This window comes from Acinonyx jubatus, chromosome C1 (assembly GCF_027475565.1).
Source record: "Acinonyx jubatus isolate Ajub_Pintada_27869175 chromosome C1, VMU_Ajub_asm_v1.0, whole genome shotgun sequence".
Lineage (NCBI taxonomy): Eukaryota > Metazoa > Chordata > Mammalia > Carnivora > Felidae > Acinonyx > Acinonyx jubatus.
Genome location: NC_069381.1, coordinates 27,751,765 through 28,322,545, shown reverse-complemented (window position 1 = coordinate 28,322,545; position 570,781 = coordinate 27,751,765). Strand labels below are relative to the sequence as shown.

General features: G+C 52.7%; 2 protein-coding genes and 3 long non-coding RNA genes across 8 annotated transcripts; 2 read left to right on the top strand and 3 right to left on the bottom strand.

The window, feature by feature from the left end:
* Positions 1-67,501: 67,501 nt before the first annotated feature.
* LOC106973257 (uncharacterized) lies at positions 67,502-76,815 on the bottom strand. Of its 4 annotated transcripts, none has more exons than XR_008293955.1 (4): positions 72,885-76,815; positions 70,011-70,151; positions 69,186-69,389; positions 67,502-67,937 (listed from the first exon to the last, which is right to left on the bottom strand). It is a non-coding gene; the product is annotated as an uncharacterized LOC106973257 (long non-coding RNA). The 4 variants fall into 4 exon arrangements; XR_008293960.1 differs by having other exon boundaries at positions 67,502-67,846; XR_008293957.1 differs by having other exon boundaries at positions 70,011-70,145.
* Positions 76,816-125,460: 48,645 nt separating this feature from the next.
* GRIK3 (glutamate ionotropic receptor kainate type subunit 3) lies at positions 125,461-354,846 on the top strand. The gene is made up of 16 exons (XM_027059631.2): positions 125,461-125,954; positions 262,513-262,689; positions 274,410-274,667; positions 281,849-282,030; positions 284,460-284,513; positions 293,839-294,012; positions 294,602-294,745; positions 299,998-300,105; positions 303,220-303,333; positions 312,045-312,248; positions 326,411-326,634; positions 331,669-331,787; positions 334,247-334,464; positions 345,037-345,259; positions 345,800-346,050; positions 348,664-354,846. Exons 1-16 carry the CDS (start codon positions 125,840-125,842, stop codon positions 348,856-348,858), a joined length of 2,760 nt encoding a protein of 919 aa, XP_026915432.1. The 5' UTR covers positions 125,461-125,839; the 3' UTR covers positions 348,859-354,846.
* Positions 354,847-380,738: 25,892 nt separating this feature from the next.
* LOC128311981 (uncharacterized) lies at positions 380,739-382,528 on the bottom strand. Its single transcript, XR_008290760.1, has 3 exons — positions 382,434-382,528; positions 382,102-382,247; positions 380,739-381,775 (listed from the first exon to the last, which is right to left on the bottom strand). It is a non-coding gene; the product is annotated as an uncharacterized LOC128311981 (long non-coding RNA).
* A 140,302-nt stretch (positions 382,529-522,830) lies between these two features.
* LOC113599116 (uncharacterized) lies at positions 522,831-523,763 on the bottom strand. The gene is made up of 2 exons (XR_003419848.2): positions 523,687-523,763; positions 522,831-523,151 (listed from the first exon to the last, which is right to left on the bottom strand). It is a non-coding gene; the product is annotated as an uncharacterized LOC113599116 (long non-coding RNA).
* A 34,904-nt stretch (positions 523,764-558,667) lies between these two features.
* On the top strand, positions 558,668-567,018 carry LOC113599153 (60S acidic ribosomal protein P1-like). Its single transcript, XM_053203231.1, has 2 exons — positions 558,668-558,724; positions 566,606-567,018. The coding sequence occupies exons 1-2, from the start codon at positions 558,668-558,670 to the stop codon at positions 566,954-566,956; spliced, it is 408 nt and encodes a 135-aa protein (XP_053059206.1). The 3' UTR covers positions 566,957-567,018.
* The last annotated feature ends 3,763 nt before the right edge of the window (positions 567,019-570,781 follow it).

Below are 570,781 nucleotides of genomic sequence, written 5' to 3'. Positions count from 1 at the left end.
TTTTTAAAAATCCATATCACTTTTAAAATGGTTGTTCTAGGAATTGCCATATACATTCTTAAATTGTCAAAGCCTACCTTGAATTTATATTGTTCCACTGCATACAGAATGTAAGACTCTTACAACAGTAGATTTCCATTTCCCCTGTCTTTTGTTCTATTTTGACATCTATTTTATTTTTACATATGTTAACAACCATAATGCATTATCATTATTTTTTGCTATATAGTCATTTTTCTTTTAAAAAAATTAGGAATTGAGAAAAGTCTTTTGGGGCTCCTGGGTGGCTCAGTCAGTTAAACATCTGATTCTTGATCTTAGCTCAGGTCTTGATCTCAGGGTCATGAGTTCAAGCCACACCTTGGGCTCCACACTGGGCTTGAAGCCTACTCATAAAAAAAAAAAAAAAAAAAAAAAAAAAAAAAAGAAAAGAAAAGTCTTTCACATTGACTCATGTATATTACCATTTCTGGAGTTCTTTAGTCTTTGATGGGGATCTTAGCTCCCATCTGGTACCATTCCTGTTCAAGGAGAGGGGAGCAGGGGGTCAACAGGGGAAGGGAGCCTAGAGAAGGTGGTGAAGTATTGCTAGCTATATTTTGTTTATAGCTTCCCAGTGGGGCCCCAAAGAAAGAGGCAGCTGTGTGTTATTGAGCTTGTTGAAGAGGCAGGGAGAGAGGGGGGCTGCTGGAGAGTGCAATTAGCCAACCGTTTGAGACTGATGAAGTGGATGATGAGAGGTGCTAGGACAGATTTTTGTGCTAAAAAAAGGAGCTGGAGGAGAGACTGTTGCACGTTAACCTGCTCAGGCCTGATCTGTCAGGAACCAACTTCTTGCCAAAAATCCAAGGGCCAGAAGACTCCAGGGCTGGGCCAGCACCTCCTTCCCAGGTAGCCTCCTTGAGGATACTTACCATCCCCCTCCTCATCATTAACCCCGAAGATCATATGAGCTAGGTCTTGTGCTGAACAACTCTTATGCATCACCTTATTCAATATCTGAATCAACTCTATGAAGTTGGTTTTATTATAACCCATTTCACAGATGAGCAAACTGGAGTGCAAGGGAATAAAGGAATTTTCCAGCGTCCTAAGTAGTGAAACTGACTTTCTCCCTATGGTCGGATACCCTTGCCTAATACAGACAGTTTTGGTCCTGGTCTCATTGTCAAGTTATACTTGGCTCCAGGAGTGTCCTCAAAAGAAAAAAAAAAAAAAGGAGGGACACATCTCCCAGCACCTGCTGTGTGTGAGACTCTATGCCAGACTCTGAGCCAAGCAGGTTACACTTCTTCTATTTTGTTTTTTCAATTATTTCTAACAACACTCAATGAAAAAGGTACTGTTTCACCAAAATTTTACAGAGGAGAAGGCTGAGTATTGGAGAAACTAAGTATTTTGCCCAAAGAACCAAATCTAGCAAATTGTGGAATGACATTGGAATGCATTAAACTTCTAGCCAGCAATTATATATTGAATGCCTCCTATGTGGTAGGCTTTATTCTAAGTATTAGAGATATAGCAATGAATAGAACAGATGCAAACCTTGCCCTCATGGGCTCACATTCCAGGGCGGATGGGGAGCATTGGCAGACAATAAATGAGCCAGACAGAGGCAAATGATACAGAGGAAAATAAGGCAGAGGAGGTGGGAAAGGAAGGTGTGGTACAGAGGACATAATTTTCCGTAAAATGTCAGGAAGGTCTCCTGAGAATATGACTTTTGAGCAAAAACCTGCAGATGTTGAGGGGATTCAGACCATGGATATATACAGAAGAACATTTCAAGCTAAAGGGACAACAAGTGCAAATATCCAGAGGCACAGAGTTGCCGAGTTGCCCAATTCCATGCACAGCATTCACAGAGCAAAGTGACAACGTGAAGGATACCTTCTGGGGTGGTGCAGCGAGGGGCCCCAGGATGAGGTAGAGGGCATGTGGGGCTGGAGTGGAGTGTTGGAGGGGGAAAGCAGTAGTTATGCATTAGAGGGGTAACTGCTGTCAATTGTAGGCCGGCTATCTTGCTCATTATATGGACACAGAGTCTTCTCTGATGTGAATAGAGAAGACTGATCCCCAGAAGGGCAGTCAGCCACTTTGATAGCTTCCAATTTGCCTTGCGTTTTGCCTTCCCCTTGGGCTCTGCCACCCTGATGCCTCTTGCCCTTTGGCTGAAGTGATCCCACTTTAAATTCCAAAGTGTTCTACCAGGCCCACCGTAGCCCAGGTAAGACAGCCTAACACTGTGAAAAGAACTTGCCCAAAACATATGAACGAAGAGGAAATGCCACTCACCCACTGTGTGACCTGGGCAAGCACCTGCCTTGGGCTGTCCCCCTCTACCTGTTGAGTGGGAGCCAGAGGAGCACCCACCTCACAGGGTGGTTGTGAGGCTTGAAGGAGGCAATCCCCTCCCTGGGGCAGCGGGTGGAAGGTCCTTCTCTCACCCAAACACAAAGACCTGGCCTTGTGATACATAACACGCCCTCCTCTTGTCCCCAGTCCCCATGCTGGGAGGGCTGCCTCCTTTTTCTCCACTCATCAAAATCCTATGCACCAAATTTGAGGTCCTGTAAAAATTACACTCCCCCCACCCCAACCCTCACTGATTAACATCTACACAATTCCTAGGCGTCATGTTCACTGGAGAGGCAAGGACAAAGGTTTTAGCTCCAGACAGGCTCCCGACTTGCCTACATCTCTGGGTGACTTTAGAAAAGTCACCACACCACTGGAAGCCTCAGTTTCCTCATCTGTAGAATGGAAGCATTTGTCACGGAAGCATTTCGAGAATGAAATGAGATGATGCAAGGAAAGCACTTAGCATGGATGGCTCAACTCAACCGTATCATGAGCACTTCAGTAGGATCCCCAGACTTGGCCCTCAGATCAACCACTTAGAGTTTATCCAGACCAGAGGTCTGCAAACTTTTTCTGTAAACGGCCAGATAGTGTTTTAGGCTTTGCAGGTCACTGGGTCTCTGTTATAGCTGCTCAATTCTGCTGTTGTAGCTTGAAATCAGGCATAAATGAAATGTAAATGAATGGGCGTGGTTGTGTTCCAGTACAACTCCATTCACTAAACAGGGGATGGGCTGGATTTGGCTCGGGGCCATAGTTTGCCAGTCCTTGATTTAACCCAATCACCTCACTTAATAAAAGGAGGAGAAAGAAGCCCAGGGCCAACAAATCACCCATCTTGGGATGGTTGAGCCACCCAAGCACAGAAGGAGAGCAGGCAGGCAGGAAGCCTGACTTGGGATTCTGTCCTGAATTGTTCTCTTGCTGTTCCATGTGAGCTAGCTTCCTCTCCCCAGTTGGTTTGCCAGTTGCACTCATGCTAGTTACTCATTAAATATTCATTTGGTTGGTTTAATATAACAATATATCTTTGACACCATCTTGGAAACGTCTCGATTTGTCCTTTGGAGATAGCTGTGAAAACAGAAGTGAGGAAGGAATCCTGGCTGCCCCAACATCCCTGGGTGAGTCAAGAGTTCCCGCTTCCCAGCCCCAGAGGGCATTGTCAGCATGACAAGGACATTCTTGCAGCACCAGCCAGTGTGGCAAGGCTCTGCAGCCGTGAAATTCTTCCTTTGGTTTCTCCAAGAAAACAATCCTCTAAAAAGAATCCCGTCTATTAATGTGATTATTAATCTGGAAAAAAAAAACACTTCTCAATAAAATGAATCTATGACAAGACAGATGTAATAAACCTGGTTAGGATTTATGATGTGCCCAGGCAGCGTTTTGCAAAAGATAATGTTCCCCTGTAATGTTGATTTGCCGGATGAGAACCATGTAATTTATTCTGTCAATGTACATAAGAAATGTTATCTGTGTGGGGAATGACTGATGGCCTCATGAAAGCTGGCAAGGAAACAAATAAAACAATTTGGGCCTTAAAAATATAATCACCTAATGATCACGTCCCAGCATCTGCAATGGGAAGAAGAGGACTGGGGAGCTGTGTCTGTCATGAATTTGCTGTCCAGACTTGGGGCCATTTACCCCTGGGCTTGGCACCAGAGGGCAGCAGGGAGCCCTGAGAATCTCTCTTGACTGTTCAGATGCCTCTCTCTGGGTCCTTGTTCAGCTTGTTCCCTCTTCCTGGCTGTTCTTCCACTTATCCTTCAAGGTCTGACTCAGCGGGTCTCTCCTCCATGGCGACCTTCTGTGCCTGTGGTTCTCTAGACACATCTCCTGGCAACAACAGGGACTTTTCCTTCTTAGGGCTCTTGAACTTACCTTCTGGGCCTCTTGAATGCAGCTCAACACTTGTTCCCATGGAAGCGAGTGATTGATGTCACCTCCACTTTGAGATTGCTTCCTCCCATCTTGGTTCAGCATCTTCTATAGGAAGGATCCTATCATGGTGTTCGTGAGTGTTTGCTGAACTAATTAATGCTCGGAGGTAGGGCTGATGTTTGTTGAACACTTTGGAAGTGTCGGGTGCCGTGCTAGGTGCTTTGCAACAAGGACACGCAAATGGAACCACCCTGGGAGGTAGGTACCATCGTTGTTTCCTTTTTTACATAGTGGGAACTGGGGCTCAGCAGCCACCTGACTTGTCAAAGGTCATATATCTACCAAGAAGAGGAGCCAATTTTCAAATCCAGACTGCAGAGTCAATGGTGATGGGACACTGAGCCAGCTCCTCACGCTGTTTGCCTTCTTCTGGTGACTGCCCTCTCCTTGAGACCCTTTCTTCTCACGGTTTCTATATTCTACACTCTCCTGGTTTTCCTTCCACTTTTCTGACCACTCCTCATTTATCTTTCCAGAATCCTCTTCCTCAAATGTTCCTTAAATCCTCCATCAGGCTTCGTGTTCAGCCTTTCTTCCTCACTCGGCAATGTCTTATTCACCCCTTAGCTTTCAATGCAGGGTCTTGACTCTCAGTTTTCTACCTGTGTCCCAATGCCTCTACCTCCTGCATGCACATCCCCAAGTGCACATTCTTAAGGCATTTCAGCCCCAGTATACCTGAAACTGATTTCGTCACCACTGGCCCCACGCCTGGCTGCTCCCCAAATCTGCTCCGTCTTTCGAGTTCCTGAGATTCGTGGCACTTCCATCCACCTAAAACAAAACATGGAGTTTTGAAGAGAAGCCAGAGTGCAGGACTGAGGACCAGACAGGGCCTCTCACCAGGGCAAGGCCATCTAGGAAGTGGCTGTGCAGCAAAGGGCAGTCCTGAGGAGGATGTGATGGTCAAGGTGCCAGACGTGGGGCAGGAAAGCCTGTATCTTAAAGGCACCCAAGCAAAAGGCCTGTAGAAGAGCCTGGATTTGGGAGATATCATGGGGCTTAGACAAGCAGGCTTCAGATCACCGGGGTTAGACCTTGAGTTTGGCAAATATGACTATATCATTCGGGGTCTGGTGAGAAACAGAATTCATCCAGCATGATTCGAATGAAGAAGTCCCAATGGATACACTACTCACAGAGGTAAGGGCAGGATTGAAGGAATCAACGAGGTGCCACTCAGAAAGGTACAGCAGCAGAGAGCTGGCCCTACCCCTAGGGTTGAAGAGACAAAGGGAGGAAATAATGCTCCTGGGGCCCAGTGAGAGCTGAGCCGGGGGGTTGGCTGGTAAGAGCTGTTGGTCACAGAGGGAAGTAGCTGCTGCCAGAGACACGGGGCCAAAGCAGGAAGTAGTGGAAAAGAAATGACCTCTCTCCCTTCCCACCTTGCCAGTGACTCCCATTGGTTGAACCCAGCAGCAAGGTCAGATTCCTGGGACACGGAACAGATTAGAAAAGGAAACAGAACTGGCCCCAGGTTGGGCAGAGTTTACTTAAAAAAAAAAGAAAAAAGAGGGGCACCTGGGTGGCTCAGTTGGTTAAGCATCCGATCAGGTCATGATCTCATGGTTCATGAGTTTGAGCCCCACATCAGGCTCTGTGCTGACAGCTCGGAGCCTAGAGCCTGCTTCAGATTCTGTGTCTCCCTCTCACTCTGCCCCTCTCCCGCTGGCCCTCTGTCTTTCTCTGTTAAAAGTAAACATTAAAAAAAAAAAAAAGAATTAGACAAGGAAAGAGAATTGAACTGGAGGTAGGGAAGGACCAAGCAACATGATGACTCATTATTGAATCTCTCCAGCTGGTATGCTGAGGATGTATCTGGAATTACAGTGCAGAACTGACTCATATACTGGCTGCTCTACAGGCTGGGCTACAAGGGGTGTAGTTTTGAGATGTGGGGAGGCAGAGGCAACAGGGAAAAATGGGGAGCCCCTCATGGAGATGGAAGCCTCTCTAGTTGACCCTCTGTCCTTATCTTGCTTGAACTTCAAGCAAAGATTGAACATGGAGTCTGGGCTCCGATGAGGCTAACAACATGACCCCAGGACTTAGTTTTCCTAAGGGATGTTAGATCAAAGCAGCAATTCTCAAATGGTGTTTCAAGGAGCTCCAGAGATTAGCAGAGATGCTTCAGGGGGTGGTGGGTATGGAGAAGGGAGCAAAGAGAGTTAGGTTGGAAGGATTCCTACCAAATGCTAATCCAGCCAGCTGGTTAATGCAGAAAACCCTCCTTGCATTTGACTTCAGGAGAGGAGCGCAGATGAGCTGAACTTGGAGCATTTCTGGCTAATGCCAGAGGAAGAATGGTAACAATAAAAGCTTTTGGCAAGCTTAGACTGTGGTCCATGATCCAAGAGGCAAGATATTGGGAGGCAGTTGGGGTGGGTCCCAGGCATGGCCTGGGAGATGCTATGGACCAAGCTGGGGAGCTGGGGTAAAAGAGAGGAAATCCAAAAATCATTCAATGGGGAGAAAAGATGGAAACATGTCCAACCAAAACCTCAAGATCTTTGAGGATCTCATCTGAGCCCTAAGTTTGCCAGATTGGCTGTCTCTTCAGACAGAAATGGAAATGCTTCCAAGGAGAGTGGAGAGGGACAAGTTCTAACCAAATTCTTTGATGCATAGAAATGCTGACCTTCAGGGAAAGCATCTCTCACCCCTCTCAGAGCTTCCCAACCCCCCTTAGAACTCTCCCTAGTTCCGAATAGAACCCCATTTGGATTTTCCCCAATGGCTGACATCTCCCACCCTCTGCTTGTTCGTGCTGGAGTGTTGGGCAGCCCAGCTCAGCAACTGTGGCTTTTGTCAGCTTTTCTGGCCTTTACTTCTTGGGTCCTTTTTCTTCCTTATGCTGTAGATGCCACCATGTCAGGCTCTCCCAAGGCTGACACCTTCCCTGGAGTTCTGCTCCGAGCAACACTTGCCTGTTTAAAAGATCTCACCCCTAAGGCGCCTGGCTGGCTCAGTTGGTTCAGTGTCTGACTCTTGATTTCAGCTCAGATCGTGATCACGGTTTGTGAGAGTGGGCTTTGCACTCATAGTGGGGAGCTTGTGTGGGATTCTCTCTGTGCCTCTCTCTGCCCCTCCCCCACGAGAGCTCTTTCTCTCTCAAAAATAAATAGATAAACTTTAAAAACAACTACATTTATTTTTTTTTGAAATTTTATTTTTATATTTTTATTTTTTAACGTTTATTTATTTTTTGATACAGAGAGAGACAGAGCATGAACAGGGGAGGGTCAAAGAGAGAGGGAGACACAGAATCCGAAACAGGCTCCAGGCTCTGAGCCATCAGCACAGAGCCCGACACGGGGCTCGAACTCACGGACTGCGAGATCATGACCTGAGCCAAAGTCGGACGCTTAACCGACTGAGCCACCCAGGTGCCCCTAAAACAACTACATTTAAAAAGAAAAAAAGATCTTGCCCCTGACTCCAGGTCTTGGGCACCCCCTCCCCTGTTCATAAGCTTCCCCACCAATCCTCCCAGGACCCATGGAGTTTTTGGCACAAGCTTTCAGTCACAACTACAAAGGGATCTGCTCTTTGCCGCAATGTGCCTAGGGAAAAAAAAGGTTGAAGAAAAGCTAGCCAACACCTTTGCATGCACAAGGCCGTTTAATTTGTTTGAATGTAGCTTCCAATCATAGTAGCGGCTAATGGTCATTGAGTAATTACAACATGCCAGATGCAGGTGCTAGGTTCTTCACACATTACTTCCGAGGGTGTGTCCTTGTTACCCTTGACCCCACAAATGAAGAGACCGAGGCTCAGAGAGGAAGTGCCTTGCCCAAGGTCACACAGCTGAGACGTGAGAGAGCCTGGGTCTTCGTGTTGGAGCCTGTGGGCGAAACAACTATTCGGCATTGTTCTGGGTTTGGGGAGGGAGGTGAAAAGTCCTTACACCACCTCTGAAAGGGCCCTTCTTCAGCCACAAATTGAGCAAATGGTACAAAAATGCAGACAAGTGACCCAGAAAGGCTGATCAATAAGGCATCATCTCTAGGAAACAGAACAATTAACTGAGGAAATGGAATAGCTTTCCTGTCTCTAAAATAATGGGCTCGTATTCATTTAAAAATATTTTCACCTCATTGTCCATGGTACGAAATCCAAGTGTGATTCCTTCTGCTTGGATCGCTCCTCCTTGTCTCCTCTCTTGCTGGCCTTTTCTCATCCCTCGGGTCTTAGCTTGACTGTCACCTCCTTAGAGAAGCCTTCTGTGACCTTGGAAACATAAAGTACGTCTTCCCCATGGTTGCGTGCTGGTCCTTGGTTCCTTTACTTCATAGCAGTTATTTGCACACGTGTGTGAGATTGTTCTGTCTCCCCTGCTAGACTGTAAGCTTGGTGAGGCTACAGACCGTCTCTCATGCAGTCACCCCTGTGGACCCCGCACCCAGCACTGTGTCCGACACGTAGCAGGCACCTAGCAGGCATTTGTCAGGGAAATAGACGAAGAAGTGTGATGTATTCTTATTTACCAGAGTTCAGAAATCCATTTTTATGTTCTCTGATCTTATTTAATAACATATCACTTAAGAACAATTTGCCATCCATTGCCATATGCAAACTGGGAAATCGTGTAAATGTGGTTATTACTTCCTGGCTGGCAGCGATGCCTTTGTGTGCTTGGAAGGGAGAGAAACGGAATAAGGGAAAGAGCATTGCACTGGGAGTTGGAGATCTGAGTACGAGCCCTGGCTTTGCTGCTTACTAGCTGTGTGACCTTGGACGTGACCTTTTCCCTCTCTGGTCCGGAGTTTCCTCAGCTGTAAAATGAGCTTGGACCAGCGACTCTCTAAGGGCTCTTTCAGCGGTAAAAGTTTACACTTTGAGAATTACATAAACTGAACTGGTATGTGGCTGGAATGATCGGGTGTGGCACATCAAAGTGTGTTTTGGGCTGCATTAGAAATAAGATGGCATTTTGTTAGGACCCAGTCCCAGCCCAAAGCCTGGATGGCTCCTTGTGTCGTCTTCAGGGTGGTGGGAGACTCCTGGTCCTCTCGCCGTGCTATTGCAAGCATGGTGGAGAGAAGAACCACTCCCCTTCCTCCCCGATCGAGCTCGTCCTTTGCCCCATTCCATCCGGAGAAGCCCCGCAAAGGGAAGCCTGGTAAGGAAGAGGCCGCAGAAGGAGAACAGCAATTTCCCCCTTTCTACCCCCCCCCCCCCCCCACCGCTATCTCCTTGTCCTGAGACCACAAAGCATCCAAATGCTGCTTGGCGACTGCACTGGAATGAGAGTCGAGGAAGATGCATTGTGAGTTTCCAGGCATCATGGTCTGAGGAGCCCCGAGGAGCCCGCAGGAACCTGAGGTCATCGGGTCTGCCTGGGCCAGTGCTGTAATGTCTATTAATCGGTATTTAAGTAGCGTGGAGTGGCTGTCGCTGCTGCTGAGCTCAGCCCGGGCCCAAGGAGCCGGGAGCTGGGTTAATAACACCTTATTTAGCAGAAAATTCCACTCCACTGGAGCATGTTTCAGAGGAGTTTGATTTGAATGAGGATTGATGTCAATCCTGCAAGGCAAAAGGCGCCTGAAGCTGCCGCCACCGCCACCACTATAAAACGAGCCATTTGTGGTGACCACAGGGACGCATGCTGAACATTGCAGGGCCCCACGTTCCTCCACCCCCACACGGCTATGCAGGCGCAGGGATTGTCCATCCTGGATGGGTAGAACAGACGGCCTTTCGAGGACTGGCCAGTGGGAACCCTGGTGCATCGGAGATTCCCAAGCATGTTTTCCGCTTTAGATCTGACAGACCAGAGTTCAAATTTGGGGCTGCCAGTTCTTAGTTGCGTGATCTCGGGCAAGTTATATAACCTCTCACGGTCTTGGTTGACTCATGTCTGCCATGGAGGTATCGATGTCAGCCTCGCAGTGTTGATGTGAGGATTAAAAGAGCCGGGGTGCGGTGAATCACAGAATTAACACACTTGGCTGCCATGGAGTCGGCCCTGACATCATCTGAGGTCCCATCTCACTCCTGTTGCAGGCCAAGGTGGGCACGCGGCAGGTGGCGAAAGGAGTGTGGATTCAGGAGAAAGTTTAGAAGCACTCTTGCCCCTTTCTCAGGTAAGTAGGGGTGGGTTTCACCGTGACTTGCCTCCAAGGCTTTTGCTCCAACCTGTGGTTTATGACATAGCTCCCTTGAACTTAGTGCTAGTGAAGAATCAGACCCTGTCTGCCCGCAGCTCCCAAAGGTGGGGTTGTGGGGCCTGGTGGCTGCAGTCCAGGGGTGTCCTCCGAGGTCCAGGTTAGAGACAGTATGGTTGGATAGCTGGTCTCTGTAGATCTGTCTGGTAAAGGTAATAAATAAAATCTCTTGTTCCCCCCCTCTGTTATTGCTGTGATTCTCAACTTGCATGTTAGAGCCCTGCCTATGCAATGTGCTGTTGGAGAAGGCAGTCCAGGGGGGAACCAGGAAGACTGTGTCGTAACCTTTTCTGAGTATGTGGCTCACTCTGAGTCCTTGAGCCCTCCTCCCCCGGTTGCCCTCGGAGATCTCATCAAAGACCCAAAGTTATAGCCTCCAACAGCTGTAATGTTCCCAGATTTTGAATCCTTGCAGGGGAGAGGTTCTGTGTCATTGTCTCCACAGCCCTGCTGGGAGCCACAGTCCCCCTTTCAAGGCAGAAGTCAAGAGCCAAGTCTACATGATTTGTAGCTGCAGGAGGATGAGGCCCGGGGAGTGGGTGCGCAGCTCCATTGTGTCTCCACTGAAGGGGTTTGCAAGTGCCTCTGAACAGCACCAAGAGCAGTTTTCATATTTATTTTTAAATCTCTGTGGGCTTGCTGTTCTTGGTGGTACCGGTTTTAATGCTTCTCCTTCTCTGACTCTTTCATATGGGAGCTGGATGACAAGGCCTGGGCATGGTTGTGTTTGCCCAAATGCAGATAAGATCAGTCCTGGCAGATCCACTGAGCCCCAGCTCCCGAAGAGAAATGGAAGATAATAAACAGGTACCACAGGGGATAAATAGACAGGATTAAATTGGAACAAAGGCAGGAACATCTGGGACATACAAAAGCTCATTCAGAGAATTTCTTGGGAGAGAACGAAATGAAGAAGAAAGCAGTCCTCTCCACTCTTACCTGGTTCCTCTACTGGACTCCAGCAACACAATGCACTCAGGGACGGCCTCTTAAGAGGGGCAGAGATGAATTTGTGGTCCTGAAGGATCCCAGGTGGCAAAACTTTGGTTGGCCCCGCAGCTGTTCTACAGCAGGGGCCAAGGAACACCTGGTCCCCAGCCCCTCGTGTCAGCCCTCATTTGCCCTTCCCACGACTTATTTCACTCTCCCCTGGGGATCTGCTGACTCTCCTCCCTCACAAAGCTTCTGTGGTACCCAGAGATGAGCAAGCAGCCTCTACTCTTCCTTGCATTGTGTTTGGGCCGCTTCCCTTCAGATCTGATTATCTGATAGAGCATGAGACCTATTTCAGCTCCTGGATCACTGGTAGATCAGAAAAAAGAAAAAATGTCTTATGTGAGTCTGTTGGACTGATGCACTTTTCCACAGTCACGCTGCTCCTACTGCTCTGGTTCTGACAGCCATCGCTTCTCCCCAGTAAGATTCTCTTAACTGTCCCCTTGCTGCCTGTTCCATCCCTCCAATCTATTCTCAATGCAGAGATCAGACAGAGTCTAACAAAATGATCTGATCATGTTAGGCCCCAGTTAAACTCTTCATGAAAGGGAAGAGCTTCTCTAACGGAAGAGTAAGAACCTTCAGGAGTCTGCTCTTCCATAAAAGCAATAAGAACACTGGGAAAATGTTCAACACCACTATTTTCAGAATGCTGGAAATTAATAAAGGCTTGCAATAATCCAAAGAGTGTTTATTTGGGAAAAATAGCTTCACCTCAGCAAGAACAATGAGCTTTGTGGCATTTTAACTTGTCTGGCTCCCATGGCTCTTTCCCCAGCTCCGCAGTAGCCTTGAGAACCAGCAGCACCACAATCACAGCAGCTGTGCAAACCAGCAGCCTAGCAGTCACTGGATGGGGAAGTATGAGTTTAGAGCTTCCCAAAAGCTCTATCCTCAGAGAATTGTCGCCATTTGACTTGCGCAGCAGCTCCCATAAAAGGACTCATCTTTATTTGCTTTGGCTCAGAGCAAAACACTCTATCTGGATAGCAATTGTCAGGTCTACGGCCATATCACCCTGAACGCGACTGATCTCGTCTGGATAGCATTTGTCAAAAACAATCATAAGCAATTGTTTAACGTCACAGTTACCTGAGGTGGTAATACCTGTTGGGCAAACAGGAAGCTGGCCAAAAAACTTAAATCTGGTGAATGAGATGTTCCCACAGAGATCTTTGAGAAGCTCTGACATATTCCTGGGGATTTAGAAGGCCATGCACATGTGTAGTGCTCTGTGCATCGCCAGGAAAGACTTGAGAAGGCTCCAGTCTCTCACCTCTGGCTGATCTTGGGACTCTGCACAAACAGAAATCGAAGGGTTCAGGCAGGGTTGTAAATTATCAGAGACTTGAAGGTGTGCACCAACACAGAGCCCCTCAGAAAAAGATGAAAGTCTTAGTCATTGAAAGCATTTAAGGAAATCTCTTCAACCATTAGACAATCACTAAGCTAGCTGAACAGAGATTTCAGTGGCTGCACATGACAAATAATACAGACTTTATAGAATTCTATCAGAAACGTCACTAACTAAACAGCAACGACAACAAACAGAACAACGACAAATCCTGTGGTGGGAGAGAGTCTGAGTTGAAGAGTTGCCACAATGTATTATTTAAAATGCTTAGTTTTTAACAAAAAGTTATGAGGTGTGAAAATAAATAGGAAAGTATGATCCATACACGGGGAAAAAAAGCAGTCAATAGGAATTCTCCCTAAGGAAGCCCAGAAGTTGGACTTACTAGACAAAGACTTTCATCATCTATTATAAAGTGTTCAAAGAACAAAAGGGAAAAACTTCCAAATAATTAAATGAAAGTATGCAAACAATGTGTCACCACATAGAGAATATTAATAAAGAGATAGAGATTATTAAAACAAAACAAAACAAAACAAAGAACCAAATAGAAATTCTGGAGTTGAAAAGTACGATGACTGAAATAAAAAAAAAATTCACTAGATAGTCTCAACAGCATATTTGAATTGGCAGAATAAAAGGAGAGCAAACTTGAAGATAAGTTAACTGAGAGTATCTAGTCTGAGGAAAGAAAAAGAATTTAAAAAATGGAAGAACCTCAGAGACCCATGGGACACCATTAAGATTACCAACATGTGCATAATGGGAGTCCCAGAAGGAGAGGAGAGAAAGAGGCAGGAACACTATTTGAATAAACTTCTAAAACTTCTCCAGTTAGATGAAAAATATTAACCTACACATCCAAGAACTTCAACAAATTTCAAGTCGAATAAATTCAAAGAGATCCACACTTAGACACATCACAGTCAACTGGTCAAAAGTCAAAGACAAAGCAAGAATCCTGAAAGCAGTAAGAGAAAAGAGAAAAGGGATCTTTAATAAGACCAAAAACTGGCACCTCATCAGAAACTATGGAGACCAAAAAGCAGTGGGATGATATATTCAAGAAATGAAAGAAAAAGGTCAACTGAGACATTCCAGCAGAACCAAGCTTCAAAAATGAAAGAGACATTAACACATTTCCAGATAAACAAAAACTGAGAATTTGTTGGTAGCAGACTTGCCCTACAAGATATATTCATGGGAGTCTTCCAGGATGAAATGAAAGCACATGAGACAGTAACTTGAATCCGCACAAATAAGTAAAGAATACAAGTAAAGATAACTACATAAGTTAATATAAAAACAATGTAATAAATGCATTTTTGTTTTATAATGGTTTTATTCTCCTGTCTGATTTAAAACACAACCGCATAAAGCAACAATTATAAAACTGTGTCGAAGAGCTTATAATATGTAAAGATCTAATTTGTATGACAGTAAAACAAAGGAGGAGGGAACAGAGATGTATTGGAACAGTGGTTTTTGCATATTATTGAAATTAAGTTGGCAACAATTCAAACAGAATTGTTTTAAGTTTAGGTGTTAATTGTAATTCCCAGGGCAACCACTAAGAAAGTAACTTTAAAAATATGATAAAAGAAGCAATAGGGAATTAAAATTATACACTTTCTACTGTACTTCTAACAGAAACAGAAGCACAGAGGGTCAGAAAATATAAAACATGTGAAAAACAAATAGTAAATTCCAACTGCAAATCCTATCCTATCAGCAATTACGTTAAACACAAATGGACTAAACATTCCAATAGAAGGCTGAGATGGCAAAATGAATTGGAAAAAAAAAACCACGATCCAAGTATAGACTATCTACAGGAGGCACTTTGGATTCAAAGAGACAAATAGATTGAAAGTAAAAGGACAGGAAAAGATACGTCATGCTAACATTAACCAAACAAGACCTAGAGAGGCTATACTATCAGACAAGTACGTTTTAAGACAAAAATTGTGAGTAGGGACAGAGAAGGACATTTTGTAATGATGAAAGTGTCAATTTCTCATAAAGACATAATATGAACATATATGCACCTAACAAGTCCCCAAAACACATGAAGCAAAATCTGGTAGAATTGAATGGAGAAATAGTTAACCCAATAATAATAATAGTTGGAGACTCCAACACCCACTTTTAGTGATGGATGGAACAACAGGGCCGAAGATCAGCCTCTCCTCTTTCTTGGTGCTCTGCATGCATGTGCTGCGTGGTGCTCCCCCAACTCCTGCCTGGACATCAGCTATGGCAACTAACGTCATTCGAGTACCTACTGTGTGTTTGTATACTGTGCCAAGAACTTTATTTTAATTCATCCCCACAACAATCTCAAAGGAGGCTTTCATTTTCTCTGTTTTACAAATGATAAATTCGAGTTTTAGAGAGGTTAAGTAATTTTCCATTCTGTCCCTCATTCCATACAATAAATCATACATTAAACTCAGGTCGGTCTGGTGCCTACTCTTTCAAGTATACTGGACAGGGTCAGGCCATTCCCCTGTTCAGAGAACTTCCATATATGTTTTATTTCCCACAGATAAAGTCCAAAGTTTCCTCCTTATCATTCAAGGCCCTCCGTGAGCTGTCCCCTACCTGGATGTCTAACTAAACCTGCCAGCTGGTTGCTCATATTTTCCTTTGTTCTTCTGAATTTTAATTTGGCTTCTTCTTTTTTTTTTTTTAATCTTGAATAGAAAAGTTCTCCCTCTTCTGACTGGAATGTTCCCTGAGGTATGCCCATTGTTGACTTCCCTGAGTGCAAACAGAAGAGTCCCCTTTTGTTTGTAATAGGAGAAGGGTACATTAGGAAGCACAGGTTTCTGGAGTGGGAGGGGCAGAGGATCTGGGAAGGAAGGGAAAGCAGGACATTCGTGATGACTGAACCCAGCGATTATTACTGGGAATTATTGGGATGTCTATATAATTTATGATCCAAGTGGAACCACACTGGAGAGTTAAAAGGGTGCTATTAATAATTACGCTGGGACAAGAGGCAGAAACTGAGATTCTCTGTTGTTTAATTTTTTAACGTTTATTTAGTTTTGAGAGACAGAGCATGAGCATGAGCAGGGGAGGGGCAGAGAGAGGGAGACACAGAATCTGAAACAGGCTCCAGGCTCTGAGCTGTCAGCACAGAGCCCGACTCAGGGCTCAAATCCATGAACCACGAGATTGTAACCTGAGCTGAAGTCAGATGCTCAACCGACTGAGCCACCCAGATGCCCCAGAAACCCAGATTCTCTTAAGAAACCAGAATATGTGGCCACCCTGGTAACTACTCCTATTATGAATCCCACCTTCCAGAGAGAGAAGTCAGGATTCACTTTCCCAGCCTCGGTGTTAGTTACTGGGAGGCATGTGACCTGGGATCTTGCATTTGGCTGCATCAATGAACAGCTTCAGTTCAGAAGAAAACACACAGAGGAAAGAGGTGACGTGTGGCAGTCATGAACTTAGCCAAGGAGTGGAGGGCAGCAGAGGGCCGTCAAGGTTTCAGAGACAGCAGTGAGAGTCCTGGGGATGGCCTTTCATGCTGCAGTGCCTGTCCCCAGGACAGGGACCCTATCTGCAAGGGGGCCAGCCTCTGAACTTGAGGGCTGTCCCTAACGATGTCGAAGACCAGCTCTATGGCCTTCTCTGAAACTCTCTGCGTTGTCGAATAACTTTTGACACATGTATTTTCTCTCTAAAACCAGTTAGAGTAGGTTGCGGGTTCTGACTCGTGCAACAGGGAAATGTGTAGGTTTTTGTTGTTGGTGGTTTTTTGATCACTCTGAGTGTGTGTGTGTGTGTGTGTGTGTGTGTGTGTGATGGAAGCAAATTTTCCAAAGCATAGAAGATGGCAGGCTCAAGGGTGTAAGGAATAGAGTTTAAAACACTTGTTCACAGCCCTGGGCCTTCCTACCGGGGCTTGTGCAGATGCTTAGGCAGCTGAGCGGAATGTGGCCTTACAAAACTCACCTTCTGTCTCGCTTTCCTGTCTCTGGCCTGCTTTTGTGTCTTTTCTTTTCTTTTTTTTTTTTTTCTTTCCTTTCCTTTCCTTTCCTTTCCTTTCCTTTCCTTTCCTTTCCTTTCCTTTCCTTTCCTTTCCTTTGTTTTCTTTTTTCTTCTTTCTTTCTTTTAAAGAAATTATGTAGACATTTGAAGACACTTCATTTTATTTTTTTTAATGTTTATTTATTTTTGAGAGAGAGAGAGAGACAGAGCGTGAGCAGGGGAGGGGCAGAGAGATAGGGAGACACAGAATCCGAAGCAGGCTCCAGGCTCTGAGTTGTTGTCGCAGAGGACCTGAGCTGAAGTCAGACGCTTAACCGACTGAGCCACCCAGGCGCCCCATGCGGTATTTTTTTTTAATTTGCTGATCTGAGAACTTGCTGTCAGCCCATAGCTGGGGCTTTCCTGAGCACAGGGTCTGTGTTGTCATGTGATTCTGTCTGGTTTTCCTGAGTAGATGGCAAGCCCTTCGAGGGAAGAGATTGTGACTTAGGCGCCCAGTTTCTTCTCCTTACTTCCCTTTAGTGCATTGACTCAGTGTCTTCCTTATAGGAGAGGTTCAAAAATATTTGTTGAAAAAAAAAAAAAACCCAAACCCAAATATGAAGTAGAATCAAATGAAAAGTGAGAAGAGTTAAATGATTTGCTTTGGCTAGTTTCTGTGCATGTCCACGCAGGAAGGTTCACTCCTCTGTGAAGTCCCAAGTCACCAGTCAAGGAATTTGGCCAAAAAGGATCTTTTGCTGTCCTCCACTCCTCGGGGACAGATGCTCTTTGGAGCCAGTGTGGGTTGTGGCCGTGTCTGCTGGGGCATTGTGTTCTACAGATGGAGAGCAGGGCCTCCGGGACCAGGCCCCCTGGTTTTGATTCCCAGCTCCTCTGCTCTTAGCTGCTACACTCTAGGTAAGTTACTGAGTCGCCCCGTGCCTCAGTTTCCCCACGTGTAAAATGGTGATGATAACCATACCTACCTTCTGGGATTGTTGTGCGGATTGAATTAGCTATGCTATGTGAAATGTTTAGAAGGTACTTGGAAATGTGTAGCTATGGTTATTACTAAAAATGGTGATGTTAGGAGAAAAAGAAAAAATGTGTGTGCAGGACAAGTCCCAAAGAGAAAGATCGCAGAGCAATGCAGAAAGGGTTCCAGAATTCTACAGCATGTGCATGTCCCTATGCAGAGGGACCTCAAGAAGAGGCAAGAGAACTGAGGCCTGGTGTAGGGGCTTGGGGGCAAACCCGCTTTCCTGGCATTTGGAGGTTCTGTACCAAATCACCTTCCAGTCCCGAGTGCCTGGCCCCTTCCACTGTGCACCAGCCAGATCCATATTCCTCCTAAAACAAGCGGTTTTTTTTTGTTCCCAAGTCACATTGGATATCCCAGCAGAAAAGCAGCTTTATTTTTAGTTTGGGTGGTTCTTTGGAGCCTCATCCATCCTGCCCGGGGCTCTTTTCTACGGTCCTCCGGCCCTTTTTTTATTTTGCCGGCGACAAGTGACTTCTGATTTCAGGCACACGGCAGATGCTAGTGCCCGTGCACACATCCACTCCTCCCTTCCTCCTGAGCACACGGGAGACCACAGCTTCTTTGCAATCACATGCAGACATGTAGCTGGTTCTGGCCCATGGGACAGAAGAAGATGTCACAAAGTGCAGAGGACTACGTGTCGTCTCTCTGTGCATACTTCTCCCCTGCCCGCTGCAGGGAGCATGAAGACCAGGCTGCAGAGGGTGACGCCTGGGTTCCTGAGTGACCGTGAGGAGGACCCTGAGGAGGACCGTGAGGAGCAGAGACCCCAGGCCCACCCACAAAGAGCAATGCAGCGCAAGCAAGAAATACAGCACTGCTCGTGCAACCACCGAGGCTAGAATTTGGTGCTGTGGTGTCGCCTACGCTGTCCAGACTAATACAAGTGGAAGAGACTCTCCCCTGGGAATTCGCGGACCGGAACATCCTCCCTGCCCCTGGTCACGATAACTCCCTGTGGCACCTGCAGCATTTACCATTTGCGGTAGCAATGAAAGCCGGGATTCTCCGCTGGCAATTTCACTCTATTGAACTAGGTATTGTATTCGTTCTGTTATTACTTTGCTCCCCTCCGATCCGCTCTGTGCCCAGCAGCCAAAGGGATCTTTTGAAAAAACACGAAATCCAATCGGATCTTGTCACTCTATTGCTTAATGCCAGGCAATGCACCCCCCCACAAACCCTTGTACCCAGAATCCCTACAGATGACTTGCTATGGAGCAAGGACCCCACCTGCTTCCCTGACCTTGTCTCCTGCTCTTCCAGCCACATGGGCTCCTACTTTACAGTCTTCTCACCTGGCTGTCCCCTCTGCCTGGCTCATTCTTTCCTCTTATTAATCACAATTCAGCTTAAATGTCATCCCAGGGGGGGCTCGCCTTCCCTGACCATCATCGCTGCTAAGATGCCCCTCACCCACATACTCCCTGATCTCCTGAACCACCCTGCTTATGCCTTTGTAGCACTGAGCACCACGGAAAGCATCCTGCATAATTCTTTGTTTATCTAGTGATTCTCTTTCTTCCTCGCTAGAGTATAACTCAAAGAGGGCACGGACCTTTCTGTCTTGTTTACCATCACATCCCCGTGGCCAGTCTGGTACCTGATACATAGTGGATGCCCCATAAATACTTGAATAAATCCATGAATGACGGAATAAATAAATAAATCATCCACAATATTACTGCTGATAAACCCTCCTCTGTGAAGCTGCTTGCCTTTGAACTTGGCCTTTCTGGTGGAACAGCTAGTTTCTTTGTTAGCCATTCTGACCACGCTCCTTCAAAATAGTTCAGGGCAATCGTGCTTCCTATGAGCCGTAGAAAGTACCTACAGCAGTGGGTGAACACGCCCCCCTTCCACTTTCCAGATAGCCACGTCCCTAACCGTGGCAGTGTCCTTTGGCATAAGTCCCCGGGGACTTGGTAGATTTGGTACTGTGGCATAACCCAGTTGGTCCTGACTGGTACAGGAACTTCTGGGAGATTCTCCTCCCTCTGGTTCACCTGTGCTTCTTGTGTCTTCAGGCTGCATATGGATAAACAACGCAAAACCAGAATCATAGGATGTTAGTGCCAGAGAGGAAACTGAAGGACTGACCTGTTTTCCTCTTGCAGCTGAGGAAACTGAGGCAGCAAGAAGGGAGGGAAATCGCCTTATGGGTCCGTTCACTTGATCGCTGTGGTAGAGGTTTCCCCTTCTTGTGAACTGCTCCGCACGTGTACCCCACTCCTAGGAGGCCCCCACCCGATGACTCCCCTCCCTCTCACTCAAGGAAGTAAAAATGCGAAGAACTCCCGTTCCCAGGCTCCCTTGCGGCTAGGGTTGCGCACGTGACTCAGGCTGTGTGTCCTTCAGGACACTGGCCTCCGTCTCTCGATCAAGAGTTCATAACGTGAAGAAGAAGGAGCGAGTTCAAGTTCCCAGAGGAACAGGGCACATCGTTGTTGGAGGGGTCAAGGGCCCACGGCTGGGGATGGTGGTGGTCTCAGCGACAGGGGCTCGCTGTTATTGAAGACAGCAGTGGTGCCTTCACCAAACGCGTCCTGCCATGTGGCCGGCACCATTCTGCTGTGTGGTCCTGAGCCTGGCTCTCCAGAACTTGCTGTGTTTCTGTGAGCTAGCTGACTGCCCTCGAAGAAATCATTTCTTCCCCCTTAAATCAGGCATAGCTGGTTTTGTTGTTTGCATCTAAGAATCCTGACTGGTTTGTTTAGTCGTTCATATGTGGTGTATGCTTCTAAAACACCTGTTGTGTGTCAGGCACTGTGCTGGGCGCTAGAGAAACAATGGCGAGCAAGATGGATTAAGTGGGGCCCTCTTGAAGCTCACACAGTAGGTGGTCAAATGACTGACTAGAGAAAACACACCAAATTGCATTACATACCCTACGAGAGGACATCCAGGGGAACTGGGGGTCTCAGCAACCGGTTATGTGGGTGATGATAGCAGAGTACTTCCTGGAGGAGGTGACACTCAGGCTGAAGGATGAATCGGGGTGTTTGGGGCCAAGAGGGAGGAGAAAGACAGCTTCAGGGACATCTGTGAGGGTCAGAGCAAGAGGGAGGAGCTCAATGTAGCCGGAGTAGAGCATTCCTGAGAAACGGTGGGTCCCAATGGTGCCTCCCCACCTTAAGGTGTTTGGAAATCATCTTAAGGACAAAAGGAGACACTGAAGGCTTTTAAGCAGGTTGATGACAAAGCTGGGATTGGAACCCAGGTGCCCTTTCTCCCAGTTGTTTCAACAAAAATGGAATCTGGGGGGGGCGCCTGGGTGGCTCACTCGGTTGGGGGTCTGACTTCGGCCCAGGGCACGATCTCGCGGTCTGTGGGTTCGAGCCCCGCGTCGGGCTCTATGCCCACAGCTCAGAGCCTGGAGCCTGCTTTGGATTCTGTGTCTCCCTCTCTCTCTGACCCTCCCCCGCTCATGCTCTGTCTCTCTCTGTCTCAAAAATAAATAAACGTTAAAAAAATTTAAAAAAAAATGGAATCTGGGTCTTGCAAGATGCAGCTAAAACAATTCAACACAAAAGAGGCAAGTCACACGCTTCACAACGGTCTCGGAGGAAATGCAACGAAATGCAATTTCTTTGCCTATTTTTTCCTGTAACTACAGGACTGCCTGTGCCTTCACAGTCCAAGGTGACACGGCCAGTACTGAGAAAGCGCAGTGACATCGAGAGGAAGATTGAGGGGCGCGGAGGCTGCCTCTGAAGGATGGTCCAGGGAGACTGTGAATAGCCGTGTCCTCTGTGCCCGCTCCGCGCTTCGGGGAGGGTTGGGCCAAGAGGACAAGAAGGGGCACGGAAAGCCCCGCTGGGAGACAGGTGAAAGATGCCCGGCTTCGGGCCAGAGCCTCACCAAGGCCTCTTCCAGAGGACAGGGGACACTGGGGGGACCTGGGGACCTGGGAAGGTGGGCCCTGAAAGACAGTCCCCCATCTAGGGCTCTGGGTTTAATACCATCTAGCAGATTTGAGGTTAGTTCAGGGAATGTCAGTGGAAAGCAAAGGCTTTGGGGTCAGTCTGCCCTATGTTCAAATTCTAGCACAGCCACTGCGTCCTGTGCGATGTTGGGCAAGTCACTTAATCCCTCTGTTCTTCATTTTCCTCATCAATAAAGCGGGTATAACAACAATAATAACCCACTTCAGAGGATGGTTGTGCAGTTTAAATGTTTATTTATTTGAGAGAGAGAGAGAGAGGCGGGGGAGGGGCAGAGAGAGAGGGGGGGACAGGGGATCCAAAGCAGGTTCTGTGGTGACAGCAGCGAGCCCTATGCGGGGCTCAAACTCATGAACTGTGAGACCGTGACCTGAGCCGAAGTGAGACAGTCAACTGACTGAGCCACCCAGGCGGCCTCTAAAAGAGCTAACTCTGTGAAGCACTTGGCTCTTGGTTCTCGTGACCAGAGGGTTGGGCCCGGCATGGGGAGTCCAGGGACCCAGGTGTTCAGCTGGAGCTCCAGCCAGGGTATCAGCATCTTGGCAATGCTCAAATCAGTCCATCGGCAAACTGGGCTGGCTCTCTGGGGACCAGGATACATCTGTCCACTCTCTTCCAAGAGAGGGGACAGGAAAGGGCCAGGTGGGTCCCAACTTTCAGTTGAGAGGGGCAGGCTTGGGGCAGGCAGGCTCCTGGTCTAATCAGGGTAACTAAAGTACAGACGGAAGAGACATGCGGGAGGTGAGGAAGGGCCACACCACACGCGGGGCAAGGAGCCCTCTAAGCCACAGCCACCTGTTCACTCCCTCACTCATTCAGAACGAACGAATTGAGCACCGCTGGCCAGTGTCTGCACCGGGGCTGGAGAAGTAGCAGGGAACAAAAGACCACAGTGCCTGCCCTCGGTCGCTTCCACTCTAGCAGATAAGAGCCAACTGCAACTATGTGAGGCAACAGCTGTGCCAAGGGGAGTAAAAGGTGCCATGAAACGGGGGGACTCGGTGGGGTGTGAGAGTCCGGGAAGGCTTTCTGGAGGGAGTGGTGTGTTAGTGGAGAGCTGAAGGGTGAGTAGAATTTGCCTGGGGGGGGAGGGGAGGGACGGAAGGAGAGCACTGCAAGCAGAGGGCATGGTGGGAAAGACACAGGCAGAAGAAACACGTTTCTTTGGGAAAGGGATAGAAGTCCAGTGAGACCAGAGCTAGAGATGAGGGGATAGAGCTTGAGATGACTGGACCGGAAGGCCGGAGAGGGTGCTGGGAGCCATGCTCAAGAGCTGGGCTTCAGCCATAGGCAGTGGGGGAGCTGTCCAGAACTGATTTTAAAAAGCAGGTGAGTGGGGCGCCTGGGTGGCTCAGTCGGTTAAGCGTCCGACTTTGGCTCAGGTCATGATCTCGCGGTTCGTGAGTTCGAGCCCCGCATCAGGCTCTGTGCTGACAGCTGGGAGCCTGGAGCCTGCTTCAGATTCTGTGTCTCCCTCTCTCTCTGGCCCTTCCCCTCTCGAGCTTTGTTTCTCTCTCTCTCTCTCTCAAAAAATTTAAAAAAATAATTTAAAAAGCAGGCGAGTGGCACTCATGGGGACACATTCTCTAGAGCTGTGCAGTGAGCAACCAGCGCAATGGGGCAGAGGTTCTGAGTGTCCTTCCTTCCTGGGGTATGGGTGTGGTCAAGAGGGCAGTGAGGGCTCTTTGGACGCTCCCAGAAGAGAAGCTGATGGCCACACGGGGTCTGGTCGTCAGGTGCCCTTCAGAAGAACTGGAGGGTCCCTGTCCTTGAGGCAGTCTCTGCCCTGCGGGGGGATGGGGTGGCACAGGAGCCCCCGGGTCAGCCCCACGAGGGCGCCGATGTAAGTCACTGTGATGCTGGAGGTGATTGACTTCTGGGATCAAGACATTTCTCAGTTTGAAACCCAGTTTAAAAAAAAAAAAATCGATGTTTCACATTCAGCGGTGTTTGGTTAAAAAAGGAAAAATAGCCGCAGCTTGTGCTTTACCGGCTGAAAAGAGTGAGGCCCATCAATTACAGCGGGGAAAACAACAGTGTCTTGCGGCAGTTTTGTTCCTTCGACTCCAAAAATATTAAGGCATTTAGCCCTACAAACCGTCCACTTGGCGGGCGGCAATGTCTTCATTTGAGAAGCACGAGCGCTGGCGTCCGGAGGGAGGGCAGCGACTTGCTCCCAAACCAGGAATGTTGGGGAGCCCGGGGCCCGTCACCTCCCGCTCACAGGTAGAGGCACCGGACTGGCCGCCCGCCTCACCCGAGACCCACGGGAGGGAGCCCAGACTCATCACATGCCCCGCCCAGGCCCCCAGGCCCTGAGAGGAGCTCCCTCTGGGCCCCTGGCCACGCCCTTAGGAAGTGACAAGCACCCTTATTCCTTCAGCCCCGCCCCCGGCTCACCAGCAGCGCGCACAGCCGTTCCCAAGCCTGGAGTCACCGGCTTTGGGAGTCACCCGGCCTGGAGTCACTGGAGTCACCGGGCTTTTGCCAAGGCCAGCGCTCAGGCCGTGTGCCACACCCACGAAATCCCAGTATCTGATGGTGGGACTCATGCATTTTTACAGAAGTTTCTTAGTGGAGCCCAATGTGCAGCCAAGGTCAAGAACCAAGCAATATAAAAAAGAAAAAAAAAAAAAAAAAAAAAGAACCGAGCAATATGGAAGTCTCCTGGAGGGTCTAGTGTGAGTCGAGGTTTTTCCTTGACGTTTTTGTTCCAGTTGTTGCTTCTCCAAAGCCCCGTTTGCCCTGGTGACGTTGAGACCATGAAACGAGGAAGTCAGAAGGGGAGGTGTGATGCGTGGCTCTTCTGGATGAGTCTCATCAGGGGCTGTACTTTGACAGTAATAGCCCGGTTCAGCCCTCCAGGTTCAGATACTTCATATGCCTGCAGGGAATGAGACTCAGGGAACCAACTCAAACTGACTAGACTCACAGATGCCAGATGTACAAGCCAGATGCCATTTATTACAGTGCGGGGGGGGGGGTGGTGGTGGTGGATATGACTTTATTTCTATGAATAGAACTCTTATATTCACCATTCAGAGAGATTTCTTCATGGTAAAAAAAAAACCCTACTATGTATTTTCTTCCTATCTTTCTTTTTCCACACATAGTTCTCTTTTTAACAAACTGCAAACAATTCGTACAATGTAGTCCATCTTAAGTGATTTCTTGTATAGCTACATATTATGCACAATCGTTGTGCAAACGTTCCACTGAGGAATTATACAACAGCTGATGGAACCGTTGGATTTTTAGATATTTAACTATTTTCACATTTTGGTTGTGACATCATGCATGTGGTTATTTCCACGTTACGCACCCGTCTCTTAGGCCTGATCCCCAGAAGTGGGACCTCTGGGTCACATATGTGACTTTCTCTGGGACAGCCATGCATCCTGAATCTTCTCCCTGCTGCTGTGCACTGTGTGTGTGTGTGTATGTGTGTGTGTGTGCGCGTGTGTGTGTGTGTGTGTGTGTGAGAGAGAGAGAGAGAGAGAGAGAGATCCATGTGACTAGATCAGTAATTTCCAAATGTTCCAGAAGGTGTAAATAGATGTTTCTGAAGGGGATGGGGGAGGAGGCTCTGTGGTCAAAGTTAAAACACAAAGTTGGGCTAAACACAGTTAATGTAAGTTTCTTTCTGTCTGGACCTCTGTGAAAATCAGAGCGGAGTCAAACGCCAGTGAGGGAGCATCATCCTTGTGGCGGGGGCCTCACGGGGCCTTCATCACGCTAATGTGCCCCTGGCCTTGCCTTCACACCCGCATTTTTTGGAATGGGGGTCTTGGTCCCAGCAGTCTTTTTAGTGGAGCCAGTTTTCCAGGGAAGGCGTTTTGGGAAAAGCCAGGTTAGACCTTGGATTCCTTCACGGGCCAAGGTCCTGAGCCTTTCAGTCCAGTAACGACCCCTGTCTGCCGTCCCTCCTATTCGAGTTCATTCTTCCAGTACATTTCCCCTGATGCTGTTGCACGCCAGGCCTTGGTTTTCTCTCCCTAGAATGACTCCAGCGGCGGCGGTCCCTGGGCCACCTCATTCCCCTGCTCCACCCTCCACCGCTGGGCAGACCTACCTCTTCAGACTCCCCTCTGCTCCCCCCACCCCTGCTCTCTGGCTCGCCTCCCACCTTCCCGACCCGCCTTCTCCGGCCATGCCGGCCTCCTTCCCCTCGTCCACTCCATCCACACGTGGGCCAGGACCTTCATCCAGAGGGGACTCAGCCTGTGGCTGCCCAGGGAAGTCCTGGAGGTGAGTGGGAGGTAGTGAGGACACAATGGGGAGACAGGGGAGGGCGGTATACAGGATCCCCCGTCCATGCCTTCCTTCTTAAACTGGATAAAATCAAGAGCAGCAAATGCCGCTTCTGGTGGAGAGGCCGGTGCCCTGGGCCCCCGCCCTCCCCATCTCCATGGCAACCAGTGCACAGAGGTCTCCGTGATGGAGCTGGGTCTCACCCCTTTCTTCTAGGAACCTGAACACCAGAGGGCTCCTCGGCCTTGACCCTGGCATCTGCACTTCCTGTGCTCTCTGCCTTTCTCTCTTCTCCATTTACCCAGTGCAGAGCCGTGGCACCTCTACCAGTGCAGTTCCTGTGCTTGAAGATCGGGAGACGGTGTGAGCCGAGTCTCTTGGTTTCAGCTGAGCGACCATCGGCTCCCGTGACATGTGCCGACTCCGCCAGCAATAACGTAGCCCATTTATTGCATCTCTACCGTGTTCCAGGCCCTCTTTCATATATATTATCTTATTTACTCATAAATCATGAAATGTCAGAGCTGGAAGGGGCCTTAGGGACCATCACTCCAGCGTTTTTCAGATTTGCTCGCAGCCAGGAACTTCTTTTTTCCTAAGCGAAACTTTGCTGCACTAGCTCTGTCCCCGGAGCAGGTCAGAGAAACCGTGCTGGCCGCGGACCCCAAGGTTTGCTCGTCCGCCTCCCCTTTGCCTTATGGGGACTCCGGGGGCCCATGGGAAGCCACTGGAAAGCCGCTGATTTAGCCTCAACCTTCATTTCACAGGGAAGACCCGAGGCTCACAGAAAGGAGGCCGCTGCCAAGGTTACACAGGGAGTGAAAGCTGCCTGGGCACGGCCCTGCGCCCCCTGGCCCCCTAGGATGTGCTGTGCTTCTCCACCCTGTCTGGGGATAGGCACTGGTCTGGGCTGAGCTCTGGCAGCCTCCGTCTGGCCACAGCGGCAGAAGCCAGGCCTTCTGTTTAGACTGTGACCCAGTTGTGTGCAAGATGGAAAGACGCCCTTTGAGCAGGTGGTGTGGGCAGTTCCCACAGATGCCGTCTGGAGTGGCCAGATGTGTGGGCACCCGATGCCCTCCTAGGGCAGGCTAACCTCTTGTGCTGCTGAGATCCAGCCGGTGCAAGGCTGCTCTGAACATTTCTAGCGCCTCCTGGGAGGTGGACACCCCTCACTTCCACTGCCTAAGCGGGTTTGCATCACGCGGGGATGGGAAATGGAATTTGCCCTGGAGGTGGCTGATCCCAGAGGAGTGGTTGGCCTTTGGGAAACCCAGATTCCCAGCACCCTGCCCCAGGGAAGGCCTGCACAGTCGGGGGCCTCCCTTGCCAATCTGAGCTGTCATGCTCCCCGGAGGGGGGGGGGCGGGGAGGGTAGGCTGGCCTCCCTTGTTGAGGAGACACTGCCAGGAAGCGCCAGAGGGGGAGGGAGGTGGATCCTTTGCTCCTCTTGACGAAACAGCTTTCTTCCCAGGCTCCTCCAAAGGGTGCCCACGCCACTCACGGAGGAGGAGGGAAGGACAGCCCTGATTCTGCTGCAAGGCCCCCACTCCTTTGGGTGAAGCGGGCCGCGAGGCTGGCTGCAGAGGCGGGGATGGCTGTGGCTGAGACATGGAGCAGGTGAAGGAGGCTGAGAAGGGGAGGAGACAAGAAGCATTCGGTGGTCATTCCACAAACGTGACTGGTGACGTTCTGCACGCCAGACACTGTGAGGTGCTGGGAACAAGGCTGAACACGCACGCCCCTTCCGGGGGTCTCCCTCAAGCTTTTCCGGCCCCTGTTATTTGCACTCAGGAACCCTTGAGCTTTTCCTCCGTAGCACACGCCACTAAATTAGGTGTTTGTGATCGGTTGCCGCCTGTATCTACCGCCAAACGGCAAGTTTTGTTCACTAATGTGTCTTCAGGCCAAGTGCGGTGCCTGGCACACACGAGGTCCTCGTGCAATGTTTACTGGATGAATACAAAGAGAGTTGCTTTTGACGATCACAACATGCACTCTCTTCAGAGTCCCAGAATGTACCGTTTAAAGACTGTACCCTCGCAGACCAGGCACATGGCTGGTCAGGGGCGAGCAACTGAAGACTCTGCTGCCTTAAGGGATATAAAATGCTTGAACGCTGATAGGTGGGATGGACAGCATGGATGGCAGAGCTGGGGGACTTCATCCGGGGAGAAGAGGGCTGTGGTCTTACCAGATGGAATCCCCAGCTTTCCTTTTGCCTCCGGATCCTTAGTGAGAGAGCTCCAGGGGCAGGAGTAGGAAGTGCACATGTCAAGGAGCTGTGGCAAGCTATGCTGCTCATCTGGACTTCAAGGGAGAGTTGGGGAAATTGGGGGCTCAGCTGGCATCCAGCTGGCATGCTCAGATGTGGGCGGGGCATAGGATTGGTGCCACAGCTGTCATGGCGGAGAGGGAGAAATCCTCCTGTCTAGGGAGCGAGTCATGTGCCTGCGGTGTCCACGATAGGGCCCTGTTCCAGAATCTCCCACCGGAGGCTGCAGAGAAGCTTGCTGTGAGGATGGGGGTGGGGCAGAGGTGGACGAGTCCTCCTCAGGTGGCTCTTGGCAGTGACTTCCTAACCCCGGAAGCTCGAGGAAGCATTGAGACAGACATTTTGAGAGGGATTGTGACACCTGGATATTACACACTATAATGGAACCAGCCAAGTGGTAAATGTAGCTTTTAAATAGGTTTTGTGTTCCCCATTAACTGCCCTGATGTTGATTAGCCCTGACAGCCAAGGAGAAGGGGCTGGTCAGCAACTTTCCCCTGACAAGGCTTCCCTGCTCCCCAGGGCTGTGAGAGCTCAGCCTACCAATTCAGCCATGTACCAGAAACTGCGTGGACATACCTGGGGAAGGGGCAGGGGCATTGCTTCTTGAAGGAATCTGATGGGTGGGCTTAGCCCTGGGCTCCTATTTTCTTTCCACCCTTTTCCCTACCCTTGCACCTCAAGTAGGGTTGACCATGGAGATTTTGAGCCGGGTATAAGGGATGACCTCCCTTTACTATATAGGTGTGGAAAGGGGGCCACACTATTGAGGGACTTGCTTAGTCTGGTGGTGCCCTGGGAACAGAATTACCCTCCAGAATTTGAAACACATGGAAAGGCAACTGGTGCTAATCTGTTTCATGGTCTTCTCTAGATGCACCTTCCGACCTGGTGCTGGAAACAGGTTCACACACAATGATCGAAACCGTGGAAGATTCCAGAAATATGGTAGCTCCCAGACATATCCACCTTCACGGCGTGTCAGAAGAGATTGTAATGAAGGAATCTGTAGGATTATTGTCCCTGGGGAGAAAGAGGCAGGAGAGGCTGGGGAGATTGAGTCCTGCCTGGTAGCTATGATCAGGGTTCATAGGTATGTTGGTGGCTCCAGATGATGGAGAAGGCTGGCTGTGTCCTTAGCTGGCAGGAAGAAAGAATTCAGAGAAAGTCGATCTGGGGCAGAGAAGTAACCCCAAGGTTCTAACCAACCCCAGGATACTGAGCTTAGAGGAACAGGTGTGGGGGCCACTTCTCCAGCCTGCTACTGTCATCATGTATTCTCAAAGGAGAGTTTTACCAACTGATCTCATTTATGTATTGTCCAGTTCAGGCCCTGGGTCCCGAGTCTCTGATCAAAGGAGAAATATCCCCTTTGTGTGCCTTCCTCTGGGTGAATGGCTTTTGCTCAACCCCCGACTGAAGAAGGCAAAGTTGTAAAGTCCTGGAAGTTTATCTTAAGTGGCTCCCTCCTCCTTTTGCATCTGTCTCTGTGGGTGGCCTACATCGGCCTCACAGTCCTTTACTCCACTGCACTGGCAATGTCCACTCCCCCCGCCCCCAGGATGAAACCTTTGAGAACTCTTTCAACTCATTAGAGGTAAATTGCAGAGCCGAGTTTTAACTCTATTCCATCTGACTCCATGCTCGTGCTCCTTCAAGCACCCCATGTGGTTTTCCCATAAAAATGCTCATCATAGCACAATCTACGAAATAAAAAACTGGAAATAACCTCAATGTTCAACAATTAGGGGGTTGTTTAGTAAATCATGGTGCATTCATTTGTTAGAACATTACACAGACATTAAAAGTGATCATTACAGAGACTGTATAGCAACTTGGGGAAAGGTTTATGATACGACACTAAGTGAAAATACAATGCAAATACTACAATTGCTTCAGTTGCAATGATGGAAAATATGTCAGTGTGTCAACAAGGGCTGAAAGATAATATGTAGAAGTGAAAAATGGCCGTGTTAGAGTAGAGGAGTGATGGGGTGTCTTTTTTTCCCTTTTAAAATAAGTTGCTTCCCTTTTTTTTCTTTTTTCTTAGTCTTTTTTTTCCCTCTGAGATAATATTTCAAGGTTGGTATAGAACATATAGAATATCCAATCAGACAAGACCAGAATCGGTGAAATTTCCACAGTGGGAAACTCCCTAGAATAGTGATGCTGACTCCTTCATGTAAAAGGAGCCCAGCTCAGACAGAGAACCTCTATGTTGTGGTTAAGAGTATGCGTGGTGCAATCAGAGAGACAAGGACCAGAATCTCAGCTCCATTATGACTATCTGTATGAGCCTGACCCAGAGAAAGTATTCCTAACTTTGCAAAAATGCAGGGTCAAGGCAATCTGATATAGAAGATAACTTTCTCAACACATTTTAATTCCATAGAATGTCTTCTTAACCCCTCCTCCCTCATCTACCATCAGTACTAAGTATTTAGATTTCCCTACTCTCTTCCAAAGCAAAACCTAATGTTTGGTGGGAGAGGGGAAGGAAGGAGAGCTGGCTTGGCTGTTGCTGTCCATGGTTCTGAGTCAGTGCTGCACAGAAGTACGTGGTTCTTTCTCTGGGAAGTTGTGGGAGCTAACACTCCTCCTGCCCTATCCTATTCATCTCTGAAACTAGATTTATGCTACCAACTTCAATGTAGTCTTCATTCACTGGGAGAATGAAAAACATTGGGACTTCTGGAGCTGGCCAGGAAAGGGAATTAGAACAAGCTACAGGTCGGGGACAGGGAAGGTAGATGACATGTCAGCCCTGACTGACTTACGATCTTGGTTAATGACAGCAAGACACATCATATCTTGGGCAGAAAGTGAAAGTTTTAAGTACTAGTATTCTTTGTAAACATTGAAACCAGGAGTGAAAGACTACAGGACAGTTAGTGCTGGTGTCATTTCTCTAATCTGTAGTTGTCAGAGTCTTGGTATATTTTATAAGGTGTAAAAAGTGGTTTTGATGATCTATTCCATAGACTATCTCCAAAACATTGCTTGATAGCAAGCAGCAAACAGCAACTCCAATAAGAAGTAATCTGTGTCCACTCTGTCTCTGTCTTTGTCATATTCTTTTTCTATTTATCTCTGTCTTTCTCTGTACTCAGGTAGTCTCATTCTCTCCCTTCCTCTCTCCCTCACCTCCCCTGCCTCTTTGGCATTCCTCCCTCTTCTCTCCCCTCAATCTATTTTTGCTTGTCATAAAAATACTATGTAATTTTCTTTAAAAATTAATTCTACTCTACAAATATGTCTAAAATATTCAAGAGGAAAAAAGTTTCCTTTAAGAGTAGCTTACATTAGAACTGCTTCTTCTAGTATAATCAAGTTAATGAGCACCCCCTTAGAATCTAATGCAAAGTAACTTTCACACTAGTGGTGAGCTTCAAAGATGGATGAATAGATAACTAATAGCATGGTTTCCTTGGCAACCAAGGTAAACTTTGATCCTGATTGGTCAAAAATAGTCAAAGAAAGGATGGAATTAAGTACAAACAGCCATATTTGTCACCAGTGCTCTTTGAAGCAATGAGAAGAAAAGAAATGCAATAATGGAAGGCAGAAAAGGGTAGGGATGGATTGTGAATCTGAAGTTAGGTGCACAAGTTTTCTTTTTGGACTATGGAATTTGGTCTTGACCTTGCTGGAGGAACTAGGAGGCAGGAGTGACACCCTATTCCAATGAAACCAAAAGCAAGAAAAAAAATTCATTCCAGAGTGTTGGATATGGTCAATCCATGAGTAGCTGTAGCAAGCCATCAGATAGAGGTGGATACGTGCTGCCCATTAGCCCTGAAAGCCAGAGCCCAAAGCAGAGCAAACACAGCCCAGAAGGCTGCTGATGTAAGGAACATGTTCAAAGAAAATTTGCACCCCAGTCACTCTTTGAAAGCTGTGGACTCTTTCCACTTAATAGCATTTTAATTCACCCATTTTCTCCATTCCCCACTGCCTTCACTCAAGCTTTTATCATGTCTCACCTGAACTACTGCAACATCTTTCTAACTTATTTCTACATAGGCCAGAATGGTTCTTCTCAACTACTCAAATCCAGGCAGGCCATTCCCTACTTAAATAAATCTCTTGGAAAGGACAGGGGTACTTAACATAAGCATACTTGATATAAACTCTCTAGCATTGAATACAAGGCCCTTTGTGATCTTGTTCCAGACTTCTCCTTGCCAGCCAGCCACACCTCTCATCTCTCACCTATCCTGCCCCACCATGCAGCCTATTATTAGACACTCTGAACAATCTGCCATTCCAGTAATTTTTGTGTCATTCTCTCCCTTTTATCTGGGTTCATCATTCTGACTGAATTGTCTCTTCCTCTCCTACCCATTTCCAACTACCTCATGTCCTTCAGGATTCAGATAAGGTATTGCTCCTGCCTTCCTTGACCATTACCTCCTTCAGAGTCTTAGCTGATTACCTTTACCATATATTTCCTAAACATTGACACACACTCTATTTCAACACCTATCACTTTCCCCTCTAACTGTTGATTTTCCTGTCTTTCTGTTTTTACGAGGGGCTCCTAGAGGGCAGGGACTGTGTTTTGCTCCTTGTGACACCGAAGCTCTTAGCATGGTGTCTGGTATATGCTTGGCACTCAGTAAATGTTTGTTGAATAAGTAAATAAACTCAAGATTTCCAAGTCAAAATTAATTACAGACAAGGTTGAAAGTGAGAAGGGAATAAATCTGTCCCTTAACACTGTGTTTGTTTAAGTCTTTCTTCAAATAGAATTTTCTCCTAATTTTAACATATAATTGGGGAGTTAATATCATCAATATTTGTGAAATTTCATGCTTTCAATAGAAGAAAAATAGCACCTGTGAGCAAACAGCAGCTGTGAATGAAACATGAATGGTGATAGGATGAAGTGCTTTGGGAGAGCAGAGGGAGGGAGAGGTTGCTATTGAGTATGATGACAGAGAGGCCCTTTGTAGCACTTAGGAATCACCTGTTCTGACACTGTGCCTTTAATTCAACATGGCACCCACTCATGAGCTATGACTGGTTGCTAACATGCTGAATTTCTGGAACCTCAGCTCTGGCCATGAGAGTGGGGCAGTATCTTAATTTGCTCCACCCCTATTCTCATCCCTGGTTTGTCCCAAGGTCTCCCTGGCTTTGGATCCTTCTGGTTCATTTTTGTTTCCCCTCCTGGTTCTACGTTTGTATAAAAGATACACTCTCTATGCTTGCTTTCTTGGAATCCTAGGGTTTAGATCTATCAAGCGATCCCTGCTCCTAGATGTTTTGGATAACCTCTGAGATCTTCCATGTGGTGTGCAGTTGGTTCCTGCACCAGGAGTTGGGAGAGAAGTAAGTCTTAAAGGATGGTGGTAGCTTAATAGACAGAAATGAAGGATGGAGCATAAATTCTTCAAAATGAGGGAGAAAGTGAGTAAATGCATAAGTGGGCGATCAGAGGTAGAGTGCTGATTTGGGCGTGGTGTTTAATCCAACCACAGATGGTGTTCAGTGAGAGCATGGCACGAGGAGAACAGTTACTTGGAGTGGTCGTTGCACCTTGGTGAATGCCCACCACTGATGACACTGGGAGAATATGATCCAATAGACAAGGCAATGAGCTGCAGGAAGACCTGGCAGGAGAATCTGAAACACACTGCAACTGGGGTCAAGCAAGACACCGAACCAAGGACAGCCCAGCACTTAGAGCCCAGGAAGCCATTATGGACATGCTTCAAAACAAGTTTTCTCACAGGTACATAGTTGGGGGCGTGGCCAGGGTCACAGACCAGAAAGACACAATTAGAACTGCCAATCTCCATAGATCATTTTAGGGCTTAAATTTGACAGGGGAACAAGACACAAAGACCAAGACCAAGAGGGATGGGTGGTTGGCCTCTGGCAAGGTCATTCTGGGAGGCCCGCCCCATCCCTACAGGTACACCAGCAAACATATATTCTATCTGAAGTCTTCTGGACCAGAATCTAACATCTGAAAACAGGGTAGGAAGGCAGTGTTCATAGTGCTACACAATAAAGAGAATTGAATTTGAAAAAGTCATTGGCTTGGTCAATTTGGAAGACTTTCAGGGAAGAATAAGAGTGCTGAGCCAAGTTACAGGAGGTCAGAAGAAAAGGACCCTCCCTCCTTGACAGATATGGCTGTGGAGGAAGGCGAGAACTAGGACAGCAGCTAGGGGGCTAAATGGAATCTTTTATACTGTTATTTTAATAGTTGTAGTTTTCATGTAAAACATGGATGCTGTACATCCATTTCTGGCCATGAACTCCAAGGGAAGAGTCCACCTTAACGAGACCTCCACTCCAGTAGTACAGCCCAGTGCCTGACAGGACAAAGGAATTTCCCGCGACTGTCATCTGGAAAATGGGCCCTTGGATCTGCAGGGGTCTGTGAAGGCAGCAGGGTTTCCTTTGTGTCCTTTGAACTATTGTCAACGTCGCCCAAAACTTAACACAAAGGATCCATTTACCTGCGATCAGACTGAACGAGGTTGATGACTCAAATGGCAGATTTCTTTGCTTTTGGCTGGAAGTACAGCAACTGAGTGTGGCAACATGAGGGAGCTCCTGCTGTTCTGAAGCTCTGATTGCCAGTTATAGACGTCTTTGATGAATAAAAAATGGGAAAGTGAATAAATTATTACTTATGAAATGCAGATTGTTTGGTAGACAAATATCTTTCAAACTTTGGGGCCCTTCAGGGAGGACAACAAAAGGAACGATGAGAAGGTTGGAGTCCATGGACCCAGGGGCAACTTTGAACACCCAGCGCCATAATGAATGATGGCAGCTGTCTCTCTGTCTCTCCTTCCATCTCTGTCTCTCTCTGGGTTGCCACCCAGCCTGTCTGTCTTCCTGACTCTAGGTTTCTAATTTTCTCTGCTTATGCCCTTGTCATTTGGTTCCTATCTTCAGTCTCCCTCAGTCAGGGCATGACTCTAGTCTTCCTGTGCACACAGTCGGGTTCTCAGGGTTCTTAACTACTGTTGGTATCTGTCTCATGGCCTCCGTATCTCCTGGCCTTTTTTTGGTGTTGTTTTTCTTGTGGCTTCTCTATCTATGACTCCTCTCTCTCTCTCTCTCTCTTTCCCTTTCTCTTCTCTTCCTCTTCCTTCTCCTCCACCTCCTTCCTCTTCTTCTCCCCTCTTCCCTCCCATCCTCTTTGGTTGGCTCACGGTCTGTAATGGCATTTTCTGCCTCTTCTCTGGTATCTTAGTCTCCCTGGTTCTCAGTTTTTCTATTACATCATCATCGTATTTTATTCTCTTGTTATCTGAAATCATTATGTTTTGGGGGGTTACTTGTGGATTGTCTGTGTCTCCTACCCTGACAGTCCACTAGCCAGGGAGTTCTTTGAGAACAGGGTTTTGCCTCAGTCGTGTCTGTGTCCTCAGGTCCTTGAACTGTGCCTGGCAAGTGGCAGGAGTGGTGGGGGGTAGGTGTCAAAAAATAGTTGCTAATTGCCTGGGTTCTATGTCTCTGAGGGTCTCTGCTTTTGTTTTGTTTGTCTGTCTGGGTCTCCATGAGTCTTGAGTCTCTCCCATGATCTCTATCTCTGTCTTTATCTGTTATGGGCTTTCTGTCTCTTTCTGTCTCCAGGCCTCTCTTTCTCCTTACCTCGTGAAGCTTTCTCCTGGCCTCTGTTTCTGTCTAAGTTGGCATTTCCCTCATGCCCTGTCTCTCCTCTCTCAGCAGCATGGGAAGGGGCTGGAGGGCAGTCTGGGCCATTCTGCACTGGCAGAAACAGGGCCCTCCTCCCAGACCTTGTCTTCTGTCCTGCGCAGACCTTGCCTTCTGTCCAGTGCTGACGGCTGCTGGGCTTACCTCAGGGATCCTCCAACAGGAACAATAAAAAGACAAGGTTCCTTTGTTTGGAAGCTAACAATGGCGGTCCCTGATAAGACAGATAAAGCTGCCTCTGATTTGATTAACTCCTCCCCTCCCCTCCCCTCCCTCCCTGCCTCCCTCCCTGCCCCACTTTGACCAGGCAGAGTTTTAAAGGGTTGCTCGGGACAGTGACTGCAGCTGGCTGGCCACTGGTTGGGTTGTGGTGTGGGAGCCCCTTTCTTGACAGTTCTTGCCTGCTTGTAGGCTGAGTCATGGACAGATGATGTGGTTACTGAAACCAGCAGCTGCCTCTCTGGACCCATAACTCTGGTTGGATTCATCAAACTTAATGCAGGGGTCTAGACCCTGGGAAGGGTCAGCCTTGGAACAATGAGGCTCCAGGCTGTCGGGGTTAAGAGCACGAGTTACACAGATGGGTTAATATCCCAGGTAAGATACTGACTTCATATCTCAGTTTTCACATCTGTAGAATGGGAACAGTAGCCTTTGTCTTATAGGGAGGGTGGTGGATTAAATGTGATAATATGCAGCAAAGAAGGCATCTGGCCCCGTGGTAAACACTTGGTCAGCAGGAGCTATTGGGAATGCTGGAAGGAAGAGGGCATATTCAGGAGTTCTGCTGAAGAAAGTTCTGTGAGGGCTGTGTGTAGTTTGAGCAGTAACACAAGATCTCTGGAGGGGGAGGGTGCCTCCCCTGGCCATCTCGTCCAGCCCCCTGCCTCACGCAGATGTCTTTGTAGGCCACCGGGGGGGGGGGGGGGGGGCAGACAGAAGGTGTCGTGTTCCGGAAGTTCCCCAGAGGCGGACTCTGCAGGCTCTCTCTGTGCCCCATCTCCAGCCTTCCTTCTGTGACAGTCAGCATGGCTTCCTCATGTCCCCCATGCAAAGCCTCTTGCTTGCACACTGCCTGGTGGCCTGTGGCTAGTGTCCCCCAGACCTGAGAAGAGAAGAGCTCTCGTGCCGTCAGCCGACACGGTGGCCCTCCAGAGACAGCGCCTCCCAGATGGGAGCCTTCACAGTTCCCCGTTTCAGCGAATTACAGGAAGTCAAAGATGACAGAGTCTGCAGTGTGGAGCCAAGAACTCACTCGAAAATATCTCTTAAGCCTTTCCCAAGTTCCTGGAAATTGACGAGTGTTTCCAAGACTCAGCCTTTGGGACTGGGCCAGACTGGGCCCTGCCTTCCTCTCCAGCACCCCTCCTGAACCTGCGAGCACCACTCCATGCCCTGAGCCTGCCTCACCGTGGCTCTTCACCACCCCCCGGGCCCATGACTCTGGGCTCTTCGATGTGCCCCCCCCGCCCACCACCCCGGACCCCGGCACCTGCAGATGCGGCAGAATGGGAAGGGGGAGGTTGGGGCGAGACTTCCCATCTTTGCTCCAGATGACTCACCACCTGCCTTCGTTTTTCTCTTCCCATCGTTACGTAAGCCTGGCTCCAGGATTAAAAATACTCTGCTGACTACCCCGTCCATCTGTCATTCTCTCGATCATATATATATATATATATATATATATATATATATATATATATGTATGTATATGATCTTATTTTTTAAAATATTTCAGAAAGAGCACTTCCATCATTCATATTGTATTAGAGGTGGGTTTCTGAGTCAGCGCTGGCTTCCTCCAGAACAGCCGTCCTGAGGGAGTCAGATTTCCCCAAGCCTCTAGGATTGCAGTCTGGTTCGTGCCTTTACTGTCCTTCAGGCCTGCCTCAGTTCAGAGGTCTGTCTTCCGAGCATTCCGTACTCCTTCAGGTCAGCTTGTTGGCCCTTCCCACAGTCCGGGCTGGCATTTATGACATGGGGTTGTCCTCCTCTCCAGCCTGGGAGTTGGAGGAGGGGGTGAGCCGGGTCACTTAACTTGGGGGTCTGGTGGTAGATGGCCTGAGTCCAGTCATCAGGACGGGGACCCCTGCTCCCTGTTCTGCCCTCATCTCATGAACCAGCTCCTCTGTCCATGCACCAGAATCTTCCCTGGCCTGATAGAGAAAAAGGGCAAGAGTTGAGCTCTGTTCTTGTTGCCACAGAATCTGAGGGCTCTCCGGAGCCGGGGGGACCAACTCTCGTGCTTGGAAACTCACTCATCATTTGCTCATTTGATACATGCTTCTTGGGGGTTACCATGTGCTTGGTGGGTCAGGCAGACTGTACCTGCCAAGAGGGTGCAGCCCAAATAGACGAGATAGCTTCATCCACCGACTCATCTCTCCCCGCTGGTCATACAGCCGCCAGTTTCAGTATCTCAGGATGACGCTGGAACCCTCTTCCCCCGCGTCTTCTTGGGACTGCTCCTGGCCCGGTGATTATGTCTCTGTGTCTCAGTTTCCTCATCTGTATAATGGGCCCATGAGAGTACACCTCAAAGACCATAAACCAGCAAGCACGTGAAGAGCACATAGAACAAGGTCCGGCACATGGGAGAATGGCCAAACGGCCCAAAGGATTTGTTTCTAGTAGTAGTTGTGGCAGCCGCTGGTCCTCTGTGCCTTTCACAATGCTGTTTCCGGTGCCTGGAATATTCTGTTTCCACTACCTCCCCACCCCCCCCAATCTTGTCAACTCCCACCTGCTGCAAGGTTTGTTTTAAAAAATTTTTTTCTTAATGTTTATTCATTTTTGAGAGACAGAGAGAGACAGAGCACAAACAGGGGAGGAGCAGAGAGAGAGGGAGACACAGAATCCGAAGCAGGCTCCAGGCTCAGAGCTGTCAGCACAGAACCCGATGCGGGGCTCGAACTCACGGGCTATGAGATCATGACCTGAGCTGAAGTCGGACGCTTAACCAACTGAGCCACCCAGGTGCCCAGCAAGGTTTGTTTTAAAAAGTAAGTAAGCCTGTCGGGGCACCTGGGTGGCTCAGTCGGTTAAGTGTCCAACTTCGGCTCAGGTCATAATCTCACGGTTTGTGAGTTTGAGCCCTGTATAAGGCTCTCTGCTGACAGCTGGGAGCCTGGAGCCTGCTTTGGATTCTGTGTCTCCTTCTCTCTCTGCCCCTCCCCTGCTGGCCCTCTGTCTCACTCTCTCTCTTAAAAATAAGTAAACATTAAAAAAAAAAAAAAAAAGTAAGCCTGTCCTGGTCCTGACCTTTGCTTTTTGTTTTTTTTTTTTCTTAATATATTTTAGTTTTTAAAAAATTTTAAAACTTATTTATTGTTTAATTTACATTCAAGTTAGTTAGCATATGGTGCAGCAATGATTTCAGGAGTAGATTCCTTAATGCCCCTTACCCACTTAGACCATCCCGCCTCCCACAACCCCTCCAGCAGCCCTCAGTTTGTTCTCCATATTTGAGAGTCTCTTATATTTGGTCCCCCTCCCTGTTTTTATATTATTTTTGCTTCCCTTCCCTATGTTCATCTGTTTTGTATCTTAAGCTCCTCATAGGAGTGAAGTCATATGATATTTGTCTATTTGTCTTCCTCTGACTAATTTCGCTTAACATAATACCCTCCAGTTCCATCCACGTAGTTGTGAATGGCAAGATTTCATTCTTTTTGATTGCTGAGTAATACTCCATTGTATATATACACCACATCTTCTTTATCCATTCATCCATCGATGGACATTTGGGCTCTTTCCATACTTTGGCTGTTGTTAATAGTGCTGCTATAAGCATTGGGGTGCATGTGTCCCTTTGAAACAGCGCCTGTATCCCGTGGATAAATGCCTAGTAGTGCAATTGCTGGGTCGTAGGGTAGTTCTACTTTTAGTTTTTTGAGGAACCTCCATCCTGTTTCCCAGAGTGGCTGCAGGTCCTGGCCTTGTGACGCTGTGGTTCTCAGACACCCAGGCCCTCGCCCTCCTCTGGCTCTGCTTCTTCCACAGCTGCTGCGCATCTTGGTTTCTCAGCACTCTGTCTTCGACAAATACGTGTCGAGGACCTGTCACATGCCAGGCCCCCACCCCTCTTCCTCACTTCCCCTTTATCTGGCACTTACTGTGGGCCTGTCATCGTTTACTTTTTGGCAAGCCTGGGTTGAACCGTGTTTCCCTCACTTCTAATGGCACCACTGGGCTCTGTGAGCTCCTACTATGGGCCAGGTGATGGATCAGTGACCCCTCCCAGTCATCCCAAGAGAGATTGTGCCCACTGCAAAGGCGAGGACAATGAAGGCCAGTGGATCCCCGCCACATCCCCCAGGGCAAGACGCTCCCTTACTTTGGCTTCAGGATCATGACGGACCCCCTGTCTGAATGCTCTTGACCTCCCAACCCTGGTGTGCCTAGACTTGCCTTCTCCATCCGGTCCCAAACTGAAAGGCTGGCAGGCACCCAGCTCCATGGCCCGGGCAGGGCAGACCAGGCTGCTGTCACTCTGTCTCCGCCTAAGCCATGCGTTTATCCTTCCAGTGATGTGCCCTCCAAAGCAGGACCTGCACCCTGGTGAATCTGAGGGTGGTCACTGAGCACAGGGACTTCTGCTCTGGACTAGCATGACACAGATGTCCTCTGGCTGCCCACGCAGGGCTGGCCTCAGCTTAGCGGCAAGGGCCGGCAGGGAAAGCAGGAGAAAGGGAGGAAAGTTGCTTTTTTGCTGCCCCAACTCTAATCGCCTCTAGGCTGGTGTATAATCAATAAAATATCAGAGCCTGTGATGGGCTGGTGCGTCCGTGTCCCCGGGAAGACCCAGCCTCTGTCTTGACTCAGTCCCAGTCCACTCTGTGATTGTTACCTGGGGTGGGGGCGGGGGGGGAACGCTCACGAAGCCGCTCAGATGTGCCCCCCGCACGCACGCTCCCTCCCCGTGCACACAGAGCCACGCTCACACACACACACACACAGACGCGGCCTGCTCGCAGGTCCTCCCACAGACCCACCGCGGACCCGGAGACGTGCTCGCTTGCTCGGCTTTCGCAGACCCTTCTCACCCCAGCCCTCGTGGATGCACATCCGTTCTTAAACACGGAACCGCTTAAGGCTCTTCCCTTTGTCTTTAGTTCTGTCTCCCTCTCTTTCCAGCGTTCTCTCTCTCTCTCTCTCTCTCTCTCTCTCTCTGTTGGAGATGAGGGGGATTTGGAAGCAGCATCTCTTTGTCTCTGGCTGGCAGCATCCGCACACACACGCGCCCCCCCTCGCACAGATGTACAGGCCTCTCGATCGGGCTCTGATCGGCGGGGTGGCCAGTGAGGGCTTCCAGGAGGTGGTCCGGTTCAGACGCCTGGCAGACAGCCGTGGTGTCAGGATGTCTGATGATAGAAACAACAATACCCAGAGCAGAAACGCTGGCTTTCGCGTAGAAGGCAGGCGCACCGTGGGGACTCCGAGCAGACTCACCCAGCCAGCCTCCCTCGGTTTGCGCCTGCGGCTCCGGCACTTACGGGCCGTGCAGCTTTGGGCAACTTGCATAGCCTCTCTGCGCCTGGGTTTTACCGTTGGTAAAATGGGAGTATGTCAGCACCCACGTCACGGGATGGTCAGGAGTTAAATGGATTACTTAGAATGCTTAGCACACTGGACGCGTTAGCTGCCATTTTGGCACTCCGTACTAGGCACTGTGACGAGGGCCAGATCTCTATTATCATATTTAATTTTCCTGTCAACCCTGTGAAGACGTTGCCCCATGGAGATTAAATGACCACATGCTTGTTAATGGAGAGGCTGGGCCTAGAACTCGGCTCACTGATTCCTAAGCTTTATACTCTGCTGGTCCCCCGTGCATGGCAGCTTTCCTTTCCAGAGGCAGAATCTGGGGTCGGGGGAGGGAGGGCAGCCTTGCAGAAGGACAGACACAAAACATAGGAGGAGGTAAGACCCCTCCCATTGGAAGCTCTAGGCAGATGGCAAAGCTGGGAAGCTCTTCCCTGCCTCGGGGGGCGCTATTCCCTCTGCTGACATGCTTTCCCCCTACTCTCCTACTTGGCCAACTCCTGCCTGTTCTTTAAATCTCACAAGTCACAGGGAAACCTTCCTCTGCTCCCAGGCCGGGTGAGATCCCTCAGGTAGAGCGCCACCTACCCTTCCTCCCCCCTGCACCCTCCCAAGTCGTAGTTAAGGGGTATCTCTACCATTACACCTGCTGCACCCCGCCCCGCCCCCGCCCTTCAGCTCTAAGCTCCAGAGGGTGGTAACCATGTCTGTTTTTTGACCCCTGCAGCCCCGATGCCTAGTGCAGTGCCTGGCACATCGTGGGTGCTCCGTTAGGACTTACCAGTGAGTGGATATACTACGGGATAGATTTAAGATTATTTGTACCGTGATGACTGTTTGGCAACAGCTAATTTCCAACATTAGTAAAGTCACTGAGACCAGAATAGCAGACGCATTCCACTTTAAATATAAACCTCTATGGAGACGACTCTCAGCCTGCACCTCCGGCAGCGACTCTTGTCTTGACTTCTAATCTGGATCTTCGACTGCCCCCTGCACGTCCGACCCAGGATATCTTGGCTGAAAAAGGTCTCAAAACGCTTTGCTGGCTCTCCCGCTTCGGTCACTGGCCTGTGCTTTGTCTTCCGGGCATCCCAATCCAAACCTGGGCTGAGCCTGGTCTCCCCAGGCCCCCGGATGGTTTGTAGGGTGGCGAACGAGTGACCCTGAGCCACAGGGCTCTCCTTCCAGGGTCTGCCATGAACTTTCATTGTGGGGAGGTGGGGTGCATGGGGCAGAACGCGGCGATGCCGAGCGGCAGGGAGTGGCTGGGAGCCCCGCGGACTCCCCGAGGGACTGGTTAGTATTCCACGAAGAGGCTGGGGTCTGGGCGGGACCACGAGGCCACAGCATGGACGGCCGCTGCCGCCGAGCGGACAAAAGGGTCGGCCGCCGGAGGCAAAGACCACCAGGATTGCAAAGGCCCAGGCAGGGATGGCGTTCATTTGTTTTTCTATAATTTATGATCTTGCTACCTCCAAAAACGATGCGACGTCACTTGCTACAAATATACTGGTAAATGCCTACAGGGAGATTGAAAATAGATGGCTGGAGGTCAACAAGCAGATAGACGGAGGGGAGGAAAATGACATCAGCCGCAGAAGCATCGTCTCCTGTTTGAACAGTGCTTGCGGCTTCCTGTCGTGACGGTCCTGGCCTCATTTGACCTCTACCGTGTCCTTTCATTCTGCAGACGGCCAGGGAGGCAAAGCCGCCCATCCAAAGTCCCTCAGCTGGCCAGTGTCAGGGAGAGAGGGGCAGTGGCCCCGGCAGAAGGCCCGGATGAGGCTGTCCCAAGAGTGCCCCTCCCCCCACCTTTGCAGCATCCCCTCCCAGCTCCCCCTGCAGACCCCCAACCCCGCCTCTGCTTTGCAGAAACATCCTGCATCTTTGTCCACCCGGAGCACCCTGTACACAGGGGCCAGATTCATCTAGCCTCAACCACGGGCCTGCGACCCCACTGCTGCCTGGGTTCGAAACCCAGCAGCTCTCCATCTGCAGAAGCATCCACACGCCCCATGCCAACGCTGCCCACGTCCCTCTCTGCCCAACCTGGAGGCTCAGCCTCAGGTCCTGTTCCCCTGCCTTTCCCACCAGGAAGCAGCCACAGTGGAGTCTGAGCTGCTTGCAATTCTAGACCTCCCTTCCTCATGCACCTTTCCGCGCGGACAGGGAACCTAGCAGAGCGGTCAGGCGCACGGACCCTGGAGCCAGATGGCCTGTGTTCCAACTCCAGGTCTGCTACCTTAGCTGTGCCACCCTGGACAAGTCCCGTCCCCTCCCTGCTCCTTGGTTTCCTCATCTGTCAAATGGCCTCCCTTATAGGCACCTCTTTTGGAAGGTGGTCGTGAGGATTCGGGGGGTAGGTAACGCACGCCAGGGGCATAGAGTCGTGCCTGGCCCTACCCGGTGCTGTGAGTATGAGCTATGCCCGTTGTTCACCCCTGTCTCCCGGCTTGGGCCCCCTGGCAGCCTCCGCCACCACATCGGCCACCGAAACCCCAAACCTCCCGAGGAAACATTCCGGGGGGACTTCCTCTCCCCTTTCCGTGATGCCCTCTGCCTACGGGGATGGCTCCAGCTATGCGTTTCCCGCAGTCTGAGAATTTGTTTGAATCCTAGGATGCTGCCTTTGATCAAGTGGGTTTTCTCTGCCTTTCAAGAGAGTGTCTTAATACCCACCAAGATGGTGAACTCCCAGGGCAGGGACCCTCTCTTATCTTCCCGCGAGAGTCATAGCAGGTGCTTTGCAAACCCCTGTCAGGCTTACGTTTTATAACATATGCCCCCTTCTGCCCTGGCAAATCCTTCCGCTCACTCCCAGAGGGGGATGCTCTGGCCTGGGGGTGTGGAGACGTTGGACAGTCTCCCAAAGGCATGTCATAGATATGCCGCTATGAGCCAGGTGACACAGTGGGGCCAGGCGGGGGTAGGGAAAGGGACTGCCAGCCCAATCAGATGGCAGGAGGGTAGCTTCCCAGACCTAGAGGGTAATCACGGACCAGCGAGTCGGACCAAGGCCATCCAGGATAGGTTGTCTCTGCTAAGGTCAAGAACGGCCATGGGAGCTGGGCACCAGGAGGCTGACAAGAGGCCACAGAACTGGGAAGGAGGAAACAAGATGGTCATTTCCTATTGTTGCAATCATTTTTCTTGCTTCATTCATGCCGGGCATTCTAATACCTCAACCAGCCCCCTCCTCTCTTCCCTCTTGCTTACTAAGCAGTCCTCAGCCGCAGCCCCCGGCCCGTACCCACTGGCTGCTGACCTTGGGCAAACACTTGACTTTTCCGGCCCCACCTACACCGAGGGACCAACAGTATCCTTCATGGCATTCTGGTGGCGAACGTGATGTAAAACCCTGGTTCCCAGACCTAGCCGGGCAGGGGAAACACCCCAGGGGTTACCTACCAAGGCAGGTACTGGGCCCCACCTCAGTTCAAGGATGCTCATCAGTCTGTAGTTTAAAAGAAATCCACAGGTACTCCAATGTAGCTGGTTCAGAGACGACATTTGAGAACCACTTAAAAAAACATGTCAAGGTAATAATTGAGATGAATATCATCCCTTCTTTACTATTTTCCCTCCTTCTTAATTAATAGGGAGGGTTGCCAGGCTTAAGGAAAACTCCCCAATACCCAAGGGTTTGAAAGAATTCCTGCTGTTAAGGATACCTGCTCCATCGGACCAGGGCCACAGCAGGTCCTGGCAAGGCCCTCGGAAGATTCTTGTTGCCCCCAGAGTTGAGTCTGCAGGTATTGGGAGGGAGGGTAGGAAATGAGCTTCTGGAAACAACATTTGCCCCTCTTCAGTAACGTAGAGCTGGCCGCGATTTCTTTCTACCCTATATATTTGCTCAAAAATTCTCATTGATTCGACAAGCACAGAGCGTCTTAGGCACCAGGCGCAGTGAGGAACCTGCTAGCAACCAGAGAGTAAAAGCAAACACATAGTCAGTCCCTGCCCTACAGTCCAGTGGATGAGACAGAGCCACAGAAAACAGATCATGGAACGAAAGCAAGCGACAGATCTTGCCAGAACAGGCTGGAGGCCTGGGGTGGGGGGGGGGGTTCCACAAGAGGGAAGGTTGGCCTTAGACTAGAGCTCTTTTATTAAGTTTCACAGAGGAGGTGCCGTTCGGGCGGACGTGTTAGCATAGTGGTGGCAGGCATGGCCTCTGGAGCGGGTGCTGGCTTTAAATCCCAGCGCTATTGGCTGTGTGTCCTTCAGCAAGTTACTCAACCTTTCTGTTCCGGGAGTTCCTCGGCTATCAAATGAGGATGATCCTTTTCTTCATTTTTTATTGTTTTTAATTTTAATTTTTTGAATGTTTATTTATTTTGAAGGAGAGACAGAGCGTGAGCGGGGGGGGGGGGGGAGAGAGAGAGAGAGAGAGAGAGAGAGAGAGAGAGAATCCCAACTGGGCTCCAGGCTCTGAGCTGTCAGCACAGAGCCCGACGCGGGGCTCGAACTCACGCGCCGAGAGATCATGACCTGAGCCGAAGTTGGCTGCTTAAACCGACTGAGCCACCCAGGGGCCCCGGTTTTCTTCATTTTTTTTTTTTTAAAGGACTGTTGTGAATAGTAGATAAGTTAACGTATGTCAGATACTCAGAACGGTGCCTGGCATATAGGAAATTTTTAAAAATGCACGTGCACTATTGTTATCACGGGCAGGGGGAGATCACGTGGAAAGGCACCGTGGTCGCTCACCGGCCACTCACCCGAGTCTCCCCCAGCCCTCCCACCCCGCCAAAGGCCCTTATGCTGGACAGAGCTCTTTCACCCCAGCGTTTCATCCGATCCAGTGAAGGTCAGGCTCTAGATCGGACTGCCTGGTGAGTAGCGGACATCTGGCTCGTTCCCGGCTCTACGGACCCTTGGATCACCCTCAATGTTTGGAGAACTCCCAGTCCCACGTGCTCTGTGTCTCCGGGGGGGGAAAACCCAGAACTCTCTTTTTCCCCTCTTTGCAACCAGGGAGCTGGCAGGTGAGCTGGGCTCCGCCGGCCAAACCCACCGGTCCAGACTCTCATGAGAAGTGAGGGAATCAGGAAAGAAGACGCTCTGTCAAGGCTGCTGGCTCCAGGGGCGGCAGGGGTAACGGTGGGATCCCTGGGGCAGAAGCGGTAACCACGCTGGGGCCAGCAGCAGGGGGCTGGAGCCGAAAGGCAAGTTCTCAGCCACGGTGTAACCAGCAGGGTGTGCCTGGCGGTGGCATCAGCTACGGAGGTGGCTTTCTCGCCAGGCTGAGCTCCGGGGCGTGGTTTTGGAAGCATGACCCCAAACTGCTTCTGGTCACGCTTTGGATGAGCATCTTTTCCGCTCAAACATCCAGAACCAGCTTCTGGTGCTGTTGCAGCTAAGAGCCCGCTGAACACAGCTGTGCCACTTCCTGGCTGTGTGTCCTTAGAGACGCGAATCAACCATTCTGTGCCTCCGATCCCCCCCTCTAGAAAATAAACGCTAACACGAGCTGCCCTACAGTCTTGTTACTAAGATCCAATGAGACACGCCGCACGTTCCCCGGCACGCATCTTCAGCCTGCCGTCAAGATTAGCTATTATTTTCACTAAATCTGAGAAAGATGAGGAGAATACCTTTGTTCCATAAAGAGGCACAGAGGACCGAAGCGACTTATCCGGAGGCCCCAAAGTGAGCAAGGGAGGAGGTCTCTGGCCTCCCAAACCTAGAGGCTTGCCTTTCTCCCGCAGAAGCGAGTACATGTGTACGTGTGTGTGTGCGTGTGTGCACGTTCTTTATTGCATAAAGCCACTGTATTATGTGGGCTGTCAGATATCCTATTAAAAAGCAAAGTGGAGAAAACAGTGAGCAGTCTTCCTCTGCCTGTGCTTCCACTGATTACAAAATTAAATTAAGCTTTGTGGCTTGCTGGGGCTGTTTGATGGGGATACAATGAATTGCTCTTCGCCTCCTCGCAAGAAGTCCCAGAGAACAGTGCTGTGGGAGCTCGGCCCAAGACACTATTTCTTCCTTCCAATGCCCAGGGGGCAGAGCCTTCCTCTCTCCAGAAATGTTAAGCCCCTGAACCAGACTGCCTTTTTATTAGGTTAATAAAACACCAGGCCCATCAAGTCTCGGGCTCGTAAAGGTCAGTGAGTCACGTCTGAGTGCAGGGGAGAGCTAGTAGGGCAGCGGCCTGCTCCCCGGGGCTGCTGGGAGGGAGGAAGCCCTCCCCCGGGCCAGCGCTGACGCGGTGCCGGGACAAAAGACGCAGCCACGATGGCAAGATGGACGGAGATCCTCGTGCGCCATTCGGGTTTCGTGGGCGGCAGCCGAGCCGGGTCCCCGGGGAAGGGTCAGGCCCAGGAGGTGGCTGACAAAGGCAGAGCCGGCAGGAGCAGGGGAGACAGGCAGGCAGACGGGCAGGGGCATTACACCAGGGCAGCGGCACTCAGAGACTTTGTTGTTGCGCAGCTTGGTGGACAGAAGCAGGATCTGGGAGTCGCGGGGGGCTGGGTCCGGATCCTGCCGGTCCATCGACTTCCGCTCACCTTTAGGTTTCGGTTCCCTGCTGCGGTGTCACACGCCACCCCAAAACTTAGTGGCTTAAAACTGCCACGCCCATTTGTCTCTCAAAGGTCTGTGAGCCGCCCGGGCTCTGCGGAGCGGTTCTCTGGCCCCACGCGGTGTCGGTTGGGCTGCGGTCCCCCGAGGCGGCTCGAAGTTCGGCGAGCACTGTTACCTGAAACGCCTCTCCCACGTACCTCTCCCCGTAGCTCGGGCTGAGTGTCAGTGGCAGAAACAGAAGCTGCACGCGTTGGAGGGCCCCGTCTTCGAAATGCCCCCGCATCCCTTCTGCTGCATTCTGTTGGTCAAAATAGGGCAAGGGCCAGAACTGAGGGGACAGGAAATAGACTTTGCCTATCTAGGAGAAGAGCAAGAAGGAACTAGAGGCCGGCTTTAATCCTCATGCTGCTCAACACCTAGCTCACTGGGCTCCAGCCTCACCCGCCTCCCTCAGTTCCCCCACCATGCCAAGCTCTTCCTACCTCAGGGCCTTTGCACATGCTGTTCGCTCTACCCGGAGTTAGCCACGCTTTGTCTGACTGGCTCTTTCTCCTTCCTCAGATGTCAGCAAGAATGACTTTCTCATTTAGTCAGTCAGCAAATACTTACTGTGTGCCTACTAGGCGTGAGGGCCAGTCTAGGTCCTGTTAAGAATAGATCCTGTGTGACTCTCCACTTTAGCAACCTCTCTCACTCCTCGCTTTAATCAAAGCCTATAGTTACCTGGTTTCTTTGTTTTTTTCCTGCTCCTTATCTATATCTTCCACTAGAACGAGGGCAGATCTATCTGGCTCACTGTGGTTTCCCTTAGCACAGGGCCCAACGCAGAGTTAGCACTCGACAAAACATGCGCTCAGTGAATGAATGCTACCTACAGAGGCACGTGGCCTTGGTCACGTGGCTTGCACGTGACTTGGTCCCAGGTTCAAGGCCCTGGTGATGTAGGGCAGACATAAGGGTGATGTCTTTGGCAGCTGTGAGACTTGGCTTCACCACGACGTGCCGTGTGACCTCTGGAAAGTCGCTTCCCCTCTCTGGGCCTCAGCTTTCAGAAGAAAACCACAACTACTGCCCTTCCGATTTTCCGGGGCAGCTAGGAGTCAAGGCAACACTATGACACAGCACCGCAGGCACCCAGTGCTGCGTGACCTTGGCTGTCAGAGGCTGGCGGGGACGCTGCGCTTGGGAGGCGGGGTCGGGGCCCCGCTCTTCTTCGGCAAGGCTAGCTCCCGGGTGGGAGGCGCGAGCGGGCACTCCCCACCAGGGTCTGTGCCCGCCTCCCAGGCCCCCTGTTGGTCCTCAGAGCTCACAGCGATGTTTGCGCGCCCAGAGGGGTGAGATACTCTACCTGAGAATCCTCGTCCCTTCTTCCAGCCTGCCCAGCCGGGACTTGGCTCTCCTCCTTGGCGGGCACGCCAGCCTTAGGCGCTAAGGCCGCTTACCTCCTCCACCCGCGTGTGTAAATGTTAAGTGCCGCCGAGGGCAAACACGTTCAGGAAGCCCCGGCTGCCTTTTCATTTACCTTCCCCTCCGGGTGGGCAGAGATCCGACAGCCCAGGAGATGGGATGCTAATTTCAGCCCGGGTCTGCACAAGATAGCAATGCCCCCGTGGCCTGCAGAGGAGGAGCGGGGACAGAGCCAGTGCTCTGGGGAGCAGAAGGAACCCCGCCTAGGAGGACTAGGCTTGGGGCATGCACCTCAATCCAGGGCCCCTTTCCCAAGCCCTACAAAGACATCTACAAGAGACGTGTCCTCCTCTTGTTGGGATGAGCGCTGGGTGTTGTATGGAAACCAATGTGACAATAAATTCTATTTAAAAAAAAAAGAGAGAGAGAGAGAGAGAGAGAAGTGTCCTCCTGTGGGCCGTGACAGTTTCTCTTGAGTACGGTCCTCACACGTTTACACGCGTTATGTCAGCCGACCCTCCCCACCATCCTTTGGGGTTGTCACACACCTGGGCTGACGGGGACACCGAGGCCCCTGTGCCCAAGGGCTGGAAGACGGCAGTGACTCTTCCTCCAGTGCTCTTCGCCCCACACCACATGCACGGATGCAAGAGGCAGTACAGGCAGAAAAAATATGGCTAGGGAGAGAGATTAAAAAAAATTTTTTTAATGTTTATTTATTTTTGAGAGAGAGACAGGGACAGAGTGCAAGCCGGGGAGGGGCAGACAGAGAGAGGGAGACACAGAATCTGAAGCAGGCTCCAGGCTCTGAGCTGTCAGCACAGAGCCTGATGCGGGGCTCGAACTCACTAGCTGCAAGATCATGACCTGAGCCAAAGTCGAGGCTTAACCGACTGAGCCACCCAGGCGCCCCTAGGGAGAGAGATTTTAGATAAATGCCTCATAACTGACTATTTGGGTGAACCAGGCGGCCCAGGAAATGAACATTCTAGAACGCCCCTCTGGAGCTGGGAGTCCGGGGAAACACATTCAGGAAGCGAGGACAAGGTGGCATAATGCGCGGGAGAGCGTCTTATAGCCTGTAAGGGCCTCACACAGGAAGGTGTGTTATTCTTAAGACCAGTAAGTTCTCTGCAAACAACACTTCAAAGGTCAGCGTGGGAAGGGAATTCTTTCTGAGTCCTTGCCGCCCATGACTCTGTGCCTGTGGGTCTCCGTCCGTCCCCGCGTGTGCGCATCTTTCCCACGTGTCTGTGCCCCTCTCTCTGGCGGCCCTCGTCTCTTGCCTCCTCCATCTGTCTGACTCACCTCCGATCTGTCCTGTCTGCTCTCTGTCCTTCCTCTCCCCCAGGCCCCTCACCATTTCTCCTGCCAGATGCTGTTTCCGAGTCCGCACACAGGTTTCTCCTGTCCCGAGTGATTTATGGGCCTGGCTCAGCCCGGGAAACGCTGAGTGGAGTCTGGGCTGATCCAGGAGCGGGTCCCTGGGAAGCAAGCTCCGCCCTCGGTCCCCAGGCAACTGTGCTCTGTTGTCGCTGCTTTCTCCCGGCGGTCTCCAGTGGGTCGGGGTCCCACTGCTGGTCCTCCAAGACCAAGGCCGATGGCCAGGCTTGGAGCGGCCCCCTCCCTGGAGGTCCCTGCTCTGTCTCTCTGAGCCACAGCTGTACCTCTGCCTCTGCCTCTGTGGGTCTCTGCTCCCAGTGTAGTTTCTGTCCCTCTCCGTCACTGAGTGTCTCTCTCTCCGGAAGCCCAGCCCCATCTCTGAGCTGCCACCTCCCCTCTCCCCCACCCACCTGCCTCTCTGTCTGTGCCTCTCGTCATTACCTCTGTTCTTGTCCTCCCCGATTCAGCATGCAGCACCTAAGTGTCGCCAAGGTGGCAAAGACAACCTGCGAGCGTGTTCTCCAAGGCAGATTACCCTCATACAGCTCGGGACCTAATCTGGGACCTTGGGCCACGCTGCCCCCACCCCTGCCCCGCCTTGTGTTTCATGTCACATCGAGGAAGTTTCCTGAACTCCCGGTGACACGGCTGTCAGGGCCTGACTTACCAGGAGAGCATGAATAATTAAAAGCTGTAGCTGAGGCTTGTTCCGATTTAAACTGTATTAGTGTTGCCAACTGTCCTGACCCATTTAATATTCATGCCATTCTTGGCTCTTTTAAAGAGACGGGAGTTTGCTACCTGATTTAAATTGTGCCTGTCAGTTTCGATTAAAGATCAGGTTGACCACAGTTGCAGGGAAATTAAATGAACATTCTCTTAAGCAATATCATAGAATTTAATGTAGCAATTAATACCTATTGCGATGTGCTGCCCCCGTGAGCTGCTTGGAGTATAATCTGGGGCTCCTGGGGGTGAGGCCGGCGGTGGCCCTGAATCTTGATTGTCCGCAAATGGGGCCCCAGGAGGGTCTGGCCGTTGGTGGGCCTCTTCCCCGAGAAGCAGAAAGTACAGATAAGAGCTGTTGCTCTTTAGGGCTCGGGACTGATCACGCAGCCTTTTGTCTGGTTCACATTTGGGGAAACTGAGGCATGGGGCATCAGAAGTTTTTTCGAGGCCGGTTTCGATTTGTAACCGAGGTGGCGCCCAGGACGGAGGGAGGACCAGCCCCTGGGGACCGGAAGTGCCCAGGCGGCAGTCAGGAGCTGTGCACAGTCGAGAGAGACGTGGAGGAAGACAGGCAAAGCTTTCAGACAGAAGGGCTGAGCGGGTCTCTGAGCACCTGCAGAAACAGAGCTCGTTCACAGCTGAGGGGTTCCACGGTGTGGGCCGCCTCTGATTAATAGCACCTGCCTCCAGGGGGACCTGAGTTTGTGCACAACCTGTCAGCTGGGTCTGCCACGGGCCTGGCAAGGGGTGTGGTGTATGAACGGGTACTGTGCCTGCCAGAGAAACCTTGGTTTCCTCTTCCGGGACACGGGGAAGTATAAACTGCTCCCGAAAGGGCCTGTGCGGGATTAAGTGCGCTGATCGCGGCAAACCACAGGCTGAGGAAAGGCCGTGCCGCCCCACGGTCAGAGACACGGGCTCAGGAGCCGGCGGGGTGGATGTGAATCCCGGCCCCGCCACTTAGAAGGTGCACGTCCTCGGGCAAGCTGACCTCCCTGACTCGGTTTCTCCAACTACAAAATGCACATAGTAATAGTACTTTATCTCATGGGCTTTTCATGGAGATCGGGTATGTTAGCGCGGGTCGTGTTCAGAGTGGGTCCTGCTCCAATGGGTCACATGAATACTTGCTGTTATTAATGTGGTAGAAAGGACGCAACAGACCAAAAGATGGGGATTTCTTCTTACTCCAACGTGAAGTCGCTTGTGTGACACTACACAAGAGAAAGGTGTGGCTTTATTGTCCCTTTTCTCTCTTTGTATTTCATCTGATTCCAATAAGAGCACGTATCATATATGTGTGTGTATGCATGTATAATACTTACGCGTGGGTATAATATGTATTTGTAAGTGTGTGTATAATATATAATATATATATAGTGTGTGTATAATATATAATATATAATAATATAATATATAATATATAATATATAATAATATAATATAATATATATAATATATAACATATAATTATATATATAAAGTGTGTGTAATATATAATATATATAATAATATAATATATATTATAATATATAATAATATAATATATATAATATATAATAATATATAATTATATATATAAAGTGTGTGTATAATATATAATATATATATAAATGTGTATAATATATGCATGTATATGTGCATATAATATAAATGTGGATATATATGTACGTTTAATATATATTTGTGTCTATTATATATGTGTGTATATGTGTGTATTGTGTATATAGGTGTATTATATATGTGTATATTATATATGTGTATAATATATATGTGTGTCTAATATATATGTGTGTCTAACATATATACGATAAGATAATAAAATGAATACCAATGTTTCTACCCCAACCTAAGAACTAGAACATTCCCAAACCACTGAAACTCTGCCAGGGATAACTAGTTGAATTTTATGCCGATCATTCCTTTGTTTTCTTTAACAACATAAAGTCTGGGGGGTTTCTTTGCTTGTTTTTGGTAAACAAAAAAAGTATTTAGTTTGCAACTTTTCTGCTCCACCTTATTTTTTAAGATTCCTTCAAGCAGGGGCCCCTGGGTGGCTCAGTCGGTTCAGCGTCCGACTTCAGCTCAGGTCGTGATCTCGAGGTCTGTGAGTTCAAGCCCCGCGTCAGGCTCTGTGCTGACAGCTCAGAGCCTGGAGCCTGCTTCGGATTCTGTGTCTCTTTCTCTCTCTGCCCCTCCCCCACTCATGCTCTGTCTCTCTCTCTCTGTCAAAAATAAATCAACATTAAAAAAAGTAAAAAAAAAAAAGATTCCGTCAAGCTGTTTGCACAGCTGTAGCTCATTCATGTTCAGGGCTGCATCATGTTCCATAGTGTGGCTGTAACATACCTCATCTATCCACTTTTTGGCTTCATGGTCACTGCTGCTCTGAGCGTTCCTGGCCATGTCTCCTGGTGCACATGGCAAGTGTTGCTCTAAGGTGTGAACTCGGAAGGGAATCCCTTGGCAAGGGGTTGCTGGTAAGACAGTCTTATTTTGTATGACTGTATCTAATCTCCGATGTATTTGAAATCACAGGGAAATCAGACTAGGTCAGTCCCGGTCCCGCCAGAGGAGGAGGATGGGCCACGGACATAATGACCTCTGGGCTCCGGGATTCCATCGAACTGGGGCCAGCCCTTTTGCTTCTGCCCTATTTGTCCCCCTTTACACACCCGAGCGCTGCACAGAGCTCTCCAGGACACAAGCTCCGTCGGCGGTAGGGGTGAAACAAAGTGGGTCCAGGTGCTGCTGGTGACTTAGCGGGCTCGGCCTCTACCAGGAACTGGGGGACGACATTTGTCCTTCTTACTTCTTAGCATCGGAGACAGAAAAAGAAGCAGCATTAGTGGAGAAATGGAAGACTTATTGATACCTTACGAGAGAGCTCAGGTCAATATACGGCTCAGCTTCCGCATCTGTTAAATGGGATAATAATGTCTGCCGCATAGATTTTTGTGAGGGTTGAATGAGTTAATATAGCACAGTGTTTAGAACAGTGCCGGGCACGAGGTAAGCACCCAATAAATACTAGCTACTATATTATTACACATCCAGGTACACAAACACACATCTATGCACAAATAATGGAGGCACACGCGTGCACAAATTAATATTGCCCCTTTGTTTCGCTCATTTATCTTTCTAACAACCCTGTGATAGAGGGGTTAATTTTCCCATTTTGCACATATGGAAACAGAGGCCACAAGTCAGTACATGACAATTCAAATTGAAGCCTCTCCGTCCTCAAAATGCAGGCTCGTAATCTCCATGCCCTTCACGCTCTCTGTCCCTCCTCCTGTAAATGCACCTGGTCATCACAAATATCATCCAATTCATTTGACACTTGACAACTTTCCCCATACACGGGGTAAGTACTGGGGCTGTGAAAAATATGTCCCGGACCCATCGTAACTATGGAAGGCAGCTATTATTTTATCCCCACTCGGCAGGTAGGCAACTGCTGAGCTGAAACGGCTCACACCCCACTTACCCCCTCCGTAAGTGGCAGAGCTGGGACTCAAATCACCCTGTGCTCTGGAGCCCATGTGGTCAGCCTTCACACCTTGGAAATAGGGGACAGTTAAGAGTCAACATATACAGCAGGTATGTGCCTCCCTGCCCCACCCAACCCCACGCTGGAGATGGATGGTGAGGGGATGTTGAGGCACGATGGGAATCCTCCTGGGATGACCTCAAGGGCATCGCCTAACTCATTATGTTGGCTCCCACCGACCCAATGGCTGGGAAAGTGGAAGGGTGGTATTTAGACAGGACATTGTTTAGGTGCTTCCAGAGAGGTTCCAGAAGCAGGTGCCCTTTTTGGTCTGGGCAGGACATCTCCCAGGTGAGTGTGCAGTGATGGTTGGGAGAGTCTCAGGCCATATGGCTCAGGCTGAGACCCTTTAAAATTCCCCTTTCCCAACTCCCTGGGGCTGATTCCAGGGCCACAAGTGGTCTTCAGACAGAAATTCAATTTCTTTCATTTACATGTGTCCATGGAAAAGACAGTCCTGGCCAGGTGACCGAAGGATTCCACTCTGCTCGACAGTATAATTTCTCACCATCACGCGGTAAGTTTGAGTGTGGTTGAGCAGTGAGTGATTCTGAAACTTCAGGGAGAATACGAATCACTAGACAGCTTGCTGAAGGTGTGAACTCTTAGGCTCCTCCCAGGATCTGTGGTTCCAGGTCCTCTGGGGTGGAGCCAAGGACGTGTACTTCTAGCCATCTTCTTAGGGGACTCTAACGCTGGCGGTCCCAGGCCACACTGGGAGAAACCCTACGTGTTAACCTTCTGTAATCAGTCTCGGTTAGGCTCCGCTGCATTAATAAACATTAATCTGATGTCTTTGTAGCTTAACACAACAAAAGTTGGTTTTTGCTTGTATCTCAGTCGGAAGTGGGTGGGACAGCAACCCTTGAAGCTTTCCTCACAGTGAAGGCCGCAGGCTCCAGTCACCTTCCGTCTTGCCGTGGTACTGTCCCCAACACATGGCTTCCAAGGTTAGTGATGAAGGGGGAGAAAGGGCGTTGGTGATCACCACACTAAGGGGTTTATTGTGCAGCCTAGACATGCTATGTATCAATTCTGCTCATAGCCCAGTTGGCCACACCAAGTCACATGACTTCAACTTAACTGCAAGGGATGCTGGGAGATGTAGTCTTCCTGTGTGCCCAGGAAGAATGACATGAAATGGGGTTTGGTAAACATGCAGCATTGTCTCGGTCACAAAGCTTGGCCCAGCTTGGGTGCATTAACAATACCAAGTTTCTACACTTGCAGAGCTGCAGACAAGTGGCTGGGCTGTCTGCCACTGGGAGGCCCTGCCAGCTTCTCTCCCATGTCTTGTAGTCTATTTTGCAAGAGGGCCCATCCCTGCTTGGGTTGGTCACAATTCACAGCATGATCACCATTCATCCATCTTGTCCATATGGTGAAGGACCAGACTATAAGATTCATCTTTGGTTGAGTACAACGTTGGGTGGAGAGGATACTTTGAAAGCCAATTTGGACTCAGTGAGCTAAGTTCTGTGATTCGGTAGGGATGTCTGCCATGGGCTAAGAGGGGTGAGTGGTGATACGAATGCTACACATTTGCCCCCCTTGTCATGGCCATTATTAGGGCTAAGTCTGACTGCACAGCCTGCCTCCACCTCCATACGTCCAAGTCTATCCTGCTGGCAAAAGAGTTAAGAATGAGTTAGGAGTGGCTTCTGGCACATAGTAAAAGATCAATAAATGTTAGGTGTTATCCCAGGTGGCTTTTCTGAATGCAAGCTCGTCTCTGTATCCCTCTCATGGTGAGATTCCTCAGAGTTCAATTCAACTTTGTTGATGTGGGCTGATCAGGACAGAGTAGAACAGGGTTTTCAGCTTCCTTTTTCTACACTCTACCTCTATTAATATAGCCAAAGATTATATTCACGTTTTGGTGACATCTCACTAGTGGCCCACGTTGATCTGTTTTCTAATCCCACAAATCTGTCTCATATCTATTACAACCCAGCCCTGTGTCTCAGCCTACCGGTCTTTGTTCAGATTTTCTTTACCTGAGAGTAGAGCTTTGCATTTCCTCTCGTTTTATTTCATCTTGTTCAATTCGTCTTCCAGATCGTCAAGGTCTTCTTTGTTTATACCATGAATGCTCTTTTGTCGGCCCTTCAAGTAACATTTCACAAGCAGTGTGAAGTTGGGTTGGCTGGCAAAGAAACCCAAGTTGTAAGAATAATAATAACGATTGTCTATCCAGCATTTTCTGTGTGTCTAATGTTGTGCACTTTACATACATTATCTCATTTGGGCTTTATAATAACCCTCACTGCCATTTGATAGGTAGAGACACCCATCTCAATCCCAAGGTATCATTGGTAGAAAATGATCAAACTGAGACTTGAACCAGGGTCTTTCTGAAGCTCCTGACCACTGTATATATAGCCAGAGAGGAAGGAAGCCCAGGGAAGAACTTGCTGCCATCATCAGGAGTCTTATCTGCAGACAGAATATACTTCAACCCATTTAAATAGAAAGGTATCTATGCTATTTATTCTGGGAGGGTCAGGAAACAAAGCTAGGAAAAATGTCCCGCCATAAAATAGAACTGTGCTAGCGAAGCCCCATGGCCACTGCCTCCCACTGCTCAGCACCTACGACTAGAAACTTCACAGTGGATGCTTCGCCAAAGCTTCTGTAGAAGATCCCATAGCTACCACCTCCCCTGGCTCGTTTTCAACCTTCCATGCATCATCCATTTTATCTGCTTGGCAAAACCTAGGTCACACGTAAAACCTAGTTAGCAGAGGGTGTCTGAGAAATGTTAGCTTTTAGCCTTCCATCTATTTTACAGGAAGGCATCGCTAAGGAGGAGAGTGCAGTACCTTCCATATTTGGGACCCTCTGGGAATTTAAGGACAATTTTGGAATCCTGCCCTCTGTATAAGCTCTTACTCAGCTGACCTGTCACTTCCTGGGTGAAGCCTGCCCTAATCCCTCAGGCTGACTTATCATGCCTTCTGTGGCCTCCTAGAATCCTTTACACCCGCCTCTGCTAAAAACCACGCACCGTATTCTATATGTGTGTCTCTGTTCCCCACTAGCTTGAGCCTCTCTTAAGACCTGGATTATGTGTTTTTATCTGCATCTGAGGTAACCAGCAGGTGATCTATCATATAGCAGGTGCCAACAGACCCATGTTGAAAGCACAGATACGTATGTGGGTGTTTGTAGAAGATACCCTCCTATCCTCCCTGTTTTCAGAGGGGTGTGTCCTGCAGGGAAGAGTATGGGAGGCTGCTGGTCTCTGAGCATGAAAGCATCACAGAGATTTGACCCCTCTTCCTAGGAACTCGTGAAGTCCAGTGTACTGAACTTCAGGATACAGTATACAGTACGGTTTATTGTACCCAGGGTACTGCCCGTTCCTTGGCAAGCCTGGAGTAAAGTACACAGAAATCACAGCCATCAGTCTGTTTCACGGAGTCTTAGAAAACTCAGTTGATCTCACGATGCCCAAGAACTCTGAGTCTGGGCAATACTACCTCCCAGGACCAGCCCATGGAAGTGAACTTCATAAAAAAAAAAAGTAGAATTGTCCAAATCCTTTGTTTGTGGCTCCCTGAGAGGTCAGGCTCCCTCCATTGCCATGACTACCTTCACCCCGTGGTAGACAGTAAAAATCATGATCCCGGGGAGCTTTTCATGTTTCCCTCTAGGACTCCCACCCCAGTGCATTCTTTGCTATGCACTGATATAGTTTTGTATGTGCATTGTGACAGGCTCTTGGTTGCCAGGGGTAGAACCCAACTTCCAAAATGTAATTAAAAAAAGGGACTTTATTAGAAGACTCATGTGATAATCGAAGGGGTGTGACTTGGCCTTGGGGAGAACTAGAACCACCAGGTTTTCTGTCTCTCTGTCCTCACTTTCATCTCTCTTGCTTGTCTTTCCGTGCCAACGTTGTTCTCTCAAGCCAACTTCCTTCACGTGTCAAGAAACGACCACTGGCATCTCCCTTGCTTGCACCCCACAGTGTAACTACCAACGAGGACCAGCCCCCACCCCTTCCCTTAGTTCCAGTCCGTGACTCTCAGGAAAGGCCTCCACCCAGCCCAGCGCAGATGTCTTGCCCATGCTTAATCCACATCTGGACTCAGTGCAGCCATGAGGTAGGTAGTATGACCGGAAGCCCCCCCACAACCTCGTTGTGCAGAGAGAAGAGGGGCTGTTATGCCAAAGAAGGGGCAGCTGTCCCCAAAGATGGGGTGCTGGGCACACAGAAATTAAATGAGCCCCATCCAACCAGCACTTGATAAGGCTTCATGTGAATCAGGTGCTCCCATCCTTCTGGGGCCAAACTTGCTTCTTGGAACCATCAACGTCCTCTCGAGCGCCCCGCACTGGTACATCAAAACGAAAGCTGAGGCTGGAAAAAAAAAATGATCCTTTGTGGCCAGGAGCGGGGAGGTCAGTTCCCATTCTCACCCAGCTGAATCATACAAGGAGCTATTAAAGCAGACAATCAACTAGGTTTTATTTCTTGTTCGGTTGGTAGTGGCCGGCTGGAGCTCTGCGTTGAAGTAGTCTGAATCTACATCCAGCCTTAGCCAGAGAGAGCGCCATGATGGATTAGTGATGTCTGCCACAGGCAAAAGGTAGAGGATTGTGGATCATGTCACTTCTCGAAAATGCTCCCTAGTGGAAGGGATTGTGGGACGGAGCCCCGAACACTGGCCAGAATGGAGACGTGTCTTTAGGTGTTTGTTGCCGACCTTTGCACTCTCAGGCCAGTCTCAGTACCTAGTTAACCGCCGTCCCTTTCGAGGATTCCTCTTCCTCAGCCTCCCCTCGACTCTCAACGGCTGTTTCCCAGGCAGGATCACAGGTTCAGCTGTATGCACGGATCTGTAAGCGTCTCACTATTTAAAGTCAGCCACTCACCTCCTGACTGCATTGTCACGGGCCCTGCTGTCCCATAAGTGGTACTGAGATGATTTGGCTACTCCTGCTCCGGGGAGATCCGTAGCAGGTGATTGTCTCTTCTGCTGCCCTGATTCATCCTAATGGCTGAGTGTGGAGGGGCTAACAGTGATCAAATGAGAGCCCTTGTCAGGCTGAGCAGAAGCCCAAGTGATGCTCATGGTGCATTCTGGAATAATTGCAGTTGTTTGTAGTGGCACCTTGTTGGTGGCACAGCTGCTGAAAAGAAACTCTGATTCCAGGCTCTCCTCTTAATCAGTTAAAAATAGTCTTGAGTCTTTGATTAGATTTTTCCAGGAAAGCAAGAGGGCTGGGCACTGGGTGCAGCTAACCGCACATTCAGTTTCCTGAGCATTGATTGTAGCTGTTGGTGGGCTGGGTCCAAAGTCAGCAAAGAGCGGATGCATAGATGTGGTCTGTGTCCTGTCCTGTCCTCTGTGGGCCGAGGACTCACACACTGGCCACTCGTGACCGGGGAAAGGAGGACACTACACCAAGTGACCTAACTGCCTCCTAAACCAACGAGTTGTGAAAGTGGTTCTAAGGCTCTGTTAGAGATTTGCCCTTGACCTCCAGGGCCAAGTTCGGTTTGCCTTTCCAAGATCTCCACAATTTTCCTATTGCTAGAGCCTGGATCCACTGCGGACCCTCAGGGTGTTTGTTGTCTGAAAGAAAACCACCGTCCCGCCTTATCAAGAAGGAGCGCTGTGATTGATTAGTGATGTCTGCCGCAGGCAGAGGATTAGTGAGTGTGCCATCAGCTGGGCGCCGCCTCCCTGGTTCTGAGCCCTCTGGAACTTGCCTCACTTGTTTGCCTACTTGCCCCTGGGGGAGTGAGGGTCCCTGTAATTGGGGGAACTCTCTGTTTTTCTCTATCTCAGGTGGAGGAAAGAACCGACATCCTCTTGGGCTCTGTAGGACAGTCTATTCAGGGGACCCCCTAGAATTTCAGGTCATATTCTCTCTCTCTCTCTCTCTCTCTCTCTCTCTCCTCCTATCTCTCCATGTCTGTCGGTCTCACTCCAGCCTGGCCCAGGCCTTCTCCAACCACAAGTGGTCCCGGAATAACAGGCTTTCACTTCCCCAGGCTGAGACCTCTGGGTGGGCAGACCACAAACGCCTCACCCCAACCTGCACCACCTGGTTTTATAAGTCCTCCTTTGGGGCACTGGGCATGAGGGAAGCCATGATGGGGCACTGGCAGGAAGCCTGGTCCCCAGAGGCAGAGAGGCCCGTGGGGAGGTTTCCGAGGCTTTTTGCACCATGGACTGTGGAGTCAAGTTCATCTGCGCATGCATCGGGTGGCCATGCACAAGCTATGGAGAGTCATGAGGTCGTGAGCTCCCAGTCAATGGAGGTTTGCAAAAGGCTCTGACAAATGGTTTCTTGGGGATTTCTCACCGGGCAGAGAGCCAGGACCCTTATTGTCTTGTGTGTAAAAGGAGCATAATAGCCTCCACCTCACAAGGTTGTGTGTAGATTAAATGGGCTGTGCTCAGTGCACGCTGGGTCCCTCTGGTCTCTGCAGAAGCTGGTGGGCCCCCTCGGGCTATATGGCCCCACCTGGTCCAAAGAGGTCACCCCAGCTTGGCGGGATTCTCCCCAAAGCTCTTCTGGTTCTCCGCCTTTTGGAGCTGGTGCTCACCCAGCAGGGGGGCCTCTCCAAACCTCCTCCTGCAGTTGCGAACTCAGGCCTGGCTTCCGCTCCTTCAGGCCTGGCTTCCGCTGGGTCTTCTCTTCTCCAGCTCATCATTTCCTCCCCGCCCCCAGGCCTTAATCCTTCACCCACTGTTTTGCTTCCTCCCAGTCAACCTCCAGCCCACTCCCAATTTGCATTTAATCAACTTCATCTACATGAAACACCCATCCCAGGGCTCCTGAATAATGGGAACAGGTGCATGTGACTATAGTCTTCTGAGAAGGGACTACGTACCTCACTCTTCCCCAGCTCAGGGCGACTCAGTGTCTTTACAGCAAAGCTCAGTCGTCTTGCTGATGTTTATGTTAAAGAGATCTGGGAGGCTGAGGGGACTGTATGCTTTATGTGGGCCCCAGGGAGGGAGGTGGCTGTGAGGCTGTATTAACAGAGGTCTGCTGTCCAGAATGAGGGAGGAGATGGGCTGTGCTGGCCATGCCCTTGCCTGAGGTTTTGACACCACATTCTGGGGCATGCCAGGTTTGGCCTGGCAAGGGTTAGGGTGGCATCCCTCAGAGGGGGGTACTGTGATGGTCCCATTTTACACACAGGGAAACAGACTTGGGAGGTTCATGTAACATGTACAAAGTGACTCAGGTAGTGAATGGCTGAGGAAGGATGTGAGCCTCCGCAGTCTAACACTGGCCGGATTGGCTAGGGAGAGAGCTGGATAGGACTGGGCACTCTGGGTCCTCAGTGACCTGTTTCTAAACTGTCAGGACAAACGCTGAGAGACACGGTGGAGGGCTTTATTGACAGACAGATTGGACGCAAAGCCTTGTCTTTGCCATTTCCCAGCTGAGTGACCTTGGGCAAGTTCCTTGACTTCTCTGAGTCTTATATCAATTGTAAACTATGGGTGACGTTTGCGCTGAACGTGGGGCTGTTTTGAGGACTCGATGAGCTAATGCGTGTAGAGGGACTGGCACCGAGCCTGGCCCTGACACATGGCCTGCTGGGGTTGGAGGTTTGTCCCCACACTGTCCCATCCCGCTGCCCTTGTTGCGAGGAGGCTGAGAGCAGGAGCCGACGGGCGGAGGGAGAAAGAGGCCCGAGCTGACAGCTGCTTCTCCTTTCCATCGCTCAGTCTTCTGAAGGCACGGGAAGCCTGTCTGCCTTCCTCTGAGGGGTCTGACAAGTGTAATCACACAGTTTAGCAGTAACAGCAAAGAGTCTCTGGATACGAGCTTTGTCGCTGGCTGTGAGCGGGGCTGGCTGCGGGCATTGCCTCCAGAAGACACCTGTAGGAGATGTCCCCTTGATGCCCAGCCCAGCCTCTCCCTGCCACTCCCCCACCTGCCAGAGCTGAGGCTGGCCTGACCGGTGGGGCGCTCTGAGCCCTCAGGACCCAGCTCAGGAAGGGAGCTGAGCGGGGCTGTGGAGGGTCTGGGAGCTAGTGGAGTGCTCTCGGGGCCCGCTGGGGTCCCGGACAGGTGCGGGAGGGACAGGCAGCTCAGGGCGGAGGAGGCCGTGTCCTTCTGACCCCTTGTAAGTCAGGAAAGATGCTGGGTGGTCCTGCCCTGGGGGCTGCCCGGGATGGAATAACCTCGGGCAGGAATCACCTCTAACCCCTCCTCCATGCTCCTCTTGGCCAATTGACCACCTTCCTTTTTATTTCCCTGGGAAAACAGAAGCAATCAGACGTGGACTTCACGGACCCCTACCACCACCTGTACAGAGGTCCCCGTGCCCACATGGTCTGTCCTCCCCCTGTGACTGCGGATGAGCCGCGCGGCTCCTATGCATGGCCACCCCCTGGACTCCGTCCCCTTGAACCCACCTGTGGATGTGGCCCTGCTCCTGGCCCCTGCAGGGGGCCCACCACGACTGGATCATTCCCTTCCCATCATAGATACAGTGCTCTGAACCCTACACCCAACCTTCCAAAACCCCCTCTCTTGACCTCACCCTCCCTGACAGCTTCAGGCCCGCTTCTGGGCCAACTCCCAGAGAGGGTGCTAGTGCCCGCTGGGTCCAGGCCTTCCCTTCCCTTTCTCCCATGAGCCTCTTCCGCCAGAACTGCTCTGCTCAGGGTCCTGGTCTTCCTCCACCTCCACGCTGTCAAACACAACGGGCAGCCAGCAGCAGGGGCCACGCCCTCCTCCCTGGTGCCCTTTCTTCACTTGGTTTCCTCCCCTCGGCCCTGTCTGCAGGCCTTTCATTGTGTCCCGGCCCCTGGACATCGAGGGGCCCCAGGGTGTGGGCCACAGTGCCTTCTCCTTCCAGCCAGCACAGCTCCTGTGTGATTCCAGTCCATTCCACCTGCTCCGGGGGCTCCGTGCATGGAAGGGATTGCCAGCAGCGGTTGCTACAGATGATCACCGGCTGAGGTCTAGCCGGGGGCTCGCTGCCCCGTCTGCCTGGTACCTTGCAATCTAACCCCCGATCCACATCCCTAAAGACGGCGGAGGCCTTCGTGCGCACTTTCACTCTGCCCTCTGAGTCCCTTCATTCACCGCTTCCACTGATGCTGCTGTGTGTCAGGCCCTGGGGCCACCAGCGCACAGAACAGGAATGAAATGAGGTACAGCTCCCGCCCGTGGGACCCAGTGCTCTAGAGAGGGTAATAATGGCTCTTGCCGTTGCTGGGGCTTCTATGCCAGGCAGTGAGTCGGAGGCTTCTGTCTTCACCTATCACCGTCTCCGTGTGTAGACGTGTAAACGGAGGGGCAGAGAGGCTGAGTCAAGGTATGGTGGACATGAGTTGAGAATCCAGGTCGTTTGGTTTAAAATTCTGAGCGCCCTCCCAGGGAGCCATCCCACCGCACAGAAGGGGCACAGGACATCTGCCTGGAGCTCCTGTCTTCCGACCCCCAGAGGGAGCCACGTGGCCCAGCCCAGCCCAGGGGCAGGCGTCACATGGCACCTCCCGTGGGACCAGCCTTACGGAGCACGTGGACGCCTGCTCCCCAGGGTGAAGCGCCCAGGACCCAGGATGGGAGGGGGTAGGGCCCGTGCCCTGGGGATGCCCCCACATCGGAGCAGCCCCGCCCAGCCTCCCCCCCACCCCCACCCCCCGTGCCACCTCTGTTCTCTTTCTTCTCGCTCCCAAGTCACTGGGTGACAGCCCGCTCCTCCTTCCCGAGGAAGCTGCGATCTGAGTCAACACTGGGGCCTCCACTGGAGCTGCTCAGAGGAGGCTCCACAGAAACCCTGCCCCTGTGGGTCCAGGGTCTTGAAATCAATGAAATAATTTTTGGACAAACACCTCACACTCGCAGACTCTCCACTGGCACCAAGAAAGAGCCGCCCGCAGATGCAGGGGCCCCAGGGTAGGCTTTAACTCCCACTGCTGTCTCCTGCAAGCCCTTCCGTGAGGAAGCTGGTGTTTGAAAACGTGCATGTGCAGAAGCGTGCCTCGTGTGTACGTAGGGGCTGCGGGGATGTGTGTGCACCGCTGTGTGCGTGTGTCTCCCTGAACGTGTCTATTGATTAGCTCTTGCCGCACAGCAGAGCGCACCAGTTATCGTTGTCCACGCGTCTGGATTGCCTGGGGTGGCTGATCTGTTCTGGGCTCTGCTCCACGCATCTGTCACCCCCCCTGCTGGAACGGGCGGGCTGGCCCAGGCACCTTCTTTCCGTGGTGTTGGCGTGAGGACAAGAGGGCAAGTGGGTGAGGTCTCGCCTGGGAACTGGCCCTCCGTTGCATCCACCTTATCCTATTGGCCAAAGCAAGTCACATGACCACACGCAAAGTGAAGGGGCCCGGAACTGTGTTCCGCTCTCCTCAGTGGGAAACACCAAACCATCACATGGCAAAGGACGGGGATACAGGGAGAGGTGAGGGATTGGGGCTGACACTGCGTTCTGCCTTCGTATGCGTGTGTATATGTTTGCATGAGCTCTTCCACGTGTGTGTGCAAGATGTCTGTGCATGTGCATGGGCGTAGATAGCTGTGGGTGTGCATAGGCGCCCTTTCACATGTATGTCAGTGCGTGCAGAGCTCTGCGTGTGCACGAGAGTGTCAAGCTGAGCACAGACCTGCGTTTCTTTGGGCGAGGCAGCATCCTTCAGACACACATACGCGGCCGCCAGCCAGGCGACGCCAGAAGAGCGGACAGGCCAGTCCTACGAAGCGAGTTAAACCCTCACAGAGATACCTGTGGGGCCCTCCACCAGTCTCGTGCCATCCCCACGTGCTTGGGAGCTCTTGCTCTGTTAGTGGCCCTGAGAAAATTCACTGGTCAGTTGTCTTGTAGTCTATTATTACCAGATGTATGTGTGTTCCAAACAATCGTTTTTAAATTGCCTCATTAGTCTGTCTCAACAGACCCAATCCCGCTACACTTGGCTGGCTCAGATTCTCTGGGACAGAGCTCTGGGCAGGCGGCTTGCTTGCTGATGCATTTCGTCGAAGCGGGTGCAGAAGGGAGGGGTCCCCAGAGGAGATGAGAAGGTGCCCCCACCCACCTCCCCAAAGAGGCAGCACGGAAAGGTGTGGACTTTGGAGTTCGAGCTGGTTTCAAGTCCAGAAGCGGCCCTTTACAAACTGCATGACTTTGTATAAGCTCTTTGAGCCTCAGTTTCCCCTTCTGCAAAACAGAGCCGTGGTCCCAGTATCATGGGTGGGTGTGAGAAGAGAAGGGCACCGTGTGGTGTGTCAAGCATCTGCACGGTGCCCGGCCCGCCTGGCAGTGGCTAGAACACGGATGTCCCCTTCCCTCTGCTTTCTCAAAGAGCCTCTGAGCTCCGGGCAGAGGCTGGGCCACAGTCAGGGCTGAGCAACTGAATAGGTAGCACCGTGGCCCCGCCCACAGGAGTCCACCTGACTCAGATGAGTTACCTCCGGGTAACTTTATCGGAGGACCTCAGGACACGGGCCCTAGGGTCAGACTGGGCTCAAATCTCTGCTCTCCACCCCCGGTGGCTCACTGCCTGTCTTCTCTAAGGCCCCCGTGTGCTCCTCTGAAAGCAGGGATGATTAATAGTACTCAGCTTCCATGGTACGTTTCCTGCCCAATCAGAGCCCTTTCCCCCAAACCCCCAAACTCCATTTTACTCTCTGGGATGAAAATCATCCTGAAGTCAACCCATGTCTCTGCCTCGCCAGCCGGGGGATCTTGAAGTTACAGTCTCTCTCAAGAGCTCCGCACGGGAGTGTCGGCACCCATTACGCCGTGCAGGGAAACAACTCTGGGCTTCTGAGTTGTCGCTTCCTCCTGTCCTTAGCTGTCACTTCTCCGGCAGCCAGGGGCTGTCACTTCTCAGGCAGCCCCCGGATCTCTGTTCCTAACCCGCAGTGGACACTTCTCTTTGTAAAGGGCCACATAGTAAGTAATTTAGACTTGGTGGGCCACATGTGGTACCTGCCCCATGCTCTTTGTTTGCTTCAACCCTTGAAACGTGTAAAGCCCATCCTTAGCTTGGCAGCCACACAAAAGTCCTGTGGGCTGGAAGTGGCCCATGGGATGTGTTTGCCGACTCCTGGAGAGGCAGGTACACCGGCGAGTTAAACACGTACCTCAAGGGAGCCAAAATCAAGAGTCGGACCCTTAACCGACTGAGCCACCCAGGCGTCCCTAAAAATTTTTAAACAAAATATGACACGTGTTCGTGATTACAAAAATGAGTCACAGAAACAAACCAAGGAGAAAGTTAAAAAAAAAAAAAATCACCTAAAACCCTGCTCCCAGAAACAACCCTGGGTACCGTGTTGGTGAACATTCTCAGCCACCTCTGTCTGATTGTAAACACATATGGACGCAGTTTTGAATGAACGGGAGCAGACGCCACAGGCTGTGGTGTAAAACGCTTTTTTCTCTCGACAATATGTTGTGGACATCTTTCCATGTCAATAAATACAGAGCGGCAGCTTTGTGTTAAACGGCTGCACGAGCCTCTATCGCGTATACGATCGGGGCTTGGAAATGCAAACCGGCATTCGGTCCCACGTGGCTCCCAAAGAGAGTGTTGGTGGGACCGTGCTCAGGGGACAGCCGTGGTGGCTGAGCCATGCCACGGCTGCCACAGACGGGGTCTCAGACTTGTCCTCGGAGCAAGTCCCTTGAGGGTGGGTCCCAGGGCGGCCTTAGGCAGGGCTTTTGAAGAGGGTCAGTGGCCCCAGCTGGCTCCCTGAAAAAGTATTGCTGTCCTCAGGAACTCGGCTCTCCTGGGGTTCTTTTTGAGGTGCAGGCAGTCGTAAGGCTGGGCCATCGCTGCAGGGCTATGGGCATAAGTGGGGATGACCTGGGGGAAATCTTTCCAGAGCAGTCTGTGAGAACAAAGGTCAGTGCCCCCGCCCCACTGAAGCTTTTGGTGCAAGCAGAGGCTGGAGAGCTAAGAAGGTGCAGCTTCTCACCTGCTCCCCGGGGACAGGCGGGGGCCCCAGCTGCCGCCTCTGTGATTTGCATTCAGCCCTTGTCTCTGACAAACTCAGCAAGCAGCAGCCTGCTCCCAGAGATGTGCTATTTTAAGTGCTTCCCCTCCACCCCTAAGGGTGCCATGTGTTTATCTTGCTTTCCAGTTAAAAGGGAAAATCAATTTCACTCTTACCTTAGGAAGGTTTGGGGGGGTGGGGGGGGGCTTCATTTCATTAAAATGAAAGTGGGAGTGGGGGCGCGGGGGGGGGGGTTGCTTCAGAGTCCCGCCCTCTACCCCCCTCCCCCCAGGCCAGTTGTGAATAAACAATAGCCTGGGTCCACCCAGACTGTGGGTCTCAGGAAGCCCCGGGCTCACCTACAAGGGGCCAGGGGCGTGTGGGTTACAACCTCTTATCCCAGAGCGAGGAAGGGAGGAGCCAAGCTCATCAGTGCTTGTGTGTGTGTACGTGTGTACGTGTGTGTGCACACACGGCTGGAACTGGTCCAAAGATGCATGTGTGTATGGGCCTGGCTTGGCCCTGAGCTCCAGGCACCATTCTGTTGGACGGACAAGGACTGTAGGTCTCGGCTGGGCCACCTTCCTCATCCCCCACCAGTGGCGGCCTCCTTGGTGGTCTGCATTTCTACCGTCCATCTTCTTGGCCGGGGAATCCCAGCTCCAGCCTTTGGTACAAAGGCCTGCTCAGGCTGCCTCCTGCTCTGAGATGGGGGCCCCTGGGGGCTGAGCTGCTGAGGTAGCCAAACAGAGCATGCCATCCGCAGGGCAGAGGTGTCTGACCAGAGAAGGGCCAACTAGGGGTCCCTCTTTCCCGGCTCTGGAAGTTTTCACTGAGAAGAGCCTTTGGAGTAGAAGGTGTAGGAAAGGAGCTCCTTGGGGGTGGGGGGCGGATTCTGGAGACGGGGTCTTCCTGCAGAGCAGTAACCCTTGGAGTAAAAGGTAGCCATCTTCTCCCAAAGACCACCAGCCCTGATTGAAGGCTGCTGGGTAAGAGCGTAGGTTTGTGGACTGCTTTTCTCCCCCGTCCACCCACATATTTAACGAACATTTACGGAGAAGCCTTGGGTTCCAAGCAATTTAAAAACCTCCTCACCTTCCCTTTGAATGCCCCCTCCCTTGCATGGGGCTGATGGAGACTGCAGCGACAGGGGCTAGACAATGCTCCTGTCCTCAAGGAGCTTCCGACCCAAAGGGGGCCGGACCTGGGACCAGACGCATCGAGGCAGGTGCTCTGATGGGATCGTGAGCCAAATGCTGTGGGAACGCACGCGTGGGGCTGATTCCCTCTGATGGAGACCTGCAGGAGAGAGGCTCACGGGAGAAGTGGGGCTTGACTTGTCCCTGAAAGGGTGAGCCAGCCTTTAAAAGATGCCGAAGCAGGTGACACATGGCCCAGCCCGGGGGAGTGGCTTGACAGATGTTCAGTGATCCCATGTGCGTGGTGGGTGGGTGGCAGTGAGTGGGCTGGGGCAGGGCAGGGGGAGGGGCTGAGGATCTGGAAGGTTTTGAGGAGAGGAGTGGAAGAGTCTCAACTGTTGTCTTGAGAAGATCACTTTGTAAGAGTGGGCGGGGGGATGGATTGGCCCCGGGGGGAGCAGTAGGGTTTGGGGAGCCCTCAGGGGGGCTAGCAAAACAGCCCAGGATGGAGAGAAGGAGCAACGGCAGAGGCAACTGAAGGGTCTGGGCAGGGCGGGAGAAGTGTTGTCTACGATCACTTTGTGACAGCAGGATGGGCGGTGGTACTTGTAGAAGTGACAATGGCGGGGTTCCCACCACCAGCTCACAGGACCCCTGGGTTGGAGATGCCCATGAGGTCATGCGGTCCACACTCCTGCCCCTGCCCCTGTGCCTGAACCCCCTTGTAAGCCACCTGGGCTTTGGGACCGCAGTGAACGCCTCCGCCAGGATTCAAACATACCGGAACATTCCACCACACTCTTCTGGTGAAGTGGTGTTCACTTCCTTCCGGCTGGATGCTTCCGGCTGTTACAAAGGTCGCCTTTCAATTTAAATGAAACTTGCCTCTCCACCGCCTCCCTCAGTCTGTCCAATTCTGTTTCTTGGAAGACAACAGAAAGAGTCTGATGCATATTTCATACGCCTGGTCATCAGGTACTTGATGGTAATTCTCCTGTTCTCCCAAACTCTTCTTATCTCCGGGCGATATTGTAAAAATGGAAATCATGTGAACATTTATTGTGCTTTTCCTGTTCTAGGCGCTGTGCTGACAGCGTCACATACGCCGTCTCAGGGGCTGGATCATGAGTAGCTTTGAAACGTCTTTGTAAGGGGTTCCATTGTAATCCCACAGGCGTGAGGGCTCACTGCAGACTTTTAAGTAGGGAGGGGATATTTTAGGAAGACCACTCAGGTGGCCAGCGCGAAGAGTGCCAGAACGGATGTGGTGAAGTGAGGAGGCTGCTGGAATGATCCAGGGGAGGAAGGAACAGGGTCTGAATTTGAGAGGTGGTAAAAGGTGCGGCAGACAGGCATGAGGTGAGAGACATTCAAGGTCAAGTCAATAGGAGCTGGGAGGGGTTGGACATGGGAGGTGAAGGAGAAGAAGAGTCTAGGGTATCTTCAGATTTTTATCCTAAGTGGATTCTATGAAACAGAAAGTCTAAGGAGCATATCTGGATCATTTTGAAGGCGAAGAGAAGGAGAGATTACATTTGGCTTTGCCCATATGGCGTTGTAGATGCCACTGGGACACTATTTATTGACTTTAACACGCCTCTGTTTAACATTTATTGAGGATCAACTACGTACCAGGCACTTCGCTAGATGGTAAGGTTATGAAAATTTGGTCACTCTTGCTCTTAAGGGGCTTACTATCTAGTGGCGGGAGACATACATGTAAATTGACAAGTGTAAAAAAATGACTACTGGGGCACCTGGGTGGCTCAGTCAGTTGAGCAGCTGACTCTTGATTTTGGCTCAGGTCATGATCCCAGAGTTGAGAGATCGAGTCCTGTGCCGGGCTCCACACTGGGCGTGGAGCCTGCTTAAGATTTTCTCTTGCCCTCTGCCCCTCCCCCGCAAAAAAATTAGTACTACAGGGTTTTCTTTAGGGAGTGAATGGATAAACTGTGATACATTCGTGCGAAGGAATATTATTCACTACTAAAAAGAAATGAGCTATCAAACGCTCATGAAAAGACACAGAAGAAACTTAAATGCACATTGTTAAGTGAAAGAAGCCAATATGAAAAGCCTACACGCTGTGTGATTCCAACTATCTGACATTCTGGACAAGGCAAAACTATGGAGCTACAGTAAGAAGATCAGCTGTTGCCAGGGGTTAGGAGGGGGGAAGGGACGAGTAGGCAGAGCACAGAGAACTTTTAGTCAGTGAAGCTACCCTACAATACTATGATGGCGGATAAATGTCATTGTACATTTGTCAAAACGCTTAGAGTGTATAACACCAAGAGTAAACCCTAATGTGAACTGTGGGCTTGGTGTGATCATGCCTTGTCAATGTGGGTTCACTGATGGTAATAAATGTGCCATTCTGGTGGGGGGAGTTGATATAGGGGAGCAAGTGCATGTGTGGGGACTGTGGGTATTTGGAAACTATCAGTACTTTTCTGCTTAACTTAGCAGTGAACTCAAAACGGCTCTGAAAATAAAGTCTATTTTAAAAGTGAGTATTACAAGATGCTAAGGTTGAGATCTGTGTAGGGACTAGAACTCTGAAGGGGGAGGGGTGGTCGGGAAGGGCGTCATCATGGAGGGGACCTTGACTTGTGAGAGACATTCAGCGGAGACCAGTCTGTAGCTCAGAAGAGGGCTCTAGGCAGGCGATAAGGGTTTGGAATTCATTGGATCATCCATGGAAGCCAGGGGAACATGGGAAGAGTATATGAAGTTCAGAAGAATGGAATCATGAAGGTGGGACCCCAGCTATGCCAGTGCCTGAGGGCTGGGAAGACCTGGGAGAGGGTGAGAAAGGAAGAAGGAGGATGAGACAAGAAGGACCCTGGGTGAAAGGAACATGCTGAAAAGTGGAGAGTGTATGAGAGTGGCACTGGGGAATGGGAAAACGAGGGAAATAGATAAGTCCCCGAGAGTGCGTTGGAACCCATGGACTAGAGCAGACATAGGCTGGGTCATCTAAAAATGAAAAATTGTTCAGGGACCAGGAGTGCTGGACTATAGCCTATTTTGTCTGTCTAGGAAATCTAAAATAAGAAAACCGTTGGCCAGAAGGAAGTTGATCACGGAGCAGAAGAGAGTGGGAGTGCCCAGAGAAAAGAGAGGCAGTGCCCATCCCAGGGAGGTCTAGAAGACAAGAAACCGTGACCTTCGGGAAATTCTGTTCTTAAAGACACGTACAGAGCATTCAAGCTATAAGATTTGGAGTTTCTGGTCCCAATGGCAAGAGCTTCTCAAGGGCAAGAGGAATGGATGCAGAAGGCTGTGGTGGTCTCTAGTCTGTTCCACCAGATGTCTTTGCTCTGAGTCTGTTTGCCAAGCAGCCTTCCAGCACTTGTGCAGATCTGTCCTTAAGTTGCCAGGGCCTGAGTCCAGCCTTTTCCAGTGGAGACTAAGAATTTAGTTACCTCCAGCTGCTCATGGAATCCCCTATATGCCCTTTCTTCTCACTTGACCTCATGCTCCATTGACAGAAGGAAACTCCTTCACCTTCTGCCCCCACCACCAAATCTACTCAACTACAGATACTCATATCAAAACCTACAGCTGGTATTTTCCTTTCCATAACATGGTTGGAAGACTTTGCGCATATGTCCAAATCCTCCATTTATGCCCTGGACTCGAGCCAGCTCACCTTCCTCAGGGCTTTGCACCTTCCTTCCCTCTTGCCGCTCTCCACAATCCTCCTCACCTACAGATGTGCATGTTCTGGAATGACATCTTTTGAAAACCCCTATAATTGGCCAGACACCTTGCTCCAAGCATTGTCCCATTTCCCTGCTTGTCTGTACAGCGAGATAGGTCAAACAAATAATTGCCTACAACTGCTGTAATCACGTCTCCCCCTCTGATTCTCCCTCTCACCTTTTCTACCTGGGCTTCCATTCCCACCATCCCACCAAAAGTCCTCTTGGCAAGATTACCTGGTGGTCCCCGTCCCGCCAAATCCAACGGTTGCCCCTCATTGGCACTCAACCCTGACAGCTCCTCCCTCTTCCTTAAAATGGCTCCTCTCTTGGCTTCTGGGACACCCACTCTTCTCAATTCTCTCCCACTTCAATGGCCTTTCTTCAGTGTCTCTGGCAGGCTACACATCCTCTACTTGCTGGATGACCAGGAGTTTCCCAAACTAGGTCCTCAGCCTTGACTGAGCCTCATGCTCACCTGTCAGGCTGCATAGTTGTCAACACTCCGCGGACGTCTGTCAGGACTCTGGGATGGCACATGGCCAAAGCTGAGCTCTTAATTTCTTCCAGAAATCGGTGCCCCGTCTCAGGAATGGGAACACCATCTTCCCCAGTGCTCAAACCAGATACTTGGGAGCCACCTTTGATTCCTCCCATGTTTTGTCTTACAGTGAGGCCAACTATGACTTCCGCTGGTTCTACCTAGAAATTATAATCTGGCTTTGCCAGATTCTCTACATGTCTGTAGCTACCACCTGTGGATACTTCATAGCATGCCCAGGGCACCCGATCCTCCAGTGGTGGCGTCCTTCTCCAGGAATTCCTCTCCGTTGAAGAGAACCCTCTTTTGTTTGAGGCTACGTTCCCTCCCCAGGCCCACACCCCGTCGTCCAGGGACTGGTTGAGTCTACGGTCTGAAAGCCTGACCCTCTGGCTTCCATTTAGGACAGCTCCAAGGACGTCTCCCAGCTTGGTGGCTTCCCTTGAGGGGGGCTGAGGGCTCTCAGTTGCAACTTGTTCACAGTTGGAAGTTGTGCCTGCTGTCCTCACTCCCCCACAGGTGTCATCCCTGAGCGCATCCCCCAGGAAATCACCTGTATGCAAATCACAGAATTCCAGAGTCTGTCTCCAAGGAAAACAATCTACACCAGTCAAAACCGCCATCACATCTCCCCCCACAGCCCTGCGATAGCCATTCCGCTAGTCTCTCTGCTTTGGCCGTTGCCTCCCTCTAATGCATTCTCCAGGTAGCAACCAGACTGCTCTTCATAAAACAAGAACCACATCATCGACTCCCCTGCTTTAAATCTCTGTTCATTCACCGTTGCACTTGGACTAAAGTCCAGACTGGGCCCGGGGGGGGGAGGGGGGCGGGCTGAGCCCGCTAGTGTCTCTGGCCTCATCTCCCACCACTCAGCGGTTCGCTCAGCTCTGCAGCAGCCACACTGGCCTTCTTTCTGTTCTTTAGACACCCCAAGATGCTGCCCGCTTTAGAGTCTTTGCATTAGCTGCTCCCTTGGCCTAGAGCGCTCTTCCCCCCAATCTCCCCATGGCTGGCTCCTTCATTCAAACCCCAGTTCAAATGTCACCTCCCTGGAGAAGCTTTCTCCGACTGCTTGCTCTAATATAGGTTCTCTATGTAGGATTCTCTGTCACTTCATCCTCCCTTGTTGTCATCACAATACTTCCACACATGAAATCTTACAGTCTATCTACTTCTGGGCCTATTTTAATCTGTGCCCCTGTGCCTCTAATGCAATCTTCTTTGAGAGTAAGGACTGTGCCCGTATCGTGGAGTGCTTTAGTGCTGCGTCTGCAATACCCACAAGTATGCAAGGGTGTATCAAGATGAATGAATGAAGGAGTAAATGGAAGTTTCCAGGAGCCAGCATGCCAGGATCTAATCACTCTTGAGTCCTCCCGAAAGAGGTTCAGATTCAGCGAAGGTCTTGTTGGGACAAGGCTCTAAGCCACTTCAGTCACCAACATCAAGGGCCAAAGGGGAGTCAAGTACAGGAAGGACACAAATCATTCAGCAGATTTAGTAACTAGGAGATTATTGGTGACCTCGAGGAGAACAGCTTCAGTGGAGTCGAGGAAGCGGAGGAATTAAATTGCAGCAAAATGAGAGTGAATAGAAGGGCAAGAAATGAATACAGAAAACTCTTGGAAGGAATTTGTCAGGGATGGAAAATAAAGGCTCACTTGTTTTCTGTTGATTGCTTGAGATGGGCTTTGCTCGGTTATAATCTAGGGGAAAATTGCTGATCTGGTACTGCCGTGAGCATCCACTAACACTCTTAGGGGCTGCTGGTGGTGCTAGGCTCTTCTCTAAGCTCTTTATGTATGCATTTGTTTTCTGTTACTATGGAACAAATCGCCACAAACTCGGCAGCTTGCAACAACACATATTTATCATCTTATAGTTTCTGCAGGTCAGGAATCCTGATATGGCAGAGTTGGGTCCTCTGCTCTGGGTCTCAAAGCTTACAGTCGAGGTGACAGCTGGGTTGAATTCTCATCTGGAGGCTCAACTGGGGCAGACTTCACTTCTACACTCACTCAGATTGTCAGCATAATTCATTTTCTTGTGGTTGTAGTGCTGGGGCTGTGGAGTCTTGGTGGCCATTGGCTAGAGGCTCCTCTGAGGTCCTAGAGGCCACCTGCAATCTCTGGAGGATGCCCAGGGTTCCCCAGTGTGCCTGATTACTTCATGAAGCCAGCAAGGAAAGTCTGTACCTCGAGTCTTCTAAGACAGAGTCTTATGTAATGTGACATAATTATGGGAGTGACATCCCATCACCTTTGCCATATGCCATTGGTTAGAGGAGCAAGTCACAGGTCTCGCCTCTACTCATGCCAGGGGATTTCACGAAGGCCTGAACAGGAGGAGATGGGGATCTTGAGGGACCTCAGAATCAATCCACTGAACTCATTTAATCCTCACAAAACGCCAGGAGGTGGACCTTACTGTTATCCTCATTTTATGGAGGAGAATACTGGCAGTGAGAGAGAAGGGGGGACAGACAGAGCAAGACCCATCAGGCAGCAGGAAAGGGGATAATGCAGAGCATAGCTGGAGAGTTCTACTGTAATCGGAGGAGAGACACCTCATTCACTGATACTGGAGAGGAAGGAGAGAAGGATCCAGATCAGCTCGTAAGATTGGGGCGAGTTCCTAGGCATCTGCCCAAGAGGCGTAAAAATATATATCCGCACAAAGATGTGTATGCAAACGTTCACAGCAGCATCACTCCTCACAGCCAAAGAGCAAAAACAACTCACATGTCCGTCACCTAGTGAATAAACAAAATGTGTTTTACCCATACGATGCGAGAGCATTTTGCAATAAAATGGAACCAGCTTCTGTTGCAGGCTGCAACATGGACGAACCCGAAAAAGAAGTCAGACACAAAAGATTACGCGTTGTGCGACTCCATTTACGCGAAATGTCCAGAAAAGGCAAACCTGTAGAGATAGAACGTAGATTCGTGGATGCCTAGGGCTTGGGATAGGAATGGTACATGACTCAAAGATTAGAACGGGGTGATGACTGCACAAGTCTCTCAAAACAGCAAATATCAGTAAATTGTACACGTCCACGGAGGAATTTTATGGCATGGAAATTACACCTCATTAAGCTGTTTTAAAAAAAGAGAGGGGCAGTAAGTTGGTGGAGTACTTCCCACCCCCGCCAAAAGGCCTTTTTCTCTCCCACCCAGGTCAGGTCATATGCGGAGAGTGAGGAGTGTGGTGTGCGGGTGAGGGGGGTTGTCCAGAGGGGACAAGGACTAAAAAGCCAGGAGTGGGGACTAGAGACGTAGCTGATGTGTGGAAGGCCCTTGCTGGGGGAGCGGAGACACCGAGCTTGACGTGTTCCAGTCTTGCTTTCTTCAGAAACCCAAGTCCCTAAGAAAAACAAGGGTCACGGTCTTAAGCCAGACTTGGCATTTTGCCGGATGGGATGGAAAAAAAGGACAAGGAGGTTGAGGGTGATGGGAGAGTGGAGTCAATAGGATGGCAGTGGCGACTCAGGACAGGGGAGGAAGCAGTGCTGGGGGTCCGGGGACAGCTGATGGAGGGGACAAGAGGCGAGTTCAGACATGGGGGTTGCAAGGAGGCCGTGGGCCAAGTATGGTGGGAGTGGGGGTGCACGGGGACAGTGAGAGTGGGTGTTGCATACGCTTTTCCTTTCGTGTCCTCAATTGTCAATATCCTTCTGGAACCGTGGTGCCCCGGCCTGGGTGTGTCCCATCTGCGCCGTTACTCGCTCCCACGGCAGAGAGCTGACTGGTCCTGAGCTTACTGTCCAACTCACAGCCCTAGAGCTCTGTATGCAGTGGGCGCGTCCGTAAGGCGGCAGTTGGGTTTAGGACCCAAGGGCAAATTGCACATTTACACTTGTGCCGCTTTAGCTTGTAAACCTCAGCCCGTTGGTCCAGCCGGAGGACATCTGTCTGATCCCACCTCCTCGGTGGTGCCTGTCTCCGGCTGTGTACCGTGTACCTGTCTGCCAGCAGGTGCTGTCTGGTCCTCTCTGTCACTGGTGTCCCGGGCCACCAGAGCGCCTCATGCTGACTGTGGCTGGAGCTCTTGGATCGTCCATCCCAGGAAGGAAAACACAAACATTGCAAAGCCCTCAGGTCTTCAACCTCTTGCCTGGGGAGTGGGGAGCAATCTCTTCCATCGGGTGCCTCCCTGGGGTTCAGAACCTCCTGTCCCCAGCCAGCCGGCCCTTTGGAGGTGAAGGCGAGTCCACCCCAGCCTCCCTTTCACGCTCCAAGTCCCACAGGAAGGAGGATCGATGCTTTCTGTCTCCCGGAGACAGACCGCGCATTCCTGCAGGGCTATTGACAGCCTCTGAGCTCTCTCGTATCTTCCATACTTCATTTGTGAAAAGAACTGTAATTACCCTCAAGGAGTCATTGGAGAAAAGTATACAAATTGAAAAGGACTGGAATTGGGCACCTCTGGCTGCGGAGAGAACACTTTCCGTATTGAACCGTTCTCTCTCGGGCCCGAACATTCCCGTTTGCTTGGCCCTTAGCTTTTCTGCCGAAAACTGTGGCAGCCTTTGTGCCCGCCCTGACAATGGGCGTTTGACACGGAGGGCAGCGAGATTAATGAAAGACCAGAGTTTTCCATTTCTCCCTTCCACAGCTAACTACTTTCCTTTCAACTCCTACTGCTAAATAGCTCAGACAATTAATAAAGCTTCGGTTGTGCTTTGGGGTTTTTTTTTTTGTTTGGTTTTTTGTTTTTTGGGGTTGCTTTTTTTTCCCCTCTCTCTCTCTCCTTTTCTTCCCACACAGTTGGTTGTTGACACGGCCTTAACCCGACCATCCAGTGGCCTTGTTAACTGGTCCGGAGACTTAGATCTTGCCAAGAGTGGAGAGTTCTACGATCTGGGGAAGAAAATGTCCCTGTTGCGGGGCAGTTATCTGAGGTCAAGACGCTGAGAGCCTTGTCCCAGGCCCTGCAAGGTGACCCTGGGCCTGGGCCAGCCTCTGAGCTCCCTGCCCAGCTGCCTGACCTGACGGTGCCTTGGCCTTGAGGCCTTTTTGTTTGGGGAACTGTATTATTCATTCCCTGGGGCTGCTGTAACAAATGACGTCAAACCTGGTTGGCTTGCAACAGCAGAAATTTATTCTCCCACAGTTCTGGAGGCCAGAAGTCCAAAATCAAGGTGTTAGCAAGGTCGGATCCTTCCGGAAGCTCTGAGGGAGAATCTGTTCCATGCCTTTCTCCTAGCATCTGGTTATGGCCCGCAGTCTTTGGTGCTCCCTGGCTTGTCGATGCATCATTTCATCTCTGCTCTGCTTCCCCCACCTCCCTGCTTCCCTGCGTCTTCTCCTTTTCCATCTCTTATAAGGGCACTTGTTGGTTTTAGGGGCCACCATGATCTAGGATGATAATCTCATTTTGAGGTCATTACCTTAATCATTTCTGCAAAGACCCTCATTCCAAAGAAGGTCACAACCAGAGATTCCAGGTGGACGTACATTGTGGGGGCACAACTCAAACCGTTGTAGAACCCAACAGAACTCCTCTGCCCCCCGGAATTCAGAGCTTGGGCCGCTTCAAGCCCCATTCTCTGCCTAGTGCGAGAGGCTAAAGCCCACTGTGTGTGCACAGCAGCCGTCGGGGAGCAGGTGGGGGTGGCCATGGGGCAGGCGGGAAAGGAGGAGGGTGAGCACAGACCATCGCAGCCGTGGACTCCCACTCACCTGCTCCCCGGCTGTCCAGCCTCCTGAAGCGAACCCTCAAATACCAGCTGGGATTTGAAGAAGCTGCTCAGGACCACCCCCGTCCCCCCAACCCATTTCCTTTCTATCCTGTTTCCCCAGCTCTGAACTCTCAACCTTGGGGCACTGAATTCTCCCCTCGTTTCTGCCCTTGGACCTCTGTTCTTGCAGACTCTGCTGGGTCTCCCCTTAGCCCTGCCTCCTTCTACTGCCCCGGGGGACAATCATAGCATTAGGAGCACATGTCTGGAGTGCTTATCCTGTGCCAGGCACCGTTCTAAGCACTTCGTACACATTAGCTCCTTTAATTCTTACAACAGCCCTGTGAGGAGGGTACTGTCAGTGCTACCCCCATTTTAGAGATGGGAAAACCGAGGCCCAGAAATGTCCAGTAATTTGGCTAAGGCAGGGTTTCTCAACCTCATCACTGCTGACAGTTGGGGCTAATAATTCTTTGTTGGGGGAGCTATTCTGTGTGTTGTAGGATGTTTAAGCGGCATCCGTGGCCTCTGCCCACTGGATGCCAAGATCACTGCCACCCCCTCAGTCGTGACAACAAAAATGGCTCCAGACATCGCCAACGTCTCCTGGGGTGCGGTGAAACCACCCCAGGGTGAACCCCCTGGCCTAAGGCCATGTGATAGTGACTGGAGAATCTAGGATTAAAGCTCAGCAGGTCTACACCTGGTCCAGTAGTCCCCCCTAATTGATGCCTATTCTGGATTTTGATCCGTGCAGGCACTACACGTTCAAGGTTAGGGCTGACACCGTAGCTTATACCGTGAAATCTAATGTCCATCCTTGCCTGACACTTCACACCGAGACAGGCTAACCAGGCACGGGGAGGAGGGGTGCACACTTTCTAGGGCAGCTCGGGGTCTCCAGCCCTGCACCGCTCCTGGCCGTGGCCGTGCCTCCTAGCTGCCCCGAATGGCTCAGCATTGGGGTGTGGACACCACAGCTCCATGTGCATCGCGACCCTGGATTCACAAGTATACCCTGGGATCCTCCCTCGTTTCTGGTTCTCAGGACAGGGGGTGGGGGTAAGGGGATTCGCCCCCTTGATGGCCTTCTAGGGACGGTGCAAGGACTCTACCTGTTCTCCTTAAGCACATGAGAGATTCCCGCTTGTGCTCCTGGGGGAGGGGATGGCCTTTTGAGGTCTCTTCCAACCTGGCTTTTGTCCATTCTAGAAATGGTGAGGGTTTTGGAGTCTTCGGAGAAGGACTAGTAATTAAAAGGGCGAGTTAATTGCCCCTGGTGGTCATGGCTACTGCCCTTGGCTTATGGCCCTCCCTTTCACAAAGAAAAAAGAACGTGTTAAACTAGGAAAGCCAGAAAGGGTTGTTTGTTCTGTGTTCCTTCCCCTTCCCCACCCCCCGGGCCCCCGCCCTCCAACCACACACACAAGTACGGACAGTGATGGTGGAAATCTCTGCGTTTCTTTAACAAGAGCTCCTCTCTGCCTGATTCTGTAACGAAGGAGAAAGGACCAGATCGTGTCATTCTCGGGAGAAACGTACCCACTCTTTCCAAACACACAGTGGCTCCGAGGCGCTAGCTGCTTTTCATCGTCTGCTATAATCGCTTGTTTTTTATTGGCACATAAAAGGGCTTCCTGTAAAACATATTAAAGCTTCCAATTCTGAATGAAAAGCACTTGATGTAAAATCTCTCCAGGAACAGGAGCCACAATCAAGCGGGGGCTGGTGGCATCTCCCCTGTGTGGGAGGGACAGCAGCCTGGACAGTGGGTTGACGCCACCCTTCAAGGAGCTGGGGCTGAGGAAACCACCCTGGGAGGACACAGCCTGGCTGCCCCAACCCCCCCCCCCCCCGCCCCCGCCAGGAACCTGGGCCTTCGCTCCTTCTCCTATGGGCTGAACCCTCCCCAGATGTATTCAGACACGTACCAAAGAAGATCCGAAGCCCCAGGCAAACATGATACATGGCTTCCGGATGCCTGTTTTATTAGAAGATTCAGGAAAAAAAAAAATGTTATTATCTTTATGTGCAAACAAACATGGCAATATTAGGGAGTAGAATACAAAACACGTGTGCGTTTTTAGGATTAAAGCGCAGTTTCCGAGAAACTGTTCTGGCTCTGAGCAATGCTCCTGTCTAGTAGGGATCCTAGAGCAGAAAAGTTTGAGCCACATTGATGTTTGGGTCCAAGCCCTAATTCCCTGGCATTCAAAATCCTTTGTGATCTGGCTCCATCAGTGGAGTGGAAAAGTCCACTGCCTAGAACATAAGCTTCCCAAACGCAGGTGTATCTTTCCGAGGAGAGAGAACTCAGGCCAGAGGGGAGACAGGGTCCCGCATCACACGGCTAGGTGTGATGTCAAGCCTGAGCCTCCTGCCTCAGCCGTGCTGTTTCTGGAGTTCCTGCCCTCCCCGTGGCCCCCTCTCTAAAGGAGTTCCTATTATTATACCCATTTTACAGATGGGGAAACTGAAGCACAGAAAGGTTAAGCAACTTGCCTGAGGTCACACAGCCAGGAAGTGGAGGAATGTAGCATCTGAACCCGGGTGATATCCGGCTGCAGGACAAGCATACGTCTGTCTGCCTCTTAAGCTTCTCTGTATCTGTTTTGTCTTTAGTGTTCTCCAAGAGTAGTCTTTAGACCAGCAAGGTCAGGATCATCTGGGACCTGGTTAGAAACGCACGTTCTCCGGGCGCCTGGGCGGCTCAGACGGTTAAGTATCCGACTTCGGCTCAGGTCATGATCTCACAGTTCGTGAGTTCGAGCCCCGCGTCAGGCTCTGCGCTGACAGCCTGGAGCCTGCTTCGGATTCTGTATCTACTTCTCTCTCTCTGCCCCTCCTTCGCCTGTGCTCTCTCTCTCTCTTTCTCTCTCTCAAAAATAAATAAATAAACTTAAAAAAATACTTAAGAAAAAAATGAAGCACACATTCTCAGTCTGGACCCTGGACCTTCTGAATCAGAAACGCTGGGGGTGGAGAGCAGTTGTCGGTGGTTTAGAAAGCCACACAGGTGATTTAGATTCCTGTGTAAGTTTGAAAATCACTGCTTTCGAGGGTTAAAGTGAAATAATGTTTATAAAATTCTTAGCGCAGCATTCAACAAACGTTAGCTATTATCACGACCAGCTTTATTTGATAAGAGTGAAAAAACCGTTGTGGGGAATATAAAAAAACACCTGTCTCCTTGGTAAAGAGCCATGGAAAGCAACTTACACTGGCAAAAAAAAAAAAAAAAAGAAGAAAAAGTATTCAAGTGCACTGGGGGGAGAGATACCGACAAAGCTGTCATAGTGGTGCACCTGGCACCTGGAACTTGATCCAGTGCAAATAGATGTACCCCCCCACCCCCGCCAAAGGGGCAGAGCCCATCTCGTCATTTGAAGGACGCCGTTGCCTCCTCCTGGAACCTGATATGATCTGGTTAACGAGCTGGCCGGCTGATTCACTGGCTGGCCTAAAGCTAGACCTCACCCTGGTCCTCTCCTGGGCACCCCCATCCCTGCCCGCATGGGCTCCACCCCACGACAAGGACGCCACGTCCCTTGGCCTCCTAGGCTTGCTCAGGTCTCATGAAGACACTCCCCTTCGGGCGTGACCTGCCCCCTTGTCACTGCGTGTCACCCTCAGTGGCGATGGGCTTGCCCTTCCCCCGGGCCCGGCGTGTAATTGGCCTGGCATTACCCCGCAGTCTCCTGGGAATTGCTTCTGTCAGGAGCAGAACAAGCTTATCTGTTTAGCCTGAATTATGTCACCATGTGCTCAATGTAAATCTGACCGCCTTCCCGAAGCACCCGTCCTGGATGGATTTGTGAATAATTTCGCCACCACAATTATTTTACAATTTTGAATCTTGGCTGGCAACTTAATGCATAGTTTGCAGCAAGAAGCTGCATGAATCAGGACTTCAAACAAAGGCTCTCCAATCGGGCATGGGGCTCCCAGTGCTGAGAGAGGCGGGGAGCCCCTCCTTCAGGGGGTGGGAGCTGGACTTCCGGCCCACACCCCCAGGCCACGTCCCCGCTTGGAGCTTCTCTCTGCTCAGGGGCCTTTCCGGTGCTTTCCACGTCAGTTTTTTTCTTGTTATCTTAGTGTTTAAGTTGATTTCTACTTTTATAAATTGGAGGGGGGTGGCAGGTAGCGGTCTCGCCTTCTCTCTTCCTGTTTCCAGGGCCACTTTCCCTGATCTCCTCACCCTCCAGGACAGGACCTGGTCCATAGAGATCATCTATTCCAGCATGTTTAAATGTCTGTCCCCCCAGGTCCCAGAGGTGCCTCGGGCTGCCTTGGGGTGGTGGAGGGAAAGGCTCTGGGCTCTGTTGCCTCAATCAGGGCAGCTCCCTTTTGATTTATTTCATACATTTTTTTTATTTGAATAAAAGTGTTCAGCTGCTAGAAAATTCTGAAAACCCATGCTGTAATCTAACCCTTTTGTTTTACAGAACGGGAATCTGAGCCTCGGAGAAAAGGGGCATTGCTAAGCAAATTTGCTGTAAAGCACACGGATGAGAAACACAGGCTCTGGCAAAGGTCCCCCAGAACTAGCCTCTTTCCTTGACTAGCTCGTGCGACCTTGAGCTAAGCTGAGGCTTCACCCCTCCCAAGACTCAGTTTCGTCAGCGATTAAATGGGAATAATAATAGATTTGTTCTGTACATTAAATGAGATCACATGTAAAGAGCCCAGCCCAGGGTCTGCACCCAATAAATCAATAAATGTTAGCTCAGGGTATTAACCTGGGTCCACTAAATCCCAGCCATAAGAACACACACCAGAAACTACGTGTGGTGGAGTCTGTGTGTAAGTAAAGAAGAAACTGACATGGGCTGAGCACCTAATACCTGCCAGGGTCCTATCATTTCATCTTCAAACCTGCATGTGGGTCTCACATCATCGGCATTTTGCTGGGAAGGAAACTGGAACCTCGAGCGGCGGACTGGCCAGGGCAGCCTCCCCGATGGGATTCCACCCTCCTGAGACCAGATGCTGGCTCCAGCCGTTCCAGTAAAAGGATTCATTCGGCTGGCACTTGGGCCGGGCTATTAGCAGTTTCTTCAAACCACGTTAGCTGTTTTCCCCAAGTACGTTTATTAACAGACTTTGTGTCTGCTGCCTTTTGCCCGTGTTTACTTTTATAGCATTCTATTCCTGCTGCATGTTGTTCTATTAGCCACCTTTCCTCCCTAGTTTTGTTTTGTTGTGTTTGTATCCTCTCTCCACTTTCATAAGTGATGAAAGAGACTCGTGAGGGGCCTCTCACCAGGGAGGAGGCACCGGGAGAGTGGGTGATGCGGTTCTTTACAAGCTTCAAGGCTGTAGACGAATGGAATGGACGTATGGGGGAGGGACTGGGCACCCCTTTATTCGCTCGATTATTTGGCTGGTATTCATCAAGACAGATCTGGTCTCTGCCCCCGGGGGACTCAGGGCAGTGCAGAGGGCAGATAAACTAGCCGTGGGAAGACTGAGCAGTGCTGCCCTGATTAGGCAAGTCCTTGGTGTGCGGCTCATGGGAGCACCTCCCTGGGGCCCCACCTCAGCACCCAGCTCGGGCATGGCCCAGAGGAGGTCTCACAAAAGGTGCCGAACAACCATTTGTGAGAAAGTCACAGTGGCGTCAGCTCCTCGCCTGTGTGCCCCGTCCTTTCCCTGGGCTCCACGGCCAGGGTCTGTTCAGACCTGTAGCCAGACAGCGCACCCCTTGGGGGGAGTTTGCTCAGCTCGCCTTCAGGACGGTGTCCTGTTCCCCAGCCATTCTGGATACCCCGACTTTCCTTCCCTGGTGTCTGTTGGGGACCTAAGAGACCCCAGCTAGGGCAGAGATAAGTGGAAGAAACAAACATCCTGCCATTTCTTCATACATGCAGACACACATACATGTACAGATCTCTACCGTCCGCACAGATCTGTGCACACAGATCAGTGTCGGCATCCAGAAAGACATGCCCCCCTACTTAGAAGTTCATGGCAAATACCCCCCGCCACACACACACACACACACACACACACACACACACAGCATAGAATCATACAGTCACTTAATTCTTGTTGAAAACCTGCATAAACCAGACACCATTCAAGGCCCAGAGAAGAGCAGGGTTTCAAAGAGACGCTCCATACCCTCCTGGAGACAAGGAAGAGGCACGTTAACACAAAAATAAATGTATAGTAACAAATACACGTAAGTGCATTGAAGGAAAGGAGTAGAACACTGTGAGAAAAAAACAGCAGGGAATGTGTTCTTTAAGTTGAACGGGAAGGTAAGTAGCAGAGGAAGCACGTGTGCGGAGGCCTTGAGGGAGAAAAGAGTTCCCAACATTCAAGGAGTCAAAATATGGAATCAGCATTCACATCAACACAGACTGCACATCCATAGGAGTATACGTAGAAATCTACGCACAGGTGAGTGTGTGCCCCAAGCACATGCACCGCGCACCCATAGACAGGTGCCTGGGGCGCTCACGCAAACACATATACGAGTGGGGAGGAGCACACACACATACACACATACTTGCACACACATGCACCTGTGTATATGTGCAGAGCACGTAGAGACACGCATAAACGAACAGGAGAACGAACCTGAAGGCACCGAGCACAGAGATGGCCATGGAGCACATACAAATACTAATTTTTCCGTATGCATACAGACACAAGATGAGCGTGCACCGTATCCATACACGTCTGTCCACAATCACCCCCCACGTGTGACACGCACCCCCGTGCATGGAAGGAAATAGCACGTGGTCCAGAGCATCAGAACACACGGTGATTCCCAGGCCCCGGACCATGAAAGTCAATGGCCATTAAGGAGCCGATCCCTCCTTGGGTTCTGCGAACACCCGGGGGCATAATCCGCGGCCACCTCCATTTCTGCACAGCTTTGGAAGGATTCTGGATGGTGAGGACGAGGGGAGGGGGATGGAGGTCTTAGAGTATTTGACATTGTCAAGCCCTGCCCACGGCAGCTTTTCTCCCTGAGCTGTATGCGGATGGTGTTCTCTCCTTCCAGAGGGCGCTTGGCTCCTTAATCCATTTTCCTTGGCCTTTCTTTGCAGGTCAGACAAGTGGCCTGTTGGCCACAGAGGTCAGCTAAAGTTCCCTGGGGACTGGAGGCTTTCTTTTTGCAGTTGGTGGTGGGAGGGGAGGGCGGGTTGATTTCCTGAGGGTCCGGATATCCTTCTCCCCTGCTGGGTGTGAACAAGGCAGAGCCTGGGGGCCATGCTCTCTGGGGACTTGAGGCCCAGCTGAGGGGGTTGGGAGAACTGGGCAAAGTTCAACTCTCAAGTTCAAAGTTCAGAGAAGTGGCTAATGTCTAAAATAAACTTTAACAAAATCAAGTGAGGCTTGTCTGGGAGCAGGAGGAGCTCAGTGTCAGCTGAACAGCCCAAACAGACAGTTCTGAGTCTCAGTTTTGTCATCTGTGAAATGGACTTTGTCATCAGATACCTTGGCCCCCGCCTCACTTACAAGATTTGAAGACGGGGCACCTGGGTGGCTCAGCCAGTTAAGCTGCTGAATCTCGGTGCGGGTTCAGGTCATGGTCTCACAGTTTGTGAGTTCGAGCCCCGCATCAGACTCTGCGCTCCTTGCGTGGAGCCTGCTTCGGATCCTCTGTCTCCCTCTTTCTGCCCCTCCCTCTCTCTCTCTCTCTCAAAAATAAACAAACGTTAAAAAAGAAAAAAAGATTTGAAGACAAATGAGATAATGGACTCCCGATTTCCTGGCTGGACTTTGGAGGCCCCTCTCTGACCTGACCCCTCTTACTGCCCTGCCCTCCCCAACCTTGCTTCTAGCCTCTCCCCCACTACTCTATAGTCCAGTCACACGGAACCACCGGAAGTTCTGCAAACCCACTCTGGTCTTAAGAGCGGTAACTTTGCGCGTGCTATTTTCTCCTCTTGGAATGTCCTTCCTTCACGTGTTCCCTCAGTAAATTTCTTCTGACTTACCCAGACCCCTCTGAGCTGTGGCATCCTGAAGGGAACCTGCCCTGATCAACCCAAGCAGCCCCGGATGTTATCCTCCTCTCTGTCCCTGTGGTTCCTGGCAAAACCACCGCCCCTTGGTCGCACTGTGTCACCACATCCTCCTGCCCCATGGGGGAAGGGGGGCCCATAAGGACAGGGACCGAGTCCTGGCCATCCCCCCATCCCCAGGTGTTCCCTCAGAGCTTGTCAGATACTGGTGGATGAGCGCAATAAACATATCAGGGTGTGTAGATTTTAGAAATCTGGCTCTGTTGGTTAAGTGTCTGACTCTTGATCTCAGTTCAGGTTCTTGATCTCAGGGTTGTGAGTTCAAGCCCTGCAATGGCCTCCATGCTGGGCATGGAGGCTACTTTAAAAAAAAGACAGCAACTTAATTTTAAAACCAGATGCAGGGGTACCCGGGTGGCTCAGTCAGTTAAGCGTCTGACTCTTGGTTTTGGCTCAGATCATGATCTCGCAGTTCGTGGGTTTGAGCCCTGAGTTCGGTTCTGTTCTGGCAGCTTGGAGCCTGCTCGGGATTCTCTCTTCATCTCTCTCTCTCTGCTTCTCCCTCACTTGTTCTCTCTCATTCTCTCTCTCTCTCAAAATAAATAAATAAACCTAAAAGACAACAGATGCAGAATTCCTCTCTGGGAAACAAGTGCTTTTGTTGAGGAAAGTCCCTTAATGATGTCTGGATGTGGGGAGTGAAAGGTGAAATCCACTGCCTTCCTCCCCATCTCAGGACGTGGTCAGAAGCAGCCAGAAAGAGAAGGAAGAAGAGGAAAAGAGATGAGTTGCTTTCTAAAACCGAGTAGAAGAATTTGGAGTTTCAGAGCAGTTAGGAGACAGGAAAGCCAGGAGCCAAGAGCAGGCACCGGGACGGGGAGTGAGACCCAGCCACACTGTGGGCTCCCAGGAGGAATGCGCTGTCTCCCTGACTTGTAAGGGCAGACTTCCGGTTTGTGCACTGCGCTGGCCGACGTGCAAACCTCTCCACCCCCACCTCCCAAACTTCACTAAAGTCGGGGGCACACAAATGCCGCGTGTTGGAGCACTTGAAGGAACCCAAAGGAAAGGGGCAGCGCTGGGTGCCGGAGGGAGCGGCCGGCCGTTCTGGAACACAGATGGCAGAGGGGATGCTGCGAAAACCTGTCTGCATCGATTGGCAGGACCCGGGCTCAGGCCCTAACGGCCACAGTGGGTTAGGGGGAGGGGAAGCAGGTCCAGCCGCCTGCCTGGAGGTCTTGGGGACGCTGGGCTGGCAAAGGTCTGTTGCACGACAATAGGAATCACTGGTCTCAAGAAGCCCCGTGGCTTGGGAAGTGGAGGAAGTGGAGGTGGGGACCAGGGGTGACTTTCAGAGGGCAGTGGAGTTAGATCTGTTCTCAGGAGGAGGGCTGGAGGAGCCCGGTAACGTACAGCACCCGCAGGGAGACTGGCCACACTGAGTCTGAAGCTAATGGGCCTCATCAGGGGGCAAAGAGGAGCTCTGGCGGCGACCTGCAGATCCAGGGGAGGGACGGCCCACACCTGCCCCTGGCCAGAAGGGGCTCCATAGGGGCAGCTCTGAGCTGCGCAGGAGCCTCTGTTACAGCCCCCTGTGCCACCACCTCCCTCCCCGGGGGCCCACACAGTGAGCAGGAGGCTACAAACATGAATTCCCCCGACTCAGCCACTCGGCAAGGAGACTGAGCAATTAGGTCAGTTTAGAGCCAGAGGGACGGGACAGGAGGAAGGCGGGCCAGCGAAGTGGTGCCCATCCTTACTTCCGCGGCAAAGCCACACTCACAACCACGGAGCACCCGGCCTCGTCCGACCCGCGGGCTCCGGGGTCCCGGTAGCTCAGGCCGGGCTGGGGAGAACGAGAACCCCGAGCAGCTGAGGGAGACAGCTGGAGGCTCCGGTGCTTGTTGATCGGAGGGGAAGGTGCAAGGTGTGGCCATAACATATGGAGCAGTTTAGGAGGAGCCCCTTAGGGACCGCGTTCTCGGGAAAGGGAAGGAAAGCAGTTCGTTCATTCGGCAAACATTTCCTGGGCACCTGCTACGCGCCAGTTCTTGGCACTCGTGGGAGAGTTCAGGAGAGCGATCAGGCCGGAGTTTAAATATCTGCACAAAGAGCAGACACCTGAACCCGAACAGTGAACTTGAGCCCCACGTTGGAATGCTCTGATTTCCTCGTGATCCGGAGAGTTTGGAGGAAGAATCCTGGACTTGACAGGGGGGCGGGAACAGGGAGAGAAGCCAAAGGTGGAAACGGACTCGGAGATGTTTCTAGCAGCCTGACTAATGAACCTTCAGCGCCAACCCAGCAGACGCGCCTGTGCCCGTGGCTGGTGCCAGCTACCTCTGCAGACAGTGACGGAGGCCTCTGTGCTCTGACCAGCTAAGCGAGGCCGCGTGTGTGCTGACGATGGCTGAAGAGGACTGGGGGTGGGGGGAATAAAAACAAAAGCGCAGGTGGGACCACCGAAGGCTCCCTTTGGGGGGGTGGCAGCAAGATGGAGGCAGGGCTTGCCTGCTTTTGGAGGGCCTGGGCCAGTGTCCAGGGAGAGCACCTGGGGGTGAGGAGGCCTGGCTTCTGCCTCTAGCTGGGCAGCTCCAGAGCGTTTGGGGTGGCCCAGCGAGCAGCCAGAGGGAAGGGAGGGCAGAGGCAGGGGCAGAAGCATCCAGAGAGGCTGGCGGAGAGGTCGGGCAGGCACGTTAGACAAGGCTGGGCATGCCCCTGGCATGAGTGGGGTTCCTTCCCTGCCTCCGCCATGCCTGGTCAGGCCGGGTCAGGAGCTCGGTGATGAAGTGAGCAGAAGGGGCTGAGGAAGGCTGGGCAGACGAGGGAACAGATGCAGAAAACCCACATCATGGAGCAAAAGAGATCTTTCCGCAAGCGATGCTGTTTAGATGGTCCCATTACGCTTTGGCCCATTTCCTATTGTTTTGGATTGAAGGGTGTGGCGGTGACTCGGGGGAGCTCATCGAATGGCTTTAGGAGAGGGGGAGAGAAGGAAAGGCCTTGGGGTCAGAAGTGGAGGGGTCTTGGGGCGCCTGGGTGGCTCAGTCCGTTGAGCGTCTGACTCTCAATTTCAGCTTACGTCATGATCTCACGGTTGGTGGGATCGAGCCCCGCATGGGGCTCTTCACTGACTGCAGATCCTGCTTGGGATTGTCTTTTTGCCCCTCCCCCACATGCGCGTGCACACTTTCTCTCTCTCTGATAATAAATAAATAAACTTTGGGAGGCTCTTCAAGGCAGCCTGCACCAGGGTTCTGGGGGCCTGGGCCCATTTGGGTTAAGGATTGAGGGCTGAGTGAGGCAGCCCTCAGATATTAGATATTAGCCCTTAGATATTAGAAAAACAAACTTGGACTCCACCCGAGGTCAGAACCAAAAAGGCAGAAGGGACTGTGGAGAATCTGGGGAAGGCCACAGCACGCTCCCATTCACGCCCATTCAGTCAGTAAAAACCAAGAAGCCTGACGAGGCCACGATGCGGCTTCAAGTGTTGCTAGAAGGGCAAGTTGTTTTGGTTTTGTTTTTAATTTCTTTTTAGCGTCCATTCATTTTTGAGAGACAGAGTGTGAGTGAGGGAGGGGTAGAGAGAGAGGGAGACACAGAATGGGAAGCAGGCTCCAGGCTCTGAGCTGTCAGCATGGAGCCCGACGTGGGGCCTGATCCCACAAACTGTGAGATCATGACCTGAGCTGAAGTCGGACGCTTCACCGACTGAGCCACCCAGGTGCCCCTAGCGGTATACGTTGACACGACGACCCTGGAAAACAATCTGACATTGTCTTGTCAAATCAAACGATTTAAACATCCTCTGCCCCACCAATTCCACCCCACGGTATATGTGCGCAGAAGCCCTTGCCCCTGTGCCCCAGGAGACACCGAGGAAGGCTCAGGGCAGCGGCGTTCATAAAAGTAAACGTAAAGACACGGAAAGCCGGAAAGAACCCAAGTGTCCCATTCCGGAAGCAAGGTTAAACACATAGGGTAAAGCTCACGCTGTGGAATGATGGGGAACAGCGCAAATGATGGGCCTGGGGCTACACACAGAAGCCTGGGTCAATTCCAGTGGCTGACGGAGGGTAAAACCAGGGTCTCAGAAGACTTCATACCGTCCGAGGCCTGGTTGATGAGGCTCCGAAAGAAGGCAGAGGAGATGATGAATCGCTTAGGCACGTATCCTGGGCTAAAACTGAGGAAGGAGGAAGGGAGGAGAGCGGGAGAGAGAGACAGAGAGAGAGCAAAGAAAGTCAGGAGAGGAGGGAAGGAGTACAGGGAGGGAGGAGAAGAGGGAGAAGAAAGGAGAAGCAAGCTGAGGGGGGGAGGGCGGGAGGATAGGATCAGGGAACAAGTAGAGGACGTTCTAATCTGTGCTTGGAGCGTAGGGTCCTGGTTGTTTGTTACATTACAAGTGAAAAAAAGAATTAAAAATCAGTAAAAAAAAAAAAAAAGGGTGGTCATGAAACAGAGTGTGTTATGAATAACAGTGTATGACTAATACACTCCGAGGGACAAAAAAAGTATGGAACCGCCCCTGGAGGTCCCTTTGGGACCTTGGTCCAGCTCTCCCAGTGTCCTCAGGATGTCCCCAGGCCCCACCCTCCCCCTTTTCCACGGTCCCCTCCCTCCTACCATCACCCCATCACTTCTTCTGGGGATCTCTCTGAGCTCAGCCTCGAGGGGATGCTCAGAAAGCAGAACCGTGGAAAGAGGGGACCCCCTGAGACCAGGGGCCGGCCCTGTACCCCCAGACGGTAGCACAGGGAGGGCTACTGGACATTCAGCAAAGAGCGGATACAGGAGCAGCTGTCCTTGCCCCTGGCTCTCGGTGACTTCCTGATCTCCCTCGCTGCACCTTTGTGCCCACGGCCGGTGTGGTGTGTGTGTGGGAGTACTTCCTGTCAAAGATCTGCAGGCTCCCAAATCAGAGCCCCCCCCTCCCCCCACATCCCTGCCCCAGCCACATCACCTGCCCCTCTTCCCTGTGTTCATTGTTCATTCGCTCAGACGCGTGTGCTGAGGGCCAGGCGCTGTCTTCCGTGCTGAGAACACAGCGGCGAGAAAAAGGAGCAAACAGCCTTGCCCTTGCCACACTCGTCTTCTTGGTGGGAGCAGGGCAGGCAGGGAGGCGGACGGTGACAAGATAAATGCGAAAACGACCTAGGGTGGTGTATGGGGACGGCAAGGGCTGTGGCTGGGGAGAGAATATCGGGGCTTAAGGGTAGGGAGTACGCTGCCCTTTCGATCAGGGAGGCCAGGGACGCCCTGTTGCGAAGGTGACATTTGAGTATAATGATCTTTGTTTTTTAAGTTTTATTTATTTGGAGAGAAGGAGAGAGAGAAGAGAGGAGGAGCAGAGAGAGAGGGAGAGAAGGAGATCCCAAGCAGGCTCTGTGCCATTAGCGCAGAGCCCGATGCAGGGCTCAAACTCTCGAACCATGAGATCATGACCTGTGCCGAGATCAAGAGTCAGATACTTAACAGACGGAGCCACCCAGGCACCCCTGAGTAACAACTGAAGGCAGTGAGAGGGTGAGCTCTGGGGATCTTGTGGGGGGTGGGGGAGGAGCCTTCCAGGCAGAGGGAACAGCCAGGGCGAAGTTCCCCGCCTGCAGTAGCATTAGCTGGACAGAGAGGCACAGGGGAGAGGAGGAGGTAACACAAGAACCAGGGCAAAGGAGACAGGTAAGGAGGCTAAGGTGACACCTGGCAGGGATCAGGGGTGACCTGGGCCAGGCTCGTGGCAGTGGGGAGCGGTGAATGGTTGGGTTCTGGACCCAAGGAGGTGGAGCTGAGAGGGTGGCTGTGACGTGAGGTGTTAAGAGAGGGTCAACAAAGCCACTGGCTTTTTGTCCTGAGCCCCTGGAGGGAGGGTGCTGTCCTGCAGTGAGATGACAAGACCGTGCAGGACAGGTCTGAGCAAGAGCAGGAATTCCATTTCGGACGTGTCAAAGCAAGATGGCTGTGGGATGTCCAAACCAATGGTCAGTGGGCAGTTGAAGGGGTAAGTCCGGTGGGGGGGGGGATGGTGGCGGGTATAGGGGAGAGTCCTGCTTCCAGAATACTCGGCGTCCCTTTGTTGGTCACACCCCGGTGGGCCTTGGGGCTTCAGGGAGGCAGAGGTCGTTTCCCAGGCATCTGGATTTCTCAGTGCCCACTACAGGGCCCATAGACAATGTTGAATGAATGAATGAATGAATGAATGCTCAAAGAATCATAGGGTGTCGGCTGCTGGCCTGCCCCACGATGACTGGGTATGACCAAGATGGGTACACAGTGACAGGCCCATTTTCAGAGGGGGCCATCTAGAGACAGTGGCCCATCCCCCCTTGAGGACCGCCCCAGGCACTTGGGTGAAAATTGACTGGGGGGTGTCAGGGCTGGTGACAAGGGTACAGTTGGCCTCAGGGTGCTTGTTATGACAGCACTGCCTCTGCAGCTGTCATCAGCCCCAGGGAGGGCAGCGCAGTCTCTGCACGGGCCTGGTGTCCGGGCAAAGACAGTGACCCCATGCCCCGGGGATCTCCTGGGACCTCCCTGCCCTCTCTCTCAGATGGTTTGGTCCAGCCCAGTGGTCTTCATGGAACCCTTGGGGCGCCTGGGTGGCTCAGTCCGTAGAGCCTCTGACTCCCGATTTCAGCTCAGGTCACGATCTCAGGGTCATGGGATGGAGCCCTGTGGCGGGCTCTGTGCTGAGTGTGGAGACTGCTTGGGATTCTCTCTCTCTCTGCTCCTCTTTTTCTCTCTCTCTAAAAATAAAAAAAATAAAATAAAATAGTTAAGTCATGGAACCCTCTAACGAAACCTCCCTGGGAGTGGGGAGAGAAGGATGAGAATCCCCAGGGGTGTGGGAGCCCAGGAGGCACAGAGCACAGCAGGAGGAAGGCAGGGTCCCCAGGGCTGGGTCAGCCGCACAGATTCCCAAGCCCCACTCCAGAGACTCCGAGGCCATTGGTTCTTTGCCTCGTGGGTAAGTCCTTGGCCTCTGGTTTCCCGTCCTGCTTCCTAAGGTCTGGGATTTGGGCAAAGTGCTCCCCTTCTCTGGGCCTCAGTTTGCTCCTCCTGTCAAAATCCAGATTCTGCCGAGTACCTTGTTTGTGGATGAGGATTCAGCAAGGCAAAGCACCTAAAGCCTTCTCTATTGTGACTATCCAAAGGCCTCCTCCACAACACAGAGCGGGAAGGTCACTACCACCCTGAGGACGCCATTGTTGTCAGATTCCATGGAGCTCCTCCACGATCTTCTCTTCTCCCTCTCTTCTGGCGTTCAAGCACTTTCCCCGCAGCTGCAACCGTCTGCCTCTCTGCTCGCCCTTCCCCCCCCTCCTCCCTCCCTCCTGCCTCTCACCTGCCTCCTCTCAGCCCCCACCCTGACCCTGGAGAGCGACGACGCAGCCATTCTGCACAGCCTCACCTGGGAGACTAGCGGGTCCTACTGGGACAATGGACTGGTGGCGAGTCGTCCTCTCCCCAAAGCCTCTCAGAAATTGGGGGCAGCTTCTGGAGACGCTGTTTTTGGCCCAGGCACCACCAGCCCAAACAAAGGCATTTTCTATGGCGGCTGGGAAGGCGACAATTGTTTTCATTTAGCGAACGTTCACTGCCAGTGCCAGTGTTTTCTCTTGGAAGCCAACGTTTGGTTGAGAAGACAATGCCAAGCTAAATATTTTCTCTGCATAGAAATCCCTTTAATTTTTTAATCATTTGGCAAACATCGCCTCCCTCCCTCCCCTCGCCCTTCTGTTCTTCTCCCCCTCGCTCTCGGTCTCTGGCTGGGTCTCTGTCACACCCAACATCTGGGCTGGAAGGGAACGATTTGGTGGGCCACACGATTGTTTCCAGACCCACAAATGGGGGGCTTGGTGCAGACGCACAGCTGGTTGACGTGTTGATGGTGTCGTTTGAGATGTTTTATCTGGATAATGGCGGTTGATGCAGAACATGGCCTTCAGCCCCCGCCCCCCGCCCCACCACCCCCATCCTATCCCAGCTGCTCACATTAAGTTCTGGTTAAGAGAGGCCAAGCAGGCAGTGATGAGGGGCCCCTATGCTGCCAACCAGGGCTGGGGCAACAATAGTTCTCCATCACTTTATGGCTGATGGCTGAAGCAGCTGTGGGTCAACATGCCCCTCTCGCTTCCTAAGTGCCCCCCGAGGAGGACAACCCCATCTCGCTCTCCGTGCCGAGGCCCAAAGGTACTCAGAGCCTCGGGCTTCCGAATTCCCTAGATCCAGGAGGGAGAGCGCCGTGCCCCGTGCCTCGCCCTGCCTCCTTCCTGACAACTGTCCTTCTGGAGCTGCCCTCCCATCACACCAGGGGGAATGGGTCCTGTTCCCCACCCTCTTTGGATGCTAACGCATACCAGGAATACCTCAATTTGGACCTGACTCAGGTCCCCCCCCCACCCCCACCCCCGAAACTTGAGTTTCCATAACATGACCCAGAGGCGGGAGCATATCTGAACAAGACACAAAGAGTAAATGGATCAATGGATCAATGGATCAATGAATGGATGGGTGATCGTGTGAATTCGTGAATGGGTGAGTGAATGAATGGCCCACGCTTGGTGTGAGAGGCCAAGTGAATGAATGAACGCGCCCCTGTGTTTGTGCCCAAGGGCGCAATGTGCAGCACGGACATTGGAGGGGAGGCCAACGAATGTGAAATTGGGTGGAACAAGTCTCCACGGAGCGCGTCGATGGTAAAGGGCGACTGTGTTTGTTCCTCCTCCTTGATAAAAGTTCTGCCATCCGCAGGGAGAGCACCAGCTTTGCAACCCCGGGTCCTTTATCTGGGGTTGACTGCTGGCTTTGTCATTTCTTAGCTTGTGACCTTGAGCAGCTTGCTTCATTTCTCTGGGCCTCAGTCTTCTCATTGGTACAATGGGATGAGCGGGTAGCTATCTTTTGGGTTGTGTGGAGAAGTGGAGGATTTGAACATAAGGCCCTTGCCGAGTTTTAGTGCTCGTCTCCCTGAAGGGGGGTCAATGGAAAACATAACCTCATCGCCTGGTGGCACAGCGGGTGAAGGCCACCTTTTGGTCCCAAGGGAACATCTCCTCTCTCTGTGGAAAGACATCTGGCTACAAGGACATCTTCGGGAACACAGATACACCCAGGGGACACTGCCAGACTCCTCTGTCCTTCCCCTCTCTCTCTTAGCTCCTGGTGAATGTTTGACATCACATGGACCCAGACGGAGTGGGTGGATTTAGGAAAAATACTTCTTGGTGTGAACGATGGAACTTCCTAGAAAGAATCACTACTAAATACTAGCAGGGGTAGCAGAGAGAACATTCACTGGGGCTGAGCATGTTAATTGCCGAGGCCTGCCATCGTTATGAGCCAGATAGCAAGCAATGGTGTAGAGCTGGGCCGACGCTGCTGAAATTCTTCCTGGCAGGTGGCCTTGGCCGTGTTATTTAACCTGTTTACCTCTGTTTCCCCATCTGTATGATGGCAAAAATAGCATCTACCTCAATGCTTGGAATACAGCCTGGCACATGGTGAGCAATACATAAATGTTAGCTAGTATGGTGGTGATAGCCCCCAAGTACAAGCTCATTCTTTTTTTTTTTTTTTTAATTTTTTTTCTTTAACGTTTATTTATTTTTTGAGAGACAGAGACAGAGCATGAGCTGGGGAGGGGACAGAGAGAGAGGGGGAGTCACAGATTCCAAAGCAGGCTCGGAGCTGTCGGACCCCGACGCGGGGCTCGAACCCACAAACCATGAGATTGTGACCCGAGCCGAAGCCGGATGCTTAACCGAGTGAGCCACCCGGGCGCCCCAATGCTCATTCTTGCAAGAGGATTACGCAGCCTCTCCCCACTGTGACCGGGCTGGGGCACGTGACATGCTGTGGCCACTGGAGTGCAGACAGGTTGAACTGGTGTTCCAGGTCCCAGAAGAGCTTTGAAGAGCATCTTCTGCTTGCTGTCTCTGGCCTGCCTCCACTATGAGAGCAGCGTGTTCTAGATTATGGTTGGTTCTTCAGCCTAGGACGTGGTACAACAAGACATGTAGAGCCCAGCCAAGTCTGGCCAAGGGCAGGAAAGCTGCAGTCCCCATGTAATGAGAGCAAGAAACAAAAGCTGCTTGTATAAGCTTCAAGATATCGGGACTGCTGTTAACCGCAGCAAAAGCTGACCAATGCAGCTATTGTTACTATCATTATCCCCATTTTATAGATGAGGCAACCGAGGCTCTGAGAAGTTAGGTTACTTGCTGTGTTTACACAGTAATTACGGGGGTGCAGATGGAATTCAAACTCAAATCAGTCATTCATTCAACAACAGGGGCTGGCACTGAAAAGGTAGACAGGGCCCCGGCTCTTGTGGAGCTTACATTCAGCTGGGCAGGAACAGAGAAATACAAGTCAATCGGTAAATACACAAGAAAATTTCAGGCTGTCATAAATAGAGTAAAAATAGGGGTAAAAAATAGAGTGATGTGATCGTGCCTGGGGAGGAGTGATGGGGTAGTTTTGACAGGATGGTCAGAGAGGATCCTCCTGAGGAAGTAACATCTCCTTTAAGGTATCAAGGATGAGAAGAAGCCAGCCCTGGAGAAGAGCGTGGCACAGCAGAGGGAACAGCAAATGCAAAGGCCCTGAGGTTGGAACCAGCATGGGGTGTTCCAGGAGCAGAAAGGGGCCTGGAGTGGCTGGGGGCAAGTGAGGACCGAGAGTGGAAGACCGGGGTGTCGAGGGAGAAGGGCCAGTGACGCGTGCTTTGTCATCCATGCTCTGGAAGGCGGGGGGAATTTATTCCGAGTGCGCGGAGGATTCTAAGCAGAGGAGAGATGTGTTTGCATTTGCTTTCTAGAATTACGGTTATTTGGGATGGAGAAGGCAGGAGGCCAGCTGGAGGCTATGACAGCGATGTAGGAGGAAGCAGTGGCAAGGCCCCGTGTGGGGGTGGAAATGAGTGAACCGACTGAGGATATCCTTTAGAAGGAAGGGCTGCGAGTTCATTGGAGGTTTGGAGGTGGGCGAGATAAGGAGGTGGCTCAAGGATGACCTTCAGGTGACCTTGGGGGGGGGGGTTGGTACCTGACTCTGACTTGAGGAGAGCTGGAGGAGGGGCCAGCAAGCCACTTCTGTCCAATTCCAGAGGAGGAGCTCATTATGAAGAAGCTCTGGGGGGCCCCTGGGGGGCTCAGTCGATACAGCATCTGACTGGATTTCAAGCTCAGGTCATGATCTCACAGTTTGTGAGTTCAAGCCCATGCCGCCGCAGCGTGGTCTCTCTCTCCTCTCTCCTCTCTCAAAATAAATAAATAAACTTAAAAAAAGAAAAAAAAAAAAAAAAAAGAAGCCCCGTGACCCTCGAAGCCTGAGACCGTGTCCTGTTCGCTCCGGTAGCTGCCAGCCATGGATGGCTACCAAGCACTAGAAGGATGGCAGGGGCACGCTGACGTGCACGACGAGTGCATGTCAGACTCCAAAGACTTAGTACGGAAACCAGAATGTAAAACAGCTCATTAATAATTTTTATATTGATTATACATAGAAATGGTAATATTTCAGATATGTTGGGTTAAATAAAGTAAGATAAATAAGATATATATAACGAATGTAATATAAATATCATATATGTAACAAATGCTACCTGCTTCTTTACTTTTAAAAATGTAGTTACCAGAAAAATCTAAAGTTACTATGGGGCTCATGTTTGCGGCTTGCACTGCCTTCCTACTGGGCTATGCTGTCGTAGAAGGACCACCATGGGGTGCCACCCCACATAAGGATGTAATTGCTACAGCGCTGCCCAGAGCTGTCCCCAAGACTCTCTTCTTCCTGTCCTCTGGGGTCCCTGGGCTCCCTCAGCCAAGAGTAGGTGTCAGATTTCTCTGCAAAGACTGACAAGTTCTCACTCCAGCCCCTCCGGACCTGTTTTTGCCTAGAAACCACATGCAGTTTTCATCAGAAAGAAAAATACACACAACACGAAACTAAAGAAAGGAGCAAAATTTCCCTGACGCACTGCCAAGCAACTGTTCCATCTCCCACAACGCCCCGCAGTTTCTTCAAACACAAAGACGTTTGCCACATGGTCAATGAAATCATTTGGGAAAGTGTCAAAAGACTATCCACTTCGCCGGGAAGTTTGGGAGCCCTGAGATTTCCCCATTCCCCACAGTGGTCTCGGGGCCATTTACCTGTTTCCCCCTAGCTCAAAGCTCCCCTGGGGGTGGTCCCTGAGATCACACCCCTGTAAAACCACAGCCCCACCAGACCCCGCGCCCACAAGGATTGCCACCGAGGGTCCGCATGGGCCCTGGGGGCACCTTGGGGCTCTGAGCAAATATCATTTCTCCTTCATGGGGGGTATTTGAACTCAGCGGGGTCAGGCAGTTTTTGAAAAGTGTCATATTCCCTGCCTGCCCACAGCCTAGACTGGATACGCCACCTTGCCCTGGGGCCATTAAACGAGGTGGAACCTCAGGAGAGCAAGATAGCTACGGAGAGAGGCAAAACCCAAAGAGACCACCCAAAGAGAGAGCCCAGAGACAGTGAGACAGAGAGAACAAAGGGAATACAGAGCAAGAAGGACACCTTGGGTACTCAGGTAGGGCCAGGCCTGAAGAAAGTTCAGAAGAAGAGAGTGCATTCATTCATTCATTCATTCACGAAACTGTAACTGAGTACCTACTATGTGCCGGGCACTGCACTAGGTGTGGCTAATTCAACAGTGAATTAGAGCGCAGCAGGTCTGGCATCTGCCCTCACAGGCTTGCAGACCTGTTGGGAAGATTAAACAAAGAATGTGTGGATGTATTTTTAATGAAAACTATAAATGCTATACAAAGATAAGGATATGACGCCGTGAAATCTGCACCAGAGACATTCGAGCTGAGCTGAGAGACCAGGAAAACCTTCCTGGAGGAAATGACGTTTGAGCTGAGATCTGAACAGTGACTTGGGGCTAATTGCACAAAAAGGAAAGTGAGCATGCCAACCGAGCAGTGCAAATGACATGTGCAAAGGCCCTGGGGCAGAGGGAGTGGAGTGAATTTGAGGACTAGAGAGCAGTGTGGTTAGAGCAGAGATAGCTAAGGAAAGCTTGGCAAGAGATGACTCTGGAGATGGAGGCAGGGGCCAGACCACACGGGCCTCACGGAGGCCCCAGAGTCAGGTAGGGAAGTAGAGTCGAGACTCTGAAGCCAAAGGCTAGAAAGAGGAGGAGACTTGTGCATCGCCAAGGAGAACAGGTGCATGGTTGAAGCAGTGACAGAAGCTGGTACTGTACTATGAGTGGGTCACACCCGGAGTCAATCACCTCTGCGTTCACAGACCCAAGATAACTTTTACTTGGTGGGGTGTCCTGATGATTAGATGAAATATGCCTGGGACACCCTTGGCAGAGAGTTGGCATGTGGTGAGCGAACACATTCTAAGCAATTATGAAAAAAAAGCAATTACATATTAATCTATTATTAATATTGTGGAGGTGGGACAGGGGACACAGGCAGGTAGCCCCACAGCAGAGCCGAGACCTAGGGACAAGACGGTTTGTGTCCATGGAGGAGCAGGGCTGTCGAGAGGCCGAGCGGTCTGGGGTAGCAGGCCGGGCAGGGCACTGCCAGGCTTCCCCAGGACCTGCCACCACAGTCCGGGGACCTCAGTTCCCGCCTCTCCTCCTGTGTGCCTGGGAGTTGCCCCGTATTTTCCAAGAGGGAGGCGGACAGAGGCGGCATCCTGGGGCCCCGTCCTGGTGTCTCCCTCTAACGACCTCAGGCTTGAGCTTGAATTGAGAAAAAAAGACCCTTGTTCCTCCCGTGGGAGCTCGGGCACCAGTTTCTGAGATCTTCTCCGGAAGCAGTCACCCTGGTGTCTTCTGGGCGGAGCCTTCGGGGAGCCTGGGAGCTTAGCATCAAAGGATCATAGACGTCTGGGCTGTGAACAACAAGGTTTAACATGCTTCAGCTTCTCCAAGGTTCCAAATTTTTCATCTGCCTTTAAAAAACTTTTTTTTTTCAATTTCAAAGGGTTGAAGGTTTTTGTTTTGCTTTAAAAAATGTTGCCTATGTCTGAAGAAATCCACACAAAAGAACTTGGGGATTCGGGAGGTGATTAGTATACAGGTAATATTTTTTTTGTGCTTTCTCTTAATGATAAAAGTAACATACACCCAACCTGGAAACTTGTAAAACACAGAAAAAGATCAATTTAAAAAAATTGACCTAAACCCACTCTCTGCAGATACTCACTGTTAATGGTATTGATGTGTAGCACAGGTATATATATTTTTTGAGCTCTTATGACAATATACGCCAGCCATTACATTTGAGGTTTTTATGCACGGTTTTATTTTGTCCTCACAACAGCCCTGTAGGGTCGTGCAAGTATTTATTCCCAATTTACAGATAAGTAAAGTGACCCTCAGAGGATCACACAGTTTGTTCAAAGTCATTCACATTAGGTGGGAAGAAGCAAAGCTGGAATCCAAACCCTTTCTGACCCTAAGCCCACCCAGATCACCACCACATTTATTCAGCTTCTGACTCTGGTTATATCCTAGTCACCTTCCTTTCTTTTTCCTTTCCTTTTCTTTTTTTTCTTTCTGAGAGAGACAGAGAGAGAGAGAGAGAGAGGGAGAGAACGAGCAGGGGAGGAGCAAAGAGAGAGGGAGACAGGGGATCTGAAGCAGGCTCTGCCCTGACAGCACAGAGCCTGATGCAGGGCTTGAACTCATGAACCATGAGATCATGACCTGAGCTGAAGTCAAACGCTCCACTGACTGAGCCACCCAGGCGCCCCACTACCTTTCTTTCTATACACACATTTATACATATATATATATATATATATATATATATATATATAATATGTATACACATTTAAGGTAATATTTACACTTATACTGATTGCATTGCCCAGGTTATTTTGCTTTTTCACTTTGCAACACATCACGCGTATTTTCTCAAATCAACAATACTCTTCCACAGCACTGTTGTTAATGTCGGTATAGTATGTTTCAGTGCAGACTGGTGGCGGCTCTCAAGGTTCGCTCCAGGGTCATCTGGGAACTTGTTGGAAATGCGAATTCTCAGGCCCTGGCCCCAGACCTACCGCATCAGAAATTCTGGGAGTGCGGTCCAGGAATCCGTGCTTTAATCGGCGGTGACTCTGACGCAGCTCAAGTATAAGAAGGGACCCTTCAGACGTTCTGTATTTTTCTGAATTAATCCCCTCTAACGGGTATGTTTAGATTATTTCCAGGTTTTGTTTACCAAAAACCAGGCAAAATAAGCATCTTCGTTTGCCCACTTCTCTGAAGATCAAGAAAGTGATTTTAAAATAAAACAGGTGTCGAAACCAAATCAAAACAAACAAACGAAACGCGAATTAATAGATGCTACACTTAAAAAAAAAGGGGGGGGAACTGAAGAAAAGCATGAGAGATTTTGGTCAGACCCGAGGAAGTACTCTCTTTCCTGGCAGGACCACCTGGCAGGAGGAATGTCTCTGGAGCCCTGGATGTCATCTGCGGGGACAGCACTGTCCCGCAGCAGCCTGGGAGGCCCCCGGGACACTCCAGGCCCTTCTCATGCTTTCTGGGCTTTGAAGCATACTGGCTGAGCCGTTTATTAAAGAGACAGCTGCTGTCTGGGCCCACCCAGCGGGAGGAGGGCAGAGGGGCCCTGAAGCCGCGAAGGTGGATCTAGAGGGTAGGCTGGCCACTCACCTCCCAGCTGGTGATTTCATTAAGCGGGTGCCTGCTGAGCGGGCTCTGCCCCACGCCTCACTGTTCCCCTGCCAAGCTGCAGGGTTGTTGGCCTGGGGCCGAGCCCAGACTTCTGAAATCAACTCCAGGCTGCTCCCCGGGTTCTTGGAAGACACCCTCCATCTGATGCCGAATGGAGATCGGTCAGCGGGGCATTTTGCTGCCTGTTCTGGAGCTCAGGCTATCGCTAACGCCCGCCAGCTCTCATTTCCTGTCCACGCCTCCAGCCTGCCTGTTGGCAGGAAAACTTCCCTGGAACCTGATGGGCCCGAAGGATGCCTTGACAAAGAATTAAGGAAAGCAGTTTTAACTTTCCGGTGTGTCTGTTTTCTCGCCTGTGAAATGGGAGTGGCCGGCGATCCCCATCCAGTGAGCAAAGGGACTGCTTGTGGGGTGTACGCGGTAAGTCTTGGGTGTGACGTGGGGTTTTGACATCATTGCTGTGTATTCCGAGTCTAGAAGCGGCCGTTGGGGCTGGCTACTAAGGAAAGCACAGGTCTCTGGGGACATGTCACCGGGGAGCAACAGGGCTCTTCCGCTTAGTGACTGTGTGACTGTGGGTGAGTCACGTCTCCTTCCTGAGCATCCGGTTCCCCATTGGTGAACAGAGGTGATAACATCTGCCTCACAGGATGAAGGTGAAGACTGTGTGGGTAGCAGGGCCGAGAGTGCCTGGCACCTGGCGGGCTGCTTAGCAAGGGGGCCGTCTTTTTGTCCCGGAGACGGTGAGATACAGCAATGTGTGTTTTTCACATCAGACACCTGCAAACTTGGGTCTTGGCTTTCCCAGTGAACGGGCAACTTTGGACACGTTACTTGACCTCTCTGTGCCTCAGTTTCCGTCTCTGTAAAATGGGGGAACAAAAGCACCTACTTTGTAGGGTTCTTGAGAGAATACAATAAAATCTGTTCTTAAAATGTGAGGGATTGTTTGGAATTACTGTTACCATATTTACTTTCCAGATGTGGCACAGCCTGAGTCTCTGTGCCATCAAATATCTGGAAATGTGGGCATGCCGGGAGAGCCCACTGCCTGCCAGTTTTGATGGGACATTCAGTCGGTGGATGTTTATTGAGCACCAGCTGTGTGGCAGGCCGTTTACTGACCCCCTCAAGCCCCTTGAGCTCGGGGTTTGTGGAGGACCCATGGCAGAGAGGCCCCAGGACTGCGCATGCAGGAGGGCACAGAGGGGGCCACTGTCGGAGGCAGTGCACGAGGGCACGAAGGCACGGAGGCAGAGGGGGCGAAGGTCGGAGGAAGTGCACTGCCCTTGGCCACCTTCCAGCAAGGAAGCAGAGCTCCCAGCTGGTGTGGATGCGTCTCAGAGTGGTCCCTGACTGCCCCTCTCTCACAACCTCCCGAAGAGCAAGACCTTGAACAATTTCGGGTTCAACATCAGCCCTCGGATTCCACTGCAGGTAATTCAAGGGAGAAAAAGAACAAAAATCAATGCGAACCCAGTCTCCGGGTCTGAGGACCAGTCGCCTCTTGTTTGTAACCTGAAGGGATCAATAGAGATGCTTCTTTGGGTCCATTTTGAAGCTCAATACCATGGATGCAATTTGGTTGACAATTATGAGCAATCAGTTATCTTGTACAGCCTCGCTCCCACCGCCAGCCGCCAGTTCAGGCAATCATGAGCTATTACCCCGGGGGGGGGGGGGGTGGTGCTGGCGAGGGACTGGAAACTATGACACGCTCACCAATGATCACTGAGGAGTAAACGGAATTCGTTGATCAATTAAGGCGCTGGGATGGAGAAGTTATGAATGCTCCAACGCAGAAGGCTAGCTTCTTTTCATATCCATTAGCCAGGGGTAGGTTACTATTGATTAAATGATCTATCTCCCTGGCATTGGCAGTCACAGGGGCCAAGTGTCTAGGTTAGGGCTCGCAATAGTTCAGAACATCCAGTGCCCCCTGCTGCCATCAGGAACACACAGGGACAGTCGCCTTCACGACACAGATATCTTGAGTTAGGGTGGATAAAAATCTATGGGGTGCTCCTGGGTTTTAGGTGCCCCAGAGACGGCCCGAGCTAGGGCTTGGCAATTCCCTTGTGGGGAACCTTCCTCCGGGATTCTTGGCTTGTGGCCACTTGGCTGCAGGTGCACACAGAAGCAGCCCTGTGCAGAGTGGGTGAACGCCGGGGACCCCGACCCCTCCCGGGTCATGAACTGCTTTGGAAAATGGGTGTAGCCTCTTCATCCTTTCTCTGGAAAATTGCTCAGATCCCCCAAGTTGTGCATATCCTTTTAAGGCCGCCTATGAAGCCCGTGATAAGAATGTAAAGCCAAGAGTTTGGGAATCAAATAAATCTGGATTCCTTCCCGTTTGCAAGGCATGTGATCCCAGGCCGCTAACCTTCGTCCTTCAACCTGCATTTCCTCCCTGTAATGGAAACGATACTACTACTGACCTGGTAGAATTGCAAGCTGGTCCACGTGAAGCAGTAATCCAAATGGCTAGCATGTAGTAAGTGCGTAGTAAACATTGACCAGCATCATTAGTAACACGAATAATAACTATTAGTAGGAAATAACTATAAATCATGTACTCTCTCTATGCTGCATCTGTAAAATGGGGATATAATAGTACCCGCCTTACAGACACATCGAAGGAAGTGTTACTTAAAAGGATGTGTATGAAGCACTTAGCCCAGGTCTGGCACATTGTAGGTGCTCAATAAATAGTAGTTCTTTATCGTGATTCTGGTGGCTCCTATTTTTCTACTAATGAATATTACTGATTATTTTCTGGGCCCTCCCATCTGCCAGGGCAGGCGTGGGCTGAGGGGGATTCTGATGAAGGCCTTGGCAGCTGGTCATTGACAAAGATGGTGGTATTCATGGTGGCCTCTGGTGGGGGGCAGGGAGGCCACAAAACAACCACATGATGCAAGCTACCTGGCCCCAACTCTGCAATGGGTATGCTGTGTGATCTTAGCTAAGCCTCTTTCTCTATCTGGCCAGCACTTTCCTTTAACTTCCTAAACCAAAGTTGATGATTTGCAGTGGTCCAGACTACAGTTGGCTCAGCCCATCTTGTCAATTGCTGGAGACATTTCCTGTAGCTGGGTCTGGACAGGTGTGGCCTGATGCTAAGGGTGGACCAAGGAGAGCAGTAACTTGACCAAAGGCAAAGAATGCCCCTCCTTTGCCTTCTCCTTTCCTTTGGAATAATAGGGTTTGCTGTTCCCCAAAACCTCCTGGCCACTGTGGGTCATCTCATTCCATCACATCTAGAAGTTTCAGGTTGGGCTAAGATTGCCCCCTGTCACGGTCCCAGGAGGCCAGGCAGCCAAGTCCTCTCTCTATCCTTCCCCAGGAACCACGGGCTGCCTCATGCTCGGTACTTCGGCCGTGGGGTTGGGATAACCAGGATGTCTGGCCTCCACCATTGGCTTATAGATCTCTTGGAGCCTTCAGATCTCTTTCTGTGGAACGGGGTGAATAGCCCTCGTCTTGCCTCCTGGTGGCAGAAAGGCAGGACTTCTCCATGTGGAGCAGGGACAGTGACGTGGCCACCTACAAAGCCAACGTCACCTTCACCAGCCCTTTGAGTGAGCTGGCCCACCCCAGCAACCTATCCTCAGGACCCGTATGTATGGACGACCGGCAGAAGGTCGTGGAGGCGGCTGTTTCTCACCCTGGATTTGCCCCTCCCTCCCCTCCGAGGCCAGCCTCCTTCTCTGGGGCCCTTCTCTGCAGTTTTCAGTTTTCGATGCCATCTCTCCGCCTTCCTCCTCCATCTCCCCGCCAGCCCCTGACTCGACGTTCATCCCATTAACCTTAAAAAGCAAACTGCCAGTTATTTTACCAAAATAGTGAGTTCATTCAAGAATAGCGAATTACAATCTAGAATAAGCAAGCTGCGGCAATACAACAGGCAAGACCAGGAAAGAAAGGAAAGAAGAGCTCTTTGATAGAGGGAAGCGGGAAGCTGGGAGGAGCTGCTATCAAAAAGTCCATTGGAGGAACCTGGGAGCAGGAAGTGGCTTCTCATTGGTTGACTTGTGACGGTCTGTCATTGGCTGAGCTGTTGCTGGGGGAGGAGGAAGCCTGCCTTCCTCTTGCTAGGATAATAAAGAGGCAAAAGGTCTCTGTCTGTCTCTCTCTGTCTCTGTCTCTGTCTCTCTCTCTGTTGGGTCTGCAATGGATTTCCAGTGGTAGGGCGTGTGAGCTCCTGACCCCGTTCTAAATGAGGTTTGCCTTTATGTATTTTCACAATCCAGATATTTTCCTGCCAGCGTCTCAGCTCCCTCACTCTTTCTGTTGGCCAGCACCATCCCTTCATTTCAGGACCCTGTCCTAGGTTCTTCCTTTCATGCATGTTCACAGCCAGTGTCACAGCCTGTCTTCCTAGGGGAAGTGAGAGCAAGAGGGACTGGGGTGACTCCAGATACCCTGGGCTGCATTATTAGAAGCATACAATTTAGGAGGAAGGAGGGGACAGTCATGCCCATGGTCCTGCCAGGCCCCCCAAGTGTTATATTCAATACAGGTTTCCTGTTATCACTTCCAGGGAAGTGGGTGACCTTTCTTTTGAAAACACTCCTTACTGTCTGGCATTATTTACTTAAGTGACAATTTGTTCTCTCTCTTGCCAGACTGCATGCTCCATGAGGCCAGAGACCATATGAATGGGTGTAATTAAAAATTTTTTAATTTAAGCATTTATTCAACTTTGAGTGACAGAGACAGAGCACAAGTGAGGGAGGGGCAGAGAGAGAGGGAGACACAGAATCTGAAGCAGGCTCCAGGCTCTGAGCTGTCCGCACAGGGCCCAACATGGGGCTAGAACCTATGAACCGCAAGATCATGACCTGAGCCCAAGTTGGACACGTAACCAACAGAGAGCTACTCAGGCACTGGTGTCATTCACCTTGTGTTTATAGCTCCTGCCCACGTGTTACCACCGTGGTAAGTACTCAGTATCAATTTATTGACTATAGGAATGGATGAATGGATGGTAAAATGGATAAATAGGGTTGGAGGGGAAATAAAGACTTCCTATAGAGCCAGCCCCTTACAGGTGTGAGTTTAAAGGAAGTTACATTAACCTGAAACACAACGCTGTTGATTATTTTATGAGCAAAACTGGTTTATTTGGGGATAAAAGAGAAATGTAATACACGACAAGCAAGCTATGCCAAAACCATAGGCAAGCCCAACAAATAAAGGAGAGGAAAGTTATTTTATGGAGAAGAGGGAGGAATGTGGGAAGGCTTGTTTTGAAAAGTCAGCCGGAGAGAAGCAAGAGTTCAGGATGATGACGGTTTCTCATTGGCTGAGTGGCTGGGATAGTTGATTTCATAAAGGAAATGCAATGTACATTGCTCCCTGTTGGGACTTGTAATTGCTGATTCTTTTCTGTTAATGATTCTTCGGTTGGGGTCGGTAATTGAGGATTCTCCCTGAAATTGACATTGAATGGTATGGCTCCCCCCTCCAGCCTCCCTTTCCAGCACCACAATCTACTTTAGTGAGGTTTTCCTTTACTAAATTTCATAGTTAGAAGGGGGAGAAGCCCTATATGCAAAGGTCAGTGTCCTGTGAGTGTCTGGGAAGGCATCCCATCTCTGAGTCAGAATTCAGGTCTCCTCCCATCTCAGGGCATTATAGAAGGAATTGGATGGACCACAGGTCCTGGACATGCTTCTAGCCACCCCTGCACCTCACCACCCCACCCCCCGGCCCCTACCCTTCAGCCCATCGGATGGCAACCTTGTGCCCCAAACCATCTTGCCTGCAGGAAATTACATGATCCTTTCAGGAGCACCTGAGACTGAACTGGATTCCATTCTTGGGGTTATTTGCATTTTAATGACCAGGGAAAAAACCACTTCAGTCCAAGGGGTGATGCAGATGGGGTGAGACAGTAAGCCCTTGTGTGAGGCTCTTTAGGTGTTTAGAGAGAAGGTCTCTGGGTAAGGAGGACTTGATAGTTGATGTCCCACTGGCAGGTTTGTGGGCCATACAGCTTCACTCCCCACCCCCTATTCCCAACATGTACTGTTCCAGAAACGTTCTTTATTTCCAGAATGGAGCTGGGTTCTCCATGGTGGGCATCATGGCAGCTTTTCCTAACCCAGCTGCAGGCTCCCCTTTCCTTGCCTTCCCCAGGCGAGGAGGGTTCCTCTACCTGCCCAGGCCACCCAGCCTGGCTGGAAGCACCCCATTCAGCTCCTCCCAGAGATGTACTCCTGCATAGGGACTGTAGCTTTTGCAGAGATGGGGCTGGAACAGCCAGGCTGCTGCGAAGCCAGAAGTGGGTTTGCAGCAGCCCCCAGCCCCTCCGTGTAATTAGGCAGGCACTGTTGGGAAGGAGGAGGGGAGCGAGAGCAGACAAGCGGCACCAGGCACCAGAAAAACAATCGCATGAAGTGCCTGCGGCTTCTCAATTTAAACAGTCTCCCAGAAGGCCCAGATGGCTATCAGTGACCCCACAGAGAACCTTGGGGTGGGGAGAGGGTGGGTGGAGGTGGGTTGAGAGGAAAGGGGCCTTTTCCCAGCCAACCCCGGGTGGGGAAATGGTCTCCCAGGAAAGCAGACCCACTTTTGCCTAAGTGGCTGGTCTGTGTAGCACATTCATCCGGTATTCATGAGCCTGGCATTAACTCTAATGGCAAGGCACCATGGGCTCTGGCTGTGATACTCAGCGTGGCCTTGTCGCTCCCTTCTTCAGCCACTCTGTGATTTCCATTAGTGAAATGCATGCACAGAACTCAGATGACAGTAGTCTGGACTTCCAGACATGGAGACACACACACACACACACACACACGCACACATGTCTGCACATGCACGCACACTGGCCTGACTTCTGACCCCGTGCCTGGATGAGGGTGGCTGGAAAGGCACCTCCAAACCCAGCTAAACATCCTCAAGGACCTGTTCAGGACCTGCTGCATCACAGAAAGCTAGAGTACCACACACGGAGAGCACCGGACCTGAAGTCAAGAGAACGGGGTTGAAGTCCCAGCTAAGAGCTAAGATTTGCCAAGTATTTCTCTACCCCTAGCACTATGCCGTGTGCAAGGTGTGCCTTATCTCCTCAAATTCTCAAGACAACTGCTCGAGTAGTTACCATTATCCCCTTCTACAGATGAGGAAACTGGGATCAAGTAACTTGCTTGACCTCCCACAGCCAAGAGGCAAAGCTGGAATTCAAATCCAATCTGTCAGATGCCAGTGACACGCAAGCTGGTGCTGTCACTTGGCTGCTTACTCACCGACGACACTCCTCCTGGAGTCCCCAGTTCCCTCATCTGCAAAACAGAGGCTCACACCTCTCCTGCTTCCTGCATAGGATTGTTACGAAGCTCGCAGGTTACACACATCCCTACATACTCACCGAGATTTTTAAGCCTCTTGATGCACGTTGAATTCTAGGCCAGACATTCAGCCTGTCTAAGATAGCGGAGAGCATTTTTACTATGAAAGCCCTACTCCAATGATTCGAGAAATGTCCTTTTCCTCGTGAAAAACAACGGAACTGACATGTTGTGGGAGAAGGACCCCGAGCCAGACTTGACAATGCCTGAGAAGACCCAAGGTGATGAATTTCTGTGAACTTGCACCTTGGCCTCTCCGAGTCATTGTCCTGAGGGCAGAAGAAAGGGCCAGTGGGAGGGGGTCTGAGGCAGCTGACCCTTCAGCACCCCCACCCCCGCTCTTGCCCACACAGAAAGTGGAGGAATCACCCCAACCTTCCTGCGTCTAATCACCTTTGTCTTGTTGTGCTGTCCCCCAGGCCGGTTTTCCCAGACCCTAGAGCAAAGGATGTTTACTCCGTTCCTACCTGAATCCGCGACCATCAAGAAAGCATGAGTGGGCTTTCTGGGGAGGGGGACTGGACAGCCAGCGGGCTGATTTTCCTGTGTCTTGGAGAGCTAGACACATGACGGCTGAGGCCACCGGGTCTAGGTTGACCTGCTAAGACTGAGGCAGCAGAATCCGTTCCAAACAGCAGCCTTCTCCTTCCATCATCCTAAGCATGAGCAAAGCCACCACCACCTACATGGTGGAGTTGGAGGGGCACCCAGCTTGCCAGTCTGGCACCTCCACACTGAAATGTCCCAGTTATAGGCACAGGAGACACACACATTCCAAGTGAGAAAGGCACTGGGAGACACTGTCGTGTGATGAAGCCGCTCTTCTGGGTTCTTTGGACCAGACCCAGGGGAGGCCACAGGCACGGTGAGTGCGGGGCCTTGGAGAAAGACGAGGTCGCTGGGAGCCATCGCCTGCGGGCTGCTCCCTTACCTTTTTCTGTTCAGGCCCCAGAGCAGAGACAGGAGTCTCCTTCCCTCCCTTCATCCGCAAGCCTCTTCTCACCTCGCTTTGCAAGAGATTCTGCCCCAGGCACTCATCTGGCCACATCTGGTTGTATGAGTCATTGTACACTCATGAAGACGTGTGGATCCGTATCTGTATGTGCGTGTGTGTAAACGCACGTGTGGGCATGTTGATGTGTACATAACACAGCGTGTGTGTGCGCGCGCGCACGAGGGTTTCATAAAAGCACAAACCCGTGTGTTTGCCCGTGTTTGTGCATTCTCAGCCCGCCTGCCTCCAGATTCTTTTCCCTGCCTGGGTAACGGTACCTCCGGGCTGCTTCTCTACCGAGTCTGTACTCGTATAGGGATTTCATTCTGATTCATAGCTTCTTTTCTTCCCCCGTGAGGATAAAACTCTCAGATCTATACCTCCAACCTCCGATCTCTTTTCCAGGCTCTAAAGCTTTGTTTCTGATGGATCACTTGTGTGCCTCTCAAACCCGATGGTCCCAAATTGTCCCTTATCACCCCTTTCCCCAAACCCGTTTTCCCTCCAGCCCTAAGTATGCTAGAGACTGGTATAGCTGCCCTCTCAGCCTCCTTCACCCCTCACACCTTGTGACAGAGGCTTGTGGCTCCTTCCTGTGAAATGTCGCCTTCTGTTTTCACCACCGCCATCCTCGGCCAAGGCTTTATCGCCACACACCTGTTTCACTCATGAGCCCCTAACTGGTCTCCCGGGATCCAGGCTCTCTGGCCCCGGCTCACCCAGTCCTGGGAGAGTGGAGCCCTTTCTAAAAGCATGAGCTAGATCTCATCACTTCCTATTAAAAACCTTTTGCTGGGTTCCTGTGGCCTTCAAAGTCAGCTCTACCAGAACCTAAATATACCCTCTGATGCTTGCTACCTATGAGACCCTGTCCACGTTACCAGGCCTCTCTGAAACCACACTACGGTTTTCAGAGTTATGGCCCAAACTAAGCAAGGCAACATGTGGAAGTCCTGCAAAATGTCTTTTCTGTAATATATATGTTATATGAATGTGCTTATATATGTATACAATATAAATATGTGTGAGTATTGTATGAAATATGTATTTTCTTAATTCTAGTTCCTTGGTTTGGGGGGAGAGGTTGTGTGTGTGTGTGTGTGTGTGTGTCCATGTGTCAGTTTGCAAATATGTAAGAAAACGAGGGTTGTATATAACTACATGCACAGAAATGCTTTTATTTGTCTATCTTGTCATTCATTCATTCATTCATTCATTCAGCATGCAAGCAAGCAAACGTTTGTTGACCCTACTATGTACCATGCATTGTAGAAAGACCTACGTTCTAGGCCTTAAGGATTTGGCTTCATATCTGAACTTCCTCTCAAGTCATATGCCCTGAGCAAAGTCCAGATTCATCTGTCAAATCCTACTTCCCTTGTCGAGTCCGAGTTCATGGATGTGTGATGATCTTTTCAGGGAGGGCTGGCTGGCCCTGTCTCTCCATCTCTGAAGGCCCCTCACCTGGAATTATTTGTCTTGGAAATCGCCAGGCTCCACGGAGCCCTTCTGCATCGTGGCAGGCCTGTCTTCTGCCCTGCTTTGCTCTGCCGAGCAGGAGGCCCTGGGCAGTGCAGGCGGTGGCCTGTGCAGAGGGGCAGAGGGCGGGCGAGGCCCCTGCAAACCCTTCCTGGGAAAGCCATGCTTGCCTTTGTGGGGGGCAGGGAGGTGGAGGTCGGCCAGACTCCATCAAACGGAAGGCTCTCCAATTTACTTTCAGGAAGGAGCTCCATTAACGCGAGCGTTTGGGGAAAAAAACAAAAACACTAATCACCATCCGAAATGTACATGCTATTTCCCATCTGGTGTGCGGAATTGGATCGTCTCGGGAGTCTCGGGAAAATGCAGCAGATGGGCTGGGTTTGGAGCCCGTCTCCCCACAGGCAGTGGGGAGAGGAGGAAGAGGCTTGGCACAGGCAAGCCAGCCTGCGTGAGGAATGGTGGGCCCTGCCGGGTCCCCATCAACCGGGTCCTGGAGGAGCCCTCCCCGCCGTCAGATGCCTGATGCAGCCAGAGCAGCTGTGTTGGCTGCCCCTGTGGCTTCTGGTCCGTTCTGGGAAGCGGTGGCTCGTGCTCTCAGTTTGCAGGAACTCTGCAGCAGCTCAGGCTGCAGTGGTGCCAGGGAAAGATTTGAGGGGCTCAGACGCTGGCTGGGACTACCCCTTGGCTGTGCAGTATGGGACCAGTCTCTCACCAAGGCTCATGGTCAGTGTCTCCCAGAGCGGCCGAGAGGCTCAATGAGGCCAGTGGGAAACACCTCCCACGGTGCCTGTGCACCTGATCACTTGGTTGGGATGCCCCCAGGCGGGGGATTTATGGGTGCTCCGGGGAGGATGGGGGCATAATGAAAGACCTCTGCTGGGGAGGAGGCCTCACCCGCGAGCTCACGGTCAGGCCGAGGGAAGAGGTGCCCAGGCCCCCACACTGTACCATGGCAAAGGGGTGCGTGTGTCACAGACAACAGCTCATCCTGTGACCTCCGAGTAGAGTCAGGAGGGACAGGGGCATGTGCAGGCAGAAGACTGGAACAGCTCCCAGCAGGTGGACAGAGAGAAACTGGAAGAGAAAGAATGGGGCGGGAAAACAGAGCTCCTGCAGAGGACGAGGGAGACACAGCAAAGAGTAAACAATGCATGATGGCCGTCCCTTCTGGAGATGGGATGCCCCCCACCTCCATCTGACCCCCACCGATGACTGCTGTCCTATCAGGTGGCAGGATGCTGCCAACACCTTTCTTGTCTGCAGTGACTTTCAGACCCCCTCCCTGGGGCACCCCTCCCCTCCACATCTAATTAAAGGGAGGAAAGTAATTAAGGAAGGGCATGTAACATTCCTTGTTACACTGAACTTAATAACACTCCCCCGCCCCTCCCCCACCTCCGATCCATAAATATGACACGCAGAACAACTCGCTGCAACACCAAATTGTTTATTGCTTGCTAAGCTGGAAAGCACTTGAATTAACCTCCTGCATAAGAGGAGTTAGGAAAGATCCAGGCATCTTGAGATGGAACGAGGACATGAGCCAGACAGAGTCCTTGTCTGGGAACCCAGAGGATGAGGCTTCACTCACTCTCTCACGCACGCACTCCTTCATACAAGCATTTGAGTGCCCACCGTGTAATAGAGCATTTGGTAGTGCTCAGGACAGAGAGGAGGCTAAGCCAGGATCGCCTCTGCAGTTTGACACGTGTTGTCCTTTGCAGCTTTAAAAGGGGCGGCTCTGAGCCAGTGAGGGGAGGGCCTGTTGCATCGGGGAGAGGACCCTCCTCAGGCTGGGGCTGAACCGAGATGGTGGGACAGCTGCTCAGTCCTGGCTGGGCCATTGCTGTTCACCAGGCCCTTCACATACGCAGGCGCAGTGGGGTTACGGAGATGAAGCAGCCGCTGCCCGCCCCCCCCCTCCCCCCCCGGCCCTAGAGAAGCTCACAGTCAAGTTGGGGAGAGGGACGGGGACACAGCACGAGTTGCAGCATTAAGAGTGCCAGTCCTTAATTGAGATGTGTACCAAGTGCAGGGAAAACACGGGCGGCAGCCATCAACTTTGTCTGGGGGAACACTAGAAAGGATCACAGAGGAGCTGACATTGAAGGCGGGTTTTGAAGCGTAACTGGGAATTCCCAGTGGAGAGAAGGGTACGGGAAGATCTAGGTATGAGAAAAAGCTTGTGCAGAGACTCAAAGGCATGAAAGGGGAGGTGGCCTGCTTGGGCTGGAGTAGAGAGGGGTGGGGACCGGTGGGGGAGCGGGAAGGCATGGGGGTAATCTCAGGGAGGAAGATACTCTCTTCTACGAAGAGCAGTGTGATACGGTCTAACGGGTGAGCTGCCTGGATTCAAAACCTGGTTCCACCACCTCCTAACCGTGTCCCAGTCTCCTGATGAGGAGTGGGACTTTCCACTTTCCAGAGTGGAAAGAACGGCAGCACCCACCTTATAGGGGAATCGTGTGGATTAAGGGAGTTAACACTTGCAAAGTGCCAGGAGCCGTGCCTGGCACGTAGCGTGCACAGATAATGCCTGGGATTACTATCTGTTTCTTGTCACCACCCCACCCTGGCACGCTGGTCTAGGAGCCATCGGAGGGTTTTGGACCGAAGGGCAGTACCCTCTCTTTGCGTGTTGCATTTTGGAAAGGTCCCTCCAGCGGTGGTTTAGATCCAGTATGTCCCCGAACGTCCCTGTCCCAGAATCCCCTAGGAAACTTGTTCAAACATACATTCCCAAACCCTGCCCCAGAATGACTGAGTCAAAGCCCCTCAGATGAATGGGCACCAGGGACATTTGGGGGTGATGGAAATGTTCTAAAATTAGATTGTAGTGATGGCTGCATAACCCTGTACATTTAGTAAAAGTCATGGAATTGTACACTTAAAATGGATGAAGTTTATGGTATGTAAATGACACCTCAATAAAGGCATTACAAAGTTTTCCCCAGGTGATTCTGTAAGCCGGCTCTGCCTTGAAGGTAGGGGCAGGCCGGTGGGGGGACTCAGAGCCTGACTGCAGGCTTGATGGGCAAGGTGGGGGGAAGGGACAGGGAGGTCACAGAAATCCTGCTGGCGGCTTGTGCAGGGCTCGCCTGGATTTGAGGCTGCTTCGCTGGGTTTAAATGCTCTCTCATCTTTACCAGGGAAGCCATTGGATTTCGCCCAGGGCTCTCTCTCCTCAGGGCTCCTACAGCACCAGCGTCTTCGGCCTGCCATTAGCATGTGGCCCCACCCACGGGATGCTCGGCGTCCAGGCTGGCTCCCCACCAGTCTTGGGAGCTCCTCAAGGGCAGGTCCACAGGGGCGCAGAGTAGGTGGTTTCCTAGCACGCAGTGGGCCTCTGTGCACGCACCACTCCTGGCTTCCTCTGCGCGGGTGTGGACAGGGCTTCAGAACCTAGGAGGAGCAGGTGTTCAACTTGGCCTTCAAGGCCTGGTTGCTCAGAAGCCACCTTGAGATGATATGTCTTCATCTTTTCCTCCTCCTCTGGCCATCAGCTTCATCTGTGGCTTTTCTGTTCTTCAAGGCTGAGAGCTCCTTATAGGGGTGATTTGTCCTCTTGGGTTCCCAACTTTGTCCCCTCCGGGTTTCCCTGAGCCATCACGACTCCTACCTGTCTTTCTCCAACTCTCGCCTGGGTTCCAAGACTTTGGATGTGACTACTTTGGATATGACCCCCTCGTTTGTCCCTCTGTCCCCTCTGTGGGCTATCAAGTTCTCATCCGTCCCCTCAAACTCTCCAAATGTTACCCTTGTCCATTTCTGTGACCCCACAGAAACCTGCCTCCTTCCTGTCACTATCTGTGCCCCTTGGCCTCTGCCATTTATCCCCATGGATCCCCCCTGTGACCCTATGGCCCTCCCCATGTCACCTCAGCCCTTCCTGGTCTCCCTATGACAGCGGGTCGCCAGGGAAAAAGAATAAAGGCATGGATGAGGGGAACAGCTGGGCAGGTATTGGAACGAGCTGCAAGTACGGTTGGCATAAAAGTGTTTTTCCTTGAATTATCTGGAAAGTTGTTTCTATTTTTTGCTCAGTGGTATGTATGTTGATGCAGGCATGGGCCTCAATGCCACACCATGGGCTGTGGAACTTGTGTCCATGCCCCCTGCCCTTCAGTCCTGACCGTTAAAGACCCAAGTCCCCTGACCCAACACATAGGGACCCTCTTGCACTTGACATGGAGATCCTGCGGGCCATGTCAGATGCCCTCATATCCCAGGAGAACGGGCATCAGAACCTTGTTCTCTGGTTCCCATCTGTCCTCAAGCTGCTCGGAGTTTCTCTGGGCTTCTCTGGGTATCTCTGAGCATCCTGGTTCTTGCAAGGGACACGCGTGCCTGCTTGAGAGCAAAGGGACCCGGCAGGCAGAGTCCACAGAATGACATAAAGCCAAAGCGGAGAAATGAGGCTGTGGCCACTGGCACCTGTTCCTGCCCAGCCCGTCTATTCAACCCAACCAAACCCAGGCGGAGGGTGGGAGACTGGGATTAACTGATTGGCAGAACCCAGCTCTCCATCACACAGACCTCCTGGTGCCTCGAGATAACACAGACCAGGAGGCTGGCTCCTGCAGCCAGCACCCCCTCCCCATCCCAGGTCCAGGCGACTGCCCAAATCTGCCTGCCGCCTCCCTTAGCTGCATCCCTTTTCCTCTGGGAGGCACAGCAGCATTAGCAGCTAGGCCACTAGGCTTATGGGGCTTTTGAGACAGCCTGGGGACCCGAGCCCTCCCTGACGCTTCCGAAGGCTCCCAGCTTCTGATGGGGAGGGAAGGGCAGGTGTTCTCTTCCCAAATAGGATTTCCTGAACTGTTTCTTGGGCCAGAGGCTGGGGAATTCCCCTAGGGATGAGAAGATCCAGGACTGAGATGCAGGGAGATCAGGTCACCAATGTCAAGACCAAGAGGCAGCCCAGGCTGGTAGGGGTGGAGAGGAAGGAGCCCGGAGCAATCTCCAAGCTTGGAAGCTGGTTTGGAAGTCCTAGGCTGCCCTCCTGCCCCACAACGGCAGCCAGTTCGTCCCCCGCGGAACAGAGACCCCACCCCCAGCAACCCCACAGATTCTGTGGGCATTCCATAATGCAGTGTCGGTGAGCAGGGGTGGGGAGCAGAGGGCCACCTTGACACAGAGCATTCCTTCTGAGCCCTTCCCCACCCCAGGGAACCTGGCAAGGCCCGAGTGAGTGTGAGCGAGAGTGTGTGTGTATGTGTTAACACACTGTACTTCCTCCTGGAGCCTTGCAGGAAAGACGGTTTTCTCCCAGGACCTATTCAGGGGCTCAATGCATCCATACAGCAGAGAAAGTTAGTCACTAAGTACAGTGCACTCTGACTGTGTGCGGGTACCATTCTAAGCACATCACATGTGTTAACTCATTTAATCTTGCAACAACCTTGCACGGCAGATGGTATGATTATCTCCATTTTACAGACAGGAAAGCGAGGCAAAGAAAATTTGGTAAATGGCCAGCAGCACTCAGCTGGTAAGAGACAGGGCAGATGTGAAGTCAGTCTGCCTGGTTCCAGAGTTCGTACTTTCCAGAGAAGCAGGCCTGCCCAGCTCTGTTCAATGAAATCTTGAGGAATCTGTCTCTTCTCCTTCCCCCAGAGAAGCCTGCGGCTTTCCTCTGCCCAGGCTGCCTCTGCCTCTGCCCAGCTCCCCGAGGCTGGTGCTCACCATCTCTGCGCCCTTGCTGTCCATGGACGAGGCATCAGGAACAGCAACAAAGCCAAGGCACGCTTGAGCCCTGAGAGCTTGGATGTGGGGTGGGTTTGATTTCTGGCACCTGCCTGCGGCTGGAATTTGGGCCACCCCCAGCCCTACTTGGGACACAGACACCAATCAATATTTCTTCCACATTAGGCAGTTGCTAGAGGAATATGTCTCGTTAGAACCAGGTGGAACAGGGACCATATTACTGGGGGATCTCCTGCACCAAGAGGCGGGGGCTGGGAGTGTCCGCATCAGAGCCGAGGTCTGGCATCATGGAGAGGTGAGGACCACTCCCCTCTGGACCTGAAGCAGGGAGGCAGCATCGCATTCCAACAGCCTGTTGTCCCCATCTCCCTCTGGGTCCTCCTCCCGAGTGTGAGGGCACGTGCTCCTCTCCGCTCCCAGCCTGGCTGCCTGCCGCCTTGTCTGTCTTGCGGGCAGAGAAGTGCCATACCTGTGTGCCAAAGAGACACAGGTGTGCCTGCGACGCTCACACAGTGCACCACCTGCTGGAATCTTGGCGGAGGGTGGACCTGGGACGGGATCCATGCGAGAGACAGTCTGCGGCATAATTAAGAGGGAGCAAAACACAAAACAAAACAATGTTTTCCTGCCTCTCTCTTTTCTACCACTTGCTCTAATTATTTTCCCACTTTAAAATTCTACATCAACTTTAATTAAGCTGGCCTCGGGCAGGGAAGTCTGGCAAACTTGGAGAAGTTCACTTGTTTATTTTCTTATCACTCAGTGATTGGATTTTCGCGGCTCTCTCTCTCTCTCTCTCTCTCTCTCTCTCGCTCTCTCTCTCTCTCTCTTTTTAAGGAAGGATGATGGCAGCCTCCTGCCCGTGGGAGGGACAGGTGCAGACAAGAATGGCTCCGTGCAGCCTCTGAGGGACACACTCCTCCAGAAAACTCTACTTCGTGCTCTGCATTTGCCTCACCTCCCCCTCCAGCCCCCGCCTCTTGCTATACCCTGCAAGGTCAAGGTGTGGTAGAGGGGAGCAATTGTGAAACAAGGGAGAGAGCACTGGGCTTGGAGTCCAGAAATTTGGGTCAGAAGCTTAGTTTAGCCTCTTATTTGTTGGGCGCACGTCATTCATTCATGCATTCGTTTGCTCATTCTCTCATTTATTCGTTCATACACACGTCCACTCCCTCATGTATCATTTAGTTTCTCATTCATCCCTCTCTCCCTATCACATTGAACCAAGGCACATGCTTGCTTCTGCCATCCGTGCCCCCAGCAAGTTATTCGTGGGAAAGTTATTTGACTCCTCGAAGCCCATTTCCTCCCGCTGGGTTGTTTCAGGGACAAAGAGATCATGCAAATGGAAGCCAAGGTGGCTCCTGGCACAGTGTGGTGGCACCAAATGGCACCTCTAATATTACGTCCATCATCAGCCCTGGGCTCTGAGTCTCTGTGGGCCTTTGATTTGCTAGCACGTCAACTGCCCAGACCATCTCCAGGGTTAGAGGCGAGAGCTGAATTCTGAAGGTGGCTGAATTTCATGATCCAGTGAAAGAAATGAGCACTGGGGGGCTCTGAAGGAGCCAAGAAGCCTGGGGGGCTGACTGGGGACTCAGCACACTGCTGGGGTACACTGGGCTGTACCATGAGGTTGGACGGTGTCTGAGGCTCCGCCTGCAAAGTGGCCGAGGACACGAGAAGCAGGCAGGTTTCTGCCAGCTCTGGTGGGCGCCCAGTGCGTGAATGACTGAGTGATGGAGGGAACGAGTGTGGATGTGGATGCGAGTAACGGAGCGAGGGGGTGATGGAGCAATGGGCTGAATACATGAGTGAATGTGCGGACAGCTGACTGTTTGAAGCAAAGGGTAGATGACTAAGTAAATGAATGAGTGAATGTCTAAGTGAGTCATTAGTGATGGAATGAATGAATGAATGGGGAATGGCTGAATGGATGGATGAGTGGATGAATGGGTAAAGAACTGCGTAAGTAAATTAATGAATGGGCCAATGACTGAGAGCATAAATAAATTAGGGAATGACTGAGTGACTTCAGTGAGCGAGTGAATCTCATCTGCACACCCAGAACCAGGCCCACGGGACCCAGGAGGTGACAGTTTCCTATGGGCAGTTGTCCCCTCCTCCCCTCTCCCTCTAACAGCAGAACCCCATGGGCATCCAGCCCAGAAGTAGGGCCACTCCGTTATGTATAAATACAAACAGGATCCCCGTGTGTCATTTACCCTCTACCACAACTGCATCCCGACTACTGAAACGCACATGTCAGTAAAATAACATATCTCTGGTGGCTTGTCTACCTGTCTCCCTCACTGCTGAGAAATAACTCGCAGCAGAGGGTTAAGCTGACAATAAACACAGGAATTGACTTCACTGGGAATGAACTTGCTTGACTGTTGACAAAAATCTAAGGTGATACAACCTTTGCGGGGCTTGTGGCTTGCTCAGGGGGCTCGGGTAGCTGCTGTGCTCCTTCCTTCTTGGGATAGGGATGAAGGATGCAGGCCCCAGGGTGGTGAGAGGGTCTCCTGTCCCTGGGCCCAGAGGCAAGTCTCCGCGTCCCTTAAAGGGCTTTTGTGGTCTCACCAACTTTGCCGTGGAAAGAATGCTGCGAAGTAAAGACCAGGTATGAGGAAGGCATCTCCCTCCTCCTCCCTGCTCTAGCAGTCGGCAAAGATCAGGGGAGGCTGGCAGTGACCAGCTTCTGGTCCAGGCCCCCTCTAGGGTGTGATGGTGGGAGGTAGCCCGTCCCCTCACGCTCACCAAGGCACCCAGGCTCCGGGTGCAGGTCTGCACAGCCGCGGGAGGAGGGCCGGTAGTGGGACGCTTGGAGGAGGGGCTGGAGCCCGGGCTACAGCGAACAGCAGCACCCCCCCCCCTCCCCGCCCCCAGCCGGCAGCCTGCCCGCCACTGGGCAGCCTGAAGGGAGATGAAGGTAGGCAGGCTTCAGCAGAGGGCACTCCAGTGCTAGGAATCTGCACTCAGCAACCACAAGCCTGTGCTCCGTGGTTTCCCTGGGAAGCGGAGATCATGAATCTCGGTAACTCGAGCCCAGGGCCTCATCACTCACCGTGATTGTGGGGGGATTGAGGGCTGGAGTGGATCGGTCTAAACAAAATGCGCACACAGGGGACTCGTCCAAATGAGCCGCCTGGCCACCCCTGGGAGGCTCCTCCCGCCCCAGCAGAAGCGGGGAGGGGCCGGGAGGGGCCGGAGGTCTAGGGTTTCTTCCTTCCCAACCCCCACCTGGGAGCCAATGGGAGACATGAATCTCGCTGGCAGCGACTTGGGCCAGCTCAGCCATTTTCGGGGATGTTAATGAAATGCGGGAGCACTTGTCCTTTCAGACAGCGGTCCCTTTTATTTTGGAATGAAAAGCTGCATTAGTCTGAATGAGGTTTGGAGGCCTCATAAATCCGGCGCTGGCTGCCTCGTGGGGGAGTGAGGAGCCGAGGCCTGGCTGGTGGGTAGACTTGTTTACCAACAATTCGAAAAGCCTGGATTGGCGGCTCCCAATCCCAGGAGATGCAGCTTGAGACCCCGCCAGCTCTGGTGCCTGCTGGTGGCAGGACAGCCTGGAGAGGCGCCCCACCACAGGGAGAGAGGGCTGCAGGTTTGGGGGCGCCCCGGTTTGCTCTAGTAAAGGGCCCCGATCCTATTCTACTCTTAGCCTTTCTACAAGCAGCCGGAAGCCCCAGTGGGCCTCCAGCAGAGGTGATGAGGACCTTTTGCTAGAGCCTATCCCCTGCTGAGTCCAAGCAGGACAGGATAAGGGTCGAGCTTGCAAGCTTAAGAGGCGGATAGGACTGTGTGCGGATCCTGGGTCCTCACCCACAGTGCCTGGCAGTGATGGCCAACAAGTATTACAGGAAGGAAGGAAGCCGGAGGCAAGGAGGAAGGAGAGAAGGGAAGGAAGAAGGAAGGAGGAACGAAGGGAGGGAGGGAAGGAGGAAAAGAGGAGGGAGGGAGGAGGGAGGAAGGAAGGAGGGAAGGAAGGGGGAAGAGAGGAAAAGAAGAGGAAGGAGGGAGGAAGGAAGGGAGGAGGGAAGAGGGGAAAGGAGGAAAGGAAAGAGGGAGGAAGGGAGGGAGGAGGGAAAGGAGGAAGGAGGGAGCAGAGGAGGAGGAAGAGGAAGGGGAGAGAAAAGGAAAGGAGGGAAGGAGGAAGGGAGGAGGGAAAAAGAGGAAGGGAGGAGGGAGGAAGGGGGAAGGAGGAAGGTCACACACTAGCTTTGTGACTTTGAACCTCTTAACCTCCCCGAGGCTCAGAGTCTTTAGGGTAAAATGTAAAAATCCCCGGGATCCTATCCTGGCAGGCTGTGGAGAGGGCTAGAGGAAGTGATGCATGTAAGGTACGTTGAGTAAGTACATCGTCTGGAATACAGAAAACATGTAATAAATACTAGCAGTCATTATCATCATTGCTGTTGGTTTTGTTGACGTAATGCGTCCCACCCTTCCCCAGCCTGGAAGGGAGCGGGCTCCTGTCAGTTTGGCGAGACCTCTGTGGTACAAGATGGCTTGCGGCGAGGTCCAGAATAAGGCCCAGTTCTGGGCTCGTGTCAGCCCGCTTCCCTCTGACCCAGGGGGCTCCCGAGGGGCTGCGGGCCTGGTGACCTGAGCCGCACAGCCTCTGCAGCTGGGGGCTGTTTTCCACCGCAGCCAACGTGGCAGCAGAGGGAAGCCTCCTTCTGCAGCGCTGGCTAACACCCGCCCACTCTGGGATGCGGCAGGAAGCCTGGCCCAGCTTGTGCTGCTTCCCTGGACCTGGCCAGGGGGCTGCAGGGGACAGGGCCACAGCGTGCCCTGGGGGCCTCAGATTCCCCCTCCACATTCATCCATTCACTTCTCTAGTACCTCTCCTCTTGTGCTGGCTTTCTTGAAGGCTACTCCTTCTTCTCCTGCCCCCCATCTTTCATGCCTCACTCTCACTGTCCCGGCATAGGGTTCTGGTCTAGGGTCCAGATCTGCTCATCCCCTGGAGTCGTACCTCTTCCCTTCTGCTTCCGCAGTTTCCTTGCCAGGCCATTTGTTCCCTGAACCCTACCCCTCTCCTGGCAAGAGGCTGCCTGCAGGATAACCAGACAGAATTAGCATCCAGGCTCTTGCCTCCTCCCCCACCTCCCAACCATGCTTGGGCACTGTTGGCGAGGCTTTTTTAGCCCTGCATCCTTTGCCTTGAGTTCAGGTCCTGCCAACCCCCTTTCCGTTCCCCATCAGGGCACTGGAATTTCCTTCCTTAGAGACTGGCCCTGGGCTTTCTGGCCTCTTGGAGCAACTAAACCAGGGGACAGGGACGGGTGTCCACCTTCATCCTGGAGGGTGGGGCCTCTGGCTCCCCTTTCCCACGCTTCCTCCTTGCTGGTGCCCTGGGGCCCATTGCTCTCTATCAAGAGGTGGCAGTTGCTGCCTCTTTGGCTCTGGTCTGCATGTCCTTCCCTCTGGTCTCTTGGGCAACATTTTCCAGTGGCTGCTGGGGAAACCGGCCACTGCTGCGCACGGGTGAGGAAGGCCGAAGTTCGGGCAAAGACGGAAGCCGGTAACCTCTCTTTGCTGTTGGGTCTTTGAGGATGGCCTCGAGCCCGGCACACCTCTTCCCCTTCTTAGAAGAAGAGCCCTGGGAATCCTCCTCCCTGCTCCCTGGCTGCCTTCCCTTCAGGTGGGAGGGAGTCCCCTTCCAAGTGGCACGATTGGCCACGCTGCAGTGTCACATCTCTACACAATGCCAACGTGCCCTACTCCCAGAACGGAAGGGAAAGAAAAGCCAGGGAAATCAACGGGCTGGATAGAACTGGACTCATAGTCTATTTGTAAGAAAATCAAAGATTTGCTTTTCAGACGTTGGGGGCCATGCTCTTACCAGACAGCTGGCAAATGGGAGGTATTGGGAACGATGGAATAGACCAAGTTATTTAAATGAGAAAAATAAATTCACACACAGCCTAGCCGCTGCCCGGTGACAGATCCGTTTATTTATCTACTGTATCGGCACCGCTTTGTCTCTGTCAAAAAGGTCATTAAACTCGCCTAACTGCGTAATTCCCAGCCTCCTGCTCTAGACTCGCTCCACAGCCCTTCCTTTCCCTCGACACCCAGCGCCACTTGAAAAAAAATTTATTATTGCTAATAAACAAGGTTTTTTTTTTTTTAACCCTTTCTAGCTTGTCCCCCCATGGGTCTCGCTGTATCCCACAGAAAATGACAGTTTCTCTTTATTCGTTCTCAGGAGGAAAGGGGAAGGGAACTAGCCCCTCCTGCACGGTTGGGGAGTTGGGGGAAGACGGGTGGGAAGTAGGTACCAGGGTGCATCTCAGATGCCCTCCGAGTCTAAGGATTTAGCCATCTGCCTCTGAAACCCCTGTGGTTGCCGGGCGTCGTCAAGTCCTGCCTTCCAAGGCACAGGGTCTGGCCTGGGCCGTCCCACCGCCACCAGCTCCCGCTGCTCCCCTAGCCCAGCGTGGTCGATTCTGTCTTCCCGGAGCCCCAGCCCCAACTCTGCCTCCCCGAGACATGGGCTTAGGGAGGGAAACCGGTTCCCGGGTCCGTCTCCCGCCGCAGCCGTCCAGCCTGCGCCCGCTGCGTGGGAGCTGGAAGGCGAGACTCCGCAGACGGCGGGCTCCGCGTCCCTCTGCTCCGGCGGGCGCGTCTCCTCCAGCTGGTCGGGCCGCTAGGCTGCCGCCGTCGCCCAGCTCGCGGTGCCAGCTCCCTTGCTCCACGCCCTGCTCCCAGGCTCCGTGCCCTCGCAGTTGAAGGGACTGGGGGCGGCAGGGCGGATGCGGACATCTGGGAAGCGAGGAGAATCCTCGTTCTCCGGGCGTCCCCCTAAACCGGGTCCAGGGTCCCCTTCCCCGCCCCCTGCGCAGGTGTGAGCGCGCGAGTGTACGCCTCGGCGGGCGTGAGTGTGAAGTGTGTGTGCGCGGGGGAGTGCGCGGAGGGAGCGCGGGCGGCGGGCGGCGCGGGAGGCGGGAGGCGGGAGGCAGGGCGCGGGGAGGGGGCTGGGAGGGAGTGTGTGCGCGCGTGCAACTCCACTCCGGGGCTTTGTGCGAGCCCGGGCGATAGCATTGGCGGCGGCTGGAGGAGGAGCGGCCGGAGACGCGTGCAGCCCGCCCGCCAGCGCCCGGCAGCCGGGGCAGGTGGGAGCCCGCGCGGGAGCCGAGCCGACGCGAGCCGGAGCGGAGTCCGAGCGGAGCCCGAGCGCAGCCCGGGCGGAGCCCAGGAGCCTCGCTCGCGGGCGACCCGTGGGCAGCAGCCGGGCGGGGCGGGCGCCGGCGGGGCGGCCCCCCAGTAAGATGTGCGCGGCGCCGCGGGGCGCCCCCCACTCGCAGCGGCGCTCGGGAGCCGGGCAGCTGGGCCAGGCGGCGCCTCGGGGGCTGCTGCGCGCCCGCGCCTAGAGCTGCCGCCCCAGGGAGCCCGCCACGGCCGCGCCCCGGGCACGCTCGGCGGCGCCCAACGATGACCGCTCCCTGGCGGCGCCTCCGGAGTCTGGTTTGGGAATACTGGGCCGGGCTCCTCGTGTGCGCCTTCTGGATCCCGGACTCGCGCGGGATGCCCCACGTCATCCGGATCGGTAAGGGCTCCCTGGAGCCGGGGTCTCTGTGCGCCCGGGCGGGGGCGGCAATGGGGAGCCAACGAACGCGATCCCAAGAGATTTTTCCCGATCTCTCCGGGCCGCCGGGGCCGGGTGACCACCGGGAGCTCGGCCCGGTCAGGGCAAAGTTCCAAAGCCGGGGGTCACGGGCCCTACTTAGTGGGGAGGAGACAGCCGGGCCGCGGCGGGCGAGGGGCCCTTGGAGCGCTCGTGAGAGGCCAGACCTGGCGGAGAGGAGCGAAACGTTCCAGCCCCAACCCGAGTGGAGGGCTCATTTCCCGGCCACTGCCGTCACGACCGGCCACAGACCGAGTTCTGGGAGCGGGCTTCTCCGCGGAGCGGGAACCCTGGGGGAAGGCGCCAACTTCTCTTTCCTCCTCGCTCCCGGCAGGCCCCCGCCCCCACCTGGGGAACAGCTCCAGCGGCCGCGGCGGGGACGCGAGGGACGGCTTCGCAGGACGGAGGAGGGGTGGGCGGCGGGTCTCTCCTCCCGGCGGCCGCCCTCGGCCTCGGGGGTGCCCCATCCAGCCCGGTGGCTTGGGGGAGGGGAGGGGCAGCCCCGGCCGGTCGCTCTTGCGTTCCCTCGCGGCTGGGGGGGAAGGGGGGGTGAAGGAAGCCACGGAGGCTGCCCGCCGCGGCAGGGAATGTGGCGGGAGGGATGCGAGCGGTTTATAAAGTTAGCCGAAATCCCTCCGCAGCTGGCGGCGGCTGGCGGGGTTGCGCGCGGCTTTCCGGGGCTGCCGCGTCTCCGCTCTCTTCTCGCCGGAGACTCCTACTCCGGGCTTTAACTTTGTTGTGGCCGCCCGAGGCACCCTGTAGGCAGCGCTCTGGGCAGTGCGGGAGACCCTGCGGGGCCCAGGCCCGCGCCCGCCAGGGCTGGGCCCGGCCTGGCCACGCGGGAGCCTGCCGCCAGGCCGGAGACTTGGGCCTCCTGGGTTCGCGAGGCGCCACCACCAGCATCTGGCACAGGGCGGGCAGAGCTCTGCTGAGCCAGGGCCACCTTCCCCCCTTGTGGCTCTTCTCCAGGAGAGGACTGCTAGAGGCTTGAGGGGATGCAGGGAACCGAGGTCGGGCTTGGTTTCCGTACTTGAGGTTTTCCTAGGAGGTGGTCAGGAATCGGGGGGTTGAGGGGTACGTCTTCGTGGTTCGCTCCTGGATACCACAACCTCTGGAACTCAGTATCCGGGTGGGGGTAGTGCGCGGTGCTCAGCGCTGCCCACGCTGGGGTCTTTGAGTCCATGCCCGGGACCCTGGCAGACTCACACCCCGAGTCAGAAGAGGCACAGGAGGCAGAGGAGTCCAGGCACGGGACTCTAGGGACATCCCTCACGGTCAGGCTTAACCCGTTGCAGCCCAGGCTGCTCTTGGCAAGCCAAGCAACGTCTTGTATCTGCTTTTTTGCCTGCCCCAGCTCCCTGTTTGGTTAGCATTCCAGGGGCAGGCACAACCTTAGTACTGGGCCAGCACTTCTTTCATTCCCTCCTTCCTTCCCTGCTTTTTGGGGGCCTACGCGGAAGAGTGCCCTTGAGAGAAAGGAGAGGGGCCCCAAAAGGTACTCTGTGCTCGTCCCACGCGTTGCAGTTTCCTTTCCTCTGCACGCGGGGAGCTGGGTATGCTCCCAGCCTAGCTTCAGGGGTGGAGGTTTTTGGGGCCCCAGGAAGTCAGGAGAAGGTGAGGACAGCCCCAGAAGGATGAGCTAAGGAGGGGCAGGATGGTGTGTCCTTAGCTGCCCCCTCTTACTGTGAAATTGACTTCACTGGGGGCTCTTCACTGCTCTGAGGGGAAGCCCCAGCCTGCCTGCCCTTTCTTGGGTTCATGTTGTAATAATGCAATTAAGGATGGCAAAGCCCTCCTCTCTTCTAATCTTCTTTGTATTAAGCCCCAGGATTAATTAGCATGTCGGCCCAAGCCATTTATATCAGAGAGCCCTGCCCCATTTGATTCCCAGCCCGAGGACTGGGGTGCTGTGTGGATGCCAAACGTGACCGCCGGAGCTGTGCCAGCTTAGATGGAAGATGGGAAGGCTCCAAGGCCTCTGGGCTTCTCTGGAGCTTCCTAGGGAGCTGAACTTCCATCCTTGGGAGTCCGGGCTGGAGCCTTAGCTGGGGCCAGGGAAGCACAGTGGACATGGGCGGGCCCATGCGCGCGGGAGCGCACACACACGCGCGCGCGTGCGTACACACACACACACACACACTTATGCAGAACCTAAACACACTGCCTTGGCTGGGTCCCCCACCATCTCCCTTTTCTGATCCACCCGTGGGATTCCAGGGTTTTCTGCCTGAGGCTGCAGGAATTGAGGTCCTGGAAATGGGGTTCGGGAGTATGCTGGGTGCTTTGTGGTTCCCGAGATTCGTGCCTGAGCTGGCTGTTCCTGGAGCCGAATTCTCCAGCAGGCAGGCATCCTCAAACACCAGCTTGGGAGAGGGTTTTCCTGCAGGTGTGTGAGGGGCTCTCTGGGCTGGGAGCAGTGTACCCGCCCCCTCTCTTTGTGCCTTTTTTGGGGGCTGAAATTTCCTCTTAGACAAGGAGATGGATAGCTCAGCGGTGTGACAGAGTGTTCAAACAATCCGTCTTGAATAGATGAATTGCATTGCTCTGTCTTTTTGTAATTGTGTCTATCAGAGGGAGAGGTCAAGGCATTGATTGCTTGGATGGTTTGCAAGTAACAAAGGAGAGCGAGGGAGAGAGCGAGGGAGAGAGAGTAATTGGATTGTAGTCTGCGGGAAAAAATGATCATTGATTATTTTATATGAATACGTGAAAGATGTATCTGCGTGTGATTATCAAGTGTTGCTCATTGAAGGTTTTCAAGGCATGTTGTTCGGCATTTTATTATTACTCTTATCATCGTTATTATTGTTGGGATGGATTCTGGTCTTAACTCATGGGAAGCAGTTTAATGCATGGATCATCTCAGCCAGATGGGCTTCAGTGACCTTTTGTGGGAACCTGGATTTCCTGGTTATATGACCTAGAAGCTGAAGTGGAGGGGCCCTAGGCTGGGAGCTAGGAGGCCTGGGTTTTCTGCTCTCTCTTCTGCCCGTTTACTGAGCCATTGTGGTCAAATCACACCGGTCCCCCCAACCTTGAGCCTCTGTTTCCCCATCTGTAAACCACCGTTGGATTGGCTGTGATGGTTTGGGATATTCTGTGGCTTCAAAGTTCCTTTTAGTGCAGACGGTGGGGACTGTCCGTGCCACTGTAGGTTTCATGGTTACACGAGGCTCCCTCGTATTACATGCATATGGTAGGATCGAGGGCCAGCTTGGAACTTGAAAAGGGAACCAGACAGTGGTGGCAGCAGCTGGGGAGCCCTGGTGGATGGTGATGATCTCTAGCCAGCCAGGGGGAGGTTGGGAGCCAAATGACTGCAGAGACATAAAGCAGGTGTATGTGTTGGGGATGGGGGTGGGGTAGAGAGGGAAGGACTGGCTCAGCTCTGGACTCTCTGAGCATCTACAGACAGCAGAACAGATGAGCCTCAAGACCCAGAACCTGGGCTGGGGGCGGGCGGGGGTGGCCAGCGGGCAGTCACAGCAGTCTCTCCCTGGGGAACGAGATCCCCCTCCCCCAGAGTTCCCCAACCAGCCCCGTCTTCATTGGTCTTCATTGTCTCCGATCAGTTCACCCAAACGGTCCTGACCATTCGTCTCCTGAGTTTGGGAGCCGTGTGTAAAACAATGAGGAATTTCTTACAGTGACTGGTGATGCGCTGAAACATTGCCGCCTTGTAGGAGCAGACAGAAGCTGAATGAAGATCAATAGGGCTTTCCCCCCTGGAAGTAAATAGCTTCAGACAAGACCTGGGAGTGGCCCGAGGGGCCTTGGAAGGCATTAACTTGAGCAATTTCTGCCTCCACTTTCCAGCCCAGCCGCTCCTGTCAGCCGGGGCTTCCCTCTTCCTCAAAGCTGGAGTTTAATTTCTTCTTGATGCCTGCCTCGCACTGCGCTAAACAGTCTTTTGACATCAGGATGAGCTGGGGGTTTTAGAGGTGGCTTCTGCAGGGTGAGCCAGGCACTGTGTCCTGACTAGGCTCCTCCAAGGTCATATGCATTCCCCTGTTGCTGGCCTGACAGCCAGTCCAGCCTGATGTGGTATTTTGAAAGGGCTTTGAGGGGCGGCCCTTTATCCCCCCCACCCTTTCAGGAATGCAAGGTTGCTTGGCTGCTTTTAGGGTCCTTTCTGGGGCCTGGGAGCCTCCCTGAGTCCTCCTGTTCCGGCAGGCACTCTCTGTCCCTGCTCTAGGAAACAACCCCCTCGCGGTGGGGGGATGCAAGGGGGCAGGAAGCACAGATTCCTCTGTGGACATCACAGCGCTCCCTCCTCTTGGGGGAGGCACGAGGCCATGTACAGGGAAGGTGGCAGAGGCTGCTTGGGGTGTGCTTGTCAGAGGAGACTTGGTGGTACTCAGCAGCTGGGTTTGTTTCTGATCTGCTGAGGCCAAGCCTCCTCCATTCTGCCAGAGACTGCTGCCCCTGCCTCCTGTGGCTTCAGCCCAAGCCGTGGACCCTCCAGAGGGAATGCAGAGAGGCGAGAGCCAGTGCTCCATTTGGCTGGGCAACAGCAGAGAGGACCGAAGTTCCGGGGACAGGGCTGGTCCTCCCGAGGCTGGTGTGATGGGGCTGGGGCTTTGGATGGATCGATGGGCCCAGGGCCTAGTGCAGACGGGGCTGGGGCTTGTTCGCCAGAATAGCTGTTCTCCCAAGTGCCCATTCCCCGACAGCAGCACCAGGGGGCAGTGTGCCTGTGTCGAGGTATCCCTGTGTCTCCTGCCTGGGACCCCACCTGGGTCGGGAGTGACATCAAAATAATGCACAGCAATGCGACAATAACAATGACCCCCACTTAAGAAGCGCTTACTAGGGCCAGGCACCGCGGTGTTTCACACGCTGACTAGTAATGCGGGCGCATAGTAAGTGCTCAGTAAATGCCGCTGCATTTCCCTCCCCCATCTTATTTAACCTTCACCGCCGTGTGGGCATCATTTCCATTTTGCAGTTGAGGAAACTAAGCTTGGCAAAGTCACTTGCACAAGCTCACACGGGCAGTGAGTGGTAGACGGATAAGAACTCCTGTCGGCCTGACTGCAGGGGTCCTGCGTGTTTGACGGTCCGTGAGGGCGGAGGACGAGGAAGCACCACCAGTTTGCACAGGTGCTGAATGGAGCACCCCCACCCCCACGGCTCTGGGCGCTGAGTGTGTCCTCACAGGGCTGGGCTGTGTTTGGCCCTGTGTTGGAGGTGGCTCTGTAGGTTCTGTGACATTTAACCCTGCCAGTGCCAGTTTTCAGAAGCAGATAGCCCTTGTTGATGAGCTGTGTGGCAGATACGCTTCCTGGACGGGAAAGGACGGATGGTCTTTCCCACCCTCCCACCAATAGACACACTGACTACATCTCACTTTGTCCGGGCTTCTGGACTCTGCCCAGTGCTTCCCTGGGAGCCTGAAATAAAGGATGAACTCTCCCTTGGATATGGCTGGTCCACCCATAGGAATCCTTCTGCTCCGGGGACTCCAGCCTACGTGTCCCCCTGGAAGCCACCGAGCTGTCCTCAAAGACATCGTCAGAGCCATGAGGGAAGGGCTCCATGTCTGTGCCTCGTCTTCGCCTCTGTCCTCATCAGCCAGTGACCTGGCCAGAGAAGGTGGTCGCGAATTGTTCTCTGTTCTTCTTTTTCCCCTCACCTCCCTTTCCCCTCCCCAATCCCATCCCCTCTCCCTTCCGACATCCTTTCCAGGCTAATAGGTTTTATGGTCATTTTATTTTTAAGCAAGAGTCACATTCTGCCCTTCCGAATAGAGCCTGCCTTGCCAGTCACTGAGACAGGTGGACAATCTGAGGCCACTGACGCTGGGCCCTGGAATATTTGTTGCTGTCTCAAAAGACACTGTGGTAGGGTGTGGGGACGTCGGTGCAGGAGCTGCTCAGTCCACCCTTCCCCATGCCACCTCTGGAAGAGCAAAGGCAAAATCAAATTTACTCTCCTTGTCCCTCATGTTCCTTCTTCTGGGGGACCCAGGAGGCTGGAATAATGGTGGCTTCCGGGACGGAACTGTTTTGGAAGTGGGCGGAAACTGCGTGCTGAGAGCCCCTAAAGAGGTGACAGATTTGGGATAAGCACAATCAGAGGGCTCATGGTATTTTCCAGGACCTCAGTTTCCCCTTCTGTAAAAATGGGGGCGATACTGTCTGCCTCACAGAGCCAAACAGGTACGACATCTTTCCAGAAAAGCTTAAGTGCTGTCCAAAGATCAGCATTTCTTCTTGTTGTTGTTTGGAGGGTCTGACACCAGCACAGGGCCAGCACCGGGGTGAGGTGAGCGAGGCAGCTAGGGAGCAGAGTTGAAGCAGGCTCTCTAGTGGTGACCCTGCATTCGCACGACTGACCACGAGAGCAGGCGCTTCCTTAAATGTTGTGACCCTAAATGCCTCATTGGCCTGGACCAGTACCTGTGTTTGCTCATGGAGTCACTGTTTTCTTCTGCTTCTCTTTGTGCCCCAGAGACGAAATCCTACCTGAGTGTGATTGGGAGTGGGGACACTGGGTCGAGGGCCAAGGGGTTGGGCTTGAGGACCACAGGCCATTCTGATTTGGCTTTCGTTCCCCTTCGGCCACCTTTTATAGGCAGCACAGAGCACTCCGCCCCGCCTTGCCTCATTTTATTTCCTTTGGAGTTATGTCCAGGGTCCCACTGCCTTTTACTCCAAACCTGGCCCTCCCCTCTCCCCAAAGCTCACTTTCCCATGTCCCCCTCCTTGTTTCCTTGGACCTCTGTGCCTTGTTTACTAATGCTGGTTGGCCTTGGCTGTAGTTGTGCTTTGTGGGTTTGTCTAGGGCTTTCTCTAGTGCATGCGTGTCCTGCCTCCCCCGTTAGGCCAGAAGCTGCTCCAGAGTGTGTAAGGCCAGCTCCCCCCGCATCATTACCAAGAGGCAGAATGAATTTTTGCGAGGGAACCAAATAATATATTTCATTGATTCTAGGATGGACTTTCCTCCTCTCCCTTCTCTGAAGTCAGTACGTGTCTCACGTGTCGTAGCTGGGGTTGCCTACAGGATGTTTTCTTTTTTGGCACCTCAACACGTAATGGCATGGCTTGGGTTTGATGAACTGTGGTGGACGTGAGTTAGACCGCGCGTCTCACATGTCTGCACCGCGTGACCTTGGACGTGTCACTTTACCCCTGGGTCTCCGTTTTCTCATTTTAAGATAGAAGTATTAGGATTAAGTGAGACTACATTCAGATGTTTTTGACCTGCAAAAATTTCCTGTGGCCGAACCTTAGAGTATCGTCTTCACAGAGTCAGTGCGGGGATTAAAGATGATAAAGTGTATGAAGCTCTTTGCGCAGTGCTTGATGTTTAATAAATGCTGGGAGAGAAAGGATTCTCCAAGGTTGGAGGCCATGTCCCTGCCATCAGACTGTGAGCTCTGAGGCTGTCTGCTTCCTGCGTACCCTGTGCCAACCCTGGTGCCCAGTACTCCGTGCCGCTCAATACCGGGCATTTATTTACCCATTGCCCACACACCCACATGCCCCGTAGTGGAAATGGTAGGGTCAGGCTGCCTGTGACAATTATCCACCACATTAGGGGGAGAGAGAGGTGCCCTCTGGGATGCTTCTGTGTGTCAGCTCCCAGACTCCTCCTGGCCTGCTATTTATCACATACCTGCAGCCCATGGGATGCTGGTTCTTCCTCCCAGGTGCAGTGTTTTAGCTGAAATGCATTTTGCATGTATTCAGGACCGAGGAGACCCTGGTTGTGGGATGCTCTTTGGGGACTGATCCAGAGAATCCTTGTCAGTCCTTCTTGGATGTAGAGTTCAGTCTTGCTTCTTGGGCAGGCTAGTATGGCCCAGAGAGGGTCTGCGGCTAGAGGCTGGGCCCCAGGGGATAGAGACCGCTGGCTCTGCTGGGAGACATCAAGTAATGAGGCCACGGCAAGAGCTGGGGAGGAGAGAGTCCCCATGGTGATCATACAGATCGGAGATAATGAGATGGAGTGAGATCCGGGGGGAGTGGCAGCTTCGACTCCAAATCCTTTGGTGCCATGCTGAATGGTGGTTAAGGAAGGCAGGGGAAAAAAGGGAGCGAGAAGGAGCTAAGATTCCAGTTTGTGTGAAGAGGGTTCCGATCCATAGGAGACAATTAAGCCTTGCGCTATTAAAGGGACTGATGCAGACAGGCTGCCGATGGAAGGGGGTTTATAGAGTTCTCAGAACAACTGCAGGGATGAGCTCTTTAAATATGGGAACGAGGGAGACTTCTGCAAAGCCTTCCTGCATCTGCTTTGCAGAACTGAAATATGCTATTCCAAAAAGCCTGCCCAATTGGGCGGAAAAGCAGGAGCAGGGAGCCAAGGACTTCCCAGGGCTCCACGCATCACATTTCCTATCTGTGGTGGAGAATCACAGAATCTAGGCTGAAAAGGACCCCAGGGGTCATTCTTAGGCCTCTGGTTCTCAACCGGAGCCTTGCACCAAAATCACCTGGAATGCTCATTAAACTACAGATTGCTGGGCACCCGCAGAGCTTCTCATTTGGTAGGTCTGGGATGAGACCTGGGATTTTACACTTTTGACAGGTCCCCAGATAATGCTGATGCTGCTCCTCTGGGCACTACCCTTTGAGGACCACTGTTCTCAGTCACTGGAGGGACCTTCCCCTAACCCCCCTTATAGGTGGATATCTGGTCTCTGATTGAACATCACCCGAGATAGGAAGCTTACTACTTTTGACCCTCTTTTGTTCTTTACTGCGAATGTTTCGGCTGACTCCAATCTTTGTTGCAAATACCCACCCACCCCCCAAAACTTGTCTCCCTGCAGTCCCAGGGAAGGCGATAGAACTTGGATGTTGGGAGTATAGGTTCTGAGATCCATCTGTCTGAACTTAAACCTTTTCCCCCGTCCAGGCTCTGGCACTTGGGATAAGTCACTTAACCTTCGATTTCCTCACCTGCAAAATGGGGATAATAATAATATATTTGGCCGCGTGGGCTCATTGTGAGAATTAGTATGCCTGGTAGAAGAGCAGCTTTCAATGCACTTTTACAATCTAGCATGTGGATAAGTTCACAGATTCTGGAATCTGCTGGCCTGAGTTTGAGGCCTGCCTCCATCACTTCCCACCTGTGTGATCTTGGGCAAATTTATCTAATAATAATAACGATGATGATGATGATGATGATGATGATAATGGTATCTGCCTCACAGGGTTGTTATAAGGATTAAATGAATTAATGCATATGAAGTGTTTAGGCCACAGCCATGGGAAGCACTCAACAAATGGTGTCCATTATTCTTATGGTACAATAGCCATGCTCACTGGTTCTGGTTCTGGTCTGCTCCCTATGCTCCCATGCAACCCTACGGAAATATAAAGGCATTTCTCCCAATTAGAGATGCTCAGTTCTTCCCACCAGGCGTTGAGAGCTAAGCTAACCCCAGTGCTGCTTGTGTGTTACACCCAGTGAGTGCCTGGCTTCCTCGGACCTCAGCTTCGGTGTCTCCTTGTACAGCCCAGGCCAGTTCAGCCTTCTCAGCAGCTACTTCACTTTGCCGAGTTAGACTGAGCTGGCGGTCTCTTGAGATCCCCTGGTCTTTTTCACAGGCATCGCTGCTGATCTATAACTTCTCTCATCTTCCCTTTGGCAGTTGATCTTTTGAGCCTAAAGGCAGGACCTGTCATTTATCCTCAGTAAATCCCACCATGGAACCTTCAGGCAGTTATTCTTGCTCGTTGTTCCTGGACCACCAGAGCCTGCTTCTGGTTCAACATCCTCAGGAAGTAGGCATGGATTTCACCTGGCCTCCCTCTGGGGGGTCTGTGGTGGACAGGTTAAGTGGTTATTGGCCTACACTACGGTGGGGGCTGGGAATTGCTGCTCTGGACAGTGTAGCTTTTGTGGCTCCTCTTCCATTGTTTGCCTTGCTCCGTGCCATCTGAGCTTGAGATGAGCCCGCCTTCCCTCCCTTCAGCTATTTCTGCCATTGACGCATTAGGCAGGAAATGACCAACGTCAGAGTCTGTTGGCTTAATTCAGTAATCATGGATCCACGATCCTATACTTTAACCCGCTTCAAAACCCCACTAGCTTCCTTATACCTTCAGGCCCTTTAGGACATGCCCCGGTTGGCAGACCTATACTGCATCCCTCCTTGCCTCATACACACTCTGCGCTCCACTATACTGAACACCCAAGTCCCCAGGAGGCACCGTGCCTTCCCTCACACCCTGGGGCCTCCACTCTTGTTATTCTTTGCAGACAACTTCTAGTCATCCTTCAGGTTTCAGCAAACGTGTCTTTTCCTCCAGGAAGCTTTTCTTCATGTCTGCCCACTTCTTTGGGCCCCCACAGCACCCTGTATTTCCCTTATCGTAGCACTTATTATATAAGCAGGGACCCCGATGACTTATTCACCACTTCATCTGGTGCGCCTAGCACAGTGGATGGCACATAGTAGGTGATTAATAACTGTTGAATAAATGAATGCATTGATGAATACAGTCATTTGAGTAGAAGTCCACACTCCTGCCCTGTTACTCAGTTCAACATTTTTTCCATCTGGTCAACAAGATTTCATGAAAGGCATTGTTAGAGCCTTCTACAAAGTCAAAGTTCTAATGATGTCTGTGGTGTTCTGACACATGGATTCAACAGCTTCTATACCAAGACTTTTTCCACGTAGTAGCTTGGGCAGAACTGGAATATTCAGGGGAGTGGGTCCTTCGTTCCCGGGACTAGATTGGTCTTCATATCCATTGTTTGGTTCATACCGTGATGATTCTCCTCGTGGGAGACACAAGGTGTCTGTTTCCAGAAGAAACTGAAGAAGGGCTCGTGGTCCTCCTGTCTTCCTGACCTCACCTGTTTCTCCTTCCCACTTGCCCCTAAGCATCCCTGCTGCTCCCTTGGGTTGTTGAACCCAGCAAGAGAACTTCTGCTAGTCATCCTTAACAGGCTGGCCACTTAGGACAGCTGCTAGACAGGGATGTTTTGCCACTTACACTGTGGCCAATTATAGGTCAGGCCTCTCTGTTTTCCATCGTCACCACATCACTTACTCCTGCAAGGATGTCTAGACAACAGGTCTACATGCCAGCTTTGTGTAAAGCAGAGGTGTTCAGGCTATATGGACAGTCAGCCTGGGGCATTTAGCCCTGGGGTTGAATGCATCATCTGCACTGGGTTCTTGAGAGTGTGAATGTGTATATTTCTATGTGTTTGTGTTATTTTAAGAAATGACCAGTTGGAGGTTTGCTTCTCTAGCACAGGCTTCCCAGGTTGTGTCTCAACAGCCATTCTTTACCCCAAGCCTGTTAAATGGATCAGTGGGAAACTGAAGACTTAAGTGTTGAAGTGACGGTCCCAATTCCTGACTGTGCTGATTGGTCTGCTGTATTTGTGTAGCTGAGAGTGAGGCCAGGGCAGGTTTGCAGTGAGGCCCTGGGCTTCCCCTCTTGAGCATGACAGAACCGGGCTCTGCCCTGAGGCCATGCCCTCCCTTCCTTGCTTCCCTCCCCAAGGAAACAGATGACACATTATGGGCAGAAAGAGCCTGTTGCCTACATGGCCATTTTTCCTGCCCAGTTTAATAGAGGTGACAGCCGTCTATTTTACTTGTCTCGTAACATTGAATCAGTAAATAAAATATGGGTGAACTCTCAGGTTTAGCTGAATTATGGCTGGTCCCTGGGGGTTGAGGGCTGGGGGAGAGCTGAGCAGAGAGGTTGAATCCCTGGCTTGTTGCAAGAGAACCTGAGCCTTGTGTCCTCCTGTGGCTCCAGGAAATCTTTCAGTGCTGAAGAAGGCCAGGCAGGGTCACCTTGTTAGACTATCTCCGAGTCCATGGAAGAACCGGAACACAACTGGGGGTCCCCCAAGTGTTGGAACTACAGGAGTACAGTACCTGTCCCTATTCTCCTCCTATCACAGATTAGGATACTGAGGACCAAATGGGGGACATGATTTGTGCTACATCCTTTGGGAAGCCATGGGAAAATCAGATGAAAACATGAGTCTCTGACCTCCACTATATTAAGAAAACTCAGTCTCTCTCTCTCTCTCTCTCTCTCTCTCTCTCTCTCTCTCTCTCACGCACACACACACACATACACTTGAAGCTTTACATTTTCAGTCTTGAGATACTAAATTTTTGTAATACTGAAAAACAGACCGATAAAACATTTTTCCACATTGAGGGAGAAGTACAAACCAGATTCGTGTGTGTTTAGAAAGGCTTGTAGATAACGGATCCACCCTATGAAGTTCCCACAAGGCCGGGGAGATTAAGGTTCACCCCTAATCTCTGTGTTCAGCACCACGGAGAGCAGTCAGGCGCTGTGGTAGTGAGTGGGCGCCATCTGCCCGCTGACTCCTCTGGCAGGGGTGATGTGGTTATTGCAAGGTCTTGCTAAACAGGCATTCTTTTTCAGAATGCTATTCCTCTAGGATTCTGGTGTTCGTAAACTGGACTGAGGTGTTTAGCAGGCACACGTAGGCTAGTGAGAACTATCGTTTGTGGTCGTTCAAATCAAGCAATTCACAGTAAAAAAAAATGAAGGCAACAGATAGAATTTGCTCATTCCCCCCCCCCCCCCACATAAATTGTGCCTAAGCCTTTGGTGCCTTGTACAGCTTGTCTGCCAGGGAGCAGTAGCAGATGACAAAACGAGTGAACATTTCTATTGTCAAATATCACACCCGATACCAAGCATCTTTGCTCAGCTTGTCAACATCATCTTTCACATTGCATTTGGTAAGTAGGCTTGTGTTATGTATTTTTATCCTGCTAAATGTGATTTCTTAAAAGTATTTTGTGTGTTATTATTTCCTGAGTTGTGGAACCCTGCATACCTATAATGGAGCCGTATTTCCTGCTAGTAAATAAAACGACTCTTCGTTCAGGTGATGGGAATGGAATGTGCCAGGGCTTTGTGGTTTTCCCCAAAGAACCCCAGCAGTACCAGGTGCTGTACCACCTGGATGTGTCTGGGAAGCCTTGTGATTGGCCTGGGTATTGACAAAGGTCTCTCCTAGATAGAAAGTCACTCCGAGTGGCCTCAGCATACCTCTGAGAGAGGGGTAGCTTGTGTCCATTACCAAGACACTCTGGGTTGGCCGGAACACCTGGTCTAGAAGCCAAAGAGCATAGGAACCTAAGAGTATTTGGATGATAGACTCCGAGGAACTGACACGTGCCTCTGAACACGGAGCAACATTTAAGTAAATAGGCTCCAAGGATGTAGGAGACAAGATGGCACCTTTCAGTCATACAGCAGAAAGATCTGGAATGGGCAGAGGGGAAGTGCGCTATGATACCAACAAAGCATGGCTCTTCAGGAGCCCTGGCTTGAGAGATCTCAGGAAGAAAGGATTGGTTTCTTTGCTGTTCCTGCTTGGGTTCAGAGAATCAGAAAAATCTGCTTTGGAAATGTGGCTATTTTTATGCTGTTTGTAATTTAGTGTTTATTTCCTGTCGTTTTCACATGGACTCTGGGCTGGCTCACTGATTCACCAAACATGGGTGGCGCGTCCACTCAGTGTACTGCAGAGTGCACAGGGAAGGGACTTGTGGAGGGCCTGGGGGCGTGAAGCAGCCTCCCTGGACCTAGTGGTAACTCAGTGGCCTCCTGCTAGGTCCATGTAGGTGACCTTCAGTGATAGCCATGGTTCCTTGAACAATCAGATATGTGCAGTTTGGACCAGAGCCCCACACTTGGATCTTTCTCATTCTCCTGGGTGCTGGGGAGGGGCACTGAGGCTCAGAGAGGAGAAGAAACAAGCTAAAAATCACACAGCAGAGCCAGCTGGGAAGCCATGTCTGTTCCCTTTCACCCTTTACTCCTCTGTTCTACTTGCCTTGCTGCTAAACCATATCACTCCTTCCACTGTTCTGAGAGCCCCCTCCTCCCGAGCTGTCACACCCTATCCTCGGGCCCCCGTCAGGGTTCATTTTGGCCAGTTGTCTGTCTCTTGTCAGAATGGAACCTTACGTTTTCTAGATGGGGCAGGTGAGTAAGTGTAAGTAAGGAGGAAAGGTAGGGGTAGGGACTAGTATCTGATTTTTGTCTCTGAAGAAGTGAGTCTGTCTCCTTTGGTGGAAGTTTTTCTCTCTGGCTGACTCACCTTCTTCCTGCTGCAATGTAAATCCATCTTGTCCATGACATGACATGGCCATTTGTGGAGTTTGGGAAGGAACATCTAGATTGGGAAACAGTAGGTTCGGGGAGTTCCTTTTCTAGGGCTGTAGCAAAGAAACTCTCAAACAATTAAGCTGAAATGGCTACACTGTCCCTCACATGGGCTCAGGCAGATTTATAAGATTTTCTTTTTTAAAAAATTGGGATTTTTTCCCCTGGAGACAATGATTTATGGAATAATCAATTTCTTTATCTACCTAATACATTGGAGCGATCCGTCCACGCAGGCATCAATCTCCCCCAGAGGCTGGAGAGGGCCAACAGCCTTTTGAGCCTGACTCACCCGGCAGAAGGTGGCTTTTTCTGTGAGCGACTTTGATCCCAGAGTCTGGCTCTGAGGCCCGCAGTAAGGAAGGTCTGGGGCTCCCGCAGCCCCACTCTTTGAGCAGAAATGCTAATGCTTTCTCCTGCTTGGTGTCAGCCCCACCTGGAGGGGAGTCAGGTCCAGCACTTGCTGGCCCCGTGGTACAGGTATGGAGGCTGAGATGAAGGTCAAAATCCAGAGCTTGGAGATGTGAAGGTAAGGGCTGTCATTCTCTTCATCTCTGAAGGCTGTAGTGTAGAAGGGGGAGCAAACCTGGCCTTAGAAGTCCCAGCGGAGAGAATTGGAGTCAGTGGGATGATGGTCCAAGGAGGCAGAATTTGGTTCAATGCCAGGCATCTCGTATTCAGTGCTATTTGAAGATTAAGTAAGATACCTCGGGAGTAGTGATCTTCCTGGTACGGGAGATAATCAAGAACACGTTGGCCAAGGATGTTCCCAGGGGACTCCGGGTTCCTTTCACTGTGAAACTCCAGGCATCCCCAGCCGTGATGCTACAAAACCCCAGAATTTCTAAGCTCCCCGAAAGGAGTGCGCCCGCCCTGGTTACACAAACTCCATGAACTCACAAACTCTGAGTTCAGAGTGGTGGCTGCAGCCAGCCCCAGGAAGGACCTGTCGATATTTTTGAGCAGTGTAATTCCAAATACACGGGAACTCCTGATGTCACGTAATTGGCACATCTCTCTGAGGTAGGTACGATTACCTTCTCGTGCAGTTGTAGAAACCGATGTGTAAAGGAGAATGGGTGGGTCCAAGGTCACACAGCTGGTTGGGGTAGAGCTTTGGCTCATTCAAACCAGCACCTCTTTACTCCATGAGCCTTTAGTGAGCACATACTGTGAGCACATACAGCCCTGTGCCAGGTGCTAGGACTACAAGGGGGAGCAAGACAGATACGCTTCTGGCCCTTACGGAGCTTGCATTCTGGCAGGACAGACATCAAGGAGTCACTACAAGTTCAAAGCGTGTTATAGAAGGGAAGCGCAGGCTGCCTGGGGGAACACCAGGAAGGGCTTCCCTGAAGAAGTGACATTTGGGCTGACACCCGGGGGAGAAGAAAGGGGCAGTGAGGTGAAGGTGCTGGGGAGGAGGGAGGCACGGGTTCTAGGTAGAGGGAGCAGCATGTTCAGACGCCCAAGGGGCAGACAGTTGTGTTAAGTTAAACCAGAAGAAACTGCCAGCTTTGTAGGTCAAACGTGGCCAAATACCAGCAGAATTGTATTTAAAAAAGCAAAAACAAAACAAAACTCAAGGAAGTCCAGTGTGAATAGAGCAGAGAGAGGGGGTATGGCAAGATAAGGCCTGAGTAGTGGGCCTCGAGCCAAGGTAAGGAGGCTGGACTTCATCCCAAGGGCACTGGGGAGACATGGAGGACTGTAGAAAGGGAGCAACCTTTGAAAAGTCATCCTGGTGGCTGTGTGGTGTGACTACATGGGGGTGAAAGTGGAAGCTGGGGGCCCATCAGGAAGCTGTTGAAGTAGTCCAGGTGAGAAAGGACAGCGAGACGGGCAGATGGCAGGTTAGTTCGGGACCAAGTGTCCAGGGTCCTTCTCAGAAGCCTGGCTCTTCCCTCTGCCCCAGGCCTGAGCACTGGAGGCCAGGCCATAATACCTGTGAGTGGACCGTCCCCAGAGCCATGTGCCTGTTTTCTGAGCCCTCCATCGATGGGTACCACATCTGGTCGTCTGAGAGCTCAGCTGGGCCTCCGGCCACATTTCATGGTTTCCCGGGTTGGCCGGGGAACCCTAGGTGAGTTCCGTCTCCTGCTGCACAAGGCAATGAGCCCTCCTTGGCAGGTGGGCCGCTCTCAGTCTCCTTCAGCAGGCAGGCGGGGCTTGCGGGTCAGACCTTCTGCAAGTGCTAGGTCTTTGTGACAACCTGTCTGAGAGGCTTCAGAAAGGAGCTCTTTGGGGGCACCTGGGTGGCTCAGTCGGTTAAGCGTCCGACTTCAGCTCAGGTCATGATCTCACGGCTCGTGAGTTCGAGCCCTGTGTCGGGCTGTGTGCTGACAGCTCAGAGCCTGGAGCCTGTTTCAGATTCTGTGTCTCCCTCTCTCTGACCCTCTCCCGTTCATGCTCTGTCTCTCTCTGTCTCAAAAGTAAATAAACGTTAAAAAAAGAAAGGAGCTCTGTGGCTGAGCTGAAACCCCTTCTCCCGCTGAGGAGGGAACCCTCCTTCTCCTTGGCAGAAGGTGGGAGGAGGGAGACCTCTGACCTGCAGGGCAGGCGCAGGGGTCGCTGCTGCCTAGGACTGCAGCATCAGGGGCGGGAGTGACAGCCCCACACAGATCTGGCTGGGCTGGGCTTCCCCTTGTGGTTTCAATTTCCAGCCCCCTGTGCTAACACAGTGTTACTGTGCTCATAGACGTAACAGTCGTGATGTGTTAGAGGCTTGCAGTGTGTCAGACACCGCAAAGAGCATCTTCCTGACATTCATTCACTTAATACAGCAAATCTGAGCAGTAGGAACTTTATCCCCACCTTATAGATGAGGAAAAGAACCTGGCATCACGCACGCGGCAAAAGCATTCAGAGATAGTAATTGACATCATCGCTGTCATCCATCATCATGGTCGCTGTTGGTTTAAATAATGGATGCAAAGACCTATCCCAGTACCTGGCGCAAAGTGGGTGCTCAGGGAGTATTTGTTGAACCTGTTTGTACAGATTCAGGCAGAAAATGGGGTGAGTGGCCTGGGTCAGGAGAGGGGAAAAGCTTGGGAAAGGGGTCTTCCCAGCTTCCTGGATCCCCGAGGATCTCTTGCTTCCATTCCCCTGGCTAGGCCTTTCTTAGCCTGGTCCCTCCCCTGTCGCCTGCTCCTCGCCCACCCCCCATTCTTCTAGGGAGGGCGCCGGATTCTCTGATGCCATTTCTTGGCAGCCGCAAGGGAAGCAGGGACAGCCTCCAGTGTCCCCCTGTCTTGGGAGGGAGTCGGTTGGAAGACCCTCCCATCGTTCAGGGCTTCACCCTCCGGTTGGCTCTGCTCTGTCCTCAGCCACTGGCAGCCGCTTCCCTCAGCCAGTCCAGTCAGGACTCCACAGAAACACCTCTTCACACACAGACCCGTTGTCAGCTCGAGGCAGGTGGTGAGGCTGTTTCTGACCCCGTGCTTCTTTCCACCTGAATGCCCTCCCCTCTTCTGCCGCATTTCTTTCTCATACTTCATGTTCTCTCATAGGCTCACCTCCTCCAGGAAGCCTCCTCTGATACACCCAGGCAGTGGTACAACCTTCCCTGAGCCTCCCGGAGCCTTGCTGCACCGTCCGTTGTTATAACACTTCTTGTGGGTGCAGAAATGATCTTCTTCCCCATCATGCCCCTGGTGACCCTAGAGCTCACGCTGAAGCTTGTGGAACCTCTTGGGTTTGCCTCCAACTAGTTGTTAATTTTTTTTTTATCCTGTTATTAAAACAACACCCATGACAACATCTTTTGATGGTTTACTCTCTTGGAGACAGACTTCTTAGCCTAGAATTTAAGGGATTCTCCTTCTGATCTCTTTTTCTAGGTTCTGCCCTCCCCCACCCCCCCCCATCTTTTTAATTTTAAGTTGAATTAGTTTCTTAGGTTGAGTTAGCCAACATACCCAAATTGGGATGTTTTATATAAAGTTTTGGGTTTCCGGCTTCCTTTCCCACATTCCCACATGCCACAGCCCCCACCTGTCTTTATAGAGCTTCCGCCAAGATGGGGCGATTTACTGTTATGCAGTAAAAGCATAAGTACTCTTCTTGCTGTGGAGTTAAGAGGGAAAGGTGAAATGTTTTGTGTGGCTGTGTTTTTATTATCAGGAGTGAAGAAGACGCAGACCAGGAGGGCCGTTTATTTCAAACATTTGTTCCTCACCGGTCCTGCTTCCCCGTTGGGTTCCTGTTGGCTCCTGCAGGCACCGAGTCCCTGACCCCCACGGGGGCCAGGAGCTTCTCAAAGGCAAGGCCCTCATCTCATTCTTATTTACTGTGATGATAAGACCTAGTGCTCGCTGAGCCCTTTTCCCATCTCCTTTAACCCTTACAATGTCCCAAAGATGGGGTCCCTTATCCCCTCTTCCCAGAGGAGGGATCTAAGCCCTAGCCAGGGGGAGGACCCCTTCGGTAAGTGACGGTGTCTCCCAGATTTGAACACCGGTCTGCCTGGCCCCAGCTTGATTCCCCTGTGTATTTCCAGCAGCCATGCCAAACGAGGCCCAGAGCAGACCATTCATAAGTGCTTGACAAATCAGACTGAATCCCGGAGTCGCAGATGGAATGGAGTTCTGGGAGACGTCCTCCGGCAGTGGACAGTGGCATGCTTGGGATGTTCCTGGCCCTTTTCCTTCTTTTGGTGCCTGGATGGCTCTGAGTGATGCTGTGTATCTCTAGGGCAGCATCACGCACAATTAGGCTAATGTGTGCTGGGCAGAGAATTTGCTGTGAGTCCCTTCGCATTACCATGTCTTTGAGGCACTAGGACGTGGTGGGGGCATCAGAGCTCTGCAGTAGCATTTAAAAACATTTTTTTAAAGTTTATCCACTTTTGAGAGAGAGAGAGAGAGACAGAGCATGAGCAGGGGAGGGGCAGAGAGAGAGAGAGAGGGAGACACAGAATCCAAAGCAGGCTCCGAGCTGTCAGCACAGAGCCCGACGCGGGACTCGAACTTTCGAACCGTGAGATCATGAACTGAGCTGAAGGCGGACGTTCAACCCACCGAGCCACCGAGGCGCCCCTGCAGGAGCATTTTAACAACCTCTGTCTGTGCTGGCTCCCTCTGGTGTTCGCCGTGGCCGCAGGCCCATCATGCCGACACAGTCCCGGCAACTAATCAGGCCTGGATAATAGGCCACACGGACACACGCCCTTTTCCTGCCCGCCTCTGAGCTCTGGGGATGCAGAGGAGGAGGGTTGCACAGCCTCCATTTCTGCTTGGCTGGGGTCGGGGGAGAATGGGGAGGGCAGGGAGAGGCTGTGTCCGCACTCCAGCAGGCATGAGGTGCTGGGCACCCTTGCCTTGGCTAGGCTGCGACTGAGGGGCACCTACGGTGAGAGGGCGGGTTGTCTGGTGTCAGTCAGGACTCAGGAGGTGGCCGCAGAGGGAAGACTTAGCGAAGAATGAATCAGCGGCTGTGTCTAGAATAGTGTCTGTAAATGCTGCCTCTCCCGGACGCAGCCGGTTTAAGATTCTAGACATCTGGCCTCTCTGGAAGAGGGCCAGAAGAGGGTCTGGAAGAGGGTCTCTTCCCGGGGAGAATATCCTTGGCTGATGGTGGTAGGTATCGTGGCAAAGACGAGGTGTGAGTGACTTTCTCCCGACACCACCTGGGAGCTGGCGCCCGCTGGAGGTCTCCCGGGCCCACGGTTCAGGGCCGCCTCCCGGGGCTGGGCTCAGACCCGCCCCACTGTGGGAACCGGAGGTCTTGACTTTTGGAAAGTGCGGTGGTCCTCAAGGTTATTGGAGGCATAGCTCTTGTGACAGTCCGTCGGAGTAGCCTTCGTTCTTCCCAGTCCTGAGTAGGTCATGCTGAGGACGTCAGCCCCACCCCCGTATTAGCGGATCTAGGGTCATCCACCTCCTGGGAGCTTGGAACCAAAAGAGGGGGAGTAAGGGGCCCCATGCAACATGCCATATCCCTTGGCCTCGGTGCTTCCTGCGCCAGCTGGAAGTGACTTTGCACGGTCCCCTTGCCGGGGTAGATGCCAGCCCCTCCAGGGGTGGTGAAGAGAAGGCTTCCTCTGTGTCCTACTCAGGGTGGACAGCACTACCTCTCCTCATTGTCCCTGGAGGCAGGCTCACACTTAAAACAAATAAACAAGAAGAGAACTAATAGACCCAGACCGGGAAAAAACTCCCACTAGGACTTACTGGGCACTTACAATGCCAGACAGTATGGAAGCAATTCTGGGTATTCACTCTTTAGTCCTCGCAGCGACCCTGTGAAATGGTCCGGTCATCCCCATCTTCAGGTGAAGAAATTGTGTGTGGCTCGGGACATGACAGCACTGACTGGGTCACTCAGCCAGTAGGTGGCAGAACCCGGGTTCCCGGGGGGAGGTCGGCTTCAGAGCCCTTAGCCGTTCGCTCTAGGATGTGTCTGCATACTTAGAGAAAACACTAGTTACTGCTGAGTATGGATTTTTCCAGATTTCTGAACCTAGAATCCTGATAGAATCTGGGCAGGATCTTCCTGGGCTTCAGGATCCCTTGATGCTAAGACAGGAACAGGATGTTTAGACTCTATTTTGAGCCCACTGTTTTCATCCTTGAATGAACCAATGTGGATGAATTCCTATTGAGAGACAAAGAGTGAGTCAGGAAGAGGAAGCCAGTGATTGAGACAGAGGCACTCAGAACAGAGGAGATGGGGAGGGACAAAGAGATGGGACAGAGACAGAGAGGAGAAAGGGAGCTTAAGTGTGTTTGGTACTGGGATAAAGAAGCTCTCAAACACCTGGTGGGGTCAGAACGACTTCACAGAGTGGCAGGTTCAGATATCCTAGACGCCCACCTGGGACTGCTTCACTCTGGTGCCCACCAGGCTTTCTGCCCCCACCCCCCCACTTACCTCCAGCTGCTCAGCAAAGAGGCCATCCGGTGTGGTTTACCTCCTATAGGTGGATGGGCACCATATGTAAAATACTGAAAGTTGTGCTAGCCTGGCCCAGAGTGGGGTTCAGTGAGTTACTGGATGGAGTCTTCCTAGAGGAACCAGATCATCTAAATGGGATCCATGTGAAGAGACGTCTGAGAATCTGCCAGAAAAGGAACACCTTAGCTTAGAGTACACCCATCCTGGTTGATTCTCAGGAGCTGGTCTGCAGTTCACCTTGCTTGCCTGGCTTCTTCCGCCCCTCCCCCCCCCCCATCTCTCCTTCCCTCAATAAATGCTGGTTGAGCCCCTATTATGCGCCCGGAGCTTCAGGTGCTGGCTCTAGGGACGAGATTCCCTTCTTCATGGGATCCTGTCTAATATGTTCGGGATGACAAACAGTAAGCAAGTGAAAAAGCCAGTACACGCACAGTTAAGGATTAGAGCAAATGCTAGGCATGAACATAATTGAGAGTCTACTCTGTGCTTTTTGGGAGCAGGGCGAGCCTCTCTGAGGAGGTAGCATTCAGGCCGAGGCCTGAAGAAGGGGGAGGAATTGCCATGTGAAGCATGTAGGAGCGTTCCAGGCAGAGGGAGCAGCATGTGTGAGGGCCTTGAGGGTCGGAAAGCTTGTAGGATGGTCAAAGGAGAGAAAGAAGTTCTCTGTAGCATGGGGGCTTGGTGTGCAGGGGTGGGGGTGAGGCATGGCATAAGGTGAAGCTGGGAGGTGGCTTTGCAAGGTCCCGTTCCGGTGTCGTCTCTGGGCTTTCCCAAGCTGGCACGGGTTCTGGTCTGAGGCTCGGGCCAGCTTCATACCACAGACCATTGGTTCCTGTGGCCCGTTTAGGCTTTGGGGGTCAGCCTTCACTCTTCTGTACATTCTCGCGTGGAGCTGCTCTTGGCCAGTGACGCCTCCTCCCAGCCTGGGGCAGTGGGGGGGCTCCCCCAAGCCTGTCCCAAGCACATGCTGGATGCAGCAATGGAAAAGCCAGCGCGACCCCACGGAGGGGCAGGCTCTCTATGGGGGCGGGGCTTCTCTTCCAGGGAGATTCATGTCTCCTGGCAAATCCCCAGCATCTAGGGGAGTGAACTCCAGGTGGAGGTCTTTAGGAGTCTTATGGTTGTGGGGGACACAGGTGGGCATTAAACAGCCAAGGTTCTTTTTGGCTCCTTCCATGGAGCATGTGACAAGAGGTTTTTTTTTTTTTAATGTTTATTTTTGAGAGAGAGACAGAGTGCGAGCAGGGGAGGGGCAGAGGGAGAGGGGGAGACACAGCATCCGAAGCAGGCTCCAGGCTCGGAGCTGTCAGCACAGAGTCCGACGCGGGGCTCGAACTCACGAGCGGTGAGATCGTGACCTGAGCCGGAGTCGGACACTTAACCGACTGAGCCACCCAGGCGCCCCACAGGTGCCGGGCTGTGTGCCACCTACGCATGGCCCACACTTCTCGAGGAAGAGTACACACACTCTTCCAGGCATCCAGGTATCGCAAGGATGGGACACCAGGCCATCTGGTTCAATCCACTGATAGATTATTCAGCATATGTGAGTGTGTGGGTCCAGGCTGGGTGCTTTGGGGGAGGAGAGTCCGTCATTTCCGATAGCAGAATTCTCTCCAGTTGGCCGAGTGTGTGCACGTCTGTGTCCCGTTCCATGCTCCCAGCAGCGAGTTCGGCAGGCAGGGCAGGATGGAGGCTCCCCGGTTGGCGCTGAAAAGACTGAGGTTCGCTGAGGCCAGGTCACTACTTCAAAGTCACACTGGGGGTGTCTAGAAAGCCCTGACTGAGGTCCGAATGCGGATCACTCCTTCACCATGTAGGCACTCTGCCAACTCGAGAACACAAGGCCAGCCCCCTTTTTCTCATCTGTAAATGTGGGGTAACAGGCTAAATGTCAAAGCGCTTGGCTGGGGGCCTGGGAAAGAGTCCGTGGCCAGTAAGCTCCGTTTCCCTCTGGCCTTCTGACCCGACTCTGGGCCTGGGCATCTCCTAGCCCATCCCCTTCCTCCCCGCCTCGCGAGTTTCACATGCGTTGTCGTGACCTTGCACAGAAATGTCTTGATAGCTGCTGCCGGGTAGACAAAACATCTGGAAGATTGGTCCATCCTTTTTCTCTCCGTCCCACTGTTTTGGTGTCATGAAGATAAAGCCACAGACACGGAACTGCCAGGGCCCAGTTCCCAGAAGGCCATAAAACACGGGCGATGCTGCCTGGCCCCACTCGCTGCAATCCAGTAAAGTGCTCCTTGCATCCAACACACGGTTATTTTTTACAAAATCGCTGAACTAGCCATGTTAGCTGTACTGATCAATAAATTACTTTGATGAAAACTCAGTAGGTGGCGTCCCCCCGGTGCTCATTCCCGCACAAAGGAAGAGCTCCACACTCTTCCCGTCTCGGTGCCACTTCTTGGTGCCATTTCCTGTCTCCTTTTTCTTCCCGGCGTACCATTCCCAGGGCCACTGTCTGAGCCAGAACCCCCCCGGACAGGATGTGGAGAATTCCGGGACCACCGGCAGGGCTTCCGGCCCAGGGCATGGGAGCTCCGTGGGGGGAGAGAGTTGATCCATCTACCGAAGCCTCCAAGAAGAGACTTGCTTTCCAGGGCACCCTGTACCCATGGCCACCTGCTGCTGGGTGTCCTCCCATCTGTGAGACTCCTGATTAGCAGCCCTGCTGGGGGGAGTGACAGCCAATCACAGCACCGGCCTCCTTGCTTAGAAGAACCAGGAGCCACAACAGATCCATGGTCTTCCCTTCAAGTCACTCATTCATTCGTTTGCATGACGTGTTTTGAGACCTTGCTGTGGGCTCGGAACTTTCCGTGTGCAGTCTTACTGAGTCCTTGCCAAAAGGCAGGTGTCGGGAGTTGACTTTTCACCACTGCCTCCCTTAGTTATAACAATACCTTTGTTGCATATGCTTAGGGAAGGCAGGTTCCTGCATTCAATGAAGCGGCAGCTCATGCTAATGGTAAGTCCAGACACGGGGCTTCGCTGCCTGGGTTCAAATCCTGCCTCGTGACCTTGGACCAGCTCTGAACTTCTCCGCGCTTCAGTTTTTCCTTCTGTAAAATATGGATGAAAAAGTGTTTACCTCATCGGGTTGTAGCATAGATTGAGTTACTGAGGGCGAGCACCCCATGCCTAGAATTTTTGAGCACCATACGAGTGTTGGCTGCTTTAAGCTGGTGAGGATTAAGTGGGCTCCTATGTTGGGGGTGCCTGGGTGGCTGAGTCAGTTAAGCGTCTGACTCTTGCTTTTGGCTCAGGTCATGATCTCACGGTTTGTGAGTTCGAGCCCCGTGTCAGGCTCTGCCCTGACAGTGCGGAGCCTGCTGGGGATTCTGCCTCTCCCCCTCTCTCTGCCCCTCCCCTGCTTGTGCACACATGCTTGCACTCTCTCTGTCTCAAAATAGGTAAATAAAAAAACGTTAAAAGCTATGTGTAAAGTGCTCAGGATAGCACCTGCTGCATCCTGAGAGCTCGAAGAATGTAAACTAATGGCCTTGTCCCATCCAATTGTCACAACACTGCTGAAGCAAGAACTGTTAACCACCCCATGTTACAGATGAGGAAACTGAGGCCAAGCAGCTCACCCAGGATTTCAGAGCAGAAATCTGACCATGGCTTGTCTGGCTGCAGCCCCCGGCAGTCTTCTGTAGTGCTGGGCTGCCTGTGACTGTACTGCTTTGGAGTTGGAAAGCCCCCGGGAGATGCTTGGATGGGACAGGTGGGGAATCTGCCTCCCAGAGGGGTCACATGACTCACCTGAGAGCACACTGTTAGGTGGGTGACTCCTGGGTGCTTCCTACACGCATTGTAGCCAGGGATCGTGTGTCCTGAAGTGGCCTGGGCTGTCTCCTGGCCACGTGTGCTGTCCTGTGCAAGGATGACCTTGTCCCCCTTCACTCCAGGAGCATCTTAAGAGCTCCTCGCACAGGTGCTAAATGAGTAGCAGGTACTTGAGTTGGACTCGCCGGGTTTGGATCCTGGGTCCACCATTTCCCATCTGCCATGCTTTCTGTGCCTCAGTTTCCCTGGGTTGTAGACAGGACTGGGTGGGAGAAGGTGCCTGGCGTGCCGCGGGCACTCAGTAGACGTTCGCTTCTATTTATTCTCCTCAAGAATAAACACTGGAATGAAAAGAATAAACGTCCCTTTGTACAGCTCTAAACATTTACAGCTCGTTCTGACCCTCAGACAGCTCTGGAAGATAGAATGGCTGGCGTCCGGTCTTCGCTAATTTGTAGCTGAGCAAAGAGAGGTCCCACTTAGGTGATGGGTCTGGGTCACACAGCTGGCCGGTGAGGGAGGCAGGACGCAAAGTCACATCTGTGGGTCGGCAGAGCAGGCTTCTCCCCCAGCTGCAGCTGCCCCTTTTACGAAGGCCCCGCAGTGGGGAAACCTGGCCGCCCCCACGGAAGCCAGTACAGAGCTTGCTGGCCGCTCAGGCCGCTTCTCCCCCTCCCCAGGGTAGGTACGCTATCGGGGAGCCCAGCGCTGCTGGTCCCTGGGGGTGGCCCCGATCAGTAGCCTCAATACTTGCCTCCTCTTCTTCATTATTGGGACATTGGCTGCCCCCTCCAGGCTCTGTCTCTCCCCTGTCCCCTGCCCCCGCCAGTCCACATCTTGGGGACCGTGGCTGCAGGCCAGGGGACATTTTTCCCAATTACAGCGATCACCCAAGTTCCTGATTCAGCCTGGCCCGGCCCAGCCCCATTTGCATACCATTAGCTATGATGCCATGCATTATGGATTCATATTTAATTTTAGGACTTTTTGGAGGCAACTCTAACCTAATTAAAATCTCCTTCTCCAAGAACCTGACATTTCCCCGAACTCTGGTAACATGGGCTCTGCACGAATGGACCCCACACGCATACACACACACACACACACACACACACACCCCTCCAGCCATAGACACACACTGCCATTTCAGCCCCGGTTCCTGTGGATTCTTTTTTTAAATGAAAAGGAGAAAAATGAAAAAAAAGTCTTTTTCCTCCAAGTTGATTTGTATGCAGACTTATCTCTGCGAGCCCCCTGGGGCTTGTGCCTGGAGAGGCTGCCAGAGCTGGGCTCCACAGAGAATCCGGGGCCGGGGGAGTATGGGGACCCAGGCTCTGCCTCAGCCTCGACCTGCCTCCCTCTGGGAGTCACTCAGCCTGCCCGCGCCTCAGTTTCCCCTCCTCCTTGCGATCATTGTGTGATAAAAATCTCAAGTCCACATCATGCCATTATCTTCAGCCCGTTTCAACTCAGGCAATCTGAAATGAAGTATGTGGAAATCTTTTTCCTTAATCAAATGAAAATAAGATAGCGGGGGTGGGGGGACGGAAGGAGAGATGAAAAGGTGGTGCACAGGGGATTTTTAAGACAGTGGAACTCTTCTGGATGATACTATAATGGTGGAACCGTGTCATTACACATTTGTCAAAACCCACAGAATATACAACACCAAGTCTGATGTCTGTGTAGGCTCATGGGTTGTAACAAATGTACCACTCTGGCAGGGGGTTGTTGATAGTGGGGGAGGCTGTACATGTGTGGGGCCAGGGCTATATGAAAACTCTCTATGTTTGCTGCTTATTTTTTTTCTTCTGTGAACCTAAAACTTCCCTAAAAAATAATAAATTGCTCAATATTTCTCGAGCGCTCACGTCCGTCTAGCATTTCGCATGCATTAACTAATTCTCACGGCAACGACTTGAGGTCAGTATTATGATCGTAGCATCCCCACTTGACGGAGGAGGAAACTGAGGCTCAGAGGGATAAGTAGCTTGCCCAAGGTCACACGGCAAGCAAGAGGAGGAGACTGGATTTATTCCTGGATGTTCTGGCTTCAGAGCCCATGGTCTTAACTATAACACTGACCATGCTGCACTAGAAATGCTGGAACTCAGACCGCACCTAAGCAAGCTGGGCCCTCTCTTGTCTGGGGAGGGTGAGGTGAGAGCACAGAGCTCCTCAGGGAGCGGGCGGGGGATGTTGGCCCAACACCATTCCCAGGTCCTCATCGTGACCTGCCCACACGCCTGTGTCTTTCCACACGTGAAATAGCCAGAAAGCTGCACCTAGGTGGGTGGCTTTGTCTGGGGTTGATCCTAGGTTTGCAGTGCCAGGGGAAAAAATACGGCATTTATTTTCCCCAACACTGAATTATGAAAAAATTTAAATGCCTAGGAAAGTTGACAAGAATTTTACTGGGAATACCCATACACTCACATGGTATTTCTTTAGTCATCGTCTGCCTTGTGCTCTGGCAGAGTCCTGGCTGATCTCACACGCTCATTTCAGCCCTCATGCAGGGCCAGTGGAGTGGTCATTTTACAGACGAGGATACTGAGGCTCAGGCAGATGAAGATACTTGTCCAGTGCTGCCCGGCTTGGTAAGGGGGAGATCCGGGAGTTGTACCCAGAGCTCTCTGACCCTCAAGGCTGATCTTTCTCACTTTTCTCTGTTATCCTCGTGAGATTCTGAAGTTCCTTTTCTAATAATGGCAGGCAAAGCATCCTTACCTCGGCCCCTCTGGGTACCAGGAGGAGAGATGTGCATGGCGGTCAGAGGATGGAATGAGAGTGGAGGTGAGATATGGGGTGTTTCTCTCAGGCGGGCTTGTGCTGGGCACATCACCCTTCATGACAGTGGCTCCCTCTTCTGAGGCTCCTGGCCCATGAGGGACCCAGAGCTCTAAAGAGCAGTTGGGCCCTCAGGCGGCTGCATGGGTCCCGGGGCTCCGGGGTCCTCCCACCTTCCCACTCTGCCTGCTTGGCTTGCCACACGGTGAAGCCCGGATTAGTGCTGTGACCCATCGGCGCCCTCCTCAGAAGCCTGAGCGGGCTTCCTGGCTCCCACGGTGCTCAGCCCCCTCCCTGGTCCGGGCCACTTCACCTCTCCCGTGGGACAGCCATTTTTCAACTGTGATGTGAAAAAGTAATTGTTGGACCAACCACTCGTGGTTGATGGTGCTGAGAAAAGGCGCATAGTATACACACAGTATGGGGACTGTTCTTGTGACCTCCAGCTGGATTTGTACTCCCGTCTCCATCCGGGGCCTGATGGCATCCAAATGCCACCGCACACTCGGACCTCCTCGCCTTCACTCCTTTGGTCCTCTCTGCCTAGAATGCCCTTCCCAACATCCTCCAGTGTCAGATCTCCTCTCCTCCGGAAGGCTTTCCAGTGTCCCCTGTACGAATGACTTCCCTCTTCTTCCTCTCGCTGCCACCTGAACTCCGTGATTAGAGGCATGGTCGGGTGCCGGGCTGTGTGGTTTGACTCGCCGCTCTGTCACTTGTTGGCTACCTGACCTTGTAAGTTACCGGTCTGCTCTCTGCCTCAGCGGGCTCATCTGCTAAATGGGTGCGATGGAAGTAGCTCCCTCCTCGTGAGACCTGCGTGAGTTATGACATGAGGGAGCATTGGCATGGCGTCTGCCACAAGCATTTCAGAGCCTGCCGAGTTGAGACGACTCTGTGCTCAGCCTCCAAGTGTGAGACTCGGCAAGGGGGAGGCCCCGCAGGCGGATGGGATCGCTCCCAAAGGCAAAACTCGGGGCGGCTCGTAGACTGGGGTGGAGAGTGGGCATGCCGCTGGGCTGAAGCAGGGGCCTCTGCCCTGTACGGGATCATCTCAGTGAGGACGTGGGCTTTCCCGTGCCCCAGTGCCAGTGGCACAGGGCTGGGGAACAGCCTCTTGGTTGTAAGAAGTCGCTGTGGTGACAGACCTGAGTTCAAATGCTGCCTGTACCACCGGTTTGCTGTGTGGCCTGGGGCAAGTTCCTGGGCTCCTCCCCGGCCTCAGTTTCCTCTCCTGTGAAGCGGACAAGCGTCGTGCCGCCTCCAAGCGTCCTCAGCGCGGCAAAGCCGTGGCCCTTCTGGCACTCGTTCCACCGCCCGTGGACGTTCAGCTCAGGCCTGCCTCGCCCGCCCGCCTCCTTCGCCTGAAGCCCCTGCTGGTGACTGGGAACAGAGCGCCGACGTGTAACCCACGTGCCTGGTTTGCATGGAGGCTGCCCTTTGTCCAGAGGGATTTCGATTTTTAGATTTTTCGTGAATAAGTTCACCTGAGTCCTGCGGGGCATTGACCAGGAAGGTCTTTGACTCGAACCTCCATTAGCTGCCGCCTCCTCTCATGCTGAGGCTTTTGCAGAAAAATCATTTAATGTTTTCTCTGTGTTTAAAGAAAGCTCCGAGGACCCATCAGGCTCAGCCTGGCTGGCGTGATCCTGAAACAAAGTGCAGTCCCCAGTGGAACAGGCCAACCTCTGCTCTTCAGTAAATTCAGGGGAGCATTTCTGCACGTGGCCTGCCTGGCTATATTTAGGCCTCGCCAGGCCTTTGAGTTCCTCCCCACTGCATTATTAAAGTTGCTCTGAGCTAAGGCTGACAGGGCGGGGGTGGGGAGAAGCCCCCCCACCCCCACCCCATGAACACAGCTGGAGTTTGCCCTTCGAGGTCTGGGATTCATGCTTAGCTCTGTCATGTGTGCGTTTAGAGGCAGGAGAGAGGGCCACAGACTCCCAAGGGAACAGATGGCTTTCCAGAGGAGGCTCCCCCAGCCTCAGGCCTCCTGAGTCCCCATCTCACTGCCCACTCACTCACATCCTCGCCCTTCTCTTCATCTCTACCTTGACCCAGGTGACCTTCCGTGTCAGGGATTCTCAGTCTCTGCCATGTCTCTGCAGGTCATATTATCCTCTTCAGAAACGCTTAAGGGCTTTGCGTTGCCTGCACAAGAAAGCCTAACCTCCTCAGCCTAGCATTCAAGGCCTTCCATGATCTGGCCTCTGCTTACCTTTTCATCCTCACCCAGCAGGCATAAACCGCCTTGAGTGTAAATGCCATGCGAACAGGGGTTCTCATTTGCTTTATTTACCACAATATGCCTAGTGCCTTGAGGATTGCCTAGAATACTGTAGGTGCTCCATAAATATTGGCTGAATGAATGAATGAATGAATGATGCAGTGATCTGCAGTTTCCCAACCCTTGTGGTGTTTTTGCTCTGCCAGCCATCTGCTGCCAGGCAGGCCTTCCCACCTCTTTGCCCACCTGCGTTCTACCCTGTAAAGCCCCAGCTCAGGTCCTGCCTCGTCTGGTGGCCCAGCCCCTGTGATCCCTCCTGGCCTACCACTTTGACACCATCTGTTGTTAGACACCCAGCGTCTTCCTTGTTAGCTCGCTTTCTGGAGGCCCCATCTGCTCTTATACTTGGCTGCACACCCTTGAGGTCTAGGACGGGTGAACATGGCCTCCCAGGGCTTCACAGACTTCCCATGTGGCCAGAATGTGACCGAGCTCAGAGGAGTAGTCCCGGAAGCAAGTGAGGTTCAAGGCAGCAGGCGAAGTGGGCCAGGACTAGGGGGTGCTGTCATTGGAGAGACGGTCCTTAGAGGGAAGAGACTGTTAGGCAGGTGTCTGAGACTGGCACCGAAGGCCAGGAAATAAGGCAGCAACCCTGTGTGATGCCCAGAGACCAGGGTTAGGGCTCCAGCTGCCAAAGGACCAGCTCCATCAGGGGCTCACTCTAGTGCTGGGTTGGTTGGGAAGGACGTCCAGAGATACGGAGAGCCGAGATCCATGGGGGGCAATCCAGGGGTCTCATGGGGAAGGGAAATGAAGAGACTCCAGTTAAACACAGTAGGTGTGTTGTAAATGTGGGCTTCAGCCAGTGCAGATAATGGTTGTCCCCACCGTGGTCACCACGCCTGAGTCGCTTATAGAAATCACCATTGGAAGTCTTCAGAGGACGCGCAGACGCACACACACGTGTGTGCATATTCACAGATACACACACACGCACACACACAGACACACAGCCCCCCCTCTAGAGCTCAGTGACAGCAAAAGGACACCAGGCATGGAGCATGGGGAGGAACCAGATGACCGCCCGTGACCTCTGGAGGCCCCTTCTCTAAAGACCAAGCTTGTGGATTCAAGGGTACACATGTGAACAGAGGGAGTGGAGATGTGTAGGGGGGAGGGGAGGGGAGGGGGAGTGGGAGCTGGGAGCCCTGGCCAGAGCCCAGACCCCGGTTCTGCTCCAGATCCTGAAACTCAGTGTTCCTCTGGTTTTTCTGGGGTCACTTAGCTCTCAGAGGGAACAATTCTCCACTTCTTTGTGTGATTCTTTATCCTTTTCAAAGCCCTTTTGTGCACAGTTTTCAATTTGATACCCACCCCGTGAGGGAGAACGGTATTCTTATCTCTGCTTTATAGATAAGGAAATGGAGCCTCAGAGAAGGTGCCTGGCTTGACCAAGCCCCTCAGAGGGTGGGTGGTGGAGCGGGGATTAGAACCAAGAGCGTGTGACTCTGCCCCATTGCATTTGCCTGTGCCCCCTCTGATGAGTGCTTATTTTGGAAAGCAGCTTCCTTTGGCCTGCAGGCGTCCATGCTGAGGCTTCCTGGTGTGTGTGTGTGTGTGTGTGTGTGTGTGTGTGTGTGTGTGTGTGTTTGTTTGAGGGGGTGCGGAAAGCAGTGGATGGGCCAAGCCCTCCGGTATTTCATCCACCCCCTTCCTTCAAGTTGGCTTTGGGGGTTCTGATGGCAGCAGGCACCAATGCCGGTTCCCTCCCCCCCTGCCTCCCCTGCCCACTGGGGGCAGCCCTGGGCAGAAGAGAGTGGGAGCTGGGGAACCCAGTGGGGCCCCAGTGGGGTCCAGTAGGTGGCCTTCTCATCCCAGAAGGGTGGCAGCTGGTGGAGCCTGACTCAGGAGTCAGAATTTGTCAGCTTGGAGGGAGCAGAGAAGCGGAAGAGCCCAGGTCACCAGGAGCCACCGAAGGGGTCTATTTGAGACCCAAAAGGACAAATTCCAGGAGAAGTTCAAAGAGGAGGTTAAGAGGCATTTGGAGAGACATGTGGGTTCCTAGTTGCTCAGAAAGACCAGGAGTTGATTCAAGGTACAAATGAAAACAGAGTGGTGATTCTGTTTGGGGGAGGGGCAGTGAGCTGGGGGCTGGGAGCCTCTTGGCCAGACCCCAGACCCCCGCTGCTCCAGATCCTGAAGCTCAGCCCTTTCTCCTGTTGATGCTGATATTATGAACATAAAGTAAGCAAAAGACCTTTTTCTCTTTCTCATGTGCAAGGCAGACTCGGTGTCTGAAATTTCATGGCACTGATGCAGGAGGGTGTTATTGATGTTTTATGTTTATGTCCAAAAGTGCAGTTGGGGGGCATCAGCTGGGATTAATTTTTATTTTTTACGTATTTTATTTTTTTAAAATGTTTATTTATTTATTTCGAGAGAGAGGTGGAGGGAGCTCACTTGAGGGAGGGGCGGAGAGAGAGGGAGAGAGGGAGAGAGAGAATCCCAAGCAGGCTCCGTGCCTTCAGCTCGAAGCCTGATGTGGGGCTTGATCTCACAAACCACGGGATCATGACCTGAGCCGAAATCAAGAGTTGGATGCTTAACGGACGGAGCCACCCAGGTGCCCCAGAATTAATTTTTAATTAATGAATCAGTAACTTACTCCATCTCATAACACAGAAATAATTTGAGGCTGTTTGTAAGACTTACATTAAATAAGGTGGCTAACTTATTTTTCTAAGTATTTAGAGTAAGGAAAAATATAAATTAGAAATAAAATGTTTTCTTGGAAGCATGCTAAAATACTCTTGTTAAGTCATAATGTCCATTGCAGTTGCTGTAATGGGGCCATGTATTTTTAACTCTGTGCTTTCTAGTGGCCAACACTTAGTTATAGAAGTTTTGCCTTTTCTTTGCGGAAAGGTCACCTAAGTTTCTCTGGGGCAAAATAAACCTTTTATTAACCCCTCATTAAAAAATTTTTTTAATATTTATTTATTTCTGAGACAGGGAGAGACAGAGGATGTGTGGGGGAGGGGCAGAGAGAGAGGGGGACACAGAATCCGAAGCAGGCTCCAATCTCCGAGCTGTCAGCACAGAGCCCGACGCGGGGCTCGAACCCACGGACCGTGAGATCATGACCTGAGCTGAAATCAAGAGTGGATGCTTAACCCGCTGAGCCACCGAGGTGCCCTGTCATCCAGGGCTTTAGATGGAACATGCTGAGGATGCAGAGTCTTTCTAACAGATGGCAGTAGCAGATTTCCTTAACCAACCGAGCCACCCAGGCGCCCCCAGCAGTAACAGATTTCCTAAGACTGGGTCTGTTATTGTCTGCTCTTCATGTTACCTGAAGCCATAAAGACAAAACTCATGAAGACAAAACCAAGCCAGGAGCCTAAAGATGCTCCAAGTGCACAGCTTGATCAAGGACAGATTCTGGAATGGCTGCAGGAATAGGCGGCTGGCCTCCCCTTCTGCCCATTCTCCGAAATGTTATTTTTCTCCATCAGACTTTGGGTTTGTGTTGGGCGAGAGACGGCTGATGGGACCGTCTCTGGCAAGATCTGACATCCAGGTGGCTCTTTGGTTGAAGGCCGCTCCGTGTAATTGAGAGCAGTGATCACCAGGCTTTTCTCTGATTGATAATGATTCCCCACTACTAACAAAGTATAGCATGCACCCTGATCAGTGTGGCTTATTCTTTATGCGTCGTATGCAGATACACCCAGGTCCATCTACTATTTACCCTATACCTCATATGTGGGAAGAAGTAATTAAAATGGGTGAAATTCAGATCAATGTAGATAGAAGATAATATTTTGTTCCTCTTCCTGGTGGGTTGTCTTATGCCCTCCCTAGGCTGTGCCCTCCCTCCACCTTCTTCTTTGGTTCCTCTGCAAGCCTAGGCTGCTTACTAATTCCTGCTGCTCTGACTGGGAGCTGGAGGGCAGAGCGAACCTTCCTCCAATGGCAGGAGATCACTACCCCTGCTCCCTCTCCCCTCCGCTGGGATAGCTCAGAGGCAGGTTCCCCACCGTCTCCCAGAGGTCCCCCCGTGGTAGCTGGTTTGAGCCCAGCTGATAAAGCATCCATTATTAGCTACCCCTTTCCCTCACTTTCCTCTCCCTACCAATGTAGCCCGAGATCACCTCCCAAGTAAACTATGGGCACTCAACTCTCGGTCCTGGACTCTGCCTCTGGAGAGATTCAAATTCCCCCAAAGCCTTTTTCTGAGGGGCTGAGGAACCTATCCAGATTCTTCTAGCTTCTTACTTTAACATGAAGAGGGGCCTTGGTTTTTTTCTTCAAATCCAGTCCCGTGTCTCTTCCCACAAATGAACCAATGGACAGTTCTGTACCCGGTGTAGGGTCCAGGCCTGGGAGATTTCCTTACCAATCTTCCCAGGCCCCCTCTGTGAGCAGGGAGAAATTCCGTAATGCTCCTGGGGCGAGCCAGCGCTAGAGCCCCGTGGCTTCCTGCCCGGGGAGTCAGGTGCAGGACATCCCCCCTGGCCCCCACCAAGTAAGGACATTGAGCTCCCTGCTGTATGGAGTTATTGAATATACACTCGTTAAATTTGAGAGGACAACTGCCAAATGCAATTGATTTTTTGCTTTAGAACAATTGATCTCAGACAATTCTTTCTGACAATAGGCAGATGAAGGACCACTTGGCCATCACAGCCACTCCTGGTTTGTGACGATAAAATGGAGCCCTGGGCCCGCGGGAGCTCATCTTTCTGAGTACTGTGGGCAGCGGGGGTGGGAGACACAGAACATACATTTGCAGCATCTCAAGGTATTTTGATTCTTTACGTTGGGAATGAATGTTACTCGCTGGTAATCCCAAGAATCCCCTTGGATGGTTATGGACAGAATCGAAGGAGGTGGTGAGACAGCCATATGCAATTTACTCCTTGACCTCTGCAGCCAGGATGTGCTCCTGGCTTCCCTGGCTGGGGATTAAGTGAAATCAGGGCCCAGCACAGTGCTTCCTTCCGTGTGGGCTGGTGGATGATCGCGGAATGTGGGTTTCAGGGATGGAAGAACTCCCCGCAGGCATTTTGACCCAAGAAAGGAATTGGGATCTAGGCCATCGTTTTCAAGGCTTACCTTCTTGCGCACTCTGATTTAAAAAAAAAAAAAAATTAATGTTTATTTACTTTTGAGACAATGCAAGAGACAGAGTGCAAGCAGTGGAGGGGCAGACAGAGGGAGACACAGAATCAGAAGTGGGCTCCAGGCTCCGAGCTGTCAGCCCAGAGCCCAACGCAGGGCTCGAACTCATGATCCATGAGATCATGACCCGAGCCGAAGTCGGACGCTCAACCAACTGAGCCACTCAGGCGCCCCTTGCCCACTCTGATTTCACGTCCCTCTGAATGCCCACTTCTGCTGCGAAGCTTCCTGCCCCAGGTGGACATGGGGGAAAGGAGGCTGAATTTGGATTCAGACAGACGTGTGTGTGTACCTTGCTACCCGGGTGACCTTTGACAGGTCACTGCCTTTATCTTGGCCTCAGTTTCCTATTCCATAAGATAGAGTTATTGCCTTGTAAGAGCGTGGTAAGCATTAAATGATGTAATCCACGTGGAGCACCCACATGGTACAGGGCACATGGCTGTGTGACCTTGGGCAAGTTACCTTACTTCTCTGAGGTCCATTTTCCCCAGCTGTCAAATTGGTTAATAGCACTTAGCCTCCTAGAGTCGTGAAAAATTAAATTGATTAGATTTATGCATGTGGAGCTATATCACAGGCCCTGGCACATAGGAAGTGCTCAATAAAGTGAGCTATGAGCACTGTAATTATTATTCACTCATATATATGATAGCAGTAATAAAAGGAACACCTGTCTTGCCAACCTTAATGATAGGAAGGCTGAGAGATCAAGTGGGTGGTTTCTGAAGGTCATTCGCTCAGCAGGTATTTCTGGAGTGCTCACTGTGTGCCAGGCACTGTCCTGAGCACTGGAGAGTGAGCAAAGAGCAGAACAGCAAAACTCCTTGCCCTCCCGGAGCCTACATTCCAGCAGGGACATTAACCACAAGCCTCGTAATTGAAGAAAGCTATAGAATGTGCTTCGTAATATGAGGTGTTTAGGAGACAAAATAATACAGGATGAGGACCAGGAGGTGGAAGGAAGGGGTCATGTGAAATCGAGGTCCGGGTCCCCCGGGACCTAGGTGAGAAGTCTGAGCAAAGACCTGAAGCAGTGCCTTAAAGCGGAGACAGTCGAGGGACTGAGGTAGGCCTGTCCCTGCAGATGCCTTCTACTGGGTGTGGGCCAAGCGTGCCTTCTGGAGGCCCAGCCAAGGGACGGTGCCCTGGGCTGGTGGGGGGGGGGGGGGGCGCACGCTCCTGCAGGAGGGAGCTGGAAACTCCAGGCTGGGTGGGACAGGTGAAGCAAGCACTCCCTAAGGCCCCTCTCCAGCTGCCTCGGGCCCCTTTGGGTGCAGAATGGGGAAACTGACTTAGACTTGGGGCCTCAGGGTGCTTTCCAGAAAGGACCTTTTCTGAAAGCAGCTCTGAAGGTCAGACGCTGAGCGCTGTGCTCTCTACCTGCCCCCGTGCTCGCCAGCCCCTCACACCTGGCTCCTGACTTGCAGTTTCCTTCCTTCTGAGACAGGGACGTTTGGTCCCGGTCTGGGAGAGTGACCCACTCTTCCATCTGCCCTTGCAGCTGCCTCTCTGCCTCGGTGCACCTGGGCCCCTCCCCCGGACCATGCACCTCGGCCCCCCAACTCTGTGTTCCCAAGCCTCCCTCCATGATTCCTGGGTCCCTCTGTGTGTACCTGACTCTCCCTCCCCCCCCCACAACCTTTATGCACCCAGGCCCCCAGATTCAGGCACCTGAGCCTTCCACTCTGTACCCCATGTCCTATCTATTCCCCAGAGCAGCCCTCATCCCTGCTCCTCCCCTCCCCACCCCCAGCACACGCACGCGCGCGCGCACACACACACACACACACACACACACACACACCCTCCACACCTGAAGTTCAGCAGAAGTGGGCAGGGCTGTGATGGGAACCGCAAACGCTGCAGGTGGACGTCCAAGGACATGGCAGGGGTCTCAGAAGCCCCTTAGGCGTCAGCAGGAGGGGTCTTTCACGGATTCCGGGGGCCTAGGGACTTGCCTTGCCCCAATTACTGCTTTGGAAACTGACATTCAAGCTGCCTTTCACAGGTTGGGAGAGGGGCTCCCTTCACCACCAGCCCAATGGGGAGCTTTGGGAAGAGCAGCGGAGGGGGAAGAGGAATTCCTCTGTAAAATGGAGATAATAAGCACCCATCACAAAGCCGTCAGGACAGCCGGGTGAGACGGTGCAAAGGAAGCTCTGAGCACAGTGCTTGGCACGTGGTGGCGAGTCCAGCCAGTGACCGGTGCGGTGAAGATGCTGCTGGTCGTTCACCCCCACCACCTGGTCATTTATGGGTCCCCCTAACAGACGCTAAGCACCGTCTGCATCTGGGTCCTTGCTGATACTGGAGAATAAATTAGACGTGGGGCTGATTCTCAGGGAGACCACAGGCTTACTGGGGAGGCAGTATTAGGCTCCAAGGTCAGGCTCTAACAGGTGTGAGATGGAGTGCTGGCTTGTCCACTGGGCACAGTCAAGGAAGGGTTCCTGTGTTAAGCCAATGGGGAGGGCCCCTCGTGGCGGGGTGTTGGGCCACTTTATCAGTAGGAGGGCAACGGTTCAGCCAGGGCCTTCCATCCCCAGATGCGGATCAGGTTCACAGCCACCTGTTTATTTGTTTTAGTGTTTATTTATTTATTTATTTATTTAGAGAGAGACTGTGAGTGTGAGAGGGGCATAGAGAGAGAGAGAAAGAGAATCCCTAGCAGGCTCCATGTTGTCAGCAGGGAGCGGGACACGGGGCTCGATCCCACGAACTGTGAGATCGTGACCTGAGTCGAAATCAAGAATCGGTCATGCAACCAACTGAGCCACCCAGGGCTCAAGGGTGACTGAGCCACCCTTGGGTCCTTCAGTCAGAAACCTGGGCTTAAGGGAGTGGTACGGCCAGCTTTGGTCCCCACAAGATGGGCCCGGACACCGTTGCTTCCTCCCACCTGTGCCTACTGTAGGCCAGGTGTTGCTTTATGCTCTGAAGTTACACCAGGGAACCGAGCAGATCCTGGTCCTTGGATTACTAGTCCCCTCTAGTTGGGGGAGCGATGGCCAGTCAATGGGCGCGGTCACCCCTGGCCCCTCCCAGGCAGGGTCTGGCCACTCTTGTTTTCCCTAGAAGTAGCTTGAGAGGCAGGAGTCCGCAAGGGCTCTGGACGGAGCCCCCCTGCGCAGGGGTACCTCCATGGCTCCCCGTATGGTTGCGGCCGGCTCCCCCTCGCTGCGCGTGGTGTTGGGCTCTGGAATTATATTTCCTGATTTAACAACTGCAAGTGTTTGCTGCAGCTTTACTGCCTTAAAAATGTTTTCTAATAATCCCCAGGTGTTTCTCTCGCATACAATAGCCTGGCTTGTTACAACCCAATTAAATCCTTATTTGAGACGCTTAATTAAAACTCTGAACGGAACAAGCCATAAAGCTTGCTCCTTGCCAGCCTCGTGCCAAAAGTGCCTATCCCTGCCCCCCACCCCCACCCCTTTCCCAGGCCAGCCACTGACATTTGCCACTTCCGGTTTTGCGTGATGGAGGGGGGCACTCCGTTTCCTGCTTGGGGGGAGGCTCAGATGCTGAGCTCGGTTACCTAGAGACACAGGGATGGGCTCCTTGAACTCTGGGTACCCGGTTCCCCACCCAGAATCCGCCTCTCCCGGCTGCCGCAGAACAGGGTTTCTCAGCCTCCGAACTGTCTACATTTGGGGCCAGATACTTTATTGTGGGTTGGTCTATGCACTGAAGGGTGTTTAGCGGCATCCCTAGCCTCTCCCCCCAAGATGCCAGCAGCACACTCCCCCCAGATGTGACAGCTAAAAATGTCTCCCGACGTGGCCCAGTGTCCCCTTGGGGGGCAAAATGGCCCCCCACCATTGAGAACCCCTGTCCTAGAGGGAGGCGCCACCCCAACACCACTGACAGCCAGGAGCCTGGGCACAGCTGGGCAATTCACTTTCACCCCCTCCTCAAACCAAGTTCTAACAAAATAGGGAGCTACAGGCGATAGACTGTGTTCTCTGTCCGGGGCACCGGGAAAGTGTCTCATGGGGAAACTGAGAGAGGAAGAGGGCCCTGCCTTGGAGCCCACAGACACACATCTCTGCCTGAACAACCGACTCGTCTTCACATCTTCTTGGCCGCCTTCTTTTCTCCCACTCCATGCTCGGCTTAGGACAAAATGGAGCCAGATCTCTTTGAGTAGAACCTGAAGGTAGGGTGACCCACTTGTCCTGCTTTGCTGAGACTTCTCCAGGTTTAGCATTAGAAGCCTCAGGTCCCGGGAGACTCTGTGGAGCAAAGTGGGATGGTGGGGAAGGCCTGTTCGTTGCTCATCCCACCCACCAAGTGGTCCCTGAGGGGCTAAGAGAACAGCCCTGGAAGAAGGAGTTGTTATTGAGAATCTATGGGTCCCGTGGGCATCATCTCACTTCCTCCCACAAACTGGTGGGCCATTAGCTTCACCTTATGGGTGAAGAAACCAAGGCCCAGAAAGACTGGCCCACAGTGATGCTGTACAAGTGAAGATCCAGGATTTGAACCCGACCTGTCTTGCACATGCCATTCTCATGTACCTGTTCCCTAAGATCCTGGAAAGGGAGGACTTGGACACACGGGTTCTGACGTGAAGAATCTCTCTTTGGCCTTGGCCTGGCCATGGAGAAAGAAGGGCTGCTTTCCTGGTACCTACTGCCTGCTGATGCGGAGTCAGGGGTTGTGATGGCAGGAGAGCCTGACCTTAGGAGCTTAGGAGTAGCTTCAGTCCTGCACGGGCTCCCGGTCGGTTCTAGACTTGCCTGGTGACAGTTCCAGTGCCCAGAACAAAAAGAAAGTGACCGGAGGAGCCGCTCGGGACCAAACTGTCACCAACAAGAAAACGGCTGGTGAAGGGGCATGATGGGGACCAGCTCTATATTTGTGGTGTCCAGGGAAGATGCAGCCCGCACTTTAGAAAGTGACATATGGAAGCTCAGAAGACACAGGAGCAGGTGTCCATGGCCTGAGCTGATTGGTGGCAGGGTGGGAGGTGCTCAGAGAATTGGGACAATTGCAGACTCCTGTTTCTGACAGTGTAGTTGCAAATCGACCCAAGGAAATAGAAGGTGGGGGGGGGGGGTGGCTCCTAAGGAAACGTGTGATTGTGTAAGGAGCTCTCTGGATGGGCTGGATTTATAGTGGTTGTATTCCAAGGGTGGCAAGAAGGCACATCAGAAGGGATGTGATTCCTGGACCTCATCATCCCCAGGAGGAGTGTCAAATGCTGAGACTTCAAGGCAGTGTGTATAGCATATGTGTAGAAAAACATAACTGTGAGTCTTAACAATGGCTGTTATGTATTGAGTGTTTACTACGTGCCAAACCTGGCATTAAACATTTTCCATGTAACGGCTCGAATAGCCCTCAAAACAGCCCATGAGGCAGGAAGTGTTGGCCACCCTTGGCTTTTCAGATGAGGAAACTGAGGCAGATAGTGGCACCTGCCCAAAGGCACACACATAGTCTGTGCTGGAGGCAGGATTGAGGACCGGCAGACCTGGGTTCACGTAATGGTTTGGCCACTTCCTTACTCGCTGTGTGGCCTTGAGTTGGTTGTCAGTGGCTGTTTCCTAGATGGAAGGTCGTGAGGCTTGGGAAAGTTCATCCACGTGACATGTCAACACAGAGATGGGTCCACGGCCGGTGTCCAATAAACGGGAATTCCCGTCTATCTAAGGGACCGGCCATCATAATGTAATAACTGTTGAGGGGGAACCCCGGGGTGGCAGGGACTCATTTCACACCATTAAGGGGGACGATGGTCAGCCCAAAAGGGGAAGCCCAGACCTCGGGGACAGACAGACCCAGGGTGGCCCAGGCACCGTGGACTTCCCTGAACTGCTGGAAAACAGAGGACAACGGAGCCCTGGGGGAGTGGGGAGGGGCAGATCCCAAGAGGGAGACTGGTTTTCAGAAACCACAGGTCGGGGAGCTTGCTTAAAGCTGAGGTTTGTGAACGCCCATAAACCAAAAGCCAAGCTTCCTTGAAGACCTGTCATGTGTCCCATGTCACGTTAGGTGTGAGGCCAAATTCTGCTAGACTGGACTTGCTTTCCTGGACAGTCATTAAACTTCAGACCAGGGGCCTGCATTTGCCTGAATTCAGCAGTGATTTGGGTTCGCTCCTCAACTTTCCTTGTGGACAAGATGGAGAAGCCAGGTATTAAGAAGGACAGTTAGGTGGGTGGGTAACTGGCCCAATGGTTGCATCCCAAAGGTGCTTACTTATTAACGGTTCTGTCCACGGGCAGAGAGGTTTCTGCTGGAGTGCCACGGGGCTTTGCCATTGGGTTACAGATGTAAGGTACGGGTTGCTAGGTTCCTGTGCACAGGGCCCAGTAAAAGAGAAAGAACCGGGGTTCGCTATGACAGGGCCAAAGGTGAGGAGTGGTTCGGATCTAGGACCAAAGTCGGGGGACCTCAGCCACAGGAGTGCCCCAGAGACAGCACTTGGATTCCTGATTGCCCGTTGCTTCCTCACCCTATTCTCTGAACTCTCGGAGCTTGTGTTCACACATAGTTCCTGGTCCCTCGTGCCTGTCACTTGCACATGGTTGTTCGTGACCTCTCCCTCCTATCTAACCTGGTGGCCTTTCAGCTCCCACTGGCAACAGCTTTGTGCTCAGCATTGTGTAGTTTACATTCGTTTGTGAAGGGATCTGATGGGACCTCCAACTGTTCACATAAGGCCATTGTCGTGGGCCTTGGCCAAGCTGTGGATAGGCTTCCAGCCACAGTCAAGCATTTGCAGCCCCCGGGGATGAGGGCTGGCGGGGTCACAAGATGCAAAACAGAGGGGCCCGATGGCTGCTCTTCCTGTAGAAATGGTGGATTGAACGAAACCACCATGAACAATGATGATTAATTGTTATTACCAATGGTGTGGCAGGCATAAGGATGTTAATTTCATGTTGTAACGTGAAATCGTGGGGAATTGCAATTACGGATGACAACAGCAACATTCATGACTCTCTTGATGGCTCCGGGCTTTTCGAAAACCCACTCCTCCTTCCAGTGGGCATCTGCCCCGCCCGTCTCCGGCAGCTCATTCTCCATTCCCAGCGCTCTGCTGAGGTCACTGGCAGTGTCTGTCTGGCTCATTTGTGGGTTCTCTCCCCCCTTCTGTTTGTGAAGGGCTTTCACCGGCAGAACCAAACGGAACAAGTCTAACTGAGCGAAAGGTGGCGCCTTGCACACAGGTGCAGAATCCCACCCGAGTCAAAAGGCACAGACGTGCCGGGAAAGCGTGCGTGCACATTTCACAGGCGGTTCTGTGTTTGTTTTTGTGTTCTTCCGGGAATCTCAGGATGATGCTCCGTGTGTGTGATGGCTTAAAAGACCCATTCTGTAAAAATACTGTGCAGCGTCATTCAAAGCAAAGGATCTGCCAGGGAGGTGATAGGGCCACTCTGCTCTGCGCTGGAGACACCATAGCCAATGGTACTGCATTTAGTTCTGGGCACCCACTGACGAAAGAGCTCTGAAGATAATAGCTGACATGTATCGAGAACCTACTGCACACAAGGCACCATTCGAGTGTTCCGTGGATTAAATGGCTCTAGGAGATTTGGTGCCACTCTACAAATCATAAAACAGAGAGATTGGGTAACTTGCTTAAGGTTACGCAGCTTAAAATAACTTGAAACCTGGATATTTTTTTAAACGCTTATTTATTTTTGACAGACAGAGAGAGACAGAGCACAAGCGGGGGAGGAACAGAGAGAGAGGGAGACACAGACTCTGAAGCGGGCTCCAGGCTCTGAGCTGTCAGCCCAGAGCCCCATGCGGGGCTCCAACTCACGAACCGTGAGATCATGACCTGAGCTGAAGTCGGACGTTTAACTGACTGCGCTGCCCCGCCCCCCACCCCACCCCGGGCGCCCTGAAACCTGGACATTTGTATAATTATCTGAGAAATTGGGAATGAGAAAGTTTAGTGGCCAGTGGTTTGAGGGCACAGCCCGTGTTACATCCTAGGCTGTGCACGAATATCTTAAGAAACACTTAACAGTTGTGCAAAGTAGGGGTCTACTTGATGGAGGAGGAGACCAAGGCTCAGGAGGAGTGAACTAACATGTTCAAGGTCCCAGAGCTAAGAAATGGAAAGGGGGGTGGCCCTGATTGGTGGTGTTGACCACCCGGCTGGGCGATGTGTGGGACCCTGAGAGCTGTCAAAGCAGCTGCCTGCCAGGAGAGCCTGGTAATGGCTGGCACAGTCCACTGATGGGCTAGGCCACCCAGGGAGATAGAGTCTCTGTCACTGAGGGTGTGCAGGCGTGGGCTTGGCGATCTCCCGGAGGGGTGCTTCTTAGGGAGGGTGCTTGGGCCCCACAAACCCCACACGGTGCTGTGGAGCTAGGGTGGCCCTCCGGTGGCCCGTATACCCCTGTGCCGATCAGTTACTCTACACAGGCCACCACTGGAGGCGTGACCTTGGGTAGGGCCGTTTTCTACAGCAGGGGTGATCCCCAAAGCGGGCCGCAGGCTGAGGGCCGCTCTGGCGGTGGGGGGTAATCTTTCTTATTTCTAATCATCCCAACGGCCACCACACCCCCTCCCTGTCTCGCACGTGTCATCTGGAGACACCTTGCCAAGACTCTCTCATCACATCACCGTCACTGTGAGGGTGCTTATTAATATCTATCAGATTTCCTGCTAACAAAAGGCTCTTAAATGTTCTGTTGCATTTTATCCTCCCAAATGCCCTCTGAACGGAGGATGATTAACGCCCCCACTTGATAGAAGATGGGCTCAAATGCTCAGAATTAAGCTACTGGTTCAAGGCTGCATACCCAGCAGGAGGTAATGTGGGGACTGACCACATCGGCCTCCTGCCCCCAGCTAGAGGCCCTGGGCGTCTCCTGTGGCACCCATGGAGATGGCACCTTGGATTTGCCACACTTGGTCACTTTCCTGGCTTTCCCCTATGACCGATCCATTGACTGTCCCCTCTCCACCCCACCCCCAGGGCTTCATCTCTCCCATCTGTGCTGATGCCTCCAGAACTCCCGTTGCCCCTGAAATTCAGGCCCATGTTTGTTTTGTTTTGTTTTCTCCCTGTTAGCCCACCCAGATGTCCCAGGGACACCTCGGACTTGCCATGTGTAGCACTGACCTTACCCTCCGAACTCAGGGCTACAGGGCAGTGAGGTGGCACGAGCTCAGGCCCTGGCTCGCCACCTGCTGGCCATGGCCTTGGGATGCTGCTTAGCCTTTGTGCCTCAGTATTCTCATCTGTAAAATAGGGATGAACATGGTGTACGCCTGCCTCATGCCGTCGTGAGGGTCAGCTGAGCTAATGCACGTCGAGTGTTCAGAGCAGGGCCTGGCACATAGCGGTCTGCAAATGTGAGCCGTTTGGGTTATTGCTCATGATGGCGCTTACAAGGACCGCCATCCACCGAGTCCCGGGTAGGAGCGTGTGCTACCTCGCCCTTGACACCCAACTGGTCTCTGCTTCCCCGTGTCTGGGGCACACGTGCCTCCTTGCCTTCCCTGTCACCACTGCCTCAGCTTCCGCCGGGACCAGTATTTCAGTATTTCCTAGGAGGGCCACCCGATCCGTCCACTGCTCTTCAGCCACCGGAATTGGACTTCCCTAATGTGAATGTTTGATCGTGGTTCTCTTCGGCTGCCAGTCCTTCCATGGCTTCCTATCGCCCGCAGGGTAAGGTCCAGCTTCTTGAGGTGGGTGTTCAGGGCCCCCTAGCATCCCACCCACAGCCCCTTCTCCAGCCTCTCACTGCCCACGAAGGCCCCTGGATCCTGCCTCACTAAATGCCTGGCATCTATTCTGCCTTCCGACCTCTCTCCCCTGGGTGCTGTTCCTAGCACACCGCCCTCCACTAAGCCTCTGCCGTCACACCGGGATATGTACACAAAGCCTCTGAACAGGGGCTTTCCCTGGTCCCAGGCCCTCCCTGCCACCTGGCTGATAACCTTTGCTGCTGTGTTTACCCTGGGAGAGGCAAACGGCCTGAAACTACAACCCTCAGGGACCTTCAGTTTCAGCCGGGAAAAGGCAGATTCCCGGGAAGAGCTCCTTTTGGAACCTGAGAGACTGGAGTTCGAATGCCAGCCTTTCCCCTTGCTGGTGGTGTGGCCAGTGATCGGCACACCGCTTCTCCTGCAGGGCCCGGTTTTGCCATCTGTAAGGTGAGGGCTGTTGCCGGCAGGCTGCTAAAGCCCTTTCTTATGGAGCCGAGCCCAGTGGGGCAGCGGGGGCGCTGAGGGAAGATTGGGACCTGGGTTTGCGTCTGGCCTCCACCATTGACTACTGTGTGTTTGAGGCTGCTCACTGCCTCTCTCGGGGCCTGTCAAATGCAGGACTGAAGCTGATGGTTTCTGTGGCCCCTTCAAGTCCTGGCCTGTGATGATTTAGGACTCCTGTGAAGGGGAGTCTGAGAGAGAACGGTGGAAGTTCATGTTTATGAAGCTACTATGCGGTTCCAGCGCTGGACTAAGTGCCTTATATGCATGAGCACCTCGGTGAGGTGAGGGCTGTTATTATTTCTAGTTTCCAGATGAGAAGACGGGCTCAGAGAAGTAAAGTGATTTGCCCGAGGTCACACAGTAAGTAAGTGGTGGTGCTGACTCTGGCACCCTTGCACTTGCCTCGGGCAGCTCAGGGTAGTCTATAGTCCCTTTTCCCCCACCTCACACACCAAGGAAGGGGCAGCTGGGGAGCAGGTGGATAGACAGGTGGGTCGGGACTCAGGACCCAGGGCCCAGTCTCCACCCCCACGTAGACTATGGAGGCCAAAGCGTTGCCCCTTTTGAGAAGGCTCCTGGCCCCGGCACGGCCCAAACTTGAGTCTCCAGCTAAGCACCTTGCCTTCTCATCTGATCCCAGTGACCCTGGGGATCGCCTTCCCCACTCCCTGGAACTCTGGCTACCACTGGCAGCCAGAGTCCTGGGCCCAGATGTTCGCAGCTCCTCAACCGCAGCCCCTTGTGACTGTATCCACACTCACAAGGGAATGGTGTCTTTCATTCCCTTAACAGAGCAGAAGATCTGTCAATATCCGTATTTGCCATTAGAGAAAATGAAGTTTGTTTTGCTTTCCCCCTTTTTAAGTGGGACCCCAACCCAGGCAGTTCCTTGGAACTCAGATACTAAAAACAGCAAATTAACGGGAATTTGTCTGGGTGGAGCCCGTCACGAGTCCAAATGCTTCTCTGGGACTTCTCATCAGTCCTCCCGGCGGCCTTCGTCTGGAGCCAGCAACTCCTGGACTTCTCCCCGCACCCCCCGGGGTGTGAGCACATTGCTGGCCCAGGTGCAGGGGTACGGGCCCTTCCAAGCTGGGAAGTCAAGCAGGATCCGGTGCTGGGAGACCCGGATGGTATAGATGTGGCTGTGCGGAGAAGGGCTGACCTGGAGGACACAGCAGCATGGGGTAAGGACAGGCATGACTCAGGGTTGGCTCGTATCTCAGAAACTGGACCTCAAGCTGAAGAGGGCTGAGCAGAGCTCGGGGCTGGGCACCACGGGTCTGAGCACTGGAGGGCTGTAGTCATGACAGGGACCTGGCAGACGAGCAGTGAGAGCCTTGTGCTGGAGTGTACTGGTCCAAGGTGTGTGCTCTAAAGCTAGGCTGTCGGGGTCGAGCCCTTACTTTCTGCTACTTGGTCTAAGATCTTAGAGGAGTTACGTAGCCTACCTGTATGTCAGTGCCTCCCTCTGGAAATTCAGGATGAGTGTAAATGTCTGCTTCATAGAACTTCAGTGAGGCTTAGTGGGAAATGGTATCCTGAAGAAGTCAGAGGGCCGTGTGGTTGTTGTTGTGTCGTGGGTTTCACGAGGGGGAGGTTGTGAGTTAGAGCGTGGTCGGGATGGACTCTGGTTCCCACAGGACCCGCAGGAAGAGAAGTGGACCCCAAACTGTGTGGGTGCGAGGGCGGCCAAGCTTTCTTGGGCCGGGCAGGGATCTGGCCTGTGTCCACCGCATGGTGGGTGAGGCCTGGCTGGAAAGTGGTGGGGGGCCCATGCTTGGTCTCCCCAGGAGGATCCCAGAGATCGGAGCATGTGATTCAGAGGGGCCGTTTCGCTGACAGCTCCCTCTGCCACACCAGACTCCAAGCAATTAACCAGCCAGGCCCCTGGGAGGAGCGCTCGGCGGCAGTCAGAGGCTAACCTTGACCTCCTTTGCACACTGCTGCAGCCGCCTCCTGCCTCCCATCTCCAAGGTGCTCCAGTGTTGTTGAAGGGCAGCTCCTCCCTGGCATACGGAGCGCTCGTGCTTCTCTGCCAGCAGAATAGCGGGCGAGGGCTCCCGGGCCACAAACACTGGCTCTTGGGTCTCCCACTGAGACAACGGGCCTCCCTGGGTCTTTAACCCTGGGCACCCTTTCTTGGAGACGCACAACATCCTCAGCTGTGTGTGTGTGTGTGTGTGTGTGTGTGTACGCGCGCGTGCACACAAAGGGGAGAAGGGCTGGAGGATGTGCGTACGAGGGCAGGGGTGGAGACACCTGTATGCATGTGCATGAAGGGAGAGGATGCGTGTGCACGCGTGTGCTCGGCTGGAGGAACGCGGACGAAGCGAGCGGAAGTGCAAAGCGGGGAGAAGGGATGTGTCTGTGGGGGGCGGGCGGGTGGGAGTGGGGGACGCGTTGAGGGGATGTGAGCTGCGGCGGGGAGGAGGGGGAGTGTGTCTGAGCATCGCGTGCGTTGAGGCTCCGGGATGGGTAGAGGGGCGTGGAGGGATGTGGTGACACTACATTCCCCGCCACCCCCTCTCCACCAGCTCGGGGCCTGTACGTTTCAAATACTTCATTGTCAGTCCTGGTAAAGCCTTTATTTATAAAGCGCGGGTGTCTCATTCAGCTTAACTGAAAAGGCCTTTAAATCACCGCAGCTGGGAAGGGCTAATTGCAGTTAGTTGTCAAGGACTCTCTTGTCTGCTTTTGCCATCTGTGACATAGTGAATGCAAAGATCATTTTAAACATAGGCAGTTAATGTAGAGAATAATTTGAGAGCTTTAGATATTTATGGTAAATTATTTAACTTTATAGTTGAGTTTTATTGCCTCATTATTCTATGTGTGAGGAATCTTGGCGTTTTCTGTGACTCGGCACTTTGTGGAGTTTCTCTTTGCAACACTCGAGAGTGAAGTTATTCGGCCCTCACGTGAGGTCCGGGCTCATTGCTAGTCCTCTCACGGAAGGGGCTCTCTGATCTTTGCCCAGCTGGCCACGGCTTCTACTCGCCCTGCCGTCAGGGTTTCTGGGCGGGCTTGGGTGCTCAGCAAAGCTTCTGGGTGCTTCCTGCTGCCCCGTGGGTGGGATGCAACTCTGTGGAGCACAGCACTGCTCTGCTGCGGTCCCTCTGTGGGCTCCACGGCGATGCTGGCGGGGTGGGGAGGGGGAGGGGCAGGCAGGAGGCTCCCGTTCTGGGATGGTCCCCAGGCTTGGGTTTTCATTTGCGCTGAGGCTCTTTGGCACCGCTCTCCTGGCGCCTCTCGTGCCTGCCTGAGTTCTGTTAGGGCAGACCCTTGTCATCTGGATGTCATTTATCTGCTTGCGTTGTCACTGATCACTATTCAGAGTTGCAGCTTACTTAGATCTCTTTTGGGTGTCTGAAATGGAAGACTTCCCTCCTCCTGGAAGGTAGCCTGTCTCTCCTTGCCGTGATCAGAGGGGGTCCTGGCCCAGGCACTGCGGCACAAGCTCTTGGTGCCCCTGCCTGTGTCCCTTGGGCACTCACCATTCCAGTGCTGCTGGCAGCCTTTTGCTGCGAGCACCCGAGACTCCTCCCCCAGGCCCACGTGCTGGGGTGCTGGTGCCTCAGGAGCAGCCCTCAGCCAGGGGTGGACAGGAATAGGAAGAGAAGTACCCCAGCCTCTTTGCTGCTCTAGTGGATGATGCTGGGGTGTAGCCTGTTCTGTCCCCCATAACAACCCGGTGAGATTGAGCTCAAGTTGTCCTTGGCCATAATCTACTCATCAGCACTCCCTTTTTTGGCTTCCTTCCCTTCCCTGCCTCACTGCCCTTTTCTTCCGCCGTATTTCCTGGTATCACCTCCCAAAGAAACTACTTAAACTCCTTGTCTTAGGGGCAGATTTTAGGAGAAACTTTATTAGGCACCTGTGTAGTTGAACTTTACCACTGCCCACTTGATAAACTGGGAGCCGTGATCCTTGAACTCTGCTTCTCCAACCCACTGGCTTGGCTTGGTCTTTGGACGTGGCATGTGCATTGCTTCGGGCTGTGCTCTTGACCAAGTTCAACCTTGATCAGGATTTCTGTGAGAGGGAGGGAGTGCTCAGCTAGCCAGAGCTCCATGAGCACAGCTCCCTGAATGAAGGTGCTGGGATTTCCAGGGGAAGATTATGTCCTTGGGAAGGGTGAGTGACTCTTTTCTGTGAGGCTCCAACTCCTAGTTCAAGGTCTCAAATGAGTGCATCAGGTCCGAGTTCAATGGCTGGGGAGGATTTAGTTTGAACCCCAGAGTTATTAGTTGTGGAGCTAAAACTGTCACAAGATACTTGTGAGGAATGTCAGAACGAGCTCTCCCCCACATCTCCTGCTAGAAGACTGCCACTCATTCTTCAAGACTCAGCTGAAATGTCACCTCTTCTGCCAAGCCTTCCCCAACTCCTGCAGGCTTTGGCCGATGTGTTTCCACAGCTCTCTGTTCATAGCTTGGTATTTGTATTTATCACATTGCCTTGCCATTTATCTGTCTCCACATCTGATCCCTGACCAGGCTGTGAGCTCCTTGACGGCAGGGGCTGTGTTGATTCATCTTTTCATCTTTCTTGTCCGCAGAGCCCAGGGTGTGGCACAACTATAGGCCGAGAAACATGATCTGAATTCATGGATGGATGTGGATGGGTGAATGGATGGGTAGATGGATGGACAGATGGACTAAGGGAGAGAGGGAGGGGGGGAGGGAGGGAGGGATAGATGGATGGGTGGATGGATGGATGGATGGATGGATGGATGGATGGATGGATAAATGAATGGTTTGACAGGCAGACTGAGAGATGGATGGATGGATGGATGGATGGATGGATGGTTGGATGGATGGATGGACTGACAGGGATGGAGGGAGGGAGAGTGGGGGATGGGCTGGTGGGTAAGTGGGTGGACGGAAGGGTGGGCAGATTGTTGGGTGGATGTTGAAGAATTGTGGCATTCTGTGTTCAAGTCGAAATTCAGAACCAAGAAACGGCTGCCTTCTCCAATGTCTCTGCATTCTTGGGCAGTAGACAAACACCTCAGGATTTTCCCTGGAAGCTCAGAGAGGAGAAGATAGTGAGTCTGGGTCCCTGGAGGTAGGTGTGGGCTCCTCTCAGCTGGAGGATGGGGGCCTTTCGCTTGGGCTGGGAGCTGTGGTTCAGGGGGACTTCCTCCTCCACCTTCTCCTGGAGCCAGGGCATTTCTCCACCATCCCTGCCCCCACAGCTTTGCAGAGACACCACAGGGAGGAGCAGGGAGGAAACTCAGCTGGGAGGGGCTGCCAACACCCTTCACTGAGGTCCTACTTTGGAGGGAGAGCTGATGAGGAGGGACCCAAGTAGGACATGCTCAGCAGGTGGAGAGGGAGCCCATGCATGACTCCAGCGGTGTGGCAGGAGGTCTGGGGTCAGGGGCAGGACAACAGCCTAGAAGGCAGGAAGCAAGAGTACGTTTGAAGTTCAGTGACAGTAGCTGGGGACTTTGGGTGCAGCCTCTGACAAGCCGCCTTTTGCCATTTGATGGGAGGAAGCCAAGATCCCAAAGCCTTCCTCTGGCCCTGAGCTGTCCCAGCAGGAAAGCTCATCCCACTGCCACACCTGAGACCCATCCCTGGCACCTTGGGCATGGACAACACCCACCCCTTTCATCAGCAGCGACAAAGGAGGCCGAAGGAGATGCGAGGCACTTGGACCCATGTGCATGCCCAGCCTCTGCAAGGCATTGTGCCTGTGAATATCAAATTCACCACGCCTGCCCCTGCTTTCTCCACCCCAGACGTCCAGGTGCTTTCCATGAGGACAGTGCTCTGAGGCCCCTGTCAATGATGGCAGCCCCTGGGAGGCAGGCAAACGTGAGGGGGTCGTGGCTGGTAGAGAGGGTGCACCAGGAGCCCCAACTGCAGGGTAATAGCAGGTTTTCAGCACTTCGGACAGCTTTATTAGGGATGGGCAGGGACACCCCGGCCGGCCTTGGGGCCTGAGGCAACAAGGCAGAGCAAGAGCGGCACCCCACCCCACCCCCATTCTCCTCCCCAGAGCTCTGAAGACAAGGCCCTGCCTGCTGTCACCCTGGCCCTGCTTTCCCTCCTCTTCTCCTTGTGGATTCCAGTCTTTTCTCTGCCCCCTCTGGCTGTCCGCATGGTCTCCAGAGCCTGAAGCTGCCTGCGCCCCCGGCACTGCTGAATGTCCACCGTGGGGGCAATCCTGTTTGGGGCTGCTCTGAGTGTCCATGCCCAGCATGTTCCTTCTGCCCTTGCTTCGTGGAGCCTGTGGCCACAGTGCTTGTCCCGGCCTCCTGTCCAGCTGTCCTGCACCCCCTCCTCTGCCCATTCTGCATGTGCCAGACTCTCCCTGAGATGTCCCTGAGGCCTGGAGCACCCTGATTAATCCTTGTCTGCTCCCCATGTGTGCTATGTAGCCCTCCTGACCTGGGCCCCACTCCCTGGCCGCGCACACGGGGCTGGATTATTCTGGCACGGAGGTGCCACCATTTCAGCCGGGCTGAAGAGGGGACGCCATGGAATGGAGAGGTTTTGTCCTTACCCCTGGGCAGACCCCAGCAGCCACTCACTGCCTCCTCCCTTCCCTCCTAGCTGCCACCACCCCCCACCGCTCTTTCCACCCCTCATCCACTTGCAAACACCTCATTACCCACACTGGCCCATCTTCGTGATTCCCAGAGCCCATCTGTCCAGGAGTCTGGGCAAACAGGGAGTAGCCATTTAGAGAGCTGGGGGCGAGATATCTGGCTGCCTGAGAGGGTCACTTCCTGAGGCCTGGTGCCCTGAGCTACAACTTTCCTCTCTGTCAGCTATTGAAGCTTCTGGAGTCACACCTCTGTCCCCACCTGTGTGGGGGTGGGTGGGTGTGTCTATGCGTGTGACCGTGCGCCTGTGAGGATGCGGGTGGGGTGATGGCATGCGGGTGCCGAGGCTGAGGGTGGCGCTGCCAGCATGCGAGTCTTGGAACCCCAGCTCTTCACCCATGTGCACGTGTGTGCAGATGCCACAGTGTGTGGCTGCTATGTTGTCTGTCTTTCTAGCTAATTCTGTTCTTACCCAGTGCCTGCTCCGTGGAAGGCACCCTGCAGGGTGGGGTAGACAGTGGTGGGAGAGACCGAGACCTCCCCGGTAGAGTGCCTGGCACCTGGTAGGTGCTCAGTCAGCATTTGTCGAGCGAACAAGTGAAAGTTAAACAATCCCATAAATACATCATTAACTGATCATTGACTTCAAGGAATAGCCCAGTGTGCCCCCAGACCATATGTTGGAGCAATCTAATTTAAACTGGGGGTCAAGGAGGGCCTCAGTTTTGAAGGTTTCTTGCTGTGAGTATCATGGATGGAGCAGTTAGACCAAGAGCTCGGATTTGAGGCCCAGCTCTGCTCTGTATCAGCCGTGCGATGGGAGTAAATGCCTTGACCTCTCTGTGTCTCCACCCACATCCTGTGAAATGAGCACGATCAGGGCCCCTACCTCCTAGGGTTGCAGTGAGGAGTAAAGCTGGGGAGAGCACTAAGGACGGTGCCTGGCACATAGGAAACTCCCAGGGCTCCCTGGAATTGCTGTGTTCCCCCCCCCCCCCGGTGCTGGAAGGGATGTGCAAGCGTGTGCCATGTGTACATGCTGGTATGAGCCAAAGCGGGCACGTGAAATGGTATATGTGGCCCAGCGGTGTCGGGGTGTGGATCCATACATCCTAGCTGTGTGTGTGTGCAGGAACTCTCTCGTGTGTGTGCGACAGTGTGGATGTGATATGCGCGGGGAGGGGGCCGTGTGTGTGTGTGTGTGTGTGTGTGTGTGTGTGTGTGTGCGCGCGCGAGCATGCGCGTACCAGAGCAGAAGAGGCAGCCATTCTGGGAGTGCCGGCAGCCATCAGCGTACGGGTGGGGGAGAGCATGCCTGCTCCTCGGTGTGCACATGCATGGGTGCACACTGATGTGTGCTGTAAGGGTTGCAGGGAATGAGTGTCTGTGTGACAGTGTGAGAAAGCAGGAGTGAGCAGGACCAGGAGAGGGCTGGAGCCAGAGCCGGCACAGCAGCAGGTGGCCCGGGGCCGCCAGGGCTCACTCCGAGACAGCCGGGTTTTAATTGTCCGTGGAGAGGATGGGGCTCTGGGGAGTTGTCAGCAGCCCTCTGAGAGCTGCAGTTGGGCTCCTTGCCCTACTTGTGGGCCAGCATCCTTCAGCTCAGCTGGCAGCCGCTCCTCTCCTTCTCCTCCTTCCCCTCCTCCCCCGCTTCCTGCTTGCCTCCCGGCTCCCTCCCTCTGCCAGCCTCGAAGCTCTGTGAGTGACCCCCCTCCCCACCTCTTTTCCCCCTCCCCTTCACCTTCCTACTGCTTCAAGACCCTCGGCCCTGGGGCTGCCCCTTCCATTCTCCCTGACCAGTGATTTGCCTGGTCCTCCCTCTAGAAACTTGGATGGATGGGCCCAGGAATAGAGCACTGTTCCCTCCTGCCTGCTCCCTGAAGACCCTTTTCTTCAGAAAGTGACCTAAGGCAGTTTTCTCCCAATTCAACACATGGATTCCTCTTTTTTTTTTAAAGTTTATTTATTTTGAGAGAGAGAGAAAGAAAGCACAAGTGGGGGAGGGGCAGAGAAAGGGAGAGAGAGAATCCCAAGCAGGCCCCCCACCGCCAGCGTGGAGCCTGATGCGGGGCTCGAACTCATGAACCGTGAGATCACGACCTGAACCCAAGTCAGTGCTTAACCAACTGAGCCAACCGGGTGCCCCATCACTTGGATTACTTTTATGCAGATCTGAGGGTCTGGGTTATGAATAGAACCTGAGGTTCTGCGTTCCCTACAAACCCCTAGGGTGGTATAGGCGCCCCGTCTGGTCTGAGTTCCACACTTGGAGTGAGGAAGACGCGAGGCCTTCAGGGACCAGCTGTAGACAAGCGGCCTTGCTCAAGGACTCCATATGCTCCCCACTCATCCTCTCTGAGCAGCCTGAGCCAGGCCGCCTCCCTTGGATGCTGCAGGAGCAGCAGCCACACTCGAGACCCCGGCTCTGGGGGACCACAGCCACAGCACACATGTGCTTCTGGCCGGCCAGCCTGGGAACCAACCACAGGAGTCCTCTCCCAGGGAGCTGCCCCTCGCTGGCACCACCTGCCCACTCCCCCCGCCCCACCCAGTTCACCTGACAGGTTGGGGACGCCGCCCTGAAGGTCTGTAGGAAACATGCCTTCTGGGGTACCCTAAGCTGTGACGGCTGGCTGAGATGGTGACAGCAAGGGTGGGATCTAGGAGCTGGGGGCAGTGGGAGGACTTAGGAGTATGTCAGGGACCCTGGGGAGGTGGGGAGGACTCCCTCCTCACCACCTGCAGTGCCCTCTCCAGCACCCCCAGCCCCGGTTTGCAGCATACCCCTCCCCCTGAGGGAGACGCAGACATGCTACTCCCTTACACCTTGGCTTAGTGTCATTGGCTACTTGACATTACGTTCTCCCATTTGTTGGTTTATTGTCTGACCCTTCTATAAGACTCGAGGCTCCGAGGGGACTTTGTTCAATGTCATGTCTTCACTGCCCAGAGCAATGCTCGGTGCATAGTAGGTGCTCAAAAGCATTCACTGCACGAATGCCCTAGGCAGCCTGTATACCCTCCTAGAAAGAATGAACAAGAGTACTCAGTTCAAGCCTGACTTGCCCCTTACCCCCCATTATCTCTTGGAGGAATGACTAGGCTGGCTTCTGGGAGGTAGAATGGAGCAGGTGGCAAGCCGACTCTAGTCAGATGAGCCTGGCTGCACTCCCTAGCTTGGCCACTTACAAGCTGGGTGCTGTTAGGCAGATTGTCTCGATGGCTCCGTTTTCTCAACTGTGAAATGGGAGCGATAATCCCCCACTCACTGTGGCCATGAGGAGTCTCAAAGCATCGTTGAAACGGAGCTCTGACGATGGTTCCCTGTACCTTCCCTTCTGTCACCCCTGACCTGTCTGGCTGCCCCACCACCCCACCTCCCTGGTCACCCCACCTCCCTAGAATCCTGTAGCCTCTGGAAGCAGCCTCTGTCTCGATCTGGGTCCCTTCCCCCCCCCCACCCCATCTCAGGCAGTGTGGCTTCAGCCCTGTGATGTATGAGTCCTCTTTGTTCTCCCTGTTTCTCCACCCTCTGCAGTGCAGAGGTTCTGCTCCCCGTGGAGCACTTGGCTTCTGTGGCCCATCATACCCTCTCTGGCCTGACTGCACGTTATCGTCTCTTGTCTGCAGCTCCTGCCACTGCCCAGCAAATCTTGTCTGTGTTTCTTAGTTCAGATTCCCAAGAGAAAGAAATCTGATTGGATCAACTCTTCCTTATGAGTCCGGTCATACATTGTTTGTCTTTGGGTCAGGTGCCTGCCCATTTGTCTGATGGGTTATGTCCAAGGAAGACATGATCCAAAACACAGTCTCCAAGGCAGCAAGCGCTATGAATGGGGCACCTCCCCCTTGGAGAGGGTGCGCCTGGGACGGGCACATCACCAGCTTACTCCAAACCTAGAGAATTCCTGCGCCAGAGCTCCAAACTTGAGGCCTCCTGGATCGGACTGCTTAATCGGTTGTGCTGAGAAGCCAAAACCTGTGAGCTCTGGGTGACCAGAGCTGAACATAGATCTCCAGCCAAAGTAAGACCTAATTCTGGCCTGTTGGCTGACTAGCCTATGCCACTGGTTCCAGCAAGGGAGTGTGACTGGTTCCTTGCAGGCCAACCTCATGGTCAGAGTACATTTTGTAGTGAGGGCTGGTGGATCTGGGCCCTTTTCTGTCTCAATGACTGGCCCATTAGACTAGGGCTGGATACCACACTTAGAGGGGAAATAGAGTTAATAGAAGTCACCATAACCAATAACAGTTCATCTGTCCTTGACCCATCCAGACATCTCCTGCAGTAGCTTGATGGCAAGTGGCTATACATTTTCTCATTCCTCTCTGTATCCCTGATCTACATAAGGTGACTGCAGCATCTCCCATCAAGAGGTGGTCTATTTTGGGCCAGTAGAGTTTGACAGAAAGGACATTGTGCCAACTCTAAGCCTAGACTTTAAGACTCTTTGCATGCTTTTACTCTCTCTCCATTGGAATCCTGCTACTGCCCTATGGATGATGAGAGATGGGTGGCCAAGTCACCCCACGGCCGCTGTTGACAGTGAGCCAACCGCCAGTCATCGAATGAGGCCATCCTGGGCCAGCTAGCCCTACTCACCACTGACACACAAGCAAGCCCAGCCTGGGTTTGTCTAGGTTGGCCCATATCAGTAGAACCACCCACATGAGCTTGCTTGTTGCTTTAAGCCACTAACCTTTAGAGCGGTTTGTTATACGGCAGTCGCTGACTGATACACCTCCTTGCTGGGAGACCTCCAAGGATGTGTTAATAAGCGCTGACTAATTCAGTCTCTGAGCCTGGGAAGTTCACTCCTTGAAGGCAGGACATAAAATGTGGTTGGACTCAAGTTGCAATGATGACTCTGTACGTTGATAGATGCCCCGTAATCTGGGTGGGGTGTGTGCACCAGGCAGCTGCACTTCCTGTCACTTACAGAGAATTTGCTGTAATGCATTGTGATGCATTAGCATAATAATTGCTAAGCATTCGCAAATGAATAGCTCACTGACTGATGGATTTTGTACAGAATCTGTGAAGGTTACATCGAGGGTGAAAACATTTCACTGTGTCAATGAACATACTTAATTTTTCTGGAAGTGCTATTTAAATTGCGTTGTGCTGTGACATTAGCATAACAAAGACATAATGCATTCGTTTATGCTGTAGTAGGGAACACTGCCTTAATCAGCGGACACCATGGAGGGAGGAGGCGGGACGTGCAGAGAGTGGCCCGGGAGCTCCGAAGAGCAGCCCCATTGGGTCCCTGTGGCTGTGCAAGGGAGGTCCTGCCTGTGCAGGTCCCGCCCCAGACGCGACTCCAGGGGCCCTGGGGGCTCTGGCAGTGGGTGGACTCTTTTTATTGGCTTGTTTCCTTTTCACTGATTTTTCTCTTCTCACTGTACTGGGCACAGAGTCCTGCTAATGGCTGGGTGGGTCTTGGCTGTCAAAAGAGAAATCCTCAGAACAGTTAGGAAGCATTCAAATCTGACAGCAGTCACCCGCCCCCCTCAGAGGGTAGGGTGGCCTCCCCAGAATCCGCCAGCTGGTCCCAGGAAGCTGTGCCTTGGGGCCTTGGTCTCTCTAGCCCCCTCCCCTGAAAGGGCCTTCAGAGCTGTCACAGAAAACCTCAAGAGGGAGGGTGGCTCGTTATACATTTTCTCCGTATCTGGCTCTTCAAGGGGGAAGTGTTTGGGGAGGAGAGAAAGAGCCTGCTAATTGAGAATCTACTGCCTGCCAGGGAGTGAACTGTCTTTATATGCACCATCTCAGAGCTTCTCTGCCAGCTGTGCACAGATGCGGCGTTTCATGGTCCAGTCCTGGGTTAACCAGAGTGAGACAGACTTCTTTTTTCTTTTGCAGGACTTCTCAGGACCTTTAGTATAATAATGAATCTTAAGTATGTCCAAGAGGGAGATATAAGGGAACCAGACATTTAAAACAGTGGAACCTGGTGAGGGACAGACAGTTTCATTTGTTGCTTTATAGGGGCTCCATGAGAATAGGATTGTTAACCTCATCTCAAAGCTAAGGAAGTGGAGGGTTCACAAGGAAGTAATTGACACAGAACTGGCAGATGGCCCAGGTGGGATTTTCAACCACGTCTCCCTGATTCTCACACCAGAGGGATGGTGTGGACTGGCTTCCTGAGCGAAGGAGGGTACTGAGAGCCAGCCTTTGGAGGGAGAGACCAAACTGAGGATGACCCACATTTACTGCTGGTCACACCCACTCAGACCCTTAAGACCCTGGCTGCCTGAGGGAGCCCATTCTGGAGATGCAGGGCTGAGGTCAGGACAGAGAGATGTCTGTCGTGTGTCCTGTGGCCAGGGGCCCTTCTGGCAAAAGGTACATAGTTGAGAAATGTGAGTCTCTGGGGAGGAGGTTGGCCAGGTCTCCTGCCTCCTGACGTGGGGCTTGCAGAAGAGGTCATTTGAGTGTCTTGGTGCTTTGAGACTGGGCTAATATGGAGTGAGGAGGGTGGTTGTGATTGAGTCCAGGAAGGAGGGAGGAACCATGGGGAGGGGAGGGGGATCAGTACCCTGTCATCCCGTCCACCAACAGTGTACTCTTGAGATGCAGTTGATTTCACATTGAGTCCCAGTCCTCAATCCAGATGGCCATGAGGTCTGGATAGTGGCTGAGCTCACTGGGCGAGCTCCTCCACCCTCGCCTGCTGAAATCTAAGGCCCATGGGGATGAAGGACAAGTTGTATGGGACCCTACCCAATTGACTTTTACCCAGAGGTCTTTGAGGTATCACAAAGTCCTTTTAGAATCTGATGGAAGCTATGGACCCTTTCCTCAGAAAACTGCACATTCATATAATGAGTTGCTTACAGTATGAAGGGTCACAGATGCCCTGAAGACCATCCTCTGGTAGGATCTTCTGTCTTGGGGAGAAAGTAGTTGAGACTTGAGACTCTGGCGAAAGGGAAAAGGCAGGGAGCCCTCCCACTGGCTTCTAAGGACTCATCCCAACTGCCCTAGGTTGGCGTTCAAGGGCTCATTTCGCCTTCTATCCTCCTCGCCCACTAACTACCCCAGCTCACACTCCCTCCCAGCACCACCACCCCCACCTGTCCTCTGCCAGCCCAGCGTGACCGCTCACCGTCCACAGAGGACACTGCAGGTCTCCCTACTTTGTTTGGGTTTCTGCTTGGGATGCTCTTCTGCCTCTGCTCCCAGAGCGAATCTTGTCCACTTTTGGAGTCTCTCTTCTCCTAGGAGGCCCTCGTCTAATTCCGTCCCTTTCAGTTGAGCATTTATTTTATTAAACACTTTGCACATGCTACATTCCGGGATACAGAAAGGAGCAGGAGGGACAGATCACTGCTCTCACATAACCTATAGGCCAGTGGGGGAATCAGAGGAAATAAGCATTTACAGGTGTAATGGGTGTTTTGAAAAGGAGAAAGTGGGAGAGTGCTCTGCGACCATGTGGCAGTGGGGATTTCATTTCCTCTAGGGTGGAGTTTCCCAAACGGTGATCATTGAAGTTCCATTTTTACAATTTTTGCCATATCCGCTTGCCATCTATACTATAGTTTACTTCTCATTTAAGGAAATAAACATTAAAAAGTCTTACCTTCTTAGCATTGTCCTCAGCAATATTATCTGTGAAATCATGGGTCTTCATGGGTTATTTATGTATTTAAAAAAATTTTAAAGCTTTTCTTATTGTGATAAAATATGCATAACATAAAATGTATTATTTTAACCATCTTTAAATGTATGGCTCGGTGGCATTCAGTACATTCACCATGTTGTGTAACTATTACCACTATGTATTTCCAGAAATTTCTCATCATCCCAAATAAAAACTCTATACCCATGAAACAACAGTTCTCCATTATTTAAAAAAATCTCTATTATCACCCCCTCCCAGCTCTTGGTAACTTCTGTTCTGCTTCCTGTCTCTATGAATTTGCTTATTTTAGATAGCTCACATAGATGGAATAATACGATATTGTCCTTTTGTGCCTGGCTTATTTCACTGAGCATAATGTCCTCAAGGTTCATCTGTTTTGTAGTCTGTATCTGAATTTTCTTCCTTTTTAAGGCTGGATAATATTCCATTGAGTGTATATACCACATTGTTTACGTATTCATCTGTGATGGACGTTCGGGTTGTTTCCACCTTTGGGCTGTATGATGTGTGTTTTTTGTAAGTTAATATATGTTAAAACATATACATAAATATTAAAGTAAAAAAGATAGTTGTCTGTGATTTTTTTTTGTCCTGAGAGCAGAGCCCAAGATAAGGACCTGAGTGCAGGCAGTTTATTTGGGAAGTACTTCTAGTAAACAAGAGTGAAGGAGCAGAGAACATGAAAGAGGGAGGGGATAGAATCCAGTGAAATAATGAACTGGTTTTTGTGGGCAGTTGGGGCTCAGTTCCATTATGGCCTTTTGAAGAACCAAGTAGAACACCCCTCAGAATTACCCCATTGGAGGACAGGAAAGCTGGGCACATAACTGCGACTTCAACACCCACTGCTTTATCTCCCACCCCACACTTCCTGGTGGTTGCTGAGGGGTTCAGCAACCTTCCCAAAGCTCAAGAAAATAGACTCAGAGACCAGTGCTTGGCAATCCCTATAAAAAAAAACACCAGCATTCTTCACAGAGCTAGAACAAACAATCCTAAAATTTGTATGGAACCAGAAAAGACCCTGAATAGCTAAAGCAATCTTGAAAAAGAAAACCAAAGCTGGAGGCATCACAATCCTGGACTTCAAGCTGTATTACAAAACTGTAATCATCAAGACAGTATGATACTGGCACAAAAACAGACATTCAGATCAATAGAACAGAATAGAGAACCCAGAAATGGACTCACAAATGAATGGCCAACTATTCTTTGACAAAGCAGGAAAGAATATCCAGTGGAATAAAGACAGTCTCTTCAGCACATGGTGCTGGGAAAACTGGACAGCAACATGCAGAAAAATGAACCTGGACCACTTTCTTACACCATACACAAAAATAAACTCAAAATGGATGAAAGACCTAAATGTAAGACAGGAAGCCATCAAAACCCTACAGGAGAAAACAGGCAAAAACCTCTTTGACCTCGGCCGCAACAAATTCTTACTCAACACATCTCCAGAGGCAAGGGAAACAAAAGCAAAAATGAACTATTGGGACCTCACCTCATGAAAATAAAAACTTCTGCACAGTGAAGGAAACAATCAACAAAAGTAAAAGGCAACCGACAGAATGGGAGAAGATATTTGCAAATGACATATCAGATAAAGGGTTAGTATCCAAAATCTATAAAGAATTTATCAAACTCAACACCCAAAAAACAAATAATCCAGTGAAGAAATGGGCAAAAGACATGAGTAGACACTTCTCCAAAGAAGACATCCAGATGGCCAACCAACACATGAAAAAATGCTCTACATCACTCATCATCAGGGAAATACAAACCAAAACCACAATGAGATACCACCTCACACCTGTCAGAATGGCTGCTATTAACAACTCTGGCAACAACAGATGTTGGTGAGAATGCTGAGAAAGAGGATCTCTTCTGCACTGCTGGTAGGAATGCAGACTGGTGCAGGCACTCTGGAAAACAGTGTGGAGGTTCCTCAAAAAATTAAAAATAGAACTACCCTACGACCCAGCAATTACACCACTAGGTATTTATCCAGGGGATACAAGTGTGCTGTTTCAAAGAAGCACATGCACCCCAATGTTTATCACAGTGCCATCGACAATAGCCAAATTATGGAAAGAGCCCAAATGTCCATAGACAGATGAATGGATAAAGAGGATGTGGTGTATATATATACAGTGGAGTATTACTCGGCATTCAAAAGAATGAATGAAATATTGCCATTTGCAACTATGTAGATGGAACTAGAGTGTATTATGCTAAGCGAAATTAGTCAGAGAAAGACAAATATATGACTTCACTCATGTGAAGACTTTAAGATACAAAACAGATGAACATAAGGGAAGGGAAGCAAAAATAATATAAAAACACGGAGGGGCACAAAACATAAGAGACTCTTAAATATAGAGAACAAACAGAGAGGGTTGCTGGAGGTGTTGTGGGAGGGGGATGGACTAAATTCCTAAGGGGCATTAAGGAATATACTCCTGAAATCATTGTTGGACTATATGCTAACTAACTTGGATGTAAATAAATAAATAAATAAATAAATAATAAAAAAGAATGAGGGGGGGAAGCCCAGTGCTTGAAGTGGGACGTGGGCAGGGAACTGTCCACTACAGCGGTGCTGAAATCAGGTGTGCCAAAGGATGGGGCACACTGCATTGTAAATGTCTGCTGCGTTATCTAAAAACATTCCTTATACTTCATTTTATGCTTTGAGAGGGTTGGCCCCTAAAGAAAGTGATCTCTAAACTCTCAGCTGAAGAGACATTAGGAGCTAGTCAGGCAAACACCATGGGAAGGGTGTTCATGGTGGAAAGAACAGCTCAGATAAAGGCCTGGAGTACGGACATCGCAAGGCCATGTTTCCAGAAGGTCAGAGCTGCTGGAGCAGGGAGGAGGAACAGAAAGATGGCTTTAGGGAGGTGGGCAGGGACAGACTGTGGAGAGTCTTCAGTGTGCCCCCAGTGACGTTAGTATGCTTTCCTAAGACCCATGGGAAACCTAGGAAGGATTTAAACAAGGTTGGGGTGTGTGTGATACCCTGGGCCTGAGACCACCTGAGCAGGCCAGACCCCTGTGTGGTTCTCTCAGTGTCAGCATATCTTTCTCTGGATACATGTGTGCAGCCATATCCTTTGTCTTCCAGTGTAGCAGAGAGGAAAGAGTTCCATGGGACTGGGTCCCACCTCTGCTACCAGCTAGCTGGAGAACTCTGGGAAAATCACTTTTTTTTCCTCTTCTAGTCTCAGTTTCCTAGTCTGTTAGGTGGGAATAATCATAATGTCCGTCTTTCATGGTTATTGGGCAGATTCCATGAGAAGACTTTACCAAGAGCATAGCAAAGTGCTTGGAAACATAATAAATGTCCAAGACATGAGGGTTTCCTTTCCTAGTATCCAACACACATCTTGGTTCCATGAACATAACCAGGCCCAACTTGCTGGAGAGAAAGGTCGCTTAACAGTGGCAGAAGGAAACCCTGGAGGTAGTGAGAGCCCTCATTAGGGTAGGGTCCACCTCGTTTCTCAAGAGTATACTCCTGTCCCTTTCATCTTCCTTGTTAGTGGGCATCATATCCTCATCCAGGAACTGGATGAGGTCGGATGGACCTGGTACTTTGTTCCAAAGGTGCTGAAGTCAGGAAAGGCTAGGCCACTCCAGCAGGATCTGTCTGCTTCCAGCTTGGGCTGGGTCTTTGGTGGGGTTCTTAGGAGTTCCATGGTGGCTCTAGCCCCAGTGAGGTTCTTATAGGCAATTCCCAGGGCTCCCAGGCCCTGTAAATTCCCCTTCAAAAATAATGGCCTCGTTGGGATGCTGAGCACGTGGTGGAGCCCGTGCCAAAGATGGATCAGGAGCCTCTGCGTGTGGCCCGGCTGGGATGATTACTGCTGCTAAGTAAATTGCCAGCGCCTCCTCAAGCCCCCTCCTGCCTGGCTCTGTGATTCATTTCCGTTCAGAGAAGTTTAATAATTAGCAAAGGGGATTTCTAACAACAGATGGTGCCTGGCCCTGGGGAGTGGTTCTGCCACAGACATACTTTGCAGAGAGGTAAGCTGGAGATGTTCTCCTGCTCCTTCCAAACGGGTGTCTCCAGGGCTCTGTGACGACTGAGTCTATTTGCATAATGAGGCTGCAAGAAGAACAGAAGGAAAGGAGGGTGTCAGCTAGGGGCATATGGGTGGTGGTGACTCTGCTGGAGAGGGGGCACCAGGCAATGGTCTCCTTCGCTCTGCTACCCTTGTGGAGGTCTACAAAGATAGAAGAGAAGAGCTGCCAAGTGTCATGAGAGGCCACTTAAGAGCCTGCCTGGGACTGGGGAAAGAGAGAATGAGTGGGCTAGGAGCCTCCAAGGGCCTCAGGAGGCTTCTCGTACCCACGCATAAACTTTCCCCCAGACCTCCTCTGAAAGCTGAGCAATTTGCTCGTCTTCTATCTCCCTCCTGGTACAGAGGGAGATCTCAGATCTACCTTGGACTGTCCTGATTTTAGAAGCCAAACTCAAAGTATCTTAGGTAAAAGAGGAATTGGCAGGCCCTCCACATTGGACAATCTCAGGATAGACTGGCTTCAGACATGGGTAGACCTAGGGGATCATTCCTTGATTTTGCTTCTGGGAGGCCTAGTGGTGGCCTCATTCTCTTTATAGCATAGGCTTTCTTCTTCCATTTGTGCGGGAAAGATGTTGCCCTGCTAGCTCTAGCTTAAACCCCCTACGCTGGCCCGAACTCATGTGCCCATCCTGTAGTTGATCTCTGTGGCCATGAGAGTGCTGATTGGCCAGTTTGGACACTTAATCATTTTCTGTGCCTGAAAGAGAGCACTGTGGTTGACGACTCCACCAGAACCACAAGGAGCAGGGGGTTCTCCAAATGAAGAGCTGCAGAAGAGCCAGACCAAACATGTCCTGGAGGTGGCCAGCCAAGATCATGCAGCAGCAGAGCTTGGGTTAGGCAAATTATACTTTGCTTGACTAGTGGCATCTCAGGGCTCAGCATGGCTCCCCAGTGAGGGCCTGGTATGTTCATATTACCACCTAGTGAGTTCCTACTGGGACTTTCCCAATGATCCGGGACTGTCCTGGGATAACACAGGGTATTACCTTTGTGATAGTGGTAGGCTACTTGGAGGACAGACATAAAAAATGGTTGCAAGACGAAGAAGAACGTAAGACATTGCAGGGGCACTCTGCAGAATCAAGGCATGATTTATATCCCACCGAGCATGGCAGACTCATTATCAGAGGTTAAGAGCGACAAGAAACCACTGTGTGATCAGATGAGCTGGGTGAGGGAAGGGTCCTGGAGGATAAATCTTATGAGCCAGTTGTTCAAGGGTAAGCTGGTTTGGATTAAGAGTTCCAGGCAGAGCAAGTGGCATGGTGGTAGGACCTATCCAACCATTCGTCCATCCATTCACCCTTTTATTCATTATATAGGATACCTATTGAGTACAATTTATGTGCTGGAATTGAGCTAAGTTCTGTGTTGATCAGAACAGTATATCATGTGACGGGAATGGTGAATAGAACATCCCAGCTAGATTAGAGAGTAATCTAGTGGACGAAAAGACTTGAAATGTATTTTGGCTCAGAGTATGGGGGCCTCAAAAACCAGACTCAGGTGTGGAAGGGGTTTCCTGAGAGAAGCCAGTCCTTATATGGGGAGTTGATTCCACTCACTACCCAAGCACACTGTGGGGACAGTCTCCTAGGTCAGGATAGGGGTTTCGTGAACAGAGAGTGCCTCCACTGGTCTAAACATAGTGCTCTTTTCCCAAGTCATGGACACTGTGCAGTTAGTTGATATTCTGAATCACCACAACTCTTGTGCATTTTTTATTAAATCTTCGGTGCCTGCCAACACTGATCTCCAGCAAGTAGTACTAGATGACATGAACAGAGGCTGTTCAGTTTTGAGATATCGCACCTTCTTCAGCCTGTTGACCTCCCCCTTCACACTGCTGTTGGTGAGATTGGTATTATGTGTTTTCCCCTGTCAAGATGGAGTTTCTTAACACTACTTCATAGTGTTAGTTTCTATATGATCATGTCTGTTAGCTGAATTGTTCTTAGCTCATGCAATAGAGTTCTACTCATCCACGTTTTCATGGTGTTCCCAGGAAAGTGCTATGATTTCTGGGTGTGCAATGCCCTAGATGCGTTTAAGACCTGTGTAGCGGCCTGAAGCTGGGACCCATGATTTTATTGAACTCTGTGAGCTTCCTGCCTCCCCTTGATGAATTCTTGCTTATCCATCTAGTGCCTGGGCCTGTGTCCCTCAGCTATGAAGTCCTCTCTGATATCCTCAAGAAGTAGTGAATCTTTCCCCACCAGAGGCTTCCAGGGCACCTTGCACGTAGCTCCACCCTAAGACTAATTCCATCATTAGGGCTTTCATTTCTATACCTCCAAGGCCTAGCCTCAGAGCCTGGCACATGGTTGGTGCCAGAAAATGTTGAATGGATGAATGAACAAAACTATCTATTAGTGATTGTGTGTGAGGGGGTCAATATGTCAAGATCACAACTCTGCAAACTGTTCCAAAAAAAAAAAAAAAAACTAACAAAACAAAAGCCAAGTCTGTTCCCAGGTGATAGATTCAAACACAAGTCCCATGCTCCTTGTTAACACCTTCCACTGATCTCCCCAGAGACGTATAGGGTAAAGATGATGGCATACAGCCTCCTGTGCTAGTTGCCAAAGACAGGGGTGATCCCTCTGAGTTCTTTGGGTTCACTCCTCCCCTTTATCCCTGGCTGTCTTGTCAGGTGTCTGCCATTGGTGGATACCCAATCCACTCAGCTCCCAAGGAGACTCTTGGTGAGGGAATCAGTAAGGGCTGATTGAGATGAGCAGAGGGATGCTTACCTGTTTTTCTGGAAAGGACACTTTGTCTTGGGAGCCAGAATAATTTGGGGGAAGCAAAGGTGGCATTTTCAGGCAATTCCATTAATCTGGCCTCCTCTTGGGGAACAGAGGGAGTGGAGAGTGGGGGCTGACTCCACAGTGGGCACTCTGACGAGGCCATTTAATTAGTTTGCTTCCCATGGGAGAGGGTTGGAAAGGCTCTCTGTCTTGGTTTTGTCTTCAGGATGAGTCGTTCTGTTTGCTCAAATTGTCAACTGTCAAACTACAGTCAAGAGTGCATTCTGGGTAGAGGTGTTGGTGCTGTCCTTTTCCTGAAACACCCACTCTTGGGAAAGGGGGTCATGTTGCTACCAAGCTACTGGCTTGAATGTCTTGGCAAGGGCTCCAGAAGGGCCCGGCCAGCCCCATATGGAGCTACAGTTGGGGAGATAGGGAGGTGGGGGTTTCAGGCTGAAAGGAAGATGCACCTACTCTGTCCATGTCCCAGGACTAGTAGACTCATGGGATGTCTACGTATGTAAGAGGGGGGAGGGTCTATACATCAGAGGCCTTTAAAAAGGCAGCTGAAGATATTTTCTGAGCTGTCTAAACCTTGACTAGAAACAGGTTAAAATGTTCTTTGCTCTTGGGGCAGTATCAATACTTGGGGGAAGAATACCCCATTGTCACCCTTAACAGAGAGCTTCTGACTTGCCTTATGGAAACGTGCATCAATCTCAATGGCCACCAATTATCCTGCCCTGCAGGACAGTGGTAATTAGGGGGATGTGGGAGAAGAGAAATAAAGAGAGAGGGAGAAAAATAAAGGTAGAGAGAGCATGAACAGAAGGAGACAAAACAGAAAACACAGGGTCATAGAGAGAGATGGAGAGAAAGACGTAAGAGCAGGTGATACTGTGGGGAAGTGAGTAATAGAGCTCCCATGGTTCATGGTGGAAGCTTCTGAGGATGCTCCTACCTACAAGAGACAGATATAGATGGGGTGTCTGGGGCCTTGGGGGGTCTGTACCATCACAGAATGCCTGCACTCTTCGAGCTCAGCTTTTCAGTGCAATAGAGAGACTGGAAGTGAATCTAGGCATCTGTTCCCAGGATCCTGGGAGCCAGGTCCTTCAGAACAAGCTCAGTGGATAAGTATGTCACTTTTATCAATAGTCTCACTGTCATTAATTGAGTGCTTACTGTGGACTATAGATCTGTTATCTCAGTTAATTCTCACAAGAAGGGTATATTTTTGCTCTTATTAGCTGCATTTTATAGATGGTAAAACTGGGCCTTTCAGAGTTTAAGTAACCTGCCAGTAAGTGGCAGAGTTGGGCATCTAACCCAGGCCCATCCAGTACCAAAGTGCATTTTCTTGACCCTCTGTCCTTCACTATTCATCATATACCTTCTATGGGCACTGCCTAAGGAACCTTCCCGTTGCTTACACCACTGTGTCGCTCTCGCTGGATTTCTTTCTTGGTTTTCTATCCTGCTTCCTCTTTACTTCCTCTTCTGTCACCTCCCACTTTCCCAGACCATCGGCTGTGGCTCGATGTCCTGGTGTTGGCTTTTCCCAGCTAGCCACAGATGACCCCGGAGTCTTTGCTCTCTCATTTCTAATTACGTTCTCAAGGGGTTTGAGTTCTGCATTGTGGAGTGATCCCTGGAAGGGGACAGTGAGGTCCTGCTGGGCATGGGGATGGGAGCAGAAAGCCAGGACAGACCAGAGGAAAGCAACTGAGTCAGAAGCACTTCTGAGGACTTTGTGGATCCCAGCAGAAAGGATTCAGGCCTGAGTGGAGAAGGAGGACCAGGGGTTGGGGAAGAGAACTAAGGACCAGAAAGGCTCTTCTATGAACCCAAAGGCCTCTTCCATTCTATCACTGTGCAGATTAAAACTGTATTGTCATTGTCTAGAGGTTAAAACCCTGGAGACAGGCTGCCTGAGTTCAAATACTAGCTCCTCCTCTTTCTAGCTGTGTGACCAGATGATAATGACACCTCCTTCGTAGGGTTTCTTAGAAAATTAAATGAGATACTGTCTATGGAGGGTTCAACACAAGTCTTGATACTTAGAGTTCAATAAACATTAGTGATAATTATCATCAACTTATTTGTCCTCTTCCCCCTTAGGAAAACCAAAATTCTATACATTTTTAAATACTTGTATCTTCAGAAACAAGAACATTCCCTGGCAAGCAGTGAGTCTTAGACAATTTGTTGAATGAATGAATGAATGAATGAATGAATGGGAGACTCACCACATCCGGATATCTTATTATTCCTTCCTTTCCTGGGCCCACGTCTAGAGGTCAGAATCCCTATGAAGGGGAGAGTACCAGGGGTGGCAGGGCAGGGTTGTCTCTACCCAGGAAGAAGGTTCTGATGAGGAAGATTCTGGGAAATAAGCTGCCACTGAATCCATGAGGGATCAGTGGTGTCCAGAGTGGTCCATGAGTGTCCACAGACACCCAGCTTTGTGAGGGAGAGAAGGTTCTTGGTGTGGATGAGGATGAACCGTCTCCACAAAGATCAGGATCTGTATTCTCAGTCCTGACCTTTCAAGCTAGGAATTTCTCTCCCCTGCTGTCCCGGGTGGGCCTAATCTGAACTGTGTGGGCAGTCAAAAGGCTGCAGTCAGCCCCAGTCTCAGCCAAGCCTACTTGTTGGGAGCTGTCCCTGGTCCTGACCCACCGGCCCCACCTTGGTTCTGGCAAAGAGGCTGTGGTCCAGACAGACCCAGCCCAAGCAGGCCTGTTCTGCTGAACCTTCCAAGGGCCCTATTGGCTTGGCAAAGTCTTTAGGCTCAGTCCAGACCAAACATTGGCCTGTATGACACTCGTCTGGTAGCCTGTCTGGTCTCATCTCCTGCTTCAGACATCACAAATCTGCCACAAGCTGCCTCAGCTGAGGCAGACTGGGTCTGCGGAGAGCAGACTGGGAAAATGAAGGGAAAACTCACTGGTTTTCCTCTTGTCCTCTACCCTCAGTGCTTGACTTCTGAAAGCAAATTTGGGAGTTTTTCCTCTGCACCAAACAATTCTTCTGTTCTCTGCAGATACTAACTGGGAGTCCTACAATTTCACTTGATTCTGACACTGTCTTACTGGAGTTAACATCATCTCCCACAGATTAAGGGCCCAGTCCCACACAAGACTACCCACACTCCAGATGCCAATCTCAAGCAATGGGTCCCCAGGTTATTGTGTCTGACTTAGTTATAAGTTAGGGTTCCTCTCAGCCCCTCCTTGCGTTCAGTAATTTGCTGTAACAACTCACAGAACCCAAAGAAACACCTTTGTTTGCTGGTTTAGTATAACATAAAGGATATGATAAAGGTTGTAGATAAACAGCAATATAAAGAGGTACATAGGGCAGGGTCTGGAAGGATCCCCAGTGCAGGAGCTTCTGTCCCTGTGGAGCTGGTGACCACCCTTCCAGCACATGGAAGTTTTCATCAACCTGGAAGCCTCATTCTTTAGGAATTTTTATGAAGGCTTAATCATGTAGATATGATAGACTATTAACTCAGTGTTTTTAGCCCCTGAAGTGGGGCTGAGAGCTCCAAGCTGGGGTGGTCTTTCTGGTGGCCAGCTCCCATCCAGGAACCAGCACAAAGTCACCTCATTAGAACAAAAGATGCTCTTATCACCCAGGAAATTCCAAAGGATTTAAGGGCTATGTGTAATATGCTCCTATCACCCCATCACTGCAGAAGTTACAAGGATTTTAGGAACTCTGTGCCAGGAACCAGGCTCAAAGACTAAATATTAGCAGGAACTGGAGGCAGAGAGACCAAATACTATATTTCTTACTGTGTCACAGGTGACCCTTGAGGACAAAAGATATGGTGCATCCACGTACAGCTAGCTGGGCCTGCCCCCTTGGCTGGCACCTCTCACTGGCCAGCGTGCCCTGTGGGCCAGAGTCTCTTGGGACCATGGGTCGTATTTCTTTTCCACAGCAAAACTTGTGTTGTGGGTGGGGCTGAGAAGTGCCGTCTCAGCATGATGCTTCCCGGCTAATATAGCAGTGTGAAGGCTCATCTCTGGAAGGGCAGATTAATCATTTCTGCCCCGAGTCACCATCCAGGCCAGATTTATGGTGGCAGGAGCATGGGAGCCCCCGACTTTATGGTCTTGTAAATTACAGAGCTGCTTGTGCAAGAGGCAGGCTAGACTGTAAATCATGTGTAATTGCTTGTAAATCGGGAAACAAATAGTATTTTTTGCTTAAATTACCCTGTTTGCAGTGTTTCTTAGGGAATTGTGGGTCCATAGAGGACCTTTAACCTCTCTGGGGCCAAAATTCCCTTTGGGAATCCATATAAACCATCTCAGAGTCTCTCAGTGCCAGCTAGCAAGTCTGGAGGCCTTTGGGTCAAATGGAGAAGAATTGACTGCGGTTGTCATAAATTCCCCTTTCAGGCAGGCTTAATCCACATTCTCCTGGGACCTCCCTCCCCCTCTCCCTCCATTTTGAATTAGCCCCAAGGGTCCCACCTCCCCCGTGGCCACGGCCAGTCCTCTCCAAGGCTCTGGGAGGACAAGCCCACGTGAGCTCCAGAGAATCCCAATTTCATTCCTCCTTAGCCCCCCACGCAAAGGCAGTGACTCACTTGTATGCTGGTAAGCGTGGCCTCTGTGTTAAGAAGCTATTTGCTGGCTTTTTCTCATTTTTTCCTCATTTCAATGAAATTACATTTATAATCTTTTTGCCTGCCTTGGTCAACTTTGAAGAGCCATTAAATTCGCTGATAGGCAGCCTGGTAAACTTTAATTGAATCACGAATCACAGGCTCCTAGAAGGTTCAGCCTTCAGGGGACCTTGGGGACCACATAATTCAGCTCCTTCATTTGACAGATGAGGAAATAGAAGTCTAGTGTGGTTAAGTGACTTGCCCAAGGCCACACTCTGAGTGAGGGCGGCTCTGGGATGAGACTGAGTCTCTGTCTTGAGTGCATGCCTTCCCCTCCACCACGTGGGCCCTCAGATTCAGCTGTCACTGCTACAGCTCCACGATGGGATAAATCTTAATCGGATCAACAAGCATGTGTCTTATAACTGTGGGAATGAGCAGTATTTCCTTCCCTAGGAAACTGAGTCAGCCGGAGGGCTTGGGCTATGATGGTGGTTCTGGCAGCTCGGAGACATTCCTTATGGGCTCCGGCGTAGGATTCCTCTGGGACTTCACTTTTCAAAGTGGCACTTGAGGCTTGAGTTTGATGCTGTTGGTTGGGCCTGCGCTAGCCATGTTGCATGGGGTAGTTGCGGGGTGTAGCGGGAAAGACATGAATAGTCTCGGATTCCAGGCTACGCTACTCACTGTGGGTGGGGTCTTGGTGAAGTCACCTCACCAAACCTCAGTTTCCTCATCTGCCAAATGGGCATCAGTAGATTTCCCTTGCAGCGTTTCTGTGGAGACGGTAAAGGTGGGGCATGGGAGAAGTCACCTAGACCACGGCCTGGCACATGGGGATCCCCCCATCCATGCTGGTTATATCAGAAGGGCAGAGATGTGGGGCTCTTGGTTAAAGTGACCTGAACTTGTCTGTGGATGCTCTGTGTACAGAGGAGTGGGGGAGAGATCACTGTGTGGGGGCCAGCCCTGGGTCACAAGGAGCCTGTGGTCTGATTTCCTGTCTTTGGGGTCTTTATCAGCCGCACTAATCGAGGCTGCCAGGCCAGAGCTCACGGGCACCCTCCAGGAGAGGTTACCTGAGCTCTGACAAATCCTGAACCCTCACCCAGCACCTCTCTCTGGGCAAGACAAGAGGGTACTGTCTGGGGAAGGACTTCAGTGCCGTCCAGAAGGCTGAGGTACAGCAGCCTGACCCTCCCCCATCTGTCTTGGGCCTCACTTGGCTTTGTGAACAGACTCACAAGGGGTAGCTCTCCTCCTGCCCAGGCCGAGCCCACAGCTTCTCGGCACCTCCTGCATCCACATACTTCGTTTGACCCATGGGGCCTCCGTGGTTAAGGGTGTGCTGAGAGAAGGGTGGTGGGCTTCTGCTTAGGAGGAGAAGCCTTCTGACTCTACACCATCTCTTCACTGTCACCAGCCAGTTCCTCGTCCCTAGGGCTGACTGGGGCTGACAGGCAATCTGGGACCAGTTGGACACACTGAATGCTTTGGGATGCCCTTGTCAATGACAGCCATTCAAAGCCGAAATGCCTCTAGCGGCTATACCAATCCGAAGACTAGGAAGGAGACTGAAGGGGCCTCTCGTGAAGGATCATTTCCTAAAGGACTCTGAACCTCAGTAGGTGGGGAGCTCGCACAGAGGCCGGCACCCTCTGGCTCCTCTTTATAGGTAACAAGAAATAGAAACTCAAAGCAGGGGCTCAGATCCTGCTCCACCACTGACTTCCTGGCTGTGCCACTTTGGGCGAGTTCCCGAACCTCTCTGGGCCTCAGGTGTTCAAAAGAGGGGGTTAAAGGCACATGGTTCAGAGGGTCTTGGTGAGGACTCCATGAAATCATGCATGGAAAGAGCTCAGCACAGGGGCGCCTGGGTGGCTCAGTCGGTTGAGCGTCCGACTTCAGCTCAGGTCGTGATCTCACAGTCCACGGGTTCGAGCCCCACGTCAGGCTCTGTGCTGACAGCTCAGAGCCTGGAGCCTGCTTCGGATTCTGTGTCTCCCTCTCTCTCTGCCCCTCCCCCGTCACACTCTATCTCTCTCTCTGTCTCAAAAATAAATAAACATTAAAACAAATATTTAAAAAAATAAAGAAAGAGCTCAGCACAGTGCCTGCCACGTAGAAAGTGTTCCTCGACATTGTGGTTACTAATGTGACTCCTAAGCCTCCTTCCAGGCCTGCAGGAGACCGTCAGGAAGCGTGACGGGTGTGACTTTCATGTTCAGCCTGGCGTCCTGAGTGTCCTGGTCTCAGGAGGCTGAGCAAGATTGTTTATTCCCGGAGCTGTTTTCTCCACTGCCCGCCTCCCCCAGACATACTCGAGGAGCCAAGTGGGCAGGAGGCACGAGGGAGACCTGCCAGGCTGACGGAGTGGAAGACTGTGGTCTAGCTCCTGTGGACAGACAGATGGAGTAGAGGACGCTGGGCACGTGGCCTCCCTGCCTGGGACTCTGACCCCAGGCTTGGCCTGGCCTGGATAGAGACTCTCTCTCCTCCTCTCTTCCCTTTTGCTGGTTCTGTCTCCTTCCTGGCACTCGCTGGTCCTGTCTCCCTCCGTCCCTCTCTCTCCTTGCTGTTGTACTCCCCCTCCCCCCCCCCCCCCCACTCGTCACCTTCAAACACCCTGGATAATCTTTGGCCACTTATCTATCGCCCTCTCTTTTTCTGCTCCTCTGCCTCTCTGGCTTTTTTCTTTCCTTCCTTCCTTTGTATTGCTTTTTCTCCATCTGACTTGGTCCCCGTCTTTGCGCCTTGAAATCTCCCCCTCTCTCGGAACTTGTGTTCACCTGCCTCTCTCTGTCGCGTAACCTCTCTGCCTCTGTGTGTGCGCATCCCTCTTACTCTTCGGTTGTCCTGTTCATTCTTTTTCTTTCTCTCCATTTCCTATTCTCTCCCTTCCCCTTACCCCCACCCTCTGCGCTGAGGCTGTCTCCAGCTCCCCCTGCTTCCCTTCAGGGTTAATCACCCTCTACTCAGGTGAGCCCAGGGCTCTGCTCAGGACTCTTTAGTTTTCCTAGAACAGGTGGTTTGCGTGGCTCTCCTTCTCCTTCCCTGCCCCTTCCCCAGAAGCTGAAGCATCAGTTTGATTCTTTCCTGGAAGGTGGGATTGGGGCTGGGACTGACCTCCTGCAGCACATACCTGGGAGTCCCTGAATCTCTGGGAGGAGAGAGTGGGAGGGAACAGAGGCCTGAGCCTACGACCCCACCCGCCACCTGCAGCCCTTTTCTAGCATGGCCAGAGTTTCCATGCAGTGAGGATTTTTTTTAAGTTTGTTTGTTTTGAGAGAGACAGAGAAAGTGCAGGTGGGGGAGGGGCAGAGAGAGGGGGAGAACCCCAAACAGGCTCCGCACAGCCGGCCAGTGCACAGAGCCCGAGGCGGAACTTGAACCCACAAAACCAGGAGATCCTGACCCTGGTCGACCTCAAAGGTCGGATGCTTAACCGACTGAGCCACCCAGGCGTCCCATGAAGTGAGGATTTGTTAAGCCCACTGTGTGCCCAGGGCTGTGGAGGGTGTAGGGGGCAAAGGGGAGAGGGCCTGCTCGTAGAGATCTTTCTATCTGGTTGTGGAGGAGAAGCTAATAGGCGTGAACTGGTTCAGAGGCGGGTAGTAGGCGGTGAGGGAACGGTAGTTATTCATCATGATGTCCGGAATTGTCAGGGCCAGGGCTGATGTTCCCACCACCACCCGCCATCCCACCCCCCACTCTCGGCTTCCTTAGGCCTCCCTTCCTTTAGACACCTTTCTGTGCCTTCCTCGGACAGCCTGGACCCCATGTCCATCTACAGTCCAGACTCTCAGACCAGCCATCACAGTGTATTGAGCTCATCTGGCCAGGTCTCTCTGTCCTCCTCTGTCAGGCTGGGAGCTCTCCAAGAGCAAAGGCTTTCCTGGTCCTTGGCGAGTCTAGCTGGGCCTGGCATGGAGGAGGGGGCACATTCCGGCCTCTTCCTAGGAGAGGTTGGGAAGTAAGGAGGTGTGACGTGAATTCAAGCAGGACAACCTTGATGCAAGGGTTTTTGCATCCTTTGGCAAAATGGTTCTGTCTGGCACATCCCAGCTCTCCCGAGGCACGAGTGTCAGGGCTGGCAGGCACCTTAGAGAAGACTCTGTCCAGCCCTTTCTGTTTACAGATGGGCCCCTGAAGCCCACCCTCAGCCTGGCCTGCCTGGGAGTGGAAGAGGGAAAGGGCCCCTCAGGGCTCCGCCTGGAGCCGGCGGCCCGGCTCACTCTTTCGGGCAGCTGTTTCCACTAATGTGCCACCTCTCTTGGTACCGGTGCCTGTTGCTGTCTTTGTCTGCCCCGAGCTGTTTCTCTGTCTGCCACTGTCCTCATCCTCTCTCTCCTGTTTTTCTTGCCTCTGATGGGATAATTATGCTAATCAGCCTGTCAGAACAAAGATAATTGTGGTGGGCTATTTCAGACTTTGGAATTCAGGCCGGGGCCCCTTTCCTGCTTGCTTCTGCATGCCCTTTAACCCCCACCCCCCCCCCCGCCCAGGTCTGGGCCGGGCAGGTCTGTTGTGGGAACGGTGGGGGACACTCGGGAGCAGCAGCAGGGTGCGAGCGTGGATGAGCGCATAGGTGTGCCCACGCATGCACACATGCACGCACACACGCACTGCACAGGGCCCACCTCTGTGCACAGGCACACGCTGCACCAAATGTCTGCAGAAAACGGCGGAACACGAGGAGGATAATCGGAGAGCTAGTATCCTGGGCATAGGATTGCTGAGGGCAGTTCATCTCTGCATGGCCGGCTCTAGCCCTGGGGTGACCCCTGACCTGCCCCAAAGCTGCAGTGGTAGTGACGTGTGTGTGGCAGGTATAAAGGCCAAATCAGCACCCTCTCTTCTTTGGGGACTGTGCCCCATCCCCAGCCAGGCCTGGCTCCACTCCCTGGGCACAGTTGGTCATCACTGGGTGGGGGCAGAGGGGGGCTGCTGTGACAGGCGGCAGGGCTGGCCAAGCGGGGCCAGAGGGGCAGTTCTGTGTCCCGGGGGTCTCCAGGGGGGTGAAGGGAGTGATCCCTGAGGAGCCAGGCTCAGCAGTAGGAATCCTGGAGGTGCTCGTGGGGAGGGGAGGGGGGCCGGCAGGAGGTTCTGGACCACCCTCCCTGCTCTCCTGTTTCTCAGATTCTGATGTGTTCCAGAGGAGCTTGGGCTCAGCCCAGGAGTGGATCCAGAGTCCCCGAGGCCACTGTGCAGCCAGCCAAGCCCCTTCACACACCTCCCTCTTGTCCTCAGCGTCCCCTCCTTCTCCAGGGACCCCCAGTCCCCTCACCCGCCTTTCACCTGCACGCACTCGACAGTATTTATCAAGCATCGAGCAGATGCCAGGCACTGGGGTCCCCGCCTTCACGGAGCGCTCTGAGTCACCGCTGCCCCCCAGACAGTTCCCCGAAATGTCACCCTCTCTCCTCTTTGGTCAGAGTACAAGCCCCAATCAGTACCCCCAGATTCAGGATCTGACCCAGCTTTGTTCTGGGCCCTATTTGTCGGAGGCTGAGTTTCTACACCTGTCGTTGAGCATCCTCACGCTCGCTGCCTCCGGGAATGTCAATGAGGTGGGGGAGGGGTGGTGTCTGTCATGGAGCCTGGCACACCGCGTGGTGCTCAAAGCGTAATGGTTCCCCTGCCCCCTCCCGCCATCCTTCCCCCTGCCCTGTGCCAAGCGCCCAGACCTTTTAAGGGACCCAGCCAGCAATTTACCTTTAAAAGACCAGCCTTCCCTGTGCCGGCCAGCCCCCTGCCCACTGCATCTCACTGCTCCCTCACCTCCATTCTGGCAAATGGCAGCCGGTCCCCAAGGGAGCCAGGCTGACGCTCTGGATGTGAAGCTGTCCCCACCCCCTTGCTCTTCAGGTGTGGCCCACCCGGCACCCCAGACCAGCTCAAAGCCTCCAGCTCCAGCATAGGGCGGTGGGGGGGGGGGGGTGTCTTTCTTCTTGTGCCCGGAGTGAGGCAGGTGAGTCCGCTCACAGGATGGTTCCCCCACTGGACATGCAGCTCCCCAAGGGCAGGGCCCCCGAGCAGCTGACAGAGGGAATGAATGTGTGATTATGGGAATGAGTGATGAACGAGTATTATCTCTAAGAGAGGAGATCCAAAGCCTTTATTTTAGAAAATTTCAAAATACACCGAAGTGGAGAGAATGGAAGTCACGCGCTCCTCGGCCGCCCTTGTCATCCGTTGCCAGCTGGGGCCAGAGCTGTTTTCAGCCGTCCCTGCTCACCTGAGTGCCAGCTCTGCTCTGCGCTCCCTCTACCTGCCCACAGATGCTGGTGCTCAGGGCTGGGCTCCCGTAGGAATCTTTCAAAGATGGCAATACAGATGCCTTGCAAAGGTGGCAATACAGCGTGCTGGTGGGGGAGTGGTGCAGGGTTGGACATGGCCCTGGGCAGCCCTTTCCCCAAAGACAGAAGCCTGTCTGCCTACAGGCTGGCGTGGAAGGAGTTAGCGGCATTTCCTCCCCTCTCTGGTGTGCGTTTGGAACGTCGCCGTCCCAGTAAATTGTGGCCATTTCACAATCGAGCCTTTGAGTCATTTAAATGGCTGTTGGTGAGATGCTACACTGACTCATTTAATCTTCCTAAGTAACTTTCCTCCTCTGGGCTTGTGCTTACGCAGCACCTCTGCCCAGTCTGGAGCCAAGGCGGCTGCTGGCTCCACGGATCACACTCGCCAGCGCCTGCCCCAGCCCTCTCCTCCTCGGGCTTCTCCCCAGCTCGGCCGCCCCAGCTCAGCTCAGCTGAGTGCTGACTTATGTGGGGAGAGGAGAGGCTGATGGTGGAAAGGGCGAGTGTCAGAGCTCCTTGGGGCCCTGCTCCCCAGGGAAGACTGGCATCTTGGGAGAGGAGGAGACTCCTTGGAATCTGGTTCCTGGCACTCTTACTTCCCATTTCGGAGCAGTCAGTTTGGATGCTGAGCCTTCATCCTGGGGGCCTTGGACTTGGCCATGTTTATCCCACATGGGTGACACTGGATCCTGGCCCTGTTGGCCAGGAGGGAGGAGTGGGGAGGGGGACCCTCAAGCAGGAGGTCAGCGAACACTCTGTGGATGCATGTGTGAGTGCCTGTGTGTACATGTGCAAGGTGTGTATGCGTGTGTGTGTGTGTGTGTGTCTTTAGTCCTAAATGTCTTGGTGTATTTGATGCATCTGTGTCTATACAGCATGTGCCAGGGTGTTTATGAGCCTTCTGCTGTTGTGCCCACGTACATGAGTGCTTCAGTATGGCGTGTTCGGTGTATATTTGGGTACGGGTGCAGCCTATGCGCCTGTTACCCGTGTCTCTGTGTATCTGGGCAGCATGTGTATGTATGTATGTATGTGTGTGTGTATGTGTGTGCATCTTCTGGAGGTCTGTCTGTGTGCAAGTGTGTGTGCCGTGAGTCTGTGCCTCTGTGTGTGGGTGACTCAAAGATCTCTAATGACTTGGCGGTTGTGTTTCTGCGTATTTTGGTGCCGTGTGTATTTCATGCCTCTGTCCGCCTCTGTGCACCTGTCCACATGTCTGTGTGCTGCTCAGGGATGGGGAAGCACGGCCAAGGCCGGGTCGGGTCGGGCCGTGCCCCCGTGTCCCATGCCTGCCCCCCCCGATCCTGCTGGCAGGGTTGATGCCGGCCGTGCCAGGCCCCGCCGTTAGCCCGGTGGGCAGTCACTCACCCACTGCTGCTGTTTTAGGAGAGGAAGCCGCTGGCTGGTGGGCTGACACATTCACCCAAGTCTCAACAAGTCGACGAGCTTGAGGCCCGTTGTGTGCGCTTCCATGTCTGTCTGGCTCCAGCTGCGATGTGTATATGCATGTGCGTGTCCTCGTAGGTACGCAGATGTACACACATGTGCCTCTGCGTACGTGTGTGCTTGGACCTGTGTCTGGAGGTGAGGGGAGCCCGCTCCCAGCCTCCTCACGCTGATCAGGGTGAGCCTGGGGGACCTGTCTTTGGGAACACAGACGGGTTCTCCTACCTGTTTTCCCCCTCTCCAGCCTCAGGCCCTCTCCCTACCCCTGAGCGTCCTGGAGGTCCCCACATACCACTCAGTGTCGCGCTGCTCAAAACCCTTGCAGTTCCCCACCGCTTACTCAGAAATGACCACCTGCCTTCAGGGAGAGGCTGTCCAGGCTTCCCTCCCACTCCCCCCTCAGATGAGCTGTGTGGTTTCTGCCTTCACTTGCGGCTCCCTGCACAGAAAGGTACCCATGAACCTCTTTGGAGCAGGTCCTTGGCTACATGCTGGGCCCTGGGAGACGCGGGCAGGAGGAGGTCCAGCCTCGCACCCCAGGGCCTGTCAGGCTGGTGCAGTAGGAAGCCCAGAGCCAGGATCTAAGGATGTAAGGCGTACCAGACACACGAGTGCTCGGCCACGGCCAGGTCTTCCCAGCAGGCACTCCCTCCCTCCACATCAGTGTGGAGAGGCCCTCTGGCTTTGAGAGTTCTTTCGGAGCCCCTCTTCCCAGATTCTTTTCTGATTCCCCAGCTGAAGGTGCATGCTTCGCCCTCCTCGTGTCCACACAGCAGCATCAGACCTCGCCCTCTGGGACATCCTTGGGACGGTAGGTTTCCCGAAGCAGAGCTGGGCCTGGCAGCCAGTGCAGAAGAGGGAGGCCAGGGGCTGACTGACAGCCCCCTGGGGAAAAGGAGGCCCTGCGGTGGCTCCCACGTGTCCTCAGCACCGTCGCGGACGTCATCTAGCCTCTGGATGTGCTCCCCCACCCCGGGCAGCGTTCCTTATTCAAGTTGTTCTCTCTCTTTGTACTTTCCCTTCAGGGAAGCTCTTCCAGGGCCACACTTGGTTGTTAAGCCAATAAAACCCATGTGAATATCTACTCCTGTAGACCTGTGGGTCCCAGTCCTCGCTCTGTGTCTCTACTTGGACGCCTCGAAAGCCCCCAGCTCGCAGTGAATGGCACCTTTAGGTGCCCAGGTCCACAAGCTGGGAGCCTGCGGGATCACCGCTGACTCCTTCCCGTCTCCTCTGCCCCGGCCGGTCTATCACTCTGCCTTGTAGGTTTCATCTTCTAAGTGTGCCTAGATCAGTTTCCTTCTCTACGCCCCTCCCCACCCCCGAACTATTGTCAGTGCCATCTAGGCCATTCTCCTTGCATCTGCTCTGGCCCCTACTCCTCCCTTTGCTCTACATGTGGTATCTACTGATTCAGTCTTGGAGCTCCACCCCCAAAAGCCGTCAACAGCTCATCATCTCTCTGAGAATAAGCCCCAAAGTCTCTGCTCAGTCCACCAGGCGACCGCTGGACCCACTGACTTCTCTTCCTCCACAGATCTCAACTCGACCTCGTCTCTTCAGGTCGGCCTCTCCTGCTCTCCCTCCCCTCTGCCCCCAGATGCGCCTGGTGGGGTCCTCCTGCCACCTGCTCTGATCACGCCAGGCACCCCTCAGCACTTCCAGAAGCCGGGTGGCCTGCTTACTGTGGATGATCTATCTCACTGGTGTCCGGTGAGACCTCCTCCTCTCCAAGGGCTGTGGGGCTGTGGCTGTGTCAGGGGTTGGCCCCCACCGTGTCCCCAGTGCTGGCAGGGAGGTACAGAGTCTGCATAGTCAGGGAGCTCGGCAAACGTGTCCTGAATGAATGGATGCGTAGAGGGCACTCAACCACCTTCTCTTCCTCCTTTTTCCTCTCCTCCTCCAGGCGGTCCTGGGCCAGGCTGCTTGCTCCCGCAGAGGACACAGTGCGGACACTTCGGTGGTGACACTGATGCTCCCTGTCGTCTGCCTTGTACAGTGTGCCGCTCATGTTGCTCCCTTAGCCTGGAGGACTTTTCCCCGTTACCTGGCTGGGTTCCTTCCGGGCCTTCAGATCTTGGCTTTAAACGGTCCCTCTTTGAAGAGGCCTTCCCTGATGGCCACATGCAAATTAGGCTCCCCAGCTCCCCACTCTGTATCATTACACCTTGGCTTTTTCCTTCCTGGCACTTCGGTAGTCAAATAGTTGTTCATTCGTACACTTTTTGTTGCTTGTTTGCCCCTGACAGACCGTAAGCCCTAGGAGGGCGTGGACCACGTCTGTTGATTCCCTGTCAGTTACCCAGTGCCCATCACAGAGCCTGCTTGGCATGCAGTAGGTGCTCAATAAGTGTATAAATGAATGAATGAGGGATTGCATTGTGTAACTGATTTTCCAACCCTGTGAAGGATCCATTTTAGAGATGAGAAAACGGAGGGGATTTTTTAAGTGTTTTATTTAATTTGAGAGAGAGAGAAGAGTGAGCAGGGGAGGGGCAGACAGACAGGGAGAGAGAGAGAATCCCAAGCAGGCTCCACGCTGGCTTAAAGTCACGGACTGTAAGATCATGACCTGAGCTGAAATCAAGAGTCAGACGCTCAACCGCCTGAGCTACCCAAGCGCCTGGAGAAAACGGAGTTTCACAGAGGCTTAGCAACTCACCAGTGGTCACAGCTAATGAGAGGTGAAGTGGGGATTCAAACCCAGGTCTTATCTGACCTGAAAGCCTAACTCCATTCATTCATTCACTCATTCATTCATTTACTTTGTCCATCTCTCATTCTATGCTGGGAAGCAGGACACAGAGGGGATGAATCGTGCTGTCAGGCCGGCAGGGGAGAGGATTTCGGGGGCCTGAGGAGCCTGCCTGGAAGAGGGGCCCTCTGAGTAGGATTTTGTGGGAGGAGTAGGCTTTCCTCACTGGGTGGTCCATGCTGCACAGCAGGAAGAGCACTGGACAGGGAGTCAAGAGGCCTGGGCTCTACTGTGTAGCACTGCCCGCCCCCATGACTTCAGGAAACCTGCTTCCACACTTGTAAAGTGAAGGGCCTGGTCCTGTTCTGACAGCACATCTGCCGAGGTAGCTACTTGGCAGGACATTCATTTTCCTTTCCTTTCTTTCACTTTCCTCTCTTTTCCCCCTCACAAGAGAGGTCACCTTACCAAGATCCTAGACGGGCTGTGTGGTAGAGTGGGAGGAGCAGGGGCCTTCGCAGGCTTCCTGCCCCGCTCTCCTGCACCCCCACCTCCTGCCCCCTTACTTCCCTCTCCTCCTGCCCTCAGTGTCTCCCCAGTTCTCCCTTCTCCTCCCCTCCTTCGTCCCCCCTCCTCTCCTCCTCCCTGCCCCCTTCCTTATATCCCTTCCTCTTCTTCCTCTTCCTCCCTTTCTCCGCCTCCTCCCTTTTACTTCTCTTCCCACCCTGCCAAGGGGGAGAGCACAAAGGGTAGTCAAAGTTAATTTAGGCTCAAGTGCCTGGTCACCTAGAAACAAGGCCAGTCCCCTGGTGCAGGGCCTCAGCCGTGGCCTCATTAATCTGCGAGAGACCAGCATCGGCGGTGCCGACGTAAGTAAGTAGGACAGAGGCATGCTGCGGTGGAGGGGGGCCTTGGGCTCTGGCCACTTGGCCCCCCAGCAGTCACATGGCCACCCCCAGGTGTGCAGTGAGAAGAAGACAAAGGAGAAAGAAGGAGAAACAAAGACCCCCGGGTGTCTGCTGTCCCTTCCTCCATGTGTCCTTGCTTTTGGCCCAAGGACCCTCGGGTTTTTGCTGTCCCTTTCCTGCATGCGTCCTTGATTGTGGTCCACTCTTCCTGACCCTGAACGCAGGGCTGCATTGGTAGAGACCCACCTTCAGAGGGTGTTGCAGAGCCCGGAGTCCCCTGTCCTGCTCTCTGCTTGCATGCACTGACCCTCAAAGGACTCCTGTGTCCAGCGTCACAGCTGTGAGCTTCGACAGCGGGAGTGCTGGGTGAGCCCGAGCAGTTTGGCCTCCTGGGTCAGCCACTTCCTTCGTAAAGCCACCTCCTCCCAGCCACATGCTCCGTACCTTCTTTCCTGGGCCCTGCCCTGGGACGTCTTCTTTCTGGGGCTGAGTACATCTGTTCTGCTCTGCGCTGGCTAATGTTGAGAAAAACCTCCGACCCCAGCCTGAACTGAGGCTCCGCCATACCCCAGCCCAGACCTTCTGCAGTCACTGTAGCATTAACGGGCCCCTGATATCCCAGGGGGATAAGTGTGTAATTGGTAGGTGAGAGTGCACAATCATTCATGAGAACCTGCTCCCGCAAGTTGTGACCCCAAAGCCCCAGTTGTGTTTTGCAGCGGGGCTAACATCAAGTTTTCATCAAGATAGTTTGTAGAATAGGGGTGCCTGCCTGGGTGGCTAAGTTGGTTGAGCGTCCATCTTCAGCTCAGGTCATGATCTCAGGATCTCAGTCTGTGGGTTCGAGCCCCGCGTCGGGCTCTGTGCTGACAGCTTGGAGCCTGGAGCCTGCTTTGGATTCTGTGTCTCCCCCTCTCTCTGCCCTTCCCCTGCGCATGCTCTGTCTCTCTCTCTGTCTCAAAAATAAATGAAAACATTTAAAAAAAGATAGTTCGTAGAATAAACAGGCAAATCTCATGGAGGCCCTCGCCTTTACCAGAGCAAATTGTATAGCGGGAGGAAGGGTACCAGCTGGGCCAAGCATCTTCTGCATGGCGTGTCCCTGCTCTGTGCTATCTGCTGGCCGCACAGCCAGACTGACTCAGCCAAGCCCATTCTAGTTTGGTCTTCTGGAAATCTTATCTATCTGGGAGTGTGGGAGGATGGGCTTAAACACCTAGGGGCCCAATTGTTAGGATTTGTCAAGGAAATCATGCGGCACCCACATTTTGGAGGGGGGGAATACTTTACTGAAAAAATATTATATTTATTGATGGGAAAAAGACTGGAAGAACCTGTACCAAAATACGAACAGTGATTTTTTGGATGGAAGGGCAATTGGAAGTATCGCTAGTTTTTCTTCTTTCTGTTATGCGGTGTGCACATATTTTGTAAGCAGGAATGAATATATTTAAAAATCTGAATTTGAATGCCAACTTGATCGGGTCTCAGCTGAGCTATCTTTGGCAAGCCAGTTCTCCTTACAGAGTTCCAACTTCTACGTCGCTAGGATTGGGGTAATAAAACCCATTCTGTAGCATTGTTCTAAAAAAGAAAACAAGATTGTGTGTGTGTGTGTGTGTGTGTGTGTGTGTTTGTGCGCACACGCACGTGTGAATACTGAAGCCAGAGCTAGTGCATGTTTAGAACAACTCCAGGATCATGGGGGCACACGCAGGTGCCATAGTGTCGGGTGGCTTGGATTCGAATCCTGACTCTGATACTTACAAGCTATGCATCTTTGGGAAGGTTGCTTAACCACTGTGTGTCTCTCTTTTTTGTCTGTAAAATGGGGTTGTTATAACGAATAAAGGCATTGATACATGCAAAGCACTTAAAATGGTGCCGATACACAACAAGTGGTCAATAAATGCTGGTAGTGGGAGTAGTAGTATTTTATTGTTGAATACATGTTCTTTCACTTTCTTTCTAGACCATTAGGATTCAAAGCCCTGTGTGGCTCATGGGGTCGTTTTATTCCAGGAGGATTCCATCTGCCTGCCTATTTCAGAGTCAAGGGAGACAGAGGTCCCCCAGGAGCCTCAGCCAAGGAAAATTGGGGCTCAGTGTAGAGCTGGGATCAAAAGTCAGAATGGGGTTAAAGTCAAGGTTCAGTCTGATGTGAGAATCAAGAGTAATCTGAAGAAAGATTGAGGTCTCCGGGGCAGGAGCACAGATTCGTCTGTTGCTTTCCAGTGGAAGCCGGCAGGCTCTGGGGCCTGCTCTGTGCTGCTGGCTGGACATCCAGAAAGGATCTTTCCCTGGGTCCCAAGCTCACCCCTCAGTGAACTCATCCTTGGGCCTGTTGCAGCCTCCCCAGAGGCCAGACCTTCCTTCCTAAACAGTCTGAGCCGCCCAGCAGTGCCCTGACCCATCCTCAAGGAATCCCTGGGAGCTACCCTCTGTGTCCTGGTCCCTGGTCATCTTCCAGCTCAGGGATCGGCCACCTCAGCTCTGGCGGGAGGGAGGAGCACCCTTATCACGCCTGCGCCGGACCTCGGCTATATTTTTAGAATCGCTCTGGGCCCGTCCACCTGGTGGCAGTGGGCTGGACAGCTGGACAAGGAGGCCAGGTGCCTCTTGTCCCAGGCAGTGACGAGTTGATGGAAGGCCAGGCTGTCCCCCAGAGCCGAGCTGGGCTCCTGTGCTGGGCCGTGCTGGTGATGAGCGGGCATGGAGCTTTGTGCACAGATGGCCCTACATGCACTCATAATTTGCCAGAATAAATAGTTGTTATTAATCTCCCCTGTGCTTTCCTCCTTCCCCTGCCTCCCCCATTTGCTGCTCGCCTCGGGCTGATTGAGAGGCACTTGAAGGCAGGGGCTGAGTTTTACTTATCTTGCTGCCCCCGGTGCCTGGTTCAGGGCCTAGTACACAGTAGGTACACTCTCAGCATGAAACCAGGTACATATGTGCCCCTACCTTCCATCACAGGAGTGCATCCAAACCAGATCTATACACAGTAGGGTTTCAGCCGACTCAGACTGGCCCACAGGAGGTGATTTCTTGGCACAGAACCTGGCACATGAGAGGTCCCTCCTCGTATGGGACCTGGCACACAGTAGAAGTCATGCAGCATGGTGTTTGGCACATAGTAGGGCCTCGGCCAACCCAGAGTTTGGCTGGGAGTAGGTAAATTTCAGAAAAATGCTTGCTGAGTCGAATCTTCTCTCTCTATACCACACTCAAGAAATAATTACTGAGTACCTAGGAGGTACCTGATTTGGTACTAGGTATTGTGTGGGGGAAGAGGGTGGGTAAGACACAGGCCTTTCATTCTTATTTAAGGAACCTACAGCCAAGTGATGAAATATTAGCCCTTCAGAAATACTCTATCACATGGCTGACTGAGTGAGGTCGGTTAAAGGAGGGGGGCTGCCTGGAGGAAGAGGCATGGAGATGGATCAAGTGTCCCACTTGAGCTTTAGGACGAAGGCGACTGATAGAGCATGGGTTGGGCCCGTGAGGACAGCTGCGGTGTCGTGAATTGCTGTAGCAGAGAGTACGAGGTGTGGGGGGACAGGGCTGTCATTCGTTTGTTCAGCAAGCACCAACCAGTCCCTGGGACAGACTGGCACTGCCCTGAGCCCTGATGTTGTGGCTACGGATTAAACCATCCCTGCTTTCGGCGGGGCAGGAGGGTCAAAACTCCAATAGGCTCAGGTCATGATCTCGCGGTTCATGAGTTCGAGCCCCCGCCTCGGGCACGCTGCTGTCAGCATAGAGCCTGCTTCAGATTCTCTGTCTCCCTGTCTCTCTGCTCCTCCCCTGCTCGCGCTCTCTCTCTCTCTCTCTCTCAAAAATAGATAAGAACGTTTTTAAAAGCTTAAAAAGAAATCCAGTATACTGGTTGTCAGCTGTTGATAGTGTTTTGAGGGAAACCTAAAGCTTTAGGGTGAGGGCGTGAAAGACCGGACCAGACCAGACGGGTGGGCTCCTTTGGACGGTAACCTGATATGATATGTTGACATTTGAGCCAAAACCCGAATCCCAGAAGGGAGAGCGCACGTGAGGTGTCAGGGAGAGAACCCAGTAGGTAGACAGAAGGGAGGGAGCGCAGGGGGTGGGAGCCAGACTGGGAAGGGCCTTGAACACCAGTATAAGGAACTTGGACTTGACTCTGTAGCCAGTGGCCTGCCTTTGAAGGCTTTTGAACAGAGGAGGGACGTAATCAGAGCCTCAGAAGGAAGAAGCCGGCCGAGCTGGGGCTGCGGTGGGGGGCGGGGGGGGCACCGGAACTGGAGGCCAGTGATGGGGGGGCAGCTCCAGGTGGAGGAGGACAGAGCCGGGAGGCAGGTGCTATAGGCATTTAACAGCGGAATTGTCTGGTTGTCTGAGGTTGAAGGAAGAGGAAAAGCAAAAAGGTGGATGAGGGTGAGTGGAGACCCCTCGATGAGAAACAGAAACACCAGGCCCTGGAGTGGGTTGAGGGAGCAGGTCCCTTCTGAAACGGATGTTCCTCCTGCTTCTCTCCCCCACCCCCCCACCCCCATCCAAACCCTCTTCTCTCCTCCTCCAGTGCCTTTCCCTACAGTCTGGAGACTCCACAATCCAAATCCTGAGGAGTATCTTGCTGTTGGCCTTACATGTGTCTCTTTCTCCTTCTCCTCCTCCTTCTCCTCCTCCTCTTAACCCTTCTGAGCCAACCGTCTTGGAGGAGATCCTGAAAATCAACTAGTCCGGGTCTTTGTGGGGCCCCTGACCGCCCGATGGGTTGTGGACAATATCAGGAGAAGCTAAGTGCTCTGGGTTTTTTGCTGGACAAAATGGGGTTGGAGTCCCCGCTCCGCTGTTTACAAGCAGTGTGACGTTGGGTGAGTTACTTAACGTCTCTGAGCCTCCGATTCCTCCCCTGTAAATGAGAACATGCATGTGCTAACATGGGGCCTGGCACAGAATAAGGCTTCAGAGAGCATTGGCTGTTGCTGTTATTGTTGTTGTTATTGTTATTGCTGTGACTTGATAGCCACGCATGAGGCCATTCACCCCGGCAGGTCCTTCAGGTCCCAGAGCCTCCTTCGGGAAAGTGTGTGTGGTTTGGAATCAGGCCGATCTGCTCAAGTCATTCCTGAGGAGGTGCTCATCCCGGTGTCTATTTGGGCCACCCGGTAGGGGAGACGGTAGGCAGCCAATGCCCCTTGCATAGCGTGCAGCAGGCTCTGGGCCTGAGTCTCCCTGCAGCAAGCCTAGCGGGCACTCGCAGACTCTTTGCTGTGTGCGCTGGGTAATCCCAAGGCCCTGCCCCCAGCCTGCAGTGTATTGCCCCCAGGGCCCATGTCCCCTCAGGCAAAGGACAGGTGTCCCATTTTTACTGTCAGGGCGCAGCCCTGCCTCTCAGCCCCAGGCCACAGGTGTCAGGGCTTCCCAGGGAGGCAGATCTGGCTTCTGTCCCTGGCCTGGGCTATCATGATGGGGATTTTGGCTCCCCACTGCCCGCAGGCCCGGCCAATATCCTGGCTGCATCCCAAAGCTCTGCCCTCCCCTCTCACTCTCTGGCCTCCTCAGACCTATACCTGGCTTTTCACCTCTGCCTCTGCCACCAGCCAGGAGCTTCTTGGGGTCCAGGAGTTTGTCACCCTGGGGAAACCAGGGTACTCCATAACGTAAGACTCTTTGGGGCACAGGGCTTCATCCACGGGGACCCAGGGGAATGAGACACACATCCTCATCCAGCACGGAGTGGTAAGAAGAACAGAACATCCAAAGCTGCCACTCAGCTGTGTGACCTTGGGCAAGTCCCCTAACGTCTCTGAGCTTCTGTTTCCTCAACTCTGAAGTGAGAAGAGAAATTCCATCCTTTCAGAGCCAGTGTGTGGATTAAATGAGATTTTAAACCCCAAAAGCACCTTTGGAGCTACAACATGCTTGGGAATGTGGGTTGTGTATTAAATACCTGAGTCAGGAGCCCAGGCCCTGATGACAACGTTGAGCCATCCACAACGTCTCTTGGGTCCCCCGTGTCCTCCTTTCTGTTGCATAAAGTCTCAGTCTAAATGATGTTGCAGGATCAGTTTTCATGATACCACAAGTCCCTGCCGGCTTAGAAAGCCTGGGATGGGCACCTGGACTTTTCCATTCCCTGTTGGGGACCTTGAGGCCCGAGAGTGCACCCCTGCCCAGGCCGAGGGCTCAGACCTGCCCCCCCGCCCCAGCTGCCCCATCTCAGTCCGCTCGCACCAGCCCCTCTCTGCTCTGCTGCCCCTTGTCCCCTAACCTGGAGCCCTGTCCAGAAAACTAATTGCTGTGACTCCAGTGTTTATTTGGAGACAATACAAGTCAATTGAAACTGCCGCATCAGGAGAAATATGTTCCACTTAGATCTTTAAATTAGCTCAGCGCCTGCCTTTGATGAGGCCGACTTGGGAGAGGCGTCCGCCCTCGTGCTCCACTGATCATTGGCCATTGTGGGCCATTTGCTTAATGAACAGTGTGGCCAGCGGCCAGGGGGTGGGGACAGCCAGGCACACCTGCCCATAGGCTGGCGAGGCTGGGTGGCCTTGCCCTCGTGCCATTTGCCTTGGCCCTCGGCTCCGCAGCCAACCCTTCTGGTTGGAGAGGACACTGAGGTCGGCTCAAGCTGTTGCTAATGGCCAGAATAGAAAGGTGGTGCCAGCCACGGATTACGAGGCGCTTCCCGTGTCCCCTGCCAGGCACAGGCTGAGCCCTCTGCAGACGTTACCTCACTGCCAATTGGAGCAGCCTTAAGAGGTCAAGGCTGTTGTTCTCCCATTTTACGGACACGAGACTGATTACAGCCACATGTCTCTGACTCAGAAGCCCGTGGAAGTCAGCGGAAGAGGATGGGAGGGAAGGGGGCTGCAGCGGAGGATGAGGTGCGATATGCTGGAGACTTCCGGCCAGAAACTTCGGAGGCCCCGTCTGTCTTCCCTTTTGTTTTGTGGACTCAGGCGTGCATCCTGGGAGCAGATGCTCTGCAGCCTGAGAACACTCCTTCCCCTCCTGCTCCCCTTCCTCCTTTCTTCCCCTGCCCCCCTCCCTCCCTCCCCCTGCCCTGACATCCTGCAACCCTCAATTTCCTGCTTCGCCCCCAGATCCCTAAGTGTGGGGGTGCTGCAGAGATCCAGGGGAAGCCTGTGACCCTTTCGGCCTGCAGGGCCTTCCAACAAGGACGCCTCTCTGCCGTCTCTAATGTTGCCTTCTAGATGATCCTCAGGTGTCCTGACTCACCCGTGCCTTCCAGAGGTTCTGTTCCCTAGCAGAGCTATAGCCCTGGGAAAGTTGTTCTTTACTCCCATCTTTGTCCCAGGCCTTCCTTCCGGGGTGGGGGAGTGGATTTAGAAGTCATGATTGCAGACCTTTGAGGAGCTCCCAGTCTGGAGCAGCTGTGTGTGTCCCGGGTAGAAAAGGATAGGGTCCTAAGCCGCCTCGGCAGTCCCCAGGTTTGCTCGGATGCCCGGTGTGAGATGTGAGACCCGAGCCGGCCCAGAGCCTGGTGAGGAGGTCCTGAAGGGCAATGACCTCACTTTCCCCAGAACCCCACCACACCTACAGGCCCAGCTCGGCTCTCTGCGAGTGAAGCATTTCCCTGCAGCCAGGGACCTGGCAGGTACCTGCAGGGCCAGTCAGACTGGGTGGGTCCGGTGCCTGAACCAGACCAGCCCCTGGCTGGGCAGCACAAGCCAGAGATGGGCATTGCTGGCTCCACCCTAGGATGGTGGTAGGCCCCTTGAGGACAGGGCACGTGCCTTCTCCTCCTAGAGCCCACAACCCTTGTCCTGCACGGGCCTGCCTGGCGAGACTAGACCATGAATGAGTAAACAGTAGGTATTGTTAATGCGGCTACTAGTCATTCATTTTTCCTTTATTCATTTGCTCATTTACCGTCTACTCTTGCCAGGAAGTTTCTGGTCCAGATTCTTAACATGTAATTATCTCCAGGGCCCGGACTGGGGAGAGACTTAATGAGGTGCCTCGGGCACAAAATTTAAGGAGACCCTCGCTCTCAGGGTCATGGGAGTGCCTGATTATCTCAGCTCCTGAAAATAACCTTGCTGGTAGGTATCGTAATTTCCATTTCAGAGATGAGGAAATGAAGTCAGAGAAAAGCTAATTCGTTTCCCCTGGTCACCTGGCTGGGAGATATTTATTCCCAGATCTGTGGGACTCCAGTGCCTTTTGTTCTTCCCTCTGAACTGGTCCTCAGTTTCCCTGCCTCGCCTGACCTCCCGGGTGGGGCCCCGGCTCAAGGCAGGGAGGGTGAGTTACCGTCGTTTACTTTCCATGTGTGTTAGCTCCGCATGGCTCCCTCTCCTGTGTCCTGAGCACAGACTGAGCGCCTAGGGGCAGGTCCTGTCTCCTCTGCTTAGCAGAGGACAGTGAACTCTCAGCGCCTCCGTGTTGATCTGCAAACAGGGACAAAATAATAGTCCCTATTTCGTGGGTTGCCGTGAGCACTTGATGAGAAGGGATGTGTAATACGCACAGCACTTAGAACAGCGCCTGCTACGCATCTTCATAGAATTGTTAGCTGTTAACTTTCATAGCTGGGTAACCTGTTATCACCCCAAGGTAGGTGGGGTCTGCAGTGAGCCCCAAACCCTCAGCCCACTGAGCCTTCAAGATTCAGTCTCCACCTCCCTCTCAGGAGAGCTGCCCTCCAGGCTAACAGTTCCCAGCCTGTCACCTCAAGGCTTCTGGGATGGCAAGTGCCCCATCAATGCCCCCCCCCCCACGTGGAATGATGGGGATAGGGTTTGGTCCCCGCCACCCCTATTCGCCCTCTGCCTCCAGGCAGGGGAGCAGCCTCCCTGGCTCCTTCCAGCTTGAGGTCTCCTGGAACTCACGCTGGAGCTTTGGAGAGCGAGAATTCACACCTCACTGAAAATTCGTTTCAAACAATTAGCAGGTCTTTATTGGAGGAGCCTTTGAAGTGGGAGCCCAGACCCATCTCTGTGAAGGATTTCCCCCCAAATGACAGGCTGGCAGACGCTGCCACCAGCTTGGCCCTTCCCTGAGTGCCAGGGGCTCCTGGCTCTGGGATGGCACTATGGGGCTCCTGTGCTTCTCTCTACTGTAGCCCCTCAGTGTCCTCCTGTCTGGCACAGAGGGCTGCTGAGACCGTAGATAATGCGTGGAGCTGGGGTCCCCCTGGGGTGGGGGGCGCTTTATCAAGTCTGTGGGGTTTTTCTGTTTTCCAAATCTGTCAACCCACAGGCTAGGGCAGCTGAAGCCCTTGACTGTGAACTTGGAGCTCATGCATCCTTGAACAGTGCCTAAAACTGTGTAATTATCAGTCGAATGAATGTACGGATTCCTCCAATGATTGGCCCTGTGGCCTTAAGCCGGCCTCCATTTCCATAGGCAAACTGGAGGCAGGGTGGGTGAGAGAGGAGTGGGCTGTCTGGTCTCCAGGGCTCTGAGCCAAACCTACTTTTTTTAGAAGGGCTTCTATTGCAGTGGAGTGAAGACTGGGTTCTGACTCTGCTCCCCTTCTACCTACGTGATCTTGAGCCAGGCCTCCAGGTGCATCTCGGTTTCTCCATCTGTAAAATGGGTAAACTTCTGCTTCGGATTCTGTATCTCCCTCTCAGCCCCTCCCCTGCTCACACTGTGTCTCTCTCGGTCTCTCAAAATTGAATAGACGTGAAAAAAAATTTTTTTTTAATGGGTAAACTAATCTCTATGTTGCAGAGCAAGTGTACAGATTAAATGAAGTCATACCTGGAAAGTGCCAGGCCCGATAAGTGCTCGCGATTGATCGGCTATAGCCTATGCCCCTTACCGTGACTTTTCTGACCTCTTCCTCCACAGCCAAAGTAGCCTGTTCGTTAGCTATGGCGGGAAGGGCCCTTTCTGCATCATCCTAACCCCGCAGAACTGAGGCGGGGAGAAGGGGGGCAGGGAGAGCCAGGAAGGATGGGAGCTGAAAGGATCCTATCCCCACGCTCCTGCCCCACGAGGCAGCCCCCAGCCTGGGCCTCCAGGCTGCTGTTTGATTCCCTTTCTTTGACATTCCATCCATCATCATAATTGCTTCTCCCGAAAAATGAATTTGTAGTTGATTTCTTCAAAAGAGGGAATCAGCCAACAGATAAAAAGGTTGTTTTATTTAATTTGCATGAAGAGGCCGCCTGCTGCCCCCCAGCTGTGCCAGCTGGGCTGTGGGGAGGGGGTCTGGCGGCAGGTACTGTGTTTACACAGGTAGGCACAGCTGTTCCCCGGCTCAGGACCTCCCTCCCAGGTTGTGGAGATCCTGGCCCCAGGGGTGGGGGGGGGGGGCCTTTGGTGTCCCCGCTGGGCTGAAATCATTCTATCCCAAGAGACCTGCACCTGCCCCACACCTGTCATTGCTGGGGCAGGACGAGGCTTCTAGCTCTGAGGGCCGAGGGTCACGAAGCCAGATGCTCCTGAGGGCAAAACTCGGGACATCAGGGGCTCTATTAGGCCAGGGTCTGATCCACATGCCAGATATCACTGAGTTTTCTCAGGAGGAAGGGGCATTTAAATGGCACGTATGGGGTACCTGGAGGGCATAGTTGGTTAAGCATCCGACTTTGGCTCAGGTCATGATCTCACGGTTTGTGAGTTCGAGCCCCATGTCAGGCTTTGTGCTGACAGCTAGGAGCCTGGAGCCTGCTTTGGATTCTGTGCCCCGCCCCCCCCCCCCCCCGTCCCTCCCCCACTGTGCACTTTCTCTCTCTCTCTCAAAAGTAAATAAACATTTAAAAAAATAATAAATTGCATGTATGTTTGGGTCAAATTGAGAACTCCAGGTTCCTCTGTGAGATATATTTCACCCAAGGGTGTTGTGTTTCCTCTCAATTTAGCAAACACTTGATGATGCTCCCGTGCTCCCAGAGCATGGCTGATTCTCTCCAGAAGCTTCTCTTGCGGTCAATGTGAGCCCTGTCTTTAGGAGAAATTCTTGGCAGGGGCGAGGGTTAATGGACAAGGCAGAGCATAGCCGGGGGTAGGAGTGGGACCAGACAGGGAAGGCCTACTGAAGAGATGCCTCAAAGGTTGAGTGATATCCAGGGAGGTGGGCACCAAGGTTTCCTGGGGCAGAATTCGGCAGAGCTCCTCGCCTTGTCCAACATCTGGAGAAAGTGCCAAACACTTAGATGGTTCTCCACCAAGACGCTTCAAAGATTCAGAGGCTTAGGTACGCCACGGATGGGGGTGGGGTGGGGTGGGCGTATAATTTGTTGTTGAAACCTGGACGCTTCTGCACGTGAAAATGGGCTGTATTCGTAATTACTCCAGGACAACAGGTGTAACTGAGACTGTCCCTGGCAAAGCAAATGTGTGTCTTCAGGTCGACCGTGTGCCAGATGCACTGGGGACTTAGGCCAGCAGGGCGTGCTCCCAAGAACTGCCAAAAAGAGCATCGGACATTTCTGGATAGAATGACAGGGCATCCGTGGGGCGACCGGGGCCACAGAATGGAGGTGGGACAGTAGCTGGGAGACTGCAGTTGGCGGGGGTGGGGGGTGGGGGGGTTGGTTTCATCCCCTGGGGCTGTTGCTTAGGGCAAGTCTCATACCCTCTCTAGGCCGGTGTTTCCTCTCCAGGAGTTGCTGAATGTGAGAGGGTCTCACACGTTTATTACATCTGTAATTGCTTTGCTCCTTCATTTGTCCCCTTTCTTACTGCGTGTGCTCCTGCCTGTCACATAAGTCTATGAGGACAGAGGCCTTGTGCGTCTTACTCGCTGCGATGTGCACAGCTTCTAGAACAGTCTAGCAGGGGTAGACACTCCGCAAGTGGGATGCGGTCACGGGGGGGTCTGCGAGGGGCCTCGCTTGCACACGCTTCCAGGTGTGGCAAGGATGACCGCGTCGGGATGGCCTGCGACGGCTTTGGTAGAGGCTGGTGGCGCAGGTTCTTCTCCAGGAGTTCCTGCTTGGTCTCTGCTCTTGTGTTTTTGTCCCTTTTTCTGAGTCGCATGGAATTCTTCTACCCCTGACCACCCCCCACCCCCCATCTGTAAGAAGAAGCGACATTCCGGGCGCAGAATCCTCGTTGCAATTATTAGGTTTTTTTTTAGAAGATTGCAAATTAAAAAAATTTTTTTTAATGTTTATTTATTTTTGAGACAGAGAGAGACAGAGCATGAACGGGGGAGGGTCAGAGAGAGGGAGACACAGAATCCGAAACAGGCTCCAGGCTCCACGCTGTCAGCACAGAGCCCGACGTGGGGCTCGAACCCGTGAACTGCGAGATCATGACCTGAGCCGAAGTCCAACACTTCACGACGGAGCCACCCAGGTGCCCCAGAAGATTGCAGGTTTTTAAGTTGATGTACTTATCTTGAGAGAGACAGAGCATGAGAGGGAGAGGCGCAGAAAGAAAGAGGATACTTTCTCCGTGCTGCCAGCTGCGGAGCCCAACACGGGGCTCGATCCCAGAAACTCTGAGATCATGACCACCAGAAGGGAGACGCTCAACCGACTGAGCCCCCCGGGCGCCCCACCCCCACCCCCCGTTTGCAATTGTTAAGGCAGGTTTGGGGGTGGGATGGGGCAAGGGGCTCCCTGGCTTTACGAAGACGGCAGTGATTACCTTAAAAAGCATTATGAACAGCAACTATGGCTCACGGAGGTAGGGGTGGGGCTACATCTTCTTTTCTTCTTCCGCGAGGGGTGGGTGCGAACTCCCACCGGAGACACCGCGTCCGACCATCTGAGTCGCTCCTCCTGCCCGTCTTCCCTCCCGCGTGGACTCTCTGTTCTCCATGTGGCTGGGGTTGTGTCTGTGGTTGTGCCTCGTCTGAGCTGTGCCTCGTCTGAGCCTCGTCTGCCGCGTGTCGCATGGCCCCCCGCTTGGCTACGAGCAGGAGTGGTTTGTCCTCGCCTGGCAAACGCACAAAGCCAAGGGCAGGATCTTTTCCGTGGTTTCGTTGGGGGAGACTTTCTTCCTTGGTAGCTCCTTGTTGTGACTGTGAACGTCGCCACTTGGGTCACGTTCTCCCTTGGGGGTGTGTGCCTCCCCCACAGGCTCCCCTCACAGGTGCACGATCAGCGTTTCATGCCCCCCTCGCGTGTGCGCTGTGTGTTACAGGGACGCCTGGCCTTGACGGCCACTGGCAGCAACATGCCAGGCAGGTGACATGCCAGTAGGGGCGTATTTGGCTCCTGTAGCCACGTGCAGGAAGGCGGGGTTGGCTTAACCTTAGGGACAGCCAGACGCCTTAGGGACAGCCAGAATCTCTCTGCCCTCCCCTCTCCCCTGCCATCTTGCGCTGGCTCCCATCCCACTCTTCTGAGTCAACTTTATTCTCTCAGGTTGGCTTCTCCACGAGGTCAGAACCCTCCCTTCTGGAAACTCCAGGCTTCTGTTCATTAGCGTGTTATGTCAGGAGAAAAAACTGCCTTTTCTCATCACCTCCCATTCGAAAGACCCCAGGGAAGGACGCAGTTGGCTAAGCTTGGGTTGGCTGCTGACCCCTCAAGCAGTTACTCTTCAGGTCAGAGGACAGTAGTCCCCATTCGGAGACAGGCCGCGAGTGGGGTGGGGGCTACACGGAGGGTGGCTGTCCTAAAAGAGGAGGCAGGTGGGGGTGACATAGACCTGGCTGCTGGGAGAATGGGGTGAGGCGGGTGAAATTATTCCAGTTTGTGACTGACACAGGAGGACCGCTTCTCATCTCCCGGCCTTTCCGCAGGAAGAACTTCGAGAGTCAGTCTCAGGCTAAAAACACATTTCTCCAATGAACAGAAACGCAGGCACCACGGAGCTCCTGACTGACATGATCAATTCCTTCCCTGGCAGCAGCAAGCCCCGGTTTTACTGTTTAATCACTTCCAAACCCTGCTTCGTGGCCAGTGATGCAGCTCAGGGCTTTGGAGGGGCTGGAGTGGGCAATGCTCTTTCTGGGACAGGAAAACAGTGCAGTGCGTAGCCCCGTTGTCTGGCACAGAACGGGTCTCGTCTCCCCGTCCTCGCCCTCCGCCTGGTCTGGGATAGAGGCAGCCGCGGAGGACCCAGGAGGTGGTGCCCACCACTTTCCACTCCACGGGGCCACCCTCTGATTCCTGCCCTGTCCTCCAGTCTCAGCCAGCACCCTCTGCCTCCACACTGCCTGAAGTTCAGTTCTAGATTGTCCTGACTATGTGCCTGCTCTTCTCTCCTTCCAGTCCATGTTACTTACTAGTAAAAGAATGTGTATACACTTGGAAGGCCTGCGGGGACATTAGGTTGGCAGAGGGCAGAGGTGTCTTTTGGAGACCACTCAATGCAGCCTAACCAGCCTTTATCTGAGGGCCCTCCAAATTGACTGCATAAGGGCGTTGTCCTCCAGCCGGGTTAGTTCATGGGTGTAGTGGCCCCTGGGTGGCAATGAATAGCTGTGGAACTTGGCTGGTCATTATAAACCTGAAGTGGTAGCAATTGGAAGGGGCTGCTTTGGAGAACCCCTCCCTCCCTTCCCTCCTTTCTTCTCTTCCTTCCTTCCTTCCTTCCTTCCTTCCTTCCTTCCTTCCTTCCATTTCTTCCTTCCTTCTGTCCTTCCTTCCTTCTTTCTTTCCTTCCATTCCTTCCTTCCACTCCTTCCTTCCTTCCTTCCTTCCTTCCTTCCTTCCTTCCTTCCTTCCTCCACTCCTTTGCCCCCTCCCTCTTCCCCCTTCTGCCCTCCCCCTCTCTCTTCCCCTCCTCCTTCTTCTCTCTCCCTCCCTTCCTTCCTTCCTTCCTTCCTTCCTTCCTTCCTTCCTTCCTTCCTTCCATTTCTTCCTTCCTTCTGTCCTTCCTTCCTTGTTTCTTTCCTTCCCTTCCTTCCTTCCTTCCTTCCTTCCTTCCTTCCTTCCTTCCTCCACTCCTTTGCCCCCTCCCTCTTCCCCCCCTTCTGCCCTCCCCCTCTCTCTTCCCCTCCTTCTTCTCTCTCCCTCCCTTCCTTCCTTCTTTCTTCCCTTCCTCAGACTCCGTGGGACTGTCCTCCGAGGAACTGGGCCTCGATCATCTCTGCTCCCCACCTCTACCCCAACTGTAATCATGTAAGGATGTGAAGGGTAGGGCATGTCTCGGGTCCTTTTTCCCCACCAAGATTTCTGTTTCATTGAGTCACAACCAACTCAGACGGAGTTTATCAGTGAGGCCTGAGACAGTCCTCTCACGATGAGGAATAACTCACAAGGTCTGATAACGTCTGTATCTTCCAGCATCCACTTTAGGATCTCAAAACTGAGCCCGGTTCTGTCTGTGCACGCAGAGTGGAGCAAGATAGCACCCTCCACCTTCTAGAGTCCCTGCTTGCATTAACGTGGCAACCGATGTCCTTAGCCTCCTGGGGAGCTGATTCATACTGGGCCTGTTGAGCACTTGAGGGCGTGTCACTAAGCTGTGTCCCCATCCTGCCCTGTGCTCTAGGAATGTGGCTTCAGTGTACTCCTGGGACAGTTCGTCTTCTTAGAGTTAGTCCATTGTTCGAGCTCGCTCACATTCTTCCATCCGATTCACAGTGCGACGCCTCTGGCTTTGTGACATGCCCCTCATCTGGTGACAGGATGGGGGAGAAACAGAAAGTCCCCCCTTAGGTGTCTCAGGCTAGTTATATTGTTCAGTATAACACTTGCCGGGAAGGTATAGAGAGGGGAAGCAATAGGGGTGCACAGGACGCTTACTGACAAAGCAGCACTTCCTCTCTCATTTGACTTCCTGCTCGTGCACACACTCCCTCCACTGGGAATCCTGCTGCTTCTTGCACTCCTGACCCAAGGCCCTGTCTGCCCTCTCACCCGGTCTGTGCATTCTGACTCCGCCCTGCCCTCCACACTGGCATGGTTGTCTCTTGCAAGCACACAAGTGGTGCGAAAGCAAGGCTCTTTTACCCTGGGCCAGAGTCTGTATCCAGCCTGAAGGGCTGCCCCTCCGCTCCCTTCCTGGCACTGCCCCAGGCTTGGGGGAGCCTTCCTTTCCTGGTGCGCAACCTGAACACATGTCCACAAGGCCTTTCTGCCTGCCCTGCCTCAGGGCCTCTGCTCTCCTGCTTGCAGACTCCCAGGACATTGATTGCTCTCTTTTCCCAGCCACCCAAACACTTTTCTGACTCTCACCTTCTACCTTCCTGAGCCCGCGGGGTTTTTTTCCTGCCCCTGCCGTGATGGCTATTTCAGGTCTTGAACAAGCTGATAATGTCTGTATCTTCCAGCATCAACTTTTGGATCTCAAAACTGAGTCCAGTTCTGTCCGTGCCCAGAAAGTGGAGCAAGATAACACCTTCTGCCTTCTAGAGTCCCTGCTGCCATTAACGCAGCAGCTGATGTCCTGTCTCAGGGGGTTCACAGAGCTCTTCCCTCTGATGGAATGTTCTTCCATCCATTCATCTCGACTAGCCCTTGTCCTTTGGGTCTCAACGCAAATGTCATGTCTTCAGACAAAGCCTTCCTCCACCTCCATTCCTGGCTTTTTTTCTTTCAGAGAATGTCACAGACTGTGAGTCTGGAGTTCTCTCTTGTCCAGCAAGAGCACGGATGCAGAATTGAATACGAGAGAGGCTAATGTCCAGGAGGAAACAAGAGCCCCTAAACAGGGGTTTCATCTCCGTATTTTGAGCGCTCAAGATCTTACACATGTGGTGAACGTGAGGAAAACAATCAGACAGTAATTATTAACATTGTGTTTAAGAAGCAAAGAGTCTGGGAGGCAAATAGATTTTGTGATCACAGCACAATAGGATATAGGCGTCAAATGGAAAGTAATTTCCTGCAGGGGATATAACAAGTTATTTGTGGTCCCATTATAATATCTCGCTAGCTCACCTCGGGCGCTTTTGCCCTGTGGTGTCAGCTTTCTGCCCTAAGCTTGTTCCGAACCCATTCATGTAACTATAAGGAATTCTTGAACCTATTTCCCCAGGAGAGAATTTATTACAAATTGTAACTATATGTGAAAGCTGCAGAGGCAACAGATCTGACCCAGTGCCACGCCGATGCCCTGCAGCCTCTCCTGTCGTTGTGCTAAGCTGCACGTGTGCACCACACGCTGAACGAGGGGGAGCAGAACAGGAGTCCAGTGGTCTGTCACCCAGCAAAAACTTGCAAAGTGTCTCCTCCTCGGCATCACTCTGTCCCCAGAGCTCCGACGCTACGGCAGCTGCCGCTTCTCTCTTCTCCCTCCTCTTGGGCTGCCATTCTCCTGCCTCCCCTTCCGGGCTCCTGCACCTCCTTTTTTTCTCTTCCTTATCTGGAACCTTCCCTTCGAGGCCTTGATTTCCCTAGCTTATTTAGAGTAACTTGACCCTACATACACATAGGTATATTTGATGCCTGTCCCCACTACTGTATTGCAAGTTCCACGACACTCACGTGTCTTCACAGATGCTTTATTTGCCACTGTATACCCAGTGCCTAACATGGTGCCTGGCGCATAGTAGGGGGGGGGTCCATAAATACTGACAAAATGAATGAATACCACATTTCTCTAAAGAAACTTATTATTGATTTCACGTTGAATGTCCAGAGCCCCTGGATATCTAATCCTGGGCACTCATCTACCTGGTTAGAAAGTCACTGTGGTTTAATAAGAAAGATATTTGTTCTTTGTCCCCAGTGCCTAGCAGAGAGTTCCTATAAGCTCTTGAAATTTCTTGAGTGGTAAGGGTGATACGGGAGCATCTTTTGGTCTAACAAGGTGCCTCTTGGTGGACCTACATAGCTTCAGGATGGGGACTGGTTGCCAGAAAGATTAAGCCTTTATTAGAGGCTTAGAGCTTTCAGTCCCACCTCCCAACCTCCTGGGAAGGGAGAGGGGCTGGAGATTGAGTTCAATCGCCAATGGCCAGTGATTCAGTTAATCATGCCCACATAACGAGTCCTCCATGAAACCCCCAATGATGAGGTTGACAAGAAAGTCCAGGTTGGTGAACGCATTGGGTGCTGGGAGAATGGTGTGCCCAGGAAGAGCATGGCAGCTCCCTCCCCCCCCTGTACCTTGCCCAGTGTGGCTCTTCCATTTGGCTGTTCCTGAGTTGTAGTCTTTGTAATGAACCAGTAAATGTAAGTAACCCGTTCTCCTGAGTTCTCCAAGCCATTCTAGCAAATTATGGCACCTGAGCGGGGGTTGTGGGAATGCCCAATTTATCGCCAATGGGTTAAAAGTTCAGGTGGCCTAGGACTTGGAACTGTCATCTGAAGTGGGGACAGCCTTGTGGGACGGAGCCCTTAACCTGTAGCGTCTGTACTAACTCTGGGTAGTTACTGCCAGAACTGCACTGAATTGTGGGAGATCCGGTTGGCATTCGAGAATCAGAGAACGGGTTGGGTAGAGAAGAAACTCTTCAGAATCACCATAGACCTTGGGCACATTTTGCGGTCTTCATCTCCCGGGGCAGACAGAAGCATTCAGCACTCTCAACCTCATTTGGATTACAGTCAGGGGGTCCTCTGAATCCAGGATGAACTGGAGTGCCTGCGGCAGCTCTGGGTCTGGGGAAGACCCCCTCCCCTCCCTCAGCCCCTCCCCCACCTTCTCTCCCTGGCCCTGCCCCCACACCCGGTAAAGATGAGAGCGACTGAACAAGCATGAAAGATATGGAAACTTCCCTCCTGAATGATCACGCTAATGGTAAATTGATGGGATTGAATACATTCAAGTCGGAAATGATCCAAATATATGCTAATGAAGCTGAATATGCATTATTTAGACTAAAACAAACTAACTGCAAGTCAGGAAATAAAGTAGGTGAATTATTAGTTTGGCAACTCAAAGAATCGGGGAACTCAAGCACCGTTCCAGAGACAGGCAGAGGCAGGCAGGAAAATGTGGTTAATGAATTCTAAACCAATTAACCGCAAATTGATGGCGTGCTCTGAGACCCGCCACCCCCGACTCCCTCGGATTGCTTTCTGGAAATTCAAAAGGAAAACGCTGTTGCCGTGCACTTTTCTTGTTTTCACTTCCTAAGTGTGCTCTCCTGGCAACTTGAGTCTCGGGGAAAAAATATTAAAAACTACAAACAGATCCCAGACACGGGAATGGGGCTATTTTGGCCACAGGGAGAGATAAATAATGCAAAGAGGAACCTCTCTATTCTTCTTTGTCAAAGGGAATCATCCTCAGACTGAAGAGAGGAAAGCGAGCCTTGATGAGAGGGAGCTAAAGCCTGAGATGGGTGAAGAAAATACGAGAACATACCGTGCTTGTCCGGACCAGAACAACTCAACTGTCCTGGCTGAATTCTGCCCCAGGGCACAGAAGATCACAGATGAGGTCCCCATGAGACTGACGAGTCACTAGGAAGGGGTTAGAACCCAGGAGGTGGCATTGTGCTTTCCAAAGATAGAGTCTGTACATTCCAAGGCATTTGATGGTGATCATAGAAAAATCTCAGGTTCGGTTCATAAAATGTTACAGTTTCCGAGTTACAGTTACCGAGATCTTAGGAAAAGTAAGTAGCGATCAGTCGGAGCCAGCATGGGTTCACCATGAACTAGATCTTTGCTGAAAGGGCACCTTTGTTGATGAATGCTTTCCTGGTCTCTCTATAGAAACAGTCCTGCCCCTCCCCCACTTTCCCCCTTTCCCATCCCCACATATATATGTACTTGCTATTTCCTTCTCCTCCCGCTGGACTATAAGCTCCACAAGGACTGGGACTTTGCCTGGTACATGGTGAGGGCTCAGTACATATCTGTTGAATGAGTGAGACTTCCCCCTCATTTCGCATTCACCAAATATGGCCAGGCCTTCAAGGAAGACCTGTCCCTCCCTCCCTCCGTATCCACTCACAGACAGAGACACTGGAAATGAGAACCAGAGAGCAGTTCTGGGCCCTTACTGCTCAGGTCTTGACCCCTAAGGCATATACCCTCCCCACTTGGAAGTAGGGCCCAGTGCACTTGGAATACTCAGATTAGCATTTTTTTTTTCCTTTTTAAAATGTGTAACTATTCATTTTTGAGAGAGAGTGTGTGCATGCAAGGAGAAAGAGAAGCCCAACTGACAGCGTGGAGCCCGATGCGGGGCTTGATCCCATGAACCATGAGATCACAACCCGAGCCAAAATCAAGAGTCATCTGCTTAACTGACCGAGCCACCCAGGCACCCCTACTCAGATTAACAATTTCCCATCCCACAGTGGGGTGTCCGGAGGGGGCAGAGGAGGGCCAGAAGCCCCAGTGGAAGCTCCTGCTTCCTCTGGGAGAAAGCAGAAGCACGAGGGGAGGAGTCGCTGTGGCCTCTCCACACAGTCAGGACTCACCTCCTCTACTCAGTCACGGAAACGGAGGAGAAGGCATGGCTGGTGAGCTCTCTCAGTTCTGTGCCCCTTGTCCTATACTTGGCTGCCTCTGAACTTGGAAGTAATGTGGGAGAAAAGTGTAAGACACGCGAAGGCCTTTTGCCTCGAGCCAGCCAAAGCACGCGGAGACAGATGTTTGACCTTTGATTACGGTGTCGTCACTCGGTTATCTGTGGGTGGGGTTCACCGGCTTGCAGGTGAACCGTGGGAAAACACGTAATAGTAAGGGAAACGATGGGGTAAAATAATCAGACTGATAGCCTATCAGTAATAGCATCTCTCTTAGACACCTACTGTTGGGAGCTACGTAGATCTCTTTAGGTCCACATTGTGTTCTTCGCAACAAGGCAACATCCCCCCACCAGCAGTCCGTTCAGGCAGCACGCGGTTGGAAGGGAGCAGTGGCCACATTGATGCGAATACAGTCATGAGTGGCTCGCTGCAATACCTCCGGACTGAGAGGTCTGACAGCCTTGAGTAAAGTCAGCTCACCCGGCAGAGAGGTGGGGGAACAGCACTGGCGGCGGAGGGGCCGCCCCCCAAAATCAAGCCCCAGAAGCTGCTGGGCTTAGTCGCTTCGGCCTGTGCCGGCTGCCAGACTGTTTAGAAAGCAAATAGCTCAGCCTGCTCGGTGACAAACCGTGTTAGTGTAGGCTTTGTTCTCTATTCCCACACAAAAAAGATAGCTCAGATAGAAACAGACAATGTAACAGACTGCGGAATGAATGGTAAATGTGTTTCTACATATTGGACGGGATTGTAACCGAATCAGCTGACGCTAAGTGTGCTGTTTGGCACGTTTTGGTGATTAGTGTTAGCAGTGATTTGGGGATCTCCGTGACCTCTTCCCCCCTCCGTTATCCCAGTACGTTCATTCCGCATAGACTTATGTGCCAGGCACCGGGCTAGCCATGCAATGGTGAGCACACAGACGTGGTGCCTGGCCTCAGGGTGTTCACAGGCAGGCGCTGCCTGCAGGTAGGTGTACCTGCAAGGGTGACCAGATGTACCTGCCTCTCTTCTTCAAAAACGTTCAGGATGAAAAGAAAAGGAGAGTGCCTTTAGGAAGGGGGAGTGGCTAGATGCAAAGTGGCAGTTTGGGAAACAGTATGCATCTTCTTTTAGCCAAGAAACTTCTTTTTAAAAAATTTTTTTCAGTTTATTTATTTTGAGAGAGAGTGCGTGTGAGTGGAGGAGGGCCAGAGAGAGAGAGAGAGAGAGAGAGAGGGAGAGAGAGAGTCAGAAGCAGGCTCTGCACTGTCAGCACAGAGCCCGACGTGGGGCTTGAACTCCCAAACGGTGAGATCACAATCTAAGCCAAAACCAAGAGTCGGAAGCTTAACCAACTGAGCCACTCAGGCTCCCCTAAGCCAAGAAACTTCCTAATGCCTCTGGCCGTAAAGTGGTCACCATGGTTGCTGACCCTTTGTTGGAAAGAAAGACCCTGGGAATGTTGCCTCCATGTGCTCTGACTCTGACCCCAGAAAGGAAAGGACATGAGCTCCAAGTGTCTCTGGTACCAATGGATAAAGAAAAGCAAGGAAGCCTTCAGGAGTGCTCAGGTGTCTTCTAACCCCTTCCCCTGGTGGAGGAGGGGACAGTGATATAATCCAAGTCCCAAGGGCCAGAGCAGACCACAAACTTCACTTGTTTAGAAGTGGCATTCACCGAGCTTCTAGAGATTGGGCACCACCCAAAACCCAGGGTCAGCTTTCTATACCTGCTAAAAATGAAAACAAGAATTAGATTATCATATAAAAACTATTATCAGTCAAATTAGAGTGAAGGTCGATTATGAGAAATTGTCAGCATCAGGAATTCACAGCCCATGGGCCTTCTGTGCCCCGGAGAAGGAGGGAGGAACCCACTGAGAGGTCAGTAGGTATGTGGGATGTTGGCTCCCAAGGAAGTCCCAAGCATAGAACAGGTTTGTCCAGGAAAGGGAGAGAGTGATGAATCCAGGCTGTCCCAGCAAGCATCGATGTCTGAGATGGGTCCTGTCTCAGGGGGATAGAGAGGGAGGAGAAGGCTGGCAGAAGGGTTGATGCAGAAATTCTGGATGATCCAACTGGGACAAGACAGGATGAATATGAGATGGGCAGCCCACTCCTGAGATATGGGGGCTGGCGAGACCAGGGTCAGCAAGTTGGGCTTTAGCGGGTCAGCTGGGGAACAGGCAGGGCTCCTTGTCAAATGCCAGAGACACAGCATCTGAGACCCTGAGAGAAGGGGATGCACAGTCTCTCTATGGGAGTGAGTTGGAGAAGCTCTCATCTGGTCCCAATGACCAGGAAGATGGCCTCTCCTCCAGATGTCTCAGCCATCCTGCATATGGCAAAGGGAAACACTCTTCTCTCGAGTCCAGAACAATCATTTGCAGAGTGCCAGCTTTGTGCTGGACATCGAAGACAGAGTGGGGAACCAAACAGTCATTGTCATGTCCCCGTGATCCTTGCAGTCTTGTAAGGGAGATAGACAACCAATAAGTAAATACATACATGGATGAGCACACCATGTATTAAGTACTGTGAAGGAACAAACAGGACCCACCGTGAAGAAGAACACAGTGATGAAACCTCAGAGAAGGGAGTCAGAGAAAGCTCTCTGAGGAGGGTGAGGTTTTGAGCTAGAGCCTCTCTCTAGCGGGGATGGGAGCCGAGATGGAGTGTATTTGACCAGTGAGGGCAGGCAGGTGTCTCCGTTTTGATTCAGTCTTGCTCCTTTTTGACTTTTCTCCGTGTATCCTGCATTTATTGAGTGATCTCAAGAACATGCTTGTGGAAACTTGTGACAGGTACCTGGAGTCCCAACAGCTGGGTGGAGGGGAGACCCTGCTGAACCAGCTCAACCAACCACTTGGGACTGACCAGAAAGGCAGGCCCCATGCCTAGAAGGACCTCATCCTTGGCAGTCTGCTGTGCACATCCAAGCCACGACAAAGATACAGGGTCAGCAAGCATGTCACGTGTTCATGCTCCGTTCTTCCTGGTTCTACAGCCTGGATGGTTGGCTGAGCTTGGGTTTGGAGAGAAGGGTGGGCCTCAAGAGGTAGGCTTTGCACAGAAAGCTCCTAGTTCCTGTCATTCCCTTGGATGGTGATAGTGGAGTTACTCAGAAATCAGGTGTACCCCCACCTCCGTAAAGCCTCCACTCACACCATCCCTGGTCTGGAGCTCCTTGGACCCTTGGCCCATGTGGTCAGGTGCGCAGAAATGTCAAGGCTTTCAGTAGGGATGGGGAGCACCCCTGGAATTTCTGGCCAGTGGATTTACATTTGCATCTTGTCAAGCATGTGTGATGGAGAAGGAACACAAAACTTGCAAGCCATGGGTTGCCACTAACTTTCTCTGTGACCCTGGACAATTTCTTTGCTTTTATCGGCCTCCGTTTCCCTACCCGTGAATTGAGTTAGGACTGGATGGCTTCTAGCTCTGACACGTGGGATTTATGATTCCACAAGGTCAAGAGATTTAGGAGGTCAAGAGAGGCAGCTCATGGCAGCAGAGTGTAGAAACCAACTGGTCAATGGGCATGGCTGTGTGAGTTGAAAATAGGTCTGTGTTTACCTGCAGACCTGAAGGAGGAGACACATGCCTATCACCAAGCTCCAGAAGCTTAGGTCAGAAGGCCATCTGGACAGCGGGCCTCCAAGAAGGCCCCACAGTAATCCTTGCATCCTGGTGTTCATGCCCTTATGTATTCCTTTCCCACATTGTATCAGGGATGCCCTGTGAGACCAATAAAATGTGGTGGTCCCAATAGTCTGTGACTCCTAAGGCGAGGCCATAAAACACATTGTCACTTTTATTTTGCTCTCTGGGACCACTCCTTCTTGAGAAACCATAGCCTGGGGACACTTGAGCAAGCCCCATGGGGGATCCGTATGGTGAGGAACTGAGGCCCCATGCCAGCAGCCAGCACCAACTTGCCTGCCCCATGAGTGTGCCGTGTTGGGTCTTCGGGCCTCCGTCAAGCGTTCAGATGACTTGGCTGACATCCGGACTACAGCTCACGCAAGAACCTTAGCCAGAATCATGCAACTAAGTTGCTTCTGAATTCCTAACTCATCGAAACTGTGTGAGATCATACTCATTGTTGTTTTAAGTTGCCGAGTTTTGGGGAGTATTTCTTACACGGCAATAAATAACGAATACACCCTCCCTTATAGTCCAAAACATGTGACTCAAGGGTGGTGCTTCCCAAATTTTGTTTGCTGGGGCTCTGGTCCCAGGAGATGCTCACCAACCAAAAGAACTTAAGAAGGCCTAAAGTAAAGAAGCCTGTTTAGCTTTGTTTAACCTAGAGCCCTCCAAACTCGCATGGCTATGGGTACCGTTTTGTGCCTGTATTTCCAGGAATTCGTGCCCCCTGGAATGTTTTCTGGGAACTACTGTTCTAGGACAAATGGAAGGTTTGATGTACTAATGTACTAAAGTACTAATGTGCTGTAATCTTACGTATTTGTTACCTCAGGGTCTATTTGTGTTCTGATTACATCTGAATTCATTCACTGCTCCATCATTTCATCCATCCATTCATTCATTCATCCATCCAGCAACATTCACGGATAGCTCATCTCTCCTGGAACCCATTCTATGTACCAGGAGTGCAGAAATGAATCCTCCAGCCCCTGTCTTCAACGGCTCAGTCTAGTGGGGTTTAGCAGAGAGGGTAGAGCGAGGGCTCAGATGTCATAGTGCCTGATTCGGAAGCCCAGTTCTGTCCCTTACAAGCTGGATAACCTTGGGCAGGTTTTCTTCACCTCTCTGATTTAGTTTCTTCGTTTGCAAGTTCAAACTAATACTGGTTGTGTCTATCCCATAGGGAATATTTTAAGGAGTAAGTGGCATAACGTACGTAAAGCACTGATTTGGTTCCTGGCACGTCGTAGGTGTTGAATGAACGTGAGCTGTCATCATTATGTTTATTATTCATTCCCTAAAGTTCAACACAGGTGCATTTCCTCTGGGGAGAGTTCTCTGACACCCGTACCCCCCAAGCTGACCAAGGTGCCCCTAGTACCTGCTTCCTTGAGAATATCCTGCCCTTACCTCCATCAGAGCATTTTCCTATTATATAACTGGAGACAGTGAGTGACCTACTACAGCCAAAGCAGAGACTATAAGGGAACGGGGCTGAAGAGGTGGGTTTGGGGTATCTTTTTTCGCCAGGGTGAAGTCTAGCTAGATTTCTTGGGTGATAGGAAACCAGAGAGGGTTGGGAGAAAGGCTGTGGCTGGGCTCGGCCTGCCGTTGGAATGATGTCTCACAAGGCTGTCCCTACGCGCACAGGAACAGATGGCTGTACTAATTGGGTCGGTAGCCTGTGTTTGGGTGGCAGGCGGTGACCTCATCACTCATGCCACTCCATGCCACTGCCATGTTTGTTCAGACACATCTGGAATATACCAGGTAACGCCCTTCTTTGTTCGCCTGGGGAGCCACAGTGCAAGGTTTGAGTGATGATAGGGAAGCTGCTTAGGTCTCTGGAGTCTGCATCCCTGAGGTGGGGGGAACTGTGGGCTAGACTGTCTTGTCTTGTGCCAGCTGCATTGCACACTCAGAGGGCTTTTGCAGAGACCAGCTGGTAAATTCACTTCAGTATCTGCTTCCCCCCAGCCCTTGCCTCCACTCACCTCTTCCTTCCCCACCGCAAGTGGGTGGCTGCCTCTCCTCTCAGCCACGGCTCTGAAGGAGTCTCGGGGATGACTCTGAGGCCTTCCCGGTCTCCAGAGGCAGTTTCCAACCAGCAGCCTGGCTCGGGGGTGCCCGAACCTCCCTCCCAGCCTGCTGGCTTTGAGCAGGACAGCGGCCATGTGCCAGCAGCTCCCGGGGTTCCAGGCGAGGCCTGGTGCCCCCACCTCTGCTCTCTCTCCCTCTCACACGCAATTCCGGAGGCAGAATGCTAGACAATCTCTTTTTCTTTTTAAATCCGTGAAATCAGGACCCAGAGGGCAAACTGGGGCTCCAGGTCTCCAATTATCTCTCTCCCCCTGCCTCTCGGGGAGCCTATACTCTCCCACTCCGCTTCAAGCAGTCAACAGCCTCTCGGAACCTGTTGAAATCTATTACCGACCTTTGGTCTCATCACCACAAAGGAGTTTTCTGCAGTGCGGAGGTGGATTAAACAGAAATGAATTGGCCGATGGAGACTTTACGACCCTCTCCGTTCTTGCCTCCCACTTCCCCCTTCTCTTTCTTGATCTCACTCTTTATTTTTTTTATAGACGCCAGCTGGGCAGAGCTGAGACAAGGTGATGGGGCCCGAGCGGACTGAGGTCACAAATACCTCGACAAATTCGCTTCATTCGTTTTGCAAACTAGGGCACCCGCAGTTCCATGGCACGGGGCCTGTTTGTGCTAAATTCATCGTGTCTGGCAAAAAAGAAAATAAAACAAAATGAAAAGCCCATAAAGTTGAACCATTAAATATTTAGGGCTCGTGATGAACAGCATGTCATAATATTTGTTGACTTGCATTTGCTATTCAATGCATCTTTTCCACTTAAGGCCCCAGTTTGGGGAGGTAGAAGGAGAAAATCAGAAGAATTGGGTTGCGTCAAAAATGAAACGTGGGCTTTAATTTAACCTCAAAAGACAAGTCTGTCTGTGTGCCCTGGGCTGTGTGGCTGTTAGCACTCTTGAATGGGGGTCTTTGCTTCCCCAGAGCCTGTCTCTTGGTGTTCAAACACAGCTCTGTGTGTAATTAGCAGATTCTCTTCAACATTCGACTTAAATTATCAAACGTCAGGACATGACACTTTATTTGTGTATGTTTTCCTTGCTTAGCAATTCAGGCGGTACCTAGGGAAGGGAGATGTGTCTGCTGAGCTCTAGGAAGGAGCTTTTCCTTACAGTTCCTTGTCTCAAAGTCTCCTCTTACAGGTTCTCTTTTTTGGCTTATGACCTCTCTTCACGCAAATTCCCCAGGAGAACCCATGGAACTCAGTTCCTTACCTCATCAGGGGGTGGGTTAATAAGATAGTTTCTTGAGAATGAAAAATGAGTGAATATAAAAACCTAGGGAGTCTGAGAGGTGGGGAGACCCTGGCTCTGGCCTGGGAAATAATAATAGATTCCTTCTCGACAGGCCTGGGGGATCCTGCTCCATAGAAGGGGGTGGCAGAGGAGAAGACAGAGGAGAGAGAGGGAAGGAAGGAGGAGCACCAAGTGTGTGCATTGCATGCATATTACCAAGTTCAGGTGAGGCACATGCCACCATCTGTACCGTGACCACCCCCCATTCCCACTCTGTGATGCTAACCATCCAGTCCGGAAGTTTACACTGCTCATAGGGCTTGCCTTTCTGTCAGGAGCCCAAAGGGCCAGGGCAGACAGCAGAGCTGGGTCTTCCTAAAGTAGAAGTGGGCCCTAGGAATGCTTGGGGCTGGCCCTAGGAATCACTGTGATCTCAGGAATCCACGTGGTCTTCGAGATCTCTGCCCACTGACCAGCCAAATCATTGTGCAATGACCTTGGGAATCAGAGTAGAGATCTGGTGAATCCGAGAGTGCTCAGGGAGACTGGAGGCAACAGGTCAGGCCTGGGGTTCCTGAGTGGACCAAGCCAGTGTGGACTGAGACTGTGGGCGATGCTTAGGGATCCTTAGCCAGGCTCCTGCCACACCAGCCCTGAACACCCTTTTTCTCCCCGGGGCTACTAGGACCCAAGTGATGTTTTGCTAAGCTGCCCAGAGCTTTGGAGAAGTCCAGACTCCACAGCTGAGCCCTCCCCCATATGTCACCAGGCTCTTATGCCAGGCTTGGCCTATAGTAGTAGCCACACCGACTGCACCTTCAGCAGAGCTCCTGCCTCTAGGAGACCACTGTGCAGGGCCTGGCTGAAGCTGAGCTTCCAATTTCAGCAGGATTGTTTGTTTCCATACAACATCTGGGGCTTACCGCCACCATCTGGACTTGCTCCCAATCAAAGCCCACTCTCTCGATGGCTGCCAGTACTGTTCTCGACATGAGCCAGCTCACCCTACCAGAATCTGGACAGCTTATGGGAGAAGGGCTCAGAAGGCATGAACTGGCTCTCTCGAGCAGCGTGTCCAGGCCCTGAGGGGCGCTGAGACAGAGGATACGTAAGCTTGGGGGAAGACGGTTGTGCTGTGTGTGTGCGCGTGTGCGTGTATACATGCATATGGACAGGCGAGTTCGTTTCTGTGAATGCACACGTGTAGCCCAAGTTTGCCTCCGTGTGTGCCTGTGTGTCCATGTCTATGGGTGAGTGTGTCTGATGCACATGTACCTCGGGTGGGCAGGTGTGTATCAGCACGGTGGATGGTAAGAGCCCTAGCCGTGGTGTTGGCCTGCTAGAGCCTCGATTTTGTCATCTGAAAAATAGGAGCGTGATCATGCGAACACTGAGGGTTGTCAGGAGAGTCAAATAGGATAATGCATACTAATTGCCTGAAAACAGTGTTGGTGGTAGGTTCTCAATACCTACGGGGTTATCTTATTACCCCGAGGATGTGGGTTTGTGTGTGTAGGTCTACATGTGGGTATCTGTTTGTGTATTGATGGTAAGCGTGCCTCTAGGTTTCTGTATGTGTCTGGGGAATAAGTCTGTGTGGATGTTTGTATCTGTGTGTTGGCATGCTGTGCCCTGTGCGAGTAGGTGTGTGCACGTGTGCTCCAGAGCCAGGCGCCTACTAAATATTTGTTTTGCCGGGCCCTGGGGAGTGCAGTTGGCAGAGCTGCGAGCGCTGTGTGCAGTGTTTCTGACAGCTCGAGCGCGGCCTCCGAGAAGTGTGAACTTTCTCAGGGTAAACAGTTAATGATACCGCGATGCCAGCGCTGACCCCCTTGGCAGGCCTCCTCTCATGCTGGGAGTCATTAGGAGGCTTCTGGCTCATGCCTCCCTCCCGCTCCCCCAGCGTGGCATCTGGAGGCCGGGTGAGTGATAGGACAGTGGGGCTCCGCACCCAACCCACCCCCCCACCACCCTCCCCCACCCTTCCCCAAAGCTGGCAGGTGCCAGGGAGGAGAAAAACAACTTCTCTCAGCCAATCTCCCCAAGCCTCAGCCATCAGCACCTCGGAGAGCTCCTGATGAATGCATGCGGGGTGGGGCGGTGGGGGGAGGCACATTACCAGCTCCCCCACCCCCTTCATTCCAGGTGCAGCCAGGACTGGGGCTGTGGGTCTCCAGCTGCTCCAGGTCTCTGGATCTGGGGAAGCCCTAGTAGGGATGTGATTACCTGGTTAATTTACGCAAAACCTCACTCTTGTCTGAATTGGGTCATGGCCTCTGGGAACTCCTGAAACCCTGGCATGAAACCTACTTGGTTGATGAGAAAAGTGGCCCTTGGTCCTCCACCCCAGCAATGCCGTCCCTGCCCCTCACCCCCAGTGCTATGTGCCCAAGCCACGTGTGCCCGATACCCTCCTGTCCGTGCAGGACTATGACAAGGCTTCACCTTTAATGCAACTGTGTGTGCACATGTATGCACTCATGTGTGGGAGCTCTGAGCATGTATGTGTCTGTGTGCACACTTGTTTGCATGCGTAGATCCTAGATGCCGACATATGCCTGAATGGGGCAGCCAGCGCATGTGTGTGCGTGTATGTATATGCATGTGCACGTTACCAGCTGCGTAGACATATGAGTACCCTTTTGTGCTTGTGTCAAAAAAGGGATTTTCCAAAAGCCATTCAAGGGTTGGGATATCCAGGTGCACCCCACATGGGGCTCAGCTCCCCACTAGGTTATCTGCTGAGGGTGAGGGCAAGGTGAACATTGGGATTTATTCTAGAAGCCCATGATATGAAAGAAGCTGAGCTGGAAGAGAGCATCGGAGAAGGTTTCATTCTCCTCCCCAATTGACAGGTGAGGAAACTGAGGCCCTGCCAGGAAGTTGGCTTGTGTAAAGTCTCTAGGGGCAGAGCTGGAGTCCCATCCCATGGTCCTGCTTCCCAGGCAGTGTTCTCCACCTTTGCAGCCCCCTGTCCTTGGAGTGGCCCACTGCTTCTGCCTTGATTCCTTCCCCTCCGAGGCTCCAGCAAATCAGGGGTCAAAAAGTCTAAGTTTTTCAGGTTTCCTGTGAGCCAGTGGAAGCCCCCTTGGGTCTCTCCCCTCCCTGCTGCCCCTGTGCCAATCAGCTGAGGTCCCTTTAACAGATGGATCAGGCCTCCCACCCCCCACCCCCTGCTGCTGCTGCTGAAGAGAGAGAACCTTTCCAGACATCCCCTGTCTGTGTTTCATTACAAAGACGCAGCCATATTCCATTAATTCCTCATTTGCTGTGGGCAAAGCGCTGATACGTACATTTTTACCTGGGGTGGTTTTAATCAGTTAATTTAACCAGAAACATTAATAATGTATTTCTTTGCCACTCGACTGCCCATCTGTTGAACAACTTACCTGTTGGAGAGCAATGTCACCTCCTGTGACTCAGAGCCCTCGGCTGCCCAGGAACAAGATGAGATTCTGCATATTTAATGGCTTTGCAGGTCAAGGGTGAGGGCTGGGGGTGCTGCTCCGTGCCTGGCATGGGCTCCCAGGCTGCAGCGGGCAGCATGGCCTTCCTTTTACCCCAGGCTCCAGAGAAACATCATCTCTCTGCCTTTGATCATCGCTTTGTTGGTAGATTCTGGGTTACGGGAGAGGTTGGATCTCTGCTTACTGTTGAGTGTATGTTGGGAGATGCCAACAGACAGAGCTGAGCTTTTAAGTGAAGCTTAGCTGCTTCCCAGGCAAGCAGCTGCTCCTCCCAAGCCTCAGTTTCCCCGACCACCTCTTGGATCTGTTGGAAGGATTCAGTGGGAAAGTCTGTGTGACCAGGCACAGGGCCAAGCATAGAGCGGGTGCTCCATATAAGGTTTCTTTCCTTGAGTCTAAGTAAGCTCATGGTCCCGAGCATCAGGACCAATCCCAAAAAGGCTGAAAGCCTGAATTACCTTGGGGGAGTCAGGAGTGATGTTCAGAATAAATACCTACCAGGCTGGGAGGGGAGGAGCAGCAGCCAATCAGAGCTTCCTGTGGGGCCGGAGGCTAAGCATATAGTTACTGGGTCATGGAAGGTTCGAGAAGGGGGTGGGAGCTATTGAGGCAGCCGTGCAACTTTAGATGCTTGGGATTGCTGGTTGGCTGAGGAGGTTGGCGGCGGGGCGGCGGGGGGGGGCCTGCCAGCCGTAGGACAGACCCACCACCTGACCTCCCCTACATCTTGGCCTTCCTGGGTTCTCAGCTTTCTCCTCCTTCCTCAGAAACCATAATGCAGCCAGAGCTCTGGGCGTGCTGTCCCGCTTCTGGACCTGCATCTCTGGGACTAGTACTCAGCCCGCTCAGGTCTGTGTCCTGTCTATCCACGGTGGTGGGGACCCTGAGGGTGGCAAAGCCACTGTGTTCGCTCCTAGTGGGCGGATAAGGACTGGATCCCTGTGAATATCCACTGCCTGACCAGCCAGCTCTTGCCTGCAGCCTGGTGCTGGGAAAACAGGCCTCACCCTCTTACAGAGCCCAGAGGACACTGACCTCACTCCAAGAAGAAAGAGTGGACAGATGTAAAGAAGAAGTCGAAGAGGGGTGGGCTGAGGGGGAACACTAGCCCCAGGTGACCAGAGAGATTTGTCCCTGGGAGCCTGGAGGGGCCAGGGCAGGTGGGATACCCTCAGGAACAGCAGGGCCAGGTCCTCAGAACTTTCCTTCTTGCCTCGGTCTGCCCCGATTTCATCAATTCTAAAACACCACTGACTGTAAGATACTTAATTTTATGTACTTCCCTAAGAAAGAAAAAAAAAATGCCACCAATTAAACTATGACACAGTGCTTTCTTATCGTCTATTGCAAACCCATCTCCATTTCATGGATGTTAAAATGCGGAGGGAAAAAAAGTGTGACTTGGAATCAATGAAATATGGTAATTAAAGAAAAAAAACCCAAAACAGTCACTGCTGTTTATCCAGGGCTCTCTGTGCACCAGGCTCTCTGCTGAGGGGCATACCAGCCGCACCTTGTTGCGTCTTCACAAAGCCTAGAAATCGAGACACCGCTCAGAGAGGCTAAGTAACGTCACAAGGTCACAAACAATCCTGTTAGCAGGGTATCTGACCGTGCTTATGTGCCAGCAAGATCCGCTTCCACATCTGTAGTAAGGACTCGGAGACCCACAGAGCTTGACAGACTTGTCTGAGGTCCCGCAGCCTGTGCGTGGCAGAGCGGCTGGGTTTGAGTGACCACTCTACCGTCCTGTAATCAGCTAGCAGGGGCGGAGCTCAAACCCCGCTCCAGCCACCCCCACGCTGTGCTCCCAATCGCTAGCTAGTGGACATGGCCTCTTTTCAAGAGCAGAGGGTGGGTGCCAGAGCGGGTGGTTCTGCATCGGTGTCTCCCCGCAGGACTCAGCCTCTCTCTGGCCTCCCAGTGCCCTGGAGGTTCCCCCCTTTCCCTCCCCCCCTCCAATGGGCACTTGCTTCCTCCACTGGCTGGCCAGCCGAGGGTGAGTCCCACCTCTCTGGCCTCCTTCGGATTCCTACCAGCCAGCAGAGCGAGTGGGGGCAGCAGGCAGGCGGAGATGAGGCAGAAACGGGAGAGCTAGAGCTGTTGCCGAAAACTCACAAATTGGTCCCAGAGAGAAATGGAGCCTCTTTTTTGCCCATCAGCTCACTTCCCCAACCATTACCAGGCAAGCAGCATGAGGGCCTTGGCTGGAGCAAAACTCAGGCACGGGCATGGGGAATGGCTTTGGGACAGCCGGAGCTCCCTTTTAGAAGTCAGCCTGGGCTCGGCCTCCCCAGGGAACTGGCCTGGAGCTGGGGAGACTTGGCCCCCGCCCCATACCCTCAGGTGGATGGGAGGGCCCAGGCCCACCTGATGCAAGGAGAAGGGGTGGGTGCTAGATGGGCCGAAGGGCCCAAAGTCTATCCCAAGAGCAGACGGCAGCTCCGGAGGATTGGACATGGCCAAAGGTGGGGCTGACCCAGGGACTGTAAATTCAGGAGCTGGCCTTGTTCCAAGTTTTGGGCAGAGAACAGCAGAGAGGGAGAATCAGAGGCCACAGGTGCGTCTATTGTGTCCCAGGCACTGGGCCAAGGGCTTTATATACACCATCTCCTCTCACCTGTTCAGCGGCACCAGTTGATAGGCAGAGGAGGTGAGCTGGTTAGTGGCTGTGAGGGGTGTGAACTGCACTTGGCAAACTGACTCCAGACCACTGTGGTCCTGTCCTTCTGGGGAAACTGAGGCATTCGACAAGTGAGCCAGGCAGGGCAAGATGAGCTCCCGGAGCTGGGGCACATAGCGGCACAGGAGAGCTTCAGGGACTACGGTGCTTCAGCTCCCTGATTCCCCCCAGCGCTGTTCAGCTGTGGTCCTATAGGCCTGTGCAGGGTTGAGCGGGGTGTGGCGGCGTGGGGGTGGCAGCAGGGGGACATAGGCCTTGCCTTTGAGAACTGGGAGCCAAGCTGCATCCACTGGGCATCGGTTCTGCAGCCTGCATGCTTCTGCTGCTGGCCAGGGCGGAGCTGGCTGTCCAGCTAGAGGGGGTGTTCAGTCCTTTGCCTTGTGCCACGTGCCTCCCTCCTGAAGATGAGGGTGCTCCCAGCAGCAGGCAGGACCCGGGAGGCCCTGGGTGCTGTGCTTTCCCACTGAACTCTCCAGTCCTCTAGTGCTGGGCTCCCTGGCCGACCCAGCACCTACTGGGAGATGCAGTGTTCAGCTGGCAACAGAGCACAGCAGTGCTAGAGAAAGGAGCAGTGGTTCCTCGAGGCAGTGTGGCTTTCCGAGGCAGGGACTGAGAAAACCTGATGCCGGGGGGAGATGGCCTGCCAGCCGGGGGCCCGTGCATGACCACACTAGCCCCTGCCCACTTGCTGAAATCACCAGGCTCTGTCATGCTCCGCCCCTGCTGTCCTGCTGCCCGTTCCATCTGCTTCTACTCATTCTTCAGGGCCCAGGCTAAACATCACCTCCTCCAGGAACCCTACTGGGATTTCTCCTGGCCATTTTCATTCCTGATGCACTCTGTATTTACCACAACAGAGCAGGCATCATCCATCCTGTTAATTATTTAATTGATCCTTTCCCCCTTTAGGGAACCCAGGGAGAGCAACCCAGGGAGACAATGGACTTATCCATTCTTCTGTTCCCCTACACTAAGAAGGTACCAGTGACCTTCTCTGGGAGAGTCTTAAAAACCAGTACCCCGTAGGCACTGGTATGATCTCACCCTGTTTCTTCCTTTCGTGGTTTTTATGACAAGAAAGTTGGCACCCCAAAGGCAGGGACCTTGTTCGCTTAGATCATCACTGTATCCCCAGTGCCTGGAATGGTCCTTTAGCACATAGTAGGTGTGCATGGGATCAGTGAGTTGGAGAAGGGCCGCTCTGAGCTCTCAGTCACCAGGGCCAAAGATGTGGGCTTTATTCCCGCCTGCTCAGTATCTGGGCACTGCACTGGGCACTGGACGACACGTCCCCTGGAGGTCCTATGGTCCAGTTGGAGGACCAACATGGAAAGAGTGACAGGTAAACGCAAACTCCAGGTCAGACCAATCAGTGTGGTGTATGGGGAGGACACACCTGGGGGCACCTGGGTTTCAGGTGTGAGCTGCAGGGAAGTTACACTCTCTCTGAGCCTCAATTTCCTGATTAGTTATGTAGTGAGAATCTAACATTTAGGGATGTTGATTAAACAAGGTGAGGCTCATAAAGTATTTGGCCTAGTATCTGGTGCACGAGAAAGGATCAAGTGCTTTGTCACCATTAATGAGAAGCGCAATGTTAGGAGCGAAGGCATAAAGATGTGGCAGTTCTTGGGGCGTGCTGAGAAACTGATGTGCCAAACTACGCATTGCAGAGAGGGGTTTAGTGGGAGATGAGGTGGAAAGATAGATGGGGCCAGATTTATGAAGACATCGAAAATCAGAAAGAAAACTGGGGCCCCGAGCCTCAGGGCAGGAGGAAGCCAGGGAGGGTGTGAGGCAGAGCCCTGGCACCATTGAGTTTGGGCTTTGAGGGCCACTGGGCAGATGAAAGGAGGGGGAACTGGGAAGAGAGAGGGCAGGGGAAGGGAGGGCCTGGGGAGGCTGGTGCCCTGGTCCAGCAGGAAGGTGGCATTGAAGATGGCAGTGCCAGACAGACCCCAGAGTCATCTGGGGACTGAAGGGTGAGGAGGGGGTCAGGGTGGGAGGGGAAGACACCAAGGTTTCTAGTCTGGACCACTGAAGGGCACTGATGTCCTTCCTGGAGGTAAGAAGCCAGGGAAAGAGCAGATTTGGGGAGAAGGTGCTGTGTTTGATTTCGGTGACGTTGGGTTAGAGATACCATGGCGGACTTGAAGGCAGGTCACAGGACAGAGATCCTTGCCTTACAAAAGCCTGTTCCTCGACCACAGCCTGGAGGCTACCAGCCTCTCATCAAAAGTGACAGCATTTGGGACCGGTGCAGAGCACCCCTCTCCTGGGTGAGGACAACAGGCAGCCCACCTGGGCAGGGACAGGGTCTGCTCTGGAAGGGGCCATTTACTTGATCTTTTTGGAAGACAGGAGTGCACTGTTTTATTCTCGTGGCCTAATTCCCTCTGCTTGGAAATACTTGAAGTTTGTTGTTGTTACTGTTAATTATAACCTTTTAAGCATTGCCCTAAGAAAGAATTAGTTGGAAATGACTGAACCCGTACTGTAGAATGAGAACCACACAGTGTTTCCTAAATAGTTAAACATAAATCTAGCAACGCTAAGCTCCCGATTTAAGGACTCTGTGGGCACTGATGTTAACTACCACGGGAGATCCTTTCTCAGATGAGGCTCGGAGGAGAGATTGTACCTTGGCTCTGAGCTAGATGCCCAATTTCATCACCTGTGTGCCGTTTGCAGTCTTAAGCTCCTGACTCAAACCAGAAGAGATCATAACTCCAGGATATGCAGAAGCTGTGTGGTTTTGGACTAATCGCTGACTTCTCTGAGCTTCCGTTTCCTCCTCTGAAAACAATGAGAATAACAGTAGAATCCCTGTCATGGGGTTTTTGTGAGGATTAAACGAGCTAATGAGTGGAGAAGGCATAGAACACAGGCTCAGTAGCTATTAGTGATTCTCCTTCCTGTTAGTAAGTCCGACTCCTGAACTGCTTTTGGTCCCCCAGCTAATCCACACCAGATGGTTATGCAGAAAGTTCTGTCTTTGCATTTGTTCCAAGTGTGGAGTTTTGTGGATGGTGTCTTTAAACCTGAATTTTTAAAATTCAAGCTCCTTTCTTTCCCCACGAGTGCTGACAGTCCATGCAGATTTTAAGATTGCAACTTTGCTCCAGCTCTCGAATGCACCTGCTGTCCCGCCTGCTGGGACTGCCTTGGGCTTTCTGAGTCGTTGTGACCAGAGGGGATTCTACATCTTTCTGGCTCTTGGAAAGAAGTGCTCAGCTTTCTGATCCAGACGCACCTGTAAGCTTTCTTACTTTTTTTGTGGCATCCCCTTCTGCCACCTGAGGCAGCAGCCCTGGTTAAAAGCCACTGTCCATGTGTTATCCCTGTGGAGTTTTGTTGGCCAGTCATTTCATGCTTGCTTAGACTTGTATGTTTCACATACATTCAGTAATATTTGAGAAGCGTTTGCTGAGTGCCTACTATGTAGCAGGCACTGTTTTAGGCACCGGAGAGAAAGTGAGATATTGGCTCAGTGTGCTCAAAGAGCTGATGTTCTGGTGGTGGCATCCTATAAACTAGATGACAGATACCGGAGATCAGTTTCTTTTATTTTAATGTTTCTATTTATTTTTGAGAGAGAGAGAGGTCATGAGCAGGAGAGGGAGACACAAAATCCGAGCAGGCTCCAGACTCTGAGCTGTCAGGATAGAGCCGGACACGGGGCTCAAACTCCTGAACCATGAGATCATGACCCGAGCCAAAGTCATACACCTAACCCACTGAGCCACTCAGGTGCCCCTGGAGATCGGTTGCAACTTGCATTAAGAGCTTTGGGGAAATAAACAAGGTGCTGCAGAGGTAAAGGTCCCCCTTACTGTTTAGCTGCTGTATGTCCGGTGCCTGACATACGGAGGGTGCTCTCTGAGTGTTGAATGAAGGGAGGGCGGAGCGGATGAATGGCTCTATCTGTCAGGTCAAGTTGGTGGAGGGCAAGGTCATCTGGAATTCCTTTGTATGAGCCTGGAATTTCTTTGCACAAGCCAAGAGCTTGTGAAGATGCAGGCAGCCTCATTTGCTAATGATCATAATTCAGACAATCTCTTATCTCAACCCCTTGGGGAGAGAGGCACGAAGCACTGGGTTGATGGATTGGCTCTATGTGCTTCCCTCCCTGCTGTGTCCCTGCCCAGGTGAGATGTGTGCTCACACACAGACACATGCTCATTACCTGGCAGGGTAGTCACACCTCCAAGCTCTGTTAAAACAACCAGTTGCTAGTGTCCCGGAAGCAGTCCGGTAAAAAAAAAAAAAAAAAAAAAAAAAAAAAAAAAAAGTGTCACACTGGGCCCCTGGTGTTAAGCAGACCGAACGCTTTCACTGTCATACTTTGTCATACTTTCTTCATTCTCTCTGTGTGTCTGTGGTGCTCAGGGCCAGGTATGTGGGGCAGACTGAGTTGTGAAGCATCTAGCTCTAGATGTCAAATAGCTCACATCTCAGAGAGGGGGAATAAAGACCACTTTTGCCCAAAGCAGTGTAACGCAGCGATTCCCAAAGCGTGTTTTCAGTGAGATGCTCTGCCAAGACAGGTTTCCACAGTTGTCAAGTAAGTTTGGGAAATGTTGCTTATGCTACTACCCCCGTCTCTGAGGCTGCACATGAGCAGAATAAATGCCCAGAGAAGTCCTGCAGAAAAGGAATCTTCTCCATCCCGTTTAACTTCTAGCTTCCCTGCACACCGTGATTTCCTGATTCACTGAAATAGCAGGGACATAATCTGCCCTCCAGCCAAGCCAGAAGTACCCATTCTCTACCCAACGCAGCATGGTGGTTGGAGTCAGAACCCGGACAGGTGGAGAGAGAGCGAAAGGAAGCCCAGGCTGGCACGCTCTCACAAGGTCCAGGCACCCTGGGGCTGCAGCCGCCCCACCCCCAACACAGATGAGCAGGGAGCCCCAAGAGGGACCTGAGGGGTGCCAGGGTAAAGCTGCTCTGTACCATCTAGTTCTAGGAGGCCAGCAAGATGTCGGGAGCCAGGAGCCCAGATGAAGTCAGAGTCTCTGAGCAAGAAGTGGCTCTGAAATCGCTTTGGCAGCATTTGTGTTGGGTTTTTTATTTTGGGGGTGTTGTGGGGGGAGGGCCTATAGGGTAGGTGGGTTGAGGGTAGACAACTTTATTGGATTCCAGCCAATGGCAGGTGAAGTATACTGGTATTTTCAGCATCTTAAGGTCCTACCTTGGAGAGCTCCTACCTGGACCTGGCAGAGGTGTAGCCAGGAGGCTGTCCTGGGAGAGCTCACCCCAGAGTCTGGGGCCACACGTGCGCACATGTGTGTGTGTGTGTGTGTCCCTTTGTGTGCATCCGTGTGTGTGTGTGTGTGTGCATCCACGTGTATGTGAGTGTACATGGGCGTGTGTGTGCGTCTGTGTGTGTGAATGCCCATATGTGCGCATCCGTGTGTGTGCCTGCGCGTGTGCATCCATGTGTGTGCGCTCGCATGCATGTGCGTGTGTGTGCATGTGTGTGTGTGCATGCGTATGTGCACGTGTGAGTCTGTGTGTGCATTCGTGTGTGGGTGTGCGTGCATGCATCCATGTATGTGTGCATCCGTGTGTGCATGCATCCATGTGTGCGTTCATGCACGTGTGTATGTATTCATGTATGTGTAGATGTGCACGTGTGTGCATCCATGTGTGCGCGCGCTCATGTGTGTGTGCACATCCGTGTGTGCATGCGTGTGTGTATGCATCCATGTGTCTATGCATGCACATGTGTGCGTCTTTGTGTGTGCATGCATATGTGCGCGTGAGTCTGTGTGTGCATCTGTGTGCGTGTGTGTGCATGCATCCATGTATGTGTGCGTCCATGTGTGCATGCATCCGTGTGTGCGTGCATGCACATGTGTGTGTGCATCTGTGTATGTGTACATGTGAGCGTGTGTGCATCCATGTGTGTGTGCACGCTCGTGCGTGTGTGCATGTCTGTGTGTGTGCATGCGTGTGTGTATGCGTCCATGTGTGTATGCATGCACGTGTGTGTGTCTGTGTGTGTGCATGCATATGTGCGTGTGTGAGTCTGTGTGTGTGCATGCACCCATGTATGTGTGCGTCCGTGTGTGTGTGCATGCACATGTGTGTGCATCTATGTATGTGTACATGTGAGCGTGTGTGCATCCGTGTGTGTGCATGCTCATGTGCGTGTGTGCATGCGTGTGTGTATGCGTCCACGTGTGTATGCATGCACGTGTGTGTCCGTGTGTGTGCATGCGTGTGTGCATGCGCATGTGTGTGTGTGTGTGTGTGTGTAGTGGCTGTGGGGCAATGTTCGCTGTTGCAGCCTAATGAAAACAGCATGCGTTCTTGCCCCACCAGGCCCCTGTCACTCCTACAGCCATCGTCAGAGAAGAAACAAAACAAAATAGAGAAGTGGAAGTTGATTCTATAATTAGTGCAGTTTCTTCACTGTTCATTCAGGATCTCCAGAGATCAATTAGCTTGCTTTTACGCTAAAAGGCATCTGAATAAGTATTTAACCTGCATAGCAATTGATATTTAAAACAGATGAGGATGGGAGTAATAATGCAGAACGGGCTGCTCCTTTCTCCTCCACTAATCTCCCGGCCTCTGCTCCTCCTGCCCCTCACCTCTGCCCACTCCACATCCAGAGCGGCCTTCAGTTGGGCCTCCTGGCATTCTCCGTGCAGGGCTGTGGGTGTGTAGGCCGGCGCTGAGGGGCCGCTGGAGGTGGGGCTGTCATTCATAGGCTGACACCACCGCGGAGCAGGTGGCCGGGGGTGGGGGTGCCCAGCCAGGGAGAGCCGGGTTCCCTCTCTGCTGCCACCAGCCATGCCTCCAGCCGCAGGGCACCTGGCTATCCACGCAGGGGGCAGAGGCCTGGAAGGATGCGTCCTGAGAACACCTCAGCTGAAGCTTCCTCATCTAGTAGGAGCCAATCATTGCCAGGCTGGGGTGGGAGCAGCTGGGAAATTGTGGGACCCCGGTGGCCTCCTGGCTGAGCATCTTTTGGCAGGTGGTCTGAAGGATATTTGCATGCTTTCTGCTTTGTCACTGAACTGTATTAACATCCTGAACTAGAATTAGCTTTTAAAAATGAGCTCTGTGTGTGTGTGTGTGTGTGTGTGTGTGTGTGTATGATGTGCATTGACAAATGCATTTATTTAACAAATGGGTCTTGATATCCTCTCTGTGATAGATATGTGCTGGGGACTGGGGGAGGGAAAGGGATGCCAGGATGACTGAGGTGTGTCCCCCTCCTTCCAGATGACCACAGCCTAACAGGGAGAGGGAGAGGAGCCTATGACGCATTGTAACACGTGTGAGCCTACCCACAGAGGATGAGTTCAGAGCTCAGGGAGGATGTCTTAGTAGGGGACCCCAAAATCAGGCCCTGCAACAAAGGTTCTCGTGTAAGCAGTTTTATCTGGGAGGTGATCCCAGGCGTGTGGGACGAGGGGCACTGTGGACGACTGGTGCTTAGCCCTGCCGGGGCCCTATAGAAGGCCTATAGGCCGGGGCCTATAGAAGTGGACCTCAGAATTGCACCCCCAAGGGGCAAGGGAACAAGTTCATTCATCTGCCCCATGTCTTCTGGGCAGAGGTTCTGCAGCGTTCCTAACGCCCTGGCTCTTATGGCCTGCACTGGCCATGCCTGCACCATTGCCAGAGGATATCCCGGATACAGAAAGCCCAGACCTCTGCCCAGAAAGCAGAGGAAGTGTCTACAGGTGGCTCTTGGGTGGGACAAGGGCATAGGGACAGTGTCTGCTCTGCAGGCTCAGAAGAGAAATGTGGGAGCCAGGTTTGGAGGGATGAAACGGAGGAAGAAGGGAAGGTGACCCAGGCAGAGGAAGAGCACACTGGAACGGACAGGTGCGGACAGACCGGCAGGCTCCGTGATGTGGACAGAGGACGTGCTGTGTGGAGGGGCTGAGGCTGGGGGAGGTCGGACTGGGCCGGGATGCCAGCTAGGGGCCGGTCTTTGTGCTGTGGGCATGGGTGCGCGAGGGTGGGCTGTGTCACGGCTCAGCGCCTCCGGGAGGCAGGCCGGCCCTACCAGCCTCTCAAGGATTCTGGGTCTTTGTTCCTTTGGCTCCTCCGGCAAGGGCACTGTCTGCTCACCGCACCCCTCCACAGCAGCCCCCTTCCCAGCCCTGTCCCCAGCAGCTCTAGCTCCTGTTCCTCTGCCTGATGACAGCCCATCGGTCATCAGGGTCTCTGGGCGGCACTGGAGCCTTCCAGCCATCCTCCCGACACGGTCGATTCCGCAATATTTGACTTGCGTGTCCCTGAGTTGTACAGACAAAGCTCCGCATATCACCGGATCAATTAAAACAACTGCCACCAGGCCCCGGAACTCAATCAGGAGCCCCTCCCCCGGGACCCTATGGGCCTTGCACATCCTGTTGTCCAATCTGTTGCTTCTCTGGATGCCTCTGTCTCAGCTAAGTGCTCCCCGGCTTCCTTGTCACCTCGTGAGAGTAACTTCCTGCCCCTCTCAAGGGCTTACGGCGCGCCTTTGATGATTTATGCCATTTAGGCCTCAGAATGGCTCTGTGTTACAAGTGCTGTTAATATCCCTGTTTTCAGAAGGTGAAACAGAGACCCAGAGGGGTGAGGGAACCACCCAGGGTCACACAGCCAGGAAGTGGTGGGGTCCGCTGAAACCCAGCTATCTGGCTGTAGCACCTACGCGCCTGACTGTACTTCCGTCCTCATCCAGACTCTGGGGGTGTCTTTGGCGCACTCTGTCCCAGACCCTGCTTCCCTCCGGCCCCTCCTCACTGACCAGTCCTCCCTTCCTGCCTGGGTCCCACCCACCCTAGCACTCTCTCATGCCCACGGTGCCCGCCCCAGGCCAGTCTCCCTACCTGCTGCAGCCTGCCACACTCCCTCCACAGCTCAGCTCGAGCAGGTCAGATGCTGCCTCCTCCGTGAAGACCCCCATGGCACCCTTCTGAGCCTCACCAGCTCTCTGACCATTCTTATCACATGGAGAGTTTTTACCCATGTAGTGTTTTTATGGGTGTTCCTCCTCTCACCCCTTGGAGGAACACCCTGGAGGGTTGGAAGGGCGTCCAGCCACGGGCTGACTCACACAGTGACCGGCACACAGCCGTGTTCCCACTTGTAGCCAATAAACTGCTTGAGGAACGAAAGAATGAATGAACGAATGAATGATCGAACAAATGAAAGGGGAGACACGCCTATTCCTTGCCCCCTCCCCCCTTGCCCACGACCTCAGAAAGCCCATCATTGGGCCTTTTATGCTGGGCACTGCTTGCCTATTGCAAACCACACATTAGGCCCAGCGGGGAAAGCCAGCCAACGTGTCCCCTGACTCCTCCTGCTGAGACAACAGCACAGAGAGGCCCAAAAGCAAGTTCAGAAGCGCTGTCAGGGTCCCCTAAGGGCTGGCCAAGGTACAGCAGAGAACAGAGCCTGGTTCTTCCAACCCACAGGCTGCACAGAGCTGCAGGGGCCCTGGCAGGGCGAAGAGAAAGCCCTGATCAGAACAGACAGGGAGGCGGGCCCCAGGAAGAGGCTGTTAGCAACAATCTCGCTGATCAGCGTCTCAATTAATCTCCACGACACCTTGGAAACTTCAGAAAAAGAACAAAGCACACTAGGAAAAAAAAAGAGCAGACTCAGGTCCCGGAGGACAGACAGTGACTGGGCCTGGTGCTGGGAACATGAGTGTCTCCTGGGACTCTGCTGTCAGACAGATGGGGGAGGCAAGCACAGGCTCTGCTGAGTCTCCCAGGCTCACCCCACTCAGGGCTGGGCTGCTTTTGCAAGGGCCAAATTCGGGAGCACAAAGTTGTTCAAGAGAAAGGAAAATCTCAATAGTTTCCAGACCAGCCCTAGACAGTCATGAGGTCATGGGCTTGACCAAAGGGACTCAGCCTTGTGCTGTCGTTTGCCCTAAGACCTGTGCCTCAGGGTATTTCTAGGTCCATCTGACCAGAAAGAATATGTGTTAGGGGGGTGGGGGTGCCTCCAGGGCCCTTGCCCTTAATGTTATAAGGATGAGGCCTGGCAAGGAAGCCATGACAATCCTTGTTCCTGGTTTTTGAGGTCCCATTCAGCTTGACACAGGCCACCATAGCAGGGAGGCAGGGAAATTCCACCATTTGGGCACGTTTTCAGAGACAGAAAAAGCAATCTTAAAATTATGGGCATTTCTGGGACGCCTGGGCGGCTCAGTTGGTTGAATGTCTGGCTTCAGCTCAGGTCGTGATCTCACAGCTCTTGGGTTCGAGCCCTGCGCTGGGCTCTGTGTTGACAGCTCAGAGCCTGGAGCCTGCTTCCAATTCTGTCTCCCTGTCTCTCTGCCCCTCCCCCACTTGTTCTCTGTCTCTCTGATTCTCAAAAATAAATACACATTGAAACAACTTTTAATATGGGCATTTTTGCTTAGGGTATCCAGAGTGTTTCTCAAAACACAATAGCACGTTGTTGTAGAAGGAGCCAGAAGGAGGTTCATTCCGGTGGGCACAGCTCACTTCAATCCCCCTCTCCCTCACCCCTGGCCCTCACTTTCACTCCGCAGACGAGGGTAGATTTGAGCAGTGGTTTTTGTGCTGTGCTTGGTGGAGCCTTCCTTGGGGGCTACAGAGCCTTCTCCAGAACCATGGCACCAAGTCTTTAAATGCCCAGATGATGGAAATAGGCTTGGGCAGCGGTGTGCTAGGAAGCACACTTTCCAGAAAAAGAAAAAAAAGTCCTAATTTGTAGCATCTGCTTATTTCCGTGGTGTAAATACTTTCACCATGGCTGATTTCAAGCTGCCAGCTCACTTACAAATTCTGAAAATTTCATAGTTGGCTCTAACAAGCTGGCTTTGGTTGTAGAAGAGAAGTTACTACACAGTAGTTAATAACAGCATCCTGAACCTCCCTGGGCCTCAGTTTTCTCTTGTGTGAAATGGAACAGTAATAGCTTCTATCTAATGGGTTGAAGAGGGTCTTGTGAGTATTAAATGGAGAGTGCGGAAGGCACTCAGCATCATCCCTGACACATTAGTTGTTGTTATTATTATTATTATTATTATCATTAGTTTTACCCAGTAGGTTTCCATTCAAGATCTAGTTTAAAGAAAATGTTCCAGTTCCAGCTGTGCTCCACCCCTGCTTACATCTTCTGGAACCCATCTCTCCTCTCTCTCTCTCTCTCTCTCTCTCACACACACACACACACACCCCATTTTCTCAGCAGCCCTGGTGTCTCTGCTCCATTTTATTAAAGCAGAAAGCAGTGACAATTATTTTCATAATGAACTGGCTCTTCAAATTAATGCCAATTACACTATGCAATCATGATTAAGATTATGCATTAATCAACGGTGCCAACCTACTTATTAGCCTCTTTAAATAACGATCATGAGGAATGTATGGGAAGGGAGAAAATGGAGGGGAGCCAATTGAATGGGGGAGCTGCATCTAAGTGGGGCAGGGTGCTCTTTCCAGAAGCCAAGACCCAAAGCAGCCTTTCTTCCATGGGGCGGAGCTTGAATCAAGGCCCTACCCTATCAGACCCTGAGCTCCCAAAGCTCCCTGGTCTGTAGAAGCCCCCTGCACAAAAGGGAAAGGGGTCAAGAGGACCCAGTAGGGACAGGGTAGAAGAACCCTTGATGGTTTATCAATTGATGAGGTTCGGTGCCCCCTTTCCCTTCCTTCAAAAGCATGGAAAGGTAAAGTGTGGTTGATACTTCTTCTGGAGTAATGTCACCCCCATCTTAGATCAGGTCTCCCAGACGCAGAGCCTGAGGCAGAGATTGGGATGCATGAGGTTGATAGAGGGGAAGAGAGCTCTTTAGGAAAATTCTGTAGGGGGATAGGCAAATCAGGGTAGAGAAGCAGACCGGGCTAGGCAAAGATACGGCCCCGGGTAAGATCTGGCCTTTGCCAGACGCAATATGGAGGTGCTCGGGCGGGGCCTGGGGGGCGGGCTCTTGCATACATGCATACAGTTATTCCCATCTTGAGGCAAGGGGACCACACTTTTTGAGCCCCAGTGTTCATGAGTTATCAGTGGCTGCAGACTGTCCCCGGGGCCAAGATGAGTGGTGGAACCTCTTGGGCAAGGTGGCTCCCTTCAACTGAGAACAGTTCTCTAGAGAAAAGGGCACCCTATGAAGGGAAAATTCAAACCCGGGTCTGCTACATCCAGAACCTGATCTCTCAACCTTTGTGTTGTACCCAAATACGTACTGCCTTGGTGTCCCAAGACATTCAACTTTAGGGATCACCTTGCCCTTACATGTTCAAGTGGAATGACGCCCATCCTTGCACCCTGCTTGGGAGCAGGGGAGGGGCCGCCTCTTCCAGGCCGTGTCTCTGAGGATCCTCCAGGGCTTCCGGTTTCTCCGAACCTCTCCTATTCCAACTTCTCTTCTCTCTCTCCCACCTTCTCTACTTCTCATCTTCTTTCTGCCCAATTCACCTTGTGCTGGGCGCTGCCCACCTTTCGTCACTTCCCCCAAAGAGCACAAGCTGGTGTCCACTTTCTACGGGCAACTCTACTAAATGTCAGGGCTCCTGTAAGGAAGGGAGGTGACAGCACAGTGCAGGCTCACAGAAAACTAAGCACCGGGCATCACTGTACTGCCACAACTCCTTCCTGCCGTGAAGGATTTCATACTGGTCTCATCTGGTTTGGGCCATGAGTCATATTCTTTTCCTGTCTCCCTTTTTGGGTCCACATCATGCCTGTTCCCTTCCTCTTGGGCCCTTCTCCCATCCTCCCGGTTCAGAACTCAACTTTGCATCTTTCCTTTTCTTTGCCCGGCAATTTAGTCCCATCACAGTGTTCTCTTCTCCATCCGGGCCCTAAAGTCCTTTTACCTCTAAGATAAAGGCTGCCCTTCCCTAGAAGAGGGGATGAACTCCATACAGCCCACTAGCCAAATCCAGCCAGCTACCTGTTTTTGTAAATAAAGTTTTATTGAAACACACCTGCACCTGTTTGTTTACATACTGTCCATCACTTTCATGTTACAGTGGGAAAGTTGAGTAGACCATCGTGCCCACAAAACCAAAAATATTTACTATCTGATCCTTTACAGAAAAAGTTTGCCACCCCCTGCCCTAAAACGTGGAAGTTTAAAATTCATTTTGTTTTTATAAATGGCATTGTTTGGGGGCACGTGGGAGGCTCAGTCAGTTAAGCGGCTGACTTCAGCTCAGGTCATGATCTTGCGGTTCGTGAGTTCGAGCCCCGCGTCAGACTCTGTCCTGACAGCTCAGAGCCTGGAGTCTCCTCGGATTCTGGGCCTCCCTCTCTCTCTGCCCTTCCTCCACTCACACTCTGTCTCTGTGTGTCTCTCAAAAATAAATAAAATGTTAAAAAAAATTAAAAATTAAGAAATAAATAAATGGCATTGTTTGTGTCTTCCTTTAAGAATTACCATGAGGGGCGCCTGGGTGGCTCAGTCAGTTGAGCGTCCGACTTGGGCTCAGGTCACGATCTTGCGGTTCGTGAGTTCAAGCCCCGCATCGGGCTCTGGGCTGATGGCTCAGAGCCTGGAGCCCGCTTCCGATTCTGTGTCTCCCTCTCTCTCTGCCCCTCCCCTGCTCATGCTCTGTCTTTCTCTGTCTCAAAAATAAATAGAACATTAAAAAAATAAAAAAAATAAAGAATTACCATAAGCTAAGTTCTCTCCATGTGACCTGCATTTAGTTACATCATTTTCTTCCTTGCCATGGTCAACCCTTGGTAGTATGTACCCATTTTCCAGATGGAGAAACTGAGTCTCAGAGAGATCAAGCGTAAAGGGCTTGGATTTAGACTGAGGCATAACTGTCACCAGAGTTTAAATTGGGAACCTTTCTACTTTTGCATCCAACAGCTAAGCACCACACAGGTGCTGGGTATTTTCTGCTTATTGTTGCCTAAGCACTCCTTGAGAAGCAGGAGCCTGGTGGCAACTTCTCTTGATGTCCTAGGACCCGGTGACAGGTTGGCACGTGGTGGAGGTTGGTGGTTGTTTATGGAACTGAATCGCATATCCCCTAGGCTGGGGTCTCAGTGCCTGAGATGTGTCACCACCCTTGTGAGATATCAACCTCTCTCCTTTCCTCCCCACCAGGATGTGAGAGGCCGGGAAGATGTGAAGCCCTAGGAAATGGCTCCTTGTCCCATGACCTTTGACCCTCATTTGGGATGGGATCTATAGTGACCGGACTTCTTCCCAGGCTCTCTTTGATACATTTTTTTTTAATTTTTACATGTTCAAATACAAAAAAAAATGCATATTTATTGTGAATAACCTAGAAAAATCAAGATAATACAAGGAGCAAGGGAAACGTATCTGTAAGCCCCTTCTGTCCAGAGATGTGCATTGATCAGATGTTGGTACAAATCTTTCCAGTCTTTTTTCTGTAAATATAGATAATGTACTTTTACCTTGATAAATAGATTTCAAACTGTAATATAATTTTGTTGCTTTGGTGGGGTGGGGGGCGAAGAACGAGCATTTTCTATAACATTAAGTATTCCTTAAGAGCATTCTTTTAAAGCTTTTTCCTTATTACCAAAGCTCTTGCTTGGTGCAGAGGACTTGGGGAAAAAAAGCACTAAGCAAACGCAATCCATTATCTTTTTACTTTCTAGAAAGAACCTCTGTTAACATTTTCGTGTATGCCCTTCTGGTATGTCCTTTTTGATTTTAATTGGAGTTGCATTAAATTTATAAATTAATTTGAAGAGAACTGACATCTTTACAATATTGAGCCTTCTCTTCCAGGAGAAAGTTATGCCTCTCCATTTATTCCAGTTTTTTATGTCCCCCAGTAAAGTTTTGTGGTTTCCTTGGTATAAGAATTGCACATTTATTGTAAAGTATTTTATTTTCTTATTGTTGCCTTTGTGAATAGGGTCTCTCTTTTTCCTTATAATTCCTCACGGTTTATTGCTGATATATAGGAAGGCTATATGTTTGTCTCTATTTGTACGCTGGCTCCTTGATGAGCTGTTTAATTTCTACTAGGTTTCCGTCTGAGTCTCGTGAGTTTTTACGAGAACAGTAATAAGCATCTGCAGACACCATCCGGCCCCAGTGATCAGCAACTCCTCACCTTTATGCCCCATTTGTATCCTTTTCACACACACTCACCCTTCCCCTTTTGTTTTGCAGCAAATGCTGGGCACCATATCATGCCATCCTATACCCTGACTCTTTATTTTTTATTTTTTATTTTTAGTGTTTTATTTATTCTTGAGAGAGAGAGACAGAGCACCAGCAGGGGAGGGGCAGAGAGAGAGGGAGACACAGAATCCGAAGGGGGCTCCAGGCTCGGAGCTGTCAGCACAGCTCGAACTCACAAACCGCGAGACCATGACCTGAGTCGAAGTTGGATGCTTAACCGACTGAGCCACCACCCAGGCACCCCTGACTCTTTTTTTTTAATGTTTATTTATTTATTTTGAGAGAATGCACGCGAGCAAGAGCAGGGGTTGAGAGAGAGAATCCCAAGCAGTCTCCACGCTCTGCATGGAGCCCTATGTGGGGCTTGATCTCACGATGGTGAGATCGTGACCTGAGTTGAAATCAAGAATCAGATGTTTAACCAACTGAACCGCTCAGGCGCCCCTACCCTGACTGTTAATGCCTGCAAGTTGTTCTGCCATATGGGTGGCTTTTAATATATAGAGTAATTTCCAACTTGGGGACATTAAATTGTTTCTATTTTTTTCAATATCATAGTCAAGAAGATCCTTATACATAAATGTGTTTATGTGTCTCTAACTTACTCTAAATTTATATCCCTAGAAATGCTGACTCCCCAGCATTAAATTAAAATCCCTAGAATTACCAGATCATATGGTATTTTGATCATTTATTTTCCTTTAAACACATACACACAGTCACATGATGGCTTTTCTGATTAGAAATATAACACATGTTCACTGTAGAACTTTTGGAAAGTACAGAAAAACACAAAGAAGGGAATTAAAGTCACCCATAATCCTGTCACTCAGAGAGAACCCCTCTTGACGGTTTGGGGTACAGTTCTTCTCGTCTTGTTTTATGCGTGCGCCCAGCCCGTTTATGCACAGCCACACACACTCACGTGCATACACACTACATGTTACAAATTGTAAGCCTGCTGGAGGCCTGAGGCAGGGGCGCAGGTTTATTTATCCACTTTTCAAAATACTCACTTTATTTTTTTTAATATAATTTATTGTCAGACTGGCTTACATACAACACCCGCTCGCATCCCAGCAGGTGCCCTCCTCAATGCCCATCCCCCATTTTCCCCTCTCCCCCGCCCCCATCAACCCTCAGTTTGTTCTCTGTATTTAAGAGTCTCTTGTGCTTTGCCTCCCTCCCTCTCTGTAACGATTTTTTTCTCCTTTGCTTCCCCCCTGGACTTCTGTTAAGTTTCTCAAGACCCACATATGAGTGAAAACATACGATATCTGTCTTTTTCTGCCTGACTTATTTCACTCAGCATAATACCCTCCAGTTCCATCCACGTTGCTGCAAATGGCAGGATGTCATTCGTTTTCTTTGTTAAGTAGTATTCCATTGTATGTATAAACCACATCTTCTTTATCTGTTCATCTGTTGATGGACATTTAGGCTCGTTCCATAATTTGGCTGTTGTGGAAAGCCCTGCTTTAAACATTGGGGTACATGTGCCCCTATGCATCAACACTCCTGTTTCCCTTGGGTAAATTCCTAGCAGTGCTATTGCTGGGTCATAGGGTGGTTCTGTTTTTAATTTTTTGAGGAACCTCCATATTGTTTTCCAGAGTGGCTGCACCAGTTTGCATTCCCACCAACAGTGCAAGAGGGTTCCCATTTCTCCACATCCTCACCAATATGTATAGTTTCCGGATATGTTCATTTTAGACATTCTGACCGGTGTGAGGTGGTATCTCAGTGTGGCTTTGATTTGTATTTTCCTGATGATGAATGACATTAAGCATCTTTTCATAAAATACGTAAAAACTTTTTTTAATTTTATTTATTTTTTGGAAGAGACAGAGTGCGAGCAGGAAAGGGGCAGAGAGAGGGAGACACAGAATCGGAAGCAGGCTCCAGGCCCTGAGCTATCAGCACGGAGCCCGACTCGGGGCTTGAACTCACAAACCGTGAGATCGTACCATGAACTGAAGTTGGATGCTTAACCAACTGAGCCATCTGGCACCCCTTAAAATACTCACTTAAAAATTTTGTTTTCAGGGGCGCCTGGGTGGCTCAGTCGGTTGAGCAGCCGACTTTGGCTCAGGTCATGATCTCGTGGTCCGTGAGTTCGAGCCCCACGTCGGGCTCTGTGCTGACGGCTCGGAGCCTGGAGCCTGTTTCGGATTCTGTGTATTACCTCTCCCTGACCCTCCCCTGTTCATGCTCTGTCTCTCCCTGTCTCAAAAATAAATAAAAAAACGTTGAAAGTTTAAAACAAACAAACAAAAAACAAAACAAAACAAAACAAAAAAAATTTGTTTTTCAGGAGCTCCTGGCTGGCTCAGTCGGTTAAGCTCAGGCTTCGACTTCAGGTCAGGTCATGATCCCACAGCTCATGTGTTCGAGACCCGGGTCGGGATCTGTGCTGCCAGCTCAGAGTCTGGAGACTGCTTCGGGTTCTGTGTCTCTGTCTCTCTGCCCCTCCCCCACTAGTGCGCGCACGCGCTCTCTCTCTTTCTCTCTCAAAATAAATAAACATTAAGAACAACTTTAAAAAATTTTTTTCAAAATGATGGAAATAACCCAAATAAAGAAACTGTGCCACATCTGTAGAAACTAATATTATTTAACGGTCAAAAGGAATGAGGTACTGAGACACACTACAACATGGGTAAGGCTCAGAAATATATTCAGTGAAAGAAGCCAGACACAGAAGACCACCTATTTCTTCTTCCATTTATAGGATTCCATTTACAGGAAATGTCCAGAAAAGAGGAATCTCTAGAGACAGAGAGTAAATTAGTGCTTGCCTGCGGCTGGGGGCGGAAACCATGATTGACTGTAAATGGGCACAAGGGATCTTACTGGGGTGATGGGAATGTTCAGGATTGTGACGGTAGCCATCCAAGTCAGTGCATTCACCTCAAGTCACCATGCACTTAAAACAAGGCACATGTTGTGGAATTTCTCAATGTAAATCATACCTTGATAAAGTTGATTCCTTAAAGGAGTGAAGAAAGAAAACCTAAAAACTTCATTTGGAAAATAAAGAAAAGCACGAAGAACAACATAAGAAATCTACCTCATGGGACCGTTCACCTGTGCGGTTTTGAAAACATCTCCTATTTTTATGTCAGTGGTAGAAATTCCTCATCTTCCTTCCATTCCTTCCTTCCTTCCGTTCTTCCCCTACCGACATGGAATCACACTGCACCTTATAACCTTTGCGTTTCACTTAAAACTACGTCGTGGGAGGTTCCAAATCATTAAATTTTTGCTATGACATGGAAATATACAGCTTACTGTGGTTTATTGACTCTGTCCCTGGTGTTGGATGTCCCTAGACCCCCTGCCCCACGCATGATTGGTGTGTCCACCATTGCCGTCAGAGTCAATTCCTAGAAACCGAAGAAATTGAGTCAAAAAGAAATTGAGTCAAAGACCTGAGCATTTTTAAGGCTTTTGATATTTTCTGGTAGCCACCGGGAAGGCGGGGTGTACCAGTTCTCACTTCCATCAAAAGCTAGGCAGGCGTCTGTTTCTAAACACACTCAGCAAAGCTGGGTGTTATAATTTGTTTTGTGTTTGCCCACGGGATGGGCAAAACATGGTATCTCACTGATGGTTGAAATGGAGTTTATTTGATTTTTAGGGACGATACACATTTCTTAATACGTTAACAGCTCCTTTGTATTATTTAAAAGAAATTTTTCAATGTTTATTTATTTTTGAGAGAGGCAGAGAGACAGAGCATGAGTGGGGGAGGGGCAGAGAGAGAGAGAGGGAGGCACAGAATCTGAAGCAGGCTTCGGGCTCTGAGCTGTCAGCACAGAGCCCGACGCAGGGCTCGAACTCACAGACCACAAGATCATGACCTGAGCTGAAGTCAGATGCTCAACTGACTGAACCACCCAGGCGCCCCGTGTCATTTTTTTTTCTTTAGGGAACTATCCTTTGCACATTTTTCTATTGGAGTATTTGGGTTTTTTTCATTAAGTGTTTATTTTTTTTAAATAAGATCACCAACTTTTATACGGCCAAGTAAGTTACAAATATTTTTCCAAGTTCGATGCTTGCCATTTAATTTTGTTTATGGTAGTTTTGATAGATCATTATTTGATATATATTATTGCTGTAGAGTTATCCATGTTTCTCCTATGATTTCTGACTTTACTGTAATTCCTGGAAAGGCCTCCTCCACCTCAATATTGTGTAACATTCACCTATATTTTCTTTTTTGGTACTTTTATACTGTCTTCTTTCCTCCTTCCTTCCCTGACTTTCTTGCTATTTAATCTTTAATCCACTTGGAACTTATTTTGATATATGGCTTAAGATTGGAATCTAACTTAAATTTCTCCCAAATAATGGAATAATTGTCTCAGCACAATTAATGAATAATTTATATTTTACCTACTGATTGGAAATGGCCACCTTTGTCGTGTCTTAAATACTCATCTCTACTTAAATCTCTCTCTGGGGGCTTTTTATCTCATTCCGTTGATCTGTCTGTATTTTCATATGCCATTAGGACATGTTTTTAATTATTTTGGCTTTTATGATCCATTTTAAATCTGGCAGTGTAGATCACCTCTCTTCTCTTCAGGCTGTTACCTCCCGGTTAGTCTTCCAGATGCATTTGACAGTCATCTTGTCAAGTAAAAGAAGAACCGTTCTATGATTCTGATAGGAATTGCATTAAATTAACTGAAAAATTAACTTGGAATAAACTGACACCTCCATTCTTGGGCCTAACCATCCTGGAACAGAACATGCCTTGTCATTTAAACTTACTGTTATATCTCCCTACTGTAGTGTTGTTGTCATTTTTAATGCTGAAATTGCATACTTCTTATTTGCTCTATTACTAGCTATTTAATGTTTTTGTCGATGTTATAAAGGAGATCTTTTGCAATTAGGTTTTCCTACTGATTGTTGGTGATATAGAGAAATGGTGTTAGTTTATGCTAACTGAGCATCTAACTCGACCCTCCTACTAGTTCTTAACCAGTGTTTGTTTTGGGGGATTAAGGGGTTGTAGGAAGTCATTTATAACATTTGCAAGCATTTGTTTTCTTTCCAAGAGGTGTGCCTCTAAATTCTTTTTCTTATTTTGTTGGTTAATGGTGTGGTGTGGATCTTTATCCCTCCTTCATTTCTTTAATGGGAATGTCTCTAGTGTTCACCATTAGTGTGATATTGAAGGCAGATTTGAGCTAAAGATGTTTCAAGGCGGTGACTTTTCTGGTGCTAGTTTATTAAGCATTCTTAACAGCAGTGTATATTGGATTTTATCAAATGCCTTTCTGCATCTCGTGAGTTGATCATGTGTTATTTTTTTTCCTTTGAACTATTGATGTAATGGAATGATATTCATAGATTTCTTTATGTTGAACCACCCTTTCTTTATATTGACTATAACTCTACCTGGTCATGTTATCCTTGTCACATTCTAATAGATTCTACTGGCAAGCACTCTGTTGAAAATTTTCATAGCGATATTAATAAGTTGGTCATTTTATTTGGCTCTGTTTGCCAGTCCCTGGCTGAGTGAAATGAACTAGGAGAATTTTCCTATTTCTTATGCTCTGGCACAATTTCTACGTATAGGAATTATCTAGGATATTGTTGAACATTTTTTTAGGGGAAAATCTTGCCCATAAAACCTTCTGAGCCAAGCATCTTTGTTGGCATGCCCCTCCTTCCCCAGCACACATGAGTTTACCTCTCTCTCGCAGGAGGAATCTTTGAGTATGCAGATGGCCCCAACGCCCAGGTCATGAATGCTGAGGAGCATGCCTTTCGATTTTCTGCCAACATCATCAACAGGAACAGGACTCTGCTGCCCAACACAACCTTGACCTATGATATCCAGAGGATTCACTTTCACGACAGCTTCGAGGCCACCAAAAAGGGTGAGTATGCAGCCTTGACTATTGTCTTCCAGGTTTGGGGATAAAGGAGGAGCCTGTTTGCTATCCAGGGTCCTGAAAATAGGCCAGCGCTCTTGGTGGGCTTGAAGCTTAGAGTCTATTCTGTCTGGGTTGGGGTCCTGCCTCATTCCCAGCTCAGCTTAGGCTGTGTCATCCCCCAGGTTGTCCATCAGGAATTTCCAGGCCACTGGCAGGTGCCATGAGGGAATGAGGGGCCATGGGAGCAGGGGGAGGGTGAGGGATAGGGGTCTGAGATGGGACTGGAGAGGTCGCATCAGATCCCCAACATCTTTGAACCGAAGCTGGCGTTTTCAAACTTGTTTTTTTTTAATTGAAATCTTATCCAGATAACAATACTTAAAATACGTATAAAATAGATAATGTATAAGTTCAAATATGCAACATTTCCTTGCCATAAAATGACCTACTGAAAACAATGAAGTTGCTTCTATGGCTACAATGATTTCACCCCAGAGGCTGTGGGTAACACTTTCAGTTTGACATTCAACACATTTCCATGCTTTATTTTAGCGTCACAGTAATAAGAAAATTATAAGTCATAAAAATAAGTCTTAGTAAATCCAATCAGCTTTCCCCACACCTGAGTTTTAAGAAACAAAATAAATGTTGGGTTGCAGCCTTCCTTATTAGTGACACACTCACAATAAGTTCCTGGAACTGCACAGAAATGACTGGAGAACTTTATTCCAACATTGTCAGGTGAAAAAAAAAAACAAAAAACAAAAACAAGGCAACTTGCCAATACCTGAATGAGCTCACAGTTCCCAGTGTGTCGTATAGCACATTTGAGTATACACATACGCTTTTCTTGTTACTGTTTTAAAAATATAGTTTATACACACACACTCACACATACGTATTTAACTGAAATGAACTTAGAGGCTCAAACAACTCTAGAAATAGCTTCCGTATATCCTTAGATGTCCACGGAACTCTATTTATAAAATCTCAGGCCTAAGGAATCCCATTCCCAGGAAAGACAAGGTCATCCTTCCTATAATTTGTCATCATAGCCCTTTGCTTTTCTTCTTCAAGGCCCTTATCACAATTTGTAGCTAAATGATGGTGTGTGTTTGATGTCTTTCCCCTTCTCTCCAACACTACTGAAAGGAAGGCTCTCTCTTTTTTTTTTTTTTAATTTTTTTTCTTTTTTTCAACGTTTTTTTGTTTTGTTTTTTTTTTAATTTTTTTTGGGACAGAGAGAGACAGAGCATGAACGGGGGAGGGACAGAGAGAGAGGGAGACACAGAATCGGAAACAGGCTCCAGGCTCCGAGCCATCAGCCCAGAGCCTGACGTGGGGCTCGAACTCACGGACACGCGAGATCGTGACCTGGCTGAAGTCGGACGCTTAACCGACTGTGCCACCCAGGCGCCCCAAGGAAGGCTCTCTCTTGTTAGCTGATGTAGCCCTGGCACCTAAAAGACTGGTGTGTAGTGTAAGTGCTCAATGAAATAATTATTGAGTGAATAGATGAATGAATGATGTGAGAATGGAGCGTGGAAGTCTGAGCATCGTTACCCAGGCCCGCTGTCAGCTAAGCTTAGGGACAGCATCATTCATGTATCTTGGGAAGATCTCCTTGGTCTTCCTAAGGGGTTACCAATAGCTAATCACGGTCTCCTGGGCTCCCAGGGATAAATCTGCCAAGGTGCTTCCTGATGCTGGTTCTGTTTTCCAAAGCCCCATCGTGGGTAGACATCTTAACACAGAAAGGCAGTGTAGCGTGAGCTTGGAGCCAGAGTGCCTAGCCTTACACCTTGCCCATGCTGATACTAGTTGTGACCTTGAACAAAATACCCGGTGCCTCAGTTTTCTCATCTGCAAAGTGGACACGCTTCTGTGAAGCACCTAGAACGGTATCTAGCACGACTTGGCTCTTATTACATTGGCTGTCTTGCTCTCTACCCGCTGAGTCGTCAGGTTAAGGGGCCTCACATCTACAGGCACCTTCTCCACTCCTGGCTCCTGTCCCGCCTCCCTGCTCCTCTGTGCCTTGTGAGCTGAAGGGCCCAGGGTTCCTGACATTGAGCATGATTCCCTGACATTTTTGAGACCGCTGCCTTGAGCCTCAGAGCCAACTTGCAGACAGACTAGAGCATCCCCATGCTGTTAGTCTCGAAGAGTGGTTCTTTGCCCATCACCCTTCTCCCTGTGCTGGTATGCCCCCCTCCCTACCTGTGTCCTCCCAGCTCTCTATCCGCGTGCCCTGTGGCCAACGCCGTGCAGTCAGATGTCCACCTCCCTACTGAGAGTTCCTGCTGGTATCCTCTGCCTGGCCTCGTCCAGCTAGAAAGTAACTGAACTCAACCAAAACTCCTCAGTGAAAAGGTGAGGACATAGAACAAACGCCTGGAATCAGAACAGAGTTTCACGTGGGCACGATGACCCCAAAGGGCTAGGCTGGGTATTCTGTTCATTTTTTTTTTCTAAAAATCACTAAAATAATATGACAGCTCTTTAGCGGCACACTTGTGAGTCAGCATGGGGACCTTCCCCAGCCAGCACTGAGCTCGGGGCAGAACTCCAGAGCCTTCTGAGGCACTTCCTCCAGCAGGAACTTAGAGTCCCAAACTATGTGGAACTGCCAAGTGGTGGGTGACTAGGCCTGAGACAGAACCACCCAGCTCTGGAAGTCCAGTCAGACCAATCCAAGTGACCAAAGCCACACACACACGCACACACACACCCCATCCCCCACCACATGCCTTGTTGGCTTAAAAGCCTGAATGGTGTGTCCTGTTTTTCTTCCCCCAAATCATCAGAGCCCAAGGGAGGTCTGTCCAGTCTAGCCCAAATGTGACCTTCCAGCCACTCTTGTGCCATATGCTCCCTCGGCCTCTGGGTTCCAGCCCTACCTGCCATCCTCCGGATGCCATGCTTCCTCCCACCTCACGGATTTTGCACATGCTGTTCTCTTTGTTTGTAATGCCCTTCCCCTGTCCCACCTCTGCCCTGCCATTTGTCTAGGTCCTCAGGGGAGCCTTCCCCAAGTCCCCAAACCAGGTCAAGTCTTCACCTCATAAAGCTCTGGACTTTTCTTTCACAACCTTGATCCATGGATATGCGTGTGTGTGTGTGTGTGTGTGTGTGTGTGTAATTATGTGACCATTGTCCATATCTTCTGCTAGATTACCCACCTTTTTGTCTTTTCACTGCTGTGCTAAAGAACCATTGTTCTGACGGCTGGTGCCATACATCGTTTTGCCTGTTTTTGAACTCTACGTAAATAGAACACCAGTGTGTACCTTCAGCGTGTATAATATACCTGTGAGATTCATCTAGGACGTTGAATATAACAGGAGTCTCTTCTTCATTGTTGTATAGTGTCCCATTATATGAACATACCACAATTTTGAAAACTCAATTTATTGTCGGACAGTCGAGTTACTTCCATTTGGGCCCACAGGGTAGCGCTGCCCTGATCGTTCTGGTACATGTCTTGTGGCACACAAGTGTGCACGTTGTTTGGTGGGTAGACACCCAGGAGTTAGAAGTACGAGGTCACAGGATGCCATATGGTCAGCGAGACAGCTTCCCAAGTTACAGCACCAACCCCTTGGGCATCCGATGGCAGTGGCAATCGCTCCACGTCGTCACAAACACTACGGGTAAAGTCAGTTTTGTTTCTGGTGGTTCATGTGATGGATATCTCATTATAGTTGTACTTTGTATTTCCCTGGTGCCCGGAGATGTGGAGCATCTTTTCATATGCTAATAGGGCATCTGAAGTTTCTCTTTCCCGGAGTGATTTTTGAGGCTTTCAACCACTTTTAAAATGGAGTTGCTTGTCATTTTCTTATTGACTTGTAGGAGTCTTTTACATAGGGCGGGTAGGAGTCCTTTGTGGGACTTAACGCGTCGCATTAGAGGTGCCACTAGTGAGCTTGCCTTTTTACTGTCTCTTGAGGAACAAAGTTCTTAATTTGAAGAAGTCTGATTTATCCATATTTTCCATTACCTCTAATGGCTTTGGGTTCTACATGTGCCTGTTCTAAAGTTATGAAGGTTTTCTCCTGTGTTCTAGAAGCTCTGTTGTTTTGTCTTTCAGAGTTGGCTCTATGATCTGTCTTACATCGATTTTCTGTGCATGGTGAGAGGTAGGAGCTGAGGTTTATTTTTTCGACGCAGTGTTGGTGAGAGTGAAAACTGGTGGAGCCTCTCAGGGGAGCTGTTTGGAAGTGTTCCTGGCCACTTTATTGATAATAGCCAAACGTGGGAAATAAAGGTCCATCGACGGGAGAATGGACAGATTGGAGTATAAGTTATACAATGGAATTTGAACGAGCAATAAAAAAAAGAAAAGAAAACATTTCTTCCTACACAAAACATCATGGATGAGCCTCGCAGATATAACGTTGAGTGAATGAACAGTGGTCCCCTCTGGGGGAGGGAGGAGTATGAAGCGTGTGTTCTGGAAAAGGGAAGAGATAACCTTCTTAGGTGTTGGAAATGTTTTATATATTTTTTTTCAACGTTTATTTATTTTTTGGGGGACAGAGAGAGACAGAGCATGAACGGGGGAGAGGCAGAGAGAGAGGGAGACACAGAATCGGAAACAGGCTCCAGGCTCTGAGCCATCAGCCCAGAGCCCGACGCGGGGCTCGAACTCACGGACCGCGAGATCGTGACCTGGCTGAAGTCGGACGCTTAACCGACTGCGCCACCCAGGCGCCCCGGAAATGTTTTATATTTTGATCCAGGCAGTAGTTACATGAGTTCAGTTCCATGTAAAACTTCATAGGAGTCTGTGCCTTGACTCTACACTTTGCTGTATTGTGTTATATCTCAATAAAAAATTTTCTTTTAATTTTTTAACGTTTATTTATCATTGAGAGACAGAGAGACACGGAGTGTGAGTGGGGAGGGTCAGAGAGAGAGGGAAACAAAGCATCCAAAACAGGCTCCAGGCTCCGAGCTGTCGGCACAGAGCCCGACGCGGGGCTCGAGCTCACAAACTGCGAGATCGTGACCTGAGCCGAAGTCGGTCGCTTAACCAACTGAGCCACCCAGGCGCCCCTCAATAAAAACATTTTTGAAGAGGACCCTCTCTGCCATCACTTTCCCTTAATGCCCCTCCGACAATGTACCTAAGATAGACCCCTGCTGTGGTTGGAACCACCTCTGTCTGACCCTGAGGGCATTTCTGCGGTTGGACCGTGCTCCCCTTTAGTCACTCTCCATTCCTCAGGGAACCCCTGGTTTCCGTGATCTTTATTTTTTCTTTTGATCTTTGGTTTTCAAAAAGGTAGTCCTCAGGAGCATCGTTAGGACTCTTCTGGGGGATGACCTTGGGCTTCATTCTAACCCACCCATTGGTAATGATGAACTCTGCCATCACAGCTGGATCCAGCCACCTTGGGCCCCGTGGGGTGAGCGGGCGCAGAGGCTCGGAGCCTGGCATTGTGTGCCCGCCAGCTCTGTTTGAATTAGTCCTTCCCTCCGCATGAGGCCCAAGAGGCCTTTTCCCCATTAAGAGGGACTTTCACGTATTGTCTTTATTTTTAAATGTCTTGTGGAAAATTAAAAGATGAGTGACTGCCAAACGGTGCCCGAGCCAGCAGCCCAGAGAGCGCCTGTGTTTTCTTCCAAGCCTGACCGGAGCGGGCCTGGAATCGACTCAGCACTCCCCAGGCTCCTCTGCCGTCACTTATTCTCTGGGCTGCTCAATTCCTTTTAAGACACAAATTGATTGGGATAATTTGTGCTATAACTACAATTGCCATGGAAAGAGGGGGAGGGGGGCTGCATTCAGGCTGTGGACTCCCGCAATGACTGTGAACCACTGAGTTACTGTAAAATGACCAGAAAATGGATTCCAAATTGAAGCTACAAATAATGTAATTACTACAGTGGGTGCTCAGGGCTGCAAGAACAAGAGTTGGCTGCTGCCCTGGAAACATCTCTTCCAGGCTGGAAGATCCTCAGAAGCTGAAAGGAACGTGGAGAGGACAGAAAAAGGGATGCGGAGAGAGGCCAAAGAGAAGAAATGGGTGAAAGGCAGAACTGATGCTTACTGCCACGCAGCAGTGACATGTGATCACCGCATCTCTGGCACGATGGAACCCCGTATAGCCATCGTCTTCCTACCACCACCATTGTCACCACTACAGATGCCAGTGCGCCGTCACCACAACGACTATGATCACCATCAGTGATACAGTGGTTTCACCTCCACTCTTGACGTCATCAGCACCTGCCATCACCACCAATCACTGCCAGACAGCAACATCTTCATCAGCACCGATCTCATCAGTGCCCGCATCATCGCCATCATTCCTACCATCGTCACAGTCATGACGTTGACATCTTCGTCAGAACCAATCTCATGAGTGCCTGCATCATCGCCATCATTCTTACTACCATTGTCACAGTCATGACATTGACATCTTCATCAGCACCAATCTCATCAGTGCCAGCATCATCGCCATCATTCCTACCATTGTCACAGTCATGACGTTGACATCTTCGTCAGAACCAATCTCATGAGTGCCTGCATCATCGCCATCATTCTTACTACCATTGTCACAGTCATGACATTGACATCTTCATCAGCACCAATCTCATCAGTGCCAGCATCATCGCCATCATTCCTACCATTGTCACAGTCATGACGTTGACATCTTCGTCAGAACCAATCTCATGAGTGCCTGCATCATCGCCATCATTCTTACTACCATTGTCACAGTCATGACATTGACATCTTCATCAGCACCAATCTCATCAGTGCCAGCATCATCGCCATCATTCCTACCATTGTCACAGTCATGACGTTGACATCTTCGTCAGAACCACTCGCATCAGTGCCAGCATCATCACCATCATTCCTACCATTGTCACAGTCATGACGTTGACATCTTCGTCAGCACCAATCTTATCAGAATTGTTATCGCCTCCATTCGCACCCTTGACAACATCACCACCCCTACTGTCATCCTTCTCCTCATCTTCATCCCTGTCTTGGCGTCAGCATCTTCGTCATCGCCAGTCTTGTCAATACCAACATCATCACCACAATTCCTGTCATCACCGTCAAATTGTCATCACCTCCTCTCTCAGCAACACTTGTATCACCGTCATTATTCCTACCATCGTCATCACCATTACTGCCACAGCACTGACATTTTTATCATCATCAATCCTGTCATCATCCTCTCGCCATCATGTGACAATATCAACATTATCATCCTTTCCATCTTCGCCACTGCCATCGCCACGATCATCAACAGCCACACAGTATGGTCTTCACCATCACAACTCTCATTGCTATTACCTTTATCATTGTCTTCACAATTGATGTCGAAATCAGAATCCCCTCCTTCAAGATTGCTCTTTTTTTTAATTTAATTTTTTTTTAAGATCGCTCTTATAATCCTCTGCAGAATCATAACTTGCATTATAACACTCTCCCCTGCCTCAGTCAAACAGGATACCTAGACCTTGGGCCTGGGCAGGGGGCCATGACCTAAGAGGTTGGGCTGGGTGAGGGTGAGGGTTTAGGAAGTATCAGGCACAGATCAAAGGGGGAAATCCAAAGGGCAGATTCTTGGAGGTGGTAGTAAGGCAATGAAACATACTAGTCATGTGACCAAATTATCAACTAGAGGGTCCCAGAGACAAGAGGAAAAGAGTAGAGACAGGTGGAAACCAGGGACTTCATAGGACAGCTAGAAGGTTCAAAACTGGGGTGAGAGGCAGAGCATGAGAGAAACCAACAAATTTTATAGAGTGCTCACAGCCTCAAGCTGTGGGCAAGAGGGGGTGACCAGGCCTGGACAGCTGTCACCATCTCCTTCATGTTGTATCCAGCCTCCATGGCTACAAAGGGACTCCTACATGGTCTCTTCCTTCAGGGAGCACCTGCTCTCAGGGGGACAGAGTGGCTGAAGAGACACTCAATACACCCGGAGAGCAGAGGAACAGCATGAATGAGCAGTGAGTGTATAGGACAGAGCATGGCCTCCTTGGGGCGAAAGCCCTTTTCAAAAGGAGAACTTCCTGAAATTGGACACCAGCAAACCTGGGTTCCTGTTTTTGAAGCATTTATTATCCCTGGGGTTAATCTCACACAGAGCACCGCTCAAGGTCTCTTGACTGTAGGGTGGGAACAGCAGTGTTTTCCCAACTTGGTCCCCGGTCCTACAACTGGGGGGTGGGGGGGTACTGGGAAGGTGCCACGTGCCCCACTGGGCATCTTTTCCTGCACCTGGCATTGGCCATGAGGAGCCCTGATCACCCAGGAGATGTTCTCTGTGCTGGCCCTGCTGCTTCCCATCCAAGGCTGCCCTGTCCCACATTCCAGGTGGTTCCAGCAGACTCCTGACAATAACTGGCTCCCCCCCCCCCCCCCCCCGCAGAGTGCTATATCTTTCACCTGGGCCATAAGTGGCATTCTCCAGTGTTCCTGAGGGAAATACAAATCTCAGGGGAATAAGTACCTTATATAATACATCCCGGTCCCAGGAGGCAGAGAGGGAGAAGGGAGTGGATATTCATGAAGAGGAAAAAGTACCCTGAAGACCACCCATTCTGATCAATTCAAAACCTCCCTAGGGATGGATGCCTGGCTGGTTCAGTCGCTAGAACATGCAACTCTCGATCTCAGGGTTGTGAATTCATGCCCCACATGGAGTGTGGAGCCTACTTCAAAAAAAAAAACAAAAACAAAAACAAAAAACCACGCCCTATATCTTTGGATCCATTGGTACCACCCTTAGCCCAGGCAAGAGGCCCCTTTCTCTGGGTCCCTGGGTCTGTGCTTTGGAGGGGCTGCCCTCACCCCCCTCTGGTCAGTGTCTCCTTCCAGAACAAAAGGTTAGTGGGACCAAGCGCACTTGCCTGCCAGAAGCCTGTGCCCTGCCCTTTAGTTCTAGAAGTATCTAGAACGCTGAATTTCCTACCCACTTGATCCTGAGCCCATGTCCAGGCCTGCATGAGCCTCTTCCTGGGGCTGTCCTCCAGAGGGACAGCCATACTGCCACGGTCACACGCCTGGGCCCTTTCCAGGCCCACTCACTTTCCAGGAGTGAGCAAGGGGCAGCTGTTTGCACAGATGTGGACGGAGCTTGGACATGGGAGCGGGGTGTGCACATGGAGAGTGCAGGACCCCTTATGGTTCACGGTGGAGCCGACAATGAAAGAGAGGGGGCAGGGTGGGAGCTGCCCCCCCTTTCCCCACATCACTGCCTATGGGAAGTCTCCATTCTCACTTGACTTTCCAGGTTGTTATGAAGGTGTATTTGTCAAGGTAGGAGGAAAGGGTGTGTTTTATGTGACAGTTTGTTAGCTTGACTTACATACAGCATTTAAATATTTGGCCACATAGTATGTGGGCCTCCATTTGTACTCTTGTCTGGGGCTCTGCAAATCCCAGGGGTGGCCTGAGCACAGTAGGTCATTCCCAGAGGCCCTTGGGGCAGCCAGGACATGTCTGAGCCCCCTGTGCACCGATGCTTAGGCACTGTGTCTCGCCTCCCGCATGTACCACACGTTCATACGCGTGCATGCAGTATCGGTCCTGTGGCTGCAGGCTTGGGGATGCTCTATTGATGGATTGGTTAGGGCTCCTCTGGTCGCAAGTGACAGAAAACCAAATCCTAAGTGGCTTGAGCAAGAAGAGAGCGTATTGGTTCATATAACCAAAGCCCAAGATTCCACTTGATCAGGGGCTCTTATTTCATCCTCTCTGGCTCTGCTCACCACCACTGATGACTCTGTCCCCAGATAAGCACTGTACTTGCTTTGTGAGCACAGGGTGGCTGCTGCACCTCCAGATCTCACCCCCCCCCCCCCCGCCTCCCCGCCCAACCATGTCCCATTGCAGAAGGAGAGTGCTACCTACTCAGCGTGAGGTCTCATGGCATCCCATTAGCTCTGACTGGTCACATGACCATTAAAACCAATGACTGTGGCCTGAAGGAGGCCAGTGTCTAAGGCACTTGCCTTAACCCTCGTGGCTTGGGAGTGGAAAAGGCAGTGGAGCCCAAAGAAAAATCAGAGACAGTTGCTGGAAGAAAGGGCAATGGCTCCTGGGGAGCCCTCTCCCTGACTGCCCCCGACAGTTCCCACCTTAGGGATCTTCTAGAGACAATCCCTACGTGAGCCTATGCCCCCTTTTGAGCCTGCAGCTGCCCTGAGGCTGCTCATTTAATGCTCTGCTGTGCCCACCAATGTTTGCCCTCCCCAGAAGCATCGGCCGTCTGGCCTGCCTGAGCTCTTGGCCCCCCGCCCAGGAAAGCAAACTGTTTGAAGGCAGGGATTCAACACGCATTCACTCAGCAGATGCTGGGAAGCACGTACTCCGACCAAGTACTGTGTTCAGCACTGTTTAGGTGCTAGGAAGGTACTGTTTATCGTGGAGACAGCGGTGAACAACATAGATCAAGCCCTTGCTGCCTTGTGCTTACATTCTGGTGGGAGGAAAAAGTCAACAAATGAGTGAGACTTCTGGTGGTCATTTACTAAAGAAAGAAACAAAGCAGGGTTTAGGGACCATGGCTGAATGGGGATTTGTATTACAGGTTGGGCAAGTGATGCTTCTTTAATAAGGCCACACAGATGGAAAGACCTGAGGGGGGGGTGAGGGGAAGTCATATGGATATCTGAAAGAAGAACACTGCAGCCAGAAAGGACAGCAAGTGCAAAGGCCCTGAGGCAGGAGTGTGTTTGGCGTGTCTGAGGAACATCATGGAAGCCAGTGGGGCTTGAGTGTTGTGAGGGAGGAAGAGAAGGATGGGAGATGAAGGCAGGAAAGCGGGGGTGGTAATGGGGGCCGGGGTGGGTCAGGGATGGGGAGGAAGTGCAGCAAGCAGGCCCTCATCAGTCACTGGAAGGACTTTGGCTTTAGACTGGGTGAGACTAGAGCCTTTGGACTCGAAGAGCGACGTAAACACCTTAGGTTGTGAGAGGAAGGAAGGCAGGGCGGGCCCCTGAGGAGGCTGGGGCCGGGGAGGAGGCTCCTACAGTAACCCAAGCCGAAGCGGATAGTGGCAGTGGTGAGAGGCGGTCACATTCTGAAACATCCCCATGGTGCAGCCGCAAGATCGGGATGAACTGGGATGTGGGATAGGAGAGAACAACGGGAGTTGGGGCAAAACCAGGGTTCAGGCCATAAGGCACTGGGGTGGTGGAGCTGGGAGGCTGGGAGGAGAGGAGGAGTCGCGTTTGGGACACGTCAGGTCTGAGATGCATCTTGGACACTCACGTGGCCGTGTCTAGGGAGAGGTGAGACGCGCATGTTTGGACTTCGGGGAACAGGATGGCGCTGGAGGCTTCACAGCCCCCAGCGGGGAGGGGTTTCGTCCTACCTGTTTCTCAGCCTTCGCCCACCGCCCAGAACAGGACCAGGTATGGAGCTGGGGGTGCCCAACAGAGTGACGATAACGTCAAAAGGAATCACCATCTCTGTTTCACAAGCCGTGCTGAGGGTCTTGTGCGTGTGATCTCACCCCGCCTTCCTGTGATCCCCTGAGCCCGGGCGAGTGCCATCCCGGCTTCCAGATGAGGAGACAGGTTCAGAGAGAGCCTTGGTCATCCGCCCTCGAGGGTTCCAGTGTGTTCATGGGATCATGAAAAATCACTGCGCCCCCATACCCGCAGCCCCCCACCCCACCACCCCCCGCAGCCTGACGAGGCCCGGCACTGACCCCTGCTCCCTGTCTCCCCTCCTCCCTCCACCGCAGCCTGTGACCAGCTGGCGCTGGGGGTGGTGGCAATCTTCGGGCCGTCACAGGGCTCCTGCACCAACGCAGTCCAGTCCATCTGCAATGCCCTGGAGGTGCCCCACATTCAGCTACGCTGGAAGCACCACCCACTGGACAACAAGGACACCTTCTACGTGAACCTCTACCCCGACTACGCCTCTCTCAGCCACGCCATCCTCGACCTGGTCCAGTACCTCAAGTGGCGATCGGCCACTGTGGTCTATGACGACAGTACAGGTGGGTAGCCGGGCCCGGCTGGGCTGAGGGCGGGGAGGGAGGGGGGTGGAGCCCCAGGGTCAGGCTCTTGTCTGCTCACCCAACTCAGCTGTCCCCGGGCTGTCCCCGGAGGAGGATCCACACTCACACCTAAGCCTTATCTAGTCACCCGGACACTCCCCCCTGCACTCCCCCCGCAGCCTTGGGCTCACCAGCCACACTCCCACCTTCCCCACGCTCCTGCCTCCACCCCTGCAGCCTGCTCAGGTCTGCACTCAGCAGCCACCAACCAGCTGCACTCACCCCTGCCCAGTCATGCCCGACCTGCCGCGCGCTAACGGCTCACATTCCTGCCTGCAGCAAACATACCCGGCTCGGGACTCGGACCGGCCCGTGCGTGCGTGCCGGCTCTGACGCTCACTAGCTGTTCCCCCGCTTCCTCTTTCATTCCAAAGACTTGAGTCCCGAGACATTTCTTAGCCTGGCCTCTTAAGAGAGAGTGACCTTGGCAAGTCATTTAACCCATCTGGCCCTTCTCTGCCCACGTGTCAAGTCGAGAGCTATCGCATCCAGCCTGGAAAGAGCCCTCCAGCTCTCTGCTGCCTGTGATTCTATGTCAGCTCTTGATTACCTCCTAATGGGGTGTGGGAATCATAGGGAGAGAATCCCTCAGAAAAGCTGTCTATTTAACTCGGGATTCTACGAGCATCTGTTGGTTACCTGCTATGCCCAAAGTACCAGACAGGAGATCCTGGAGGGCTGGGCACCCCACCCCGGCTCAGTGCCCCCAGCATGAGGCATCTGCCTTTAAGGGGCACTGGCACCTGGCTCCGGGTCCCCGCCAATGTTTTGGGCAGCCCTGTAGACGATCGTTCTTAGCACACTGCTGGGAATGATAGTGTGGCTTCGAGCCTGCTTCCTTGTCCGGACATGAGCCTTGCGTGCCTCCGGGGCTTAGCACAGGGCCTGGTACAACATAAATGTTTTTAAGTGCTTGTTGAACTGAACTGAACTAAATCGAATTGAAAAATCAAGAGGAAATAAGTTATAATTAAATTTTGCAGGAAGAGAGTACTGGGCACCGGTAAGGAAGAAGAATGAGGATGTGGTGATCCCATCTTCTTTCGAGGAGTTAATCATATCATAGGGGCATGAGTCCGTACCCAGAGGTCATTGGTCATTCCAGGCCATCAGAGCTAAGAATCCGGCGAAAGGTACATACAGTCAGCGCCAAGGCCCCTGGGGAGAGGAGGCCCTGTGGCCTTGGCTAATCTGTGCTGACTTACTAGAGAAAGAGAGACGTGAGCTAGGCCTTGAGGGTGGATGGACGGGGAGAGCAGTCGCGAGGGCAATCACAGGAGGCGGGGGCAGCACCAGCAAAAATGAGGAGGCGGGACGTGCACCGCAGCTTTCTCGAGAGCAGGGCCTGGCTGGGGGAGAAGATTCACGTTTGGAGGGTGGAAGGAAAAGGTCAGATAAACAGAGCATATCAGGCTGTGCCAGGTCTCTGCTGTCTAGCTTCAGAGTTCAGACTTTATCTTGGAAGCAGCCAAGACCCCATTGAGCGTTGTTGCGCAAAGAAGTAGAATAATGAAAGCAGAGTTTTAGAAGGCGGCTGTGACGGCCATGCTCAGGGAGGATTGCAGGGAGAGCCCAGAACAAGAAGGCAAGCAGAGGTGGCCGGATTGATCCAGGCAGGAACAAAGGAGGCCTGGATTCGAGGGGCTGCTTGGAAGAGAGCTTGGGGACGGTGGGGGAAGGGAAGAACTGAATGTGAACGGAGTGATGTCGAAAAGGTGTAGCTGGAGTGTCACGGACACAGAGCAGTCAGAGCAGCCTAGTTGAGTTCAACTTGATTTTCACTTTGGTTCCATTCAGCTTAACAAACATCTCAAAACGCGGGGGAGTCCGTGGCGTAGCTGGTTCGGTCAAGAACACAATGGGTACTAGGGGTTCGGTCAAAGAATGATCTGACTTTGATGATGACTAGTGGGTGGTAAGAGGTATGCTCCCAGAATCAGGATATTTCAAAACGTCAGCTTGCGGGTCATCAAAGCCCCAGAGCGAGAAGCACTTGTGAGCAGGGTTAGGTTATATCTGCTCTGGGGGCTTTGGGCTTTCCGATGTCTTGGCTGGAGTAACAGACAACTCAGCTCAAACTGACTCAAGCCATAGGCACTTCGTTGTCTGACTGACAGGAGGTCTAGAGATGGGCCGGTTTAACAGCTCAACAGAGTCAGGACCCTGGGTCAGTATCCCTGCAGTTCTCGTGGCTTTCCCTCTCATAGTCACAAGAGGGCTGCCGCAGCTCCTGCCATCGCATCCTCATGTGATGATACCCCAGGAAGTAGAAGGAAAGAGGTAGGAGCCAACGGGATTTTTCTTAATGTGACTCATGCCTCTTACCAAGAAGGAAAATCTGTCTCAGAACCTTCCAACAGACCATCTGTCCAGCTCGCTGAGTCTGTGCCTACTACCCTAAGCATGTTCAAATAGGAAACAGATTGCCACTAACTGGCTCTTTTTTTTTTTTTTTTAATGTTTATTTATCTTTGAGAGAGAGAGAGGGAGCATGAGTGGCAGAGGGGGAGAGGAGCAGAAGGGATCTGAATCAGGCTCTGTGCTGACAGCACAGAGCCTGATGCGGGGCTCAAACTCACAAACTGAGATCATGACCTGGGCTGAAATTGGACGCTTAACCTACTGAGCCACCCAGGCGCCCCAGCCACTGACTGGCTCTTAACCAATCACCAGTCACCTCTTGGGACTGGCGCACTGCCCCCTGAACAAAAGCATGGCTCTCTTCGCCCACCTAGAAGGGGGCACAGTGCACCAATTTCTACAATGTTTGTACAATAACACTGTGTAAGAAACCGCCCCCAAAACGGAGCGGCTGAACACAGTATTTGTTTAGTTCACGGGTCTTCAGGGTCAGTGGTTGGCTGAGTTAGTTAGGCGGTCGTGCTGGTCTCAGCTGGATCACTCGCATGCCTGCGGGTCATTTGGCGGTGGGTTGATGTAAACCGGCCTTGGCAGAGATGACAGGGGCAACGGGCCCCTCCTCCACCAGCAGGCTAGCCCAGACATGTCAGGACGGTGGCAGAGATGCAAGAGACCAAACCCAGAGTGCAGTTCCATTTCGAGCGGCTGGTGTCCAATGCCTGCTAATACCCCGTTGGCCAACACAGGTTACATGGTTGGGTCCAGTGTCATTAGTGGGGCAGGTCACCTGCCCACAGTTGGAGGTCACTGCAAAGTTACGTGGCCAGAGGTGTGCCTCTAGGGAGGGGTGAAGAACCAGGGTCACCAATGCAATCCACTGCAGGGAGAACTCTTTTTTTTTTTAATGTTTATTTATTTTTTTTATTTACTTATTCTTTTAATGTTTATTTATTTTTGAGACAGAGAGAGACAGAGCATGAATGGGGGAGGGTCAGAGAGAGGGAGACACAGAATCCGAAGCAGGCTCCAGGCTCTGAGCTGTCAGCACAGAACCTGATGCGGGGCTCGAACTCACAAACCATGAGATCATGACCTGAGCCGAAGTTGAGCACTCAACCGACTGAGCCACCCAGGCTCCCTAAGGGAGAACACTTTTTAAATGTACCCGGGGACCCCACAGATGCGGATGACCAACTGATGACGCAGAGAGGTCAATGCCATTGAGAGAAGAGTTCTTACAGTTGCCTAGAAGCAGGACGGGGCACGTCGTGGCACACAGAGCCTCATGGAGAAGCACCGGGATCTGTCAGGAGGCAGGGGCAAGCAGAAAGCATGGGCACGAGCCTTTTTTACTCCGGAGACTTTATTTTATTACCCTAATGTAGCCTATAGTACGACAGGTGGGATTTGTTAGGCAGCGACATCCTCTGTGGGGCAGGAAGCAAAACACAGATGTTGGGGTTTTTTTTTTTAATTTTTTTTTTCAACGTTTATTTATTTTTGGGACAGAGAGAGACAGAGCATGAACGGGCGAGGGGCAGAGAGAGAGGGAGACACAGAATCGGAAACAGGCTCCAGGCTCTGAGCCATCGGCCCAGAGCCCGACGCAGGGCTCGAACTCACGGACCGCGAGATCGTGACCTGGCTGAAGTCGGACGCTTAACCGACTGCGCCACCCAGGCGCCCCCAGATGTTGGGGTTTATAATGTGAGCCTTGTGTACTCAGAAACAGAGGGAGAGTAGGAACATAGACAAGTGCGGCCATTAGTTTGGCGCATGATTTCGGGATGCCAGATCCTCAGTTACAGAATATTCCAGAGTGATTATTACAGGAACCAACAGGGTTGGCCCCTGACCTTTGACAGCTGGTCGCCTTCACAACCTGATCTTCACCCAGAGACAAACTGGTGTCGAGAATGAAAGGAAGGGTCTTGGAAAAACCTGGGGTGGAGGGAAGGGCCCCACTGTAGGAGCCAGCCAACAGGTTGAGTCTCAAATCTTGATCCCGTTGCTAGCATGCTGCGAAACCTTGGCAGACCACGTGGCCTCTGTGAGCCTCAGTTTCTTCGTCTGTAACGTTGGGAAGAAAAGTCTCTATTCTACATGCCTTCTAGGACAGGGAGATGGTTAAATAGGGTAATGAATATGCAGAAGTGCTTTGTAAGTGAAACGCGTGAGTCCAACAACCATGATTCACGGCAGATATTTTGAGAGAGATTGATTAGGGAGGCAGCCGGGAAGAAGAGCTCATCTCGGGCAAGCCAAGAGCCTCATCCTCTGTGGTGGGGGCCACTGAGATGAGCCTCTGGTCTCCTTTGGGAATACGCTGATGAGAAGGAGGTCTGACATTTGCTGCTGGAGAATGTGGGTCACTGTGTATTACACGGGGCAATGCACTTGGCTGACAGGTAGACTCTGGTGGCCTCTGCTCCAGCATGCAGGCTGTCCCCGTCCTCATGTCCTGGATCCCCAAAGCCCACGTGCCTGCCTACCAAAGCTGGGCATGACTCTGAACATTGAGCGAGCGGGCGCAAAGTGAAAACTCGGAGCCTTGCAGGGTAACAGGTGTGAGCGGGCAGCGGCATTCACCCAAACTGAGAATTTCTGGGGTTAGTTGGGGAGGGAGGGTAAGGCTGGGTGTGTGTTCCAGAGGGGCTCGAGGCCCCTCCCTTTTCTGCGAGGGTCGACTGATACCCTTGTTCCTGTGCCCCATCAAGTTTAGGAAGCACTGTGACCCCTGTTTGATCCAGATCATTCCAGGATGCCAGAGCCCTCTGCCAGCCCATGCACCTGGGTCTGAGGCCTTCCAGGAGACCGGAGGTTCCTGATGACCGTGGCCATGGCAACGCTTTTTTGGGAGCTCCTTGGGAGGCTTAGGTCACAAGGATATATCTCTGTCCTTTCCAGCAGAGGGGAACGATGGATACCATTCAAACTGCTTTCCTGGTGACCAGCCGTCAGGAATGGAAAGGAGAGGCTGACCAGATCTAGGCGTTTGTATCAGAAATGCATTTGGAAACCCAGATGCTCTGTTGGAAGGCTCTCAAAGTAGGCTGTCTGTGTGGGGGGACTCTGTCCAGACAAGGGACACTGAAATAGTTGATTGCAAACTTTAATCCAGAGAAAACTAGCTTAAGCAAAAACAAACAAACAAAAAAGGAGGAGTGGATTTTGTTGGCTGTGTTTACTGGAGAGTTCAGGAGTAATTCTAGCTTCAGGTACTATTTGATCCAGAGGCTCAAATGGGTATCATTAGGACTTACTTGTCCTGACTTCCGTGGTTTTGGAATCCTTCTCAGGTTCTGTGTGGTGATGCCCAGAGTTACTTCCTCCCTCTTTGGAGTGAAGTGGAAAAGGGGGCGTAGCTCTTACCAGTGGCTGAGGCACCATTTCTGGAAGTCATCTGATAGGACCAGCTCGTGTCACATACCCATCTCTAAGCCCGTACCTATGCCTGGAGGAATGTGTGTGCTGATTGGCCAGGCTGGGGCCGCATGCTGTGCCCCTAGAGCTGGGGGTGGATCCCTTCTGAGTCATGTGGTGCGAGCATGGAGGTAGAGTTGCTCCCCAGAGGAGAACCCGAGTACTGTCGAGGGGGAATGGCCTGTAGCCGGTGGACAGCACAATTAGGACACAGACGCTAAGCCCTGACTGTGGGCGGGGAGCCTAGTGGGCAGGAGGGGATGGCCCACTTGGGACCCTGGCCCCTGCTGGCTCAGCCCCTCCCTGCAGTGGGGAGAGGTACGGAGGGCAGCAAGCAGGCTTGCTCCCAGGCTAAACAGAGGGGAGTCAGCAAGAACGGACCTTGAAATAGCTACGGAAATGAACTTAATTAGACCTAAGTAAGCCATTTGTCTCCAGGAAGTGACATTGAGTTTTCCCTGAAAGTCCCCAGATTAAGTGGTTTCGCAAAATACCAAGGTGGAGGATGGATTTTTCAGTGTGGGGAGAAAAAAAACAAACAAACAGTAAGTCAGTTCAATTACGGAAATTTGCATGGAGCACCACCTAAGCGCCAGGCCCTGTGCTCGAGGCTGCGGGGACCCAGGGTGGGGGGTGAGACGAGGGGCTGAGGGCGAGGCCACTGGGTTGGAGGAGGGCGTGTTTTGTTTGGACAGAGCAGTAGGGGTAGGCTTCACGGAGGAAGCGATTCCATTGAGCTTGGAAAAAATGGGTCGGGTTTACTGAGGTAGCCTGTCCTTGGGTTGGGGGACACAAATACCACGTAGGCTTATACAGTCCCAACAGTAGTTGGTACAGAGGAGCCTGGAGCCTCCACTTGTGCCACATCCTGGAGGCAGGTCCCACGCTTCCCAGTGTTGCAGGTGGGGTGATGAAGAGGGGTGGCCTCGGGTCTGGGCTCCGTAAATCTGTGTACCCCCTTCTAGTTTAGAGGGGAGCGGGTAGGTGTGGTCAGTGGGGACTTGCTGTCTCTCTGTGCCTACTTTTGAATCTGCACATGTTGTATGTGTTTCTGTGTCTGCACACGCCCTTATTTACATATGTGAACAAGCCCAGGCGTATGTCCGTACCAAAGTACGCATGTCCACGTAAACATGTGTTTGCGTGTGCACAGCCCGGTGCCTGTGTCCGGACACATAACTGAATCCGTGCACATGCACGTATCTCTGTGGGCCACGCGTCCACGTCTGTGTGTGTCTCCAGACCTGTGGCCACAGGTGTGTGTGGACACCCGAGATGCCCGCAGCTGTGTATACCTGTGTGCACACATGTGTCTTTTGCACCCCGGGGTCTCCCAGGGCTCATCCGACTGCAGGAGCTCATCATGGCCCCATCGAGGTACAACATTCGCCTGAAGATCCGCCAGCTCCCCCTTGACTCCGATGACTCACGCCCCCTACTCAAGGAGATGAAGCGGGGCCGTGAATTCCGCATCATCTTCGACTGCAGCCACACCATGGCCGCCCAGATCCTCAAGCAGGTGCGTGAACGCGGGCCAGCCGGAGGGACGGAAGGCATGGTCGGGATCTGCCTGCCACGTCCCCCCCGCCTTCCCTTTCCCACACTCGGGCTTGACGCCAGCCAGAGTTCAGCTGGACCCCAGCTCCGCTTCCTTCTGGCGATGGGAACCGGCCTCTGAGAGCCCGTTCGAGCAGCAGCAAAATGGACGCAGTGCGGTCTTTAAGCCCTGGCTTGGTGTGAGGATGGAGTGAGACCAGGGTTGAGCCGAGCCTGGCACCCGGAGGGTGCTGTGAGAATGCTAGCTTCGGTGCCATCACTGCAGGTGGGGGTCAGGGGCTGCCGCGCAGGGCCCAAAGCCACACAGGACAGAACATTTCAGGAGGCCCGGAGAGGCCTCGGGGTCGTGGGAAGAGCCCCAGGAGTGCCTCACCGCCTCTTCCGTGATGAGTTCCCCGTAGCCCACAGCACTTGGTGTTACTCTTCCTATTACTAGGTTTATTGAAGTTCCCCGCACCATCTGCTTCACTTTGCAGTGACAGTAGGGGAGGAAAGTGGCTCTCGGTCCCGGATGGGCCTCTGTTCCTTCCCAGACGCAGCCTGGCATGGCATGCTGGGAACAAGAGCAGTGTCTGCCAGCTGCCTAAGAAATAAACAACGAAATCGCCTACAACCCCCTTGGAGGGTGCTGCAGTTGAAACCCAAAACACTCAAATTTGAGCCAGTGCTCTGTGTAAAAGGCGATTATATGGCCCCAGAAAGCGTCCCTGGTGATAGAAGGAAGCATTCCGTGGGGCTCTATACTCATGACCCTGCGAGAGGCAGGTGGGGGGTTGGGGGGAGACACGGAGTGCAGGGAGACGGGCGCTGAGCTGGGGATGGGGCATTTTCAAGTCCGTGGGGGGGTGGGGGGTTTCCGGTCTCAGCCTCCAGTTGGGCCTTGCCAAGGGGGTGCCCAAGCCTCCTGGACGCCTCTGTCCTCCCCCAGGCTCCCTCACACAGCGGTTAGATAGCTCATTTGGGGGTTTGAATCCTGCTTCTGCCCTTGGGTGTTGTGCGCCCAAGAGCGAGGGACCCCAGGGTCGTCCCCTCCTCTGTCCGTGGAGCCAATGATCCCCTACCTCAGCCGGTGACGGAGGATTCTGTTGAGACAAGGCAAGGAAAGAGTCTAGCCCAGGGTCCGGTGCACAGTCGGCACCCGGTGTGGGACATCTTTAAAGTCACAATGGAGGAAACCCACACTCCCCAGAAGTCCCTTAACCCTCCTCCCGGGACACCCTCCAGCGCTTCCTTCTATCACAGAGTAATAGAGACAGTCACGACCCCGGTTCGCCGAGTTACTATGTGCTGTGTCCATATAGCCCCTCACTGCCACCCTGGGAGGTGGCAAGGATTATCACGCCCAGTTTACAGGTGAGGAAACTGAGGCTCAGGGGGAAAGGAATGGACCCAAGGTCATCCAGCCAGAAAGTCGAAATTTACTCCCCACGTAATTTACTCCCCACGAAATTTACTCCCATTTACTCTGCCTAACTTGAAAACATCCAGAATTAAAAGTGGAGATTTTGTGCTCAGCAGCTATATATACACTGCACCCCACAAAGGTAAATACATCCATTTACTGAAGCCTTTTCTGAGCCTTGAACCTGCTGAAGCAGGCTGTGAATCTCCAAGAGGGCGAGAGAATGAGTGACATTTTCCAAGTGGACTTGAGCCCGTGACATTTATTCCTCCGGAGCACTTTGTGGGCCCAGAAGATCTTTGCAGAAAATGCATTATGGTAATTATTATAGATGATAGGTTTCTAATAAAATACATAAATGTGTACAATGCAGGCTTCATGATGGTACATGGTAATAATTCCAGCCGTGCGGGCTGCTTCGTGGTCAGATGGACGAGGGAAGCCTGGCTGTCTAGGCCCCCTGGGAGGCTCTCAGCCTGACCACAGCCTCTCCTCCTCAGGCCTGGCTGGAGGCTGGTGGGGGCTGGGCTTTCCCACACCTCTCTCTGGAGCCAGGACCGTGAGCTCCGCCGGGTGGAGTCAGGGCACTGGCAGAGGCGGTCTGGGGCTGATCCCGGCGGCATTTCTCTTAAGTGTGGCAGGCCCGAGATGCTTACTGAAAAGCCAGACTACCGGGCCCAGCCCAGCCCAGCCCTGCGGAATTTGGAATCTTTGCAGAGTATGGGCTCAAGATTCTGCGTTTTAATCTGTCCCAGGTGACTTTCCCGGACACTCCCGTGTGAAACCCTCCGCTGTCTACCAGCCGGTCGTTGTCGCTTTGGGGAGGTGGTCTCAGAGAACAGCCCCCTCCCTGCGAGGAGCCAGACCCTCCCCACCCCCACCCCCAACCCCCCACCACCACTCCGTCCAGTCCTCACCACTGGAGTGGAAGTGGGGAGGCTGCTTCTCGGGCACTCCCTGCAAGTTGCTAATGTTCTGCTTTCCCGCAGGCCATGGCCATGGGCATGATGACGGAATACTACCACTTTATCTTCACCACTCTGGTAACGTACCGCTGGGTCATGGCACGGGTCGGGGTGGGACCCCCTCGGAGCAAGGTCAGCCTGGTGGGGACAGTTGCTGCAGCTAGAGAAGATTCGCGCTGGCCTTGCTTCCCGAGGCTCTAGGTGTGGGCCCAGGCAGGGGCACAGGGATATGTTTGTGGCCCGCCCACTTTGAGAAATGACATCGTGTTGTGACCGAGGGCAGTGAGTCTAGACCTGCCCATGCGACCACAAGCCCCTCTGATTACCAGCCACAGCCTTGCCTCGGTTTCTTCATCTGCGAAATGGGCACGATCATGGCCTCCACCCCCTAGGATGGTTTTGAGGACTAAATGTGCTGATTAAGTAAAACGCTGAGAGGGCTGCCTGGTTCGTGCAAAGAGCTGTGGAAGTATTAGCTGTTCTTACTATGGTGACCCCGGCCTCCCAGCCCACACGCTTCGCCTCGAATGTCTCAGGCCTCACACAAGAACAGGCATTGCTACTTTGGATTTCTGCAGCATCCCCGCCGAAGTCTCCCCACTCACTGTCAGCCGGCCCAGCCCACCTGCAGGCTCCAGATGGGTCCTGTCCAAACTCTGAGAGCATTTAGGGCCATTTAAACCCATTAGGATAATTAGTTGTGGCCTGAAATCAGCAGAATGAAGAGATCCCCGTGCCAAAGGGGCACCAGCACCCAGCCGCTCTGCGTGGAGCCAGACACCCTTGCACCTCCCGGGGGCCCTGGGGGGACTGTTCCATCCAGCCTTGTTCTGGGGCAAGTGACAGCATGGCTAACTGTTCTGTCACTGAAACGAGCTTCTGCCACATCTGCATCAGCCCGGCAGGCTTCTGTGTTCCTTCATCCATCCGGGACCCAGATAACATTCCTTACCCAGCACCTGGGCTCCGCTGAGTATCTCCTGACGACTGGCACTGAGGCCCTGGCCTCAAGGAGCTCCCCTCCTGTGCGGTCTGCACCTCCGTGTCTAGGTCCTTCGGCAGGCTCGTGCCATCACAGGCCTGGACAGATGGCCGTGGGGCACAGTGCAAGGAGACACCAGGTACGGAGGGGCCGGTGGAAGGTGGGAAGTTCGAGGCAAGAAAGCAGATGCTTACGTTGTTCTTGAAGGATCAGTAGGAGTTCACCAAGGAGAGAGGGGAAGGGGATTCCACACGAGAGAACAGCATAAGCAAAAGGCAAGAGGCACGTTAGCGCCTCCCCGGATTGCTTGGGGCTGGCTCGCTCTGGCTGATTGCCAGACCCCGTTGTGTTCATCTCTTCGCAAATCCACGTTCAGCGATAGCACGTAGGTGGCTTGAAGTCAGCCATGGTGGAAGGAATATTCGTGCCACAGGAGTTGGCAAATACTACAAATGACGGTTTTTAGCCTCCCCTCCCCTGAGAGCTGGTTATTAAGCGTTTGCCAGCATGCCATTTCTTATTCCCCTCCCTGCACCCCCACATACCCTGTGCCCGTGGCAGAGCTCAGGGGCCACCCTGCACATTCTCTTGATCCAGAGCTCAGACCTGGGGACGTGCCATGAGTCACGCTGGGAGAATGGGATCCTGGAAACTGGAGACCGAGATCAGGCACCTTTTCCCGCAAGTCCCTGCTGGAGTTCTGCCCACCCAAGCTGACTTTTCCGTGCCATGCTATATGCTGGAAAGTCATTGCAGGCTGGAGGATGAGGCCATCAGGTCTCCCATGTTTCACCTCTGTTTGGAGCCCGGAGCGAGGCAGAGGAGGAAGGCTGGGAAGGTGTGGTGGGCACATTCCAGGGGCCCAAAGCCCTGTCCCCTGGCATGGCAGCCCCGTGCACCCCTTCCTGGGCTCCTGGGGTGCGGAGACCAACGTCCGGGCCCTTTGCCCTCTGGCCTGACTCCACCTTTCAGGCAACACTCTGGAGACGGCACCTCCCTAGTGACCCCAGTTTCCTTACGTTAATGCCATTGCCCTCCTGGGGACAAGGCTAGAGGTCTTAGAGGGAGGCTCAGGGCAGGGAGTGCCCTGGGGTTTCCTCTGGCCCCAGACAGCGTCCACTTCTCTTTTTCATTTCCTTAATTCAAGCATCCGTTTACTCCCTTGTCCAGCAGCCACGTACAGATGCTCTCAAAGCCCCACGGACTGAGCAGGGCACTTGGGTGGGAGACAGTGTGCAGAGGTGGCCCCAACACAAAGCCCACCAGCTGGCAGGCTCCCTTCATGCACGTAAGGATCAAGCACTGCGACCCGTTCACCTGTACATCTCCGGTGCCCAGATAGTGCCTGGCCAGGCAGCAGGCGGCCATTAATGCCTGAATGAATGAATAACGACAGTACAACGTAGAAAGTAATCAGCCAAGTTACCAAGACCCTTGTCATAGCCACGGTGAAGACCGTGGACTCTGGGGCCAGCCTGCCTGACTTAGAAGTCGAGATTCTTCCGCTTCCCTGGGCAAGTTACTTCACCTCTCTGTGCCTCGTTTTCCCGTCCACAAAACGGCCACCACGGCAACCGCATCACCTCATGGCATTGTTACGCAGAGCATTGAGTATGTTGAGTGCCTGATGTTTAATTAAGTACTACGTAAGTGTTAAATTGCTCGTGTTTTCTCTGTATTCAGCATCGCCCATCTCATGCAAAATTCAGAACAATTCTCCAAGGGAGGAACGATGTCCCGATTTTACAGGAGAGTAGAAACCAAGGCTCAGAGCGGCCACTCGCGAGAAAGGGAGCAGAGCCTGGATCTTTACCAGCTGGGGGCTGTCTAGCTCCAAAGGTCCCTGTGGAGACCTGTCGCCCTGAAAACCCGCACAACGTCATGGCTGGCCTCCCCTGGCCGCACACGGCAGCCATGGTCCAGGCACAGTGGTCGACACTAACGAGGGGAAATGGAGCCTCCACAAATCCCAGCCTTGCCCACACCTCACAGGTTCCAAAGCCCTTTCTCCACATCGCTGGTTTTCCTCTTTCCACGGCAGAGTTTTTGCTCCCAGTCGATGGATGGGCAAACCTGGGACCGGAGAGGTTGAGTGGCTTGCCCAGAATCTCACAGTGGATCGGTGGTGGAGGCCGTGGCTCCTGACTTCCGGTCTGGTGCACGGTCTCTCCAGCCCACTGCCCGTGCTCCCCGGGCCTCTCTGAGGAGCAGGGAGAGTGGATCTTTCCAGGGAGAAACCCTGCCGCACAAAGAGTTCTGCAATTTGCAGCCGAGTAGGTGCGCGCACGTGTATCAGGGGCTCTAACCAGCGTGTCTCCCGACTGCCCCCGGCCGCCTGCCTGCCAGGGCATCAGCCGTGTCCCTTGGGTCCCTCCGCTCCAGCCCACGTCCTGCTTCAGCTCCGGCTCCAGCCCCAGGATCCTCCTCCCGGCCCCGCTGGCTTCAGGGTCGGCCTCGTGATTCCGCCTCTTTGCTGCCCATTGGTCAGTCGAGGCTGTATCGGGGAGGACAGTGGCATTTGCCATTTCTCTCCTTCCCCTTAGCAAACCCACGTCACCAACTCTTCGCCTCTAAAACATTCTCCAAACTCGCTTCTTTCACGCAGAAGACATTTTAATTACCCCAGCGGCCAGTATCTGTGCCAGCCAGCTTTGAGCCATTCCCAGATAACCCCGCGTTAATCAGCCCCAGCTGAGCCCCTGGTACATGTCATGTGTAGGTAAAAGCCTGGAGGTGGAAGAAGAATTATAATAAATTAATAGATAAGCAATCACAATTAATGCCACTTCCCGGCAATAACAGTTATATCATGGGAAAGATATTTTCATCTGTCATTCCTTAAGGCAATGTTTTCCGAGCTTCAGCTTCTACCCAGTCAGACCCATGGGGTGCTAATGAATTAGTCTATTATGTTATGCTGAATGTTTCTAAAAGGTCCCTCGTCGACACTGAATTCGGCGTGTCAACATTTGGCATCGAGAACAGCAACTTTTTGCCAAGCGGCAAGGTTGCGCTCGGTTCGCCGTGCGTGGCACCTGGGGTCTCGGCGCGGGGCAGTTTGGACCAAAAATCGGAGCCGGACAAAGAGGCCTCTTCAGCAGTGCCCCGTCGTCACTGCCCTTGTGTCACAGGAGCAGGGACATTTGGTGCCACGGGTCCTACCACACTTTGTACTCCGGGCTCAGGGTGACAGGGAGGGAGGTGACCCCAGCAGTGACCCCAGCTTGCTCCCTCCCAGGCTCAGCGTGTCAGCAGACCACATGCTACGTCTTGTAGGCTTGGAAGGCCCGATGCCACCAGCATCCAGGCCCCCACAGGGCCAGAGATGCCCCCTTCCCCCTGAGTCACGGAGGCCCTAGGCTGATGCTTTGGCAATCCTTCAGGCCTTTGATATTAGGTTAACGCCGCATCAGAGAGGAGGCTGTGCCTTGCCCCCACCAGCCTGTGCAGGGGCGGCGTGAGGAGGGCGCCCCCTGGGGGCAGAGCTCAGCTTCTCTCCCGGGGCCCCAGCAGTCCAGCTCTGGCCCCAAACTCCCCGTTCTCCACTCTGCAAAACAAAAGTGCTTCGTCTTCCCTTACCTGCCTTCTTCAGAGGCGACTTGGGGAAGATCTCTTGATACTGAAGCAGTCTCCTTAAGGGTCTGTCCCTCCTCCCCAGGCAATTTGCCAAACTGCTCCTAACCTCCAGCGTCATTGAGAGCTCCCCCTGAGAGGCGGATGTGAAACACTAGTCTTGATCCCAGGCTCTTCCCAGTGCTGTTTGGGTGTCCAGAGAGCGGCTCAGCTGGCCGACCCTTCTTTCCACTTCGGGTGACAGGTGCACGGGGGAGACAGACATAGACACTGATAGTTGTCATCAGAGGGGTGAAAGCCGAGAGGTCCCAGGGTAAGAGCGGAAGCACCCCTGACCCACTCTGTTGTGCATGTGTAAAGGAGTAGTCAGGGGAGGCTTCCTGGAAGAGGTGCCCCTTGAGTTGGATCTCAGAGAATAGCCCACCCAAGAGGGTTGAGAAGAGAGACATTCCAGCCAGAGGATAAGAACATGCACAAATGCCGGCACAGGGAGGAGGAGATGTGTGATGGGGGCCAGCGAGGAAAGGAAAAGGGGAGCGAAAGTGGTTTGGCTCTTGAAACAAACATGGGAGGGGGTGGGAAGAAAAGTGGGGCTGGCGGGGTGGAGAGCTTTGTAAACTAAAGAATTGCACTTTCTTCTGAGAGGGTAGTAAGGATCCATAAACACAGGAGTGAGGGGGGTGGATTGATTCATCAGAAAGACCCCTCTGTGTGCTGTGTGGACTGAGGCCTGGTCACAGGTCAGAGGGAGGGCTCGGGAGCTAGACTTCCCGGGTTTGACTGCACCGCTCCCCAGCGGTGAAACCTAACCTCTCTGTGCCTCAGTTCCTTTCTCTAAAATGGGGTGCCAACAACACCCTCCTTGTGTGAGGTGGAGATGCGAATTAAGTGGTGCCTGAGGTGTAAGATTGACAGGTGTTCATAGCTATTAGCTCGTCGTGATTGTTTCTCTATTGCCAAGATGGGTAAGGCGGGAAGGACCGGACTCCTGTCTGCCCCTCACCTCCCAACAACCAGGGGCCACACCCCAGACTGTCCGTGGCTTATACGTCCCCCCCCCCCCAAAAGCTCCAGAACCCATCCTGATGCATATTGTGTGTTTGGCAACCACTGGGGACAGTAAAGCCTGGGAATTTTTGAATAAGACAGACAAAAATGTACAACCAGCTCTCAGAGGGGAGGGGGGATGCCCCTGGACTTGTAGTGCCTCTGATTTCCGTGGTGTGAATACTTCCACTGTGGCTGGTATTAAGCTACCAATGTGATGTCACTGGACACGCACAGGGACAGGAGGAAGTGCGAACAGTTAGCTCCCACGGGCCCGTGGGAGTCGGCTCCAACACACCACTGAAATGGCCCCGGGTCCGAATTCTGCTCCGCCCTGTAGGAGCTTTGTGACCGCAGGCGAGTCGCCTGATGCCCCTGACCCTGCTTCCTCATCTGTAAAAGGAGAAGACGATTAAACAGCTACTTCGCAGGGGGTTACTGAGATGGGACAATGTCTTCCACATCAGGGCTGAGCGTGGTGCCCACCCTGGGCTCCCCACTGAGACTGCGGCAGGCACCCTCTGGCCGGGCCCAGCGAGACCCCTCGTCTGCTGAAGACCCAGCTTCGTGCTCCCACCCGACCCCTTCCCTGTCCCAAGTCCTGGCCGAGAATCAGCACCCTATTTGTTTGGGCAAGGCTAGGACTGACTTTTCTTGTCGGTTCAAGTCTGTGCCAAACCTCCCCGCTACTCCCTACTCCTGAAGCCTTCAAAGGGGAAACCAACAGAATGCACCCTAGAAGAAGCCCATTCTGGGGGTGCAGCGGGAGCAGCAGGAGTTTAGCATCAATTAGGGAGACAGGAGGGCACCAGCACCATGTGCATAACCTGCTCCGTGGGCTCATTGTTCCTCGAGCCACCACTGAGTTAACCGAAGCGTGGACTGTGACGGGCTGGGGTGTTATTCCCGATGGCTGTGGCCATGCAGAGAAGAGTACAGCCCACGGGGTGCCCTGCCGCTCTCCCAGCACAGGACGGAGGGTCTGAGTCGAGGGACCCAAGAAAGAGGATGGACCGGGGGCCGGGACGGAAGGCAGCTTGATGAGGGCAGAGCATGGAAAAGGATGGGCAGTTGGCCAGGAGGACCTTAGGACGCAGTTTCTTCACTAGTAGGAAGGGGCCAATCCAGAGGATCATAGTGTGTTACATTTTCAAAAAGTAAAAAAATGACTCATGCAAATATAGGATAAACACGTATCAAAGACGGATTCCGTTCACTAACAAGGGAACCAGTAGGATGGCAACACTGGCTCCAAGAGCTTTTGAGGGATTGAGTTTTTATTTGGAGGGGAAAACACAGAGTAAGACTGCTCAGTGAATTAATGTCCTACAGGGCAATAAACCACAACATTGGGGTTTATCTTTCCAGTTGGCAAAGATCTCCAAGTTAACCTTGAGTCTGGGCCTTTAATCAGTAGCTGAGAGTGAAGTCAGGCCCAGGTGCGTTCTCCCAGAGCATCACAGAATCCAGGACGGGCCTGGTCAGCGATGCTTCCCTACGACATTCCCTACGACATTCCCTTCCGCCTTATTTCCAAGTTTGGGGAGTTTTGCTTAACAGGACGGACGGAACTCTGCTCCGCTCCTCCAGCTACCACCTGCCACCTCCCTGCCCCTGCCACCTGCCACTTTTTATTAATGCCTGGCTTGCCCCCCCTTCCCCCCCCCCCCCAACCCCTCTGCCTCCTCGCCTGACCGGCCCACCTTGCCACAGAGCTGGAGTGCAGGGAGGGGCCGGAGCTGGGCCGCTCCAGGCATTGAGGCTTGTCTTCCTGGCCCTTCGGCCAGGGCCTACCCATTGCACCAGACCGGATGTGGCCTGGCCACGGACAGACGGGCTGACTGTCGGCCAGCTGTTCCTAGGAGGCGAAGGGTGAGAGGCCTGGCTTGTGAGAAGAAGACAGCGGTATTTCTTGAGTCCCAAGCAGAAAGACTCTTCTTTTTTATTGAATTATAACTGACCTACGATATTATGTTCATTTCAGGGGCACAAGATAGCAATTCAATATTTTTATACATTACAAAACGGTCCCCACAGTAGGTTTGGTTGCCGTCTGTCACCATACAAAGTCATGACCGTATAACTGACTGCATTCTCCGTGCTGCACATTACGTCCCCGTGACTTACTTATTTTATAGCTGCAAGTTCGTCCCTCTCAATCCCCTTGACCTATTTTGCCCGTCCCCCCACCCCCACCCCTCTCCCCTTCTGGCATCCACCAGTTTGTTCTCTGTGTCTGTGAGTTTGTTTTGTTTTGCTTTTTAGATTCCACACGTAAGTGACATCATACGGTATTTGTCTTCCTCTGTTTGACTTGCTTCACTTAGCATAATGCCCTCTAGGTCCAGACACATTGTTACAAATGGCAGGATTTTGTCGTTTTTTTGTTTTTTTTTTTATGGCTGACTTACATTCCTCTGTGTGTACACACCACATCTTCTTTATCCGTTCAGCTGTCGATGGACACGTAGGTTGCTTCCACATCGTGGCTACTATAAGTCATGCTGGAGTGAACACAGGAGTGCACGTGTGTTGTCAAATTAGATTTTTTGTTTGCTTCAGATAAATGCCCAGAAGTGGAACCCCTGGATCATAGAGTAGTTCTGGTTGTAATTTTTTGAGGAGACTCCATACTGTTTTCCACAGTGGCTGCACCCGTTTGCATTCCCACCAACAGTGCACGAGGGTTCCTTTCTCTCTGCGTCCTCGCCAACACTTGTGGTTCCTTATCTTTTTGGTTCTAGCCATTCTGACAGGTGCCAGGTGAGGGCTTGTGGTGGTTTTGATTTGCATTTCCCTGATGATGAGTGATGCTGAGCACCTTTGCATGTGTCTGTTGGCCATCTGGATGTCTTCTTTAGAAAAATGTGTTTTCAGGTTCACTGCCCATTTTTTAATCTGGTTTTGGCTTTTGGTGGTGGTGTTGTTACTGAGTTGTAGGAGTTCTTTATAGATCTCGGGTATCAATGCCTTGTCAGATACATAGTTTGCAAGTACTTCTCCGGCTCAGTGTTTTCATTTTGTTGATGGTTTCCTTCACTGTGCAAAAGCTAGAAAGGACTAGTCTATTTTTTATTATTTTTTTAATTAACATTTATTCATTTTTGAGAGTGACAGAGACAGAGTATGAGCATGGGCGGGGCAGAGAGGGAGGGAGGCACAGAATCTGAAGCAGGCTCCAGGCTCTGAGCTGTCAGCACAGAGCCTGACGAGGGGCTTGAACTCACGGACCGCGAGATCGTGACCTGAGCTGAAGTCGGATGCTTGACCGACTGAGTCACCCAGGCACCTCTAGAAAGGACTGTTTTCAACTAGTCTTTTGGGGGCAGGTGAAATAATTCCCTTGGGCTTCCCTCTGGGTAACTTGGAGATGCCCAGACCCAGTGCTCTTTGTGCTCCCAAAGTGGGCTCCCCCATCGTTGGGAATGACCATGATGGCCTTTACCAAGCTCCTGTGATGTTCTGGGCTGGGCCTTTATGTGACCTGTTGCACCGGGTCCTATAAAAGAGCCACAGTCCCCATTCCGTAGATGAAGACATTGGTTGAGCCACCTGCCAGAGGTCAGGCCGTGAGTATGTGAGGTTGGCCAGCAGGCAGAGGGTGTTCCCGTCAATTCCACATCAGTGCTCCTGTAGGTGCTCCGTCACCGTCACTGTTGAGCCTCCCCCCTGCAGAGCAGGGCTCTGCTGGGAGATGCAGCCTTGGGTGGTGGGGCTCTGAGTGTGGGATGGGGGGGGGGGGCGGGGGGGTGGAGCTTACAGCAGCCACACCGTTATTTACTCGAACCTCTCTCCGTCAAGGATCTATATGCGTTAGACCTGGAGCCCTACCGCTACTCAGGGGTGAACCTGACAGGGTTTCGGATCCTCAACGTGGACAACCCCCATGTCTCGGCCATCGTGGAGAAGTGGTCCATGGAGAGGCTGCAGGCGGCTCCCCGGGCAGAGTCCGGCCTGTTGGACGGAGTGATGATGGTATTCCAGCCAGGCGGGTCAGATCCAGGGTCTCCCCTTTCCCTGTCCTTCTCTCTCCTTTCCCTCTTCTATCTTTTCTTCCTTCCTCCCGTCCTTCTTCCCTTCCCTCCGTCCTCCCTATCTCTTCTCCCCTCCCACCACTTCCCTTCCTCAGACCTTAGACTAGGCTCTGGGAACACAAAGGAATCAGACACAGTCCCACACCAAAGGTGGTAGTGGAGGCTTGTAAACGGATTGTTTCGGAGCGCGGGGATAAGGACCCTCGGCTGTGACCAGCCGAAGGCTGGGGAGCGGGAAGGGAGAAGGTGTGGGCAGGACCTAGGGGGGCAGCAGGAGCAGTGGGATGGGGTGAGAGGGCCTAGAGGGAGGAGGTCTGAGCTGCAGAGAGTGGGAGTTGAGTGTCTGTGGAACAGCAGGGACACCCAAGTCTGGCCTTTGCTGGGGGCGTGGACGGGGTCACCGTGGGCCTTTCCCTCACCCGGACCCCTCGTGTCTGGCGAGGGAGGGGAAAAGGGACAGAGCAGATTGGGCCGAGGACTCTCGGGGCTTGGGATCTGCTCTCAGGCAGGCCCCGGGCCCTCCCCTGCAGACTGACGCGGCCTTACTGTATGATGCCGTCCACATCGTGTCTGTGTGCTACCAGCGGGCACCCCAGATGACCGTGAACTCCCTGCAGTGCCATCGGCACAAGGCCTGGCGCTTTGGCGGCCGCTTCATGAACTTCATCAAGGAGGTGAGTGTTCCCCTGCACCTCCCCCAGCCAGGGCTTCCCCCCACTGCCCCTGGGGATCAGCATGGGGTCAGCAGAGCTGCAGAGCGAAGGCCCGAGTGTGGGAGTCAGGCAGAACCCGTTTCCAGTCCGCACAAACCCGGCCTCAGTGCTTCTCCTCTCTGAGCCTCAGTTTCCTTGGGGGGAAAATGGGCCTGACAGGCTCGTTCTTACAGGGGGATTGAGAGGCAAAGGCCCTGGCGTGTAGGAGGTTCTCCGTGGGCGGTCAGCACGGTCAGCAGGACCTGCGTGGGCTTTCTGATGCAAGACATGAGGGTCTGTGCCTCGGGCTGTGTGACCTTGGGCAAGCTAGAGAACCTTGCTGAGCCTTGATTGGCTCATCTGCAAAATGGGGTACGAAGCATGCCCCGTCACAGGGATGCTGTGAAGCGGAGATGAGACCCCGTGCGGAAAGGGCTCAGGGCGGTGCCAGGGCAGAGGAGGCTGGGTAGATCATAATCAGCCCTCCAAACTCCTCTTCGTGTCGTGGGCCCCCTGGGACTCGGCTCTCCCGGCATCACAGCGGCTGTGAAGAAGTCCCATCCGTGGGGCTGATTCAGAGGAACCAGAGAGCAGAAATCCATCCTGCTATTCAGATGACCGTTGAAACACTTAGTGCCAACGGATAATTTCGAAGGACTCTCCGTCACCACTGTCCTTGTAAGCTGTGGGTGGCAGTCACCGTTCCCGTTTTACAGGCGGGGGAAGCTAAGGCCGGGGCCAGGCGTCCTGGCTGCATCACGATTAGCTGTGTGCCTTCGGGTGAGAGGATTAACGTTCTGATTCTCAGTTTCCTGGACTGTAAAATGGGCATTAAGAGTCCTTACCTCCGTATTGTTTAGAAGACCGTGTGAAACTGGACGCAAAGCATCTAGCCCAGGACGTGGGCAGAGGCAAATCCCAGTGACTGGTGGAGGAAGACCACTTGGGGACGAGATCCGGGCAGGGTTATCCTGGGTCAGAGGGAGTGACCACGTCCAGGCGGCACGGAGTGCGGCGGGGGGAAGCCCTCCAGGAGGGCTGTGTAGATGATCTCTTTGTAGCAATCCCAGTGGACCAGAAATGAGGCAGGCTGCCTTGAGCACTCATTCATTTATTCAGCAGCTGATTGTGGTGGGCCCGCTGGGTGCCAGGCGCAGAACCCTGCACTGGGATCCAGTGGGGCTGAGACAGACGAGCCCCCGCATTCCCAGAGCTCCCAGCCTAGGGAGGGGGCAGACAGGAAGCAAGCCCTTGCATTCAGGAATGTAATCCCACGTGCAAAGGAAGGCAGCTCCAGGAGGGCCAGTAACAGACCCACCACTTTATTCTCAGTGGACAGTTAGCTTTCCCCCAAGTCCCGAGGTCACCACCACCACCTGGGAACAGCGCTAAAAGGAATGGGGACAGGACACGGGCTGTAGTTTGACGTACGTGCCTGTGGAGTTGTCTCTGCCTCTCCCAGCTGTGTGGCTTCACGCATGGTCCTAGATGTCCCCAAGTGTCCATTTCCTCTCCTGGCAGATGTCACCGTCTGGTGACCATCATGGTGAGGGTGGCACGAAGTCCTTGGGACCACCTCCCTCACGCCTCGAAGGGGCTCCATCCAGTGTCGGATATTTTGGTATAAGAAGACCATGATGGTCCCTTCTCATCCAACTCAAAACTGCAGAGGAAGTCTGATTGTCCAATGCCCTGAGCAGGCCTGCTTGGCCTGAGCGATCACCGGCTTGTTCTCGGGGAACTCTGAGACCCGACTCTCAGCCGCCTGTGCCTCCTTCCTCGGCAGGCCTCCGACGGAGCGGTCAGAGGCCAGCGTGAGGGGGTCGGTGACCCGAGCCACGACCCTGGGACCCTTACGAGCCAAGCAAAAGTGGCTTTGAAGCTTAACCACTTTTTAGCTGTGTGACCTTAGGCAAGCTACTGAATGTCTCTGTGCCTCAGCTCTGTCTCTGTACCCTGGAGATTTTCCTAGGGTTGTTGCAGGATGAGGTGGGTGATGGTGTAGGTGAAGCACTCAGGACAGAGCGTGGCACAGACCAGATGCTGAACAGATTGGCTGCAGTTACTGTCGTCACAACTGCCATGACTATGACTTCTTCTCCATGCTGGGTTTCCAGCTCACGAGGATCTCTGGGCCACATAGCTTCGGGGACCCCCACCCTGTCTACCCCTCACCCGTTGGAATTTTTGAGGCTCAGTGACAAAACCCTACAGGGAGCAGATTCGTCACCGCCCGCCCCGTAGAAAGGGGCCCCTTCTCCCTCCTGGGGCTGACTGGCCCACACCGGTGTACCTCCTGTTTCCTGGCCGCTGGCCCAGTGAGTGGCCCTCACCACTCACACTCTTACGGAGCCCTTTCAGAAACACGTTTGTGCCACCTGCATTTGAGGGCGGTGGAGACGGAGGCCCCGAGCAGCCGCGTGGCTGGCCCACAGTGCCACCTCTGCCCGGGACCGGGACCCCAGTGCCCTGCCTGAGCCCAGCACAAGTCTTCCCTCAGACCATTTCCAAGTTGCCCGTCTCCTTCTCTGACTGCGTGACAGTAAATCATTTTAAAGACTTGGCATTTCCGAGAGGAGCTGGAAAATACCAGGCCGGAGTTCAGAGCGTGTGAAGCATCTTTCATTTAGCGAGTCTTGAGCGGTGGCTGGAAGGGGCGGGCAGGCCGGGAAATGTCACGGGGAGGAGCTGCCAGTGGCTCCTTGCCCTGGCCCTGCCCACCCGCCCACAGACAGTCCGTGCCCCCCTGCTGGCATTTAATTCCTCCAGAGCTGACAAGGGGGAAGCTTTGTCCGCTCCCAGTGCAGGTTGAAGGCACCTGCTGTGATTTCCCCTGGGGGCCAGGAGATAGCCTGAGGGTGCAGAGGAGGGGGGAGCCAGCCAGCCCGAGGGGAGCTGAGCCTCCCTGTGAAGTTATAAACAGTGGTCTTTACCTTGTCTGATATTTTAGTCTCTGTCCCCAACCCCGTTTCCAGCCCCCCAGGCTCTTTAAGCCTCCCCTACTGAACTTGGGCATGGTGACCCCACGCTCTTCAACTCTGTTCCTGCAGACCCGGATTCTGCCCTGCAGCACCATCCCGTGCAGCTTTCTATAGCTCAGCCCCTCTTTGAGCCTCTGTGTCTAAGATCCTAAAATGGGGGCGACAGTGACACCCACCTGGCAGGATTGTGATGAGACAAAGCACATTCAGGAAAGGGGGTTAGTTAGCCCTCTATGACAAGATTTCTACTGAGGCCTCAGGCCCTGGCCCAAGCCCCCAGCCTTCCTCCCAGCTAAGCACCAGCCCTGTAATCCAAGGGAGAAATAATACCTTATAGCACTTAGCTGGGATCATAGATGGCAGGCACTGTGCTAAGCACTTTATACATCTTTTTGAACACCTGTGAAACAGATCATTTTCCCCTTGCTGAAGCTCAGAGAGGTTGGATCATTTGTGCAAAGCCCGCATTCTGTCCAACTTGTCTTAGAGCTTCCCGTACCCCTTCCAGGCCCCGCCCCTCTGCCTCGGTCGGTCTACCGGCTGGCTCATCTGCACACTTACCTTGGGGCCTTAGAGCTGCCCAAATGCTTGGAGAGCCCACGGGTTTTATTTTGGACTCCTGGGATCCATGGTCCCACGAACTTGGGCGTCCAGTTCTGAGTGTCAGTGTGTGCGCCAGGGACATTCAGCCAGGGAGAGGCCCTGGGGCCATTTTCAGAGCCTGCAGGGGGTCATGACCCCAGTGTGGTTGGGAACCACCTTGGCAAAGCAAACATTTCCATAATCAGACCTTCCCCCGCCCCCATGTTCTCTGGCGCCTCCTTCCCCAGCCACCTCCAGCCCAGTGGACTGTGTGAGCTCCAGATTTCCTCCCCCACCTCCAGCCTGCAGCCTCCCTTGGTTCCCAGGGCCTCCAGGATGGATGGGTTTGTTCTCCCAGACACAGAAAGCCCGTGGGTATTGGGGCGTTTACGCGTGTGCTGGCTGCCTCCTACCTCCTTGGAGAAGGGAGAGAAAGGACGGGGCTCCAGCCTGAGGGGTGGGGCCCTGGGACCCCAGCTGCAGCTTGGAGCTCTGACCCCCTCTGCGAGCTTGGGTGATGCGCCCGGCCTTCCTGGCCTGCTTCCTGGTCTGTAAAATGGGAATCGTGACCTCACCTGGCCCACCTGCGGGGCTGCTGTGGAGGTTACATGCTCTGAGCGGTGTGAAGTACTTTGCAGGGATGCATTGGGTCCACAGGAAAGGTATTTTCTAGAATGGAGTCAGCAAACCTTTCCTGCAACGGGCTGGATAGTAAATATTTGGGCTTTGTGGGCCAGATGGTCTCTTTGTAACTATCCAGGCCTGAGGCAGCGGCTCCAAAGCGGCCAAAGACAATAAGTAAACACATGGGTGTGGCTGTGTTCTAATCAACTGTTTACAAAAACAGGCCGCAGGCCTATCGGGGCACCAGCTGTAGCTTGCTCGCCCCTGATCTAGAAGAGTGGGACTTTCTCAGCTTGGGTCCTGCATGTTCTCTGCATCTCTCTCTGGTTAACGATGTTAATGACAAGACACAAAAGTGACCATGAGCTCAAGGGCTCGGGTGGTACCACGCACTGTCCTGAGTATTTTATGGGCTTTATCTCCATTCACCCCCCGTGGCGTTTTGGTACAATTATGAATCCCGTTTTGTAGATGAGGAAACTGAGGCAGAGAGGTGACCTAGAATTCCTAAGTTTGCACAGCTGACTGCGGTTGGACCCGGCATTCTGACCCCAGAGTTCTTAACTTCGACGCTCGTGGAGCTGGGGCCGGGGGCGGTGGGGGTGACTTCTCGGTCTCCTCCTGCTCTACTCCACGCGTCTGGTCTTACCTCCAGGGCTGGCTCGGCCCCTTGGCTTTTCCGCCTCTGGGTAGGAGTCACCTGCCCCAAGCCGCCCGCCTGCCTCCTCCTTGCCCCTCTCTGGGGACCTGACACGGGCTTCCCCTCCTCTTTGGCTTCAAGGCGGGGGCTCATTTGAGTGCGTCTGAGATCGATGTTGTACACGAGAAGGTGCAAATGTAAAGCTGGCTAAAGAGCATAATAGAATTTATGGAAATCGCTGGCTCGCACCACAGCCCGAGCAATGATGGAGGTGATTATTAATTAATCATGGTCTTGGGGGAACAGTATCAGTGCAAAGAGTAATTAAAATGAAGCATTGTACAGTTGTACCGAATGATGATTTATGAGCCCGAGGAATTGCCGCTCTGCCCTCTCCCTTCCGGCAGGCTCAATGGGAAGGATTAACTGGACGGATTGTTTTCAACAAAACCAGTGGCTTACGGACGGATTTTGATCTGGACATCATCAGCCTGAAGGAGGACGGCCTGGAGAAGGTGCGTGGGCTCAGGAGAGGGAGGGGACAAGACCTTGGGGGCTCGACATGACCTGGCATGGCCTGTGCCCTGGCCCTTCGGAGAACATGGAGGCCTGGTCAGACTGGAAGGGTACAGAACCCAGTGGCCTGGCCGTGGCAGACACCCAGGCTATCGCCCGGTGAGCAAGGGCCACCGGGGATGCTTAACTGGGAAGTCATGAAAGGCTGGGGGTGGGGGGGTTGCGGCACGCAGAGGGACAGACCCGACTTTGGGTAACAGAACTCTAACCACCAGGGGGTGGCTGCCTGGGGAGTAGTGAGTTCACTGTCACTGGAGGCATTTAAGCAAAGATTAAGCAATATGATTGCTTGTCTGGGAAATGCAGTTGGTTCTTATCCTTAGAGAGAAGTTGAAGCACCTGAATTCTGATCTCACTCTCGGTTTCTAAGGTCTCAATGATTTCAGGGGGTTTTGATGAGAAAGCAAGCCCTTCTGGGGCCTCCATCTGGCTACCATCAGACGTTTGTAAATGAGGCCAATTCTCCCTGGGAGCCTTCTGCATATTCTGTCCAGTCAGGCTGCTGGCCTGGGGAGGAGATTCAACATTAGCCCTAATTCTCCGAATTCCTGGGACCTCAGGACCAGGGGGTCAGCCACACCCTCTCCCACCAGCCTGGGAGTAGGGTGAACAAAAACCCGGAAGTTGGGGAGGGGCCAGCTTGGATGCCTCTGAGACTTCAGGATGGCTTGATTCCTCTCCTCTCCACCCCTGTCTGCCATTGATCAGGCCTCCCTCCCTTGGATTGTTTTAGCACTCAGCCCTGGCCTCTCCACCTCCACCCTTGAGCCTGCAGCCATGCTCCGTGTGTATACACACACACACACACACACACACACACACAGCTTCCCAAAGCACAGCATGGTCCCCCCCGCCCCCTCCACCGCCAGTGCCGAGTTAAGCTCCAGCCCCTGACTTGGACTTTTATGGCTCTCCGAGAAACAACCCAACTTGCCTCTCCACGCCCAGCCTCCACTGGCCCCAGAACATTCCCTGTGGCGCAGTCACACCCACTCCCTCTGGCCCCTCCTTTGGCTCAGTGATCGCCCTGGCTGTGGAGGTGGCCTCTGTCTCCTGGGGTCGCTCCTTCAGGCACAGACGTGGCTCTGGCTGGGTTGCAACTTGTGGCCAAGTTTACTCCGCCCACTCCTGAGTGTCCCACAGACTAATGGGGGCTCCTGTGCAGGGGTGGCCAGGGAATCGCCACCTTTCCTCTGCATACAGCGTCAGTCCCTTAGGGATAGGCGCTGTGGCCTCCGCTCCTAAGATCAGGGAGACCGGTTGGTCCAACCTACTCGCACCACAAGGTCTTGCCGGGCAGTATGCCAGCTCCTGTTTAAACTCCGGCAGTGCCTGGGGGTGGGAGGGTGGGGGGTGGACCTTCCTTCTCCAGCAGTATTGCTGCAGTGGTTTTTGCTCAAGTGGCATCTCCTTTCTGCTCTCTCAACTGTCCATCTCTGGAGATGGCCTCAAATTCCAAGGATGGCAGTTAGACCCACGTATGCCCGTGCGACCCGCTCCCATGCCCGCAGCAGACGCGAGTAATGGGATCATGAGAGCACTTTCCATCTGAGCCTTCTACCACAGCATCCCTCTCCCAAGGACAGAGTGACGATAGCTAACACCCAAGAAAAGCCCTCCTACTATATACCCGGACAGAGGTTGACCTGCCTCCTCCGGAGGCTCCCGGTCACAGCCACAGGGAGTGATGGGCAGACAGCCTGTAGAGGCTGGGTCCTCCTCCATCCTAAGTGTTCTCGCCTCCCCAGGACTCCCGGGATCTAGCCAGGCATGCAGTGGGAAGTCAGTAGGTGCTTTCTGGGGTGAGGGTTCCAGCTGCTCAGGAACCACTGGACAGATGTGTATGGGGCACCCGGGTGTACTGCTAGGGACCCCTCATGGGCTGGGCCCACTTTGAGGCGGTCTGCCTGTCTCTTCTCTTGGCTCTAGGGGGTCTGCGTAGACAGAAATCCTGCATGGAGAGGGTGCTAAGCCCCCACACAGCCGCCCTGCCTCTTGTATCATCACTTCTGTTTGCTAAGCCGGGTCATAGCTGATCCAGCCAGCTCCAGCCGGTGGCTCTGGGAGGATTAAGGCAGAATTACCCAGGCATAATTACATGTCTGTCTGCTATCTGCTTTGCACAGCTCTCTTAATGGGATGTTTGCATTTGGCCTCTCTGTTTAATTGATTAAGTTTCCCGAGTGCCCCCCAGCTAGGCCAAGGACAGAATGGGCATGCCAAAACCTTCCTTGAGGGAGGGGACCTGAAGGAGAGTCAGGGGAGCTGGGCAGAGTGGGACCTTCATGAAGCCCGAGGCAATGATGGGTAAACTTGATCTTCCCTGGCGTCCTCCAGCCTCAGGCCTGATAGCAACTAGGGCACCGTGGAGAGACAGATTATGCCACCTTGGCCAGGATATCCGCCAACTTTAGAAGTAAAACCACAAAGCAAACTGCCTTCAAACCCAGCAGCAACCAGGCCCGCAGTGAGGGCCCTCCGCTCTTTGATCTGCCAAAGACCAGCTCCTGCCCAGCCTGCCTTCCTGCATGGGACACATCTCATCACCCATTAACCCAGTCCGCGAATGTTGGGTGAACATCCCCCTTGCTCCAGACCCTGTTCCGGGCTTTGGAGGGTGTCCTGGCCCCGGGAAGTGGCACCAGGGCAGAGACCCAGTGAGTGAGCAGCTGGGTGCCCAGCGTCTTCCCCAGGAGGAGGGAGGCCCACCAGGCTCAGAGTGGCTCTGTCCTGGGGTAGGACTGGCCCTGACCCAGGACCCCTGATTTCTTAGTGTATCTGTTCCACCCCAGGCTGAGGTCCCTGGGCTGTTTTTACACTCCCCTTCTCCTCTGCATTTTCCCCTCCAGCCAGCAAGGGGGAGGTGATGGAATTCAAGAGACTCCACACCTTGGGCGCCTCCTCCAAGAAGAAGGGAGGCAGCAAGGTTGTCAGGAGTTAGCTCACAGCCTGTCAGCCGTGACGACGATGCTCACCAAGAATGGGAAGGAGATGATGGCCTTGTTGGCCGTCTGAGGACTCAGCCCCTTTTCTCTGTCTGTCTGTCCATCCAGGTTGGGGTGTGGAGTCCTGCGGAGGGGCTCAACATCACGGAGGTTGCCAAAGGCCGAGGCCCGAATGTCACCGACTCTCTGACGAACAGGTCCCTCATCGTCACCACCGTGCTGGTAAGAGCCTGCAGCCCTGTGGGAGGGACTGTGTGAGCCAGGGACGGGCTGAAGAGGCCCCTCTGTCGCCCCACCCAGCCCAGACCGGGCACCGCTCAGGGGGTTGCTGCTAGGCTGGAAGATGGGGGAGGTAGAAGCGCTGAGGGTCCCTCAGAAAGCCCTTGGCAGTTGGAGCACAGCAGATCTGCTTGTGGCCACAGGCCAAAGAACCCAGGGGGTGGCTTTCAGAGGCCTCTTTCCAAAGGCAGAGGGGGCTGGTTCTCGTGCCCGTCTGAGAACTGCTTGGAAGCCGATCTTCGGAGACCTGTGTGTTTGCATTTATCCCCCCGCCCCCACCCACCCCTGGGCCCAAGCACGAACCACGAAGGGGTAGAAGGAAAGAGGTTAGCCTGCCCTCTGCACCAAGACTGAGGGTCCACCTCTTTACCTCAGTTCCCAAGGAAAAGGTCCTTCTCAGTGGTCCCCCCAGCTCTGATGGGTACTGTGGCCACACCCAGAGAGCCCAGTGGGTGCCGGGAGCCCACACACATGCCACTGTCCACGGTGTCCCATCCTGAGAGCTCTCCTCTGTGGCCACTCTACCTGTCACCCTCCCTCCATTCACCAGGACTGAATAGCGCCTCCTTCTTCTGACCCAAGGAGTGGCTCTTGGCATCTCCCAGGCTCTCTGCACCTTAGAGCTCAGGGTGGGCAGAAGGGCATACCCCGCCACTGGCCTCTTGACTGGCCAGTGCTGTGCCCTCTCCACTGCACTGGCCCCTTCTGGAAGGCCTCCAGAGCATCCACAGACTCAGGGCCCACCCTTTCAGAGACACAGCACTGCTCTTTGGGACCCAAGCTGGGCCACACTGGGGACAGGTAGCCTGATCACAGCCTGGTGGATCCTGACCAAAGACCTTTTGAGGACGATTCAGGGAGCTTCTCCTTATATTAAAGCACATACAATACGATACAATAAATACAATATCAGAAAAGCAAATTCTCTACAAAAAAGAGGGCTCAACCTGGTTTGAAGGGCTTGGATAAAATGAGGCTGCCCCAGGATGCAACCTGGGAGCGGGGCTGGGCACTGGGACCTTCCATGATGCCGAGATGGCGTTGCCCCACCTGCTTCCCGTGGGAGGCAGCTGAGCCAGGCCCCGATGAACGGTCCTGTGTCCTCTCTCTAGTGTGATTCACCAGACGTATGCTTGGTGGCCAAATGGTGGACCCCCCCAGGCAGGAAGGGACATAGGAGTTCAGCCCCATTCTCCCAGTGAGCAGCAGACACGGGGACACCAGCAGCTTCTAGAGAGCAACTATAGCCTATGGGTCTCACCTCCAGCCTTCAGGGTCATGACCATTGATAGGATCCATGTTAAAGGTGATGGAGTCCTAACCTTGGTTCTGGACCTACTGCCGACAGAGCCGGATCCAGGATGAGAGGGCTGGGGAGACACCTGCCCCGCAGGTTTGGGGATGAACCCCCCTGCCCCAGGCATCTTCCCCAACACCGTACATCCTGCCTGCCTTTATTGATTAAATTGTTGTTAACTAAAAAAATATAAAAATCGGGGCGCCTGGGTGGCTCAGTGGGTTAAGCTTCGACTTTGGCTCAGGTCATGATCTCGCGGTCCATGAGTTCGAGCCCCGCGTCGGGCTCTGTGCTGACCGCTCAGAGCCTGGAGCCTGTTTCAGATTCTGTATCTCCCTCTCTCTCTGCCCTTCCCCCGTTCATGCTCTGTCTCTCTCTGTCTCAAAAATAAATAAACGTTAAAAAAGAAATATTTTTTAAATATAAAAATCAGACTGCTGAGACCAGGAAGTCAAAAGATTTGATCAGGAATGGGGGAAAATTATATTAAATATATATATATGTATATATAAAAGATTAAAAAGAAACAAATAAAAAAGAACAACAAAGGTATTAAAGACAGATGAGCAATTGAAGGGATACTGATGGGAAGGAAAATAGAAAAGGAGAGAGTTGAAAGGGAACAAAACACAAAGGTTAAAAGGAAAATAATAATGAGAAAAATGAAAATAAGGAACGAGATGAAAAGGAAAGCCATCAGGAAAGACGAGAAATTAACATAAATAATTAACGGCTCCAGCTAGACAAGGTAAAAAATGTAAAACCACATGTCAGAAAGCAAAAGGATACGAGTGTGACAAAGCTAAAATTTAAAAGAGGGAAAATAAAATAATAAAAAGGTGGTAAAAGATTAAAAACAGAACTGCATAAAATGTGAGATATAAATAAAACACTTTTCACAAGGCAAGATTAAAAAAGGTAAAACCAGTGTGCTCTAAGAGATTGGGAAGAAGGGTGATTAAGTGAGCCGAGGTGATTCAGCCACAAAACAATGCCCTCAAGTGAGCGACCAGCTAGAGGTAATCTACCAGCAGGATACAGGATATACACACCTTGAAAGACCACAGGCGTGAATTTTATTAAAATGGCAGCGGCCTGATTTCAAGGGCATAAGACCCTTCCGCAAAGGTGCACAGGATTTGTCTACACCAGCAGAGGCAGGATCCAGCAGACATCCTAGGCCCTTCTCTGTCCGCACTCACAGCTTCTTGCAAAGCCCCCTACCTGATGCGCTCAGTCCCTTGCTGGAAGTCCCACCCGCAGGGTCGCACTGGCCTTCAGGCACCCCGGAAGATAGGGAAGCAGAGAAGCCCGTCTCGGCCCCTAGCCTGCACGCAGCTCCATTTGGCCCACCGTCTGTCGTCTCAGGCAAACAGTAGCCCAGCAGCCGTTTGGGTCGTGCAGTGTGACCAGGATGCCGGGGCAAGACTGTGGTGGTTGAGAGCTCAAACCTTCCGGTGGCCCCGGGGTGGCTCAGTCAGTGGGCGTTAGACTGCGGCTCAGGTCACGGTCTCACAGCTAGTGAGTTCGAGCCCCACATCGGGCTCTGTACTGACATCTCAGAGCCTGGATTCTGCGTCTCCCTCTCTCTCTGCCCCTCCCCTACTCACGCTCCGTCTGTGTCTCTCTCTCTCTCTCCTTCAAAACTAAATAAATGTTAAAAAAAAAAAAAAAAAAAAAGACCACAAACCTTCAGGTCTGAGCCCTGGCTTTACTGTTATCCAGCCTGTGACGCTGGAAAACTGCCTAACCGCTCCATGCCTCAGTTTCCCCACCTGAAAAAGAGAGGTGGCGGTAACTGTGTCTACTCCATAGAGTTGAGAGGCGGAGTGATTCATGAAGATAAGTCAATAAATGAATAATTTATATTCTGTAATTTGTTGGTAATTAATACAAATACGTTAATACATATAAATGCATGCCAAATGGTAGCTGCTACTGTTACTAATTACTATTACCGATTCTAGATCCGGTCTCCGGAGAGCGCAGGCGTAGTGCAGTATGCAGAGTGTTGTAGAGAAAACCTCTGCTTCTGTCCCCAGCTGAGCCCTGGACTTCTCTGAAGACTGACCCCTGACCATGACCACAGAGGTTCTCTCCAGCACAGGGTACCCTACAGACTTGGAACTTGCGTCCAACAGCACCCCACCACTACCCACCGCTGACACTCAGCTGCCTCTCGCCTCCTTGTTCCCTGGCCGGCCCCTGGAGGCCTTAGGGTTTGTGACCTTGACCTCCGGCGTCCCTCCTAGTTCTAGTCTCCTACCGATATGTCAGACTGCAGCTCCCGACCACCACCTTCTCATCCGCTCTGCCCAAGGTCTGAGTTCCTGGGCCTGACATCATGGTAATTCCCCACCCCTGGCCCCTATTGCCTTGACCTCTGACAAAGCTACCGACCTACCCGAAGGGCGTGTCCCACCAACCATCTTAACCCCATCCTGCAGTATCAGATGCTCACATGGACTGAGGCAGGGGGCGGGGGACCCGTGATTGCTCTCTGCATCCCCACTGCCCCGAGCTCATGGACAGTAGGGTCTGCTTCTCCCTGCGGGTCAATGAGAGAAGCCCAGTCTTTCCTGGAGGAAGAGAAATGGCAGAGAGAGCCTGCGGGGACAGGGGATGATGTGACGCACGGCCTTTGCGCTAGTCTGCAAGGAAGTCTGTGTCCGGCTGAAAATGTCCCCTGAGTCTCCTGAGTGAGAGGGGCCCACTCCCAGGAGAGGACTGGCCTAGCGCCTCCTTCATGGAAACTTAGAGCCGGTCCAGATGCTCCTGAAAGTCTCAGGGTGGTCTGAGTGTCTCACAGCCCCGGGGGGGGGGGGGGGGGGGGGGGGTCGGGGGTGCTCTCTTTGGGACAGCTACTCCAGTGGCGGAGGGTGGCCCAGCCCCAGCTGCTCTGGCTGAAAACCCAGCCCCCACCTCCACCCTGCTTGGCTGGTGAAAGCGGGGCCAGCACCTCCCGCTGAGAGCACTGACGGGTGGGGTGGGCCAGCCTGCCTGGAAGTGTGTTGTCCAGGCAACGGCACTTTGAGTGACAGGCGGGTCCCGAAGCACAGTTCAGGAGCATCCAACTACTTTCCCCTTAGAGAACAGGGCTGGACCCCTATTGAGAGGGGTCTCTCTTTCTTTTTCCTGGAATCTGGGTGTGGCAGACGGGCCACGGCTCCCCGTGGGCTGCCCCTAAACCTGCCTCCTCTCCTCCCCTAGCCCGGAACCTGGAGTTAGGTGCAAAGCGCGGCTCAACCTGGACACACAGATGAACAGAGCCCTGACTCCACTCCCCCCACCCACCCCCGGCCCCTCCAAGCTGCAGATGGCCTTTCCCGTGCCTGAGGTCAACCTGCAGCAGCAAGAGCCTGGAAGCCTGCCCTCACCCGCCCCCTCCCGCCCCCTCCCGCCCCCTCCTTGCCTGGCCCCGGCTTCTGCTCTGGTTCTGCTCTTGCACGGGCTCCTGAAAAATTCATCCGCCCCAACCTCAGCTCACACATGGAGAAGACGCACCTGACTCACTCCTGGGGGCCCTGCCTTTGAAGGTTCAGGGTTCTCTGGGCTGCTGAAGAAAGCAGCGGTGTCGACGTGCCTGTGGGTACGTGTGTGGGTGTGGGACTGGACCAGCGACACCCGGGTGTCTGGACACACACCGATGGGTGTATTTGTGCCTTGTGCACGCTGGGCCCTCGTAAGACTCCCAGGCAGGCGGGACCCACGACGGCGCCGGGCCACAGGAGAAGGAGAAAAGCAAAGGGAGGCCAGGGTGTGGGCGGGGAGAACCTCCCAGGCCAGGGACCCCTCCGGGCCCCACCTGCTGGGCCGGGAGGACTCCTAATGCTCTGTCCTGGTTCTAACAGGCAGAAACCGAGGCCTTGGATCCAGGGCCTTCAGCTTCTGTGTCCAAGCAGGACTAGGCAGACAGGACATCGAGAATGGGGGTATTAGTGCCCGTGGCATTGTGTACAGGTGTGTATGCTTATACAGGTGTGTGTTAACACTGCCTGTGTCAGAAGGGGGCTTGGGAATGCTGATACCCGGCAGCTCACCCTGGATCCCTCCCCCCCCCCGCCCCCCCCCCAAACGACCCCTTCCCAACTCCACAGGTCCTGCCGCCGGGAAAAACTGACCACAAGGCCCGGCTCTCACGTTGGTATAAGTGATCAGAGAGAAACCAGACTAAGTGAGCCCTGGCAACGAAAAGTCGGAAAAGGTTATTTTTCTGGACCCCTGTTTCCTGTGACTTGTTGAAGAGAAATATTACCCCGCTCCTATGGCTGTTCTCCCAGAGCAATAGAAGAGCGTGAAGTTATGAAATTGAGGGCACCTTCACTGAGCAATCGATTAGCAGCCGAGAGAGCTTGTGAATTGGCTGTCTGGACATTTCCAGTAATAAATTGTGAAATAGTCCATGAATAAGTAGTTGGCGGAGTTCAGAATTACCCCCTAGGAAATGTTGCAGGTCTAGAGACACATTACTAAGGCGAGCACCATTTTAATGCTCTGGGCTTTGGCTGTTAAATATGTATGCCATCCGCAAAGCACTTCCCGAAATTAATGGCATTTTACAGCTGCTCCGAAGGCAGCGTATTTATATGGAGATGTATAGATTCTGGGGCTGTGGTGGCTTCACAAATGAAGTGCTAATTTTAGAGAATAGGCCCAGGGAGGGGCGTGGAGGGAGGGTCAGGAAGTGAGCTATCTCGGGGACCTTTTCCGAAATGGTTTTCGGCTGCCAGCTATGATTTTTAACCTTTGCTGACCTTGGGCATGGTCTCTAGGCTGGAAAGGGCACTGCAGTAATGGACTACCCGGCACACAGAGAGAAGGTAATGATATTAATATAAATAAATAAATAAGTCATATTGGCAGCTTACATTTGCCAGGCACCGTTGTAAGTGCTTTTCGCAGATTGACTCGTTTATCCTCACAACGACCCTGTCTGGTAGGTTCCATTATTATCCCCATTTTACAGAAGGAGGTAAATTGTGCCCAGGATTCAGTGTGTGGTTGGTGATTCCCCTGGGGGAGATATTACCTTCTCTCCAGTTCTTTCCTTGAGCTAAGATCAGGGCACCGCCAGGTACAGTGGTGCACGTTGTTCACTGCACAAGAATGTCCAAGCAAAAGGAGAGGTTAGGACTGAAACTCTCACTCGCTAGGCCCCCTGCCAGGGTTCGGGCAGCACCTTCCCAGAGACGGATTTGCACAATGGCAATGTGTGCCCAAACCAAAGCCCCCCTTCTCTCCAAGTAGCCCCAGAACCTTCCCCGCCCCCACCTGGGCTCTCTTCTCCGACCTTGTGAGCTGCCTACTTGGTTGTAGGGTGGGATAGGAGGCACACAGATTCAGAGATTCAGCATGGAGTCTAGCTGAAGGACCCAGTGTTCACCCAGTTAGGCTATGAGGTGGTTTTCTCAGAATCCCTGGAGAGGCGGGAACCCTTTGGGGCTTCCCACGCTCCCCCCATCCTTTCTGTGAGGCATCCCGAAGGACTGTTGAAAATTTAGAGTAAATGAGTCCTGGGGTGGGGTTTTTGAAAGGTAGCAGTTCTGGGGGAACAGGGCCAGAGAATTGGGGCCACCTGAACCCACGGGAGCCCGGTAAGAGGCTGCTGGTGGGTTCCTGCTTCTGAGACTCTCCGGTGAGGGTGTCCTCTGGGGACTTCATTGCTCACCCTGCCCCACGGGCCCACAGTGTCAAAGGAATAGCCACTCTGGTTGACAAAATGGTAAGACACCTCCATAATCGGGCGTGTGCCTTCTCGTGGGCATGTGCACATGGGATTGCCAGGACACGTGCCCTCTGTCAGCTACTGTGTCACCTGTCAGCTAAAGACCTGAGGCATTCTGACATGGGGGTGGGGATGCTGAGGTGGCTTTAGGGAAGATTAAGGCCCAACAAGAGGCCACAGGCATGAAGGACTGGAGCTAGCCTCTATCAGACTGCAGTTCAGTTCCTGCAGTAAGTTTTGAGCAACTTACTGACCTTCCCTGAGCCTCAGTTTTCCTCATCTATTGAATGGGGATAATGTCACCTGTCTTGCAAGCCTGTGAGGCCTGCCTCAAACAACCCTTGAGAGACTTTAAGGCCGTGTTGGGTGCATAGTAGGAGCTCAGTAAACGTTGAGTTTGCTGAGAGGTGGCTTGTCTCCCGCAGCCTGGTGACAGGGATTTGTCAGTGAAGCTGGGTGGATGCAGCCAGTGGAAACACAGACTTGTGTGTTGACCCAGGTTCCGGACAGTGCTGTGCGCCTGGATTTTGCCACAGCAGAGCCCACGGTTCCTCATTTCCTGGACCTCAGACCGGACAAGGTCAATCAATGGCTACTTTCCACTGTCTGTCCTGTCTCTCCGAGTTCTCTGCAGGGCGGCGAGGGGTTTGTTTCTTAAATAAGAATTGTGCCCTATTCTAAGCCCCTTGCGGCTCCCCATCGCCTGGCAGGGAGGGAGCCTGACAAGGGATGGGGGCCCTGGGCCCTACAAGCTACCCTCCGGGGACCCCGTGCCCACCAGGGAGAGGCACCCTTGTGGCTCAGCGCCTCTGGCACAGTGAGGCGGTTAAGAGCTTACACTCTGGGGCCACACAAGCCTGAGTTCATATCCTCTCCGTGCCAGCAGGGCGAGCTCACACCAGTCACTTGTCCTCGTGAACTCCCTTACTACATCTGTAAAATGGGGTTGTGGGTCCCCACCCCCAAAAGGGTGAGGTCAAGGTGGGAGGAGGCAATGCCAGCCGCTGTCTGTCGAGCACTCCCTTGCTGGGCTGCGTGCTAGGCTCTCCACAGCAAATCCTAATGCTGGAGACTGAGATCCTCTGAAGGAGAGAGAGGTATCGGGGGGCGTGAGAAGGTATTTGGGGGAGAAGACAGGGAGGATACTGGACGGAGAGCCTTGTGCCGCAGGGTGAGCAGACAACAGAATCCCCTGGAGGGGAGCGTCTTAAAATAGATTCCTGGGCTCCACCCCAGAGCTTCTGGCCCGGTGGCCTGGGTGGAGCCCGAGAGTGTGCATCTCTGAGGACTTCCTGGGTGCTGCTGGTTGGGGACCATTCTTTGAGAACCGCTGGCCTTCATGGATGGTGCAGCAGAGAGCTTGGGATTCAGAATCTGATCGTCTTGTGTCCAAATGCCTGTTCCACCACCTACTAGCTCTGTGACCAGGGGACAATTAGTCCACCTCGAGCCAGGGACTGCTAGAAGGTGCCTATTTGTGAGGCACAGTGTTGGCCTGACTTAACAGGCCATTCTTCTAAGCCCCCTGGCCCCCCCACAAGGCTTCTTAGACGCACAAGCCGAAGTTCCAGCCTGAGCTCTCCCCCCAACCCACTCAGCCTTGGTCAGCCCCTCTCCCATCTGTCCCTGCAGGAGGAGCCCTTTGTCATGTTCCGGAAGTCCGACCGGACGCTGTTCGGGAATGACCGCTTTGAGGGCTACTGCATCGACCTGCTGAAGGAGCTGGCCCACATCCTCGGCTTCTCCTACGAGATCCGGCTGGTGGAGGACGGGAAGTACGGGGCACAGGACGACAAGGGCCAGTGGAACGGCATGATCAAGGAGCTCATCGACCATGTAAGCGGGAGGGCACCCCCTGGGAGGCTTGGCCAAGTCCATACACATCAGGGTGGGGCATCCTGGCAGGTGGGGGCTCCGGGGAGCAGGAAAGATGGAGACAAAGGTTGTGACCTTGGGGAGGACCCAACTGCCTTGGGCCTGCCTTGCTCATGCTCCCTGGGTCCCAGACGTTGCCCTGCACCAATGTATTGCCTCCCATCTGACCGAGCCTTCCCCACTTTGGTGACTTTGGTGAGCTCCCTCTGGAGGGATGCCTCAGCTCCCCACTGCCTCCTGCTCCCCTAAGAGTGACCAGAGGATGCCCCAGCCACGTAGGCAAGGTGCCCATGCAAGACACTTTCCCACACTCTAGGGCACGGAGTTAGATTCATCGGTGCCTGAACAGCTTTGTGCCCCGTGGGGGAGACAGGTGGTGCAGGGAACTGAGGGCTGTATGAAGGGACAGGCAAGGCCCAGCTGGGCAGTTCTGTGCCCGAACGGGGAAGTGACCCAGGGAAGCAGACAAGCAGAGCTTTGGGGGGCAAAGGAGCAGCTGGTAGGAGGGGCCTGGGGTTCATGGGACCCTGGGAGGAAGACAGAAGCCACAGTGTAGGGTCACCACAAGGTAGGGAGGTGGGGGGAAGTCAGGGGCCCCAGGGTCGAGTGCCGTTTCTCATCAGCTGTGTGAACAGGGGCAGGTCAGGGGACCTCTGTAAGTGGTTTCCTCATCCGTCAAATGGGCGTTAATCCTCCCTTCCTCATAGGATTATTGTGACACGGGATGGGAGGTACGAGGTACCGGGTGAGGCCCACGGCAAGCCCTCGGTAAGAGGAAGGCTTGTCAGAGGCAGTAAGTCGGGAGCCCGGGCTGTAGTCGGATAGAACAGGTTCAGATCCCCACTCTACCACCTGATAGGTGTGGGATGAGAAAGTTCATCAACCTCGCCGAGTCTCAGTGTCTTCACGTCTAGAATAGGAGTAAGCCACAGCTACCAAAGCTTCTGCATTTGTTGCAGGAATTCAGTGAGGAGCCGTTAGCACAGGCTCAGCTGGCATGTAAGAAACATTGCCTGCCTTCCAGCCGGGGGCCCTCAGCTTTCCAGAGGCATTACTCATCAAGGACCTGCTAACGTATGCAAGGCCCTAACCTATGCCAGACCCCCTTCTATCCCTTCTCTCAGTTCTCCTCGAAACAAGCCCGTGAGGTGGGTACTGTTATCACCACCCCTTTCACAGATGAGGAAGCTGAGGCAGAGAGAGGTGAAGACCCACGGCTAGTAAGTGGGGGAGCTGGGATTTCCAAGCGGCAAAATCTTTGGAGGCTCTCTGCTTTCTGAAGCTCTGTCCAACCTCTGCAAAGAGCCATCTGTGGCAGGAGCCAGGGCAGAGAGGTAGGCTTCAGACCTTTGCCTGAAAAGTACCAGCTGCTGGGACTCTGGGACTGTTGTCACTCTTCTCCCCGCCCGGCCCCTGCTGAAAGGAACGCCCCGCCCAGCCCAGCGGGGACTTTGGAGACTTGGAAGGGAGGGAGCTGGAGCTCAGAGTGGGAAGGCTCCTGAAGAGCTTTACCCTGGCATCATTTCCTAGGCCCCAGGAAATCGGGCTCCTGTGGAAGGCCGGTAGAGAGGCTGTAATGGGTAAAGGGCATGAACTTGGGCTGCGTTTGGTTCCCACTCTGCCACTTGCTACTGTGTGCCCTGGACAAGCGTCTTGGCCTCTCTATGTCTCAGTCCCCCTATCTGTAAAATGGGAATGATGGTAACAGAACCAGCCCCATAGGTTGTCGGGAGGGCTACGTTCACCCATGTGCATTATGTCAGTACTTGCTTTGTTTTCGTCTTTATCCTTATGGTTATTCCTTCGAGGCCGGGGGAGGGGGCTTCAGGAAGTGCCTCTGTGTCCCTGAACTCCACTTTCTAACTCAACAGTGAGAATACTAATACCTGCCCTGCGTTCTTCCCAGCGTGTTGAGTGGCTGGGAGGAGAGAGCTGGTAGGGGAGCACTCCTAGATCGTGGAATTCAATATAAACGGAAGGGAGTGGTGTTGTCACCATTATTAGTAATAACTATAATTATTATGGAAATTAGTCAGCAGGCCCCAGAGGCATCTCCATTTATCAGCTCCCCCACTCCTGCTCTGCGAGTGGGGCTCTGGAACGCGGGGCCCCCGGTGGGTTCCGAGCCTGTCATTTGCAGAGGCCGGCGGGGCTGCGGAGGAAGAGGGGGTCACACGGAGAGCGGAGGCCACATGTGGAAGTGAGCTGGGCTGGTGCCAGCCTCCTCAGTCACAGCATCTCCGGCATCCAGAGCTTTGGAGAGCGTTTGCAAGGGGGTGGATCAGAAAAACCCAGCAGCAACCAGACCTCTGTAAGCTGACCCTCAGCTGGGGAAAAGAGGGGGCCTCGTCTGTGGCCTCCGTGCAGCCCAGTATCCATCAAGGCGCGGGCCCTGACGGGACATGCAGGGGACCTTGTTAAACCCGATTCCCTACAATTGATGAGCCTATAAATCCTAGCTTGGTGCCATTTTTAATAACATCATAACCATTTATTAGTGTCGTCAGATAATTAGTCTTCTCGCTAGCTCATAGATAGCGTGGTAAAGGCTTGGCAATATTATTACTTTCTTATTAGGGATCTGAACGTAGACGTAAAAGTGATGAATGCCTGCCTTTGCAAGAATCTGACCCCCGAGGCCCATTTGGAGGCCCCAGGTGGAGCCTCTGACCAGCAAGACTTCAGTCCTCCTCTGACACTCTGCTCACCTCTGTCCCATGCCACACGGCCTTCCAGGGAGCCAGGGTTATGGGGGAAGATGGCATGTGCGGGGTGCGACCCCCTCCTGCTGACATGCTCCCCTCCCCCAGCCCTGCCCCCTCCCCCAGGGCCAGCAACAGACAGGATAGGACAGAGCCTGATTTCTCCATCCATCACCCCAGCTCTCCCAGACCGTCGCTCTCTCCAGTTTCACTGCCCGCTGTCTGTCATTTCCTCTTTCTTGAAGGTCTTCTGCTCCCGTCTATGCCTTAAATTGCTCCCGGGTGTTTTAATGACTCTGGAATCCGAGAGAGGTGACTTCAGATTCTGAGTCTAGCACATATTCAAAGTCTCTGGCCTCCGTTTCCACATCTGTAAAATGGGAATAATAAAAAAAAAAAAAAAGCCTTTTCTCCCCGAGTCTGTAGGAGGATTTAATGAGATACAGCCCAAAGTTGCTTAGCAGAGTGCCCGGCGCTCCGTAAATGGGGCAGCAGCTGGGAGCTGTCCTGCTCGTCAGCGTTCCTACGGGGACAGGCCTGCTGTCTAAAGTGTGCACATGGAAGAACATGATGGTGGTGGCAGGGGCCTGCCCCTCAGCTGTGGTCATCCTGGTGGGCCACAGTGATCCCGGATCTGATAGCCTCTGGATCCAAATAGCCTCAGGAAACTGACTCACACCGATTAGACTCACACGGAACTGAGGCCCACACGAAGGCATCAGCCCCTTACTTCACTTGGGGCATTGGCCTTTCCTGCCATCCAGAGCTTCTGTCCCAGCACCCGGTGTCCAGGATCGTGCTGGAGAGTGGAAACAGAGCTCTCAGAGTGTGGAGAGTCTGAATCTGAGAAGAGAGGCTGCTGCTGGAGAAGGGGGCAAGAGGCGAGTCTTGAAGAGTGTTGAGTGCTAAACGGAGGGATTTGATTTCCATCCTGAGAGCTACAGGGCACGGCTGGAAGAGGTAGAGTGAGGGGGTCACGTGAGATTGGTACTGGAGGCTGTGACTGCGACCTGGGTGAAGGCAAGCATGGAAAAGGAGGGAGGTGGGTGGCACAGGATGGAGATGAGGAGGTAGCATCGAGAAGATTGGCGGATGGTTGGGTGAAGGAGGTGAGGGACAGGGAGGAGTTCTGCACCAGGACGGGGTGTGAATTTCTAGCTGGGAAGGTGGCAATGTCTTCCCTAAGTGAAGAGCCTCTTGGCAAAAAAGAGGACTACGGGAGGTACAGAGATCATTCTGGGGTTGGGGTCCCAGCAGGTGGCTGGCCAGATGGCTGGGCCCTCAGAGGACAGAACAAGGAGGGAGGTCATCAGCAGAGCCTCGGGGGGTGAGGGGGAACCTCAGGAGACAGTCAGAGGCGGGACCGCTGGGCAGAGGAGAGATGGCAACCTGGGCAGGACCTAAACAGCATGGAAGTGTAAGGAGAGAGGAAAAGGAGGACTCTATAAGACCCCGGAGCTGGGGTGCCCGGGTGGCTCAGTCGGTTAAGCGTCCGACTTCGGCTCAGGTCATGACCTCACGGTTTGTGGGTTCGAGCCCCGCATCGGGCTCTGTGCTGACAGCTCGGAGCCTGGAGTCTGCTTCAGATTCTGTGTCTCCCTCTCTCTCTGCCCCTCCCCTGCTTGCACTCTGTCTCTCTGTCTCCCAAAAATAAATAAATATTTATAAAAAAAAAAAAAAAAAGATGCCCGAGCTGCCAGAGAGGAAGAAGGAGAACCAGGGGAGCACAGGTGGCAGGGGCCAAAGGCAGAGAGGCTGCTGGAAAAGCATGGACACAGGGGCACAAGTGGCAGGCAGGGAGGTCAAAGGAGAGGAACAAGCAGCATCCGCGAGTTGGCACGATTGAGATCTCCTGAGGGTGCACGGTCAGCCCTCAGCGTGGGCTTCCTGCACGCTTCTGGCCTGACTTCCTGCAAACTCTTCTCAGAGACCCAGAAATCCTGTCCTGGCTGCCTTTCTCAGCCCTGGAATCGGAGGGGATGGGTGGGGCAGAGAAGAAGCAGAGCCTGGCCTTGAGGGAACGCGTAAATGCCCTCCAGGCCACAGGGAGCCGTCAGTTCTCTTCCCTCTAAGTCCTTCCATCTCCCTACAGCAGATAAGGAGATTTCCCCGGCTCACGGATGGGTCTGGACCAAGATGGGGGATAGAACCAGATGGAGACAAGGAGCAGTCATGGGTAGCCCCGGCCTGTCGTCTCTGCCCTCGTGAAAGAAATAGCACTGCCCGGACAGCCCCTGTGCCCCCCTGTAGTGCTGAGTGCAGAGCGAAGAGGAGGGCATAGCCGCAAGTGCCCATTTCCCCCACCCGACCCTTCTTCCAGACAGCGAGTGCCTGATGAACTGCTCTGGGCTGCTGCCCGAGCGCCTGGCATGGGCTGGGCACACAGAGCAGGGGCCGGCGAATGAGCACGCGGACTTGCACGCCTCCCCCAGAGACATGGCTGTGGCGTCATAACCACTGAGCTTCCCATCCTGTGCAAACGGACGGTCAGGCGTCAAGCAAGGCTGTGACCCCATCACCCTCTGTGTCCCCTGCCTTCCAGCCAATAACCCGGGTTTTAGTTCTGGCTTACGTGCTTTAGTGTCAGAAGGGGCCCCGGGCCCCTGTTCGTGTGGCCAGGAAAGGCTCTGCCACACGCCTCCTTCAGGCTGGCCAGCGCAAGGCATGCTGGGAGCTCACCTGAGGCAGGTGGAATCCTGGATGGGACAGGACAGTTGAGGGCAGGGGATTTCCTGATAGAGTGCCAAGGTGGACTCTTCTTAGGGCGGCCGGGTTGCCCAGAGCAATGACTGAAGACTTCTGGGGCAGCTCGGGATCTGCCTGAGAATGAGCAGTGAAACAGGCGAGGGACGCAGAAAAGACCCGGACCACAGTGAGATTCAACTGAAGGACTCTTAGCTGCCAGGACTCAGCCAGCAGAGAGCAACCTGGGAAAGACCTGGAAAAGAGCCTGGTAGGAGGTCAGTGTCCAGACAGCCAGAAGCAAGAGTGGTCAAGGTACAGGTGGCCAGGGTGAGGGGGGACTGGAAGGAAACAAAGGTCAGAGGGAGCGATAGAGACATACTTGACCCCCTACTGAGGGCCACCTGCTCCTTCCTTCATTCCACAAAACCTTATGGAACATGGTCTCAGCCTGGCTGCTGGAGAGCACAGCCTGAGACGGAGGCTTAGATGCCACTATTTAGTTCAGGGCTGGGGGGCCAGGGAGAGAGCGAGGGGCAGAAGTGGAGCGGGAGCAGGACAGGCCATACGAGGGCTCCGCACTGAGCCGGTCAGCGCTCAGTGTGCCCAGTCTCCGAGTCGGCACCCTAGGAAGGCCTTGCCAGGGATGTCTCAGGGTGAAGGGAGAAGGGGGAACAGGTTTATCCCCAGGCTCCGGACTTCCATGCATTTCCGGGTCTGGCACAGCAGGCGTGGGAACCAGTCAGGCCCCTGCAGCAGCATCCACAGCGGGATGGTCTTGAGTGAGCCTGAGGGTCAGGAAGAGATACTGAGGAAGAGCTATCCAGGGCATGGGTGGGGTAACTACCTGGGGCCGGGGGGGGGGGGGCGCACTGAGCATGCCAGCCTCTCCACCCTTGGGGTCATGCAGGGCATGGGGAAGGGGGCTTCTCTTAGAGGGGGGAATGCAGGTGTGGTTCATCCCCCACAGTGTGCCACAAAGCGGGGAACACCTACTGAGTCATCCTAAAAGACAGACGCAGGACAGCCTTTGGTGGGAGGTGGGAATCGGGCCCTTCTCGCAGGCCCGGGAAAGGCACAGACTTCATTTCTCACTGTCAGGCGCCCAGCAGCTCCGGAGGCCTGTGTGTGAAGCATGGGTACGTGACCCCTCAGTCATGTCTACATGGCACCCGTCCCCATCTCTTTAGATATATCTGGGTTTTCCCAGGCTATTAGTGGCCACAGTGCTGATGAAGTCCCGGGCAATGACTAGGGAGGGATGCGAAACTAAAGATAGTCACTAGGACCTACCTGAGGACGGCCATGAGGACAGGTGAGGGCTTTCAACGAATAGGCCAGAAGTAAGGGGCCCATCAAGGACCGGGGTCCAGGGAGCAGAGTCCTAACTCTGGAAAAAGACAGGCAAGGGAGCAGGGTCCGGGCCGACTGGCATGGGTCGTGTGGCTTCAGGGACAATGGGGGTACTGATTAGGGAAACTGAGGCCAGAGCTCAGCCCGTTAGGCTGGGGTAAAGGTTGGTCAGGACCCTTGGGGGGTACTTCATTGCTCCATCTTACCAAAGAACTTTCCTGAGCTTCTTAGTGCCAGGCTTTGTGCTAATGTGGGGGATACATCAGTTCAGTCCCTGCCCTCCTGGAGATTATGTACCTGCAGATGAGCGAGGTGTTAAACGGTGACTCACAAATAAGAATTTAGTTGTGCCAAGGGCACCGGGGAGCCGCATGGGAGGCTATGGGAACGCATCACTGGGACCTAGCGGCATGTGGAGGGAGAGGGGCTCACTGCCCCCAATTCCTCGGGCTTTGCAGGGCAGGGCCTGTCTGGGCTGATGCCACCTTTGGGGCCCTGTGAGGTGGGGGGAGAGGAACCGGTGGTTGGAGACAGAGCTCCAGCAGTGTCCGTCCTGGGGTGCCTGTGGCTCTGAAACAGGGAAGACCCGCCCTTCCTTCCTGAAGGAGACAGAGATAACAGTTCTCCTAGGCCAGGGAGAGACATAGGCCTCGTTCCCCACGGGCAGGAGGTGAGGCCGCCACAGGCTCAGGAAGCCTGCATGTGAATTACAGGTGTAGTGGTTGACCCATCCATCGACACTCAAGAATCTGCCAGCACTGTTTGCCCTCTATTCCGATTTTGGGTTGTTGAGGCTGTTCGTTGTCAGGCTCCTGTCCGGGGCTGTTCCAGGAGCACTGTTTTCTTCAGCTTGGAATTTGGGAGCCGTCAGCAGATGCTACGGACATGCTTGCCGGGTGTCTCTCCTCTACATCCACAATCATTCGGCCCCACGACCTCAGCCATGCGCGGGCTTTGAGCCAGGCACTGTGCTAGGCGTGGGGCGTAGTGTGGTGCGAGGACAGAGGCTCAAGCCCTGCTCCCATGAGCTTATATGGTCCAGGAGGGGAGAAATCACCCAGTCCCTCTAAAACCCAACTGTGATCAGTGCTAGGAGCAAAAAAAAAAAAACCCCACCTGATGCCATGAGAGGAGTCACCAGGGAGACCTGAGGTCATGTGAGGATTTTGTGGATGTGATATTGGAGTTGAGGTCTGAAGAAGTAGACTTCAGCAAGACAGAGAGCTTGTGGAGAAAGAAGTTCCAGGTAGAAAAACGCACAGGTGCAAAGGTCCTGGGGTGAGAGAGAGCATGCATTGGGGGGGGGGGGGGGTTGAAAGAAGCCAGTAGAAAGCGAACGAGGGGACATGAGGTAAGGAAAGGCCGGAGAGGCAGGGAGGACCAGGTCCATGCTTTCCAACTCAGTAGCCACCAGCTACTGGGGTTATTTAAATTTAAACTTAAGTTAATTAAAATCCATTTTTAAAATTATTTAATTCAAAATTAAATACAAGTATAAATTCAGTTCCTCAGTTACAGAAGCCACGTGGTGTGGCTAGTGGTTACCATATTGGACGATGTAAATGTAGAACTTTCCCACTGTTGCAGAAGATTCTCTTGGACAGAAAGTTGTCTTAGGCCACGAAAGGCTTAAGGAACCCCTGATAAGAATTTTTTTTATCCTAAGGGCCAGAGGGGAGTCTTGACATACGTTAAGTAGGATTGGGAGTGGGGAAATTCTAGATGGAGAAACATCACTTTGAGAAAAGAATGGAAGGTGAATTCTATGGATACCACACACATAGGCAGGGAGCCAACAGACCAAGCCCTGGGGGAAAGTCCTGCATGCGTAGCAGGAGTGAGACTGGTGTTCTTGGGTGGCTGTGGAAGCATCTGGAGGGAAGTGGAGGTGAATCTGCAGGTTCCTGCAGCCATAGGATTGAGAAGCCCCCACCAGCCGATGTGATGTGTATCCTGGGGAGACCCAGTGCAAGCCGCATATGGTCAGGAGCCAGAGTCAAGTTCTTGTCTCTGGGAATGGAACCCACATTCAGGACAGGGCAGGGTAGGCCCAGCCATAGCGGAATGCTCATCTGAATGGGGAGGTGGAAGGAGCTCCGTGCATCCTGCCCAGGATCTAAGTGGCAGGTGTAGGAGTGACCCAGGGCTGTCACAGCAAATGACCACAATAGAAATTTGTTCTGAGTTCTGGAAGCCAGAAATCGGAAGTCAAGGTGTTGGTGGAATTGGTCCCTTTTTGTTTTAGTTTTTAAAAAATGTTTATTATTTTTGAGAGGGAGAGAGAGAGAGAGACAGAGTGCGAGCAGGGGAGGGGCAGAGAGAGAAGGAGACACGGAATCTGAAGCAGGCTCCAGGCTCTGAGCTGTCAGCACAGAGTCCGATGCAGGGTTCAGACCCACGAACCACGAGATCATGACCTGAGTCAGAGTCGGACACTTAACCGACTGAGCCACCCAGGCGCCCCGGAATTGGTCCCTTTTGAGGGAGAATGTGTCCCACGCCTCCCCACTGGCTTCCGGTGTGGCCGGCCATCCTTGGCATTCCTTGGCCGGAAGCTGTATCACCCCGGTCTCTGCCTGCATTGTCACGGGGCCTCCTCTGTGTGTCCCTGTGTGTCCTCTCCTCCTCTTATAAGGACACCAGGTATTGGATTTAGAGCTCACCCTAACCCGGTATTGACTTCACCTTAACTTGATTCCTTCTGCAAAGACCCTGTTTTCGGAGCTTCCAGGTCGGTGAACGGGTGGAGATATGGGGCGCATGGTGAGAGAGAGAGAGGACGTGGGAGCTTCATGCCCCTTCCCGCTTACCTTGCCCTGTGCCTCTCTTCCATTCAGCTGTTCCTGAGTTCTGTGTTTTTCTAATGGCTGGTGACCTAAGCGGATGAACCACTTCGCATTCCTGCCAACAGTCTGGCGGGGGGGGGGAGGGGTGGGGGGTGGGGTGGGGGGGGTGGAGGGGTGGGATTCACTTGCTTTACATCCTCATCAGCACTTGTATCATCAATATTTTTTTCTGGCTATTCTGATAGGTAAGCAGTGGTATTATGAGAGTTTTACACCACTTGGGGAGTGTTGCTAGGGACATCTGAACTACTGTGATGCGGAGTCTGGATAAACACAGGCTCCTGCCAGGAGCCATTTCCTAATTAGCGCCCCCAGTGCCACATGCTCGGGAATGGCTGTTAGGCACACTGATGAATTTAGGGGCACCCAGCAGGAGCCGGAAACAGATCTCTGGGGAAGTGAGAGTATGTCCTTTCTTTGCACACCCCCAGATACTCTCCCAGCAATTTATCTGATGCCGTTTAATATCAGTGGCAGTAATAAAACACTATTTTAGTTGGGGGGCGGGCGGGCGGGGGGGAAGAGCCTATCTCCAAGTAAGGTCACACTGCCAGGTACTAGGGACAAGGACCTGAACGTATTTGGAGGGCGCGCGCAATTCAACCCCCTACGCGTGACTTGCATGGTAGTGTGGTAAAGCATTGGGGTTTGAGGTCATGGTGAACGGGGTCCAGGTACTGGCTCAGCCATTCACCCGCTTGGAAGGCAGCTATGCTCTCTACTGTACCGGAAACACCACCTGTCACTCAGACCAGTAGAGCTCGAAGCAATCTCCTAGCCTGATTGAGCCATAGTACCCTCATCTGGAATGTGGTAATAACATTTACCGCCAGAGGAGGCTGCTGGGGGGGTCATATATGGCAGTAAAGTATATGTAGCATGCTTTGCCATGATTGGTGTATAGGAATCATCCATGAATGACCGTGGTCATTACTGTTTTAACTGGGCAGGTCACAGTCTGAGTAACAAGACATCCTGGGGGATCCCAACCAAGAGGCTGAGCACAGAGGTGGGGAATCTGATGGAGACCATACTTGGGAACGCGAGGAGGCAGGTGCCAACCAGAATACCGGACACATGGAGCAAGCTGGGGCTTGGGGGGCAGATCCTTCCCTGGGGAGGACCCCTGGCTTAAGAGAAGGCTGATCAGCAATAAGTTGCCAGAGGTGGGACCATGGTCACAAGTCTGTTCCCGGAGCCGGGTTCCCCTGGTTTCACTTTCTGGTACGAGGCGAGTATCCAAGCAGCAGCCAAGAGGGCAGGATGCTAAGGGCCAGACTGTGGAGCTGTAGCTGGGTAAGTGGTTCTTGCCTTCGGTTCTGGTCGTTGGACACACGGTGGAGCAAATGGCGACAAGTGGCCGCGCACAAGTATGGCGTAGAGTAGGAGAGGCTGGAGCCAGGTGCGTCCTGACAGATTCTTGGTAAGGGAGAGCTGCTTATGGGGATGACGTAATGCCCAGGAAGGGTTGTCCGGCCCGTTTTAGAGGTGTAGGAAAGGTATGGAAAGGTCCTCAGGCAGATGGGACCAACAGATCACTCGTAAGACCAATGAGCGTGATGGACAAGTCAGGTTTGGTTTGGCCAAGGGCATGATTGCTGTGAATATGAGGGCAAGGCCCTTGGACCTTCTTGCAGCCTCAGTTTCCCTCCATAAGAAATAGAGGTTGGAATCGAGGTTTCTGAAGGTCTCTCATCTAGCTCCGACAGCCCACGATTTTACCAACCATCCTCAAAGAAAACTGGCACGAGTGGGAAGAGCCTGCCAAGATTGGGCCTTTCATTCCGAGTAATGAGCTGAAACAGCAGAGGCTTGACATCTGTTCCCCTCTTTCAAGGGAAGTTGGACAAAATAATGCCTTTTAGCAGCGAAATCGTAACCAACGGTGAAATGTAGTGTTTCCGGCCGCAACACCAGCTTTCCTGAAGCCCCAAGGGAGAACACACATGAAAACCCCCTTGAGGAAGGACAGGTTGACCAGCTGACTCTCTGCCGTAAGCACAGAATGCTGTGGACGCCCGCCTCCCAGCATGCGAGAGCCGGAGGACCGGAGGCTGGTGGGAAGATCCTGAAGGTTCCGTGATCCCCAGTCACTAGCCCTTTCATCCAACTTGCCATCAAAGCCAAAGGAAGACTGGCACCATCGACTTTGAGGTTCTTGCCAGGAACGCACTCCAAGCCTCAGAGGCCATTCCCAGAGGCCAGCTCCAAATGAGCAGTGACGATGATGTTGGAGTCAGAGCAGAGCCCCTCAAAGCAATGTGCTTTGAAGGGTTGGGGCCAGGGGAAGCCAAGTTCTAGAATCAGAAGCCCACTACACTCCTGTCATGCCAACATTATACAGGATCCTAGAACGAGCACCGAAAGGAACCTTCCAGCATGCCCCACCCTGGCCACCACCCCTTTGAGTCCCAGCAGCATCCGCCAGGAGGGGCTCACTTGACAGGAAGCTCCGTAAGAGCGGGAGCTGGGACTCCGGCTCAGCCTTGCATCCCAGACCGGAGCGTAGTAGGTCTTGAGAAGACACATATTATTCACTCTGCACCTTCCCTGATAGTTCTCTCCTTTCGTCGCATTCCTTTGTACACACCCTGAACTGACAGGGCTCCAGGGAGCCACTCAGCATTTCATCTTCCTCTGCCTTCCAAGCTAGGCAAGTTCTGACTCAGGCGTTCAGACATTTACAAAAGGAAGGTCCCAGTATGAAACGTCCTTTGTATTAGGCTCCTCCTCCCTGTCTGTCCCAGGTTCCAAGGTTCGCTGAACCCTTGGGCTCCCAATGTCAATAATCGGCTGAGGGGGCTGCCGCTGAAAGGAAAATCATGGGGGTTGCAACGTCAGGGTTGTGTGTTCGTCAGCGCCCTCCGCCCCCAGCCCGGAGCACCTGCAGAGTCTTTTACGAGCTGGGGTTCTACCCAGATTAGCCTTCCCTTCCTTAAATCTGATTTAAACTTGGTTGTTGGTTCCTGTTCTAGGATTGGTGAAGTCAGAGTTAGTGTTAACAGTTACCATTTAGGAAACAATTTGTATAATGTCCATCTCCCCCACCAGATTGTAAGCCCAGAAACCATGTCTGTTTGGCTGAGCTCTGCATCCCTAGTGCTTGGCGGAGCTCATAAAACGAATGAATGAGCGCATGAATGAATGAATGAATGAAGTTGGGCCACGCCAATGGGTGGCTGCCTAGACACATTGCCTTGGAAAGAGATCTCAGAAGCAGCCACCCCACCTTTGCAAAAAGGTCTTTAGTACTGGTCTTTAGGACCCGAGCTCCCTCTCTGTTCTGCCCACACCTGAGATAGGGAAGTGATAGCTTGATTCACATTCTGATATGTAAATAGCCACAGGAGCCCTCCCAGAGGAAAACGCTGTTAACTAACAAATATTCTAGAGGCTGAGATGGGGCTTGGGAATGGACAAACAAAGCAGTAAATCAGCTACAGTCCCAACTGCACTTAGGAACTCACTGGTAAATAGGCAGATAAGACAAAAAGTCACATGGCCACACATCCTGCATTCAACCTCAGCAGGTTAGGACCTTATCGTGGGGCAGAGCAAGCTTCATGGGAGTTTAGAATTGGAGGCTATCAGGGAGGGCTTCTTGGAGGAGGTAGCCTGTGCAAAGAAAAATCGTAGGTGGTAAGAGACAGCAGGGAGAGGGCATTCTCAATAGGGCACAATGTGTGCAAATCGGGGAGGTGAAAAAGGGAATGTGGTCATCAGGAAGCAGTTACATGGGGTCTCACGTAGCAGGAGAGCAGTGGGGTGGAGGCTGGAAAGGTGGGAGAATGAGGGATTATAGATTTTTAATCAGGAAAAGCTCAGACCGAAGAGACAGACCTGTAATTATTACCCTCATTAAAATTGTGGTGAGCTAAAATTGGCCAACATAGGAACATTCCTAGCCTTCCCCACCCCCTTCCTTTCTTCCTCTGCTTTGCTCTCTTCCCTCCCCTCCCCTGTGGAAGAGGGCTCTGGACTTATCTCCTTCCAAAGAGGGTATTATTTTTGCCCAACTGGTTTTTGGGGGCTGTTAGGATGTACAGAATATCCAGAACAGAGCGAAGCAGTCAAGATGTGGAGAGGAGAGGAAAACAGATTCAAATAAGGTTGGTTGTGGATTCATGATGTTTGAAAGTCACAGAGAAAGAGCAGGAGCTATTTTTGAAGGTTTGTAGATTGCTGAACTATATTTATTTGACAAAACCCCATTTTGAGAATGAACCCCCATGGGTTACAGCTTTAATAGGGTTCCATTCTCTGTGTGTCGATACTGCTGTCCTCTTCCTGGAGGCCAAGAGCTCTTGGAGAACGGGGGTCAAGTCTAATTCATCGTGGTCTCCCCAGGATGCTGGGCATGGCCTGGCGCAGGACAAAGGTTAGTAAAAGTTGAAACTGAAGAGTGCGCAAGTGACCCAAGGCACAGACGACGGGCTCCATTCCGCTCCCTTACCCTCCCTCCTCCAGGAAGAGGTGTCTGTCCCCTGCTAGTCTGAGGCTTTGCTCTTACGTCTGTCTGTGCATCTCTCTCTCACTGCAGAAGGCAGATCTGGCCGTGGCCCCCCTGACCATCACCCATGTCCGCGAGAAGGCCATCGACTTCTCCAAGCCCTTCATGACACTCGGTGTGAGCATCCTGTATCGAAAACCCAATGGCACCAACCCTAGTGTCTTCTCCTTCCTCAACCCGCTGTCCCCAGACATCTGGATGTACGTGCTGCTCGCCTACCTGGGTGTCAGCTGTGTCCTCTTTGTCATTGCCAGGTAAGGGTAATGCCTTGGCCAGAGCTCTGGCCCAAGGTTGGGATTTTAGGGAGCCAGACTGGTCCCTACATCCTCAGTCCTTCACACAGAAGGCCCACGTTTAAGGCCACTGCGCTGCCTGTCCCTGTGTCCCTCGCCAAGGCTCAGATCCCTTTCCATCCTTCAAGCAACATTCCATAGCCCCCTGGGCATGACTCCCCCAGGCCTTACTCTAGTCTGTGTCCACGACTGGGAGGCAACTGTTGTATCCCAGGCCCTGGGAGCGGGTTAAGCCATCACCCAGAGCTGCTCACCTGGGCCAGGCACCCAGTACGACAGACTCAGGTGCACTGGATGGTCCGTGGTGGTTGGTGGGAGGAGGTCACTAGGGGGCAGGTTCAGCTTGGTGTTTACTGAGCACCTGGCGTCTGCCAAGCACTGTGCTCTGGAACTTAGACCCATTGTCTTAAGTGATTCTCTCAGTCCGCCATGAAGGGGAGACGTCTGAGGCTCACAGAGGTCCCATGTTTGCCAAGGCCATCCTGGCAATAAGTGACACATCGGGCATTTGAACTCTGGTCACCCGGCACTTTATGTGTGACCCACATCTCTGACCACCTGGACGTTTGTCCTTTGCCCCTGCCCCAAGGTGGCAGCTCCCGGGCCCTGGGCCCTCTGCCCCCTCCTTCCAGGCTCCGGCCCCAGCCCCTGCCCTGGTTCCTTTTTCTCTAAATCCTAACGAGGTGCGAAGAGGGGCTTCTCTAGAGAGGCAATTTGAGATCCAAGGACTTGGTGTTTTGGCCTTTTTTTTTCTTCCCCCTCCAGAGTCTTCTTTGAAAGCCTTCCCCCCACCCCGCTCCCTTTCGCTCCCTCCTCCCGCACAGAGAGAGACCAAAGGGAAGGATGTGAGGGATGAAATCTGCCTGCCTCGGAAGCCCTGGGCTGCCAGCTGGCCGGTGCCGCCTGCCTGCTCTGCCCAGCCCGCCTGCCACGGAGAGGCCTTTATCACGCCTCTTTCTCTAATGGCCTAACAAGCCTTTGAAAGCAGGAGCCACTCTCCAGAGCTCTTACTATAATTTTAGCAGCTCCAGCCCACTCTCGGCTCCCCACCCCCTGCAAAACAGGGCCAGTTTCTCTGGCGTTCCTTCCGCCCATTCCGTGTGCGGCCAGTCCCCCTCCAGCCCCTGGCCTTTCAGCCTGCTTTTCGCCTCCTGCCTCCCGGCGAAGAAGAAAGGGGCCCCCTTGCCAAGGTTAGGCTGGGGAGACTTTCTGGAAGAGATGGGATTTCTGCAGCTGCTGGAATGACAGGACAGGAGAGGGGCAAGGGACCTGGTCACAGAGCCGCGAACAGGGTCATAGTACAGTTGGCACGTTAGGTAACACACATGTTACACCCTTCCCGTCTGATCCTTAGAAACGTCTAGGGAAGTGCATATAATTCTCCCCACTTTGCAGAAGTAGCCAACGAGGTTCAGAGCGGCTAAGTCGGTGCCTAAGGTCAGAAAGCTTTTTCTTGCAGAGTTGGGTCCCAGAGCGAGGCCTGTCAGTTTGGAGTCGGGTGGCAAACACAGGTGCCCGTGGGGCTGGACGGGAAGCGAGAGGGAGGGAAGCAGGGAGGGGGAGAGATGGAAGCAGACTGGAGGACGCTCCCCTGGGGAGGACAGCCTCTCTGGGCTCCAGCAGACGCACTGGGCAGGAATGCGGGGCCAGAAGGGCAGAGTTCATGGTTTTTAGAGACACATGTAGATTTTTGAAGGGACAGCTCATGACTTCTATAGGTAGCCGCTAACTTGATTTTTTTTACAACACTGTCAGGGTCAAGCCCAGCACATCCATAGGCTAGAGGTGGCCCTCTGTCCCCCCTCCCATGTGTCCTGTATCCTTTAGACCGCTCCACGTTGGCTGCTGGAGAGCTGGACACAGCTGCCCCAGAGGTGGGGTCCGTGAAGTGTGGGCAGGTCCCCAGGCCCACTTCAGGGCCGCTCTGCTGTGTCGCACGACCGTCCGTCTTGTAAAGTGGCCTGGCCTGTGTCTGTCGGGCACCAGGAGTCGAGGCATTAACCAAGGCCTTCTTCCGCCACCACAATGTTCTGCTTTATGCCTGGAGAGGTGGAAGGACAGGAAAGGAGGGAGTGTGCATTCTCACAGAGGACAGGACTGCCGGCACTCGTCAGCAGAGGGGTGGTAAAAAGCACCTATGAGGTCATTACAGGGAGTTAGGCAGATGCAGAAGAACTGATCTGGAAAGAGGCTGGTAACTTATTCAGTGGAAAATCCAAATTTTAGGGAGTACTATGGTATGATTTTTTTGTGTGTTTAAAAAGTATCACAGGTACCGTGTATGTAGGCACACAGGACTGGTGGGGTCTCGTCAGAAATCATCTTTATCTCCCACCCCACCTCCCAGTGTGTCCAGAGGTGAGGCTGTCCTTGCCCTCGGTGAAAGTTCTTTCGGGACCTGCCACTTTTTGGCCCGCTTCCAGGTCTCAGAAATCCTAGGTCTCTCTCCAACCACAAACACTGTTTCAATTCAGAAACTAGAAGGTTGAGGGGCGCCTGGGTGGCTCCGTCGGTTAAGTGTCCGACTCTTGGTTTCGACTCAGGTCGTGATCTTGCAGTTGGTTGGTTCGAGCCCTGGGTCGGGCTCCGTGCTGATGGTGCGGAGCCTGCTTGGGGTTTTCTCTCTCTCTCTCCCTCTCTCTCTGCCCTTCTCACTCTCTCTCCCTCAAAAATAAATAAATACAAACTTAAAAAAAAAATCAGAAAGTTGAGTCCGGTATAGTCCTCGACATTTCTAGACATTTCTACCTTCGTTCACAAATCAGACTTCTCCCCTCGCCTGCACCTGGGCCCGCCTGGGCAGTGCCTCCTCGGTCGGCCTGCTCCCCCGCTCAGCACCCAGCTCTGCAACAGCCCAGGCCCCGTGGCTTCTCCCTGTTACGGCCCTGTCGCCCGTCTCGGATAGGACCCAAGGTGGAGCCGGGCCCATCTGGTCCAGGGAAGCCCTGTTGGCCCAGGGTCCTTACACCTGGCTGTGTCTGGGCACGCAGGCCAATGCCATGCAGCAGGGACTTGCCCTCCTGCGTGCATCCATGAGGCACACCTCAGCCACACACACATGGACCCAGGCGGTGGTCCACCTTGTTACAGAGCCGCCTGCTGGGCTGCCCCGGCAGTCCCGTGGGAACCCCTCTCCCCAGACTTCAGGGGGAGATCTGAGGACCGCTGAATGCACGGCTCTCCAGAGGTCTCTTCCCCAGAACCTTCCCACAGCAGCCTCCGCCTCCACTCGCCTCAGGCTTCATTCTCTTCCTTCTGGATTTCTAGAGCCCCTAGCCAGTTTGTGGCCACTGCCTTTGAATATCCCCGTCTTGGTTGGAAGCCTCCCTTTAAAATTTCACGCGGGTAGGATCTTCCCACCTTGTGAGGACAAAATTCTTCTCACGCGAGCTTTGGCGATCAATGTATAATTCATTAAAGCTTTTAAAGAGGGGGCTGAAAAAGTCACAACAGCATGCTTAAAGCGTATCGTACATTAAAAAACAAAACAAAATTCCCCTGGATACGTCTCTCCTTCTGGGTCTCTCGTCTCAGCATCCTACCCCACGCCAGCCACGCCAGCCACGCCAGCCTCTTGGGGACCGTCTCCACGGGCTCTCAGTCTCCCCCCAGGACTCTAGCCTCCTCCGGCTTTACACTTCCTCAACTGCAACCCTTTTGCCATAAACAAAGATCCCTCCAACTGCAACCCTTTTGCGATAAACAAAGATCCCTCCGTAATCAGGACTTCTCTTCCTTAGAAGGCAGTGGGGGGCTTTAAGTAACAATTTTTTTTCCTGTCATACAGGTATTTGTAGATTCAGAGCGAAAAAATCTGAACACTTATGTAACACATTGTTCTCTCCGGGGGTGGGAACCCTCCAGTACTTTTCACTTTTTCACTGTATTCTTCTAGACCGTTTGAATATTTTATGAAGAGCATGTTTTGCTTCTTTTTTTTTTTCCATTTTAAGTATGTAAGTAATTGAAAAGCTGATTCTTGGGGCGCCTGAGTGGCTCAGTTGGTTCCGCGTCCGACTTCGGCTCGGGTCATGATCTCACGGTTCATGGGTTCGAGCCCCGCGTCGGGCTCTGTGCTGACAGCTTAGAGCCTGGAGCCTGTTTCAGATTCTGTGTCTGTCTCCCTCTCTGCCCCTCTCCCACTCACCTCTCTCTCTCTCTCTCTCTCAAAAATAAATAAATATTAAAAAATTAAAAATAAATAAATAAGCATTAAAATATTAAAAAAAAGAAAGCCAATTTTTATTTTTAAAAATTAATTTAATCCATATAAAGCAACAGGCTTCCCTGAAATTCCTGCCACCATTCTGACCCCCTCCCCAGAGGGCAACACTGATATTTTTAGACAGGAATCTTTCCAGACTCTTCCAATGGGTTTGTATACACATGTATGTGAAGAGGTGTAGGGCTGTGTCTTTAGGAATCTATTTATATAAATGTGATCATATTGTTCGTATTTTTATCATCTTTTTTTTTTTTAACCCAACAGCATGTGTGGAAGGACTCTCCCTGTCGGGACATCTAGACATCTCTCATTCTCTCCCATCAGCTGTGTGACATTGCAGAGTATGGTTCTGACATAGTTTACTTAATCATTTTTCTGTTGAAGGACATTTAGGCTGTTTCCAGTTTTTGCTATTACAAACAATGCTTTGATAAACACCCTCTTTATGCTCGTGTATGGGCGTTTTTTTCTAGGCTGGGTAATGAGTCGCAGAATTGCTAGGTTGAAGGGCATGTGCACTTTTAATTTTAAGAGATACTGCTGAATTACTTTTACAGCCAGAAAAGGGCACTAACAATAAAGAACGAGAAGCAAAATGGCCCTGAGTTCCCATTCCCTGTCTCCCCAGCAGAACACTAAGTCGATCGGTGTTAAAGGGGCAGCACGGCCGTGTTTGCCAAGCAAGCAGCCCCCGTGGTGGCACCGATGCCCCTTCCCCCGCTGCTGGCTCCCCACAGCTCCGCCCCAGCGCTCCCCTCTCCCTGCTGCAGGTTCAGCCCTTACGAGTGGTACGATGCACATCCCTGCAACCCTGGCTCCGAGGTGGTGGAAAACAACTTCACTCTGCTCAACAGCTTCTGGTTCGGCATGGGGTCCTTGATGCAGCAAGGTATGTGGCCTCTCCCCAGGGGCCTCCACTCCAGGAGGGGGTACCTCCTCTCCTGAGTCCGCAGAGCCTGCCCACCTTCCAGGGCAGCCTCAGACCTGCTAAGCTGCCAGCAGGTTGGAGACACCTGGATAGTCAGGTGTGTACCCTTGTCTCGGGTCCCTGGCTGAACTGGCTCAGGGCCTGAGGCGAAAGCAGATAAGCCAGCCCACCCGTGGCGTGCAGGGCTCATCCCTAGCCTCTCCTGCTCTAGCTGCAGTGGACATAACAGCATCCTGCTTCTGGGGGCCAGCCCCACCGATGGCCTCGCCACCTTAGACTCTGGCTGAGCAAAGCTGAGCTGAGAATGGGCCAGACTGGAGGCAGGGAGGCAGGGCGGGAGGTCACTGTAGGAATGAAAGCATGAGACCTGAACTGGAGTCGTGGCCGTGGGCGTGGAGCACAAAAATGCACCAAGAGAACTTCAGGATGTCGCAGGGACAGGACTTGGTGACCACCCAGCCCTGGGGAGCCTGGGAACCGGAAGGGTCCTGGCTGAGGTGGGGACATTAGCCTGAGCGCGTCAGGGACGGTATGCACGGAAGGATACCGTTTTCTTTCGTGTTCTAGAGTGGGGGGGGCTGGTGTACCGCACCTGTCGCCAGCCTGGTGGCCTCCCCTTTGGCCAGATCAGCAGCTGCTCAGACGTCTCACAAAGCAGAGTACCTGCACGGGCTGCAAGGAGCGTGGTGCAGACACGCCACGGGCTGAAGCGCGCGTGCAAGGAGAGGAGCCCCCAGGCAGGAAACACTCCCGGGGAGGACCCCACCACCGCTGCCCTGCGAGCCAGCCTTGCTGGCCAGGAGCCACATGCTCCTTGCTTCTGCCTGTCGAGTCACACATCTAAAGCCTCTTAATTCAGGGAATGAGGTGTTGGGGGGGGGAGTGTGGAACCAAAGTCTCTGCCTATGTTAGGGTCCCACTGTGGGAAGGTGGGTGACAAGGGGGCAAGGAAGGGAAGGAGATCCCAGGGGCAAGAATTCTCTGTTCCTCACTCACCTGTGTGTGCTCGCGAGGCCCACTACAAACCCTGGTCCTCAGTAGACCTCGATCAGCAAATGCCAAATGAATGGTATCATCCCAGCGTGTCCTGAGTGACAGCTACGTGCCAAGCCCTGTGCTGGGCACTAGAATGGAAGAAGAGGAGAGAGAAATCTGCCCCCGACTCGAACGATCTCCCAGCCACGACAGAGGCCAGTCAGGGGCCCGGGTAGGGGTCCAGCAGGGCCTGGCAGAGTCCAAGGAAACAAGGAAAACAATTCATTCTCCCTCTTGGGGGGCAGCCCTCGCCATAGCTGGGAGCTATCTGATGAGGCTGGGTGTGGCCGGGTGGGGAAGGGAGCCTCAGAGCTCCCAGTGGTCTCCAGAGCTGGGAAGCGACAGGCGGCTTTTGACGGAAGTGTCTCTTTCAGTCCTCACTATTAATGAGTACCCTGAAGCCTCACCTTGCTTCTTTGTCCATCGTTATCTTTTCTCAGTGACAGTTGGGAAAGACCTGGAAAGCCCCTCAATGCAGTAATAGCTTCTCTCCAGCTGCTATTCAAAGCATGGGCCCCTGATGTATTCCCCACGAGGTTTTGATTAGGAGGGAGAAAAATAGTTATGTATTTGAAAAACTCTCCTTTGAGTGATTTCTTTGAGAAAAAAAAAAAATCATCCATATCAAAGCAGACACTTTTCAGATTGCAGGTCCAAACATTCTGGGAAGTTCAGGAGTCACTTGCTATTTAAATCTCTTGAAAGCCGCCTCGTTAATTACTTCAGTTAGAAGGTTTCATCTAAATTGTGCTCCGCACCCAAGGTCAGGGAGGAAGAGTGATCTATTTCGGCAAAAAAGCTTCAAAAAATGTTGATTTTCTCCTCCTGCGAAGCACCACCCAGCAATCCTGTGTTTGTGTACCACTTGTATTTCCAACACACTTTCTCCTCCAGTTCTATCGCGCTATTTGTGCGAGGCTGGGACAGAGGAAGGACGATTCTCCGTGCTTTGCAGTGTTCCAGAGGGGGAAAGCGTCTGGCGTAATCACACAGAGTTAGGAGCATGATTCACTCAGGAACCCAGGGCTTTCTACTCGGAACCTGGGACCCCAGGGGGCTGACCAGCCTGTGAAATGGTGTGCGTGTGCGTGTTGTTCTAGAGCAGTGGTTCTTAAATTTTAGCCTGCCCCAGGATCCCCTAGAGGGCTCACCAGACCCAGACTGCGGCACCCCACCCCTCAATGACTGATTCAGTAGGTCCTGGGAAGGGGCCGGGGGACGTGCCCGTCTAACCAGCTCCCGGGTGATGCTGAGGCTGCTGGTCTAGGGACCACACTGAGAACTGCTGTTCAGCTCTTACTGGATTTTCAGTGGAGTCTGGGCCCCAGAGGATTTGAGCAGCCCTAGACATTGCCAGGGACCGCCTGCCCTCTCCATTCTCCCAGGGTCGGAACTGATGCCCAAAGCCCTGTCCACGCGCATCATCGGCGGCATCTGGTGGTTCTTCACGCTCATCATCATCTCCTCCTATACGGCCAACCTGGCCGCCTTTCTGACCGTGGAGCGCATGGAATCTCCCATCGACTCTGCTGACGACCTGGCCAAGCAAACCAAAATCGAGTATGGGGCTGTCAAAGACGGGGCCACCATGACCTTCTTCAAGGTGAGACCCTCCCCCTCCCTTGCAGCACCACAAGCTGACCCTCCCATGCCCTTCACTGTCCTTCCCTAACTGCACAGAATCCATGGGCCAGGAACCCCCGGGGGCTCAGGCCCGGCCTGTTGGAGACCGGCTGGTTTCAGGGAGCTTTGATGACGTGGCCACCTGAGTTGGTCCCGGCACAGAGCCTACACGCTGTCACCCCTGGGACAGGCAGGGTAAATGTGCTGTTCTCTTAAATCGTCACAGGTGGGAGGATGAGACTGGAAAAGGGGAAGGAGAAGCGTGGCCCGGACACCCAAACGGGGGCCGGGGCAGTGGGCTCCCTGCGCCTGGCTTAGGGTCTTCATGACCTCCATCTTCCAAGAGGCTGCCCTGCACTTGGAGGTGAGCTCTCCACCACGGAGAGTGTGGCCGGGGGCACGTCCTCCAAGGAAGGGAGGAGGTTAAAACTGGAACAGGTGTCTATAAACATTTCTTAGTGTATTACACTCTTGGAATGCCGGTGTCCAGATACAACCCCTGCCACCTGCTACGGTCACTGTCCTGAGGGGCATCCAGCCATGGCCTCCCTGCTCCTCCTGTAGGGTGTTGGCTCAGTTCCCCCAGGGTTTCCACCTCCTACCAGAGTAGCTATGGTGGAGGAGACTGACTGACCCTGAGAACCAGTAAATGTTCTTCTGGAAATTAAAGTAAAAACAACAGCGGCCACCGCCGAGAGCTCACAGTGGGCCAGACTAGCGGCTTGGCTTCACTGAATCATCAGAACAAGGCCTGTGAGGTGGGAACCACAACTATTTCCACTTTGCACGTGTGGAAACTGAGGCTCAGAGTGATTAAGCAGGTTGTTCAAGAACTCAGAGCTGATGGACCCAGGTCTGCCTTCCTCCAAAGCCCACGTTCCAGGCCATTTGTTCTTAGACTGGAATATGCATCCAAATCACCTGGAAGGCTTGGGGAAAACCCAGATTCCTGGGCCCCGCCCTTGGAGTTTCTGGTTTTGTAGGTCTAGGGCAGGGCCACGAATGTGCATGCGTAAGGCATTCCCAGGTGCCACTGGTGGTGGTCCAGGGACCACACTTGGAGAACCACTACTCTAAGGGTTTCTCAGAAATGGTTAGGATTCGGGAACTCGGGGACTGTAGGTCTAGGCATCCATCCATTTATTTATCAGTCACTTGCTCTCAATCAGTCTGGAACCCTGGGCCCTGGTTCCCCGTCCCCCCAGCTCTTGGGTCCTTCCACGCTAAGCCTCTGAGGGATGAGTTGAGCCTCCAGAGGGGCCTGAGGGAGGAGAGAGGAAGGAAGGAGAGGGCGGGGAGGGAAAGCCTCTACCTCCTGGAACCCCACCAGCACTGGCCCCTACCCTGGCCTCCCCTGTGTCCCTCCTTGAGGGACAGCAGATGTTTAGTGAAGAGGAAAGAGAGGAAAAGGGCTCCCCTTGTGAACATCGCTGCTGCTACCAAGAAGTGGCAAATGTGGCCTTCCTGAGAGGTCACTATCATGCATCTGGTGCGAGGAGCATATAAAAGTGTCGCAAGCATGCTGGGGGCTCTCTGGGACCCCGTGTAGGTGTTCATGAGTGTGGGCAGTATGTGAGCATGTGTGTGCCCGCGTGTGTGTATCATAGTATATGGTACACATAAACGTGCATTTAGGCACGTATGGGTGCACACAGGTGCCCGTGTACAAAGTCTGCCTGTGCAGGTCTATGTGCATCTTGGTGCTCGGACATAAGCGTTTGCATATATCCGTGGGCGTACGGGCGAGCGTATGCGTGCGTGTATTTCTGTGGTCTGGGCATGTGGATGTGTACACAGGTGTATATGCCAGAATGTCTACGTGTGTGTGCATGGAGATTATGTGTGTGCGTGTCTGCTTACATGTCCCCGTGGGTGTGTCTAGACAAATGTGAGCATGGGGGGGTGGACCTCTGTGTCAGCCCACGCGTGTATGTGTGTCATAGCTTGTATGTGTGCATAATGGCCCCTGCACACATGTGTGTCTGCGTGCGTGTGTCAGCAAGTGTATGTCATGGTCCGTGCATGTGTGTGTGCCTCATAGCCCCTGCGTGTGTGTGCCTCATAGCCCCTGCATGCGTGTGTCTGCATGTGCGTGTGATGGTTCACACATACGTGTATGTGTGTGTGTGTGTGTGTGTGTGTGTGTGCTGGTGTGAGTGTGCTTGCTCGTGCCAGTCCCCAGGCTGTGGCCCAGCCCTTTGACTGTGCCAAAGCATCTCTCATGCATTACACATGAGCCCGTCTCTAAGCAGGGCTCCCGATCAAAGGGAAGCGGCATAAATAAGGCCGGTGCAGGCTCATTGCCGCTGATTGGATGCCCTTGCCTCCCTCCACGCTAAGATGCTCAGATTGGCTTCCAAGAGCCTAGTTCCAGCTCCCCGCCGAGCCTCTGTCCTCAGCATCAAGCAGCACCCCCGGCAGCCTGCTCCGCCCTCACGCACCTTCCCTGCAAACAGTGCAGGAGGAGGGCGGGGGAGGGACACAGATGCTGTCACCCAGCTGGGATGCTGGGGCATGAGGGCCCATGCTCACAAGGGCCGCCGGCCAGAAACAGCAACTCGCATCTCCTGTGGGACCAACTCCACTTTCCTGCTCTCCTGATCACCAATTAATTCCTCTGGATGTCTGGCTACGTTGCCTCCTGCTTTTTTTTTAATGTTTATTTTTGAAAGAGAGAGAGAGAGACAGAGTGCAAGACAGGGAGGTGCAGGGAGAGAGGGAGACCCAGAATCCAAAGCAGGCTCCGGGCTCTGAGCCGTCAGCCCAGAGCCCGACGCAGGGCTCGAACCCATGAACTGCGAGATCATGACCGAGCCGAAGTCGGACGCTCAACCGACTGAGCCACCCTGGCGCCCCTACATTGCCTCCTGCTTTAATCCAAGCACAGCTCTTCTGCCCAGGCTCCCTTTTCTCTGGCAACAGCAGTGGGAATGCTTTCCAGGCCAAGAGGAGCTTGACCATGGGGACCCTAACCCTGCCTCGGATGATGAGGTAGAAGCCAACACCCACCCAGAAGTTTCCCGGACAAGCTTGCTTCCTCCCCTCTCCCCTGCCCATGAGTGAATATGGCGCTAGGGTCGGATGGGGATCAGCTTCAGGAGTAGACACAGGGAGCCTAGGAGACATTGGCAAGGTCGACGATAATAGTAACATTTATCAAGCACTCACTGGGTGCCGGGCAACATTCCATGCACTTGGCCTGTATCCGTGTGTGTCCTCCTCACAACTCTGGAAGGTAGAGACCATTGTGATCATCTCCCATTCTACCCTGAGGAAAGCAGGCTCAAAAGTGGCCTGAGTTCACACGGACTTGCCTAAGATCAACAGCTAATGAAATGCAGAGCCGGGATTTGAACCCCTGCGGTCTGGCACCAGGGGCCGTGCTCTCTGTTGCTGTGTGCATGCGGCTTCTCTAAGGAGTCAGCCACGGTCTGGGATTCGGTTGGGGAAGAGCAGAGCTGCAGCCAGTGCGTATCCCCAGTCCACACGGTCCCACTGCATCCCGCGTCGTTGTTCAAGCGATACACGTTGAGCGAACGCTGTCGCTGAATTAGAGTTTGGAAAAAAAGGCAGAAGCCAAGTAGAGCAGGTGCAGGAGACGTGTTAAGGGCAGGAACTGAGCAGGTGGCTCCCTGAACATCCTGGGGTGCAGGGCAGGGGAACTTCGTGTGCTCCTACAGAGCGCCGCCCCCCCCCGCCCCGCCCCGACTGAGAGGAGAGCTCCAGGGAGAGAACCCACTCCTGTCCAAAGGCAGCAGCGGGAAGCAGGAAGCCAGGCTCTGGGGTAGGACGGGGGGGAAGGGGAGGGGGTGCGCCAGAGCCCCGTGCCCACCCTGCAGCCTGGGAGACGGGGCGGCTCAAGACGCCCCGGCATTCCAAAGGAAATTGCATTTGAAGAGTTGTCGGGGAGCAGCAGACATCACAAACAGCGTCTCCTATGCTGTCCTCCCTCCGTCTGGGAAGATAAAAATTAATTAGGAGATGAAAAAAGGAAGTCTTTGAAAGCACTGTTTGGCTGTAAAAATATGTAGGCAAAATGTAAAGAAGAACATTGGGGAAGCGTGTTCTTTGGGCAGCTTGGAAAGGAGAAGCTGTAGGAAAACAGCCTCTCCGAGGATTTAGCCCCCTTTGGTGCTGGCGCGAGGCAGGCACATCGCAGAGGGAGGGACTGCGTGTGAGACACAGCCGCTCAGGGCAGAGACCAGAGCTGGGGGCCAAGAATTCCAGCTCCCTGGGGCTCTGGCACCGTCAGCCCCTCCCTCTTGTATAGCCCTGCCCTGCTGTAGCAAGGGAGCCTGGAGAGTTCCTGGAGAGGCCTCTGTCCAGCCCCCCACCTTCCAGCCGCTCAGCTGACTCTTCCCTGAGCTGGAAGCCTCACCCTATCTCAGCCTCCAGTTTCTCCTGACCCATCTGCCGGCCTGTCCAGGGTCAGAGTCTTGCCTTCAAGCAGAAGGAGGGTCGGAGGGCCAAAACGCAAGGACCGGGCGAGGTTCGGTGCCGTGCAGCCTGGCCCTGTCCAGTCACATCCGTCTTAAAGTCAGACCGCCCAGGACTTGTTGTCTCTGCTGGGGGACCTTGGGTAAGTCACTACTTCTCTGAGCCTCATTTTGTTCACCTGTATGACGTGGGTACTGATTGCCACCAGACGGCACTCAGCGAGAGGACTCAACGAGCTACCGCACGTACAGTGGTTAGCCCAGTGCTGGACGCAGAAGCACCCAAGTCAGATGCTCCGCTGGTTGGCTGACCCAGAAGACTGGGAAGCAGGCCGGACCCTTTTCTCCTTTTGCCCCGTAGTCCCCAAAGGATTTGGAGAGGGACCAGCCAGGAGACACCTGGTGAATCTCCCTTCCCCTGGGTCTGTGGGCTTTGTGAAGGACCTTGGTGCCTCTCACGGGATGGTCATATGCCTCCGCACAGAGCTAAGAACTCAGAAGGAGCCCCGAGATCCTCAGAATAGGAGAGATCCTGAGAGGGCAGGCAGAGGGGCAGGGACAGGTGCAGGGCTGGGCCAGTGATGAGGGGAAGTGACTGAAAACTACTGTTCCTGAGGACCCCTCTGTGCCTTCGTTTTCTCATCTATGGAACGGGTATGATAATAGTACCCATCTCGCAGAGTTACTGAGATGATTAAGTGGGATAATTCACGTAAACAGCTTAAAACCGGAGCTGACACGGAGTATACATGCCCTAAGTGTTAACTGTGTTTATTGTTTGTTGTTGAAACTGGAGATACGCAGGCCTCTTCAGCCCACAGATGCAGTTTTGGGGGCCATACATCGCTTGCATTTTCTTCCGTGAGTTGCCAGCATTTTAAAATTGAGAGCTTTTTGCATTTAAAAAATTCACATTTCCAGCTTCTTGAAAATGTGAAAGATTTGGCATCACTGAGCTGCTCTCTCGCTGAGCACCAGTTGTGGGAGCCAAGAGGCAAGTATCAATCTCTCCAGTGTATCAATTCCACTCAGCATTTCCTACTTATTTTACAGCGCCCTCCCTGGCCCCTGTCAGCACCGGGCTTTCTTACCCTGCGCTTTGCGTCATTTATTTTCTATAGAAACTCTACATTTTAGCAATTATTATCCCCGATTTCCAGATGAGAGAAGTTAGCCTTAAAGAGCAATAATGATGTCATCCACTTGTCCAGCACTTCCTAGGGACCCAGCCCTGTGCTAAGCCAGCCCTCATTTGACAGAGGTGGAAGATGAGGCTCAGATTTGTGACGTCACTTGCCTGTGGTCCCAGAAGGAGCTGGCATTTGAACCCAGGTTGGCATGACACCAGAGTCCATGCAACAGAGCTGACCCCTCTTGCCGCCTCTATCCCCAGCCTGCAGCCCCCGCCTTCCCAGGCAAGCCTCAGGGGGCATGTGCGGACAGCAGGGTGACCGCTAGACTGGAGGGTCCGTGAGTCTGTCCTGGTGAGGTGACATGTAATGGCGGGCAGAAGCAGCAGACTCTGGGAAGCCACCTGGTCCCTAAGGAAATAATCCAGGAGACATGATTAACTGCCAAAGCCTCCACACCCAGGGATAAGCAAGCCAATTAATTTGAGGAAAGGTCTCCTCTCCAACATGGAAAATACCCAAGGTCTCGCATGGAATCACATTGCTTCTGCCTCTCTGCACCTGTTCCCTGGGATTCAGCTCCCTTTGAAATTTATATATATATATATACATACATATATATATATATATATATATATATATACATTTTTCTTGTACAGAAATGTTAAATTCTCAAGATTAAGTATCTTCAGTTGGGGAAAATCAATTTACTTCTTTGAGGAGGCTGGAATTGAAAGTCGTGAGCCTGAAACTTACTTTCTTGCCAATTTTACTGATAAAAAAAGCCTCTCCGTCCTGGCACGTCGCCCTGTATTGGCGGCTCCAAACGATTCCATTAATTGATTTGGGTGACTGGCCCTGAAGCAATGCTTATTAAGGTTCCCACTGGAGCTGGGACAGGCAGGATGACGTGGGAGCCATAGGTGTGCGGGACTCCGTTCCCTGGGGTGGTGATCATAGCTCCGACCTGAGACTCCAGGAGGGGCCCTGGCTATATCCCTCCCTGCCTCAGATGGGCCCTGCTAGAAGAGAGCTTTTCAGAGATGTGCCTTGGAATCACAGAATCCCTGGAAGACAGAAGGAAGGAATTTAAGGGGAGCCAGAGACCATGAGTGGATATGGCTGAGCATCTGAAAATGGGAGCCCCAAAATACAGAAGCACAGTCAGTGGCCATTCTAGGGAGGCAGATTTCAGAACCACCTGTTTAAAGTTTGGAGGTGAGAATTTGTTGACACTGGAACTGGGAGAGCTGAACCTCTTGAAATCAGCATCACAGCCGTCTTCACGCCTTTTTGTCACCTCTCCTCTCAGGAGGCCCTAGCTTCCTGGTGTTCTTACCAGCTCCCTCTCTGTAATCCTTCAGCTTTGAGGCTACTGGAGGCCTTCAGCCTCAACACCCCCCCCCCCCCCCACGCACACACACAACCCCCGAAAGAAATTTCTGTCTCCATTTATGGTGGAGTGTTACTGGAAAGAACATATGTTTTGATGGCAGAACGCTGCTTCTGCTCGACTTGCTGTGGAAAGAAGGAATAAGGTGTTGGGGGAGGATGCAGGGAGGAGTTTGCAGAATGAGGATGAGTTCTCATCGCTTTCTGAGACAGAAGGAGTGGGGCAGGGCTTCCTGAGTGGTTCTTTGTCAAGTTACTTTTGCCAGCACTTGGGATTTACTGATGGATGACTGGTTTCATGGGAGAGTGGTGGGTAAGATGGGTGAGGTGGAGAAGTGGATGCATGGTTGAGTGATGGATAGATGGATAAAAGAACGGATGGATGGGTGGGTGGATGGGTGGATGGATGGAAGAATGGATGGATGGATGGATGGATGGATGGATGGATGGATGTTGGATGGATGGTTGGATGGATGGTTGGTTGGATGGAACGATGGATGGACGGATGGATGGTTGGATGGATGGATGGTTGGATGGATGGTTGGTTGGTTGGATGGAAGGATGGTTGGATGGATGGATGGATGGATGGATGGATGGTTAGATGGATGGTTGGATGGAAGGATGGTTGGTTGGTTGGATGGAAGGATGGTTGGATGGAAGGATGGTTGGTTGGTTGGTTGGATGGAAGGATGGTTGGATGGATGGATGGATGGATGGTTGGATGGAAGGAAGGATGGATGGATGGATGGATGGATGGATGGATGGGTGGATGGTTGGATGGATGGATGGATGGTTGGATGGATGGTTGGTTGGTTGGTTGGATGGATGGTTGGTTGGATGGAAGGATGGTTGGATGGATGGATGAATAGATGGATTCATGCATTAAGAGGTATAAGGGGAGCCCTGACAGTCTCATCAACACCTGGTTCCCACCTCTGATGGAAGGAGAATTTGGAAGCAGGAGAGACTGAGATGGAAAAGAAGCTGAGGTTCCAGAGCCACTGATGGGATAATAGTACTTAGTTATAATGACCATGAAGACAGAGTATCTGAGGAGCATGTATACTTGGCACTAGGGGTGATTGGACTTGGATGACCTGGTTAGAGGAATCATCGGAACTGATTATCTGAAAAAAACAACGATTTGAGGAACAGCAGTAGCTTGTGTGCGTATGTGGGTGGGAGAGTGTATTTGTTACCTTTTGCTGGACAGCTGATTACATGAAACCGAGTGTCTTAAAACAATGGCATTACGATCTCATCGACTGTGGGTTGGGAAGCAGCACAGCTTAGCTGGGTCCTCTGCGTGGGGACTGTGACAGGCTGCGGTCGAGGTGTTGCCTAAGGCCACAGTCATCCCAAAGCTGCGCTTCCAAGCTCGCTCACATGGTTGTTGTCAGCAGTCAGTTCCTCCCGCGCTGGTGCACTGAAGGCTTCAGCTCTGTGTTCGCTGCTGGCTGGAGGCTGCCCTCTGTTCCTGGCCACGTGGGCCTCTCCACAGGGCGACTCGCATGGCAGCCAGCTGCCATCAGAGCAGCCAGCGAGAGTGCGAGCAAGAGGGCCAGTCTCCTGGAGCCTAATCTTAGGAGTGACATCCCATCACTCGTGATGGGGGCAGGGGGAGTTCAAAGCAAATCAGTAGTCCAGTCCGCACTCAAGGGGAGGGGATTACGCAACGGCATGAGTACCAGGGACGGGGATCTCTGGAGCTAGATAGAAGCTTCCTAGCACAGTGAACCTGGGCAGAGTAAGAAAGGCCCTGTGGGATAAAAGGAGCCAGAGAAGGAGAGTCTGGATCCCAGAAATTATCTAGAAGATAAGCAATGTCTGAGGACTCAGAAAGTCTCGAAAAAGGAATGCTTTTAAGGGCAAGAATGGTTAGTCGGGAGAGGGCATGGGTGGGGGGGGTGGCACAGGAGGAGCTGAGGGGGGAGAGTAGCTGGCGAGATGGAGTAGCTGGAGAGCACGGGGTTTGGAGACAAGGGTTGAGGAGGTCAGAGTAGCTGATGGTGGAGTAGCTGTAAGCAGGAATAGGAAGTAGGATGGCTGGGTTGCTGGGAGCAGCCAGCTTGCCACTCGAATGGAACCCATCAAGGGCCTTCAGCTTTGAGGCAGGTATATTTGCAGGTGGGATGGTGGCTGCTTCTCTGGGAAGGTGCCCTCAGGCCCGGAGGAGTGGGGTCTTGCCTGCTGCTTTGGGGCACCCCGCTCCCCTAGGCATGCTTGGGCCTCCAGGAGCCAGTTTTGGAGAGGACAGCCCTTACCAGAGCCAGAAGGCCCCAGAGAATAGTAGATACAACTTTCCTCCCAGCCCCTGCCCCCACCGCCCTGACTCCTGACAAACATAGCTTCTTTCCCATCCCCTCCCCATCCCCCCGGCCCTGCACCAGCCTGTTCAAGCACACCCCTGCTGTCACGCACACCGGAGCTGGGCCGGGTGCCAGTGAGACAGGCTGACATCACAGACAGGCACAGCTAGACTTGGAAGCGGCCGGGCACAGTGGGGCCCACAGAGCCACCTGCTCCCCTGGGGACCCTGGAGGCAGGGCCATTCCCCCTCCCCTCCCCCCCCCCCCTGCTGGGAGCAGCTAGCTGGCTGGCTGTAACTTCCTGAGAAAACTCAGGAATGCTGTGCAGCCTGATCTGCCCATTCTTCTCGGCAGCAGGGGACATTCAACCTCGGCCCCCTCTCCCTGCCCCCCACACCTTCTCTGAGTCTCCCCAGCCAGCCGGGGCAAGCACAGCTGCCCACCCACCAGGCCTGATCTTAGCCATGCTAGCTGTGTTCGCACAGCAGCGTCCAGCCCGGGATGCTCTGGGGACAATCACAGGAGATAAAGGGCCTGCAGACCACCTGCTCTGACTGCCCCCACTTCTCGCCCCCCCCCCTCCTCAATGAAGCACAGCAGACAAACCCTCGTCTTCCCCTGGAACACGGCACACAGGGGGAGCCCTCTTTGGCTGCAGTGGAAGTGGGGGGAGGCCAGAACCCACCAAGCTTTGCTCTCACTGGCATCCACTTCTCCCTGTCTACCCTCACAGAGGTTTCTATGAGGCAGTGAAGCTCAGTGGTTAGGAGCATGGACTCTAGAGCCAGATGGCCTGGGTTCGAAGCCTAAATTTGCTACTAACCTTGAGCAAGTTACTTGGCCATGCTTCCGTTTCCGTAGAACGGAGCCAAAGGTAGTACCCGCCTCCTCGGATCGTCGTGGAGAATCAGCCAGTTAATGCAGATAAAGCTCTTAGAACAAGGCCTGCACATGTAGACCTTTAATACATGTCAGAGGAAGGAAAATCATTTAAAAAACAGTCAGTCTGAAAATCACTGCGCCACGGCAAAGAGCCAGGCGTTTCTGGGGGGGGGGGGGGCGGGGGGCTGCGTCTGAATCCCGGCTTCATCACTCCCCAACTGTGTGTGTCGGGACCTCCTCTCCCAGGGCCTCAGTATCCACGTCTGAGCAACGGGTCGCATTCTTTCCTCTGAGGGCCGTAGACAGGGTTCAGTGGCTAGAGTGCTGCTAAGTAGAGGGTATGGTACTTGGCCCCCGGTGTGCTCAGTGACTGTGTGCATCCCCCCCTCCCCTCGTGGCCCAGAAATCCAAGATCTCCACCTTTGAGAAGATGTGGGCCTTCATGAGCAGCAAGCCCTCGGCGTTGGTGAAGAACAATGAGGAAGGCATCCAGAGGACCCTGACGGCCGACTATGCGCTGCTCATGGAGTCCACGACCATCGAGTACGTCACCCAGAGGAACTGCAACCTTACACAGATCGGGGGCCTCATCGATTCCAAGGGCTACGGCATTGGCACACCCATGGGTGAGTGAGGGGCTGCAGGCGGGAGTGGGGCTTGGGGGACAGAGGATGGGCAGGGCCCCCACATCCACCCACACACACAGTCTTCTGCCCCCTCTCCCAGCTCATCCCACTGAATCTAAAAAGGTGGCATTTCTTCAGCCCAGAGACCAAGGCGTACGTCCCAACCTCGCGGGGTCAGCCGGGGCCTAGGCAGAGGAGAGCTGGGGGCAACCCAGAGGCGGGGTGAGGCAGGGCGGGGTGAGGCAGGGCGGGGGTGGGGGTGGGGTCCGTTCAGAGGTCATGCCTGTTCTCCCTGACTTTTCCCCTGCTGATGCAGCCCAGATACACCGTGCGTTCCAGGGGCCTGTGGAGACAGGGACTCCTAGGCAAAACTCCCCACCCCAAATCAGGACGTTTCTCCCACCCAAACACCGTAGATCATTCAAAGAGGGGCTTTTGTGAGCCTATGGAGATGGTGGCCAGCACCGAGCAGGGTGCCGGCAGGGCGAACGCACACGGCACTGAATGCCGCTGCCAGCCGGACCCCTGTCCCCCACGCAGGCTCCCCGTACCGGGACAAGATCACCATTGCCATCCTGCAGCTGCAGGAGGAAGACAAGCTCCACATCATGAAGGAAAAGTGGTGGCGAGGCAGCGGGTGTCCCGAGGAAGAAAACAAAGAGGCCAGCGCCCTGGGCGTCCAGAAGATCGGGGGCATCTTCATCGTCCTGGCCGCCGGGCTGGTCCTGTCCGTGCTGGTGGCCGTGGGCGAGTTTGTGTACAAGCTCCGCAAAACAGCGGAGCGAGAGCAGGTGAGACTCGAGGACCGGGACCTGCGCGGGGAGGGGAGGGAGAAGGGAGGACAGGGTTCCAGCTGGGTTCGTGGGTTCGTGCCTCCCAAGCGCACGGGGTATCTGAGCCCACCCTGCCTCCCCCTGCCCCCCCCCCCCCCCCCGACCAGGAGGCCCGCCGGCCCCACCCCTGCTCTGACTCTGAGCACACACTCCCACCGCTGCTGTTCCATTCCAGGACAAGCCCCCTCGCCTCCAGCTGGACCGTGCGACAGCCTCCAGTCTGGCCTTCCTACCTCCCCACTCCCATCCGCTCTTCATACACAGCTAGTGCCCTGTTTCACACTTAATTCAAACCGTGTCATTCCCCTGCACAAAACCCTCCATGGTAATTGTTGGAGCTCGGTGATGGTTACATAGGGATTCATTATACGCTTCCCTCTCCTGCATATAGTTGGAAATTTCCATAATCAAAAGTTTAAAAAAGAAAAGAATGTTAAGAGGTCTGGCCCAACTGTACATGCAGGAGAAGTCTGCTCAACCCATCTGATTAATTCAAGTGTGGTTGAGCAATGTTTCTGGGTCCTGGTAGCAAATTAGAATCACAGGGAGAGAGTTTTTTAAGTGCTAATGTCCTGGCCTCACTCCCAGAGATGGTTTTAATTGGTCTGTGGCAGAGCCTGGCGTTGGTGTCTTAAGAAAGCGTACTTATAGGGTGATTTAAATGTGCACGTGAGTTGAGGGCTGGACAGAGGTCCTTCTCACAGAGAAGTTCAAAGGGACATAGGGCCAGTGTGGAAGGAGACTGCAGTTAAGTCCCGTGTGGAAGGGACCATTCAAAACAGGCGCTTTTTACATCCATCAGAAATGAAATAGGGCCCTTTATAATCAGAAAGCCAGAGTCAGCAAAGAGGAAGGGGAAAGATCATTCTTGGTGTCACATTTCTCCTGGGCAGGAGGAAAGGGACATGTTCCCGTATTGCTGGGATCAGTCCAAGCGGATACGTTTTTGGAAGGCAACTTTGCGGTCTGGACAGAGTCTTAAAAGTGGCCACACATTTTGACAGTGAATTTCTACTTTTCGAAATGCACCCAGTGGAAGTGGCCAAGGGTAGATGCAGTTTTATTTACAAGGATGTTCACGGAAGTGTTAATTGTCACATGAAGAATGGCGTGGGGGGGAACCCTTGACGTCCAATCAAAAAGAATGGCTAAAAAAAATTACAATACATTAAAAAAGAACCACCAAATTCTTTAGGAATTCCCAATACCATTGGCATGAGCTCCACATTTCCCCAAAAGCCTACAAGACCTGGTCTTGGTCCACTTGTCTGACTTTCTCCCTCTCACACTGAACTCCTTTACTCTGCTCCACACACATCGGCCTTCTTTTTAGTCCTTAACACACCAAACACAGTTCAGCCCCAGGCCATTTGCACATGCTGTTCCAGCCACCTGCAATGCTCTTGCCCCAGAGCACCCTGTCGTTGGCCTGTTCTAGCCATTCAGGTTTCAGCTCAAATGCCACCACTCAAGTAGCCTTCCCCACCTGCCCCCACGCCCAGCCCCCGCTGTATCCCATTCCACTGGTTTTTTTCTCTTAGAGATAGTTACCATTCCCTGAAGTGATTTATTTGCTTGCAAGTTTATTACCTGTTTCTATCACATCCTAGACCGTAAGCTCCCTGAGGGCTGAGACCTGTCTTTTTCACGTCTGTATGCCTAACATTTGGAACAGTGCATGGAACATAGTAGGCCCGCAATAAATATTTTCAGAATGAATAAGGGAGGTAAGAGGGAGGCTATTCTGTGTTTAGTGGGTGAACAGGGGAAGCTTGGAGGGGAAGCGGGTAAGAGGCAGAGCCAGAATTCGAATTCCCTTGCACCACACCAGCCGCCCACAGGTGCCTGGGAGTGCTAATACCCTGACCTCATGCAGAAGTTGAGCTATCAACAGCGCCCCCTGTCTGCCAGACAAGTCACAGGACAGCCTCCGTCTGTTGGGCTCAGAGGAGCCACTGCCCTCAGATACCTGCAGGCAAAGCTGTACCTTTGCCTTCCCTTCTGGGTGCCCATGAGGGACCCAGGCCAGAAGCCACTGCCACCCCGCTGCCTCGCAGGGACCCGCCTCCCAGTTGCGCACCTTGAGAAACATGCTGGACTTTCCTAGTGGGAGCACAGTGATTCTTCCCTCAGTTGGAAGCCCTCCCAGGGGAAAGGTTACCTATGCATTCACCGGGTGTTTCTTAAGCTTGACTCTGGGCCAGGCCAGCGCTGGGCTCACCTGGACGAGGCTGGTTTGGTTCCTGCCCTCAGAATCTAGTGGAGAAAAATCAGACAGGTCAGCTCCTCAAACTTTAAGGTACGTGCCAATCAGAGCCTCAGTTTGCTCCTCTGTGAAATGGGGATAGGATGATACTACCTGCCCTATCTCCCTTAGTCTCCAAACAAGAATGTAATGCTTTGTAGGCTGCCCCACAAACTGGTCATCCTGAGTTGGCAGCGGGTGGGTGGCCTGAAGGTGAGAGAGAGACAGGCAGCCTTGGCACAGCCTGGGGAGGAAAGGGAGGCACTGGCTGGGGTGGCAAGGCCAAGCCTCACCCATGTGCCCCTTGCCCTCCCACCCCACCCCAGCGCTCCTTCTGCAGCACCGTAGCCGACGAGATCCGTTTCTCCCTCACCTGCCAGCGTCGGGTCAAGCACAAGCCGCAGCCTCCCATGATGGTCAAGACTGATGCTGTCATCAACATGCACACATTCAACGATCGCCGGCTTCCGGGCAAGGACAGCATGGCCTGCAGCACACCATTGGCCCCTGTATTCCCCTAAGCACAGGTGGGGTGGGGACCGAAGGCCTGGGGGCAGGGCAGAGGAAAGCAAAGGAGACTGGAAGGCACCTCCCCCGTGCCCACACTGGGCTTGGGGACCAGGGCCGTTGCCTGCCTGCTGGGCCAGGAGCCTTCTGCCCTTACCTACCAGGAGACCAGCAGGCCCCCACTTGCCTCTCATTTCTTCTGTGGGTTTCTAAAGCTGCCAGCCGAGACAGCCAAGGCCAAAGGAAGCACATGCCTCTCAGGCCAAACTCACCTGCCCCTCAATTCTCCTCAACAGTCAGAAGTTTCTACCACGGCCCTGCAGAGGCCAAAGAAAATGAGAAACAGCTCTTATATTGCCACTGTTTCCCCATGAGCCCAGGCCTCCTGGGCCTTGACCGTGAGACCAGAGACAAACCTTGGGTACTTTAAGGGTTGTAGTGTGGCAGCCATTGGGAGCTGAAGATGGGATGGCCACCCCACACGTCTTGAGCAGAAGGAAGACCTTCACCCTCAGAGGCTGCTCACATAGTCCTGGTCTCAGGCAGCCCCCATCTTTGCAAAGTTGAAGGCAGAAAGCCCCATAGAGAAAAAGAGGAGTTTGTGGTATGGGAGAGAGGAGAATGCACAGAGGCCGCCATCTTGAATTCTTATGGACAATGTCCAATGGCTCCCATTCCTCAAGGAGGTCTCCAGGAGTATAAAGTGGGGGGGAGTGGTCAGAGCAAATTTTCTTTCTGGCCCGAGGATAGAGGCCCCCCCTGAATCTCTCACAAAGGATGACCAGAGATTCAGTCAGTATTTGAAGCCAGAAGAACAACGGATTCCATGGAAGTCCCATAGGCCCTTGAGCCATTGGGTCTCATTTTGCTGGTCACTGGGCTGTTTTCTAAACCCTAGTGGCATTTGAGAGCTTGGGCGCTTCGCCATCTACTCATCAGCAACTCTCCATTCCTGGCCTATTGACCTTGACCTCCTTCTGTCATCTCGGAAGGAGAAGAGAAGCCTAGGTTGAAGTGAACGTCATCACCCCTCCTCAAAAGAAGGATCACAGTCCTGCTGCACAGGCTAACTTTGGGGTAGATGGGGAAAGCCAGACGGTCCCTAAAGAACTCTTGGTGTCCCGGGCTTGCCAAACCTAAAGATGCTCCCCAGTAAAAGAAAGTTTTCAGGGACAGAATATCAGAGCTCATAGAGGCCCCAAGAACGGTGAAAGAAAAGCTGCCTCCTGGATAATTAACCAAAGACCCCACACAGAGACACAGGCCATCTTGGCCCCAGTCTCTTGTCCAGAGCAGCTTGGACTTAGTGGGGTTGGGGGGTACAGCAAAGAAATACTCGCAGATGGGGTAACAGTCGAGTGGACCAGATGATCTGTGGGTTCCAGCTAGGTAGAATGGATGCTCTAGAAGTCTTACGATTCTAGAAAAGGAATGAGACGTGGAAGGGTTAGGAGCAAAGTGTCCTTAAAGAGAACATGATGGGGCCAGCAGGGCTTCCCATTGCCGAGGGCAGAGGGCAGTCTCTGAGCAGGGGAGGGAGGGCTGGAGGTTCCGGACAGGGACCCAGAAGACACTAGTCACCGCCCTTCCTCCTCTGTCTTTTTTCTGCTCGGGGAGTCTGGTTAGGGAAGAGCTCCATTGAGATCTCGAGGGCCTTCTCAGTCGGGGTTAAGGGTAACCTCCAGTCCCACCCCCCAGGGACTCCCAAAGCAGGAGAGTGCAGTTGACTCGTGATTAATACTGTTCCTCCTCCAAGCTGTGAAGCTGCAGGACCAGACCAGCTGGCTCCCGCAATCCCAGCAGCTCCAACAGGCTGTGCGCTTGGGAGGCGGGAGAAGGGAGCTGGATGTGCGGCATCGCCAACACGTAATGACAGGAAAAGCCATGCTGTCGTGAGCTTCCATGTGTAGGAGTGTGTGTGTGCGTGCATATATGTGTATCTTTGTGTGTGTGTGAGCTTTAGGGGCTGGGGCTGAAGGACAGATTTGGACGTCTCACAGAGTCCAGGGCACGAAATGAACACAATCCCTGGGTTCTGACGTGTGTGTGCACACATGTGTGTGCATTTGGGATGAGGAAGACAGATCTGGACAAGCAGCAGAGCCCCATACACGTAAAAACAGAAGAAGCCATGTCTTAATGGGGTTCTGGTGAGTATACATATGTGTACACGCGTGCACAAGTGGGTATGCTTATGTGTGCGTGTGTGTGTGTGTGTGTGCATGTGCGTGCACATTTATGCGCCAGTGGCAGAGGTTGGAGGACAGGATAGAACCCGGAGCATCGCCAAATGTTGAAAAGGAGAAGCCATGTCATCAAGGGGTGCACGTGGGCGTGTGCGTGGGCTTGTGTGTGCAGCAGAGAGCAGAAGGGAGGACAGAAGCAGACAGACGGCAGCACAGCTCAGTGCATGTATGCAAGAAGCCATGCGGAACTGGAGTTTCTCAGTGTTGGGGGGAACATGCTTGCACACGTGTGTTCACACTCACACATGTGCTCCCAGCTCGCAGCAGAAGCACAGATGGACAATCAGCAAGGCAGGGAACCAGGGTCTATTTGCACTTCTGTTGTGGGGGAGAGATCGTCGGTCACAAGGATCTGTCGACATCGTGTGCTTTTGCGTATGACGCTCCGTGAACGTGCCGTGTGCTTCTGGGGCCGCGCGCATACGTGGACTGGCGGGGGGAGAAAGAGAAGTGGCATGGGCTGGGAAGAGGCTTCATCGGTGGCGTGAACAGTCGTGGGCACCATTCCATTCCATTGGGAACCCCCTCTCTCCCAGAAAGTACTTAAGTGATTGGGGTGACAATGCTGCCCGACTCCCCCTCCCACTCAAGCCTTATGTCCGTGTGTGCGGCGAATGGGCAGACTCTGGCTGGTGCCCTCTGTTTGGCTTCGAGGCCAGCCCAGTGTTCAAAGTGCGGTGGAAACCCTTTCTGCCCAAGCGTGAGCTGTCGTCTCTCCCGGGGCAGAAGAGGTGCCAGGCGGCACTTCTGGGGCAGAAGGTTTTCCCGTGGAGGCGGACCAAGAGGAAGTCAAGACTGGGCCCGCCCTGCCAGCAGGTGCACCCCGGGGCTGCAGAGGGTGCCCGTGGGCACGCCCACACGCGGTGGCACTGAGGTTGGCCCATGGAAGCGTAAAAGCTGGCTTTGACAGCGCGGAAGACGGGACTCGCGGGAGCACCTGCCGGACCGCCCTCGTCTGGCCCCACACGCCTTCCCTTCACAGAAGACTGACCCCCACCTTCCACCTGCGTCTCCCACCCGCCATGCCAGTGCCTCCTCTCAGCCTGCTCAGCCTGGCCAAACTGAGGGGCCACCCCCTCCCCAGCCACCCTGGGGATTTGGGACGATGAGCCCTCCTCCTCTCTCTCTCCCCTTGACCCGTTCCTGGTCTCTCTGCTGTGGACAGTTAAGAAAACCCTGACGGCTTTGTTGCCATCAGGCGGCCCTACTCTGTGAGCACCTCTCCAGGGGAATAAGGCTCTCTTGGCAGGTGAGCTGACTCCGAGTCTCTGGAGGGTTGGAGGGCCTCCCCACCCCCACCTCACGGCCAAGACTGCCTCAACGAGAAGAGCACATCCCGGCTTCCTCCCCAATGCACTTGGCAGACAGACTGTGATGGCCCAGAATGGGGGAGGGGTGTGGCAGCATTGGATGAAGTTTCCACGTGGTGAGAAGTCACTCCCCTCCTTACACCGGAGGCGAGAAGGGGACAGACCCAGGCACACGCTCACGGAGAACAGTCAGAGGCTCCCTCCCTGCTTTCTTTTCCAGGGGTTACTGTGTGGAGTTTTGCAAAGCTGCTGCTTCGTGGCTCAGCATGAGGCCGGTCCCTCCCCAAGCCTTTCTCAGCTGTATGCACAAACATCTGGAAGGTGGCCAAACTCTGGCCCATGTCTGGACTGGTCCCGTGTGGATAGCCATCTGGAAGGGCCGAGGGATCTGGACGAACAGCTGTAAGGACGTAACATCTGGGACAGACCAACCCCTTGGACAGATGCAAGAAATGAGCCCAGTTCTGTGGACAGGTCTGGAATAGACACATCCGGAACAGTCTCCCAGGCTGAGTGGACACATCTGGAAGGGGCCCAGCTGCCTGCCGCCGTAGAAGGGCCCTGCCCTTTGTCCCCATGCCAGTTTGAATCGAGCTCTCATTTTTCAGTCGTGGATTTGCCCTGGAGTTAAGATTTCAGAGCTGAGGCCATATGTGATGTCACAAAACTGTTTTTGGTAGAAGGTTAATGTTCTGTACCATATATATATGAATGTAAAAAGATATATATATATATGCTGTATATATATATATGTATATATATATGCACAGTGTATATATGACCCGTAGCCCATGTGTATACGCACCCCTCCTTGCACGTCTGCACACAGAGTGTACATAACCCAGCCAGTATGGGTGGGGACCAGGTGAGGGATGGGGCGATAGCGGCCAAGTCTGGAATGGAGGCCACCTGGGGCAGGGGCCGCAGAGAGCCCCGCGGGGATGGGGAGCACACATCAGAGCTCCAAACCCTGAAGAAGAGGACCCTGTGGCTGGGAGGTGAGCCTTGCCCAGGCAGCCTCTGCTGGGGGTGGGGGCAGGGCAGGAGAGACCGACAGGCCTTGTGTCAGTCCGAGCGTGTCTATGGCCTGTGCCTGAGGAGTAATGCCCTACTGGGACCTGGCTCCTGGGACCTCCGCCTGTCACAGTGGCCGGGCATGTGTCCGGCTCCACCCGGAATACCCTCAAAGGCTGGAACATTCTAGGCGGCGAAGGCCTCTGCCTCAGATTCTCACCCCCACACAGAGACGCAGTTCACAGCTAGGAAAAAAACGCTTTTCAGAGGGAATGACCCCAGAGGCACTGTCAGCATGCCAGTGCAATGTCCCAGTGCCCTACTTATGGACCCTGTCCCCATCCCCTGCCTTCTAGAACAGAAGACCTCAAACCACCCTGCAGTATGTCTCTGTTTTACAGATCAAAACTCTGGGGCCTCCCGATACGGGGAAGCGGCTGTAGTCATGCCAGCAAGTTTGTCCCACTGCAGACAATGTCCCCAGACCCATTTGACCCAGAGACCAGCTGTTAGGGAGTGACCGAGGAGCCAGAGATGCGAACAGTGCAGTGACACCCGGTGAAAGATGAGAAGCCAGCAAGGCCCTCTGGCCCTAGCACAGCCCACGCCATCTGTCTGCCTCCTCTCCCTGTCTACACCTCCCCCGGCAGGGCGGGGCGGTCGGCCGGGAGCACCGCCACCCCCCCCCCCCCCACCATACCTGCAGACCTCCGGCCCTGCCCTGCCTGGGTCTTCCTGTTCTACATAATGCCAGCCTTTTTGCTAGTGGTCCCGCCCTTGCCACCGGTCAGAGCACCTCTGGAGTCTGCAAGGGAGAAGGTACTAGAGTAGACTTCCGTGCGGTCAACAGCCCGCCTTTTGCTCGGGTCCCACGCGTCAGGCTGGTGTGCACTAATCTGCCTCTGGGGCCCCCCCGCCAGAGCACATCTGAATCCGGCCCCCCGAGGAGGGGCCTGTCCTGGCTCCAGGGGCCCTCATGCCACTGTGCTCCAAACCCCCACCCCATCTCTGCCTGGGCCGACTTCCTGGCTGGGCCTCCCTTGTCGGGGACTTGGGTTCCCCGCCCCAGGGCTGAGCCCCCAGACAGCGCCATGTGAGACCCCTGGCCTGTCCCACCACCCAGACCAGAGTGCCTGGATGCCCCCCTCTCCCACTCAACATGGTTCCCACACACTGGTCTCTGGGCCATTCAGGGGATGCCCTTTGTGGACATGCAGAATTTCTATGAATATAGTTTTTTGTAAACATTTTGTAACGATTTGGGTTTCATAGTAACTGTGTTACTTGCCAATCATTCTAGGCTGATGTAAATAACTTTCCAAACAAATCTGATTATTTTCCTTTTTAAGACACTGTGATATATTAAAGTGCACAGTTTGCTGTATGAAGTAATATGGTTTTAAATTTTAAATAAAGACATGTTTCTAGAAAACAGGGTCCCCTTGAGGTGTGTTTTCTGTTGCTTTTCTCTCTCTTTCGAACCAGAGGGTACTGGGCCGCTATGTCCTTTTCACCCCCGACTGACTGTGTCCCGGCAGGAGCTCCTAGTGGTGAGCCGGTGGGGGGCTCCAGCCCAGGCCCCTGGTCCCTATTTCAGATATGAAGGGTGTGGTGACTGTCCGTCACGGCATCTGACCTCTGTCTCCTTGTGGGCACATCTGTCCCGAACTCATCACCATCCACGTAGCTACCTTGGGAGTTACTGTGTCCTTATGTGACCCTGCCTCTTTGGCCACAGCTGGGGATGTTGGGTGGGCCTCTTATCCAAGCCTGACCAGTCAGAGGTCTTGCCTGAGCTTTTTCAAAGTGGAAATAATGCAGCTGTAAGTCAGTTACTCTCAGGAGATGGAAACCGTACATATAACCAGGGCTCAGGACAGGACATGTTAAGCAGGAGGGGATTGAACACAGATGTGTACAAAACCAGTGGAAGCGATGAGGGAGTAAGGGCCAGCTGGGCCCCCAGTGGCTCCCAGAGCGACACAGAACAGACCTATCCAGGGAGACTCTGGGACTAGAGCTGCAAGGTCATGCCCAGAGCTGTAATCCAGGGCTCAGAAAGCCTGTAATCCAGGGTCAGGAAGCTGCTGTCACCCCTGGCCCCATCACGATGCTTCTCGTCACCTGGGAAGCAATAGTGTGGAAAACTCTCACATTTCCACGACAGAGACAGCCCATAAGGGGGCAGGAAGGTGGCCTCCACCTCTCTTCTGCCTTCCACAGCTCATGCAAATCGACTTGGTAGAGACTGATTTGCATCCAGAACCCTCCATGCTCCCCATCGCAATCATAAGTCCTAATATTTATTGAGAACTTCCTACGTGGCAGGTGCTATGCTAAGCTCTTGATATGTATTATTATCTCCTTTACTACTTGCCTCAGAACCTGACACAGCTCAGACCCAACCATACATTCAGTCTGAATGTCCACCACCGTTGACTCAGTATCTCGGTGTCCCCCTTCTAATTCCCTGGAGAATGACTATTATTAGACTAGCTCTGGTTCGGTGGTCGCCTGTGGCCCAATCAACTGTGGCCAGAGGGAGTGAAGGGTCTCATAATATAATCATGGTACCCAGGCTCTTTGCTTTAGGAGGGTGGAGAACACCCAGAATTCCAAAGAAAGCTATGTGGGTTGAGCAGACCTCCTAAAATATCCACCCTCCTATTCCGTCAGCTGACAAAGTGCCAATCCAGTGTCCCAGAAATCCCTATAGAATGGAGAGGAGGCCAGGACCCAGTGGGCTCCTGGTCTAGCCCACAGCCACAGCCCGGGAAGAGGTTTTGGGTCTCAGCCAGGTAAGAGGTAGGTAGAGGCCCTGGGTTGAAATATATGTGTCTATCATTGGGAGACAGAGGTAAAGTCCATCGCCTAGGAGTGAATACACTGGGGTTCAGGGTAGACTCCAGGTCCAACAAGGAGTAGGATAACTTGGATAAGAGAGAGGGAAGAGACTGGGTAGGAATGAAGCCCACATTGAGGGGGAAGGAACAGGTAGATTACCCACTCATCCATCTATCCATTCATGTATCCATCTACCTACCCATCCATCCATTCCCCCATCCATCCATCCATCCATCCACACATCTATCCCCATTCCTGTGAACACATTTCTACCCACCTACTGAGTCATCAACTACTCCATTCATCTATACATCTACCTGCCCACCACCCTCAATCCTTCCATCCATCCATTCACAGGCTTAAATATTTTGTGTGTGAGTCCCAGCTCTACCACCTACGAGCTGTGTAACCTTGAACTAGCAACTTCACATCCTTGAGCCTCAGTTTCCTCATCTAAAATGCATAGTCATGAAAACCACCCCTCATGGAATGGTCGTATAGGCTAAATGAGAAAAAGCATGGTTAGTACTGAGCATAGACATAGTACATAAGCCAACAGTAAGTGACAGCAATTTTCACTAAGAAAAAGGAGGAAGGGGAGAAAAGAACTAAGGTCTACTATATGCTGAGCCTCTCAGAGCCCCCGACTCTACCTCTCGGAGCCCATCTCTACCTGGCTGGCCCTCCTGGGCACTGAGCTCTCTCCATGGCCCTGTCTCGAGGAGACAAGCAAATGATACTAGGCCTTGTCTCTCCCTCCTCACCTCAACCCTGAGAGCAGGAAGTGCTGTTTCTGTCCCTTCAGAGAGGGTTCTCGCCGCCCCCTCCCCAAGGAAGGAAGCGGAGCCTGTATTACGTGATACCTGTACAACTCAACCAATGAGAGCTTTTATGGTGGAGGAAAGTAACAAATGAGCAGAGCCCTCCCCAACCTGCCAAGAGCCCAGACACAGAGGAATCAGAAAGCAAAGGTGATCAAATAGTGCAAAGATCTGGGCCCCAGTCTAAGACCCAACACATCTGGAAGGACACATGATCCTGCTCCCCCTCCACCATTTCCCAAATTAAGCCAAAGATTCCAAGACGAGGAGGTAACCGGAAGAGGAACCACCAGACAGAAACAGAGTCAGGTGTCGGGGGACCCTCAGTTTCTGCCTGAGCGCCCACGTTCAGTTGCCAACCTGTGAGCTCCAGGGAGTGGATCCCAGGGGATCTGCAGGAGTCCAGAGCAGGGACGTGCCCCCCAGAGGTCCTTCTCAGCCCCTCTGTAAGGACACCTTCCTTAGCACCCAGGTGACTCCCACTGGCCAAGTTGCGTGAGCAAAGCACCAGCTGTACCCTGTGAATTCACTCAGACCCCGTTCTCCCCACCCTCTCTGGCCACGCCCTCTCTCACTGAATCAGGACCAGGCCTCTGTCCTCAGCACTTAGAGGGAATGCGGTGGCATGGCAAGAAATCCCCCAATATACTCCTAGCCAAGAGGGACTATACAAGAATGTTCCCTCTGAGCCGGGGGAACAACCCACTTCTTCATTATTGTGTTCTTCATCACCATCATCATCATCATCATCGTGATTATTGTGTTGGTGGTTGTTACGTCTGCTTCTCATGCAGTCCCTGCAGAGCCCTGGTGGCCTGGAGGTGATGGGTCCAGATGGTCCCGAAGCAGATCCCGGGCCAAAAGCAGATCCTTTGGCCTCTATGCCTGGGAGAGTCCCATCCCAGAAAACTATATCCTGATGTTAAGGGCTCACCTTCCTTTGACCTTGGTTGTCTTGCCCCGTTTGGAGCGCAGGGATCTGAGACCCGTCGAGCCGGCTGCTACCAGTCCCCACCACCCTCTAGGTCACAGACCCGCTCTCTCTCCTGCCGTCTCCTGTGGCACAGGCCTCCTGTCACTCATGGCAGGACCCAGGGACTCAGAATCAGAGGCAAGCCTCAGGCCCCTCTGCCTCCTTGGTTTAAGCGGGCAGCCTTGGACTGCTCACGGCCTTGGTTCCCAGTCCTGTGCCTCGTGTTGCTCATGGGACAAAGAAAGGAAAGCCTTCCCATGAAAGCACTCGCCAGGTGTCACGCAACGGGCTTCCTGTTTGTGGGGGTCCTTCTCTGCCTTTCAGTCACCTCCCCGTCTCCACTTCCGTCCCCTCCGGGTCCCTCTGGAGTGAGCGAGGAGCAGGAGGAGGTCAGAGCCCGGGCACTCCTCGAGCTGCAGGTTACCATTCCGAGAATCAGGCGGCAGGGACACACGGCTCCCCCGGGGCCTTGATGGCACTTCCTTGGGAAACAGAAGCCAAGTGTTTAAGAAGCATCTGTCATTATGGAAACAAAGTTGCCAGGCCATTTTTTCTTTTACTATTTTTACTGCGGTTTCATTATCTTATGCAAATGAGGCCGCCGATGAAGCCTTTCTGCAGGGTGGCCCATGCTGGGACCAGCTCCACCGAGGGGATTTATTGCCTGCCTCGGCCTCCAGACTAGAACTGGGACGAGGAGGTCCCGTGGAGATGACTTTCAGAGCATCCGATCTGCCCCGGAATGCTCGGTGCCTGCCAAAGCAGCCCCCACGTCCTGCCTCTATCCCCGGGCTTCCCCGCTCCCTTATTTCCGAAGACCCAAGTAAGTGTCAGCTCAGCCTGGCTCCGGGCAGTCTGTCCCCAGTTCCTCAACAGCAGGAGGCCCTTGAATAGTGAGTTGTAAGCACCCAGCAGGATGTAAGGGGAAAAGTGGAAGGCAACTGGGGTTTCGCCCTGCCACGGACCTCTGGGAGCAGCATGGAACATGCCTCCCAGTTTCCCCTTCAAGGGGGAGAGAGCAGGAGTGTGTATATGCCAGCCTTTGGTCCAGGCTAGTCCCCTGGGGTGTCAATCCCAGGTGCTTCCGGCACGCCACAGGCAGCAAGATGGGCTCTGCGGCAGCATGAAGCCTCCTGGAAAGCAATGCAGGAGACGGAGGTAGGAAACCGGGCCATTTCTGGGGAAGTGGTAAAGGCAGGAGACACATGCGAGGCACCGACCGCATGTCCTGTGACCCTCCTGTAGAGACGAGCAGCCTAAGGCTCAGAAAGGCCACGTAACTTGCCCAAGCTCCGGTGACTCAGTGGCAGCGCAGAGTTCACCCAGGGCTGTTCACCTCGCCAGCTCAAGGAGCCCCCGGGGCCTCGCCACCTGCTGGCGCCCTGCCCTGGCCTCTCCCGTGCTCCTTGCGGCGGCTCTGGCCTCACCGAGAGCCCCGCAGTCCCTGCCCGCTCCAGCCTGTCTTCCAGGTCACTTCTCCCAGTGTGAAGTGTGTCGGGGGAGTACCCACTCTCCTCAGGACTCTGTGGGCTCCCAGATTTCCCTCCAAGAGAGCGCCCCCCTCTGCCCAGCCCCTCTGGCCCGAAACCTTTACTGGTAATCAGCTTCTCCCTCATCCAGCCTCAGGTGACTGAGGACTCAGATAGGGCATCCTCTGGGGCAGAGACAGGTCCCAGCATTTAGTAAGAGCCTCCCGCCCTATGTGGGCACCTTCCCCCTTGGGGAGGTCTGACTTGGCCCCACATTTCCGAAGGTCTGGGCAGTGGTGAGACGGAAAAAAAAAATGCGGAAATGTGGAAAACCAGAAGTTTCTCACCCCCGCTCACCTGTGGGTGACGATGACATCGGGGCAGTTGCCATAACCCAAGTGTCATTGGCTCTGTGCCCTCTCGTAACACCCTGCCTGCAGCTCCCTGCGAAGTCCAGGGGACGGGCCGGCTCTGTCCTCCGAATCCCTCTCTGATCAGATGACCAAAAGCTTGAGAGCTCTTAGTGCTGGTATCTTTCTTTGCTAGGAGAAGATGTCATTAATTACAAATAAAAATGAATCAATAATAATAAGAAGAAGAATACATTCCAGCCAGCTGAGCGACAACTCCAGACCCAGCACTGTGCTAGCACTCTCCAGACCCCATGCCCATTTTACAGATGTGGAAACGGAGGCCAAGAAAAGTAGAACAACTCACCCACAGCCACCCAGAAAGCATCGGCACGAGGCCTCCGGCGCGGGACCTCTGCTGCACAGATTCGTTAAGTAGGTACGTGAATCAACGAATGAGTGAATCAGAAAAATAGTCAAGAACCCGTGCTGTTTACAGACACTGGGGAACTTCTACACTTGTAGGGGAGAAAAAAAAAAATCCAAACTTGATTGGGCCAAAAATGAGAATTACTAATTATAGTCGCTCACAGGAACGACCTACCGTTTATGCCTAATTGCGGTGCAGTCCAATAACAATTATGCACATCAATAAATGTGTCAGATTTACTTGGTTGTAAGTTTTATTTGATGGCAACACTAAAGCCCTGTTGGTGGCTCCTCAGACTTGAGAGGCCACGGCCACCCCGCCTGGGCCCGTTGGTCCCTTCTGGAAGGGAGGAGGACGTTGGTGCTGGAAGGGAAGGGAGAGACGGGAGGGGAAAGGAATGTCTCTCTCCTGTGCCGCAGTGTGTCTGCCCTGGCAAGCTCCGGGAAAGCAGTCTGGCAGGGGATCTTCGCAGGACGTGCAACGTCACGAGCCTCCCCTCCTTTCCTCAGTGCCAAAGGCAGCGTCCTAATTAGAACATCCATAACCCTCAGCATCTGCTCCAAGAGAATTCAGCTGCTCTAAGATGGAGAAGTCCATTAACTTTATTGCACAAAACGTCGGACGTGCTTTTAGACAGAGGATCACTGCCAAGTGAGACAAACTGCCAGGACCTGCCAGAAAAGCAGGCCAGAACTTCCTGCAGGCCGCAGCTGGGTCGTGGGGACTCGGTCCTCTCCCCGCCCCACGCCCTGAGTGGCACTGCCTCACGCAGGAAAGCTGGAGCCGGGGGAAGCTGTGATTTGCAAATGCAGGTGCAGCCCGAGCAGGCCGGCCTTCCTTCCTCACGCGAGCCTGCAGCCTGCTGAATGTCAGTGCCATCTGACTCCCAGAATGCATCAGGATTCCCACCCCACGGTCGGGGCACTCATTCCTACAGCGGCAGGAGCTGTGTTAGCTGGTGTCACCAGAGGCAGTGGAGCAAGGTGGCTAAAAATGAGCTTTGGAATCACATATTTCTGGGGCTGAATCTCAGCTTGGCCGCTTACGGGTCGCCGTGTGAGCTCGCGGACGTGGTTTGACATCCCCAGGCTGTTCTGCTAACGCGGGCTGGGTAATACCCACCTCGAGGAGGGCCGGGTGAGACGATGCCATGAATGTTTAGTGCTGTGCCCGTCACATAGCAGGCTCGGTAAACGAGAGCACCCCTTCCAAGCCCCCAGCATGGACATGGAGAGGGGCCAAAACCCACCACGGGTGCAGGGGAGGATAAACACCATTTTGCTCAGACAGCCCTGGGTTCTGATCGCGGCTCTGTTGCGTGCCTTGGTCCCCTGAGCCCTCAGTTTCTTCATCTGTAACATGGAGCTGGTAATCCCTGTCCCCCTTTCCTCACAGGAGAATCCAGAAGATATGGAAGTTCTTGGAGACCCAGCAAGGGGATGCTCCCCAAGCAGCTTTGTTACTCTTGTGATCTGGGCTGTCAACCTAATGTCCAGTGCCTCCTGGGAAATGCTGGGCCCTCCCCAGCACCCCAGCCCCCCAGCCGCCAATCCGTCTCCACCTCAGCCCTCTGCACCACAGCCTTCCCACCTCATCTGGGCACCCCAGACCCCACGGGGAGCCACCGCAGACCTCCCAGCCTTCAAACATGCCTCACCGAGTGAACCTCCTGGGTGTCCTTTCTCAGATTCAGATTCTTCCTAATATGAATAATTAGCGGAAACAGTCCGAGGGGGGAGGCAGAGGCCGTAGCAACCGACCCTAGTGATTTCCAAGCCTCGGGGAGAGCCCAATTTCGCTCCAATCCGGGTGCTGTAAATTCCCATCAAGCTAAGAAAATATAGTGCAATTTAGAAACACTGATACGGCAATAAAACACAGATCTCCGGCAAATGGAATTCAGCAACATCTAAAAATGGAGCCATACATTACTCCGCCTGCAAACTCCCTCTGGGAACATAATGCTGGGAGATGCCGGGGGTACTTTATGTTCAAGTTGATCTTTCTTTTCCAGATGAAGGCAGGGGCCACCTGCAGCTGGGCCCCAGCTGACCCTTCGGGACAGGCCTCGTCCATGGTCCAGTCTGCTGGATCCAAGGTGAGCCCCCCTCCGGCCAGAGAGGACCTGTGGCCTGGCCCCGGTCACCCAGGCGCTGCTGGAGGGAGCATTCTGGAAAGGGTAGGAAAGGAGGGAGGAAGAAAAAACTCACCTCATGCCAGTGAGTCCTCACAAGCAGCCTTCAAGGGAAAAGTGATGGTTCCTACTTATCAGATGAGGATATTGATGATGGAAAATATGGAGACTTTCAAGGTCACTCGGGGGCAAGTAGTCAAAGCTGGATTTAAACTCACATCTGTCTGCCTCTTTCTATCCTACGTGCTGTCTTCCCCCCAGCTCAGGGCTCAGGCTTCCATTCATCAGGGGCTGAAACTGAGCCACACACCGCGGCTCGCTGCCTTCCAGGGGTGGAGGTGGGGCTGCTGTCCACAGATGGGCTTGTCATGAGCTCCACCCTGTAGTCCGAGAAACAGGAAGAAGTACACTTGTATAGTCCCCTGCCTCCTAAACACAAGGTCGGGGTACCGGGTCCCCTTGGGAAGGATTGATGGATATAGGGCAGACCCATAGCCCCCAGTAAGCCCAACACCTTCACTTCACCAGTAGGGGCTGGGGCGGGCGGGGGGCGGGGCGCTCCATTTGCTCTCTGGCCTGGGGCACACCCTCCCCTTCGGCACACTGCCTCCTCCGGCAGACTAGCCAGGCCAGTCTGCTCACGGAACACATCTGTCCCACCCTCTCACGTTCACACGCGCACACACACTACTCGTTGCAGACTCCACACTTGGCATGGCTCGTGCCTCCACCAGACCTCGAGCGCCACGGGAGCAGAGACACGTGTGCGTGTGGCCCTGGACAGACCCCAGTCAGCAACGCTGCTAATGATTGCAAAGCTCTGAGGACAGCTTTCTCATGCTCCCCCGGGCCCTGAGCTCGGTAAGGACAGAAGAATTACAGGGGCCTCCCTGGAACTTTCATGTTAAGAATTCCAGATACGGAATCACACAGGGCCGGGGCTGACTTCCAACTTGCCATCTACCAGCTGTGGGACAACGTGCAGAAGTCCCTTAATCCCTCTCTGCCTCAGTTTCCTCGTCCATCAGAGGCAACTGACAATGGGGTCCTTCCTGGAGGGTGAGGTGCTGAATTTAGCGAGAGGATCCACGTCAAGCACTTACCACGTATTTGGCACATGGCAGGTGATCATAAATGTGTGAGTCAGGCCAGCCTGGGCTCTGCCGGGACAACAGACAGCCCCGATGGCGTGGTGACTCGATACGACAATGTTTCTTTCTCTGTGGTCCGGCCGCCCTCTGAGACAGCTGTCCTCCCTTGTGAAAATCGCTGATCCGGGCTGACTCGATGGTGTGGCCCCACCATTACAATTAGAGAGAAGGCCTCCTTCTCTGTAATTGCTTCAACAGAGGAACAAATGGATGGAAGGGTCATTGAAGCGCTCTTGACTGCCTCAACCTAGAAGTGACACACATTCCTTCCACGGGCATCTCATAGACCAGACCCATAACTGTCCCTAACGGCCAACAGAGTAGTAGTGTGTCCCCACCTAGCCGGGCTGAAGGGAAGAACAACTTTAGCGAGCCCCGGTAACACCTTCCGCCATACTTTTCTGCCCCCATATCCCGCTGGCTCTCCTAGACCCAGCTGACACTGTGCTCAAGACCCCACATTCCCCCCTTCGTTTCTGCCACGTGTCCTGTGAGCCACCCCGTGGCCCCTGTGGCCGCAGTTCAGCCCTGACCCAGGAGAAACGGCTCTTGCCGAGGACAGGCTATCTCTGACTGACTCCCCAGCCCTCTCCTCCGGCCCCCTTCCACTCACTGATTGAAGAGGCCTCGTCAGTTTGTTGACAACGCGAAATCCAGGCCTCCAGCATCTGATTACAGTCGTACCTCTGGCTGTCAGGGATAAATGTCTGTTGTCTCTAGGAAGATCTGTGTTGATGGAGGTGCCCGCAAAGACAGTGGTGACAGAAACGGATCCCTCCCCAGAGAGATGTCGTTTGCGGGTAAGTCGGGTATTTCCTGCTCCTGGCAGAACATGGGGCTCTGGAGATAGTGGAGGTCGGAGCAGGGGGTAGATATGTGAGGCTGCACGGGGTGAAGGGCAGGGAACCAGAAACCAGCAATGAGTGGCTTCTGTGGGAGAAGACGGTGTGTGAAGAGGACGCAGCAACCCAGAGGAGAAACTATTTAGGAGATGCGAAGCCGTCGGGCTGCAGGAGATTGGGAAGGTCCCACAAAGCAGAATCTCGCAGACCTAACGAGTGCAGGGACTAGAACACAGTGCCCATGTGGTCTTTGGAAATTAAATTGGAATCCTAGTTCTACCCTGCAGCGGCTGTGTGACCTTGGATTAATTGCTCAACCTCTCTGAGCCGCCTCAGCAAGCAAGTGCTCAGAAGCCGTGCCTTGTGAGCGTCTTAGAAAAATGCACCGAGACGGATATGAAATGTTCGGCACAGGGTGTGGCCCACAGCAAGACCTCCCCCGGGCACAAGCAGAAGCCTGGCGAGAGGGAGACAGAGGCCCGTTCCAGAGCTGTTGGGCCACTGTAGGTGAAGTTTCCCTGCCCGGCTCGCCTTCACCCAGAAGGTGCACTCATTCCTCTGCGTCTGTGGGTATCGGCTGGTAATGGCTTCTAGGCGTATTTTACAGGCACCTCCTCACCCAGGGGGCTACGTTCCCCATCTCCCAGCACCTGGAGCCGCTCGCGGCCGGTGACCTGCAACGTGGACGTGCAGAGGCCTCCCCAGGTCCTTAAGATGGGTCCAAGCCACAATGCTATCTGTGCTCCAGAGCTCGGCAGCAAGATCAGTGTGAAGCTAGGTCCCTGCTGCCTCCCTCCCCTTGCCTGGAGAGCATTTCCTCAACCCCTTATGCACCCTCAGACCCCCATCTCATGCTCTGCTTCCAAAGTATCTGACACAGACACCAAACAGGGGTCCAAGAGACGAGATCTAAGGTCCAGGGGTGGCCTGGAGCTGGCCAGGACCCGGGGCTGTCCCCGGCGGAGCAGCTAGACGGACCCGTGCCCAGATACAGCCATGAGCCCTGGGGTAAACCTTGATCCCTGGATCCCTTGATCCCTTGAGCCTGGAGGGATCGGCCCAGATCTGGTGGTTGTCAGGGCACCCGGCCCAGCTTTGGGGAGAGCAAGAGGCAAAGCAGGGAAGAAGAGGAAACTCGCAACCCTTTGGATTTCTCTATTTATTGCTTCATTCATTGCAGTCTTATCCCCATGTCCTTAAAAAGGATTTGAGGAGCTTAAAACTAAATGCACTTAAAAGGGAATGGTTGTAAAAGCAAAATAGCACAAAAACCGTGTCAAAGGAGTGAAATATTTTTATTTCCTTGGAGGCTAACTGGAATAACGAAGGAAGAGCTTCTTACTGAGATCTCCAGGAAAGCTCATCGTTGGAGGCAGGGCCCTCCAAAAGTCACCAGATCCCTGAATTCCCTGGGCAGCTCCTCTGGCTTTCCGGGTCCCTCTCCGATACCCTCCCTGGCCTAACCCCAGAACCAGACCTTCTGCCGGTAAACAGAGGAAGCGGAAGGTCCAGGCCACGTGCCGGCATTTTGCAGGGCCTAGGGAGGGTCCTCGTCCTGTCCAGGCCCCCAGTGTGCCCCGCTGTGCAATGAGAGGGTTGAGCCTGCAGATCTCGGGGGCGGGGAGGGGGGGTCCTCCCTAGCTTTGATGCTCAAGGGCTCCGTCTAAGAAAAGCAGAGGTCAGGCACTCCTGGGTCTCCGGTAGGCGGAATGTGAATTTCACGTGCCCAAGTCTCAGCCTGGGGCTGGTCACTTCCAGGGAGACAGACCCGTGATGTACGCTCTCCCATGCGATCTGCCCATCGCTCTTCGAGACGGATCCCACCACCGGCTCCAGGGGAAGGGTGAGGCCGGCATTAAGAGGCTGGCCCCGGGTCACGGGCTGGTAGGAAGCAGACTCAGGCTACGCTGATGCTTGGGTCACCTCTGACCCTAAGCTAGGGCTCTGGACCCTGCTTCAGTGCCTCCCTCAGTGGGACTCAGGTCCAGTCCGGATCCTGCTTTACTAATCTCGCCCATTTTTTTTTATTTATTTATTTATTTATTTATTTATTTATATGTTTATATTTATTTTTAATGTTTGTGCATTTTTGAGAAAGAGAGACAGAGCGGGAGTGGGGAAGGGGCAGAGACAGACAGACAGGCAGACAGAGAGAGAGATTCCAGAGAGAGAGAGAGAGAGAGAGAGATGTCGGCACAGAGCCTGACGCGGGGCTCAAACTCACGAACCGTGAGATCGTGACCCGAGTTACAGTCAGCTGCCCCACCGACTGAGCCACCCAGGTGTCCCTCACTCATTTTAGATACCACACTTGTATTCTGACTTGCCTTCTGGCTCTCAGCCCTTTACTGGAAGGGCACACACGCAGGCGGTGGGGGACGGGGGGTGGATGCGCGACATTAGATAAGACTGGGACCGGGGAGGAATTTTGGTGAGGGGGAGCCTTTCCGTACCCGTAGATGTCAGCTTGTCGGCAGGGCCCCCCATGCGATCTCAAGACCTCTGCCCTAAGCGTTTGCATCTCCCAGGACCACGGAGGCTGCCTCTGCACCTCGGGATGGCTGCAAGTCGGACCGTGCGCAGTCCTGGTGCCCTGTTGGCACAGGGGACACATAAACAGATGTGCCACTTAAAAAGCATTTCTGAGAAGGGGGGGGGGGGCGGCGGGAGCTCACGGAACTGTCAGTGCTCGGGGATTAGTGGGCCGGCTCTCAGGCAGCAGGCAGCGCCCCCCCCTCCTCGCTGCTCTGAGACAAACAGCACTTCACAAGGAACATCGTCCAGGCAGGCAGGCACAGAGTGGTTTTCTTGAAAGAAAACCCAGAGGAGGCCGTGGGAGACGTGCGGCTGTTCCCAGGGAATGGCATGTTCCGGGCGAGGCGAGGGGGGTCCCTGGGGACCCAGAGGCAATCGGTGCCCAGTCTGGTCTTGGCCTCAAAGACTAAGAGAACAGCACCCTCATCCCCTGTCATTTCAAGAGCCCAGATCAAGTCCAGTTACCACATGCTGGGCCATGAGGTTGGTACTGTCTTTATTCCCTTTCTACAGCTGGGGAAACGGGGGCTCAAATGGGAGGAAATAGTTAAGACTGGGGTGGAGAGCATGGGCACTGTAGGACCACTGGTGGGTTCAAATCCTGGTTCTTCTATCTTCTAGCTGTGTGTCCTTGGGCAAGTCCCATGACCTCTCTGAACCCCAATTTCCCCCCCTGTAATAAGAGGGAAATAATAGTACTTCTCCAGGAGGTCACTATGGGACTTAGACGAAAAATTAATTGACACATCAGACCTATTAGTCCTCGATACACAGTCGCCCTGGCTATTATTAGATTATTCAGGTCAATTCAGCTCAATACCTATTGACCACTTGGATGAATTCATCACGTAGTCACAATAAGCCACTTCTTTTCTCCTGGTTGGTGAAAATGCTGAATGTTTCCGCCTTGGACCACTTGCTCTGGTGTTAACGTGGATGCAGCCACTGGACCGTATAAAACCCCGGGAAGGCAGGGTCACCGGAAGTCATTGCCCCCTGCACCCACCTCTCGCTCTACCGTTGGAGAAGGGGTTGAGAGCCATCCACACGCAAGGCTCTGCCCATGCTGGTCCGCGGGGCACCTAGGGGAGGCCCCAGGCAAGCGCAGGACGTGAGAGGCTGGAGGTCTGCCCCCAAGACCAGATGTTGGGGTAAAAATGTGGCGCTGTGGGGGCAAGTCAGAGTTTGGAAGTGGACCGTAGGAGGTGGCAATCAGAGGTGCGTTTGGGGGAGTATGATGTCAGGGAGGAGCCTCAAGGATCAGAGGTCAGAAGTGAGCCTTGAGAGGGCAGAGCTGGCAGAGGGACCTAGAAGGGAGAGCTTAAATGGGATCCCTAGAGGCCAGCTGTTGGAGGTGAGCCTTTGGCGGGTCAGGCTCGGAGGCCAGAGGTGGAGGTGAGACGCTGGGTGTGTGTCTCTTATTTTCTTAATCCTGCTCTAATGAACTATCACAAACTTTGGGTCTTTAAAACACCAAATGCATTTTCTTTCTCTCTCTCTTTTTTTTTTTACTGTTTATTTTTGAGAGAGACAGAGACAGAGCACAAGCAGGGGAGGGGCAGAGAGGAGAGGGAGACACAGAATCCGGAGCAGGCTCCAGGCTCCGAGCTGTCCGCACAGAGCCCGATGCGGGGCTCGAACTCACAGAGTGTGAGATCATGACCTGAGCCGAAGTTGGACGCCTAACCGACTGAGCCACCCAGGCGCCCCACCCAACGCATATTCTTACAGATCTGGAGGCTGGAAGTCGGACGTGACTTCACGGGGCTGAAGTCAAGGTCTCATCAGGGCTGGTTTGGGCCCGTGGCTCCAGGGGGAATCCACTTCCTTGTCTTCTCCAGAGGCCACCCACGTTGCTCAGCCTGTGTCCCCTTCCTCCGCCTTCAGCAGCAGGGCCTCCCCAAAGCCCTTCCCCTCTGTCCCTTTGCTCTGTCGTCATCCCCTCCTCCCTCCCTCTCACGAGGACCGCTGTGGTTACATCAGGCCCACCCAGAGAAGCCAAGATAATCTCCCTATCTCAACACCCTTAACGGGATCGCATCTACAGAGGCAGTTTGGGCATACAAGGCAACAGGCACAGGTTCAGGGATTAGGACGAGGCCATCCCCGAGGAGCCATTATTCACCTACTACAGGAGGTGGGGGACTGGTCGAGAGCCTCATGTTGTACAGAATTCTAATGAATGAGATCCCTCAGGAAGGAAAGAGCATGGGGCACCGAGGACACGTCCCTCGGGGGCTGGGGTCAGTTCAGGACCACAAGGTCAGGACTCTGGGGGCCGAGCCCAGCCCCGGACTCAAGCAGGGCCTGAGAGGGTGGTGGCTGAGCCCAGGAGGTGAGGAGACGGCCAGGCAGCCGCCACGGGAGGCAGGGCTGGGTCACACCCAACGGCTGCTTTAGCAGGTCCAAGCTGCAGGGACCGGCTTCTGCCCACAGCATCTCGGTGGTGCCACTGGGCCCAGGGCAGGTGGGGATGGGGCCACAGAGGCTCAGTCCACAGGGTACCAGGTCCACACCCAGCCCAGGTTGCCCACCCACTCCTGGTACCAGGAATGGCCAGTCCGCTCAGGAATCTGCTGCTGGTCCAGAAATGCTGAGCCACCCCCAGCAGTGTCTTCAAGACACCTTGGACATTAGAATATAGGGTCTGTGTCCCCAGAGACTTCTATCTCTCCTGCTCTGCCTAGCATCTCCAGGAGCCCAGAACGGGCTCACCTAGGGGAAGAGTGGCCCATCTGATCCAGGTGTTTGGCTTTCTTGGAAGGTCCCTGAGGTGGGCCACAATAAACTCTTTCCCTGTGTCTCCATTTCTCAATCTCTCCCTCTCTCTGTCTTTCTCCGTCTCTGTCTTTTCTCCTTTCCTTTCTCCTTCCCTCCCTCTCTCTTTCCTTCCTTCCTTCCTTCCTTCCTTCCTTCCTTCCTTCCTTCCTTCCTTTCCTACCCAATCTCTCCTACCACAGTCAAATCAAGAATCTAAGGTGGCTTCAAACAATATATACACTGAATGAACATTGAGGGAAAGAGAAATGAGAACAGGCAAATTCAGAGGAGGGTCGGGATAGAAACTACAAACCATAAGTTACTACAAGGAATTTGGTTCCAGGCCAAAGCAGAAGGAGACGGGATCTGTTGCTGGATTTGGCGGGTTGGGGTGGGGGTGGGGGTCCACAAAACAAAAGCAAACAGGTGGCACATGTGCTCTTGGTCTGGAGACACACAGATATCGGAATGCTCTCAACGACAGCCAGCCTGAAAAGCCCACCCTCAGAACCCTGCCCAGACTCTGTAGACTGGCAGTGCTCTCTGGGCCCGAAGTCCCACCCCCTCACTGGACAGGTGGCGGGGATCCAGAGCCCGGGCCCTGTCCCCGGAGATTCAGCTTCCCTCCCTGGCCCTTCCAGCTGGTGCCCAGCTGATAGGGCTGGCGCCTCCTGTCCGGGGAAGTCGCTGTCTTGCCCCCTTGGACTCACTGAGAATCGGGATCGGGGAGGAGGGCAAGGGAGGCATATGTACTGAGCTCCTCCCGTATGTCAGGCATCCGCAATATTGATTTAGACCTCCCAACCACTCTTGCCCACCTGGGTCTTTGCTGCTCCCTCTGCCTGGAATGTTCCTCCACCCCTTTGCCATTGGACAAGCTCCCAACATCCCGCATGCTGTTCCCTCGCTAGAGGTCCCTGACCACCTCTACACCATGCTCCCCCCCGGTTCTCTCTCATAAACCATTCCTTTTCCTTCCGTAGCATGATCACAATTTATGATGCTTTATAAACGGTTGCTAAGTACACGTGTCTGCCTTTTCTTTTGTGCTCTGCTCTTCTGAGTGCCTGCAGCACTCATGGGAGCGCCTGGCACCTAGTAGGTGCTCAATAAATATTTGTTGAAGGAAGAAGAGATTATTTCTGTTCATCTGATGATGCGTCTAGGGGAAATCATCAACCTGTTCAAGGTCACGCGGCAGGAAAGAGCTGGGGCCCGGATTTGAGCCCCAGCGATCTGGCTCCCAAATCCACTCTCTTTCCATAGCATTAGCTGCCCTGAGGGGAGCCGACCCCAGCCAAGGATGGGGGTGCGGGAGGAGAGGAGGGGATAGCTGCTGAGGTCTCCCGACAGCTCCGGGATGGAGGAGAGAAGAGCTATTTGGCTTTGAATCTGTCCTGCCACTGCGAAACGCATTGCAAGGAACATTTCCTGCCACCTGTTATTCGTAAATTCTGGAATCATTTACTGAGCGCCAAACACTGAGCTCAGTGGCAGGGATCCGACAGTGAGTAACACCAAGACCCAAGACGCCGTGGCCGTGCCTCGAGACTTTTCGATCCCGGTGGGCGCTCCCAGACCGGCTCCCTGCGGGGTGCGGCAGAGGGCTCGAGCCGGCCGGCAAGGGCCCATAGTTAATTCTTCTCGAATGTTCAAGCCGGCTGTTAAACCGAGCCATCATTAAAAACTGACTTCTGTAAACCAACAACTAAACAAACTATATTATGAACGAAGGTAATAAATGCTCAACCGTCATCAAGGCTTCGTTATTTGACCGTCATCCGTGACCGTGAGCTTATTCACATCTACCGAACCCGGAAACACTGTATAAGGGTGTGTCGCTGAGGGTCTCTTCCCAATTCTGAGGGCAGTGACATCACATCGGTGCTTCGACATGGAGCGTATTTATACCATGGAACTCGGCAAATGCCTGTACCTCATCAGGGGTTGGTTGGGTTGAGTTGGGTTTGGGAACCAGTCGCGAAACACAGCATCCCCACTGCCCACTCCCTGTTTCATAGACTGTCTTACGCTCTCTTGGCCCTTAGCTGGCAGCCGATGGGCTGCGGTGGTGGGAGGTGGGGACCTTGGCTATCGCCTCCTCCTTGGCCTCTAGGTGAGCGTGCGGCCATGCAGGAACCTCGGTTCTCTGCCTCCTCACGTCCTCTGAATAAAGTCTCAGCCTGGCTGCTCTGTCCCCAAACAGCTGTTCCCGCAAAGCTTTCAGGGCTTAATTTCCGATCATAGACACAGCTGGACCGCAGCTCCCACGCCGACATGTAACCAACTTTCACTTTACTCACATTCTCAGGAAAATTGACGATTTTCTGCCGTTTTATTACACTTGACGATAATTTAAAAGGCAGGTTTAGTGCATTCATAAAACCGACTTTGCAACAAGCTTGTGGCGGTAGAAAAATATATTTGGCCGGGGCCTCCCGTTCGGAGTCGCCCTCCTCAGAGCCTGGAACCCCAGCCCGCCGCTGTCCCACGTCCGGGAGGTGGCAGGCCGGCCTGGGTCTTTACGCGGCAGTCCCTGTCTCAGCCCCAGCAGGCCACCCCCTGTCTCCCTCCCTGACCACCTGCTCGCTGACCATCGCTGCCGGGCAACTTGACCCAAGTTCTAGGGCACGCGTGCCCTGAACGCTCTGCTGAGGCCCTCCAAGGGCCGTGCTGGCTTCCGAAAGGGAATTTATAGCTGGCTAATCAAAGCTTAATTACAGCAACTCAGCGGGCTCCGGCAGGAATTCAGGCCGGAATGGTTTTGCTGGGAAACTTTTTACGAGCTTAAGCAGAAGCAGCAAATTCGCAGGAATGAGAGGAAAATCGTCTTACCTTAACCGTGTCCCCGAGCTGGGACTCTGCAGTCACCCTGCAGAACGTGGTTCCGGGAGGATCAGGGAAGGGGAATGGGGGTGTGGGGGCAGCCTGGGTGTGGTCCCCTACGGTCACCGGGCTGGACCCATGTGACTCTCGCTTCTGCCACTTTCGAGGTGAGGAACACGAGGTGGCCCAACGCCCCGTCTCCTCGCGGCTGTCCACACCCCTCTATCTCTGAGGCTACTGGTGGCTCACCATACCGCCATGTGACCTAGAGTCTCTCCTGATTCCTAGGCACCTCCCTCACCTCCACTCTCGATGCCTTCTACGTGCTGCTGATCAAGAAACTCTCCTCTCCTTCCCCACCCCACCCCACCCCACATGTTAAAACGCCTCTGCTCTCCGCAAATCTCTAATCCTTCATTCAACCAACTCCTTCTCTCTTGCTCAGCCAAGGACCGGCCTCCCAGTTCCCAGAAAAACCATAAGTGTTAGGAGTGCCTCCAAATCCTCACTCTCCTCTGTAGCCCTGTACCCCCACCTTCCTGCGTGCACATCCCTCCCTCTAAGGCAAAGCTACTTAGAACCAGTAAGAACCAGAGAAAACTGGGTTTGAATCTTGTGACTGCCAGCAACTAAAATGCACTTTCTAAGGCAAGTAAGTTAGTCTCTCTGAGCCTTAGTGTCCTTGTCTGTAAAATGGGAACAATTAAGATCTTCAACACAAGGTGGTGAATCCATGTACATTTCAATTTTTTTTTACATTTATTTATTTTTGAGAGACAGAGAGAGACAGAGCACAAGTGGGGGAGGGGCAGAGAGAGAAGGAGAGAGAGAAGGAGACAGAGAATCCAAAGCAGGATCCAGGCTCTAAGCTGTCAGCACAGAGCCCGACATGGGGCTTGAACCACGAACTGTGAGATCACGACCTGAGCCGAAGTCGGACTCTTAACCGACTGAGCCACCCAGGCGCCCCAATCCATGTACATTTAAACACCACCAACACACGGCAACATTCAACAAATGATGGGTATTAATTTAACTATAAAACGGTCAGCAGATATGTATGGAGATTCGAGTTGCCCCCCAAAAAGAGAGTCTGGGGTTCTAGAGCTTTTAGGTCCCTGTGTCTGTCATTAGCAGTCAAACCCAAAAGGTGTTGGCTCTGAGGCCAAACTGGGGAGAGGGTAACCCAAGGGTACCAAGGTGACGGCAGAATCAACAAGGAACACAGGGAGCCTGGGTGGTTCAGTCGGTTGAGCGTCCAACTTCAGCTCAGGTCATGATCTCACCACTTGTGAGTTCGAGCCCCGCACCGGGCTCTGTGCTGACAGCCGGGAGCCTGCTTCCGATTCTGTGTCTCCCTCTCTGTCTCCGTCCCTTCCCCACTCGTGCTCTGTTCCTCTCTCTCTCTCTCTCTCTCTCTCTCTCAAAAAAAAAAAAATAAACATTAAAAAAAATTTTTAATTAAAAAAAAAGACAAGGAACGCAGAAGTTGGAGGCCTCAGGACAAAGAAAGGCAGGGGCCCCGGAGGTGGCTGTGGACAAGCAAGGCAGGGGCTTCCCATAGACGCTAGGTGACAGCTAGTAACTCCCTGGGGTACAAAGCAGGAGGGAGAGGCTGAACAGGGCTTACTTCACTCGTCTGTTAAAATAGGCTTCAGGAATGAATCATCTTATTCACAAATTGAGAAAGGACGAAACACGCTTCGTGCTGCCCTCGCCCACGTGGATGCTTCTTTCAACTTTATGAACTTCTCTGACAATGAATAAAACCACTCTGGCATGACAGGCACCCGTATTATTCTGTGCGCATTCCTTATTCCTAATGTCATCAATTACAATAATCAGATAACTGTAACACCGGGCTGGAGCAGGGATGCTGCTGAGGGGCAGACGTGCGAGACCACGGCTCTCCAGAACCACTCGCTCGTGCTTTTAAAGCACCAGAAGATGGCTGGGAAATGTGATTGCCCTTAAGTTTTAAATTACCCTGCCATCATTAAAATAATCTAGTTCATATTCATAAGGCTGTGATTATATTTTACATACCCAGTAAACACTTGGTGAGAAAAACCCACAGTGCTGCAAGCAAATAGAGGTTCGATCGGGTGGTGTCAAAACGCCGAGACAGGGACGCCTGGGTGGCTCAGTCGGTTAAGCGTCTGACTTTGACTCAGGTCACGATCTCACGGTGCGTGAGTTCGAGCCCCGCGTCGGGCTCTGGGCTGATGGCTCGGAGCCTGGAGTCTGTTTCTGATTCTGTGTCTCCCTCTCTCTCTGCCCGTCCCCCGTTCATGCTCTGTCTCTCTCTGTCTCAAAAATGAATTAAAAAGTTAAAAAAATTTTTAAAAAACCCAAAACACCGAAACAGGTTGACCTGAAATCATCTGGGAACAGAGGTGGAGGTGGGTCACTCTCCACGGAACGTGTCCTGTGCCTCTGAGGTGGGTGGTGGTGTGAGTTTTTGAAAGGATGCTAAGCAGATAAGGAAGAGAAAGGATAGGGGAGGGGAAGACAAGCCCATCTCTAAAGCCTCCGGAATGGTCCGTGGCCCGTGTCTCTGGGTTACCTCCACCCATCTGCCCCCTCGAAGGTCACCACCCATCACAGGGCGTGCCTAGCACCACGCGCCGCATGCCGGGATCCCCCTGAGGAGCTCTTTTTGCTCTCATCTGACAGATAGGGAAACTGAGGCTCAGAGAGGTTAAGCGATTTTTCCGAGATCACACCGTGCATAGGGAAGTCACGCTCCAACCCCAGGTTTGTGTGACGCAAAGTCCACGTCCCGCTCTTCTGTTTAGGTGCTTAGTCCAAGGTCACATGGTCGTGAGTGGCAAGCTGTGTGACATGTCTGCCCTCACCACATTCAGGCACCTCTTACTACGCCCTGTCACGTCGTGATAAAATATCCTTGGCATTCGGGGGAGTGTCTTCTGTGAAGCGCCAAGGGCATCGGGCACAAGATCTGGAACCCAGCATTTTGTAAAACTCCCTGACTTGAAAAACATACATATCTGTTTCCTTTTTGAAAGTTTTGGGGCGCCTGGGTGGCTCAGTAGGTTAAGCGTCCTTTCAGCTCAGGTCATGATCTCACGGTCCGTGAGTTCGAGCCCCGCGTCGGGCTCTGTGCCAACAGCTCGGAGCCTGGAGCCTGCTTCGGATTTTGTGTCTCCCTCTCTGTCTCCGTCCCTCCCCGGCTCATGCTCTCTCTCTCTCTCTCTCTCTCTCTCTCTCTCTCAAAAATAAATAAACATTCAAAAAAAATTTTTTTTAATTTTTAACAGGATGCTTTTGGGGATGCTAGCGAGGCTCCAGAAAGCCCAATAAATGACAACCCTCTCCTCCCCCCGGGTTGAGACAAATGGGGGTCAGAACACCAGCTTTAGTACACAAAGAAGGCGGTGTAGACAGAAGAGCCTATCTGTAGACAGACGGGTGGCCTATCAAGACGAACCGCCTGCACTGAACCTGCATTTTTGGGACTCATCTGTGCCCCCTACACCCCGTGCACCAACAAGTCCTGTTGATTCTACCTCCCGATACCACACTCAGGCTCGCCACCTCTCCCCATCCCCGCGGCCTCCCCCTGCCCAGGTCACCACGCTCACCTGCCCGGACACCCGTCTGTCGCAAGCCCCCCGAAGCACAGATTCCTGGTTCCCGATTCCTCCAATCCATTCTCCTTCCTGAAGGACGTTTGAAAACACAAATATGATCATGTCTGAAAACCCTCACCATGGTTACAAGGCTGAGCAGAATCTGACCCCTGTCCACCCGCCCCTTTACCCTCGTCTCCTCTACCTGCTCCCCTGGCACTGGGCCATCTTGTCAAACACACCGCTGAGGTTTGAGGGAAGGACGTATAGCTCCTTCTTTCCTCCCACGTCCAGACTCAGATTCCTGTGTGAGTCCGGTGAGAGGGGAAAGGGCCGAATGGAGCAAGTTCCAGGCTCCCAAACACGGGAGTGTCTCCTGCTCCCTCGATCGGAGCCGGGAGGAAGGACAAGGGGACAGAAGGACAAGGTTGCTCTCTCTGGGGTAGACGGTTCCTCTCCCTTTCCTAGCCGGGGAGGAAGGTTCTCCCTGAGACCTCAGGAGGGTCACACATGCTGTTCCCAAGACCAACAAAGTGCTTCCACCCCGATCCCCTTACCTGCCTCCGTCCCCCTAGTGCGGGCACCCAGCTTAAGAATCTCTTGCTCTGCGGAGACTTCCTGATTCCCCAGGTAAAGTATCTCATTGCTCCTCACATTCTTCTTAAATTTTTTTTAACATTTATTTATTTTCGAGAGAAAGAGAGAGACAGAGCGTGAGTGAGGGAAGGGCAGAGAGAGAGGGAGACACAGAATCCAAAGCAGGCTCCAGGCTCTGATCTGTCAGCACAGAGCCCGACACGGGGCTCGAACCCACGAACCGTGGGATCACGGCTCGAGCCGAAGTCAGACGCTTAACCGACGGAGCCACCCAGGCGCCCCTCTCACATTCCTCTTAGATTGTGCGTCTCAATTCTTACCAGACACATACCTGAGACAGCTGTTCTTTAATGCCTGGGTCCCCTTGAAGGGCAGGATCCTTGCTTGACTGCGTCTCTGTGACACCCCCAGGCCCTCAGCTTTAGGAAGCACTCATTCACCGTTGCCGGGTGATGGGCGAATGAAGTCTTCCATACCCTCCATCCATCGGTGCCAGCGAGGACTGGCCAGGACACGAGGCAGTAACAAACAACCCCAGGGTGTCAGGGCCTCAACACAAAAATCTAGTTCTTGCTCATGCCAGGGGGGCTCTTGACAAATCATCTGGGTCCTTGGCCTTTCACTCTGAGGCTCAGGTTGACAGGGCAGCCACCGGTGATCTGGAGCATTGTTGGTCACTGCAGCAGAGGACAGGAAAGCAGGGCGAGTTGCACGCTGGCTCTTAAAGCTTCTGCCTGGAGATTACGGGTCCCACATCTACTCAGCTCCACGGGCCAAAGCAAGTCATGTGACCGCCTCTACCCTTACGGGCTGGACGAGTCCCGTCCTATCCTGTGCCCAGAACTGGAAATATCTGACGGACAATGTAATGACCACTGTCCGCTCAGTCCCCCATACCCTCCCTGGGCCTGGCTCTTTGTTGGCACTGGGCACAGACGTGAATCCCATTCAGTGCTCTCTAGACCTGAGCCGTCCAACCCGGTGGCCACGTGTGACTTTCGGGCGCTTGAAACGTGGCGAGGTTCAAAGACCTCCTGTGACAGAAAAAATTGAAAATGCCTCATTCCCGGTTTTTAATTTTGATTACATGCTGATACCTGGGATCTACTGAGCTAACTGAAATATAGTATCAAATTCAGTTGTGTCTGTTTCTTTTTACCCTTTGCAACACAGCTACCGGAAAATTTGAAACTACACACGTGGCTGACCTTTGTGGCTCATATATCTGTTGGACAGCGCTGCTCTAGAATGTCTGATCCCAGCTACGACGTAGCCAGGAGCAGGACTGAGCTTACAAATGGAGTCAAGTGGCCCAGCCAAGGGAGAGGAGGGAGCCAAGGAGGCGCTCTTGTCCGCGGAGAAGTGTTAATAAATATTTACCGAGCCCTTTGACAGTGCCGAGGGAGAATACAAATCAGCCCCAGCAGACGCTGAGATGAGCCCCCCCCCCCACCCAAGGGCTGGGGGCCACAGGCTACAGCAGTGCGGGGCCGGCCGGCCTGCACCTACCCCTGAGTGGCCCGCCAGCCCTGTTTACAGAAGCCACGAAATACGACAATCTCTCACTATTGATTTTGTGCCTCTCCCTGCAACCGCCGCCCTGGATAACTCACATCGTATGGATTTTTCTATAAACCCCCAAATTAATATCTGCAGCGGGAGGGAATATACTGCCGCTGGATGAGGTCAAGCCTCCTGGCGCGCAGCCTGTGGCTGCCCCTCCTGGACCTGGGGCCACAGCCTGCCTGACCTCTGCTTTGGAGCGGCTGACAGGCTAGGTGCACAGAGGCGAGGCGGCTGGCCCACTCCCCCATCCCCCAGGGATCCCCAGCATGCTGGGCTGGAATGACGTTGTGTATGCGCGTGTCACCCCAGGACCCTACGTTCACTAAGAAGAGAGTCCGCGGGAAGGGCGGGGAAAGGGTAATATCTCTGCCGTCACCGAACTCGGGTTCGCACCCGGTTCCACCACCAACCTCCTGTGTGACCTTGGGAAGTTAGTTAACCTCTCTGTGCCTCTGTTTCCCAAGCAGTTGAATGGGGATGAGAATGACCATTACAGGCTTGTCATGAGGATTATTTTACTTATCCGAGAAATGCAAAACCACATAATTACCACCTGGATAAGAGCTATGAATAAGCAAGGTGATGATCGAAAGAATAACTTGGGAGGGGCGCCTGGGTGGCTCGGTCCGTTAAGCATCCGACTCTCGATTTCGGCTCAGTCATGATCTCATGGTTTCATGAGCCACATCAGGCTCTGTGCTGACAGCGTGGAGTCTGCTTGGGATTCTCTCTCTCTCTCTCTCTCTCTCTCTCTCTCTCTCCTCACCCCCACCCGTGCATTCCTCTGTCTCTCTCTCTCATTCTCTCAAAAAACAAAAAAACAACCTGGGGAGGTCACTTGAGGTAGGGTTGTCAGGGAGGGTCTCTCTGAAGAGGTGACATATGAGCTTAGACCTGAAGGGTAAGAAGGAGCCGTGCAAAGAGCTGGGGAAGAAGCCTCCAGGCAGAAGGATCAGCAAGTACGAAAGCCCAGAGGGAATAATACAGGAGACGTGGTCATGTGCACGGCACATTTCCCTGCAGGGAGCAGGGACCCCAGCATGTGAAGTCCCCTCTCTGCTTCAAGGGTAACGGAGGAGGCCTGGGGACAGTGGAGAGAGTTCAGTCCCGCAGGCTCCCCTGCCCTGGGTCCAGCCCCAGACTGGCCGGGAGCCCTCTCTGCTGGTTTGGGGGCCCAGGGAGGCAAGGTGCTGTCCTGGGGAGCTGGAGAGGAGCAGCGGGGAAAGTGGGAGGCAGGAGAGGAGGTGAGGTGAGGTGAAAGCAGAGAGGCAGCCAGGCCGGGTGTCCAGCCAGCCAGCTCCAAGGACCAACAGTGGAGCAGGGAGCAGACACGCTCATGAAAAATGAATAAACTCCCCCAGCTCAAGCCAAGCAAACACTGGCTGCAGACGTGTCTAATCCAATTGTCCTTAATAAAACTGCTAATTGGGTTTCGGAGTCTCCGTGGGGCCTGGCGGAGCCGGTGGGCTGCTTAGTGCTCCCCCGCTGCTCCTCGCACACAGTCCCTGCTCTGCTTCCGCGAATTCACCCAGCGTGACACTTCAGGGATATGGAGGAGGGGGGCGAATTAGGGCCAAAGGAATTCTCGCGACTGGGCAGGTGCGAGCATGTGCTTGGGTCTGGGTGTGCACGCGTGGGGGGCCCCCCGGTGTGCCTGTGTGCCACGTGAACAGGACGCGGCTAAGGGTCCAGGTTCCGGAGCCACGCCTCCTGGGTTCCCAGCTCGGCTCCCCACAGCCCTACACCACTTCCTTAACCTCTTGGGTCTCAGTTCCCTCATCTGTAACGTGGGATGAGAATCACAGTGCAAGCCTCAAACCACTGCCCTGGGCGCTCAGTCCAAGCACCGTGCTCGTGGTCTCAAGCACCCGCACTCTGATCTGCCCTGCTGGCCCTGCCCCGACCTGGTATTGGGCTTCCGTTTTCCGTCAAGCACTTTTGTGCCTTCTCTGCTGGGCCTGAGCCAGCTCGCTGGGTCACACCCCTTGGACCTGTGGAGTGTGCACCAGCAGCCCGGCTGGGGGCAGAAGCCAGCGCAGGCACTGGGAGAAACACTTTGTGCTCATTAACACGCTCGCTGCTGCCTTGCTCTGCAGGGCAGGGATCAGTAGATCCATTCCAGAGGTAAGGAAAAGGAGCTCAGAGAGGGCAAGTGACTTTCCCGGGATCGCACAGCTAATTCCACTGACATACTGAAAAGGACACTGAAAGACTAGGAGGCTGTAGAAAGACACGGGGTAGAGCAGATATGACTGCATCTGCTTTGTTTTTTATTTTTTTTTTAATGTTTATTTATTTTTGAGAGAGAGTCAGGGACAGAGTGCAAGCCGGGGAGGGGCAGACAGAGAGAGGGAGACACAGAATCTGAAGCAGGCTCCAGGCTCTGAGCTGTCAGCACAGAGCCCGACGCGGGGCTCGAACTCACGGACTGGGAGGTCGTGACCTGAGCCAAAGTCGAACGCTTAACCCACTGAGCCACCCAGGCGCGCCTTAACTGCATCTGCTTTGAGCAATGAGAGGACCCGAGGCACAGCCCCTATGACAGAGGCCAGGTGCTGGACTGCTTGTCCATGTGGCCGCTGAGCCCCCAGGACGGTAGCAGAACTTGCAGAAGAGGAAGATGAGAGTCAGATGCAAAGTCATCAGGAGGCCTCCCCCCCCCCCCCCCCGCCCTTCCAGCCTCTTTAGCTTCCTTTCTTTCATCCTTTCTTTCTTTCCATAACCTAACACGTACTGAGCACTGGGGTTCCAGCAGAGAACTAGATAAATCAGCCCCTCCCCTGGAGGGACTTACATTCTGGTGGGGGAGCGACTATTTTATGAAGCAAATAAATAAAGAGAACTCCAATTAGCGGTAAGTCCATGAAGAAAAGAAGGAAGGGATTGGACTGGGTGTCTAGGAAATAGCTCCCTGCACAGGAAGCCGGTGATGGGAAAGAGCCAGCCATGGAGGGAACTGGAGGAAGAGTGGTCCAGGCCGAGGGTGCAGGCAGGACAGCGTGCCCTAGCGAGAAGGAAGACTTGGGAGGTTGCCAGGGTTAGAGCATGAAGGGCCTGGAAGGGGCTGGAATCCATTCTAGTTACAATGGGAGTCCACGGGAGGCTTTTAATCAGGGGAAAATGTATACCTTGATTCGTATTTTAAGAAATCCACTCCAACTGCTGTGTGGACGACGGACTCTACGGGGCAAGAAGAGAAAGAGGAAGGGCCAGGGGGAGGGAGGAAAAAGTTAGGACACACGTGAACAAAGCAGGGTCACCAAGAGTGTGAAGTTCCAACATCTCCCTGCGAGCTGTGTGTTTATATCCATCACTCATTCATTCGTATTCACATTTAGTGAAGGCCTTTGGACCAGCTGCTCCCCTGGGTGCTGGCGAGACAAAACTCCCTGCCCTCGGGCAGATTCCATTCTAGAGGGAGGGAGCAATCAGCTCTTGCGAATACATAAGCTGTCAGGTGGTGGCAGGTGCTGGGGAGGAAAACAAAGTAGACAGGCGGGTGGGGAATGGGCGCAGGGAGAGGTTGTCATTTGAGATCAGGTGGCTGGGAAAAGCTTCACGGAGATGGTGACACGTGGTGAAGCTCTGCATCGGCCGAAGGAGATCTGGGGAAGGGCATTCTAGGCAGAGAAAACAGCAAGTGCAAAGGCCCTGGGGGAGGAGTGAACTTGGTGTGTTTGAGGACTAGGGAGGCCAGAGTGGCTGGCTCAGCGTGAGCAGGGGGAGAAGAGGAAATGAGGCCTTACAAGGGATGGTGTCTCTCACAGTCCCATCTCCTGCACTGCAAGGTACTGACCGTTAGGACCACTCCACAGATGAGGTATGGGAGAAGTGGATGAATGAAGTGTTGGGCCTACGGTCAGGTTGCAGGATCCTGGACTTCAATTCTGGCTGGTTCCAAAGTGGGCGCGCTTAACGAGGATATGTCGCAGCCATCGCTGGCTGTCATACCCGGGGAGGGACGAGATGGGGGATGACCCCCGGTCACCCAGCACACAGAATATCAGCCAGCTGCCATTACTTTACTATTGGCCCCATTTTATAGGTAAGGGGACTGAGGCAGAGAGCAGTGGTCAGCTGCCTGAGGCTGTGCTGCTGGAAAGTGCTGGAACTGGGCTTCAGACCCACCTGTCTGATTCTGGTGCCACATTCCTGCCAGCTGTTGTAGAGCTTGATCCCTGAACGTGGGCCAGGGTGGCGCTCAGTCCAGGCAGAGGGGGGCTAATAGGGACAGAATGAAGCACAGACTCCAGCGTGTTAAGATTCAGCCTGCGACCCCGCCCCCCCCCCCCCCCCCCCCGCCGGTCTGTTCGTCTGTCTGTCCGTCCAGCCTTCTACCCGACATGTTTAGCTGACTCTGTATGTCTGTAATGCGCCCCTGCTCCGAGCCACAAGGGCTTCCTCCCAGCTCGGGGGCTGGCACCTAGGGCTGACCCCTCGGGTCACCTCCCTGCCACACTCCTCCCTCCAGAGCCAGCCAGGCAGCCCCGCCCACCGGCCGCCCTTCAGAAGGACACATCCTGGGACTTCTTGTCATTTCCCATCCAAGATTCCATTACGAGGTGTGATTGCTGAAGTAATAGACAGATAACGGATCTGTCCGAGCCCCGCCTGGCACACCGGGCAGCTGCCGGGTTTTTCCCATTAGCCACAGGGCTTGACGGACAGTAATGGATTTCATACCGATGCCGGAGCCCGCGGCGGATAATTCCATGATAACGGTTTATCAGGCACTGACGGGAGGTAATGGGTAATCACCAGGCAGAAAGCAAACCCGTCAGGGAGCCCTGGCCTCCGCCCAGCCTGGCCCCACTTCTGTTGTGCCGACTGCCATCTTCCCAGCTCATGGGCCACCTCTCCTCTGTGTCCTGAAGGATGGCAGAGTGCTGGTCAACTGGGCACGTGTGTGTATGTCCAGGCCCAGCCTGGATCCTGGCTGGGCTCCCCAGGGCTGTTCGCAAGGAGACGCCGGTGAGTAAGAGCCCCCAGCAAACCCCAGCTACCGTCTTGCCCGCCGGGACTTGGAGCAAACTTGGGAGAAGGACAAACGGGGGCTTCAAGGACTGTGTCCCCCAAGTTCCAGCCTTCCTGCCACGCAGAGCCCTGGGTCCTAGTTCCGGATGTCAAAGGGGAATGAGTCTGAGCCGGGGACATGCAGATCTTAAATGGGGAGCCCCCCACTGCCAGCTGAGCAGGGAAGGGGGAGCAGCCGGGCACAGGGTTCAGCCTCGCCAGGGGGAATCAGAAGAGCCAAGTTCCCCGTTGGGCCCGGAAGACATCAGCCTGAGGCTCAGCTGGGCCGGATCAGACTGCGTGCCCAGGTTCCTGTGACAGTGGCGGGAGGGAGCGGCTCATACAGCTTCTGAGCGCTGGCAGCGGGCATCCCTCCTGACTCTGCTTCCAGCGAAGCTGGCCGTGGTGGGCACGTTTCCGGAAATCAGCAGATGCCACCAATCAGACCTTCTTTCCCCCCCTCTGAAGAGCCCACTGGTAAACGCTTGCCAGGCCACCACTTCCCAGGGGCTGGGGGAGATGACAGATGTCTGTGCAGGGTCCGTGAGTGAAGAAAGGGAAGAGTGGGCAAATCTGAGGGCCCGAGCTTGGTTGGAACTGTCTTTACTCATTGTAGAGCCACGACTTCCTTCTTTCCTCCCTCCCTTCCTTCCTTCCTTCTGTCGTTCATTCATTCCTTCCTCATTTATCTCCCACAGAGGTGGGCACTGAAAAGACAGACCAAGTCCAAAAGGAGCGTAGACGTGGCAAGAAACAGCAGCCTGCAGCCTCTGTGGTGGGTGAAGACAGGGGGAGGGGAGAGCCAAGCTGGCTCTAAATGAGCTCTCCCCACCCCAGGGTAAAGTGGGTGGGGCGGCATCCCAGGCAGCCGGGAGGGAGGTGTCCACACTGCAGCCGGCACCATCTTTTAAAGGTGTAAGCCCCGTGCACCTGCCTGAAGCCCGCAAGGGTCCCCCAGCTTTTTGGGTCAGAGACTGGGGTGGCCGCCCTGCTTCCTGTTCCCACCTCCTCTTGGCCTGAGTCACTCCCCATCCGCGGACACATGGGCCTTCTTTCAGGAGCACGAGGATGTGGTGCTCCCTCCCCTGGGGGCCTGGGCGCCCGGTGTTTGGAATACCACGGGCCCCGGGGCACGCTCACACTCATCCCCCTCACCTGGCTGACTCCCCACGGCTCTTCAAGTCTCAGCTCCAATGCCATTTCCCCGGGAGCCTCACCTCACCCCTGCCGACCGCAGCGAGCCCCAACGCCGCCCGCCTCTCTCCGAGCACATCTCACAGGCGACGACTGAATACTCGTCTGTGTGATCGCTTGGCCGGTATCTGTTACCCCCCTCTAGACTAAAACTCCAGGAGGCAGAGCCTTCCCCTCTTCTGTGCCCAGAACAGAGCCTGGCGAGCAGTAGGTGTTCAGTGCTCTTCTGACAGATGCGTGAAAGGGTGAGCGGACGAGCCGAGAGGCGTGACACGGGCCCAGGTGAACGCGGACGGCCAGGGAAGGAACATCAGGGTGGTCCCCACGGCCGGACCGGCGAGGTCTTGCGTTCTTCCCACCTCGCGCCTGTCTTTTGACCCTTGAGGGCCCAGGGCAGTGACAGAAGGGGCTAGGACAGATAGACAGAGGCGAGCCCGGCTGCTGCCTCCGAGAGGCCAGCATCCAACGTAGAAGATGCTACCACCCACCCCCACCACACCCTCCCACCCCAAACTGTCCCCACCCCTGCTGGCTGAGCACCTGATAATTAAACTGAGTTTGCTCAGCCAAGCCCTGGAGGGGCCGGCTCCAAGCACTCCAGATGGGCTTTATTTGTCAATTTGAAAACTAATCTCTGACTATTTAAACAGCAGCTTACCGAGGCCCAGACCAGGATTAGCATTTGGCACCCGGGCTGAAGAGGGTGGGCAGCACGCCCCAGATGTGAGGGAAGGATCTGGGGTGAATTTCCATCCAGCAAGAGGAAGAGCCCGGAGCCCTCCTAGTCGCCTGCTCCCCTCCCCGCCCCCCTCCCCAGGCCAGGCCTGGCCAGCAGCTGGCTCTGTGGAGCCCTCCAGCTCCCTCCAGCCCCATCCCTCCGTCTCACACCCTGCCCTGGGGCCTAGGGAGACTGTACCTGTCTCTACCTTCACCCTGGGGAGGCAGCTCACACCTTAGCAGCCCTAGGCTTGCTCCAGGAGACTTTGGAAACCCATGGTCTGGGGGGGTCCCTGGGGATCCCCAGATGCTCTTGACTATTCCTTGAGGTCTGTTACCCTTGACTGTCAGCACCCTGGGAGCAGGTTCTGAAGGTCAGATCGCTTGAAAACGGGCAGACGTTGTGCAAAATGGCCGCCTGGCCTCGCCTACTCTGCTCTCGGTTGGGGTGTCAGCCCGCAGGCCTTCCCAGCCTCCACCTCTGGCATCCATTAAAAATGTTACAGAGCCTCTGTCATGTGCCAGGCCTTGAAGGAGGCCCTGAGAATCCAGGACTGTTCAAGACAGACATAGTTCCTGCCCCTCTGGAAGTCTCGGTCTGGTAGGGGAGGTAGGCATCTACAAATAACTCTGTAGTTCTGGGCGTGGGACCAAGGGACAGTGAAGGCTGCTTTATGAGCATATAATGGGCCCTGGGTGACCTCCACGGGCCAAAGCTACTGGTCAGTTCCGAGGCTTCATCCTGACCCCTCTGCAGCACCGGACCCAGTCCATCATTCCCTCTTTCCCCCGCAAATCTTCTCTGCTTGCTTCTCAGAAGTCACTCTCGCTTCGTTTCCCCTCTCTGGCCACCTCTATCCCTCTGCTCATGCCCCTGGAGTAGGATGAAGGGCGGGCCCCCGAAAGATGTGTCCGCCTTCCAGAAGCTGTGAATGTGAACTTACTTGGAAACAGGGTCTTTGCAGATGAAAGTAAGGATCGCAAGAGGAGATAATCCTGGATTATCCAATGGGCCCTAAATCCAGGAAGTGTCCTGAGGAGAGACGGAATGGGAGACACAGGGCAGGAAGAGGGAAGGCCCCATGAAGAGGGAGGTAGACATGGGACCAAGCAGCCTCAAGCCAAGGAACGCCTGAGCCCCCAGAGGCAAGAGACGATTCTCCCAACAGACCATCTGGGAGGAGCTTGGCCCTGCAGACATCCTGACTTTGGACTTGTGCCCATGAGAGAATGTTTCTGTTGTTTTAAGGCACCCGGGAAACTATCACACGCCCCCGCTAGTCCTGACCTTCAACACTGGTGGGTCCCAGGGCTCGGACCTTGGACCTTTCCTCTCCTCTCTCCACCCTCTCTCCCTCGGCAACCTCACCCAAGGACGTGGCCCCAGATGCCTTCTGTAAACTGAGGGCGCCCAAATGCATGTGTCCAGAGCTAACCCCATCCTTGAACTTCAAACGCATATATGTAACTGCCTACTGGACCTCCCCGTTTGCCCGAGAGGCGTTCCAAATTTTATATAACCCCCGGCTTCCCCGAAAACCTGTCTTCCTAAGTCTTCTTCATCTCATTGGCATTACCCAGTTGCTCAGGCCAAAACCATTGCCTGCTTTTCTCATGCCCCGTGTCCAGTTTGTTGGCAAATCCTGCCGGCTCTACCTGGAAACCGTATCCAGAATCCAACCGCTGCTGCTGTTATCCCAGCCCCAGCAGCCATCATACCCGCCTAGACCACGGTGTGACCCCTGCCAGTCTCCTGCTCTCATGCTCTCAGATCACTTTCCCTGAGCAAGTGATATTTAAGCCTGAAAAATGAGAGAGAGCAAAGCAAAAAGGGGAGGGTAGAAAGGGCTTTCCACACAGATGGAACAGCATGTGCAAAGGCCCTGATACAAAAATCTGATGGCACATTCCAAAAACTGAGCAGGCCAGTGTGGCTGGACTACAGTGAGTTAAACAAGCAAATGTGGTGTCCACCCCACGTCATCAGGGCTCAGCCTCGTGGCTCTCCAGCCTCCTGCGCCGACCAGCCCTAGCCCTGAAATCTCATCCCTGCTGAGGCATCTCCGGTGGTAGAAGGACCACTGGACTGAAGTCCAGAGACCTCAGTCCCTTTTTGTGTGATCTTGCCTCTCTGGACCTCGGGTTCCCATTTCTACAGGGCAGAGCTGGGGCTTTCCAGCCCAGACAGTCAAATTCTATGCTCTTTCCCCAGAGGAGAGAGGCATTACCATTACGCAGGCCTGAATATCCAAGCTAATCCTCTGCAAACCCACCATCACTAGGGCTCTTTTGTCGCAAATGACAGAAACTCCAGCTGAAACTGGCTTAAACGCATGAGGGAATACACCGGTTCGTGTGGCTGAGGAGCGGGATGAGTCTGGTAAAGCTTCAGGTATGACTTGATCCAGATCTCAGACAGTTGTCCTGGTTCTCTCTCTCCCCGTCTCCCTCTCTCTCCCCTCTCCTTCAACTTCCCCCTCCCCTCCCCTTCTCCTCTCATCCTCTTTCTCCCTCTTTCTCCACTCTCCTCCCCTGCTTTCTATGCATCTCCCCCCCCCACCCACTTTCTCCTGAGCAGCTCCCCGCCCAGGCTTCTCATGGTTTTAAGATGGCCACAGTCACCTCAAGCCCTATATAGCCTCCCAGGTAAAAGGAAGTGCGGCCGGCCAAAGTACAAGGTGGGGGTGCGGAAGGGTGAGGTGCAGAGTAGGCACCTCGGGTCTTGCAGGACTTTAGCCTGAGGCAGACGGGGATGACGAGGACCTGACCGGAGTGGAGTTTCCCAAGCCAGCGGCAGCACTGACCCAGGCTGGCTCTGCCCCCCCAGCCGAACAGCCCTATCCTGGAGGCCACTCTCAGAGGTCTGGAGGCCGAGGAGAGTCTGCTGGCCGACCAGTGTCCTAAAATGAGGGAATCACAGGGAAAGGAGAAGCAAGATAAGGAAGGCAGGAAGATGTGGGAGATAGACTCACTCCCCGTGGGAGATTTAGGTGGCAGGAAATTCTCTGGCCCGCCTCCCATGGGGGTGTCCAAGTCCCCTCCCCCTGGCATCTGGGTGAGCTGCGATGGATCTGACCAATGGAGAACATTGGAAGTTTCCAGGCCCAGGCCTTGGGCGGCTTCCACTTCCTGCCTCCTGGAACACTTATTCTTGAGCCCCAGCTGCCACATAAGGGGTGCACCTGGCTGTGTGGAGGGGCCAGGGAGGCTTTAGGGCCAGGAAAGGGGTCCAGCTGAGCCTCCCAACACATCGGACAAATGAGAGAAACCACCTTGGACCCTCTAGCCCAGCCCAGCAATCAGCTGAATGCCTTCAAGGGACTCCAGTCCATGCCACGTGGAGCAGAAGAATCACCCAGCTGAAGCCTGCCTGAGCGCCTCACCCACAAAATAGATACAAAAAAAAAAAAAGTGGCTCTTTTAAGCCACCAATTTTGTGAGAGTCTTTTACCCAGAAGTAAGCAACCAGAACTTACTTCTGTAGTAAGTAACCCAGCAGTTTTGTGACCTTGGGTAAGTGACAGTCATCTATAGAATGAGGATAATAAGAATGACTACTTCATAGGATTGTGAAAATAATCAAAGAGGTGACAAAGGCGAAGCAGTTAGCATGATGTCTGATAACAGGGTTAGTCCCCGCAAATTGCACCCCTTATATTTTTTAAATAATAGTATTTTTTTAATTGTTTTTAACGTTTAACTCATTTCTTGAGAGACAGAGCGCGAGTGGGGGAGGGGCAGAGAGAGAGGGAGACACAGAATCGGAAGCAGGCTCCAGGCTCTGAGCTGTCAGCACAGAGCCTGACATGGGGCTCAAACCCATGAACCGTGAGATCATGACCTGAGCTGAAGTCAGACACTTAACCGACTGAGCCACACAGGCGCCCCTAAAAATAATATTACTATTAAAGTTTGCAGGAACAGCACTGCCAGCAGGAACAGACTAGGTCTGAATTTATATGGCAATCCCAGTCTAGTGGTATCATTGCTCAGTGGGGAAGAGCACAAGTTCTGGAAGCAAACTATTTGGGTTTGTATCCTTATTTTATTGCCTTCATTTTACTGTGACCTTTAGCAGATTCTTAACCTCTCTGGGCTTCAGTTTCTGCAATGGTATAGAGTGACCACTGTACCTACCCCTGGGATGGTTGGAAGGATAAACTGATTTGTTACATGTAGAGCACTTAGAACAGTGCCTGGACACTAACTAGAAAGTTCTCTACAAATGTCAACTGTTACTAATTTTTAAGTATTTTAATTATCTGAGTTGAAGATAGTCTGGGACACCCAGACTAGAGGAAGGAAAAAATAATCACCACGAGAAAAGCAAAAGAATCTCCTGCTTAAAAAATCTGCTGGGGCATCTGGGTGGCTCAGTCGTTTAAGCTCTGACTTCAGCTCGGGTCACGATTTTGTGGGTCATGGGTTCGAGCCCCGCATTGGGCTCTGTGCTGGAGCCTGCTTCAGATTCTGTGTCTCCCTCTCTCTCTGCCCCTCCCCTGCTCGTGCTCTCTCTCCCTTTCTCTCAGAAATAAATAAACATTGAAAAACAATTTTGTTTTAAATCTGCTAATCCCGGGGCACCTGGGTGGCTCAGTCGGTTAAGTGTCCAACTTCAGAGAGTTTGAGCCCCATGTCAGGCTCTCTGCTGTCAGCACGGAGCCTGCTTGGGTCTGGAGGAGCCCTCCTGAGCTCTTAAAGGTGGCAGTGGCTCACCCCATTGACAGCAATGGGCAGATCATCCAGACAGAAAATCAACAAGGCAACAGTGGCTTTGAATGACACACTGGACAAGGTGGACATAACAGACACATTCAGAACATTCCATCCCAAAAAGCGGAACACTCATTCTTTTTCAAGTGCACATGGAACATTCTCCAGAATAGATCGTATGTTAGGCCACAAAAGAAATCTCAATAAATTCAAAAAGATCAAAATCATATCATGTATCTTTTCTGACTGCAACAATATTAAACTGGAAATCAATCGTAAGGGAAAAAACACAGAGAGAACACGAATACATGGAGGTTAAATAACACGCTACTAAACAGTGAACGAGCTAACCAAGAAATCAAAGAGGAAATCAAAAAATAAAATATATGGAGACAAACGAAAATGAAAACACAGTAGTCCAAAATCTTTGGGATGCAGCAAAAGCTGTCTTGAGAGGGAAGATTATAGCAATACAAGCCTACCTCAAGAAACAAAATAAAGAAATCTCAAACAACCTGACCTTACACCTAAAAGCTGGAAAAAGAAAAGCAATCAGAACGCAAAGCCAGTAGAAGGAAGGAAGCAATAATGATCAGAGCAGAAATAAATGAAATCGAGATTTAAAAAAACTATAGAACAGATGAATGAAACCAGGAGCCGGTTCTTTGAAAAGAGAAACAAAACGGATAAACCTTTAGCCAGACTCATCAAAAGAGAGGGAGGAGTCAAAATGAGAAACGGAGAAGAAATACAAAGGATTCTAAGAGAATATTATGAGAAATTACATGCCAACAAATTGGACGACCGCAAAGAAATAGATTTTTAAAAACAGAGAAAAACATACGGCGGACAGTGGACACCAGTTGTGACACCTTAGAGAACCTTTTTTTTAGAACTACCCTGACCTCCATCACGAGCAGTGAGGAGAAAATTCACATTTACCGAGCCGCTGCAGTGGATACTATAGTGTGCCGCTCAGATGTCACCTTCACAGACAAGACACTCATTTCCCCCACTGCCTGTAGTGTGGGCAACTGACGGCTCACAGCCAAGTCCCTCTCCAGAAACTGATCTCAGCCAAAGGGAGTCACCTTGCCCACAGTTAAGTCCCCTCCTTGGAGATAGCCTTCATCCACTGGGATACAAAGGTCCAGCCCCTGTGCCACAGAGGCAGGACAACTAAGTGACATAGGATGACCCGTGTGTCCCAGTTCACCTAGGACTTTCTCAGTTTTAGTCTTGTAACCTGGGAACCCTGTAGATCCTGGGCGAGTCTATCGTAGCTCTCTGCGAGCCAAGGCCTTGTTGCAAGCGCATCACTCCCCAGCTCCTTCTTCTGCCCAGTCCAGGGTCCTTCCTCCCCACAGCCCCAACTGAACTCTCCGCATACAACTCCCCATTTCAGAGTGTGCCTCCCCGAGACCCACCTCAGAGAGCACCTCGCCCGTGCGGAGCACCATGCTGCCATGCACCTTGTCCTGTTCGGTCCTCATCAACAACACTGGAGGTGGGCACTGCTGTCCCCTGAGAAGACGGAGGCTCACACACACTAAGTGACTGGTTCAAGTTCCCGCGGCTAGTCGAAACCCTTCCCACTGCCCCCACGGTAAACCCAGTGTCTTTGTTCTCTGATTTCATTCCCCCTCTGTAGCCCTCTGTGCCTTATCTGTTTGAAAATAAATCAAACCACTCTGGGGATGCAGCTCCTCTCTTTGGGCCCCTTTACCCACACAACAAGCAAGGAAAACAAGAATTTGTACGACGACGTGCAGGAGAGAGCGCTGTGTCTGCCTGGTGTTGCCTGCAGGGGGAGGCACAGACTGGGGAGGAGCGGCTGTGGGCTGGTAGCCAATTCCGCTTACTTGCAAGGCTCCTGTAAACCCGGAGCCTTCTCCGTTGCCTCCTGAATCCTGTTCCTTTCTTCCTTTCTTCAAACAGATGATGCAGCTTTCAGCTGCAAATAAGTTCCCTGCTTTTCATTTTCTCTAAGAGGCAGCTGCCCTCGTTCTCCTCTCCCACTTGCTCACGGACCGTCCCTGCACTTATCCTCGCATACCTCCCCGACTCCCGTCTCCCCTGAAGATCTAGGGCCAGCTTGAGCTCAGAGGCAGAAGAGAGTACCTCTTCCTCTCTCCTCTCTTGGTTCATGCCTTGCCTCCCTCCCTGGATCTGTTTTATCCTCATGCACCCTGGAAAGACCGAAGGCTTAGGGCCAAACACATCGGGCTCAAACCCCGGTTCCAAGACTAGGCGTTCTTCTTCTTGCCTATAAAATGGGGCAAATAAGACCTACTTCTCAGGGCTATTGTGAAAATCCAATGCTATCATGTAGATGGCGGTGCCTGCCCTGGGACGCAGCACACAGGAGGAGAACCATCTATTTTTAGTCCCACCTCCCCAAGGGATATAACACAGATTGGAGTTTCCTCCGAGAGGGAGATGACCCAGAAAGCCCCCCCCCCACCCCGTTCTCATTAGCACTTCGCAATTTGCTGAGGGTGAGGTTGCCCCTAGGACTCCGTGCCACCCCCTCCCGGCACCCCCAACCCTTCTCCCGGGGTGGGGAGTGACGTCTGGCACGGGTTCCTCCGGCACCAGCCATCAAAATGCCACCACACCATCTGGTCTGCCCACATCCTCAGGCGGGATTTATTACCTATTCCCTTCCATTAGCATAAATAATATGGAGCTTGGGTTTCATGATGGTTTACATAATAAATAAAACAGGTCAATTGCCCACAAAACTAGTCTCTGTGAACAGTAACAGATTTAATTAGATTTATTTTACCGGGGGTTTTCTGGAGTGAGGCAAATGTCTCTCACGCCAAGGATAAACTTCCCCATAAACTTCTATTTCTGGGAAGTTAGCTCCCCCGTCCTCCAAGGAGACAAAGGGAAGAGGGAAAATGAGAGAGGTGGGGAGGGAGGGAGGGAGGGAGGGGGTGGGGACAGGACAGACACAGGAGGGGGAAAGTGGGGGAATTCAGGGGTGTGACCCTGTATTACCCTTCAGCTTCCACAGGACACCAGTCCCTCCACGCCTGCCCCAACCATCTGTTATGGACTGAATGTTTGTGTTCCCCTAAAATTCATATGTTGAAGCCCCCGCTCCCCGCACCATGACGGTATTTGACAGTGGGGCTTGTGGGAGGTAATTAGGAGTAGGTTAGGGTGGGGCCCCCCCGCGATGGGATTAGTGGCCTTACAAGAACGTGAGAGAGAGACCTCTGTCTCCTTGTGCCCACACCTAGGTGCCCACACCTAGACGAGCTAGGAAGAAGGCTCTCATCAGAACCCGCATTGGCTGCACCCTGATGTTGAACTTCCCAGTCTCCTGAGCTGCAAGAAACTCTCCGCTGTTTAAACAGCCAGGCTGGTTTGTCGTGGCAGCCTGAGCAGGCTGACACACGTCTGCGAGATTCACTCTCCGGCTCGGAGTCTTGACTGCCTTCCCGTGGCCCCAGGTCAAGTCCAAGCCCCTTGGCAAGGCCCTCCCTCCTCATTCTTTCCCTTTGTCTCAACCCCTCCAGCCTTCAGCCACACTCAGCCACCTGGAGTTACTGTGCATTTTTTCTCCTGGTCTCCAGGGCTTTTCTCAGCTCCCTCCAAACAGCTCCCCTCCCGTCTTATCCGTCTTCCTTCAAGTCTCAAGCCCCACCTTCCCCGCAAGCCCCCCTGCCCCTCCCCACCAAGGCCCACTGTGACCCCCTGACTCTGATGGAAGTTCTCTGCCTGTAGTGAGAAGGGTGTCTGGCCACACTCCTGCCATGCAGTGGTTTTCCATCCACGTGGAGCAAAGGATTCTCTCCAGGATTCCCGGCCTTCCTTGGTCCTCTGCTCCAACGGTTTCTCCACGGCCATTGAGGGATTGCTTAAAATAAATTTTGACAAAATATTGAGAGGGTGAGCAATGTCCCTGCTCGTGGTGGACACCTGTGGGGCTTGCTGTAATCTTTTCCTGTTATCTTTTGGTAATAGGATCCCGACTTGCCTTTGGGAAGCCCCCTTCTCTCACTCTGGGTCCACTCTGGGTTTGGGTGGACAATACATCCAGCTCCCAGGAATAGGCGTGCGACCCAAGACTCGGGGCAACTGAGACACTGTGTCATGTCCCCGCCTTTTGTGTCTGATTCAGGGACACCAATGAGACTCAGCCCAGGACTTGCGAGGACCGAAAAGGAAAGAGACATTCTTGTTTTGTGCCAATGGCTGAGCCGGCGGGATACGAGCCGGAGTTTCAGGGCTGGTCCCAGGAGAGAGCTGAGCTAGAGGCAAAGGGAGAGAGAACAAGCCCCCAGTGACATGGACTGAGACCCGGACAGCACCATGACGGAAGCCATGTCTACCCTCTGGGCTTTTGCACTGAGGTGAGTTACTACACCACCCGCCCACACTTGTTTAGTCTAGGTACACCAGCCGGAAGGGCGTTCTGTTACTACAGGCAAGAATTTGATGCCCCTATGCTTTGGCACGGAAATTTCACTTCTTGGAATTTGCCCTAAGGAAATAGTTTGAGACACAAAGGGGTCTGAACAAAGATGTTCCCTGATGTGCCCTTTGAGATCCACTCAGACAGCGGCCCCTCTGGAAAGTGTCCCCTCCCCTCCCCTCCCAGACTGAAGGAGCCACTTAATACCCTTCCCTCTGCTGCCACAATGTCCCCACCTCCTCAGCTGGACTGCAAAAGGAGGTCACCCTCCCAGGAATTCTTTTTGTTTTTTTTAATGTTTATTTGTTTATTGAGAGAGCAGGAGAAGGGCAGAGAGGGAGAGAAAGAGGGAGAGAGATAATCCTAAGCTGGCTCTATGCTGTCAGCACAGAGCCCAGCTCAGGGTTCAATCTCACGAACTGTGAGATCATGACCTGAGCTGAAATCAATAGGCAGACGCTTAACCAACTGAGCCACCCGGGTGCCCCCCCATTCGCAGGAATTCTTACATGGCAGTAATTTGGACCGCCAGCCACTACCTACCCTCACAAAAGCCTCCCACGCCTCAAAATGCCCCCATTGTGCCGCTCAGGGCGTCCCCCCAGCCCACACCCACCACCAGCTTCCCTGGAGTCCCTTGTGCAAACTCCTTCACCTCACCCCTGCTGTGGGGTGCCAGGCTTCCTTCTTCCTGCCCGTGCTCATACCACGGAGGGGGCTTCAGCAAAAACAGGGCCCCACCTTGCCACTCTGTCCCAAGCAGAGATGAGACTCTCGTCATTTCCTGCAGCACATCGGGGACCAGTCTGGGATGTTTACTAAGGCTCCGCAGAAGGTCCGAGGATAACAGAAGGGAAAATGCACGCGTAGTCACCTGCTATGGGATGTGGCTTCTCTGAATCTACAGACTCAGCACACACGCAGAAGGTCCCTTAGAGAGCGTTTTCTGCCTGGCTTCTCCTCTCCCCATAGACAGAGGCCAGCTCAGCTCAGTCCAGACCTAGTGGGGAAAGGTGACCCTCCCTGGGTTCGAGACCCACCACCGCTCTCCTCAGTTCCCTTCCCAGGACCAGTCACTGCCTTGGATGGTTGACAGAGGACCCCTGAGCCAAGGAGAAGGGACTTTCCCAAGATCACACCCCAGCCACGCCAATTGATCCAGGGAAGTGAGAGGCGTCCAGGGATAAGGGAGTCATGGCTGTAATCGAGAGGAGCTCTATATCTGGGGCAGGGATGGGGGGGGGGGGGGCGCCGCGCTAGTCCTGGCTCAGCCCTGATGTTGCCATTGCCCCATGCCAGCCTCCAAGCCAAAGTCACCCCAGAGAGACCAGCAGGCTGCTTGCACGCCCAGAGCAGACCGGGGGGCGGAAGAGAGTGACTGATTGATTGTCCAGAGATCATTTCAGGGACAAGAGGAAGGAGCCAGGGGCACCAGCCCAGCCCATCCGCTGCCTTGGGGAGCTCATCTCTGCAGAATCATGCAGGCTTCTTAGCCACAAATCTCACTGTGAACCCTCTACCTGCTGAGGATCCGTGTGGGGCTCATGGTGGGGGGGGGGGGGGTGGGGGGGAGGCAGGGTTTCAATTACGGAGGAAATTGGGCAGTGGGGGCGTGGTTCCCAAGGGCTGGCAAGCCTGGATAACAACCCCCTGCCCTGCCTTTGCCTCATTCCTGGCCTTTCTTTGGGACGAGGCCAGGGGATGGACCAACTGTCCCCGTCTGAAGCCCCTCAGCTTCGTCCCCTTCAGGCTACAACTTCAGGCTTCGCCGTCACCTAGCCTAGCCACCTGGAGCCTGAGCTTCCTTTGTCCCAGGGCCCCTCTCCCGTTGGTGTTCTCTTTCAAGCCGCACTGAAGACGCCACCCATCATCTCTTAAACTTGGATTCCCTGGGTCTGGGACCTGCTCCCCTGGCCTGGATCAGGCCCAGCTATGACGGACCGGAAAAGCAGTGCTGGGGACTGACCTTGTTTGAACTCAGATAGAAAAATTGCAACCAGGTAGACGGAGTAGAACCAAGGAAAATCCACCCTCCCTGATTACGGTTAAACACTAGATGTAGAGAGAATTTTTGTTTTCCTTTGACAGTAGAAAGGCTAACTCCAAGCCCCACAGGCTCTACAGTATATTGTGACAGAAAACAGTGGCCAGATCAGTCCAGGCTAAGGAGGAGAGGCTTCTAACAAAAACAGTTCACCAAAGGAAACAGAAGGAGTTTTTAGAAAGGCCCACCTTTGCCGTAAATCATGTTTTAAAATCTGTTCTCTGTTGTCTGTCCCTATAGTCCTCCCTTTTGCAAAGTGTCTTATCAATGGATTGAAAGCCTTTCTGAATCTTGTTTCTTTAGCTTAGTGTAAGTTTTCCTTTCTCTCGGGGACAGACTTGCTGGGCCGTATGGTCAGTGTATGTTCAACTTGATTAAAACCTGTTGAACGGTTTTCCAAAGGTACTCTATCAATTTGCTTTCCTCCTGGGAACACATGAGGTTCCCAGTTTCTCTCCGTCTGTACCAGTACTCGGTATTGTCAGGTTTCTGTGGGTTTTGTTTTTCGGGGCTTTTTGTTTGTTTGCTTGCTCTAGCCATTCTCTTGAGACTAGAGTAGTATATGGTTGTAGTTTTACATGGTGACTTTAAAACAAGTAATAAAGAACGATGTGATCTGGGGCACCTCGGTGGCCCAGTCGGTTAAGCGCCAACTTCGGCTCAGGTCATGGTATCGCGGGTCATGAGTTCGAGCCCCACATCGGGCTCTGTGCTGACAGCTCAGAGCCTGGAGTCTGCTTTGGATTCTGTGTCTCCCACTCTCTCTGCCCTTCCCCCATTCTCTCTCTGTCTCTCTTTCTCTCTGTCTCTGTCTCAAAACTAAATAAACATTAAAGAAAAAAAAAAAGAATGATGTGATCATACCCACCCAGTTGATTTTGGCCATGGGCATCTGGGTAGCTCAGGCCAGCGTAGGTGGGTGGAAGTGATAATGTGTGAGTTCTGAGCCTCAGCCTGAAGAATGATTTGGCCACAGCCCAGCCCCCTGGACTCCTGTCTATGGTCCTGGGAAGGAGAGAGGGAACTTAAGCAAAAGTAAAAAGAGTAACTCGACTAAAATCCCCCCTAAGACCTCGGCGACATTAACATACTCCGTTGGCATTCCACTGAAAGAGAGGAGTGCGACCTGTCTGCCTGCCCCCCCTTCCCTTCTTCTGGGAAGCTGCTTCGTCTCCAACTCCAATCCTGTAGCTCAAGAGGGAAATGTCAATCCCAGGAGGGAACCTTAGAGCCACGCGGGAGAGGACGCGACCCGGGTCCGGCCAACCAGGCATCCTCTCTGAGAACTTCAAATCAGAACTAAGGGTAAAGGGTCAGTCTTTACCTGAAGGCAAAGCCACGTGATCCTCAAAGTTATTGGTGACAACCTCTCCCACCCTGTGGGAGAGATCAGTGTGAAGTAGGAAACAGAGCCAAGGCACCAAGAGAAGCAGAGGGGAGAGACACAGTAGGGAGGTTTGGGAAGGCAGTCAAACTCCCAGCTCTTGTCATTTCTGTACTCCAAGTGTATCTTTCTACTTCCCATGGGTGGTGAGCCAATAAACTCTTCTTCTCATCCAGCCGTTGCAGGTTGGGATTCTAGAACTTCAGAGTCCCAACGAGGCTTTGGTACCGGGTGACTCCAATGCACTGACGGTGGGTCTGGCTGAAGATGCTGGAAGCCCGTGGATGGTAAAGGTGCCGACGAGTGGGGCAGTGCCCAGCAAAGCTGTTATGCTGGGTAATGGCAGAGACCCCAGGAGAGACGACCATGCTGGGCAAACGAGCAGCACCTGGAAGAAGCAGCAGACAGTTGGGGGTGGGCGGAAGTAGAGACGCGGCATGTAACTGACCAGACTTACTTGGAAATTTATCACCCATGCAATCAATGCAGTCCGGTATTTCATCTCCACTTGACTCTATATCTTGGGCATCTTCCCCGAAACTAGATATGATTGGAAGCGTGATTTTTGATGACCTCATCGCATTCCCTCATACGAGTCTCACATAATTTGTTCAACAAATCTCCTCGTAGGGGGGACCCTAAGTCAATTTTCTTTATTTTTTGTGTTTGTTTTTATCCATTTGTTATTGCCTACTATGCCGCCACGAACCTCCTTCGAAATAAATCTTTGTGCACATCTCTAATTATTTCCTTAGGAGAAATGGTTATAAATGGAATTGTTTTTATCAGAAGGTCTAGACGTTTTAAAGCTTTTGATCCATATAAATAAATTACCCTTCCAAATGTTTGTGACAATTCACACTCCCACCATAGAGCAGAGGAATTTCCTTTCCTTCAAACCTTTGCCAGCCTGAAGCACTATGATTTTTTAAAAGCTTGGCTAAGTTAACGAGCAAACCGTAGGTCTCATTGTTTCAATTTCAATTTCCTTTATTGCTAATGAGGCTGAAATTTTTCATATATCTATTGGTTATTTGTAGTTTTCTATTGTAAATTTCTTATTTATGTCCTTTGCTTGTTTTGCTAACAGGGTTTTCAGATTTTCTTACTGATCTGTAAGAGTGATTCACCTCACCTAACGTATACATTATAAATACTTCTTCCTAGTTTGTTGTTTGATTTCTAATTTTGTTTATGGTATGGTTTGGTTTTTATGTTTTCAGGTTTGTCATTCTTTCTCTTTTTGCATTCTTCAAAAGACCGTGCCCAGAAATACCTTCCTCACTACAAAATCAGACAGTTCACCCCTATTTCCTTCTGATTCTTCTAAAATGCACTTGTTTTGGGGCGCCTGGGTGGCTCAGTCGATTAAGCATCTGACTTTGGCTCAGGTCATGATCTCACAGTTTGTGGGTTTGAGCCCCCACATCAGGCTCTGTGCTGACAGCTCAGAGCCTGGAGCCTGCTTCGGATTCTGTGTCTCCCTCTCTCTGCCCCTCCCCCGCTCACGCTCTTTCTCTCTGTCTCTCAAAAATAAATAAAACATTTTTTAAAAATTAAATACAAAATAAAATGTAATAGTTTAAGCTACATATCCATCTAGAATTTATTTGGATAACAGTGAGGTAGAGGATATAACTTTTCTCCCTTTCAAATAGTTAATCAGTTGCCCCAAGGTCATGTGTTAACTAATCCAACCTTAAGCATACATTTCAAAGGGCACCTTTTGGCCAACTGAATTATTTTAAGTGCTAGGATCTGTGTCTGGGCGTTCTGTTTGATTCCTCTTGCTTATTTGACTATCCTTGGACTAGAATCGAATTAAGTTTACATTTTTTTTATCTACACCAAGAGTTCTTGCTTTACATTGGGGAAATTTAATCCAGTTGTATTTGTTGTCAAAATTGATCATAGAATTTTGCATTTTCATTTTGTTTTCTGCTTTTTATTCTGCTTTCTTTTGTCTGTCTTGTCCACTGCTGTATCTTCACTGCCTAGAATAATGCCTGGCAAAGGGTAGGAATTCAATAAATGCATATTAAAGTAAAGGCTACATGAATTTAGCATAAGATAAAGGTGGCTGTTTAAATAAGGGAAGAAAGGGGTGCTTAGGTGGCTCAGTTGGTTAAGCGTGGACTCTTGGTTTCAGCTCAGGTCACGATCTCATGGTTCATGGGTTCAAGCCCCGTGTTGGACTCTGTGCTGACACCTTGGAGCCTGCCTGGTATTCTCTCTCCCTCTCTTTCTGCTCCTCCCCTGCTTGTTCACACATGCATGTTCTCTCTCCCTCTCTCTCTCTCTTTCAAAATAAATAAATAAACTTTTAAAAACATAAGTGAAGAAAATGTAAGTCACGTTGAGTTCATCGGATCACCATCTGGAAAGTAAATAAAGGTAGATTCTTACCTCGTATCATGCACAAAACCAGATCTCAGATGAATTAAGAACGCGATCTGTGAAATAAACTTGACAAATATTTTAAAAGACATAGGGGAATGTGTTTGTAACCTAGTTTATGTTTTATAAACTTCCCTCCATAACAAAGAGAGAGACAACGTCAGTGAAGCTCCTAGGACTGAACCTGGCCCATAGCAGGTGCTCACGTCACAGGAACTAATATTTCAGATGGACTGTAGAGACATAGCCTCTGAACCCCTAGCAGCCAGCTGTCACCATAAGCTAGGCCAGAGGGGGTACAGAGGGGCTTCCCCAAGTACTGAGACTTCAGCCCCAAACCCCAGCTGCCGTCTGAGGGCCCAGGAGGACCGACCGCAGGGGGCCCAGGGGGCGAAGTCCACTTACAGGCCAGCCCGAGGCTGACAACAGTGAACAGGTCCAACAGTGTCGTTTGGCATGTCTTGCCGCATTCGCACCCCAAATCCCTGCCCCCTAAATCTCACCACAGACAGGAAAAGAGATGTGGAAAAAAGAGGAGGATGAACAGTTTTCCCAATGCCCAGAGCAGAGCCAGCCTGACCACGGACCACGCACCCCCTCTCCTGCCGGGGAGGGGCAGCCTCAGGATCGTCTCCCTACATCGGATGCTCTAGAGATGCCCATCCAAGATGAGCCCAAGAGGTCTGTGCTCCCAAGAGCCTAAAACCAAGGGAGGAAGAGACAGAGGAGTAACCTAGTGGAAGGCTTGAAGCTCTATCCCTGGCATGGTCAAGCTCCATATCCCAGCACGGTGCTGACAAATGTCTTTGTCCTCCAGCTCCAGCCCAGCCTCCACCACCACCCCCCCCCCCCCCCCGGGAATGGGGAAGGCCATGGGTGCAGGAAGAAATGGAGCGATCCATGAAACCTGCCCCCTTCTTTCATGCTTCCTCAGCAGCACCCTGGACAGGGATGAGCACATGGGGGAACCCATTAGAGCCTGGCTTTCTGGGGAGCCCCTCACCCAGATGATCAGGATAGCCCCTCCCCTCCCGGGCCCAGGTAGCCTACAGGTGGAGGCCAAGCTTGCCTCCTTCCTTCCTTCCTTCCAAGCCCACCTCCCCTCCCCACAAGGAGAGGCCTAGGGTGCTGAAATCAAAGAACCCTCTTCCCTCTCACCCTGCAGAGCCTCTGAGCTCTGCGTGAATGCATGCGAGGAGGAACCTTGTCCTCCAGAGCTGGACCGGTACTCGGCAGCTTTGATACAGACGGGCCTCCTATTCAATTAACCTGGCCCCTGGGTGGCAGGGGGGTGAGGGAAAGGGAAAAAACTTCATGATTTCTTCTTTTTTCCTGGCTCCAAGATGAAGGAAAGCCCGTAATTCTCCACCAGGAGCCAGAAGCTTTTTTTTTTCTTACCTGTGATAATAGTGAGGGTTTGTTTTCTTTCATTTAAACTCTCCCAAACTTAATTGAAAGTTTCTCTCTTTTAAATATGTCCTGGTTGCAGAGTGAACAGCGACAAGCTGCCAGAGGAAAGCGGACGGGGAGAGACGATTGCCTGAGCAGATATCGCTGCAGCTGAAATGAAAGCCTGAGCCCCTGGGAGAAGAGGGAGAGCGGGAGGGTGGGAGGGAGGAGGACGACTGGAGGACTGCGATGGGGCCACTGGGGGGGGAGGGGTTCCCAGGGTCAGCGCTCCCCAGCTCCCTCCCATCTCTCGTCTCTGCACGCTCCAGACGCTGGGTCAGCCATGTCAACGGGAGCCACCTCCTTCCACAGCTGGCACCTGCTGCCACCACTCCCCACCCTTCCCCGCCACCTGGGACACCCAAGGGTCCGCTTCACAGCTACGCCCAGTTTATGCCATAGCCACCCAGTCCCCACGCAGGAAGGACTTCTTCCAGGCAGACCCCGAGCGGAGGGGAAGGGAGGACCTGCCATGGAGCACCACAGCCCTTCAGTGCTCGGGGAGGCAATGCAGCTCATTCAGAACGAAGCCACACCCAACCCGTGCTCTCTCCAGAACCCTCCAACGTCAGACACAGGCCCTCGGAAAGGAGACATATAATTAAACCATTAGCAGGGCTGAGGCACTGGGTCACTGGTGACGGTGGACAGGTGGCTCTCCTCTGTGGTTCTTCCAAATGAAAGCCACGTGGAATATTTGCTGGGTTTTGAGCACCCAAGACCCAGTTCCTAATATCACCTGGATTGGGGCGACCGGGAGCAGGCTGAGGGCACCTCTCCCACATCGAGTATGGTCTCGGCAGGAAGAAAATTCCCGGTGACTGCCCTTGGTCCTTGAGAATGACTTTTTCTTTCCCTGGGCCGCCCGGCAATGGGTGTGGGGCCTCTGCTCACACTACCACGTGATTCCTGGAGGGATGCCATGGGAGAAGGGACTGTCGGCCTGGCTCTGGCGGCACCCCCCAAAACTGTCCAGGCTGGCGCACACGCTCCCTTCGGTCTGGCCCGCCACCCCCTCGCTTCCACCCTGTTTCTGAGGCCAGATCTCCCGTCCCCACTTGAGTCTGAGAGAACCTCAATGCCCTGTCGCGTAACTTGCCCAGAGCCTGTCTCGGTTACTTTCAAACGAGACCAGGTTGGCCCCGGCTGACCCAAGAAGGACTGGACGTTCCATCTCCAAATGACAGCCTTCGGTTCTTACAGGCTGCGCCTTGATAAGATTGGTTGAGGTCAACAGGCGGGGAGCAAGGCCCTTGTGTCGCGTCTGTTTGGAGAGAGGCTTGGCGGCCACTTCCCCACCGCTAATTGCGTCTCCCCCCGCCCTCACAGAGGTAGGCTGTGTGTGTCCTTGACTGCCCCGTAGTCCCTTCCCTCGCAGCCATTCAAAGGCCTCTCCCAGCTTTGTTGCGTCCTGCAGAGTTCTCATTAGTTTCTGCTGTCTCCCTCCGAGCGGAATCTGAAGGTTCTGTTCACCTTCGCCTTCTCTTCTTCGCTCGTCTCCCCCTCCTCCTGACTCCGAGGTGCCCGCGTTACGGTGCAGGTCTGGGGAGGGACGCAGGGGCAGAGCCCTCTCGGCTGGGCCGCAGGAGCCCCAGCACTGGTCTTCACTTGTTCTATGACCGGGGGCAAACCTCCGTCTCTCTGGCCTCGATTTCCCGATCTGTAAAAAGATGGGCCAACGCCCCATGCAGAGCTCATCCTTGGTGGGGAGGGTATGCCGCCTACACACCACCCAGCAGAGAGGCCGAGAAGCGAACCGGGGTCCAGTGATGGGATTCTTGCCCTGGAACTGTTGACCGCAGACTCCCGAAGGTCGGCCTGCCTCCAGTCTCCCCGGTGCTGCTCCCGGCTCCATGGTTGCACGCCTGCCTGGTGATCTCAGAAGCTTTCACGTAGCTCTAGGCCCCACTCATCCAGGCTCGGGGGTGCAGGCCCAAACACTGAACCCTCGGGAAACTGAGGCAGCGGCCCTTTACAGCATGAACGTCTTTCGACGTATCACACGCTGGCACTATTCGGCTTCTCTGCCTTTCCATCCTCTGGGTAACCAACGCCCTGCATTAAATCCCTCCCGTCTTACATGTTTACAGAGCTTCCTCTTTTCCTGGCTGGATCCTGAGTGATACAACATCTGACACCAGAACTCCTCTTCCGGAAGCAAATGTCTTTGTATAACAAAATACCTTGATACGGCACTTGGTGGGGAGGTAACATCCTGAGGGTATGATTTGACAGGAGGCAAGGAAGCAAAAGAGATAGTTAAACTGCTCTGCATGGGAAATAAGTGGGAATTGGGAGGTACGAGAGAGAGAGAGAGAGAGAGAGAGAGAGAGGGAGGGAGCAAAGGGGAAAATACGAAAACAATGTAGCAGGAGGCTGATGCCCAGGTGGTGGAAACGCGGAGGGGCTTTTAGGAAGGGAAATATCAAAGACGGGCTTTCACGCTGCTGGCGCTCGCGCAATCTGTAAATCCCTTCTTCTCGCCTTCCTTTGGAAATGTGTGCTACCCACAGGGACTTTGTGTGCCCGGCCACTCTTTGTTTTAGGGGTGAGGCCGATTTTTTGTAACGGAATATGAAGAAAAGGATTGAGCACGGACTCAGGATAGAGCTGACAGCACCCGCAGGGGGGGGTGAAAAGATGCACAAACTGAATTAATTCCATCCAAGCGGGGGCTCAAAGCTAGAAACGACAACGAGAAGAAAGAGCCGATCGTCCGTGGTGCTCACGATGGGCCGGGCTCTGCTCTAAGTGCTGCACCCGAACTAGCTCATTTAATGCTTGCAACAACACTATGAAGTAGCTTCTATTGCCCTCTGCCTTCCAGGGTTGCTGAAACGGAGGCACGGAGCAGCCGAGTGACGTGGGTCCCTCCGGCAGGGGAGAGCCGGACTGGAACTCGGGCGGTCTGCCCCGCGTCTGGGCTCCTAACCACAACACAGGAGAAAGCCCCCAGGAACGTGCAGGGATCTTGGGAGGCTTTTGCATACGGGCTGTTGAAGGAAGGTGTGAATCGATCTGATCTTAGGGAACAGAAAGAGGCTAGCTTACCTATCTTTTCCATCGCTGCTTTTGACTCGCTCTGGGCTCCCCCCCGCCCCGGGCAGGGACCACATCTCATTCCTCTGTGTCCTCTGATCCACCAAGGGGCCCGGCACAGAGCGGCAAAGTGGCTCAAGTTCACCTTTATTGTGTGAACCAGTGGGAGGGAGAGAGGAAGGGAGGGAGGGAAAGACCCAAAAGGAAGCCAGCACGTGGGTCCAGGCCAGGCTGGGGCTGAAACCCTGGCGAGTGGAGGGAGCCGCGGCCTCTGCCGCCCCCTCCCCACAGCCCCCCCTGCTAATTACAGCACTGCCACCTCCCACGTGGGGCAGGAAGCTGTGGATTTTTCCTGAGAAGGAAAACATCTTCTGTTGAGTCAAGGCAGCTACATCAAGGCGGGAGGCGAGCTGTGCGAGCCGGCAGCAAACACTAGCGCATCTCGGGACCGCTTTTCTCGCAGCTGTGGCACATTTAACTCTCCTTGTGTTTTTGAATGTAAGAGCCACGACACCCTCTTTGAAGGTCCCAAAGAGAGAGAGTGCTGACGTCTCAGCAGGGATGGCTCTCCGGGGAGGTGCAGCGGGGATGGGGAACTCTGCAGCAAAGGAGTCGTCTCCCTCTGCAATATTGCTTCTTCGGGATCTGGACCAGCGTCCTTTATTTCACTTTCATGTGATAAAAATTGAGACGTACCACTCTCGGCTTCGCAAACATGGGCGGCAGTCAGCTGGAAAGAGCTTTATTCTCCCGTGTGGGCGGGTGACGGCCCGGAGACAGGCTCTTGGGAAGCATCTCTAGGGACGGTGGGGATGGGAGCCCCTCCTGGATCACACGCCCTCCGGCACGCGCACGTACACACACACACACACACACACACGGGCACACAATGCGGACATTGCACGTGCACACGGTACCCGCATGCACACACATACAGACGCACACACGTGCACATATTCCTTCTCCCCAAGGCCAGGACCCGAGTCACAGGGAAACAGAACTCCTGATCTGTCCCAGGTTCAAGAGGCCCGAATCCCTGACGTCTGCAGCTGTCTCACTTCCTCCCTGGGACAGAGCACCACATCGCTGGCATCAGGGGACTAGAGGCTGGGACACCGGTAGGGGGCTGTGTAAGTGGTGTAGGCAGGAGAGGCTGCTGTGTGTGGTGCTCACAGACAGAAAGGAAGGGAGATATTCGGGAGGTGGAGCTGGCAGGACCCAGCGACCGAATGGAAGTAGGAAAGTAAGAGAGGGGAGGAGTCAGAGTGGGAGGGCCACAGGGTTCTGTCTTGGGGAGCCTGGGTCGGTAGCGTTGACATTCCTTGACACGGGAAGATAACAAACTTCAGGCTGGACGCAGTGAGCACGAAGGGCGTCCATACAGAGCTGGCCAGCCTCCAGTGGGATGTGCGGGTCTGGTGCTCGGGAGGGAGGTCGAGGCTGGAGGTGGAGATTCAGGAGTCCTTGGCACAGCGATGGCAAGCAGGGTGACCCAGGGGGTGGGCCAACCCAGATGGAGTATAGGAATAGAAAGAGAAGGAGGCCAGGTGCAGAGCCCTGGGGAGCATGCATACCGAAGAGCCTAATGGGGCCACATGGAGGCAGAAAACCCAGAAAGAGGGGTGCCTTTGAAGCAAAGAGGCTCAGGACGTCAGTCAAGATAGGGACTGAGGCAGGGGGCGCCTGGGTGGCTCAGTCGGTTAAGCGTCTGACTTTGGCTCAGGTCATGGTCTCACAGCTCATGAGTTCGAGCCCCGCGTCGGGCTCTGTGCTGATAGCTCCGAGCCAGGAGCCTGCCTCGGATTCTGTGTCTCCCTCTCTCTCTGCCCCCTCACCCACTCGCACTCTGTCTCTCAAAAATAAATAAACATTTAAAAAATTGTAAAAAAAAAAAAAAAGTAAGGACTGAGGGGTGTCTGTAGGGTCTGGGAAAACGGATGCCACTGGTAAGACCTTGGAAGGGTCTTTGTGGGAGCGGAAGACCAACCACAGGCAGGGGAGACGGAGGAGGAGAGGATAGGAGTAGAAAGCGTCCGAGAAACTTGGCTTCAAGGCAAAGAGGACAGGATCAGAGCCACAGGAGCCACCGGGTCCTGGGAGGGCTGTCGCTGTTGTTCCGTGCCTCTCTGTGGGCTTCTTTTTTACAATGGAAGAGCCTTTGGTAGGTGTACAGGCTAAAAGGGGAAGGGCAGTGTGAAGGCAGAGGTCGTGAAATCCGAGAGAAGAGTTACTCATAGGAAAGGCCCCACGAGAGGAGTGGAAGGGACAGAGTCAAGGGCACAGGGGAGGCTGAGGGAACAGCAAGAGAAACGGCTGGGCGTCTGAGGTGGGGGTGGGGGCAAGGAGGGGGGGGGACACAGATGACGATGAAGCTGAACAGGGTTGGCAGGACAACTAGAGGCCCAGGAATAGCCTTTCCTTCCATCCAGCTGTTGACCGCTCTGTTATGTGATCTCTTCTCGCTGCAGCCCCAAGGGTAGAAGCTTCTTAGGCCTTCCCAAGCCTGTCTGGGGCCAGGGGGCTGATGGGACTGTGGAGAACGAGAACACAGCCCAGCCGAGGGAAAATTCCCAGCAGAGCTTCTGGGGCTACTGTGGGAGGCAGTGAGCTCCCTAGCAGTCAGGAAGTCTAAGCCAAGAATCCCAGCTGGGGCCTGTGGTGGGGGTCCCCACACCTGGTGGGAAGTCAGATCGTGGCCCTCCGTGTCCTATCTTGCCCTAGGTTGTAAAGGAACGGGATGGGTTCTACTTCCCCGCCTGCTGCCCCAGGTGTAGAGGGACAAGGCTGAGTCTGGCCAAGCCAAAGGTATGCTGACATCCTCCTCAGCACCCCCCACCACCACACATGGCCCCCATCTGGCTCCTGGGAGTCCTTATACCCCCATTCGCCCTGGTATTCGCCCTGGTATTCGCGCTCTCTCTCTCTCTCTCTCAAAAACAAATAAATAAATAAACATAAAAAAAAAAAAAAAAAAAAGAACGTCCCTGGGAGGTTCTATTTGTTTTCCATAATTTTCACATAGAGAAACTAAGGGTCAGAGAAGTTAGGGCTTTTGCCCGAGGCCACAAAGCCAGTTGAGAAGGAAAAGGACATTCATTAGCTCCTGGTTTTTGTCCCACCTCCTCCGCCCTGGGCCACTGGCTCTTCTCCACCCACCTTGCGGGGCTCCTGTCCAGCCCTAAGCGGATGCTGCATCACTGAGTGGTGAAGTCGCCTCCCCCCACCCCCACCAAGCCTTCTCCATGACAGTCACTGAAGCTGGCTGCCCCCTGGAGCTTCCAGGGATGAACCCCAGACGGCCAAGGGTCCTCAGACCTTGGCTATCTCCCCCCAGCGCCTCCAGAGGTGGTCCAGAGAACCCCCAACCCAGCTGAGTGTCCTGACCTTGCCAGCTGAGGAACCTGCCCTTCCCAGCTCATTAACCCTCATGGACTCCTCGTAAGGAAGGTGTGTCTGCCTTATGAATGAGGAACCGAGGCCCAGAGAGGTGAAGTGACCACCTCTGGGTCACACAGCCAGAAGTATCCAGCCTGGATCAGGAGCCCAGGTCTCCTGATCCCACCACCAGCTAGGGTTGCTTTCCTTCCACCCCACTCCCTCCCGGCTTCCCCGGGGAAGCCAAACCCTATCCACTCTGCAGCCAAACGCCCTGCAGCAAGGATTGTTGCCCCAAGATAGAAAATCTTGCTTTAGGATGGCGTAGGTTCCCTGTCTGTGGTGGCACCCGCCCCCTGCCAATCAGGACGCCATAAAGAGATTCCCGCCAACAGCGAAAGGTCAAACTAAATGATCCCAAGTGCTCTCTCTCACTCCGAGATCTTGTGGTTCTGGAAAATGCAGCCTGTGCTTCCCAATCTCTCTCTTTCCCTCCCTCCCACATTAGCCTACCAGTCTCACACTCACATCTGCATTCTTTTTTATGAATATTTAAATGTCATCTGATTGCATTATGCGTCATGAGTCCTGAAAGGCCCCCCTCTGCCTGTCCCCCCTCCCTTGCTGCCTCGTAGGAGCCAGAAAAATAAATCTATCCCTGAGTCACCCTTCGTGTAGCTTCCTTCTCCCCCACTGCCCCCTACCTGGCTCTCCCACGGCCACAGGCAGGCCAGGACCCGCAGCCACCTGCAGGGGTGAGGGGAAGCCAGTTCCCTCGTCACTGGCGGTGGGGCCCTGAGACTTCCAGGTGTTTTCTCACACGGAAGGCCCCCCTTCAGGGTCGCGAGCCTCGTTTTTACGACCCCCTCCCCCGACACATGCCCTGAACATGGTTCCCATCACCATCCTTCCATCCATGTCCGCCCTTCCTCTCTGCCTTAGTCAGCTCGGGCTGCTCTGACAAAGTACCACAGACTGGTGGCTTGTAAACAACAGACATTTATCTGTCACAGTCCTGGAGGCTGCAAGTCTGAGATCAGGTGCCAGCACAGCCGGGTTCTGGTGCGGGTCCTCTTTGCGCTGCAGACTGTGAATCTCTCCACGTGTCTCACACGACAGAAGGCCAGGGGAGCCCTGCGGGGTCTCTTTCTGGAGGGCACTAATCCCATTGATGGGGGCTCCACCCTCAAGACCCAGTCACCTCTCAACGACCCCACCTCTAAGACCACCACCATCAACGTATGTATTCGGGGGACACAACCCTCGGGGCCCGGTGCTCTGTTTGTGCCGAGTTAGAAGCAGACAGTAGCATCCTGTCCCCGAGTCTCATGCCAGCTGTGGTGAAGTCACCGCGGCAAACAGGAAGGAAGACGCAGGATTGCGTGTGTGGCTGTCGCTGGAGTTGGGCGTGGGGGTGGGGGGCTCTCGGCAAGGCCTGTGACCTCAGGTAGAAGCTGGAAGGGAGCCAGAGGGTAGACACCCCAATCTCCCTCCTGCCCTCTGCTCTCCCAGAAGCACCTCCCATTGGCCAAATCCAACCGGAAGCCAGAGGCAGGGGGGCCTCTGAGATCAGAGCTGTTGGAGGGAGTCGGGCTTGGGGCTCAGAGCGGGGCAGAGAAGGGAGGGGACACATGTGGAGGGCAGGTGGAGAAGACCCAGCAGCCGGCCTCCCCCTGGAGGCCTGGCTCTCCCCTCCCTTCCCTCCCGTCTTTCCTCTCTTTCTTCCCTGCTCAGGGGAAAAACGAATTCCTCTCACTTTCTCCTGCAGAGAAGTCTGGCCAGTTTCTCGTTCTTATTGCCTTGGCTCCTGCCAGCATCTGCATCAGGGTCTCACCTTCCTGCCCAGACAGCTGACCAAGGTGTTTCCCTAAACAAAGACCCTAAGAGGAATCGTGCTGTCAGGCCCTTAAATAACCATTTTTTTTTTTTTTGTTCACCTTAACTATAAAAAGAGAAAGGAGGGAGATAGTAATTCCTGTCCCAGAAACCTCTGCAAAGTCTAAAGGCAGAGGGATGGGCTTTTTGGCTCTGGCTGGGCCCCCGTGGTCCTGAGATGTTCACTGATGTCCTGTTTCCTTCCACGTGCACCTCAGAAAAATTGGGGTGCTCCCCTCGGGGGTCTGAGGTTCTTCTCCAGGAGCCACTTCACTAGCTAAACACCAGCCTCTCGATATTTGGTAATGACCTTTTTAAGTCTCTACTTTCCTGCCTTGGTATTTAGAGAGCAGCCTGGTCTCTGGGGAAGGAAGGGACCTGAATACTCATTCATGGCACTTCAGAAGGCTGGCCCCAAAAATAGGGAAAGAGAAAAGGCTCACCTCTCTCTTCTGGGGGCTGATGCAGCCATCGGAACCATAATTCTCCCTGGTCTGCTGCAGGGACTTGGCAGATGCCCAGCAGCGTGCAGCCTGACAGCTGTCACTCAGGCTTCCCGCACGGGTGGGTGCGGGCGCGTGCCCACACCAGCACGTGAGAATGTCCGTGAGAGCCCTTGCGTGTGTGCGTGCGTGCCAGCCGGAAGACGGGCCCCCGCCTTGTGTGGGCGTGGACGGGAGGGGCGTGTGAGTGTGGACACAAGGCCGTGGGTATACACTGGGTTGTGGCACGCCCATTCATACGTGTATGTACGTGGGGAACATGGACGCACCCACGTGCGTGCCTGTGGGAGAATCGGAGGCATGATCTCCTGTTTGTGCACAAGGGCACAGCTCTGTTTGCAGGCACGTGGGTCTGTGTGCGGTTCCAAGTCCGCTGAGCCGAAAGGGACTGCGGGCCATTTCTCACGGCAGGGGAGCTGACCTTCAGCGAGCGGGTGCCTATAGGTTCTCCAGGAGCCAAGCAGGGGCTACACGGCGTGGAGGGCACCCTTGCTCCACTCTGCCCAAGCCTCCCGCACATCTGCCTGTCATCTGAGCCCCTGCCCGTCCCAGGCTCCAAGATTCACTCCTGCCAGAACACCCTCCAGGCTACGAGGAGCCTCCAGAGTGGGGGAGCGTGGCCCTGCTGGCCAGGGCAGCCCCATCAGCCTCTCTGGACCCAGCAGGTGGACTCCTCGCCCAAGAGCTGACTTCCATTAAGCTCCCGCCCGGGACCCCAGGGCCCAGCACAGTGCCTGGCGCTGAGTGGGCACTCCATAAACGAGTGTGGAATTAATGAAGGGGGACAAGGGGAGTGCACAGGCAGAGGGGAGCGGCGGTGTCCCCAGCACGCTGCGTTTGGGGAACCGGAGCCGGCATGGGTGAATACATTCAGAGCAGATGGCTATGCAATCGTGATGCTTATTCAGAGGAAGGTCAGGACGATCAGTGTAGTTGGACTTGGGACTGTATCTTGCATGCCGTGGTGCTGTCCAGATCCCTCTTCAGGACCGAGGCTGCGTTTCCTTAGCTGCGGGGAGCACTGGTGGCCGACTGCTCTCGCTGGGCCACTCTTCAGGAACTGCCTTCGGTGGAGGGAAGCTACCTCACCCACAGCAATGCCCCTCAGGGCCAGCTCGCATCCGGCCACTAGGCTTGCCCCTGCAGGAGCACGAAGGCTGGGCTACCCTGCCTCCGCTTGGGATAACTCTGAATGGTCATCCCCAGTCCGGGCCCCCATGGGCTCAGCTAAGGCCTTGGGCACCATGGCATCCCAGTTCATTCCTTCCTTCGTGTGCCCCTGGTCCTTCGCCCCACTCAGAAGCTGTTCCTGGAAGCACTCCTCAGGAAGCTTCTGCTAGCAATTCAGTTCAGCATCTTATAGCCTGTTTCTGAGGACCTTGATCTAAGACAGGCATTGTCGCCGAAGAGTGTTAGATAAATGGAGGGGGTGCAGAGAGCCTAGGGACACTGTGTCCAGTGAGACAAGAAAGGAAAGAAAGGAGAGGGGACCAAAGACAAACTTCCAAGGAACAGGAGAATGGGTGAGCTTCAGACCAAAGAAGAATTGGTCTGAGAGGCGGGGAGAGAACACCAAAAGATCCTATCGTCAGAAGGTCGAAAGAGTAGAATATTTTAAGGAAAAAGTAGTCAATAGCATCAAACTCTACAAAGAGGTCCGGTAGAATAAAAGCTAAAAAAAAAAAAAAAAAAAAAAAAAAGTCATTGGATTCACAACAGAAGGTGGCTGCTGACCTTACCCAGAGCTGTCCCCAGAGGGCGGGAGCAGGTGCTATTGGGTGAGGAGTAAGAGGGAAGGGACATAATGGGGGAAGGGGCTTAGACCATTCATTGAAGAAGCGAAGGCAAAAAGGACGATGGCACGATGGCCACCAGTGCCGTTATCACCGCCACCGTCACCATCAGCGTTTTTAGGATCGGAGAGGTTGAAACACAAACCTTGGGAATTTTCCAGACCAAAGGCTGTGTCCATTCACAGCCCCCAGAGAAGTCTCAATATCTGACCATGTGGGTTTTCCTTTTGCCAAAGGCCAGATTATTCTCAACCACTTCAACAAGAGGGATCCGTTACCTTGAACCGAAAGGGCACCTGTCATTGTAGGAACACCCTTCGCGTGAGTAAAAATAGAGTGCCGGCTGGTGACAGCCTTGGCAGATTTGGGGGGGTCTCCCCGAGAACCCCCTCCATTTGGTCATTGTTGCAGGCATTGTGTATCTGTCATTTGGCCTTGGAGGGCAGCCCAGAAAGGATGCTCAGAGGCTACTGTTCTTAGAGTGAAGTGACATATGGAAATGCAGTCCCCAGTCGAGGAACTCCCACACTGTCCTCGCATGAGTCGGGTTTGTGGCTTCTGTAGAGCTGGAAAGTGACCACTTCCTCATTAGCCAGCCCGAGCATGTGGTACCATTGCCCCTCCACCGCCAGCGGGCAAGGAGGGAGGGTTGAAACCAGCTTCAGGCAATACGGAAGGCCTGGGATTGGCCATTGGCCGCTACTGTGGTACAGACTGGAAGGCTGAGTAGGGAGTAAACTAAGAGCCCAGGCTCTGGAGCCAGGCATACTAAGCGTGAATCCTGACCTCATCACTGTATCAGCTCCGGGCATAGAAACTATCATAAAAGAAGGCTGCCATAATGTGGGTCGGGTCTGGTATGGAGGATCTACACACTCATCAGAGAATCCAGTTCCTACCTTTCTGTCCTGAAAACAGAACATGCTTTCCATCCTCAAGGTCTCTTCATTGCCCAATGTGACTGAAAGAGCTCCAGCCATTACACCAGCATTCCAGGTATCAAGAAAGAGGATTTTAAAAAAGGGGAAGAAAGGACTTGCTCCTTTGTTTTAAGGATTTTTTAAAAAGTGGTCCTATAACATGTCCGCCTATATGTCATTGGCCAGAATTTAATCACATAGCCATATTTAACCATAGGGAGGCTGGGGAATGTACTCTTACTTGGGCACACTGCCAGTCCAAATAAAATAGGGTTCTGTTAGTAATGAGGAAGGGAAGAATGAATGGTAGAATAATCAACTAGCAGCCTCTCCCTTAACCTGTGGCTTCGAGGCAATTTACTTGAGCTCTCCGGCTGTAAAAAATGGTAATAATGGCCCTTTATTATGGCTGTTACTGATCGTGACACAAAACCCCAAATGCCTACAGAGCTCAAGAAAGTAATGTAAATAAGAGGCAACTGGGAGTCCCAGGGCCTGGGGCTAACTGGAGTGGTGAGCTCCCTCTAGAAAAGAAGGTCCTTATTCAACTCCAGCCTCCTAGAGCGATGAAAATGCCAGCTTTGCATTTCCAGATCTTCCAATTTTTCATTTTCATTTTTCATTTTATTTTAGAGAGATAGAGCACGCTTGAGTGAGGGAGAGGGACAGAGGGAGAGAGAGAGAATCTTAAGCAGGCTCCACACTGTTAGTGGAGCCTGATGCGGGGCTCGATCTCACGACCACAAGATCATGCATGACGGGAGCCGAAATCGAGAGTCGGATGCTCAACCGACTGAGCCACCCAGGTGCCCGTGATCTTCCAACTTTTCAAAAGAAACTGAAAATCGGGATTAAATGTTCAATCTAATTTTAAACTTGGCAACAATTCACATTTTTTTGACCCTAGAAGAGTCAAAATGCCCACAGATGCACCCATATCTGTTTGCTAAATACGGCTCTGGGGAGTCAGCTGCAATGACATAACTGACGACAATACCAACCCTGTTCTTGACCTGCTCTCAAGACATCTTGATTTCTTCTTGGTAAAACACACACGCTTCCTCCGGTGACAAAGGTCTCTTTGGGCCAAGGGCAGTGTGGAGACGCCGTCCAAAAATCTATAACGATAAAACCTGGGCTTTGTGGGGTCTGAGCGTGTTTATGCTGTTTATGCTTATTGCAAACATTGACCCCTGGGTACAACCAAATAAACATTGTAAGGAACAGCATGAGTCTGCGTGCCCTTTAATCCTTTGAGCAAACAGTTGGAGCAGGTCAACAAAAATTTGGACCGGCGACCTGGTTGCTGGCCACAAGTTAAGCATGAGCCCGTAGCCGTGTGACTTGATCAATATCCCTCTGTAAACCATATTGAAAACTGATGGTGTGCATACCAACTTCCCCCGGTTCACTTCCTATTAACTTCCGTTTTCCAATAGCCTTGTAGACATAAGCACTTTTATGGACTTAGCTTGTTCCTGCCTGTAATTACTGATTTTTATGCCCCGATTGTCCCTACTTGGTCATCATAACAGGGGGGTAACAGCCCACAGGCTGGGCTCTGTGCACATTCGAATTTTCCTGCAGGCATCTTTGAAAGCCTTCTAACACTAAGACATCTGCACCCAAGATCCAATTTACCCTTCAGGGAATCCCTGCTTCCTTTGGGTACAAAGTGATTTAAAAGATGAATCCATGGTCAGGGGTGGGGAGTGGGGCATGGGGGGTGTTGCTATGCGGTTATATCATGACACCCGGGGCACATGCACCAGCCCAGAGGCAGCCTGGGTTATTTCGGTGCTTGAGCGGAATGTTAAAGTCATAAGTTCGTGCTATTCTTTTCAATTTCGACTCCAAGCCTCCTGAATTCTTTCTTATCATGCTCTAATACATCTTTCTCAATTTCTATTCTCCCTTCCCTTTCTGAGCAGCTAGCTCTTTCCCTCTCTTTTATAGATGACATACTCATCCAGATTCAGCATATCACACTAAATGTTGTCACACCAAACCATGTGTTGAATTACGACGCTGCCCAAAAGCTCAACAAACATCAACACTTAAATGCCAATCTGTTAATATCCCTTTGGGCCAATGGGCCCACGCTTCTAAGGCTCCTGCATTTAACTTTCCAACTTTACTCGATTTATTAAGAGCAGTTTTTGTAACTGATGGACTCGGGATGGTCTGTAACCGTGCCAATTTTGCTCAAGGCTCCACATCTTCCACCGGTAAGATTGGACATTGTCCACATGCCTCATCAAGAAACACTCAGGCGCGAGGTGTCTGTGTATAATGACACGATTATGGAACTCTACACATTTAAAATCGTCTTAGACACAATGCATTCGCTATGGTCAGAATGGCACCAGGATAAACAGCATGGAATATTCCGGACAGGCTGTGCGTGTTGGCAGCTGCAGCACTGTGGCAAGTTTGGATGTTGCTGGTGGCATCTGCTCTAAAAAACCAGAATAATCGCTTCAAAACATCAATCAGATCATGCCTCTCCCCTCCTTTAGGCCCCAATAGCCTCCCATCCCACTTAGGATAAAAGCCAAACTCCTCGCGCTGACTCAGAAGCCCAGGGAAGAGGCAGCCCTTGGCCTGCCTCGCCCCTCTCCACGCGGCGTCGCGTCCCCGGCCACTTGTTCTGCCCCAGCCCGACCGGCTTGCGTCTATTCCGTGAACATTCCGTCCTCACCCTGCCGTAGGCGCTTGGCTCCAGCTGTTCCCCTAGACCACACCGGACCGGCGCCGTCTCGTCATTCAATGTCACCTCTCAAGAGACACCTTCCAGATCACCTACGCTAAAGTGGCCCCTTGGTCACTCTCCCACCACTCGGTTTGAATTCTCTTCCTAGTTCTCCGCGTTGCCCTGAAGTTTTTGTTTCTTTATTGCATTTGTTGGCTTCTGCTCCCACTGGACTCAGAGCGCCATTAGGCAGGCACTTTGGGGGTCTGGGTCACTGCTCTGTCCCCAGCACCTGGCACAGCGCCTGCCAATGGCACGTGCTCCGTGGGTATTAGTTGGACGGTGGGAGGGTTGACAAGAGAGAAAGTGAGGGAGTGGTGGCCTTCAGGCTCCCAGGCTTCAAGTCCCTTCTTCCAGTCTGGCCAGGGTTACCGCGCCTATGCCCCGCCCTGCCCCCTGATCAAGTTGCCCTAGAGGCCCACGGCAGGCATGTCCTGCCCTCTGCCTCATTCCCCACCCCCAACCCAGAGCCCGACTCACGTCCTCTGACAGCAGGTGGCGGAGCAGAGGCTGGAGGGGCCAGTCCGTCCATCACTCAGAGGGAAAAGCCACAAATTCGGCTGTCTCTGTCTGCACCTGTCATGCTCAAGGGTAAACGTGCCATGGTCGCGGTGCAGGGCCACTCCTCCCTGCTGACAGCTGTGCTGGCTCAGGACTCACCCAGTGACGAATCTGTTGTCTGCTCAGCAGCATCCCCTGACCAAGGCTGGGGCCAGGGCCGGGCGGCTGCGGACTGGCAGAAATTTACAGCCAAGTTCTCCTTGGATAAACTTTGCTGGGGACAAGACAAGGAAGTCCTGTTGTGGATGCCAGCCAAGGGTGGGGGCTGCCCCAGTAGGAGGCATCGGCACAATTCCCCAGCAGTGCCGCCCCATCGCCACCAGGGGGACCGGGGCTCCCTCGGGCAGGGTCTGGATCACGGCCCAGCTCCCACCTCCTGCCCAACACAGACCTAGACCCCCAGGGGCTCCTTGTGCCATGCTCCTCTGCTGACCTGAATCGAAGGGGCAGACCATGTCATCTGCCCTTGAGTGGTGGTCAAGAGCGTCCACTCCGGAGTGAGACAGACCTGCCTGTGAATTCCTGATCTTTGTATACTCACCACATGCCCCTGAACCAGCTGTTTCTCATCTCCTCATTTGTAAAATGGGGAAATAATGGGGTCTTTGTGGGGATCCCGCGAAACGCACGTGAAGTGCCTCCACAGAGCATGACAGGAAGTAAGGGCTCCAGTTTGCTGTGGCGTTGTCATTATTTGCATCACATCGACTTCTCAGCCCGGGATGCATTAACTGGGAGGAAGTGGCCGCTTTGATGTCGCCAGCGGGGAAGAAGGAAGCCAAGGTGAAGGACTCTTCTTCCTGGGTCACCAGCTCCCGTAGCCAAAGAGAGTCTGCCGTGAAGGAAGGTAACGAGACGACAGCTGGGGTCCTCAAGGACTCTCCCGGGAACCCCAAAGGGCAGCCCTGGCACAGCGTCTGAGGGTCTCGGGAGCACACGCTTCTCAAGATGTGCGTGTGTGTGCGCGCGTGCGCGCGTGTGTGTGTGTGTGTGTGTGTGTGTGTGTGATTCAGGAAAAGCGGGCAAAAAGGATGCCTCCAGGCGCATCACCGCACCTTCCTCCGGATCCCGTACCGGGCCCTGGAGGTCAGTCTGTTTCTCCCCACCTGGGTCACCCTTGACTCCCCATCCCCGCAAGGCACGCACATGCCCTCCTTCCCGGACTGGGCCGGGCCGGGCCTTCGGCTCTGACCAATCCATCCTCTCCGTTCCCTCCCCCGCTCCTCAAGCCTCACCCCTGTCAGGCCCCAGCCCCTGCAAGCCCTGCCTTCCGCACTTCCTAAGTGACAGCGGTCAATGGAATCAAGCAACACAAATGCAGCCTGCCTTCTCCGGGTGACATCTACATGTCCACAAAGCTCTGCTGGAGTCAGAGCATCAGTCAACAGAGAGGCTCTAAGCATAGGATTCTGGGTACCTGGCACAGCAGGGGACTGGGAAGTCGTGCCAGTACAGTCGTAGCCGGGAGGGCTGCCTCCCTGACCGAGGCTTCCGGAAGAGGGGTTTCGTCCGCCTCCCCTCGTCCCCTCCCGTGAGGGCTTGAGATGCAAAGTCAGAGAACCCCGCACCCCCCTGCAGGAGCTGTGGTGGGGCCAAATCACACCTGGCCCAGTGTCAAGGCGATGTCCGATGTCTCTCCTTCCCTACTTCTCCTCCCCAGAACCCACGGGGTCTCCCAGAACCGCGGTCCATCTGCTCCTTGTGGTTTCCTGAAGATCAGATACAGGAGAGGTAAGTGGAGTCCCCCAGGCTCCGGGCCTGGGAGAGCCACATCCTGATCCCCTCCTCGTCAGCACTGTTCTGTCACCTTCAGGACTGGCCTCGTGGCTTTAATGAGGACCCAGAGGTCCCTGGAAGATGCCAGGGCTGTCGGGCAGGGTCACACAGGGACCGGAAAGTGACCCACTTCTCATGCAACAGGTTCAACTAATATCTGCAGAGTGGACAGTTGGCACCCGTCCCAATCCCACACCCTTCCCTCCTTACAGGGGGGGCACGGGGTACCCCCGAGGCCCCACAGAGCTGCATCTGAGCTGGATCTCTGCCCAAGAACCCCTCAGTTCAAAGAACCCAGGAGAGATCGGTCAGTACACCCCCTACTTCCGGCACAAGCATAGCTGAATAGCTGAGCCCCAGCGGGGTCCTGAAGAAGAAAGGTCCCTTTGTCATTCACTCACTTATTGGGCAACTCTTATATGTCTTGTGTGTCTGGGCAAGACCCTTCCCTGGCCACCAGACCTCATCTCCTCGTCAGTACAGTGGACAGATGGCTCAGGGCGACGTCTGGGGTTCTGGATGGCTCTGACACCGGAGACCTGTTCTACCCTTCCCAGGTCCATCATGAATTTGCCCTAACCCAGTTCCTTCAGACTCTCGAAGAATCCCCTACCACCAACCCCCAGCACCGTTCTAGTGTCTGCGACCCAGCGGTTAGTCCCCAGCTCACTCTGGCAAGACCTTTCCTGACTTCTGCAGCTGCCAATACCGTTCACTTAAAGTTTTGGTCACGATTCCATGCTTGGACTGCACACCTGTTACAACGACAACAGCAGAGCATATTGGCAACTAGCAATTGCTGGGAAGGATGTGGGGCAACTGGAATTTTCCTAACGTGCTGGTGGAAACTCAAAGTGGTACAGCCACCTTGGAAAACAGTCTGGCGGTCTCTTACAACATTTATCGTATGACTCAGCAACCTGACTCCTAGGTATTTATTTACAGAGAAATGAAAACTTGTGTTCACACAAAAACCCCCGCGCACAGATGTTTACGGCAGCATTATTCATTACCCGTAATCACCAAAAACTGGAAACAACTCCAACGCCTTTTAACAGATGAATGAAGAAACACCACGTGGTACAGCCACGCCCTGGAATATTACTCAGCCATGAACAAGAATGAACTATGAGCACACACAGTGCCACCGAGGAATCTCAAGTGCATCATGTCCAGTGAACAAAGCCCGTCGCAAAAGATTCCAGGCTGATGATTCTATTGGTAGAACCTTCTGGAAAAGGCAAAAACTAGAGGGACAGAGAACAGACTTGTGGCTGCCAGGCATTGGGGCGGGGGAAGAGCAGATTACAATAGGCCAGAGCAAGGGAATTCTTTGGGGTGTTGGAATTATGCTGTATCCCATTTGTAGAGGTGGTTTTAAGACTCTATGCACTCGCTAAAATGCAGAGAATTTAACCCAACATGTCCTTTTTTGGCATATAAGTTGAATTTTTTTAAATACGTGGAAAACTACCTTAAAAAGACCCAAACATTCCAGAATCTATGTTTGCATGCTTGGGAGGTGGGCTGTCTGGGTTCAAGTCCCAGGCCGGCTACAGTAGTGTCCTCCTGTTGGTTGGTGTCCACTCCCCCTCTGGCGATAAGCTGTGTTCTTCCTCTGGCATTTCAACTCGCTGCCACTCTTGGTCCATGGCCCTGGGGAGGACTGGCCCTCTCTGCGCTCCAGGGCTCCAAGGTAGGCACGTGACCAGGGCTAATCTGCATATCCCCTCCCCCCAGACACTGTGATTGGTTTAAGAGGTGATCCACGACCCAGGGCAGTCCAATAGCAGTCAGATGTGGGCTTTTTCGGGCTGGTGGAGGGGAGTTTTCCTTCACGGGGAATTTCTTTCTTTCTTTTTTTTTTTTTTTTAAATATTTATTTATTTTTGAGAGAGAGCGAGAGAGCGAGACATAACGTGAGAAGGGGAGGGGCAGAGAGAGAGGGAGACACAGAATCTGAAGCAGGCTCCAAGCTGTGAGCACAGAGCCCTACGCAGGGCTCATGATGCAGAGATCATGACCTGAGCCAAAGCCGCATGTGCTTAACCACTGAGCCACCCAGGCGCCCCACGTGGAATCTAAAGGTGGTAGCATGGGTGCACACAGACTGTCAAGTCCAATTCCCATCACTTTACACTTACAGGCTCATCTAATCACAACAGCCACACAAGGTAAGCCCTCTTTTTTTTTTTTTAAGTTTATTTATTTCAAGAGAGGGAAGAAGGGCCAGAGAGAGAGAGAGAGGGAAAGAGAGAATCCCGAGCAGGCTCAGCACTGTCAGCACAGAACCCGACCTAGGGCTTGATCCCGCAAACCATGAGATCATGACCTGAACCAAAATCAAGAGTCTGATTGCTAACCAACTGAGCCACCCGGGGGTTCCCCCTTTTTTAAGTTTATTTATTTATTTTGAGGGGGAGAGAAAGAGGGGGGAGGTAATCTCCACAAGGTAACTCCTCTTATCCCTATTTCACCAACAAGGAACTGAGGCCAGAGAAACTGATCAACTTGTCCAGGGCCACACAGCAAAGCCAGAGTTTGACCCAGCTACTCTGACTTCAAACATTGGGCCTTAACGTCTGCGCTATGGTTTCTCCTCGGGATGGGAGGCCTCGCTGTCGATAACCACAGTGAAGTAAGCAGAGGAGACAAGAAGTGCTGAGGTCATCCCTTGAGCCCCTGGGTCCAGCCACCCCTGCACTTTACAGACACGCAAGCGATGACTTGTCTTTTATCCTTAAGCCTAGAAGAGTTCCATTTCTGTTACAAACAGCTGAAAGGGTCCTGAGTAATAGCATCACTCTGGTGGGTGTTGTGGGGCCGGATACCTCTCTGTGCCTCAGTTTTCTCATCTGTGAAACGGGAAAAATAGTAGAGTTCACATCATTCGGTGGTGATGAAGACTTAATTAGGCAACAAATGGGAAGTGCTTGGCACAGCGTCGGTCGCAGCAGAAGCGGTCAGTCAATGGTCACCGTGATTGTTATGTCTCCAGGCTAAAGCAACCTTGTTTGTCTTTCAAAAGTCACCTCCTGCTCATTCCTGTCACCAACCCGGGAGCACATTTACTTTTTCACTTATTCGACAAACATCGATTAGGTTTCTACTGGCTACCGTCGCTGTCAGAGCCAGGAGAGATGTCAGAGGCCACCAGAGGCGATCTCCCCACTCTACAGACGGGAAGACGGAGGCCCAGAAAGAGGAAGGGACACACAGAAGGCTGAGGATGGAGCTTCCAGGCCAGGCTCTTCTCAAGAAAGCAGGTTGTCTCTGTAGCTGGCGGTGCCCGTATTGTATTTGCACTCAGAGATGCCAGGGCGTGTCACCTGGTTCTTTCCAGGAGAGGAGGGACAGCCTGTAAAGACACACAGTGCTGACTGAAGGGCAGGTCTCCAGGCGCAGAGGACAGTGAGCTTCCTCTGCCCACGCACGTCTCTCTCACCAGGATGTACAGCTGCAGCCCCCTGGCTGGGGCAGGGACCTCTGAGAGACAGGCTTCTGGCGATCGCCCCTCCATTCTCTCCCTGTGTGTCCCCCCAACCCGCCCAGAATTAGGATGGCAAGCTTTGCTCACCATCCCTGCCCACCGGTTTCCCAGGCATCTATGCAGGGCCCCTGGGCCACCAGTCAGTCACCACCTCCCATCCCCCTCTGCCACCACTACAGTGAAAGGCGCGAGAACCACTTGGGGCCAGGAACATCCCGCCCTCCAACCGGAGGCTGGTATCCACACCCAATCACCTCTGCCTTCTCTCCATCCTGTGGCTGCGTCTCTACACACCTAAGGCAAGGGGTTCCCCAAAACCCTCCCAGCTCCCTGTCCCAAGGCACTTAGGCCGGAGTAGGGAGCAGGTGCAGAGGGCAGGTGCAGAGGGGCTGAGTGGAGCTGGCCACCCAGCTGGAAAAGCCTGGGCCACTCTCCTGGCAGACAGCAAAAAGCAAGAGACTTGGAACCACACCTGCATCCTTCAGCGGCAACACCATGGGGCTTAGAGCAGGCCCCATCCCTTCTGTGAGCCTCGGGTGCTTTCTCTGTCAAGCAGACTTACAGCCCCACTACCACAGGACTGTTTAGAGACTCAGGTCATTTGGTTACTGGCCTGGTGCAGCAGAGCAGGGCTCAGACCCAGGTCCCCCTGGCTGGAAGGCTCCCAGTCTTGCCCCTCACACCCCTGCCTCTCCTCTTCCCCACCCCCTCCAAGAGGCTGGTCTCACACCAGCAGCAGGAGGCTGAAAGCAGGTTCCAAGCCCAGGCCTGTGGCCTGACCTTGTGATGGTCTCGATTCATCAAAAACCGCCTCTCGGATGCGTGAACATTGGAAGAAACATGGAAAACAAGCACATGGGCCCATTGATGAAATGTTTGCTGCCATACCGTTCCACAGACCAAAAATAATTCCAAAGCCATCCCCATGTGATAAAACATCAGCAATGTAGAGCACAGTTTAAATATTAATGCCTAATTTTTCTTCAATTATTCATAAGGTGATGTGCATTAGACGATATGGTGCATGAGGGACAGTCCCAGAAATACGGCGTTTGGCCCTCATGCACATAGACAGACAGGTGCACACATCCAGGCGTAGCTCATGTGTTTAATTACAGTAAAGCTTCTTGAGAGTTTATTCTATAGCAGGTGCTGTGCTAAGTGCTTTATGTGGATCATCTCACTGAGTCTCCCCCAAACCCTCTGTGGTAGGTTCTATTATCCCATTTTATGGAAGAAGAAACTGAGGCACTTGGTTTCCTTGGGTCCTTCAGTCAGCCAATAACAGTGGAAACAGAGGCCAAAGTCCTTTGCTCCTTGCTTCACGTGCCAAAGTCAGAGCTTTATTTTAGAGGGTGTGAATGTTGCTCTCATTTTTAAGCTCAGAGAATAGTTCAATAGGGCATTTTCCAGGAAGATTGGAAAAGTCTCTTCAGTGGGAGTGTCGAGGGATAGCTTGGGCCCCATCAACATTTTCACCAACTCACCTCCAGAGCTACTGTTAATAATAATAATAATAATAATGTTCTTAGATACGAGCAAGTGATGTTTCCCCAATCTTGTGTAAATTATAAAGTCCTCTTTCTACAATGTTTGCTACTTATCTTGATCTGTCGTAGATGACCTAAGTTAAAATTATGTGCTTCAACGCAAAGGTAGCTTCAACATAAATCCCCCGGTCCCACCCCGAACTGCTTTCAACCAGCCTGTGACCCCAACCCCTCCCACTTGGAAGCACAAGAAACTTGGAGCCACCCCCATGGGGTTTCTGCATGAGAGCCAGGCCTGCCAAGGCAGAAGCAGGTTAGACTTGCAAATGTGTATTAACCTAGACTTTGAACATCTGAAGCCACCCCTAAGGGTCTTCTGTCTTACCCAGCCAGGGCCGATACAAAAAGAAGATTAGGGAAGCCATGGGCAAAAGTGAGGCAGGGTCAAGGAGCTGGGTCAGCGGCTGGGGGAGGCCTCAGGCCGAAAGATGTCACAGCTCTATTTGCTGGAGTCCTCAGCAATGACTTTGAGTTCAGAAACGTTTCCACGCTTTCTTTGCTTGACTTTGTGTCTTGGTAGCAGCTGGTATTAAAAAGCCCTTGGGGCAACTCAGAAGTGGGTGTTTTCTCTCCAGGAATGGTGTCTAGGTCTCTGGGGTTTTCCCAGGACTTGCGGAGGACTGGACCAACCTCACAGGTGCTCAGCGTAAATGCAGGCTGGATGGAGGTGAGCAGGGAGAGAAGAGAGACTGACGCGATAGCTCCAGCCTTGGCTACACTGAGTGTTTAAACCATCCTTGCCCCAGGCCTCACCCCCTGAAATGCCGATCGAATTGTTTGGTTGGACATAGATTTAAAAAAAAAAGAGGGGCGCCTGGGAGGCTCAGTCAGTTGAGCATCCGACTCTTGATATGGGCTCAGAGTGTGATTGCATGGTCGCAGGGTCAAGCCCTGTACCGGGATTCTCTCTCCCCCCTTTCTCCCTCAGAATAAATAAATAAACATTAAAAAAAAGAAAACTCCTTGAGTAATCCAAGTGGGCAACCAGGATTGAGAACCTCTTGGCTAGCGGGATGAAACGGAGTCACCAAGAACGAGGAGCTGGTGAAGTCAGGCTCTATAATCCACAGAAGGGACCAGCAAGGCTCACCCCGGAAGCTGTGTGCTGTGCACTGTGCTGAGGACCCAGGATAGAATAGGGTACAAGGCTGGGGGTCCAGTGGGGAAGGTAGACCCCTTAGTCAAATAAAGTGTGTGTGTGTGTGTGTGTGCCTGGGCGTGTGCCCATACAAACACACAAATAGGGGCAAATACTCAGAAGGAAAAGAACAAGGGCTTTGTGAGTCTTGGCATAGTTTGGAAGGTCATGGAAGTTTCCTTAGAAGATGCAGAGAATGGAACAAGAGTGTTTTAGGCGGAGGAAGCAGCCTGTCCAAAGGCCCAGAGGGAGGAGGGAACATGCACGTTCCCTTGAGGGATTGATGGAAGGAAGGCTGAAATCCAAAGGCTGATGGACCAAATGGCCTGAAATGGGGGCCGAGGGGATGGCGGGGAGCAGCCAAGGTCATGCCAGGAAGCCAGTGAAGGGATTTCAGGCTGGGACTGACATGATCAGGTTTGCTTTTTTTTTTTTTTTTTTTTTTTGGCAATTATTTTTATTGAGATAAAACTCACACGACCTAAAGGTCACCATTTGAAAATGTCTAATTCAGTGGTTTTTCGTGTATTCACAGTGTTGTACAACCATCGTCACTATCTGTGTTCCAGAGCATTTCCCTCACCCCAAAAGGAAACCCGGTACCCGTTAAGTAAGTAGTCACTCCCAAAGCCCACCTCCCCCTGTCCTCCGGCAACCACGAATCATCTACTTCTGTCGCTGTGAAATCACCCATTCCGGACGTTTCCCGTAAGTGGAAGGAGACAACACGTAGCCTTTTGCAGAAGGCTTCTTTTACCGAGCGTCACGTTTCCAAGGCCCCCCGTGTCGCCACACGCGTCAGCACCGCCGTCCTGTTTATGGTCAGACATCTCCCGTGACGTGATTAGACCACGCGTTGTGTACCCCGTCACTAGTTAATGGACGTTGGGCTCTTTCCGCTTTGCGGCTATTCTGAGTATTGCTGCTATACGCGTTCCGGTTCCAGCTTTTGTGGAAACGTGTATGTTCGGTTCCGTACGTACTTAGTAGTGGAATTGCTGGGTCATGTGGCGACTCTAACTTTTCGCGGACGCGCGCAACTGCTTCCTACAGCGGCTGCCCCGTTTTCACATTCTCACCAGCAACACACGAGGGGGTCCGGTTTTCCCACGTCCTTGCCAACACTTGTCCTTTTCGTTTTGTTTTCTACATCGTCGTCCAGTGGGTGTAAAACAGTCCCTTGTGGTTTTGATTTTTATCTTCTCTGACGACTAATGATGCTGAGCATCTTTTTGTGTGCTCATTGGTCATTAGCATATCTCTTTTGGAGAAATATCTATCTATCCAAACCCTTTTCCCATTTTTAAATTGGGTTGTCTTTTGGTTATTGAATTGTAAAAGCTCTTTATATACTTTGGATACCAGGCCTTTGTCAGATAGACGAATTGCAAATATCCCCTCCCATTCTGTAGGCTGTCTCTTCAACTCTCTTGATAGTGTCCTTTGCCGCTCAAATGTTTTAATCTGTTGACGTCTACTTTGTCTATTTTTTTCTTTTGTTGCTTGTGCTTTTGGTGTCGCATTTAAGAAACCAGACCCTACGGGTGTGTGAGGGGGGATGGGTGAAATGGGTGATGGGCATTAAGGAGGACACCTGTTGGGATGAGCACTGGGTGTTGTCTGTATACGACGAATCACTGAATTCTACTCCCGAAACTAATACTACACTTTATGTTAACTAACTGGAATTTAAATAAAAACTTGAAGAAGAAGAAGAAGAAGAAGAAAAAAAAAAAAAAAAGAAAGAAGGAAACCAGCCCCTAATCCAAGGTCACTGAGATGCACACCTTTGTTTCTTTCCAAGGGTTTTATAGTTTTAACTGTTACAGTGAGGTCTTGGGTCCGTTTTGTATTAACCTTTTAATATTGTGTAAAATAGGACTACCAATGTATTCTTTTGCGTGTGGATTGCCATTGTCCGAGCCAGCACCATTTGCTAAGAAGCAAGTGTCTTCTTTCCCCATTGAACAATCTTGGCAAACTTGTCGAAAATCACAGATGTCTAGGATTATTTCTGGACTTTCCCTTCTTTCCCACTGATCTGTATGTCTATCCTTCTGCCTCACCACAATATTTTGATTCCTGCAGCCTTGTAGTAAGGTTTGGAATAGGAGGTTGTGGGTCCTCTCCGTCCTTCTTTTTCCAAGATTGTTTTCACTATTTGGGGCGCCTCATGTCTCCCCTGGAGTTTTAGGATCGGGTTGCCCATTTCTGAAAAAGAGAGAGCGAGAAGGCAGTGGGGATTTTACTAGGAAAGCACTGCCTCTACTCTGCTTGGGAAGGCCACGTCATCTTGGCGACACGATGTCCTCTAGTCCATGAACGTGGATGTCTTTCCACTCAGTTAAGTCTCAAAGCGCAACCCTTGCACGTTCTTGGTTAAATTTATTACTATTTTTCGATGCTCTTGTAAATGGAATTATTTTCTTAATCTCATTTTCAGATTCCCATTGCTGGTGTATAGATATACAACTGGTTTTCACATCGATCTTGTATCCTGTAACTTTGCTGAATTTCCTTATTCATCCTAAGAGTTTTTCTATGGATTCTCTAGGGTTTTCTACATGTAAGATCACATCATCTGCAAATAGAGGTGGTTTGACTTCTCTCTTTCTGATCTGAATGCCTTTTGCTTCATTTTTTTTTTCACTTTCTTGCCCAATTGCCCTGGCTAGAGCTTCCATACAGTGTTGAATACAAGCGTTAAGAGTGGACATCCTTGTCTCATTTCTGATCTTAGAAGGAAAACGCAGGCTTTAACCATTAAGTGCGATGTCACCTGTGGGTTTTTAATAGGTGCTCTTTATCAGGTTGAGGGAGTTCTATTCCTAGTTTGTCGTGCATTGTTATCATGAAAGGGCGTTGGATTTTATCAAATGCTTTTTCTGTGTCTATTGAGATGATCATTTTGTTTCTGTTCTTTATTCTATTAATACGGTGTATCACATTGATTGATCAGGTTTGCATTTTGAAAAGACCATTTGGCTGTAGTATTTTTTAGAAAATCAAACTAAACAATGTATTATTTGGGAATATATTGTTCCGGGATCACATTTAAAGCAAGAGATGAAGATAAGGAGAAAGGGAAATTTTGCAAGATCAGGGTCTTTGCATGGGAAGGGACAGATCATGTCTAATTTTGTTTTTTTAACGTTTATTTTTGAGACAGAGAGAAACAGAGCATGAATGGGGGAGGGTCAGAGAGAGAGAGGGAGACACAGAATCTGAAACAGGCTCCAGGCTCTGAGCTGTCAGCACAGAGCCCGACGCGGGGCTTGAACTCCCGGACCGCGAGATCATGACCCGAGCCGAAGTCAGCCACTTAACCAACTGAGCCACCCAGGCGCCCCTGTCTAATTTTGAAAACTTTCTGTGTAACCCAAGTGGGCAAACATATTCCTGCTCAGATCGCGGTTCAAGGACATTTCAAAGTAGGGTGTTGCCTGTCCTGGATGCTGACAGCTACTGGCAGAGTACCACACGACAGCCCAGCTCTTTTGGACACTAATTACTCAGGTGAAAAGAAGTGAGGCAAAGTCGTGGGACGCCCCAGCAAGAGTGTCCGTAGGGGAAGTCCACATAGCCTGGGCAAAGCAGGGCACGTGCCCCTGGGCAGACAGTGCCACGGCACTCTAAAAATCTTTCCGCACGCCGATCACAGTGACCTAAAGAAGCCTCCGTGCCTATCAGCCTCCGTCGAAACTGATACGACGCTTTATAGCACGATTTGCTCGAGTCTGTTTACACTAGAACGACCTAAACGGGCTTCAGAGAAAGACCCAGTCAGTGTCCTCTGCTCCCAGATTCGAGCTCTGGCACGGTTTCTAGAGAAACACAGTTACCACTGAGCCCTTTGATGTTACTCTCTCCAAGCTGAAGCACGAAGTCCCAGCCAGTGCATGGCTAACTGGTTGAGGTTACAGAAGCTGGATCCAGACTGCCTGGGTTTTAGTCCTACTTCTGTCCCTTACATTTATGTGATCGTGGGCCAAGTACTTCACCCCTCTGTATCTCAGCTCCCTTGTGTATAGAGTGAGGGTAAATAAGGTGCCTGCCTTAGAGGATTCTGTGAGGATGAACTGAGATAATGCATGTGAGGGACGGCGTGTGTGGTCTTGATCAGTCTGACATCAGATCTCAGTCAGTCTGGATCCAGTGGTCACCAAGTCCTTAGTGGGAGACCCCCAGGCAGCATCTTATCAATCTGGGGTGTTCGGCCCTGTTGACTTTTCCCTTTCACAATCCTCTCCGCCCTGGGCTTTCATGACACCATGTAATGAATGGTCGGTGAACGTTCGCCCACGCTTTCTTTCGGTTTCCTTTTCGCTAACAAGAGCAGAGCATTTGTAGAGTGTTTATTTCGTGACAGGCACCAGTCTAAGGGCTTTGCACTTACTTCCTCAAACTTTATTACAACCCCTTTGTATTTTTTTTTAAGTTTATTTATTTATTTTTGAGAGAAAGACGGCACGAGTGGGGGGGGAGGGCGGTGAGGGCGGGGGGCGGGGTACAGAGAGAGAAGGAGAGAGAGAGAATCCCAAGCAGGCTCTGAGCTGCCAGCACAGGGTCAGACACGGAGCTCAAACTCAGGAGACTGTGAGAGCATGACCTGAGCCGAAACCAAGAGTCGGATGCTCAACCGACTGAGCCGTCTAGGCACCCTGCAAACTTTATTACAATCCTTTTAGGGGGGCACTGTTACTATCCCGTTTTGCGGATGAGAAGACCGACGCAAAGTCACGTCAGTAAGGTGTGGCAGAGCCAGGATTCAAATCCAGGCAGTGTGGCCCCGGGCCCGTTCCTGTAATAGCTGCACAATGTAGAGCTCAAGCCAAGTTGGGGGCTTACGGCAGGAACTGCCAGGCTCCCCTGTCAGTCTCAAATGAAGCAGGAGCTGTCTCCCCTTTATTTCTCCAATTCTCTGTCCACGGGCTGGACACTGCCACAGTCTCTGCCCTGTCTGGGACAGCATCATGTTCTTCAAGGCTTCTTCCCCTCTGGCCGCTCCAAGCAAGCAGGAGCCACTCCAAAACATGTGGGGCCACCTTGCCTAGCTGGGCTGAGCCCTAAAACCATGTCTCATGAATTACAGGCAGAGGAAAGAAAGAAGGAGAAGGAGGAAGAAGGTGAGAAGCAGATCATCGATGTCAGGGTGGTCACAGACCCCCAGGACAGAAACACCAAACTGTGTCAAGTCCGTTAAAGTAAAGAAAACAAACAAACAAACAAACAAAAAACCTCAGGGGATTTGACTTCCTGGCTCATTGTTAATTTGGGATTGCTAAGGAGAACCTGGAGCCCCTCTGACATTTACCCCAAACTCCGGGCAGAATTATCAGACATTAACAGGGACTAGAGAACGTGGGACGAGAAACAGTCCCCAATGTTTGGAAGCAGATGTTTCATCCCAGAGGAAGCTAAAGCCCAAGGAAGATTCCAGTCTCCTCATGACTCACCCCTTCTTCCACTCCCACCTGTGTCCAGACTCCCCACCCCAAACCCTGCAGAGCACCCATGCTGGCGAACCATCCAGGCAGACGGTTGGTTGGGGCTGCTTCTAGCTGTGTGTCCGTGACAGCTGCTCGACCCTGAAGGGACCAGTGGTGCAGACCCCTGCCTCGGCTGGACACCAGTGAGGGGAAGGTCACTCCGTTTCCAGCTGGGACTTGGAGGCGATGTCTCCTCTGTCTCCGTGCTCCCAGAACTCCAAGTCACTTCTTCCCCTCCCCCCCCCCCCCCGTTTTCTCTTTTTTTAAAAAAAAACGTCTATCACTTCAGTAGGCAATGTGGGGGGATTTGCCAAATTGATAGCAATTCTCAGTGCTAATAAAGTGTCAATTAAGATTGTGCTGCTAAGAGCTCGGGGGAGGTCGGTGGTTTATGCTAATGTTTTCAGTCTATTTCATATGCCTTTATGTTGAGTCGTTTCATTAGGTTTATTAAGAGCCCAATTGATACATTTCTTGTTGACTCCAAATATTCCTGAGGTGATTAATTCTGAACAATGGGGTTAATTAGTCTGCAGACTTTGGAACACTTCTTCAGGCGGGAGCTTAAGAAACCAGTTTCCGGGGAATGTAATCTCCAAAAGAATTACATCCCTTTCTTCTGAAAGGAAAGGGGGGAAATTCTCCCTAGGGAAGAAAGGATGGCTATGATCTCACGGAGAGTTAAATGAGTGTTAAACTCCAATGGGTCTCTGGGGTTGGTTGTTTTTGTTTTTGTTGTTGTTGTCGTTTTGTTATGCCCCTTACTTGTACTTTCTGACTAGTAGGTAAATAGCTTGAATTTAGGAGGTCGGTGTATCTGGCGACAGCACCGGATGGACCCAGAGGAAGAGGCCAGTCTGGGGAACAGAAAGTGGGGATCCTCTTTCCTGGTGCTTGAATAGCTGTGTGACAGCCACCGCCCCCCCCCCCCCGCCCCGCCCCCAGCAACTCCTTAGCCTCTGGGGGCATTCCTTCATCCGTAAAATGGGGACAATGACACCTGCCCTCCCCCAACACCCCCCAGCTGCTCTGAGAGTGGATGAGATCACAGGTGTGAAAGCCCTTTGAGAATAAAACCCTTTCTTTTCTTTTTTTTAACCTTTGAGAGGTTAAAAAAAAAAAAAAAGGACCCATTTTAGAAGTGGGCTTTTTTAAACTCTTTTTTTATATTATTATTCCCTCATGAAAGGGTTTCTCCTTGTAGCTGGGATTTTTCATCTCGTGTTAAAGAGAGAGAGAGAGGGAGAGAGTTTTAAAAATAGCTATTTTAATGAAAAGAACAGCTCTCCTGAAGAATTGGGCAGCCCTTTCTGCAGGCTTTGCTGCCGAAACTCACGGTCCAAATTGATTTTTTTTCCCCCTCTTCTTTAAAGGTAAGTGATGAAATACTGTGGGTTTGAAAGGGCTGACATTTGGGGTAGCAATTAAACTCAGTCCCATCTAGTCGCGCGGCAGCTGGTGGCACAGGCTCGTTATGGCGAAAGGCAGGCAGAGGATTAGGCGGTGGGCCGGGCGGCTCTCAGAAGGGCTCAGGCCCACCGTCTGCAGCCAGGTAATTAGATTTAACAAGCTGGCCTGTCCCCCTGCTGCCCCCACCCACTCCGGGCATGGCAGCCAGGCCCCGGGGACGTCCCACACCCCCGGGAGCCGGTGGGCAAGTCGCAGACCCTAATCACCGCCGTGATGGACACGGGAGATATTAATGTGGAGGTGCTAATGACCATCCCGAAGGCAGCGGTGGTTAGGGATCCAGCAAATGGGGATGGCGGGGCGTGCTGTCTCATTAGAATCAGCCCAAGGGTAAGGCGCTTCAGACAGGTCAGTGGCACGTGATTGGAAACGTGCATAAGGGAGGGACCGGCTGGGGCATTTGACACGGGTTTCCTGTTCCCATGGAAATTCAGCTGTAACGAATCACGCTTCCGGCATGCTCTTCTCAAGAAACCCATTCCCCAGGCCTGGCTCTGGAGGGGACTGTGCGATGGCCCCGTGGAGCCCTGATGGCCAGCAGCTTGGCTGGGGAAGAATCACCTGTAGAGCGGGCTTGGGAGAGCCTAGGCCACTTTGTTCCGCTCTCCAGGTGACCCCGACATGCAGTCAGGACGGGGGCCTCCCATCTAGATGCGAGTTGATGGTTCAGCCCAGCATCCTGAGCCGACTCCAGCCTATCAGTGTCGTCAGTCAGAAGCTCCCAGTGGTGTCCAAGGGGCGGCAACACCCAAGGAAAGCTGATCCAGTCTGTCTGCTATCATCTCTCAGCCACACTCCCCAGCTCGAGAGGCAACAGTGATTTCCCGGGGCAGCAAGGTGGACCAGTGCTCTAGCTGGACATTCAAGGCCTCTGGAACTAGAGGAAGTGGAGACCGGGAGCTCAGACCTGAGCTGCCCCAGTTCCTTTTGCAGCAGCTCTATGTCTTTGCCCGTCTCCAAGTCTCAGTGTGCCCATCTGTGAAAAGGGTGGGTTGGCCAATTTGAGCTCTCCATTCTCGCCAGCCTGAGCTGCCAGTGGTTTGGCCAATCTTCCCGTCCAGGTGACCCCTCCTGCGTCTCTCACACACGAACCCCTGCCGCTAGATGCTGCCCTCGCAATCCTCCAACCTCCAGGTGAGCCTTTGCCTTCCCATGAAGTGTCCTCCAGGCCACCCTCATCTCTGCTTGTGGAAGTCCTGACCCTCCAGACATCCCAGCCTGAAACCCTATGGTTGTCCTGTGCACTTGGTGGAGCCATCTTCTAGAACGTCAGCGGGGATGGGGGTCCCAACTGCCACTTGGTGATGACAACGGCCAGCATGCAGCACCTGACTCTCCAGGGCTCCTGCCCCGCCCTGATGTCATTGGTTGCCCCCAACAAGGAGTCACATCTACCCGTGGCGCCCACGGGAGTGAGGACAGTGGAGTCACGAGGTGAACTGACATGCCCAAGGCCACACAGTTCCTAATGGTCAGAGCCAAAACTTGAATGGCCAGCTAGTTCCAGGAATCCCCTCTCATCACCCAGTTATTTCTAGGTATGATTAACTGGTCTGTTTAGAGTTCTTCACAGATTGTGCCCCACTCCCCGGGCATGCATGCACATACTCACACACATTCACACGCACACGCGCGAGCACACTCACACACACACACACACACACACACACACTCAAGTGCTTTTCAGGTCCTCCCCCTCAGGAATTCAGTAATTGCTAGCTTAGTCCCAAGTCTCTGGACTGCATTCATGACCTTGTCACTTGAGAGGCACAGCGGAAAAGGAGTTACAAAGGAGGTTGGTTGCCAAGGTCCCCTCGGCAGTTTCCCAGAGAATAGGGTCCGTGTGAACTTCCCAGGAAGGGTGGGACCCCCCCCTCCAAGGAGAGGTGGGAAGGGCCATGTGAGCACGAAGGAGGGGGCTGAGGCGAGGAGGGGAGGGGATCCCAGGGAGGAAGGTAGGGGCCAGCGTGGACTCAGCCCCAGCAGGTGCCCTGTCCCTTACGGATGACCACCCTTCACTGAGGGGAGGAGAAGATGGGGGGCTGAGGCTGGCCAGTCTCTCGGAATCGTTGTCTCCCCTCCCGCCCCCTTGCCTCGGGAGGAACAACAGATCCAGTGGGAATGGGGATCCCATTTCAGAGGATCCAGGAGATGGGGGAGGAGGGGCATTGCAGAACAGCCGCTCAAATAATTCGAGGAAGTAGAGGTGGCATTTCAACTCCCCCCAAACCACCGACACGGGCTTAATGGATTGAGTGCTCACATCAGGCACTTTACAAGGAGGTTACTTCTCATTTTCTTATTTCCTCCTCAGATCCAGTGATGTGGGAGGCAAGTCGCGGTCCTCTCAACCCCTCTGTCACCTGCGGTGGAGGACGGGGCAGGGCTGTGCTGACACTCACAAGGCACTTATGCTTCTCCCCTCCTAGCCAGGTCCGCTCCGCCAGGAGCTTCAATCCACTGTGTGCCCAGAGATACTCAACTACAGATATCCCTCGCATCGCCCTAGGGAATGATGTGTCCAGTGGGAGACCGGGCAGAAGGAATCCGGGATGTGGACTAACCCCGCGGGGCTGCCCCTGGAGACGAGGCCTGTGATTGTCCAGGTCTGTCTGTGCCTGGAGGGTAAGTCAGGAGAAGGGGCGAGACCACTGTCCTCCGAGCCACACTCTCCACGACTCTATCTGCCCGATTCCTGTGATACTGCTTAGCGGGTCCCAAACCAGCGTGGGGCGCAGAGCCCTAAAATAATACACGAACCTCTTTCTCTTGTTCGCATCCACTCAAGGTGAGATACCACGAAATGCAACTGGAAGAAATGTCTCGTGGGTCATTTCTGGGATGTGGGATGGGATAAGACGGTGGGAGCCTCGGAGGTAAGGGGACGGGAGGAGATAACACAGGAGGGGAACATAAAGGTGCAGGATGTTAGGGTCGGATGGCTTGGGATGGGCTGGGGAAACTGAGGCCACATGCTAGGGAGGCCTCTCTGTGCACAGTTGGACTCTCATCTCGGGACACACATTCAGGACGCGGCAGTCCCTTCCCCAGTTGCTCGGCAGGTGCCAGCACCGGGAGAGAGGGAGCGGACGACTCTTCAGGAGGCTGGCACGGGTCCCAAGCCATCTGTTCCCAACTTCCTCCTGCGTGGGTGGTGGCGACACGTCCCCAGCCGGCCCCCGCGCCTCTCACCAGCCGTCAACACGCCCTCACTCTCTCCTTGTGTGTGTTGTCAGATCTTCCCAATATAGCAGCCCGGAGTCTGTCAACAGTTCTGTTCCATGCCTACTTCCCCTCCCCAAAGGATGCCAAGTCTGCTGGCCCCTCCCTCGATGGGGGCATCACCGTCATGCCTCACTCTCAGCCCCGGCAAGAGGAGACCTCCCCAGAGGTGCTTGGAGAAGCCACCCCAGCTTCCGTCGTCTGGGTCCCTTGGATGGGACCCGGGCCAGGATGCATCTGAATGGCACTAGGGAAGAGGAGTCCAGGCGACCGGGGATCGGCTGGACGTGGGGAAGAGGGGAGCCGAAACTGAAGGTGACACTTGGGGCTCTGACTTGAAATGACTCGGGGAAGATGGTCCTATTCACTGAGGTGGGGGGTCCTGGAGAAGGAGCGGTTTGGGGACAGAGAAAGAGAGATGAGCTTGAGATCCAGGGAGACAGAGAGGACTGAGAGCTCCTCAAGGGAATGTCCTTGTGCACATGCGGACTGGAAGCTCAGGAGAGAGGTCTGGACTTGAAGAAGGTGCCAGAAGGTGGAATGCAGTCATCCACGGGAGCACACCCATTTGCTCCAGTAGCATTCGGCAATCAGCGTTGTCACTAAAGCAATCCCAATGACTCACTTTACAGAATTCCCCTCGTGCATCCCACCAGGGTGCTGCGGGACGGACTGGCCTCTGTCCCCAGATGTCTGGGACGCATCCCAGCAGCTGCCTTCTCTTTCCCCCTTCCAGCCGCCTCTGTTCCACCCTCCAGGCAACAGAGAATGTGACCTGGTCTGAGCATCAGGAGCCCTGGACCCCATCCTAGCTTTGACCACTGACTTTGGGAATCGAAACCAATCATTTTCTCTCTTAGCCTCCACCTCCTCAACGGTGAAATGGGAACAAATATGGCAGATACTCTACACACTTAAGGAATTTGGGTGAAAACTGCCCAATGATCTGGCCAGATCCCCTGAGTCCCGTCTGCCCCCTGCCCCCACCCCGCCATGGGACCCACGGCGGATCCTGCCCCAGGTGTGTGGCACACCGTCCCCATCCTCGGTTGCCTCGTACCCCAGGGGGGCTCCAGGACACTGCTCTGGTCTCCTCCAGCCTGCACGGACCCCTCTGCCCCCATGCTTCACCAGATGACCCCGCAGATCAGAAGATACCACTAATAATGCTCATATAGTGACATTTATTGCGGCACAGGCAGCCCCTGCTTAGCTTTCAGGGCTAGCAGGAAATGGGCACAGAGTGAATCACTCTTTACAATGCATCTTGAGCAGAGCATTTGTAATGATTCCTTATTGCCGATCTTAATTGAGACCTCAGTGAGGTAGTCAGGCCTCTCCTCTCCTCTCATGCCCTCCAGCTAAGACTGTAGCTCGTGGTGACCCCTTCATCTCATGACAGGATCAGAGGGGAGGGCGACTTAAGGTGGAGAGGCAGGTTGTCGTCCTCCTGGGATGCTACCCCTTCATTTCAGAAAGGGAGGTGGGGACGAAGGTTGCTAACCTGGGCCCTGAAGGTCAGCTCGTGAATCTGAGAAATGGCAGGGGCCCTTGTACCAAAGGGACACTGTCACACACAACCGTGGCCGTGGCAGATGCATGTTGTTGTGTCTGCTCAGTGCCCATCTATGCCTCCCTAAGAGAAAGCCCTTCATCTGGAGAACCCTCCTCCCCCCAGGCCAGCATGCAGCCCTGGCTGTCAGTCAGAGGATGCTCCCGCCCCCTGGCCACATGGGCAGGGCATAACCCAACTCCAGAGGATAAGTCACCCCCTGAGGTTTGGCCAATCAGAACCAAAGGAAGACGATGAATCAGGGAACACGTGAGGCAGGAGTTGCTGGTGACCATGGTTCCCGTTCCTGGAAGGGGCCAATCTGCAGGAGAATAAAACATGAAAGCCGTCTTAACTATTTCCGGTGGAATCTCTGTCACTTGCAACCAGCCTTCCCTTACCCTATTAGAGATGCATTCCCTCCACCAGCCTTCTGGAGACAGTTCCCATTTCATTGCTGTCTATTCCAGGCCAGCCCAGAGGGTGTGGCCTAGAGACTCAGAGCAGGGCAGACCCAGTGACCAGACCCTTCCCCTGGAGCCCCTGGCCCCCCAAGGACAGAACCAACCACACGTCCTTTCTGCCAGCCCCTTCTAGGTCATACTCTGCTGCCCTCTGCTGCCCCCTGCTGGCCACAGGCCATCATGCGCTCAACTCTTGGAGTCAGGGTAGGTTTGGGGGCTACATCCCAGGGACCCGAATGAGGAAGCAGAGGAAGCCCTGGGTCTGAACAGAGGCAGCCTCTCACAACCCCATCCCAATAAGAAACATCTCTGGAAATGCAAAAAGAAACAAACAAAAACTTTACTGTTACATGGGGGCTAAGAATACGGCTGTCTTCCCTTGAGTGAGAATAATACAGTAATACAAATTGGGAGTTGGATAGGCAGATGTTGTCTTCCAAGTGAGAGCCTCTAGGCAGGTTTTCCAGGAGGCTGGAACAATGGAACGTAAGGACCGAGAGACGAATGGCTCAAGAGAGAAACGGAGTCAAGAAAATAATAGCAGCTAAGGGGAGGGTGAGCAGAAGTGAGATTCCAGGCTCCCAAGGCAGGGGACACATCACCGTGGTGATGCTGATGCACTCCAGGATGCAGGACGGGGGCCCCCAAAAGCAGCCTCTCTGACCCATATTGCTCACAAATACCGAGGGGGGAAATAATAATTCACGTGTTTACAGTCTGTGGAACACGTTAGCACACCATATCACATCTGATTTCACACCACCTAAGGAGGTAACTGCTATTGTCTTCATGTTTTTTTTTTCTCACAAGGTAATAGGGATTCTTTTTTTTAAGTTTATTTATTTGAGAGAGAGAGAGTGCAAGCATGAGCAGGGGAGGGGGAGAGAGAGAGAAAGAGAGAGAGAGAATCCCAACGAGGCTCCACGCTGCCAGCACAGAACCTGACGTGGGGCTCGAACCCACAAACTGTGAGGTCATGACCTGAACCAAAACCAAGAGTTGGATGCTTAACCGACTGAGCCACCCAGACGCCCCAAAGTAATAGAGATTCTGAGAGATGTAGTGGCTTGACTGAGGCAACTTCTCTGAGCAGCAGAGCCTAGACTCGAACCCAGGTCCAACTCCAAGTCCAGGGCTCCCTCTGCTGAATGAGACCACCTCTGTGTGGGCGGGGCCAGCTTCTTTATTTTTTTATTTTTTTATTTTTTTATTTTTGGGACAGAGAGAGACAGAGCATGAACGGGGGAGGGGCAGAGAGAGAGGGAGACACAGAATCGGAAACAGGCTCCAGGCTCCGAGCCATCAGCCCAGAGCCCGACGCGGGGCTCGAACTCACGGACCGCGAGATCGTGACCTGGCTGAAGTCAGACAATTAACCGACTGTGCCACCCAGGCGCCCCAGGGCCAGCTTCTTTAGGGTCAAAGAATGGAACCGAGGTTCAAAAATTTGACCCTGCTATTTAGCAGCTGTGTGCCTTTGAACAAGTTACTTAACTACTCTGAGTCTCCTGCATGAGTATATCTCATGGGGTTGTTTTATTTATTCTTGTTTTAAAGATTTTATTTTTAAGAAATCTCTACACCCAACGTGGGGCTCGAACTTACAACCCCAAGATCAAGAGTCCCATGCTCTACACACTGAGCCAGCCAAGCATCCTCACGGGGTTGTTTTAAACCTCGTATGTCAATGTATGTAAATTACCCAAAGCAGGGCTTGACATTCAGTAGATACAATTACAATGGTCACAAAAATTAGCACACACATATTTCTAAATGCAATTCTCCCTGGGTATTTAGTCTGACTTTGTGTTTTCCTGGTGAAATCAAATTCAAGGAGTCTACCCTGTAGCTCTATCTCATCATCTTAACCATAGGAAAGAAGGCCCCAGAGACACCTCAGCTCCAAAGCAAGTGGATTGCTTTAATATTTATTTCACAGATGAGAAACTGAGGCTCCAAGAAGTTGAGTCCTTCCTTCAAGGTCACACAGATCATACGTGATAGAACCGGGACATAAACCCACGTCTGACCCCAAAGCCCTCACTCTTTCACGAACTCTATGAGGTTGGCCTGTGGCAATGAGAAGGAGTGTGGGGCAGATGGGGCAGTGGAGACATCAGTGTGGGTGCTGTTGCAATGGTCCAGGTGAGAGCTCGTGGCGGCACAATAGCAGAGGAAGGGTTCAAAAGGGGCAGATCACATCCATATTTAGGAATAAACTATGCAGGACTTACTGACAGATTCATTTGCTAAGAGGTTTTGGGCTTGAACAACTAAGTGAGTAATGGGGCCATTTTCTGGAATGGGAAGACCAGAGAGGAAAGCCATTTGGGGGTAGGGCAAACCAAGGATCCCCCTTTGGCCTTGGGAGGTTTGGATGCCTTCAGACATCCAGTGGAGCTTTTGGGTGAATGCACCTGGATCTCAGGGGTGAGGTCAGGACGGGAGAGAGCAGCACAGAGGTGCTACTCAAAGCCAGTGGAGTAGACGCGATGTCCTGGGAGAGAATGTAGAGAAGAGCCCAGGACTGAGCCCCTTAGGCCCCACAACAATTGGAGGTCCGGCGGGGGAAGGGGAAGGGGAAGGACTGGGGAGCTGGATGCGGTGTCCTAGAAGCCAAGAGGAGATGATGTTTCAAGGAGAGAGTGAGCAATTCTATTCAGTGTCGATGAGAGGCCAAGTTTGGTGAAGACCCCAAAGTGACCAGAAGAATCCAGCCCATAACCTTGATTAGGGCAAACACTGTGTGCAGCATCCACCGCTGAGCCAAAGGAAAGCTCACCAGAATGGAATATACCACTTCCAGCTGCCCAGGATGGGGTTAACCATAGAAGCAGAAGACAAGGATGGAGGGATAGAGATTTTCACTGCAGATCTTGGCAAGGGAGGCTGGGCCATCTCTGTCTCCACCCTTTTAAAGACTGGAAACATTTCCGTTTCAGCCCTCATCCATGCCATTATTCATGAATAATGTGATAGGTCCTGTGTTGATCACTGGGGACACAGCTGCGAATACATGACTTTGATCTTGACCCCGGGGAGTTTAAAAAGAGGTCAGAGACACTATAGCTCCTTATAGCCAACCATGGCCATGCTATGGTGGAAGGATACATCAGGGGCTCTGGGAACACAGTTGAAGGGTGAGGGAGAGCTTCACGGAGGAGGTGATATTTGGTCTGGGTCTTGAACAGGAGGTCAGCCAGCAGACAACAGAGTCACTGACATCCTGACAGAGGGAATGGAGACATGAGAGAGTATGTGGTGATGGGAAAACCACCCTTCCCTGCGTGGTTAGAGCGGAGTAACTGGAGAGGGAGGGGGAGCACTGAGACGTACAGGACCCAGGTCTTTATGGACCTTAAACTTAAAGCTAAGAAACTTGGACTTAACTCTGTAGGTCAGTATTTTCCCAAGAATGTCTTGTGAAACACGAATCTCAAATTTGCTCCGTAAAAAAAAAAAAAAAGAAAAGAAAAAAAATCAATGAATCAATAAATTCTAGGATCAAACACACTTGGGACATGCTACAGAGCAGACCCTCCTGGGGATTCACCATGTTCATTAGCATTTGAAAGCTCAGAGAAGAACCTATAGAAGAAAGAGAGTGAAAGAGAGAGAGAGAGAGAGAGAGAGAGAGAGGAGGGGGAGGGAGGGAGTGAGGAGGGGAGGAAGGGAGGAAAGGGGAGGAGAGAGAGAGAGAGAGAAAGAGGGAGAGAGAACAAAGAACACTTACCTTTCAATTTTCTAGATTTATGTCCCACGCTGCCCTCTGTTCATGTAATGAGCACTTGCATCCCCGCACAATTACTGCTCCTCAGGCACACGGATGGGGAGGGGGGAAGCTGAGCCAGGACTTGGGAATGTTTGCATTTTAAGCAATGATTCACCTGGAGGCAGAGGGCAGAGGGATGGCTGGTAAGAGGCCCCATTAGCCCTGGAACCCACAGATGAGGTCCAAGTTTACCCTTTACCCTGGAACTAAAAATATCTCCACTGATTTCTTCAGCAAATATCTAATGAGCACCTTCTCTGGGCCAGCTGTGCTGGTGCTGGCAGTACAATAGGGAGAAAATCAGACGCCGTTCCTGCCTCGTAGTGCTTCCTGGCTCACGGGCGCCATTCACACAATCACATAGGCTGAGGTTGAGGGAAAGAACACAGTCCGTAAGAAAGGAAACCTGGAATCAAGGAGGATTTTCCTTCATAAGCCAGACCCGGGCTGAGACGCAAAAGACAGGTAGGAATTAACTCGGCAAGGAGGGGTGGTGTCCGCAGGATGGCATTCTGAGCAGAGAGAACGGTGTGTGCAAAGGCTCTGTGGCGAGCAGGAAGATACCACAACTTCAAGACAAAAGGAAAAACAGAAAAGTTGCCTCCTGGTCGCTCAGCAACTTTCACCGGCAGTCCTATTTGTGGCTATATATGTCTAGCCACAAATTAGAAATAAAATGCCCCCAGAGTGTGAGATTTGGATGCTCTCAAATGGAGGATGTCCAGAAAATCGACCAAAAGCACACGTATTTTGTGCTGGAGTTTCCTGCTTAACAAAGGAGAAGGTGAGGCATGGAGAGGATCCCCAGGCACTTGGCGAGGACAGGGGATGGGATGGGGTTCAGCCCGCCGGGTTGGCCCAACTATTTCAAATCCAGTTCTACGAGGCCAAGCTTCCGTGCTCTTTGAGCACCTGCTTGGCACAGCATACGACCTTGCTCAGAAGGGGCCCTCTTTACCATCTCCTGAGTGATGAGGGTGAACCAAGCACTGAGCTGGGTGCTTCACGCACATAACCTCCTGTTGGCAGGCACCTGGGTGTCCCCACATTGTCCAATCTTGTGGCTTCACCCTGCTCTTACTATGTAAGCAAAATGGCCCCAGCATCTATGCCACAGGTGGTGGGGGACACTGCAACCCCAACAATACCTGCAGGGACTTCTATTTCTCCTAGACATCACGCGGCCGAATTCTCTGTCTCATCCGGGTCTCGGCCCCCCCACCCCCGTCACTGGAGTCTTCCCCCTGCCCCGAGCTAACCCAAAGAACGCTGCAGCCTTTCCTTTTGATTCCTCAAAGCAACCATGAGTGCCGTGCTCTTCCACCCGAGTGAGTTCTCCTGGAGGTCTGAGGACCATGACAGTGGCTACACAGCACAGCATGTGACTTAGAAGTCAACCAGTGCTCTTGACCTCAGCCGTTCCCGGTAATGCTTCGTCGCCACCTTTCGTCTTTAAGCCTGTGGGTGCTCGCCATCTTGCTCAGACCCCCTGTCTCTCAAAAGCCTCCTGGCCTCTCTTCCCTCGTTTCCGGGGGGAAGCATATCCCTCATCCCCCCACCATCTCGGGTGTCCCGAACTGGGTTCACCAAGAGGCAGAGCTGAGACAGGGATTTGGGTACGAGTGACTCATTTGGGAAGTGCCCCCAGGAGGCAAAGCTAAGGGGATGGGGATGACAGGGGGAGGGAAGGGAGCCGGTACAGAGAGTGTTAACAAACGGGTTGGCACCGTGGGCACCCGGGGCTCGGTGGCACTGGACACCCCTGGGAGACGGTGTGGAACACGCCTCACAGGTGGCCCCCCCAAGGGTCAGAGAAGCCGTGTTTAGCTGTCACCTTGCATCCGTTGCTAGCTGAGGGCTGCTCTCAGCGGCACCAGCTCCAGCCTGTACCTGGTGCAAAGCGAGAGAGAGCCCTCCGTCGGAGGCTTGCGGGACATTGCAGAAGGACAGCACTGACGGCTGGGGGACTGGGCAGGGCGCCACAGCCCCTGCTACGACGGATCGAGGCAAGGTCACACGCCACCCGTGGAGTCCACGCCCTTGGATGGAGGGGGCGGCCAATCTGCACTCCAAACGCAGCCATCGAGTCATAGGACGTGTCGCTCCAAGACCTGTGTCCCTTTCCCAAAAGAAGGAAGGGCCCGTCCACAGCTGTGGTTTGAAAGGAGCTTTCGCTTCAATACACCCTGAGGGAGGCACCTACCATGACCCCCTTGCTATAAACTAAGTAACTGAGGCTGAGACAGGCAGTGAGGAAACCACAAAGCCAAGATTAAAGCACACACGTTCCTAACCGTATGGTCTCCTAGAGCCCGGGAGCGGCACTTGGGTTAACAGCTTCTCAACACGACAAACACGTCAGCCAAACGTTGCACATTTACAAGCGGGTCCTTCTCACTACCATCCTGGGCGTGCAGGGCAGAGGGCTACCGCCGTGCCCAGTTTACTAACGAGGAACCGGAGGCATGACAGATTCAAGCCTGGTGCCCCAGTTCCCACGGACTTGAGCCACGATGTCGGACAACAAATTCCAGCCCCCTTAACTCTCTAGGAACACCAAGAGCTGACGGCTGCAAGGCAAATCCGTGATCAGCAATCAGCGAAGATTACAACTAGGCCACATGGGGAGTCAGGCATGACCTTCTGAGACAAAGGGCAGCCTGTCATCCAAACTGTCCCCACCACCAGCATCGGTAATGGGAGCACAATGGCAGGTGCTCCCCAGCTTGTGGTGCTGAGTAATCAGTACACTCTCAGAAGGAAATAGGATCTAAAGAAGAGCTCTCAAAAAGCGAGGGGGCCCCATCACCTCTCACCTCCCCCCCGCAGCCCGAGCAGTCCTCCTGTGACACAGACATGACCAACGTCTCCCTGCCTAAACTCTTTTTTTTTTAAGTTTATTTATTTATTTCAAGAGATAGAGAGCATGAGCGGGGGAGGGGCAGAGAGAGAGAGAGAGGGAGAGAGAGAATCCCAAGCAGACCCCACACCATCAGCACAAGAGACCGACTCGGGGCTCAAACTCACGAACTGTGAGCTCATGACCTGAGCCGAAAGCCAGAGTCAGAAGCTTAACCGACTGAGCCACCCAGGGGCCCCTCCCTGCCTAAACTCTCCAGTCACTCACCATTGTCCTCAGGACGAAGGTCAAACTTCTGAGCGCAGGGCACGTGATGTCTCATCACGAGGGTCTGCCTCCCTTGCCCGCCTTGTCCCTTTCCTGCCCCTGAGCCATGATCTCAGGATCTGCCCTCCCGGGTGCCCTGCCAGGTAGGGCTGGGATCGGAGTCGTCCCTGTGTCTCAATGGCCAGTAGGGACCATGAACAGACAAATGAGGCGGGTCCTGAGCCGTGTCTTTCCAGATGAAGGGTTGAAGGAGCAGAGGCAGCTGGCGGGGAGGGGCAGCTCCGAGGGACAGGAGCACAGGCACTTGTGTTGAAGGAGAGTCTGCCCGTGCCGGAAGGACAGGTGCTGTCAGCGAGAACGCCGCCTCCCTCTGGTGACCTTTCCCGAAGACATTTCCTCTGAATGTCAGGTTCGTTAGACACAGGATTGGGGGTGCAGGAATCACTTTAGAACTGAATTAAAGAAGGACAGACAGACAGACATCATCCAGGTTTGTAGTGACAAGCCAGCTTGGAGGGTGAAGGGACACACTCTGCCTACGGGCCACTTTTGTCCTTCTCAGACGGCGGGGTCTCCTGTCAGGGCCATCCCTCCCTTCAGAATGGGGTTCCCAGCACCACCATCCCAGGGTCCGTCCCAGGGTCCCGGGGCCAGCTGGGCTCACCAAGTGACTAACCAGGACCTGGAGTCCTAGGGACCCCGGGGCTTGAAGCATGTTGCTCACACAACCCCACTCCTCAGGCCCAGTGTGAGTGACCCAAGGATCTGTGTGACTCAGAACCCACTCTGGGTCACTCCGTGCTGAACACTGGGGACACAGAGGTAAATCAGATATTTGCCCTACCCTCAAGGGGCTGCACGTTTCATAAAGAAGACACAAAGGTACAGCAATGTTACCAGATGGTGGGCTCGGTGCCACGGCAGGTCTCTAGGCAGAGAGCTGTGAAGGGCTTCCCGTGAGAAGGTACCTCTGAGCTGGGCTTTGAGGGATGAATAGGAGTTTGTCCCCTGTCTGTTCTTTCCAGGAGACACCGGTTTCCAAACCCAGAACGGGCTGCTTCTGTGAGCGGTGAGCTCCCTGGCACTGGAGATGCCAGGATGACTGATCCCTTGGCCCTCTGGTCACAGCTTCAGTGCCGTGGAGCGTGGTCAGGGCATTGGAGAGCAGGAGACCCACGGATCTCGCTCCTCCAGTTTTCCTCCACAGCCCCTTGGCGTCACTGACCGCGCGGTAATGCACGCTGGGCCCTTTCTGCTCCCAAACCCACAGGCCTCTCCTGTCTGCTGCCCCCATGGCTCACAGGAACCGGTCCCCTGTGCCATCTGCTATGGCCCCATGCGTTAGTGGCCAGGCCCAAGCTGGGCTAGCGCGGACAGGGACAAGACGCAGAAAAGCAGGAGAACCTGCAGGCTTCACTCCCACCCCCCACGTACATATGCGGGCACACACGCGCACACACCCCGTCCTCAGAACCTCACCCCCTATCCGCCCTGCCTCCAGCTCCCTGCAGACCTCAGTGCTATCCTAGCGTTGACCTTACTGGACCCCGCGGCTCTTCCCGGGGCTGCTGGCCGGGACACCACCGCTCTCCACCCCGAATGCCGAACGTCCCCCTCCACCAGGCTCCTGGCTCTGCCCCCTCCACAGCTCCTCAGCTGCCAGCTCTGTCTTCACGCCTCCCGGAGAAGCAACTGTCAGCATGTTTTTGTGGCTGGGGATGGGAAAGGTGGAGACAGAGGGGCATGGGGAAGGGAGAGACGGTGAGGGGAGGCAGGTGGGGAAGCAGAGACAGAGACGGGGAAAGAGGGGTGGGGGAGGGTCAGGGACCACCCTGATGGGAGAGGAGTGGAAAGAACAGACTGGAGAAAGCCACTCGGGCCTGGGGCTGGAAACGAGGACTCCCAGCTCCGTCGCCCTCTGAATCTGCAGCTCTACTCGGGGAGGTGGCCACGGGGCCGACAGAGGGAACTAGGCGGATTGTGGGCACAGGAGCTTTTGCTTGCCTCTCACGCCACCGGGAGATGCCCACCACGGCCCAGCCCCGGGTCATCTGCCCATGTCCTCTCGGCCTGCGGCGGGCCGGGCCAGGCACACCCATCTGCTCAGAGATTGTCTGTCCTCCACAAGCCTGTTCCTTCTGTCCTAGGGCTGGCTTTGTGGGGCGGGGGGGTCTGGAGGCACTGGGGAGAGCAGCCCCTCTGCCCCTGGAGACCCCAAACACAGGGAGACGGGAGTTCACTGTGAGAGAGGACTCAGCCAGAGACAGAAACGAGAAAGGGATAGAACAAGAAAGACCGTACCGTAGGCCAGTTGCACAGACAGAAGCCAGCCCTGAAGACTTGGAAATGTGACCCAACGCGCCCTTTCCGGCGTGACCCAGGCTGGGAGCTGAGGACAGAGAGGCTGATTATATGGTCACCCATGCTGACCCTCCCGACAACCGGTATACTGTCATTAAGCCACTTCACAGGAGGGGAAACTGAGGCTCCGAGAGGCGAGGTGACTGGCCCAAGAGCCAGGCCAGAACTCCCGTCTGAGCAGCACCAGAGCTCATCCTCTTTCTTATGCACCTGCCTGCCTCCCTGTGGGTACAGACAGACAGAGTGAAAAAAGGACAAGTCAGAGCGCTCACATGGGTATCAGCTCAGCCCCGGAGCCCAGAGCTAGGGTTTCCAGAAAAGCCAAGCAGTGCAGCGGACGGTTGGACCCCCGGCTCGGGACCCCACTGCCTGGGCTGAGCGTGTCGCCCATTTCCTTGCCCCTCAAAGTGAGGCTAGGAAAAGCGTATAGTCACAGACATCGCGTGAGGTTTAAATGAGGTGACTGCAGAGTGCTTAGAATGGTTCCTGGCCCACAACCAGTGCTTGACAAATGGTAGCGCCTGGTATGACTCAGGGAGAAGCATCCTGGCTGAACAGAGGGAGGAGTGGGGCGGGGGAGGGGGGCCTAGAAAGGCGGGAGGATGGGCAGTGAGATGGCACCATGTGGCCAGCGGGGCCTCGTGATGTCCCCACCCCCATCGCTCTCTCTCCTGAAACGCTTGGCGAGGCTGGATTTGCTGTGAAAACCACCTGAATTCTTCAGCCAGGTGGGCTTGAGGTGACGTGGTGGGGACCAGAGACCCCAGGCGCCCGGATCGCATGGCAGTCCCGGAGAAGTCACGGACCTCCCCCAGCCATAGGAGTTGGGAAGATCCCCCCAGTCTTAACTCAAATGCAAGAGCAAGGAGGCATCCGTGGGGCGCCTGGGTGGCCCAGTCGGTTGAGCGTCTGACTTCAGCTCAGGTCACCGTCTCGCGGTTCATGAGTTCGAGCCCGCACCTCGGGCGTGCTGCTGTCTGTCAGCACAGAGCCTGCTTTGGATCCTCTGTCTCCCTCTCTCTCTCTGCCCTTCCCATGCTCTCTTTCTCTCGCGCGCGCTCTCTCAAAAATAAATTAAAAATTTAAAAACAAGAGCAAGGAGACATCCAGCTGACATCTGGGTTGAACAAACTAGTGAGACCCATACGGTGCCGGGGGCTGGGTGGGTGGCGGTAATAGTAAGGCCCGCTGATGCCCATAGAGCACTCCCCATGCACCGAACACTGAGCAAAGTGTTTCACACACTAACTTATGCAACCCTCAAAACAATCCCATGGCGTTGGCGCCATTATTGGTCCCGTTTGACGGGTGAGAAAACCTGGGAACAGAGAGGTTGAATGACCTGCCTAACGTTGCACAGTGAATCAGTGGTGAGCTGGGAGGCAGAGCCTGAGGGCCAGGCTCCTGACTGCACCCGACTCTTATTGCCTCATGTGGCACGAAGGGTGGGCGATGAGAAAGAGCCACCTAAGAGCTTCCTGGAGCTCAGGTCTGCAGATGGGGTCAGCGCCCAAAGGTGAAGACCCAGCCAGGAGCGCTCCTGTCCCCGAGAAGCCCCAACAAGCCCTGAGACCGCCCCACTATTTACCAGGCACTGATCCCTGATCCAGGGGAAAAGTTAAGTGTCAGGGTTGGGCCAGTGGTGCCAACTTTGGCCAAACGTGTCACAGGCCAGCAGCTCTGAACCTACACGGCACTGTCCCTCCAGGCTGGGCCATGCTCTCCACCGAACACTTGGCTGGCCACGCCTGGCTCCCACCCTCTCCCAGTACCCCTCCCCCGCCTCCATCCCACTGCTCAGATAATGCCACCATCTGGGGCCCATCTGCAGGGAGCCTGCCTGCTTGTTAGAGAGGGGGTATCTCCCATCTGTATCCCCCAGGAGCATCCTGGGACTCCAGAAATCCCAGGAGAGATCAGGGCATAAAACAGCCCCGTTAGCGTCCTGCCAGGGAGGCTGTGGGCCACGCACCCAGGTCAGTGAGTCAGACAGGTCAGTGCAAAGAGGCAGCTCCCTGTGGTGGAAAGAGTATGGACTTCAGAACGACGTGGGGTCGAATTCTGAATCACCCCCATTGGACGGGGGCTTTGGGCAGGTCGGTTCGGTGGTCTGAGCCAGTTTGCTCATCCGTAACATGGAGATAACAGAGGACAGTCACCAGAACTCCATTCGATCATTTGTGTGGCCCTTGCACTTAGAACAGGCACAGGAAAGATGTTTGTGGAACGAATGGATGCGGCCAACCCGATGGCCACCCTGCCTTCCCTCTTGCTAACAGACCCCAAATTCAGGCCCAGCAACAATGGTGCCTGATGGCTCTAAATAAGTCATGCCGGCACTGTTCCCCTTTACTGTGAATGGGGTGGGCACGTGACCCAGTTCTAGCCAATGAGATACAAGGGAAAGTCACCTGAGGATCTGGGGACAGGTTTCCATCCAGGAGGAAAGGAGGGAGGTGCAGGAACAGGGCTCTCCTTCTCCTGGATCTTTCTTCCTCCTCACGCCTTCCAGGCTGCTTTGGGAGGTGCAGTGTTTGCAGATGACAACTGGTAACCACAGGAAATGTCACCGTTAGCGAGGATGGCAGAAGAGAAAGAAAAGAACGTGGCTCCTCAGGGATATCATTCAGCTGCCAGATCCACCCGGCACCTCCTACCTTAAAATTTCTTGTTCGTGAGCAAGAAATACCCGCTAGGTTCAAGCCACTTATTTGGTATGCAAAATCTTACAGCCGTAAACATTCCTATCTGATGATACAAGGGCCAATGAGTGAGTGAATGAATGAATGAATGCATGCATGTCTCGTAGCCTGAAAATAATTGCGCGAATGTTTGTCATTATCGACAATATTAATACGGTAACACCTCATTTATTCACAATTATCAGCAAGAGGCTTTTGCTCAAAAGGAAATTTTCGAGATAATGGGAGTTTACCCCCTTTAGGCACCAAAATACTACTTTGATTTTAACCCTTTTTGATTTTTAAAAATCGCCTGAAACGTATCACACCCCCCTGTATCTATCCCCTCTCACTGCACCCCCCTCAACACACACACACACGCACACGTGCACACACATGCACACGTGCACACACACACACACACACACACACACCAGGGGACGCCAAGCAGGAGTTAAGCTTAGCTTGGATACCGGGCTCACCAGTGAACACGCATTGCTAAAGTAAAGCATCACCCAGCATTCCCCTGGGGCTGGCAGAGGTGGGGCTCCTGGAGCTGCTCTAAATTCCAGAGTCATCACCCCTCCCAGCCCCTCCCCATCAAGCTTCTAGACGGCACAGTGACACCTCTTGCAACCCTTCCCTGCTTGGACGGATTTCTCTGTTCTGGGCTGTGAAGCCAGGTCACCCATTCGCCAGACTTGTGTGCCACGTGGCTTCCGGCAAAGACCCCTGACCAAGACGCTGCCGTAAAAGTACCAGATCCCAGAGGAGGAAGGCCCGGATCCTGCCCTAAGGAGAGGATCGTTCTTTTTTTTTTTTTTTTTTGACAAATCTTTACTGAGCACCTGCTAGCTGAGGCAGTAGAAGCTAAGAATGCAAGCTTTGGAGCCAAAGATCCAAGTTCAAATCCTGACTCTGTTTACTAGTGGTGTGAACGTCGGGCAGGTCACGTCACCTCTCTGAACCTCGGTTACCTTCATCTATATAATAGAACTAATAACGGTACCTTCCATGTAAGGATGATGCAAGGAATCCGTAAGCTATTGTGCTCAATGCTCCTCGTAATGTCCTTTACTTGGTAACTTCTCAACAAACATAGGATATGGTCATCATACAGTGGACTTGTTTCTGGGCGGTGGAGAACAATGGCTGATAAGAATGGCAAGGCTTGTGACCCCAGCAAAGTAACAGCTCATCAGGTAGACCAGGTGTTTTCTAATACACATGAATAAATGCCAGTTGGAGAAGCCTGGCACAGAGACGGGTCAGAAACCCGAAGGAGGGTCTAGATCCCGGACTGGAGAGGCCAGAGAAGGTTTCCCAGATATCGATGCCGGGACTAAAAAGTTAGTGGGTGTCTTGGTTTCCTGGGGTTGCCTTAACAGATTACCACCGACTGGGTAGCTCAGCCTGATCTCATCTCAAGATCCTTGGGTTTATTACATCTTCAAAGCCACTTTTTCCAAACAAGGTCACATACACAAGTTCTAGGATATGTAGATGTATCTTTTTAAGAGTTACCTTTCGGGGCTCCTGGGTGGCTCAGTCGGTCAAGCGTTCAACTTTGGCTCAGGTCATGATCTCGCAGTTCGTGAGTTTGAGCCCCGCATCGGGCTCTGTGCTGATGGCTTAGAGCCTGGAGCCTGCTTCGGATTCTGTCTCCCTCTCGCTCTCTGCCCTCCCCCACTCGCACTCTGCCTCTCTCTCTCTCAAATATAAATAAACATAAAAAATTTTTGTTAAAAAAGAGCTACCATTCAACCCACTACAAGCAAGGGGGAGCAAGGCATAGCCCCAAATGATAGAACCCCCTGTAGACAATGTGAAGTGCCACAGAAGAGGGGTTCCAGAGGACCTTGTCTGGCCTGGGCAGAGGCAACACAGAGACAAGCAGACTGAGGTTCCAGGATCCAGAGAAGGCACCGGGTGCTGTCACCAAAACCACAGGGAATCCCACATCCAGACAAGTTCCGAAAGGTGGGGTTAGGAAGGACTGCAACTTGATAGGTATATGAGTGCACAAAGGATTTCTCTGGACATTGCTTTGGGGCAACAGGCCTCTTCCAGATTCCTTTCCTTCCCCTGAACTTGGAGTGACATCGGGCCACCGCTGTCATGACAGTCCTGATTGCCTCCTTGGCACAGAGCCTGATGTCTGGCTCATGCCGTGGGAGTCTGGCCGCTCTGACCCCTTCTGTTCCCGGAAGCAACGCCCCCCCCCCCGAAGCTTCCACAGAGCTACTCGCTTCTCAGCATCCCCAGGGGCTGGTTCCATGGCTATCCCTGTCCCAAACTGCTTTATCCAGTCACCCGCATCAGTTCTTTTTCTTTTTTTTTGATTTAAAAAAAATGTTTTTACCATTTATTTATTTTTGAGAGACAGAAAGAGACAGAGCGTGAGCAGGGGAGGGCCAGAGAGAGACAGAGACACAGAGCTGGCTCCAGGCTCTGAGCTGTCAGCACAGAGCCCGACCCGGGGCTCGAACTCATGAACCGTGAGACCACGACCTGAGCCGAAGTGGGACACTCAACGGACTGAGCCACCCAGGCGCCGTGGGAATGTTTCATTTTTCAAAGGCAGAGCTTTATGAAAAGCAGCTCAAAGCCTGGCTCTTAATTCAGATCATTGTGATACTTGATTTTAATTGCTGTTGTGGCTGGGGGGAATAACCAGATACCATGCAAAGATGCATTGATCCGAGTGGGAAAACAGCAATCCTGGCTGTGCTTACTAAACCCTTACCGTTATTTTTCATTCTCATCCACCAATTATGCAAAGGTTTTTGTTGAAATTCGGCAAGCAAATTTCCAGTTTCCCTGATGTCAATCAGCGGCTCTTGCAAACCAATCAAAAGGTGTTACATTTTTATATTTTTAGCAAATAGGTTCTGAAACACCGTGTTCAAAGGATTTTTTTTTAAACGGGTTTGAAAATTCCGTTTCCAAGTTTTTAAAGTTTACACACACGGAGAGTTGCTACACGTGATGTAGGTACATCATTTTCTATCCCCCAAACCACAGAACAATGGAAATATGTGCGAATGTTCTTTAAATGCTCTCTCCATAGCATGAGTTTCTTCCAGGAAGCAGTTTACCTTCCAATCATTGTTTGCATAGCAAACAAAAGGTCTTTGCAGATGTAATTAAGCTAAGGATCTTGAGGTGAGACCATCCTGGATTGCTGGATGGACTCTAAATCCAATGATAGGTGTCCTTACAAGAGGCAGAAGAGGGGCACCTGGGTGGCTCAGTTGGTTGAGCATCTGACTCTTGATTTCAGCCCAGGTCATGATCCCACGGTCAGGGGATCGAGCCCCTCGGCAGGCTCCACACTGAGTGTAGAGCCTGCTTGGGATTCTCCCTCTTTCTCTCTCTCTCTCTCTCTCTCTCTCTCTCTCTCTCTCTCTCCCTCTGCCTCTCTTCCCCACTCATGCTCTCTCTCTAAAATAAAATGATAAAATAAAAAACAAAAAAATAAACATTCTCATGCTTTCTCTTAAAAAAAAAAAAAGTCAAAGAGAAGACACATAAACAGAGAGAAGAGAAGGCCCTGTGAGGACAAACAAAATGTGTGTGTGTGTGTGTGTGTGTGTGTGTGTGTGCGCACGCACACGTTACTTTCAAAATATCTGTTACCCAAGGGGTGCCTGGGTGGCTCAGTCGGGTGAGCGTCCAACTTCAGCTCAGGTCATGATCTCCTGTCTCGTGGGTTCGAGTCCCGCGTCGGGCTCTGTGCTGACAGCTCGGAGCCTGGAGCCTGCTTCGGATTCTGTGTCTCCCTCTCTCTCTGCCCCTCCCCCGCTCTCTCCCCCACCCACCCTCTCTCTCTCTCTCTCAAAAATAAATAAACATTAAAAAAAATTTTCGGGGGGGGCAGCGCCTGAGTGGCTCAGTCGGTTAAGCATCCAACTTCGACTCAGGTCATGATCTCATGGTTCATGAGTTCAAGCCCCACATTGGGCTCTGTGCTGACAGCTCGGAGCCTGGAGCCGGCTTCAGATTCTGTGTCTCATTCTCTCTCTGCCCCTCCCCCACTTGCACTCTGTCTCTCTCTGTCTCTCAAAAATAAATAAAAATGTAAAAAAAAGAAAAAAAAATTTTTTTTAATATTTGTTACCCAAAAGCAATGTAGTATCCCGGATTAGAGTCTAGAACAGAAAAAAGACATTAGTGGACAAACTGGTGAAATCCAAATAAAGTCTGGCATTTTGTTAATAGTCATGTACCAGTGTTAATTTTTTAGTTTTGACAAACGTACCTTGGTTCTGTAAGAAGTTATATTATCGGAGACCCGGAAAATAGTATGCAAGGATGCTCTGTACTTCCTATCTTTGAAACTGTGCCGTAAATTTAAAATAATTTCAAATTTTAAAGTTTATTTTAACATTTTTGGTTGTATCACATAGTATTGACAGCCGGTTGTCATTACAAAAATAGTAGGCAAGTCTGAAACACTTCTTTTTCTATAGAAGAAAAATGCAGAACTCATCTTGAAGTTCCCCATCTCATTAAAGTATTTTGCCACAAGATAACCATCAAATCTCTGTATCTCATTACAAAATAATCAAATCTCTATGCCCTCGTTGCAAAACACTATAAGGATTCTACTATATATTAAAGATCTTTTTATAATATGAGCCACATCAATGGCGTCCTTTATCATTTTGTGCACTGCTGGCCTCAGATTTCTTTGCTTCAACAGCGAGCCTTTGAGTCACTTGCATGTTCGGAGCAAATCTCTGTAACTTTAATCTGGAATCATGTTTTGCAGTTAAAACATCCACTCTATCAATAGTTATATTTATAATGTTTTCCCTTAAAACAGTGCTTTTATTATTTATTTTAAATTGTTTTAGAGAGAGGGAGAGCATGAGTGGGACAGGGGGAGAGAGAGAGAGAGAGAGAGAGAGAGAGAGAGAGAGAGAGAGAGTGAGTCCCAAATAGGCTCCACACTCAACACGGATCCCAGTGCAGGGCTCGATCCCACAACCCTGGGATCATGACCTGAGCTGAAATCAAGAGTCGACACCCCACCAGATGAGCCACCCAGGCGCCCCGAAACAGTCGCTGGTTATTGAAATGATATCTCCCTGGTACGCCTCTTTTTTTTTTTTATTTTTTTTTCAACGTTTATTTATTTTTGGGACAGAGAGAGACAGAGCATGAACGGGCGAGGGGCAGAGAGAGAGGGAGACACAGAATCGGAAACAGGCTCCAGGCTCTGAGCCATCAGCCCAGAGCCCTACGCGGGGCTCGAACTCACGGACCGCGAGATCGTGACCTGGCTGAAGTCGGACGCTTAACTGACTGCGCCACCCAGGCGCCCCAGGTACGCCTCTTTTAAAAAAAGAAGTAACTCGGGGCGCCTGCCTGGGTGGCTCAGTAGGTTAAGCACCCGACTTCGGCTCAGGTCGTGATCTCATGGTTCATGGGTTCGAGCCCCGTGTCGGGCTCTGTGCTGACAGCAGGGAGCCTGGAGCCTGCTTCGGATTCTGTGTCTCCCTCTCTCTCTGCCCCTCCTCTGTTCATGCTCTGTCTCTCTCTGTCTCAAAAATAAATAAACATTAAAATAAAATTTAAAAATTAAAAAAAAGAAGTAACTCTTTGTGTATCTCATCACTGAACCCGAATCTAACACACATCACAGACCGAGGCATATTAGGAACTCGTGTACTTTCAACTCAGAGCAGATCACCCACTTGCTACTTGTCGCTTCACATCTACAGCAGCATATTCTTTGCATCTTCCAGCCACATTTGCTGACAAAGGAATGCATTTTAGTCCGTCCGTGGATTGGTTTCTGTGGATTATTTCATCCATCTTGCCTGAGGGAGAACAAGCATTTCCTTGATGGTATGTGGCTTTTAAACTTTCACGATTAAGTGAGAAAATCTCAAAAGAAGCATCTAAATATGTGTCGCAAGGTAGCAGAACATTGTGTAAAGAACCAGAGGGAGCATCTCATAACTTTAGACGTCACTGAAAAAGAGAAATGACAGATTTGTCTCTGGGTTGTGGGTCTTCATTTTTAAGGCTATTTCTGTAGCAGTAAGGAGAGGTTAGCTTACGACACGGTAACAAACATTCCCAACATCTGTAGCTTAAAGCAGTGCTGATTTGTTGCACGTCCGGGCACATCACAGGTCAGCTGTGGGCTCTGGGCCACAGCGCCGTCACTCTGGGATCCAGCCTGACCAAGCCGCTTCCTTCCGGAATATTCTCAGCCCTTGTGGCAAAAGGAAAAGAGAACTGATCAATCGCACACCGGCGCTCAAGGCGTCTGTTTGGAGGTCACGTCTGCTCAGATTTCAATAGCCAAAACAAGTCACATGGCCACACTTAACTCCAACCAGGCCAAGGAGTCCGTCCCGCCCTGTGCCGAGTAGAGGCTCATACATATCTGGTCCTGTGGCTCCGATGACATCCACACTTGCTCGCTGCAGACACTTCACGCCCTCGTCAGCGAAGGTGTCAAGGCTCATCATTACTTGTCAGGTGTGGAAATCCACCCAGCAGAGTCTTCTTCAGATTTCCTCCTTTTTTGTCCAACGTCACACGGGAGCTGACTGAACCATCGTGATTGACCCACCCCTCCCATGTGGAGAAGTCTCAGGCTTTGCCATCTTCTAACTATTTGCTGGAGCTTGCATCCATGAGGATTATCTTCCATCCATGGTGTCTTTACAGGAAATTGTAAAGCCACTGCCCACTTCGTGAGGGTTGCTGTCGTTGAAATGGGGCTGTCTCATAAAGGAACATACACAAAGTGTTCTTGGCGGCCCTGCTAATTGCAGCCCAAACTGGGATCGGCAGAAACGTCCGTTAAAGGGGGAATAGATATATGTGTGCGATGAAATGTTATACAGCGGGGAGAACCAATGAACTATCCAAACAACTTGGCAACAGAAGTCAACAAGCAAATCAACAAAAATACATACAAACGATGCGACCTGCAGAAGCCTCACAAATGTGATGCTGAATAGAATTCGAATACGTTGTTTCATTTACACAAAGTTCAAGCACATGCAAAACGAGTAGGCGGTTGTTAAAACCAGGATGGGGGTCGCCAGGGGCAGCGAGTGACCAGAAGGAGGCACAGGGGCGCCTGGGTGGCTCAGTCGGTTAAGTGTACAACTCCCTCTCTGAGTTCAGGTCTTGATTTCAGGGCCGTAAGTTCAAGCCCTATGTTGGGTTCTATGGGCTTGGAGCCTACTTTAAAAAAATGGTAAATCAATTAAAAAAAAAAAAAAAAGGAGGCATAAAAATGGTCTGCTGGCACTTTTACTTTTTTTTTTTTTAATGTTATGTTTCTTACTCTGAGTGCCATTTATATGGATGTGCTTACTTCCCAAAGATCCATTGACCTGTATCCTTATGATTTGTACACTTCTCTGTGTAGAGATTATACTTCAATTAAAAGTTTCAGGCGCGCCTGGGTGGCTCAGTCGTTTAAGCTTCTGACTTCGGCTCGGGTCATGATCTCACGGTCCGTGAGCTCAAGCCCCACGTCAGGCTCTGTGCTGACAGCATAGAGCCTGGAGCCTGCTTCAAATTCTGGCTCTCCCTCTCTCTCTGCTCCTCTCCTGCTCATGCTCTGTCTCTCTCTCTCTCTCCTTCAAAAATAAATTTTAAAAAAAATTTTTTTAAGTTTCAAATAAAAAATTGAAAATCAAACTAGATGGCATAACCCATAGATCCCTCAACCAACCACATATAAACTGGAAATATAGAACCAGAAGTGATAGAGGAGGCCAAACATACCACTAACCCCCTTGCTTGTGGAGCTCCACTCCTCCCTCCGTCTACCTTGGCCGTTTCGTATCCTGTGACTGCCTGACATATGACAGGACACCAGGGTGTCAATCCATATGTTAACTGTTAGGAAAGATGAACTTGGCTCTTGTTTTTAATTTTTTTTTTCAACTTTTTTTTTTTTATTTTATTTTTGGGACAGAGAGAGACAGAGCATGAACGGGGGAGGGGCAGAGAGAGAGGGAGACACAGAATCGGAAACAGGCTCCAAGCTCCGAGCCATCAGCCCAGAGCCTGACGCGGGGCTCGAACTCACGGACCGCGAGATCGTGACCTGGCTGAAGTCGGACGCTTAACCGACTGCGCCACCCAGGCGCCCCGGCTCTTGTTTTTAAATAAATTAACATACACGGCAGCCCTGGTATTTTCTTCCCACTTCCAAAAGATCATGTTGAAACCCCCACTTGGAGACCGCAGTCTCTCTGTTCGAAGCTCATCAAGGCTCATCCTTCGTTGATTCTCCCCCAGCCAGAGGATGCTTTCGGAGAGACATGGGCGCCATCAGGAGCTGTCTGCAAGTAGTGTGAGCTCCCTGGCAGTCGTGGCAAGAGGAGAAAAGATCGGATTTTAGAAGTCTCTCTTGTGAAATGTTCTTCGTGACATGTATCTATCAGTGAATTTTTAAAGGAATTCATCACCCTCATAGGACTCTATATAGAAGATATTTAAAGGACAGTGCTTTCAATGAGAGTTTAAAAGAAGGTGTAGAAACCCTTTTCAGGTGTCTGTTTCTTGATCAGCCCTATATGAAAGCAAAAGGAAGAACATTCAAACCTAGTTTAGAGAAACCATCTCTGTGATGAGTGATGTGGCCCTCTTCCTACGAGCTTCTAGTATGTTCAGAAACGAATCTCAGTGACCTTCTTATCCCTTCTGTCAGATACCAATTATCTCTCTGATTTAGGGCAGAAGCTAGATCTAAAGAGCTAGTGCTGTCATGGCTGAGCTCTCAATGCCAGACGCACTGGCACGTGTGGAGGGATACATGGGAGAGCCGGGGGGTCCCAGCTGGGCGCTCTCCAGTTGGGCACCCTGCCACAGAAGCTGAGATGTCTGGCCTGCCCTCTCTCCCAAAAGGAGTCCTATAATCAACAGTGTCCGGTTAAAAGGAATAGAACCCCCGTCAGACCTTCTTGAGCAAGAGTGAGGACTGCGGCATAGAGACACAGAGGTTCCCCTGGATTCAAGGACAGAAGATAAAGTTCACCAAGGTTTTATGGAAACTGGGGCCTGGCCTCTTCTCCCTCCACCTTCGTTCTGGCCCCAGCTGGCCTGTCTCCACCCTGCTTCTCTCTGAGTCTCCCTGCTTTCTCCCCCCGCCCTGGGACCACACCGTGAGCCCTCTGAGTCCACTCACCACTGACTGTCCCAAGACCTCTGCACCCCAACTCCAAATTCCCAGGAGAGAAATGTGGCCCAGTTCATTGTTTGAGGAAAATCCTGCAAGGCACAGGTGGAAGCCAGTGGAGACACCACTTGGGATCCCAGTGGGGTAACCCTGGACCAATTAGCCAAGAGGAAGAGGAGCTTGTGAGGGTTAAGGGTCAGACGTTGTGCCCCGCTGACCACACGGAGCCAGGCATCAGGCATGCGGGCTTGGAAATCTCCCCCACAACCCAGTTCTGCTCAAGGATCCAAACGAGGGCTCAGCAGAGGCCCCGGCAATGACCCCTGAAACAGCATGTGTGGTTGAGTGATTACGAAAATAGCCCTCATCCTCTACTCTTCTCTGTATCAACACCCTTGCAATGTAACTCAGCAGCCCCTCCATCAGGAAGTGAAGTCTGTTTCCTCACTCCTTGAATCTTATGATTTGCTGTGACTAAAAGAATGTAGCAGAAGTTTTAAGGCAGGGTGCCAGTTTTAAGCCCAGGCCTCAAGAGACTTGCATCTCTGTCTCTGTCTCTCTGTCTCTCTCTGCCTCTCCTCCCTCTTCACCCCCCAACCCTGCTGTCCCGCTCAGAATCCTGACGCCGCCGTGTGATAAGCCTGCTGGAGGGATGTGAGAGACACGTGGAAAGAGCTCCCAACTGGACCACTTCCTCCAATCAAGGCCATCCTAGACCAGCCATTTGACCACAGATGCACAGGTGTGTCCAGCTAAAACCTGGCCAGACCAGAAGAACCATCCACTTGACCTGCAAACCCATGAGCAATAATAAATGTGTGCTGTTTTAAACTAACTTTGGGGATATTTTGTTATGCAGCAGTAGCTAACTAATAAAGCAAGTCAGGACTTGGGTCTCCACACTGGTCCAGGGAAATAGGATTAGGAAGAAGTCTATCAGCTTGGCTCCAGGGGCCAACATCTGCCCCTAAGTACTTACTCCTCTTCCACTGCCAGCCAGGCTGCAGGAGCCGCTAATATCCCTGTACAAAAGACCCAACCGGCCCATGTATGCTCTACTGGGGACTGACCTTTGGGGGTTTACAGGACACTGGTCAAAAGAAACGTTTGCTCAGACAAAGCTGATGGCCTCAGCAGAGGTAAGATTAGCAAACAAGAGTAGCTGGGCATCGAAACCATGATCAGAGAAAAAGAGAGATAGGTTTCTGCTTGCCCCAGCAGAATGAGAGTCTGGGTCACCTAAATGCCAAATCGGATCAGAGTCCAGTAAGCAGGAAGAAGACCGAGGCACCAGCCTGGATTGTGCCCTGCCTGTCGACTGAAGTCCGATCTCTTGAGAGATTATTTCTCCTTGCTCTGATTCTCAAGTATTTGAATCCAGGGTGCCTAAATACCAGGCTAGAGCTAAGGCTATCTGGGTACAAAATTTTGCCATTTACAAATGCATTTAGGGAGGTGTGTTTTGTTTTTTTTTTCTAAGAAGAGTAGCCACAGCTTTTGTAAGATTCTTAGAAAAGATACGGCTCAAAAAGTGTAAAAACTCCCACTGCAGAGAGAACGCTGGACGCAACACGACCTGTCTGTATCAGTGCTCCTACAGGTCTTTAACGGTGCATTCCTCTGTCCACCTCTCCTTGTACTTATCCATGACAATTCCCATAAGACGCTGTAACCATATTATGGGATCCACGTAATTTTGGAGCTATCTATCTGTTACAGGGAATACTACCTTAGCTGAAACTTACAGTATTTATTTGTACTGTATCTAGCTTTATGTATCTATATATTACTATCACATACATATCACTGTATTGTGTGATACGGCATGTTGATACTTTGGCTCTGTTACTTTGTTACGTATCTACCTTAGTGTGGCTGAGAATTATCACGTGTATATGTAACTGTGGCTGTGTGTGTTACTGCATCTATAAGTTATTACTGTAACCACGCAACTGATTCTGATACAGTAGGCTCTACTTCTCCACAGGGATACGTCCCAAGACCCCCAGGGGTTGCCTGAAATTTCAGATAGCACTGAAATATATATACAGTTGAATTTATCAATTAGGCACAGTAAGGGGTTAACAACAATAACTAGAAATAAAACAATCATACTAATATAGTGTAATAAAAGTTATGTTAATGTGGTAGCTCTCAAAATATCTTAGCCTTCTATACTCCCCCTTCTTCTTGTGCTGACGTGAGATGATACGATGCCTACGTGACCAGATGAAGTGAGTGAATGATGCAGGCATGTGACATAGCGTTAGGCTACTGCTGACCATCTGATGATACGTCGGAGGGAGGACTGTCTGCTTCCAAACCCAAACTGACCGCAGGTAGCCAAAACTGCAGAAAGCAAAGCCACAGATAAGTGGCAACTTCTGTATCATGAGTAGGGTTCTAGCTGTAGCCTGTAGCTATGTGCTCCTGTATTTATGTTATCGTATCGAGGTGTTACGGCATGAGTGGCTGAAGCCATGCTTTCCTGCAGCTAAATGTTACTGCGAATTTGCATTTACTCCAAAAATAATAATAGCTACCATTTGTTAAGCACCTTCTACGCGTCAGACTGCCTTCTGTTGCGTGCTTTAAATACAATTATGTACCTTACTAAATCATACAACCTTGCAAGGTAGGTATTATTAGACCCATTTTATAGGTAAAGAAACTGAAGTGTAAGTAGACTACATTATTTGCCCAAGGTCACAAACCTGCATGTGGCAGTGAAGGGCAGGGGAAGAACCTTGAACCCAGGTCTGTCTGACTACCAGAGCTATATGTGACCCCAGCTGCGTAGCTCCATAGACCGTGCCCTGGGCTTGTGTGTTTAGAGCCTAAGTGCAGAAAATGGCTCCTTGTCTAAAGATATGAAGGGGTACTTGCTGGCTACAGAATAAAGTTTTTTAAACTATCAACTTCATTTTTCTGACACTTTTGTTGAGTTCCGGAGCTCCTGAATCCAGGAACAATTAAGTTACTAAAAGAACCTTGATTGAGTTAGCAGACAATAAATTTAAAGAACAATGAAAATTCACTCTCCTAACTTTCAGTGAATTTATAAAGAGAGAGATGGTTACACGAGCTTAATTGTTGATGAGCTCTGTGCTTATGAACTTTATCGATTCTAAAATTGCCTGCAGGCTAGGAAACCCTTGGGCCCGTGACAGATGTCCTCCAAAAAAAACCTCCATCACCAAGAATAGAGCCCTTATTCACATTCTTCTGTCCCCACCTCTTCCATACCTTGCAATCCATAATGACCTCAAGGCTTCCAAGGAGGCTCCAGAAAAAAAAAACCCTCTGCTTTCGGAGCTTCCCATTTCAAGGCTGCAGCCCAAGCCCAGCGAGTTCTTCTTGGCCTTGGCTTCCTGGCCCTGGCTTCCCAATTCCAAGGTCCAGGAGAGAGCTCTGTTAAAAAGAGGCCAATATGGTAGGGCTTTGAGCTGGAGTGCTCTGGAAGGAGTTCCCAGAGAGGCCTCCTCTATCCCAGCCCAACCACCAGCCCCTCTCTGGGCACAGCCAGCCCCAAGAACACTTGTAAGTTTGGCTCCCTTGTTCTTAGTGTCTATCCCCGCCCCTTCCAGCCCCAAGTAACTCTCCCAGTGCTGTGTGTGTTCCATGGGACCCCCTGGTGCTCACTATCCTGGCCCCTCCCAGGCTAGTTATTTCCTGCCCACATGCTTCCCAACTCCATGTGGGTTCCACTCCCGGGAGCCAAAATCTCTCTCTCCTTCCTGGTGACCACCAGCTACCTTTATGGGTAAATGGGGACAGAGCTTTAGAAGACTCCTTTCCACCCGCCCCCCCCCCCTTGAACCCGAATACTATTAAAGCACAGTGGCTTCCTGGGACTAATGCCTAGAGTATGTCTAGATTATTAATGATTCTCATCTTGAACATGCACAGCACTGAACACCTTTAGATCAAGAAGGTGGACCCTCGGAAATTAAGCGTCTAGCTTAGGGATGGTAAGTACAAAATGTCCCACTCTCCCATCCACTGCCGATGTCCACTGCCGACATCACTAATCAATCCCAGGTACTTTCTCCCACAGAGCTTGAATGCGGCTCCAGAATCCTTCTCAACCCAGGTCTCTGGCTGCCGCCAGCCGACCCGAAGTGGCACATGGAATAAAATTCGAGTCTCTTCTAGGCCACCTCCTTTGTTGTGCAGGTGGAGAAACTGAAGCCTCGCGGAAAGGCAAATGGCTCCAGTTCACACAAGTCAGAAGCAAAGCCAGGAGGAGTTTAGAGTCTCACTTCCAAGAAGGACCCAAAACCCTGGCCGAGGAGAAGCCAGTGACACCCCACGTTTCCATAGCAACCCTCGCCCTGAGGTTTGGGGTGAGAAGGAATAGGGCTTTTGCAGCGTTTCAGTTCCGACAGAGGAGGACCTAAACCTAGTCTTTATACACGTCAGCTTACCTGCTCTCACAAGAGCCCTATGAGGAGACGCCCCTATTATCCCTACTCTACAGATGAGAACACAGAGGCACACAGATGACAGGGGACTTGTCCAAGCTCACGTAGCTGCCGAGTGCCAGTGTTGGGATTTTAACTCGGTCTGGCTCCAGAGTTGAGTTTAACCACCCATGGTACCAGATGGCACGCATACACATGCACACCCGCACACACACACGCACACACACACGCACACCTACCTCCGCCAACAGCGCGTTGAGTGCCGCTTTCCCCGCAGCACAGGACATAATGCAGCTTTTCAACTTTGCCCATGGGGTAGGGGAGCAATGGTCACCGTGGAGGACTGGTCCTGGACTCAGTCCGGGGCTCACCTGGGCCAAGAGCCCCACCAGGGGTCCCATCACCAAGTCTTGGCAGGTCAAGTGCAGGAGAGAAGGGGATGGGCAGCCCCTGTGCGTGCATGGGGTTCCCGCCTCTGCAGAGGAAGGCCCATCCACCAGAGACCTGAGCTGGAAACAATAGATCATCCGCTCACTGGGATTAATGAGGCTTCCCCATGTTTGTGGAGAGGTGATTAAGGACCTTGTAGCTGCTTCGCCTCCTGTCATAGAACAAAAGCCTCAGCAGCCGCTGTTTTCAGAGATGTGCGGGGGGAGCCCGGGCAAAGAGTTTCAGGGCTCTGCACCCGAGCGTACTAAGTGCTCTTCTGAGCAGGTGCCAAACACCAGGGCACTGGCCCCACCGCTCCCCAGTCTCGAACCCCTGCCCGTTACTGCCCAGGCCCCCCGTACGTATTTCTATACACCAGCTATGCCAGGTACTGGGGATACACAGACAGTCAGGACAGAAACAGCCCCTGCCCTCACGGTCTAGCAGAAATACAGACACTAAAAAAAGTAAATATATGATGATTTATTTCATTGCAAGTGTAATTAAGTGCTGCCCAGGAGAAGAGCAGAGAAGCAGAAAAGCATATGATAAGGGCCCTGCCTCTCTAGAAGGTCAGAGAAGGTTCCTGGGAGATGTTGGAGGAGGAGGAAGGGCATCAGTCAGGTCTCTTAAGGAGGTCAGCGTGACAGGACCTGGGAACTGCTTGTATGCCAGAGGTGAAGACAACCTTTCCGACCCGAGGAACGAACATGATGGAAACAACACTGACCCGCACAGAGCACCAGCAGGAGGCAGGATGGTGAGTAATGGGCAGCTGGCCAGACGAGCCTGGGACACAGGAGCCCCATCTGGCCTCAAGAGGCAGATGAGGAGGACAGTGTAGAGCCCTGCGCGTATCTCTCAGTGTTCCGGGGCACTCTGGGGCATGCCCTTCTCTCAGCAGTGGCAGAACCCAAGACCACAAGCCCACCACACAAGTACAATTCAAATTGCTACTTCCATTACGTCTACCAACATCTCATTGGCCAAAGCAAGTCACATGATCAAGCCCTAAAAGAAAACAGTGGCGAAATGCGCTCCTGCTCCTGCAGCCAGGAGGCCACTGCAGGTGTGTGGATCTATCATACCACGACAGGGGAGTACGGAGTTGGAACCCATAACTCCCTCTGGCACGTCCAGTCATCTCAGCCTCTGTCAGTCCCCAGAGGCCAACCGTTGCCCCTTAGAACACTGATCCCAGCTTCTGCCCGAGATGCTGTCTCCCATTCATCCCATGGCTGGCTTCTGTTCATGCTTTGAGCCTCAAGCTAACATTATCCCTTTCCAGAGTCTTCCAACTTGCCCAGGGAAGGAATACAATAGGCTCCGGGGAACACGTGGCATCATCTCTGCCACAGCCCTCGGATCGCACAGAATAGATGTTTCCATCCGTGGAATCAGATGGCCACCAAAAGTGGACAGAGGGTGAGGCAGAGCCCCAGAGAAAGAGGTCCAGGGGCTGGATGCAGGGAAACATGGTCACAAGGAGCAAAGGCAGGGAGACGGTGAGGGGACCGAGGAAAGATGCCTGGAACGCAAAGGGACAGATACAGGTCAAAGAAGTCACAGAAAGGGACCTGGGCTAAGAATGTTCACGGAGCCAAGGGCAGAGGCAGCTTCAGAGAAATAGGACCAGAGAAACAGGTCAGCTGCAGAGAAATAGGGGCTGTGGGTGAGAGGACGAGCCGGCACGTCTTCCTGCAAACGTGGTGTTTGCAGTTTCCCCTCCGCTGTTTCATTGCCCTCGGCCTGTCACCGACACTCAGTGGTGGAATCTGAAATCTAATTTGGCCTTTGTCAGCTCCGCAAATGGTGTTCTTTAGGGGTGATTCTCTGGTAAATGGACAGAAATTCTAAATTGGAAATCCACATTGGCCGTCCGGGACCCGTTCTCGAACTCCAGGCAGGTCATTGTGAGAGTGCTAATATCGGTGACAAATGGGAAGGCGCCAGGCTGCTTAGGCAGCGACTTGTGACAATCGGGCCCACCGGTCGCTGGCCCAGGAGATCTAATCAGCCCCGGGCCTGGCCCCTGATAGCGCAGCAGCAGGAGGAAATAACTAGGCCCCGGAGGACGGGCCCGAAGTAATTGTGAGAGCAGGGGAGGGGCCTTCGAGGGCTGTGGGGGCACAGACAGGGCAGCTCCTGTCCCCTCTTCTGGTGGTTGTCTCCTCGCCAGATGCCAGGGAAGAGCCCCCCAACATGCAGAACGACCGTGTCCCTCCCCTGCTCAAAAGTTTTTGGAGCAGACACCTGTGAACCGCACCCCCCCAGCCCACCTGCGATGTCAGCCCCTCCTGCCTGTGGCCAGTTCTCCGCAAGCTCGGGTCCACAGCACTGAAAAGTCCCACCTCAAAGGGGTTGTGTCCGGGCATCTTTCTGCTGCCCCCCAGGACCTTCTCAAACATTCCAGGAGCTTAGGAACTCACTTGGTTGTAGTAAAAGCTCAACTCAGAAATGCAAGAAAGCTAGTGTCCCCAGGGGCACCCTTCAACCAGTGGGGTTAGAAGGTTGGGAAAATACACCTCAGCGCTGATCCTTCAGGCAGACGGTTCTGGAACATTCATAGGTCATTTCATGGGAACATGCTCCCATTGGCCCCAGAAGCAACCTTAATAACTTACTCCTACTGTGGCTTCTCCCTCCCTGCCTTCATCTCCCTATTCCCTGAGATGGTCCCAGACATGAACCACCTGCACGGGGTCCCTGCCCCAGGCTCTCCTGTCAATGTGTTTCCAACTATATTCCTCGGGTCGCCAAGGCACCTTGGGTTGTGTCTGGCCCCTCCCTCACACACATTTGATTTAACGTTCTGTATCATCATCTTGAAATTTTGAAATAGTTTTTGAACCAAGGACCCCACGTTTTCATTTTGCACTGTACCCCACAACTTATATGGCTGGTCATGCTCTGAATTTCCAACACTTTGGACTAAGCCTGGCACTCAGCAAGTGCTTTGTGAATGTTAAAAGTTGAACTGAACAGGGGCGCCTGGGTGGCTCAGTCGGTTGAGCATCCAACTTCAGCTCAGGTCATGTTCTCGCAGTTCGTGAGTTCGAGCCCCACGTCAAGCTCTGTGCTAACAAACAGCTCAGAGCCTGGAGCCTGCTTCGGATTCTGTATCTCTCTCTCTCTCTCTCTCTATCTCTCTCTCTCTCTCTCTCTCTCTCTCTCTCTCTCTCCCCCTCCCCTGCTCATGCTCTGCCTTTCTCTGTCTCTCAAAAATAAATAAATGTTAAAAAAAATTTTTAATAAATAAATAAAACCACCTATTTGCACTGAAAAAACAAATTTTTTTTTTATCTGAACCGAGCTCAGGGTGTCTGTCCTTCCCTCTCTCCTGTCTTGTTTCTAGCTCCTTCCTGACTTCCCTCCTGCCCCCAGACTTAGAGGTTGCCAGGCTCTGGGGTAGACAGCAACAAGTGCCTGGGTATGGGGGGAAGGCAGAAAAGAGTGGGGGTCTATGACCTGCTCCCTTGATGGTCCTAAGACCCCTTAGACTCTGACACATCCTCTACCAGATCACAGCTCCCTTGGGGAAGGCACACATTTTCATTTTAAAATGTCAGTATGCACTTTTCATCATGTTTCAAAAACCTAAGGCTGAGATAACTTGTAATTGCCCTAACTCGAAACCTCCATAACAGAGGGCAGAGTTCCACAAAGAGGAGGTTGCCTGAGCCAAAGTGCCGTGAAGTCACGAGGTTAATGGATGACCTCAAGAATTAAAAGCAGACTGAAATTTCAGACAAGACACATCTCCAAAGGTTGAGAAGTTTGGCCAGGAGAAGGGGTCAGGGTGAGGAAATGCTTTTTTATAATTGGAAAAAAGACAGCCCTTGGAAAATGTAGCCCGTGTGCAGCATGATCCCCTGTCTCGTCCGTTTTTCACAGCGAAAGGGGGAGAGGAAGGGGCCGTGAGCCCAGACAAAGGGGACCAAAGGCCTTGCCAGGATTTGCAGAAAGCAATCACAGATAAGGTTCTTTCACCGGGACAGTTAAAGCCGCAGAAAGCAAAGGCTCGGGGTTTAACACCTCGTCTAGCTGACCAGAGGTCTCAGGGGCTCAGACAAGCCTCAGAGAAGCCCAAATTAAATTGCCCTGAGAATGAGGGAAGTTGAGAGTCAAAATAAAATTAGGCTTAATTATTGCCAGCGGAGGGGCCGGTGCGGATTCCTGATTTGCCCAGATGTTTGGCTATTTCTACATCTTGCTCTAAATTAGCCATCACTTTTTATATGTAGTCATTAGAGATTAGTTAGTTGTTACGCTTTGTTATTTAATAAATTCGACGGCACATAGACACATATTACACACACACACACACACACACACACACACACGCAGAATCGGGGTTTTGTTTTCTCTTGTTTTGTTTTTACAATGCATAGAGTTGGGAAAACATTAAATATGCTTACAATTATCCACAACCATGGAGAGGCTTTCTGTTCAAGGGGACAGACCCCCACCGTCCGCCTAGTGGCAGCCCTCCAGATTGCAACAGAATGCCCCCCACCTCAGCGACAGCTTCAGATGGGGGCTGTGTCCCCAGGGACAGGAAACTGGGAGGGGACCTGCCTGCTGTGAGATAAGCCTTGGCCTGGGCCTGGGGGTGGGGGGGTGGGGAGCCACTGCATTCGAGAGACCAGATGACATGCCTGAGCAGGCTAACTCCTCTGCTCCGACCACCAGCCTCTGCCCCTTCCCTCACCAGCCGTAGATCTGAACCTCATCACAGCTGAACCTTGTGAGCAAAGGTTCAGGGGTACCCGGAAGTGCCTTGCTGGGTGGATGCTACGGTGACCCAAGCCTTATTCTCACAAGGTGGCTCATTTTTAAAATTCCAATGAAGATGACCCTTCTTGATTTGATCCCTGAGCCGAGTCTAAAGCAGAAACACAGCACCGCTGGCAACTCCGGAGGGGTCACGAGCCCCTCGGGAACATAATGGGAGATGAGATTATCCGCGCCAACTTCATCAGGCACGTGGAGCAGGGCGGGGGGATAACAAATTGGGAGCCTGGGGCCTCCAGAGATCCCAGCATATAACCTCTCAGGGAGGCGTCCCTAGTTACAGGAAGCCCCACCGACTAGATAAAAAATTGCAACACGTGTTTGAGTCCCTGAGTGAGCCAGGGAGAGTGCCCCTTCCTGGCCTCCAAGCACAACATGTCTGTCTGCACCTCAGAACGACAGCCCGTGAGTGGTCACAGCCCTTGGACCCCTTGTGGGGGCCCCTCATGTCCACACCTGGATTGCTGGGGCATTGCTACGTTTTCCAGGGTGCTTCCTGGGGCCTGACCAGAGACTACCCTGGGGCCTCCACAGCCACTGCCATCTTAGGTCACAGCTCCTTTGACCCTTCTCCCAGGTCTCCCCTGGGGCCCCTCTGTGAGCAACCTTTACCCCAGTATTGAAACTTCACCCAGGTTTCCCTGAGCAGGGTTTCCTCTCCTCAGAACGGCCAGGGCGCAGGAGAGAGAGGCCCGCGGGCTGCTGGCGAGGCATCTAGGCCTGGCCCTGCTCCTCTGAAGGGTGAGGTGGCCAGGCCAGAAGACCTCTAAGGAACCTCCACTCTGGCCAAACCTGCAATAGACCTGTGGTAGAAGGGCCGCTTCACTGGCGACACCCCTGACCAGGTTCTAGATTCAGATCCACAGCTCACGAGGTCAAACCCTGCACCAGCCTCGTCTGCCGTATCTAACACCCTCTTGCCAGCCCGCGAGGCGGCCCCAGGACAGACTCTATAGAGAATCTTCTCCATTGCTCCTAGAACCAGGCCAAGACCCAAGAACACAGGCCCTGGAGTCAGACCCAAGCTTAATTCTGACTCAGTCGCTTCATAACTGTATTATCTTGGACACATTATTTCACCTACCCAAGTGGGTACAGTTTCCACATCTGTGCACTGAGCACAGTGGTGAGTATAGAGGAAACAGCCAGACAGTGGCTCAAAGGAGAGAGCCAAAGAATAAGTAATAATAAATACGGGTGGGAGATTTAAAGATACGCAGAGAAGGACATTCTGGGGGTAGAGGCCCCAGACAGGGGTTTAAGTTCCCCCAGACAGAGGTAGAGAGGGCTTGCTGGGGAGGAGATAGCAGGAAGGTTTCGGGAGAAGACGGCAGACTGGGAGTGAGTCAGTTCTCACGGCCGCTGAATAATTCACAGGGCAGCCGGGATGGCATATGCTTCCTCCAAGCCCTCACCGGCAGGAATACCAGCCTCCTCCCCCTTTTCCCTGTTCCCCACCAGTTGCCCAGGAAACCAGCTCCCTCCCCCTGGAGGAAGGGCTGTCTGGGGCCCAGAGAATGGGCGATGGAGGGCATAGGGGACATGGAAGGGGAGTCAGGGGGCCAGACAGGTGCAGGTGGCCCAGGAGGAAGTCAGCTCTGCCGGTCACTGCCAGGTTGGAAGGGCAGGAAGACCAAGTCCAGAGGAGGCAGGGACCTGGGGACCCACATTCCTCCAAAGCCACTGGAGATGGTACAAAGTAAAATAATAAAGGTACGGAAGCAGAAAGCTCTGACAGATGGGTCAGAAACGAGACTGATTTGGACAGGGTGTCCAGGGGCAAAAAGGTATGCTCAGGACTTGGGCCTGTTTTGCCTTAGCTTCCTTTCTAGATTTTGTGCCTGGCTTCACTGGGGACCCCCCCCCCCCCACCTTCTCCTGTGTTGCTCTATCTCTATGGAGAACCTGGGCATCTCTGAAGCTTGGAGTGCTCTATCAAGAATAGCCTCTTTCCAGCTCAACTCTGGTACAGGCTCCAGCATCACCTTCAGCCTCGTAGAGACCAACCCAGGCAGCCTCTGGCCCAGGGATGCCAGCACCCCCTGCGTCACTCCCTTTCAGCTGCCTTTCCCACGGTTAGCTGCCCTCTGGACCCCACCCTGGGTCACCTAACACCTGGCCTCTGTTGTCTGGCATCCTCAAACTATCCCCCTAGGGCCCAACATCCTTGCCTTGTCCCTGCCCTAGTTCCTGTAGGGTCTCAAGGTACCCTCATGTTCTCAGATTACTTCCTAATACAGAAGGCAGCCATAGCTGCCTCACCCAGTAGACAACACCAAAGCCAAGAAACAGAAATTTCTACAGCTTTATGGCTTCTGTGTGCTGATAGCTTTATGGTGTCATGACAGAAGGAGATGTTTATTGGTAAGAGATCTGAAGTTCAGCTTCTAATATATCTGAAGCCACAACCTGTGACTTGCTGTGGAATCTTGTGCAAGAGGCTTAACCTCTCTGAACCTCAGTTTCCTCCTCTGTAAAATGGTGATGGCACGGTCTCATAGGATTAAGTGAGGCGAGACAGGATAGCAGGTGCTTAGCAAGTCATAGTTGTTGTTATTTAATATTAATAACATTATATTGTATTTGGCATTTTTATTGTAGAGAATATAGGTGTGCGTGTGTGCACGTGTGTGTGTATTTCCATGTGTTAGTCCGTCTTCCCATCACACTGTTGTTTTTCTGCTCACCTCAGAGGAGCTTATGCTTGGCACTCAGCTGCCCAGAGTTCCATTTGTCACAAAGTCTAAAACATCGAAAACTCGCCTCAATTAGCAAATTTGTCATTATTGTCTGAGCAAGCTATAGTTTTTGACTGAATTTGCCAGACTCGATCATTTGATTGAGCAAACCAAATTACATAAGGTTTGCATTTGCACTCCTAAATTGAGAGAGTGACTTTAGATATGAAAAGGGTACACTACAAAAATAAGTATTGCGTATGTTTCCAATCTTCCCAAAATTTCTCTTTTCCCCATAAAGAAAAATAAAAGGTTTTGGGTTTTTTTTTTTTAACCCAAGCTTTCCAAGTTTCCAAAAATGTTGTATTTCTCGGCCCCATAAGGTGAGGGCGTTTCTAGGACACCCTCGAGCTTGACAGCCCCATCTCTGAGTCACCCCCACCTACAGCCCAGCTAGGCGGGGATGAGCCAGAAGCCCTGCGGTTCCTTCCCCGGGCTCCAGGCTGGAGGCCCGGTGACCTCTTCCCAGGTTCAGGGCCCCCAAACAAGAAGCCAGATTTTGCCTGGCCCCAGGCCCAGAGGGGTCTAATGTTCCTATCTTCGGTTCCAAGCCTCCCCTGTCTGTTCTCTCTTCTTCTCACACCAGCGATGGTGGGTTGAATTGTGTTCCCCAGAGATATATTGAATCCCTAACCCCTGGTACCCGTGAACATGACTTTATTTTGGAAGTAGGTCTTTGCAGATGTAAGATAAGATGAGGTCATACTGGAGTAGGGTGGGCCCTTCGTCCAACATAACTGGGTCCTCTCCAGAGGGGAACAGACACACAGACACACGGGGACAAGGCCATGTGACCACAGAGGCAGAGATTGGAGCGACACAGCTGTGAGCCAAGGAACGCCAAAGATTGCCAGAGGTGCCCAGAAACTAGGACAGAGAGGCAAGGGAGGATTCTTCCCTACCGCCTTCAGAGGGAGCGTGGCCTTGCTGACACTTTGATTTCAGACTTCTAGCCTCCAGAACCGTGAGAAAATAGACCACTGTTTCTAGAAGGCACTCAGTTTGTGGTCTTTTGTGATGGCAGCCCCAGGGCAGTAATACATCCACCAACTCCATCCCCCAAGGGAAGCAGGCAAACATGATTTCCCCACCCCCCTTACTGATGGAGGAACAGGGGCTAGGGGAGGGGCCCCAAGGGCACATCCTCCAGAGAAGTGTGCAACCAGGGTCTACAACTGCAGGGAGGTGGGGCGGGGGGGGGGGAGGGGGCGGTGTGCAAAAGACTTGAATGAAAGAACTGAGTTCAAGCTCTACTTTTTCTCCTCGTTTGCTGTGACCTAGAGAAAGTTGCACAGCACTTGCCTCTCTTTTCCATAAGAGACTCTTAAATACAGAGAACAAACTGAGGGTTGATGTGGGAGGCAGGGGAGTGGGTGATGGGCATTGAGGAGGGCACCTGTTGGGAAGAGCACTGGGTGTCGTATGTAAGTGCTGAATCACGGGAATCTACCCCCAAAACCAAGGGCACACTGTATACACTGTATGATAGCCAACTTGACAATAAATTATATATTAAAAAAAAATCATCTTGTTTGTTCATTGTCTGCCTCCTTCCCCCCAATGCTAGGGTGTAAGTTCAGGAGGGCAGGGATTTTTGTCTGTTCTCGTTCACTGCTGTACCCCGGTGCCTTATCCTAGAACAATGATTTCTACAGGAAGCCCAAACACATATTTTTTAAATGAACGGATGACTCCCTCTGCCAGGTCTTGTCCTGGGCCCTAAGGCTACAAAGACACCTTAGAGGCGATTTTTTGCTCCCAGACAATGGAAAAAGCAGATGTAGAAACAGATCATTATGATACCTTGTCATGTGTTCTCTGGCAGATACAAGAACCAGGTGGTACGGGGCTCAGAGGAGGGCGGGAGGGGATCTCTGCTGGGTCTGGGGGTGGAGACAACTTTACTGAGAAGACCATGGAATGGGCCTTGAAGGATGAATAGGAGTTCCCTAGGCCCACACCATGCCATGCTAAAAACGTTTGGTCTTGGGACGCCTGGGTGGCTCAGTTGGTTAAGCGTCGGACTTCAGCTCGGGTCATGATCTCGTGGTTCGTGGGTTCGTGCCCTGCATCGGGCTCTGCTGTCACCACAGAGCCCTCTTCGGATCTTCTGTCCCCCTCTCTTTCTGTCCCTCCCCGACTCTCTAAAAAAAAAAAAAGTTTGGTCTTGCACCAGTAGGTGATAGGAACCCGCCAAGGGCTTCAAGCAGAGGGGTAATCACAGGTTCAAATCTGTGCTTCCGGACAACCTCTCTGGCTGCCAGGAGCAGAGAGTGGATTAGACGGAGCGTTGGCAGGCAAAGGGGCGCCGCGAAGGTCTGTGGTACCAGGCCAGGGAAGAGATGGTGAGGCCACAGAACTAGGCGTGTTGCCTGGCATGGAGACAAAGGGACTGTATAGAACGGAATGTATGGCCTGTTCGACGCTGGAGGGAGAGTGGGGGAAGGGAGTCTACACAACACAGAGGAGCTGCTGACACCGTGTCCAGGTGCCACGTCAGGTGAAGGTGGGCTGCACACGGGGACGTCTGCTGACTGGCCAGCTGGTTTTGACCTACCCAGGCACGTGTGTCAGGACAATGTCACATCCCAGCTCATCTTTCTGGCTTCCGAAGTCCAAAGCCCCTTATGCTGGGCTATAATCTCCACGCTGGCCCAGGGAAGGAGAGAAGGGGCTTTCTCCTGCTGACCCCCTGCCTGCCTGGGGAACACAACCAGAGAGGAATCCCTTGCAGCCACCATGGAGGTCAGTGGTGAGCCGGCAAGAGGAGCCTCCCACAGAAGGGGGCGCGGAGAGGCTGAAGGAGCAGAGCAAGTGAGTTGATGTAGCCCCGTCAATGTTTGCGATGGAGGAGAGGATGGGACGTGAGGGAGAAATCCGTCCCCACTTCAGGGAAGAGACAAGAGAGGGGGAAAGGAACCACAGGGGGTCCCTGCAGAAAGCAGATGGGAGAGGATACCAGGAGAGGTGAGGACATATGTCCTGGACAGGATTCAGAAAATATGATCCCCAAAAGATGAACTGTCACAGGTGGGAAAGGACCAAGCATTAAGGAGCCTTACAGAATACTGGCCTCTTTTCCTAATAAGCTGGAGGCGAGGGTGTCTGGCAAGAGCGAGGGGGAGGTGGCCCCAGGAAGGTCAGAGTAGTGGGCGTTGCCAGTGCAGAGAAGGGGCAGCGGGGGGAGGCAGGACAGTGATGGCAGAGTCTGCGTGGGTGAAGCCCCCTCCAGTGCTCGGGACCCAGCACACAAGGCACAGCAATCCTGCGGGATTGATGCGGGCTGGGTCCCGGTTCCTGAGTCACGTTTGGACTTCTCAACCATGTGTCCTGAGTTTTGAGTGGGAAAATATGTTGCCTGCTGTAACAGTTAGGGTCTCAGCAGGAAACAGATGGCACACTCAAATTGGGTAATTTAAGGAGAGTTTATGAAGGGTCTATTTACAAAGGTGTGGGCAGGGCATAGGGGAACCTCAGGGTAGGGCAGTTCCCTCCTTCTGGCTCATTTGTGGGGAAACTGGTACTCTGTCACCACCCTGGTGCCGCAGGGGACAAGGAGAGGAGTGACAGTAGCCATCCAGAGAGAGACAGCCTGGAAGCCAGCCTGCTGGGCTGCTGGACACCCAGCCCTTTGTTCGGCCAGCAGGAAGGAGCCAGGCAAGAAATAGCCTAATCTCACTCTCCTCCCTCCCTCCAATTTCCTGCTGGGGGATCCCCATTGCCTGAACCCAACAGGAAGTCAGGTGGGCAAAGGAGTCAGTTCACGGGTCCACAGGGGTGAGCAGGGTGGAGTAGGGCAGAGAGTGAGTGGCTCTGGAAAGGCAAACAGAAGACATGGAAGCCAGCTGTGCGGCCCCCATCTTCAGAAATGCTGCCCACCTGTGGAAGAGGGCTCCAGAGGCCGCATGAGAAAGGTGCGTCCTTGTGTGTGTTGGGAGGGGAGGGTGTAGCGGGGGGAGACGGGACACTTCTCGCAGCCCCCGCCACTTCCTACTGCGGCTCTGATTTCTCTGGTAGCAGGGTGGTGACCTTCCTGCTTAGAAAGAGTCGATGATCAGATTCTGTGATTAGGAGGAAGAGGGTGGGAGACCGAGGACATGCTACAGGGGGTTAGAACCTCTGGAACTCCGCACTCAGCCAGATGGACAGGTGGACAGACCAGGGACCACCCCCACTGACCCCTGTCCTGCTCCTCGTCCCAACAAGTACAATCCAGTCAAAGGTGCTAACAGATCGCGGAGAAAGATGGATGGAGTAATCAGGGCAAATGAAATTAACATGCACAGGGTAATCAACACTCATTAAGCCAATTTAGTCAAGTGATGACCTCAGTCAGCTTTTATTTAATCATATACTTAAATGTCAAATCAATATGCAAATCTCACCCAGGCCTTTTCCAATTATAACCCATTAAAAACTTTCAAGTAAATCAGTGCAGCCAGGCAGCGACAAGCTGAGCCCCAGACGACTGGGCAGTGGGCCTTTTGTCTACAGCACCCCCTCTGCCCCACCCCCAGGGCCCTCCCTGGTCCCCCCCACCCTTATCCAACCCCCACCGACTACCCCTCCTGCGACCATCCCATGCCCCCAAAAAGAGAAGAAGGACACTGAACTGGCTCTTCCCTAAAAGTCACATAATAACCACATTCCCACCGCCATGCACTCAGCACTTTGTTTTTTGCAATGAGTATTTGTGCCCATTATTTTATTGGAGCGCAGCCCCTCCGGCCCCCGCAAACCTCTGTTAGACAGACATTTAAATCCCCATTTCTCAATGGCCAAGTGGAAACTCAAAAACACCTAGAGGCTTCTCACAAGACTACAGCTCACCACTAGGGAAGGGGGGCCTCCTGAGGCCAGGCCCAGCCTAGAGGTCAGTCCACCACCCCCAGGATGGTCAGGCAGAAAGAGGAGGAGGAGTCTGTGAAAGAGGCTTCTCTTCCTTCCTGAGACTGAGTCACCAAGTCCCCGTGCCCCACCCCCAAGGGTCTAGTGAAGCTGGGTGTGACTGAGCCGTGTGTAAAAGGCTGTGTCAAACTTGGTTAACTTGTCCCAGGCTTGTTAAAAAAAAAAAAAAAAAAAAAAAAAAAGAGGTCAAATCATGACTGCCATTGCTTATTATTATCACATCTACTTCTGACAGTCTCACGCCAGGGAGGCCAGAGACAGATGAACCAGGGTCCCACAGCAAGGGAAACAAGGAAAGGGTCAGCTCCCGCCAGATTCTGGCTCAGAACCGCACCCACGCTCTGGCGAGAGCTTTTCCTCTGGTGGGTTTGTGTGGAAGGTATTATCCCTCCAGCTCTCCACATAAAGAAGGGAGCAAGACCAGAGAGGGCGGTTAATGGCCCTGAGGTTGCACCGTGAGTAAATGGTGGACTCGGGAATGAAAACCAGGTCTTTCTGAGTCAAAGGATCATCCATGCGAAGGGGCTCTGCTCACACGGGCCCTCCCCCAGGGCTGCACCACCAGCTGACACAAGTTAGGCTGCTGGACTAAGGGCCTGGCTTCCCAGAGCTGATATGAAGGGTTCAGAGACACAGTCTGAGCCCCTGCCTGGCACGGGAAGCCCAGCCTCGGGCTGGTGACGCAGAAATGACAGCCGCTTCTCAGAGATCTGCTTCTCGGGGTCAGCCGAGAGCTGACAGGTAAAGCAGGGAGAGAGTCTTGATAATATCACAGCAGAGTCAGACTGAGGACGGGTTCCCAGGGAGACGCACAGTAATTGGCTCGCATACGGCACAGCGGTGCGGGGTGGCGACCCGAAAGCGATTGGGAGAGGCAGGGACCAATGGTATGAAGGAGCCCACGCTGGTGCCTTGATGGTTCCAAGGCCACATGCCTGCAGCTCCGTACCATCCCCACGGGGGTGGAGAGGGGACGCCCCTAGCTGAGTAGGGGGAGAGATAGCAAAACGGTAAGCCAGCCGGCAGAGCCCAGAACCGGGGCCCCTGGCCAAAACTGCGACCATAAGATCCAGCACGGTGCCAGCCCTGCAGACCTCATGCAAAATGAGGTCACAATAGACAGGGCAGGTAGACTCTGCTTCTGGCACTGGCGCTAGAAGTCGCACGTCTCAGATACCCCCTCAAGTCTACGCAAGCTCGGCTGGTCGGTCCGCTGGGGGTGAGCCAGCCGGGACTGTCCCCGAGAGGAGAATGGCAGCCACCCTCTGCCCTCCAGCCAGCAGCTTGGGACAAGTTAACCAAACGTGGCGCAGCCTTTTCAACGCTCGAATGTTGGCCGGGGCTTGGGTGACTCCTCCTGACAGTTTCATAGCCAGGACACAGGAGAAGAGGTGACGGGGGATAAGGGGACAGAAGGGGAGAGCCACGAGATCAACATTCGATGCCTGCAGCTATCCAAAACTCTCCTAGGAGCCCTTGAATTTATTATCTTATTTAATCCTTGAAAGAACCCCAACAGGTGTTATTATTCCCACTATAGAAATGAGGAAGCCCTTGGGGCACCTGGGTGGCTCAGTCGGTTAAGCGTCCAACTTCGGCTCAGGTCATGATCTCACGGTTCGTGAGTTCGAGCCCCTCATTGGGCCCTGCGCTGACAGCTCGGAGCCTGGAGTCTGCTTCAGATTCTGTGTCTCCCTCTCTCCCACTGCCCCTCCCCAGCTCGTGCTCTGTGTCTCTATCTCTCAAAAGTAAATAAATATCTTTTTAAAAAAAGGAAGGAAGGAAGGAAGGAAGGAAGGAAGGAAGGAAGGAAGGAAGGAAAAAGAAACCCAGGCTCAGATCAAAGAACTGACAAAAATATATAAATGTATCCAATCAATATGTCGTACACCTTACACAATGTTATAGGTCAAATTTTTAATTTTCAATATTTTCAATTGTTTAAAAAGTAACTGTTTTTCTGGACAGACTTTAACCACTAAGTCATGGCCAGGGAAGGGAGAGGCACAAAGGGGCTTGGTGGTACCAGCGGCTGTGGGCCAGAGAAGAGGAAAAGCAGGACGTGGTCTGACTAATGCCCCTCCCCTTTCCTCATAGAAGGACGCGAGCCCCAGTCTGGGTCTGCGGAGGGGAAGATGGCTCCAGAAATGGGAATGTAACAGTCAGGACTGGCAGTGATTCTGGCACAGAAGGACAAGGAGGCTGCTGGTGTCTAGGGAGGCAGCTCACTGGGAAGCCTGGATTTAAAGGGGGCTTGTGCAGGGGTGCCTGGGTGGCTCAGTCGGTTGAGCGGCCAACTTCGGCTCAGGTCATGATCTCGCAGTACGTGAGTTCAAGCCCCGCGTCGGGCTCTGTGCTGACAGCTCAGAGCCCGGAGCCTGTTTCAGATTCTGTGTCTCCCTCTCTCTCTGAGCCTCCCCCGTTCATGCTCTGTCTCTCTCTGTCTCAAAAATAAACGTTAAAAAAATTTAAAAAAATAAAAATGAATAAAAATAAAAATAAAAATAAAGGGGGCTTGTGCAGGGGCGCCTGGGTGGCTCAGTCAGTTAAGCATCAAACCCTTGATGTCGGCTCAGGTCATGATCTCACAGTTCGTGGGATGGAGCCCCGCATCGGGGTCCACACGCATGGTGCAGATCCTCCTTGGGATTCTGTCTCTCCATCTCTCTGCCCCTCCCCTGCTCATTCTCCCTCTCTCTGTCTCTCAAAATAAATAATAAACTTAAAAAAAAAAAAGTTTAAAGGGGGCTTGTGCAGAAGGCGGGGGACCAGGCAGAGAACCTCACAGACCCACAAGAACCGCCAAAGCGCTGAACTGCCAAGGTCGCCAGTAATGCCAAGGGAACTGAAAAGGAACAGGAAGAGCTTAAGATGCGTCTCCAAACCCCAGAAAAATTCCCATCTGGGTGGATGAGAAAGCACTAGAAGTCATGGAGAACAGAGGAGTGGCGAGAAAATTCCAAATAAGCAAAAACCATTTAAAAAAAACAAGAAGGAAAAGTGTTTTTCTAACTTGACCTCCACCCTGGCAAGGATCCAAGCCCCGGGTTTATACACACAGGGAAAGCAAAAGTCACGCGCATGATCACCGGGGTCCCGCAGACCTGCCAGGCTCACCCCATCCCCCTTCTCTCCGGCAGCCCATCCACGTAGCGAAACTCCAGGGGATTTAGCAGCCTCTCAGCCTTCCTGTGGACGAGATGTGGGTCTGGAGCCCGGGGGAGGAGAGGAATTCCTGGCAGTTGGAAACTCAGCAGTGGCTCGCGATCATTCTTTCCCAGTAACGAGGAACCAAGAACTTCCTGCCCACAGGATGGCCCTCGCCACATTCATACCTCTCCCTTCCTTGACCCAACCGACCGCTATGACACTCATTTTAATCTCAGCATTCATCGGGCACCTGCTACATGCCAGGCACCGTTCTAGGCACTGGCACCCAGTCACGCACAAGGCAGACAGGCCCCTGCTTTTATGGCATTTGGAGGCCAACAGAGAAGATAACGCTGAGCCAGCACTTTCAGCTCTGCTCTCTCCCAAGGAAGTCTCTCACGCAGATTTAAATGCTCCGTGTTCGTGGACGACTCCTGGATCTGTATCTCCAGCCCAAACCTCTCCCCTGAACGCCAGATGCACGTTTTCAACTGCTTCCTTGATATCTACATTTGCATTTCTAACAAGTATTTTAAAGTCAACGTCCCTAAGACGAAATGATTCCACACCTCCCCCCTCCACAAAACCTGTTCCTGCTTCTCCCCCAGACTTCCCAGTTACTCAGGCAAAAACCTGGAAGTCACGCTGCAGGCCCCTCCCTTCTCTTTTTCACAAGAGAAATCAGACCATTTCCCTCTCCTGCTCCGAACCCTCAACACGTCATGCTCCGGTCCCTCCAGCCTAAGAAAGAGCAGTGCCCCCGTCCCATGGCCACTCTCTGCTCCCTCTTCATTAGGCTTCTCCAAAGGGTTTTCCTTAACCAAGTGTCTCCACTCCCTCACCTCCTGATCCCACTGCAAGCCACCGCCTTCTACCTCCGACACTGTTCTCGCCAAGGCCAGTGGTGACCATCCACTGGCTGGTGTCCCTGGTCTTCACCGTCTGTGACATTCTGCGAGGGACACTGCTAACCATCCATTCTCTCCTCCAAGTGGCCCCTCTCTGGGGTGTCTGGACACCTGCTCGTCCCTGGCTGTCCTCTCTCCGTGTGATGACTCCTCCACGGCCCCTGGGACACTTCCTCCGGCTGCTCCATAAATGGCGGGGGTTCCCGTGGTTCAAAACTTGACCTTATGCTCTGCTTACTGTGAACACCCTCATCCACTTTCACTGATTCAGCACTAATTTGCTGTCACTAATTCTCTGACGGTCCCCCTAGTCCAGGACTTCAGCCTAGACTCCAGCCCCAGACCTGTAATGATGACTTTGTCCCACCCACAGCACTGCAAACCATGAGCATAAAGCTGGCCAGTACCATTTCACTGCATCCACACATGGACCCGATTCCAATCCAATTTCTGCTGGCAGGGATTCTGGCATTATCCAAATCTCCTCTTCTCTCAACCCCTATGTCTAATGTGTAACTCAGCTTTGTGGCCGAATGTGCCTCCTTAATGGTGCTTATATCTGTCCCCTCCTTCTACTGCTCCTGCCTCCGTAGGGGGAGGGTGGAGCCTCACCACCTCTCCCGTGGATTACGCCTTTAGGCTCCCCTCCTCCAATCATCCTCCAGGGCTTCAATAGTGAAGACGTTTTTCCAAAATGCAGATCTGACCCTCTTCCTGTGAACTCCCTATTGGTGCAGCAACTAGCTCTTGCTGGGTAGCAAATCACCCCAAAACTCAGTGGCTTAGGATAACTGTCATTGCTATAACTCGTGCATCTGTGGGTTGGCTGGGGTCAGTTGACCTTGGCTGGGGTCACTCATGGTCTGCAGGTAAGCTGGGGGCCTCAGCTCTGGTCTGGCTTCACTGGGGCACATCCACCCCTCGGACTAGCAGAAATGTGCAAGGCCTCTTGAGACCTAGGGTCAGAACTGACACATGGTCAATCTGCATCATTCTATTGCCCAAAGCAAGACACACAGCTGAATTAGGATCAAGAAGTGGGAAACCTTTGCCCTTAAGGATATGCAAAGCCCCTTCATAATGGGCATGGCTACAGGAAGGGGCCAAGAATTGGGGCCGTAAATGCAACTCACCACTGTAACATCCCATTGCCCGCAGGGTCAAGCCTCAACTCCCTGATGCGGAGACCCTCCAGGGGCTGACCCAGCCACCGCTCGGGCCCCATCTCCTAAGCTCTGAGCTCCCATCCAGCCCCCAGCATCCACAGCTCCGTAAATACGCCTTGGCGTCTCACATCCCCGTTTGCCTGTGCACACGCTGTTTTTCATTCCCAAGGCCCCTCCCCTGCCCACCACTGTCCATCCAGGAAATATGTACCCATTCTCTAAGATCTAGCTCAGCAAGCAGCTCCTGGTACCCCATTACAGCATGCACCCTTGGGCAAACGTGTCATTTCCTCCCCTGGATGGGATGTGAGCTTGCTGTTACACTGTAACAAATGACCACCAACTTAGCGGTTTAAACAACACAGATTCATTCCTTTACCTTTCCAGAGGTCAGAAGTCCAGAATCAGTTTCACCGGGTTAAAGTCAGGGCGCTGTCAGGGAGGTTCCCTCCGGAGCCTCTGAGAGGAGAATCTATTTGCTTGCCTTTTTGAGCTTCTAGTGGCCATCTGGATTCCTCGGCTTGTGGCCCCTGCCCCGTCTTCAAGGAGTAAGAGCATCGTTTCAACCTCCGCCCACATCACCTTCTCCTCGTCTGTGCTGAATCATCCTCTGCCTCCATCTTATGAAGGACGCGTAATTACATGCAGGGTTCACCTGGGCAATCGAGGCTACCCTCCCCATCTGGAGATCCTCAACTAAGTCACACTTGCAAACTTCATTTTGCCAAATAAGATGACATGCACAGGGATTAGGAACCTGGTATCTGTAGGGGCTGCTATTCAGCACACCAATGGCAGTTTCCATGTTTCTTCTCCTGGCCTCTCTTCCACCTGGCTCGGCACCTGGCACATGATGGGCGTTTAATACATTTCATGAAAGAAAGAACGGATGAGTGAGAGTGAATGCGGTACCAGAGAGCCCATCGGAAGCGCCAGGGTTCCCAACAGGCTGGCCGGCAAAGTCAGCAGTGAAAACCCAGTCTTCTGAAACTCCATCCCCTACATCCACCATAACAGAGAATATTCTCTGTAATAAATAAGAGATCAAACCAAGCCCTCCGTGCAACGCAGGAGCCAGGCAGCCTAAGCTAAAAGGGAAAAAGATTCCTCCCTAGAACTGCAGAGACTGAGCCGTGAGCTCAGCCCAAGGAAGCATTAACTCCCCTGTTCCTCGTCATAACCGCACAGAATGGGCTGCATGCTGGGTCCATGAAAACATTCACCCCCGTTCCTGTGCAGTCAACAAAAACAGCTGTGAATACCACTCTGTGCTGGTCAAAAAACCCACGGTCCCTGCCCTCAGGGGCTGTCGGTCCAAACTCCTTTTGGACATCTTTCAAATGACCAGTCCTCACACCCGGCACAATTTCCAAACATACTGGAGCTCATGGAAATTCTGTTTTTTACATTTTCAGAGCCCTCCTGGAAGAGCCTTTCATTCACGCCACGAACATGGAGCCGTGAGGAGGTGGCAAGCCGTGGGTCAGCCCTGCCTTCAGTGTGGGCTGTCCTACCGTCCCCAGGTTGATGTTCCCTCTAGGACTTCTGGAGCCTTCCACCTTACCCTGATCAATTCCCACAGCAGGGCAGTTGGGAGGGTGCTTGGGGAGGGAGATGGGGACTGGCCACTGAAAAAGCATCAGGGATTCAAGCCAGAGAAGTGTTTTATTCAGCTGGAGAAGGAAACCAGGCTGCCTGAGGGTATCCTGGAAGATGGGGATACAAAACTGACCACAATCGGGGCACCTGGGTGGCTCAGTCGGTTAAGCATCCGACCTCAGCCCAGGTCAAGATTTCAAGGCTCGTGAGTTCGAGCCCCGCGTCAGGCTCTGTGCTGACAGCTCAGAGCCTGGAGCCTGCTTCAGATTCCGTGTCTCCCTCTCTCTCTGTCCCTCCCCCACTCACATCCTGTCTCTCTCTCAGAAATAAATAAACATTAAAAACAACAACGAAAAAAAGTGACCACAATCACAATAGACTCTAACGACTAAAGTAGCTCTCACTACAGGCCAGACTGTGCTATGTGCTCAATGTGAATTTCTCTCACTTAAGCCTCCTACCAACCCTATGAGGTCAATATTATTAACTCCACTTTACAGGTGAGAAAACTGAGGCACAGAGAAGTCAAGGGACTTGCCCCAGGCATACAGCTGCAAGTAGAACCAGAATCTGGGTTAACCACATCTAGGCTACTCCTTCTAGATATTTGACCATGAAGGAAGGATGAGCCGTGTGGGTGAAGAGGGGAGTGCTATGTTCAAGGGACTTCCCTCACGGTCAGGGAAGCTTGTGTTGTAGGTAGGAGAGCATAAACACGTATGTGCACAAAATAGCACATTTGTGTGCTGATGGGCAGGGGCTCAGTTGACCAGCGAGGGGGCAGGATCCAGGACATGGGTGGGGGCTGGGCCGGGCCCAGAAGAGAAGGAGGAGAAGGTGGCTGGTGCCGCAGAAGCCAGTAAGGTATCAGAGGACCTGCAGACGAGTGTGGGGCTGGAGGCAAATGGCTTCAACATTCATCACTTACAAACATCCTCGCCCACTCTCTCCATAGATGGAGCCCCACAAGAGACTAAGTTTAAGCCAGAGGGCTGAGGGTTGGAGAGGCGGCACGGCTTGCTCAAGGTCAGAAAGCTGGTGGCAGAGCTGGAGCACAAACCCTCTTGTTCCGCAGACGCAACCTTGACTCGTGTCAAGCCCCGTGTGGGGGCTCAATCCCATGAGGTGGGTAGATATATGGACTAGAGCCCAGGCTCAGACAAGCCAGAGGGACACTGAGGTCAGACCTGGAGCTGGCTCATCAACGGGACAGGTTGCAGGGTCTCTGGAAGCGACTTCTCTCCAAGCACAGAACAGCTAGTGGTGGGTGGTGAGCCATCCGGCCATGCTCAAAACTTCAATTCAAGACTGAACGGAACCAGAGCCTCCACAGACCTCTTCCCACCCCCAGACAGGTTAGGAAGACACTTCGAGGAAAACAGCCGCGCTTGAAGGCGTCTGAAATTGGAAGATTAAGCCCAAGAAGTGGGTGAGGATAACAGGAAGGGAGCCCAGAAATAAGAGAAACAAGGAGGCGCCCCCTTAAGATGAGAGCATCTCCTGCCCACATACGGCTAAAACCACCGATCCTGGGACCTTCCCGGATTCCTGCCTGTGTGTGCAGCCGCGAGTGCCACTTGCTCCCCTGGTCCCCCTGACTCCATGTCAACACTCCTCTCCGCCCTTCCCCAGATTTGGAGCTCAGGGGGTGACACAGAGGAATGCACTGAGGAGCCCAGCTCCGACGCAGCCCCGAGGAGAGGGGCTGGAGAAGACAAGGAAGGCGTTCATTCATTCATTCCTTCATTCACTCCTCTGTTTCAACAAATATTAACTGGGCACCTACGACATGTCAGCCCTGGAGTAAAAGATGAGCAGTAAACAGACATATCAGCGATCTTAGGGAGCTTATGGTCAAGGGAAGGAAAGAGATAGGCTTGAATCAGATAATCACAGAAATGGAGGTAAAACGGTCATCATCAGTGCTGTGTACAAGAGGCACGTGCTCTCTCCTGAGCGCATGTATCGGGGCTGACTTACCAAGAACTCCGAGAGGCTTCCCTAAGGAAGCAGCGTGTGGCCCGAGATCAGAGCACGGGTGGGACTGGCCGAGTGAAAATGGGCGGAACAGCCAGGCAGAGGGGACGGGGGCGACGCCGTGGGCTACGACGGCAGGACAGCGGTTCTGGGATTCACAAAGAGCCTTTTCTCTGTCACCAGGTGGTGAGTGGGAGGATTCCACGGACACGGTGTCGTCCAGAGGATGTACAGTGAGTAGGAGTAGGTAACACTTGGGTACCTGTAACTAGCGATACATCCGACACGGATATAACTAATAACAGCATGAGCGTTAATAGCTGACACTTGCATGCAGGGCACTCTCAGCCCTGTTTATGTTAAGCCATTTAATCCTCACAGCCATTCTGGGAGGTGAATACCATTGGTATATCCATTTTACTTGTAATGCCCAGAGATGTCAAGCAACTTTCCCAAAGTCACACAGCCTGTAAGTGGTGGCTCCCGGATCCAAACCCAGGCAGGGGAGCCGGCGTCTGGCGCCAGGGCCTGAACCCCCTCCCTGCCGATTGAGCACCGACTGTATGCCACATCCGTGCTCAGAGCTTTACGTGTATCTCCTACCGGCTGCTCACAGCAACCCCGTGGGGTGGTTCATCAATAAGAGTAATAGATGAGAAAGGGAGACTCAGAGAGGGGGTGGCATTTGCCCAAGGTCGCACAACTAGCACGTGGAGCAGCTGAGTTCAGAACCCAGGACTCCAGAGTCGCGGCGGTGCGGAGAAGAAAAGGCTAAGGGCCATATTAGAAGTCAGCACCACTTGGGGATCTTTCAACGGCAACAGACAGACTCATTCATTACTTCAGGGGAAAAAGGATTTGTTGAAATTACACATGTGCATGGGTGTGATATAATAAAAAGTAAACAGTTGGTCTTTATCCCCGGTTCCTGGCACGCAGCTCCTAAAACCATTGGCATCTCTGGGGTATTAACGGTGTCTTTTGTATGCTAATGAGATGATTGGTGGCTGGGGATCCCTAGAAAGCTGCAGGATGGGGACTGGTTGCCAGAAGGAGGAAGGTGTGATAAGAAAGGTGGAACTTTTAACTCCACTCCCGGCCTCCAGGGAGGGGAAGAGGGGCTAGAGAGGGAGGTACACACCAGTGGCTGAGGATTTAATCAGTCACGCCTACATAATGAAACCTCCATAAAAAACCCTAAACAAAGGGGGTATGGAGAGCTTCCAGGCTGGTGATCATGGTACTGGGAAGGTGACAAACCCAGGGAGGATGTGGAAGCTCCGAGCCCCTTGTCCTTTGCACCCGTTCGCGTTTGGCTGTCCCCGAGTGGTATTTTTTATGGCAAACCAGTAAATGTAAATGAAGTGCCTTTCTGAGTCTCATGAAGGTTTCTAGCAAATTATCAAACCTGAGGAAGGGGTCACGGGAGCCCCCGGTCGATAGCCAGTCGGTCAGAAGTACAGAAAGCTCAGAACTTGCAACTAGCATCTGAAGTGGGGGGCAGTCTCGTGGGGCCTGACGCCGACTCTGGGAATGCAGCGTCAGAACGGAATTGAAAGGTTGGACACCCAGCTGGTGTTGCAGAATCAGAGAATTGGTTGCTGGTATCAGAAGGCACCACGTATTTAGTATCAGAGCGTTGTGAGGAGAAACAGTCCGGTGGGTCATGGTCAGTGATGCAAGGCCTCCCTTGGGTAAAGGGCCCTCTGTGTGCTCAGTAGGGATGGGGCCAGGGCGGCCCCGGAAGATGGTGTGAGCAGCCTGAAATACGTCAGTGTATTTGGGTTAAACAGAGCACATCAAGGGAGAGTGAGTGGGGGTCATAGGTCCGATCAGGAGGTGGTGTGGGGCAAGGTCAATGCCAAGGGTTCTGGGTGTGGATAGCAGAATGAAGCGGCGTGGTGGAGGGAAGACTGGAGGACCATGTTAGTGACAGAGAAAGAGCTAAATGCACAGAACTCTCGCGGGCTGATCCACTCGGAAGGCCGGCCGACCCTGACGTTCCGCCGGGGAAGGTCAGCCCACGGAGGGCTCGTGTATCAGAGCGCCGCGGATGTCCACGGGGCGAGATGTCCGTGTGGCGGCACGTGGCAGGGGAGGAGCGCAGCGGCCGTCAAAGTCTATGTTTCCGAATGTCAGTTTTCTGGAATTTTGCTGGGGCCAAACGTAAGCAAGGCAGACGGCCGACACGTCCGCCTGACAGGGCTGCACAATGCCTGTGCGTCAGCAGGGCAGCGTGGCAGAATGGATGCATATTGGAGCGTCTGCCGGGGGGGATGTTGCTTTGACAGGCGGTCGGTGGACGGGAATCTCAGTGAGGCCTGTGGCTGCAGCGAGCCAATATCCTTGACCTCTATTCCCCGGGACTCGGGCCACATGACACCAGGAGGTGGAGGCTGGCCATACTCCCGGCAGGGGAGAGTGAGCCCGTGAGGCATTGCTCTCCCATCCAGAGCAGGGATTTGGAAAAGGGGAAAGAGGACATAGCCGTTTGCTAGGGCAGCCATAACAAAGTACCACAGATGCGGGGGCTTGAGCAGCACGCAGTCTGGAGGCTGGAAGGCTGAGTTCCAGGAGTCAGCGGGGCCGGGTGGGGGGGGGGGGGAGGGGGCGGGGTTTCTTCTGAGGATTCTCTCCTGGGTTTGCAGATGGCCGTCTTCTCCCTGTGTCTGTGTCTTTGCATGGTCTGTCTGGGTGTGGGTCTGCATCTTAATCTCCTCTCTTTTGTTTTTTTAAAGTTTATTTATTTATATTGAGAGAGAAAGACAGGAGGGGAGGGGTAGAGAGATGGGGAGAGAGAGAGAATCCCAACAAGGCTCCACGCTGTCAGCTCAGAGGCCGACATAGGGCTCGAACTCATGAACCGTGAGATCATGACCTGAGCTGAGATCAAGAGTTGGACTCTTAACTGACTGAGCTCCCCGGGTCCCCCTCAATCTCCTTCTTATAGGGACACTGGTCATGTTGGATTAAGGCCCACCCTAGATAACCTCATTTTACCTTAACCATCATTTAAAGACCCTATCTCCAAAAACAATCGCATTCTGAAGTACTGGGAGTTGGGATGGCAACATATGAATTAGAGGGAATTGTTGTAGACCCATGGAGACTCCAAGCAGCCCAAGGGTGCCTAGGTCCATGGAAAACAGAGAACCCCTAGATGTAGAAAATTCTGGAAGAAGCATCCACGCAGAAAACTCTGACCTAGGAGCTACCTCTCAGAGGAAACCCTGGGGGACTAAATTCAAATCTCCCCAGAGTGGGGCTAGGCTTAATAAATAATAAGGTTGTTTTTGTTTCTTTCACCTTTTTGAGAGACTTTAAAGTTTCAAGAGCACGGGACTTGGGGTCTGACCAGTCTGGATTCCAATCAGGACCCTGTCGTCGTCTGTGCCACCTTGGAAGGTCATGTGACATGCCTGAGCCTCAGTTTCCTCATCTATTCAGTGGGAATGATCCTAGTACCAACTTCCCGTGATTTCTGTGGGATTGTGGAGATTACACTGTAGAAACACCTAGGACAGAACTTGACCGGTAACAAGGCTCAAGAAATGGCAGCCAGACCATAAACCTGCAGGCCTTTGATTTTATAACTCCCTTCCCAGACCCAAGTCCTGACAGAGGAGTCTCCCTTCACCATGTGCCCTCGATGCGGGGGAACCGGCCAGGAGCCGCCTGGCCCTCTTGTCCCGCAGGGATCACATGGGCCACCACTCCCCGCTCCAGGACTGAGCTCATGTGCCTCCCTCCCCACACCACGCTAATTAACGTTCCCTGCCCTGCGTCCCAGCTTCATTTTTCTCACAGAACTTGTCTCTCTGTTTTACTTATTCATGCCTGTGGTTCATCATCCCCGCCTCGAGAATGATGCTTGCAGGTGAGCAAGGATTTTTGTATCATGTCCCCCAGCACCCAGAGAGCTACTTCAGTCAAAAGAAATGCAGAATAAGGGCGCCTGGGCGGCTCAGTCAGTTAAGCGTCCGACTTCAACTCAGGTCACGACCTTGCGGTCCGTGAGTTCAAGCCCCGAGTCGGGCTCTGGGCTGATGGCTCAGAGGCTGGAGCCTGCTTCCGATTCTGTGTCTCCCTCTCTCTCTGCCCCTCCCCTGTTCATGCTCTGTCTCTCTCTGTCTCAAAAATAAACGTTAAAAAAAATTTTTTTTTAAGAAATGCAGAATAAATATTTGGTGCCTGAGGGAGCTGAGGTTAAGGTGCTGAGGCCGTGAGACAGGCCTGCTGGACACAGCGTGGGAGGCCACCGAGGCCTCCGGTCTGTGGGAGCTGAGGGGCGGGGTGCTCTCCTGTCTTGTCTTTCCTCGGAGGCTAAGGAGGAGCAGGGCGCTGGGACCCCAGCCCTGCCCAGGCCAGTCAGCTTTGCAGGGAGGAAGGGAGAAGCAGCCACTCAGGTGTAAAGCCTCCAGCTGGAGCAACTCTATCTGAAAAGCAAATCACTCTCCCTATGGTTTGTCCATTTCTGGCTCAGGGAACTGAAACACCTCATTTCACGGCTTCTGGTTACCAGAGACAGCCAGGGTGGGAGGCCACAGGACCCGCCCTGCTTCTGGACCCCTGACCCAGGGCTGGGTAGACAATACTATCCTCCATACCCAGAGCTGGTGACCACTGACCAGCTATCCACGGGGCTGCCGTCTTCCCTCTGCCCCGCCCTCACACATGTGACATGATGAGTCCCCTCCCATCCCAGGTCTCTCCTCTGGGCACACTCTAATTTTTTTTTTAAATGTTCATTTATTTTTGAGAGAGAGAGAGAGATAGTGCAAGCAGGGGAGGGGCAGAGAGAGAGGGAGACACAGAATCCAAAGCAGGCTCCAGGCTCCGAGCCATCAGCACAGAGCCCGACGTGGGGCTCGAACCTCTGAGCGGCAAGACCACGACCTGAGTCAGATGCTTAACCGACTGAGCCACCCAGGCGCCCCTGGGCACACTCTAGAGCCAGGGCCCAGGAGCAGACACAAGCCCAGCTGTGCTCTGAGCAGGGAGGTGCAGGGGCACAAGTGGGCACACCCATGCAGATGTACGTGTCCATGTACATATTTAGGTTTACACATATGTACACGCACACAGCATCGAGGCACTTGCTATCCAGAGCAATATCGAAGGGCAGATTGCTGTGGAGGAGGGTGGGCCCTCACAGCAGAAGGATGCCCGGACCAGGCCCTCAGCCCCCAGAGGAGGTTGTGAATCTGACAACCGGGCGCAGTCTCGGTGTTCCCAGGTCAGCCCTCCCGGGGACGGCCCAGGACTCTCCCGCTGTAGGCGTGGCCGCTGTGTGCGGGCTCAGAGTGCCATCAGAGGAACCCAGAGAGGGCAAAGCCTGAGCCCAGGGTCCTTAGGATGCTATAGCCGGAGATCCTTCGGACCCCAGAGGCTGGAGAGGGGCTGGGGCAGACGAGGATCAGGATGCAGCTGGCCTGCATTGACATTGGAGCTGAGACTGGGTTGGACACTGGGGCTGGAGCCCTGTGCCTGGTGGGGGGTGGGGGGGTAGGGGGTGGGAGGGGCAGGGGGCAGAGATAAGCTCCTAGGGTCTTCAGCTCCGGCAGAGCTGGAAAGCCAAGAGACAAGGACTTGACTGTCACTGTAAGCAGTGGCTGACGAATGGCTTATTCTTTCGGCTAATGAGGTGTAATGGCAATGAAACAATGGCAGCCTGAGCCTGGAGTCTGCCCTGAAACACGGAGAGCCCCTGGCTTATCCTGGCCGACGTGGTCCTCTCTGAAGCCACAGAGGGACAGGATGGCCCCTGTCCAGGAGTGTCTGTGGCTGAGGTGTCCCCCATGGGTCCCCAGACCCTCCCCACCTATGTCTGTGAGGGGGACCTCCATCTCTGCACCCGCCCCCCCACCGCCACCCTCTGATGCATAAGACTCGCCCCCCCCCCCCAGGAAGGGGACCTGTAGGCTGGGATCCACAGTCCCGGGGCTGGGGAGGGAATGGGACAGAACCGGACTCAGAAGCGTGTGCTCTAAACCCCACTTCCACCAAGCTACGCAAATCCCTTTAGAACACAAATAAACGCAAACAAACCTGCTGTGTTACCTCTGGCAGTCACTTAGCCTTGCTGGACCTCAGTTCCTCATCTGTAAAAGGGGAACAACACGCTTTTCCTCTCCCTGCTCCTGAGGTGCTCCAGGTCAAGGATTCCAGGCTCTGCCACCCCAGCCAGTCCTCCCAGGGTGGGCTTGGGTCTCAGGAGCAGGCAGCCAGGGTCTCAGTTCTCAGCAGCTGGAGCGGGGTGCTGGGTGGGTGGGAAAAGAGGGGGACCCAGCTGCTCTCGTCTCCTTTCTCTAAAACATCCAAACATCCAAAGTCTGCCCAGGAAGGAGGCAGGGCCAAGTTCAGCAGAAACAGCCCCACTCCATACAAGCGGCACTTACCAAGCACCCTCTGAGTCTGGCCCGGGGTATATATGGGGAACAAGGCAAAGGTCTACCCTGCACGGAAGAGCATCCTCAAAAGAAAAGAAAGCCACACACACAATGACCATCACATAAGAAAGCTCAAGAGATGGGGGTTGTCAAAACACAACGCCCTGTATTCAATTTGAATTTCAGATAAATCACAAATAACTTTGCAGTATAAGTATGTCTCAGACAATATTTGTCTCAGACAATATTTGGGACACGCTTATACTAAAACGTATGCATTCTTTATCTGAAATGCACAACAAGCTGGGAATTCTATATCTTCATTTGCTAAATCTGACAACCCCAGTCATAGGTGAGGCCTCTTTGGAACGATAGAAACCTGGGTCAGATGGCCTCGAGTTCAAATTCTAGTTTTCCCACTTATTGACTGTAGGACTGGAGGACAATCACTCAGCCTCTCTGGTCCCGTGTTTCCTCATCAATGAAATAAATTCTATTTCTTGACATGGACAGTATTTACATGGATGTTGCTTTATAATTACTTGTTATGTTTTACATTTCTATTTTATGTACTTTTCTGCATATATGTCAAATTGTTAAACAGTAACAAAATATTAATTTCTAAAGTATATGGGACCTGGAACATAGTAAGTGCTCATTGTTTTTTTTGTTGGTTTGGTTTGGGTTTTTTTTTTTTTTTTTTCAAAAGAAACACAAATACTAGAAAGTTCCAAAGGTTGTGACAACACAGAGTAGACAAAGTGTCCTGCCAGCTGAGGGAATCCCGGCAGGCTTCATGGAGGAGGTGACATCAGAACCAGACTCTGGAGGAGGAGCTAGATTTCACAAGGAGAAGGTCGAAGGGGTCCATAGCTAACAAGGAGGTCTGCATGGGCAGAGCCCACGGCCTAGGCTGCATTTCTTCAGCCAGATCCCGCTGGGAGTCAACAGGCACCGAGTTTTCTGGGCATTTGGGCATAAATGCTGAGAGGTCATGAGCTCTCAGTAGTTCACTGCAGTAGCTTCCGCTCCCTGCTCCTCTACACGCAGCCTGCTTCACACACTGCCTTCTAGCCTGTCCTCTGGCAGCTTTGAGTCTGTAGCCCTGCCAGGGTCAAGGAAAGGGAGGGACACACAAAGCTCCTCCAGGCTCCTGCATGATCAGATGGAGGCCTGGGGGTGGGGGGTGGGGGTGCGGTGAAGTTTCTGGAACCCGAAGCTGGAGGTCAGCAGGGGCAGGTCATGCTGGGCCTTTACATCAGGCTCTCCACTGAAGACCCTGGGGAGCCAGTGAAGGTTGTGGAGCAGGGAAGGGACTGGATCAACCTGGCAGTCAGCTCGGTTCAACCAACATTTACTGAGCACCTGCTGAGTGTCTGGGGAGGGTCCCCGGAGCCCACCCTCCTGAGCTCAGTCGACATATACATGATACTAACTAGACAGCAGGTAACGTCAACACCTGCTAATACAGGTGCAGAGTGAAAAGCGCAGCGACAGGAGTTTAGAAAGCTCGTGCTGGCAGCTGTGAAGGCGGAGACAGACGAGTGAGCGGAGACAGGAGAAAACTGCTGGGGACAGGTGACAGCGGAAGGTCAGCCAGAAGGGCCCAGAGATGAGGGGGGTGGAATCAATGATACGGGATGATGGGGGGTGGGGGTGAGGGGGTGGGGAGAGAATGGACAACCCACAGCTCAGGGTCCGAGTGCCCGGAGAAGAAATGCCAAAGTCCGCATACCTAATCTGCAACAGAGTCTGAGCCACATCCCCCCAGCTTACTGCCAGCACTGTGACCCCATTTCAGGTTGAGGGAGCATGCTCAGAAGGTCCCGGGAAGGAGGAAAGGGACGGAGAGGCAGGGAGACCCGTGATGAAGCTACGACAGTAGTCCAAACAAGCCCGCTTGGGGACGGGGGTGGTGGGAAGTAGTCAGATGCTTGCTATGTTTTGAAGATGGAGGCAACAGGATTTGGTGACAGATCAGATACAAGAATACAGGGTATGAGAGAAAGGGGAGGGGAGGCCTCCAAGGCCTGGGGCTGAGCCTCAAGGTGGAGCGCTGGGGAGGAGCACAGGAGCGGCTTGTTGCAAGAGGAAATCAGGATTTCCCCAGGGAGGAAGAGCAAGGGCATCTAGGGCTAAGGGAACAGCCTAGAAAAGGCGTGAACTCACAGGGACACCCTGTGTAATCCCTGGGGACCCTGAGTGACCCTGAGGTCTGGTACAGCCTGGAATGCATGGTGGAAAGGGGCTGGAGGTAGAGCTGAGAAGGTAGACTGGATTACAGCCAGCGCGGAAAGGGCCCTGGGTGCCACGCAAGGACATTCTGGATTGATCGCGTGGGCAATGGGGACCAGCCGAGGTTCCAGGCAAAATACAGTCAGAATTACTTCTTGGAACAATCAGCTGGCGTCACTATAGAGGATTCGCTGGGGAGGGGGAGGCTGGAGGCAGGGACACAGATAGGTAGCCAGTCAGGGCATGGCTGGGCAGGCAGGAGATGGTGAAGTCTGTACTCTGTCAGTGGCAGAGGAGAGAGAGGAGGTCTCTCTGCCAGAGACTCCTGGTTTGGGGGGGAGGAAGGACGGGGCACTGACAGCTGGCTCGTGGCTGATGGAAGGGGGGCATCAAGGATGACACCCAGGTTCCCATTTGGGGAGCTGAGTGGTGAGGGTCTAAGACCATATAACGGAAGCCGGGCGATGGGCAAGCACCCGGGAGTCACAGATCACCTGTGTCCAGAGGGCTGGGGAAGGGTCCTGCTGCAGGCAATTCTGGGCAATGCCACCTCGGGGTTCAGCAGACAGAACAGGCCCTTCCACACTGCTTCCCTCCCGGTCCTGGAGACAGGATCATTCAATAGACCCTGGACTCCAGAGGGCCCCAGGCCTGCAGGAGATGCCAGACTGGGCCACCCGAGTGAGGGCAGCGGCTCTATTTCCAAGGTCAAGTCCCGGCCTGGCGGGACCCCCTCCCCTGCTTCCATTTCAGCTGCTGTAAAACTAAATGGCGCCAGGCCCGTGCGTTCCTCACATCGGCACAACAAGATGCTTAGTCAATAAAATAGTTGAGCCAAGTGAACTCAGCATGTGACTCCAAGAGGAGTTTTTTTCCAGGGGAAATGTTATCATTTCCCATTCCTGTTTAATGAATCATGGGAATTATAGCAACATTACAAATGGCTTTCTGTGCAGGCTATTACTTTGTTTCTGCAGGGTTCTAATGGCAAGCCCGCTTCACTGAGGGCTCAGCCTGCCCCCGGCTAAGGAGAATAATGGTATTATTATAAGCGGTCCCCTTACAGGGCTCCAGCCAGGGAGGGGTGGTCACCCAGGACCTGACGAATTGGGAAGCCTAAAGTGGGAAGCCCCAAGTGATTGATTTGGGAACATCCTGGGGAGTCCCTGGCACTTTCTGCTGAGACCAAACACAGCTAAGCCAGGTCTCCCCAGGGCTCAGGCTGGGGAATCCAGAGGGTTTGCCGGGGGCTTGTGAGCTTTCTACCTGGGTGTGAAATGGAGGGAGCAGTAGTGAACAGGACAGCTCAGTCCCTAAGGGATGCCGGGTGCTCAAAGATGAGGGGTGGGGGGTGCAGACATGTCACAGCCCTCACCAAGACTGCCCTGAACCCCGGGCTGGCTCCCGGGAGACACCAGACACCAGAAAGACACCAGAAAGAGCAAGGCTGATCCCTGTCCATGGAAGCTTCCAGCCAGGGCAGGGACAGAAAGCACAAGGCAGAGAGATCCAACCTTCACCCAGAGCTGCCGGCTGAGTCAGGTCTGGTGCACAGAGAAAGCTGTACCTGTGGTCTCCCTTCTCCAGGCCCCTGCCCCTCCCACTTGAAAGTGGAAGAGCCTGGTAGATGCATCATGGATAGAATGTTCCTTGAAAGTGCCCAGTCTGCCTAGAGCAAAGGCTTGTTGCCTAGATTAAGAATAAGCTCCATGAAGCCTTGCGTCTTTTACGCCCACTGCTTGCTTTCTGCAATGTCAACCGAGAGCTGATGTGTGTCTTAAAGGGCTATTCGGTCATTATAGTAGAACTCATTTGGGGTGGCCTCCTGGCCACAGCTGACTGGCTCAGGGTGGACACCTAACCCACACTGAGCCATCCAGATTCTGTCCCCACCATAACGGAAGATGCAAAAGAAGCACTTTTGTTTTGTGTGATCCCTGCTGGAATTCTGCCTACCACTCGGGGCTGGGGCGTGGGGGGCGGGGGCTCAATAAATATTTACTGAACAAGTGAACCAACAAACAAATGAATAAGTGAATGAATGAGCCCCTTTGAGGAACTTGGGATTTTTTAACTTGGAAACACAGAGATGGAAAGCTGTGGACTTGAGTCACATTAGCTGCATGAGCTGATGAACACACAAACTGCTCCCTGGGGAGAAAACCCACCTCTTCCAACTTCCAGGATCCTCTGGGCTACCTTGGTCCTGACTTCCCAAAGCTGCTAGTTCTCCTCTGGTTAACTCTGAGATGGCCCAACACCCCGATCATAAGCTCCCTTTCTTGCTTAAGTCTGTTTGCATTGTTCGCAACCAAAAAGCCCTCACCAAACAGATGAGAAATTTTGCTGCCTGCTAGGTCCTGTTCCCCCACCTAGCTACTTCTCTTGGAGTCACATGCACTCCTGGCTGTGCCTGGGGTGGTGCCCAGGTGGGCCACCAGCTCTGATGAGCTCTGGCTCTGAGACTGCAGGGTAAGAGGCAGGGAAGGGCGGCATGCTGGGATGCCAGGCCCTTGGGACAAAGGGTTGGGTAAGGTATGGTCCCTCCTCTCCCTCCGGGGCCCTCACCCCACCCTGACCTCAGATGTGGGCTCTTGGGTCCCTCCCTCAGGTCAGGTGCCTCTCCTCTGTGTGAACCCAGGGCCGGGCTTAGCATTCCGTAACTCCCCACCCCACCTCACCCTACACACACAGAGGGAGGGGAGGCAGAATCAGATCTCTGAGAAAATCTGAGTTCCAAGCTGAAGCGGGAGGAAGGGGCACTCCAGCCCCCAGCGGCTGCTCTCCGCCTGGCTGGATCAACCCTTCTTTCCTTCCTTCCGCCCTCGCCCCGGGTGCCCGGATACTAATTATAATGACCCGGTGAGTTACAAGACGGTGAAATTGCTTCCACCTGAGGTTGTCACGGGCTGGGGAGAAATACCAGGGCTGGAAATTAAATGTGCCAGCAGGCCTGAAGGGGTGGGCGCGGGAGGGGGGAGAAGGACCTGCCGCTTATAAAGTAGTGTTTATGGAGTGTCGGCAAGAAGCGTCCTTGGCGGGCGCACAGAAATAAGCAAACACTGCCCAACCACTGCTGGTCACCGGTCACAAAGCGCTGAAGCAGGAGAGGTGACAGGGACTGGCAGAAGCACCAGGACCACTGGAGACCCAGAGACAGAAAGAGCAGACTGACCGCCACCGTGGAGGATGGGTGTGGATAGCCCAGCTACCCAGCCTCACACACACACACACACACACACACACACACACACACACACACACACGGCCTAGAGATGCTCCTCTCTGGCAGGCCCTGAGAGCAGGGAGAGATGAGGAGGGCTGCCTGGAGCCAGCCCAACCTCAGCAGCCACCACACCCCCCAAGCCCCGCTGGAAGATATTCTCCCTTCCAAATCCAGCCCCTTTCCTGCCAGGTTACGTCCGCCCACCCGGCTTTGCTTTTTCCTTTTTTTCCACTTAGAAAGCTTTATCTTTATTTCAAAAGGACCTACACGCCCTTATCCTGATGGAGGTCCTGTCAGCATTTCTCGTGGGTTATGACTCAGTTTTGCTTCTATAGAACCAGCATAACTAAGCAAACCTAAGTCTCTTCACGGAGCCTGAGGTCACCAGGAAAGGGGCGGGGCCAGATGGGCAAGGAAACCCTACCTAACCACTCCCTATTTGCAAGATGACCTCTTTTGCATTCCTAAAACTTCCACGCTGATTCCCAGTATATCAATTTTTAAAAAATCATTACTTTCACACTGTATAGAAACAGTGTTTTATTTATTTACTTACTTACTTACTTATTTAAGGTAGGCTCCACACCCAGCACAGGGCCAGAACCCGAGATCAAGACCTGAGCTGAGATCAAGAGTCAGACACTCAACCCACTGAACCACCCAGGCGCCCCAACGGTACTTTAAATCAAGTGATCCTTTGGGGTGCCTGGGTGGCTCAGTCGGTTGAGCGCCCGACTTCGCTCAGGTCATGATCTCACGGTCTGGGAGTTCGAGCCCCGCGTTGGGCCCTGTGCTGACAGCTCGGAGCCTGGAGCCTGTTTCAGATTCTCTCTCCCTCTCTCTCTCTGCCCCTCCCCCACTCATGCTCTGTCTCTCTGTCAAAAGTAAATAAACCTTTAAAAAAAAAAAAAAATCAAGTGACCCTTTTGTTTCAACAGACCCAGCAAAGCCTTAACCCTTCAGGAAAGCCTACGGCACCTATCTATGCTGAAGAAGTAGTTTGTTATTGAAGAAGTGCTCTTCTTTTCTAAGCCTTTCCTCAGGATCCACACACCTACCCAATCAAACAAGGGTGCCCGGCATAGAGATCTGGGATGGTAGGAGGGAGGGTATCACCCTGGGGACCCAGAGTCTGCACCTCTGAACCATTGGTCAGCCCCACCAAACTTATTCTGCTGGACCATCTAGAGAGGTATAGAATCATCTGTGTCCCCAAGACCCTCTTCCCAGGGGCCAGCAGGAGGCTGAGGTGGGCCCCCTCGAATTCAACCAGATCTTTAATGGATGGATGAGGGATCGATTTCTCCCTAATCCAGGGCATAGAAAAAGAAGAAACGTTTCTAGTTTTGGTTTTTTTGTTTTTTATGAAGTAAGTATAGCTCCAGCAGTCATACCAATATCCACTCAAAGAGGAGAAAAACAACGGCCAGTCTCACTTCTGAATTTCCCTGCAACAATTCTAAATAAGACAATAGCATACAGAATCCAGCAGAACAATACATCAGAAAAAGAATAACATATCGTGATCAGATCGAGTAGGGTTTAAGTAATGCTAGGTGGTAGGTGTCAGGACATCTAATAACATAACTTACAACATTGGGGAATCTAAGCATAAATTACCTGCATAAATCAGCAACCATTCTTAATTTTTTAAAAATTCTTAGGGAGGGGCGCCTGGGTGGCTCAGTCAATTAAGCGGCCGACTTCGGCTCAGGTCATGATCTCGCGGTCTGTGAGTTCGAGCCCCGCGTCGGGCTCTGTGCTGACAGCTCAGAGCCTGGAGCCTGTTTCAGATTCTGTGTCTCCCTCTCTCTGACCCTCCCTTGTTCATGCTCTGTCTCTCCCTGTCTCAAAAATAAATAAAACGTTAAAAAAAATTTTTTTTAATTCTTAGGGAAATAAGAACAAATAGATACCTCTCAACATGATAAAAATATATCCATCTTAACCCTAAATGAGGAAATTTTAAAAGCATGCCCATTAAAGTCAGGAAGAAGGTCAGGACACCCAGTATCTTCATTATTACGTGACTTTGTTCTCTTGGTACAAGCTGATGCAATTCAATAACAGAAACTACTTAACTACATGAAATTAGAAAAGGGTAGGCAAAATAATCATTATTTGCAGAAGACATGAATATATGCCTGATATACCAAAGAGAATCAACTGGCAAACTATGACCAACAATAAAGAAATTCAATAATGTGGCCAGCTACAAAATTGATACACACATACCAATGGCCTTCTCTCTTAAAAATGGCAACCAATTAGGGCATATGATGGAAGAACATATGATATTTACAATTACAATGAAAAAGATAAAATGTTCAGAAGTGTGCAAAAAAAACCGTAAAGAAAACCCTAACATGCCACTGAAGAACCCAAAAGAGGACTTGAACAAATGGAAAGGCATACCATGTTCTTGGATAGGAAGGACTGACATCATAAAGCTGTACCAGTTCTCGCTTAGTTAATGTGTAATATGTGTATGTTTCCGTGAAAATACCATTGGTAATTTTTAATGAAATGAGGTGACCCTGAAGTTCATTTGGAAGACTGAGCATGCAAAATAACCAGGAACACTGAAAAGAAGCATAATGAGGGGAAGCTAGTAGCCCAACCATTTACTTAAATTCATTCTAGAGCTGCAATAATTAGATTCATGTGGTAGCGGCTCCTGAGTGGACAACCACACCAATGGAACAGAATTAAAAAATCACGAAGGTAAATCCAAAAGCATGTGAGCACTTAGTCTGTGATGAAGGCAGGATTTAAGTCACTGAGGAAAAGGTGAACTATTCAATAATATTGGGACAATTGGGAAGCCATTGACAAAATATTAAATTAGGCCCATTAGAAATGAATCTTCACACCTATACTGAAATAAATTCCAGATGGACCAGAGGATTAAACATTTTTAATGAAATAATAAGTGGCCTGGAAGAAACCACGAGGGAGTTTTTTTTTTTTTTTTAATCTTAATGTAGGAAAGACCTTTGACAAGATACCCAGAAGCCAAACAGAAAAACATGGATAAATTGGCCATGTAAAAATAGAAACCCTCTTCATGGAAAAAGTCACCTATTAACAAAGTCAGAAAACAACAAACTGGGAGTAATACCTGGTGCTGAATACAGGTAGGGTGTTGACTTCCTACTTATATAAAGAGCTCTTACAAATCAATAAGAAAAAGACCAACAGCACAACAGAAAAATGGACAAAGAATACAAAGGTAGTTCACAGCAGTGAAAATATAGTTCTTAAACATTTGAAAAGATGCCTACCCTCACCCCTAATAAGAAAACACAAAATAAAACTACCCTAATCCACCTCTTACTGACCAGATTGGCAAAGATCAAAAAGCCTGCTAGCACGCTGTGTTGGTGATCGGGAGGGAATCGACACCTCAGATATTGCCATTGGCACAGTCTGGAGTGGGGGGAAGGCAATTTGGCAACATCTGTCAAAATTGCAAATGCGTGTGCCCCTCGGCACAGCAATTAAACTTCCAGGAATTATACGAAATGATACACACGGTTGTGTGTGAACTGGTGAATATACAAGATTATTCCTCATATCATTGTTTGAAATACTAAAGAAAAGGAGGGAGAGACTGAATCAGCTGGTGACTGCTTCAATGAATTGTGGTTATATGCAGCCATGACATACTAGGCGGCCATTAAAAAAGTGAAGATGGAGAGAGAGCAATTCCACGCCTAAGGACATACCCAGGAGAATAGAAGACCTGTGTCCACACAACAGCTTGGATACATGTGTTCATAGCAGCACCATTCAGCACAGCCAGAAGTAGAAGCAAACCAAGTGTCCATCATCAGATGAATGGATAACACAATATGGTATATCTAGACTACGGAATATTATCCAGCAACGAAAGGGAGTCAAGTCCTGACAAAGGCTATAACATGGATGAGCTTTGAAAGAATCCAGACACAAAAGGCTACATGTCATATGGTTCCATGTGTAACAAACGTCCAGAATAGGCCATTTCCATAAAGAGAAAATAAATGAGTGGTTGTTAGAGGCGGGGTGGGGGGTGGGTGGGGTGGGGAAGGGGGGCGGGCATAGAGAATAGGGAGTGGCTGTTAATGGGTAAGGGGTTTCCTTTGGGGTGATGGGAATGTTCCAGAATCAGACAGTGGTGACGGTTGCACAACATTGTGACTATATTAAAAATCACTGAATTGTACTCTTTAAAAGGGTGCATGTTATGGTATGTGAATTATATCTCAAAAAAATAAAAAAGAATGAGGAGCTCTCTCTGTCTTGCTAAGGGATGCTCTCCAAAAATAGTGTAAAGGGACAAAACAAAGCACAGAAGTGTGTGGATCACATGGTACCATCTGTGAACAAAAGAAAGGGTCCTGGAGCCTGAATGGTGGCGCAACAGGGAAAGGTCCCGAGAGGGGCAGGGGCTCCGGAAGAGCCCAACAGAATTCTTGAAGAAGGGAACCAGGGAGCAGCTAGAGGACAGGGGAGGCCTCCAGTGCTTTATCTTGGAGACAGGAGCCAGTGGCTGAGAGCTGTAGGAACAGCAGCAGCCTGGAAAAGAAAGGAGGAAAGGGAGGAGCAAAGAGAGAAATTGGTTGGGGGCCATTTGCTACACCGGCTGAGTTAGTGGCAGTAAAATGCACGTTACCACCCTGTGCTCGGCATGGGATACAGGGATGAATCAGACATGGCCCCTGCCTTCCAAGCCTCTAATCCAGTGGTTTCGGAGGGCCATGATCTGCCTATAGCTTGTCCCCAGAGTTCCCCCATGGATAATAAGGTAGTGCCCCCAGCAGTGAAATAAGTGAGTTCTGGGTTCCTGCCTGCAGCACACAGCACCGAGAATGACCTGGTTGGGGTAGGGAAGGAAAATAACCTGGGGACCACTTTGGTTTTATACCCAAGGACACGGAGGGCCTCGGTGCCCTTCTCCCTTTTCCAATGGGATTGTAGGGTGGGGATGGCCGTGGAAAGGCCCTGGACCACACCGCTTTGGGCTCATGCCTTCTGTGGCACATTCGGCTTCTTATGAAACAGCCAGAAAAGAGAACCCCATTCGTGTTTGTCTAGGGACTTGGGGAGCCAGGGGAAACCCTCAGAGAAAAGATGCGGAGTAGCCCAGGGACGAGGGCTCTGAGGAGCCGGAAGAATGTTATCCATGCATCGGGTATACACAGAAACCCACCTACCCCCGTCCTCGCCTCCCCAGGCCTGAAAGCCCAGAAGTTGCCTAACCTGGTAGAGAAAGAGATGCCTCAAAGGAAGAAACCTCCAGGGTCCCAGTGGCTTAAAAAAAAAAAAAAAATCATTTATTATTTCTTACGAGTCTGGGCTTGGCTGATCCCACCTGGTTCACGTATCTTTGACCCATTGGACACTGGCTGATCGAGGAAGACCTTGCTTGAGATGGCCCAGCTCTGCCCCACATGGTTTCTCATCTCCCAGCAGGCTAGCTCTAGGTCGCTCTTCTGGCAGTGGCAGGGGTCCAAGAGAACACTTTTTCCAACTACCACTCGCGCCAAGTTGGCTACTGTCTCATCGATCAAAGTCAATGGCACGGCCAAGTCCACAGCCACCGTAGGAAGGTGCTAAAAAGTTGCAGGACACCAGTGTGGATGCAAGTAGGTGATTACTTGGGGCCGTCAGTGTCATCAATCTCTCGCCGTGCAAAGCAAGGAAAAACAGTATCTCTGCCCAGGTGAGAAATGGGGTGGGGGGTGGTGCTGTGACATTCTCCAGAAGCAAGTTGTGCCCAACTCTCTTGGGAGTGACAGGGAAGGGAAGGAGAGTCAGCCCCACCACCCAGGCCTGTCCCCATGCTGAGTAGCAGGCATCATGAAAACTGCCCTTTGCCAATTCCAAGGTCTTGCTGCAGGACTGGGTCTCAAACTCCCCAAGAAGGTGGCGGGGGTGGGGGAGCACGGGGGGCAGAGAGGACTCTGGGATTAAGAGCACACAGAGATCTGGGTTTGAACTGCAGGCTACCATGTTCAGACTTTGACCTTGAGCAAGGCACTTCACCTCTCTGAGGCTCAGTTTTCCCATCTACCAAACAGGGATGCTAAGAGAAGCCACCTCATAGGGCTTCGGAGGAAAACTAACGATATCCTGTATATACAGCCCTTAATATAGTAACTGGCACCTGCTGGCCACGCAGTTATCATCACACTCACTTTACAGATGAGAAACCTGAGGTCCTGAGAAGAGAGGAGGGGAAGGCAGAGCAGAATCTGCCACTCACGTCCTTTGACCCCGAGGAGCGTAGCTTTCTCTCTGCCCCTAGGTTGGCCCAACTTGCATAGGCAGGAAAGAGCCTTGGGAAACCCAGACAACAAGCACCTTTCCATTATTCCCACACTGACAGCCACCTTGGGGAATATCCATGGGAGCCCCTTTTTGTTGTGGCTGTTTTGCAAAAAGCTTTATGATTTCCCTTTGGTCCACAGCTTGGGAGAGGGTCCAGGATGGGTATGAAAGCTGCCTAGTGCTGGAGGAGAGGCTCGGGCAGAAGCCCAAACACCCAGAATATACAGAGAGCCCCCCTCAAAGGATGCCAGCCTCCTAGTCATGCTTGAGACTAAGCTTTCATTGAGACACTCGCCCAGCCCAGCCTGAGGTTAGCCAGGTGGTCACCCACCTTCTTGGTGAGTTTCGCCTCCTCATCCAGGAACAGCTCTCTAGGGAGTCATAGAGATGGGGGTCTGTGTGGGCAGAACCAGGGCATGCGATCCCAAACAAAGAGACTGGGTTCAGGGTCTCCTCCAGGGCCGAAGTGGCTTCCACGGTGTCCCGAGTTGTACCCTACTCATCTTGGATGGCTCCCCCACATCCTGGAAGAGGGCACGGCTGCCGGTGCTGGTTTTGCATTGTCAGGAGATGCCTGGCACCCTCACACTTCTCCCCCGCCAGTTTACAGAAGGAGTCCACACCCTTCAGAGCCACATCATCTTGGTCGAAATAGAAGCCCCGTGAGAGGTGGGTGTAGGAGAGCCCACAGATGCAGGATGAACAGGCTGTGAATAATTCTAATGAATCTGGGAGCTCACAGTTGGTCGGCAATAGGGAGCTAACCACAGAAAAAGGTGTTGACCAGTTCTGGAAGCACAGCATGGCCAGGAAGATGGTCCCAGAGGAGATGACCGCAGAGGAAGTTGGAAGGCAGTCAGAGGCTAGAAGAGGTGGTGTCCCGGGGTCTGTTTCTTCCGAACGCTATTGAAACGAGAGATAAGATCCTTTTTGTGGTCAGGATATATCAGTCAGGATCCCAGCAGGAAAGAGATGTCACAGTTAAATTAAACAAAAGTTAGGGGTCCCTGGGTGGCTCCGTCGGTTAAGCGTCCGACTCTTCATTCCAGCCCAGGTCATGATCTCATGGTTCGTGAGTTCGAGCCCCGTGTCAGGCTCTGTGCTGACAGCACAGAGCCTGCTTGGGACTCTCTCTCTCTCCCTCTCTCTCTCTGCCCCTCCCCAGCTAGCACTCGCGTTCTCTCTCTCTCTCTCTCAAAATAAATAAACATTTTAAAAAATAAATAAAAATTAGTGAAGAGGCTGTATACAGAGGTGGGGCAGGATGTAGGGAAATCAGTAAGCGGTGGTGTAGGAACCGCAGCCACACTTGTAGGGACAGGGCCGCGTGGCCAGAGCTGTGGCCTCATAGAGGGTTTAGCCTACCCCCAAACACTGTCCACTGACCCAGCCACCCAGCCCAAGGACAAAGGAGCCTGTTGAAACGTCTACACTGAGAAGCCCTCTGCAGCACAAGGCAGGGGAAGAGGGCCGAGAGTAGGTCTGGAAATGCACGGAGAAGATGGCCAGTGCCTTCACGGCCCTTCTGTCTGTGAGCTCCAAGCACTCAGCCTTCTTCCCACAACAGGAGCAAAGGCAAAATCCCAGAAACTTCGAGTCCCTGGGGCTGATTCCAGAACGCACCGGCCTTGGGCACCCGACCTTCCCCTGTAGCCTGGCCAAGGTGACCTGTGGCACAGCCCCTCCCCCCTCCAGCATTAGGACCCAGTCTCCTGACTCTTGGGCCCTTTTCAAAGTCAGCAGGCAGAAAGCAAACGGCCCTCTCTGATCCCCCTGTCAATCCTATATCTGGGCCCAGGACTTATTTTCAAACCAACCAAGCATCAGAAAGTCACACATCAGGCTTATCTCTCGTGCCACTCATCTCCGCAAGCCCTTCTCCCCGTCCCTGTCATTCCCAGACAAATAGACTGCCCCAAATCCTAATACAGGTCTGAGCACAGGGAGCAGCGCCCAGCCCTGCAGGGGCCCCCCGCCACCCTAGCTGGGCTCCGTTTAGAGAGCAGATCCAGCCATGTCTGTCTCCTCTGGCCCGGAAGAGGTGAGAAGCCCAGTCCATAAATGCAAAGAAAGTCGTCCCTCCTCCCCCCCCAGCCACCCAGCTACCTGTCTCTGCCCCAGCAACTCAAAACTGATTTCTCTATCCTCTAACTACAACAGGGGCTGGGGGCCGAATGTTAGCATCTTTGACTTAATGCCGTTCATGCCGGAGCAGCAATCATGCTGAGCGTGGTCTGCTGGGACTCCAGACCCAAGACGTCTACTCCGGGTGATGACCCCTCCCTCCACAAGCTGCTTGGACAGTGACAGGAGGCATTGGTGCGGCAGCTGCCAGCAGGGAGTGTGTTTTGCACCTGGTTCTTGGTTGGAATCCTGACTCTGCTGTTATTAGCCATGGGGCATTCACTCATTCATTCATTCATCCATTCTTTCATGGGTCAACAAACAGTCATCGTTCAATGCACAGTTGTAGGTGCTCCTCTCCACTTGGAGACACAGAGGGGACCGAGGCAGATAGGTTCTGCTGGTGTTCGCCAGCGGTGGGGGCTGCAAGCCACGAACAAGGAGAAAATCAAATGATAAAATAGAAAAGACCAGAGGTGGAGGTGGGGGAGGAACCGAATAAAATAGGTGGTCAGGGAAGGATTCTCTGAGGAGGGGACATTTGAAAAAAGACCTTATGCAATGATCCAGCCACTCAGAACGCATTTCCTTAAAAAATTGGGGTAATTTTGATCATGACTGTCTCCCCAGGTTGATAAAGAATTAAATGAGCTAATATACATCAAGCACTTGGCCCAGGGCCTGGCATATAATAGTGTTCAATAAATCGTAGCTCTGTGTCTAGCTAAGGAAACAGGGAATTGAGGGGGCAGTGCAGACCCAGGTATGACTCCTGCTGACCCAGAGAGAAGGCCTGACTGCATCCAGGTAAGCTTCCTGGAGGAGGCTGTCAGCAGTGGCCAGCTGCAGGCCCAAAGCCAGCCCAGTCCTGGCACCTCCCTCCCCTCCCCCCCCGCCCCCCAAACCAGACTCCTCTTCCTCCTCCATCCTTACCATAGTGGAACCCCAGCCAGAGGGGTGGGGGGCAGACAGACCTGAAGGACAGATGGCAGCCAGGGGAGGGCGGCCCCAAGCACTCGGTCCCAGAAGGAAGCCACCACGTGTTCCCTCCTCCCCCCACCTCCCCGCTCCCAGGCCTCCACACTGTCCTACAAACGCCACCAGTCCTGACTGATGGCAGGAAATTGGTCCCCGCTAAGCACATCTCAGGAGGACTGCTAAATACTCACTGGGGAGGGGGAGCAAGATGAGCGAGGGGAGGGCTAGACGGGGGCCCTGATGCAGTGAGGGCGGGGGGATAGGGAAGCTGCTGTACTGAGACAAGCCCCCACCACTCCTGGCCCAGACCTCCCCCCTGTCTCTAGGAGAGCTGGGGGGACAGGGGAGACAGCAGCGAGCAGAGAGCCAGCTATCTCTCTCCTCACAAATATGGGCCACTCCCTTGCCCCTTCCACTAGCTGAAGTCCTTCCCATCCCTCAAGTCCTCACTGGTGTCCCCACCTCCTCCCAGAAGCCTTCCCAGGTCCTCCCAGTCGGATGCCAGCTCCACTGCGGGGCACTTACTACAACACCAAGCCCGACGCTAAGCATTTTATACACGGGATCTCGGCAATCCTCACGATTCCCTGAGAAGTAGGAATTGTTACAGCCATTCCGCAGATGAAGAGAGTGAGGCTCAGAGGGGTTAGAGGATGCAACACCCAAGGACACACCGCAGGTGAACAGGTCGTGAGACAGGAGTTCGAACCCGGCCCCAACTGACTCCAGGACCTGAGTGCTTTACAGTGATGGTCTCCCGCCTTGTTCTCTTATCAGCTCCTTGAGCCTCTGGCAAAAGACCCTACTCAGGAACAGGTCCCAGGTTGCCTCCTCTCTGTCTGCCTCCTCCATTAAACTATGAGGTTTTCAAGAGCAGGGCTGTGGCTCACGACGCCTCCACCCCAGTCCCGGGAGGCTGGTCTTGGGTGTGCTGCACACAGTAGGCGTCATTACTCCTTTGTTGGTCTCGGTGCAGCAAGAGGCCAAGCAGAGACAGGGGGCTCCACCCTCCCCAGCCGCCCTCCCCCACTCCCACCCCCACCCCCGCCCAGAGCAGGTCCTTGCTCGCTTTCCTCTCCCAGCTCCATCTCAGAGCCTGCTAAACGCTCCTCCTGGCTTCACTGAGACTCTCCTTACAGTGCTTCCAAAAATCTCGATGAGCCTTTGCATTTTAAGCAGACGCGATTATATCAGATCTCCCCGTCTTCCAGTGGCTCAGCTCTACCCAAGTTTGATGAACTGATCTCAGTTAGAGAAATCCCATCAGCTGTCGGCTTTGCTGAGACTCAGGCAATGACATCTCCCCGGTTTGCTCAGGTTTGATGCGAAGGAGCCGCTCCTGCCACAAACCTTCAAGGCCAGGTGAGTGGAATAAAGAGTTTTATACAAATGGCCCCACTCCGCCAATCTGGGCCGTCCTGGCTGGCTTCTAGCTCCCTGTGGTTTCTGGAAGGCTGAGAGCCGAAAGACAGCAGACCGAGCGAGGCGGGCGTCAGGGATGCAGCCTCTCTCGGCTTGATGGTAATTGGCAGCATTTCCGTGCATTTCCATGCAGGATTATGCCATAAATTTACTTGGCTCCAAATGGGGATGCTCACAGCAAGGAATGCAGTAGGGAAATAGGGACAGGGTGGGAGGGGGGCGGGAGAGTGCCCCCCAGACTCGGCCTAAGCATCTCAGGACACGCCCCAGTCCCTCACCCCAAAGCTGGCCTTCTCTCCCAACCCCACAGGCAGCCCTGTCGCTGGCTGAGCCTTCTGGGGCGGGAAACCTGAGGGGCTACAATCCCAAGGAGCAGCCACCTAGGCTGTGGCTTCAGGCATCAGGACACAGCACACGGGTGGGAGAGGGCATCCAGCAGCCTCTTCAAATTCTCACATTGGACTGTTGTCTCCCCCTGGCTGCTCAGCTGGCCGGAACAGGTCTTTCATCGGCCATCGTCGTGCCTGGAACCCAGAACCGGGGGCGCAAAGAAAGCAAAACAACCAGGATAGATGTGGCTTGGAAACATGTGTGCATGTTTCCCTGCAACGTGGGCCCAGTAGGAATAATGACTTATAAAGAGGGGAGGAATAATCTGCTTCGCGGGGGACCCCTGGAGGAGAAATGGATGTGTGAGCATCGACACACCGATGCAACACCCCGGCAAAGGTGCTTCTCCACGCCCGGACACTCCCACACCTCCACGTTCACTGACACCTGAGTGCACCAGCCCGCTGGCTCACAGGCACTCGAAGGACAAAGACGCACCCCCATATACCCACGCCCGCAAACTTAGCGAGGACCTGTGCTTGACTTGTAATGAGGTTTTTTTAATGAATATCTTTTGCAAAACTAATTAAGAGGGATCGAAGCCCAGAGCAGAGCTAATGAGCTATTCAAATACCCTGGCATCAGCCCCACTGGTGAGGTTCCGGGATGTCATGAGCTACAGGCAGAGGGGAGAGACGCCCCCTCCAGGGTTCTCTCTGTAGCAGAGACTCCCTGTCGGTCTTGCCAGCCTCCCTCCCTCCACGGGGCCTCCAGCTGGGATGGAGGGGGGGGAGTGAGTGGGAGGGGGCACCCTGTGGAGGGGATAGTGCCTTGGAACACTGATCCTCCAATGTCCCCGACATCGGAATCACCCAGAGCGTTGGGCCACCCCCTGAGTTTGATTCACCAAGTCTGGAATGGAGCCCGAGAACTTCCATTTCTAACACCCTCCCTGGTGATGCCGCTCGTGCTGCCGGCCTGAGGACCACACTTTGACAACTTGTGCGGTCACAGGGCTTGAAGCAACAAGGGCTTGACGGGGAGACGCCAAAGACTCCAGATCCTGCCCTGACGGGAAAGGGCCCATCACACCAAAGAGGATTTAAACCCTCCCAAGGATTCTAGGGAGGATGGAGACTCCCACCCTCCCTTTGATGTCCTGTCCCCACACAGTGGCCACGGCTCATCCGCAGCCATTAGGCGATCCGAGCTGGCCCACCCCTGGCAGCCTGGGACCCCCATTTCACAGATGAGGAAACTGAGGCACAGAGAGGTGAAGTGATGCACCTGAGGTCACCCAAGGAGAGCTGCGATCCCAGCTCAGGTCTCCAGCCCCCTTTCTGATGAGCTTCCTGCTTTGTCCCGCAGTCAGAGACCCAGTACAGGGAAGTCCGATGGAGGCTTCAGATAGTGATGAGACAGGACCCAAAAAAGTTGCATGAGTAGCATGAAGCCGGAGCAACAGAACTTCTGGCTCTTTCTGCTTTGTGCCCCCGCCTAAGACCTAGAACCAGCTAGCATGAAAAGCCCAAGTCGTGGCCGCTCCCCACAACCCCCAGGCCACACCACGGAGTTGCATTGAGCCAGGGAGGGAAGCTGATGCTGAGTCAGCACAGACCCGCCCAGCAGACCCTGCCAATTTCTCCTCCAACTTACCTACCTCGCCCTTTGTTTACTGGTCCTTCCGGCGACACATGTAATGCATTGATCTTACACCTAAACAGCTGCCTGCAGAATGCTAATGTCCCCAGAGGCAGCAGAGCAGGCGACTGGGGACCGGTAGGAAGACCCCTCAGACAACATTCATCTATCTCTCCATCTGCTTAAAGCCCACTGCCCAAGGAACTGACCTGGAAACGGTGGCAGGGGGGACTCCACGGGCCCTGCCCCCTCGCCTGCTCTCCCAGTACAGCCTCAGGACTGAGCCTGGCTGGGACCCAGATTCTCCCATTTATAATTAATCATTATTGGCTGGTCAAGTCAATGAGTGCAGTGAACTGGGCTGGGCTGGAGCAAGAGAGAGAAAACAACTAAAATCCTATGAACGTCACTGAGCCTGCAGAATTTCCCCTGCATGCTCTGAACACCGCAGGCCCTTTCAGGTCTCAGACCTTTCGAAGCGAATTTTTGCTTACCATTTATTGCACACCTGTGGTCTGCCACGCACCTCACATGCACTATCACCAGCCCTTACAATAACCCTGGAGCATTATTTGCTTTGTTCTCCCTCATTTATAGGTACAAAACAAAAAACGGAAAGAGTGGACCTGCCTTGCTGAAGCTCACACAACCAGCAACTGAGCCACGATTCGAACCTCTTTCATTCTGACTCCCTGACCTGCTTTTGTTCTGCTCTGTTCCACTTTTCTCACAAATCGTCTTCCTCGTGAACTCCTATTCATCCTTCAAAACCCAATGTAAACGTGTTCTCTCTTATGTGAAGCCTGCCCCCCCTCATTCTCTCCATCCACCTCACCCAGGCAAGGTTAGTCATTATTAGAATTCTAAATGAAGTTTTTTTTTTTTTAACATTTATTTATTTTTGAGAGAGCGCGAGCAGGAAAGGGGCAGAGAGAGAGAGGGAGATGCAGAATCCGAAGCAGGCTCCAGGCTCTGAGCTGTCAGCACAGAGCCCGACGTGGGGCTCGAACTCACAAACCGTGAGATCATGACCTGAGCCGAGGTCGGACATTTAACCGACTGATTCACCCAGGCGCCCCAATGAAGTTCTGATTTAGTGTAGTTAGTGGTATTTGACTGGAGGATCCAGGAATGCCTGTATTTTGTTCTGCTAATTATCCCTCCTCTTTGAGTTACACACGCAAGGAATAACAACAACAACAAAAAGCCCCTTATTATTAGCTGGGTCAGCGTCTGGTGTGCCTGGGGCATAATTCCTGCCCACAACCCTAAATCCAAACCTTATCACCCATTAGTGGCTGTGGAATCGGATGGAGCCTAAATCCCCACCCCTTGAGTATGGCTGGGCTTAGCCATTTGCTTCTAATGCACAGAATAAAGCAAAAGTGACACGGCCCAGAGACTAAGTCATAAAGGCACAGTGGCCTTCTCCTTGCCCATTCTGTCTTAAAGTACTCGTTCTGGGAGGAGTTAACTGCCATGTCGTGAGAACACACAGCAGCACACAGAGACGCTTACGTGGCCAGAAACTAAGACCTCCTACCAACAGCAGGTGAGAAATTGTGGCCTCCCACCCACAGTCATGTGAGCACAGCACCAGGGAGACAGCTCCTCGAGCCCCAGTCAAGCTTCCGGATCACTGCAGCCCCAGCAGACATCCTGATTACAGCCACATGAGAGACCTTGGCCCAGAGCCACACCAGCTAAGCCGCTCCCAAGTCCATGGCCCACAGAGACCGTAAGATCATTTGAGGCCACTAAGTTTCAGGGCCACTTGTTACACAGTGATAGATACGAAAACAGTGGCCAACCCCAGAGCAGTGGAAACTCTAGAATCATTTGAAAAGAGAAGGAGGCCTTAGGCCTGATTGCAGCCTTGGTTCCAGAAATTTCTGTATGGGCTTAGGGTTGGCAACCCAATCAGAAGAGGCGGCTGGGGGACTTGTCTTAAAGGTGCCTTTGAATTACAAGTACACTGTTCTCAGGGGCGCCTGGGTGGCTCAGTCGGTTAAGCAATCGACTTCAGCTCAGGTCATGATCTCACAGTTTGTGGGTTCGAACCCCGCGTTGGGCTCTGTGCTGACAGCTCGGAGCCTGGAGGCTGCTTCGGATTCTGCATCTCCCTCTCTCTCTCTGCCCCTCCCTCTGCTTGCAGCCTGTCTCTGTCTCTCTCAAAAATAAATAAAAAAATTTTTAAAAAGAATACTGTTCTCGTTTCAAATTTTATTTCATGCCGTTTTGGAGGAGAAATGCTAATGGAGGTTGTGAGGAGTTCAAGGCCCGCAATGCCACCCCTTAACACCGACACTCTTGGTCCCACCGTAAGGACAAGCTGAGTGACAGCATGGCCTCCCTGTCTGCTGGCAAACAGGACCCAGCAACCTAAATCTGACCAAATCAGATTCCCTTTGGGGGAAGAGTTTTGGGGGATCAGACATGTTCCCTCCCCTCCCACCCCCATAGTTTTTTGCTCTCACAGTGTCTTGTCCATCCTGTCTCACTCTGTCCCTTTGCCTTGTCCTGGCCCACATCTAACCTACCTGAGTGTCCTCAGCCCGAGGCCTGACCCAGAGGCAGAAGAGACAAGTGAGGGTAGCCTGTGGGACATGGGAGTCAAGAGCTCTGGGAAAGGGGTGGGGGGATGCTCCCAAAAAGTCAGAGTCAGCATCTTCAAAGATGAGAGAAGGCACAGCGAGCACACGGAAGGCCAATACGGCTGAGAGCAGAGAGCAAGTCTGAGGCACAGGCCGACGAGCAGAACTGGTAAACAGGCAGAGGCAAGCCGGGCCTTGTAAGTAATAATTACAATGCGATATTTATCCCTAGAGCAGAGGGGAGTGGCACGCTCGGAGAGAGCTCTGTGGTTCTTGGTGGGAAATGGATCAAGGAGTGGCCAAGAGGATGCAGGGGGGCCTCCTGAGTGTCCTTGTATGTCCCCAGTCAAGAGGCAATCGGTTCCCGCGATGGCTAATTTTGTGTGCCAACTTGGCTGGGCCACGGGGTGCCCAGACGGCTATTCAAGCATTATTCTGGATGTTTCTGCGAAGATGTTTTTGGATGAGATTAACATCTAAATCTGTGGTCTTGAGTAAAGCAGACTGTCCTCCACATCGTGGGTGGGCCTCATCCATCCTGTCTTCCCATGAGGCCGCCTTCCTCCTCTAGCTTCTTAGACTTGGATTCCCCCCAGGGTTCCCTCTGCCCCATCACACAGGCCCCAGGGAGCTCCGTCCAGTCATAGGCCTGTGATGGTGCACAACACGGCCTAGGCACAAGAGCAGAAGCAAGTCTGGTCCCTCCCGCCTGCCCCAAGGCACCGGCCCAGCTTCACAGGCTCTTGACCAAGAGCCCCCAGGACCTAGGTTCCGGTCTGCTGCTGATAAAGATAGTGATAACCACACAAAGTATGGACCAGTGTTCTTATCACATCACATATATAAACTCATTTGATCCCCTCAACAACCCTCTAGAGAGGCATTATTATGATATCCATTTTATAAATGAGATAACTGAGTCCCAGAGAGGTTCAGCAACTTGCCCAGAGTCACACAGCTTTTAAATCAGAGAGCGGGGATTCAAACTCAGCAGTCTGGCTGGCTCTGGAGTCCAGGACCTTTTTAAAATTGTGGTAAAACAGGGGCACCTGGGTGGCTCAGTCCGTTGAGCGTCTGACTTCGGCTCAGGCCATGATCTCACGGTTTGTGAGCTCAAGCCCCGCATCAGGTTCACTGCTGTCACCTCGGAGGCTGCTTTGGATCCTCTGTTGCCCTCTCCTTTTGCCCCTCCCCCACTTGCACTCTCTCCCTCAAAAATAATTCTTTTTTTTTTTAATTGTGGCAAAATATACATATCAGTTACAACCCATTTTTAAGTGTATAATCCAATAGCGTTAAGTGCACTCACCCCTTTATGCAGCCCCCACCCTCCATCCACAGAGCTCTTTCTGTCTTGCCAAACCACACTCCACACCCATTACACACCAGCAACCACCCCCCCCTCCCCACCAGCCCCTGCTCAGCTCTGTTCTATTTTCCGTCCCTCTGAATCTGACTTCTTAAGTGGAATCACACAGTATATGCCCTTTTGTGTCTGGCTGACTTCACCTCGGATGGTGTTCTCAGAGTTCATCTGTGTTGTATCATGTGTCAGAATTTCCTTCCTTTTGGAGGCAGAATAATACGCCATTGTCTGGATAGACTCACTCGGTTTACCCGTCCATCCATTGATGGACATATGGGTTGTTTCCACCTTTTGGCTACAGTGAATAATGCTGTGGTAAACATAGATATTCAAATAATCTGTTCGAGTCCCTGCCTTTGACTCTTGGGTACACACCCAGAAACAGAGTCTGGAATCTGAAGTGCTACATTCACCTGTCCCCTAAACTGTAGACTCTGCCACCGAGGCAAAGAAAATCACCCCGTGTCCCCCCAATCTGCTCACCCCAGTTGGTCTTCCTCCAGGTCCCGGCTTCCACTTGCCATAATCCCTATCCCCAGCGTAAACCTTCCTGAACTCCAGGCTTTTATCCACAACTGCCTCCTGGACCTCTCCACCCCCGTGTCCCACAAGCATCTCAACCCCAACGTGTCCCATTGGGACATTCAGTCCCCCGCCCTCCACGCATGCGCCTTCCATCCACCCACCCAGCCCACAACATCATCTCGACTGCCAGCCTCCCCCCACATCTCCTGCCCTCACTTACACGAATCTCTCCACTTCCCTCCACGTCCACCCCTCTCACTTCCCGGGCCAAGCCATCCTCTGCGTGGACCACTGCGTCGGCCTCCCTTCCAGTTTCTCTGCATCCTCTCTTTAGAGCCTGACAATCAGGTCAGTATGGCAGCCATGATCACATCAGAACTTCCCTGCCTTCTGTTGCTTATAGGATAAAGTCTAAAGCCTTCACCAAGGTCTGGAAGGCCTCCAAGCTCTGGTGGCCTGCTGCTTTTCCCACCTCCTTTTATGTGCACCCCTGTCCCTGGCCTTCTTACAGTTTCTCCAAGGAACTCGCTCAGTCATACATCAGAGTCTTTGCACATACTGTTCCATCTGCCTGTAACACCCTTCCTCCCCACGCCCATCCCACCACCCCTTAGCCTGGCTAGTCCCTACTCGCTCTTTAGGCCTCAGCCTAAATGTCACTTCCTCAGAGAAGCCCCCCACCCCTCAGCCTTGACCCCCAGGCTACATGAGGAGACTTATGTCGGTCTTACACAGCCCTGAGCTCTTGGCCTTCACAGCAACCACCAAAACTTATGATGATGTGACTGTTAGCCTAATTATGTGTCTCCTCTCTGCCTTCTCTACATAATTATCAGCTCCGAGTACAGGGTCTTTGCCTGTCTCCTTCCTCACTGTATCCACAACACCAATGCTCAAAAATCATGTTTCAAATGCCTCTTATGGAAAAACAAAGTGCCTGACGTCAGAAATAAGCGTCAACCACAGGTGAATTCCACCAGCCCCACCCTGCCTCAATAAGGGTGTGGCTTCTCAGCAAACTCACACCAGCGGTCCCACACGGGTGCCCGGGGACAGGCACACGCACACACACCTGGGCTCGCACCCACAGCTACACATAGACACGCGGGGCCACGCAGACACAGGCGTGGAGAACAGCGTGGTCCCCCGGCCCACACACTCACAGATACACACGCACACAGACCTGTGAAGTCACAGGTACGTGACAACCCGTGCTTCGTCACACAGGCCGTGACACACCTGCAGCCATAGTCACTCACACGCGGACACGAGCGCCCACGTAGCCGCGCATGGAGCCTCACATCCGCAGGCCCGGTCACGGACACACAGCAGGGACACCTCACCTGGTCACTCGCCTCCCTGCCGACACACGCTTGTGCACACACAGCCAGGTTTCAGGCGATGCCTGTCCGAAGCCTCAGGGCTGGGACAACCCTCCTCAGCTCTCGGGTCAGAGTCTCTTCCCAAGACCCTCCCGAACACTTCTACCCGCTTCCAGCACTTTCTGCCCCCTCTCTGAGGCTTTGGCCCACCAGCCCAGGTCACCCCAGTTCCCAGACTGTGGTTCGAGGCGGGAGCAGGTGCGAAAGGCATGACCAAGACCACTAGTGATTATTGCTCTCGTGCTCTTTTCTGCATCTCCATATAAAATTACTCTGATTCTGGGGGAAGAATTCAAATGAGAAAATCCCACAAACAATGAAACTGGCTGGGTAATGAGAAGCCATTGTCATTTCTCGGGATCAGAACGCTTCTCACCCTGGAAAACGGGAACTTAATTACGGACAGGAGTCTGATGTTGCCACAGGGGTTGCTGGGAAGAACCGGGATCAGAAAGGCACCTCAGAAAGGCAACTAAGTCCTCTGAGGCTCAGTTTCCTGCTCTATCAAAGGCTGAGAAGCCCCCCGGCCTTCCTCCTTCTTGTATATAAAGCTCAATTGACAGCATTTAGTGAACACGCACTGTATATCAGGTGCCCGACGCATACGCAGGGCCTCGGCTTTCCCCTGCCCTCCTGCCCTGGGTCACACACCCTGGGGGACTCTTGGGATGGGGGGCTGGGTAGGAGAGCCGGACACTCCTCTGGAGCCCCGAGAGCTCCCTGTGGTCACATCGGGACCCAACCCACAGCAGCCTGCCTCCCGCCAACCCCCTGGGGTCCTGTCTACCCGGGTGCCAAGACACAAGATGAGCCCCAGAGGCTTCACCATCTGCTCCAGCTGAGTGGGCGAGAAGCGGCAGCGGCAGCTTGGGGGCATCCCTGGATAACAATGGCGTGAATTTTTCATTTGTTTGTTTGATTTTCTGCAGTGAATGAGGAATGTTGGAACAACATCCGGCGCGGCCCCAGGCTGAGGCACATGGAGAGGCGGTGGCGGTGGGGACAGCTCGGATTTCGGCACTCTCATGACAAGCTCCACACGCGCACCAGCGTGGACAGACTGGGTCCACGCACGTGCATCTACACGCACGCCCATGTGTGCGTACATGTGGTCTGTGCGTGCACCTACATGCTGTACGCATGCACGCACACATATGCAGTCATAGCCATGACACCAGGACCAGGCCAAGGGCTCCCAGTTACGGGCTGGAGCTTGGGAAGGCCACAGCCGCAAGAAGGTCCCTGGAATCCCTGTGCCCCCGTTCAAGCCAGTGAAAGCGAAGCATGACCTACAGTAGCGGACAGTGGGAGCCCAGCTTCCCAGTCCCTCCCCTGGGGGACAAGGTTCTGCTGCCCCCCACCTGCCCCTGCCCTGCCCCCTCCGCAGGCCTGGTCTTGCCCTAGCACATGTCACAGCCATCCCTCTCATGGAGCAGTCTCCCTCTCTGTTCCCAGGAGCCCGCGCACCGCGGCCCCCGTGCCTCGTTGAGACTGGTGCACAGGAGAGAGTCACCTCCCCCTGCTCCCTGGATAATTCTTTCCCCAGTTGCTGAGTGAGAAGGTCCACTAGACAGCAGCATCTGAGGGTCCAGCCTACACAGACACTCTCTGCCCAGCCCAGCCCCCCTGAGGCCCAGGGGCCTGTCTGCACGGAGCTATGGGGCTGTGTTGCACACGTACGTGCCCGGGGCGTCTGCACCTGTGTCCTCACGCTCACGTGGCTGCCTCTGCATGGCGATGAGTGCCTGCATACCTCTCTGCATATATCTGTGAGCGTCTGTGACTCCGTATATGTATCTGTTATCTGCCTTTAGAAGTGTGTGTGTTTATATGTCTGTGCTTGTGTGTTTCTGGGTCATTGCGTGTCCTTGTGTCTGGAGGCGTTCTTAGACTTTGTGTGAACCCACAAAGTTATAGATGTTGGCGTATGTCTCTGTGTGTGTGTCTCTGGGCTTTTATACATATGTCAGGGTGTCTGTGGGTGTGTTTGTGCAAGAGAGAGCATGGCTGTATATATATCAGCGTGCATGTGACAGAGAGCTAGAGAAAGAGAGCCCGTGGCTGCGTGTGGGTATGTGTCTATCTGCCAGGGAGGGGCAGGGCAGCAGGGGTGAAGGCATGGAGCCCAACGCAGGGCTTGAACCCATGAACCATGAGATCACAACCTGAGTCAGAACGGAGAGTCAGACGCTTAACCTACTGAGCCACCCAGGTGTCCCAAGCGTACGATTTTTAAAAGCAGGATGTTATAAGGATACAAGGGTGTCTCGTGAAGCCCGAGGGCAGGCCCAGAGCCCAACCGCAGAAGGACTGCAAAGCTGATAGGAACCCAGAACCTTCTCTCTTTGTCATCTTCTCTGTATCTCCACTTCCTTCTTCTCTTTCAGCTTCTCCATGCACATGGCTAACCACAGATGGCTACCCCACCACTCCTGAGCTTAAAGTGCCTCAGTTCCAAAGACCAGCCCGGACTGACCAGCATCAATCCCTTCTAAGACCTGGAAAGAGAACATCTGAGAGGCCAAGCTAGTGTCAATTGTCCACCTCTGGTCTAATCAGCAATGGCTAAGGGCGGAGTCACATAGAAACCTGGTTGCCAATACCCCTTGGGTATGCCCAGCCGTCCCCAGATTAAAGGTCTAAGGGAAGAAGTTCGGTGCCAGGCCAGGCGAGTGAGGTACCCAATCAGCCAGCTAAGGGGTCCTGCTGGCACCTGGATGTACAGACCTGCAACTTAAGAAGGCAGATGTCAGTGGGTGCTAAGTGTTTCCCCCAAAGGTATATATTGGAGCCCTAACCCCCAGGGTGGCTGCATATGGAGACAGGCCTCCAAGGAAGTAATTAAGGTTAACAAGGTCATAAGGGTCGGCCCTCATCTGGTAAGATCAGTGTCCTTATAAGAAGGGACATCAGAGAGCTATATGCTTGCTCTCTCTCTGCACAGATGTACCAAGGAATGGCCATATGATGACACGGCTGGAAGGTGACAACCTGCGAGCCAGGAAGAGAGCCCTCCCTAGAACCAAATTGGTCAGAATCCCGATCTTGGACTTGCAGCCTCCAAAGCGGTGAGAGAATAAATGTCTGTCGTTTGAACCACTTCCGTTGTTTTGTTATGGCGGCCCGGGCTGCCTAATAGAGTAGGTCCGCCCATGAAGAAACCATCAAAATGGATGTGACATGGAAGCCATGGGGACCCATGAGATCACCTAGGGCTGACGACGGGACCTGGGCGTAGCCCACGTTACAAACCTCTTCCCCAAGAGCACCTTTAGTTTCTGATTAGGTCTGCACCCTCTGCAGCCCACCAAACCCCGGGTTAGTGGCAGTCTGGGACTCTGCCCCAACCCCCCGCCCCGCCCCCAGCAGCACCACTGTCCCCTGTCTGCCTCTCCGGGGTCTGCGTTCACCACCCGGCACCCCGAGCAGGCCAGCCCCTGCTGCCATGTCCCCTCTCCCTGGCCCCATCCTCCTACACATCACCATCTAAGGAATCCCCCAGGCTGGGGCCACAGACAGCAGTGTGCGTATAAACGCCAGTGTTCCCCCAGGCAGGTGATCCTGTGGCATCTAGATCTCCACAACATGGGGGAACGGGAAGAAAGGCTTCTTACATTCAGATCCAGTCACTGAATGTCCTTCCTTTAGTGAAGCGAGGACAGTGAGACTCTGGGTCCCACCCACGGTCAGGAGCACAAACACATCAGTCCAGGCCGCTCCACCATTTTTCCTCTAAAACATAACACAGGCCTCTTGGCCTCAGAATCCCTAAAAGCAAGCTGGTTGGCACACACTTTCAGTGTATCCCAAGGCACTTACTTCAAAGCACATGATCTCTCCAGCTTCAGGTTAAGAACTGGGTTCACTGGTATGCCAGAAGTCATACTGGTAGCTGACAGTAATAATCCTAGCTGACCTTTAATGAGCACTTACTATGTGCAGGGAGCCGTACTAAGCATTATGCAGGCATCATTTCGCTAATTCTCACAACATCCCTATAAGGTAGGTCTTATTATACCCATTTTTTGGACAAGAAAATGAAGGCTCCAAGGCAAAGCAACTTGCTCAAGGACTGTCAGCTAATTAAAGGCAGAGCCAGGATTCAAATGGAAAGTTTGTCCAACTCGAAAGCCAGGAGGACCCTGTCTTCACCACAGGACACACATGTGTGGTTGGGATAATGGTCAAGAGGAAACTCCAGGTGACTGAATGGCCTGCTCCTTGTTGCCAGCAGCTGACAATTAGAGGCACTGAAAATAAATACACTAACCAACCCCTACAAGAACAGAAAGTTCCACAATTCATCCCGTGCCTGTCCTCACATCTTCAATAATTCTGCGCTGTCTTGTCCCCTCCTTGAAGTGCTGTGTCCCCAACTAAACCATAAGCCTCTGGAGGACAGGACCCGTGTCCTCTTTTTCACCTGCATTCCCCCAGGGCTGCACAAAGCAAGAATTCAATACAAACTTTCTGCCCGGTTGCCTACTGGCTCGTTAGGTGGGTAGTGAATGTCTGTTTGCTTGGATTGTTGGGTGAGATTGCTTGGATGGTAGGATGGTCAATTAGTCAGATGTTGATGAGCTGATTGGATGGTGTCAGAGTGTGGGGTGAGGCCAGGGGGTTCCCTGAGTGGGAAACTTACTATCTGATCCCAATGGAGGTCCTCTCAGACTAGAAAAACTCTCCCCAGAAGGGAATGTAGAATCCTCAAATGCTTTTCTTCCTTCCTTCCTTCCTTCCTTCCTTCCTTCCTTCCTTCCTTCCTTCCTTCCTTCCTTCCTTCCTTCCCTCCCCCTGCTCAGCCAAGCCAGGGCTTGCAAGAAGGACAGGGACGGTTGTCCTTCCCTATCATCAGCCCCAGATAGCCCATTGTGAAGGACCTGGTCACTAGAAGGGGTGCTGAGTCACCCAGCATGGTCACCCCTGGGAAACATGTAAGTAACTGGCTGTCCTTGGTTGAATGCTTGGGCTGCTGGGTAGGTTCCTAACGGCTGGGATGCCGCAGTGTAGAGAACAGGGAGCCCAGTGCTTAGGAGCAGCTCGGCTCATCCTGCCCGGGAAAAAGGTCATGTGCTCCGATATGAGTAATTAATTTTCTCCGAGCTGCGTTGAAAAGGTTAACCTGATTTATGGGACGCAATTGAGTGTAGAATGGGTTGTGTATCTTGTAAAAGGCCCGTTCCAGCGTCTGAGTCTATAGACTCACCCGCGGCTGGGCCTCAGCTGGGAGCTGGCCCTACCTTTTATGCCTTTATGCAGAATCCACATGAAATTCCTGAAAAGAGCACTTCTTGGCCAGGAAGTTGCTTCCTGGACTCCAGATCCCTAGTGAGGGGTCACTGGAGCATGTAAAGAAAGCTCTCTTCTGCTACTGTCACAGTCCCCCCACTCAGCTACAGCCTCAGCTTTAATCTTCATGCAATTCAGGGTTCAGGAAAAAAAAGCCCAGCACTGGACTTGAGTTCTGAGTTCAAGGTCAGATACCTCCACTGCCTCTTTAGCCTTTGTGCTGGGCTATCCAGTTTCTCCATTTCTAAAATGGGGTGAAGATTCCTTGCCCTCTCTCCTTTCTTCCCACCATTTGCTAGCTCTGTGAGTTTGGGCAAGTCACATAACCTCTCTGTGCCTCAGTTTCCTCATCAGTAAATGACATGGTAAGAGTACCTACATCATAGGGTTGTTATGAGGATTCCATGTGTTAATATTTGTAAGAACGTGGGACAGTGCCTAGATCAAAATAAATGGTGCATAGGGTTTGTTAAATAAATGAGTAGAGTCTTGGGGCACCTGGGTGACTCAGTCGGTTGTGTGTCTGACTTCTGCTCAGGTCACGTCTCAAGGCTCATGAGTTCGAACCCCACGTCGGGCTCTGTGCTGACACTCAGAGCCTGGAGCCTGCTTCGGATTCTGTGTCTCCCTCTCTCTCTGCTCCTCCTCTACTCATGCTCTGTCTCTCTCTCTCTCTCTCTCTCAAAAATAAATAAACATTAAAAGAGAAAGAAAGAAAGAAAGAAGAAAGAAAGAAAGAAAGAAAGAAAGAAAGAAAGAAAGAAAAAGAGAGAGAGAGAGGGAGGATGGGAGGGAGGGAGGGAGGAAGGAAGGAAGGAAGGAAGGAAGGAAGGAAGGAAGTCTTGAGATGAGAAACAACCAGGGGCTTAGTTGTCTGGTTGTCCTCAGCAGGGTGTTAGGCAAGGCTAGGACCTACCAGCACGGTCACCCAAGCCCCCAGCCGAGGAGGGCACCACTGGTCCCGGAACATATTGGCTATGTTGGACAGAAAGGGAACAGATGGAGATTGGGATGTTGTGGCCAGGAGTTTTTTTCTTTCTCCTGTCTGTCTTTCCTTAACCAGGACTTAAGCTCGGCTCCCCAGCGCCTGCCAGGAGTCTGCCCATCAAACCCAAAGATGCTGGTCTAGCACCACCTAGTGGAGAGAGTGGGGGTGACTTCTGGGCCCCTCCCTGGGCAGGGGAAAGGAGTGGAAGGTCTTAACTTACCTGCCAGACACTTAGGGAGAGGGAAAACGCTCCACCAGAATCCGCCCTGAGAAATTGCTCCAGCTGAGAAACGTCTTCACTTTGGGCCCCTGTAGTATACAGTGGTGTGGTATTTTACAGAAGTTCCGTGGTAGGAAGATCAGCATCTATATGCTCCTCTATATCTGTGGAAGTATTGAAGTGGGTTTATATGTACGAGGAACTTAGACCAGTGCCTGGCACATAGAAAGTATTTTATAATGTTCTTCACTGTTATGTGTGTGCATATGCATCTACTGCGTCTGAATGTTCACGTAAATGTGGCTGTATAGATTGTGTACAAGCCTACCTCTGTGTTTATGGATGCAAATGTGTGAAATGTGTGTGTGTGTGTGTGTGTGTGTGTGTGTGTGTGTGTATAACTAAGAATGTGTATGTGCTTGTGTATGTATATATGTTTATGCATATAAATATGTTTTTACATCTGTGAGCACGGTGTACCTGAAAATGGAGAGGCGTGAATATTTATATGTCTGCGTATAGGTGCGTCTCTGTATGGATGGATGTCTCTGGGTATACGTACCTTCACTGAATGGAGAGTTTGTGTATTAGTTTTGAAAGCTGCATAGCAATACCACAAATTGCCACAAATTTGGCAGCTGAAAACAGCACTCAAGTATTATCTCATACTTCCCATGAGTCAGGAATTCAGGCACAGCCCAGCCGATCCTCTGCAGATGGTCTCACAAGGCTGCATCCAAGGGGTTGGCCTGGGCTGCGAATTCATCTGAGGTGCAGGGTCGTCTTCCAAGTTCATGTGGTTGTTGGCAGAATGCCTTTCCTTGTAGCTGTCGAGCTCATGGCAGCATGCTTTTGCAAAGTTTGCAGAAGAATCTCTCTCTCTCTCTCTCTCTCTCTCTCTCTCTGACCTCTAGACCTTCATTTATGGCCTCAACTGATTAGGTCAGGCCCACCTTTCCTATTAACACAGTCAACTGATTAGGGACCTTAATTACATCTGGAAAATCCCTTCACTTTTGCCATAAAACATAACCTGGTCACAGGGTGTAGTACCCACCATACTCACAGGTCCCACCCATACTTAAGAAGAGGAGATCATACAAGGTTTGGAGGCCATCTTAGAATTCTGCCCACCGTAGCATGTGTGCATAGATACATGTTAAGCTTTGTGTGCACACTGATTGTGTGCAGGGTTGCATCTTCATGTGCTCCGCGAATGTGTTCCTTCTGTGGGTTGTTTTCTTCCCCGTGGAATTGCAGATTCCTAAAAGGAAGACTGGGGCCCCGGAAAGGCCAGAAGTGCTTCCTCCGTTAGTCCGAGGACGTTGTCAGCCTTGGGATTTCAGCTCACCCACCTGAAGAGGAGTTTCCCAAGACGAGGTCTGTACTCTCTGCTCCAGGCCCGGTGCCATGCCAGGCCTGCACGTTGGAGGTGCTGAATTACCATCATAACTGGCTCACACACATGTATGTCCGTGCATGCACACATACACACGTGCACATGCACTCACATACTGGTGACTCACTCTGATAAATGGTCAGCCTCTCTACAGACAGATCCCCCTTGAGGGAAGCCACCCCCTGGCCCATCCCCTTCCCAACCTGCCATAGACTTATAGTCACTGCTCTTTCAGAGGTCAGAAGGCTGAGACACTCCGGCCTACCCCCAACCTGGGCTCCTGCTTGGGACCCAGATGGCCCTACAATCAGGGAATGGGCCTCACGGTCTTCTATGAACATTATCTAAAGGGAATATTCGCCCGAGGAGATGCTGGGGCCAGGATGGGCTGTGGCTAGAATGTTGCCGATGGCCAAGTAAGTTTGTGAAAGCCTGTCTGCCCCAGCCCCGTCCTGGAACTGTACATTTCAGATTAGGACAGTAAAGGCTCAGAGAAGGCCTGCGAGAAGGAAACCTGCCTGCCTTCGTTTAACCAGCACTGCCCAAGCTTATTTGTCCACACCCACTTTTCCCCAAACACGCTCAACAGAACACACTCTGGGCAACATGGTTTTAAGCCGTCCTCTGGCTCTCTGGGGTGCTCATGCAGGCCCTTGGGGGGTGACAGTAAGGGTTAGAGGGCCATCGCTGTGCAGGAGCCCGTCCTGGTTGGGATGGGCCTTCTGGGAGGAGGAGCAGAAAGCTGGTGGAGACAACCCTCCAGGGAGGGCAGGAAAGGCATTCAGCACAGGCCTTTTCGTAAATAAATGCCCACTGTTACCAGCTCTTTCCCAGCCAATGGTCTACGCCCAAAGGAACAGCAAAGTTGAGCTGGCTCCTGTCACAGAGGCATCAGGCGGGAGGAAACGTCCCGGCTCCTAAAGGGACAGAAAGGTGGAGAGAGGGATGTGGTGGCTGAGCTGAGCCATCAGAGGCACCTGAGGTTAATTTGGTGTATGCAGAGAATAAATCTGGGGGTAGCACTAGGAGCCAGAGCTGAGGGGAGGGGGTGGGGCGGGAACTCGGGAACACATCTGTGCCTCTCCCTGTCATCTCGAATTTCATATTTACTTCTGCTGATGAGATTTCGTCATGCTCGATTACGATTCATAGACTTGCGTTTCCAGATTTTATGCATCAAAATGCTCTGATTTACAGAGTCACCCTAAGCCTGACACTGGCCCCCCAAGGTGCTGTTTCTGAGCGTGGGCACTGAGGCTTGTCCTGGGGCCACCTGGGGGCCTTGTTTCTGGGTACAGTGGCCTCTAGAGAGGCTCAGGAGGCAGTGCCTAAGAGAAGGCCTCCCGGCGTCTACGGGAGGGATGTGGTCAGGCTGTGCATGGGGACAAAAGTCCACTGGTGCTGTAGGAGCGGCCACCTGGCAGGCTGGATAGGCTGGCACTGACCCCGTACCTTGCCTTCTGCCCTTCCTTCAAACCTCTCCCATGTGGCTCAGAGACTCTCTGCCCTGCTGGCTTTGATGAAGTAAGTGTTGTTTCTAACGGACAGAAGTTACTTCTCTGATTATAGTACATACGTAGATTACATACATACATATTATGACATGCATAGATTACATATATGATTACATGCATATTACATACACACATGTATTACATACATAGTTGCTTCTATGATTATATGACATAAGATGGTTCTATTGGCTAGAACAGGTCCCACCCATGCCCACAGGAGGGAGACTGTACAAGAACAGGAACTCCAAGAGGGTGGGACTACTGGGGCCACCTCAGTCTCTGCCACGCACTCCTCACAGCAATCTGGGACGCTGGTAACACCGCTCCCATTTTACAGGAAAGGAGACGGAGTCAAAGACGTTATCCAAGGTCACACAAGTAGGAAGGGACAGGTCTAGGACTTGAACGCGGTCTGTTTGCATCCTCAACCCTAAACTCTTCATCACAGGACAATGCCGCAAAAGGGAAAGCAGATGCGAGCCCAAGCCGGAGTCTGGGGCTTTCATACACTGTGTAGCACCCTCAGCCTCCTCTAGGACACCGGGTTCTGAGTCTGTTTCGGCAGCAAAGAGACACCCAGGTGCTTGGTCACTGATCTGACCTTGACAATAAAGTTCTCTGGAGGAACAAAGGGTACGAAGGCTGGCAAAACCCAAAGCACCAGGGCAGGAGCTATACGGGATGCCAGGACCTAAATCCTGGCAAGTCCCCAAGGCCGGGGGACATTTTCACCCCTCTCAGACTGGCATCTACACCGCTGGCCTTTAGAATCGCAGCTTATCCTCCGATCACCTACCCGGCTCTCTGCTTGGGCTCCTGATTCCAGTTGAGCTATTTCTCTAGGATCCAAGCTCCACCTTCCTGACTTTCATGCCACAAGGGGGCCCAAAAAATCCCTTGGCTGCTGAATCGGCGGCCCTCTGCCTGACTTGAGCCCCTGGCACCTTAGCACACTGCCGACGCTAGGGACAGCTCTCTCGGTTCAAACCCTCTCCACCTGGCCATCACCGGCAGGCACCACCCCCTTCTTCAGGGCCCCCGTCTCCTCACCCCATTCCTGTGGGTCGTGTCCAGTCGTGTGCACACACCCCCGCCTCTGGTTCCTTCTTCAAAAGTTGTCACCACCCTTGGGTACCCTCTCCCTCACCACGATCTCACTGCCATTGTCACACTTCCCATACCCCGCCACGGTCGCCATCGCCACCAACAGCCAGCATCATCAGTTTCAGCACAGCGTCCCCCCCCCCGCCAGCCCCGCCAACACCACCAGTCCTTCCAGCTCCGCCATAACCATCCCCACTCCCCTTCCCCACTTTCTTCAAGTCACCTGTTACAGCCTCCTATTCCTGACGCCACCGTCACCCCTCACCACAGCTGCGGCCGCTCTACCCACCCCCATCACTGTCACTTACCAAAGTAATCAGGGCCCAGGTAGCTTCATGGGGGACAGAACTCAGATAGAAGGCCAGAGGTCCCGATCTCAGACATTTCAGGGGCTGATGCTAACTTGGTACCTGTGCCGTCCTTGCCTCCACGCGCAGCCCTTCCCACAGTGCCCCACGCTTCCCCCAGTCACAGGGTAGGGAAATGCCTGTCCTCTCTGGTGCCACAGCCACCTCTGCCCCCAGGCCTTGCTGGGAAGCAGCTCCAACGCCAACCTCCCTCCTTCCCAACTCCTCCCCATCCGAGCCGGAGGCTATTTCCAGGCCAGACCCTCCCAATCCCGGCTGTTACTACCACTTCCAGTGTTTTCTGGAGTCCAGGGCAACTGTGCCGTTCCCACCCAGGGCAGCTGAGAGTCTGGCATTGATTACCAGCCCCATAATTACCCTGCAGGCACTGGCAGGGATTTCAAGGCTGATTGACTTCAAATGAGAAATCCATGGGGATTCGGGGAGGGTGGGGGACCCTTTGCTGGGGGAGGGGCGGGGAGGAAGCTGTCCTCACCTGCGTGGGCCTCTGTGTCTAATGCCACAGCTTTGGCAAGCGGAACATCCACTTGCTGAGTGACACCCAGAGGCCTCCCCCGGAGGCTGAGATCTAGCCAGGGCCCCTGCCCACAGGCACATCATCCTTTAGAGAGGAACCGTCTGGATGGAACCTTGCCAGGGCTTGGGGAAGGACAGGGTTCTCCAGAGTAGACAAATCAAGGGCCTTTCCTCCTCCCCGGGGGCACAGGGGAAAGCCGGAGGGCTAGGATGGTTTTCAGGGATGAGCAGCAGTGTAGTCAGGCCACTGGAGGCATTAAAAGGAACTGTTCCTGGGGCGCCTGGATGGCTCAGTCGGTGAAGCATCCAACTCTTGGTTTCGGCTCAGGTCGTGATCTCATGGTTCATGAGTTCGAGCCCCACCTCGGGCTCTGCGCTGATGCCTGCTTGGGATTCTCTCTCTCTCTTCCTCTCTCTACACCTCCCCTGCTTGCTCACTCGCTCTCTCTCAGAATAAATAAATAAAAATTTAAAAAAAAAAAAAAAGAAAGAAAGAAAAGAAAAAAGAAACTGCTCCCGGCCTGGGGGAATTCAGAGGTGAGGCCCAGGAGGAATGCTTTCTCAGATGAGACACATAAATATGCATTCTCTGATCCCACACGTATTTACAAGCCCACGAATTTTCCCATAGGCACCTGCACACACACATCTGCACTTGAGAACACATTCTCTGCCATTTCCTACACCGTATACTCACAGGCTCAGAGGCAAAAATAAACACAAAGAGGGGGCCTCCCCACCTGTGTCCAGCCACACACACACACACATCTTCCCCCATCCTAACACACTCTACCACACCCCGCACCACCACACACTCACATCCTCGCACACATATATGCTCACACATTTTCAAACACCTTCTCACGTACTCAGAAGCCAAATACCCGGAAAAAGAAGAGAGACATCACCTCCACACTCATACGCTCCTTGAGAAATTGTGGGAAGAGGCAAGCCACTTGTTCCCTCCCCCCCTCCGCCTCCTCGCAGAGGAGTTTTCATTTAAAAGTTGCCCGAGCCCAGGCTTTCAGATTACAGTCTAGACTATATAGGTTTCCTAAAGATAAGGCTGAGAAATTGATTTCAATTACCAAAGGGGAGAGGCTGTTCTCAGCCTCCTGAGTGGAGCATTAACCCTGGAGATCCGGGAGCTGGGGAAGGAGGAATCCGGCCTGGCGAGCACACGTGGAGCCCGTGCACGTGCACCTGGAGCTCACACACGCGTGCACGCTCCCATGCGAATCTCACTAGCACCCAGCTTGGGCACACAGCCCAGGCCTTCGAGTCAGGAGGCCTGGCTTCCGGCTTCGGCTCTGCTGCTATTTTGCTATGTGATCTTGGGAGACCTGCCTTTCTCCCCGCTAGGCTTCTCTTCTTGGGCCACATTCCTGCTCCCGAGGGTTCAAGAGGCCTGAGCTCACTCCTGGTGGAGCACCCACCTCTGTTGACCCTGTGGGATCCCCAGGAGACCTAAGCAGACACTCAGATGCCTCAGGAGCAGTGTCCTCATCCTCTCCTGTGCCTCATGGCCTGCATGGAGCTCTGCTCCCTGCACACGGGGTGGGGGGCGCTGCATTCATCAGAATAAGCATCGTTAGCTGCTACAACAGGGAGGCTCTAGCATCTCACTGGCTGGAAGGATTTTTCCTTACACACACAAAATCGCATCTAGGTGTGTTCATTTTCTAGTATTGCCATTGCTAATGACCACAAAAGTAGCAGCTTGTTAAAAATACCATTTATTGGGGCACCTGGGGGGCTCAGTCGGTTGGGTGTCTGACTCTTGATTTTGGCTCAGGTCATGATCCCAAGGTCACGGGATCGAGACCCGTGTAGGGCTCCACATTCAGCGTGGAGCCTGCTTAAGATTCTCTGTCTCTGTCTCTGTCTCTCTCTCTCCCCCTCTCCCCCACTTGTGCTCTCTCTCTGTAAAATATAAATAGATAGATAGATAGATAGAACCATTTATTGTCTTATAATAGTTGAGATGTCCAAGTGGGGATTTGACTGCATCCTCTACTTAGGGTATCACAAGGCCAAAATCAAAGTGTTGGCCAGGAGGGTTCTTTTTTTTATAATTTTTTTTTTACATTTATTTATGTTTTGAGAGACATAGAGAGACAGAGCACAAGTTGGGGAGGGGCAGAGAGAGAAGGAGACACAGATCCGAAGCAGGCTCCAGGCTCCAGGCTGTCAGCACAGAGCCCGACACAGGGCTCGAACTCACAAACCATGAGATCATGACCTGAGCTGAAGTCGGACGCTTAACTGACCGAGCCACCCAGGCACCCCATGGGTTCTTTTTTTTTTTTTTTTTTTTTTTACTGTTTATTTTTGAGAAAGAGAAAGAGCACAAGCAGGGGAGGGGCAGAGAGAGAGGGAGACGCAGACTCTGAAACAGGCTCCAGTCTCTGAGCTGTCAGCACAGAGCCTGATCCGAGGCTCTAACTCACAAACCGTGAAATCATGACTTGAGCCCAAAGTCGGACATTTAACAGACTGAGCCACCCAGGCACCCCTAGGAGGGCTCTTTATCAGAAAGCTCTGAGAAGAATTGCTTCCAAGTTCATTGGGGTTATTGGCAGATCATAGGACTGGGGTCCCCATTTCCTCTCTGGTTGTTGGCCTAAGTCATTTTCAGCCTTTAGAAGCTGCCCACATTCCCTAGTTCATGGCCTCTTCCATCTTCAAAGCCAGCAACGGCACATCAAGTCCTTTTTACTCTACAAATCTTTCTGACTTCCCTTCCCCACATCTCTCTGCCTTCCCCTTCTGCTTTTAGGGCTAGTGTGACTTCTCTGGGTGTATCCAGATCAGCCAGGATAATCTCCCTATCTGATTAGTAATCTGAATTATACCTGCAAAGCCCTTTTTGCCATGTAATGTATGTAATATATTCATGGACATAACACCAGAGGCAAAGGTCATGGCAGCTAAAATTCTGCCTACCCCAGTGGGTCAAGCGGCACTCCTCCAGGGGTGACTCGGGGACCCAGGCTCCTCTGTCATGCAACACTGCCATCCTCGAGTTGCAGCTCCCACTGTTGCCATGGGAGGGAAAAAGGGGGCTCGATAATATCATGGGATGTTCTCAGGTGCCATCCTGGAAATCACCGACATCCGTTCTGCCCACAGCTCATTAACTAGAACCAGTCAACATGGCCCCAACTTAACTGTAAGGGAGGCTGGGAAACACACAGGAGCATAAGGATGTTTGTGCACATGATAGCCCACAATTGGTCTCTATCATAGGGCCTGAGATTGAAGAACTCAACAGGCAAGAGATTGGGTGGAAGAAGCAGCCTGCGGTGTTGGTCCTTTATGAGAAGCAGCAGCTGGGAACTGTATCTCAGAACCTCAGTCTGAGGTTCTTCTTCCCAGGGCCTCCCAGCAGGCTCTGCAAAACTGTACTGGTCTGTCCATGGGCTGAAGGTCCCCAAGACGAAGAGAAGGGAGCCACCCCATGCGTTGCCATCCTCTCCTGAGTCCAGGAGACAGAATATGACAGACTTGCAAACTCAAAGCCACAACCCGAACAGAGGACCTCCTTGTGAGTACCCAAGGTGGAATATCTGGGGGTTCCGGACAGCACCCACACCCTGGGGAGCCCACTAGGATCTTCCGAGGGAGCCAGCCTGGCTCTGCTATGGATGTCATTCCATTGACCGTGACCACTTCTCTTCCTTGTGCCTTCTCCGTGGTGTCAATGACCATGACCTCCTCCCTCTTTATCCTTTCTACCATCCTCGACCAAGAACTGATGACAAGGGGCTCACATGTCACGGAGCTGTGTGGACCAAATGGAACTCACTTGGGGAAATGTTTCTCCGCGGTCCCAGAGTTGACATTCTTCAGTAGAGAGCCAGGAGGGAAAAGCATCCCCAATCCTCTTCCATTCTGACCTGACCTGGTTTTCTTAGGACGTGACTATCCCAAGGAGACAAGCATGAAGATCGCTATAGCTACTGTGCACGACCCAGTTAACTAGGAAGCTCTCCAACCATCACCCAACCTGCTTAGCTGAGTGCAACCCCTAAGAATCTGCTTAGAAAAACCAAAACAAAACAAAACAAAAACACAAACACAAACAAAAACAAAAAACCAGGAAACGGAGTCACGGGTAAGAGCATTCAACAATCAGCAACATTATCAATGGGCAGAGTTTGAGGACAGATCAGGGCAGGATGATTTGGGTCGGAAACTGGGAACAAAATTAAGATACGTAAACCTTGTGTGGGGGAGAGCTGGCTAAATGATTTGAGGATAGACACCCCAGCTTTGAGGTTCCTGGGCGGCTGTGATGCAGGAATATGATGCAGAAATCCAATCACGAGGAGAAGACACAGGTGGCGGTTACATTTGCAAATGGAAACTGAAATCAGTCGTAGAGGAAAGTTACTGTAACAAGCAAGAGACTCGCAGACAGCACTCAGGCCAGAGGATGTTCTGGTTGCTGCCTGAATCAACTGAATATTTTAAAAATCCTTTCCACTGCTATAGAAGATGTTCTAAGGCAAATCAGGAATCGCTGCTTTGGGAGACTCTGTACAATCACGGCTAGACATGGGAATAAAAACTGCAGGAATAAAAGTACGGAAATGGTACACTGTGCAGAGGAAGTAAATATAGTCTGTACTTAAAGGCGTAGGCTTAGCTTCTGTGCCTCCCGCCCCTGATCGCCTCTCCCTGCCCCACAAAAATAAAGTCTGAGATAAGGATTTGCCCGCAAGTAGCTGATTTGGGGAAGTGTCCCAGGCAGGAGGAGTGGGGGGCTGGAGAGAAGGGTGGAAATCCAATACGAGGGTACACTATTAGATTAGCCACTGCTGTGGGCAACTGGGGCTCTATCCTGCTCAGACCCTTTGAGGAAAGAGAGTTGTGGAGAACATACCCGAAGATGGAAGAGGACAGTATTTATCCACCAGCTCCTAAACCTCACTGCTCAGGGGTTGCCCCAAGGGGTGGCTGTTAACTGCCTCTGACAGCATCCTGGTAAACGGGCTCTGGGTGGGGTGGGGGTGGAGGGGCTCTGATTTGTAACATCTGCCAATTCCCATGGTGTAAACACTCCCACCGAGGCTGATTTCAAGCCACCGATGGTTTAACACTTGGCTGGCAAATTTTCTCAAAATTGCCAGTTCTTGCAAGCCAGTTCGAGCCGGCTGTAGCACATCACAGAGGCACACAGCCAGGTTTGGACACATATGGGTGCTGGCACGTCTCCCGGGAATCTCAAGCCCCAGCACAGGGGCAGAAAGGGCCCTGGCGAGCTTGTCAGGAAGCAGCCAGGCCAGGCCAGAGGGGAGTCAGGAACGAACCATGTGAGGAAGAAACCTAGACCCAGGAGACCAGAGGAGGGGAGGAGAAGATAGTCCCCAGGATAGAAACTGCCCTGGTCAGGAAGCACCGGTGACTATAGCCACAACCACACCAGACTGACATCTGGGGGTGACCAGCAGGGGACAACAGTTCTGTACATACTCAAGTTAACTTAAAAATTAGACACAGCTAAGGGGCGCCTAGGTGGCTCAGTCGGTTGAGCGTCCGACTTCAGCTCAGGTCATGATCTCACGGTTGGTGGGTTCGAGCCCCGTGTCAGGCTCGGCTGACGGCTCAGAGCCCGGAGGCTGCTTCCGACTCTATGTCTCCCTCTTCTCTCTGCCCCTCCCCCGCTAGTGCTCTGTCTCTCTGTCTCTCAAAAGTGAATCAACATTAAAAAATTTTTTTTTAAAAATTGGACATGGCTTTACGCTAGGGTGGGTTCAGTTCCCCGCTCCCCCTTTTATTATATCAATTAACATTTATTGAATTATTAGGTTATCTCAGAACGCTTGGCTCTTGAGGAGGGGCCAGCACTGGTCCCACTGGATATAGAACTGAGCCGGCCCATCCAGGGGAGGTGAGGAAACAGCACACCCCACAGGCATGGCCAGCTTTCCCCAGGCTGTTGCTCACCGGTCCCTCAAGTTGCCCACCCTGAATCCCCAGAGCAGGCAGGGACAGATGCTGAGCAAAGTCCAGACTTCCTCAGGCCTCCCAGCCAGGGCAGAATAGGTGACCGAGTCCATGCAGACTGCTGTAATAGAAGAACGTGGGCTGGGTGGTGTATAAACAGTAGACACTTATTTCCCACAAATTCTGGAAGCTAGGAAGTCCAAGACAAAGCCGCCGGCAGCTTCCGTGTCTGGTGAGGGCCCACTTCCCGGTTCGCAGACAGCCATCTTCCCCCTGGGTCCTCACCTGGTACAAGGGGCAAGGGAGCTCTCTGGGGTCTGTTTCATAAAAGCATCCTCATTACCTAATCACCTCCCACCTTCTACTTCCAATGGCCTTCGCATTGGGAATTAGGTTCCAATATATGAACTTGGGGGAGACACAACTCTTCAGTCTAAAGCAACTGCTTTGTTGGGGGTCCCCCAGGGTAGAGAGCAATGCTCATCTACCCAGGGCCCGGGTCCTCTGAGAATGGCTCTCACCCCATCTGTCCTCCCACTGTGGGTAGGCAGGGCTACCACCAGGGTCACAGGATGTCAAAGGTGCCCCCCGCCCCACTATCTTGGAGCTGGGTGCAAACAATGAAGGTATGACAAGAATGCCTTCAGAAAAGCCAGAGACAAGGACCATATCCAGGCCAGGGGGGCAAAGGCACACAATTTGACATCAGTCAGGACAGATGGAGTCAGGAGACAAGGGAGTAGGAGATGTCCAAGCGTCAACAGCCAAGTTCATAGAAGATAGAGGCACACAGAATAGCTCAGAAGAACTTCAAGGGGAAAATGCTGAACCTTCCAGAAAATTACGGTGGCAGGTCTTCCAAGTATGTGGATGCTTTTGCATGTGGGCTCTCACCTTCCTAGCTGCACTAAGGACTGTTTTTCAGGCACTGCCCAGGGGAAATGGAGAAGGGAAAATTAAACTGTAGTGTCCAGACTCCTCCTCTTAAAACTTCCTTCCATAAACATTCTGGTCATATAGAGAGAGTCAAGAAGGCTCTTTACCTAAAGGAATATGTTTTAATGCTAGAAATGCAGGCCCAGGGGTGCCTGGGTGGCTCAGTCGGTTAAGCATCTGACTTCGGCTCAGGTCTGATCTCACCTTTTGTGAGTTTGAGTCCCGCATCGGGCTCTGTGCTGATAGCTCAGAGCCTAGAGCCTGCTTCAGATTCTGTGTCTCCCTCTCTCTATGACCCTCTCCTGCTCACTCTCTCTCAAAAATAAACATTTTTTTAAAAATTAAAAAAAAAAAAAAGAAATTCAGGCCCAAAGAAGGTGTTTTTCAGGAGATGGCCTTGCTGCTTACCACCCTCCAGACTGCTCATGGCCATGGCCAGGTCTGCTTGGAACAGGGGTGGGGGACAGTAAAGGGTGGGAAATTTCCACTAGGGGTAAGTTCTGCTCAGGCCCAGACAGCGGGGCCTTTCTAGAGTCTTTCTCACCTTTACCACCTCCTCCTCCGTTTCCAGAGCAGGCCAGTCTCTGTGGACTGTGCCCGCTGCCCTCGGAGGGGAGATGGGGAGGTGAAGAAGGAGCAGGGAGCCAGGGAGGACGCGGTGTTCCCTTTCCGCTCTTCTGCGCCTTAATTAAGTGCTTTCATTTCCCTCCCTCCTCTCCACGCAGGCAGGCCCAGCTGAGATAAGGCATTGATCCCCTCCCAGAGGAGGAGGAAGCCGGCGGGAAGCCTACAGTTCTCTTTGTGGGACAAGATGGATGGCTTATTAGGCAGCCCTTAATTGTGTGGTTTGTAACTTGGGAAAGTTCAAAGAGAAGAGAAAAGTCTGAGCTGGGGTGTGCCTAGAGGGCCATTTCTCGCCTTAAGGAGGGTTCTGCTCCATATCCCTGACAGGAGAGCCCAGCCCAGATCAGCCCAGCCCAGCCCGGCCCCACCAAGGGGAGAGCAAGCACTCAGGAATGTTCTCGATGAAAAGGCCCAGGCAGATCATCTCACATAGCCAGAATGATGCCCCATGTTGCCCAGTGCAGCCAAGGATGAGGCCCTGAGCTGGGAGTCCAGACACTGGGTTTGGGTACCAGATCTGCCACTGGCTTGCTGAGTGACCTTCAGCAAGTCCATGCCTCTCTGGGCCTCAGTTTCCCTTCACATCAAATGAGAGGGTTGACCTGCACCCACCGTGTTCGAAGTGTGTGTTCAGAGTATGCGGCGTGGAGGGGTAACAGGAGGAGCCAGAGCCCCAACTTCTTCTTCAAGGCCCATTTAGCTCCTTTGTCTATCGGAACTTCGTGTGAGCTCTGTGACGTTGGACACGTTATTTAACCTCCTGTCTCAGTTGCTTCAGCTGCAAAATGGGCATCGTACTAGAAGTAATAAGAAGTGGATTTCAACCCATTCAGAAGCGTGGTATCTTCTTGGCCATTTCTTGTGAAACGGGAGGGCCAGTGCCCGCACGCTGAGGGGAGAGGCAACAAGCAGCCTCCCAAACCTCTGCTTGGATTCAAATAGTCTGCCCCAAACACAGACGATGGAATTTTCTTTCTGCAGAGGTTTTCCAACTGGGTGTCGTAGAACCTTGGGGTTCCTTGAAGGAGTTTTAAGGCTCAACCAGGATGTAGGATGCCGTGAAACTGGGCTCCTGCTCTCCTTTCCCTGCTGACCACACTTCAGTCAGAACATCTCCACGACGCCCGTTTTATGTTTGGGGGTTCCATATGAGATTCCACTGAAAGATTCTAAAAGATTCTCTACGTGCACAAAGGATTGGGCAACAGACTTTGTCTCCAAGGGGCTTTTCCATCTGTGGGTCACTGGTCCGGCTTGACTCCCTGGGCTGCTCTACATGGCAGGGATGAAGCCGGGGGCGGGAGGGGGGCCGCGTCCCCAGCAATCCTCACTGTGTGGCGTCCTGAAGTCACCAGAAGACTAATAAAGCCTCGGGTTATTTTCTTCCTCATATCACTCTGGCAATATTGATACTGGCTTGCCAAACAGAAAACCAATTGTTCTGTCCTTACAGAGGGAGGAGGGCAAGAAAAACGAGCCTGCTCATTAGCAAGCCACTGGAGACATTTCCCCCTAGCTCCCCTGTTCTCCAAAACCTCATGGAAACTCAGACAAAAACACAGATGAGAGATATTCATCTGTTTGTATTTAATGTGAGGGTGGAGTTAGCAGCTCTTGACAATGGAGAGCCAAATTCCAACACGCAGGACCAGGACTGGGGATGGTGAAGAGCGGGGGGTGGGGTGGGGGGGCAGGGGGGACGGGGCCAGGGAGTGATTATTGCCTTGAGATACAGTGATTATGAATCAAGAGCTTCTCAGGAATATCTGGGACCCTTCACTGTTTCCTTGGTGATTAAAGCAGCACAAGTAAGTCAGGGCAGGGCAACTGATTTAAAGGGCACTGATGAGGACTGGCACTTCCTAGACCTCCAGAAAAATCTATCTCCAACTGTAACAAATACAGTGGCTTCCCTTTATCATTTGCCTGCTACAAGCCAAACCCTGAGCTCGGGCGGGACCTTGGAGACTTTATCTCAGTAAATCCCTCCAGCAGCCCTAACCCAAAACAGGGACGGCGAAAGCTCCATTTCACAGCTGTGGAAACTGAGGCTCAGAGGTTAGTAATTTGCTCGAAGCTGCAAAGTGAGCCAGATTGTACCCAGATCTCACTCCAGGTACCACAGCCTATGGTCTTTTTTAATTTATGTATTTAAATTCAAGTTAGTTAACATACGGTGTAACATTGATTTCAGGAGTAGAGCCCAGTGATTCATCCCTTACATATGACACCCAGTACTCATCCCAACAGGTGCCCTCCTTAATGCCCATCACCCAATTGGCCCATCCCGCCACCCACCTCCCCTCCAGTAACCCTCAGTTTGTTCTCTATATTTAAGAGTCTCTTATGGTTTGCCTCCCTCTCCCTTTTTTATCTTATTTTTCCTTCCCTGCCCCTAGGTTCCTCTGTTGTGTTTCTTAAATGCCAGATACGAGTGAAATCATATGATCTCTGTCTTTCTCTGACTTATTTTGCTTAGCATAATACCCTCTAGTTCTATCCGTGTTGTTGCAAACGACAAGACTTCGTTCTTTTTGATCACTGAGTAGTATGCCTTTATATAGATACCACATCTCCTTTTTCCATTCATCAGTTGATGGACATTTGGGCTCTTTCCATAAGTTGGCTGTGTTGATAACACATCACCGCCTATGCTCCTCACCATTTCCCTGTTGCCTCCCAAGGTCCAGGGTCCAAGGATGGTGGTGAGCAAGAGGACGACAATAATAAATGTCGCTTGCTGGCGACTTCCTGTGTGCCAGGCCCACCGCCCTAAGTGTTTCTGGTTACAGCATTCATTCGGCAATCTATGACACAAGGACTACTGTCCCCAGGTCACAGGCGACAAAACAGGATGACGAAGAAGTTAAGTCAGCTACACAAGGCCACATGCCTAGTAGGAACGGAGCTGGGATTCCCTATACCATAGTTCACCCAGATGGACTCTTTCCTGTCAGTCTGCTGGCCGTCGGGCGGGGAAGGCGGAGCTGGGACCTGTGGGCAGGCGCTGCACCCCCTGTGGCTGACCCCCTAGTGACAGGCTGGAGGCATAACTGTCCTCTCCCACAGGGGCTTAAGAAACAAGTTCTCACAGGGGTGCCTGGGTGGCTCAGTCGGCTGAGCGTCCGACTTCAGCTCAGGTCATGATCTTTCGGTCTATGAGTTCGAGCCCCGTGTCAGGCCCTGTGCTGACAGCTTGGAGCCTGCTTCGGATTCCGTGTCTCCTTCTCTCTCTGCCCCTAACCCACTCGCATTCTGTCTCTGTCTCTCTCAAAAATAAATAAACATTAAAAAAAATTTTTTTTTGAAAAGAAAGAAACAAGTTCTCACAGAGGCAACCAAGATGCAACAGACATGACCTGCCCACGTGACGGGTCTGCCCAAGACTCAATTCCGGTGTCCAACTCCTGCCGGAAATCTAACTGGCAAAAGATCGTGGCGTAGAAAAGTGGCTGCCCTGGGGGGGTGGCGTGCACGTCCAGAGCTTGGGGGGGGTCACAGTCTGCTCAAACACTTACTGCACACCCAAGAAAGAAAGAAGAGCTTGGGACCCGCTGAATCCTCCCAGGAAGAGCAGGGACTCAGCAGCAGAAGTCAGAAGGGACCCGTAGACACCTGGGAGTGAGGGGAAGCGGAGGAGATGCTCACCAGCCAGCCTTACTCCGACCAGAGCCAGGAAGGAATCTCACTGCCCCCGCCCCTCCCCTTGCCCAAACCCTTTCCCCACCCTGGAGGGGTCATTTACAGCAGCCTTATCCCTTGTTCCCTATAGCCTGGCAGTTGCTCTGGCTTAGGGAGGGGAAAGGGTTGACAGCGAATCAAATTTGAAATGGGGATTGTTATTATTATCTGTGACTATACTTTTTTTTAATGTTTATTTATTTATTTATTTTTGAAAGAGAGAGCGCACAAGCAGGGGAGGGGCAGAGGGAGAGAAGGAGACACCGAATCTGAAGCAGGCTCCTGGCTCAGAGCAGGATGTGAAGCTCGAAGCCCCCGACTGGGAGATCGTGACCTGAGCCGAAATCAAGAGTTGGATGCTTAACCGACTGAGCCACCCAGGCGCCCCTGGGACTATCCTTTCTAATTCTGGGATTGAAACCTGTTTTATGCCTGAAAGTGACTTTTTTTTAATGGACTTGTAATCTAAAAGTGAGCCAATAAGCCATGGGGATACAGTTTATTTTTTGTTGTTTTTTTAACATTTATTCATTTTTGAGAGACAGAGCATGAGCGGGGGAGGTGGCGAGAGAGAGGGAGACACAGAATCCGAAGCAGGCTCCAGGCTCTGAGCTGTCAGCACAGAGCCCAACACAGAGCTCGAACTCACGGACCGTGAGATCATGACCTGAGCCGACTTCGGAAGCTTAACCCACTGAGCCACCCAGGCGCCCCAGTGGGGATACAATTTACAAGGACAGTGAGAGACGCAAATAAAGCTGCATTTTGTTTACCTCTCATGAATTTCAGGTTGCAATTTTTCAAAGGATCCATTATACCTGGCCAGCCCAGGATTCCATGGGATGAGGCAGCCAAAAGTATAGAGGGAGATGCTAAATTCCAGCCCAGAGCAAAAGTGAGGACAGGAGTCATCTTCTAATGGAACCATGCACATTAGCCAGGCTCTCCAGGCCAGGCCCTGAGCTGGTTTGTGTCAGAAGTAACAATGAGTGAACGTAACCTTCCAATCATGCCAACAGCAACCTGTCAGGGGGCCCAAAGAAGTTGCCCAGCCATTGGGCCTGGTTCTTCCCTTGAGAACTCTTGTGCCCCTCGCTAGCCAGGAGGCTGAGATAAAAGAACTTGGGAGGGTATATAAGGCCTAAACCGTATGCCCAGGCAATGGTGAATCACTGAAAATGTGTAAGCAAGGAAGTAGCCTCGGACTTCTGGTATCTGAGACCCAGGAGTCAAGAGAGCTAGAGAGGGGGCTTTGGTGTCTCAGGGGAATGGCTTCTGACTGCTTCTGCGCCTCACTCACCCACCCCCGCTCTGGTTCCAGCTTAGGAGTTTTGTAACTTCCAACCGTGGATGGGATCTGGACCCAGGACCAGGAGATACGGTGCCCGGGACCTGTTCCTGATGCAGCTGCGTGAGCTGTTTCCAACCCCCAGGACCTACCCAGCCCAGACCAGGAGAACCACAGCCGCAAACACCTGAGACGCAGTCTCTCAGGGCAGGCAGAGATGCAGCCATCCAGGCGGGGGTGAACCAGGAGGGGTGAAGGTGGGCATCTCCCAGACCCTGTATCCCTGGAGACTCTAAAGAGAGAAAGGTGAGCCTAGCAGGTCCCCCATCTGCCCGTTGTTCACAAAGGAGAACAGGGAGTGTTCCGTATGGGCATGAGCTCCAGCCAGCTCCCGTCCCTTGCTTCAGCTCAGTGCCCAATGCCAATGCCAATGCCAAAGCCAATGCCAGCTCCAGGCTGGATCTACCTGCTGTTGTAGCTCCAGCACCTGCTCTGGAACTATGCGGTTCCTGCTTAGAACCAAGCTCGGAAGGCAGGCTGCATTGGTGCAAATCCCTGATCTACCACTTAGGAGCTGTGGGATGGGGCGCCTGGGTGGCTCAGTCGGTTGAGCGCCGACTTTGGCTCAGGTCATGATCTCACGGTTCGTGAGTTCGAGCCCCGCATCGGGCTCTGTGCTGACAGCTCAGAGCCTGGAGCCTGCTTCGGATTCTGTCTGTCTGTCTCTCTCTCTCTCTCTCTCTCTCTGCCCCTCCCCCACTCATGCTCCGTCTCTCAAAAATAAACATTTAAAAAAAAAAAAGTTGCCGTGGGAGCTGAGGCAAATTAGCTCACCTCTCTGCTGGTCACTTTCCCCATCTGTCAAATAGGCACGATTCTAGTACCTACCTGATGGGTCTGAGCGAGGCTGAGACAACCGACAGAGCGATAGTCAGGTGGCACATCCTTCATTCTGTGTAAAATTTGCCCCAATTCTAGTGCCAACTCCAGCCCTCACCCACATTTTTTGGCTTCCAGGGCTCAGAGGGCTGATGCGTGCACTCACCTCCCCTCTCTCTCTCCAGGGTGGATTGGTTTGAGTACGATCTGTAATCTTTCTCCCGAAAGGCCCCAGAGGGACCCATTGGCTCCTTCTAAGGAGCATTAACTCAAATGGTAACCAGCTCTCTGCGCCTGCCAGGAGGCCAGGTCCTCGGGGAGCCCTCCAGACTGCCATGGAGGAACCAGCAGACTAGTTTTCTAGCCCAGGAGTGGGAATCGCAGGACAGCTGCCCTATGCATGCCCAGGAGCCTGGTGCCCCTCAGAGGTGTCCCACCCTGTTGCCAGCTGAGTGCACCCTGCAGAGGTGGTTTCCGGGGGTCAGGGAATGACCACAGAGCCACCTGGGCAGGTATCACAATATGGCCCACGAGCCCCCTCCCTCCCTGGGCTTTGGAGCAGCCCTCAACCTCCCAGCAAACAGATTCCCTAGGAGTGTGACCACAAATCCTGGACTGCTGGCCAGGAGCTCCTGTTTCCCCTGTCGCCTCCCTGGGGTGGAAATGAAGAGTCCCCTAGTAACTGGCTCACCAGGGCCCTCATGTCCCAGGAAGCAGGGGAAGTCTCACTGAGGAGTCTGGTCTAAGAGGAGCTGCTAGGGCCAAAGAGATCCTTCAAGGGGACCAGCAGGAGCCGGACACAGGGAGGGCCACAGAGGGGCCAGACCACCAGCCCTGCCAGGATTAACTCAAAAGCCCCACTCTGTGGACAAAATGTCCACAGCACCCACTCCCTACGTGCTGGAATTCGATCTGGGCTCCAAGAGACATAGGGACGAGCCAGCTGGGGGCCAGAGATTTGAGGCCAAGAGAGGGAAAGAGAAGGGAAGTTTCTGCCATGGCTTTCCTCAGACTGGGGCTCCCTGAGAGCAGAGCTGGGTCTCTTTTAAGCAGAGCATGCGGTGTGCTTTAATGGGGAGGCCCGCCCCCTTCCCTGCCTCCAGACACTCCCCAGAGGCCTCAGCACCCCACCCTGCTCCCACTCTCAACTTGAACTGCCATTCAAGTTCCCTGGGAAGAAACCAAGGCTGGCAGGGGTATATACCTCAATTGCCCATCCCCACCCCGTTCCGCTCCCTGAAGGAGCGGGTCTGTGGTTACTCTGACCCCTCTGGTTCAGTTCCTCCTACACCCGGGGGCAGCTCTTCTAAAGTCCTCTCTCTACTGCCCTCTGCATTTAACCATGGGCAAGTCTTCTGCGCAGAAACACAAGCCTCCCTCCACCCCACCAGCTCGTCTGTCTATCACCCCCGCCTCCTTTTAATAGACCTGCCGTTTGAAAAGTATTGGCCAGACTCTGATGGAGAATTCAAGGCGACAGACTTGGAGGTAGCTGGTATGTAGCTATATACGCCACTCATTCAACACTACGTGCCGGGCCCTGGGCTACGGCCTAGGATTTGGTGGTGAGCAAGGCTCGAGTGGCCTTTGCCCTGGTGGACTGCCCAGCCTTGCTTCAGCCCTGCTGTCCACCTCCCTGGGTTAGTCACAGGGCTGGGGAATCACAGCAGCCAAATCCCCCTTGAGGGGGACCAATGGTCACAGGGTAAAACAGCAAACACCCCAGGGCCCTCACCAGGGCTCGGTCGCATGCAAATCTTCCCTTCAACCCTCTGAGTTCATACCTCATTCCTATCACTCCTAGGTTACTGAGACACAGAAAGTTCTGGTATGAATGAATGAACAAAGAAACAAATGAATAATTGCATCTGTCACCCCGCTTCACCGATGATCTCCCCAACCCCCAGCAGCCCCCATGACCAGAACACAGAGGTCCAGCCTATGGGCCTGGAAGGTCTAGAAAATGAGGACGCCTATGCCGAGCTGGGGCCCCTGTGGGATTTGCTGGCTGAGACGGAAGACGATGTAGTCGAACCTATGCCCTGAACGTCAATCTAGCAGAAAAGCATTGAAAGGCAGGCCCCTGAGCCTCTCTTGTTTGGAGTGGGAGAGAAGGAGGGGGCTTTGCCCACCAGCAGGTAGGCCTATTATATGCCAGTCTGTCCGCCGATTCCCTGCCAGGCCTGCCAGCCCCTCGTCCAGATCCCAGCAGGGGGAGGTCACGGACTGAACCTAGGGACCCCCTCCAGTCAATCCCCCAATCCTCCAGTCCACAGCCCCTCCCTCTTATTCCAGGCCTAGGTGGGGTCCTGCCGGGCTAAGAAGGGCCTTGAGTCCCAGGGAGGAGAGAAAATGGAAAAAAAGTCAATGATTCCCTGCCCCGCCCCCTCCTGACATGCACAGATGCAGGTTGCCACTCAAAAAGCAATCTCTCCAAACGTTTAAAAACTGCCTGCAATTTGTATCTTGTGCTTGACAGAGCATCTCCAAGTCATTTCCTGGAGCACAGAAGTATAGACTCCTGAGCTGGGAGCCGCACCACCCCCAGACTAGGTCACTAGTTGGGTACCCCCCAACACACACACAGGAGAGGGAGGGAACCGCCCGGAGAAATCCCCTCAAAGCCCCTTCCCACCTGGAAGGAAATCTGAGGGAGTTCCCGGAGGCCAAGAGCTGCAACCCCAGCCAGCCACGCTCGGAAGTTTCAGATCCACAGTCAAAAACGAGGCATGTTCTTTGATTCTTTGACAGACATATTTATGAATAAGCCCTCCCTCCCCGGGGGCAGTGGGTGATTCTAATGTGCTGTGTCCTGTGTCCTCAGAGGGGGAGCATGAGGACCCAGGGACGCAGACTGGGGGTGACAGCCTTCCCTTGCCAAGGGGAAATGGGGAAAGGAGTTCCAAATGGAGGGCACGGCATGGGCAAAGGCACAGACAAGTGAAAGAACCAGAAATGCAGCATCCAGGAGGGGCAGCAGGAGGCGAGGCAGGGGATGGGCAGGGATTAGGGAGGCCCCTTGCTCTAGAAGCTAGCTGTGCCCCTCCACTGTGTCCATGGGGCCTTGGAACAGGAAGGGACATTGGTGGGGGGACAAAGGGAGGCAACAAGGCCAACCAGGAGAGGAGAGGAACACTCAGAGAAGAGGTGGGGTCACCATGGAGGCCTGGAAACTACAACCGTCCCCTCCTGTCCCCTCTCCCTCCACCAGGGTCCGGGGTCTGCGTTCCTACCTCACATCCTTCCAAGCCTCCCTCCCTGCACCACCCTGCTAGTCATGCTCTGCTCTCCCATTTGTACGACCCGCCAAGCTCATCCTTCCCTCCAGAACCTTTGCTCTGCCTGGAACACACTTGACCCTCGGATGGCTGTCTCCTTCTCCTGATACAGGTCACTGTTCACTTCCACCTCCTCTGGGAGGCCTCCTCTGACCTCAATATCTAACAACGCCTCCCCTCAGCCCCGTCAGCCTTTTTCATTGTCTCCGGAGCATTCGCCATCTGAAATTAGCTTATTATGGTTTTACATCATTATTCTTTGTCATCTGCTTACAATGTTAAACTCCACAGGAGCAGAGGCCCCAGGGAGAGCCCCAAGCACCTGGAACAAGTGCCTGGCACATAGTAGGCACCCAGTAACTATCCACAGGATGAATGAACAAACCCTGCCTCACAGCATCTGAGATTTGGGCTCCCGGATCAGAGCGAGCAGGACTCTCCCACCTGCAAACCAGCCCCGCTGCTGTCCGTGTCCTCCCTTCTGCAATTAATCATGTTCCGTCAGCGATACCCTTTGTGTTGTCATTGGAGGCCGCATCTCATTCATCTCTGTCTCGCCCGAGGCCCGGCGCATAGTAGGTGCTCAGTCAGGGGTTCCCTGCCATTAACCCTCACCACCTCCCTGCACGTGTGATAAGCTCAGCGGCAGACACTCCTGAGGGCAAAAGCAGCAGGGCTGAGCCGACACCCCCTGCCCCCCCCCCCCCCCCCCCCCCCCCCCGCCGCAGGTGCCTCTAGGCAGAGGGGAGGAGCGGAGAGGAGGCGAGGCTGGGGGGGAGGGGCTCAAAGAGGCCCTTTGTCAAGGGCTTTCACTATCTTGCTCTTAGGAAAAACTTTGGGGGCCCGGAAAGCAGCTGGCACGGCCAGAAAGACACAGGTGTTGCTATCAAAAGAGACTCCATTCCAGCTCGGCAAACAGCTTCACCCCGCAGGAGCTGGGTGAACTTGGCCAAGCCAGTTCGCCTCTCGGAGCCTCGAGTCCCTCATCGGAAGAAACGACGTGAGAGTGGACGAAGAGTGCCTAGCACACTCCTCGCATCTGGTGGGGCCGCCATCGCAGCCCTAGCAAGAACTAAATCACACCAACCGCTCACTTGTGTGTTCACTTGTGTTCATCACTCTGCTTTCGGTGTGGTTATACGGTTTTCACAACAGCCCTGATATACATACTGGTATTAATACCGTGCGGCAGGTGAGGACAAGGGGGGATCCAGAGAGGTTAAGTAACCTGCCCAAGGCCACAGAGCCAGCAAGTGGAAGAGCACCCAGGAAGTCCAGCCTCTTAAGTTTACAATCATCGTTGGTCTAGAACAACGCACAACTAAAGTAAAGCATAGCCTCACCTCCCTAAGCCTCAGTCTCCCTGTCCATAAAATGGGGGTAATAACACTGCCTCCCCAACAGGGCTATTAAGAGGATTCAGAAGCAAGTAAGAAGGTTTCTGGCACACAGTGGGCGCTTAATAAGTGCCGGTGGCCTTTCCTTCCCCAGCCCAAAGGGCCAGCAGCCCACTCGGAGCGCTCTGAGCAGAAAGGCGCTCGGAGAACAGAGCCAGCTGATAAAACAAGTGTCGGCTGCTCATTTGGTAAATGGGATTTGGTTAGAAAGATGAACGCTGCCACTTCTGGCTAATGTGTCATGTAAATTCTAATGATAATACAGCTCCCGCTCCCGCGCCCGCCCCGTGCCGCTGCCTCTGCCGCCGCCGCTCAATTATCTCCCGAGGCTCCTGGCAGAATCCATGCTTCACTGGGATCCGCGCCCCAGCCTGCCTTCCCCAGCCGCAAATAATGAAAACCCGCCTCGTCCGCGAGATTGCTCACTTACATTTTCTATTAATTTTTTCCTTTCAGAGGAAAAATGAGAGGCGCTGGGGAAGGAGGAGGCGAGGTGGGGGGCGGGGGCGAACCGTAGCCTTTCCAGGCCCGGTCAGCTCTGTCCCAGGGGCCGTCACGGAGACAGTCTGGGGAGGAGGGGAGGCCGGCAGGGGGAAGACGCCCCCTTCCTGGCCCCAGTCACTGAACCCTTGAGGCAGAGGAAGCTCCCCGGGTGAGTGAGGCCCAGAGGTCAGAACCTGGACCCTTGGCGGGACCCAGGAGCAGGGGTTCCCTCCTCAATTCACTCTGAACAAGTCAAAGGGAATGGGAAGCCGTTCCCTCATCTGTGAAAGGCCAGGTAAACTGGGTGGCTGGTGTCCAAGGCCCCAAGGGACAGACTTCAGCTCCTTGCTGACAGGAAGGGGCTCTGCGAGTGGTGGTGAGCTCCCTGTCAGAGAAGGTATTTGAGCTGGGCAGACACTCACCACTCTCTCTCACAAGGTTCTGTGTCCACCCTCAGATACGCAGAATCTGACGGGTGGGGCCGGATGGAGAGTAGGGGAGGGCAGGGAGAGTTGTCCCCCTTCGAGAGAAAGGAGAGGAAAGACTTGGGAGGGGAGACCCCCACCCCAGGTCCCACCCAGAGGCCTGAGTCTGTGCGAGGCCAGTGGGAGGCTGCAGTCGGTGTCTTCCATGTGCTAGAAACGTAGATACAGCGTTAAACCTGGTCACGGTGTGGAGGGGGACCAGCAAGCAGGCCATTGCTCTGAAGGGGGTACACAGAAGAGTGAAAAGAGCAGAGCAGCAAGAGAAAGACACCCACCCATCCCCAAGGAAGGGGAAAGGAAGCCCCAAGGAAGGCCTCGTGAAGGAGGTGGCGTTTAATTCGGGAAGCTCTAAAAAGAGCAGAGCTAGTGTAGAGGATTCAGTAACATGTGAGAAAGCCTTAGTATACAGTGGCACTCAATAAATGTGGCCCCAACCCTAGGTGGCCGGCTTCATGGGTCCATGAAGGGGACTAAGTCCTGCACGGTTAGAGCCGGGAACACCTTGGCTGCCCCGTCCCCCACCTGGCCTGGACCCTAGTCCTGGCACACACCGCCAACCCATCTGAGGAGAAGCCGGCCCAGCCTCTCAGCCCCCTTCTCTGCTTCAGACACCCCCCGGTGAGGCCACCGACAACCAGTCCCACGGCCGAGTGGCCTCCTCCTCCCGAGGAACCAGCCTCTCCGAGAGCCAGCGGCAGCCCCCGCCTCGGCCACGCTAAGGCAGGGAGGTCTGTGCCAAAGCCTGGGGCCTAAAACAGGGCCAGACGCACGGCAGGGGCTCAGTTCACGCTTGAAGAATGAGTGGGTGAGAGAACTGTATTTATATGCAAAAACACAATTCCATTTATTTCAAAAAAGAAAAAAAAAAGGAAAGAAATTCTAAAACCTTATGGTTTTATCTGTATGTATATGCGGAAAGGTCTGGAAGAATAGACACCACGCTGCTGATTGAAGTCGCCCCTGGAGGGTGGGTCTGGAGGAGGAAGGATATTCACTCTGCATTCTTTAAACTTCTGGATTTTGTTTTTTATAGTGAGGATGTATTACTTTTGTAACATTAACAACGACTTTTAAAATGTGAGAGATGTTTAAGGTTTACAGGCTAATTAAAAGTTATATCTATATGGAGAAGATTCCCTTGTCCTTCATCTCTCCCCCCCACCCCCCACCCCCGCTCCCATCCAATAACTTTTCCTCCCAGGAAGTCCTTCCAGACATCAAACCTAAGTCTGTCAAGACATTAAGCACACTTTTTGGGCCGTCTCCAGGTGAATTCTCTGCCCAGCCACAGCCTGCTGCCCTGGGAGCTGCCCCCACCCCCACGGAAATGAAGAGGAGGGAGGGGACAAGCTTGCCCTGGCCTCTCTCTGGGGAGAGCTCCCCACTTCCAGGAAGGGATTTTCCTGGCAGAAGCAGCAGCCCCTTCAGCAACCGGGACGCGTGGGATGCCTTCAGGCCCAACATATGTGGGATCTTCTAAAACAGGGACAGGAAAGGAAGAAAAATAAAGTCTGTTCCCCCAGGTCTGTTGTCGCAACATGCAAAGGCCTCCAGAAACACTTCCCACAAGAGGCAGTAGGGGCCAAGATTCGGAGGCAGAGTCCCAGTGTACAGATGGGCAAACTGAGACCCACTGGATGAGAAAGGACAGACTCTGGAACACCCAGGACAGTGGGTTAGAGGCAAAGCCAGGACTGGAACTTAAGGTTGGAACATGAAGAGAAGGAGCCACTGGACCTAAAAGGGGATGGGGCGGGGGGGGGGGGGGGGGAGGCTGGGAGGTGCAGAAATAAGCTGGAGAGGCTGGGACTGGGTTACAGAGGGGAGGAAAAGGGCTGTTTCAGGCTAGCAGTCTAGGCAATCCCTTCCAGGGACAAGCAGAGCTCCTGGGCCCCATGTTACAGGGAGTTGGAGAGAGTAGGTGCCGTTCACTAAATATTTCCTATTCTCCCCCCTTCATGGCAGGGGCTAGGACTGCACTTCTTAGAGTTGGAAGTGAGGCAGGCAACTAGTTCTGGCCACTTCCGTTAGAGGTGTGGCCAATCCTGGGCCAGAGCATTTAAGTGCCACCACGCCCTCCAGGACTCTCTTTCCCTCAGCCCAGCTACTGGCAAAATCCAAGATGGCAGCAGCCCTATTGACCAGCTGACTAAGAACAGAGTGATGATGAAGAGAGGCTCTGTTGACCCTTGCTGGACATATGGCAGACATGAGAGATTTGGTCTTTGTTTTTGTTTTTTTAGCCACGGAGACTTGGGCGTTATTTGTTATGGCAGCACGGCCTGGCCTATGCTGACTGATACACAAAATGAGCTTTGGAACCAGATGGCCCAGGTTCAAATCCCACCAATCCACTGATTCCCTGAATGGCCTTGGGCAAGTCCTTTTTCCTCTGGTTCTCTGTATCCCCTTTTATGAAAATAGAAGGCCCATGCATGAGTTTCCTTCCAGCTCCCAGAGTTCTGGGACACTCTACCCTGTCTTAGAAATCTCCCCACTCCTGGCCAAGATCACACAGGATTCCGAAGGTACCAGGAGACAGTGTGTCCCTGGGGGTCTCCAGAGGGAAGTCGTTCTATTGCAGCGGGATATGCTCCCATCAGGGGTTGGTTCCAAACCTTACTGCTCAGCAGAATTACCTAAGGAACTTTTAAAATGCAGATTCTTTAGCCCGACTCCCAGAGATGTAGGAGGTCTGAGGTGGTGCCCCTGAGGCCAGCTTGGGGAAGCCCCAGACCAGAGAACTCCCCAGCGGAATGTCCCTACCTCTGGCAACAACCTGGACTAAACAGACCTTTCCAGCCCTAGATCCCCAGGAAGCCCACTGCCCCTTTTCATTTGGAGTCGCTGCCCCCACCTCCCTCCTGGAGCTCCAGAAGGGCCACCTTCTGAGGTGGTCCTGGCTATATTTTACATAAAAGGGGAGCAGGGCACTGGATAATGCAGCTGGAGTCTAGCTCACCTGCTTGGCCACATGTCTCCCCAGCCGGGTGCCAGCTTAAAGAATCTAGCCTGGAGGCCTGCCTCCTCCCACCAGTTCCCTCCCCACGCTCCCTCCACCTTCCTCCACAACCTCCCACTGGGCCAAGTGGAGAAAAACTCACAAGTGTGAATTTCTGATTAAAAAACCAACCTCTGCTTATTGCCTTGACCGTTCTGCAAAAGGAAAAAAAAAAAAACAAAAAAACAGGTTCAGCTTGTGTGCGTATGCACGCGTGTGTCCAGGTGTGCGTGAGCTACCAACTGAGGGAGTGTGCCTGTGACTATGTGTGAGCATCCATGTGTCCACTGGAGCCTGGGGGTGTGAGAGCGTGTGCACACATGGGTCTGTGCGCAAGTATACTGTTTGGCTGAGTCTACGTGCCTTTGCGTATCTGCGTGTGTGCAAGGATGTGTGCGTGTGCAGGGGTTGGGATGTGTACGCGTGGATTTGCTTAGAAGCGCGTATGGCAGTGAACGTGTCCAGACGTGTCCTTTTATACAAGCCTTCCGATTAAACTAAGACCATTCGTTTGGGGTGGTGGGTTAATCCAAAAACAATGGTTCTGGGGGAAATCATTTTAAAAATACTCACCTTCGGAGCTCCAACATTTTATTTCAACTCACGGCATGTAAGTTTTTTGCCTTTTTCATTCTCTTTAGCGCAGGACCAAAGTCTTGCCTTTGCCTGTGGGTCTGCTGATGGGAGAGGCGTCATATTTGTTGGGTAAACTAAACCCCCAACACATCATCCTCAATTTCCAATTTCGATTTCTCTAAAGTGGCACATGAGCGTAAAAGACACTTGTGAAGTGATGTGAGTGCTGAATCTTCTAGATTTTTACAATTTCGTTTCCAATCTTATCTTACAGTTGCTTATCCGCACCTAATGGGACGGCAAAAAAAATTTTTTTTTTTAGCAATTCACCTTGATAGAGTCTTTCTGAAAATTTCCATTTTTTCTACAATCAACTTTTTCTACAATCAACTTTTTGTGCATTCACAATATTTTGGTTTACTGATTACTTAAGTTGTACAATGAATGCCACAAGTGTAAGTGAATTTGGAGACCAAATTCAAGTGGTCCCATGCAAGCCTGTAACCCAGCCTGTGGCACCAGGATCCCAGGACAGGCAGGGCGGGTGTGCAGTGGGTGTCCAGGAAGCACGGTGCACAGACGAAAGGGAGAACCCCAGGCAAACAGTGGAGAGGAGATGAATCAATTGAGAAGCCCCCTATCTGTGTGTGTGCCAAGCGTGAGTGTGCTGACAGAATGTGTGTGTCTGCGTGTGTGACTCCATGTGCCAAGGTGCCGGTGACAGCGCATCCAAGTGTCCCTGTCCCTTACAGCAGCAGACAAACCTCAGCCCAGACCACTGGGAAACCACGGCTATCCACTCAATCATCCACCTATGGCAGACGATCATCATGACGTGGTCTTTTTAAGTGAACTGGCCAGGGCAGTGACACGATGTGTGTCCCTGGCCACAAGACACAGCCAGCGGCGGGGCAGAGCCAGCACGTCCTGGGCATCCACACTCTGCCATTTCTTTGCACTCTCCCCCTGACCCGTGAGATGGAGATCCTTTCTTCCCCCACCACAGATGAGGAAACTGAGACTCTGAGGGGCCAGATGCTTCCCGGGCTAGACAATGGTGGCATTGCAGTGCAGACCAGGCCCTTCAGGCCCATTGCTGGCCAGGGCACCTCCCCAAGAGGTTAAGAGACCACCGATTTCCTGAGAAGCACTGCTAGGCTCTATCGTAGATGCAGCCCCCTCCTCATCGGCATCTGTAGAGCTATGGATGGAGGTGGGCAGGGGGGCTCACTGACGGATGCCCAGGAGATGGGGAGGGGCCTGGGGACAGGCTGGCATCCACTACGAACCAGACCAGGGCTCATCTTGGCAAAGTTCTCTGGATTCTGCAAAGCCACCCACATCCCTTGAGGCACTGGATGCTCCCGTCATCCTTCAGAGGAAGGAGGAAGGGGTTCTTCTACATTTTATAGACGAGGAAACAGAGCCCAAAGAGGCATCCCTAGCAGTGAGTAAAACCTGGGCATGACCCACATAGACCTCTGCCCTCGTCCACCTGGACTTTCACTGCCTTGAAATTAGTAAGTGCACAATAAAATGCATTATATTGACCAGGGTTGCCAGATAAACAACAAACAATTTTGAAGTATAGGTATGTCCCAAATTTTGCATGGAGTATACTCACACTTAGAAATTTATTTCATATTTAAATGTCATCGGGCATCCTGTACTTTCGTTGGCTAAATGTGGAACCTTAAAATGACCTCCCCCCTCCTCAGTCACCCACTCCTAAGCCTCCTGGAAGACATGGGGAAAGAGCTAGTGCCCCCTGGTCTGAGTTCTTGCTTCTTTGTGTATTACCTTGGTCAAGTCATTTGCCCCCTCCAAGTATCTATAGGCTGGTTACGAGTATTAAATAAAATATGTAAAATGCTGTGTCCTGTGTCCTGTGTCCTGTGTAAGTGAATGGGAGCCATTATTTGTTGTTGTTGTTGTTGTTGTTGTTGTTATTTACCAAATGGTGAAATTAAGGCTGAGAGAAAGGGCCACCAGGAATCAGGAGCAGACCAGACAGATGCCCATACCCGGGCCTCCTGGGTCCTGGCCCTGGCTGCTACCCACTGCCCAGGCGCTTCACTGTTCGTGGCCAAGATGCTGGTGGCACCTATCCCTTGAACGTTCTCTATCTTTAAGTAATTGCCCCCCACCCCAGCATACTGGAGCTCACAAGCAACTCAGAGCCCCATAGCCTAGACTCACCCACTGCTGTCTCCCCAGAGCACCCACTGGCTGAGGATGGCCCTTGGTCCCCTCTCCCCTGCGATCTGGGGGTGCCTCCGGCCCCCAACCCTGGGAAGTCCAGAGACGTGGTGGGATGGCAGGGGTGAGGAGGGACACTTCCATCCAGCTCTCTCCAGTCCAGGAGGCCTGCAGCTCCTCAGCCCCCACCCTCACATCCATGTTACTTCCAGATACAGCTGCCTGGAGAACCCCCGGCCTTCCCCTGGGGCTGGGAGGGGCTGAGAAGGGAATATGGGGCCATGGCCACCCCTGCCGGGCCAGGCCTGGGGCTCCGCAAGGGGCCTGGCCAACAAGTCTACCCCTCCAACTCCCTTCCTCCCTCTTTCACTCCCAGCTCCCCATCTGTAACCCTAATGAGCTGCTGACAGTTCCCATCTGCTCCTCGCAGGCTTCCTGGGTAAAGGGAGAGAGTGAGGAGGGGACGCCAAGAAACGTGGGGCAGAAAGGATGGGTTTCCAGCGCTCAGCCCTGGTCCCATTATGGCACATGCGGGAGCTGCTAGGCATCTCCCACTTGCATGGGTGCCCCCTGCCCTTCTGCCAGAGACCTCCTCCCACCTACACCTCTGAAGGCCCCACTCCTAAGGGTAGAAGGATCTTTGAGAAAAGAGGTTGCAGCCATTCCTGTCCTGCCTGGATGCCCATGGCCCAGAGCTGGAAATCTTAAACTCCCAGAGGGGCTGTCTCCAGAAGAGAAGGGACAAATCTTCCTCCCCAGTCCAAGAATTCTCAAGGGATCGCCTCCCCTACCCCGCGCCCCTCCGTGTTCTGCTCACAGACAGTGGGGAGGTGTGGGGGCCTGGGGACTGGAGAGCCGGGTAGCCTGCCTTAGCCCATCCCGCCTGGCCCAGCCCCCTCCTGTCCTCTCCCACTCGGCTCCTGCTTGCCAATGCTGCCATCTAGAGGTGAGATGGGGAACTGCAAGAACTGGTGCCTGACCTGGGAGCCCCAGGGGTCCTTCACTCCCAAGCCCACCACGGAAGGATGGATAAATGTGCCCAGACTCCTTGCCCTGGAGGCGCTGCAAGAGATCTCATCCACTCCCCTGCTTCCAGGCATCTATGTGGCCATGAGCTATTTCCTGGCTCCTTGCTCACTGGGCAAACCCCTCTAGGAAACCCAGGACCCACAAGAAGGTGTGGACCCACAAGCTATGTGCTGGACACTTGTTGTACATCACCTCCTCCGAGACTCACAGCAGCTGCCATGTGGGTAATATGCTTCATTTTTACTAACGAGGACACGAGGACAGGCAGGTAGAGGGAACCATTCATGTAGAGTAACTGATACCCACACCTGGATGTGAACAGTCTTCTTGGCTTCATTTTTTCTGGCTCACTTCAATATCTCAGACGTTCACTAATGTTCCAGTCCTGTGCTGGAGGGGCGCCTGCTGTGTGCCAGGATCTGTGCCAGGTCCTGGGCAGCCCAGAGACATAACAGACCTGTCCTCCCCCTTGCCCTCCCCCTGGCAAGCTCACCACAGGGCGGGGGTTGGGGGGGCGGGGAGCCCTAGCCTGGCCCACTCACCAGGCAGTCACATGAGGGACGAGCCATGAGGTCTCTGTGAGAAGTCACCGGCTGTGACAGCGATGCCAACAGAGCCAAAGGTGGACCCTTTGGCAGCCCATGGTTGGAGTGCTCTGTCCTGGGCTCTGCTTCAGAGGCTGCCTGGTGAGGGGCATAGAGAGGCCACCATCTGGCACTCCTCTCCTCCAGAGGACCCAGCCTCTCCCAGAGGCACCTGTGACCAACCCCCAGCCCTCAGCCAAGCTAGAGAACCCCCAGGGCCTGACATACAGTAGGTGCTCAGTTCGTGGACGAAGAATAAGTGAGTAACTTAAGGGCTGTTCACACGGGAGCTCCAGCCATATGAGGTCAGATGTACCTCCCCCTCCATCCCTCGCTGTCCTCACCCAAGTGGCCAGTGAAGTCCCTAGAGTAGAGGAAACCCGGGAGACCAGAATAATCCTGGACCCGGTTAAGCTTCCTCCTTGCTGTGTGAACCAGGGCAAGGCTCCACTCTCTGGGCCTCAGTTTCCCTGTATGTATATAGGGGAGTTGGACTAGCTAGGAGGCCTCTGCAGCAAGCAAGAGGAAGGATCTGGGTGCAGGAGAGGCGGCCTAAGCCCACTCGGCCACCCTACTCTCTTGCCCCTTGCACACTGGATTGGGTGAGGCCATGAGCTGGTGTCCCACGGAGACTCAAAGGAATTGCTGCTTCATACACTTGCGTGTGCCCCCACATACACAAAGCACACACAGGTGTATGTGCAAGCGTGCACACCTGTGCATGAAGCCACATGGACACACCCACAGGAAACCACATGCATACACCTGCACATCCATGCACACTTGTGTCCTCACACCACATACCCGGCGCCTGCTCTGTGCTCTCAGGCGTCCTGCTGCACCTCAGGAACAAGTTTAGGGACGCACTGAAGTTATGAAATTGATTTCTCTGGGAGCAGTTGGAATTAGTTTTAATTATCTTTATCTTTCTTCCAATTGTGCTCTCAGCCTTCTCCTCGCTGTTTAATCCATTGCTATCGACTTCCCTGCAGGCACTGAGGAGGGGAGTTGCAGGGTGGGGTGGACGGTGTGCTCACTTTCTGAAAAAATAAACAACAGCAACAACCACACCCACCCGCCTCTTCCTCTGCACTGGCCTCTCCCCGGCAGGGCTTCCTGCACACATACGCACACTCACACACACGTGCACACGCACGTGCACGTGCACACATCACACACAACAGTCAAACCTCACTCTCCGGGGAAGCCCCACCTAGAAGTCCTCCCTGACGGGACAAGACAGGGCTGAGCTGAGATGGGCTCAGAGTCTGCATCTTTGTTGGGAGGCTGAACTTTATTGATGCGTGTCAACCCCCCTGCTGAAAAACGCATTCCATCTCACTCCCCAGGCTCTTTCCTGAGCCCACCTCCCCAGCACCTGGGGCCTCCCAGTACCACATGGTAGTATTTGCCATGGTGAGGGCAGGACCCGACTCAGATGCATCTCTGAGACCAGACACACAGTAGATAATCAGTAAATATTTATTGAATGAATGAATGAGTTACATTCACTCACTCATTCATTCATTCATTCAACCAATACTGAGCCCTGGGCCAAGAGCTGAAGATACAGAAATGAACGCAAACTGGTCCCACTCCACTTAGGAGATTTTAATGGGTGGATAGGAGTCCCCAGACTGAGCGAGGGTGAGGGTGTATTGGGGGAAGGAAAAGGCAAGAATAAAAGATTGTATTTTAAACACTCTTGATGAAGGCAAATCTCCACTTTTTGAGAATCCGTTGATTTCCTCAAGTCTGCTCTGTCTCCAGAAATGGGGGGACAGATCCTAGAGTGCCCTGTTCTCAGGGGCTTCCCGACTGTTCCTGGACCTGGACCAATTCCACAGCAGGTTCCTGAAGGCTCCGCTGCCCTGAGTGTGTGTGTGTGTGTGTGTGTGTGTGTGTGTGTGTGTGAGTGAGGTATTGGCCCCTCCTCCATGGGACGCTCTCCTTGGAGCTGGGGAGGGGGCAGGGTGCCATCCCTCACCAGCAAGGCACTGGTGCTAAGTACCCTGCGGCGCTAATATTTTATGATTAAAAACCATTAAGGTTTAGACCGTGAAAATCAGAGGGACACAAAATCAATGGCCCAATATTGCTTCCCCCAGTAAGTTGTGTAAATATTGTGTCTTTTATTGTTTGGCCGATGGCAAGAGCAGAGATACAGGTACAGATTATACTAACGAATCCCCTCCCGTCCCAGCCTGGACCTGGTGGAATTAGCATCCTGGTTTGGAGAGGCCTGGAGAGCTGGAGACAGGGAGGTCCCAGGCTGGCCCACGGTGGAAAGTCATTGCACTCTCTTCCCCTCCCGCGGAATCCCCACCCCACGCAATCCAGCCCCCTTGGCCAGAGGCGGAGCCGCCCTCCCAGACTCCCCCCTCCCCCATGCAGTGTCCTCCACACTCATTGCACAGACACACATTTACACAAAGGCACACACATCACATGGTGACATGCTCCCCTGACAGCCCGCCCATCACTGCTCCACCATCTGTTTGAATTTGCATATTTAATCAGGATCTGTCTTCTCTCCTCCAGGGGTTCAGATTAGGGTGGGGAAGATGATTCCAGAGGTGGTTCTCATCTCTGGGGAAGGGGATGATAGAGGGGGTGTCTCTCCTATCTGGAGCCGGGGTGACCGTGGAACGCCTGGGGTTCCCCCTGCCTCTCTGGAGGTGGTGTAAGGCCAGGTACCCCACCCGTCTCTGGGAGGGGTTGGCGATGATGTAGGGGTCCCTCCTGTCAATGGGGGGGGAGGTAGGGAATACATGAATTCTACTTCTTCCAGTCTCAAGCACGTCCTTCTCCCCACCCTTTCCGTTCTCATGGAAGAGTAGGTAAGAGCCCAGGATTAGACACCTCATGCCATGCCCCTGCTTCCCATGGGGTGAGGGAAGTTGGAGCCCAGTAGGGAACCCCTCTAGCGAGACCAGAGAAGCTGCCCTGGGGAAACTCAACATATCCCTTCCACTCCCTGAGAAGGTGCCCAGAAAAGAGAACCACTGAACTGATATAAGGAGAGAACCAGGTGATGCGGGGGCGAGGGGAGGGGGACGGCTGGGCTGATGTGACGAGGGAAAGGTGGGGGGACAGATGTGGAAGGGGACTGTTGGGCCGACCCGAAGAGAAATAGCTGGGATGATGTTGGGGGAGAACGGCCGAGCAGATGGGGTGGGGCACCTGGCCTGATGTGAGGGCAGAGCCACTGGTCTGATAAGGTACGACAGCTGGGTGACATGGGAAACATCGGGACTGATCTAAGGGAACAGACAGCAGATGCGAAAGAACAACTAAGCTCGCGTTGGGAAGCAGCTGGGTTGACCTGGGAAGGTCATCTTGACTAACGTTGGGGAATCTCTAGGCCTATACTGGGAGAGCAGTTGGAACAGCTAGACCGAGATGAGGGGACAGCTGACCTGAGGTCGGGAGGGACAGCTGGGCTGACGTGGGGGGACAGCTGGGCTGAGGTGGGACAGTTGGGCAAGAAAGGAGACACAAGGCAGGCCCCGGCTGCAGTGTGTCCTTGAGCCAGCTCTCGGTGCCGGCCTCAGACCAGCCTTTGCCAGCAGACCTCCCTGAAGCCCTGTCATAGTCAGCTCAGGCTTCCATAGCAAAATATCACAGACTGAGGGGGCTGAAGCAATAGAAATTTATCTTCCCACAGGTCTGGTGGCTGGAGGCCAGCCAGCATGGTGGGGTACTGGTGACAGTCCTCTTCCTGGCTGGTAGACGGCCACCATCTGTCTGTGTGCTAACACGACCTCCTCTGCATGCTGGGAGGGGACGGGGGGAGGGGCACACCAAACGAGCAAGACTCCTTACAGCTCTGACCCCATCATGGGGCTCCTGGCCTCATGAGCTCATCTGAACCTAATCCCCCTCCTCCAAATACCATCACACCAGAAGGCTTCAACGTGTGAATCTTAGGTTCAGACGAGGAAACTGAGGACTAAGGGACCTGCCCACAGGGGTGGCTCAAACCAGAGTAGTCGGTCCTAAACAGGGACTGCACGTGGTCAGCGCAGCTCCAGGCTCCTGGTCACTTGCCTGCAGCCCAAAATACCTCTCCAGAACTTGTCCCAAGGAGCAAGGCCTCCAGGCCCAGCTCACAGCTGTCCTGCTTAGTGACTCACCTTCCCCATCCCGTTTGAGAAAACCGGTTCTGCCGCCTAGCAGCATCCCCGCCCCCGCCCCACACCGCTCCAGCCCTGGTCCTGAGAGATCCCAGCTGCATAAAACAGCCACCGCTAGTGCCAGCAAAGGGAATTAGGAAACGGGTAGAGGAAGAGGCCCCGGGACAACAGACCGGAGACAAGACAGCTGGAAAAGCTGGGGGAAAAAAAAAAAAAAAAACCCACGCCACCCCACAGCCCCACACCCCTCCTCTCCAGGGCCTTTTCCAACATGAACTGCCCCTCCCCGCAGAGGCAGGCCACTGTGAGGTCCTCAGCCTGCACCCTCCCTGCACGCAGCCTTCCCAGGAGGTGGGTGCGGGTCATTCCAAATGAGCCATGATGGTACCGTGGGTGTGTGACTGTGTGCAGATAGGTCAGGGTCTACGATGGGGGTGGCCCATGTTTTGGTTTGGGGGGCTTTTTTCTGGTCAGATTCGGATGCAAGGAAACAATACACACACACAGGTTACACATGCTTGAGAGCCTGATGGCCTGAGTTCAAATCCCAGCTCTACTGCTCCAGAGCTGTGTGACCTCGGGCATGTCACTTAGCCTCTCTGTGCCCAAGTCCCTCATAAACTGAAGCTAATAATAGTATTACCTCCAAAGGCTGTTATAGACATTTTAAGTTTATACATGTAAAGTGCTTACCACAGTAAGGGCCATATACAAGTACTATATATGAGGCAGCTGTAATTACTATGGGTGTTGTGTGGTCTGTTTGTGTGTACATCTCCCCGCTCCAGGCAAAGCTGCCTGAGGGCGGGCACCAGGTCTTACTCTACCGTTCAGCCCAGCACCTGATCAAAACAATAGATGGAAAAGTGTTCCATAATGACCAGGGGCCTGAACAAAGGGAACCGTCAGCGAACTCATGAGTGTGAGTGTGTGTATGTGTGAATATTGTGTATAGGTGTATACGTGTCATATACATGTGCGTCGTTAATTTGTGTGTCAGTGGGAGACGATGTTTACGCCAGCACCGCCACTGTGTTTCTGTCTGTATTAGGCTACCAGCAGGGCACGTATGTGTCCCTTGGATGTGACTGCTGGTTGGTAGTGGGTGTGTCTGTAGAATGTGGGTCAGCGAGCCAGCGTTTGTGTGTGTGTCAGTGTTGGGAGTGTGTCAACACCATGAGCAAGAATGTATCAGTATAGGGGCACTTGGGGGGGCTCAGTCGGTTAAGCCACTGACTTCCGTTCAGGTCATGATCTTGCTTCCGTTTGTGGGTTCAAGCCCCGTGTTCATGGGAAGCCACTTGCTTCCGTTCATGGTTCAAGCCCCGCGTCAGGCTCTGGGCTGACAGCTCAGGGCCTGGAGCCTGCTTCAGAGTCCGTGTCTCCCTCTCTCTCTGCCCCTCCCCCGCTCAAGCTCTGTCTCTGTCTCTCTCAAAAAAATAAACATTAAAAAAAAATTTTTTTTTAAAGAATGTATTGGGGCACCTGGGTGGCTCAGTCGGTAAAGCGGCCGACTTCAGCTCAGGTCATGATCTCGTGGTCTGTGAGTTCGAGCCCCGCGTCGGGCTCTGTGCTGACTGCTCGGAGCCTGGAGCCTGTTTCAGATTCTGTGTCTCCCTCTCTCTCTGACCCTCCCCTGTTCATGCTTTGTCTCTCTCTGTCTCAAAAATAAATAAATGTTTAAAAAAATTTTTTAAAAAAAGAATGTATCAGAATATGTGTCAGCATGCGTACAGATGTGTATCTACCAGCATCGCGGAAGCCTGTGCCAGGGTTGTGCATATGTGTGTCGGCAGGGAGTGTTTATTTATGTAAGTCAGGACTGTGCATTTCTGTGTGTCGACACTTGGACTCTATGTGTGTCGATGATGGGTACGTGTGCAGGCATGTGTCCACGGCGGGTGCATATGTGTGTTAGTGTTGCACGTGCGTGCGTGTACGTATCAGCATTGCACGTGTGCATGCACACACCCGTCCCTCGTCTCCCCGTCCTCCTTGAGGGAGGAGGCGAGGAGGGGCTCCCCCACACCCCAGGTCTGAGCCCCGATCCCCGGCGCCTCTCGCGCCTGCGCCTGCCCAGCCCCTACCCCCCACCCCCACCCCCAGCTCCCCTGACTGGCATCCGAGTTAATAAGTGTTGCTTTTCTCCTATTCTACTCAGGCCTGTGATGGAAAATCCTCGGGCTGGAAGTGAGCCCCGAATCGATAGTCCATTCCATTTAACAGGGTGGCTGTCACCATAACGAGATAAAAGTGGATTAACTTCTGTGCCGCTGCCACGTCCACGGGGAGCCCATCTGTTCCCTGCACAGCCGGCCTGGCTCAGAGCAGCAGCTCAGCCCGACAGGATCTGGCCATGGGGGCTCCAGCCACAGCCCCGGATGGGTGCGCTGGGGGTCAGAGATGGCTCAAGACCGGAATCCAGATGCGGTTCAGAATGGGTCTCGGGACAAGCTCCAGGTAGGATCCCAGTGGGCTCCGGAAGGAGACGGGGACAAGGAGGAAGCCAGCATGAGGGGAAGGCCAGCTCTGGATCCAGGATGAAGACCCAGGAGAAGCTCTAAGAAGCCGGAACCTCCCAGACCTGGTATGTGGCAAGGCATGAATTCCCGAAGCCTCTTGGCCTGGACGCCCTGGGAACCACACATACTATCTGAAGTCACTTCCAGAAAAGGCCCTCCCTCTCCCCTGAGGCCTAAAGCAGAGAAAACCTCCCACCGAAGCAAGAAGGATGCAGGGTGAACACCAGGAAGAACTTCCTGACCGCCAGGGTAAGCGCTTTCGTGACCGGACGACCAAAGGTTCACCTTTCCAGGATTTGTTCCAGCTTTGGCTGACTTTTTTTTTTTTTAAACTAGGGGTCAGGAACAAACAAAAATGGAGATTGATTCGACCAAACCCTACTCAATTTCTTCTTTTCCTTCTATAGTGCATGCTTCCAGTAGAGTTTCCCACCTGGTCTTTTTGACTTCGGGATTCTTTGTTCATCCCAGTGGTTCTTACCATCCTGCCTGTGGCTTCTTCCCTTGTCTCCCTGGGAAGGCCCACCGCATCTGGAGATGATCGCCTTTGTTTCCTCTAGATCTCTCATGATTTCATTTTTTTTATATTCACATTTCTATCTATCGGGAATTTGCATGAAGTAGGTGTCTGCATTTTTTTCCCCCACGATTAACTAATTCTCTGCCTCCATGTCTACACTAATTTGAAATGCCACGTTTAGCATTTAGGAGGAACCGACTTTGCCCATCTCCGTTACCTGGTTAATTCTTGTGCTAACCAACTCAAGTTTTAGTAAGGACAGCTTCGTGATGTTATTTCGATATTTGAGAACGTGGTTCTCTTTAACACTGATGGCCCTCTATCTGTATTATTTAATAGCTGTGTAAAAGCATAACTTTATCTAATGATGGCACCAAAAAAGCATACTATCTGAAGCCTGTGGCAACTGCTTTGGAAACGTAAGCAGCAGTCCCCAAATGCTGTATACATTCAGGTTTCCAAAGACCTCCTTTCGCTGCAGCAGTGTGAAGGAATAAAAGCCACAGCGTGTAATCCTAAGGAGGGAGAGAAAGAATCAGATGTGCATAGCCCAAGGGTCACCCTGGGATGTGCAGGATGGACAAATCATGAGTCCCGTCTTGGTTTGGGCTCCCTAGAAGCCAACTCTGAGACAAGGATTTGAGTGCAAGCAGTTTCTTTGGGAGGCATCCCAGAAACCCAGCAGGGGAGTTCGGGAGGGAGGCAGGGGAGGGAGGAAGATGAGACGTGTGCCTTCAGCAAGCCAGTTACTACAGTGGAGCTTCATTCTGGTGACCTCGGGGACCTGTGTAGACCCTGGACCTCAATGATCCCACCCACAGGGGTAGGAGCGGGGGCATTTATGCAGCAACTCCCCTCAGCAACCGACCAAGAGGGGACCTGAAAAGCAGGGAGGGCTCCAGGGAAACACTGCGGGCTTTTGGAAGCAGGGCAGGCATGCGCTACCTGGAAAGCCCGAGGGGTCTGGGCACCGACCAGCGAGGAAGCAGGTATGGTGGCCCAGGAGCAGAGGCCAAGACCCAGACAAGGGCAAAGGGAGGGGAGGGGAGAGTCAAGAGGCCTTTAGGAAGCAGAATGGACAGGGTTTGGAGACCTGAGACTTGTGAGGGTGTGGGAGGCAGAAGAGACTGGGGTGACCCTCAGATTTCTGGCCTAGAAGACAGGTGGATGGTGGAGGAAGGACCTAAATGGAAAACTCAAGAGGCAGAGCCAGGAGGGAGTCTTTGAAGCGTCAGGGAGATGTCCAGGAAACAGATGGGCACTTGGGTCTGGGGCACAGTTGGGAGGTAAGTAGAGGGTGGTGAGTCGTCACTGAAGCCATCGAAGCCAGGGGTGTGGATGAGGAGGGTCCATGCTGAGGAATGATCCAGGTTAGGGCCAGAGATGTGGTGTGCGAGACCCCAGGGAACATCCCACAGATGCGCAGGAGCGATTGTGAGTGAAGTTTGACATGGGCTTGTCTCCCCCTGGTTCCCCAGTGATTGGGAGGCCCCTCCCATCCTTCTGGGCCAAGAGGGGTGACGCCAAGGGAGAGGGTGGGAGGGGAGAGAGGGGACAGGGTGATGTGGATTCCAAAGGAGCCGACAGCTGTCAAATAATATAAAACCTCATATGTTAATAATTCTTACAATTTTGCCAAAGACTTAATGGCTGGCCTGTCAAGAGCAGTGACAGAAGCTATTATGGAAACAAGATGGGAATATTTTGGAGGCAGCATCGACAGCACATCCCGTCCCGGGCCTCCAAGGACCAGGAGGAAGACAGCAGGGCCTCCTGCCAGCACCACCAGGAAGGCCACGTGCTCAGCCAGAAAGAAGCTGGGTCATTGTGGATTCAAGCCATTGACTGTGGATTGATCACCCATGAGGACATTTTAATTAACCGTCAGATCCCAGAGCTGCCCCATCTTTCCTGTCACCCACCCTCCCCGATCTGCAGCCACCTCCACTCCCAACACACACAAAAAAGGAGAAACCGGCCAACAGCACAATCCAGGGAGAGATAGGCACCCGGAGGGTTTCAGTGGCTGGAGGGAAGGGCCGTGGCCTGATCCCACTGCTCTAGGAGCTCCCTGAGGTCTGGCGCTGCTCACGGCCGCCAGTCCTGGGACCAGACCCAGTTGTGCGGCTGACTCACCAAATGAGCTTGGACTCATCACTTGGTTTGAAATGCCTCCGTTGCTCACGTTTAAAATTCGAACAATGGAAGAGTAAATTAAAGGACAAAGGAAGAGTAAATAAAACATGCACAAAAATGCTTTTGGAGCTTCGCAATCTCAGAATCACCTTGCACAACTCCCGGAGCTACCTTCTGCTTAATCTCATTGAGCTTTCCGATCTGTTCCGGGAGGTGGCGTCCTGATCTCCGCGTTTACAGGTGGAGACCCGTGAGGCCAGTGCCAAAGCTGAAGTGGGCACCCACTGCGCATCCACAGAGCCGGAATGTGAGCCCCAGGGCTTCTCTCCAGCACCAGAATCTGCCTTCGTGTAAGGGATTCTTATTAGACTAATAATCATGACGACTGCCACTTGGAAGTGCTTACTTTGTGCCAAGAGTCATGCTAAATCGGAGCCTCTCAAACTTGGCTGGGCACCAAGGGACCTCTGGGCATCGTGTTGAAATGCCGATTCAAGTGCAGCGGGTCTGGGGTGGGGCCTGAGATTCTGCATTTCTAATAAGCACCCAGGAGATACTGATGCTTCCAGTCTAGGCACCATACTTTGAGTGCCAAGTATAAATGCTTTCTCTCATCTAATTGGCACAACACCCTGTTGAAAAGAAAGCCACAGGCTTGGGGCGCCTGGCTGGCTCAGTCGGTGGAGCATGTGACTCTTGATCTCGGGGTTGTGAGTTCGAGCCCCATGTTGGGTGTAGAGATTGCTTAAAAATAAAATATTTAATTAAAAAAAAAAAAAGAGGAAAAGAAAACCACAGGCTTAAAATGGCATCACATAGGCCAAGCCATCAAACCTGGGGCTTAATATCTAACATAATCGCGGTTTCAGCCTCCCCCAGAAATGTAAGGGCTTAACCAATCAGTTGGGAATTTTGTGATCAGCACCAAGGAGGCAATCTCCACATACATAGGCCCTCTCCACCCCCCAAAGATGAAGTAATCCACTTAATGAGACCCCTTGCCCTTCCTCCACCTAAGTGCAGGTGACCTTGCCTGAAACAATCCTTTCCTAATTCATGAATCACTTAACAGAGCCAATGAGATGCTCAAATTTACTTGGTCGAATTTTTTTTTTTAACAACCCCTATGAAGTAAGTACTCTTGGGGCGCCCCGGTGGCTCAGTCAGTTGAGCGGCCGACTTCCGCTCGGGTCACGATCTCGCAGATCATGAGTTTGAGCCCCGCATCAGGCTCTGTGCTGACAGCTCAGAGCCTGGAGCCTGCTTCAGATTCTGTGTCTCCCTCTCTCTCTGCCCCTCTCCTGCTCATGCCCTGCCTCTGTCTCTCTCAAAAATAAATAATTTTTTTAATAAAAAAAAAGAAATAAGTACTCTTATTATCACCCTTGTTTACAGAGGAAACTGAGGCCTAGGGAGATAGAATAACCTGATCGGGTCATGAGCTAACCAGAAGAACCAGGATTTGAACCCAGGTCAGCTGGCCTGTCTACCCACTTACCCTTGGAGCCCTAACACCTCCCCAGCGTTTGCCTAGAAAGTCAATGACCAGGGGTAGGTCTCTGAGGATGAGCAGGACCCATCTCCAAATGCCATCACATGGGGAGTTAGGGCTTCACCATAGGAATGGGTGGGAGGGGGTTGGGGGGGAGGAGACATAAACTTTGAGCCCATAGCGCTTAGTAAGAGAAGAGGGTGCTTCCCACCAGAGAGGGCCCTCCAGGGCCCACTCTCCCACAAAGAACAAAACCACGAAGCTCCAGGGAGTCCCCAGTGCTCTCTTTCACACGGCCAGGAAACATAAAGACACCCTCTCTGGGTCCTCCTGCCCCTGCCCCTGCTCCCAGGCCACTGGGCTGCAAGCCCACACTGCCTGCAGCCACCCGCCCACGAGCATTAATTGAAAATTAATCCGCTCGGTACGTGCCAACGAGCAAATCAAAGCTAAGTGTCTCAATTAGGAAGAGAAATGGAGTCGGGCACTCTTCTCAGGAGCCGGCTTATTTATGGGGATAATATCATTTTTAATGAGGGGAGCTACTAAAAGGCACAACAAATGCAACATTTAATAGAAAAATATTACAGCATTCCATCAGCGGAATGCTGTCGGGAGGGGGCACCCGGAGATCCACGGATACCCGGGAATCTATCTGTGGTTGTGTGGGCGCCTGCGTACCAGCACCCGTGTGTATGCGTGTCTGCGCGAGCACACACAGCTATGTGCACACGCGTGTCAGCGTGCACGTCCATGTCTGAATATGTGAGTATCTGTACACGTGTGTCTGGGCCTGGGGGAAAGGGTGAAGCATTCCTGAGTTTTTGCCACACAGGGTGGATTCCCCACCTCCCTCCTAAAGTACCCCCATTCGGGGTCCCGGGCCAGCCAAATAAGGACTCAGAGTATTTCCCAATACTAAGGGGGACCTGGTCTGTTCAGTCCCTGGAGAGCTGTAAGTGTCTGTCACCAACCTCCATGGAGGGTCATAAAGGAGCAAATTAGACTCAGGGCCCCAGCCTCCTCTGGGCTCTCTCACATGTGAGCCATGGCGGTTCCAGCCCACCATATCACTGACGGCTGCAGGACAAGGCCCTCAGGGCCCCACTGCACCGCCCCAAGCTGGCACCAGGCCCAGCCACCCCCTTCAGCCTTGGTCTCGGGTTCAAGAGCCAAGGACTTTGCTTGCCAGGCCCAAGTCCAAGATCCTACCCCCACTGCCCCCCTCCTCTACCCAGGTGCAACCCAGACCCAGACCCAGCTCCGTAGCCCCAGCTCAGGGTGGCCTCAACTTTAGCATCTGTGGAATGGGGAAGCAGCTGAGGTGGGCAGCTCAGAACCCAGCCTGCCCTCCCCTCCCCCCAACACAACATGCACACATCGTTCTCCTTGCCTCTGCTCATGTCAGAGCCCTCCTGGAGCAGGTCCCAAATCCTGCCCTCAACTCCCTTGCCTGGAACAATACCCCACCACCCCCACCACTGCCCACAGGCAGCTTCTCTAATCACCTCGCCCTCCTCAGGCTCCTCCTGAGATGTCAGTGTCCCCAGCATCAGATGGGAACAAGGCCTGCCTCACAGGGAGGTGGCTTGCAGTATCCCCACCAGCACATGGGCCAGAGTGGTTCACGGCTAGACTCAGCTTTGTCACTGTGACCAGAATTACAACACCACTTTCCCGTACAAACCCGCGGAGGCACAGAGTGGGGATTTTTAATCCTTGGGTCACGAAAGAGGAACCTGAAACTCAGAGAGGCTGAGAGGCTTGACTGAGGCCACACAGCAGATGTGAAACACGAGCGCGTTTGTAGAGGTTCCAGAGGGCACTGGAAGCCAGGCACCTGTGGCCAAGACCTGGGCTGTCCCACTTCAGAGAAACTCAGAGAAGTCTCTAAGCCAGGGGACTCAAGCGTAACCCGGCCATGCCTTCCACCAGCTATGACTTTGGACTTGTTAATTAACCTCTCTGTGTTTCTGTTTTCTCCTTGTGGGGTTCTGTCAGGGTGAAATGAGCTAATACCCATCAAGGGCCTAGAATCACGCCTGGCACATGATAAACCGCCAGTATGTATTGAGATGTTGTTACTAATATTAGGCCACCTTACCCCCAATCGCCTCTCCCTGGCCAGGCGGCCGGAGCCATCCATCAAATGGTCTGTGAAGGTCCTCAAGGCAGGGCCTCTCCCTCCCTCAAGCGTCTAGCGTGGGAGCCCACGCTAGCTTCCTTGACCCGGGACACGTGCCTTCCCCTACGCTGTCATTCCTCCCTGCCCTGCATGCTTATGTGTTTGTTATGCATCTTTCTAGGTGTGTGTTAGCCTTGAATTTGTCAACAGTAAAATAACAATAATAATAAAACCAAGCAGGGATTTGTGCCCAGCAGAGGGGTACCGACGGGGCTGTAGCTGGTGATTATTCATTTAACGTCTGCCTCCACGTGACACGGGGCAAGAACAATGTGTGTCCTTTCCCGCAGTTTCGCTGCACCTAGAAAAATCTCTCGACGTGGTAGGTAAGCAATTATCGTCGGAGAGAGGGAGCGAGCTGAGGGCGGACTCTTCCCTGGGTGGGTGGAGATCTGAGTCTTTGAACCCTCAGTCTCAGGAGGGGAGACCCCCACTCCAAACCAGGAGCCAGAACTGGGGGCCTCCTCCTCCCCCCCCAGACCCCAGGCACCTGCAGATTGACGACATTTGAAAGTTAACTTCCCACAGAAGTCACTCTCCAGGATTAATATTTATTTCTTATGAAATTTAAATTTTTCAGTGTAATTAAAATTTTATTCGTCATGAGTTATAGGTAAAAATATTTATAACTTTCCCTTTCGCGCCACTGAGGATGAGTCTTGGATGGAACCAATTACCCGGGCCTCCTCCTGGTGACTGCTCCGGGGGGTCGAGGGCAGGGAGGGGGTCAGAGGGCCGGCGGGGACCAGAGCCGGCATCCATCTCCCCAGGCAGCCTTATCAGCTCTGCCTCCTACATCCAAGCAGTGGAGGTGACTGGCAGGAGGGGGAGCTGAGACCTACCCCACCCCCAAACTCCTGGTGAATAACCCAGTGGGAGCTGGGATCAGGGCCAGAGAGAGGCCAGAGGGAGGCTGGGAGAAGACAGGAAAATGAGGCCTCAGAATGAGTGCAGGAGAGGAGGGAAAGATTGCAGAGAGAGAGAGGACCCACGTCTTCCCACCCTGGCGCGGAACACGGTGCAACAGCCTGTCGAAGGCAGCCCCTGTGGCCAGGAGATCGTGGCTCTTGGCTGTGGGGCCTTTAATCATTTTGTGCCCAGCCTGAAGGGCGCATCTTCAGCAGAGATAGAGAGAAGTGTGGAGGGGGAGCCAGGGGCCACGGGTTCTGAAGCCAGGCAGGCCAGCATCCAAATCCTGGTTCAGAATGACCTGGCACATGTCGCATAACCTCCCTGAACATCAGTTTCCTCACCTGTAAGATGGGGGCCTGCAGATCACATCAGATGATGTATAAAAGGCCCGACACACAGCTGGGGTTAATAGTAGAGGATCCTGGCCCTTTTTCCCAGCTGCCGCTGAGGTGCTCGGTCCTTCCAAGGAAGCTAAGGTCGCGTTGGGGTGGGGCCCTCACTTCATCCACCAGTGAGGAGCACCCGCCCAGGAGAGCCCGCTCAGCACTCCCGGGCACCAAGGTCTCCGGCTCAGAGCTCGCCTGCCTGCATCTACTCAGGCCCAGCCCTCATCCTGCACAACGATGAGGTCACAGTCACAGAGGATAAGACCAATGCCCTCCTTAAAGCAGCAGGTGTAAATGTGGGACCTTTCTGGAGGAACTTGTTTGCAAAGGCCCTGGCCAATGTCAACATCTGGAGCCTCATCTTTGAGGTAGGGGCTGGAGGAGCCACCCCAGCAGGAGATCCCGCTCCCCCCTCCGGGGCTGCCCCTGCGGAGAAGAAAGTGGAAGCAAAGAAAGAAGAATCGGACGAGTCTGGTGATGACACACGTTTTGGTCTTTTGGACCACACCTCTCCCGTAACCTGTTCAATAAAAAGCTGAACTCTTAAAAAAAAAAAAAAATAGCAGAGGATCCTGGGCTGTCTATCCACTGACGAGGAGCTCACTACCTCACAAGGATAGTCAGCTATCTTCTCACTAAAGCTGAACCCTTCACTCTTAAAAATGGGGCTGTCTGGACTCCCTGTGATCTCACATGAATTGCTCTGGAATATAATTCCCCGAGGCACTGGAAGATCAGAACCCACCCTCGAAACTCTCCCACACCCACCACACTGGCTATCAACACAGCCTCAAGTCTGCCCACAGATTTGCCTGGCTAGGAGACTTCTTGGCTCCCACGTGGCCCTCGACGCAGTCTTGGTACCAGTGGCGTGCCTTCAACAGCCAACCCCGAGTGAGACTCACCACCAGCAGGGCGACATGAACTATGAAAGTCAGTCAGGCACCTGCCACCCCTCCCTGCCTCTCCTCCTGTGTGCCAGAGCCACGAGGTCCAGACTGGACAAGGGAGGGTCAGGACTCACTTCCCTAATGCCCCCGGGCAAGGACCAGGCTCCCTCTTCCTCCTCACCTTGCCGGCCTGCCCGCGGCTACACTTCGTGCTCACTAATTAGACCTGTCACTGGCCCTGAATCACTCTCGGGCCGGGCTGGGGAGGTCATTAAGCCAGAGATGGATAAGTGCTAAGCTGGCCCTGCTCTGGAGATTTACAAGGCTCAGGCTGGGGAGGATTTATAAGGTTTGTTAAATTTCTAATTGAGTTTACAGTGCAGTGCCATAGTCTCGGTGACCAAACCGCATGGATGAGAATTGAAACAAGTACACCTGTTCCTCATGCTGTGGGAAGACGGGGCCTCCCTATCTGTCCCCCTCTGCCAAAACACCAGCCCCAACCAAGCCACTCAGCATGCCCCGCCCAGCTCCTGGCCCGCAGACCGGCCACCAGCCTCACAAAGAGCTACAGGCCCAGCATCCGTCCGCAGTAGGTTGGCTGCCGGGATTTGTTGTTTGTTTGTTCATTTTTTTTAATAGTTAATACACTCGCATGGTTCAAAATTCAAAAAGTAGAAAGGACACCCCGAGTAAATCTCTCCCCAGCCCCCACCCCTGCCATCTCCCAGCCACACAGTTCCCCTCCCTGGAAAAAAAAAAAAAAACACACAGGGGTGTTATCAGTTTCTAGCAAATCCTTCAAGATCCACACACACAAGCAAACACACCCGCACATACATAATGCGTATATACGTACATGTATATTCCTTTGTGTGGATGTATATATACACCTTGCTTTTTTTCACTGAATACCAAATCTTAGGAATCTCGAATGCTAATTGGTCTGGGTTTGAATCTCAGCTTTGCCCCACGGTGTGCTGAAGCTGGCTCGTCCCCACCCACAAGAGCCAATTGTGAGCATGTCTTCCCAAGTTCAAGTTCAGGGATGTCATGTTGGGGGCTTGAAATTCTGTGGGAGTATGAGCACCACAGAAAGAGGCAAACACCTCAAATCCAGGCTTTTTGAGAGCCAGTTTTGAGAGCCAGTGGTTAAGCATGGACCAGCATACCACTGGGTTTTGCCTCTTATGAGTCGTGTGACCTCAGGCAAGTCACTGGACTTGTCTGAGCCTCAGTATGTTTGTGTCTAAAGTGGGCTTAAAATCGCATCACGGTGTGGCCTTGAGGATTAGATAAGATAACTCAGGTGAGTGTTCAGCACCGTGCCTGGCGCGTGGTAAGTTAGGGGTCACCGCTGATGATACTGTTCCACTCTGGACAGCACCGTTGAAGAGGAAGGGGAGGGCCGGGAGTGCTGGACGAGTTCAGGGCTCTCTGAACTCAGTGGATGGCAAGTTTGTCCCAGAGATCCTTGAGAGGAGAAATCAACCCAGCCTCGACCCAACTCACTCGATATCACTACCATACCTGTGGTGCGCCTGTCCTCATGCTGCACGTGACAGATGCAGAAATGAACAAAGTTTCAGTCCCGCCCACAAGGGGCTCCAGTCTAGTGGGAGAGGGGGACAGACATCTAAACAGACAATGTCATCGTGCTATCGACATAGGCAGAACAGGATAAGTCCAGGGGAAGGAGAGAACCTGACTCCCCAGATGGGGGTGGGGTGGCTTTCCCAGAGGTACCCTTGATGCTGAACATTGAAAGATGGCTAGGAACCTCAACAGAAAAGGCGGGGCCTGGATGACTGATCCCAGAAAGCAGAGCTCATTTCTTCTTGGCTCAGAGAGAGAAAGTCACTTGCTCAAGGTCACACAGCATGGAAGCCACTGAGCCAGGACCCTATCTAAGTCAGGTCTCCTTGGCCCAAAGTATGACTCCTCTCCTGTTGCATTGTCTGCTCTCCATCCGGTCACCAGGCCATCATGCAGGTAAGTACTCAAGGCTCTGGGAGGGATCCCAGGAACACACAGGGTGAGAAGGGTGCCCTGGGCAGCCTCCTGACAAGACTGGTCCTCTAACAGGGAACTCGCGTTCTCACACGGGGCTGTCATCACGGCCAGAAACCCCATCTGCACACTTAGCCTGAGTTTGGAAAATCAAAGGCATGGAGCATGTCTGCAATCCTTGGTCTCCGCTCTAGAACACCCCACCCTCGAGGCCCATGGCTCCCCTCCTTCCTCCTCTCGTATCTTGGCTTTGGTTTGTGAATCAAACACGCTTCCTGTCTGAGGAGTATGCTACTCATGGGGGAGACGATGAAGGAGTAAGAAGCCCAGAGAGGAACGGACACAACGGCCGCAGAGGATTCCAGAGCCTGGGGCCTCCCGGGAAGGGTCGGCGTGACTCTGCACTACTGTCTGGAGACCTGCATGGGTGACAGACAACTCTCCATCGTCCTCACTCACTCCTTCAATAACACCCATGGGATGCCTCTGACTGTGTGCCATGTGTGAGACGTGGCCCATCAGGGAACAAGGCAGGCAAGGTCCCTGCTCTGCTGGCAACTTCATTCTGACAGGGGAGACGGAGCATAAACCATAAACCAGGGTATCAGCTGATTTCAGATGGTGACGAGTGCTCTAGAAGAAATAAAGCAAGCTGCCGAGATAATGAGGGACGAGGTGTGGCCAGGGAAGGTCTCTCTGAGGAGGTGACATCTGGCCTGTCATCCAAATGACGGGAAGGAACCAGCCACGTGAAGGGGTGAGGGAAAGATACTCCAGGCAGAGGAAAGTCAGCAGTGCGAAGGCTCAGAGGCTATGTCAGCTAAAGGAGCTAGCTCTCTGGAAAGGGAACGGCCCAAGGGGGCACTGGACACACCCAACACAGAAAGTGAGTAGAACCAAGCATACGACATGCCGATATGCGACCGCAGACTGATCGTCCTACTCTCTGGGGCTCAGTCTCCCCACCCATCGATGGGTCAGTAGCAAAAACATTCCCACTTCTTAAGAGAACTAAATGAGCCTCTGTAACATGTGAACCTCTCCACGCGGAAGGCAACTCCCCACTCCTCCTGGCTCTCAGAGTCTGAGGGACAATCTGCAGTCCCGCCCACAAGGGGCTCGAGTCTAGTGGGAGAGGGGGAACAGACAATGGGAGCCTCAGAGTCTGAGGGACAATCTGCAGGCCGGGGCTCTTCCATGACCTGAGGAGGGGCAGTGAAGAGCTCAGTCAAAGGAAAACACCAGAAAGGAAGCCAAAGAGCTGGAACAGGCTTGCCAGGTTTCTAGCTTCTTTGAGGGACCCCAAGGATAACAGGGTCACCCTGCTCAGTGATGCCAAAGGGTTTACTTGTCCAAAGCCGCAAGTTGATTTGGGGGTCCAGGACATGTAAGATGCCACCAAGCACCCTGCACGGTTTCCATCCTAGCGGGCCCACTTCTTCCCGTCTCCAGGAAGACACAGGT

Coding starts and splice junctions, on each gene's coding strand:
- GRIK3 (XM_027059631.2), top strand. CDS start 125,840: ATGACCGCTCCCTGGCGGCGCCTCCGGAGTCTGGTTTGGGAATACTGG. Junction 262,690..274,409: donor CTTCGAGGCCACCAAAAAGG/GTGAGTATGCAG, acceptor CCTCCACCGCAG/CCTGTGACCAGCTGGCGCTG. Junction 284,514..293,838: donor ACTTTATCTTCACCACTCTG/GTAACGTACCGC, acceptor CTCTCCGTCAAG/GATCTATATGCGTTAGACCT.
- LOC113599153 (XM_053203231.1), top strand. CDS start 558,668: ATGGCTCAAGACCGGAATCCAGATGCGGTTCAGAATGGGTCTCGGGAC. Junction 558,725..566,605: donor GGTCTCGGGACAAGCTCCAG/GTAGGATCCCAG, acceptor TCTCCGGCTCAG/AGCTCGCCTGCCTGCATCTA.